A 569,835-nucleotide genomic window follows, 5' to 3' on the forward strand; every position below is an offset into this window, starting at 1 on the left:
AATTTCAAGGTATAGAGTAAACTGAGGCAGTCTGGCTTCCTCATCCAGATGTCTGGGTAACTAAGGGAAGCAGTTTCTCATAACCTTGAGAATGGGCCTGATAAGCACTGTTCTCATAGCCTTGAGACTGGGTCCGATAAAGTGTTCCCATAGCCTTGAGTGGACTTGCATAGGTAGCATGAAGCTCTGTTGCATAAGCTTTGTTGGTAGCCTACCAGCTTTGTTTGTCTCTAGTACTTAAGGGGGTAGGGACTCCCTACTGGGTGCCACACTGGGGTGCCATGCAGAGGGGATGGGTTACATGCAAAGACATGCAGGGGGACACATAGCTTGCAGTGTGCATGGATCGCCCACCCTTAAATAAAGGCAAGTCAGACATCGCAATGGCTGCATGAATATTCTTCCATCTGCCTGAATCTCATGACCCTGTCAAGCCTTGAACGGTTGTAGCACACATGGTCATGGCAACACACCTGAAGTTCATTGCCAGGACTGTGATGGTGCAGGAAGGGAACATGGAGGGTGTGCATAGGACCTGAAACAGAGCCCATGGATGGGCTCGTTGAGGACGTCAAGTGACTCCAGTAGTGTAAGCCTTGCTGCCGACGACAGAGGGAAAGCTGTGAAACCTGCCGAAGGATCTACAACATGAAAGTGACTCCCAGGATCAACTTTGTGATGAGAAAGAATCAGGCAGGTCCATGGCAAAGCTGCTGAGGCCTGCGGATAGAAAGCCCAGCAGGAAAACCCCTATCCAGTTGTGTCTCCACACGTCTTTTTCTTTCTGCAACCCCATTTGCCTTACCATTTTTTGCCATAAACTCAATCAAAAAGGGGAAAAAGAAAAAATATGCCCATACCTGGGCCCTCAAGTTAATTCAATCAGGATAGGGTGGGGGCATCAGGTGATTTTCACACAGAGCCAGGTGAGAACAGCTACTCCACCCTCCCCACTGCATTCCCACTCAAAGCCATACACCAGGTTCCTTTATTTCTGTCCTCAAGCAAGACGAATCAGAGGCACTTCCTTGCAAATGATTCTGGAAGCAAATCACTTTTTCCAAGGCCATTTTTATGCAGACCAGCCCTGGAAAAGATGTTCAGGGATGGGCAGGCCGATGCTCAGGCCTCTGAGTGGTCTGGCAGGCTGGGGGAGGTGTGGCACAAACTCGTGGGAAATTTCATAGTAATACGGCCCATTCATCACAGCTGAGCACCACGCAGGCTGAGAGAGGCCTGGCCCTCCAGAGGAATGCGAGCGAAACCCTCATTAGTCAAGGCCACCAGGCAGGGATGGAGCCCAGCACTCAGCTTGAAGTAGTTCCAGAATTTATAAATTCCTCAGGATGATGTTGTTCTGTGAAGCGTTGGCAGCTGGCAGACTGTAAAAGCTCACAAAGCCTATTTCTTTTAAGTAATGGAAAAATGAGAAATTTTGCTCAGCAGAAATAGAAGGAGTTACAAGGAGCCACGATTTGAGTTCTGGGATCTCTGCAGCCCAGACACAAGTTTCCCTGACACAGACACCTGCTTGTCAAGTACAGGGACAAAGGTGAAATAATAGGAAGAGCCCTGCAGTTGCAGATCGAGAGAACTGGATTGGAAGGCAGTTCTGGAGGGCAGTTCTGGAGGGCAGAGCTTCCCTGCCCTCACTCTCTGCAGGGCTGGCCGGTCCTCCGCATCCCTCCGCCTTGATGTCCAGATCTCTGCGGTGAGCACATCAGACCCATGAACATCATGATTCCCCAGCTTGAAGCTCTGGGATTTCTCCCTTCCCCTGGGAAGGGTGTCTTCTTTCCTACCCACTCATTCTGGAATAACCAGCGAGCTCCATGGGTAGTTTGACTCTTGAGAAACTTATCCTATGAATCTTAATTGAAAGGCTGTTCTGAGCTTTGTTTATCAGCTTTTTATTGCTGGAAGGAAAGGCAATAGCCTCAGTATGATGAGTTCTGGGCCCCAGCTGGAGGGGAAGATTCTGAGGGTCTAGCTAGGTCTCTGTTTTTACCCAGAGAGCTAAAATGTAACCATAATTATTTTCCAAGATATGTAGTACATTTTTATTTTGCAATACTTTCAGATGCACATAAGAGTTGTAGAGACAGTACAGAGAGATCCCCAATACCCAGCACCAGCTTCCCTCAGGCCACATCTTACATAACCGGGGACATTTATCAAAGCTAAGAGGTTAATATCGGACACACTGTTAACTAAATTATGAACTATATTTGGATTTCGCTAATGTCCTTTTCTTTTATTCCAGCATCCACTCCAGAAGACCACATCATTATGTCTCTTTAGTGTCCTATGCCTGTGACAGTTTTTCAGTTCCTGGTCCTCTACATCAGGGCTCCTCAGCCCAGACTGTCCACCAGAATCACCCGGGAAGCCTTTGAAAGGCACCAAGGCCAGAGCTACGCACCAATGACGCCAGGGCGGCTGGGTGCGGACAGGACTCGCATCCCGTGTTCCTGCAGGTGCAGGTGACTCTGATGTGTGGCCAGAGACAAGATATATCGCTCATAATAGATCAGAATCCTTCTCGTCTGGCCGAAGATCTTGGTAAAGGCAAATGCCTTTCCCTAAATTAATTTTTAATGGCACATGAATATTTAAATACGTTTCTTACATAGTGCTTGCTAGTGCTTTATAACTATTTAATCAAATCAGAACATTACAGATAAAGGTTAAATCCCTTTTAATTATCCCTTAATTATATTCCTTTCTTTTTCTCCAGAGACACAGTCGCGCACCCTTGTGACTCCAGCTTGTACCATCAGACTTTTTTCTGATATTTTTAAATCAAAACATTGGGAAATAAGATTGTATTGTGGTTTTATGTTTCTAAATGGTATAATATCATATTATAGGTAACATTCTGCAATGTGTAATTTCACTTGATGTGTCTTAAAGATTTATCTACATTGTGACATATAAATCCAGCTCATTCATTTTAATAGTGTCATTGTAGTTTACAGTATAAAAATACACAAACTCATTTATGGACATTTGGGTTACGTTAGTTTCTGCTCTGGCAAGATCCGCTGGCACTCGCACCCTTCGGTGAGCCGCAGAATGCTCCTCCCAGCGCGGCATTTACGTAAACAGATGCGGCCCACCGGTGGCCGGTGTTTCCCTGTCCGGGAATGAACGTGAAGTGGAAGTGCTCGGCGTCAAAGGGCACGGCGTCTGCACGCTTTGTTTCAGTCGACAGTATCTTCCTCTCACCATGACCCACTTTCCCAAGTGAGTCTCAATTTATCCTCCCAGAAACGGTGTATGAGAGTACCAGTTTTCCCAACGTCTTCTCCAACATTTATCAAAATTTTTAGCGTTTGCCAGCAAAGAGGTGATAAATGTTACTTTGTTCTTTTAATCTACATTCAGTGACTATTTTAATAGAACTACAAAACAACCCAGTTGAAAGAGACCTCAGGGATTGTATAATCCAACCCCTCTGTTTAAAGAAGAATTTTTAATTGTATCAAAGTAATACACTGACACATTATCATGGTAAAAATCTAAAATAAATTGCAATATATTGAATAAAAAATGAAGTCCTTTGCATCCATCTTTGACCCCCTTACTGAGAGATGAACTAATGGTGAGGGTTGATATGTTCTATGCCTCCTTTATTACCTGTGTACCTGCACCTGGAAATGCATATAAAATTGAGAGGGTGGTAATGGTGTTTTACATAAAAGAGACATAGCTCTGGGAATTTTTCCATAGTTATTATTTTCTCAGAACAACCTATCTTAGAAATTGTTCCATATCAGACACAGAGATTTACTCCATTTAGGCAGCGGTTGTTTTAACTGCTTAAAACAACCGCTGCCTAAAATTCTATAGTACAGGTGTATTAGTTATTCACTGCTGTGTAACAAGTTATCCCCCGATTTAGCTGCTTAAAACAACAAACTTTTATCATCACACAGTTTCTGAGGTCAGGGATCTGGGAGCAGCTAACCCTGGTGGCTCTGGATCAGGGTCTCTCCTGATGTTTCAGCGGGGCTGTGGGCCAGGGCTGCAGCTGACTGAAGCCCCAACTGGGGTTGAAAGATTGGCGTATGAGGTGGCTCACACGGCTGTTGGCAAGAGGACTCAGTTCTTCTCCACATGGCGCTTTCTACAAGGCTGTTCACAACAAGGCAGCTTCCCCAGTGTCAACAAAGAGAGGAAACCCAAGATGGGAGCTGCTGTCTTTTCACAACCTAAGCTCAAGAGTGGTGTGCCATTATTCTGCCATGTTCTATTGGCTATCGATCATACAGACCAACGCTGGTTCAGTGTGGGAGAGGACCACACCTGGGGCCATTCCAGGAGGCAGGGATCTCTGAGGACCAACCTGGAAGCCAACTACCACGTGGGGTTGCCATGGGCTGTCACAGCCCATCACAGAGAGTCTTCAGGTTCTCACACTCGCAGGTGGCACAGACACGAACAGCCTTGAACGTGCTTCCTGATGCACATGGACTCCTCCCCTGGTCCGAGCAGTAGAGTTGCTGCAGTTCCTTCATTTTCCAGTGGGGAAATTGAAACCAGAGAAAAGTGATATCCCCACGGTCACACTGCTAATCACCTGCATGCCCAGAGTTACAACTTCAGTCACCTGACTTCCAGTCCATTTCATTTCCAGAACCATTCTGTGGGCAAGGCAAGTATGGGCTGAGATTTCCACAAATAACCTGAGATAAAGCCTGGCTGGTAACTGCTAACAATCAGTTCCCAGAATATCAACAAAACATGTAGCGGTTAATCTTGCTTTGCAGGTGCTAAATATACATCACAGCACTCAAACACTAGATTGGCCAATGCTGAGTGCCTAATCTGCCTTGATTAAAAAGAAGCTGGTGGAAATAGAAGTCATTTCCATGCCATAATTAGCAGAAGCACTGAAGTCAGGTGGCCTGGGTTTGAATCTGGCTCTAGCTCTGTGACTGTGGGCGAGGCACATAATTGCTGATCATGTTTCTTCATCTGTAAAATGGTGTTGTGCAGAGCTCCTGGTCGCAGGGGTGTTCTGAGGGTTACACGTGAAGCCGTATGCAACACACCAGCACAGAGTCAGGCCTACTCCCAAAATGCAGCTGTGACTGTCCGTGTGCTTCCGGGCTGACCCACTCGGTGACCCATCAAGCTTCCCAAATGAATGAACTCCAGTTTCTAAAAACATGTGGTGCCTGTGGCACCCATTTTATTTCATTTTCCCACTTCCTGATTCTCTGCTGTTTTCACTGACCATTATTTTGTGGCCTGTGTTTTCCAGTGCAGACTGTCCAGGTTTTGGGTGAATGGGGCGAGGCGTGGGTGTGAAGTAAGCATGGGGCCCGCTGAGGGCTGCTCCCCCAGCCCAGAGCACAGTGCTCCTCCTGACCTCTGTGTGGTGCTCGCCACATATAGCACTGTCCCTGCGGGCACAGCCCGAATCCCCCTTACCCCTGTGACTCTAGCTCCATCATGGTGCCCAGCGCTGTAAAGTGTCAGAAAGAAAGAAGGAAGGAAAAAGGAGGGGAGAAGAGGGGAGGGGAGGGGAGGGGAGGGGAGGGGAGAGGAGGGGAGGAGGGAGGGGATCGATTTAACTAAATCAAGTGAAATTGGATTCATTGAGAAGGATGTCTTTGGGACTCAGATTATTGTCTGGATTCAGACTTAGAGTGTTAAGAGGATTGGGTGTGGCATGACTGTGAGTTCTCAGACACCAAGTAGAGGGTGAGGGAAGGGGGTGAGTGTGGAGTTAGTTTTCTATGTGGTGAGCTTAAGGAGCCCTTGGGACCTCTGCAGTAAGCACCGGGTAAGGTATGAAAGGGACCCATAACTTTTTACCAGCTGATCAGCAAATGGGCTTTTGACCACAGGCCACTGGATTTCCTTGAGCTTCAGGGAAGGATTTCTGGGACCCCTACAGTTCTTCAGAATCTAAAGTTCACGTGAGGGCTCTGACCACAGCCAGATGACAGAGACATGAGGAAGAAGTGACAGATGCCCTGGGCAAGTAACCCCCAAGGCCAGAACCAGAAGGGCCAAGCAGGATCCTGAAAGGCCAAAGGATACCCTCAGGGGAGCCCTGAGTTTGGCTTCCCCACTATGCTCCCGAGCCCTAGCGCCGCCTCCAGGGCCTGAGGAAGCCTGGACTCCTGGAGGGAGGCTAGCTGGCTGACTTCAATGGTCAAGACCCATTTCCTCCTCCACTGGGAAAGCCACAGGGAGGCCAACCAGGCCAGTCAGCTGCCTGCCGGTCCAGAGGGAGGTGCAGCTCTGCAGGGGCCCGGGAGGAAGGGCAGGGCTCCGGGCACCGATACAGGGCCAGTGACTAGCTCGGCCACAATGCCATCCCAGAGAGGATCGGCTGGGCACAGGGGGCACGCACGGTGACAAGCAAAGGCATGGACAGGCCGGCACTCACAGCACCCTCATTCCAAACCCCTGTGCTGTTCTTCCTCAGGAAGCAGCCTGTTGAAAGATAAATGTTCTGCCTGTGATCAAACGGATTTTTATTTATTTACTTTCCTTTCCTCTCAGGCCTGAGCCAGCCGGGACAGGTCAAAGAGCAGGATTCCAAGCAGCTGAGATGGTCTCTGGAGAAGCCTGGAATTTCCCTGTGGACACAAATGTGGCAGAAAAAGGCAGAGTCTCCTGGTAGCCAGGGAAAGGGGTTGCCAGCACCCTAGGCCCTGTGGCAGGCGGGGAACCTCTCAGGGTGGGAGGGGCCACCGGGCCACCAGTTGTTTGGGGAACCTGGTCATCAGTTCTCTGTTTTCAAGGAGCCGGTGGACAGGTCTTCTGTCCCAGGCACATGGAACAACCACAGAGACCTTTCCATCCGAGCTCTGTTTTCCTTCTAAACGGTGCCCAGGTTGCAGTGAGGAGAGGCAACGCCATGCTTTGGTTAAGTCAGTGATTCTTCTACACTGTAACTGGGCCTTCAGAACTGACAACGAAGTTTCGTATGCAACTCTCACAGAGAGCTAGCTCTGCAGAGAAAAGCCTCTTACCAGACGTTGCCAGGGAAGAGGGGCTTCCATGGACGTGAATGTAGTAGGCAACTAAAGACCATTTGTGAAATCAAACTTTACAAAAATGTTTTTGCTAATTTCTATGTAAAAACACAGTGCTCGGTGTTGTGTTCTTCCCCTTCCGGGGCTTCCCCTTCCGATGGAATGTTCATCTGAAAAATCAGGACTTTAAAAATGACAGAGTGATGACACAGGTAAGTTCAATTGGCAAAGATGCATGCAGCTGTGCACTTAAGTGCGCTATTCCATGTGTAAAGCCTATGTAAACAGCTAAAGCACCAACTATGTTCTCAGGCATCAAAAATATTACCAATCAAAAAGTTGAGATGCTAAAAAACAATGGCTGAGCCAAATCTAGGATGTTAGTCCTGAAGAAAGTTCCTCAGATAAGTCACATTCAATCCTTAATTTCCTCTTTAAGAACAGAGGCAGGAGGTATAAAAACAACCCTGAGTACGTTTTTTTCCCTGAAGCTAAGTGTTTAACTGGTGCACTTCAGCCACAGCAGAGCGGGAAGAATGATTGTGCGTGAGCATCAGTAGAAAGACGATCAGGGAGCCGGGGGCGGGGGTTGTTCAGCGGGCCTTGGGCAGGCACACCTGGCCGATTAAACACTGGGTCAGGCGGGGTTAATTACCTAGAGTTCGATGCAGGCTGACCAGGAAGGCAGAGTGACAGGGTCCTAACCGCACCCTCAGACGTGGGCCTTGGCTAATTGGATCTAACGATTGACCATTTAATTACTGATCCAGAAAGTGCTGTGATATTGACCTTTAAGGCTCAGAGAAGTTTACAGCACAGAGAAGTAGATATTGGCAATTGCAGCCACAGCGGAATTTCTAGTGTTTTGCTGGTGCAGGAGTGGGAAGGTGGTTTTCAGACCTCTGTAGTTTAAATGGACAAGGACAACACTGGAGAATTTCCATTTTATATATGCTTCTTCCCACTTCAGAAGAGTTTTTGTTCTTGCCATCTTGGCCAGTCTTCAGCCAGGGCTTCCAGGCCTGGCCTGTAGAAAGGCAGCGAGTCCCTGAGTCCACCAGAGACAGCTTGTTCCCCTGGGCTTACTTGAAACCAGCCTGTTTGGAACTCAGAGCGCATGTCCTGTGCATGCTGGGCATGCCCTGAATCGCCCTGGGAGTGCCCACTGAGTACTGAGTCCAGCCACACACCATCAGAGTCCTAAGGGCCCTGGGGACCTACCACCACCCTGCTGTGAGCCAGCACTTCGGGTTCTTCTCATTCAGCGGGCAGCAGGGAGGTGAGCTAACCTCCATCCCCCAGTGTTCCTTCAGCCCCTGTACCTCAGGGTCCCAGCTTAGGGCAGAACTCAGAACAAACGCCAAATACCTACACCCAAGACCAAAAGAGGTCTCATTAGGAAAGGGGTGTGTTGGGTGTGAAGGGAGTTCCAAGATAAGGAAGGGATCACAGCCAAGAGAGGCAGAAGCAGGGAACTGAGAAATGGGGGTGTGGGGGACTTGGCACATGGACTGGACTCTGAAAGGCAGGGGTGGGAGGGCATTCCAGGCAGGGGTCAGTGTGCATGAAGGTGTGATGGGCTTCATCGCAGGCTGCGGGGGGACCACCAAGGCAGGTGAGGGGCCGGGGCAGAACCCTGAGCTGGGTGAGAAGACCTTTGTAAGAAGCCAGGCAGTGGTGGGTACAGGAGATAAAGGCCAAGAGGCCCACAGGACACCCCATGTTCCTAAAGCCCGGACACTTGGGGAAGGCAGCAAATGAAACCCCTCAGGACACGCTTCTCTTTGCAGCTCTGCCAGCTCCGCCCCAGGCTCCCATCTGTCCAGGTCAAGGGGCCCAAGGCCCGGGCAGGCCACATCTGGCCATGTGGGAAAAGTGGAGGTGGGCCCCAGAGACAGAGTGTCCATCCCCATGACTGAGGAGGGGAAAGGAGAGTCTCCATCAGCTTCTTAGACAGTATTCCTGCTTGGAGCCTCTGAGAAGCCTTAGAGAGAGAGGGCACCTCCTGTCCTGAGGAAAAATCTTCAGATCAATGAATGCATGCCGCCCAGGCAGGGCAGGCAGGCACCAGAAGACAACCCACACTGCAACCCTCTGTTGCTGGCACAGCTTTCTCTAGAAGAGCTGAAATGATCTACCTGATGTGCTTTCCCAGGGCAGTCAGAATTCAGAGGCTGCCAGCCAATCCTCTGCAGCTTCATTCTTCTGGATAGCAGATGAGAGGGGCTGAAAGAGGTCTCCTTAAAGCAGAGAAGGAATGAATGCCACAGGTCTGCCCAGCTGTGGCAGCTGTGGCTTCCTGGCCTTAATATCTGTTCCTCCCTGTTCCGTGGGCTATGTAATTGAGAATGATATGGCTACTCAGAATAAAGACTACATTTCCCACCATTTCTTGGAGAAGATATGGCCATATAACTAAGATTTAGTCTATAAGTAAGTGCCACTTCAGAAGCCTTTCTCCTTCCCTTTGTCTCCTTCCTTTTTTCTCCTTCCTGGTCACTGGAGCATAGATGTAATGGCTGGAACTGGAGCAGCCATTTGGGACCATGAAGTATTCTTGACTCTGGAGCTATATATAGAAAAACAATAAGACAGGAGAACACAATGGGTCCTTAACCCCATGGAGCTGATATACTGGTCTTAGGCTACCTACTTCTGGACACTTCCATGAAAAGAAATAGCCTTATATTTTGTTTAAGCTTTTGGATTTCTCTGGTACTAGCAGTCAAACTTAATACTAAATATCGCACTATTTTTAAAGGCATACATCCAACATTCTCCATTAAACATACCCAGAGCTCCCCAGTCAGAATCTACTTCTCTTTCTCCTGCACCACCTTTATACGACACTGGTCATATGTGTAGGCTTTGCTGCTGTTTGCAAAGCCTTTTCATATGCATTGTTTTATTCATTTCATGTTTTCTGTACAAAACCCTAGGTAGGTATTATTGCCAGCATACCACAGATGAGGACATGGTGGCTCAGGGGCCTAACTGGTTTTCTGGTTGGGCAACACTCTCCGGCTTTAATATTAATACCTGTGCCCACCTCCTGCCCTGCCTGTGAGTGTCTCTGCGCCCAGCAGGGCTAATTCAATGCTGACTCCTCCCATGGCTCAGGGAGCCCCTCACAGCAGGTGCTGAATAAATTTGTGCCAAATTGATTTGCTGTAAATGCAGCAAGTTCTTCTCTACCTGAGAGTACTGATCTCTTCTAAACTGCATTTCTCTGTCTGACATTCCCCAAGAAGGGAGAGAAACTACAGGGGAAGAACTTGGTCCGCCAGGTGAACCCTTGGCCTGAGGGCCCAGTGGCCAGGACTGGGCAGCGTGTGGAGGGGCCTGCTTTGGAGGCCTCAGAGACTCTGCAGCAAAGGGCAGGGACCCTGAGCACACCTTGGAGAGAAGAGCAAGAGCGTGGCAGGGACCCAGCAGAGGAGGGGCCTCGAAGCTGGGAACTCAGCAAAGATTCCCACCCAGCTTCCCCTTTGGGGTAGAGACATAAGGAGCCCCAGGAAGGCAAAAAAAGACCTGGTTTCATAGCCAGCCAGTTTTCACAAATACTACTTCATTAAACCTCACAGCATTCCCCCAAGGCTGAGCAGCAGGCAATTCCTTCTTTTGATGAGGGTGGAGAGCTGAGGGAGAAATGAAATGAAACCTTGCCGCCTGGCTGTGAAGACAAACCACTGCCCTAGACTGGCAATGCGCCTGTGGGGAGGGACGGGCCTGAAGATCTACCTCCTGATGGAAGTAACTTGGGTTTGAGAGAAAGAAGTCACAGTGACTTCCTGATGGAATGCGGTTAGCTATGGACGTGGGACGTGAGGCCAGAGGACTCTGCTGGGTGCCTGTGGTCACGTGCTCTGGGCCTTGGGTGGCATCCCCGAGAGGGCAGATGGTGGACAGCTGGAAGAGTGAGCAGAGTACAGCAGCCTCTCAGCCGCACTCTAGGCCTGGCCTTGCCCTAAGGGGCTGGCTGAGCCCAGGGGAAGTGTCCCTGAGACAACCTCAGGGTCAACATTCCAGTGGCTATAGCTGCAGCCCTTTAAGAAACCTCCCAGTGGGAATTCCTCAGATGCCCCAGCCTTTCAGTCCCATTCTCTAAAGGAGAGGTGCCAAGCCAGATCCTGTCACCCCAGATGGGACTTCCTGAGCTGCCCCCTAGTCTGTGTGGGGGTGACTAGCTTAGCCCAACAGCCACCACCCTGTCTGGTCACACTTTGCTAGGGCACTGAGTGGGGTAACGTTCTCCCCAAACCCATGGTCCCTCTGGGCTCCTACCTGCCCACTGTCCTTGATAGATACATGTGCATGATTTGAATGAAGAGCAGGATAATGCCAACCACAATGAGTCATCTCAAAACTAACAAGCATCATAAGTCAAAAGGCGTATTTTCCTCCCTTGTGTCTTAACCAAGTCACTTTCCAGATGAGGGGCTGCTCAACAATCAGAGACCTGGTGCACAAATGTGGTTGGGCAGTGGGAGGGGCTCGCCTAACCCTTCCCTGCCCCCAGTGCTTCTCTGCCTTCCCGACTGTGTATGAATGTGGGTTTTGAGGAGTATAATGAAGCTTGAAACACGAGGCCATGCCACATATATGAAAGAGATTGTTTATTCATGTTTTATTAACTTCAGCCCACAACTTCCGCAAAGATAGCTCCCAGGACTACAGCATCAAATAAATGCCTTTGAACATGAACTTTATTCCTTAGATTTCTCCTTCATGGTGGATCAGCAGGATTACTGCAACATTTTCACTCCACTGAGCCGTCTGCCTCCAGCCCTGCCCCCCTTGCAAATGCCATTTCCTCTGCAGCCAGAGGGACCTTTCACAGACTCTGGTGAAGTCCTCACTCCTCTGCATCCACCCACCGCCACCCCACGGCTTCCCAGTACCCAGAGCAGGTTCTCAGCCCTGACTACACAACAACCTGGGAGCTTAAGAAATTATATTGATGCTGAAACTCCATGCAGATCAAATAAATCAGAATTTGGGGTGGAGGTGGGGGCAGGCACTGATCATTTTTGAAGCTCCTATGTAATTCAAATATGCAGCCTGGGTTTAGAGCCACTGGCCTAAAGGATAGAGTAAAAACAGAGAAGCTTTCTCCTCATAGTCCAATGCCAGCTGATGAGCCCAGGAGGAATTAGAGAATTAGCAAATCACCACCTGGCAACCACTGATACAATTGACGCTGGCAAGTCATTGGATGCTTTTGGGCACAATATTGTTGGTGAACAGGACATTCACACAGTCCCCAAGTATCACCCCTCAGACTGGTTATTATTTACAAAGGAGAAAGGATACCTTTCTGTTGGAATGATTTGGCTGATCCATCTTAACTGAGTTATTAACACCAGCACCGCCAACCGTGGGACCAGCTCCCATCACCTACCCCTGAGGTGACGCCAAGGTGAGAATAGTTCACCACATATGTAGAATTCTTGCCCCAAATCTCAACACGAATCTATGCGAAGAATCCATATTGTGGGTCTTGTACAGAACAGCTGGCCCAGGAGGTGGCACACGGGGGAGGTGGCGAGGACAAGGGGCCTCACGCTGGCACCCATGACAGTGTAAGTCCTGGGAGCTTGCAGAAGTCCTAGAGATACTGGACCTCACAAGATGTGGGGTCAGGAGACTCAGGACAGCATTAGTTTTAAAAAATTTTTATTGAATTTATTGGGGTGACATTAGTTAATATAATTATATAGGTTTCAGGTGTACAATTCTATAGTGCATCATCTGTAGATTATATTATGCTCACCACTCCAAGCCAAGCCTCCTTCCATCACCATGTATCCCCCCTTACCCTCCTCCACCTCCCCTCACCCTGTTTCCCTCTAGTCATCACCAAACTGTTGTCTGTGTCTACGAGTTTTTGGGGTTTTTGCTTAATTCTTCACCTTTTTCACCCACTCCCCAAGTCCCCTCCCCTCTGACAGCTGTCAATCTGTTCTCTGTATCTATGAGTCTATCTCTATTTTGTTTGTTAGGTTCTTTTGTTCATTAGCTTCCACATATAAGTGAAACTACATGGTATTTGTCTATCTCCAACTGACTTATTTCAATTAGCATAGTGCTCTCTAGTTCCATCCATGCTGTCAAAAAAGGTAAGATTTCCTCCTTTTTAATGTCCAAGTAACATTCCATTGTGCAAATGTACTACAGCTTTTTTATCCACTCATCTACTGATGGGCACTTGGGCTGCTTCCAAATCTTGGATATTGTCAATAATACTTTGATGAACACAGGTGTGCATATGTTCTGTCAAATTAGTGTTTCGGGGTTCTTCAAATGTATTCCCAGAAGTGGGATTGCTGGGTCATCGAGCAGTTCCACCTGTAATTCTTTGAGGAAACTCCATAGTAGTTGTACCAATCTGCAGTCCCTCCAACACTGCACTAAATTACCTTTTTATCCACCTCCTCATCAACACTAAGAATCAGGATTCTTAGGATATATCCCAGAAGTGGAATCGCTGGGTCATAAAGCAGTTCTATTTTTAATTTTTTGAAGTAATTCCACACTGCCTTCCATAATGGCTGCACCAATCTGCATTCCCAGCAACAGTCCATGAGGGTTCCCTTTTCTCCACATCCTCTTCAAAACTTATTGTTTGTTGATTTATAGATGATAGCAATTCTGACAAGTGTGAGGTGATATATATTTCATTAATTTGCATTTCTCTGATGATTAATGACATTGAGCATCTTTTTCATATGTCTATGGGCCATGTGTATGGCCTCTTTGGAGAAGTGTTTATTCAGGTCCTTTGCCCATTTTTTAATTGGATTGTTTGTTTTTCAGTGTTGAGTTGTGTAAGTTCTTTATAAATTTTGCATATTAACCCCTTATCAGATGTATCATTGGTGAATATGTTCTCCCATCCAGTGGGTTATCTTTTCATTTTATCAGTGATTTCCTTTGCTGTGCAAAAGCTTTTTAGTTTGATGTAGTCCCATTTGTTTATTTTTTTTCTTTTGTTTCCCTTGCTAAAAGAGATGTATCAGAAAAATTATTGCTAAGAGAAATGTCAGAGAGTTTTCTATGTTTTCTTCTAGGATTTTTATGGTTTTGAGTCTTACATTTAATTCTTTACTCCATTTTGAGTTTATTCTTGTGTATTGGATAAGCAGGTGGTCTAGTTTCATTATTTTGCATGTATCTATCCAATTTTCCCAACACCATTTATGGAATAGACTGTCTTTACCCCATTGTACATCCTTGCCTCCTTTGTCAAACATTTAATTGACCATAAAAGTATGGGTTAATTTCTGGGCTCTCTATTCTGCTCCATTTATACATATGTCCGTTTTCAGTAGTATCATACTAATATGATTATAATAATATTATTCACTGATGGGTTAAGTAAATGTGTTTCCTTTCTTTAATCAAATGAAAATGATTACAGGAAAAATGTTACACTTTCCTTTTACTATGTGGCTGGATCTTCCTACACCCCCTAAGGCCTGGCAACGTAGCGTTTCAGTCAAAGGTGTCACCAAGTCCGTGTGCTCCCTTTTCCCTCAGGGTCATCTGACTCGCTGCTGCATGCTGCAGAGCTGCTCCCTAGGTGTGCCTTGTGGCCGGCGCCCCTTCCCTCCCGGGTTTGATCAGACACCCCCACTTCCCCCTGCCTAGATCCCAGGCATTATCCTGTCTCCTTTCACCCCTTCCCTGTGGCGATTTCCCTTCCAAAGCTTCCTGAGAAAAGATGCATGGGAGGCACATTCCTGAGATTTTGTGTTTGAAAATGTCTTTATTTTATTCTCACGCTGGACTGGAAGTTGTCAGGATTTTCTCTTTATCTCTGTCGTTCTTAAATTTCCTGTGCATTGCACTGATACAGGCCTTCTTGCATTCATCGGACTGGGCACTACGTCCCCCAGTTCTGAGAACTTAACTACATATTTCTTATGTTTTCCTTAGGTTTCTTATTGTATTTCTATGGTAATAGCCTCCCTAGTGCTGTCTCTGGTTTCTTTTTCTAGAACTATTGAACCTTTTCAAATGACCTGATTTAAAAAATTTTTCTTTCTTGTTTTCCACCTTTGTCTTTTTTTCCCTACTTTCTGAAGATTTCCCCAATTTTATTATCTAACCCTGTTATTAACTTTTTATTTTCAGCTATTATTTCTAATTTCCAAGAGTATTTTATACTTTCAGAGTGTTCCTTTTTTATGGCTTTAATTTGTGTTTCACTGATGCAGTACTGTTTCATCTTTCTGAAGATACACTTTATTTAGACATTTTCTTTATTTCTGGGCATTTTATCTGCTCCTTCTAGATGCCCTTTTTTTCTGATTATTTGTTTTGATCTCTGTCTTTTGCGTGGGAGGCTCTCAAGCACTTGAGGAAATGTGACTGTGACTTTGTGTCCACATGCTACAGAAAACTCTGAGCTTCCTTGTAGGGTGACCAGGCGGCCTGTCGTATGTTCACTTAGAACCCTCCAATGTCGGCAGCTACAGGTCTCTCACAGCAGTGCAGTTTCTCCAGAGACTAGATGGCTCCTTCTCCGAATGCCGGCCCAAGGAAAGGAGCCGGGCTGTGGGGCTGGGGCCGGCTGGGGAAGAGACCGGGGCAGGCCCACCTCGCAGGGCGCAAATTCTCAAGGAGTCTGTTCTTTCTGGTCAGGGTTTCATCACAGCCCTCCCAGCTCCTGGGCCTTCCTGCTTCATTTCATCCAGAGAATGAAGTTCCAGCCCCTTGCAGTGCTCAGTGCTCTGATCTGGGTGGGACCACTCCTCCTTACACAGGCTTTAAAAGCCCCCTCCCTGTTTCCAGCCCCCATTTCCCTGGCCTCACTCCCACCTCTCTGTTTAGTGTCCCCACTGCTGTCCCTCACAGGCGTCCTACGGGGTAGACCAGCTCCCTCCCCACAGGTACCCTCTGCCTTCAGGCCCCTAGACTGGGGCTTTCTCCTCTCTGCTAAATCCTTTGTCATTCCTCCGCCTACTTTCCATCTCCATGTGTGAGGCTGTAGACATCTCACTTCATCAGACTTCAAGTTTTATTTTTGGTTTTTGTTTTCTTTTTTTTTTCCCCTGGGTGATTTTCAAGAGAAGAAGGAGAGGTGACGTGTTCTCGCCTAGTCATCTTGAAACCACAAATCTGACTCGAAGATTGATAGCCCATAACCCGCCTCTTCCCCGAACCCCAACAGCGGGCTTGAGATCTAGACTTGGCTGTTTAGTAGACATCTCTCATTTGTCATCGACGGGACATGATTTCCTCTGCTCCTCTAAAAAAAATAATTGCTTCTCTCCAAGGCTTCTTGATCTTAATTAAGGCACCCACCAGCTTACTCGAGCCAAAACCGCAGGGGAGAGCCTCGGCCCGCCCCCTTCACGTACCCCAGCCTGCCTGCAGCCCTGTCCCTCGGTGAGGCCTGGAGGCTTTCCTTCAGGTGGGTCCTGCCTGTCCACATCTTGTTGCCCCTTCACCCATCGCCAACTCAAGCCACCATCACCTTTTTGCCTAAATCATTTTGTCACCTCCTACTGGCCTTCCTCCTGATACCCTTGCCACCTACAATCTACTCTCCACACAATGACCAGATCACGTCACTTCCCTGCTTCAAACTCTCCGTCACACTTAGAATAAAACCTCAACTCCTTCCGTGGCTGATGGAGCCTGGCATGCTGGGGCCCCTCTCTCTCCGGCCTCACCTCCTCCCCTTACCCTCCCTTCTGTCCTCAGCCACACTGGCCTTCTGACAGTCCTAACAAGTCCAGCTTTTCCCTTTCTTGGTGCCTTTGCCCTTGCTGCTCCCTCTGTCTGAAATCCCCTCCCCACAGACTTCACATGGCTGCCTCCTGCTCGTTGTTGAGTTCCTGGTTCAACTGCCACCTACCTAGAGAGGCCCTTCTGGGCCATTCATTCCAGGAACTATTTCTCAAATGGCTCTTTCTACCCCTCACCACTGAAAGAGGATCTCGCTTATTTATTTGTCTGCTGCTAGATTCCCAGTGCCTGGAACAGTGTCAGCAGGAACCCAGTTAAGACTTGCTGAGTGAGGGAATAGTTAGGAGCTAGAAGTCCTTTGCTGTTGTACCAGTTCTACCATTTGTGAGTTAAGCAAGCGTAAGCAAATAATGGTACCTCTCTGAGACTCAGCTTACCCTCTATGTAAAATGGGAATAATAATTCCTTTCCTTTCCTTGGGTGGGGGGAGTGTACACACTGCGAAGCCTAAAGGAGGTGGTGCAAGTGAAGACCCTCATGAGTACTTGTCTATGAACTGTGAAGTCCCCTAAACACATACAGAACCAATCCCATTTCACTACTTCCCTCACCCCTCCCACTTATCCCAAGAGGAGCTGGAAGTAAAAAGGAAATGGGGGAGGGATGACGGTAACTGGGTTTAATACCCTTGTTTCAGACCGAAAGGACCCACCGCCACTTGTACAGCAAGAACCAAGTAGGGAGCGTCTGTATAGCAGTTAAACGCCCCCAAACCTGCAGGGCTCCTGTGCGGTCCGGCAGGGAGTAAGGTGGCCCAGGCTTGCGTGCTGAGCCAGAGAGGGCTTAGGCCAGCACAGTGTCACGTGTGCGCACAGCCTTCACGGAATGCACTCACTCAGCTACAGTCACGGGCATCTGGAGTATTTATTAATGACATCTTTTTTTTTTAAGAAAAAGAAATCATGGCCCTGGCTGGTATGGCTCAGTGGATTGAGTGGGGCCTGCGACCCAAAGGGCCACCGGTTCAATTCCCAGTCAGGGCACAGGGCATATGGGCCAGGTCCCCAGTGCGGGGCGTGTGAGAGGCAACCACACATTGATGTCTCTCTCCCACTCTTTCTCCCTCCCTTCCTCTCTCCCTGAAATGAAATAAAATCTTTTTGAAAAAAGAAAAAGAAATCAGAGCAAGCACCTCTGGCACCGGTAAATGTCCTCTTAGTTGGGTCAGGACAGTTCTGTCTCCATTTTGCTAAGGTCATTAATCTTCTCTTTTAAAATGTCAGCTATAATATATATTTTTAAAAGGCATTGTCTTTTGCTTTCTAATGCTCCTTTTGTTAATCCCCTCCTGTCTCGGGGTTTTAGCTCATGTGTGTGGTTTGATCTGGGAACTGACCAGCATGCAGATCAAATCTCTACAGCAGCATGGTTCCCATCAGCCACGATATGCCTCCTTTCCAGCCAGACCCCTCCCAATGCCCCTTCCCCAAGCCATCTCCCTCCCTCTTGTGTCCTCCTGCCCGTGGGGTGCTCAGTGTGGCCTTCTGCAGGGCTTCTTCTAGGAAACTCAGATTACCACACGGAAAGGGAGGAGGGAGCGTGATGAAAACGTGGACGGGTTCTCATGAGACCCTTGTTTAGAGAGGCCTCCCAGAGCCTCTAGAATTGGTGCCTGAAGATATTCAGGTACACAGAGTAAATGTTTTCCAGTGGGGTTAGTGGTGGAGAAAGGACAGCAAATTGGGTTGGAAATCCAGAATCTCAGTTATCAGGGGCAGGCCGTCCGAGCTTCCATCTGTCGCCCAACTTTCATCTCATGGCCTCTCACAAGAGGTTGCACAGTCCCTGCTGGCATACCTCGAGTGACATGGAGCTCACTACCTCTCTAAGCATTTCTTTCCCACTCTACCTGTGCTTTAGGGTCATCCACCTAAGTCTCACAGAGCAGATAAAACATTTGAGGGCATCCTCTGGGAATTCTAAGGGCAAAATAATTGCCATGGGGACTGTCAAGTCCCAGGAACTCATTACATTGACGAGAGGACGAACGTGAACATAGGGTATTCGTTCAATGGGGACACAGAGGGAGCATTCCTGCCATGAGTGGTTACTTCTGGGGCTCCGTGCATTTCCTCTGAATCTTCCCTGATGCTAAGCCCTCCTCTGAGCCCAGTGCTCACCAGTCCTCCCTCCCGTGGTCCTCACTGGGATGCTGTGGGGTGGGCATCTCTGGGCCTGTCTCTGCTCCTTCATCTTGCTCCCCAATTCCCCTGGTACCATTTCTCTTCTCTACCGAAGGTGCGGGCATGGTTTTCACTCACAGTAGTTCCCAACAGCATGGTATACAGCAAGCACCCCCTTACCTGCAGTGTTGCTTTCCAAGGTTTCTGTTAGCCCTAGTCAGTGCATTCCAAAAAATACTAAATGTAAAATTCCAAATATAAACAATTCATAAGCTTTAAATTGTGTGCCGTTCTGAGTAGCATGATGAAATCTTGACCGATCTGCCTGGGATGTGACTCATCCCTTTGCCCAGCATATCCCTGCTGTGTGAGCACGGATGTGCCGGATGCGACAGAGTCCTTCGTTCATGCTCATCCACGGAGCCCAGGGAATTTCCTCATCCCCAGAAAATGGTAGCTCCCTGTATGTGTCGTAGTGATAGCCACCATGAGTTGAAACTCCAGTCCATGAGTTGGGGCCAGAGAGTATGTTACCTACAATCTGTCATCTAGTCCTCACAATGGCCAGCACATGGGTGTGACTGGGAGGCTCCGAGAGGTCAGACGTGTTCTTCGACCACACACGGCTGTGTCAGAAACCTCACGGCTGCACTCTCACCACGGGTGCACTTGGGGTTCCCATCGCACCCAACAGGAGGCATCCCTCACCCCCGTTCTGGATCTAGCATATGCAACCCACAGCGGCGAGGCCACGCCACTGGGAGGACTTCTGTCGGAGGGGGGACTGACCCGTCCTTTCACCACTGTGACCACAGAATGCAGCCCACGGCGGGTTCCGAACAGTGTCGTAGCTGGGGTGTCATTTTGGGTCTCCCTGCTCCAAAGCCTGTGCTCTCTACACAGAATTCCTCTGTCTCTTCCCCACAGTAAGCAGCAGGTAACCCAGTGTTGGCTCATGGTTTTGACTCATCCCTGCGAGGGCAGATGCCCCTTGTGTTTGGTGGGGCTCTTGGTCTTTGGGGAGCACCTCACTTGTCTGCCCAGGTGGCTGCGGTCCTGCTCCCTCCTGCCGAGTGGCAACCTGCAGGTGGTGGATGTGCCCTGGGCCACGTGCAGATCTAGGAAAGCAGAGGCAGGTTGGCTTTCAAGTCCAGAGGGGAGGGCAGAAGACAGGGCCTTGCCCCCTGCAAACAGCAGTTGGTCTTCCCTGGTTGCCACTGGGACTGGCCTGGCACCGTGGGGCATGCTGGGCTGGAATGGCAGGGCCGTGTCTGCAGGGAGAAGGAAATCTGGAATGGGGCAGAGCTGAATCAGGACATGCCCCAGGATGAGAGAAAAACAGAGAGTAGTTCAGAGGAAAGCCAAGGAGGAAGATGCAGGAGGGCTTTGGGCCGCTGGGCCTGTAGGGGCAGGGGCTCCACAGTGGACACTCTGGTGTACTGCCCAGAAGCCCCGTCAAGATGGAGCTTCATTCCCCTAGGGTTGCTGGCTGCTCACGGCTCAGAGCCAAGGCCGTCCCCAAGGGGGTCCTCCCCTCACCAACAGCGCATGAAGGGAAGGCCCTGCTCCCATGCTCCAACCAGGGTTTCTCTGCATGGCAGCCCCACTCTAGAGCTCTCTGTGGGACTGGTTGAGGCCTTTGTCATGGCCACCTCCCTGCTCAGCTTCTCCCTGGCCTGGCCTGCTCCCCTCCTACAGCTCAGCTTCTCCCTGTGGTGTCCTGTTCCCTCCTTTCCCACTGAACATTTCCCGGGAAGCCTCCTCATATCAATCTCCATCTCAGAGCCTGCTTTCCAGGAGCAGCAGAAGCCCAGTGGGGAGAGGCAGAGAGTGGTATGGGATCATACACATAGTGGTTTTGGCCCAAGATGAGATGGTGGGAGCCCCAACTGGGAAGCTTCAAATTGTGGGGAGTGGCAGGAGGATCCTGGGGACCCTTGGGGGAGGAGGCTGGGCCAGGGAAGGCAGGCAGGGGAGGAGAGACCACAAAGGCACCCACGAGATACCTGGAGAGAGGGTTGTCATGGCTTCCTGAACTAGAGAGAAGGTTAGTTTCTCTGAGAGTTGGGACAGGATGAGATGGACTCAAGTTTACTGTGAAGCTGTCTGCCCATGACCGTGAATGAGTACTTAAATTTTTCAAAGCATGTGTTCACTTAGCTTTGGAAGATTATTGACATTTATGTCACTTTATGGCTCAGACTGCTGCTCGAACAGAAGCTTACTACATTGCTGACAGCAGGCTGTACACACATGGAAACTCCACACAGCCAGCGGAGACTCTCAGGCCCGGCTCTGTGCCTGGTGTAAAGGCATTCTGTGCTTGAGGAAGTGCCCGACTCAGGCTGCATGGGAGTCAGAGGGGCGGCTTCATGGCGTGTGGGAGAGGAGGCCTTCCTGAGAGAGGGCAGGATGCCCTAATGGGGAAACACTGTGTACTGCCCTTGGGGCAGCTTGGTTGTGGGGCCAGAGGGCTAGGACATGCTGTTGGGCAGGACTTGGGCTGGCCAGAGCTTCCATGAAGGGAAGCATCCACTCTGACAGTGTCCATGGCACTGGGGACAGATTGCAGTACCAGGGACAAGGGTACGTCTAGAGCCTTGTAAGTACTTTCATATGAGTTATCTTACCTACTATCACAGTCGTTCTGGGAGGGCGGCAGGGCCAGGAGCCAGCTAAACTCTCCCATTCTCATAGAGCAGTGCCTCCTGGCCAAGGTCCGATGGTGAGATCAGGATCAGAACCCAGGGCCACTGTCTTCCTGTCCAGCCTTTTCCCATGGCACCGTGACACCACTCACACAGAGCAGCTCTTTGGGCCGCCCGTTTTGGAGAACTCCACTATGATCATAGGACCATGTGTGTGTCACTGCAGACCCATGTGGACCTGAGCACAGTCGTGCAGAGAAAGTGAGGGCTCATGCTGGTGAAAGTGGGGAGAGAGCAACCGCCCTGGGGAGCAGCCAGCACCACCTAGGTGGGACTGCTGACATCTGCAAATCTCACGATCCAGCAGTTTAATTCCTGGACATGCAACACAAATTCTGAGCAGGTCCATAAGGACTGAGGACAAGGACATTCATGACAGGGTTCCTTGTGTGGGGGGTGGGGTGGGGTGAGTAGGTGGGTGGCAGGGTATGTGGGTTTCCGTCAATGTGGGTGAGGCCAGGGAGACTGTGGCAGAGCACACCACAGAGTAAGGGCAGCAGTTTTGTGTGTGCATAACAGTGGGGATGGACCTTGAAAACACAGTGCTGAATGAAGGCACACGAGAATATTCTAAGAGTTACTCAAATCAAAACACATATACACAAAACAATGTCATTCTGAAAGAACACGAAGCTGAACAGAAAGCAGGCTGTAATGAATGTGTACTGGGGGATGGGAGTGAGATACGGTGATAAATGGGAATGAATAAATATGACAAGAGCAGGTCCTGCCTGGGAGCGGTGGTGGATGGGTCAGGGGTTGAGGAGGGTTGCGCCCTTAACCTGCTATGCCTGAGGTTACAAATAATGGTGAGAATGAGACAGAGGGAAAAGGAGAGAAGTGCTGGGACCTTCTGGCTTCACCCACATCCCATACCAGACAGCAGACCAGCCCAAGCACCCAGGGGACACCACTCCCTCACTCTGTGGCCCCTGCACTGGGCCCAGCCTGAGCGGGTCCTGGAGGACATGCAAAGGGGACACCGGCAAGGTCTCTGCCCTTAAGGAGCTCACAAACCATGAAGACGGTGAGGTCAATGTGCAAATAGCCACACAGCAGGGCAGCCTACAAGCAAGCGTCTGGGCTTAGGGAGATGCTACCAACAATTTAATGTGCCCCAGATGGCTGTCATTTTAAAAGAATGTTTTAAGCCCTGGCTGGCGTAGCTCAGTGGATTGAACACAGGCTGCGAACCAAAGTGTCGCAGGTTCGATTCCCAGTCAGGGTACATGCCTGGGTTGCAGGTCATGACCCCCAGCAACCACACATTGTCATTTCTCTCTTTCTCCCTTCCTTCCCTCTCTAAAAATAAATAAATAAAATCCTTTAAAAAATGTTCCTCAGGTAAAGATATTTTTTTAAAAAAGAATGTTTTAAACACAGACAACAGCATGGCGATCACCAGAAGGAAAGGGGGTAGGTGAGGTGGGCGGGGGGTAAAGAGGGAATGAATGGTGATGGAAGGAGACTTGACTTGGGGCTGGTGAATATACAATAAACATACAGATGATATAGCATTGTACACCTGAACCCTATACAATTTTATTGACCAATTCAATTAAAAAAAGAATGCTTTAAACAAACTCATAGACACAGACAGCAGTATGGTGGTTACCACAGAGGAAGAGGGTGGGGGAAGGTGAAGAGAGTGAAGGGGTCAAGTACATGGTGACGGAAGGAGACCAGACTTTAGGTGCTGAGCCCACAGTGGAGTACACAGATGATGTATTAGAGTGTACACATGAAACTTACGTTATTAACCAATGTTACCTTGATGAACTTCATTTTTAAAAAGAGCATTTTAGGTAATAATTTTAAGAATTCCCTTGTATCTGTGTAACTATTTCTCAGCTTCCCAAGCCCTTATGCTCTCTTTTCTGGGAAGTTTCCCACACTCCTTTGAGGGAACCCTTGTTCCCTGTCCACAAATCGGGAAGGGGTGACCTTGCTTGTCCAAGACTGCCCAAGCAGGGAGGGCAGAACGTGGATTCAACACCAGGCCTCTGTCTTAGAGGTGCATGGTTCTCTCTGCCACACACCCTGCTCTCTCAGAAATCTCTGCTGGCCCTGCCCAACTCCCATCCAGCCCAGTCTCTGGGCTTCTCATACTGAGCCAGGAGGCCAAGTCTTAGAATGAGCAGAAGCTTGGCCTTTAATAAAAGTGGGTGTCGGGTCACAGCTGCACTTGCTCCCTTAACCCACAAACTCCTGGCATGCTCCAGGTTGGGGGCCGCTGAGCCAGCATGCCACTCTTTGGCTTGGTAAGATGCTCTGAAGGGGATGCAGTAGTTTGGTTTTGAAACATACAAGAATAAATCTCATTTACAAGCCCGTGAGCTTTCCAAAGGCCATTATTATTTGTGTACACACAAAAGACGATGGTTCAAAAACGAAAGCAGAGTCTGGAGATGCTATTATTAGGTCTCTTTTATTTAGAGAACTAGGGCATCCGTAGTGAAAGTTGAAAACCCAGAGCCTACTTAGCCAGGACTGTTTTCTTATGGGTGATGGTAACCAAGGCCAACCGTGAGCTGTAAAGTGGCTGGGGTGATACTTACCTGCAATAGGGAGAAGGTGGGTGGCTAAAATTTTACAGCATTTATTGTTTATCATAAAAATAATTAATATTCATTATGGAAAATATAGAAGTAAATACGGGTGAAGATAAAAAGCACCTTAATCCTAATCCTGCTACCCAGAAATGTTCTCTTTTCAGACTCCTGCTCTATTCACTCCCACAGGCATGTGCTCCACAGTGGAAGTTTCCAAAGGCAAATTAAACAGCACAATCAATGCTGTTTGCACTGCACTGATTCCAACAGGATCCCTGTCAGGAACCGGCCTTGCAGGAGCTGTCAGAAGGCTGCTCTCGGTAAAGCACAGGAACACACGGTGGCTTTGTTGGTCTGATGGAATTTCCTGTTGAGTTATTTTGTTTTTTACTGTGGAGCTGTAAGGCCAAGGCCACTGGTGACAGACAAGGAAAAAAGCTCCTGCATTGGTGATCTCAAAAGTAAACAAACAGATTTTGTTTGACTTTTGCTCATTTTGATCAACCAGTTTATTTTTTCCCCTTGCAATAAAAGACACTCATAGCTATAGAAACACTTTAATTACTGAAATTACTGCAGAAAAAAAATGCCTTTGCTATTTTGAGTCTAAAATGCTCCTGCATTTTATCCACTTTTTTCCCATTGAAATAACTGGGTTTTTAAAAACATGGTATTTGAAACACACTTTTTAAAAGAGATTAATAAAACATAGCAAAGCAGGCTCTCTCTGTTTATATGTACATATATGTATATATACACATAATACATATATGTATATACACAAAATAGATGTGATTTTCAAAATAAAATTAGGAACATATTGCATATATAATCTATATTTCCCATTCTTTACTTAATAGCATATTATAAGCATCTCCCAATAACTGAATATTCTTTGGGAATATGATTTTTTCCCATGATATGGATATAACATAATTTATCCTCTCCCCTATTCAACATTTTAGGTTGGCCCAGGTTTTTTTCATTATAAAAAATGCTGTGACAAACAACGACTCTCTGTCACTATTTCTCATTATTTTCTTACAATAAATTAGGATTGTAATGCCCTTTGTGAGGTATTCATTAGTATTATTGACAGTGTGCATAAATCCCTTGATGCAATGCTTGGTATGCTGCAGGAACTCAACAACTGGCAGTTATAAATAGGAAGTCAAGAGCCTAAGAAAACAGGCCAATTCCATCAGAGCTGAGAGCGCAGGGAGGAAAGTGAGCGGACAGTCTGGGGTGAAGAGAGGGGAAAGGGTGGGGTGTTGTTGCTCCCAGGAGTGGCAGGGCCTGCTGATACCCAGACTAAATCAATTCTCTCGTTGCGAACCCCAGGGAACACTGCCGGCCTGCTCCCGCCTCCCTCTGAGGACCAGTGGAGAGGACGCGCTCTCCCTGGTCCTCAGAGACCGGCTCAGTCAGCGGCCTCGCGCAGGCAGGGAGGCTGAGTGACGCTGAGCACACTGGTGATTCGGAGCCCTCGTGTAACGGAAAACTGGGGTCACAGCACAAACAACAGAAATCACTGTGTTCTCCACGATTCTTTATTAGCTATTCTCACTCACAGTGAAAAGAAAAAAGTAAATGAAATTGAAAGACAGTAAGATGGAAAATCCAACAACATTTCTTCCCCAAGGACTTCAACTGGGCTCCACAAAATAGACCCCAGGGGCTTCCTGTTTGCAGTTCACTTATAGGAGAACTCATTTAAAGAAGAACTTTAAAAAATATATCCTCATTTTTTCGAAGGTGCAGGTCTGACGTGGTGCAAGGAGGAAGTCGGGAGCATAATTTCTTCAGACGGAGACTGGAATGCTTACAAGACTAAGGGCGGCCCGTCAGAGCCACACAGTCACACTCGCGCACAGCTGGGCTCCTCTTCGGAAGGAGTCTTCCCGGTCAGGACAATTCTATTGTATGTCCTTGGGGGTGGCCCACCTCTGTTCTTTGATGACAGATTTGATTTCCGAGCACAGCCTGGTCACCTGGAGCTGCTTGGATGAATAAGGGATAGTGAGGTTGTGTGGTGCAGCTGGGAGGTAAGACCTGTGAAGGCGGCAGTAATGAGGCCAGCTTGGTGATGAGGGCCACAGCCGGCAAAGTGGCGGCGATCTTCCCGCCTGCAGCAGGCAACCTGAGCATCATGGGGGTGAGCACGGCCTCCTGGGTGCACATGTGGAAGGGCGGCCTTTGCTGGGATGTTTAACATCTGGGCCGGCTGTTAAAACCCTGGCTCACTGGTTCGGAGCTCACTGGGAGCTGCAGAAGTTCTGTTTGTTCTTTCTCTCTAAATGGAAGCCTATCAGCTTAAAACAAATTTATGTTTGGTCCAAGAAAGGCCAGTTCTTAAAAAAATTTGCGTTCTTTGGGGGCTAAAGTCAAAGGGCATGGTTTTCTTTCCTTTCTTCTCTCTGAACACCTACTTCCTAGCCCACAGGGAAATGTCTCTGAGCTCGCCTTTCACGATGCCTGTCCCCCTGGAGGGAAAAGTCCCCAAGCACCAGCAATGTGCAGGCCAGTCATCACTGGGTGGCCTCAGGGCAGTGACCCACACGGTGGGAGAGCTGCAGCACCTGATCACAAAGGGTCCCTGCAGTGTCTCTCAAGGGTTCAGACACCACCTGGGGGCCTCAGAGGTGCCCCTTCCTTGTCTTCCCCCAGATCCAGAGACCTGAGGGCCCACGGGCAAGAATGTACCTAGTCTTCTGGGATAGGGGTGTTGCAGTTCCCGTGGTAGATCCTGATGTGGCCCTCGCACCGGAAGTAGGCCTCGAACACATCACTGTAGCCGTGGTCCCTCCACCAGGTGCAAAGCTGCCGGTTCCAGGTACAGTCCAGCACGTGGAAGAGCTCAGGATGCTCCATGCCGATCATGGTAAAGAAGTCCTGGTCCCCGAGGTGGCCTCGGAAGTGGTACTTGTCGGCCAGCTGCTGCACCTGTGCTGGTTCCAGCAGGCGGCTGTACAGTGGGGACTGGCGCATGGCCTCCAGGTTCAGCAGCATCACCCCACTGTTGAAGCCAGGTAGCCCCTCCGGGGGTGGGTCCCCAACCCGGGTCTTGGGGTTCTCGTGGCGGAACTGCCAGAATGTGTGCCTAGGAAGGGGAAAGAGAGCAGACTTAGCCCGGTTTGTGGGGTCAAACAGTTTGCCAGCCCTATTCCCCTGGGTCTCACAAGCACCCCGGAGGTGGATACAATTTTAGCCCACAGCTATGAAAACGGAGACATGCTGAGATTCGGAATCCGATACCATTACCACAGGCAAGTGGCAGAGCTGGGATCTGGACCCTAGTCTCCAAGCCTCATGTTCTTCCCACATCCTCTGCTACCTACCACAGGATGACCTCAGCATCATTACTCACATGTGCAGACTCAGGATGCACCAGCCCTGCACTAGGTCACTACACCCCCATGAGATGGGTGCTCTGTGAGATGACAGCCACTTCACAGCTGAGGAAACTGACGCATAGGGAGGCTCCGTAACTTGCCCAGAGACATAGGACCGGTAAGCAGCCAAAGCAGGGACTAAACCCAGGCACCTGGCTCCAGAGTCCACTGTAACAATCCAGTGGAACTTTCTACCCTCTGGTCTTTGTGATCTTGAAAAGGAGAGGAGAGGAGAGGAGAGAAGGGAGGGGAAACAATTCTGAAGGTGATCTGGTAAAGGCACAGGATGCTACACGCAGCCTGAAACAAAATTTTCTGCCTTAGAACAAGCCTCATCCATTAAGACCCCAAGCTTAGCACTCCTATCATGTTGGGCAGTGGTTAGAGGCTTGAAACGGCTCAGGATTCACAACTATGCGTCAGGTACAAATCAGCAGCCACTTTAGAGGGACTGTCACTTCAATTTCAACTTCTCTCAAGGTGGATTAGAAGTCCAGTCTAGACCTCCAGTTCATGGAATGTTAACCCTGGGGGGAGCCTTCTAGGTCCTCTACCCAAACACTTCCACTCGGAGAAGCGAAGGCACGGATTCAGAGCCTCCCCAGGGTGACATGTTAGAGCACTGGCTGTTCTGTTCTCCAGCCTCTGCAACGTCAGGCCCCTGTGTGCTGCAGAGGGCGAGCAGTGGGAGGGGCAGAGTCTGGGGCCCCACATCCACAGAGACACACTCAGCGGAGGGGTCAGAGACTTGGAGCAAGGACAGAGGGCCCTTTGTCATGGGCAAGGTCAGGAGAGGGGCAGGACAGTGTTCTGCGTCAGACTATATCTCACCTATTTTTACCTGCTTCACCCCTTCCCTAGAGAACCTCAGGGTGGGGAGTGCATCCTGGCAAAACCAGCTCTGCTGCCAGCCTGGAAGTGCCAGTCCCTGGCCTCCCCCAGCCATGGTTCCCCCCAGCAGTCACAGGACAGGATCTGTGAGGTGAAGTGTATAGACCCGTGAAAGGAGAACCAGAGACCTGGCCCAGGTGGGCCACGCAGACCCTTTTCCTGCTCTACCACGTTTCTGAGTTTGGGGCTGGAGAGACCTTCCTTGAGGTCTTGAATATCACAAAGGGCGCCGACAGTGATCCTGGCGAGGGGAAAGCATTCCCTTTGGACATTCCCACACGTGGGACACACAGGCTCGTTGTTTGAGCTTGGCCATGACTGGACTATGACTGCAGCAGTCCTCTGGCGCCTGCTTAGTGATAAAAACTTTGGCAAAAATAAGCTTCCCAAGCCAACTGAGATGCTGGAGTGTTTCTGGCAGCAAAGGCCTGCACTGATGGGATCGCAGAGGGGTCGCAATGCGCTTTGGCAACTCTTTGTTCACCTTACCCTATTTCTTCCATGTGGTTAATATCAGTGCCCAGTTGCAAACCCACTAAAATTCTGCCAAACAGACCTGGGCCACCACAACACAGGTACATTGTTTGAGCTGGAACCCTCCAGCTGGGGGAGGGGTGCACCACTGCCAAGGGGCCACAGTCACCAGGAGGGGAGGACAGGGCTGCAAAGACAGCAGTGGAGAGGCAGAGCGGTGCCTGGGGAACCCCTGGACACCTCATAAGCCATTGAGCCCACCATGCTCGTGTACTTCCCCCAGGTTTCTCCTTCCTTCCCAGAGAACCAGGTGGTGGGAGGTATGGGGTTGAGTCAGCCTCTCCGGGGTCTGTGCAGTCTCCCAGGACCACCACCGCCTGCTTCTCGTTTGTCCACTACCTCGCACAGTGCCCGAATGGCAGGGTCCCAGAGACAAAAAAGTGACTTGACGAGGAATGACAAAAGGTCAGTGCCGCTCAGGCTACGTGACCTTCAATGCTGGCTGGAATCAGGGGCAGAAAAATGTCAGGACGCAAAGTTGCAGCTGCACAGAGAAGACCTGCAGTCCCCCCCCCCACGCCCCCCCCCCCCCACCCCCCCCCCCCCCCCCCACCCCCCCCCCGTCCCGCTAAAGAGGGCTCTCAGAGCTCTGCTAGAGAGGGTGCTCAGAAGGGTTTCTACTGTAGAGCAAGCTGGGGAGCAGAGAGGTGCTGCAGCCACAGGCACTCTTACCAACTTCAGCAGAGAGGCTCCCCAGATCTGCTCCGCCTATGCAAGTGTGGCCTGACACTGGACTCAGCAGGCCCAGGAGACAGAGGACAGAACATCCTTCCAGGCAGACACCATAACCCAGGTGCTTCTTTGGGAACGTGGTGCCTGCCACCACCACTCAGTCAGGACCAAAAGGCAGTTTGTAGCAAACAGCCAGAAAGAACCAGGGCTAGGACATCTGCACACTATGATTCGTACAGCGAAGCAAAGAAAGGACGGCAAATTAGAAATGCTGAAGCAGAAACACAGCCTGAAAAATAAACCAATGATTCTCTAAGTACAAGATTATTTCCAGGGTGCCCTTGTTCAAAGCACTCCGACTACCCCAAGTGAACCCAGAAGAACAGAGCATCCTCTTAGAAGAATGATGGGGTTCTCTGGCCACCATGTCAGCTGGTTCCTGTGGAGGAAATTCAACAGCCTTGAGGCAGAGAGAATGGCACAGGGAGGCGGAGGGCTTAGAGCTCCGTCAGCAGCTCTGGTCCCATGTGAAACTGCCTAACGAGGGGGCCCGTTCATTTCTCACCTCCCTGGAAAGGTGAGAGTGGCAGAGCCCTCCTACTTTCCCTCGGCTCCTTCTCTCGTGATGCCTTTGAATAGGGAGGGGACAGAGGTCCTCAATGTGCCAGGGGCAAGGTCCCAACTCGAATCCAGGCCTTCTGATCGTGAGGTCTCTTTCATCTTTGCCTCACATTCCACGGGCTAATGTTCCAAGGAGCAGTATTTAGATTTCAAACTTTTTTTCTGAATTTTGCTGGCACATCCTGAGGCCAGGGACACTTGGGGACCAGGCCATCAGATCATGCCACTGCCGCTGGCACTTGAATTCACTTCAATTCAGGGGTCAGACTCCAGAGCCACCTGGAGCAGGTCGGAGAGTGCCCAGACCTTCGCCTTCCTCACAGGGCCCGGAGCTGCCATGTACAGGTCTGGCAGAAGCAACGCCTGAGTGTGGTCGGTAGGGTAATAATATGGGTGTAGCAATCTATAGTTTTAATTTGAACATGTCACCTAAAATGTCATACGGTGCACTTGAGTGTGATATTGTTATGTTACAGAATTACATACTTATGATTTTCTAATAAAATATTTTGTAATAAAAAGGGGGGTTGTTTGAGCCGGGCCCTGCATATTCACAGGGCCCTGGCCTGGCACACGCTGAGGCTACAGGAGGCCTTTGTGTGAATACCGTATCTGGTTCTGAGTCCTGGAGCTTCCAGAAGCTTCTCTGATTAACTGCCTATACTCACACCCTAGTGGTGTCACCCTGCCTATCTGGATTTGGTCCTGTGCAGGGATTTGTCCCATCCTCCATGGCCACCTGGAGACTGACACTAGAGGGGGTAAGGTTTCTTCCCCTTTAGAAATAGCTTCAGCCCTGGCTGGCGTAGCTCAGTGGATTGAGCTCGGGCTGTGAACCAAAGTGCTGCAGGTTCGATTCCCAGTCAGGGTACATGCCTGGGTTGCAGGCCATGACACCCAGCAACCACACATTGATGTTTCTCTCTCTCTCTTTCTCTCTCTCTCTCTCTTTCTCCTTCCCTTCCCTCTCTAAAAAATAAATAAATAAAATCTTAAAAAAAAAAGAAAAAAAAGAAATAGCTTCAACTGTGAAACAAGCCCCATGCAGGTGATGGTCCCTCATAAACACTAAGTCTACCCAGAAGTTAAGGGGCTTATTGGGAAAATACAAACGAGAAACCCCCCAAGCCCATTCTTCCAGTTAGGAATGGTAAGTTTTCTAAATGTTTCACATAGAGCATGTCCTAATTAATAATCATAAAAAAAAGACTATTAAAAACCAGCAAACTAGTTTTCATGAAGAAAACCCGCTGGAAGGAGTATTTGAAATAATTTTGGAAAGCAAAGTCATTTCCTCAGGTCTTCCCCTGATGACCATTGCCAAGGTCACTCGAACAAGTCTCCCAACCAGAGACCCAGGCCAGGAATCTAAAGCCCACTTTCTCCAGAAAAGAACATTCACTGCCGCGAATAATCCTTTTCTCCTCCCACAGCCCCAGATCAGAGGCCCTTCACCCTCCCTGTCTCTTTGTGATTTTTCTCTCCCGGGTTGGCTTTCCTCAGCTCCCAAGGCTCAGAGTTTTCCGCTCTCTTCTAAGAGGGAAGAAGTAAGGGTGGGGATACACACCGAGGCTGGGCAGCTGCACAAGTTTCCCCAACAGACTTCTAGAAGCCTGTGCTGACTCAGGCTGAGTTCAAGCTATAGGCTCTCCGGCAGAGAAGGCTGTTTTAGGCCTGAGATTTAGGAAGACAGCCTCATATGCAGCACACACCTCGCCGTGGGCTCCGCTCCAGAGCGTCTGTCTGAGTTCAGTGCGAAGTCTCTAACGAGCAGGCAAGGCTGGGCCTCCTCCTGGAGGAAGCGCGCATGCCTGCACGCCCTCTAATCAGCGAAGGCGGAGTCAGGAAACGAGCTTCCCTTCTGCCCTTGCTTGCGTACCAGCCCTGGGCAGCTCTTGTTTGACTTGGAAGGGAACCCGTTTTCCAGCCCTTCGAGAGGAAAGGCTAGAAATGAAGAGCGATGCTTGGCGGCAGGCCAGCGTCCCATCCACCCCAGGGCCTGTGAGGTGACCTGGGGACAGTTCTGGGTGACATGGGGCTGGTTTCAGAGCAATGACTGAGTCATGGTCCCGCTGGGGGCTGAGGCTGAAGTTCTGCTGACTCTTCAGTGCTTTGGGGAACCACTGCCCTGTGGTGTCAAAGTGGAGAAGGCGTGGGCTGCCTGGAGTTCCCAGGCTGCCACAAAGCTACAGAATGTTCCAAGAATCAAAACTGACCCTTATTGCCGCGGCTGGTGTGGCTCAGTTGGTTGGAGTGTCACCCTGTAACTGAAAGGGGGTAGGTTCTATTCCTGTCAGGGCACATATAGAGGATGTGGGTTGGATTCCCCAGCCCAGACACGTATGGGAGGCAACTGACTGATGCTTCTCTCTCACACTGGTGTTCTTCCCTCTCTAGAAGCAATGAAAAAAAAATGTCCTTGGGTGAGGATAAAAAACAAAAACCAAAAAACTGACCCTTATTAGGATCTCTTACTTGCAAGGCCTGAAGCTCTGCTGGACAGAGAGGGTAAGAAACATTCCCAAAGTCACACAGGGTATTAGTGGCAGGACCACGAGGAACCTCTCATAGAACCATAGCTTACCAGCCTAAAGACACTTACAGAATCATAGTCCATGCTCCCATCTTGCAGAAGGGAAAGCTGAGGCTCAGAAACTACCCTGCCCATAGCCCCACTGTGGAGAGGGCAACCCCAAGATCACAGGTCTGTGGTGTGTGCTTTCCCACAAACGCCTCTGTGCAGAGAAAGCAAGTGCTCCCTCCTGCCCCAAAGCAGGCCCGGTGGCAGGTCCCACACCTCTCCGACAGTGACGGCCTCTCAGGAGGCACTGAGGTGCTTTCCAATCTGGCAGGGTTACCTTCTCCAAGCTCAGCACACCTGCTGGAAGGGGAGCTGGGCACTCAAATGACCAGCAGGGGCCTCGCTGGGGGTAACAGGAGAGAAATAAAGCAGGTGGCAGGTGTGAGCTCTCCTTGTTTGCAGAACCTCATGAGAAACCTGTGTTATGCTTTCAAACACAAGCCCTGTTTCCAGGTCAGCAACAGAGTGTCCAAACCATGACCGGCCCAGAACAGGAAGGGGAGGGCAAACGGGGTCTGAGGCAGGGCCTTCTGCTTCACCAGCTGAGAGGGCATGGGGCAGACGGGAGGCGGTCCTCGGTGCAGGACCCGAGCTGTCTGGCAGGGCAGGGGAGGGCTGCCATTCCGACATCCAACAGAGACCCCAGGAAAGGCAGACTGCAGGGGTCACCTTGAGGCCCTCCTCCCCACCCCTCCGATCCAGAAGGGGCAGCATCAGGACCTCCTGCCTGCCCCTCCCTCCCTCCCTCCCTCCCTCCCAGCACAAGGGCTATGAAAGCTCCTGCTTTGTAAACTCCTGGCATTTCTGCACAGCCCACCCCAGCCAGAGACAGTGGGGGTTCATGGAAGTGAGATGACCTGAGGAAGGTCCCGGGAAGTGGGGGAGGGAGAAAAGAATTCAGAGCCGGGCATACGTTTCCAAAGTCTGGGCTTTTCTAAACTGTGCCACGTGGGAGGGAGCCTTTGGCTCGGGAGACAGGTCATGACAGCGCACTGGGGTGGCCTCCACGTGAGCCAAGCTTTCTAGAGAGCTGACTGTCACGACCCGTCCAGTGGGCTATTCATTTTTGCTTGCCAGACTGAGCTCTCCACATTAGTTTTCTAGGGCTCCATGACACGGCACCACAAATTGGGCGCCTTAACAGCATAAATGTATTCCCTCACAGTTCTGGGAGCTGAAAGTCTGAGGTCAAGGTGCCAGCAGGGCTGGCTGCTTCTGCGGGCTGCGAGGGACAGTCACTGTACACCTTCCCCAAGCTCCTGGTGCTGTGTTGGCAACCCTCAGCATTCCCTGCAGAAGCAAAATCCCAATCTCTGCCTTCATCTCCACAGGGCGTGCTCCCTGTTTGGGTGTCGGTGTCCCAATAGCCCCCTTTTATAAAGACACCAGGCATGGAGTGGATTAGGGGCCCAGCCTATTCCAGTGTGGTCTCGTCTTAACTAGTGACAACTGCTACAACCCTACTTCCAAATAAGGTCACATTCTGAGGCAATAGGGGTTACGACTTCCACATATGGATGGTGGGGGCAGGGTACAATTCATCCCGTGACACTCTGCAATGATGGAGACGGAGGGAAATGTTACAGCTCATCTTCACCTGTTTCCCACTGTTGGAACTCAGAGGGCACCTGGGAGGTTCAGAACTGCTCTGGGCAAATTCCCTGGCCCCTGCTGCCCACAGTGGGCTGAGACAGACAGCTGTGACAGGCTGGGCTGCCTCTGTCCAGGAGGGTGGCAGAAGAAAGTGGGTGTCGGTGGCCGGACACACAGGCTGAAGGGAAGAGCAGAGGGATTCAGAAATGTGGGAACGGCGAGTGGAACATGCCCTCAGGAAACGAGTGGGCTAGTGAGGAGGTGAGACCTGATACACCAATAGTGGGCACGATGAGATGAAGAGGGGTTGCATCTGGAACCCAGAGGCCTGGGCTGAGGACCAGGTCTGTAAGCCACTGGGCCTCTCAGGGCCCTGGAGTGCACAGCAATGACACGGGGATGGAGATGAGACACCCTCTGTTGGAGGGGGCACAGTGGGCCTGCAGGTCCAGCTAGAGGTCTATGTGGCCCCTCCAGGTTCCCACAGCAGCAGTCACAAACTCCAGGAGCAAAATCGTGCACAGGCCCTGCCCAACGCCGTGCTGTGAGGACTGGCCCTGATTGGCACCAAGGATGCTCAGCCACAGAAGAGCCTCCCCACCCAGACTCCTCTCAGGGTGTGGTGGTTCCTCCCAGACCAGCCCTCAACCAGCGGCTTACGGAGGTTTCTGTTTTGACAGGGCTTCCTGCTTCAGGGAGTCTAGAAGAGTAAAGGTGACCCACATAGCTTGTCTGGTCCCCAAAGCCACACCAGGTACGACAAATCCATCTCTGTGAGACTGTAAACCCTGGGACAGCACTGGAATCACAGAGGGGGGACCACCCCTGTGGGCAAGGCCTCTGACCTGCCACAGGGTAGCCCTGCCAAGCTGCTGGCCCACCAAATGCCCCCAGTCTCCCCTTTCTCCACTGCCCTCTGGAAGGGCTGTCGATCAGCCTGAGGCCTGCTAGGGCCTGGCACAGCTAGAACGCAGGGCTGCGCCCTGTGCCCTCAGGATGGGTGTGGTGCCCTTCTCTAAGGCATCAGTCCCCTTCTCACACACGCAGGGAGCAGGTGCATCACCCAGCCTGTGGCTCCTCCAGCCCAGTCTGCCTGGACATCTCGGCCACGCAAGCTTCCTCCCATAGCTGCTGCCCCAGAGTTGTGCACACTGTTGGGTGGGGCTGCGGAGCTCCCCATCACTCAACCCCACAACCAGCTCTGGAGCACTGTGTGCCTGAACTGGTGTGAGCCCTGAAGGGCTTCATGGGGAGAGACTGGGAAAGAACTAAGGAGAGAGGAAGATGCATTGGAGGGTTCAACCAGACAGACGGAGCTCAGGGGGCGTGCTTACTACAGGGACGGGGGCCACTAATGGCCAAGGCAAGGCTGGGCAGAAGAAAGAGGGATGACCCAGCCAGTCTTGAACAGGTACCAGTGAAAAGAACAGCAGCAATTGGAAAAGCCCAGCAGGTCGCTGGATACAGGTCAGAGCGGGTACAACGGAATTCTGGAGAGCTCCGACATTTAGGGTTGTTAGAAGAGGAGCCAGGAAAGATGGAGGACCTAGGAGTAGCCCAGCTACCTGTCCCCACACTGACAACCTGAGTGGCCAGTATCTACATAAATGTTTTTAATTCTTTTTATTTATACTTACGCATTAAAAGTATAGCTCTAGAAAGCAATAATGATATTCCTATGCAAAATAACACCCTGGAATATAAAGTTTTGTTTCTAAATATAAATAAATAAAGAATTAAATTAAAAATTCAAACAAAATACTTTTTCCCCTGAAAGTCTGTGCCAAAAACGTGGGTGCGCATTATACACGGCAGAATACGGTATCATTGCCACGTTAACAGTGAGGGGAGTGTGGCGGTGAGATGCCAAACAGGAGCCAGCAGAAGAGCCCGCCACGAAGAGGGGAGTCCCGGGACTCACCTAAGACTGGAGGACGGACAGGAGGTTCTAGGTGGGAGCTGGAAACATTGGGAAAGCTTGGTTTGGGTGAACTCTACACCTGGGGGAGGTAGACGCAAAGCCATCTACGGAGAGAGAGGGACTGGGGTACAAATAAGGTTGAGAAAGAAAAATAGTACAGAAGGGCCCCAGGGAAATGTAATAAGGAATCAATACAAGATGAGTAAAAGGATTTGCTCCAGTATTGAGGACGTGAGTGGAGTCGGAAAACCCTGGGACTGATAACTGCAATGTGTCTTATTCATCTCCGTGTCTTCGGGGCCCAGCGTGGACATTTGATTCACAGCGGACCCTTGAGAACAGCTAAGTTTCAAATGGAAGAAGGAAAAAAGGGAGGGAGGGAGGGAGGGAGGGAGGGAAGGAGGGAGGGAGGAATAAGAGACTGTCGATCAGATGGCAGAAGTGTAGAAGCGGGGACTGCTGAATGAAGGTGGTGGGGCAATAGCTCTGAAAGGCAGTCGGGGAAGAATGTGTCCTGGGCCCTGTGAGTTGAGCCACTGGGTCTTCACTGGAGGGAACCCGGTGTCACTCATGGTGAGGACAGAGAAGGCATGGCAGAAAAGTTGGTCTCCCAGCCCAGAAATGCACATCTGTGGTGAGATGCCAGTGACAAAGGTTGGCGATGAAGGGGCCAGATGGTGACCTGATCCAGCGGTGGCCATAGCCCTCTGGACCATGTCCTTCCTAGTGCCAGCCCTGGAAGACCCCTTGGCTTCCAAGTACAAGGGCCTGTACAGCACCTCTAGGGAGCAGCTCAAACCTGGGGGCAGCCCTGGGACCCAACCAAGAGACCACAGGGCCTTGAGGCAGCAGGCTGGGCTGGTGGGGACCCACATGCCACTGGCCTGGCCTGGCCTAGGTGGCCAGGCCTCAGCTCCGCTCCACAGTCCTGCCCTTCCCCAGAAATGAGGCTGAGAGAGGGACCTTCTTCAGGTTGAAGACAAAGCCAGAGGGAGTCACCTTCAGAGTTGGCTCACTGCCCCCAACAGCCCCCTGGTACAGGGGCACACACCAGAGGGAAGTGCCCAGGACACATGCCAGTGCTTTCCGGGACAGCGAGCAGAACACGGGCGTGTGCAGTAAGGGTACTAGGGAAGGGAATGTGTGGAATTTAACCTTGTGTCAGGAATGAAGCTCAACCCATCCAGCCCCGTGCCCTTCACCCTCACAGGAGGGGGTGTCCCAACCCGGAGAGGCACCTTGGGGAGCCTATCTGGGCGCGGCTGACTGGGCACAAAGGCAACCGAGCTGCAGCAAAAAGCGCCACTTCGCAAGCCCGGAACAAGCACTGCGAGCCCTCGAGCTCCATCTGAGCTGCCCTTACCATCGTCTGCCCTGCTCACTGCCCTGCATGTTTGCGGCATGGGGCTCAGTCAAAGGTAAGACAGAGCAATCGCCACACTGACACAAACACTGAGGATCTTCCGTGTGTCAGGCACCGAGCCAGGCACCGTGGGGAGACAGCAATGGGTCAGACACAGGCCCTGCCTCTCGGGAGCCTGTCGTGGGCAGCTGCACTTCTCAGACCCAGGTGCAAGGGGCTCACCTGGGATCTTGTTACAGTGCAGATTCTTATTCAGAGGCTGCATTCGGACAAGCTGTCAGGTAATGCTGATGCTGCTTGCCCAAAGAACGTAATCCAAAGAAAAAAAAGTATGTCTATTATTTCTGTAAAGAGATGTAAAACCATAGGAGTAGCAATGGTATCATTTTATCCTGAAAATGGCCATAAAATAGGTAGCATTGCCACTTGCAAATTTTATATGAATTTTATGTTAACGCTTCCTGCACCTTCTCACTTTGTCACAGTCCTTCTGTGTGGGGTGGCGGGGAGGGGGGCCCTGGGGAAATGCTTCTGTGAAGCAGCATGTTTAACATGCCAGGAGGGAGGGCCCAGCTCTGCCACCTTCCATCCCCAGGGATTGGCAATCAGTCTGCGGTGCAGGGGACGGCGGGGCTGGGAGGCAGGTGTAGGCTAGTAGTTTCCCACGGCCAGGAAAAACATACCGCTGTGTGATGAGGTTAAGGATGTAGATTCTGGGGGCAGACAGTGAGGGTTCGAATCCTGGTCCTCTGCTTACTGCCCCGGAAAAGGTACTAATGCTGTCTGCACTTCAGGCTCCCTGTGTGGACACAGGGTTGTCGGGAGGGTGTCACGAGACAACACAGGTAAAACACCCGACACAGAGGAGGTGACGGAAGCTGCAGACACACATTGCGTTCAGTGAGAGGCAGTACGGATTCTCTGTGGTGAACACACACACTCCCCACTTTGTCTACGGTGGGCAGGGGCCCTGAACCCAGGTCACCTGGCTCTGCACACACCAACAGTGCAATCTGGGACAAGTCACTTCCCTCCCCAGGGCCTCCGTTTCTCTACCTGTTAAATGGATTAATCAGCCCTAGAATCCTTTCTTGTTCTGAGAGCCTATTTTTCTATGCCCGGGTGATCACCAAACTCCAATAATTAATGTCTCTTTAAATTAGTACCAATGTGAGTACGAAATGGATTTTTTTTCCAGTTACTTACTTTTGTTTCAAAAACCCATTTCCATGTACCCACAAAGCCCCACAATTTGTGATGAGCATTTTCGTGAGCCGCAATCCATGTGTGGGGACAACCTGGCAGAGCCCAGGTTGGATGCAGCGAGACCGCTGTGACCCTCGGGCTCACCGTGACCGTTCTGGCGGGGGCTGGTTCGTGCTCCCAGGCCTCTGAGAGTCTCATCCTTGGGCTGCGGTGATGACGCAGCGCTGGGAGCACTAAGCACAACACAGGAAAGGGACACCTGGACAGCTGTGCCTGTAACCTCCCCCACCCTGGGCTAGCCCTGAGGCAGTAGCCTCCCTCACCTGCATTTCCTTTGCTGCACACAGGCCTCCTACAACTCTGTGCTGCACCAAGGAGCAGAAAAACCCTTCTTGACTTCTTAAGCCTCTCCTTACTCCAGGGCTGCCCAGGGCCAACGCACAGGGGCAGCTGTATTAGATGTCATGTACATGAATGGAACACACCCGAGCAAGATGTGCCTGGCCTCCAGCCCACCTGAACGTGCAGCTTGCCCAGCTGCCTGGCATCCCCACACAGCTGGCTGCACTGCACGCCCTGAAGCCTCACAGCTAGCCAAGCCATTGTGCTGTCTTCACTTTTTCTCTTTTGTTAAGAAGGGGAAAAAATCCACAAGCAAACTGTCTCCTGACAGGCCAGCTTGGATCACAGTCATGCTGGGCTGGACCAAGCGGCGACATTACCAGGGCTTTAGCAGAGTCTGGTGCAGAGAATAAGCAACTCCTCAATGGTGGCCTGGAATCTCAGCTGCTCGTCTGGGCTTCAGTCCTGGGACTGAGGCTCCTTCTTGGGCTTCTGGCAGGCAGGGGGTCTCAGCAGAGACTACACACCTGCAGGGGAGAGTCTGTGCAATCCAACGGACAAGCACAGTGGGTAAGAGAGAGGCTGAGGAGTCAGGCCTGGGCTCCCTCCGGGTTGCCCCTTCTAGAGGTGGGGACTACAGCTAGTGACCTAACTCTGAGTTGTGCTCATCTGTAAAACCGAAAGAATGAGATGTTTTATTACGGCTCTCATAAGGCTTACATAAGATACTCTACGCCAAGTGCCAGGGGAGAGCCTGGCACAATTATTAATTCAAGAAATAGTTAGTGAAAACCTACCACGCTAGATACCATTCTATCTAGGCCCTGGGAGACAACACTAAGGAAGAAAGACAACTATGATTCCTGCCCTCTCGGAGCTCAGTGTCGGGAAGCGGGTGGGGCGTGTGCGGACCACACAACAAGCAGTCAGGACTCCAGGTGAGAGGGGCTGGGATGGCACAACAGCAGGGAGCTTTGAGACCCCAAAAGAGGCTCCTCACCCAGTCTTGGGGGCTTCCAGGAAGGCTTCCCGGAGAAAGTGGTACTTAAGTCCAGACATGAAGAGTTAGGCAGGTGAAGAGTGGAGGTGGCAATGAGAGAGCCCAGCATTGCTGAAGACGAGATGGGCAGTGGGCAGGGGCAGACTGGGAAGGGTCCTGTGAGGAAGGGCAGGGAGGCTGGCCTTGAGGCTAAGCGTGACAAAGGCATTAGAGCAAGGTGGCTCCTGTGTGAGGAAGGTCACTGGCTAGGGTGGCGTGGCTTGGAGGAAGCGGGGCTGGGAGAACAAGACAGGCGGGAGGCTGCTGCAGTGACCAGGGGAGCAGGGTGGTGCTGAGGGTGGGGGGGAAGTGCAGCCCCGGGAGACACTCAGCCGGCAGGGGACTGGGCCTGAGGACTGACGGATGCGGGGGACGAGGAGGGTAAGGAGCTCCAAGCTAGGGTTTCTATCTTGAGTGCTCTGGAAACGGCATACAGGGCAACAGCTACTTTAATCGTGATCCCGACTTATGCAGGGACACTGGCCAGGCCACTCACTCGTCAGGGCCTCATTCTCCCACCTGTGCAACAAGGAGGCCTTCCCAGCTCAGATATGCTGTGGCTCTGTGGTCCTTTCTCCAAACACAGGACCGGGCTGGGAAGATGGGAAAGGGGACAATGGTGAGAGGCTGGCCTGTGTGGCCCATTCGGATGCCACCTTCTTTTCAGCCAACTCGGAACGGAGCAAACCTGTCTCTCCCCTGCCCCTTCGAATTGGCGGCCACCCTGCCCTCACTTCTGGTGAGGTGCCCCAGAGCTCTTCCTCTGCCTCCCCGCCGTGTCATGCTGGTGGTCCCCTTCCATCAGGAAACGCATCCCCGAGTCCCTCCTCGGATCTGCTCTGCTCACATCTATTCTCCATACCTTCCAGACCATTCAGAATCTCTGCTGTGCCTCGGGGGCTCCGTACAAAGGCAGAAAACAATCAGAACTCCCCTCTCCCCTCTCCTCACCTAGCACTCTATTCAGGTGTCCACATAGGTGTCCCTGAGGCTGCGGAGCTGGCAGAGCACTGAAGGAGAGAAAATCCCACCCACTGCACACAGGGCCTGTCTTCCCGCTCTCTGCGGGGTGGAGCTCTGGGGCCTGGGCTTACCCAGAATGACCAACTGGGGTTTGAGTGAACGCGAAGAGTGGAATTAAAAAAAAAAACAGGTCAAAGTTGGCATTAAAATTAGCTGCTGGTCCGAGGCACTACCTGAGGGAAAGAATTGGAGCCCTCTGCAACAACAGCGGTTGTGCTGGCACCAGTGCTGGAGCCATCCTCCTCCTGGAACTGCGGGCTGTTCAGGGGCGGCCGACCCCTCCTCCTCGGGGGCTCCTGGCCGCCCTCTCTCAGCCTCTCTCCCGTGGCAGCTCAGCTGCTGGACTGCTGCCTGAGAAGAAGGACCGTGACCGGGACAACACCCAAGTAAGGAGGCTCCATCTTCACCCACCCACGCTCATGGAGGCCCTCGTCCCACAAATCCTGGGGCCTCCCAGGGCGTGGGGTTCCGAGCTGCTCTGCTCTCTGCCCCATGCACAGCCCAAGGGTTGTCTTGCTGGGGAGGCCACAATTTCTAAGTCTTGGCCTGAGGAAGAGTAAGAAAAAATCTCGGCTGTGGACACACCTTGGGAAGGAGGCAAAGGATAAAAACAAATCCTCCCAGCGGAGCGGGGAAACCAGCACTGTGCTTAAACCCGCATCCACGCCCCTGGCTGACCAGCATCCTCTACACTCCCCGCCTCCCCCCTATCAGGGCCTCCACCTCCTCAGAGTCACCTGGCTCCTTGCCCAGGAGCTACAGACACCTGCCCACATGCACATAGACCAAGAGTGGCCCCACCAGGCCTCCTTGTGGCTCGTTCTGTCCAGACACAAATGCACTGGGTTGCTGCCACAGAATGTGACTGGCTGACTCATCCCCCACACACGGTTCAGAGCCAGACACCCTGCAGGATCTTGGGAAACTTTTAGCAAGCTAAGCCCTTCAAGCTTCAGACCCGTCCTGCTCCTCGGAAGGGCATCCCAGATGTATTTGCACAAACGTCTCGCTGAGCGAGCTCTGAGCTAACCACCCGTCCAGGCAGCCGTGTCTCTGGATGTGCGGGGACCGTACAAGTGCTAGTCACGCTGTCTCCATGTCGTCTGCTCTTCCTCACGGGCAGGTACCATGCGGCTGCACCGTCAGGGGCCCTCTCTGCACAGACGTGATGCTCCCGTGCGGCTCTGCTCAGTCCGCCTCTGGGAAGGCTTCCTCAGCTAACCCTGCTCTTCCTCCACTTCCCCTCGCAGTCTCGCTCACTTAACAGCTGAGTGGTGAACAGCAGTGCTCTCCAACTTCACGTGCACCCCACAGTTGTGAGGGGCAGGATTCCACATTTCCGACAAGCCCTCAGGTGATGCGATGCTGTGGCCTAAGGTCACACTTTAGGTACCAGGGGGATAGAGGAAGAGGGAGGACTCTGAGTCAGTCGAACTGTATCCTGGTGCCAGCTCCTCCGGAACCAACCATCACACCTCAGAAGACTGCCGTGAGGATGACGTGAGGGGAGGTGATGCAGGACAGTCCCTGAAGCAGTGGCACTCACAGATGCAATTTCTCTCCCTTTTGCTTTGATTTTCTCCCTGTAATAGCAGGGAACGTGATACCTCAGAAGAGAGGTACTGCCAGAGAATAAAATAACACAGAACCCCGTGGTGCATGGCAGGTGATGGATGATGAGTTTTCCTTCCTTCTTTCTGCTGTGCGGTCCAGGGTCTAGCATATAACCTGTGCCCCATACGGTCGGTCAGGGGCAGGGAGGGCCACCTGAAGGCCTGCCTTTTAGACCAAGGGTCTCCCTCTAGCTCTGAGTGCTTGTGCACATGTTGCTGGGGGAAGGGGTCATTCAGGTCATGCTGACAGGCAATTCCTCAAGTCACTTTGGTACTTGGGTACTTGTGTATGAGCAAGGACACCTGCCAACACGTGGAAGGAGGCACAACAGAGCAAGGGCCTGCAGGTAGCAGCCAGCCTGGAGACCCCTGGCTGAGGCCCCAAGCTCTGCTGCCCCTGATCATTGGTTGAGGCACCTTTGCTGAAGGGAGCTGGATGTTCCCACTTGGCAAGTCTGATTCTCACTGAAGGTCAGCAGCTCAACAGAAGAAAGCAAGGTGCTTTTAGGAGCTACAGTAACCAGTCTGGAAAAGACCACTTATCCACACCTTCCCTTCTCTGCCCCTTCCTTAGCCTGTAGGTACTCAAGCAGCTACAGAGAGGGTCTTTCTCATTCCGAGAGAGAGGATAGGGGCTCAGGAGACCCAGCTCAATACATGATATATAGCAATGTTGTTTCTAGAATCTAAAGCAAAGGCCAGAGGAGAGTTAGACTGATGGCCAATCCATCTTCAGCAGGCGTTTATTGACAGCCAGTCTGCACTCTCACCCTCCTCGCCCCGCATACACATACTAAAGCAAACCCCCTTTCCCTTAATCAGAAAGTTATGCTCTTTCACCATACTTGTAGGGGGCACCTGCTGAGACTGGGACCACCTAGGGGAGACTGGGGGATCCCTCTGGCATGGTCCCAGTCCACATGCAGCATGGAGGGACATGGAGCCAGAGAAGGGGCGCTGTAAGTGATGGTGATGCAGACCCAGAACTCAGGGGCTCAAGTGGGACAAACAAACACTGTGATCCCCAGGAACCATGCTCTGTTCCCACAGGGCACTCCCCCAACATACGCACATGCACACACTCGTATGCACACATGCATGTCCTCTGCCTTCAGTAACAAGTCCAACTTCCCAGCCAGTTCTGCATCCTCCTTTCTTCAGAAAGAGTACAAATTTGCAAGGAAGGCATTGCTTCTCCAGTCCCAGCCCTTCTCCTCGCTCTGGTAACATTCCAAACTCTACTTAACAAGTAAGGTTGAGGTTTCTTTCTTTCTTTCTTTTTTTTAGTCCTCACCCAGGGTCATGTTTATTGATTTTTAGAGAGGGGGCAGAGAAAGAGAGAGAAGAAAGGGGAGGGAGAGAGGTAGATCAGTTGGTTACCTCCCATACATGCCCCGATGGGGGATGGAACCTGTAACCTAGGTATGTGCTGTGACAGGGAATTGAACCCATGACCTTTCAGTTTATGGGACGATGCTCCAACCAACTAAGCCACACTGGCCAGGGTGAGGTTTATTTTAACTGGCAATTAAAACCAGGGCACAGAGGCAAGTTTTGTAAAGCTTGGTTTTCATCAAGGATGACTTTTCTTCTGTGGGTTTACAAAAATGAGAATCTTGAGTGAAACTGTAGGCATCCACATAAACAGTGAAGCCCCCTCAGTCTTCCAATCTGAAACAGAATGTGAAGATCTGTTCTGCCTGAGGTTAGAAAGAATTCAAGCTCACATGATTTGTTTCCATATTTAAAAAGAAAATAATTCGAGCATGCTAAGACTGTGCCGTTAACTCGGACGACACCTCCCAGTGCAGGCTGCACCCATCTTTACCTCACCTAGACCCCTAGGAAGACCTTCCCTGGGCACCTACCTTATGGGGTTTCCTATTTCTCTGTCTTCATCTTCAAAAGCACAAGAAATGCAGGTAGGCCTCTCTGCCCCTGGGGCAGTCCAGTCCCCTATCTTAGAACAGCATGGCTTCAAGCTGGAGACAGCCTGTGGAACTGTTCTCAGTGCTGAGCTGGTTTCCATGGGAAAATACTACACACACACACGCACACAGAGCTGACATTTATTAAGTGCTTTTTCCATGTCAGCTGGTGTTGAAACAGTTTACATGAGCAACCCCATGTCATCCCCCCACTCTGTGAGGCAGCTTACAACGACAGGGATGACGGCAGCCACTTAGAAAGCAGCAGGCGCCAGCACAGGTACGCACTGCTGTGAGCGCTTTACACGCATGGACTCAATCACTCTTCACACGCTTGTGAGGCAGGCCTGACAATGTCTCCACTTTATAGATGAGGAACCTGAGGCTCACAGAGGTTAAGAAATTTAGCCAAAGCCACTCGGCTGGTAGGTGGTGAAGCTTGGGTTTGAACACAGGCAGCCTGGGGGCGGAGCCTCCTGTTACAACACGGTCCCGCTGCCCCTCAGTGCACAGTGAGCGCCCTGTGAACACCGCACTGGGACGAGCACCCCTGAGCACCTACTCTGCCACGCTGCCCTGCCGCTCCCTGCAGCCCGTCCTGGCCCAGCAGGGGAGCGTGGGTGGAGGGAAACCCTGGCACAGATTCCCTCATACAGAGCAGTCGGGTTGGGCAGAAAGAACACTTCAAACCAACTGTTCCAGCCAGAGAAAGACTAGGGTAATTGAAGGAAATCAAGAAAGGCCCCTGGGGAGTACAACTCCAGTGACGAGCAGGGAGGAAGAACCAAGAGTCCCAGTGGGGCGGGCGTGGGGGGTTAGGGAGAAACAGTGTGCTCCAGGGCTGAGCCACAGCAAAGAGTGTCAGACGAGACAGACACTGTGTATCCACTCATATGAACTATCTAGAATGAGCACAGAGACAGAAAGTTGATGAGAGAGGGCCAGGAACTGAGGAGAGGGGTGGGTGGGAGCTACTGCTAACAGGTACGGAGTTTCTGTTTGGGTGATGCAATGCTTGGAAACAGTGGTGATGGTTGCACGACATTGTGAATGGAACTCGTGTCAGTGACTGTACACTTAAAAACAGCCAAAATGACACATTTTATGTTACATATATTCCATCATAATAGAAAATGAAGGAGGAGAAACAGCCACTGGGTGCAGACACTGGCAACGTCTCCAGAGACCCTGTGTACCACCCTGCCGCATAGCTCAGGGGCCGAGGTGAGCCACTTCAACCTTTTGGGCCCGAGAACCAGATCCCTTGTGTGTCCAGATAGAATCAACAGGCTGAAAGCCTGGCTCGCCGCCTGCGTTCCCAGCCACCTGCTCACGGGATCCCTCCCTGGGCCTCTCTGCGGTCTCCAAGCCACCCTGAGGTCTCCAGTCCCCACAGGGCTGCGGCCTTTCCTTTTCACTCGCTGCTTCAAGCACAGGCTGCTCTGCAATCACAATTTATCTGTTTTCCAAGGCTGTGGATGCCAGAGGGATTTATCTGCTTTCCAGAGCTGTGGATGGCAGCAGCATACTGTATAATTAACATGGAATGTTCCCATGGGAGCTGAGGACATGTGGGACAGAGGTCAGCTTCTCAAACAACAATCACTTTCTGTGGGAGGACTGTTTTCTCCTCTCCTTCTCTCTTCCCGAATGATTAACATAATAAAACTCCGAGAGAGAAGGAAATAAACCTGTTTGGCTCCACACGTACAAAGCAGACCTCAGTGAAGGTGCATGGCCTCACAGATGGGATAACAGCTGGCCGGCTGCGTCCATCACCAGCCAGGGCCCACGACCACAGACAGACACATTTAGCACACACCACTGACGCGCTCACAGACCCAGCACTGCCACTGGGGGCCTGCACTGTCAGACTGCTGCGGTCAGGTCAAGCTGCTGAAAGAGAAATCTTACAACCAGCTGGTTCACAGGCCCCTTTCTTGCACAAGGTAGCAAAGCCATAACCATCTGATGAGGAATTAAAATGCAACAACCGTATCTAAAATCTTGTTCAGTGTAGAGGTTCTTAAGAAACATTTCTGTTGTCTAAGCGTAGCTTGGTAATATTTGGGATCTGTTTCTTACTGGGCGTAAATGGGAGTGGGAAGAAAAAAGTCTGCTAGTCTATAGTTAAAAACAAAAAACAAAAACAAAAGGAAGACATGCACCATGAAGAACAGGAAGAAGGAGAAGAAAGAATGGAGAGAAGAGCCATTCCCAAACAGAGCAAAGCAAACCTTTAAAAAAATAAAGAAAAAGATGAAACATGAAAAAGAAAAGGAGGGAGCACTTGTTCTACCAAAAAAAAAAAAAAAAAAAAAGAAAAGAAAAGAAAAGAAAAAGAAAAAAAGGAGGGAATGGGAGACTAAATAAGGTACCAAAAGAAAAGTCTGGAAGGATGTGGAAATTCCAACTCCTACATGAAGCCTTCCAGGATCTTGCATCGGAAATTAATCTCCCTACTGCCCTTGGTCCTAGGTTATCACTCCTTGCAAGGAGTGGTCCAGCCATGCCTGGCCCTCCCCTTACCCATCAGCTTATGGACCTATGACGGACAGATGAACAGGGCTGGTTTCCTATTCATCTCTGAATCTCCTGCCTGCAACTAGCATGGGGTCTTGTCTCAGAAAGCATGGCCTATATGAAACAGAAGTGGATTACAGGGGGGCATTTTGACTGCCAAGATAACCAGACAGCGATTTAGCTAGGACAGGGTCAAGGTACAAAACCTGTCCCTGAAGGCAAATATCCAGAGTTTGCTGCCCTGACATTAGGGTGACGCCATGCTCCTCACTGCCTACAGGGTTAACTCTAACTCCTCAGCACAGCACACGAGACCGCCCCCCGCCCCATGACCTGGCCCTGCCCCTGCTCCCAGTGCCTCGCCCTGTGCTCCATCCAGATCAAAGTAGCTAAGTCCCTGCACGTGCCACCTGCATGTGCTGCTGCCCCTCTTGGCTGGCTGCAGTGTCCTCTCCCTTCCTGTCCACCAGAGACTTTTCTTTATTAAAACTCGGTTCAGAGGCCACTTCCTCGGTGAAGCTCCTTCCTCCCTCCTCTCGTCCCTGGACACTTCTTGACTGTGATGTTTACGATCATCCCGTGTGCCTCTCTGTCCTAGTAAGCTGTGAGTCCCTGGAGCCCAAGGACCGAGTCTTTTTATATCTGAATGTCGGCTGCCTAGCCCAGTACCTGGCAGAAGGAGGAACTCAGCCCCCACCCAGCCTCGGCGAGGCAGCCACGGAGCCCCTCACAGCATATGACAATGAGGTTGCAACCAATAGCTACCACATTATCTCCAGAGCACGCCGGGCCACTTGCCAGGGCTGTGCTGCCCTTTTGGAGCCTAGACATGAACCATCATACTGAACATAAGCTACTTAATTCATTCACAGCAGAGGAAAAACACTGTACGCCCACTGCCGCCTTCACCAAAGCCACTCAAGTCACACTGGTGAAACCGAGTCCCCTGGCAGGTCAGCACGTAAACCTGCAGGCATCGCCATGGCGAGACTGGTCACAACACTGGCCAAACACTAGCTTTCGCAAAACCACTGTCTTCCCTCTTATTAATTTTTTAAAGTGTATACAACTTGTATCTGCTTTAAGTTAGCATTTTTGAACATTAATTAGCTCCTGGGACACTCCTTTTGTACTCTATACATTTCATTGGATTTAGGTTAGATTTGGTAGTTAAATATATATTCCTAATTAACATGCTTTCTGAATGAAAATGAGAAGACCCAGTCCTTCGTTGAGATGATATATCTAGAACTGGGGGTGTCAGCAAGCCTGACTGCACAGTTTCCTAAGAGTGAGGCTGGAATGAATGTTTTCTGATCCTGCCTGTTTTTCATATCTCTGAGGACTGAAAAGCTGGACCTGATGGGGAGAGTGGGGCCCATGCCGGTGGCCGGCAGTGCTGTGGGCAGTAGGCAGAAGGGGCGCTGGGGGTCCTAGGCAGAGAGGACAGTCTGCTCAGGACGAGAGCCTGGGGTTCAGGCCCCGCGGCCGGGTGTCAACAACCGCCATCTGGAGGGTTAGTCGTGAGAAAAGGGGAGTGCGGAATCGCAGCCACCTCAGCAGCCTGTGTTCGTTTGTCTTCACCATTCCTGGGGGTGCTGGCAGGTGTGGGCCTAAGTCGGGCATTTTCAACCAGTGTGCCATGAGAATTTTTAAACTTGCCATTCCTGACTATTCAATTCAGTCAGGGCACTGACCTCTTTTCCCTTTCACTGTCAAATAAAAAAGTGACAGCAGCCAACACAACAACAGCCATCCAGTAATAAATGAATCAAAATTACACCTACTTCTTTTGTCAATCGGCAGAAAATATATTTTGGGGGTGCCGCAGAGTTCTAGTAATTAGTTTATGTGTGCCACAACATGAAAGGTTGAAAATCGCTGGCCTAAGTCACACACGCTCAGTCCAGGGAGAATCAATACGGGGAGGGGAAGAGAGAGGTTAAATTTAACAAGGAAAATGTTCTTTGCCTTTTACAGGCTTTTAAAATTGACATTCACATCTGTGTGCCTTTACCTAGTCTCAGACAAATGAGAGAAGCAGCATATTCTTCAAGACCTCCAGCTAGAGTCCCTTAAAGGCGAGAATGCAGGCATGAGAAATATAACTCAGGACTTGAGTCAAAGAAAAAATAGAGAAACAATGAGATCCTGTCAAGTGTCCCACCCGTGCAGCGTCCTGTGACCTGCCAGCACAGAAGGGCAGCACAGAAGGGCGCCCCTGCACTATTGCACAGGGAGCAGGAACAGAGCCCGCGGCAGCCAACCACGTGCTCACGGGCAGCACGGCACCCCCAGCAAAGGCACCGACAGACGAGGCTCCACAGGCCATCGCTTCCAGTCTTACTTGGGATTCTGAGCTCACTTCCCTAGAATTATCTCCTTCGCATGGCAAGGAGAGATGTTACTCTTTTCTCTTTTTTGTATCTCTGTGAGATGACGGATGTTAACTAAACCTATTATGGTAATCAGTTCACAATACATGTCAATCAAACCTTTATGCTGCACACCTTAAACTTTCATAGTGATGTATGCCAGCTATTTCACAGTAAATAGTAAAAAAAAAAAAAATCCAACAACAACAACAACAACAACAACAACAACAACAACAAAAACCTTAAAAACTATCTCCTCATGGTGCCTGGGCTCCTTTTCATATATTAAACACAGAGGGACCTAGAGTTTGTAATGGGACCAATGGTGAAAAGAAAGGGGAGGAGCACATGCCCTGGACACGGACTGGTCAGCAGGGATGCTCTGGGCCGCCCTCCACAGTAGGTGGCCGTGAAGGATCTGTGCATGTGTGCATGTTTTGTGGGAAGGCGGGTTCAGGAGAGAAAACTGAGGCCCCAGAAACATCAGCATGGGGAAGCAAATGAAAGACGAGGAGAAGCACTAAGCAGGGACAATGGTTCTGAGTGCCAAAAACCCCTCAGGTGAAGTCCTTCTTTCTAAAGGGACTCCCATCCCAGGTGGGAGCTGAGGCCAGCGGTTCCCTTGAGAGCAGGAGAGGGGGAGTGGGGCAGCAGTCAGCTCCGGCTACTGCTCGATGGGAAAGGACACTGTGACTCAGCTGTCCAAGTCATGACTGAGGAACATGTGCATGACCACGTGTTCACTGAGCAGCGACCACAACATCCAGTGCCCAGAGGGACGGGCAGTGATGTGAATGGGTAATGCTTGGGCAATACAGGGCCGCCCAAGTCATGGAGCCCTAGAGAGTAGGGGCTTCCAAAACGGGCTGCCACTGCACGGTGGGCCGTGGAGAGAAGGCCCTCAGAACAATCCAGACCTCTGAGTTTTAAAGGAAAGCTATGAAACACCCTGATTTTAAATGCTGGCAACTAATAAACATTAAAAAAATGTTACCAAAAAAAAAAAACCCAAACACCCCCACTCTTTCACCTGGTCTGTGGAATACCAGTTTGCAGACTTGTGAAAATAAACTTACTCTTTGGTCCCCAGATCTAGCAACAGGCCGTAATCGCCAAGAGCGCATGTCTACAATGCAGATTTGGAGCCCCCGCCCCATCAACCGCATCAGAGTACCCCTGGGAGATGGCCTCAGAGCCTGTGTTTTGAGAGGTTCCCTCGGTGTTTGTGATGTGGCTGCAATGACATTTGAGAACCACGAGCTACTTTATATTGCTTTTCTTGTACTCATAGGTATAACCATTCACTTTTGTCTCATATCTCTGGTTCACGATAAAATAATACTAGATAATGATAAAGAATGATAAAGTAATAACATCACAAAATACAGACCAGGACTTCTGGTCTGTAAAACAACCAGGGAAAAGGCAGAGGTCAGCATGGCAGGGACCTGGGACACAGCCGGTGCCCCACATGTAAAATTGTGTCCCATCTAAAAGACTTATGAAATTTTAATATTCTACTCTATAGTATACCCATGTGTTAACATATCAATTTCCCACCTACTAAATCTTTGAATCAAGCTGACTCTTCAGGAAGATTCAGTACCTGTGACTTGGAGAACCTCAATGCCTCCCCAAGTTCAAGGGTCCCCAGGATATTTACCAAAGTGTGAGAAGCACAAACATATCTAGATAACAACTCACTGCACTTGATTTGAGCCACGGGGCAAAATGCCACATGAAGTCCACAGTCGGGAGGCTCACGCACAAAATTATTTAACAGGCTTCTATTTAAATTTCTGCTCTAAAAAAAGGCACGTGTGTTTGAGAAATCTGTTACATGGGGCAAAAATTATGACACAGTAACAAGAAATCACCCTTTAACAACACAGGCTTAAAAGGTTAATGGCTCAAGAGTGGTTTACTTACAGTTTTTACAAAAAGAAGCAGTCAAAGGAAATTAGGCAATGGAATTGCTGTGCCGGCCCTGCTCATCTTGGCGGCGAGGCCAGTTGGGGCTCCCTGTGCTGCTTTGTGGTATGAGCAGCTCAGACTCCTCCGGAAACTGCAGGTCCTGGGGGACGCTCCAGCCAAGTGCCCGCCCCCATGGCCGCCCACAGGCCACAGAGCAATGATTTGGAGATCTGTTTCAATCATCCCCAGGGTCCGAGGCTCAGTAAGAGCTGTGGGCACCGTAACAGACCCTGCAGGCATTCTAGCACTGTTGGTGAGGTACAGGCTTACTTTTGCCTTTGTTGGTGACACTGCCATCTGTCACCAGCATTTAAAGTTACACCTCCTGTTGTCCCACCTTCTCTTCCCTACTACCATTTCTTCTTAAGAAGCTGAAAGCCTTACTTTTTCCCAAAGTATTTACATTTTAACAAATGTGAGAATTTCTGATTAATTTCAGGTAGCATTTCACTGATGTTTAGTATTTAACTATTGATTTTGAACTTCCTAAATGTTGATTACTACAGAAAAATAACGCTTTAAATTAGTTGTGGGCTCTTTATGTCAAAATGCCCAATTTGTTATCATTAATAAAGTGATAATCAAACAATCAATGAAATGCCATTATCCCTCTGAGAAAAATTATAAAATCTCTTTGTAGGAGTCATCATTCATTGATGGTCATGACGGAGGGATGCTCTTGCTCTCTTCTGCTCTCCCATCCCACACCCAAGAGGCTTCTGGCCCCAGCTTGGCTCCAAACACACCCTCTCTCTCAAGGGATTAAATACTTCCTCTCTTGAAGCCTCAAAATGGGGTCTAAATCTCATTAGGCTGGAACGTTCCAGAGTTCAGTGATTCTAAACTGTGGGGGGAGGAGCCCAGAGGAGGTTCTGTGCCGTGCTGCAGCCCTGGATGCAACACAGGTGAGACCCCTGCTGGTGAGGTGTGAAACTGCATGCACATAGGAGGAGAGGAGAGGGTCCTGCACTGGGTCTGCGAGAGCTTTCAGAGGAAAAGCTCTGAGGGTGGCCACCCAATAGAGTCAAGAGGTGCCAAGTGCTCTTTCTACTGTTCTTTCACCACTGTCTTCCCATTGGCACCTCTGCCTCAGTAACGGACAGGCTGGGCAACCCATATCCCATTAAGAGACAGAACCTGACCATCAGTACCTACCCCCTCCTAGGCCTCTGCTGAATTCTCCAAATCATCCTAGGGAGAGGGGGTGTGGGGGGGGGGGAATAAGACCCTGGGAGCCCTGGACATCTGGCCAGAGGTCCCACAGACAACAGATAAACTGCCCCTGGAAGGTAATTAAATCAGAGGCTCCTCAGAGTCTTTTCTGTTGCTAACAAGATTAGAAAATAAAAATAAACCCCTGATACACGAGGCACCTCCCCGCTTTGCCTTGTGCAGAGTGTGTTTTGTTTTGCCTAGCACAACCTTCTATTTACAGCTTCACTTCAACAAGACTAAAAGCTTGCCTCCAAATGCCTTTCAAAAAAGGGGGGGCCACCAAGTGCAATGGGGCAAAATTAACAACAGCGCTCGCTCTCCTCCCCACCATTAACCCCTTCCCAGTGTCTCCCACCTCAAGGACATGAGTAAACCCTGTCAGTCATTTGGCCCTCACGGCAGTCTTGGTGGAGACGGCCACCTCCCCATCTTGTGAAGAAAGTGGAAACCGAACATGGAGAAATCACCTGCCAGCCATGGCTTCTTGCACAGCGGGCCCCTTCTTCCATGGCTGGCTGCCTGCCCGTGCTGGGGGGTCCCTGCAGGCAACCAACAAAACAATCCTGCCTGGGTGACACAGCTCTGACGCTCTTCCCCTCTCCCTCGGCGGGACCACCTCATGTCTGAGGTAAGGAGCACACATCCCTACCCAGCTGGTGTGGTTTTGCAGCCCTCCTCACACCACTTCCTGTATGGGGGTCCAGGCCTGTATAGGGAGACCTGCCAGGCTGCCCTAAGTCACCTGGGCAGCAAGTCCCAGTTCTGAGCAGGGCCAACCACGTTATATTGCTCTTCCATCCATTCTTGTTTTTCTTTATTAAAAATAACTGCATGTGAAAACCAACCAGGCATAAACATTAATTAGAAATGCAAACCAGTACATTTACAAAAACATGAAATTTGAGCCCTGACCAGTATGTGTGGCTCAGTTGGTTGGGTGTCGTCCCCCAAACAAAAGGTCACCAGTCCAATTCCTCATCAGGGCACACACCTGGGTTGCAGGTTTGGTCCCTGGTCAGGGCACTTATGAGAGGCAACCGACGGATGTTCCTCTCTCACACTGATGCTTTTCTCCCCCTTTTTCTCCCTCCCTTTACCCCTGTCTAAAAACAAATAAATAAAATATTTTAAAAAGCATGGAATGAACAAGATATAAAGAAATCCAAAAACTACATATAAGTGGAAGCTTTCTCAAGAACTGTCAGCTGTTATCCAACTGCTAAATCTAACTCTTGTTTCACTCATTTGAGACTTGGTAAAATATTTTTCCTTTTAAAATAATAAATCTCTTGTTTATAAAATATATTTTAAGTAAAAACACTGGAAAATCCTACAAACCACAAAGAAAGAACATTTACATATAACTTAGTGTCAGTCTCCCCCGCCCCCCACCACACACACACACACACACAGCTAGAGCTCAGGGTATTTCAGCCCGGGAGAGCAAATCCAAAGATTGTCTTCTACAACACACTACTGTTACAGTCATTTCCCACCAGGTGCTTATTAATAATACAACCCGCATTCTCTTTAGTTCTCACAACAACCTCAAAGGTATTATTATTATTATTATTATTATTTCTAATATATCAATAAGGCAGCATCTCAGGGGAGTGAAGTAACTAGAAAATGGCACAGTCAGAATTTTAAATCTTGCCAGTCCCTCTGCCCCCAAAACTTGCACTCCCTGCTCACACCAGGTCCTTCCTCTTTGCTTTCACAGCTCGCCACCCGTGAGCAGGAGGAACACAGTATCAAAAAGGAAGGCACGTGCTTTGTGTCCATGTGAGCAGCTGACACCCCGGCATCCACCAGCATTACCACTAAGAGATTCCTGCTCACCTGACCACTTCAAGGAGCAGGTGGAGAAGGTGCTAAACACTAGGCCTGGTTCTCCCAAGGCAGAGGGAGACGGGTGGTGGAGGGGGTGGTGTGTGTGTGCATGCGCGATCTTTGAGATTCCTTAGTTTGTAGAAGCAGAGCTAGATGTCTGCCTTCATCTCACACGGTGGTCTTCCTGTGTGAATGCATCTGTGTCCAAATTTCCCCGTTTTATAAGGATGTCAGCCGTATTGGAGGAGTAACTCCTTCTGTCTGTAATGACCGTGTTCCCAAATAAGGTCATATTCTGAGGTACTGGTAGTTAGGACTTCAACATATGAAATTTGGGGAGAAGGGACACAACTCAACTTGTAACAATGGATGGGGGGAGGGGAGTGGAGAGGGAAGAAGAACAAGAAAGAAAGAGGGATGGGGAGAGGGCAAGCGGGAGGGAGGAGAGGGGCTCGACTGGACTGACTTTCAGGGGGCTGTGTGCTCCCTCGGGCTAGGACACTTAGCCCGGATGGCGCTCAGTGTTTCTTATGAAGGAGGCTCACCTGTCACTGTGAACATCTACAAGCAGTAGGTAAGGGACATGCTAATCGTGACCAAGTTTGAACACCATTGAGCCATCACTGGTGCACCCACACTCCACCATTGGCGGTGACTCTGGAATCATATATTGTCCCACAAAATTCTGCTGCCTTCAAGCTAGCAAGGCTGACAGATGGGCTTCCAATACATGCTGCCCTCCAAGAGTCTTGGGCACTATAACCTGTTACAACAGAATGGAATTCTCACAGACGTAAACTCAACATATAGATTTAAAATAGAGGTAAGGTGTCCTCATTCCACGTTTCTGGGGTGGGAAGATATGTAAATATAAGACATGTTTGGTCACCCCAAAAGTGGAAGCTTGCTTTAAAGAGAGCGTGCGGGCCACATAGGAGATGTGTACATGCAGATGGGCTGCAAACTCCTCAGGAACTCATTTCCTCTACAGTTTACTTGGCATTACTGTCACTGCATAAATATTGTGCAAATGATGGCGGTGCTAATATCAATCAGTAAGTTGATATATACTACATTGGCCGAAGCGAGAAAAAGATAGTTACAATTATTCTTAAAGCCAACAATACCCTTTCTAGCCGGGAAGAGAATCCACAGACTAGAAAACAGAAACAAGGCTTGCCGACTCCTCAGGGAATTCAGGTCGGGTTCTGTGAACCATCATAGCTGAACACTGAGCAACGACAGACGCTGGTTTGCTGGCTGCTTGTGGGCTTTCCAGGCTCCAGAAGATTTGCCGACAGGATCCACTCTTCGCTCTCCTGACACTGGTACTGCTCACCTACGAGGCAACATGGGGCAAGGCCGACACGCACACTCATCTCTCAGCCCAGGTGCTGGAGGAGCCACACGGAGTGGTCAAGAGAACACGGGCTTCCGAGTCAGATCTGGGTTTCTGTCAGATCAGCTGCAGCCATGCCGCTGACTAGCTGTGCCACCTTGGCCACATGCCAGTGGTCTTTGAGCTGTTGCTTCCTGTAAGGTGGTGATATTAATACACATCTAGAGGCTGCGCAAAGATTAAACAGCATTTTGTACAAGTAGCCCTTGCACGGAGCCTGGCCAGTAAAACTCCCCACCCTCCCTCCCTTCCATAGGCAGGATGGAGCCCTCTTAGGGAAAAAATCTCCATCTGATTTGGCCACAACTGTGGGGTTAAAAAAAGATAGAGAGCCAGTGGGAGCTCAGAAAACCCCCTACTCCCAGAACCGTCTTGTGACAAGCAAAGTTCTTAGCTTATTTGGGAAAAAAGAATGTATTAGTATAGATTAATAGTTATTATGTGACAGGTGCTGTTCTAAGAACTCTAGATGCCTTAAAATAGTTGAATTCCCACAAGAGCCCTGTGATGCAGGTATTATCCTCATCCTCATCCCCACTTAACAGATGAGGAAGCTGGGGCACCAAGATGCTAAGTGGCTTGCCTAAGGTCACAGAGCCAGGACCAAGCTGAGCAGTGTGAATCTAGCACCTACGGGCTTAACCGCAGTGCTGTGCAGCCCTTTCTCAGAATTGGGTCTCTCTTTAATGGGTTTGGGTTTCCCTCCTCCCTTTTATGGGTGCTTTACTTCACTTTTTAATCATATGATCCAAACATACGTGTTGACACCTACTCTGGGAATACAGGGCTGCCTGGGAGGGAGTCCTGCAGTGTCCATGGGGCTAAGTGATGGGAAGAGAGAGGTGACGGCCAGGAGAAAAGGAGAGAAAGGTGCTGTGAGTGTTGAGATAGGGCAAGAGGGAGCTGCAATGGCTGCTGGTCAAGAAATGCTATGAAGTAGGCATGACTGAGTTGGCCATGAAAGACAGTATTTCTCAAGGTGGAGACGTGTGAAGAGAAGCTCCCCACCCCCACCACGTGGCAAGGGGAAGCTCGAGCAAAGGCGAGAAAGTGAACGGTCAGCACAGCGCCCGGGGACAATGACTGTCCGATCTGGCTGAAGTGCACTGAGCCAGTCACGAAGGCCTCGGGTGCCAGGCCCCGGGGGTTAGAATTCAGAACGCATGCCAAGGCTCCACCAGGAAGCAGGATGAAGATCTGCTGCAGAACCACTTCTGAATTTTGTTCCGTACTGGTGTTGACGCCCCATTCTGCATGCTCTCCAGGAAAGCTCCAGGGAGCGGCCACCTTCGCTCTCTCCATACGAAGTGGAGCCCCGAATCCAGATGCCCTGATTTGCTTTCCCCAAAACTGAGAGGCCTGAGGGCCCAGGGAGAGACTGCTGCCCGGAGAGCTGGGAGTCTCCCGCCTGCATTTAATCTCTTCTCCTTTTATCCCATGTAATAAATAACCCATTTTGAGTACCTCCTCTGCATCAAATACCATGCCAGGATCTGAGCAGGAGGCTGAGAGTGCTTTGGCTGGGGCACCCAGAGGACATGCCCTGCCCGGGGCTCGGAGAGCTTCTGAATCTCATTTCTCCTGATTACAAATCAGCCCTCACCTCCCGGGCATGAAACATCCAGCCGGTTCAGCAGCCACAAGCCAAATCACAGCAGCCTCCTGAACAGCCTTCCATACCCCCAAACTGACAGCCCTCCACAGGCCCCTTGAGACCCAAATTATAGCCATTTCCTAAACACATTCTCCCCCAAAGCCCACAGGCATTCATGTTACACAACCATGTCATGAAAAAGCTCTCGCTAATCATAGTGAGGGAGGACCTCCTTTTACATGTTTAATAACGAACACCAGGATTGGACACGAAATCCTCATGACCCAAACCAAATACCACCTAACGTTGAAGGTAGCACTACTGCACTTCCTGCCTCTCTGCCAGCTCGTCGCTCTGGAATCAGGTAAAACTAAGTAAAAATAAAAATACAGGGTGGGGCAAAGGCAGGCTTACAGTTGTGAGTACCGGAAACACAGAGTTTGTTCTTGCATTACGGTTTATTAATTACATATTATTTCCCATACAAACGACTGTACACCTGCTTTTGCCCCACCCCACACACAGCTTTTGGAGCACTCTGGAGAACAGCAGAATCTGTCGTGCTTAGACGAGCAGAGACATAAAGAAGCACTGTGGTCTCCTTGCTGGAGCCGTGGGACCCGATCTGTTGGGCAGGAAGGACTTCCTCACAGAGGAGGCTGCTGCCTGCACAAGGTGCTGAAGCCCCTCTGGGAAGGAAGGCTCCGAGGCCTGGCCTCTGGGCAGACTTTCCCTCGGGCCGAGCAGGCTGAATTTCAGAGTGTGAGCGCAGAATGCCTCCCCCCGCCATTTCCACCTGTCAGAACCCTACCTAACTGTGGTAGGCTCCCCACAAACCTTCCCATCCTCCTCCTACTGAGGTTGGAACTCGGGCACTATGTTACCCAGGCCCCCAAGCTGGAGCTTGGCATGTGAGTCAGGTGCTGTCAATCAAATGTACATGAGAAATGAAGGGAGGGGATGCAGCTTCCAGCTGTCAGTGCTAGTTAACAAGTCATCGTCACCCTGAACCCAGACGTCATGCCTGGGTCAAAAAAATGGCAGTGGTGGCAGCTTCTTGTATGGACTCTATAGTCCCTGGACCTCGACTTCAGTGTCCACACTTCAGCATCCTGAGAGCCCACAAATGTCCGTGGGACTGGTACCACTGCTTCTGCACAATCCAGGAGTCATTCAGTGGGCCCTGTCTCGCTGCCCTCAGCCACCCCAATAGTGTTGGAAGCTCCCCTTTCCCAATATTAAAGCCCTTCTGCTTAAAAGACCTGGAGTGGTTTCTATTTTCTGCTCTGACCCCTGGTTGATAAACCACCTGGGTGAACCATACAAGCTCAAAGGCCATGGGGCCACGGCAGAAATGCCCGAGGGCACTACTGTGATTTAAAGCAGCAGCACACCACTCACGCTGTGGGCTAGGAAGTCCCTTGCACAGTCTGAAGGAAGGCCCAGTGTGTTCTCATCTTAGAGCTGAGACAGGGGGAGGAGACGGGGGGCATGCCTGAGCAGAGGCTGAGGTGGGATGGCAGAAGGTGCAGGGCAGGCAGGTCAACGTCAGGACCCGGCTCAGTTACCTAGAAGGTGACCAGCAGTGTTTACCCAGACAGTGAGGGATCTGATGGGAGAAGATCAGTGTGAGAACTGGAGAAGTGGAGGCGGTAGCCAGGCTCAGAAGAGATAGGTTGAAGCTAGGTGACGGAGCTAACGATGAGGAGCAGCGAGCACAGGACAGGGCAGGGAGCTGAGAGTCAGGCAGCTGAAGCATCACATGTCTGCCGTGAATGGAGTGGGAGTGGCTGGAGCGGGTTGTTTCTTAGTGTGGGCCTGGTGGGGCATGATGTTGGGAACAGGGAGAACCAACTGAATCTGGATACACTGAGTTTTCTTCAACTGAGGTATCCCTGTCACCAAGGCGGATGGGTGCTGCATTCCTGGTACACCTAACATGCGCTAGGAGGCCCCAAGACAAAGAGACAAGAACTTGTGCTAACATGAGCTGTCCTAGCCATACTATACTGGATCTACTGGTGCATCTAAATACTCATCATTGTAGCAAAATTTCTGAGCAAGTTCTGCTAGATTTTTTTCCCTCACCATTCTAATCAGTGTGTTTTAAGCCAGTGCTTCTGAAACTTGAACGTGCACAAGAATCACCAGGGGAAGGAGGGCTCGTTAAATGCAGAGTCTGATTCAGTAGGTCTGGGGTGGGGTCTGACCACACTAGGAGTAGCCAGACTTAAAGCTTCATAAACCTCAGTCAAGATCTGATCTACTTACAGATGACCAAGGGCCACTCTGCCAGTATCTGTTCCCTACTTCTCAGATGCAGATTTCACATCAGCAAGAAGTTAAGGACCTTGCCCAGTATCACAAAAGGAAGAAGTAACAATAACGGCTTGTCAGCTCTCACCTGCCTATAGCTTCACCCCTACCCTGGGACCCTTGGGAGACAATGACTTAATTTCTCATTGCTATGAACTTGGAGCCAAGAGGAGGGAGAGAGCAGGGGATGGCGGTGGGGGGAGAGAAGGGGAGGGTTGGGAGTGTCCACTGTCACCAGGACCAGGTGAAGGCTGTTATGGAAACACACCCGTGGCTTGCCAGCTGCCCCAGACTCTTGTGGGTCCCTTCCCCCAGGGATCCTGGGCAAATGACATGAACAGGCAATTCACAGAGGAACAGTGCAAATGGCTGATAATCATGTGGAGTCAGAGAAATGAAAATCAAAGTAGCAATGAGGTATTATGATCTACCCACCAGACTGGCTAGCTCTAACATGGAAAAAACAATTAATGCTGTGGGGAAGGGGGAAACGGGCACTCTTACCAACTGCTAATGACAATGGTAATCGTAGTTTTTTTTAAACAGTCTCGAAACATCTATCAAAAACAAAAACACTATACCCTTCATTCAGCTCAGCACTCTTCCTCATGGAAATCTATTCCTGGGAATTTATTCCTTGGGAATTAAAGCCACAGCTCATAAGGACACACACATATGGAAGTAGTTTATAGAGGAGGTTATCTATAAATAAAAAACTAGAGACAAAGTGAATGCCAATCGATATAAGAAGGGTGGAATAAAATATATACCCTTCTTTCTATGGAATAAAATGAATGAAACAAGAGGTATACCAGTTGACTTGGAAGAATTTTTCTATGACGTATTGATGAATAAGAGAAGCAGTATGCAGTAAATGTGATTAATATGACCCCATTTTTGCAAAACAATTACTTTTTTTAAAAGCCTGTACAGATATGTGTTTATGAGTGTGTGTGTATAACCACATAATTTTTATAAGCATAGAAAAAAGTATGGAAAGACTCCAAGTTATTAAAATGAGTTATGTAGTGTGGAGCTCAGACAGGGAAACAGAAAACTAACCCATGCATCTCCCTCCCTCTCTCCTTCTCCCTGTCTTTCACCCGTTTTTGCCTGATAAATAATGAATAATGAAAAGGTCACACGCTGGGGAGTCCAGCTGTCCTCCAGTCCATGCTTCCAACGGTCTGGGCTGCCGGAAGGGAAGGCCTGCCCTCCGCCACGCCCCCGTCTGCAGCACACGTCTCCCACTGCCTGCAGGGGTGAGTCTGTCAGGGAGATGTCACACAGTCTCTCCTCTCTCAAGCCCTCAGAATACCCTCCAGTTGTGATAGCTGAGCTGCACTCAGTCAGCTCTCCCTCAAACCATGGATAGGCCCCTGCTGCTGCCATCGTCATTGTCATCACCGAGGGAGGGTAAGGCTGGGCCTTCTGTGGGGGACAGGGGCAGGGGCCACCTCTTTCCCCAAACCTCTTCATCCTTTGGGATGCCCCACTGGTCCCATTCTGGACTGGCTAGCTGTCTCCAAAGGACACTGAGGAGGGCGCGGTCACAGACCAATAGGTGTACAGGAAACGGTCACCTTACTCCCCACTCAGGGCTGGAGCAGCTGTTCCCTGGACCCGACCTCACAGTCTCCTCATCAGAGAAACACAACTTTCCAGGGAGAGGAAATTGATTCTGCTCAGGACAATACTCTATTTTCTGAAAGCTATACTTTTTAGTGAGCTCTTTACCTTGTGCTGAATTTCACCCCATCAATGTTTGTAACTCCCTGGTCTACGTCCTCCTACCCCCTGGAGCCACAAGGAACACGCGTATTTCCTCTCTCACATGCAGATAGTGATAATGCCCCCATGGGTTTCCTCTTATCTTGACTAAACATCCCCAGTTCCTGCATCTGGTGCTGAGCATACATCTCAGGAATTTCCTGATGCCAGGTCAAATCGCTAGTCCTCCAGTGAAACACGGGCATTCTGGCGGGACACAGGCAAAAGTCTCCCATGTGCGAGCCTGCAAGAGAACCAACGTGAAGGGCAGAGGGAGCCAAATGGGGTGGCAGGCATTTCCAAAGGCCCTTCCAATTCCTCCAAGAGCCCTCCTCTCAAAAAGGGGAGAGAAGCCCACCCCTGGTGCTCCAGCACAGATGACTACCACCCAGCTTCCACATGCAGCTCCAGATTCGTTCCCCCGAGCTTGTCTGGCCGTGACTTAACACAGCAAGGCTGCACAGATTAAACCAGACATGAACATGGCAGTGGGAATGGGGAGACACAATTGAGCCGTGTGCCCTTGAGAAGGCAAGTGAGCATCACGGCTTCCCCACAACCGCCCACTGAGGGCCTGGGGGCAGCGGAGTGGGCCCTGGGCAGGCCACGCTTCTCCAGCCTGCCATGGGCACCTGAGCCTGGGCCCCCGGGGGCACACTCTGGAGGCTGCAAAGGGAGAAATGAACTCATTTAGAATTAGAGAGACCTCAGCCTGGAGTTTTGGAGCCACAATACTATAAATGGCTTAAAAGATAAAGACTTTTTAAAACTTAGTTCCTTCAAGGAGGAATCTTAGTAGAGTCTTAAGAATGCTGTGTTCATCAAAGCTTAGCTGTTAGCTGAGCAGCCCTGGACAGGTCACTCCCCCGCTTTGAACCTCATTTTGCCTGTGACAAAATGGAGATAGCATGTATATAATGAAAGAGAAATAAAGGTCTGTTATAAGAACTGACTATATCTGCTATGGATTGCGACACAAATATGACTTTATTATTGCGGCTGAGGAGAGGCAGTTGAAGGTATCCAGTAAAAGACTGGGTAGCTATTAACTAGAATGAAACTATTGTGACCAGGTGGTAACATTGAGCCACTTTTCCCAACAAGATGAAAGAAACCGAGTGCGAAATGAGGGCAATCACAAGTGTGAATACCTCTGGCCTGCGGGGCCCAGGCCATGGGAGGAGGAGCCTGAGGCTGAGGAGAGGGCTCCGAGGACATTCCTCAGCCATCAGTGGGATGCTCCCAGAGGAGAGAGGCCCAAAGGGGCCTTCTCATCACCGCTGGCCAGAACAATGCTGAGTCTCCTGAATGCCTCTTTTGTTCCACAAAACACACAAAAAAATCACAAACATTTTTAAACTACCCAGTGTTTTTCTAGCTGTTTGTTCTTTTCTCAAAGGTCCTAAGATCACAGAAAGGCTTCCAAGAACAATAGCTGGTAAACCTGCTCAGAGCAGTTGCATCAACAAGGCTGAGGGTTTCTGGCTGAAAGAGGGAAGGCAGGCAGAAGGGTCAGGGCCTGGGCCGTGGGGTGCAGGCTCCCCGTGCCCACCCCCCTCCCGGGGCGGGAAGTCCCCACTGGGTCCACACGGTTCCTGCAGGGTGACTGGGGCACTTGCATTTCTCCAGGATCAGATTCCAGTCAGAACTCACGTTCTCTCCCTCCCTCCCTCCCTCGCTCCCTCCCTCCCTCTCTCTCACTTTCCACCCCCCCACCCCACATCCTCTGAAAATGAGAAGCTTAGATTTCTATCCTGTCTTCGAAGGCCCACGTCAGGCCTCAGGGAGGGGAGGACCTGTGCAAAGAAGGGCAGCCCTGGACGTGCCATCCTCCAGGGGTGTCCTTCTGAACACCGCTGCTGCTCAGAGCCCACCCCCCCTGCCACCCCCCCCCCAACCATGGACACAGAGAGAGAAAGCTGGGAAAAGAGCCTCAGACTGTATGTGGAACCCTGGCTCCACCACTTCCTGGTTCCGAGTGAACATGTAAACAATCTGTGCCTCACTTTTCTCATCTGGAAAACAGGGATAATATTAATAACGACTTTCTAAAATTGCCATGAGGATTAACTAACACTCCATATAAAGTGCTTAGCACAGTGCCAGGTACAGGGTGCACCCCAATAAATGGGGCCTCCGCAGCATCCCCTATTCTATGGCTCACAGGCAGCGTTCAATGTGTTGTGGGCTGGCGGGTGGCCAAGGTTGAGGCCAGGTGGCCTGTGAGCTATATCTGACTTGCTGCTGCCTCCTCCTTGACTCCCTTCCGCTGTGGTCCAAACACGTGGCAACCATGGCTTCCTCAGCTCAGCTGACACCCTACCCTTAGAGGCAGTGCACTTACTGCAAGTCCCACTGAGGTCCGTGGGGGCTGGAGTCACCCAGGGGCTCTAGGCTGCCAAGCCAGCCAAGACATCTGTCTTTCCACCTAAAGATGTGGTCAACCCTCCTCCCACATCAGCCTGAACCTTGTCTAGCTGCCTCTCCCTAGGCCTTCTGGGTAGAAATTTGGCCAAGTACTGCCTCAGCTTGAAATTCAAAGACAAAGAAAGGTTAGGAGAGAGGGGGCTCCTCTAGTGCAGAGAGGAAGCGAAGAAAATCTGAGTCTTGGAGACCAGAATGGATGGAGAACGGCACCTAACACCCCTGACTCCTCCCCATCTCTGCTCTAGAACCTCCTAGCAGCCCTCACACCCTCCAGAGACCTCTGTGGAGCACAGGTCCTCTGCAGAAGAGCCCCCAGAGGCTCTTGGCTGCCTGGCCCCAACCAGCTTTTCTACCTTATCTGTCTGCACGCCTCACTGAAAAACCCACACGGACCACACCGGAGTGTGCCCTGCTCCCTAAACCTACTCTGTACTTTCTAAACACTGGTTTTGGGGCTGAGACACGCTCATCCTACAATGGAGAAGGACACCCCAAACTAGAAAGGCTCAAGGCCCGTAGCTGAGACTTCAGGAAAAATATGAAAGGGGTGTTGGGAAGCCTGTAATTCATCCCAGCTCTGCCATAAGCTGCCCTCATGACCTTGAGCAAAGGCTACCGACTCTTCTGGCCTAAATGTTCTCACCTATGAATAGTGGGCACTGGACCCATCATCTTCCAAGGCACTGCTGGCACTGACATACCACAAATACTCCTGCCTCCAGGGGAAGGTGGAAAAACCAGCTCAGTGTCTGGCCAGAAAGTACCTATGCCCAATCACACCATAGCCAGGCCCAGCAGAGCCTACAGGAGGACGTGGAGGTCTGGTTCCCAAGAACTCCACAGCAAGGGGGAGGCGCCCTGAAGGTGACAGCCAGCACTAATCACCGAGAATTAGCAGGGAAGCTGAGAGAAGGGAGGAGTCCCCTGCTCATTATTGATGGCACATAACAAATCCGCCTTCACCAGCATGACAGCCAGGACAGATATTCTGCCCTTGGCACTACAGCGCCTAAGGAGGAAGTGCATCTGGTGTCCAACATCGCCATGCCTGGGACTGTCTGCAGCGCTCCAAAAAGGACGCTGTGCTCACTGTGCTCGGAACGGGGTGTGACAGGCTGGAAATGATGCAGGGCCGTGAGCCAGCCGGCCCGGGTACCCACCTAGCTCTGCAGCGAACCAGCTGGGTAACCTTGAGAGAGTCACTTTCTCCTGTCTCATTTTCCTACACTGGAAAATGCAAGAGCTTGATGGGATGACTTACATGTTCCCATTTAGCTGTTACATTCTATAATTCCACTAATGGGAATGAGAATCAGATTGAATCAGCTAGAACTAATTCAACCAATAATTTTAGATGCCTCTAACTTAAAAAAAAAAAAGATCCTATATAACTTTTGTCTGACTGGCCGGAGGCGGTACAGGTAGAGGAAGGAATGGAGGAAGCCCATCCACCCAGCACAGTGGGTGAGCCTCCCACCACCCCAGCACAAAGGGCTTGCTGGAAGCCTGCCATTGGCATCCACTCCCTGGAGGCTCATCGTCAGCAAGTCTACCCCCTCTGAGCTGGCTGATATAATCAGAGTGGGATGAACCTGTGTCAGTCTTCCCTCCTCCAACTGCTGAGGCTTTGGGGACTCGAGGAAAGCATGGAGGTGCTGCTATCTGAGTCATTAACATCTGCAACATAACAGAGAACTCTCCCTGGAAGATCTGTGGAGGCAGAAGACGAGTGAGTCCCGGGGGCTGGAAGGCCTGGGTCTGAAGAAGCTCGTCCACTGAATTATTAATGGGACTCTGAATACTGCTCAGGTTTCCCATGACAGATGGTTTTGTGAACTGATGGTTCCGAGATCAATTAGGAATGACTGTGGATTCTGAGGCAGCGCCACCACCCATCAGTGTCATAAAAAGTCTCCAGGACGCACCGCAGGAAATTTAGTCCGTTGTCTCCTTGGACGTAAGCAAGCACGGAAATGGCAGAGGAGGAGAGGGTGCCCGATGCTGCAGGGCCTCGGCCACTGCCCCCCACTGACCTCTGCCCGCAGAGCAGGACATCACCAGGGCCCCTTTACAAGGCGCTAGGGCAGGAGGGCCTTCGAGGGTCTCTGGCCCAGCAGCCTCCATGGAGTCTCAGAGCCTTGGGAAAATTTCCCGAACACGTGAAAGAAGGGATCTGAGTCCAAAAGTCTGAAAAGGTCACGTACCACAAAGCCAGACCAGGCCGTGTACTTCGGGACTTCTCAGAGCTTCAATGTGTTCCATAGATTTCAAAGAGGGAAATAAAAAATAGTTACTAAATATTCATTTTCCCAAACTTATGTGGTCATAAATCCCTTTCTCCAGGACACATTCTGGGACTGGTATCCCATGGAACTCACCTTGAGAAGGGCGGCCTTAGACCACAGTCCTCATTTAGAGACGAAGAGGCAGAGGCCAGAGCAGCCACACAGCAAGCTGGAGCCCAGCAGACCCCTCCTGGTAACGTAATGTTCCAGGTGCTGGGCCGCGGCTTTAGGGCAACCTCTAAGGCACAGGTGGCAAACACAAGGCCCGAGAGCCCAATCCGGCCCTCCACCTTGTTTTATCCAGCCGGTACCATGTTTCTACCTGGTGGCAGCACTGAACTCTCACTTAACTGTTAAGGAGTAGTTACATTTACACAGTCCTAAAATTACACACGGCCCTTTGAAGGCAGCTGCGAGCCTGATGTGGCCCCCCGTGAAAATCAGTTTGACACCCCTGCACTAAGGCTTTCTCCAGGAACCGACAAGGCAGCCAGGGACTGGAATGCTTCTTGGGAAAGCGAGGATATGAATTCAAGCCTGGGAGCCCCCCTAGATAGAAATGGTTTGCAGTAACAGCCTGAGAAACCTTGGAGACCTTCTGGCTTGGCACAGAAGAACACCCCCACCCCCCCGATAAAAATTCGCTTAATGTTTCTGTGTCTCCCTTGCTACAACTCCATGGGGCAAGGACCACATCTGTTTTGTTCATGAATACGTCCCCAGCCCCTGGCACCGGGCCTGGCAAGCAGAGGGCATGCAGCAAATATTTGCTGACTGATAGACTAATGAGCACATGCCTCAGGATCTACTTCCAAGAACCCAAGACACCTTGAAAATGAGCCCTCTTGTTTCCAGATGCAAGAGCCCCGTGGAGAAACAGACGCAGACCTCAGCCCTGGGAGGCTGCCCCAGCTGCTGGGGAATGTGGTCCGCAGGGCTCCAGGGACCACGACTCCCACCTGAGCTGACTGGCACACGGCAGGGCGCTGGTTACGGAAAGGCTGAGTCTGAGCCAGCACTGGGACCATTTCTCGTGGGTGCAGGCGCGTATTTTCTATTAACGCTGCAGGGTGAGCAGGCAGCCATGGGTTATGAAGTACGGAGGGGAAAACAGACACGGTGGGAATAAATGACATTCCAACTTCTGTTAAGCCAACACAGGATCCATTCATTTATTACGTATTTACTCACAAAGAAAAAAGGGGGGGTTTGATCCCCACCTCAAAAAGCTGAGAGCCTAGAATGAGAGAAAAGATGGGTGTAGAAGTAACCTCATGACAAAGAAGACAGTGATGTCAGAGATACACAGATACACAGAGACCCCCAAGAACGGAGCAAGGAGCTGACTTTGACAGAAAGCTGCACTGACATTAAATTGGGGGCTTGAAAATGATGCCTCTTATCCCCGCTCCTCCCAAACCCTTGACCAGAACAGTCCCCAAAAGGTAAGGGAAGAGGTGAAGGTGGGGGAAGCCGGGAGCCCAGGTTCTTTTCATCCCCATCTCCTTCCTTTTGGGACTTAGAAGTCAGGAAGCAGCCCTGGACAGGCGCTCCTTAGGAAGTGCATGAACAGGAGGGCCCTAACCAGGTCTGCCTGCCCGGGGTGGTGTGGGAAGGAGCACCCCAGTTGTGGGGAGTGCCAGCGAGGGCATGGGGAGGAGCCAGGGTGAGCAGCAGAGGGCTCAGCCAGCCCTCCTCCTCCAGACACCTCATTCAAACCTCTGGAGGTGGGGGTAATCCCCAACCAGATTCCAAGCTCAGTCAATCCCTCAGTAGTACCGGAAGGTCCTCAGGCTACCAAACACAAGGTAAGCAAGTGAAGAAACCACCTGACGTTCAGGTGAAATTTTGCTGGAAATAAGCTGCAATGTCTACAGTCAGAGCCTGTAACCAGGAGTGGGGCCAGACTGATGGGCCCTGATGGCGCTGATGTCACAGCAGGGCCTGAGCCCAGACGTCAGCACAACCCTGGAAGTCACAGCAGCCTCGGTCCTTCCACAGGAGCTGGGGGCCAGTCCCATGACAGCATCTGCTGCCAGGGAAAGCGAGGGCGTAGGGCAGCTCTGGGTGGCTCGGAGAAACGATCGCACCCAACCTGTGAGTGGTTTCCATCGTCCTCATCAAAAATAGTCTCTTCTGAAAAGTGATGGTGAAAACAGGAGAGCTGCTTTCTCCTGCTTGGAAGGATGTCTGGAGGTGGAAATGGAAATATAGGGGCTGCTGCTTCTTGAGGGTTTAATACAATCACTGGAGCCCCCTGGCTAAACTAAGGGTGGCCTTGAATGTGCACATGTGCCCTGAGCACCCTGAAGAAGGGGGCCTGGAGGAAAACAGTGTCTGCCCAGGAACCAGCGGAACAGGACCTGAGAAGCACAGGTGGGCAAGGGGTGCCATGAGACTAGTTTTCAAGAACCAAGTACACTTTCTTGGCCAAGGCAGACACACTGGGCTGGACACAGAGAAGGGGCCTTTCTACAGTGTCCTCTCAAGGACACTGTCCCACCCATCTCTGAGATCCTGGGAGTGGCGAATTCACTATCTTCTGTTGTTGGGTTTCTGCCTGTTTGCTGACCAAAGGACTATGATAGGATGTGGGGTGGGGGGATGGTTTGGAGGAGCAGAGCCTGAGAAAAGAGCTTGGGTGCAGGTAGTTTGTCAAGTGACCCTAAAAAGCAGGAGAAGAGAGAAAGACACAGAAAAGGAGGAAAGCCAACATAGGGGTGGGTGCCTTATCTAGACTGCTGCTGTAGGCAGGAGTGCTCGGCCTAGCCAGGAACCCAGGGAAGTGCACAGATGCCCCCAGGAACTGCCCTCCGAACAGGTGCGAGGTCGGAGCACTCACCCCCAGCTCCAATGCCCCAGGGCTGAAGGTTGCCCAGGAGCATTCACACCCACTCCTGTTCTGGTCCTGCATCATGGATACCCCAGGTGGGTAGAGGACCCCAGGGTGAGTCTGAGCTCTCTCAGGGCTGTTCCCATAGCTGCGGCTGAAATAGAAGCTGGCCAAGGGCCCTGGGCTCTGACACCACAGGCTTCTGCAACAAAATTTATCACTTATTCCACCATGTATATTTCTTTTTTCCTTGGCCTCCAAGAAGGCAAGGGCTGAACTAAATCCCCCTTCAAAGCAGTGGAAATGGAAGTAATCTTTCTACATGTTGTTTTGCCCTTTTATTTTTTTTCAGTTTAGTATTACTTATATCTCCTTTATTAGATGTCACCTTAAAAATCTTTGCAAGTAGATGGGGCCTAAGGTATAAATAAATTAATAAAAATACATGAATTAGAAATTTTATTAAAGTAACCTTTTGTCAAGTCCATGGCACCCACTGAGATCACGGAGAAAGATACCAGGGACCACCACAAAACCACATCTAGGAATTACTACTTTAAAGGCAGGTCAGAAGTCACCTCCTTATTATAAATCAGATCATTCATTCAAATGGGAAATGTCAACTGTGACAAATGGCACATCTCACATACACACACATACGCATGTGCACACCATAAGTTTATTTTTAAATTTCACATACCATAAGTTTATTTTAAATTTCAAATACATACACATGCACACCTTAAGTTTATTTTTAAATTTCACATACCATAAGTTTATTTTAAATTTCAAATACATACACATGCACACCTTAAGTTTATTTTTAAATTTCACAGACCTTCCTTGAGTAAACTAATGCAATTTTCTTTTTTCTTTTTAAAAATGAGTTGAGCTCTACTCCTATTTCTCAGAGGTGAGGCAGAGAAACCCACTGGCCTGCATGCAGTCTGAGCGGGGGTAAGGCACCGAATGGAAGGCTGTCAGATGTGCAAATGAAGAAGCCACATCAGCAACTTAGCAAAGGGGTCGCGTGTTTGTTCATTCGCCCACTCACTCCCCTCAGCACTGGGCTGGCCCGTGGATGCAGACACAGCCAGGACACACTGCACCTAGGAAAATACATGGTCCAATGGGCATTAACAGGATCAAGTCCTCCCTGATAAGGCAGGTCAGAAGTCACCTCCTTATTATAAATTAGATCAGTCACTCTCAAGTCATTCATTCCCTTAGCAAGCATTGACGAGACTAAATGCCGAGTGTCGTGTCAATCATCACAGACATAAAGGTGACAAAGACACAATTCTTTCTCACTAGGAAGGAGCTCGTGGATTTGGGCTGGACCTTCCAACGCTGACATTCTTCAGTTCCATGACAGTCTTGGCAAAGACCTGACAGGGCAAAGTGACTTCCAGGGAAGGAAGCCTGCAGGAACAGAGTGTCCATTCTTGAGAAAGAGGTGGTACAGAAAAACAGGCAACCCTGAAGGGTTCCTCCTCCCTCACTCCAATCCCAACACTGCGGTCCCTGGAGAAAACGGACAGTCATCAACAACGCCACGCTGTCCATCAGGGCGGGGTGTGCTCAGCCCCTCAGAGGCCCTCGTTCTGCCCAGGTCGCCAAGTGGAAAAACACTGTGACTCTGGTGGGAGGTGATTTGATTTTCTTGCCTGGTTGTGATGCAATTATGATGCTATAAAACCGGAGAGGCCAAAAGAAAACCTCTCAGAGGAAATCAGAAAGAAAGAGTCCTTTATCTCTACATTTACCATTCTGCCACCTACAGCTGGGTCCATTTTGTAGAATGTTCTCCTTGTGCATTTTCAAAACTAGGCTAAGAAATTTAAAGAAGAGGATCTGAGAGGTAAAGGTGGGAGGAACCTGAAGTAGCTGGGATGACCATCACATTCTGGAAGACTCTTTTTTGAGGGGAAAACCTTCCCCATCACAGCTTCCCAGTAAAGCTGAATGTTCAGAGATCAGGGCTTTAAAGAGAGGTCTTGGGAGGGCAGGGACAGCCAGACTGAAACCCAAGCTTCCAGAATTCTTGCACAGTGGTCAGATGATTGGGAATGAATTTTGAAGTGTTGCTGAAATGATTATATACATCATCGCAAGAGGTAATTACTCAAATGTGCAGCCTTCCATCACAGAGAATGATAGACCAACAGAGTTGAAGGGAGTTTAAAGGTCAGTAAACCTCCTGTTTGTTTTACAGATAGCTGCTGACCTCGGGGTCCGGTCAACTGAAAGGAACTGGCGTGCCAGAAGCCTGGGGCCCGTGAGGAACTGTAACCTGTGGCTGGCGCAGGCAGACCGCACATGGCCATGCCACTGGTGGCCAATTCAGAAATGCTTCTCACTTTTGAGCATGCGGTCCTGCTCTGCTAATGTAAGCATCCATGGCTCAGACTCAGTGCAGCTTTCCAGGAGGCCAACAGCAAACAAAGGCCTGCATATCCTCCAGTACTTCCTAGCTCACACACTGGCACCATCGCCTACCAGGATGTCCAAGCCAGAACCTTGGGCGGCACCCCTAACCCCATGGCGTCCTCACCCTCCTACCTAATTCCCCTCTTTAAATCTCAGCTCCACTCAAATCACCCATGTTCTCACTCCTCTCCAATCTACTCTCCATCATGTAGCCAACTGAACCTTCCTAAAATGAAAATGAACCAGGCCTCCCCGCCCCAAATGCACTGGTGTGGTTTATGAGGTGCTCCATGTCTGACTCTTACCCTATCCACCTTTGGTGCTCTGTACTCAACTCGCAGCTCCCCAAAGCATCTCAGCCACTGCCCACACAGCAACCTTCACCTAAAATGTCCTTTCTTCCTCGCCAACTCCTACTTGTCCTCCAGTGAGTCACGTCTTCCTGATGCCTTCTCTGAGTACCCCTAGTTGAGGGGCATTTCCTCAGCCCCCCATCACAATACTGGTCCGTTACTTGCTTACACTGCATTACAACCTCCTTGATAGTGGAGACTTTAATTTCTGTCACTTCAGATTTAAGAACACTGGTACACAATCAATGTTTGCTGTGCAAGAACGACCAACTCTCTGAATAAATGAAGAATGAAAGCAAACACTAACCAATCTACTAAAAGATCAGTGGAGCTGTCTTGTCCCAGAGGTCAACAATGAAACCCAAGTGCAAGCTGAGTCATTTTAATTCTGTTTGGAAGTAAAAGGGCAGCTAACTCATAAAAGTGAAATAAAATTTTCATCTTTAAAAAAATGACTTTATAGAGATCTGTCAGTACTTATGCTTTCTCCATCCTGGAAAAAATACTGCATGGGGGAAAGGTGGACAGCTACAGGCAGACAGGGATAGCATCAACAAATGTCTCCATGTGTGAAAAACGGGGTTTAGGACACACTTATACCACAGCAATATGCCTTCTCCTGCCCTCATTTCTTCATAGCAGCTTTACTGACATATAAATCATGTACTAGACAATTCACCCATTTAAAAAGTTTTCATCATCTCAAAAAGAAACTCCACACCCTTTAGCTCTCACTCCCACAAACCTCCCAAACCCCACTGCCAAGGCTCTAAGGGACCGTTTTGGCCTCTTCCAGGCATTTCATATACATGGAAGCATATAGTAAATATGTGGTTTTTTGTGACTGGCTTCTTTCATTCATGATGTTTTTGGGTAGTAACATATGTCAATAGTCCTTTCCTTTTTCATGGACAAATACTGATCTATTACATGGATATAACACATTCTGTTTATCATTCATCAGTTGATAGACATCTGAGTTGTTTCTACAATACCTTTTGGGTGCTATTGTGAATAATGCTGCTGTGAACATTCGTGTACAAGTTTTTGGGAGGGCAGATACTTCCAGTTCTCTTTAGTGTATATCTAGGAATGGAATGGCTGGGTTATATGGCCGCTCGATGTTTAGCTTTTTGAGGAACAGCCACTGTTTTCTATCTCGAGGGTATGAGGGTTTCAACTTCTCCATATCCTCGCCAACTAATTACTGCCTACCTTTTGGATTATGGCTATCTCAGTGGGCGTGAGGTGGTCTCTCACTGTGGTTTTGACTTGAGTTTCCCTGACAACTAAATGATGTCCAACATCTTTTCTTGTGTTTTTTGGTCATTTGTATATCTCTCCTGTCTTTTTCCCAACTTTAGCAATTTTTAGGGTATCCTGGTAGATCTTTGGGTCCCTCTCTGAGGACTTCTGGACCCATGCACAAGCACCTTTACACATGACTCTGACGTTGACCTGAAGTGGCAATGACACAACTCCACAGACAGGATCGGTACAGCCTTCTGTCTTCTGGAAGCTGCCAGGTAGGGCTTGGGCTGGGAGTGAAAGGGAATGAGTGAGCGCAGACCTTGCCTGTCTTCAAGGACTTCACAGTCAAGCTGTGCTGACACCAGAGTAAGTAAACGCTTTAACAGAGCCATAAACAAAGAGCTTCATGAACAAAGGGGAAGGGAGATGTGATTCCAACTGAGGGATTGAGTGTAGATCAAGGAAGAGTTCATGAAGCGGCTACACTTGAGCTCACCTTATAAAATAAGTGAGGTTTCAATAGCAGGAGTTGGGGAAAGAACGGCACGTGCAAAGCCTTGGAGGAAACAGGCAATCTGGAGGCACTAGACTATACAGGCCTGTACCTTTGAGAATCTGAACACATGCACCCATGCCCACACACAGTTCACGGTGCACAGAATTTTAGGGTGTGGGGAGAGTGCCGAAAGTGGGGAGAGAGGGGAGTGGTAGGAAATTAATTTGAAAGATCAAGTTGAAGCCAGATCAAAAGGGCCTTCACACCATACTAAGAGTGGTTTTGTCTTGCAAGATACAAGGAAGGAAGGAGGGCAGGGACTGATGGTGGTAAGATCCCCAAGAGTCCATGCAGCTCAGTACTTGCAAATATACCACAGCCAAGACGTGTGTGTCCTGCAAGCAGCAGAGTCAGGTGCCTCCCTCCAGCCATCTGCCCCTCCCCTGCAGCCAGTCCTAAAAACCGACCATAGCAGGTGTCCTGCCTGATGCTGATCTGTTCTGTCGGCCCATTCCTTCTCCACCACTAGGGGAGCAGCCTCTTTGCCACAGGCTTCTTAATTACCAAAGATCTAATCCCGACATTGTTCAGTCACCACAGATCAGAACCCCAACCAGCTACAGAAGGTCTCTCTCACCCTTCTTCCCCATCCTCTCTCATTTCCAAACACATGTTCTTCACCCATGAAAGGGACAGGCAGGCCACTGCCAATGGGACATGTGCTCTGACTCAGTTGTCTGTGACGCAGATGGAATTTTCAGTCCTAGCTCTGCATTCTCATCAGTGTGTTACAAGCAAGGGCAGGCCTCGGCTTTGCAGCTAGCTGTCCCAGAGCAAACTAGACACATAGCACTTGGCTAGCTAGAACATGGCAATTTCTGCAACTGCAGCAACACATGCAAATCAGCAGTCACAGAGAACAGCCCGGAATTTGCTGCAGCAGGAAAATGCACCTCCAGAATGCTTCACTCCACTCATAAGATACTTTTCCCATTTCCTTCTCTCTGCTGTGTTCACACATCGATGATACAAGCAACAATTCAGAGTGAGAACCATCTTCTGAGAAGACTGTCCACTGAGCATGAGCTGGGCAGAGCTAGGGTCACAGAGCAGGCAGTAGGTGACAAAACTCCATGGTGTTTCTGGGGGCCCCAGCCTACCCAGGCTCTTTGCACCACAAAGGCTACAACACTACCATAAAGTAAAAAGAATATTGGCCTGTGCTTGAGCTCTGGTTCCTCCATTTTCCAGTTTTGTGATATCGGACAAATTCTTTAAAATGGAGTCACTATCTCTTCTGGCTGTCCCCTAAGGGGCTCCATGAGTTGATGTGGCAATAAAAATGAAGTCTAGGCACGCGGTCAGCATCTGGGAGGGCCAACAGGACAATGCTGGAAGCCGGCCAGTGAGACTGGAGGGAGCCAGGCAGGGCCTCACTCCTGAGGGACTAAGGAACCCAGTGGGGCTGAGGCATCAGGAAATCGGACATGGGGATGGGGAGCAGGCTGGAGCCTGGCTGTCGGGCCCGGAGGCTGCAGGCTGCGGGGCCATGGCTGCACCCTTAGCCTGTAGGGCCCGGGTGTGAGTGGGGTCACAAATGGAATGGAAAAGGCCAGATACACATATCACATGGCCCCTGGTCAGCTCACAGAGAGGAGATGAGCACAGATGAAGGCCTCTGAGTTTTTAAACACCAGCTGGATTCCACTTCCCTCTCCAGTCTTCTGTCCTGCCACCCTGCCTTTAGGCAGCCCACGTGCTCCAGCACTCCAGCCAGACCTCCCTCCGCCTTGGTCCTGAACCCAGCCCGACCTTTGTAGCCTCTGCCCTCACTCCAGCTGTTCCTTCTGCCCGGAAAGGCCTCTCCACAATCTCAGCCTCAGGACATCCAGTTCTCTCTCACCCCAACCCCTTCAGAGTCCTCAACCTGGGTCCTCCTGAGGGCAGCAGGCCTGCTCCAGACCCCTTTCTGCATCCCCAGTGCCCAGCAGGACCTCAACAGAGCAGACTCCAAACAGCAGCTACCAGCTTCATTTTTATTTCAACTTTAAGGGAAAGGTACTAAATGAACCACACAGGTTCTGGCACCTACCATATCAGTATACCCTGCAGGATCACAGCGTCAGCCCCGAGCCCAGGGCTCAGCACTGGGGCCCCAGGAATGGGGTGGGGGTGGGGGGGTGGCTATGAACCTGAAATGCCAACTGGCTGATTCTCATCAGGGGGGTGCTGCCAGCATCGATCCCAGGTTTAAAGAGACTCAGTGTCACTAGACACAACCCATCCTCTTCATCCTCTCAGAAATGCACACCCATTAGAAGAGAGACTCAGATGATCGCAGGCAGCTAGGTAAGCCAAGTCACTCCCAGGAGAGAGTTCCTTCTTCAGGGACTGGACACCACAAAGACAGGTACACCCAGAGCTCATCAGTGCCAACGTGACACCCAGGGGACAAGGGCAGCACAGTGATCAGGAGTCATGCCAAGGTTTGAACCCAGCCTCCACACATAACAGGCTATGACAACCTGCACATGAGTCTTGTTCTGTGCCTCCCCTTCCTCACCTGTGAAATGGGGATAGAAACAGTGTTGACCTCACGGAGCCGGAATAATTGGACATCCAAGCAGCACATGCTACACCTTCATTACACATGAGCTGTTGTTGTTGTTGTTGTTATTACAAAATATATTTCTGTTCACTGTTAATTTAAACTGCAACAGAGAGAACACAGGTTTTGAAGGCACTAATGACAGCAGCCTTTGTCGGGGAAGTGACCTGTGTGAGCCTTCTTAGGAATGATGCCACGTGTTCGTTCTTTGTTTACTTGGAGATTTGCAGCTCACGGCCACCACCCAGGAGGTGCTGGCAAAGCAGAATGCTTCAAGACTAATCATAATCTTGCAGAGACGCACGCAGAACTTGAAGGTTTACGCAGATCTTTAAAAAACTCTGTGAGACACACAATGTGATTCTCATTTCACCACTGAAGAAAACAAGACAAGATTTCAATTCAATATGCTTAATTCCAAGCATAATTCTTTCTATCAAAAACGTGTATTCCGATAAACTGGATTTTCTAGTTAACAAGGACAGAAGTAGCTACTCTGTAAAGTGAAATCTTCCAGTTAATTAAGTTCTAGTGATACAGAAGCTTAAGACATGTTATCCAGAAAGACCTGCTTAGGGTGGAGACGGCGGGCAGGTGTCTCCCCGCCCCCCCCCCCACGCCCACATGGTGTCGGGACTGATGGAACGAGGAGGGTGCGGATGGGAATAAGGAGGAGTAGGGAGCATGGAATGGGAAGAAAGAGGCAGCAGAAGCTCCTGCTGGGCAGGCAGGCGGCTGCCGGGCTGTGAAACTCTGATGAGGGGAGGAACTAATGCTTCCTGAGTGACACTGGAGTCACAGCAGCCACATCTGCAGGTGGACGGCTGAGCCAGTTCTGCAGAGGGAAAAGCAGGGTGGGGCCTTTCTCCCAGAGTAGAAAGGAGAAAAAATTGGGGATATCCAACAGGTGCCCGAGAGTTCTGGAAGGACTGCAGGCAAACATGTGACCAAAACCCTTGGGAGAAATGGTCCAGAAGCGACAGCATCTACTGGGCTCTGAAAGAACGTGCTTGCACCAAGAAAGTCAGATTTTCAGCCTCTCGCATGATAGCATTCCACGTTTTAATCCCCTCTGTGAGGAATAACAACCCAGGCAGATGAGCTGGTACTGGAAAGCCTCTGAGATGCACATTATTGCTGAGCAGTCACCATGCACGGTGTATATTTTGGCACAACCCCTTTACTTATTTTATAGATACTCACATAGCACTTGTGCTATGTATTGTTCTAAGCACTGGACAAATATTAACTTATTCAGTCCTCACAACCCCACCCCCGTGAGGAAGGTCCTGTTTTACAGAATGCCCCAGGCACAGTGAGGTCAAGAGATCAGCTCAGGGTCATGGAGGCAGCAAGTGGCAGAGCTGGAATCCAACCCTGGCAGCCTGCCCTTCACCTCTCCACTGTGCCGCCTCTCAGCATCACCCTCAGAGCAGTTCTGAGAGAGAGGAAGGAAGTGACCCAGCTTTCCCAACCCAAAAGGCTGGACCCTTCTTCCTGGCCAGTGCTGGCACGCCCGCCCCCCAGAACCCCCTGGCACGCCAGACTCTGTGGGCCCTGAAAACCAGTGCACAACCGCAGCTCTGCACTGCACTCCATGCAGGGAAGCTCATGTTGCTCAAAACCCCTGGAGGTCAACCCAGATGTATACAAGGCGTGCAAACATTTTTATTCCAGTACAATGTTTAAGCTAGTTTTTAAGTGACAATAGAAGTAGTAAGGTCTCAAAGCAGTTATACAGAAATCCTACCCCCAAACTGTGACAAATGCCCCATGACCATGAACCCCAGCTGTCAGGAAGCTCCAGGAAATAGAGGGAGGCCCTTGGAGCTAATAGCTGTGAAAATGTACTGGCCACACCTGGCAAGAGATCCAGAAGGCACAGGCCCCACCGAGAAAACAGGAAGAGGACATTATGATTTGGAGAAGACCCATAGTGCTCGCTGTGTCCCCACAGGAGGCTCTGACATCCACGTTGTGTGGTTCTGTGGTCTGAAGTGGCCAAGTCCGTCCACCAGAGAGGAGACAGGACACAACCACAGAGCATCTTCTACTGTTCCCTTAAAGTGGAGATGGGAGGATACTGGTGAGGGGGGAAAGCAAGGGAATGTGGTCTGCGCAGCCACATCTTGGGGAGTCACTGCAGTCCCTGCTTTCAGGGATCCTCTAGGCAGCTCCCAACAAACTCGAACATTTCACTCACATACTGACTGTCCCAAAGTTTTCTTTTTCTCTCTTTCTTCTTCTAATGCCCTAGACATCCTAAAAACCTTGCTGGTCCCTGCACCCAGAACAGGAGCATGAGCGTTGCTGGTCATTATATTGACATTGCAACATGACCCTGTGCTGAGCTGCTGAGCTGTGTGCACAGGGCGAGGGCTCAGGTGAGGCCCAGGGAACCTCCTGCACAATCTGTGTCTGGGAATCTGTACGGCCTCTGCCCCTGTGGTGGACAAGGTCAGCCCTCGGGAGGCTGGATGGGACTCCTACAAACTGGGCCCTGGCTTCACAGGTAAGAAATGTGTGTGTCTGCTCCAGAGAGGCATCCTTCCTGCCTCCCGGAACCTACACCAAGAGGGAACGCTTTTCTACCCATATTCCAACATGCTGGCCCTCAAAGTGGAATGCCCTTCCTGGTGGAGGGAGAAGGGGTGTGTGTGTGTGAGGGAAGGGCTCTCAGCCCAGATAAAAGACGACTCGGAGAAAATGAAAGCTCTCTACAAATCTGAATCGCTGCAGGACTTTTGTGGGCCAGAGAATGCACACGTGTTCCATGTGGCTCCAGAGTACAGAAGGGGGGCAATGAGCAGAAGCCACAGGGAAGCCTTCTTCTTTTTTTTTTTACTTAATATTCAGAAAAACATTCCAATGATCTTGTCCAACAATAAAATAATGGGCTGCTTTAGAAGTAAACAAGCTGAGACCTGATAAGTCAGAGATGCTGTAGGGGGAATTCAAACATGAGAAAAAATGCCATCAGATGACTCTCCTGTACCCGAGACTGTGTCATTATAGCAGTAAATCTATGATTTACTGTCTACGAGAATTAGGAAAGACATTTCAGTTCATCCTTCTCATTTTATAATGGAGGAAACCAAGGCAGATAAAGAGGACGTTTCAGTGGATTGAGCGCGGGCTGGGAACCAAAGTGTCGCAGGTTCGATTCCCATCCAGGGCACATGCCTGGGTTGCAGACCATGGACCCCAGCAACCGCACATTGATGTTTCTCTCTCTCTCTCTCTCTCTCTCTCTCTCTTTCTCCCTCCTTTCCCTCTCTAAAAATAAATAAATAAAATATTTTTTTAAAAAAAGAGGACATGACCTGACTCAAGCCATTCCAGCCTGTCTCTCCACCCCTTCATCAGCACTCAGTTGGCAGGATGAGGGATGCTTGTTAACCATCTCAGTCAGAGGACTAGGCGGAGGTGAGACAGGAGGGAGGGGGCAAAGTACAGGTGGTTTCAATGTCCAAGAGCCTAGGACACACTGAGCACCTCCCTGCCTCCCTGGAGACTCCGGGCTGGCTCTGAACAAGGCCTCCAGGCCTCACACCAGGAGGCTGAGACATGTGGGCAACAACAGGCTGCCCTGGCAATAAAGAGCAGAGTGGGATTCTGTGAGTTAATGGGTAGATACTGAAACTCTTCTGAGTCAATGACACCCAGAGTAAATCTTTCCTATTATTTCAGAGGGATGATGAAGGATGGGTGTGGAGAAGAAGAAAGACGTGAGGGATGGAGAGAAGGAAGGAGCGAAGGAAGGAAGGGAGGGAGAGAGGAAGGAATTACACTAATGCTTCCATGTGGTAAGAGAAGTTTTAGTGCAAGTCAAGCTGCAGATATATCAAAAAACATGAAGCCCACACCCTCTAGCAACTGTAAAAACATGCCCTCCCTGGTATAAAAGCTGTGAGTGGCCTGACTGGACACAGTTCACACTAAAACCTACACCACTCCGATTCCCCAGTGATTCACAACCCCAAAAAGCAGCCCGGGAGCAGCCATCCGCAGCTCTCTTTAATTGCACACTCCTCACGGCACCACCAGGGATGTCACCGTGCTGTGAGGAGAAGAAGTGATAAAAACCACTTTGCTGGAGGGACCCCCAGAGGTTGGAGCAGAAAGCCAGCCTTTGCCAAATGTAGATGTGGATGGAGGTGGCAGGGCAGTGTGTATGGGACTCAAATGCCAAGGCCCGAATGTAAGTGCTCTTGAATGCTTTAAGAGACTGTGAAAGAAAGACTGTGATTGTCTTTAGCTTTCAGTTATGTATATGCTGTAAAATCCCCCCATCCCTACCCCATAAAGGCGATTCGGTGACCCCACCTGGGTATGAGGCTGCAAAACCTCTCCAGACCTGCTGTTTTATTATTATCAGGACATAGAGGGCAGGGTCTAGGAAGCATCCTCCTAGGACCTCAAGTGCATAGAGGACAAGCAGGGCACTGAGGCCAAGGACCCGAGTTCTAGTCCTGACCAAATGACCAACTGACCCACTGACCCAGGGAAAATCTCACCTCCCCAAAACTCAGTCTCTTCTGCAAAACGAGGATAAAACAGCCTGCCTTCCTGCTCTGCTGAATTAGTATGAGGAGCAAATGTAAAACCAACCTGCGGACAGGTGAGCACTGCTCAAGCCTGAGGGGCACTTACAACCAGTGGCAGGAGTTGCTGGCAAGGCAGTGGCTTCTAAGGGGCATAAAATGGTGTGAAGTGATGGAGAGGGGACCAGGGCCCTGAGCATCAGAGTGAGCAGCGGGAAGGAAGCATGGTCTGAAGGTACCACCAGTTATGGAAGAAGGGCCACAGACTCTTTTCTAGGGTGCTTAGACCCTCAGCTGCAGGGGCGACCAGCCCTCCAAACTGTTATGCTCTTGAGGGCTTGGCCTGTGGTTCAATGAGAGTAGGTCCCCAACAAACACCCATGGCATTCCTAACAGCTAAGGTGTTAAAGTCACCAAGACAGCTTAGACAATCTCAGATGTGCTAAGTAAACAAGGGCCACCTCCCAAAAAATGCACCCAGGACTCCAGGACTAAAGCCCAGATCATGTTGATTTCCTGCAGTCACCTTTATCTTGAGTAATTCCAGGGCCAGGCCACAGGAGCGGCATCAACAGGGGCGGGGGGTGGGGTCTGGATTTCCATTCCATTCCCTTCCAGGGAGCTGGGAATGCTGGGCTATGCTGCCTTCACTTCTGGCCCCTGCTGGTTTCTCCCAGACAAGGACCCCTTCCAGCTACTGGAAATTCTGCTCACTCCAGACATAGTAAAAGCCCATCCAGGAGGCACAGGGCAACATTTTCCACTGTGTCCAGGGAGGAAAGCCTGCCCTGCAGGCCCTCTGGGGTGCATAGAAGCACACAAGTCAGGCTTTCCAGGTCACAGCTGAAAGGGTGCAGTCCTGGTGAAATTCTCAAGTGTGGCTAATGTGTACCAGAAGCAGCTCTTGGGAATTTTTGAGACCAGCCAAAAATCAATGGTAAAAACAAAGCATTTACACTTTGAGAGGCAACTACCTCGCCTCCACTCCTTTTCCTCGATTCTTTCTATGTGGAATTGTGGCCAAATCCCAGTGGTGAGTTCTCAAAGTTAGTAAATTACAGTCTCTATGTAGTGTTAGCACCACCCATCAGAGAGAGCCTAATCCTATTCAATTACATACAGCTCCTGAGCTGATGGGGACGACCACCAGGAGACATGCAGGGCAGACTTGGTATGATGCTCTTATAGAGACAGGACACTTGTACTCTTCACCTTGAAAGTCCAGTCAAAAACTAATGAGGACCCAACCCTCCCCTCCTGGTTTGAGCAGATGATAGATCCAAACGCACTGCCAACCACAGCAGCATCTGATGCTGAATGAGCCAGCCTCTCACAGTAGCCTTCCCCTGCACCATCCCCTTCCTGCACCCTTTCCCACCCACCCCTCTCTGCTCCGCCCCTGGAGCTGAGGGTGACCTCATATCCTCCGGTGGCCCAGGACAGTCCTGGTTCACACCTGTTGTCCTAGTGTGATTAATAGCATCCCCACTTCACTCTCAAACATATTCTAATTTAAAAAAATCAGTTAATACTCAAATTAAATGGTCACCCCACCCATACTGTACATCCTTCCGGGACTATTTCTCACGATGTTTATCTTTAATTACTCCAGGTGGGCAGACCTGAAAAATGGAGTCTCAAATGGTAGGGTCTAATTCAGACTGCATATATCTTCTCCTCCTCCCATTCTTTCCTTTAAATCTTATCCCCCATTTTGTTCCAGAGGGGATTCACCTTGGCTAGCAAAGAAGCCGAAGGGCATCCTATAAAGAACCATAAGCTAGCTACAGGTGTACCGCATGCTTGGCCCCATGTTTTCTATTAGTCACCTGGACAAAAAAAGGACATCCAGTTAGCTGTACAGAAGGAGAAACTAATTAATCATCCAGGACAAGTACAAGTATTTGTGACTTGAAGACCAAGGAGAGAGGGGCCGTCAAAGAGACCACTGTGTTTCATTAGTGACGTCCTCAGACTGGGCCTGAGCAGACAGACAGTGAGGCTCAGGGGCTGGGGTCTCCGTGGGTCCCGTGCTGCACCAACTTGTGTTTGAGATAACACTGCGCAGACAGGACGGTGAAATGAGAAGCGGTTAACATGCAACTGCCACGTCTCTCCTAGACCTCTCCCTTGTCCTTCCCTCTTCCCCTTGGCATCTCTCCCTCTTTCCCTCCCTGTCTAGACCCTCCATCTCCCCAAAGCGTCTTCAGACACTGGGAGCAGTTAAGAAGTTCTCATACCCATTCACGTTAAGGTATTGTGGTTGCCAGCTCTGATAAACGGTAAGTCTGGGGATCTTTTTATTTTCTTCCAAAATTATATTTCTGGGCAAGGATTACATTTGGCCTTAACATGTTGTTATTAGGTAAGTCTGAGGTTAATTAGAAAAACATCTGATGGAATTCTAAGTTACCAGTACAAATCAACTATTTTAATTAATGAAGAAAAACATTGGAAAAAAACAAAGTTGCAGCATCCAAAAACTGTCCCCATCAGTATCCGAGGACCAATGAAGTGAAGTCTTCAAAAGGTCCAGGCCGACGGGTGGAAGCATTTGGTTTGTTTTTTTGCGTCAATGAACTTTTAAACCCCAAATTTCAACCTGACAGTTCTCGAGCTGAAACTGGTGCACCATTGTGTTTTGTTTGGCCAGCAGACTGTTGCCTTTAATTGTCAATATTTAAAAATCAGGAGCTTTTACATTAACAACACAGGTTTCTGGCTTCTCCTGGGGCGGGGAATGAGAAAAATCTGGCAACTCGGGGGCTCACGTTCTTACAAAATAAAACCGTTAAGACTCGGCAATCAGGAACCAGGACATAGATGGGTTTTCAATCAATTACTTTCCTTTCTTTTCTTTCACAATCCATTTTTAAATTCTCAAAAATCTTGTATTATTTCCCAGAGGTATTTACTTGAAATTAAACTGCTACGGGCTATATCCTGAGGTGCTGAATCACAGGTGGCCCCTTTTTGTGCCTGTTACAATACGTTACGTTCACTGGGTCACCTCTCTCCTTTTGAAAGCCTAACTGGATGTTCTTTCATTTAACAGTTTTTTACAGAACTACCCACATCTATCTGATCTTGAATGTGATACAGCGTGTGTGGACTGGGGTTTGGGGCTCCTCTGGTCTGGTCTGTGCAGGTGGCTGTAGCTAATCACATGCAATCCAGATATTTTATTCCAACCACAAATCTTTCCCAGACTATGGCAGGCCACTTCAAGTCTTCTCTGTACCATCAAGGCCTCAGAGTCTCTCCATACTGCTTTTATACAAAAGGAGTATGTATGATGCCTTTCACCTTTGACAGCAGCTGAAACGATGTGAGGTGTGATCAACCAGGTGGCCTGGAAGAGCAAGGTCACATCATGCTCTTCCCAAACACTGTTGATATCTGGGTAGGAAGGAACAGGCAGAGGAAACGGGGGTGCTTCTCCTCTGTTTTAGTTATTCCATCTAAACAATATGATTCATTGTTATGTCTTTACCTTGCCTAGACACTATCTTCCAGACTCTTGAAAAGCTAAATGTTTACTACAGAGCCAAGTAGACAACTAAAATTATAGTGCCTTCTTTATAGTCCCAAGTTCATGGTTCTTGAGTTCACCGAGATTAAGAGGTCCTACACAGTTAGAGAAAGGGTTTCCTTGCTCATACTCAGGGAAGACACTGGTTTGATTTTATTAAGGAAGACATTGTTTCCTTCCAGGGCCAAGTGGATGATGTGGAACCGGTGAAGTAGCCAAATGCATTGGCACGTCAATCCACAATAACTGACAGTAATGAGGCCCCATGAGCATCTCTATGACTTCACATTTCTGGAAGTCCATCAGGACCAGCCAGCCTCATAATGAGTGCTGTCTACAGAGGCAGGGACATAGCAAATGTCCAGGTGCATTATTACATACTAAGCAATTCTGGATCCCAAATAAAAAGCTCAGAAAGTCAAGTCTGCCACCCCTAAACAGAAGATTACAAGGGTTCTCTATGATCACCATCAATGGCTCATTTAAAGAAGTCACCCAAAGCAGTAGTAAGAGGTAATGTGTTTATTTCCAAGTCAAGTCCAGTTTAAAAGATTGATATTTCTGCTGCTAACCTGGAAGTGGAGGGCCTGGGGCTTGCATATCCATTTCGCTTTATAACCTGCAGAAATACAGTCACATGGCTGAAATGTGTACTTGAGATGGCCATGGAGCTACGTTTAAATTCCCCTCACATGGCACTGGTCATGCTTAACTCAGTCCTTCCCACACACTGTCACAGAAAATCCCTTTTGCACATATGCCTCTGTGATTCAACTATGCTATTCTGGTTTTTCCCCAGGTAGATGCTTATAGATAAGTCTTTTTTGCTCCCCAGATTGTAAATGAGGCTCTGCCAATATGATGTTTATTTAGCAAAAGAAACAAGGTACAGTAATGCAGAACAGGGCTGTCCTCCCAGGCACGCCATCCGTGGTTGTGTCTCAGTGGGAGCACACACCCAGGCCCACCACTCAGTGGAGCAATCTGGGGAGGTGGTCCCACCAGCAAGGCTGCAGGCTTCCAGGGACAGGGTCCAGTTTCTGTCCACTGCTCAGCCAGGCCCATGGCAAATACCCATGGTGTGAGTTTTCTACGCAGGCACAGAGCCAAGCCCTCCTAAGTACATTTCCTAAAGGCGATGTCTGTACAGTGAATCCCACCACCCTTCCGAAAAACCTTTCAAAGGAAAGACAGAAGCATGGCTCACACACCTCTTAGAGTTCTGAAGGCAGGATATGAAACAGGATGACGTGGGCCACACGGTGAGGTTTACAGTTCCTATGGCGAGTGTCACTGTGGCTCACACAGAGGAAATCTCCAACTGGCAATACGGACTTAGTGTGTTTACATCTTCATGTCCGTGTCGTTACTGAATTTTACCTGCCCCATCTCCCTCATTCTTTCTTCTACGTCATAATTTCTCAAAGCACCGAATCCTGCAGTTCACACAAGATGAGCACAGTGAAAACTGAGAATAACAATGTTTCCTACAGATTGTTTTAAAAATATGTGAAAGCCATTTCTGTAAAAATGCCAGTGACGAGCCGTTTGATCAACATGCTCTTGAGGAAGGACCCTCTGCTTCAGCATATGTTCCTTCGTGTATTCAACAAACATCTACTACGTTCCTGGCACACCTGGTCCACTCATCCACCTCCTCACTCACTCTTTCAAAAGACATCTGCACCAGGTACCATGCCATGGGCCTTTTGTTGTTGACTCAGTAGAGCCAATGCACTCATACTGTGCAGGAAGACAAAAGAACTGAAATGAGCAGTGTTTTCAGAGGATGGAAGCTCCCGATGTATCTGCCAGGACCTTGGCTCGGCCCGACCCTCTGTCTCCAGCAGCCTCCCTGGTTCCCTGGCATTCTGCTGGCATCAGGGTATTCACAACCATCGGATGGGGAACAATTACATTAACACAAACACAATTCCATTTGGGTTCTTCTACACACAGCTTTTTCCTTTTAAAACACATTTTCCCAATGGTGTCATTAAAAAATAACAATCTCATAGAAGATATTTTTCTCTCTACCTCAGGGCAGGTATTTCTCTCCTCCTTTATTAGCCATTCCTGTAGGGGCTCTCTCTCTGCCTCCAGGTCACACAGGCTGAGCAAACACAGTTAGCCCAGGCTTCCGACTCCCAGGAAGCAGAGGAATACCGGGCTTCTTGATAAAGAAGTCACTGTTTTAAAAAGTGACAGGCTTTTCTCTCTTCTATTCAGATTTAACTCTAATAGAAACTGACAGGTTCAATCTTGGTTAATTAAAAAAAAAAACAAGTAACAAATGCCAAGAAATTCACCCTCAGTGTCAGAGGGAAGAAGAGAATCTGCTCTTTTCATCTTCAAGTCCTGCCTCCACTCATCCTGACATGATGGCGGTGGTCGGGTTCTTACAAAGCAGAGCTTCGTGCCTAGTGAGCAACAGATCCGAGTTTGTACTGTGGCCGTCAAGCCTGCCAGACATGACTGTTAGAGCAACATCCTGACAGGAGCCAGTCTGGGGAGAGACGGAAAGTGCTGGCTGGTTCGACAGCAGCACCGTGTCTGTCTGTTTTCCGTCCTCAGGCGAACTGGTAGCAGCCTGAGGAACTGGAAGACGAAATGACACTGAGTTCACACAACACTCCTCAGCTCCAAATCCAGCAATGGTAGATAGGGTTTAAAAAAAACAGAATAAAAATGACAATTACAGATGGAATGATATTCTGTCTGGAACTTGCTTACAAATAATGGAGGGGAAGTGGGTGGAGCAGAGATGAAATGAGATTGGCCAAGGGCTGTTGAAGCTCCAAGAACATTATAATATTGAAGCACCCACATACCTTACTCTGTTGCAAAGTTTCCATAGTAAAAAGTAAGGAAAAAAGTTACGTTAGAGACTAGCAATGTTTGATCAACGAATATAGTTGAATACTGAGTTAACTGCAAGGATGGGTAAGACATACTGTTAGGTGAACAAAGGGAGATGTACAAGGGTATATAACATGAATTCATTTACACACACACACACACAACATATACTGATAATTCTGCAGAAAGTTTCTGGAAAAGTAAAAATCCTGACAAACTTTTAAAATTTTTAATGAGAATGTGCTACTTTTTATAACCACGTTTGTATAATAATTTTTTTTTAATTCAAGGGGTGCAGCAGGGGGAAAGGACATAATAGGGTTCAAACTGAGATAAACATCTCCATGGACCAGATAGAACGCCAACCACACTGGTGATCAGGGCTAGTGCCATGGCCAGAAGCAGGCAGAGTGGCCAGAAGCTTGCCCTCTGCAGGGTGCCAGGGACGGAGATAGCCCATCCCCCAGGGGAAGAAGAAGCAGGCTCTGGTGTGAAATCAGAGAATAGGATGCCTGCCTCAGACACTGTTTGTCCTTCTGTGTCTCTCGCTGCCCCTCCTCTCTCCTTCCTCCTCTGCTGTGACTATACTGCAATCTTCTCTTTGCACATCTTCCCCTCTCTGAGCGCTGGGTTTCTAACAGAGGATGTTAAAACTCCTGGCCAGAATTGTGGACCACTTGTTTTCTCCTGGTAATACTGGCAGTGTGTGTTTCGCAGATACCTTACATTGCTTAGGATATGTAGTAAAGGTATAAAAACCAGCCTGCACAGATACTAAATTCATGATGATAGTTTCCTCAGGGGAGCGAGCCGAGGAGGGAGACACAGCACCAACACCCCGGCTGCAAGGAGTCCAAGAAATAAAGTGTCCAGGTTTTTTGCCCTCCAGAAAGGGAGGAGGAAGGCTCACATGTCCAGGAATTCCTGAAGGGAGTTCAGATGCTGAGAAGCCAAAATATTAGCACTGATTATCCTAAGTTATCAGTAGCTCCAATTTTACACACAGGGAAACTGAAGCTCTTAGGTTAAAAAGTGACTTTCCTATAGTCACAGAACTGATAAGTCGCTGAGCTGGGACTGGATAAAATTGCCACCAACACCAGAGAGCCCTGCTCTGTGCCAGGCACTGTAAGTGCATTGCCTAAATGAGTCCTCCGATCACCTGTGCCATACGTAGTTACACAGTGCTGTAACCTCCGCTTCTCGGCTAAAGAAACTGAAGTTCAGAGAGATCAGGAGACTTGCCCAAGGTCACGAAGCTGTGAGTGGCAGAGGTGGCATCCATCCACCCTCCTCCAACCTCTGTGGTAGACCTCACTTCCTCCCTAGTTCCCCTGGGAGCCCCCAGAATGGACAGGGCACCCTGCAGATAAGCCAGACATTTTCATTCCAAGGATCTGGAAGGAAGCTAGGCTGGCACAAACGCTGCCAATAAAAACCATGTGACCTAAAAGGTGAAAGAGTAGACACTATTAAAATACCTAACACAAAAGCAAATTCCTGCCTAGTGGTGTGTTATCAACAGCTGACAGGATTAGCCTGCTGCTTCCCCCCCAGGACGGGTTTGAGCGCAGACCAGCACACAGCTGGCCTGGGGAGCCGAGACAGACTGAACGGGAAGCCCATGGCCCCCACCCACAAAGCTCCCATTCTGCAGCTCCTCAGGTGGCCAGCTCTGAGACAGAGTGACCAGAACCAAGGGCTGTGACCCCAGCTCCTCAACACACACACATTCTCTCGCGCGATTACACACATATACACACACACTCACATACACAGGGTGTGGCACAAGTAACGCCTCTTTTTTATTACAAAACTTTTTATTAAAAAATCATAAGCATGTAATTCTGTAACATAACAATATCACACTCAAGCACACCATATGACATTTTAGGTGAAATTTCAAATTAAAACTATAAATTATCATACCCATATTATTACCCTGCCAACCATACTCAAGCAGGTGTTACTTCTGCTAAACCCTATATATTCCCTCTCTCTCCCCCACCCTTCCCCTAGAACCCCACTCCCTCCCTCGCAAACCCTGCTTCAGCAGGAGCCCTGTGGCCTGAATCTAAGCCAGTGCCAGGCTTCCTAGCCCCAGTGGCCGCCCCCAAGACCACAGGCTGGCCTCCTGCTCCTGCGCAGTGGTGGACCTCAGACCTGTTATCTCTCGGAGACTTCGAGGGCTGCCTCCCACTCCTCGCTCTGTGCCCCTCACGAGCTCCACTTCCGCGCCCTTCGTTCCTCCTTACTCAAGGGTCTTGTAGGAAAGCCATGTCACTGGCTTCGCTGGGAAGAGAAGACTTTAACTCTTGCATAAGGGCTGGGCTGTCAGATTTAGCAAAATCAAAAACAGACCACCCAGTTACATTTAAATTTCATTTAAACAACAAAGGATTGTTTCATACAAGTATGTTCCCATGCACGATTTTGGACCTACTTATACAAAACAACTTTTATTGTTTTCTGAAATGCAGTTGAACTCGGTGTCCTGTATTTTAACTGGTAAGCCTGTATGGTCGGCAGAGGTGTAGAACAGGAGGTTTCCAGAAGAACAAAGCAAGGTGGAGGGTCGGAGGAGACACAAAAAGGAATTGTGAGGATTAGGGGAGGGAGTGAGGAAAGACTCCTCACTAAGGGTCTCTTTTACGCCAGAAGCTTTCATTGTGCTATTACATTTGAGTTTTCTAGTGATTCTGTGCACTGCATATATTTATCCCCACTCACAGATTAAAAAACAGAGGGTCAGAGAATCAAGTGACTTGCAAAGCATCACATGGGTAACTCATGAAAGGCAGGACTATAATCCACAGTTTCTGCGTACAACCTGAGTGCTGTTTCTTCTACATAGAGCTGCTTTACTCTGTAATTTTTATAGGCTGTATATAAAGAGGGTCCGACAGCTTTCTTTAGTCTTCTAATACATTCGTAAGGAAGCAGATTCAAAACGGCACCCGGACTAGCACACATCTGCAAAACACAGCTGTCTGTTCACAGAGACCATGCTAGTCACTAGGCCACATTACCCCACCAACTGTATCACCAGTGAGGACCTGTTTGTGACCTACTTCCCTGACACGAGAAAGAGAAGAAGTTGAGAAAGGAAGGGCAATGTTTCATCCAAAATGACCAATTTTCAGATGAGAAAGGTCACAGGATATTTTACTCAACAGAATCTTAACCAGGATCCAAGAAGAAAAGGTTCCTCTATCACTACTCTAGCATCCCATGAGCCATCATTTTCCAGAAACACACAGTCAATTTGGTGCATATTTGGCAAAAAAAAAAAAAAAAAAAAGAGTAAAGAAAGCTGCTTGTCAAACGGACAGGGGGAAATACTTTCTCCCCCCAGCCCCCCTACAAGTTTGTAACATTAATGGCACACAATAGAGGGGAAACAGCCATAAAAATGACTTAATATGTGCCCTTTGGAAGTCAAGTAACTGTCAGACAAGTGACTATAAAAATAACACCACTGAGGAGATCCAAATTTATTTCTGCTTGGTGAATTTCCAGCTCGAAATGAGCTCAGTTAATCTGTCCAAGTTTTGCTTTCATGCTGTTTTGTTTTGTTTCTAAATTTTCCTTTCTTTTCATAGATGCTAGCAGATTCCCCTTAGGATAGGAAAAAAAAAACTTGCCCACCTCGCACGCCATCAGTTAGGGAGACCGCATAGCTGTCAGACAGCTGCCAGTTCCTCAAGGACAGCCTAGGGAGCGGCCAGCGCCTGCGGAGGTGGGCAGACGGCCGCGCAGGGGGTTTCCCACAAGTCCAAGAGACAGGCTGCGGCTCACGAGAAGGGCCCAGCTCGGTCTGTCCTTGCTTGGGTTCTGTTCACGTACTCCTTTCCATGCCCCCCTTTCTTCTCCCACCCCCTCCCCACAAATACACACGGGCTTCAAGGTGGCAGACGACTTAACACTTGGTCTTTCAGGTCACAGAGGAGTCTCCAGTTTTCTTTCGGAAGATGGCAAAAAGCCACACTCCATTCCCTGTCTGCCCCAGTCCTCACCAAACCATTCCCAGGACCAGAATATTCCATGGCCACTACCCAGAGGCAGGATGGTGCAGACCACTTCGGGCAGTCACTTGGAGACCTAACTAGGGGCCTTTAGAAACACTGCAGCTGCGGGAGGTCGGGGGGGGGGAGGATGGAAAGATGGAAGCACGTATACGTAAAGGGGGTTTTCATGTCTGTTGGTTCTGGGTGTGCAGGCCTAGCAGACTGCGCTCTTGGATTCCATGCAGCCCTGCAGCGGAAGGCGCATCTTTCTCATTGCTCATCATGATAACTAAAGACTGAAGGTGAGAAAAACTCAGTTTCATTTTGGATCTAAAATGTTTCAGAGACTGCTTTTGAAAAGGCCAGATGATTGAATCAATTTAATTTTCACAGTTTATAAGATCCCAGATCTACAGAAAACATAAATTCTGGCCAATTTAAATTGTGTGTGATGAGGTTTACATTTATGTTACATAAGAAGATTTCAAACCAGGGCTTGAAGGCATCATGACTCTAACTGCAAATGAATAATTTGCCTGGTTTAACTATTCCAGGGACACTGGACCCTACAGAGCAGTGAGAAGCTCATCAGCAGACAAGCAACTTCAGGACAGAGGAACGACAATGAGAAAATGGTGAGCATCGGGAGAGCTGGGACCCCCATCGCCAGAGCTGGGAGAGGCAGTGTGGAGCACACCTGTTCCCACTCTCAGGGAGGGGAGTCAGGGTCTCGGGCCTGGTGGCAGAGCTGGGACCAGCACAGAGGACTTTGGACTCCCAGTTCAGTGTTCCTTCCATCACCTCCTGCCAAGAAATCAAGAATCTCAGACATAAGATCCACCTTGTATGAAGTAAGGGAATGAGACAGGGAGGCTGCTGTGAGGTCAACGGCCAGTGTTTGCCCAAACCCCCTCCTGTCCACTCCCCAGAGGGGAGTAAGAGGCTCTACTTTATGACTCTGGAGCAACTTGTGAGAGAGTTTTGTCCAGGAGATCAGCCCACAAGGTCCAGGAGTTATCGGCTAGTTCAGAGGCCTTGCAGGAATTTCCTGTTATGTGATCTGGGTCTTGCAAATAGCCACAGCCAAGTTGAGGCTGTCGCCCCCTCCCCGCCCGCCCCCCCCCCCACCCCCCAGGAGAAATGCCTGCTGCTCTTGAGTCACTAGTTGCCGGTGCCCTGCAGTGCTCCGAAGACTGGGCCTAGCTCCAAGAATGTCCGAAGGGAGCCAGCATGAGGGTCTGCACTGAGAACAAAGAGCAGGCCAGCCCAGGGGACAGTGAAATCCCAGCTCCAGGCAGCTGGGCCCTGGGTCAGCTATGGCTCTGCCCAGAGAGAGAACAGACAGCAACATGGAACTCTCTGGACCCAGAGCCATAGGCTTTCTTGTTAATGAAAACCTATAGGTCCTTCCAACTTTCTTTGTTTCCAACTGTAAGACATACACTAACACAAGAGCATGTGTGCAAACATAGGCACAGCTACCCAGGTAGGGAACTAAAGCATTGCGGCACTCCAGGGGCAAGCCCCAGCCTTGCCCCTCCCCATCACTCTCCCATCCTGTCCAGAAGTAACCATCATTCTGGCTTTTGGGAATCATCATTTCCTGGTTGTCCTTAGAATACTTAGTACGTGTGTATGCATCTCTAAAGATTACAGTTTAGTTTTTGCCTCTCCGTGCACTATTAACTGTAGGTGTTCGCTCACTTTTGTTTTATATATTTAGTATTCAATTGCATGGATATACTCTATTTATTCATTCTGCTGTCTATGGACATTTCAATTGTTTTCAGTTTTTGGCAATGACCAACAACACTGCAGTGAATGTCCTTGAACATATCCCTTGGTTCTCGGGTGCTGGAGTGTCTCTTACGATGCACAGTTGGCAATAAAACACTGCATTGCCCAGAGTGCGCTTCTTCACCTCAACTAGGTAATGCCAATGTGTGTTCCCAAGTTGTGCTGCCTTTCCTCTTACGAAACACTGATAAACCCACCCTGCTCATAAGAGGAGCGGTCACCGGTGACTCAGAGGCCAAGAAAGCCTAGTTCATCGCCAGACTGGCAAGTTAAAGCTAGATCCTCATGCCTCCTCTGTAAGACAAAGCCCAAGATTTTAAAATTCTGAGCTTAACCAGATCTGACAACCAACATAGCTGAGCGTTCCACAAGAAAAATGTCACAAACTCCCTGAAAAGCATGAGATGTCATCTCCAGCTTCGGCGCAAACCCACCTGTCCATACTATTAGCTGTAAATAGAAGACATTAAGTGCAGAAAGATTCCATGCTGATAAATCCCAGTCGGCCATGAGCAGCAGGAGAGAGGGGAGCAAGGGGTGGGGAGGGGTCCTGGAAGCCCACCGACAGCTGCCACCTACCTGTATACCGGCTGCATCTCTCTTGCGATGCCAATGATGGCGCCGGGCAGGAAATTGTCAAACTCCTCAAACAATTCCCGGATGTTGGTCTTGTACTTTAGGTCTAGGTCCAGCTGAATTATCCGCAGGATCTCTGGAGGAAAGAAAAAGACAATAATAAGATACAGACACACATCCTGGGAGGCTCAGCTATTTATAGAGAATGAAGTGAAAGGTGCCGAAAGGGCACTGCATTATTTCTGTCACTGAAGACGCAAAGTTGCTGCTGGCAACCAAGGCCCTTCCTTTGCCAGCCACCCCCTCCCCCCCACAGCACACACACACACAAGACTAGATGTCTCCACAAACAAATGTCCTGTACCTTTCCTACCAATTGCAGCGCACTTTTTATTTAAATCCAGGCGACCATATGCCCCAGTTTAGGCCTACTGTCCTGGTGTAATTGTCAACAGCACACCATTCCATTCTCAAAAGTATCTGACACATTCTATGGACACCCTACTTAAAACTGAAAGCCTACAGGCATTGTTCTTTGCGGCACAGGTGGTGTATGACCCACAGGAGAGGGGTAAAAGCCATTATTGTCCTAAGCTCCATTAGTACCTTCTGGAAACCTAAACACATGTCAAGCTAGACAAACTGAGTCTCACAATTACCTGGCATGTAAGAGCTGTTTGCTTCTGTTGCCTGCACGTAACTCAGAAGCAAGAAGGGAGGAGGAAGGTGTTGGCCAAGTTCATTCTCTCAGCCTTCACCTGACCATGCCTGACTGAGCTCCTACGCTGTTGGTACCAGGAGAGGACAAGACATCAGGTTGACAGGGAACCTGCCCTCAGAGACAGGCAGGTGACTAAAACCAGGCAGGGGACATCTAGTCCTGACGTGAAATGGAAGAGAGACTGTGGGAGCTCCACAGAAGGGATGCTAGGGGGCAAATGATGAAGAGAGATCGTAAGTACTTGGTGTAAGGAGAAGGCCTGGAGGGGAATCAGACCACATGAGTGAAAGTTCCAGTTCAGCTGCTGATGAATGCTGTAACCCAGGGAAACTTCTTTGACTTCTCTAAATCTGAGTTGTTTCACGTCATCTACACAAGGCAGTGGAGCCTACAGGGATCCAGGGCTTGGAGTGTAGGAGACTTGCTGAGGCCTGAGGCAGCCTAGGAAGCCTTAACGAAAGAGGGTAGCGTGGGTCGGACCTTGATGAATGGGTAGGTGTGGAGAGGCAATGCAACGCCAACCCCAGCCGGAGCATCGGGGCTCTGGGCTTGGCTCCTCGCCAGCCTTTCTGTGCCTGCCCCGCCTGCGGCAGAGCTCTGGTGCTGCCTGAGGACAGGCTGCCCCTGGAAGCCCTCTGCAGACAGGGACCCTCTCAGTAGCATCTCAGCCTCCACCCATCCATCATTCAGTGCTTGGCACCCAAACACTGAGGAATGTTTGTAGAATTTAATTGCCATTCTCTAAATTAGTTTATGAAGAAATCAGTCTACTATTTAAGAAAAATTGATTCATTTGTTGCTTGTTCTATCTTCCTTTGTGACACGGAAGCAAAACATTAGTCGACATCCTACTTGAGTTTCCCGAAGGAAAAAAAATTACAGTAGGTAAGAACACAGCTATCCAGGCCAGAGGAAAGGCAGGGGGCACCAGAGACGGCTGTTCTGGCCCTCGTGGGGAGGGCTACAGGAAAGCAGCCACCAGGCCCTTGTGGGCCCTGCCGCCCGCCTGGCTTCACACCGCCCACCCCCATACAGAAACGTGAGTGGGAATGCTGCTTCCCCCCTGCACCAGAAACAATAACCACCTGGACATCAGGAACGGTGATGACCCTGGGGCCCCCTGTGGTGACTCTGCTGTCACCTGGAAAACTGCCCTAAACCAGGAGTGAAGACTAGAAATGGGCCACAGGGCAGAGCCTCCAGGAGCCTGCTGCTCTCAGACATGGCTTTAGGAATACAGGAACGGAATCCGAGGTGACCCTAGGGAAGAACCCTGTGTGCTGAGGGAGAATGATTGACCGGGAATCAGTCGTAGCCACCAAGAAGTCTTAATGGGGAGGCCCTGCAGCACCCACCCCCTCCAGCCATTTCTCTTCCTTCTTTTGGTCCATCTCCCGCACCCCCAGCTCCCACATGCAGCCCAGACACAAGGTACAGCAGGGACTTTCTGAACAGGGACGGAAAGCACCATCACCCCAAGCAGAGAAACCACATCATCACAGGTCCTGTTGATGAAGCCAGTGGGTGTGGGGGGTGGTTGGACACAGGGCATTTGGCCTAGACATGGGGAGGCCTCAAGAATGTTTGGTGGTAACTTTGTGGCACTGTCAAGATTAGGAGAAAAGGGTGAACCTCATTCTCAGGGCCCCAGGGAGTACTTCCAATAATATCAATCAGAGCCACATAGAGGCACCCTTCCTTTGAGCAGTTTTTAAGTGTTCACCATTGCACAAGCAATAGTTTATTTCTTATAACCACCCAACATGTTTAGATGAAGAAAGAGAGGCTTAGAATAGTTGAAAACAATAGCCCAAGGTCCATGAGACATAAGTGCTAGAGCTGGCATCTGATCCTAAGTCTGCTTTACATGAAAGCCCAACACACTCTTTCCACAGACCCTGACTCCCCCATCCCCCCACCTTCTGACCCGAGAAGAGCTCCAAGGAGACAGATTCTTGTTCCAATGCTGTCCCCACTGGGACTCCAGGGACATGCAGAAGTGCCAAACCCTTGATAGACAAAAAGTGGAGCAACAAGCTGGCCAAATGTGGAGTTTAAGGGAAGTCCTCTACATGAAATGCTAATTTCACTATAATTTAACAGCTAACAGTAGAGAGGCCATTCATTCGTTCAATCAGCCATTCTTCCTTGAAAGCCTACACGTGCTATGTGTTGCCCTGGTCTCTCTCCAAGTCATCCAAATCCTGCCTGTTCTGCAAGGAGCAGCCCACATGCCTCTTTCCCTGGCCTGCTTGGACAGGCTCTGCTGCCTCAGGTCACTGCTACCTATGTACCTGTCTCGTGGCACTTGCCAGACAGAATGCTCCTTGAGAAAGCGAGTGTACTGGGAAGGCAGAGATGAGGGATGTCGCAAGTCTCCTGAAGAGACACAGCTCCTTCATTTGGGCAGAGCCCTGGCCTTGCCTCAGTAGGCCCCTTGATAAATCTGAGCACTTTCCCTGTTCTCTGGGAACTGGCAGGGAGTGACGTGGGAGAGGTCCCCAGAGAGCAGCCCTGAGGTACACTAATTTGAGATGCTTGATTACATTTTTATAACTCCTCACCTGTAAAGCACCTTTCAGGAAGGGTTTGCTAAAAATGCTAACACCTTTTTTGAGAGGGACTTCACCAAACAGGGTTAACTGATCAGGAAGGAAAAAAGCAGCAGCTCCAGCACAAAGTGACCCCTTCACACCAAAGCGAAAAGACTGACCCAGCTGTCACCTTTCGGGCTAAGGCAGGAGGACCCGCCCTTCTATTCAGGGAGGCTGAAAGCCTCAAACGCCGCCTGCACTGTCATGTGGGCATCTGTCCAGACCGTTATCCTTTTATGTAATAATGAAATAAGATGCCAAGTTGTAAATATCACTGCCGAAAGGGGAAGATGCTTACTAGGAATGCTGCAGTTCATTAGGATAAGACATTTTTAAAGGGCCATGTTCCTCTGGCCTCTGGTCCTTCGTGTAGTCATGTCTCTGCAGGAACTACGTCTGAGGGGTTTATCCCTAATGCTGAAGGCTGCTGTGAGAATGAAACAAGACTGGTATGTGGAAATAGCCACACTGACGGCCCAGAGAGGATGCTGGTTGGAAGACAGCTGTGATGACAGCAGTAGAACTACTGAAATTTAAGGAATAAGTAAATGAGGTGATTGTCCCTGAAGCAAGGAGATGAAATCTATAAAGAACCTTTGAGGAAAAGGAAGACTAGACATCTACAGAACTCAAAGGAATGGTCAGCATCTAAGGCTGGTGGAATGTTCGCCATGCCAGAGTCCTGTGGGAAGACGACAAAAAGGCAGAGGACAGAATAATCTGGGATAACAGATCTGAAAGACGGCCTGATAAGAATCGGGCTCAATATACCCATTCTACAGATGGGGAAACCAAGGACCAAAGAAGTAGAGGGGCTTGTCAAGTGCAGCACGGTCAAGCTAAGTGGCAAAGTTGATCCCAGAATTCAGGTCTTCTGACTCCCTAGCTAATGCCCTTATGCTAATTAGCGTTCCTTTCCATCGTGCCCTCTCAATATGGGCCAGAAACTCCTAGAGAGTGGAAAACACTTGTAATAGCTCAAAGGGTCCTACACAAGACTTGCTGGCCCCCAGCACAACTAGTTCATGGAGGATCTGCATACCATCCCACAGAAATGTAAAGCTGAAGATTAATAAGTAGTAGCCAAAGAAAAGAAATAAGAGACCTCCATATCCACACATTTTATAGCCAGCTTTGGAAAATGAGAAAATTGTTCTCCATCTTCTCATATTAACATTAGGACAGATGTTAAAAACCAAACCAAATGAATGTTTACTTTCCTCCAAGCACATACCTTGAGCTGCACGAAATTCAAACGGAGGCAGGAACCTGACCCAACACCCAGGAGCCACCCTGGAGACAAAAGCTCAGTGCCTGGTGTGAGAGCCACAGCAAGCAGCAGTACAACGCTGTCCCGCCAACCTCTGCTAGTTAGACCTATTCATTGCTGAGAATGTATTTGCTGGTACCACCAATTAGTTGTATGAGGGTCCTTCCACCTAGCCCCTCATAAATGTTCTCATGCATGTGTTCAAATCACAAAAACAAGAACTGAAGTACCAGTGTGTACTTGTGGCATTTTCTCAGGGAGAAGGACACCTGCCACATGAGTCAGAAAAAGTCCTGTGTAGGCAGCTGGTGTTTGAGGAAAACCCTTATGCTGGGCATCCTCCTTGGATGAGCTCAACTGCTTGACGCAGGCCTCTTGGTAGATGATAGAAACCTACGAGAGCTTCCAGCATCCCTACCTCGTGGGTCAGAAGCTGGAGCTTTAAACACTGGTTTCCACAGAGGATGAGTGTTTGCAACAGATCAGGCAGGCTGGGCTGACCTATTTCAGAAAATAAATGAATTGCTGCCTCCAGGTGCAGACAGTGGTTCAGAGGTCCTGGCTGAAACCCCCAAACACAGAACTGATGCACGTTTGATCACAACACAGGAGCCACCGAAGCATGTCAACTCAAGTGGGAAAAGATGCGAAGGATCTAGGTGAGCTAGTTTGGGTAGGAGACCTAGTTCCACTTAAACTTCAACTCCAGGGGGTAAAGTCAAGAGTGTGGTGCCATCTTCGCAAGGGACCATGCCATGTCTGCTCCCCGCATCCTCTCATGCGTCAGGTTCAGGCTAACAAAACAGTGCCACTTGGTTCCAACAAGCTGGAGGAAAGGCCACACTGAAAGTGCTGGCTAAAGATGCACCTTTCAAGACCTTCATGCGCCCACTGCCATCATCACCACCCTGGCCCTGGACAGCACTGAGGAGGCTCCTGAGTGCCCAGGTGACTGTTCCCAGGGTTCAGGCAGCCCATACCCGCTGCCGGCGGCTGAGGCCCTGAGCCGGGCCATAGGCTTGAAACCTCTGTACAAGCGTACTGCACGAGGCAACATTCCTGCCCTTAGAACCAGCTGGGAGGTTCCCAAGTCAGCATTCCCCTGTGGAAAGAGGCTTGGGACAGCTCATCATCAGCCTCCAATTAAACCAGCCACAAGGCATGTCATCTGACCAGGGATGAAATTACAACCGGGAGTGAGTAATTAATGATATCTGAAAACAAACAAAAGGGGGAAAAAACCTCCTTTCCTCTCCCCTCCCTTCTCCTATCCCCTGAAACAATTCCTGGTAGACAACTGTTAACAAACACAAAACAACATGCAACAAAATAGATCAGGAAATTAAGACGTGCTTCAGTGAGTGCTGGGCCCACCATCCTGGGCAACACACAGCCCTTCTCGGAAGGGCAGATTTACCAGGCAGGCGCCTTCTCTCCCTTTCTGATTTGGAAGAGATTCAGAGCTTCCTGGAGATAAATATTTGTAACACATCAGAGGGTTTTCACCTCAGAATATCAGCACAAGCTTTCCACTAACCGGGAGAGGGTTCAGGGAGAAGGGGAAATTATGACAACCCTGAGCTATGCGGAGCATCACAGGGCTGCAGACCTGGAAGCAGCTGTGTGGGGAGGGAGCTCCATTTCTCATTGTCCACTTGGAAATATTGCAGCAATTTTGCCACCTGCTTTATCACCCTTTCGAGCTTTTTAATTACAGGTCAGCAGCACCTCTGACCTGCAGGGGCCAAAAAGGGCACATGAAAAGGGGTGGAGACTTCCTCCAGCTGTAAGAGGCGCATGACCGAGAGGAGCTGTTTGGAGGACAGGCGCAGTGCTGATGGGCCACAGCAGCCACACCAGCCTGGCTTCTCCCGCTGCAGGGTCTCAGGTCATGATGCAGAGCCTGTAAGGCACAGACCCAACCTGTGTCCCTGAGGGGGTCCACAGGTGGAGTTCGCTGTGATGGTTCTCCATTGACAAGGAACTGGGGTCACTTCCCAGCTGGGCTTTTCCCTGTCCCTCAAAGCCTCCCTCCATTCACTTTGTTATGTCAGGCCCAGCTGCAGGACAGCTGGTGAACTATGGAAATAACTGCTATGAAGGCACAGAGTGGAACATGTCAAGGGTCCAAGGCCCTGGGGACAGATTCCTGGGGCTCTTCCAACCTGGTCAGCCAAATGCTCGCTCCATAAATGTTCATAAGTGCAGGGAGAGGGTGTCCGTGGGCCAGGTCCATGTTGGGGGCATGAGTGTGCTGGCTCAGCTCAGGAACCGCCCTTCTGCCAGATGGGCTTTAGTACCTCCCAGTTTCAAATGAGGAACCTGAAGCTCAGAGGGTTTGGGGAACTTCTCTACAACAACCTAGCATGGAAGCATCGGAGTTGACAGCAAGCACAGATTTGCCTCACTTGATGGTCTGACCCAATTTCTCCGAGGTCCCTTTTAAAATCCCACTATCTTTAAACACAAGAAATGCTGCCACCTCAAGGGTGAAAATACCAGACAGCTCCAGATCGTCTGGTGCAGTGATGGGGCTTCCCCACGGCCCCCAACCACCTCCCTCAAGACCTTCCCCCCAAGGAGCAGGAAGACCATTGGGGTTTGTTTTCATTGAGCAGAGACCACTGGAAAAATTTCAGGGGAAAAGTGTTTAATGACACAAAGTTGAAAGGAAGTTTTTAATAACAATAGCTAACATGTATAAATATATTCATTCAATCATCCAAATGCTCTGAGATTGGTATTGCTTCCATCTGACAAATGAGGAAATGAAGAAGTTAAGTGTGGTAATTAAAACCACGTGGCTGGTAAGGGGCAGAGCTGGAACTCACACTCAAATTCGCTGGGTTCTGGAGCACGTGCTTGCCTTTTTTCCCCACGATGCCCGTCTTCCAGACCCCTGGACGGCCAGGATACGGCTGCACTCATTTCTGCAAGCCGGGAAGTCCCCAACTCTCCCCTGTGCTAATCTATGTTTTCCACATCAGCAGCCTGCCCCTACCTCTGAGGGAGGAGGCGAAGGGAGGAAGTGGAGTTCAGAAGAGTGATTTATACAGCCTGTTAGCAGCTCTGGTAAAAGGTTTGGGGACCAAGAGGTTGAAATTAATGACTACAGTCAGTTTATGTATTAGCTACACAACAAATTCTTTCTTCTAGCCCTTCTCAACCCCCTCTCAAAATTAAGCCTAGAAAACAAAGTTAGCTATGGCTCAGGCACAATATTTTTTTATAACTATCAGCTCCTGTTTTGTGGACAACACAAAGCAAATTATTAAGAAGAGATGCAGTTTTGCTTCAGCAACAGTACAACATGAGTCTCCCCCCTCACCCTTAGCCCCTTCTGTGACTAGGTGTTAATCACATCCTTTAGGATAGGACAGAATTTATTTCCAACTGGGATGAAAAACTTCGGGGACACATATAATAATATGACGGATACAACACCTGGCCTCAATTTTCCTCTTGCTTCTATTGCCAGTGTGAAATTATAGTTCACGGATTTCTTTATGTAGTTCAACACGCATGGGAAATTGAGTTTAGATTTGGAAAATAGAACCCCCCCTTTCTCTCATTTCCATGGTGTCTGCTGGCCTGTCCACAGCTTATAGCTCTCTGGTGTCTGCTATAGACTTTATTTTTTTGTCTCCAAAAGTATAAGGTCTCCTTCCTGTTTGGGGCAGGACCACATTTGGACTGTTCGCGAACAGAGACTGACGCCTGGTCTGGGCTCTTGACCGGCAGGCTTTTTTCAGAGACCCCTGGCGATGGCAGCTTTAGAGAGCGGTCCTCTTTGGGCAGAACTGACAGGTGCTCTTTGGAAATAGTGATATGCCTACCACTTTTGCATAGTCTTTATTTTAACTCTGGGGCTCCTGTTTCTCATCTCCTCTGCCCTCTTTCCACACACAGGGCTGGAGGGCTCCTCCAGCTCCAGTCTGGCTGAGTAGAGGGAAGGCCCTGCAATCGACAGCTGCGTATACAAGAAGGCCAAGCGGGATCAGGCAGAGAAGAGCCAGTCTCTCCTCAGGGGATGAAGCCTGCTCTCAGGCACATCCTTGACTTCCTCCCGGGACCACAAAGGCCTCACATTGTTCCTGGGGCCCAGAAACCCCCATCATGGCAAAGTTCAAGGAGAAAAACCAGTTGCTCCACTCTAGGGACCCAGAAACACCTTTCTGAGATTTACATGTAAAGACCGACCCATTCTCTCACCTTTTGTAGCAGGAGGAAAAAAATACGGTTTTAATCTCTCCAGGAGCAACATCTGCTCCCTGGGACGGTCTGCACTCCGACTTGCCGATGGTCAGACGGCCCCGCGGGTTGCCTGCCTCCTGAGCCAGGCCTCTTGCCAAAATGCCATGTAATTTTACTGGTTTCTATGCTATGTTTTTTTTTAAAAAACATGAACTACCTGTCATCATCTACAAGACGACGAGGTTCCTATACGCCAGGCACTGGTTTAGGTATTTGTATGTATTTTATCTCAGCTAAGCCTCACAAGCAGGGTTTATCGTTCCCATTTTATAGTTTTCTCCCACCAAAGACAGTCTATGAGTCATGGCTTTCATCCCTGTTTACCAAGGTCAAGAGGACCCCTCCTAATAAGGACCCCTCCTAACCAGAGTCCCACTTACTATGCCTCTACTACGAATTACCCAAGAGCACAGAGAGGCGAAAGGACTGGCCCATGAGCTGGGACTCCTGACTCCAATTTTCATTTTAAACAAACTTGCCCTCCTGTGGAGCAGACATCCCGAGAAACCCTCTTTAAACTTGCTCCCATCGCAGACCCCACAACCGAAGACTCTGCCTACCAACCTGTTCTTAAGCACTAATTAATTCATTCCACTGCTTTAATTTTCATTTTATTTATTTTCTTTTTTAATTAAATAAATTTGTTTTAATTTTTTAATTAAAGATATGACATACAATGCCAAAATGATATAATCATGAGTAAAAGGTAAATTTAATCTCTAAATATTTTGTTATAAAGATTTATTTATTTATTTATTTATTTAGAGAGCAGGATGGGAAGGAGAGAAACATAGTTGTGACAGAGAAACATCGATTGGTTTCCTCTCTTACACACCATGACCAGGAACCTAGCCTGCAACCCAGGCATGTACCCTGACCAGGAACTAAACTGGCAACCCCTTGCTTTAGGGGACAATGCCCAACTGACTGAGCCACACTGGTAAGGGCTCTAAATATTTCACTGTCTACTTCCTAAAAAACCAGGACACTCATAATAACAGTACAACCATCAAAACTGGGAAATTAACATTAATACATCATTACCATTTAACCTACAATCCTGTTCAAAATTTGTCAACTTTCCAAAAATAAAAATCAAAATTTCTGGTTCAGGATGCCGTATAGTTGCCATGACTCATCTGTCTGAAATAGCTCCTCGGTCTTTCTTTGTTCTCTGTGACCTAGGACAGTGTGAGGAATGCAGGCCAGTTATTTGGTAAAATCTCCCTCAGTATGGGGTTGCCTAATGTTCCTTACGCTTAGATCCAGGGTATGCGCCCCCCTCAGGAAAGCACAGAAGTGATGCTGTGTGCTTCCCGCCTATCGGATCAGGAGGCACAGCATGTCAATTGCTGGTGAGGTTAATTTCGATCACTGTAAAGTCATGCTTCTTCTTTAAAACAACAGCATCATGTGGGGAACATTTTGAGACTACAAAAATATCCTGCTTCTGAAGACATTTTTACCTGTTGGTTCAGCATCCACTGATTCTTCTTATCTGAAGAAATTATTCTTCTAATGGTTGACACCAAATGATTGTCACCAGCCTTTCTAATGCCTTAATTTTTTGTTCGTTCACTCATTGGCATTCTCCTGGAAAGAAAAACTTCCTGTTGTGCCATGATGGCAGGTCATACCATGCGAACTCTTCCCTGACTGGAAGGCTCTGGCAGACAAGGAAGGTGTGTCAGTGCTGCCAGCACTGTGCCTTTGAGCCCAATCTCTGAGCAGCGACCCTCTCTCGAAAACTCTTTGGCAGCCCCAGGCTAGAGGGGCCCTGCTCATTCTTACAATAAGTAAGAAATAGGTAAGTGAACCAAGAAACAAGTAGCAGAGGACTGCAGATCCGAGGTGCTTTAGAAGGCAAGGCCAGACTAACTTTTTTTTCCCCTATTTTTTAAAACAAGCATGCAGTAGGCTCCACCTTATTTAATGAAATGGGAACTCAGGAACTGAAGGCAAGGGGCAGTAGACAGGGCACTGGGTTAGAGCGCTAGCCCTGCCACTGGGTCCATCCTTGGGGGAGCTACTTCCTCCGCCCTGGGCAATGAATTTTCCCAGACGGTAAAGACCAGAGGATTAGAACGATGCTTCCCGAGACCCCTCCCAGCCCTGCCACCTTGTGACTCTGAACAGAGGCAGCCTTTTCCCCTTACTCATAATAACCCAGCTGCTCATCCACAGACCAGCACAAGTTCATGTCAGGCACAGAGAGGTGCCTCACTGTGCTGGCCTCAGGCGTGCCAAGCCGAGTGAGCTGTAAAGTCCCTACTGTTTGCCAAGTACTAGCCAAGTGTGGAGGAGGTTCAGAAATGAAGAACATGAAAATGGAGTGGGAAGTTCATTATATATTCTCCACTGCTGTCACTGCCACCACTGTTTCCAATTTTTCATCACCGTTCCTCATCACTTCTAAATATTACCATACAGAAACTAACATTTACTTAGTATCTACTATGTGTCAGACACTACACTATTTTTAAATTTCCCAATTTCCATTTAACAAATGTAGAAAACTGACCAGTAGCCAAATAACTTGCATAAGGTCACATAGTGAGTGAGTGACCAAGAAGAAATGTACGTCAAGTCCTAGGGTCTAAGCTTGGTCAATATGCTCCCTTTAAACGGATTTACTTTGAAATTAGTCCATACCCTTGCCAGTTATCTGTTGCTACTAACAAACCACCCCCAAAGCTTAGTAGCTTAAAATAGTCTGTGAGTATCCCTCACGGTTCTGTGGGTCAACCAGGCTTAGCTGGGCAGTCCTCACCCGGGTCTGTCATGTGGAACATGGTGGCTGAGGCCACAGTCACAGAAAGGCTCAGCCAGGCTGCACACCTGCATCACAGACATTGCTAGCAGTGGATGCCGGCTGTCGGCAAAGCGCTCAGCGGGGGACTGTCAACCAGAGGCCTTTCATGTGGGCTGTCCCGGGGGTTCTGGCTTGGCCTGGCATGGCAGCTGGATTCCACAAGGGCACTTGCCAAGAACAAGTGTTCCAAGAGACTCGGAAGTCACGCTGCATCACTTCCCCTACTACTGGTCAAACACAAGTCTCAGAGCCAGCCCAAGTTCAAGGACAGGGGACTACACAAAGGCGTGCATACTGGGAGGCATGGCTCATTCGGTGGTCATCTTTGAAGACCAGCTCCACATACCCTCCTCCCACCATGAATTACAGATTATTTTAAATTTCTTCCTTGTACTGTTCTAAATTTTCTGTAATGTATATGTATTCTTCTGTAATCACAGAAATATTTTAAAATATAATATGATTATCAGCATATATGTTACTATATTATATATTTACATGTGTGTATATATACACAAGTCAGACTAGAAGAAAATGCACATTTAAATATTTTCATCTTTCAAAATGGATAGGTATTGCTTTTAAATTAGAAATATTTTTAAAGGGGCTAATAATCACCTCATAGAAAATATTCATTTTCCGGCCATGTATATCAGATTTAAAGCATTTAGTATACCTCATGTTTCTTTAGATTTCCTTCTCAAGGGGAGCCAGATTTACCCATTTTTACAACCTTTTTCCTAAGGCAAGTCCATCCAGAACCTGCCTTCCGGCCTACTTCACCACGGAGTGGTTTTCTGGGTTTCCAGATACATTTTTTTTTTGAAAGAAAAAGCAAACGATAAGCTGGGAGCTAGTCTCATCTGGTTTCTCTTTCCTGTCATTTATCTAATTGTATTTGTGCTTCATTTTCCCCATCTCTTCTTGCCAAGTGCATCGTGGAAATCCAAGGCAAACGACAGCCTTCGGGCATTGAAACGGCTTAGAAAAACCCTCCCGTGGTCTGCCGGGAGGAGTCTTTCTCAGAAGCCAACTTGCATCCTCAGAGCTCCAGGCCCAGAGGGATTCAAAAACAGAAAGAGCAGCCTAACGGACACTGAGGACACAGGATCACCAACCTGTAAGTTCAATCACCACTCTGGCAAGGGAGGCAGCTGGAGGCAGAGCAGGCCCCCTCCTTCCGGCGGGAGACTGAGTAACCTCCCAAGGACTTTGACGGCTGAAGGCAATAGAGCTGCCACGGCCCAAAACACAGAGACCTAGACCCAACGGAAGCAGCAGCAGGGGACTCACTGGGTCCCATCCACTAAAGGACAACTGGTGAGCTTGGATGGAAACTTCTGGAATTGAGTATAAAGAGAATGGGGACCTGGGCAGGAGAGGACAAGAGTGGGACTGCGTTTTCCTGGCAGTCCCGCCTTCCCAGAGGAGGGTAGCTCTGACCAGCCACGCACGGGGGCTGTTGCCACACTGCACACGCGTCAGTGGCTCGGTGAGCTTGAGGAGGCCGATTTGTTGAGTCATTCAGTGCTATTTTTATCCACTTTCCAACCATAAACCCACACTTTGCATTTCATTGTTTAGGGTGGATTAAGATTTTTGACTTGGCCTTTCTTGTGGTTTAATTTCCTGCATGCCTGTATGAAGGGAAAACTTCAGCATGCCTATGGAAGCACATGACACTTTAACCTTTTCTAGGCGGGAGGGTGTCCAGATTATTGGTGTCTTGACTGTTCCCCAAACCAATGCTGCTCCGGTTAAGCATGGAGGTCATGACCTGCCCCTTCTCTCCTCTACCCACAAGTCAGTGTTTCCAGTCTGGCTCCTGGAATACTAAGTCAGAATAAATTGGCTTTATGAACATTTCAGTCCAATATTAGGAGAAGTTGCCTTGTGCAATTCATATAACAGTTAAGTGTGACACTATTAGACTCGTTAGTGATAAACATCTAGGTACAGAGGCTGGTAACTGCCAGCGATGGGTGAGTTGAACATTCTTAAAACCATTCCCAAATGATTTCAATTATAAAACCAGACATGATTATGTGGCCACAGAAATAACAAACACATACCAGAAGAAAGAAGGATGTTCTTTTTCTGTGGAAGCAAGGACAAGTTTTGTTTTCTTTTGAAAACCCTTTTACCTCCACTCCTATCTGAAGTAGAGCCATAATACTTGGTAACTTTAATATAAACAACATCTCCAAGCTTCAGGGTCTGCCCGACTGTCAAAAGCCCTTCTAGCTCACACAGGGCTCTGATTTCCTGTTCAAAGATAGAGCCCTTTTTCTTCTTAAAAGGAGAATCTGAAACAGCATCAAATTTTCCTTCTACATCTAATGAGAGGCTTGAGGTGCTGTAACAAACATGGGAATGCAATGCTGCCAGACCAAGTGAACGGCTCGGGAGGAAAGACGCCCCCGCGAAAGCTGACAGTGGGGCGCTGCCCCATGTGAGCCCCCCTCCCGGGCCCGGGGCAGACCAGCTGAGCGCTCGTCCCATCGAAGCACACATGCAGCCACGCGCCACACAGCTCGGAGACACCAGAACCTTTCCTGCTCACAATGAACAAGCTTGCATTCTGTCAATCATTCAACAAATATATATTCGACATCTGCCTACTACGTGGCAGGTGCTGTTCTCACCACCACAGATACCGCAGGGGAAAAGACAGGCAGGGGCCCGCCTTTCATGTCACTCACACTCTGGACGAGAAGACTTCAGACAGCAGTAAATGTGCTGTGGAGAAAAGAAAACAGAGTGCTGGGGTGCAACGTCACATTGACGTTGGCTACTGAAGTCTGGGAAGACCGGGAAGGCCTTTGGAACAAAGAGCATTTGAACTGAGACCTGAAAGATGGGGAAACAGAAATACAAGGATCTGGGAGACGAGGGGGCAAAGGGAGCCATCAGTGAAAAATCAGGGTATGCCTTTAACACATCAGAGTAAAAAGGGAACAAGAGTGTTGGCTGGAGAGCTGGGCGGGCACCAGACTCTCTGAGGCGCGTTAGCTGGGAAGAGGAATGGCCTGGTCGGGCAACTTCCCTGCTCTGTAGGCTTGGCACCTCTCCGTGCCTCTGTCCCCAGCAAGGGGTCCTGGTACCTAATTCGATGTGCCTCTCGGGCACTCTGGCTCTCTGGGCTGTGCTCCCAGTGGCTCAACTTGAGAGATATAATCAAGACTCCCATTTAGGGAGCCGCTCCTCTCCATCACCTAACTTTTATGAGGCTGTGGTCCAAAGATAGAGGACGTGGCTGCTGCTCCTCAAGCGAGACAGTGCCGGGGAGGCTCAGTGAGACAGTGTCAGGGAGGCTCAGGGACATAGGCACTCCCTCCCTGCTCACAGCCTCCTCGTTGTCATGGTCTGGTTCCAGTCCTGGCCTCGGCTCTCCTCAGTGCTATCACCAGAACAAGTCCTTTCCTCTCACCACCTGAGCTGGAAATGGCTGCACACTCAGGCAAACCAGGGCATAACAAGGGTGGAAAAATAACACTGTGGGTCTCCTACCTACCCACATGTTAGTACACTGAAGAAAGCAGGTTAAAGGAGCTTCAAGAGCAGGGATAACAGAAAAGCGGCCAGAAAAGGACTCCACACAGAAAAACAGCCAACTGTGAAGGAGTCAGGTGTGTATGTGTTTAATTCATTCAATTATTGTTTAAAAAGACATAATATTTGGCACTCTGACTAGAATAAGCAAATCAAGATCCCTGCCTTCAAAATGCTTATATGCTACTGAAAGAGGTTCAATAATGACAACAGCCATGACCCAAAAAAAGTCTGTGGCCAGTGCCCAGCGAGGGAGAGAGGCAGTGCTATGGGCACAGGGAGGGGCAGCCTTGGAGAAGAGATGGTTTTCAGCTGGGCCCTGTCTTCCTCAGCTCAGGCTACCCTAATGAAATACCACAGAGGGTGGCCTGAGGAATAGACATCGATTTTCTCACAGTTCAGAGAGTCCGCGATCAAGGTGCTGGGAAATTCAGTTTCTGTTAAGAACTCTCTTCCTGGCCTACAGATAGCCACCTTCTCACTTTGTCCTCATTGGCCCCTTTGTCTCACCCAGAGAGACAGCGGTCTGCTGTGGCTCGCTCTTTGATAAGGAAATCAATCCCACTGAACCAGGGTCCCACCTTGATGGCCTCATCTAACCCTAACTACCTTCCACAGGCCCGTGTCCAGACACCGCCACACTGGAAATTAGGGTTCAACACAAGACTTTGCGCGGGGGCAGGAGGGGGCCACAATTCAGTCCATCACAGGCTTTGAAAGAGAAACAAACCAGAGGTTTTCTATGTTGGAAATGGAATTACAGGAGAGACCAGTGAAAAACTGGGAGCCTGGAAGATCTATCGGGAGAGCAGAAAGCAAGCCAGCTGGTTTGGCTGGAGGCAAGGACATGCGAGAAGGAGATGGGGCTGGAAAGACCATCTGGGATATGTTCCAGAGGATTCCAGTGCCACGTACTGGCAGGAAGCCAAGGATGTTACTGATCAGAAGATGGCAGAATCTGGCCTGAGCAGGTCAAAGGTCTCCCAGGCTGCAGGGTGGGCGCCAGGTAAGGGGCTACTGCAATCGTTGGGACAAGAGGGGATGAGGTCCTGAATTAAAGCCATGGTTCAGAGCAGGGTGGTGCTCCAGACAGACAGGCTCCAGCTCTTCTGGGGCAAGCTGACTGGAGCCCACCCTGGCTGGTGCAGAACAAAGCCGAGGTCCTCATCCTCCCGCTGCCTCACCCAGACTCCCCTCTGAGCACCAAGAATCTGCTTGAGTCCCCTGGATGAAAAAAGTTCCCTGTTCTCACACTGCCCAGCGAGGAGGCCCTGGAACAGGATAGCACAGCACGGCACTGCCAGCTAGGAGGTGGGTGGGCCGCACAGAGTCACTTGCGCCGGCAAAGGGAGTACTCACAGGTGAAAAGGGGAGCCTCCCTCCAGCTAGGCTAAAGTCAACCGCTTCTCATCTGGCCAACCTCCCTATGTCTGACCTTGCTCCTACTGACCGATGGGGTGCGGCAAAGCAAAAAGAACAGAACCAATGCTTACCAAGCTACCACCGGCCCCGCCCGCCACAGCCCTGAGGAAAGGCAGCTCCCTCGCCCACCCTTGAATGGGAAGGCAAGAGGGGCATCCAGAGATTCTGGGGAGCTGGAAACATCCCCAGGACTCAGCAGGGGGTGCTCCTGATGGCACGGGCCAAGAAGCTGCCATGGTTTTCTGATGAAGCCAGGAAGCCAATGTTGCTCACAGGGTCCAATCGTGTGTGCTTGGCCTCACAGTCCACTTCCTCCTCTGTAGAGCAATGGGCTAGGCCTAGGTGGTCTCCTCAGACCCCTCTGGTTCTAACCCTACAACCAACTAATAGAGCAGGCAGTTGAGACATGAACAGAATAGGATGACAGGCCAGGTACAGAAGGTCAGCTGGGTGCCTAGCAATGGACAATTGTAAGGTGGGACCTGGCCCCCGGGGGTGACCTTCCCCCCCCCAGCATACTACTGGTTTAGACCCCCTGACCTTTCATGTCACTGGTCAAACGGTTTGGACCCTCCCCTGACCATCCTCCCCGGCATGTTGCTAGTCATGTGGTAGACCCCCTAGAGCAGGAACACGGGGGCCGGAGCATAGCTTCACGTGACTCCCTTACAAACCCTCACACAACCACTCCATTAAGCACTAAGCCCTAGAAATAATATCCAGGCCCCGAAAAGCAGCAAGTCCAGGTGGAAGGATGCCATGGCTGACAATAGGACCAGCTGCAGTGACTAATGACCCCCTGCCCTGGCGCTGGCCAGTCAGTAGAGACCACGACCCTGAAAGGTCACACCTGCAAAGCTGATGAACATTCTGTTGAGACCCTCCCCTGAGAACTCCAGATAAAACCCTTAAGACAAAGAACTCTCCCTCTCTTTGTGCCTCTTTCTCTGTCTCCTGGGATGTCACTCCTGGGATGTCTTCCACAGGTGGCGAGTGGGTCACAGAGCCTCTGCCAGCACTGACACTGCAGAGTGGTCTTGGCTCCCCTAATTCCCTCTGTTCACGGAACAGAGTCCTTCAGATGACTGCTAGACAGGAAGCCCACGACACCAGGCCATGTGGACAGTGCTCTGATGATTATCTTTTTAGACAAGATCGGGCATGTTCAGGGTAGTATGGCCATAGACTGATTATCTTTTTAAATGAAGACTGTAAATCATCCCATTTGCCAGCTGCATATAAACTCTCACAGAAGCTAAGACACCCCGCCTGGCCACTGGCAGTCGGGAAACCCTTGTCCCCAGACCTTCAAAAGGGGAGGAGCCTTTCACTTCCCTCTATGAGGGGCTGAGGAAAAGGGTCCTGGGATGAAGACCCCCCCTCCATCGGCCAAGTCCACAGACTTGGACAATTTTTCTTTGTAGGATTTCCCACAATTTGCAATTATATATCTATTTTTTTATTATTGATAGTCAACCCTTCCCATGGCACCATAGGCTCCGTGAGGGTTTATAATGTTATCACCTAGCACATCACTAGTTGTTAAAGTGCTTGGCATCTTCAACAACTACTATTTTGAAAGTGGGAACTAGGAGACTCTCCTAGAACTGCTTGTGAGGGAGCTGCCCACTTAAAGAGATTCCTGTCTCCTGGGGTCCACATAGCAATCAGGACTGTGCCCTCAGGACCACATTGGTGGACAGCACACTCTGCTAGGAGGTGGGGGCAGGGAAGTACACCTGGAAGGCGATGCTCAACCCAAGTCCTCAGGAGACAAGTGGCAAGATCTCACAATTAACAAGAGGGCCCATGAATCGACAGAGCACGTGGCAAAGCCAACAAATGAGAAAGCAAGCCTCTTGGAGCCCTGCCGGATCCTGGAGGCCAGGCCAGTGTCACTGGGTGGTAGGGGGTATATCAACTTACCACCCAGAATGCAAGGACTTCAAAATTTTTACTGGAGTGGCCATTCAGTATGCACTGACTGAGCACCAGCCCTGTGGATAGACAGGAGCAGAGAGCAGAAGCTAAAGAGATGTGTGAAGGAGAACTGGTAGGAATCGGTGACGATGTAAGGGAGAAGGGGGAAGGAAGGGAAATCTAAGATGAGTTCTTTGGTTCCGGCTCAGGCAACCTATCACTTGCTGAGACAAGGAAGGGCCAATGAAGGGAGAGGAAGACAACTAGTTCTGGGCTGCAATGTTGACTTTGATAATCCTATGGGATATTCAGATGGAGATGTCCAGGGCCAGGACTGAGACTTTTATAAAACAGGTTCAGGTGGACATGGCAGTAGGAACATCACTAGTGCTCACCATACCCTGCGCTCCTCGGCCCTGGCAGTGAGGCGGCCACACGACCAGCTCCCGGCTGATGGGCTGCGAGCAGACTGACGGGTGTGACTTCTGGATGTGGCAGTGAAAGCCACTGCACAGCCCCGTCTCCCCTTCCCCTGCAAGCCGCATGTTCCGGTGGCACGGCTGCAAGTCGGAGGTGGCTTGGATCCCTGTGACATGGTTTGAAAGGAAGGCCACTGCCTTCCTAGGGATGGCCACTGCACCCACAGTGAAAGTCGCTTAGAAACAAAAAAAAAACTGTGTATTCAGGCACTGAGACGTGTGGCATGGTTGGGACTGCAGCCCAGTCTCTCTTGGCCTTCCTAATGCGGAAGTCGTCAGGGTACTGATAGTAGCTGAAGTCGAGCTGGATAAGGTGAGTGTGCATAATCATTCATCTGCCCACACACCTGAAAGATATGACATAATTTTAGCAACAGGCTCACACTCCAGAGTGACCGTTGAGAAGAGCCCCCACCACCCCTCTCTGGGATGTATATCATCATCTTGGGAGGAGGAGGCTATATGGAAACATTTAAATCCCCTCCAGGGGGTTTGGACACCTTTGTGTTCATCCTCTACCCCCTCAATCTGAGAATACCTGGGAAGAACTGAGGAGAGCAGCAGACCTTGAATCTGAACCCCAGTTCTGTTTGTTACTCAGTGTCAGACACAACAAGCCGCACTTGTGAACCGTCAGTGGGCACCACCTCTCCGGTACTCCCGCGTTACCTGATTAATTTATCACGTCTATTAAATTCCCTCGGCGTCTCCAGTTCCTCACATTAACTCCCTTATGCTTACCTAGGGACTCTGAACACGCACAAGGCAGAAGTTTTGAGGTTGGAATTAACAATGTGAATAGCTCAGTAAGAAGATACAAAAGTCACTGTTCCCATAGCAACACTCCATACCTCAAGGAGCACATGCCTACAGGATCTGCTGAAAAGGTGATCTGAGATGCAGGGCATGGCCAACTGCTCAGAACCAGGGGGAAGGAAACCTCAAACCCTTGCTTAGGAACCCAAGCCCCAGGCCTGCTGACCCAGCTGACGTCCCCCTGCAGCATGGCCGGGACCACTGCCGCGCCTCTCTCTGGGCCTTCATGTCGGCATGACTGGCCAGGAGGTCCTCCTCTGGCAGAGGGTAGTGCCCTGCTCATGAGAGCTCTGTCCCTTCCTCAGGCCTCAGCAAGGGTCCTGCCGATCTCACCCCCTTGCAAACTTCCCTGGATATCCATGCCGAATTACTTGCTCCCTTACAGCACTTTTTTATGTACTTCCATTGTCGACACACAGCATTACACTAGTTGTTTCCGTATCTGTGATGCTTGCCAGGCAGCAGCCCCACAAAGGTGTGCACTGTGTCTCACCCTCCTTTTACGCCCAGCCCTGGGAACAGGTCTGAAGAAGGGCCTCGACAATAAGATGACCTCAAATGAATGCAAGCAGGATGGTCCGCAAGTTTATTCTGTTAAGTATTTCCACCAAGGACTTGTTAGAAGACAGAGAAACAGAACGGCCAGACCTGCCGAGGTTATGGCGCAGAGGCACGGATGGCAGTGTGGCTCCGTTTTCTGAGACTTCACTGCTGACAGCTCTCGAGCCCCAGGCCTCCCTCGTCCCCTTCTGTCCACACCTGGGCAATCTGGTAAGCCTAGGCGCTCCTCTGGTGCCAGCATGAAGTTCAAGCCACGTAAGCCCTGGCCTGCATAGAACCCCTAACCACCTTTATAAAACCCCACACTGTTCTCCTTTCCCTATTCCCACAAGTCATTTTCAGACTTGTTAGGAAAGCATGCCCTGTTCTCCCCAAGAAGTCTCATCATGTGGTCTCAAAATCCACCAAATTTTGGGTGGGGTCTATCCTGGTACATTGAGGTGGCCACAGCAAAGGGGCATTAGGGATGGCCCGTAAGTACAAGCACAGCCTCTCTGGCAGGACACAGCCATCAATGAACAACTTACATGCGGCCACATCAGCAGAGGTCCAGTGTTTCAGATGTGGAGGTGAGGGTACTATCTTGCTCTGTACTCCAGCCCGCATCCGTCCCCCTCACAGAACCAACCTCTGAAGCACTGTGTTCAAACCCAGACCCTGTATTGTACAGGGAGCGGAGACCAACTGTATCATGGCCAGAGCAGGCATCTGGATTGTGAGCAGCCTGGGAATACTTCCTGTGGGGCACACACAAGGAAACTGGGACTATTCCCTCAGACTGAATGCCTTTGAATTTCTGAAAGAAAGGAACTAGGCTTCTTCATTGTGGTCACAGAGAAAAGCAGGTTTTCAACAATGTCAGAAAGATCTTTCTAAAATCAAAACACGTCCAAAGATGAAAGAGGCTGCTCCTGGTGGCAGCAGGTCCCAGTCACTGCAAGTGCGAGCAGGTGGCACGGGGCAATCTCCCTCTCCAGGGATGCCACGGAAGAGACTCAAGAACTGACAAAGGGATCCTACCTTCACGTTTGTTCCAACCCTGAAATTCTCTGACCCAATTCAACAACTCCCTTATCTCCAATAAAAACTGCCGTGCTCAACAGTCTGACCAGAAAAGGATACGGGAGTTCAAGGACTGGTGTGCAGTCACGTCCTACTTAAACTGAACCTGAATCCTGGCCAAAGAGTCAGTAAGCTTAACAGATGTACGTGTGAGCATGTGTGTGCGCGCGCACACGTGAGTGCACATGTGAGAGAGAGGCTGGGGGTGGAAGGGGAGGAATACAGATCACAGAATAGAAATTGTTAGGTTACAAATTCATAATCGATCCCCTAAAACAGAAACAAACTAGTCTGAGACACCCAGAGAAAGGCCAATGGGGACTCAATTCCATCCTTCCTGTGAGGGAAACACTAAAAGGTGGTTTTCCAAATTTCACTTAGAGTCATAAAGATGTGGCACAAAGTTAAAAGCAAGCCACGTTTCTGTTCCAGGAAGCTCTGTGTCTGCACCCTGCATGCTGAGTTACTTGTGTGCACCTCCTAGAACACCTCCTCTGCGCCCTCCATGCTGTACCTCGCTGCCCCCTCTCCCTCCTGCGTCGTCTCCCCCACACACTGGCACTCCAGGCCAGGACTCCACACTGCAGACAGAGCAGGAATAAGGTAAAGTGGGGTGACCGGCCACTGGTAAGGGACACAAATCTCTGAGCAACATCAAGAGGATGATCAATCCAGGGCTCTAGGGGCACTGGGAGAGCACTCCTGACCTCACAGTGGAGGGGAGGAGGGGAGCAGAACCAGAGGGGCAGGGAGGGGAGGGGGCTGTGCAGCACACTGGGGACGGGCACAGAGTCATTGCTAATTCCAGATCCCAGCATCTGCACTGAAGCCAGCAGGAGCGAGTGGCTTCATTAACCAAAGAGACCCTTCTCCGTCCTGCCAGCCTGGATGGTCAAGGCCAAGAAAGGAGTCCCAGAGGTTTGGGATGACTTATCGCTCAAGTCTGCCTGCTTCTCGAGACATTTCCTTTGGCAGCAGCCTCCCCTGATTCCCGAGCTGTTTCCTGCTGCTTTTCTCATTTCACCATCCCCTTTTGAACTATTTCCTGTTCCATTTTCTTTCTATGGGGGCTGTACTCCTCTTCCTGGCTCTGTAGCCCTTGGAAATAAATAAACAGATAAGGGCAAGCCCCTGGGGCAGCACAGTCTCCAGGCCCTATGGCCCCTCCCAGCCCCAGAGCATGATGCGGCTGGGTCTCCCTGGAACGACCAGGCGGCAGTGGTGCCACTGCAAACGTGACCAGGAGCATGGCTGAAGGCTCCAAACACCCCAAGAGCAGACTGCAAAGTCATCCCTTGCTCCCCCACCCTCCGGACTGCACATGGGCTCTCAGGAGCTGCCACAGGCACTCCTGAGGGAAAGTTGCAGGGACTCTGTTGCTATCACAGGAGTTTGTCCAGAAGAGGTTTTTAAAGATGTAGGGGTGTAAGACCTCTAGCTATAAAAACCTGACATGGTTCATTCCTGCTCAGTTAACGAGGGCTGACCACAAACCAAATGGTTAAGCAACGATAGACACTCCCCCAGCACAGGATGGGCAGTGAACAAAGCCCACTGATGGGCCAGGTGTTTAGAACTTAGATCCCCTTTTCTCTGTCTATAGTAGAGAAATAAAGGCATTACCTTATTTTAAGTCAATGCATAGGAAAGCTTTGCTTCCTTTTCTTCTCTCCAAAGACGAGAGCCATGCACAAGATGAGCATTGCACTGTTCTGCACTGGCTGCATGGCTGAGGGGCTTGTTTGGCAACTGTGCGTGTCTTTCCACCTTTTTTAATGAGACCTAAGCTTTCATTTTCTATATATTTATCCCCTGGCTCCGAGTCTCCATTTATTTTAACTTTGTGTTATTTTAGTGAACTCCACAAATTCTCTGAGGAATAAGGGAAGGGCTTAATTAAGATGATAATAAATATCAATAATAATAACAGCATATTAATATCATTTGCTTAGCATGCTCCAGGTACTATTGTAAGTTCCCCCTGTACATAAACTCATCTGGTTGTCACGACCCTGGAGAGAGGGTATCAGGCAGGGCCAGGGTTTGAACCCATGCAGTTTCCCTCCGCAGGCCACACCCTAACTCCTTCGGCTACACATGGAAACATGAAGACCAGTGAATTACCTAACTAACTTACATACAATGGTGAAGCTCTCAGCTAATACTGAGGTTAGCGCCAAATGAGCTGCAGTATTCTTCTCCAGGATCTCCAGTGAAAAATATACTACTACAAACACACTTCCTATTGCAAGAGACACCCCACTTCTCTAGTCCAATTCCAGACTGATGTGACTAAAAACTGCCACTGTTGACTTCCTACCTCGTGCCAGACACTGTGACAAGCACATTAATTAATTCATCCAAACCCCTTGATTGCTGGTTATTGTGTTTCCAAATATTGTACCAGCCACTTAACCAGGTATGGGGTCATGGACAAGTCACCTAATTTCTCTGTGTTGGATTTTCTCACCTTTAAGATGGGAAAACTACAGTACCTAGTTTCTTATCTCATACAGTAGCTGCATGCATTAGGGGCTGGCACTCAAAAAGCACTTATATTAGTGGCTAGCACCTAGTAATTGCTCAATTAACATCAGCTATCACTGCGGCTGATGCCGCTACTATTATCTGGCCATGAGAACTACTATATAAAGCAACCTGTTTATCTACTGAAGGAATAACAGTAGCTTTTACTATACAAGAGACTGTAATATAGTACTCCATTCCAAAGGGTCTAAGTCTCAAATCACTCTCTAAATAAATGAATTAGGCCCCGTATTCAAGTGGTCAAGACAGGGCCACAGAGCCAGACTTACTCGGTGAGCAGAGTGTGCTACACCCGCTGCCAAAAGCCTGTAAACAGCTCTGCAGAGCAGAAAACACCCTGCTTGTTTTTCATTCCCTTCTCCCCCACCCCCTCTGAAACCCAGCAACACGCCAAGGTCTGCTTTCACCATCAAGAAGTAGAGATCTTAATACAAAAAGGCATTAGTGGAAGGAAGGAAATTAAAAAAAAAGACCTTACATTTTTCATCCCTTCATGTGAAATCTATTTTTTTCCCCAACAATAACAACAACAACTACCTCCCTACAAAAGGTCAGAATCTAAACCATTAGGGCGGGGCTGCCAACTCCATGAACCCAAAAAGATTTACCCAGAACCCTCTAATGTGCCTAGTGCTAGAGAATGTACAAGGACAAAAGAATTTCGAAATTGAAAGAGAGATTAGAAAAAATTACCTGCTACTAAAGTTTATAGATTTTCTTATACTTCATCTCTTTTATATTGTACAAACCCCTGTAAGGTTCATGTTATCCTCGTTTCACAAATCAAGAAACTGAGGTTCAGGCATGACAAATAAATAATGAAGTTCAGGCAACCAGTTAGTGGCAGAGCTAGGACGAGGTTCATCTCTGGAAACTCTAAACTCATCAAAGGTTCCACCCACCTCTGCCTCCCATGGAACTCTTGGGATTCAGGCTGGGATTGGACTACCCTTGGGCTCTCTGGGAAACTGGCTTCCTCTGCTATGGCCACTGAAAGAAGGTCATATCATTTCCAGGAATCCAGGGACTCCGGATGGGGGTCAAGGCTCTGCAAGGACTGTGAACAAAATGCAGTGAAATTGCTAAGGGGCCCAGAACACAACTGTTACTCATCCCAGTCCCCAGAGAAGGGGTAATATGGAACCAACTCAGATCTAGTCCTCAACACCCCAAGATTTGAAGGGAGCTAATGTGAGGTTTGAATGGACAGAAAAAGACTAAAGGCCTGAGTCTTCTCAGGGTCAAAGAGCTTCATGATCCACGAGCTGGCCTTAGGCCATCTGTGAGGCATCTCATTTTGAGAAAGGGGCACCAACCTAAATTCTGGAAGGAAAATCTTCTGTTAGAAGACAGGCTGAGTTTATCATCTAGAGAGGGGGGAAAGAAGTAAAACAAAGATAAGAACATATGGCCTAGTTTGTGCAACACTTCCTGGCGTATATAAATTCATTTCCTTTCTGTAATTGTCCTATGAGGTCCACCAGGAACAAACAGAGCAAGATACACAGATGAGCCCTGTACCAAGGCCACCTGTGTAGAGCCCTGACTGGGTTCTTTTATTAACAGTGAGTTAATTCAGGACAAAAAAAAAAGAACAAGCTTGGTGACTGCTTCATTTTTACAATGACAGGTTGCATCTTCCAAAAATGCTAAGTGTAGAATAAAAAAGGTTTGTTAGGACAGTGTGTGGAGCCCTCCACACCTCAGCCAATTTCGTTTTGAATTTCATATTGTCGAACACCATGGGGTCACAAAAATGGGCTAACAGAATGGCAGCCATATGGCATCCATCTTCCCTGTCTTTGCCTTTGAAACTACAAACATGATTAAGATCCCATCTGCCCACTCACTGGCTACTGCCATAGCCTCAGAACACCTTAAGAAATGGCCTCATGCCCTGACTGGTATACCTGTAGCTCAGTGGGTTTGGTGTCATCCTGCAAACTGAAAGGTCACCGGTTTGATTTCCAGTCAGGGCATATTCCTGGGTTGCAGGCCAGGTCCCCAATTGGGGTCATGCAAGAAGCAACTGGTTGATGTTTTTCCTATACATAGATCTTTCTCTCCCTCTCTTTCTCCCTCCCTTCCCTTCTTTCTAAAAATAAATAACCTTCTAATTCTGGAAGTTTAGGAAAATCCTCGAAATGTTTCAGAGTACTCCCCTCCCCAAGAAACCTGGTCAGTCCATCTGATCCAGGTCTACTTACCCAGAAACAAGATCACTTCCTTCCCTCCTCAGGTCCCACTGGACAGTCACAGCCCCCTCCCCACTTTCACACCGTTTCTAAAGCTTCCGATACTGAAATTAGCACAGACACTGTGGGCCGAGAAAATATTCTCGGGAAATTACTAATCTGGAAGGAAGTGCTTACATTTCAGTTAAGAAAAAAATATGAAGTTCCCCATTCACGTCAAATCATTCTTATCTGTACCAATAAAATGGACTACATTAAAAAGAAGAGGTTTAGTCCTAGCCAGGTGACTCAGTTGATTGGAGGGTCATCCCATACACCAAAAGACTGTGAGTTCAATCCCTGGTCAGGGCACACGCCTAGGTTGCAGGTTCAATCCCTGGTTGGGGTGCATATAGGAGGCAACCAATCGGTATTTCTCTCTCACATCAATATTTCTCCTTCTCTCTCTTCTTCTCTAAAATCAATAAACAAATCCTTGGGTGAGGATTTAAAAGAAGGAGTTTTATAGTTTATCCCTGTATCTTAAACAGCCCCTTCAGTTTCATTTTCCCAAATGCTGGGTATTTTATATGGCTTACTTTACAGGCTGTACAAATCAGAAGCTGTGGCAAGGAGGGCTTGGTGTCCCTTATGTCTACTCTTCTGCAGAGCAGTGTGACAGCTCAAAAGGACCTCACTCCAGTTAAAGGGAAAAAAGGAGGAATGAAAAGAAAAAAAAAGGAAAAGGAAAGAAAGGATGGGGTGCGCTGGAGTATTGGGAAGAAAGATCTGTTCTGTGAAACAAAGAGTAATGAGGAGTTTGGAATGTTCAGTGTCTTTGAACTTAGAATAAAGAATGGAAAAAGCAGCTTGGTTGGAGAATATTCCATCACGATAATCTGATTAGTGGAACACGAAACTCTGAGCACATCTGCAGTAACACTGGGGAGGATTAATGAGACTGCAGGGACATTCCCCAGAACCACACCATGAAGACAGAAAGATCTGAGCTAAAAACAAGCTTCTGGTATCTCTGTGTCCTGCTTCAGGAGCAAAGCTGTCGTCTGGAGGGGTTTTCGATCCATTTTTGTTTTTTCCCTTTGATCTTGGAAGTCACTGACTGACCATGAGTAACAAAGTCAATTTGTGCTGATTTATAAAAACCAACTTCAGAGCTGTGTCACAAATTATGTTAGCACTCTGCTCCGAGGGCATGTGGTTATCAGCACTGAGGTGACCAGGCCTGAGCGACAGGTTACACCTCTCACCAGATGCTGAGAGACAACAGTGGGGACAGTGGCTTCACCTTCTTCCTTCAGGCCCTTCCTGAATGTTGGAAGTAAACCTCTACTCTAATTTCTCTAAAAGGGGCTTCTTCACATACCTGTCTACACCTGGACACCCCCCTCTCCATTCACAAGTGCCCCTTCCTGCCTCTCCTTAATGGCTTTCATTCAGATTTGTGACCTCTGTTTTCCTGTGAGGGCCTAGCTTCCCTGAGCACTCCGGCTCTGAAGGCATCACACTAGAGCTCTCTCACGCCACCACCCTCCTGACAGCTGCCACAGTGCTAAACCTTCCCTCTCACGTAAGAATGCCAAGCTACTTCTCTCCTGAATGCCTGGACTGCCTTCCTCAGCAGCCTGCTGGGACATACTAAGGCTCCCCAGAACTTAAAAGCCACCACAGAGCTGCTGCCCAGACTGTCATTCTCTTCTTCAAACCCTTCCTATGCTGGCTTTGTGACCACACTCCCACAAACAGTGAATTCAAACAATCTCTTCACTGGGCTTTGATGTGCTCCATGGGGATCCTCAAGTCCAGGCCACTCTCAGATCCACAGCGGAATGCATGAAAAAAACACTGAAGCCACTACATGAAAATGCAAACCATGTACTGCTTACTTAAAACTCCATCGATGGTTGCACATTCCACTATCCCCAGGATAAAGACCCCAATCCTGAGCACAACTCTCAATCCTGCATAGCCTGACCCTGCCCACCCCCGCAGCCCTGGTCAGCAGCTTGCTGGGCTCCAGCAACACTGGTTAGGCTTCAGTATCTAGGGCACAGCAAGCTCCTTCAACCCCCAAACCTTTATGCCCACCCTCTAGGCTCTTAGCCTGGGTCCTACCCACCCACCAATCTTCACCTTAAATGTCACTCTGTCAAGGAAGCCTTTCTAACGCCGTCACATGAAACACCAAATACCTAGTAACACAGCACTTTAGTTTCCCCACACGGTCCTCGTCACACCTGTAATTAATTAACCATCTGTTCAATTATCTGATTAATGTCTATGTTCACTGACATTCCATGAAGACAGACACCACAGCTGTTTCTCTAACCCCTGTATCCCCAGCACTTAGGGCAAGATGGCTCACAGCTGGAATTCAATTAATCTCTGCTGACTGAATGGGTGAATGAAGGGCTGGTAACAACTTCATCTACCTGAGTCCTCTTACCAGCAATATCAGCTGAAGCTTTGTTCTGATTCCAGCTTTCCCTGTTGTGTTTCTTCTTTAGATGTCTGCCTCCACAGCCATTAGCCCCATTCAATTTTTAAAGGAAATTTCAAATTATTCATGTAACACTATGAAAAACTGTAAGAATACAATCAGATCAATCAGAGAGGCACTCTTCCTCTATTATCTTGTCTAATGCTTATTGAAGTGACTGAACTGAAGAACTGCAAAAGATAGGAGAAAGAAATGGGATTCTGCCTCTGGAAACTATTCCTCTAAGCTTCTTTGATTTTACTTGCTTTCCATGCAAATTGAGGTAGAGTCCCAGTCGAGTGAAATTTCATTGGCAGCCAGGAGTGAGTGATGCAGGCCGCACTGCAGTGAGCATGCTCTCAATACAATGGGAAGACCCAGGGCGAAGGACACCCCTGGGCAGGATGGACAAAGCAGTGTACTTGTAAGTTAGATGAATGCCAGGAAATAGTTAGAACTTCCCCTTCTTACTAAACACTTCAAAGATCCATGCTTGTTTATTACCAACCTTTTACCCCGCCCCCTGCCTTAAAAAACCATATAAACAAATCTTTTCTAACAAAGGCCCTAATAAAGAAACCACTGTGATATGAAATGTATTCCAAGGATATGAGCTCAATTAATGTCTCGGCAAGTTTCCTCGACTCTAAATTTACATGAAAAGTAAACACCTGACTCTAGGAAAGGCTTAATCCCAGAGATACCACTTCTAGACAGGAAAAAAGTCTAAGTGACAGAATTAAATGAGTTTCCCTCCCAGAGGCATAATTAATAGAAATTGTCTCTTGCTGGCTAACCACAAATATAAGACTTGCCCTTTATGGCTAACGGCTAGGGGAAGAAAGTCCAGGAAGTGAGGCTAAAACACTCCTCTGTGCTGGCTGGCGAAGACTGTGGCATGGCGGGAACCACAGGGGTGGTGCATTCCAGCAACAGCTCTATCTGATCTGCAAACTTCTTTTGCAGTTTCCTCTCATTTCCTGTGTGGGGCAGACAATGACGTAAAGGACGCTGGCCCCAGGGAGCTTTCCAGAAATCCAGACTCCTGGAAAGGCCCTGCTGAGGTGAGCTGTGCCAGGCACATTCCAGACTATGGGCCAGAGATGCCACGTGGGTGCACGTGGTCTCCCCCACTTTAGATGCTCAGGAATCTGAGGCCCCAATCACCAGCAGTAGATGATTACAGGGCCCATCCAGCTCAAGGTTCAACAGCTAAAACTGCTCATTCCCATTTCTATCCATTGCACACTATCTCAGAATCAGAGAATCCTGGGGTGAGGGGGCAAAATTTCTTTCAGACCTCACTCCAGTGCTTGATTTTCCTCCACAACCAAGCTTGTGTATAAACATCAAGCACTTAAACATTCTGTGGTTAACTTGACAAAAACATCTCCAAACCAGGAGGGGCAGCCTGGTAGAATACCATCAGGCTGGCCTGAGTTCAAGGTCTTAAGTCTCTTCATCTCTCTGAGCCTGACTTTCCTTACACAATAATAGTGAGTAATATTAGTAAATGGTAAATAAATATCTGTTGAGCACTTACTATGTACCAGTCACTGTGCTGAGTACTTTACACTAATTACACAATGCAAACCTCCCAAGAACCTAATGAGTTGGGTACTGTATTATTCCCATTTTACAAAAGAAAACCAAGATCTAAAGCTTGTGACTTGCCCACTAAGCTGCACAGAGGAAGCCTCTAAAAAATCCAGGCTTAAAAATAAAAAATTTAAAAAATGAAATTAAAAACAAATTTACTGAGCAAAAACATCAGTGGCCATGCACTCAACCTGAGTCAGAGTTCACAGATTTATTCCAGGCAACTTATCAAACAAAGAAATAAATAAAATAGAAACAACAGCCACCAGGGGGGAAACATCAGAAATCAGAGTTGCTGCAATATATTATCAGAATATTAAGTTTACAACAACATATTGAGATGTGCAAAGAAACAGGAAAATATGACCCAAACTTAGGAATTAAAGCAGTAAATTAAAACTATTTTTGAACGTACCCAGATGTTGAATTTAGCAGACAAAAACATCAAAGCAGAAATTACAACTATGTCCAAAGAACCAAAAGAAAACATGTTTAAAGAGTTACAAGAAAATATAATAACAATGACTTGACAAAGGCTTTCAAATGGGGTATATAAAATCTTTTAAAAGGACCAAATGAAAATTCTTGAGTTAAAGAGTTTGATAACTGAAATAAATAGCTCACTAGAGGGGTTCAACAGAAGATTCAAGAGGGCAAAAGAAATAATCAAGTGAGCTTGTATATAGAGAAATAAAAATTATTCAATCTGAACAAAGAACAGAAAAAAATGCAGAAAAATTAAGAGTCCCAGAGACATGTGGGACAATATCAAGCAGACCACACATATAAAGTGAGAGTCCTAGAAGGAGAGGACAAGGGGCTAAAGATAGAAGAAAAGAGATAGAAGAAAAAGTATCTAGAGATAGAAGAAAAAGTATCTGTAGAAACAATGACTGAAAATTTCCTAAACTTGATGAAAAACATTCATCTACACATGCAAGAAACTCAACAAATGCTAGGTAGGAAAATACAAAGAGAGTTAAACCTAGACAAAGCATAATCAATTCTTGAAGGACACAGAGAATGAGAAAATCTTAAAGGCAGTAAGAGAAAAACAACTCATCATATATTAGGGAGCATCAATATGATTAATGGCTGACTCCTCATCGACGAACAATGGAGGCCAGAAGGCAATGGGATGACATGTTGAAGTGCTGAAAGAAAACTATCAACCAAGAATTCTATAGCTAACAAAACAATTCTTCCGTGAAAACAAAATAAAGACATTTCCAGATAAACAGAGAGACAGAGAATTCATCATTCACAGACTTTTCATCTAAGAAATTCTAAAAGGAGTCCTTCAGGCTGAAGAGAAATAATGCCAGATGGTAATCTGAATCCACAGGAAGAAATGAAGAGTACAATAAATGTTAAATACATGTGTTAACATAAAAGACTAAATACATTTTTTCTAGTTTCTTCTCTTAACTTTTTCAAAAAACAAAATTATATAAAGCAAAAATTATAATACTATTATTGTGATTAGTGTATACATGTAGTAAATATGAATATGTTATTAGCACAAAGCAGAGAGAATGGAGCTTAATAGAGCAAAGTTTCTGTTTTACAGGAATAAGTTCCTATTAATCTGAAGTAGACTGTGATAAGGTAAGCAGCACATTGTAAACCCTAGAGCAACCACTAAGAAAATAAATTTAAAAATACAGCAAAAAAATTCAACAGAATAAAAATGATACAGTAAAATATATTTCTTTAATATCAAGAAGGCAATCAAGGAAGAAATAGGTATAAGAAAGACAGAAGACATATAGAAAACATATAGGGAAATGACAAATGTAGATCCATACATACATAATATATGAATGATGTAAACATCTAAACAAAGGCAAGGATTTTCAGAGTGCTGGCAAAGAATCAAACTATATGCTGTCCAAAAACAACACACTTTAGATTCAAAGACATAAGTATATTTAAAGTAAAAGAATGGAAAAAGCTATACCATGCAAACAATAACCATAAGAAACCTGGAGTGCCTATATTAATAAGAGACTTTAACATAAGAATTATTGTTGGAGAGAAAGAGGGACTTTCCAAAATAATAAAAAGGCAATATGTCAGGAAGATATAACAATTATACATGCACCTAATAACAGCTCCTGAGAATACATAAAGCAACAACTAAAAGAATTAAATGAAGAAATAGAGAATTTGAAAACTATTGTTGGAGATTTAATATTCCATTCTCAATAACTGATAGAACAACTACACACAATTATTAGCAAGAATACAGAAGACTTGAACAATCCAATGACACAACTTGATCTAAATGATACACATAGAACACTCCATCCAAAGATTGCAGAATATACTACAAGGTACAGGTTCAGCACACCAATGTACACATGGAAGATTCCTGGGGGTAGATTATATGCTAGTCCACAAAACAAGTCTCAATTAATTTAAAGGGTCTGAAATCATATCAAGTAGGTTCTCTTTTTAAAACTAAAAATTAATAGGAAGAGACCTGGGAAACCTCTAAAAATTTAGAAATTAAACTACATGTTTCTAAATAACCCAATGGCCAAAAAAGAAATGATGGGGAAATAAGAAAATATTTTAAACTTAATGAAAATGAAAACATAGTGTATCAAAATATGTAGGACATAGTTAATGCAAAGCTTAGAGGGAAACTGAGAGCTTGAGATGTTCACATCAGGAAAGAAGACCTCAAACAAATAGCCTCGCCTTTACCTTGAAAAACTAGAAAGAGAAAAGCAAGCTAAAACCAAAACAACTAGCAAAAAGGAAATAAAGAAAAGTTATAGCGGAAGTCAATGAAGAGAAATCAGAAAAACACTGGAGAAAACAAGAAACCAAAAGTTGGTTCTTTGAAAGGATCTACAATATTGACAAATCCTTACCTACACTGATGAGAGAGAGAGAGAGAAATTACAAAACAGTTCATGAAGGAAGGGACACCACTACCAACCCTGCAGAACAGCTTTATGCCGACAAATTTGCCACTTTAGATAAAATAGAAATGTCTAGAAAGACATAAATTACCAAAGCTGACCCAAGAAGAAATATATGATCTCAATAGATCTGTAACAAGAAACTGAATTCATCATTTAAAATCTTTCCACAAAGTGATGTACAAGCCCAGATGATGCTGGCTGGTGAATCTTATCAAATCATTTAAAGAAGTAACGCCAATCCTTCACAAAACCTATCAGAAAATAGGAGGAATACTTCCCAACTCATTCTATGAAACCAAAGACATTACAATAAATTTTTTTTAATTCTTAACAAAATGTTACTAAACCCTACCTACGAAGATATAAAAAGAATTACACAGGATAACCAAATAGGAATTTGTTATCCCTGAAATGCAAGGTTGGTATAATCCAAAATTAATTAATGGAATATACCTATTTATAGACTAGAAGACAAAAACCACAGATCATCTCAATGGACCAGATAAAAACTCTCAGTAAACTAGGAAAATTAGGAAACTTCTTTCACCTGATAAAATGCATTTATCAGGTTTTTAAAAACCTACAGTCAAACATCATATGAAAATGGTGACAGACTGAATGCTGTCTTCCTAAGACTGGAAACAGGGCAAAGATACACTTCTGCCACTTGTATTCAGCAATGTACTCTAGGTTCTAGGCAGTGCCACATCTGCTAGGCAAATCATCATCATCATCATCATCATCATCATCATCATCATCATCATCAAATTAATGAAAGGCATCCAGATTGGAAGGCAAGAAGTGTAACTGTCTTTATCCACAGATGACACGATCTTGTATGTGAAAAATCTCTAGGAATTCATGCAGAAAACTGATGTAACTAATCCCCTCCCAGAGGTGCCACCTCTAAGTACTACCACACTGGGTTGGGGTTTGAGCATATGAATATGGGGGAGGAGGGACACCAACATTTAGTCCATTGCACCTAAAGATCTACCCAAGAAAAATGGAAACATAGGTTCACATAAAAACATACACATGAATGTCCATAGCAGCATTATTCAGGGTAATGCCAAACTGGAACAATCCAAATGCCCATCAGCTCGTGAATAGACGAGCAGAATGTGGTATCCACACAGTGGACTGCTACTCAATAATGAAAAGGAATTAGCTATGTTGATACATGCTACAACATGAATAAACCTCAAAAATGTTATTATAAGTAAAGAATTTAGATGCTAAAGATTACATATTGTATGGTTCTATTCTTATAAAATTTTCAGAAAAGGCAAATCTATAGAGAAAAAAAGCAGATTAGTGACCGCCTATGACTAAGGGTAGGAGCAGGAATTAACTGCAAACAAGCACAAGGGAACTTTTTGGAGTGATGGAAAAATTCTAGAACTGGATTGTGGTGATAGCTTCATAACTCTATAAACTTACCAAAATCACGAAGTCGTGCATTTACAGTGGTGAATTTTTATAGCTGTAAACTCTATCTCAACAAAGCTGCCTGGGGGTGTGGGGAAGACAGTTCATAGAAAAGTTATTTTTAAAGCACACGATGTAGCAGCTGCTATTACACTGGTTATTGATGCTATTAAACACTATGGTGTCAGGCCATTCCTAATGAGAACCCAAAAGTAATAAACTTTGCTACTGTTCTCATAAATGCTCTATTAAATTACTTTATATATGTAAATCACTTAGAACAGTGTGTGGCTCTTGGTAAGCGCTATGTAAATATTATCATTACCAATATTATTACTATCATTCTGAATGTCACTATTATTATTAATGTGACAGGCATGCCTTGAAGCGCTCTGGGACTCCAGGGGCAGCCATTATGAACTCCTTCCCCAGAGCCTCCCAGCAGCCAGAATTGTTCCAATAAGGAGTCCCACTGAGAAGTGGCCCCATTTCTTCCATTGGATAAAGTGGCTTTCAGCTTAAAAAAAAAAAAAAGCCATCTTTTTCTTATTTGTTCCTTTGTTCTTAGAACCATCCAAATGCCTAGGGAAAAGGCCAGTCCTAGTGGATTGTATGTAAATAAAAGAGATTGATGAATGACAAACCTTTTCATTCATAAAGCATTTATGAGAAGCGTAGCAAAGTTTATCCTGGTCCCTAGACTCTTGAGGTGTGCCCCTTCTGCCCACCCTACCAATTCTGCTCACACAGCTCTCTGGGACAGCTCTGAGGGGCGGGCGGAGTACTGGGAGTCCTGCTTCCCTGTACCCAGATGCAGCGTCTCCTAGCGAGCTCACCCCTGGAGCACACAGGGTGCAGCAACACCAGCCATAGCTTCAGGGGTCTAGATTCAGTCTTGGTGCCACCGTTAGGATATCCAGGGTGCTTCAGTGGGCCTGGGCCTCACCTTGGCCTCCAAGTAAAAGTTCCCTTCCTCCTCACTTGGCTGACCCAGTGTGTACTTGGGATTCTGCCTCAGTTTCCTTGCCCAGCACTGCTGTTCCTTGCAGCCCAAGGCCATCTGAAGCTTCCTTTCTTCGTGTAGCTGAAACCCACTCCCTGCACAGAGGCTGAGTAGAAACTGCCATGAACAAGTACTCGAAAATGTTGGCCTCTCAAAGCACCCAAGAGGCTGCCAAGCCCTCTTAAGCAGCGCTCTCCCACAGAACTCTCTGCAATGATGGAAATGTTCCATATCTGCGCTGTTCAAGGTGATAGCTACTAATCACATTTGGCTATTGATCACTTGAAATATGGCTAGTGTGATCAAGGAATTGAATTTTCAACTTTATTTACTTTCAGTTAATGTGAATTTAAATGGCCACATGTGGCCAGTGGCTGCCGTATCGAATAGCACAGCTCTAAATATGAACACTAACTAGCCCAGCAACCCTCAGGGGCTGCTGGCTGCAGGGTTCGGTGCTCTCTGACCTCACGCCACTCACTCTGCCCTGTTCCCACACAGCACACGGGGGCCCTGGCTTCCCTTCCATCCTGCCAGGCCCACCCCTGGACCAGCAACCTGACACATGTAAATACTCCCCTGGGGCAGGAGGTGTGCTCACTGAGGTCTGAAGACCTCCACTCGTTCTTTCAGCGACACATTCTGGGGGAGAAAACCTGGAGTGAGAGGCTACAGAGACAGCCAGGCCTGGGATGCAAACCTACGGGATGGATGAGGCCCCTGCTTTCTGTTTCTAAATCTGAATAAATAACTTGCTAGGAATTTTGTTATAATTCTACCACTACCTTAAGAGTTGGGCCCAAAACAAAATACAAGAGCCACATCAGACAGTAAAAAGAGTATTATTATAAAATGGTTCTCAAGAACTAAAGTACCAAAATAATGAGGAATATTGGGTGAGATGAGAGTAAGTCAACAATGATTTTAAGTCATTAATTGTCACTTCATGAAAATTTTAGGAAAAGTAGCACATTTGGAGACGGGCGGGGAAGTTAGCAGAGGGAGATCCATTGCTTTGGGATTAGTTTGTCCTTTCGAAAGCCAACAGCAGTCAATTGCTCACAGCCTAATCACCTTGGATTGAAAAAAATCAATATGCATTGAGGCAATTATTTTCTGTACCTCCTGCTTCTGAATTGGCAATGAGTTTTCATAGCTCAATTAGCTTTAATTTTTTTTAAAAAAGAGCAGCCAGTCTGTATTTTTATCTGCGATATTTATTTACAACAAAAATGCAATATTCTTTCAAATGGGTTTAGAGAATCTGCAAAGGACAGTCTGGGAATCCAATGTTGGTGGCATACTATTAAATGTTTCAATCCTTTGGTCCAGTAATCTTATTGTGGTAATTATCCTTGGGAGATAATATTCAAAAAGAAAAATTATGTGCCTGAAGATGTTCTCAAGCATCATAATCTAAAATGGCAAAAACCGAAACAATCTAAAAATGCCCTGTAAAAAAGGGAAATGATTATATGCCTACCCCACCCGGGCGCACACTTGTCGCTGCTCCAGTGAAGCTGCTCGTCAGGTTCATGGATGACTTCCATGTTGCTAAATCCAGCCCTCAGCTCACTGACCTATCATCAGCATTTGACACAGGTGATCACTCTCCCTCCTGAGAAATGCTCTGCTCACCCAGCCTCACTCCCCTCCCGAACCCTCAGCAGGAGCTTACAGAAGAGCAAATCCAGAGGCTTCCCTGCAAGGCCCTGCAGGCACAAGACGAAGGGGGCGCTCACACGGCCCCACACACCCATTACCTTCCTTGCAAGTAGAAGAAAAGAGCCAGCCTGCTCTAGTGCTAATCACAGGCTTCATCCTCAGCTACCTCTTATCCATAAATCAGACTAGGTGATGATCCAATAACTGCCAGATACCCAATGGAGCTTGGAGATATACATTTTATGTCAAGTTCATCCCATTCTGTCTGCCTTAGATTTTAACAGCTTAGTTGCATTTCCTGACTGTGGAGCAATTGGTTGAGGAAAGATCCCAGAAGTATACTTGGGAAGGGAGGGATACAAACTAAAACAGGAATAACTGGCACAGGTGATTCATAAAAAGGATGAGTAACTCTGAGTAGAAAGTAGGCTCCAAGAGAGGAGTCATGCAATGTAAAATTCTCTCCCTACTCCCCAGGAGTTTTAGAAGAGAGACAGTTAGGAGCAACCTACCCAAGCGCTTAATCCTGGGCAGGCCAAGTGCCTGAAGAAGTAGTTCTAGGCCAGCTGACTCCACAGTAAGAAAAGGTTACCAAGGACAGAATCAGTCAAGGCCGTGGGTGTCAGGGGAGCCGGGCTGTAGGGACATCCCAGCCGAAGCCACACTAACAACAGCAGTAACAGCAAGCACTTACACAGTGCTTATGTGCCAGGTATCAGCTGAGCACGTCACATACATGAACCCAGTCTTTACAAGCATATATTATTATTCTCGGTTACTCAGTGGCAGAGCTGCATTCAAGCCTAGCAGTGTTTTTCCAGTGCTCTAAACCATTACACGATACATAATAAAAATCTTTAAACACGAACGCCCAGTCATCTGAGAAAAGCTCCTTGGTGTTCACAAGGTCATGGCATCTACAAACCGTGACAGCCAATTCAAGCAGTGTCTCTTCCATCATAGGGACCAAACACCCCGCCCCTCCTCACAGAGAACATCGATCACTACAGAAAATGCAGAAAAAGCTGCCAAGTCCTCGGATGGGAAGGTAAAAACCAATTCTCAAGTTAATGAGTAAATATTGGTAGACATTTTGCCAAGTACACTGGAAAAAGCACATCTCTATAAAAAAATCAACTGATATTGGCTTGCAGCTTGAATATAAATTTTGATCAACATTACCAGGGACTGAAATTAATCTGCAACATAAGCGAAGAGCTGGGATATGTTGACGCTACTACTGGACTCGGGAATCAGTGTGGGACAGGGACAAGCGGCCCACAGAAGAGATCCTACAGCAGGACCAGAAAAAAGTCCAGATTAAAAACAAAGGCTGTTCCCTTAGCCACTGGCTCAGGGTTCCCATCACCACCTTGGGAAAGAGAAATTGGGATTTTATCCAAAGCCCCTCAAAGCAACCTTTGTGACTCTGTATACCTGCAGGCAGTACTAATGATTTCCAAACTATCTCTTTAGCCACCTTTACAAAGGCCAAGCTAAAGGGCCTCATCAGGGTGACCATGTACCTGTCTCCCCTCAGGACCCCAGGTGCCCCCTTGAAGATGGCCACCCTGACGAAATGCAGCTACAGGGCTCCCCAACTCTACGATAAACCCATGCTGGACCTCAGATAAGCCTCTGCCCTTGCCTGGGCCACATGTGTCCCTTGAAAATGAGAGGACTGGACTTAGAAGTCATGACAGCATTTCCCAAACTGTGTTTGAGGAACGCTGGGCTGTAAGGCACTTAGGATAATGTGGAAAGAAGTGTTCCACAGGGGAGTAAATATGAGAACTGCTGGATAATCAAGACTCCAGTATGATGGAGCACACTATGAGTCTCCCCAATGGGGATCAAATGCTGTTTCCATGTTTTCCCATCGCTGTGTTTTACATTTCATATGAGGGTCGTGTAGCTTAGGGAACGCTGCTCTAAAAGATGTCTTTCAGGTCCAATGCTCTGGAAGGCTGTGTGTCAACCTGGGTAGGAGCCCAGAGATGGAGTCATTCTGCTTGGGTTTGAACTCCAGCCCCAACCCAGGAAGCTGAGGAACCTTGGCCAGTTACTTAACCTGCTTCCTTATCTGTAAAATGGGATTAATGACCTTGCCCACTCCCTAGCATGGATCATACGAGATAATTCACTGAATTGCATAGCATGGCTCCCTAGTAGCAGCAGTGAACATAATGGAATTCCATAACTCCTCTGGAATCAAGCCTGGAAAATGCTTTTCCTAATGCTTACCAAGAGACCCACACAGGACGTAGACCTTGACTTTTATCCTTACATCTTAACTCCCCACAGGCAAGGGCTTTGGTGACCAGTGCTCACCAACCTACCATCAGCTGACTCGTGTGAACTCCCTCCCAGAGTCCGCACAGCAGGGGCCTGGGGCTACACTGTGACACATGGTAAACCTGGAAACACCTGTCCAGACTGGGCTGGAAAGAAGTCAAACAGCCTTACTCTATTCTGACTTAATCAGTCACTCATTTAAGGGTAACAGTCAATTGATGGGTGGAGCCCTGGACCACAGGAAGGACACCTGGGCTCCGGTCCGTGACCCCAGATGAGCCTTGAGATCCAATGTGCTCTTGGACCCCACCCCTAGTCACCACTCTGGGCCTCGATTTCTGCACCAGTAAAACTAGGAGTAAAGAAAACAGAGGTTCTCGATGGAGATGTACATCTGGAGTTACCCTGGGCACTTTTCTGAAATAATCCTATTCAGATCCAACCCAATCCTGCTGAATCAAAAATCTCTATTTTCACTGTATACAAAATTCACTTTAATTAAAAAATAAATAAATCTCTGAGTGCTGAAACACAGATAAAGTATTTCAGGGGTTTTTTGTTTTACACTTTATTTATTTATTTTTTATAGAGAAAGGAAGGGAGGGAGAAAGGGAGGGAGAAAGAGAGGGAGAAAGAGAGGGAGAAAAACATCCACGTGTGGTTGCCTCTCACACACCCCCAACTGGGGACTCAGCCTACAACCCAGGCATGTGCCCTGTCTGGGAATCAAATTGGTGACCTTTTGGTTTGCAGGCTGGAGCTCAATCCACTGAACCACACCAGCCAGGGCGGGCAGGCAACATATTTTGAAACAAAAATCTCCCTAGGTGATTCTGATGTACCCTAAGAGCCACCGGCCTGGATGATCACAAGCACCCCTTCAGCATCTTACAAAGTCACAGGAATTCCTGGCTCCTCTATGAAGTGGGTATTGAACCTACTGCCTTTTGAATCACTGGCTGGGTAAGGTCAGGATTTGGGGGAAGGGCCCTCAGTCCCTGAAGAGGAAGGTGCTCTAGATATCCTTGGAGCTGCAACACGTACTTTTTATAAATGCTTCGGCTTCTGGGACATCCTCAGAGTCACCTATCTCTGCAAGTCCTTCTCAACACTGTGTGTTTAAGCAATCCTGACACAGTCTAAAATCATGTGCCAACATCCCAGACAAGAAAATGCTGAATGAGTTCATCACCACCAAACCAGTATTACAAAAAATGTTAAAGGGGCTTCTTTAAGAAGGAGAAAATAAATCAAAAATATGAATAAGAAAATGTTGTAAAAAAAAGTCTCAGTAACAAAGGCAAAGACATAATAAAAGCAGCGGATCGACCAGCACTAAAGCTAGTACAAAGGTTAGTAAGAAGTATTCAAAATGATGAAAAGCAAGGACCTACAGCCTGGACTACTCTATCCAGCAAAGCTATTATTTAGAATCAAAGGGCAGATAAAGTGCTTCCTAGATAAGGTAAAGCTAAAGGAATTCATCATCACCAAACCATTATTATATGAATGTTAAAGGGACTTATTTAAGAAAAAGACGAAGATAAAAACGATGAATGTTAAAATGGCAATAAATTCACAACTATCAACAACTGAATCTAAAAAACAGAGCAAACAAGCAGAACAGAAACAGAATCATAGATGTGGAGATCACTTGGAGGGTTATCATTTGGGAGGGGGAAGGGGGAGAATGGGGGTGCAGGGACTAAGAAGTACAAATTGGTAGGCGCACAATAGACGGGGGGGGGGGGGGGATATGTCAAGCACAGTATAGGAAATGGAGAAGTCAAGAACTTAAATGCATGACCCGTGAACACAAACTAAAGTGGGGGGATTGTCAGAGGGAATGGAAGGTACCAGGTAAAGGGGAACAAAGGGGGGGAAATTGGGACAATTGTAATAGCATAATCAATAAAATATATTAAAAATAAAAATAAATAAACTCTTCATAGAAAAAGTCAAAACAAGCTGCAAAGAAATATTTTCTATGTATATCAGAGACAAAAATGCTAATTTCCCTTATAAATAAAGAGTTCCTTAAAGTAAGAAAAAGTCAACAACCCAACAGAAAAAAGAGCTAAGAACATAAGTAGGTCACAGAAAAGGAAATTCAGTGGTTCTTAACACATGAAAGGAAATCCAATTTCACTCAAAAAAAGAGATAGAAATATTAATATTCCATGAGATATAAATCTGCTCCTATCAAACTGACAAAGATCAGACACTTTGCTTATATTCTGACCTGGGTGTGGGGACACATTTAGAAATTGATGTAAATACAATGGAGGACAATTTGGCAACATCAATCAAAATTTTAAATACATATACCTTTGACTTAGCAGTTTACCTTTTAGGAATCGGTCCAACAAAATCCTACATGTGCAAAAATCACTTATGAAGAAGACAGTAACTACAGCATTATTTTTAATTACAAAATTAGAAAATAATCTAAATGTATGTCGACAAGGGACTAGTTAAATTCCATACGGTGAAATACTCTATAGCTATAAAAAGAATGAGGCATCTCTAATTTGAAACTATCAACAAGACATATTGTGAAGTGAAAAAAAAATAATAAGGTGCAGAAATTTCCCAGGGAGTTGAGAACTCAGTGGCAGGTGATGAGGATAAGAAGACTTATTTTCTCTGTATATATCCTTTTGTAATTTTCTGAATTTTATATCATAAGCAGGTAGTAAAAAATAAAACAATGAAAACAAGAAAGCAAATTTAAATAAATGTCATTAATGTGATAAATCTATATGCACTGATATCTAAATGTCTATGTTATTGAGGAAGGAGCAAGTTGCAAGTCAAAATGTAGATCTTAACCCCATGTATATTTTTAAAAAAAACTTCTGCTGTGTGTTGGCATATGTGCATTCATAAACGCATAGGAAAAGGCCTAAAAGGAATCTATTTACAGAGCTCGCCCTTGAAGAGTGAATGAGAGTAGCAGAAGAGGAATAAAAGAAGTTGTGCACTGGTCACCTTTAAAAATCAGTATTGTAAAAGTTTTCTAACTGACCGTCCCTAACTTTTGTTTTGATTACTGTATTATTTCCAAAAGCTCTCTTTGGTTGGTTTTCAAATATGCTCGGTCGCTTTTTAGTTTCCTGCAGATGTTTCCAGGCTTGTCTTTTGTTTTTTTTAAACATGGTTAGCACACATGTTTTATAATCTGTGTCTGATAATGCCAACATCTGAAGTGTTTGAGGGTCTACTTCTGCTGTCCAGTATTTTGTACCTCGTCCTTTGTGCTTGTGCACTATTCACTGTCCTTGAAAGTTATTTGTGAGAATGAAGGTGGCCCGGACAACATTCAACTAAGTTCCTGTGAGGTTTGTGAATCACCCAATCCCTTTTACTGATACAGAGGATGGGCCCTGAAGCCAGGCAGTCCAAGTTCTGATCCTGTTCTCCCACGAGGGCTGTGTCTGGGAGTAATTTATCTGATCCCTTGAGGCCCATTTCTCCTCACCCGGAAAAGAGGGAATTATACCTCACTCTAGGCTTACAGGGGATACCGTAATCCCTATACAGATGGCTCCTCAATTTACCATTCAGTTTCATCCCAATAAACCCATCATGAGTTGAAAATATCGTAAGTCAAAAAGAGTCAAAAATACATTCAGTATACCTAACCTACTGAACATCATAGCTTAGCCTACACTACCTTAAATGTGCTCAGAACACTTGCATTAGACTACATTTGGGCAATTATCTTGACTTTCATCTCATGAGTAATTGACTTCTCACCAGAAGCAGGAGACACAGATGGGCATTTTGTAGACATGAGGGGATGCAAAACCCCCTCAGAACACAATACCCGAAAATGCTGGCAACACAGTATGCCATGGAACGTCAGTTGTTCACCCTCGTGATCGCAGGGCTGACTGAGAGCTATGGCTCACGGCCGTTTCCCAGCATCATGAGAGTGTGGTACTGCATATCACCAGCTTGGGAAAAGATCAAGATTCAAAATTTGAAGCATGCTTTCTATTGAATGTATATCACTTTCACACCATAACAAAGTCAAAAAATGATATGTCGGACCATCCTAAGTTGGGGCCATCAGCAGTAAGGGACTCAGCACACCCCTGACACAGGTGAGCCTTCTCTAGATGGTGGTTTATTACTATAACAGTTACAACCAGGATCTGACCCACAAACATGGCAGCAAGAATATGGAAAGTGGGAAAGAATGACTGAGAATGGGGTCTCTCCCTGATAAGCTCCAGGGGGCCCTGGAGCCATGGAGAGTGCATCTCAGCACTCCCCATGTGGCTGTGTCAATAAACGTGTTTTAGAAAGTGAGACACAAGAGAAGGGACTGTGTGTGTGGCAGAGAATGTGCTCCTGGGCCCTCGGCCTCCACCCTCGCTCCCCTGAAAGTGGCTACCCACAGAAAGGCTCCTGGGAAGTCACAGCAGCCCAAAGAGGAGGAGCCCTTTGTCACCAGAGAAAGAGCCTGGCTCCTTGGAATTCCCTAGAGCCCTACCCCCAAAGAAGGGGACCTGTCAGGAACAATGAGATAGGCACACTAGCAGGTTCCATGCAGAGTGTCCCCAAAAACACCTCCAACTACCCTGTGGCAATTCTTGCTCAGGCCTCTGTCCTGCATTAATGTGAACACTTATGCCAGGGTCCTATAGTCCCAGACCTCCACTGACCCATTATTTGTTAACTGAGTGGCTTGTACCCACCCCTGCACCTCACTGCACACCCTTCTGGGGTCCACATATCCTTCAAGAGAACAGCAAACACAATCCCAAGCCCAGGCCTGGGACTGACAGTGATGCAAATAGGGAGCATGCTCCCTCACAGATGCCAGAGAAAGCCCACAAAAGAAGTGCTTCTAACAAAATAAAAATCTCATTTATTAAAACACAAAGAACAAAGATCTAGCAATTACTCAGCGTTTAAAGTAAGGTGCAAACAGCCTATCAGATCCATTCTCTCAGCCGTGCTGGAGTCTCTCCAACGAGATTCCTCTGAGTGCTGTTTTTCTGTAAGTCTGTTACTTACTCTCACAGGTCCTCTCTGCGGTACACTGGGACTGTCACACTTTACACGGATGGGGCTGGCAGTCCAAGTAACTGCTGTGCTGCTTGTCTGAGGTCACCAAGGAACCTGGGGACATTTAGTCAGGTCAGCTCCCGAACTGCCACTAACATCAAGGGCATCAGTCCACAGCTCGGCAAAGGAGAGAAAAGGATGATGACGCCTGAGAAAATGACAGTCCTATTAGAGACGGTACAAGAGAGGAGACAAGGAAAGTGCCTTTAACAAGTCTTCCATTGTTATTTCTTACAGAACCTGGAATTTGCTGCACATGGTGTTCTACGAAACTGTCATCATCTTAAGCAAAACTGGTATGGACCTGGAGCTAACAGGCCAGTGAGCATGCACGTACATAAGACACTTGCAGACACTCACACTACACACGTGTGCATCTCGGGGGCCCGGTCAGCAGAACTGCCAGCCGGCCAGGGCAAGGAAGAATAACAGGGTGACTGCAGGACCCCTCCCTCCCTTCATCTTTCTCTAAAAGCAATGAAAGAATGTCCTCAGGTAAGAACTTTATAAAAAAGCCAGCTGAACTAAACCTTCCTGGCCTGCAGCTATCCTGGTGAGCCAGCTGCCCTTCAGAGTCCAGCCAGGGAAGCACAGGGGCTGGGGACAACAGTCAGTCAGGAGCTACGGTCCTTCCCGAAGGTGCTATGATGCCACTTCCAGACACCCCACAAAAGAGAAGACCTGACAGTCCCAGTAAGGGACAGTGAGGAAAGCAGCTTCACTTGCATCATCTCAATCATGCAAGATGACCACAGCATAAGTTTTTATCCCCAGTTGGGAGGTCAGAAAATAGAGGCAGACAGAAGAAAGGACCAATAAATTAAAAGACACTCAAGAACTACATTACTAGTGGACATGTAAAATGGTACAGCCAACTCTGGAAAATTTTCAGTTTCTTATAAAACTTGGCATGGAACTATAAGACCCAGCTCCTATACTTTCAGGCATTTATTCCAGAAAAATTAAAATTTACGTTCACACAAACACCTGTACACAAATGCATAGCAGCTTTATTCGTAACAACCAAAATAATCCAGATGTCCTTAAATGGGCGAATAGTTAAACTGTGGCACAGCCGAACCATGAAACGGTACTCAGCAAGATAAAGGTATGGATTATTGATACCTGCAACGACATGAATGAATTTCCAGAGGATTATGAATGAATTTCCAGAGGATTATGTTGAGGGGGGCAAAAAGCCAATCCCCAAAGGTCACATACTTTATGATTCCATTTATATAGCATTCTTGAAATGACCAAAGTATAGACATGGAAAACAGATTAGTGAGTGCCAAGGGTTGGGGGGAGTGGGTGTGGCTATAAAAAGATGACATGAAGGACCCTTGCGGCAGGGTGATTGTTCTGCATTTGTGTCAGTGTCAGCAGTACCCTGTCTGCCATATTGTATGACAATTGTGTAAGATGGCACCACCAGGAGAATGTGGATAAGAGGTCTGTGCATTATTTCTTATAACTACATTTTAACCTACAATTGTCTCAAAATTAAGTTTCATTTAAAAAGAGAGAGAAAGACTCTAGAGACATGTAGCCCAAAATAATACTATACTATCTGGTATTTGCTTTGAAATAACCCCGGGTTGAAGGAGAAGGCAGTGGGTAGGTAGAGATAAAATAAGAGAGGCCACGAGCAGATAACCACTGGAGCTGGGTGCTGGGTGTGCGGAGTTCACTGTGCTACTATCTCTACTTCCGATATATTTGAAATTTTCCTAACAAAAGGTGGAGGAATAAAAGTCTCAGAGAGGATGCTCAGTGTCTTGCTTAGGGCCACACCACCAGTAAGAGGACAAGACTTGAACCCCTGTCATCGGACTCTGAGCTGAGACAAAGCCAGTCTTTCTGGATGTGAGCCACTGGAGGCAGGGTCCACTACTGAGCTGTGCGGAGCTAGCCCAGCAGACTTCTGGACAGCAACCATCTCAGAAGTGCCTGGTTGGCCAGGGCTGTGAACCCCAAGTTGTCGCTCTCCAATCAGCGTATGAGGTACTAAGCAGCCTGCTACACAGTTGGCAATGCTGTGATGGAGGACATCAGGGTCTAGGAGATCCAATCTTCATCAGAGATAACACACGTCAGAACTACATTGCTGAGCAGGAGGTCTGAGGAAACAGCAACTCCTGCCCTTCTTCAACAGAAGACTCAGAGGTTCTCAGAGGCCATATAATAGAAAAACTGTGTGCATCGGATCCACCTTGGAAAACAGAATTGCCAGATGAACCTCCTTGTCCTCTGTCACACACGATGGCCAACCTTGTACAAGAGACCCCTCTATGGAGGAAAGGTAGGCCTCACTCCAATGCTATACATCCTTCCCAAAGCCTTCCCCAAATTCCGTAGCCAAAGGTACACCCTCCTTCGCCTTCCCACAGCTCTGCTGCATAACAAGGTAACCCAAAACTCAGCAGCCAAAAACAACACTCATTATCTCACAGTTTCTGAGACAATTCCAGCACAGCTTAGCTGGATGCCACTGGCTCAGGCATTTTAGTCATGTCACAGGTCCCTCATGTGATTGGCAGTGGGCCTCAGATCCCACTGGCTATTAGCCAGAGACATCAATTCCTTTCCATGCAGCCTCTCTACAGGGCAGCTCATAACATGACAACTGGCTTCCTCCAGAGCAAGGTCTCAGAGAAAGAAAGAGAGGGGGTGGGGGAGGGAGGGAGTAGCCAAGATGGAAGCCACAGTCTTTTGTAACATAAATTCCAGAAGTGTTATGTCATCACGTTTACCATATTCTATTTACCAGAGGCAAGTCAGCAGGTCCAGCCCACACCCAAGTGAAGAGCATGAACACCAGGAGGTAGGGTCCTTGGGAGCCCCCTTGAGGCTGCCTACCATATACCCCAAGGCAGATGGTATTTGTATGACAGGGATTTCTAATCCCCCCACTAGAAAATGAAGTCATGAGGGCAAAACCCCCATCTGACTCATGTCCTTTCCCCTGTGCTCCCATGTTCATGGTCGCTCCGTGTCTGAGAGCGGCAGTCACATACATGCCTGCCACCTCCCACACTCTTGCTGAGAGGCAGGCCCAGGTGGGCAGGTTCGGTACCACATGGCCCCACCTGCTCTGGTCCCAGCTGACTGGATCAACGACAGCAAAAATAATCAACAGTTGATGGCCCATGAGATGGCCAGAAGATTCTCTTTCAGGATCTGAAATGGGGAAATACCAAGAGATGATGCCTGTTTGGGGGAAGTAATAACAAACCAAAGCCCCATGCAAGCTTCAGTTCCGTGAGAACAGAAAAAAACACATTTCTAAAAATGCAGTTGTGGAGAGAAGAAAAGGGAGACGTATAGACAGAAAGCAAGACACTTTCAGAGCCAGGGAAAGAGAAAGAATCACCAAACAGACAGGTCCTGGATCTGCCCTAAGTTCTGAGCTCTCTCATTCCAGCCCCTCCCTTAGTAATCCCTCTTTCCTCGCACTGACTCGCCTGTGGCTCGCTCACTTCGCTCACGAGACAGGGAGAAGGAAAGAGGAAGGGGCAGAGGGAGAAGAGCACCTAAGGAGAGCATCTCGAGTCCTGGGAGGTCATCAGGTGAGGGTCAAGACGCCCTGTCAGAACACTTGCAAGAGGGAGTTTACTTGAGGTCAGCCACCAAAGCACTCATGTTCAGAAGTTCACTCCTGTCCCAGGCACTGTGACTTCCCCAAATTTCACAGCTCTGTCATTAATCACTCTAATGGGAAGAGCTTATCATGTGACAGCTGATGCTTTAACAAATATACCAATATTGCACTTGACTCCCCCGACGCAATGTGGAAGGGAAACCATCACCCACCGCACTGCACTTGCTCATTCACCTCTTAGGGGGAAGTTACATCCCAGAGCTTAAGGTGTGAGCGAGATCAGGACAGGAACCAGCTGAACCTGGTTGAGAAGTCCATCCTAAACCAGAGCAAGACATAGCATGAGGGAGGGAAGAAGTCGAAAAGCCAAGGTTTAAGGCAAATGAGACCTTTGATAACTCCCTGAGAGATAAACAGTATTTTATCATCAGATTTCAAAAACCAAATGGCTGATTCTATTCACTTAGCAGAATCTCTTGGCTGCTGAGAGTTCTTACCCATACATCATGGGAATCACCCTCCCCCCACCCCATGGGCTTCCAGATTTTATTAAAAAGTTAAGTTCATGTCATATCACATCACACCTGACTTAGTCCTCTCAAGGGTTTTCATGCCCCCGAAGGTCCAGCAGACACAGCCCTGCCAACTCTGTGTTCTTGGAGGGCCTGTCCTCTGGGGGCCCTTTTGATAGGCAGGGCAAGTGATCAGGGACTTGGGGGAGATCTTCCAGGCCAAAGGAAGAGCTGAGCAAGCCCAGGAAGCAGGGAAGCAGAGCATGCATGTGACCAGAACAAGTTAAGGCAGCCACTGTGGCTGAAGAGCAGGATGATGTGGGGCAGCATCAAGAAACTACGCCGAAAGGGGGAAACGGGCCCCACGGGAGGAGTCGAAGCATTGATCCCTGCAGCTCCGCCTGGAGGACCAGGCACAGCCAGGCACATTTCAAAGAATGTCCAGAAGCCAGAGTGGGTGGGGGAAAGAGGAGCAAGCCCAAGGTTCAATCCAAGATGTTTAACCGAGAGGATCCGATCATCAGCAATTACACACTCGGCCTTAGTAGAGAAATTAAGTATCCTATCAGTTGGATGAGGCACAAAGGTAGAGACAAAAAGAAGATGCTTGTTACTGTCCACCCCAGAGGTGCTTCCTGAACTGGTGGATTTGGGCTAGGACACCATCTGCAGAGGCGGCACCCCTATGGCATGCTGGCCTCTGCCCAGCCTGAGACTTAGGTCTCGCAGAACACCCCTCACCCAGAACACCTCCCTTTTCCCCCCACCCACCTTAAATCCTCACTGTTCAAGGCCTGGCACAGACCTGCCTCTGAACTTCTCTGAACTCTAGCAGAACTGACAATACCTGGTCCACTCCCCATACAAATACCCCCACCGATCTCCCTTAAGTCCAGGCCCAGTGCTGCTGCTACTGCTCCCCTGACCACTGACCCCTGGCTGCGTGAGCGCCCACTTGCTTGGGTTCCATCCCCAACCAGAAGGTGAGTTCCCCAAGGGCAGGGCAGCAATACACACTCCAGTGCCCAGTGTACGGCAGACCAGTAGGCCCTGCACAGGTGACGAGAAGCCTAGAATAAACGCTGCTTGAGCTCTTGATGGCAGCAATAAAGGCTGGCTGATGCCTTTCCTGGTAGCCAAGAATTTAAATGGGGATCTTGGAAAGTTAAAAGACAGAGTCTAATAGAGGGAAACAAAGTGAAAGACGTCACTATGCAATCAATTTTATAAAAAGTTAAGGTTCTCCCAAATTACCTTCATTAGCTTACAAAGAGCCTCTAGCATTAAGTTAGTAGAAAGTGGTGAATTATTTTTAGCACTTTATGACAGCTGTTCCTCTTCCAAATAAGAGGACTCAAATGCCTCAAATTTGCTCCATAGAAGCTGCCAGAAAATAGTTTTCACTGAAATCACAGGACAAGTGTTTATAACTTTTGTTTGGTATTTACTCAGATGTTTTCACTCAGGCAAGTTCCTGAATATCTGCTTTGCCTTTTGCTTTTTTCCACATGAGAATCCCTGGACCTCATGCCACGCCAGGCACTGGCAGTCCGGGCGCCGTCTGCTACACCAGGAGTCAGAATCCACTGTGTCCTCAAGACGTGAGGACCCGACCCATCAAGAAGGGGTTGTCCAGAAAATTCTATCCCTGTGTGTGACGAACCCACAAGGAACATCCAGTTTCTATGCAGTTTATCAGAAGCTCTTGGACTTCATCTACAGCCAGTTCTAAATGGACTTTAAAAAAAGTGCTGCGGTGACCCCCTAAATAGAGGAGTTCAAGACACATACCTAACAAAAATGTATTCAGTTCACTTGGGAAACATTCATTGATTGCCCAACGTGCCTGGCTGTGCTCTAGGTGCCAAGAACACGGCAGTGAATAAATGCATAGAACTGCCTGCCCCTGTGGAGCCTACATTTCCATGAGGCGACAGATAATCGAAAAAAGTCAAATGCATTATCTATTCGATCACCATCGAACTGGGAAGAAAAATAAAGCACAGGAGGGGCCATGGCACTTCAGAAGAAATGGTACGATGTCACACGGAGGGTTAGCGACGTGCTCCCCTGAACAGGTGACACCTGGACAAAGGTCTAAAGGAGGCGAGGGAAGAGGGCATGGAGATGTCTGTGGGGAGAGTGGTCCAGGAGGAAGGAGCAGGGAAGCTGGTACCACTCAGCGGAGTGAGCAAGGGAGAGCTTGGCAGGAGCTGAGCTCACTGTCAGAGTTCTGGGTCTGGGGTTGGGGGGGGAGGCACTGCAAGACCGTAAAGACACGGAACCAAAGCTGTGGGGCTGGAACAGGAGGTACCCAAGTAACTGCCACTTAAAGCCCCTGTAAGGATGATAAAATGGCCAAATAGAATGTGGTCAATTGCCATAGGTGGCCAGTCTGCATCCTGGATTGTACCCAACCCCTCAGTCTGTAGCTGAGAACTGGCCACCTGAGCAGGGGAGGGCTTGCCCATGTGCTCGCAGAAAGGTGGTAACTGAGTTAGAAACTGGAGTCAGCTGCACCTAGCATGGTCGTTCCGGGTCACACAGAAGAGGCCTCTTTCCTAGGACGGCCCTTCAGAAGCAGCCAGGCGTCTCTGGTGTGCAGGCCCAGTTCCTTCAAGGGTTGATTTCAGGATCCCTCAGCTGCCAAGTTTCTTGCACTGTTGACATTTTGGCCAAATAATTCTTTGCTGTGGGGCTGTCTGATGCATTGGAAGATGTTTAGTAGCACCCCTAGCCTCTTCCCACTAGAAGCCAATAGTGGGAGAGAGCTGACATACTCAAAATATCCCAATCAATACAGTTATCAGTGAAAATGAAAAATGTGTCTTTTATTTTATGGAAAAAAGGTAACAGACTTTTTGGCCAACCCAATACATCTTCCTCCTTTAAAACAACTCTGTTCCTGGGGTCCCACCACAATTCAAGATCCAGGTACAGTTTTCCTAATGCTTCTGGGTCTGAGGCAACCTCGGGCATAACCAAAGCTACTGCAGATCTGCTCAGAGAGCAGTCACAGTATAAGTGACACAGTGAGTGAATAACTAAAACGCCATACCTAATGACAGGCTCTACTCCCGTGCAGCGGGGGGAAGAGGAAACACTACCTGAGGGCCTTCTTCTGAGACCAAGGCTTCCAGCCCCCACCCTCACCCCCCAGAGAGCTCTACACAAGTGTTGTTTATTATTCTTATTTTAGGGCAGTGTTTCTTAAACTGAGTCCTGTGAAACAACCCTACCTTAGAATGTGAATGGGTGGTCCTCAAAAAGGTGTTGTTCTGTGATAAGTTATATTTGAGAAACACAGAATTAAACAAAGTTAAAGATTACTTTTCCTTCAGAACTTACCAGAGCTTTTGATTTGCTGGTAAGTACTTGAGCCTCTGAGAAGAAAATCACTAAGAACATCTCGCACCGAGCACCCCTCCATGCCAGGCCCTGTGGTTCTTCACACACGACCTCCAGCAGTCCTCATGCGATCCTATGGTGTTTGCACACTCATTGCTCCCACTTTTTAAACAAAGCGTCAGCGGCTCGGAGAAGGTAGGTTGTTCACCCACGGCCTCTGTGAGGAGTTAGGACGGGGTAGGCAGGACTGGGTGTTATTACAGCCAGAGAACTCAGAGAAAGCCCCGTGACCCCGACTCCTGAGGAGGTTTCTGAGACATTTATATATTCCAGGTGGGAAAGCCAAGGAGCACTTTAGCATTAGCTGGGGTGCGGCACAGACTCGAGCACACCAGGTTGGAGAATGCGGCTCAGGCCCAGTCTCCACAGGGCCTCTCCTCCCAGTAAACGTCAGGGAACAAGGGGCGAGAAGACCAGGACACCTCTCTCCCAGGACCCCGACCCCTTCTCCACTGCACCTGGGGGCCCAGAAGGCGCATGCACCCGTCTGCCGGCGCCTCTGCCTTTGATGCCTGTCTGCCTCACTGGTGGAAAACTAAACACAGATTACAGACCAGCTCCCTGATTCGGTTTCAAACTGAACAAAGTTATTAAATTCCAAAAACCAGCCTTAAAAGCCTTCTGTGTTTTATAAAACTGCTATAAAAGAATAGTAGAGAACATTAAAGACCTTTCACGGGGGTGAGCAAAAATACAAAAAGCACAGAACAAAGAAGTCCAAACTGGATATGGCTTTAACTACATTTGTTACATTTCACTTAAGGGAAAAAATTTAAAAAGATGGAATTTTAAAGGGTTTCTGTAAAAGGCTGCACACTGACCTTAGAGTTTCAAAGCATGAATGAACGGACGCATAACGAGAGCTGCCCGTCGGGATCTGTACATTTCGGTCTTGTCCCCAGACCGCGGGCTTTCTGGCCCGGCCTCCGGTCTCTCTCACGTGGGCCTGTGAACCTCAGCTGAGAATGCATCTGCACATTCATTAACCGTAAATTCACGCCGGCCTTTCCCAGCCAGCGCCACGGACCCAAAGCAGGCCCAAAACTGTCCTCTCAAGAGTCCAGCCACCCGCCTCCCACCTCAGGACAGAAAGGCCCCAGGGGCAGGTGCTCAGGGTTGATGACACCCATGACGCCAGGAAAAGAGCAAGGCTACCCCACTCCATTCATGTCCAGTCGGCTTTGTCATTCTTTTCTACGACAGCAAGCATCACGGTAGCCTTCAAGAAAATGGCCCCAGCTCTCGTTGGTGTGACTCAGTGGATTGAGTGCCAGCCTGAGAACCTAAGGGTCACCCGTTCGATTCCCAGTCAGGGCACATGCCTGGGTTGCAGGCCAGGTCCCCAATAGGGGGTGCATGAAAGACAAACACACATTGATGTTTCTCTCCCTCTTTTTCTCCCTCCCTTCCCCACTCTCTGGAAATAAATAAATAAAATGTTTAAAAAAATAAAAGAAGGTGATCCCAGAGCAGAAGAGGCTCAGGCCCCAAGTCCTTCATTTCAGGGATCTTACAACATTTTGCATTTGCCTGGTCTGTTTGTGCACATAGATCCCCTCAAAAAACACAAGTAGGATGGGGCCAATGGTGGTGTGACTGCCGATTTCAGGTACCCAAAATCTGGGAACTGCTGGAAAAGATCTTTTGGGGAGTTGAGGAAGGTGAAGCATTTTTAGCTATATAACTCCATTTCTAGCTCATAGTAACCCTGAGAAGAAGGCAGGTCAGAGAGGACAATTGGGGATAAGACATGGCGTGACTTGCTCAGGATCATCCAGAACATTTCCTTATCCCACAGCAGAAGCTCTTTCCAAAGGCAACGTGGGTGGTCTAAGGATCTGAAAGAACTCCAGCCCCACACCCTCTGGTGCTGGGTCTGGAGGCATGGCTCATCGTCGCCACCCAAACAGCTGACAATTACTCGCCCTCCTCTGAGTGCCACGCACAGTGCTAAGGGCCACTATCCATATCGTCTGGTTCGTCCTCTGAAGTAAGTACTGTATCATCCCCATTTCACAGATAAAGAAACGGAGATCCAGACAGGAGATAGGCTAATGCTTCCAAGGAACCGTTCTAAGCCTGTTACGCATACTAACTCTTTAATTCTCATTATAACCCGTGAGATGTGAACTGCTATCTCTCCATTCTACAGATGAAAACACCGAATATAGACAGGTTTGGTCACTTGGCCAGAGGCACCCGGCAGTCCAGTAAGGGGGCTGCCCTGAACCCAGGCACTCGGCCTCTAGGCCTGTGTTCTTAACCGCTACGCCATCTGGCCACTTTTAAGTCACTTCCCACGGTCACAAATCTAGAGAGCCACAGAATTGAAACTGGTACACAGCTCTGTCTGACCAGGAGCCTGAACCCCTATTCTCTGTTTTCTACCTACCAACTCCCCTTTCGACCTGCTTCAGACCTGCCTGGCTCTGAGTTCCTTCAGACACTGGGGCTGGAAGTCGAGGGAAGCTCAGACATGGTCATCCACTGACCCACACAGTACAACAAGGCCGACCTTCTGGGATGATGAAGCTGCTCTTCAAAAATCTCTGGGCCCCACAGACCACAGCTGGCGGCACAGCGAGGGGACAGATATCACCAGCAGGGTGTGCAAGATGAGGCCCTGGCAGTACACACATGCCCTTTGAAAAATGACCACCCACATTCTTCAAGCATGGGAAGGGGAAAGAAGGGGAACATAACAGTGGAGAAATCTGACAAACACTACCTTGGCCAGCTGATCCAGGTCAACATCAATGGCGACAAATCATGCACCCTTGGTATGATGTGATGTATCACTGATATGATGTGAGGAACATGGCACCATGGCAAGGCCAGCCTCTAGCCCAGGTCAGGAAGAGTGTAGGAATGTCCTCAGTGTGCACTGGCTGGGAGTCAGGGAGCCTTGGTCCCGTCCTTGCTCAGCCAGACTCTGTGACCCTGGGAAAGTCTTTCCTCTTCTCTGTGCCTTAATTCCCCTGTCTTAAAAATGGGATCATAGTGCTTGCTGTGCCTCACTCTATGAACATGAACATGAACATGAACACCTCTATCAAGATGAGGGTTTACAATTGATGGACATTTTGTCACAGACAGGCAGAGAACATGCTCTTCCTGATCTCAAATGCCCCCCTCCTCAACACGGCCCAGGGAACCAGTCAGAGTGCCAGGCCCCACATCCCACGGATGACCTCCCTGAGCCCTCCCAGGCACATAGAAGTGTCTAGACACCAGCGCTGCCAGCACAGCTCGCATCCGTGACCACAGGAACCCTGAGTCTGCAAGAGCTATTCCCCCACCGCAGGCTGAGTCAGGAGAGGCTGCCACAACCCACACCCATCCCTCCTCAGTGTAGGAAGTGTGCAGGGTATGTGCTGAACTTCACTCAACTTTCAGGGAGGAAAGCAACAGAAACATAGGGCACCTGGAGACATGACTCCATAACGGGCACAGACCAGAGTGAGTGGCTGCCCCAGACCCAACTGGGGCCCAAGGGATATACACTGCCTTTCTCATATGGAGCCGGTTTGTCCAAGGCTCATCAGGAAGTCAATCAAATGGAATTTCTGTAGCCCCTGCACCAACAGAAACCAGGGTAAAAGGGTTTCCCCTTCCCATGCTAGTCAGATACCCAGGCTAGCCTACAGAAGCCAAGTAGATGCAAACCGTAGCTAAAGCCTAGCTCTACTGCCCAGGCCTGGGTTTCAGGGCCCAGGGGCAAGGCTCATGGGGCCTAGGAAGGAAAGCACTAAGGAGGAAGACACAGCTTCCTCAACCTTTCCGGGTTCAGACCTCATCAGGTCTGAATCAGAGTGCTGGCCCCTCTCCCCCCGACTTCCATCTGCCTGGACTCAGGGGTTTGTCAAGGTAAGCCCGAGCCCATCTCCAAAGGCCCAGGAGTACACTGGGCTCCAAAATACTTTTTTCTCTTTCCTTCGACCTTTCCCTCAACCTCATTTATCTATCCAACAAACATGTTATTCATCTCATTCCCTCTGGGCATGTATCTCAATTCAGTGTTCAGAGGACAGCAATCAGGTGGGGCTACTTCACACTAACGTGTGAAGGACTGACAGGCAAGTGACTCCATGGCAGGAGTATCTGCATTGGTTTTGTAGGAGTTTATGATTCCACAATGGTAGCTCAGAGTGGAAGGCTGTCTGCTCTGCCTACTCTCATAACATCAGTTCTTCTTTTTCTGAGCCCACAGAGTTGCTAAAAACTGCAAGCTAGTCCCTAACCACTCCTGCAATAGCCTGTGTAATGACCTCTGTAGCCCCTGGGCTCTCATGGAAAGAGGAAGGCTGTGCAAAAGCTGGGGATGCCTGTCAGGTCTCAGCAGATGCTATAGCTCACCTACTATATGTGTTCATGCTTAGTTCACATAGACATGTGTGCATACACATACACACACAAATGCACACTCTAGACGAGCTGCTGCTTAAGGCCAGGGAGTCCGCCTGTAGGTCTCTCACAGCCTGTCCATAATGTCTGGCTCAGAAGACACTCAAAAAAGATGTGCCGCTGGACCCCAGCATCTGCCCTGAGATATGCTCCCTGTCTCAGACACATCAGTTTTCCCAAAGCATGGATCTGGTCAGCTCCTCCCTGTGAAAAATGCCCACAAAGGCTTTGTCTCCTGTGTCTGGGGCTAACCTCCGGCTGGCATCCAAGCTTGCACCACATATGCCAACCTCCCTCGACCACCTTCTCTCCCAGTACCACCCAACATGTGCGCCTGCTGGGAATGTCAAAAGAAGTGGTGTGCTTTTCCCAAACACACACCACAACTCTTCCCAACTGCTGAACTGCACCCTACCTGTTTCTACACAATGAAACTTCACCCATCTTTCAAAGCTCTAATACCTCCTCCACGAAGCCCTTCTCCTTCTTGTCAAATGCCTGACTGAGCCTCTTCTGAAACCCTCAACATTATGTGGGTCTCCCTCGTGGCCTTCATGACATCCTGCCTAACTGCCGGGCCCCCCACCACAAGCCCATGAAGCAGCAACCTGGCAAACATCTCTGAGACACTCAGAGTGGTCAGCACTGTGTCATGCAAACACCAGACCCCTGGCAGAGGATGTCTACTGGCAGAGGATATCTACTGGCAAAGGGTTGACCCCAGGACAGAAGCCTTCTAGGAAAGTCTCCCAGGTCCTCTGGCAAGCTTGACACACTGCCAACTATCCAGGTCCCTGCCCTGCCCGCCCAGGGGACACTGCATCACAGTCATATACGAGGCATGGTGGCTCAGCCTTGGTAAGGGCTGTTTTCATGTCTCACGTCATTAATCCAGAGCCAACAGCCCCTAGGACCTGTGCACATAGGAGAGGGAAGCTGCAGTCCCCGAGGAGCTGCTATTCACTCCCCGCAGCTCCAGTTGGGCAAAAGTGCTTTCTTTTCCATTGCATAAGGCACTTCTGATAGGCAAGTGACTCCACCACCAACAGGAGGAGATAAAGGCCCTGTGGGTGCAGTGAGGAGCAGAGAGTGGCTGCATGTCTATGAAGGACACACAGACAGGCAAATGTGAGCCTCAGGACCCGCCAGCCAAATGTGGCCATTCCAACAAGAAGCAGAAGGAAAAACAAGCTCTGACCAAAAGCAGAACCAGTGTGTTTTGCCTCCAGGGCCCCTTTGTTTCTCACTCTGCAGATGTGATCTGAGAGGCGCTGCTCCGAGGGGTATGGTTGGGGCAAAACACACAGGTGTAACCACCCCCACCCAGCTGTCCCCCCCCCCGCTCCAAAGGACTGCAGGGAGGGGCCGAGAAAGAGAGGAGACAGGAGCCAGGTTTCATCAGCTTTAAGGCACTGTGTGGGTGCAAGAGGCTGGATATATAGGTCTGGCCATCAGAATAATCCTGGACCAAGGCATCAGAAACCCGGATGGGAGGCCAAATTCACCCTGAAACTCAGAGAAGTGGCCTGACCTCAGCTCCTCTCTTCCTCTCCTGTCAAGTGGGGATAGCGACTGTCCTGGCGTTCACACGTGGCTGCCCAACGTCCCTCCAAGGGGTCAAACATCAACAGACTTAGAAAAAGTGAGGAACCTCATTCATGCAGGCTGACAACGGTGAGGGAGGGGGTGGCCGACACAGGCTGGCCCTGTACGTGCCACCTCTGGCCCAGTCATTCCCCTCCCCCGTGGGGAGTTATCACAAGGAAATAATCCTCATTAGCAAATATAATCTTTACACATGTCAACAGTATAATTTAGGATCACAGAAAAAATAAAATGTATCTAGGTAGCTGAGATGAACTCAGTGAAACTATTCAAAAAAGGCTCAAAGACTATGATGATATAGAAAACGGCGATGAGTAACAGGAACTGAAAATGTCATGAAATACAGCTTTACTTGTACCCTTTCTTTCATTTTGGGGGTTTAAATGAAGGTTAAAAACACTCAGAATGCTTTAAACAGAGTATGACTCCTACTTTGCCTAAATTATTAAAAACTACGTGTTGGGAAGGTATAAGGTAATCAGGAACAGTGACGATGTTTATGAAGAAGTAAAGGGATAACTCTTTTCCACTTTAGTGTAGTTCTCAGGTGTTGTTGTGTGAGTGCATGTTGCTTGTAAAGAAGAAAGAGAAGACCACATGTTTTAGAGGCAGTGTGAGTGCGGAAGGCATGGACTTCTGGGGCAAACACCAGATGGGGCCTCTGAGGCAGAGCTCGGGGAACAGAGCTTTTCTGACTCAGCCTTCCTGGGTGGGGCCACGGGCTGGTGACCCGCCCAGGCTCCATTCTCACTTTCCCGGAGAAAAGGAACGCTGTGAAACAAAATAACCAAAATAGTGCCAATTACGCAAGAACAAATTCATCAACAAAGGCCAAAACAACAGCAATTTCTATGATTTAAAATAATGAGTACAAAAAGGCAGCAATATCAGGACGGCACTCACAGTGCCTGAAAACAAAGCATCCTCGGAACACAGCAGGAGTTCCAGAGGATCTGCCCAGAAGGAGCTGCGCACGTGGCCCAGGGCTGCGCAGCCACCAGACGGCTCGGCAGAAACACCCAGACCCTGCGGGAGGAGCTCCAGGATGCTCATTTCATTTTATGAATAGCAGCTTTTAGTAACTCCTCAAAACTCTCCTCTTAGGAACCAGACTCTGGGCAGATGTAGGAATTAACCTCTGGCAGCACATTGTCATTCATCTGAACAACCCCCAGAAAGACTGGTGTTGGGTCTGCCTGCTGCACATCTCACACAGCTCCTTCCCGGCCTCCTGACACAGACCATCCGACCCACTGCCTGGGCAGCACGGCTCTGGCCAAAGCCTTGACTCTGCAGACATCGCCCGCTGGGCATGGCCAGGACCCCAGCAGAGCAGTCAGAAAGGCAGAGGGACAGCAGCCTGGGGCTCCCTAACTCTCATCATCTGTACTTCACAACTCACCTCCTGGACCTCCCGACCACTATGGGACAGAAGTATCTTCTCACACTGACAATCCCCAAGGTGGATGGTCTATTTCCCTTCCCTCTGGTGCCCCAAAGCATAACCTGGCCTAGAGTCTAGCACATGGTGGGCAGAGACCCAACAGCCAGCAAGGGAGGGAGGGACAGGAAGCCCAGGCACACCTCTCGCCAGGTTTCCACTAGCTCTTGTCAGCTCTTCAGTCACCGCGTTAGTTCAAAGCCAATCATGCCTGTGGGACAACAAGACAGGTCAGGCCCTGAAGGCCCATCCAGTCAACTCTTTTAAACTAGTTTAATCATGGAAATCTTTTTTAAAAGATTTTTATCTATTTATTTTTAGAGAGAGGAGAACTGAGGGAGTCAGAAAGGGAGAGAAACACCTGTATGAGAGAGAAACATCGATTGGGTGCTTCTCACATGCACCCCAACCAGGGACCTGGCCCACAACCCAGGCCTGTGCCCTGACTGGGAATTGAACCGGCGACCTTTAACTTTGCAGGACCATGCCCAACCAACTGAGCCATGCCCATCAGGGCCACTCATGGAGCTCTTTGACCAAATGGAATCCTGCTCCAAAGCTTGGTCAACACAGTGGTCAGGGCCAACTGCTAGGAGTGAAGGCAGCAGCAGGAGAGGTGGATGAGGCAGAATCGCTCTTCCCTTGGTTCCCCGAACACAGGATCCTGAAGGGGATTCCTGGGACCTGGACTCTTCTCATGGAAACAGCTCACTAGGTCAGCCTCACCATGTACAGGTGGGGAAGCCGCGGTCTACAAAGACAAACGGGCTCCGTAAGCGCTTCGTGGCAGAACTAGAACCAGCGCCTGTCTTCCCCCCCAGAATCCAGGGCCGCAGGAACCACACCTTCCTCCCTCTGCACACCTGCACTAGGCCTGCCCCGAGAGAGAGTGCCCATGTGGCCCAGCTGAGGGGGTGGAATAACTCCTGCATGGAGAAGCAGGCCTCCACATCAGACAGCTGTGCCACTCACACGGCTGCATAACCCTGGGCAAGTCACTCAAGTCCTGGGCCTCTCTCATCTGTAACCTTGAAGGGGTGGTGAGAGGACCCAGGAGATGACAGAGAGAGCCACCCCTGGTCTTGGTGAAGAATCACAAATGGCACGGGGCCCTTCTCCCCATGCCCTTTTGGTGAGCTTGTCTCCTCTCTCCTTAGACCCCTGCTCAGTGAAGCCCCCTGAGCCCTGCCTTACAGTACAGAGAACATTCAGGGGCCTCCGTGGTGCCGGAGCTTGCCCCGTGGACACAAAATCTAGATTTTCCCATGGTCTGACAACCTGCCAATGAAACTGAACTTCAGCCTCCAACTCCCGAGTTCCTGGCTTACCAGACCCCTTCAAACAGCGGTCTCTGGACACCCCTTTCACTTCTGGTCTGCTAGGCCAGAGCGGCAGGTTCCCACCAAAGGCCCTGCTGTCTGCTAGGCAACTGGGGTCTGTCTGGTCTGGGGACTGCTGGAAACTCAACCAGTCACAGCTCTAGAGGTGCTACCCCAAGAACCCAAAACTCCCCTTCTCACCCCTAAAAGCCTCAGGTCATAGTTCACCAGGGCCAGAAAGTGGGCAATATCCAGGGCTCTAGAATCAATCAAAGACCATCTGGAGGAGAAAAATCCAGAAACTCTAGGACACCTCTCCAGTGAGACCATGCCCAAGGCTTCTAGTCCAAGGGTAACCAAGCCTGAAAGCACTTCCACACAAGGCCAACTCACCACCCACAAGGCAACCACATCTCTTTGGCCCTAGGGGGACCGAAGCCCAGGAAACCCTCTAATTAGGCATCAGAGTTCGAGAAAAAAACGTTCTACTCAGATATAATCTGCACTTCTCACATCTAGATTTGATATTTTACAGTCAGATAAGTACAGATTCAAACTAGAAAGAACAGGATCACGGATCTGGATGGAGGGTCAACTAGTCCTCCTGCTGTTTACCAGATGAGCAAACTGGGTCCCAGAGGCTGGGTGCCTGAAAGGGGCAGAGTCAGGGCTGGAGCCCAGAGGCCCTGATCCAGGGCCACCACAGTGTACCACTCGCACTGCAGGAGTTGTGCAACTTAGGGCCCTGCCCTCGCTTCTCTGGGCAGGAAACTGTCACGCAGGGGCATTGCTGGCCTGCTTGCCCTCTCTCTGTATGTTAGTGGAGTTCCTCTGATACAGGGCACCAGTGCTACCACAGCCAAGGAAACAGAGGCAAACACCAAACACCAGGGGCTTGCAAGTTACCTTTGGGCATGATCTGATGCATGGCGACTGAGAGGAAGAAGATGGAGTCGCTGTAGTAGGTCCCGGAGCCAGCACTGAAGTGCTTCTGCATGGCCTCCACCACGGGAAAGAGCTTGTCCGTCAGCACGGCAACATCGTGGAAGACGACCTGCAGCAGGGCACAAGGAAACCACAGGACACTCAGCACACGCGTGGGCCACAGAGGGGAGACAGACAGCACCTCTCCAAGGTCACCCGCAGGGCATCCCAAGTGAGAGTTAAGGAAATGGGCACAATGATGAGGCCGGGGATGGGGACATCATGTGCAGGCATGTGTGTGGCGGGTGTAGTGGAAGAGTGGGAGTGAGGACGGGAATGGGAGCAGCCTCCCAGTCTGCTTTCAGCTCCTGCACTCCAAGCTGGGCCATCATGAACGTAGTTCTGTGCCTTGTGACTGGAAACCATGTGAACCTGTCTGGTCCTGAAGGTAGGACCCCGAGCACGTCTGAGCGGCCGGCACTGGCCCCAGCATTGCCACTGCTGGTGGCTGCTCCACGTTCCTCGGTCTAGCCGGGTGCTCCACCCACCTTGTCCAATGCTATGAACAGTGCGAGGGTCCCTGGAAAATGGAACCCCAACGATGCCTACTGCCACAGGAAATACATCCATCAACCCAATCAGTATTTCATGAGTGTCCCAGACATTTAGGAGGTGCTATGAGGGGCACAAAGAATCACCTCAGAACACTCAGAGTCTAGAGATGTCATGGCTGCTCAGCGGAGTTCTGCGGTTTATTCTCACACGCACACACTGGTCTCCACGACAACCTGGGACGTCAGTGCAGCAGATGGCACTGTCATAGCTCCAAATTACAAACGAGAAAGCAGATGCTCACAGAGGTTACAATTGCCTACAGTCACCTAGCTAATTAGTGGCGGAGCCAGAATTTGAACCCTGGTCTCCAGATTCCAAGCCCCATGTTCCTCCCACTATAAATACACCCTCTTTTCTTAACAACAACCAAGGGGGGAGGAAGACACCACCAGGACCAGTGATTGGAGCAGACAGTACAAACAGGACCTTAACAAGTTGCCTTCCTTGTTTGACATTCGTCTATATTTAAGTCTAACCCTTGTGGAGCTCCAGCCTCATTCAAGATACCAAATTACCACACACTCTGCTCATGTACTTCTTCTAAGTTTTCCCTGCTGCTCTGAGCACCCTGTAACATCTAAAATACCGCACTGTACACAAGAGGCACTCAATAAGTGCAGCCCAGGCCAGAAGTCCAAAGAGTCTTCTTCCCCCATATCCCCCTCACAAGAGATCTGCTGACGACCCCTGCCACCTCCTACCCACAGTGAGCTGCCCCCACCCTGCCCCCGTGATTCCCAACTACACAGGCATCAAAACCCCGACAACGTGTCCCCTGCCTTGTGCCCCTCCAAGCCAGCCTCTGTCGTGCCTCTCGAGTGATCTTTTGTACCTGCAAATTCATTTCTCTTTTTCCTTGGCTTCAAATCCTCCAGTGGCTCCTCACTGCCCTCAGTTATAGTCCACATTTCCCAGCGAGGCGTACGAGGCCCTACACTGGTGGCTCTGAATACCTGTCCCTCCAACCGCCCTCCTCCGGGGACTGGGCAGAACTAAACCCAAGTCCTCACCCTGCCCACCTCAGTGTCCTATGTCATTGTATATTTGTACCTGCTCTTAGAACTGACTGGAGCCCCCTCGCCCAGCCCTACCCCTCCTGCCAGCCATATCTGCTGGTCACTGCCATCCACTCTTCCAGCTTTGCTCGGACACCTACTCCGGCCTTTGCACAGCCTCCCAGGATGCATCACACACTGGTGTGCACCCTGCATCACACGGGGCAGGCTCCACTGCTGGTCTGTTTCTACAGTCACTGTATGGCGCACTCCTTGAGGCCAGAAGTTGTGACTGCTTTGTGCCCTGTGCCCTGTTCCCAGCTCTGGACCCTGTGGCAGGCCACCAATCCGTACAAGTTTGCTGAACTAAATGAACCGCACTTTGGACAACTTAATAACCCTCTCTGAGCCTCAAATACAGAAATGATAACACCTACCTCCTATGGTGGCTGTTGGAACTACCTGGGATATGCAGGTAAAGTACCTAGCTCAGAGGCTGCCGCGCTGCACTTAGTCCTGAGTGTTAGCGTCCTGCCCTCACCTCCCTCCACCGTCCCTGAATCCCTCTCCTCACAGATCAGCCTTCACTCATGAGCCAGCTTCTCCCTGTGAGCCTCATTACGCCTCCAAACCACTGCTGGGGCCTGGAATTGGACAAGAAACTGGAGCTGACAAGAGGGTTCTCAGAGAGACGGAAGCATCTGCATTCATTAAGAAAGAAGAGAGAGACTGCATATGTATAACCAGTCTCTTGTTCTCTCTCCCCAAGCCTGCCACAGCCAAGCTAAGGGAGATACAGAGATTATGGCAGCCAGATTCTTCCCCTGCTCAGGTCCCCGCCTCACCCCAAAGCTTCACAGGAGACAATTACATCCCATCTGCATTAATAGATTTATGAGGACAAACTGTACTCAGTACGCTGTTCCAAATGCTGTATAGTAAAGTGTGCTCCAATGAATATAATAATAAAACTACTTTAAGATAAATTAATATGTTCCATGGAATAAACCTGATGCAGCAACAATCAAACCACAGACACTGCAAGTGTGAATCAAAACACCCAGGTCTGGCCCTGGCCGGGTAGCTCAGTTGGTTAGAGCATCACCCAAATACGCCAATGTTGTGGGCTCAATCCCACAATAGGGCATTTATAAGAAGCAACCAATGAATGCATAAATCATTGTAACAACAAGTAGGTGTTTCTCTCTCTCTTTCTTCAATTAAAAAAACACTCAGGCCTCCCCATGTCTAAAACAGGTCTGCAAACCGCGATCTCCCAAGAGCAAGGTCAGAGTCTGGCCCCTTCTGAGGCCCCCAGCTCTACCCAGGGCCCAGTGTCAGGAAGGTGTAGAGAAGCGAGAGGGAGGGAAAGAGAGAAAAGTAGAGGAAGAGAGACAGAGAAAATGCCACACACCTTCCGTTCCTCCTCCCTTTCAAATCTCCCACACTGGGGGCTGCAGGAGGAATCACCATGTAACCCAGACACCAGGAAATGTATAGGGGGACACCCACATTGAAGGCATAGGCCTCAGTGGTTTGACCAAGCTGACTGTATGATTTTGGGGAAAATAGATTAAAAGTCAAATCACTATTTGTAACTTTTATTTTTATATATTTATTTATGCATAGGAATAAAATATCATGTTAATTATAAAATAAAAAATATTAATTATAAAGTATTATTTTTCCAACACCCAGCTGACAAAAGGATTTCCTTTTGGACCCTTCACGCGTGTCCTCAGTCTTAACGCCCTCACCAGCCCTGGAGAGAAGCCGAGCCAAGCAAGCAGTCTTCCAGAACACAGCGCCCTCGTCATCCATTCAAGGCGTCAGACACAGCTCGCTGTGAAGTCATGCAGGATGTCGTCACCGGAAATGGCGCCCCGACCCACAAGCACCCACGCTCCTATCATTAAGGCCATCAGTTTTTTCATCAGCCTATAATCACATATTTATAGCCACTTACTACCTTCCCTCTATTAGCAATTTTTAGAGGCTCACTTACATCAATATTATACACTTATGGGATCAAAACCCTAGAAACAATGACTAAACCTGTTACATTGCTTTGCCTTCTTTTATTCTTAATTAATGCTGTCATGGGACTCCTAGAAGTACCCAAGTCCTGTAATGACCGAGGTTGTTTCAGGCTGAGCTGTTCTCAGACTGTACTTGGCTGCCCAAAATAAAGCATGTAGGAGAGAGAACACTGTGTAATATGAGACTCTGAAAAGACTCAACTCTTTTAATAAAGCACAATTTAGGGATGAGGGGACAGAAGGCTTGCCTCATATCCACTGTGCACAGCACATTCTCAGCGCTTCCAAGGTGGGGAGGCCAAAGCAACCAGAACCACCAGCCTGGTGCCGGGCAGGGGCAGACATTACTGTCAGTGCGGCCCTGGGCTTGCTGGCACAGACAGGCCTGAAGAACCAGACCAGTGCTCCCCTAAATGTCCACTGGGGACACAAAGCCACACCAAGTCTTAGCTCAAGTCAGTGGAGAAAACTCACTTATCACTGGGCACGCCTCACTGGGAACCAGGTCACACAGTGCTCCTGGAGCCAAGAAGGGAAGTGGCAGGAGCTGGCCCTGCACACAGGGAGACGCGAGGTTTCCAGGAACACCAATGCCTGCTTAAAGAACAACAGCTCCTCCAGCCACAGGTGGCAGTGCTCGGCCAGAGACTGTCTCCAGAAAAGCTGCTGGAGGGAAGAGGGACAGTGCAACCTCTGGGAAACCTACCCGGATCTGACATTCCTGGTGCCTCCTACCACGTGCTGGAATCCATCTACTGGAGGAACAGCAAATAGGTGTCTACTTGCCTCGAGGGGCTGCCCAGAGCACTGGGTAGGAAGGATTCTGTGGCAACATCTGGACTCATCAAGAAAGTGTACCATCATGGACAGCAATGGGTGTGCAACTTGCCCCCTATGGAGCTATCACCCCAGCTCTACTAGCACCCAGTTTTGGCTGGAATCATGACAGTGATGGGGTGTGGGTGCCTCCTGAGAGTCAACCACAGGCATGGGGTTCACAGTTCTGCGTACACATGCTAACTCCACCACTTAACTGCCTGGCAACCCTGGTCAAATACTTAAACTCTACCTCCTCCATAAAATGGGAAAGAATCACGGTGCCTATCTCACAGGGCTTTTAGGAGGAATGTGGTAAGAGCTCAGGAAAGGACAGCTGACTTTACTGCCTCATTCCAATGCAGTTAAAATGCCTTTCCCATACAAGAACACCTAGCTCTGAGATAAGAATACATTCTGTAATGAATAGGCCAAGATACCACAGGGCAATGCTCAGAGCTACCTGGCTCTGATGGCATCTACTAGGATGCAAGGTGGTCCTAGGTCCTGCCTCCTGCAGTACTCCACCCACAGCCTGGTTCCCACTCTGCTGGGGGCTGCCTGGTACCCAACCAGAAGGCTCCTCCCATTCTTCATGCTTAGCATGGAGCACCTACTTGAAAACTATGCTTCTAAAATTACTATAACAACCCAAACCAGTAGGTAGATCAAATGCAATTCTGATTGAAGAGGTCCTAATATATCAGAAACGTCACTAAGTAAGGCTACCTGCCTCACAATTAGAAATAACATGTGCCTCGTGTGGGTTCCCTGCCAGCCTGGTGGGCCACCAGGGAAGACAGAAGGAGAAAAGTCCTCTTTGATTTCAAGAAGCAGGGTGGGGTGTTTAGGGACCTGATGAGTATCTAGCACCTTCCCAAAGGGGAGTTGTTTGTACCTTCTCAGAGTGTGACGGGTCTCCCATCGCCCCCCTGCCCCGCAGCATTCTTGAACAAGTATCACCCAGTGAGGTACTTGCCCTGAGGTCAGTGGGTGAGGACAGCATGGGCCCCACCACAAACTGGTCAGCTCCCAAAAATGCATTCCTAATCTATGTGATCTTAGTAATTGATTCCAACAAGAACTGGAGGAAAAATGCTTTTCTGGGAAAAAGATTATTTTCTCATAGACTTGCACCATGAATGCAAAGACGGGCATGTCTATGAAGGAAAGGAAAATCTAACAGCCTGACAGTTTCCAGTGCCACAAACATGCCAAAGACTTGTAGACCTCAGGGCCTCTGCACTGGCTACTCCCTCTTTCAGAAGGCTCTCTCCCAGGATCTCCAGATGCCCAGATCCTTTAAGTGATTCAGGTGTCCATTCAAAAGTCAACTCCTGAGAACTTTGCTGACCAAAAAAAGTACCCTCCCAGCCCCACCCCCACACAAATACAACCAGTCCTGGCTGTTCTATTCCCAGACTTATTTTCTCCATAGCACTTGTCACCACCTCTCATGTACTGTTAAGTGTCTAGCCTTTTACCACCTGTCTCTTCCCAGGCCAACCAGCCTGTAAGGCACCATGAAAGAAGGACCTTTTCTGTCTTGCTCTCTGCTGTGCATCCAGCTTTTAGGACATTGCTTCACACACAGTGGAAGCTCAGCAAATGCTTGCTGTAAGAAGGAATGAGCAAACACATGAGCAGAGATAAAAGCATCCAGAGAGGACAAGGTTGCGTGACTACCTGCTCCGGGATGCAGAGTGGTGACTCTGCAGGGCCCCTCCCTGGGAGCCCTGCTAATTCCACGGCCCCTTCTGACCCCAAGACCCCCCCACCCAGGTGTGTTACAGACTTCCCATCCCCATCCCAGCCTTCACCCCGAGGAGAGGGACTTCCTCTCCACAAGACTTACTCTAAACCTCCAGGAGTACGAGCATTTTTACTGCCTCTAACCTGCTGGTTAGCACGTTTGTAGGGCTGGGCTGCTGTATCTCACTTTGTCACCAGGAGCTGTTGCCTAATAAATCCTGTACCCAACCTGCAGGCTGCTTCAGAATAACTGTGCCTTCCATTTCAATTGCATTTCTGAAATTATGTCTTCAAAGGTGTTTCCTTAAATGAGGTTTTCCTGGCCTAGGGAGCCACGGGTGGATGACTGAATGACAGCTGATAGATGGGCAGAGCACCAACGAGATCTATCGATCTCTCTTTCTTTAAATCACTACCCTGAAAACACTGTCAGTTATCAGTGGGTACTTCTTTACCATCTCCAATAACTTTGGCTCTCTTGAAAACCAAAGATCTCCCAGGCAAATGAAAAATACTATGAATTTGTTAGTTTTAAATCAAAAAGTTAAAAATTATAATTTGTGTACAGCTTTTCTTTTTCTAAGAAAAATATAAATCCACAGGTTGGGCCCTTCTGTCATGTGACTTTTCTAACTTCTTCAAGATATCCTCAATATAATTCAGTTTTGTCAGGAGGAACCACAAGTAGCTGAAGAGGAAGAAAGAAGCCTGCCCATCTAACTTCCAAAGTAATTTCCAACACCCACCCTCATGACCCACTTTACTAACAGCTCAGAAGCTACAGCGCACCAGCCCCCTCCGCACAGCAGGGTGTCCAATTGTAGCTACAACAGCCTGCCTCGTTCCCTCATGACCCTCATCTCCACCTCACACCTACTGCACCACCAGCAGCTTCGGACAACCAGGTCTGCAGCTAATGTTCTAGGGCCCCTACGAGACTCCCAACATTTTGGCAGAGACAAGCCATACTCCAGTTCTCTGAAACCTTGAAATGACCTGGGAGAGGAGGATGAAGAGGAAAGGTAGCACGAGACATGCCAGCACTTGGCAGGAAGGGGATGGAGGGTGGGCACACCGACATCAACAGGAGGCGTGGTCCAGAGAGCATGCAAGCTGCAGCTGCCCTGCTGGGAGGGCAGCCGGATCCGGATCCGGATCCGGGGCTCTCCAGCTTCGGTGTGCACAGGCTCTCTCGCTGGGGAGCCTTGTAAAATGCAGACTCCTGGGTCCTGACCTGCCCCAGGAGTTCTGAGCCAGGGTCCGGGGTGAGAGGCTCAGGAATCTTCAATTAAAAACCACGCCCAGTGATTTTACTGCTGGTGATTCCACCGCAGACACTTTGAAAAGCGAGGCACAGATGGCCCTCATTCAGTCAGACTGCCTCAGGGTACAGGCTGGGTTCAGCTCTGGGAATCACACTGCAGGAGGCTACCAGCAAACTTCCAGAGTGTGTCCAAGGCAGTGAAAGGTCCAGACTCCTTTTATCTGAGGAGCAGCTGAAGGATCTGTGGGCATTTGCCCTGGTCAGGGGGTCAGGGGGTCGGGGGCAGGTGAGAGAGGGAGAGAGGAGCACACAATCCACACAGGTTTCAGGCCGTTCTCCCCGGCTCCTCCACCCATCCTCACTCATGCTGTCCCCGAGGTGTACGTTCTTGCCTGTAATGAAGAGAGGATAAACAGCCTTCCCTTTCAGACCTCAATTCTCTGTTGACCCGGAGCCCCCAACAGTGGAACAAGCAGTCAGCCCCCAGGAAATGCAGGCAGCCAACAACTGGAGGAGAGCAGAGCCCAGGCTACGGAACTGGACACAGTGTGCCCAGTGTGGCTGCACCAACTTCCCCCCACCCCATCTGTCGTCTTCCTTGCCTCCAGTGGTACGGGCCTCTGGCAAGCAGATGAAGAGATGCCTAAAGGTTGTATATACATGAGAATAAGCAAGAAAAAAGGCTGGTGGATCCCACAGGTGCTCCGTTCTGTAGACCTGCAAACTCCTGGGCCTTCCGAGGGAACTCCCAGGATGACCGCCAGGCACTGTGGCAAACCACTGGGGTGGAGCCCTGTCCTCGGAGGGGAAGGAAGAATCCAAGAAAAGATTAACATGTTGAGAGCAGACCTTGGAGAGAGACCAAGGGAGCGGCCCAAATGCTCCTCCGAGGCGGATTATCAATAAAGGACAAGGTGACTCCAAAATAAAAGAAGAGGGAGCGATAGATAAAAAAGAAAAGGTCTGTGATAACCTTCCAGACCGTAAGCGCTGGTGGCCAGCTGACAGCGACATTGGACTGTGTTGCCCAGGCCTTCCAGATGGCCTCGGCACAGCCAAAGGGCTCCACAAGCTCAGACCCGCAATTTCTACAGTGCGGCGTAGCATCCAGCTCCCATGGCCCCACGCCGGCCTCACCCGGCCACTCGGCCCCAGCTGCCCAGCCTCCCAGTCTCAGTTCCACCTCTCAACACTGGCAGTCACCCTTGAAAACGACATACTCCCTCCCTCCCTGCCTCTCTCCAGTACTCACTACAGAATACTCAGTGATCACTTTTTAAAACAAACATTCCTTACACAGTGAGTATAATCATTCCTTAATTCACCTCTTTTACAAACTATGAGGTTTTGGGTTTTTACATTTAATACTAAATTTTTCTGACCATAGAAGGTAGTTTTCTACAAAATAGCGTTTTCCACCACAAAGCGTAAGAAATGACATGACAGAGAAGGAAAGAGGGAGAGGGGGAGAGGCAGAAGAGAGGGGAAACCGCCCTGTCCGGGTCGTACTGAGAAATCTTCGCTTACTCTGTCGGCCTCCTCCTCAAGAAATCCGGTGGTTGTAAGTCTATCAGGTCTTCTTCACCAGATTGCCTGATTTGTTCCTTTTTTGTGTAGTAAATTCCCATGACCTGTAACCTCCCAAAGAACACTGCGGTTTTACAAGTGACCTCCAGAGGGGTACCCTTAGCCAGCTTCCTGTTTCCCCCAGGCAGGAAGGAGACCTGCCCCATACTCCCACCCTCTCCCCTAGAGACCCCACTCAGCCCCAGCGCACACCGGCCCCCAGCCCCTCCTGGCTCTCTGGGATGGGAGCTCACGTGGGCCCCACAGCGCCCTGCGGAGTTCAGGCCAGCCGGATGCCAGGACAGTCCGTCATTTCCTGAGACTGCCCACTGTCCTAGTGTTCATGCCACCCCCCACCCCATCCAGTGCTCCCCCAAACGGAGCAGGTGCCTCTGGGATGGTACAAAAGGGACTTTCAAGGGGCACACCAACCAACCATTTTATTTTAAGATTTATGGATTTATTTTGATTTGTACAACAGAATACTAGAATAATTAGTAAAACTACTTTAGAACTATGATTTCACAGAAACTGCCTAAGGAGAGGATAAGGAAAAAGGGGGGGGGAAAAGGTGAGCCCATTTAAACTATGTGTGAAGTAGGCAGCACTGCGGGTAGTTCTAGGATGCTGGAAAAAACCGTGACGTGAAGGACAAGTTCAGGCGACCTGACTTTGGAGACACTGCTGGTGCCCATCGCCTCCTCTTGTGGGTGAGACAGAGCATATAAAATGCCAAGCACAGAACCTGCCGTTGAGGTATTCATACTGAGTGGCTGCCCTCCCCAAGGTCACGGCCGCTGTCTGACGTCAGAGCCAGATCCTCGCCTCACGCCTCCCCATCAATTCCCGTCTGTAACCTCAAGCTAAGACAGTCTCCCCCGCCATGTTCAAGACCCCAGTGCTCTTACCCCGACTCGAGGCACTGGCATGTGCTCATCATGTACCCTCAAAGCAATAAACAAAATGTGTGTCAGGCAGCAGCACAGACAAGCATGAGCTCATCCGATCCTCACCGTGACTTGTGTGCTTTTAGCAAAGGTGGCCATGGCCAGAGAGGTGAAGTCACCTGCCCAAGGTGACTTGGTAGATGGCCAAAGCCCAGATTTGAGCTCAGGTCTCTCTGATTCCAGAATGCAAACAACCTCTCAGCCACTAGGGATGGTCCCCACTCCACCTTGCTCCTATTTTATTCCCTCCTGAGGGGCAGAGCCCCTGAGTGGTCCCCTACCAGCCCAGCTCTGTCCCCTGAGGCCCCAAGTCCATGTCTAAATAAACTGTTGTGTAGAAAACCTTGTTCTTCCCCTTCTCCTGGATGGATCCAGAATCCCCCTACTTCTTCCATCTCCCGAAGCCACCATCCTCTCCCCCTGGGCCAGGATGATGTCCTCCAACATGTCTCCCTTTCATCCTGTCTTCCACACAGTGGCCAGTGGCCCTCCTCACTCAAAACCAAGAGGCAGCTGCCCCTCTCACTCCATGAGAGCCCGAGTCCTCCCTGGGACTGGGCCGAGCCCTGGCCTCCCCCTGCTAGGTCTGCCGCCCTTGCCCACCTCGCTCCCCCGGCCTCTTCCTCAGCTGCCCTGGCCTGGTTGCTGCTCCTCAAACACGCTATCACCTCCCACCCTGGCCTCCCTCTTGCTATTCCCACCACCCAGATAGTCTCTCAGCAGCTGCTGCACCAGCTCTTTCAAACCTCAATAATGGTGTGCCCGCCCACCCAACAAAAAATCGCAACCACCCCGAACTCCAGATGCCCCTTATTGTGTTAACATACCGTATGATTTACTCACCTCCTAGGACACCGTACAATTTACTTGTTTGCTCATCATGGAACAACACAGAGATGAAATGAAACCTGACCCTATTCGAGCCCCCACTTCACTGTGTCCCAGGCAGCAAAGCATACAAATTGTATCAGCACATTTAAGCCTCTTCCTGCCAGAAAGGGAGCACCATAAGGGCAGAGATTTTTGAGCTGCTCTGTCTCTTGCGTTCGGTGACACAGACAGTGTGTATCAATGCCCTGGGACCACGCTGGCACCCACTGAGCACAGTGAACACTGGCTCAGCGAGGGCATCACACAGCAGCAATACTGGATGGGGTTACACGGGCCTTGAACATGCTTACTGCAAAGAAAGCAGTGCTCCTTCGAGATGGCTCTCCTGAGTGCCCCCCGAGGGCCAGCAGCAGCCCGTGGCTTCCCCTCTGCCAGCACTGAACTGCTTTGGCCTGAGGCCCCAGGATCGGAGGCCCTTCCCTCGAGCCGTAGAAAAGCACAGACCATTTCACTGAGGAGGTGGTTTCATGCCACAGGGAGGCAACAGCCAGGCCCCGGGGGAGTGCCAGGCCATTGCTGCCCAATGCCCCACTCCGACCTGCCAGCTGCTCAAGGCTCAGTCTAGCAGCCATGGATAGAAAAGTGAGGCTACTCTGCTAATCGAAAAAAGTAAAAAGTGGGTGAGCTGCACTTATAGAACCAAGAGGCCATCAAGGTAACTGATTCAACCCCCATATTTCAGACAGGAAAGCCAAGGCCCAGTAAGAGGGAAACAAGGCTCTGCCCACGTCACACAGCACGTCCCTGGGAGAGCCAGCTCCAGAGCCAGGGGCAGGCCTTCCCATCCCACTTTGAGGCAAGGCAAGACTTGAGAGAAGGCTTCCCCACCTCCAGCTGGAGGCACCTCCACTCTGTCCTCGTCTACAGAGATTCTGAAAATGCCAGTTAGTCTGGTCTGCATCTGCACAATGGGGAGAGGGTAGTGGACTAAGGAATGCTCAAGCTTGCCCTCAGTTTCCCTTCTATCCTGTCCTCAGGGTACCGCCTCCTGATACGAAGGTGGCAGGACCCACGGCAAGGAAAGGGGGTCTATACCAATGCTCGAGAGAATGTGGGGTAGGAGAGAGACCACCGGCCTAGACAAAAGCTCAGCAAGACCTCGGAAAAATACACACCCCCCAGGCCAGAAATGTTCTTGCAGGTGTGCAACCTGGAGAGACCCGAGCCCCTGTGTGTGCGCATAGGTGCACCTGCATGTTCAACGCAGCAGTGTTTGTGATGACGAAACACTGACACTCCTCAGAGGGAAAACGCACAGACTGGGGTCTACCCATGATGGAATCCTACACAGCAGTTACAGTGACCAAACAAGACCTACGTGCACTGGTCTGCAAAACCCTCACAACCATAATGTCCAGTGAAGAAAAACCAAAAGGATATGTATCGACAACATTTATATAACCGTTTAAAGTGTAAAAAGCACCCTGGCTCGGGTGGCTTGGTTGGTTGGAGCATCATCCTGTACACCAAAAAGGTCTCCAGTCAGGGCACATGCCTACGTTGCAGGTTCGATCCCCGCTTAGGGCACGTACAGGAGGCAACCAATCCTTTCTCTCTCGCATCTCTCTCTCTCTCTCCATCCCTCCCTCTCCATCCTTTAAGAAAAACAAATAAATGAAAATAATAAAAATAATAAAATGTAAAAAGCAATGAAATATACATATTTATATATAGTGTCTATATGTTATCTATATTTCTTATGGACACACACATATGTGGTAAAAGTATAAAAACACAAATTCCATAAAGCACACCACCCCCTCATGTGTGACCAAGAACACCTCTGGAGAAGGTAAGATGGGGAAGAATCACGGGCGGACTTCAGCTATATCTATAACATTTCATTTTTTTTTAAAAAGTATTTAAGCAAATACAGCAAAATGTTAGCTCCTGTTTAACCTATATAATAGGAAAATAAGTGTCCATTACATCTTTTCTGAATTTTTCTATATCTCGATGTTTCATGATTTAATGTATAAAAAATAAAACACTAGCCCTGGCTGGTGTGGCTCAGTGGATTGAGCACCAGCCTACAAACCAAAGGGTCATCAGTTCAATTCCCAGTAAGGACACACGCCTGGGTTGCGGGCCAGGTCCCCAGTTGGGGACGTACAAGACATAACCACACACTGATATTTCTCTCCCTCTCTTTCTCCGTCCCTTCCCCTCTCTCTAAAAGTAAATAAACGAAATCTTAAAAAAATAGGAGACTTCCGGCAAGATGGAGGAATAGGTGGATGCACCATACCTCCACGCACAACCAAGATTAGAACAACAACAATTTAGAGCCAGAATAACACCCAGAACTGATAGAGGATTTATCTGAATGTAAGTCGGACAGCCAAGAAGTTGAAGTAGACCCGTACATCCAGACGGGTGGGAGGGGCTGAGAGGACAAGCCAGGCGGGTGCAGGTCAGTGGCTCGAGGAGGTCGGGGAAAACTTGGCACAAACTTGGTGCGTAAGCCATCCGGGGCGCAAGAACACAGCAGTGGACCCTGAGTACACAAGCTGCAGCTGGCGGACCCAGTGAGGCGGCAATTGTGGACCAGAGCAGAGCTCGCAGGCCAGAATTCCAGAGAAGGGACTGAGATCCCAAGAGAACGGAACTACCACCATTGTTCCCTCCCGTCCCCGTCCCCACTCCCACCCCCGCCCCGACATATAACATCACAATTTAGCAACTGGGGTGCCCAGCCCCGGTGAACACCTAAGGCTCCGGCCCCCACCTTAACAATAGCGACCAGACCGGAAAAAAAAAAGAAAAAAAGGAGAGACAGGGAGAGACATGTTTCCAACAGAAGAACAGATCAGTCCCCCAGGACTCATCCTTTTGAGCGACCAAGAAATAGCCAATCAGATGCACAGTTCAAAACACTGGTGATCAGAAAGCTCGCGGAATTGGTTGATTTTGGGCGCAAATTAGATGAAAAGATGCAGGTTATCATAAAAGAGATGAAGGAAGATACATGGAGGAGAGCCAATAGTGAAGGGAAGGAAACTGGGTCTCAAAACAATACAGTGGACCAGAAGGAAGATAGAATCAACTAAGCAGGAAAGCATGAAGAAATAAGAATTCAAAAAAATGAGGAGAAGCTTAAGAGCATCCAGGACACCTTTAAACGTTCCAACATCCAAATTATAGGGGTACCAGAAGGGGAAGAGGAAAAGCAACAGATTGAACACGTATTTGAACAAATAATAAAGGAGAACTTCCCCAATCTGGCAAAGGAAATAGTCTTCCAAGAAATCCAGGAAGCTCAGAGAGCCCAAAAGAAGTTGGACCCAAGAAGAAACACGCCAAGGCACATCATAATTACATTAGCCAAGGTAAAATGAAGGAGAGAATCCTAGAAGCAGCAAGAGATAAGGGGACAGTAACCTACAAAGGAGTTCCCATCAGACTATCAGCTGATTTCTCCAAAGAGACCTTACAGGCAAGAAGGGGCTGGAAAGAAGTATTCCAAGTCATTAAAGACAAGGACCTACATCCCAGATTGCTCTATCCAGCAAAGCTCTCATTTAGAATGGAAGGGGGCAGATAAAGTGCTTCTCAGATAAGGTCAAGTTAAAGGAGTTCATCATCACCAAGCCCTTATTTTATGAAATGTTAAAGGGACTTATCTAAGAAAAGAAGACAAAGAAAAAACATGTATAGTAAAAGGACAGCAAACTCACAATTATTAACAACCACACCTAAAGCAAAACCAAAAGAAACTAAGCAAACAATTAGAACAGGAACAGAACCACAGAAATGGAGGTCACATGGAGGGTTAGCAACAGGGGGTGAAAGGAGGAGAGAGGGGGAAAAGGTACAGAGAATAAGTAGCATAGAATGTAGGTTGAAAATAGATAGGGGGAGGGCAAGAATAGTACGGGAAATGTAGAAGCTAAAGAACTCATAAGTATGACACATGGTCATGAACTAAAGGGGGGAGTGTGGGTGGGAGAGGGTGTACAGGGTGGAGGGGAGTGAAGGGGGAAATGGGACAACTGTAATAGCATGATCAATAAAATATATTAAAAAATAAAATAAAATACTAAAAACATTAACATTTTAAAAATAAAATGCTGCAGAAGAGGAGAAAAAGCAGGGCTACCCAGTGTGAATTAGCTGGCAAAACTCTTCACACAGGAACAGGAGGCAGAGACAATGAGCCCTGGGAAGCCTGGTCCCCGGGCCCTGGTTTTCACGTGTTCACTTGTGCACACGGGGCCGTTCAGGACTGCCAATGCACCTGGTGAAGAGTCGAGCAGGGGTCCTGGGAACCACTCAAAAGAAGAAAAATACACACACACAGAGATGCTCTCTGTGGTCTTATTTACAGTGTGACACCTCAGAAACTCACGGAACAGTTTACAGAAGAAACACAACAATGAGTTACACCACAGCCACACAGTCAGTGAGCACAAGACAAAGACAGGAGAATGTTTAGGAGACGCAGCCATGTGCGGGCCCCATGTCGGGTGAAATGAGCAGAGAGCCGAATGCCCTGACCACACCTGAAGTACGCTGCAAGTGGACGAGGCTCACGGGGAATGTGGGAAAGCTACAACATTTCCTTGGATTCAGAGTTTCATACTCGCTGCAGAAGCAGCTCACGATGGGCTCCCAGCAGGGCCCCATCCTGGCTCCCGACCGCCCACTTTTCTCTAAGCACTCTGTCCTCCCGCTTCCTCACACCCACTTCAAACCCTGGGGCTCCGATTCCTCAGAGCTGAGTAGTCTCAGGGGGAAAGAGAAGTCCCCCTCACATTTCCAGGCTCTAGCGAGTGCCCTGAAGGTCTGCACGGGTCAACTCCAGATGCTGTCACAGCAAAGGGCTCCAGGTCCACAGATCCGGAACCAGGCAGTTGAACAGCAAGGTCATAGTTCGTCTCCTGCAGCCAGCTGCCTGAGACAGACATTTCGCCTGAAGTAAAGAGATATGTTTTTATTTCACATTTGCTCTCAGTCTTGCAATTCTCTGAGCAAGTCCTCTCAGTAAATAACTTCCATTGCTCCTGTTTCTGATCAAAGTAAAAGCTGCTGGGGCGTCTGAGACCAGTGAACGGAACCAACCACATAGTGCCTTCCGTCCCCTGCAAACCCTGCCCACAACCTGGATGAAATGCTGAGCTCTCCACTCTTCACTGTGAAGGGAATCACCAAGTGGACTGAGCTTTAACTGGAACACGTGAAAGAAACGACGTGGTCAGGTAGGTCTCCGAGGCACCCGCCGTCAGCTGTCCGCAGGGAGCACCTTCCGTTGTAGGATGCAGGCTGCCCTGAGCCCCTGAGCCACACTCCTTACGGGCAGCCCACATGCCCTATCCACTAGCCCCTCCTGGCTAAGGAAGCCAAAGGCACAGCCGGGCCCTATGTGAGTGATCAGGGTCCCGAGACTCTGGCCGTGACTCACATGTCAGCAGTGACTGACCAAGCCCGACCAGTTGCCAATGGCCCATCCCCGGAACCCAGGACCAAAGTCCTACCCTACACCAGCCACAGGTTAAACTGATCTTTTAAAATTAGTCAGCTGCTGAAATGACAAGCACCTCGCCCTGCCAACCACAGAGCACAGGTCCACTTCCCTCAGGTACTTACTCCCAGCTCACTGTCTCCTCCCCAGCAGCCTCCTGGAGCAGGAACGCGCTCTTTTTCCACTGTGAGCAGACTGGGGACATGGGGCGTCTTGCTGCCTAACTGACCCCTCTGGGCTCAGCCACCACCTCACTCTCACTGGGCACATCCACAGAATACGATAAAGTCTGTGAACCAGGGCGTCTCTGTGCCACACTTGATCTTTTATTTTGTATGACGAACCTGAGCATCCATGCAGCCAACTCAGGTGTGGCACCTACACAGGATCTGACCTGTGACACAGGATGAGCAGGTGCAGACCAGCAGGATGGACTATTCCAGGGGTGGACTCAGACAGGGGAGGCCCCTGGAGGACAGGATGCAGAGCTGGACGTCCTAGGTCCACAACAGACACAAACAGGTCCTTCGGACACATTAACTCATTTAATTTCATCCACAACAAGGTTTTGAGGTGGGTGCTGCTAGTGTGCCCCTTCTGCAGATGGGGAAGGAGTCCAGAGAAGACAAACACCAACTCCTGGCCTTGTGGGAGGACGAGGCAGACAGAGCTGGAGTCTGCAGCCAGCACCACTTCGGTCAAGAAACGTGGGCCCACCCCTAGGCTAGGCTGTCCCAGGAGAGGGATGAGACGTGGACCCACCCTCGAGGCCTCCCCTCTGGCAGTTTCCCCAAAACTGCAGACAGAGTGGGGATAACAGAGGCATCAGAAAGACGGATGAATGCAGCAGATCTTCAGAGACTGTGGACTCTCCAGGCGGGTGTGTGAGCTGCACTCAAAGGTGAGTTTGGACAGTAAATCAGCAGAAGAGTCGTCCGGGGCACCTACTGTGTGTGGCGCAGGTTGGCTTGTGTAGCAGGAGTCCAGGCCCCGGCACTCAGAGATCCGTGTAACAGACACAGTGGGACTAGGGTTGATGGTGTGCGGACCCAGGAACAGGACCACCCCCATCACATACATGGGCTGGGCCTCCAGGGGGCCGAGCAGGGCCAGACAAAGGGGCAGCAGGTGCCTTTCGGAAGGCCTGGGGGCCTGCACCTGAGGAGGCCCACTCAGCTTTATTCTGGAGCAGCTGCTCAGTGGGGCATGAAGCAAAGCCATTCAATGTACACAAAACAGAGGCAAAGGCAGGGCAGCCACAGGTGGGTGAGGAAAATGTGTCAGGCTAGGAACAAAACAGAAGGCAAACAGCACACAAAGACCAGCATAGCCCCCAACTGGCTTCAGAAACATACCAAAGGGACAGCAGGCAGGGAGACCTCGGGGGCAGGAGACCTGGTCCAGACCCCTCGAACGCCGGTAACGTGCTGCCAAACGAGGGTGGCAGGGCTACGAACAGCTCAGTCTCCTAAGCTCCCACACGCTAAACAGAGGCGGCCAGCTGGTCCTAAGGGCAGAACCTGGAGGAGGAACAAGGGCTCTGCCCCATGTGCGCTCTGAGGCTCCCCTGCCCTTCTCACACCACTCAGCAGGCCCTGAAAGTGCTCACAGAAGGAGCACGTGTGTGCGGGCCCCAGCGAGCAGCAGGCCCAGGGGCACAGTGGGAGCCCTGCGGGGGTGGGGGGGAGGCCGGCTCTCACAGAGCATCCCCTGTGGGGGGACTGTAACGGACCACCAAAGCAAACAGACATAACAGGCATTACGGTGCAGTGCTTACGCATCAGAAAGACCAGGTTCTGATCGTGGCTCAGCTGGCAACTGTACGGCTCCGAGCAAGCCACCAAACACCCTGTGGGCTTCGGATCCTCACCTGCACAACCTCTTCCTCAGGGGGAACACCTCCCTCCTCATCGGACGACCTGCTCTGAGCACTACAGAGGGAATGAGGTAGAATCTAGAATCCTTCATGGTGGCAACTGTTGTATTGCTGATGATGACGGCAAACACCTGAGAGAGCCTGGGTGGCGCTCCACTCCTTGCCCCCTCCTCCTGAGGCACAGCCTGGCTTGGGGCAGAGGATGAGAAATGGATTGATGTCTCCCAGATGGGGAGGAGAGGCAGGTCAGCAGGGAGGACTCAGTCAGAGCCATTCCTGGGACTAATGGCTTCAAAATCCCCATGCCCCCCAACCCCAGCTGCCCCAAATCTCCTGCATTCCCATTCAGAAAAGGTCTGAGAAGGATATATCCATTGCAACTTCCTGTGCTCAGTTCCACAGGCCAGTAACCCAGTCTCCTAGGCTATGGACTATTGCTTGGGGCCAGAGTGTCCATACAGATCTTGCAGATAAGAAACAGGCTGAGAGACACGGAGGGGCCTTGCCAATGAAAGCCAAGGTCAGGGAGAGCCCCAGAACCCAGGAACACAACACCTAGGCAAAACCCTGTGCACTGTACGTCAGCTGAGTGAGTCCCTGTGGGCCCGGGGGGCTGCTCACTGGAAAAAAAAAAGGCTGAATAGCAGCCCGAGGCACTGCTGACCAGCAGGAGGCTCAGGACAGGCCAAGTGAAAAATGGGGCCAACTTCCCTATCTACATAAGTTGGGAGAGAGATGAGTGAAGCCCCTAAGACAGAAACACAAGCCGAGCCCCTCCTACCTGCCCCAGAGCAGAGGCAGTATCTCTCCACAGCAACACAAAGGGGCCTGCTCTGAAACCCAGAAAGAAGTGTCCAAAACACACCTGGATCTTACCAGCTCATCTCAGATTAAACAACTTCCTGTTGGAAAACCTGCATTAAAATGTGTAAGGAAGCCTTCCTTAGATCAAGAGGCCTCTATGGATGGCCAAGGACTCCGAGGGTTGGCCATCCACATCCTACATGGGTGAGGGCATGCTCTGCGGGGGGGCACAGGCCCAGGACACTGCCTCCGGCTTGCACATACATTCACCACCCACTTGCGCTGGCCAATACATCCCCCAGTTCCACAAGCTTGTGCTGCGTCTTACTCTGGGGCAGGCCCTCCGCCACACTACGTCCTGGAGACACAGCAGGAAATAAGGCACAGCTCTGCCCTCCAGGAGCCGGCAGAGGGGCCAATTTCGGTGTAGCTCAGAGAACAGCAAACCAGGGCGTGGTGGGCAGGGATGCACCACCCCCCCGCCCCCCGCCACATAACTGGCATCCACCAGAGCTTAACCTTGAAGGGCGGCGAAAAGAGTTAACCAGGTAAAGGAGGGAGGGCTGGGTGCTCCAGGAGCGGATGCACCTGAGCGAAGTCCCAGAGGCATGAAGTGGCTTGGGGGCCCCACAGCACCAGGCAGTTCAGTGGGGCAGAGCCACGCAAGAGCAGCTGTCCCTGGATGGCTGGGCCAGCACAGGCCCTGTGGCCCCCCTGCCTGCTCTGGAGTCCTGACTGTTCAGGCCAGGTCAGACCACTGCCCACCAACCAGCCAGAGAGTCGTGCACTCACTCCGCCAGATGCCCCCCACACCCACATCTTCTCCTCAGAGCCAGAAGACAAGGCCAGTCAGTTGCCCCAGCTGCCTCCGTTGTCTCCTCGGCGGGCTTGGGAGTGTCCCATCCTACCAATTTACAATGAATGCACACCCCCAAAGCTCCGACTCCCACAGCCAGCCCCAGGCACACCTGGGATCCCCTGCCATGTCTTCCTAACCCCTACCCCAACACACTGCCCAGGACTCAGGGAGCCTGACCATCTGGGCAAGTCTCACAGAGCCCGTATTCTGGACTGCCACGATGATCAGACAGGAGCAGGGCCCCTCCCAGCACAAGGTAGGGTGTGAGCCACAGAGGGCAGGCCCGAAACCCCACTCCATGGGACAGGTGGGCAGGAGGCCCCTGAGCATGCTCTGCAGGTATGTGGGTCTCCCTAGTAGTCTTGACTTTTTAGAACCATTTACAGCTTATACTCTGCTGAATTCCCAAAAAGATTATGAACAATTGCTAAGGGCAGTCAGATCAAAAAAACAAACCAAACTAAGAAGAGGTAAACAAAACATGAAAAGTGCTCAGTTTACTATAAACAGGTGTTGGGGACCGCCCTGCCTGGTCTCAGGAAGCTGTAACCCTCCGTGACTTAAGGCTGAGTGAAGACCTCCAGACCAGGAGCCACTAAGGAGACAAAACTTATTTCCCTGGCATGAACGCTGCCTGTTCTAATGCCTGGCTTCCCTTTTGCATGATCAGCAGTCAATGACAGGTAATAATTCTCTAAGAAAGAGAATGAACCTAAGACAGATGTGATCACATGAGAATGCCCTAAGGAAAGAGACTCGGGGCTGTGAAAATGAAGGGGTGATGGACATCAACCCCTGCCCCCTAGGCTTTGTCAAAGCCTGAGTCCTTGTTCTTAGATGTAAAAAATCCAAGTCTCCTGGCTGCCTTTGTCTCTGTTGACTCAGGCCTGCAGAAATAGCAGGGGCGATGCAGCCCAGCCCAGAAACAGTGGACCCCTAGGGTAATCAGGCCTGGGACATAGAATATGCAAGATCCTGTGAGATCTGCTTGCTGGAGGATGTTATTAAATTAGAATTTGAAGGCACAGACAGGAAACCAAAACTGCCCTTTGAGCCCTGTTACTCCTTTCAAATATTAAAACTCCAATCTCTGTCCAGAATCACAGCGGGGGTTCTGTCTGCACCTTTGTGAGTCACCTACTTCTTCTGATCTTTTCTGCCAGACTGTAAATCCACAAACTACGTCTGGATTCTCAATAAAAATCTGCTTGGGAATGGAAATGGGGCACTCTCCACTAGAGAGAGTGGCCCTTCTGTCCCTATTTCCCCACAGGACCTGGTTGTCTCTGTGTATGCTTTTTCTCGTGTTTCGACGAGCATCCGCAGCAGAGATGGAAACTGCTAGCCGGTATCCCCCTCAGCTAGCGCCCAACGTGGGGCTCAGAGGCTAGGAGCCATGGCTGCAGATAGCACACCAACTCAGGGAATGAATCTCATGTATTTTTTCGGGCTGGTAAGTAATAGCCCCATCAACCCTGGACGCTTTCCGGGTATGTTGCAGGGTGTTGCCGCATTTTCAGGGAAATAGATTTCTTCTTTCTGGGTCGCTTCTCTCTTTCGCGACCGCCTATATAGGCGTAAATATAAAAAATCTAGCTCTCAAGTGAGAGCAAAGCATTTGCCTTGAAAAAAGCAGTCAGGTAATCCGTTTTGGCCAAAAGCTGCTTGTCTTGGAGACTTTCAATCCTTAAATTTTCTCTCTGGTTGCCTGCATCAGGGAAGCCAATAGGCTATAAGAATTTCCATTTCCAACAAACTCCAAAAATTGCTTCCCAGAATTTAAGCATTAGCTGTAGGTTTATATGTAGGCTCTGGCATCTGCCAAGCTCTGAAGATAAAAAACATTTCTTCCTCCCGGGAAATAGATATTCACTTCCTGGGTGCTTCTTCTCACAACCATCTTTAAAACTGTAAGTTTGGACCTTGCTCCCTCCTGCAAGCTTGCACCAAGTGGCCCAGGCTTGGGAGAAAAGAGCAAAGACTTTCCCTTTAATTGGCCTTAAAAATGGCAACTAGTTACAGGGCAGTTTACAAGAATCGCGGCACTTGCAGCAGGAGGAATTTCCAAAAAGGTGCTTCTACTTATTAAGGAATTTCTTTAAAATTTCTAAGTATCCTCTACCACGGGGAACCAACTCTCTAAAAACCCAAGAGCAATGTTTTAAACCAAATTCAGCAGCTTTGGGACTGTTGAATGGTAATATGAAAAAGAACGGACCGGTGCGCAAGTTTTTCTGGCACCGCAGGCAAAATTCGGGGCTTTAGCTGCCCACGGCGCCGCGCCATGCTGCTAGAGCAACGGCTCCATTCCTTTGCCCCACACCGCTGCTATTGGCATGTCTGTATTTGCAATAGCTTGAAATGTAGCGCTTCAATCGGCTCCCAGAAAAAAAACAAAAACAAAAAAAAACATGGAGGCAGCAGCACACAGGCGGGCGCAGAAAACACACCTACTCAGATTTTTTTGTGGTTAGCGCCGACTGTCAGTTTCTTGGCCCGCCCCAGCGTACTTAGAAGCCACGCGGATATGGGCTTGCATTCACAGCAATGGCTGTAGCCACCCACACGTGCACGCTCAACAAGTCAAACAGGTTTGCATTGGAACCTTCTAGAACCTTCTAGCATTGAAACTTCTAGAAAGGGGCATTCACAGAGAAGAGTCCATCCCCCACAATATACAGCAGGATCATCCACGTTGCTTACGTGTAACGGTGCAGGCAAGACGGCCCCCGCAAATAGGGATTTGCAATGGGGTCCAAAAGAGCTTGGAGATATAATTGGCTCCACACCACAGGGCCACACCTGCCTGGAATGCTGGCGGCTGTGGCCAATTGTGGGAGGAGTCGGAAACGGGGCTGCAGAGGAAGACTGGTGCTGGGATTTAAACCCAGGCCATGCGAAGGGGCAGGACCACGTGGCTTTGGAGGAGTTGGGAATCACCATGAGGCTTTGGTTTGTTCCTTTTTGCCACACAGCTTAGAAAGCAGGAGAGACTTTGCCTGGAAGAAAAGGGATGGAAGGACTCTTGCTGGTGGGTCATGAGAAGGTGCCACATGACTATGGATTAACTGGAGATCATGACAGCGACACAGCTGATGGTGCCAGGAGCCTGAATCATGGACTTCTACTTCTTTTCCTGAGACATGGTACCCCAGACTAGGGCAAAGGGAAGAAGGAAGGACTGTGTGCATCTGTGGGTATTCTAAAGGACTTCTGTATTTTTAATGAAGACATTAAGTAATTACTCTAAGTCTGTATAACTTTTAAATAAATAATTCCTTTCCTTTTCACCAATCTCTGGCATTGAGAGATGTCTTTCCTCTGACAGCAGTCAAAGCAAACCTAGTACAGGGGAGAAACCCTCGGAGAAAAAAGGGGGGATCCTTCTGGTAATGGTATTTCGTACCCCCCCACCCCGGGTCTGTTCTGTAACATACACACAGACTACAAAGCAGACCTCAACTTCACTACCCTACAGAAACAGCAGCACCTGCTCTGAACACATGCCAAACCAACTTAACCTTTGCTGAGCCTCCGCCCAGAGCCAGGCGTGTGCTAGGCAAGGCAGAGAAGGAAGAGATGAAGATCATGGCCTCTTCCTTCTGACAGGAGAGAAAGCATGGACACAGCTGAGCACGAAATGAGGCCACAGTGTCTAGAGCTTTCAGAGAGGGGCAGACAGTGCATTGCTAAGGGAGAAGAGGAAGGGGATCAGGCTTTCAGAGAGGGGCAGACAGTGCATTGCTAAGGGAGAAGAGGAAGGGGATCAGGCCAGAGAAGGATAGAACACCATAGTTTGGGGAACTGATGAAGGCTGGAAAAAACATGAGGACACCCTGTGCTATCATCTGAATGTTTGTGTCCCCCCTAAAAAAATTCATGTTGAAACTCTAATGCCCAACATGAAGGTATTGGGAAGTGCTTGGGTCAAGAGGACGAAGCCTACGTGGGATTTGTGCTCTTATGAAAGAGGCTCCGAATGCTCCCTGGCCCCTCCCAGCTAATGAGGACACAACGAGAAGCTGGCAGCCTGAAACCTAGAAAAGGGACTTTGGCAGAACTGATCATTCTGGCATCCTGGTCTTGGACTTCCAACCTCCAGAACTGTGAGGAGTAAATTTCTACTACCTGTAAGCCACCCAATTGGTGGAATTTTGTTATAGCAGCCCAAACAGACTAAGATGTCCCAAAATAAAACCTGAGCAGAACACTGTTTTGTGAGCTTGCTCCATTGAACCAACAGGCATTGTGCCTTCTGAAGTAGTGAGAAAAGGGTCCCTCCTTCGAACATACCGACTCAGGATCAATTAGTGGCAGCCACCACTTAGCCACCTGCCGTGTGCCAGGACCTCGGGGCTGCCTCACTTCTATCTCACAGACACCCTCTAAGGTCCTGTGTGAGGGCATAGAGGCTCAGACAGGTTACCACCAAGGCCACACTGTTCCCAAATGTCCCAGACTGCATTTGAGCCCAAGTCATGGGCTCCAAGCCATGCACTTCTGCCCCGGGGACTCTCCTTGGCAGGCATGGGACCGACTCTGCTGGTGGCAGGAAGGGCAGCGGGCTGAAGCGAGGGGGGAAGAGCAAGTGTGCTCCCAGGCTGGACCAGAGCAGGGCAACGGAGGCCAGCCTCTGGAACAACCTGCGGACCCACAGGATGATCACTTAATGGGGCTGCCTAACTGTAATTACCCCAATACATAAAACAAATGGCTTTAATTTAAAAGACATTAAGTTACCAGCAGGCTTTGTGCCAGGTGGCAGGGCCTAGCTCACTGCTCAGAACAGGCACCACCTCAAACAGGGCTGGGTGCACAGAGTTGCCTCTCTGAGCCAGAGCCCCCAGGTCAGGGCTCTGTGGCCTGGGGCAGAGGGTTGCAGGGTGATGTTGCCCATCATCCTGACCGGTCCTTCGCAACCCACAGGCCAGTGTGAGTGGCTGGGAGGCCAAAGGCAAGAACCCTGGGCAGGGAAAGGTGTGAGGAAGGGAAGGAGAGTCATTCCCCCGTACTTCCTTGCCTGCCAGGTATCCTGAGGGCCTGCTGCTGTCCTGGGATCAGGGGCCTCGTTCCCAGCCCCTCCATCCTCAGCACAGCTCCTCCTCTTGGCAAGCGGCCTAACTTGTTCAGCCACAGACAGCCTGGGGAAGCTCCCATTCACCACTGCACATGACCCTAAGTGGGAATCCAAGTGCACCTAACAGGTGAGGATGGAGACCACACAGTCAGGCAACTCGGTCACTCACTCTGCCTGCCAGGACCAGCACCAGGGTCGATGCGCTCCTCCCCATGCCTGCCTCTCGGGGATTCAGGCCGCCCACGCAACTTCCCACAAAGTGCCAGGGCACCTGGACCACAAACCCTGATGCTCCCTCGAGCTTGTGGTAGGTGAAAGGGGCTCCACCTGCACAGAGCTGCAAGAGACCCATTTTCCCTTTTTAAGAGGAAGCCAGTCTCCCTGCAACCGGAAGGCACATGCTAGGTGTGATGGAGACCCCAGCTGGAGTGGAAAGGATGCGCGGGCAGAAGCTGTGGAGCTAGTGGGCCATGCTGGGCTGGGATCATAGGTTGGGAGGAAGAGAGGCGAGGAGGCTCCTGTGAGCAGTCACACCCCGCACCCATCCACACTCTTTCCTCTGCCGAACTGCAGGGAAGGGCTGAAGGCCTCTCCATCCATGATCCAACCATCCCAGCTTCTTTTTCATCCACCCATTTTCAAAGGGCCTCATCAAAGCAGGTTTTCACCATGCAAGAAGGAAATGACCGCCCACAATCACCACGCAGAGTCCCTTTCCTTTCATTCTTCCTTTCTAAAACACAGGGAGAACTGTGCAGGACGCCAGTGAGGAAAGTGCAAAAACAGTTATGCACGCACCTCTGGCCTGCATAGTGGCAGAAACAGCACAGGCGGGCTCCAGGCACCGAGCTGCGCCCAGGCATTCGCAGTACAGCAACGCCCTCCAGTGGCCGCGAGGAACACCACACACGGCTGGTCGGGCCACCTGGCGACCTATCCCTGGAGCAGGGGAACGCTACTCACTACCCGGTTGGTGACCCGCAGGGAAAGCTGGCTGTCCACTGTGGACTGCACTGGTAAAGCTCCTCCTCCTCCTGGCTGGGAGTCCCGCACGCTGATCCAGCTCTGGAACTCCCTCTAGTGCGCACTCCCAAGCAAGGCACACCATGTGGTTTTCTTCCAAGGAATACTGTTCCCCCAATACTGACTCCCCAAACCATCTCAGGCATGGGGCAGCTGGAAAACCAACCCCGAGGGCCTCGCAAAGGTTTGACCTCCTGGAGATCAGTGTGATGCCTTCCCTCCCCAGCCAGAGATATCTGTGGAGACACAGGGAGGTGAAGCCTGGCTGAGATGGGTGAAAATCAGGCCCATACCCTGCCTCTCTGCTGGGGGGGGTAGTAGGATGAGCTGGCTCTCACCCACCCCTCCAAAAGGGGCCGGAAGCTGCTGATAACACTGACCCTCAAGTCACTGTCCCCTCCGCCTGGGTTTATCAGCTCACTGGGAGGGCTGACGGCACACAGAAGTTCCGAGTTTTCTCCTCGCGCCAATGCTTGGTGATTCTGCAAGGCTCTGTGAGGCACACTGAAGCTGCCCTTGCAGCAAGCAGTCCTTGTTCAGGCTGAATGTACTTACTGGGGGCAGCTGAGCAGGGCAATGGTACAGACTGTGAGGTAGGCTACAGCTCACCCCTCACCACTCCCCAAGTCAAGTCACACAGCCCGGCCTCACGGTTTAGTGTGGGAAATCAAGGAAGACACCAGATCGCTCAGCCTTAGGAGGTGAGGGGAGGATGCCCTCATGGGTCAGGGACACTCAGATAAGACATCTGTGAAAGTACTTTCATAAGCTCGAAAGTGCTGAAAAAATGTAACTATTATTCTCCTAATCAGGTCTTCATAGTAGTAACACTCCCTTATTAATTTTAGGCAGCACATTACGGTACACTTCAGAGATTTCCAAACCATGTTCTTTAGAATGCAACTGTTTCCAGTGATGTTACATCTTGCAGGGTGGGGAGAGGAGAGTCAATGTAACTGGTTTTTCTTGTAAAATGCATTTTAGTAGATATGTAAGAAAAGTATCAGATACATTTATTTGCTTGTCCCTCTCAGCAGTGTATACTCATCTCATCATTCATTAGAGAAATGCAAATCCAAACCACAGTGAGATGCTACATCACATCCACTGGGACGGCTAGAATCAAAACGACAGACAACTGCTGGCGAGGACATGGGGAAACTGGAGCCCTCAGACGCTGCTGGTGGGAGTGAAAATGCTACAACTACTTCTGGAAACAGGCCGGCAGTTCCTGAAAAAGTTAAACAGTTACCATATGACCTAGCCATCCCACTCCTAGGTATATACCCAAGCGACCGAAAACATATATCCACACAAAAACTTGTAAATGAATGTTCACAGCAAATTATCTGTAATAGCCAAAAAGTGGAAACCTAAATGTCCATCAACTAATGAATGAGTAAAATGTGGTATATCCATATAATAAAATACTCAACCATTAAAAGGGATGAAGTACTGACACATGCTATGACATGAACCTTAGTGGATGACTCCATGTATATGAAGTGTACAGAAGAGGCAAATTTATAGGGAGAGAAAGATTAGTGGTTGCCAGGGCCAAGGGGGAAAGGAGAATGGGGAATGACTGTTGATGGGTATGGAGTTTCTTTTGGGACTGATGAAATGTTCTGGAATTAGCAGTCATAGCTGAGCAACACTGAATAAATTAAAAACTACTGCATTGGCCTGGCTGGCGTAGCTCCGTGGATTGAGTGCGGGCTGCAAACCAAGTGTCGCAGGTTCAATTCCCAGTCAGGGTACATGCCTGGGTTGCAGGCCATGACCCCAAGCAACCACACATTGATGTTTCTCTCTCTATCTCCCTCCCTTCCCTCTCTAAAAATAAATAAATAAAATCTTTAAACAAACAAACAAACAAGAAAACTACTGAATTGGGCCCTGGCTGCTGTGACTCAGTGGACTGAACACTGGCCTGTGAAGCAAAGAGTCGCTTGTTTGATTCCCAGTCAGGGCACATGCCTGGATTGCAGGCCAGGTTCCCCAGTGTGGGGCACACGAGAGGCAACAACACATTGACGTTTCTGCCCCTCTCTTTCTCCCTCCCTCCCCCTCTCTCTAAAACTAAATTTAAAAAGTCTTAAAAAAAAACTACTGAATTGGCTCTGACCAGTGTGGATGATTTGGTTGCACATCATCCTGCAAAGTAAAAGGTCACTGGTTCGATTCTTCCTCCTTTCCCCTCTCTCTAAAAATAAATAAATATTTTTTTAAAAACCAGTGAATTGTATATTTTAAAGGGGTAAATTTTATGGCATGTGAATTATTTTTTTAATTGCAAAACCAAATGTAATTATCTGTCTTTTTTAAAATGGTCTATGGGAACAGAGAACGGTGAGGAAATCGCGAAGAGCTGCCGATGCCCGCAGCAGGAGCACGCCGTCCTGCACCAAAGCCGCTGACCAACCACCACGTGTCGGCGTGTTGCACTTCATCTGTGGGATGCTCCCTGGCCTGCGTTTACTGGCTTCACCTTATCATGCAACACACAGCTGTGAAGTTATCCAGAGTTTATTGCATAAGACACAGTAATACTGTACAAAGTTATTCTCTACAGTTCCTTGACTAAAGTCTCCCATGAAAGACACACTGGTACACAAATTACTACAGTTGTTTCACAAACATATAACTGAGAGCTAAGTGTGTTTGGCAAAACAACACTGTTCTCTAAATTCCATAGTATGAAATGGCAGCCTATCTTTCCAAAGAGCCTCTCATTTCAGGATGCATTTCTTGGGTCACCTCTTTCCCAGACTCTCATAAGCTATTCAAAAGTTTCATTCTGTATGCACTACACAGCTGGAAAAGAAAGGAACTCTCACCCTCTGCAGCAGCATAGATGGACCTGGAGATTATTGTGCTAAGTGGAACCAATCAGTCAGAGAAAGATGAATACCACATGGTCTCACTTACATGTGGAATATAATGAACAAAATAAACTGATGAACAAGAGAGAACCAGAGGCATGGACACATGGAACTGACTGACAGCTATCAGAGGGGAGATGGGAGGGGGGACTGGATGAAAGAAGGTGAAGGGATAAGACAAAGAACATGTACGCATGGCCCATGGACACAGACAGCAGTGTGGTGAGGGCTAGGGGAGCGGGGGTGGGGGTGGGCGACAGCAGGGACATGCATTTCGTTCTGGTGCAAGGCGCCTGCTGCTGTGACAAGCTGAAGACTCTGCATGTCAGGGCTACCTACGTGCTGCTCGCCTTACCAATGACACAGCCAGCTTCAGGTCTTTACACTCAGGCTTCTTTCAAGCCCCACCTCTGAGCTGAGGTACTCACCTTGTCAAAGACGCTCAGTTTTGCCTTGCAGTGAGAGAAAATTCCCAACATGCACTAAGAGCTTTAACCTCTGTCTTGTCTCTCTAGTCCTCAGCATATGCTCCTCTGGGAATCCAGCCGTCGCTTTAAGCATAGAATGCACATGGCTTCCTCCTCATTCCTAACTGGTCGTCTGCAGATTGCACCACCCAGCCTGTTGCTCTAAGGAGGCTGAAGTTCCATGTACGAGGGACAGACCGCCAAGAACTCTTTTATGATGTCTTTGACTTAATTAGTACAGCCCTCAGTCAGTCAGCTATAAAAAGGAGAGAACCCAGGATGGGGCAGGAACAGTGCTATGAGTAAAACGGTGACGAGAGAAAGAGGGAGCACCTCCATTCCCAGTGCCTCACGCCTTCTGTGTGGAGGGGGCTCCACCAGGCCAGCACCCCTGGCCCCGTGCTCCCTGCCCATCTCTCCTTCCCCACCGCACACACGACCGCCTCCCCTAAGGCGGGAGGACAAGCTGATCTGATGGTGAGTGGGGGAGGTTTGTGTGGCCTGGCCTCCTCTTCTCCTCCCCTCTGCAATTACCTGCAGAGGGCCTGCCCATCCCTGCAGGGAGGCTAGTGGCTGTCCAGAACTGCCTGTCCCTCCAGAAGTCTGTCTGGTTCTGTGTCCCAGGTTAGGTGGCTCCTGCTTCCTGTCCCTTCCTCACAGGCCAGAGACAGGGGTGGCAACTACGGGGTTCCTGTCTATCTCCATAAATGAAGCAGGTGAGTTACGCCCCTGCCCTCGTGGAGATCACACTCCAGCAGAGAGAGGTGACTGCAAACAAAGGAGAGTTATCTTCTCAAACTTGCGGAGAGCGCTTCCCCCAAGGCCCTCTGACAGGAGCTCTCGCTCCTACATGTCCAAATAGCTCGCACTCTCACTTCCTTCAGTCCCTGCTCAGCTGTCACCTTATCGGAGGGGCCGTCCCTGACCACCTGCACCAAACAGCCAACAATCCCCACCCTGACTCACACAGCGGGAGGGGGGCTGAAAAACCCCAAACTTATTTATTAAAAACTGTATTATTCTTACATGTTTAAACTTCAGTCCCCTTGCAAGTACTCTCTATGTGGTGCGATGCACCTATCAAGACTTTTCCCACTGCTCAAAGCAGATTTTGAACTCGTCGATTTTGATGCCTTTGGTGTTTCTAACATTTTTGTTTTGCTTCTTTCACAATGGGAAAACGTTTCCCTCTGGGGACTCTTTCCATCCAAGGAAACAAAAAGAAGATGCTCGGGGGTGAGATTCGGTGAATAGGGAGGATGGGACACGGGGGTCATGCTGTTTTTGGTCAAAAACTGCTGAACACTCAGCGCAGTGTGGGCAGGTGCACTCGTAAATCACCCATCATAAAATGGGCAAACACGCTGAAAGAATCTTCAAAAAATTTTCACTGAAGCCTAACGCAGCCTCTCACAACAACACCAGCTGGTGCACTGATACAGAAGGGTTCCTAGAACATTCACCTTGTGGGGAAAGCCTGTATTACAAGGCACCCACCCTTGAGAAGATAATTCCAGTTTTGGGGGGTCCCCCTCATACATTCCATGTGTCCTTATCCTGCTTGACTTTTCTCTATACAACTTACCACACCTGACTCACTCGACATGTACTTGTCATGTATTTAAAGTCTGCCTCCCACACAAGCCCCACGACCCCAGAACATAGGCTGCATGAGGCAGGGATTTGGTTCTGTTCCCATTGTTCACAGGGTAAGATCAATAACATCGCTGAATGAATGGAAGAACAAAGGAATATGTGCCACAAACAAGGTGATGAGAAAGACGATGAGGGTTGGGGTGGGGCTGCTTCAGGAAAGGGGCTCGGGAAGGCCTTTCTGAGAGGTTAACATCTGAGTGGTAACACAGCGATAGCCCAAGAGAAACACCACAGCGCAGCGGCACTGCGGTTCCCCTCCGAGGGCGTGCCCGGAGTGGCTCAGTGCGCCTTGCTGGGCCTCTGCAGGGGGCTGGCCACCCTGAACAGGAGGGAGGAGATGGCTACCATGTCCTGTCAGTGCTGAGTCATGCCAGGGCACTGGGGCCTGCTCATGGCGCTGACTTCCCCAGAGGTCAGAATAGAACCATGTTGTGGGACTGGACGCACAACAACACAGCAGCGCTGGGCTAAATGCATTATGGCCTGGTGCCACCTAGTACTCTCCACCACAGGGCAGGCAGGTGTTTCATCCTCATTTCCCAGACGAGGACTTGGAGGCCCTGAGAGGCAAGTAGATTACCCACCTAGTAACTGGCCGACTGGGGCTGAAACTCAGTCTCGTCCCCCTCCCTCCAGGCCGTCTCATGCCCAGCTCACTGAGCTCTGCAGCAGGAGAGGATATACTTGAGTGCAATGCTAAGCAACATGGGTTCCTGGATGGCACTGGCTATACCTGACCCACATCTATGTCCCCTGCAACCATGAACTCAGAGTCCCACATGCAGTAGGTGCTTGGTCATTCTGGGGCTTGGAAGTGCAGCATAGGCTCCTGAAGGGTGGGGCCAAGCTGGATGAATGTCTGCCCCCAAATCTGCTCACCCCTCCTTCCTGATTAACTGAACTTCTCAAATATATATAGATTTATTTTAGAGAGAAGGGCATGGGGGGAGAGAGAGGGTGAGAAACACTGACTGGCTCCCTTCTGTATGCACCCTAGGGCACCAAACCTGCAACCCAGGCATGTGCCCTGACTGGGAATCAAACTGGCAGCCTTCTGGTTCGCTGGACAATGCCCAAGAAACTGAGCCACACCAGCCAGCACAAACCTCTCCTTTTTCTAACTGTGCACTCTGCTCTGGTTCTCCACCCTGCTGCTATATCACAGGTGTGATGGCTAAATCTCTAGCAGCCACCCTGGACCATGAAGACAAGGGTCACTCCCTAGGACCCTGCACCTTCGTGGAGCACCCAGGAATGCCTATCTCTGGACTTCATTTAGATGAGAAATAAAGCTCAGCCTTGCTTAAACCACCACTATTTGGGGTTTTCATGGCATATTCTATCAAACCTGATAAATAGCAAAGAATGGCTGTGGAAGAGAAAAATCTTGACCCAAATTTGAGAAGTGTAGGATTCTACTTCACAGAATGAGATGACAGAGAGCTCAGAAGCTTTTCCTACAGCTCAGGAGAAAAGGCTGGACAAAGGAGCTGCAACCAGCTGCTGCTGCAGATCTAGAATGTTGGAATAACGGGATGACTGTTAGTCAGGAGCCAGGAGATTTTGAGTGGAAGTGGTGTGATAATATCAGCATTTTAGAAAGGTGAATGTAGCAGTCTCTCCCAGGCCAGCAGAGCCAGGAGAGCTTGGATGAAAGAAAGCTATTCAGTCAAATGTTCCCTGAATGCCTAGTGGGTGCCAGGCATTGTGCTTCCAGGAAAGAGTACGCAGGAGAGAATCGCGGAGCTGAGTCTGACAGACGTTAAGTGAGCACCAGGTGGTCCTGCATTTTTTTAGCAGTGACTCCCATGCCTGCCTCCACAGCCGCATATAAACTCAGATTCCCAGGCCCACCCGGGACACTCTGACCCACAGACAGTGGCAGGGCTCAGGATTCTGTTTTTTTAAGTAACTATCCCCAGGTGACTTTAGGAAGTTAGTCCATAGACACACTGAATAGGCTAGAAGCAGCTCCTCACCTGGTACCCAGAACACAACAGGTTTGGATTTTATTAAATAGGTGAACAAATTCACTTCCATACTGTTAGGAGACTATAAATCAGTAGACTTTAAAAGACTCAATAACAGTCGGAACATTTTTCCTGGTTAAGTGAACATGGGTTTTTTACCTATTTCATTAACCACAGTATAATCTAAGATCACTGATGATGTTCCATGATCTATTTCTACAGCCATTTCAGCAAAAGGTGAGTCGGTATCACCTGAACATAGCTGAGAAGAGCCCTGAGCATGGGAGCACGAGTTCTGTGCCCGCTCACTGCGGCCCTCTGCTGCTTCTTGCAGGCACGGTGGGGACCCAGAGCCCAGCCTTGGGGAGGACCTGGGAGCCCCAGGCTGTCTCTAGACAGCTGCATGGGCAAGGAGCTGCCTTCCTCTTCCCAAGGTGTCCTCACCCACTTCAAGGCCACTCTCTCTGGGAGTGAACTTAGAAGAAAGAAGTGCTCCTTAAAGGGGACACACGGTACAAAGGGAAAAACAAGGCTCAGGATGCAGGTCAGTAACCTCCCCGCCTCACCCCCAGTTAGCCTTGAGTAAGTTTCCTCACCTATGGTGCTATATGCTCTTTTTTTTATTATTTTTATCCAAGGATATGTTTTTATTGATGAGAGAGAGGGAGGGTGAGGGAGGAAGAAAGAGAGACATCGATGGGAGAATGAAACATGGATCAGTTGCCTCCCATACCTGCCCCAACCAGGGATCAAACCAACAACCTAGGTACGTGACCTGACTGGGATTCGAACCCTCGACCTTTTGGTGTATGACACAATGCTCCAACCAACTGAGCCACCCAGCCAGGGCTGTGCTATATGTTCTTGAAGATCTCTTCCAGCTGTGATGCAACCAGGGTGAGAATTTCCACCATTTTCTTCTTCCTAATTAATACTGAAAAATGATTCTCAGTGTAAAAATGTACTCCCATACATAAGGCATGATGTTTGCTGCTGGGGATACCATATTTAAGATAAACCAGGGTTCATGCCCTTAAGGAGTTTGTAGCCTAGAAAGGCAGACAAATAATTCATTCAATAATTATATAATTACAACTGTCATAAATGTTAACTAAGAAAAGCCCTTGGTGCTATGAGTATGATGCGAGCTCAGGAAAGATTTACCAAGCAAATATAACATTCATGCCAAGACCTGAAAGCAGAGTACCAACAGTTAATAGGGCCAATGTTCTGCTGGAACTGATAAATCCTTACCTGATCATGGCCATCTGGCTAGAGGCCGCCAAACCCTCACCCCTCATGCCACAGCAGGGTGGTGTTAATACCTCAGGTCATTTGTAGCTGCCTCCAGGCCTTGGATGACAGCTGTGGCTGTCAGAACTGGGCCCAGCAGAGGGAGAGAAACACATAAAACACTGACTTCAGCCTGGGAACCTGGGCCTGAGGCTGGACCTGCCCCTGGACCACTATTTCTGGTGCTGACTATTGCCGGGCATTATGCATAGGTATAGGAGATAAGACACAATATTGTCACAGCACCAGGGAGGTGTACGAGGGAGGGAGAGGATGACATGCCTTTCAAATGGGGGTTCCTTGGACAACTCCAAGAATGTGATGGCGTCTGAAGACAGACAAGACTGGGAAATGGAGAGAAAATGCATCTGACAGGAGAATGACATAAGCAAAGGCAGGGAGGCTAGCGAGCACGCACTGGGTGTGCGATGAGCAGCAGCTGGAGCTGGGATGTGGGATGGCAGAGATCTGGCAATGATGGAGAGTAGGACTATGTTGCTACAACTGACTCAGAAAGAGAACAGATGAAAATCTGGTCTTCAGGGTGGTGTCTGATGTCAAATCACAGCCCTATGACCAAGGGCCCTTGGTTTTCTCCATTGGACTTGCACAGTTTCTCAAACATTAGAGTCCTAAGGATCACCTGGAACAGGCTGCCAGGCCCTACCTCCAGTGGGAAGACTCCAATTAAGTAAGTCAAGATAAGTCCCACGCTGAAAAACCACAGGTCAGACAGTGGGTCCCAAGGGCCCCCTCCAGCCACAAGCTCCAGGCCCTGGATTCTTGGCCTCCTATAGCATGAAGTCCAGGCCTGGCTGACCTTTCCTAATTATGGTGGGTGTTCCTGATAAGCAGGGGACAGACCGGTGATGCTGTGTGGGGAAGCAGGAAGGGAGAGCTGTGGAGGGCTGGGCCCGGACTCTCTCCCAGTCTAAGGATATTCTAAAGAGAGATGAAAGCTAAGAGTAGCCAACAGACCAAAACGGAAAGGCCATTCTGGGCAGACAGTACAGCTTGTGTCAAGGCATGTTCAGTACAGTTAAGATGTCAGGCGCATACAGGCAAAGGATGAGAAGCACAGCTGGAGCAGAGGGCCAGGTCCATAACACAGACAGCCCGACCAAGAACTTGAGACTTGATTCTGTAGGCAACAAAAAGCCATGGAAGACCCCTAAACCTTGCACGATCCTGGAAACAGCTCCCGAGTCATTTACTGGGCATGAACACATAGAACACTACTCTTGCCTCATCACTCGCCCCACCTCCAACATCAGTTTGCATCCTTTAAGATCACCTACTACTTCTATCCAAAAATCAGACCTTGGATCCCCTCTGTGCAACAACTCGGTCAAAATGAGGCAAGCAATTTGACTGAGGCAATTAACACTAAGCCAGGAACCCAACCTCTGAGATGATGAGAGGTTGGTCCAGCTTGGAACAAGGTGGCCAGTTCTGCTCTCCCCAGATCGTATCTGTACCTTACAGCTTTCCTTTTCTTCATCCTTCGGAGAAACTAGAAACTTCCCTACATGAGTTCAGGATCCTTGAGGGTAGAAGGGGGCACAGTGGGGGGATGAGATGGTTCATACTGCCTGGGTTTGGGCTCGACCAGTTCCCACTGAAATATTAATACCTTAAAAACTACAAGAAATGTTACAGCAAACTCAACAATTTAAGCAGCCTCACTAAGACCCTGACCAGAAGACTCTGCGCAGGATAACTATTGGTGCCTTCAAATTACCTGCTTCATCCTCAAAAGTCAAAGACTGAAGAGAATAAAACAGATGCAGGCTCTGAAGGTGCTGCTGAATCTTGCAATGCTAGCAAAGAGGGGGTGTGGTGATTCTCTTGAGCGGGGCGACAGTTAATGGGGTCGGCAGGTATATCTGGTCAGGATTGTCGAGTTAACACCACAGCTTCAATCCTGCACCAAACTGAGTGAGTCTGGCTCCCCAGACACGCCCCCCAAAGATGCCTTCAGCTAGCAGTGAAAGCACCTTTCCGAAGAGGAATGGTGGTGACGGGTTAGGCTTCTATAGGCGTCTGCAGTGGGCAGAGCAGTGAAGACACTTCCCTAGCAATCCCTGGAACCTGGCTGGGCTCGCGCATTGGCCGCCCTGGGGACAGCGTGGGCCACCCGCCCAGGGTCCCCTGCTTCAGCTCACCTTGCACTTGAAGCCAGCGGCGGGCGGCAGAAGCTCCCGCAGCAGGCCCTTGGCCACCTCGCGGCTGGCCTCCTCGCTCACGAAGTGCAGGTTAAGCACCTCATGAGCTTCGAACTTGGCCAGGCGCAGCAAGGAGCGGAGCGCGACGCGGGCCTTGGCCTGCAGCGCGGCATTGTGTTCCGCCTTGGTAAACATCATCAGCAGGTGGTAGTCCACCGGGCCGGCCCCGCCGCCCTCTAGGCTCTTAGCCTTGGCACCCAGGACTGGTGCCACAGAGCCACGCGCCAGTTCCGGCGCCAGTGGCGAGGGCGCAACGGGGGCTCCGGCGCGGGCCTCCTTCAGCCTCTTGGTGGCGCTGGAGAAGGTCTCCCGGCCCGATCCCAGGTAGTAGAATGCACACACAGCGAGCGCCGCGGCCAGCAGCAGCGCGCAGTAATGGGAGCGCACAGCGCCCAGGCGCGCCATGGCCCGAGTACATGGGGGCCCGCCTCGGAGGATACTCATGCGCCAAGGACCGTGGGACCAAGCAGCCGAGAGGACCCGCGGACGCCGGTACCCCAGCCACTTAGGGTACCAGCGGAGGGAGGCGGCCATGGAGAGGGCGGAGCCACGCTTTCCAGAGCCAATCCGTGGGCGCTGATGCGCGAAGGGGCGTGGCCAGGGCTGCCCGGCAGCCGCGGGGTCCTAGGTTCAGAGGGATTAAAGCTGGAAGGAACGCCTTCGCAGCAGTTTTCCTAAAGTGGTTTTGAACAGCTGATGAGGACTTGGAGGTGGAGAAGGCCAGCTGGCTGTCCGAGCTGTGAAAACTATACCCGTTATTAAGTGCCTAGCCACAGACGTCGAGCTGAGAGCCTTGGAAGGAATTGAGACGCCCAAAGCAGGCGCTGTTAACAGAACGACTAAACAGCACATACAAAGAGAAAAAAATATATATTCTCTATATCTTTCCCCCCCCCTAACTTCTTGGAGACCTTAAATTCTCTCACTGACTCCCTTCACACTTTGGAGACCAGCTGGGGCTGGGAAATTTACACTAGCAAGTTCTACACTGTTTGGAAACTCAGCTGGTTAGAGTGGTGGTGTCCCAATACCCCGGGGCTGTGTGTTTCATCTCTGGACAGGGCACATATAAGAAACAATCAATGAATGCATATATAAGTGAAACAACAAATCGATCTCTATCACAAATCAATAAATACAATTTTTGAAAAGCAAAAATAAATAAATAAATAAAACCGCAAGCTCCTTCTCCATTCACTGTGTAGTAGGGTTGACACTTGAGGTGTATGCAAATCACTTGCCCACTTGTCATCCCTGCGGCAGACCAGAGGCATCTAAAAGATGTGGCCAAGGTGTCGAAAGACAAATACCATATGATCTCACTGATAAGAGGAACCTAGCGAACAAAACAAACAAATGAGCAAATACAACCAGAGGCATAGAAATAAGGAACAGACTGACAGTGACCACGGAGGAGGAAGAAGAGGGATACGCGGGGGTGGGGAGGGAGAAGGTGAAGGGTCTAGTAGAGGAACAGGTATAAACGACCCATGGACTTGGACAACAGGGTGGAGATGGGAGGAGCAGGTGGGAGCAATGGGGGGAAAATTGGGACAACCGTATTAGAAAAACCATAAAATAAAATAAAAAATAAAGGATGTGGCCAGTAGGGGGACCCCGCTGCCCAAAACTTCAGAATAGTTAAGAACCTTGAAGGAATAATACCAGAGATTGTGATACAATTATTTTCTTTGTCTTTTTAAGCAAACTTCAACACTTTTTAAAAGCCTTAATATGTACCAAGTAGTTTTGCAAATTGTAAACTAAGGCACATTGAGGTAAAGTCTCCAAGATTACGCACAGTGGCGGTTTCGACCCGAGACAGTTGGACAATGTTAACTACATAAAAGCTCATTAACTTCAGTCTCCTAAGGACTGATGATATACCATAGTGTAAATAAACATGTACAAATAGTCTACATGCTCGAAAGAGATGGAGGTGAAAATGCATGGACAAATGCACGTGCAAATTCTCTCACCAGTATTTTGGGCCACAGCATTATTTCTCAAAGTGTGCTTCCCAGGCTACAATTCACCCCGTGTCTAACTCTTGTTCTTTTCAACTGGAGCAACACTTTTCAGAAAACATTGAAGCTCTGAAACAGGCTTGGCAACAAGTTCAATGCAAACTACTCACCTTTAAAAAAAAAAAGCCAATGGCACAATTAACTCAGTTGAGTAACAGGTTCTTACTTTGGTTCACGTAATCCTCACAATTCTAAGAGGTAATATTTGCACTTTACAATAGGGGAAATCAGGATTTAGAGAAATAAATCTCCCAAATCCAGGAGGTTAGTAAGTAATCGAGCCAGGATCCTACCCCAAGTCTCACTCACTGTTTCCAAAGCTCCAGCTTTTCGCCAAGATTAGCGCTAAAAGCAGTAATTTGAGCTCTGGGTTATGGGTATTGTGCCACGACCTTCTGCAGATGACACTGTGTTTAAGAGAGCAACTCTCTTAAGAGCTTGTTAAGAGCAAGTGAAGAAAGCTGGACTTCCAGGCTGGAAGACCACTCTTCCACTACAAGTTGAGCAAGGCACTAAATTTCTCCAAGCTGCAACTTTACCCATATGTAAAATGGGGCTAATATTGGTGCCTGTGCCTCATGGGGTGATGAGAGACAATAGATTAAAAAGCAGAACCATGCCTGATGTGCAGTAAACAAACATAAATTACACAAGAAAGGCCAAGCTCTAAAATAAAAGTCTAAACATACAACAAATACAAAAATATAATTTAACAACCATAGCTTTTCTTTGGTGTTTACAAAGACTAAACACCAAATATCCATTAAAACTTTATTACATTTCCCCCACAGCAGTGTGCTATAGCTGTATTGTTACATTCTAATTGTTGTCCATTATAAGGGAGAAATAATTCTCAAATTGTGCATTTTAGTCTCCTGAGCTACACCATCAATAAAGTGTTTTTTCTTCCTCTGCCACTTACTCTAGAATTTATTCAACAAATATTTTATTCTTCAGACCTTTATAAGACCTCACTACTCCTGGAATTTATTAATAAGAAATGAATGACAAGATAATTTAAATTTTAAATAGAAAATCAGTAGGCATAGGAAAATACTCAAGAGACTGGTCTTATCTCCAGATGCTTTTATTCCCAATTCTTTGGCCATAGGAAAAGCTAATTTTGCAGCTTCCTGAAGTGTGCTATTGACTGAAATCTAAAACAGCGAGTTGAAGGCAGCCAGTCATTTATTCAGTAGATACCTAGTGACTACTATTCAACATGCCAAACAAAGTAGCACCTGAGGGTACAGCAGTGAAAAAACAAGAATCTCTGCCCTCCTGGAGTTTACATTCTAGCAGTGGAAAATAGACAAACTAAAAAAAAAAGAGCTTTACTGTCTTCCTCTGTACCCCTCAGCAGAAGCCGCAGGGGTCTTCTCAGAGCACTTGGTACCCACTGGAAGCCAAAGCCACACCTCCTCCCCCCATGGGCCCTGTGGTGAGCCAGACAGCACCTGCACACAGGGAAGCACCAGCTCCACCATCTGCTATTGGCTCACCTGCTCCTGCACCAGGGCAGCCAGGTCTCTTGGCCCAGGTGGCAATCACTGCAGCTGGTACGGTTGTGGGCTCTGCTGTCAGCCACATGCTAGGTCATGCCATCTCTGGGGACTTCAGTGGAGGACATGTTAGGTGGCAGCTAGGAATGAGCAGCCAGAGGGGAAACAAAGGAGGACCCTCGCCATTACAATCTAACAAAGAACTTAATAGAGAAGGCTGGAAGCAAAAGGGAGACGTGTCTCACCAATTAATTCAGCAGTCCTGAGCCTGGTTTGGTAAGGTTGCTGGGTGTCCGGAGCATCACAAGCTAAAATAGCACAGGAGGAGGCGAGTGCTTGAGACTCTCTGCTGGGAAAGGGTGCCTCTATAACAATTTCACTAAGACAAAGAGCCTTTACTAGCTGAGAAAGAAAGCCTGTGTAGCTGTACATTATTCCCAAGGTTTAGAAGGAAGAGGAGGAGGGGTAGGTATGTTACCCCTGAACCCCAATAGCTGGCAAACTTAAATTAGCTAAATACCCACTCGTAGCCTTGGCTCAAATGTACAGAACAAACTTACTGGCTTACTAACAACTTTATTTTCTCTATACGTGGGGCATTGAGACTAGCTGGGTGGCTCCTTGCAGCTTTGTGCTCCTGTGTGTCTCATAAACTTGGTACTTCATTTCCACTATACATTGTCATCTTTCACTTGAATTCCTCTCTCACAGGTGAGACAAAAGCTGAGAAAACGCGCTGGCTGGCATAGCTCAGTGGATTGAGCGTGGGCTGCAAACCAAAGTGTCGCAGGTTCTATTCCCAGCCAGGGTACATGCCTGGGTTGCAGGCCATGACCCCCAGCAACCGCACACTGATGTTTCTCTCTCTCTCTATCTCCCTCCCTTTCCTCTCTAAAAATAAATAAATAAAATCTTTAAAAAAAAAAAAGCTGAGAAACAAGCTGGTTGGGGGTGGGGGGGCGGGGATGTGTGGCTCAAGTCTCTCCTCCATAACAGAAGTTATGCTGAGCCCTCAAGGCCTGACTTCACTTACCAGGAGGCTCAGGGAGCTCTGCACGCCAGCAGCAGCAGCAGCAGCAGCAGCAATGACAGTTTGGACTGCGCCTCTATGAGATGAAACAGTTTTTGGAGTGTGCCCAGACCAGAGTGACCTTAAGCTTTATGAGGATTTCAAGGAGGTGTTGAAACAGTGCAGGTTTGCAAACGGACTAGCCTAATCAAGAAGGTCAAATTGAAGAAATGGAAAATCATCTCGCATGACCAAATTATTTATTTATAGTGTAAAAATAGAATTGATAGTGAAAGTATAAAACTACCAGTGAAACCTCTCCTCTATCAAAACAAAACAAAAAACCCTCTCCTCTATCATTAATAGTGTCCTTGCCTCGGAATTGCAATGGAAGACCGTGTACTCACTGTGTAGAAGTTCGTTGAGACGGTATTGAGTTTTGGGCTGGGCAAATATTTGTGTGGCGCCTTAAACCAGCTTTTGTGATGTTACTGTGAGTGAATCAACTAGAATAAAGTGATTGTTTTTCCAAAAAAAGAAAGAATATAGGGTATCAGATGGTGAAATGTGCTATTTCCTCAGCTTAAAATAGACATATCTGGGTATATATCAACATGGCTAAAGAGACAAAAAAAATTGGGTAAACACAACTACCCTTCAGTTCTAACTTTAACTGTGACCAACTTCTCTGACTTCTAACCAGAGATTAGAGGCCACTGTTTTTCACTGTGGTGTAATTTCTACATCTATAACATTGGGTAGATTATCAGATTTTCTTTTTATTGACTACAACCCAACATTGTCAAGGACACAGAGAAACAGGCATATTCCTTCACAGAAGATGAGGGTTTGTTTATTGGTACAACTTTTCTGGAGGCTCTTTTGGCAATCCTAAAATCTTTTCGGCCTCTAAGAGAACATGGAGTTCTCTCTCCTACCCAGATGACTATATCTCCCTAAGACAGGGTTTCTCAAATTTTCATTGACATTCGAAGTAGCAGGGGAGGGGGTGGGGGGATGAGGGAGCACTAAGTGAAAATATGAAGGCTCATGCCATATTTATCCTCAGTGAGCCTGAGCCTCAGTGGTGATTGCTTTACAGATTAAAATTTGAAAAGCACTGCCTTAGACCTTCACAATGCCAACCTCTCTGCTTCAGACAAGTAAGTGGTCATTATACACCAACCAGTCCAGCATCTGGCTGTGGCACCATCCTGAACAATCCCATAAGGGCCATCTGTAAATGACCCAGTCCCATCTTTCTCTGTTGCAAGAAGGCAAGAGAATAGGAGGTGTGTCTACCTTTTTACCATAATATCCCTGGTACCTAACACAGTGCCTGACACATTAAATGAGACACAAAAATGTACCCACCCCTTTGTAAATCAGCATTGTGAACCAGTAGTCTAGGGATTCATCCTAAGAAAATAATTAAGAGTATACTCAATTATCTAGCCATAAGGATAATGCAGAGCTAGGTTTATGATGTCAAGAAATGAGAATCAAATGTTCTTCAATAAAGGGGGCTAAACTAAAATGATGCTTTCAATAAAAGTGATGTATTCAACAAATACAAGTAGAAAATTTTTAAAGGATTTATTTATTTAGTTTCAGAGAGAGGGGAGGGGAGGGAGAAAGAGAGGGAAAGAAACATTTACTGGTTGTCTCTCCTACACACCACTTCTGGGGACCAAACCCACAACCCAGGGTTCGACTGCCTCGACCAGCAGTCGAACAGGCAACCTCTCGCTTTGCAGAACGATGACCAACCAACTGAGTCACACCAGTTAGGGTGCATGTTAACATTTTTTAAAATAATGGAAGAATCTATAAAGACTCAAGAGACATATTAGCCAACTGCAGTGAATGAAACATGAATTTGGATTTGAAGAATCTATTTTAAAATAAAAACACATTGGAGACAATTGTGAAAACTTGAATACTAACTATAGTTTTCTAGAGGGTTCACAGAAGGTTGTGTATAAATAATTAGCTCAGTTCATCACTTCTACTGACAAAACAGTTGAGATGGGGTTGGTGTGCTGGTTATCTATGTTTCATATAAGGAACAATTTATAACTTCTATAGTACTGTAAAATGTACATATATTTTCCTAGTTGTTATCTCAAAGAATGTTAGCAGAAAAAATAAGATTGTTTTCTTGGTTATTTAACCATAAAGTCCAATCCTAACTGATTACATACAGGATCCATAGCGTTCAGCACTTACGTACTGTGAAGTAACCTGCCCTGTCACACAGTGGATAGTCAAAAAGATATTTGTTGAATGAATGAATGGTTAATAAGAATCTTTCTGAATTGTGTGCTTCCTTAATCCTTAATGTGTAACTTTCTGGACCTGTGGTGTATTTGCTTATTCCCTGCCCCCACAGCATGGGAGACTGTTTTATTTCTACATGTGTCCCCTGCAGCACCTAGAACTGTGTCTTGCTTAACAACAGCAACAATAAAACAACTACTAAGTTGCTGAAATTAACAAATATTTATAAATAGTATAAACCCTGGGTATATAGAATCAAAGAACAAGTAGTTACATTTGTATATAAAAGTGAAAAAAAAACTTGGTGCTATATATCTTATTATTTAAACAAGCACTGGCCCATAGATATAAAATGCAAGCCACATGTGTAATCTTAAAGTTGCTAGTAGCCACAGTAAGAATGTAAAAAGAAATAGGCAATTTTAATGGTAACAATATATCCAAAATATTATTTGAACATGCAATCAACATGCAGATTAACGTGATATTTTACATTTGGGGGTTTCTGTGTCTTTGACACTCAGTGTGCACCTTGCATTCACAGCACATCTCCCGTCAGACTCGCCACACGTGAAGTGCTCAATGGCCACATCTAGTAGTAGTTACCATATTCTAGGACATTCCAGATTTGAATGTAACAAAAAACTTGTAAGTCTAAAATTACAAGATAACATAAACCACTTCAGACAAAGACAGAAGGTGTTGACATAAACCAAGTGTAGCTTGACAAGTGTCGTTTAAAAATAAGAATGAGGAGGTATGTGGGGAGAGGAACTAGGATAGTGGTGGGTAGTCAGTTTCCCATAAAGCTTCATTTTGCATAACGAGGATCCATGTGTTATTTGTGTGATTTTTAAAAATCAGCTTTTATAAAAGGTAAATTAATTATTTATTAGGTGTACTATCAAAACAAAGAAACTTACGGAAGAATGAATATTTCTTATTTTGCAACCTCTACCTTGGAATTGAGCTAAAAGGTATACTTTTTTAAATAAAAGATTTATTTATTTTTAGAGAGGGAAGGGAGGGGGAGAGAGAGAGAGAAACATCAATGTGCGGTTGCTGGGGGCCATGGCCTGCAACCCCGGCATGTGCCCTGGCTGGGAATTGAACCTGCAATGCTTTGGTTCACAGCCTGCACTCAATCCACTGAGCTACACCAGCCAGGGCGTAAGGGTATACTTTTTGAAAAATATACTATAATAGACTGCTGGTCAAGATGGCAGCATAGGTAAATGCAGGACTTGCCTCCTCCCACCACCACATCAAGATTGCAACTAAACTATAGAACACCCATCATTCAGAACTGCCTGGAATCTGGCTGACTGGAAGTCCTGAAACTAGGGGATTAAAGAAAAAGCCACATCAAGAGCAATAGGAGGGCCCTGGTGGGTGTGGCTCAGTGGACTGAGTGCAGGCCCCCAAAATGAAACATCACTGGATTGATTCCCATTTGGGTTACAAGCCAGGTCCCTAGTTAGGGGTGGCCAAGAGGCAAGCAATAGATGTATCTTTTCACACATTGATGTTTCCCTCTTTTTCTCCCTCCCTTCTCCTCTCTAGAAAATAAATAAAAAATATTTTTTAAAAATGAAAGGAGGGGCAGGGACTCCCAGTAGGCTTCTCCTATACCCACCTGTGGCTGGTAAAAATCAAGAGGGATATCTCAGCTACAGAGGTCCTGCCTGAGGAGTGAGGAGTCCTGGCTCCACATCAGGAACCCCCTGGCCCAGGGCTCCAGTGCCAGGAAGAGAAGTCTGCACAACTTCTGACTGTAAAAACCAGGACAGACTGAGGCTGAGGAAAACAGTAGCTTCTGAAATCCCAGACAGTTCTTCTTAAAGGACCCACATTCAGAGTCACTTCCTCTGAGGTCTAGCATGGGGACAGCAGCTCAAAAAGCACCAGAGACATATGAGGAAGAACTGAACTGTCCAGCATCAGGGCAAGAGCTGGGGGAATGCAACTCTGTCCCAGAGAGAAGTGCTGGCAGAGGCTGTTGTTCCTTTGATGAGCCCATTCTTCCTTGATGACCTCTCCTCCTACAGAGTCGGCAGGTAGGTGCCATATCTGAGTCATATTTGAGTTTCCATTGACTTGGTTCACATTGTCCACCCCACCCTGCTGATTCCCTGAGGCCCCACCCCACCCAACTTTTGGGCCCACCCAAAGTGTTTCCAGTGGCTTTTCCATAGGAATGGCCTGTCTTGGCTAATGCTTCAGATTTTTCTAAAATCTCTCAAACAAACATCATCTGGCCTCAGCAGGCCCTGTACTGCTCTCTAAGTGGCCCCAGGCCCAGCAGTAGCAGCAGCTGGCCCTGGTTCACAGCTTGGCTTTACCTGGGCTTACCCAAGCCCAGCACAAGTAGCAGCCATCTGTAGATCGCTTTGTAACTCATGCTGAGTAGCCCCAGGCAGAACACAGGCAGTAACTGACTATGGATGACACCTCCTAGGAGGCCCCAGAGCCAGTGCACTCTGTGGAAAGCTTCAGACAACATTGAAGGTCTACCATACAACCACATCCACAAGCAACACATTCAAGGGGTGGATTCAGCAGGGATCAGAGCCCTGCTAAAGTAAGTCCTGCTCTGTGGGGTGGGCCCCTGCACAGACAATCTACCGCAGTGGTCAGAATTTGGTGGTCAGCAGTCACAGCAAGTTCTTACTGCTGCTTGTCCCAGGGGTAAATCCCTCCCATTGATGTACCAACAGCAACCAAGGCTCAACTACAACAAGCAGGTGTACACAGCTCACACAGGTACAGCACACCCAGAGTGCCCAGCTTGGATGATTGGAGGAGGCTGTAGCAGTGGACCCCACAGGACACCTAGCACAGGACACCTAGTACAGGTGTCCTGTACTAGGCCACTCTATCAAGCTTGGGAGATATAGCAGCCCTACCTATTATATAGAAATAAATAAAGGAAGGTTGACAAAATGAGGAGACAAAGAAACTTAGCTCAAACAAAAGCACAGAACAAAACTCTGGAAAGAAAACTAAACAAATTGGAGACAAACAATCCACTAGATGCAGAGTTCAAAACACTGATTATAAGGATGCTCAATGAACTTGGTAAGAACTGCAACAGCATAAAAAAGGACTAGTCAAAAATGTAGAATACACTAAATGAAATGAAGACTCATTTACAGGGAAACAACAGTAGAGTAGATGAAGTGAGAATCGAATCAGCAATTTGGAATATAAAAAGCAAAAAAAAAAAACCCAACCAATCAGAACAACAAAAATAAACAAGAATAAAAAGAAAAATGAGGATAGTGTAAGAAGCCTCTGGGACAACTTCAAGCATTCCAACACTTGCATCGTGGGGTGCTGGAACAGAGAGAGCAAGAAGTTGAAAACCTATTTGAAAAAATGTCTGAAAACTTCATAACTTGGTCCAGGAAGCACAGAGAGTCCCAAAGATGACTCCAAAGAGGCCCACACCAAGACACAGCATAATTAAAATGCAAAAGGTTAAAGACAAAGAGAGCAAGAGAAAAGCAGTTAGTTACCTACAAGGAAGCTGCCATAAGACTGTCAGCTGATTTCTCAAAAGAAACTTTGCAATTCAGAAGGGATTGGCAAAAAATATGAAAAGTGATGAAAAGCAAGGACCTAGAGCCAAGATTACTGTACTCAGCAAAGCTATCATTTAGAATGGGAGGGCAGATAGATTCCCAGACCAAAACACACACACACACACACACACACACACACACGCACGCACACAGAAGAGAGTTCATCACCACCAAACCAGCATTATATGAAATGTTAAAGGATCTTCTTTAAGAAAAAGGAAACAAAAGATCAAAAAATAAACAATAAAATGGCAATAAATACATATCTATCAACACCTGAATCTAAAAAAAAAATAAACAAGTAAAACACAAACAAACTCATAGAGAACATTTTAACAATTGCCAGATGGGAAGGGGGTTGGGGAGATGGGTGAAAAAGGTGAAGGAATTAAGAAGCACAAATTGGTTGTTACAGAATAGTCATGGGGATGTAAAGTACAGCATACAGAATATAGCCAATAATCTAATAATTACGTATGGTGTCAGATGGGTGTGAGATTTCTTGGATGACCACTTAGTAAGTTAATGTAATATTACTGGGATGTACACCTCAAACTAATATAATAATGTATGTCAACTGTAACTGAAAAATAAAAAAGATTAAATAAATGAAATTTTAAAATAAAAAGTATACTTCCCAGCTTTCTTTATGGATAATGGTGGCCAATTAAAAGCTGATGTCACAGAGGACTGGGATTTTTGAGGAAGCTCTTTAGATGGGGATGATTCACCTGGGGGGGAAAAAAAGCCACACTGTTGTTGCCCCTCCAGCTTTCTCCTTATTGCCTGGAATGCAGACATGATGGAGCTCCAGGAATCATGTCAGACCAGATGGAGACCTAGGGGATGAAAGCTATGAACTGAGGATGCAGAGCCTAAAGATAGAAGCCTAGGTTCTTTGTAACCCATAAGCATGAGTCCACCACGCTAGTCCTGAAATGCTTTGTTCAGACTTCTTTTATATGGAAGAAAAATAAATTTATTCGTTTAAGCTTCCCCACTTCGGGCGACACTGGTTTATAGTCACTCTTGCGTTTGCAGAAAACCAGCATGTGTAACTGAAACAATTATTAAATTGTCAAGTTTTGGCAACATTCTGTGCATTTTGCAAATATTGTAGAGAACTCCTGGGCTTTCTGACAACAAAGGACTGGAACCGGAGGGTCAATACAAGATCCTCAGATGGTCTGAGGTTTCACTGGGAAGGAAACGATCTGTCTTTTCTAGCAATTAGCCTTCCTTGCACAAAATCATGGGTGGCTCTGGGTCAAACCCCAATTACTGCATGAGCGATCATAAATAATAGAAACTGGGTAAGACCAAGGGCCAAGCCCCTTCAGTAAGGCAAGAAGCCACTCAGAGCTGTGCGCCGACCCGGAAGTGACGACATAGCCGCCCCGCGTGAAGACGCAATCCTGCGGTGCTGAGGCCCGTTTCCTCCCGCTGTTCCTGCTGGCGCGTGGCGATGCCCCGCATCCTTTTCGGCTTCCGTGAGGGAGAAGCTCTGGTCAGCCCCGGAGCACCCCCACCGTAGAGCCACGGCCAGGACGGGGGAGGTGGCTCCAGGCCGGGATGAGCGGCCGCGCCGGGAGAACTACCGAGGGGACGGCGTGGGCCCCGGACGGCGAGCCGGTCCAAGGGCCCCGCTTCCGCAGGGCGGGGCTCACGGACCCCAGCTCAAGGCCCAGCTCGCCCACGCTGAGGAGGCGAGCTCGCAGCGTCCCCAGAGCCGCTTCAGGTTGGGAAGACTCCGCGTCCCACGGGGTCTGCCCGGGCCCAAAAGCCCTCTCACAAGCAGCGGCTGCTCCCGCGGCCAGCCCTACCCCTTTCCGCGGACTCCGAGCGCCGTCGGGGTCAGCGGCGGGAGCGCTGCGGGCTTGTTCCCGGCGGCTTCGGGCCGTACTCGGAGCGCCGGTGGGCGAATGGGCTTCGCCGAGAGTAAGAGGCTTTGGCGCCCTGCTCGGTTACCGGAGGCTCAGCAAAACAGAGCCCCGGATGTAGGAGGATAGGAGCCTGGAGGCACCAGGCCTACTCCTTGGGTCACACCTGTGAAAACTGAGAAAGTTCAGCGGGTCGAGTCCGGACTCGACCCCCAGGTGTTAGGTTTCTCCAGTTCCTTCACTCTCTTGGCACGCCTCCCGAGACTTGTGCGAAGGGGCGGGGGGCGGCTCCCTCCTTTCCGTTTCAGCCGAGTTTTTCAACTTGAAATCACTTAGGCCTCCTAGAGGATTCTCCTAACCTTTAAAATTTAAAAAGGGCGTTGCACTGTGTTTATAAGCACCCCATCAAATGAGCAGCAGTGCTGTGTTGACACCTTAACGGGCTCCTGAAGTGAATCAATGGATTCTGGCTGTAGACATTTTCTAGCTCAACCCAATTTGTTTATATTCGGAAGATAGCTGTCAACATGCCAAAAGTATGCATTTTGCAGTGTGCTTACATTTGTTTTTTGGTACATGAGTGTGGATACAATATAAAAAAAAAACAAAAAAACCAAAGTTGTGGAATGACATCCATACGTGCTCCTGCCTCAGGGGTTTTGCATTTGCAGTGCCCCGTGCCTTGACCTGGAAGACCCCCTCTCAACGCACCTCTTCAGATACATGCTGATATGCCACTGGAGGGCCTCATACAGACTAGCAAACTTACACTCACGCTGGTTTCCGCTCCACCTGCTTTATTTTTCTTCATAGCACTTTTGACGACCGAATGATACATTACATATTATTTCATTGACTCTGTCCTTCAATTAGAATACAGGCTCCTTGAGAGCAGTATATCGTCTGTTTCAGTCACTGCTTAGATGCCCAGATCCTACAACAGTCCCTGGCACATAGTTGGTGTTCAGTAAATATTTGTTAAATGGTTGAATGATGTAGTGAACAGGACATGTGATTAGGAATTAGAGGCCCCGCACAAGTTATTCCATCTTTTAGAAACTATATTACTTAGGTAAAGTTACTTAACCTCTCTGTACTTCACTTTTTCATTTATAAAATGGGGTTGATAATATTTACCTCAGTAAGGATTACAGTAAAGATTAAATAAGGTGGTAGAGCCCTACACTAGAATGTCATTTCTCTGTTAAAATGAATCATGCAACACCTGTCAACCAAGATAAGTCCTGAAAGCAATGTTGAGGGAAAAAAAGCAAGTTGCAAAGGAATATATAATAGGAATACAAAGGAATACAAAATTTTCCCTGGACTGAAACTCTTCTGATTAACCTATTTCCAAACCCCTTACCTACCCTTTCCTTCTCCCTATAAAAAACACTGGCTTGAGACGAGATGTTAAGATGGTTTTTGAGGATACATAAATTGCCATCCTCTCAGATTGTTAGCATCTAAATAAAGCGCACATAACGATTCAATCCTTGTCTCTACTTACTGGTTCTGGTAGCAACAGGCAGCATAAATGCTGACTTTTCCAGTTTCAACAGTACTGGAAAGATGAGCAAGATTTGAAGAGACAGATGTTGGAGAAGAGGAGTATGTTCTAACTGGAGGCAATAGTATGAACAAAAAACATACTGAAGGACAGATGAGTGGTCCAGTTTGGCTGGTTTAAGGAACATTAACATAGTCTGGGACACTTGTACCGACCCCAGTAAGCAATGAAGAGGCACTGGAAGATTTTATATAAAGTGACACAGTCAAAGCTATACCCAAATCCAGCAGAAGGGTACAGGACAGAATACAAGGAGGGGGATAGCTTATTTTAAAAAAAAAATTCTTAGCAGTATATCAATAAATGTACAGTTGATGTCATTCCAAGCAGATACCATTTCTCCAGGTACCCATGTATTTCTCTCTTTGGAAGTTTTTAAGTTTTTCATATGACTGAGTCTATTTCCTTATCTCCACTCAGTCCTAAACCTACATACACTATTGTCTTTGCCCTGCCCACCCCCTCTTAAATGCCTCTCACCAAAATCACCAATGATTTTCACCTGGTTAAATCCCAAAAGATCTTGATCAGCCCTTCCTTTCTTGACCTCCAATAGCATTTGACAACAAAGACTAATACACCTTTGTTGGAACACTTTCTTCCTTTGGCTTGTATGACTCACTCTCTTATTAGCAACGCTTCCTTTGTTATCTCCTTAACTTTTGGTATTGCTTAGGATTCTAACTTAACTTCCCTTCTCTTTTTTTATTCCTAAGTGACATCAGCATTCCTAAGGCTTCAGGTAACTTTTTACCTACTGATCACTCCCAAACTCTTTGCTTCTGCTGAGGTTTCTTTCTGAGCTTTATATTTCATTTGTCTATCTTCCAACTGATTTTTCCCATGAATTATTCCCAAGTACTTTAGTTTTGTTTAACTTTTTATTATGGAAAGTTTCAAATATATGCGAAAAGAGAATAAAGAATCCCTTATGCCCATCACTCAATCTCAACAGTTACCAGCATATGGCCAGTCTTTTTCTTTTTTAAAAAATTATATTTTCTCAGTCATGCTATTACAATCATCCCAATTTCCCCCACTTTGTGCCCACCACCCATCCCCCTCCCTAGGCAATCCCTACCATTGTCCACATCCATGTGTCATGCAAAAATGTTCTTTAGCTACTCTTTTCCCTATACTGTACTTTGCATCCACATGACTACCAAATTGTACTTCTTAATCCCTTCATTGTTTTTGCCTGATGTCTTCCCTGCCCCTCCCCGCTCTGTGTCGCCCAAGTCTGGCAACCATCAAAACATTCTCTGTATCTATGATTCTGTTTCTGTTCTGCTTGTTTGTTTATTTTGTTTTTTTTAGGTTCAATTATTGATAGATATGTATTTATTGCCATTTTATTGTTCATATTTTTTTAGCTTCTTAAAGAAGACCCAGTAACATTTCATATAATACTGTTTTGGTGGTGATGAACTTCTTTAGCTTTTTCTTGCCTGGGAAGCTATCTGCCCTTCCATTCTGAATGATAGCTTTGCTAGGTAGGGTAATCTTGGTTGTAGGTGCTTGCTTTTCATCATTTTAATATTTCTTGCCAATCCTTTTTATCCTGCAAAGTTTCTTTTGAGAAATCAGCTGATAGTCTTATAGCAGATCCCCTATAGATAACTAACTTCATTTCTCTTGCTGCTTTTAAGATTCTCTGTTTACCTTTAACCTTGGGCATTTTAATTATGATGTGTCTTGGTATAGGCCTCTTTGGGTTCATCTTGTTTGGGATTTTCTGCACTTCCTGGACTTGTATGTCTATTTCCTTAACTAAGTTAGGGAAGTTTTCTGTCATTATTTTTTCCAATAGGCTTTCAATTTCTTGCTACCTCTCATCTCCTTCTGGTACCTCCATCATGCACATGTTGGTATGTTTGAAATTGTCCCAGAGGCTCCCTACACTATTCTCATTTCCAGGATTCTTTTTTCTTATTGCTGTTCTGGTTGATTTTTTTTTTTTTTTTGGTTTCTTATATTCCAAATCACTGATTTGACTCTCAGCTTCATCCAGTCTATAGTTAATTCCCTGTAAATTGTTATTTTACTTAGTATATCCTTTGTTTATGACTGGATCTTTTTTACATTGTTGAGCTTCTCACTAAGTTCATTGAGCATCTTTATAACCAGTGTTTTGAACTCTGCATCTAGCAGCTTAGTGATCTCCATTTTGTTTAATTCTTTTTCTGATTTTATTCTGTTCTTTCATTTGGGCCCTATTTGTTCTGCTCATTTTTTCAGCCTCTCTGTGTTTGTTTCTATGTATTAGATAGAGCTGCTAAGTCTCCCAAGCTTAGTAGAGTGGCCTAATGTAGGTGCCCTGTAGGGTCCAGTGGCACAGCCTCCCCTAGCACCCAAGCTGGGTACCCGAGTTGTACTCACTGTGTTTTCTGTGTATACACTCTTCTTGTAGTTGGGCCTTGATTGCTGTTGGTACATCCAAGGTCAGCAACTACCTGTGTTCTTCTGGGGTCACACAGCATAAGCTACAAAATGATCTTCAGATGGTAGCTACTTGTGCTGGGCATGGAAGTGCCCAGGAGAGGCCAAGTTGTGAACCAAGCCAGGTTGTTGCTAGTGCCGGGCCTGGAGCAACTTAGCAAGAGGTACAGAGTTCACTGAAGCCAGATGCCAGTGGTTTGAGAGAATTTAGGAAAATTTGAAGCATGGGCCAAGACAAGACATTTGTATGGAAAAGCCACTGGAAACCACTTGGGTGGGCCCAAAATCTGAGTGGGGCAAGGCCTTAGGGCATCCCCAGGGTTGGGCAAACAGTATTAGCCAGGTTGATGGTGTCTCAGACATGGTACTTGCCTGATGGTTCTGTGTCTCTGTGAGGGGGAGGGCTCAGGAAAAGAGTAGTGGCTTCTGCCAGCATTTCTGTCTGGGGGAAACCTGCCCCCTCGAACTCTTCTCCTGATGCTTGACAATTCAGTTCCTCCTTGTATGATTCTGGTGCTTTTTAATCTGCTGCCCGCATGCTGAAGCTCAGAGGGAGTGAGTCTGAGTAAGTCTGTACATAGGCCATGTAAGAGGAACTGCCAGGGAATCTTGTAATTTCTGTCTTCCACATCCTCAGTCCCCACTGATTTTTACAGCCAGAAGTTATGGTGCTTCTCTTCCTGGCACTGGAATCCTGGGATGGGTGGCCTGGTATGCAGCTGGGACCCTTTGCTCCCGAGATATCCCTCCCAGTTTTTGTCTGCGACAGGTGGGTGTGGGAGCAGCCAGTTCTGCATCTCCATCCCTCCTACCAGTCTTGTGGTTTCTTCTTTAATTCTGTATTGTAGGACTTCCATTCAACTCAATATCTGATGGTTCTGAATGATGGTTGTTCTATAGGTTAATTGTAAATTTTATGTGGTTGCGTGAGGAGGCAAGTTGCATTTACCTACACCACCATCCATTTTGACTGGAAGGGGCCAGCTCTTTTCATCTATAACTCTCCTGCCCCATTTCTTTTCTCCTTGATTGGATTATTTTAAAGAAGATCCAGACACCATATCAATTTATCTGTAAATACTTCCATTTGTATCTCTTAAAGGTCTCTAAAAGGACTCCATTTGACCTTCAAAGCTATCCATTGCCCTCCAAATCCCATTGCCATCATTCTAGTTTCAAACCATCACTGTCTCTTGCCAAAATTACTTCAATGGTGTTCTAGCTTGCCTTTGTTCCTTTGGGCATGTTTTCCCTTCAATCCATTCTCTACACTGGGAGTCTCCCAACTGTTTTGATTGTTCAAAATATTGTTAAAATTTTAAAAATATGCACTTATATGTGCATGTTTGTTTATTAACTACATATACTTAATAGTTAGTGCTGTATTATACATCAAATTCATGATGATGTAAATTCAGACATAATATAGCTGTTGCTTGTTTCCTGTTTTTGCCTCACCTCCTCTTTTATAATTTGGGAGATGGGGGTTGAAGTGTAGGGTGAGTGTGAGGCAGGAAGGGGAGAGGCTTGAGTGGGTCCCAGTGTGCTTGGGGCCTTGGCATGTCCAAAGCCCAGTGTCCCAAATCAAGTTGGCAAAGGGGCATCAACCAACATCTCCTAAAATTTCATACAGCATACAGGTAGAATTATCCCCATTAATGATTAAACTAGAATTGGAATAACCACTAGGTGGCACTGCAACCCAAGTGAGACCAAGATCACTTGGTTCTCAAATGCCAAAACTCCTGGCAGCCAAACTGTGCAAGTTCCATCATAATGCACTGGATTTATTTACTTCATTTGTGGTATTACATCAAGATTTCGCTGTCTAATTAATATCATAAAGTAAACACTAACATGGAGACCTTTTAACAATTAGATAGAAATTACAATTGTGCAAGTTTCTTTCTACACCTGAATGAATTTCAAAATACTCCTTGGTACACTCACACTCAATAATTTGCATATTAAATAATTTTAATAATTTTTAAAGTATTGATTATTTTATTGTTTAATGGTTTGCATTTTAAATAATTTTTATGAGGTTACTCCTAGTCAATGCTGATGCTGGAATTGTTCTACACAGCAGACAGAGCAACCATTTCAAAATCTGAGTCAATAACTTGACTATGTACTGAATGTTGTCAGACAGATTAATGGGTAAAAAGGGGCACACGTCTGTTGATTTTCATTGGATAAAGCCTCAAATAACAGACCAACATAAACACAAGTTAAAATTCTGAAACTGAACAGAACAGAATAAATGATCTTGTACAGCCAAACTGCACAGGTACACTTGTCCCATTTAGTAGAAACACTGCAAAAAATAAAATGTTACAAAAAATATCTAGTCCTCATAGGGGAACTTACAATATTTAAGAAACTCAAAAGTAAAGCTACTTGTTTTCATATTCATGTGGCAATTTCACATCTACTAAGGCTATGTAATATTGGGTTGGCCAAAAAGTCCTGTTAGTTTTTTCTGTAAAATAAAGACACATTTTTCTTTTTCACCAATAACTATATTGACTTGGATATTAGAGTATGTCAGCTCTCTCCTGCTATTGGCTTCTAGTAGGTAGAGGCCATGGGTGCTGCTCAACATCTTCCAATGAACAAGACAAGCCCCACAGCAAAGGATTATTTGCCAAAATGTCAAAATTTCCAAGAAACTTTGCAAATCACTTTTGACTCGTTCTATCAGCCACAGTACCTTCTCATACACTGCACAAATCTTTTTGTGTGTGTGTTTCAGCTGCATTTTTACCTGTCTTGAAATAATAAAGCATAACACACTGAAAATGTTGTGTATCTTCTTCCATCTTCAATATTAAAATGGCTGCACAAAAATTCACCAATTTTGATTTTTTTAAAATGCATGCTGATATGACAGCTGTCACAATACAATCTAGCAAAATTGTTTTGAATGAAGTTAAACACAACTTAGCGCTCCCAGAGCCATCATGCGGAAAAAACTAAACAAACTTTTTGTCTAACCCAATAGAACTAGGACTCTACTATATTTGGAGACAAATCAGAAATAAGGACATGGACTACTTTCCCATGTGTCCAAAAGATTTCTATCTCAGTAATGAATTATTACCACTTATGTTGTTAAGTATGATGGTAAGATTATATCAAATTTGTTTGCATGGGAATGATTATTTGCATTTGCAATCATTATGTTTATTTTTCTCAAAATAGTTTCATTTGCTATTATCCTTGCAATAGCTCTATAACATAAATAAAGTTCAACAGCACACAAATCAAAATTTTAATATATGTCCATGGAGATTCACATATTTGTGAAAATTCCAATGACAGTGAAACAACATTGGGTATATATAACATTTTTGAACAAAAGAGAAGGAGGGGAATGAAGTATTAGATTTCAAAAGTAAGAACTGACAATTTAGGTAGTTGAGGAAGAATGGAACAATCATGGCAGGCAAATTCTTGCTGGGCAACTCAGAAACAATGGAACACAGGAAGTGTCTTAGCTAACAGGCACCTGCCCGAAGCCTGAGCACAGAGGTTTCTGAGTTCTTAAACTTGAGAATGTATCAGAATCACATGGTGGGCTTATTAAAACAGTCCTGAGCCCCAGAGATTCAGATTCAATGTGCCTTAAAGGGAACTCAATCATTTGCATTTTTTTAATCCTCATCCGAAGATATGTTTATTGATTTGAGAGAGAGGGAGGAAGGAAGGGAAAGGGAGACAGAGAGAGAAAGAGAAAGGGAAAGATGCAGTCTAACCTGCAGGCTAGGTATGTGACTGGACCGGATAGCAAACCCACATTTTGGTATTCAGGATGCTGCTCCAACCAGCTGAGCCTGTTCAGGGCAATAATTTGCTTTTTTTTTTTTTTAATTAATGAGAGGGGAAGAGAGGGAAAGAAACATCAATGTGAAAGAGAAACTTGATCAGCTGCCTTTTGCATGGACCCTGACCTAGGACTGAACCTGAAATCCAGGGAGTGTACCCTGACCAGAAATCAAACCCAACACTTTTCAGTTTACAGGATGACACTCCAGCTAACTGAGCCACACCGGTCAGCAATAATTTGAATTTTTAACAAGCTCCTTCCTCGGTGATGCTAATGTTATTTGTCCATGCACCACACTTTGAGTCAATGTGTTTTAGAGCAATAGTTCTTAACCTTGCCTACACACCTTGAAATTATGTGGGTGGGAAGGTTTTAATCCCACAGGTTCTGATTTGATTGGTTTTGGGGAAAGCACTTGTATCTATATATGCATATGTTTATATGCATTTCTCTACTTAATGGCAAGTTCAAACATCTACTTGTATGACTATTAATCATTTGGATTTCTTTTCCTATAAATTATCTATTTAGTACTTTATTGATTTTAATTTGGTTGTGTCTTTTTATTGATTTACAGGGGCATTTTGATAAATTATAGATGTTAACCCTTTTCTGATTTATATTCTAAGAATATCTTCTCTTAGTCTGTTACTTAGTTCTTGTTCTAAAGAAATTTTAATTTTTATTATATCAAATCTTTCCATCTTTTCCTTTAATGGCTTCTGGGTTTTGAGTCTTGCTTACGAAGGTTGACCCCAAGACTAAAAGTATTCTGTACTTTTTACTAAGATTTCTGAACTATGATTTCCTTGTATTCATTTTCTTACTTATTTACTGATCATTTTTGATTAACACAACATGTTTCCCAGAGGGATAGTGCATTTTTCAGGATTGATGTTCCTTTTGCTAGTTTAAGAGTAAAGCAGTCAGTTAAGAGAAATAGATTTATATATGGAATCTTTGGGAGAAACAGACATTGTCATGAGCATTCAAGAACCTCCCCAAATACCTGTCAGGGAGGTTGCTAACTCTGAAAGGGTTAGGAAACCGCCAAAAGAGGATCATGCCTTCCCTCTCTCTCATGCAATTCAGTTTTCAACCAAGTCTTACATGACTCATATCTGGCCTGCTAGCCAAAAGTGAATCTGGGAAACGTAATTTTGACTATCTAAGAAGGCATCCAAGGAGAAAGCTGGGGCAATCCACGATATCTGGTACTGAGTAGTCCATAATTGCCCATTATTTTGATATGCCATCATTGCATAAATACAGGTTTTACCACTGTCCAATAGTACAGACTTCCTATGAAAGTTTTCATACATCGAAATGGAGTAAAACAAAGAAACAAATACCATTAATTTATATGGAAAAGTCTTTTAGCATTCCCAGACCCCCCAAATAACTTACCAAATCATACCAGATATGTTTAATTACTTTGAGTTTTACACTAAACGTAATACCCTTATGTGTTCTCTTAGGCTTTTCTGATACCTTAGGACAATCTTGCTAACGATGCGCAAAATAAACCCAGGTAAACCCCAGATGCACACAGACACAGTTCAAAGCCCTGACAGCTTGATGCAGAGATGCCGCGGTGGTTCTTGGAAAGGGAGCCGGGTGTGGCCACTCTTGCTGCTCAGGTCCTCATGCCTCTGTAAGGGATGCTGCAAAATGAATGCCAAACACTCTTTTTTCTTCTCTTCTCTTTTTCTAAAAGCAAAGGTCCTCTTCAGATTTCTTTCAGTTAGCAAAAACAAGTACAATTGTAGGTTTTTCATAGCAGTAAAATGGAATAATGAGAACTTTTCAAAACCAGGATTACCCATATGTCATAAACAAAAAGCTATTTGGGGACAATGAACAGTCTCTGCCACTCTCTACAGCTCTTTTCATACTTCCCATCTGTTTCAGTTAATGTTGCACCAGATTTTTTTTTTTTTTTCAAATAAGGATGGGCAAGGTGTGGGGGGAGGATGGAGGATGTAATAAGCTGCTTGATTACCCTTCTTTGCCCTAAAGTATGAAATCAGCAGAGATTGTATTTGTATAAAATACAGTTTTCAATTTAGTTTTTACTCTTCATTTAGCTGTATTATGAGAAAAGTAATATTTTGTGCCTTCCTTACCTATAAAAACAGAATACCTTAATAGGGTTGTCATGGTTGTTCAATGAAAAAATGTTCTAAAGTGCTTAAAACAGTTATTGGTACATAGTAAGAGCTAAATAACTCTTAGCTATGTTATTAACATTTATTATTAATATTATTACATTAGTAAAATTTTACATAAGCTATAGAAGAGCCAGAAAATTATCCTTTTCAAATTCAGTTGATTTTATTTTTTTCAACCATCAGTTGAAACACATACTTAGATATAAATTCACTTGATAAAGAAATATTTTAATTTGGAACTATTCGGGAAAAACTGAAACATATGGTTATTACAACTAGACTGTATGCTTTTGATGACCAGAGTGCTTGTGCCCACTAAACCATTACTTTTTTAATTATCACTGGAACCCTTTTATCAAGTACAATCTCAGAGGGTACCCCAATCTGGAAGTAGTAGTGTGCTGACTGGACTGGGGCCTTGACCCAGAGCCCTGTTCATTTATCATCTCCATGACACCCAGGCTCTTGGAAACACAGTTTGAAAACCTTATTTCTGATTGTTAGTGATATAATCAGTTCAGCAGACAATTTTCTTTATAATTATTCACTGGTGTGCATTTCTAATGATATACTCTGTGGGGGAGCTCTGCCTGCAGAGCCTCCCATCCGCCACAGATGAGAATAAGTCTATCAAGACATGATCTGCTTAGGGAGGAAAGGTGGCCGATCTCTCAAAGAAGGACCAAGAGCCTTTTCCTCAATGGACTTTTATTAGGTTCATTTTGCACAGGGATACAGGCAAAGCTCATTAATCATTGTTAGGCAGTAAGAATCAAACAATAGATAGCACACGAAGAACTACTAGGGCTTATTCTGAGTAGGGGCAGTTAGCTAAAGGGCTACAAAACTTTGGGAAACAAACTCATTTCCTGCTCGGACCCTTATCGACCGTTATCGTTTAAAGGAGGGCAGTCTTAGCAAAGCAGGTTTCACAGGATTTTACGTATCCTTCCGTAGGCCTGATCACCCTAGGGACCTGCCCTTTCCAGCACAGGGCTGCACCACCCTCTGTCATTGTTTCAGGCTTAAGTCAGGCAGGGGAAGTAAGGCAGCCAAGAGTTGAGGAGACTTCTTGCAGATGGAAGGAGGACTCAGGCTATGTCAAAGTCGAGGGGCAAGGGTCCATCACCCCCTTTTTCTATATAGCCCCCCATGTCCTTCCCTAGGGCCTCCCCATGATTGTGCCTGTCTTAGGTTGTCCCTCCCTTGAGGAATCTTACCTGTCATTAGCTAACTGATCTAGCATTGGGGGCCGGTTATGGACGAAGTAAAGGAGCAGAAGCAGTGCTCCTGCCAGGGAGATGAGCTTTGTCTCCTTAGTGACTTATGGTCTGAAGGTCACTCACTCAGCCTTAGCCATGGGAGGGTTATAGCTTCTGAAACCAGGCAGGGTGGTTTCCCAACAATACTGTATTTACTGTTTTATATTTGGGGAATACTTTTGGGAAATCTTAGTTTTACCAGCAATACATTTACAAGTCACATCTGGGGTTTGTAACTTTTAGAATTGAGTGTTCCAAACTTTTAATTTAAAATGTACAATTTAGTTTTGACAGTGTTTATGCCTATAAAATCTTCACTATAATCAAGAGAAGGTTTCTGTGATCCCCCAAAATATTTTTTACTGCTCCTTTCTAGCCCATCCCTGCCTCTACTCCTAACTTCAGGATACTACTCATTTGCTTTTTATCACTATAGGTTGGTTTGGACTCTATATATAAATGAAATCACACATGTCTCTGGCATCTTCTACTCAGCATAATGATTTTGAGATTTCTCCAAGTTGAAGCATGTATGAGTCTCTTCCCTCCTTCCTTCCTCCCCTCCCCCTCCTTTTTCTTTCTTTTCTTTTCTTTTGCTGAGTAGTATTCCACTGCAAAGATGTACCACAATTTGTTTATCCATTAACCTATTGATGGACGTTGAGCTCTTCTGGTTTGTGGCTATTGTGAAAAAAGCTTCTATAAACATTCATGTTCAAGTCTGTATTTAGACATTTTTAAGGACAACACTTTATTATTATTATTATTATATTATTATTATTATTATTATATCTTCACTAGAGGACATGCTTATTGATTTTAGAGAGAGGGAAAGGGACAGGGGAGAGAGAGGGGGAGAAACATTGATGTGAGAGAAACATCGATCAGTTGCCTTTCCTATGCACCCTGAACGGGGACCGAATCCACAGCCTAGGTATGTATCCCAACCTGGAATCAACTGGCAACTTTTTGGTTTATAGGATGATGCTCTAATCAACTGAGCAACACCAGCCAGGGCTGAACATATGTTTTAATTTTTCTTGGGTAATACCTATGATTGTGTCAATATAAGAGACACCCAAACCTGTAGAGAATCTTTATTTGAGTTTATGTGAGCCAAACTTAGGACAATTGCAGGGAAGTGAGAATTCAAATGTTCTAGGGAATGACACATTTGGGATTAAGAAGGGAACATAAGGAAAAGAAGGGAACATGGAGGTGGGAGAAAGCGAGGCATGAATTTGATTATGGGAGAGTTAAGGTTATGGGCTTTCTTGAGGTTGGGTGCTTCAGAGGGGTCTGAAAAAATACTCCGAAGAATACTCTGGCATTTCAAATGTGTGTTAATTTAGATGCCTAAAGAACAACTGGAAAGAGCTTGTGTAAGGGGAAGATAAACCTTTTACTAAAAAAGTTATATGCCTGGGGTGACTACCTGTCATGATCTGCCTAGCTAGGAGCTGATCAGATCACCCTGTGAGGTTACTTTCTGCCACTGGACTTGTAAGTTTTATTGCAGAAGTCCCTCCTCGTTCACAAATGCAATGGTGGGCTTGTATGGCAGATGCATGTTTTAAAATTTTAAGAAATATTTTTGTGAGAACTTACATGTTTAACTCCTTCTGTGTATCTGGACTCAGATAAGGATACTAAATCCACTGATTTCTGCAGGTGAAAGGCAGGGAAAAAATCCCCATCCTTCCCAAACTTGGCCCACGTACTTCCATATTTAATTGCTTACCAATTCCTTTGGATTCCTAAAATAATTTCAATATCTTTCCATCTCTCAAGCCCTATTGATATCTTTTCAAGATTTCTTGGGTACCTATTTTGTACTCAGTACTGTGCTAGGTACTGAGGAGCCACACAGGACCTAATTTGAGTTAAAGGGGGCAGCAAATTATGGACCCCTTTTGTTTGCGGGGGCAGTTGAAGAGACCACAAGGATAGATTTGCTAGCAAACTGTGTGAGCACTGTTGGGACTACATTCCATTTACTTGACTCACGTGCTAGAGGAAATATCCCACCTTCGTTTGAGTGTGAGGTGTAGTTATTTACTTATTTTTAAAGCAGGTGGGGCTGTTAATAAAGGGGAAAATGTTTTTGTGAAATCCCCAAAATGGGAGGGGGAGAGAAAACTACCCCCTCTGCTCTAGACCAGCGGTTTGCAAAGCCTGGTATGGGACTAGTAGCAACAGTTTTCCCTGAGAAAATTTAGCAATGCAAATTGTTGGGCCTCCCTTAGACCAACTGAATCTGAAACTCTGTTGTGGGATCTGTGTTTTAACAACTCAAGTGAGAACTACTGTGCTAAGCTCATCCCAGAGATGTAGGTGATTACCTTTAGGCTGGGAGAAGCATAAATGTTGCGTACCTGGGCAGCAGGGGTAACGTTTCCGCAGCGCTCATCCAATAGTCCCCCTGGCCGCTCCCAGCACGCTCCAGCTGAACCCACCCTCAAGGATCCGGTCCTTTTCCTTGGGAGCTGCTGCCAAAACCCGGCAAGTGGATTCCGAGTTTGCTGGCCCTAGGTGCCGGCCAGGCATGCGCAGTGGCGTGAGCGCCGCAGGAGAGCGCAGCGAGGTAGCTGCAGAGTGGACCTGCGGTCGCCGGCAGTACAACCGCTGGAGGTACGGGGCCTGGCGGTGGGGTAACCGAGGGGGCCTGGACCCACAGGCAGAGCACAAAGCTTCACTTCGTCGCTGGCGCACAGCGGCATAAGGGGAGTCTCTCCAGGTTTCCCTCGCTCTGGAGGAGGCTGCCCGCCGGCGTCCTGGTGCTCTCCTGCCCTTTTCGGGCAGGTGTTTAAGTTGTGTACACCGGTATATGCTGCTTACAAAGTAAACCTAATAACTGTGTTATGATTCCCTGTGTGAAGTTAGGCATTTTGTTAACTTTGCTGTTTTCCTCTCTATCATAAACTTCGGGTGGGTGGCTGCTCCTACAGCAGCAGTTTTTTGATCCAGCCTGTTTCGCTTCAACAGCGTGCCAGGTTTGTTCGCCTTTTGGTGCCTAAGATCAATAGGGCTGGAGTGAAATCGCATCCGTGGTTTCTGGGTTTGGTGTCTTTCCGGGAGCAGGGCGCCTCTGCATGCGGCATTTTAAAAAGCAAACTTACAGCGAATTTCAGTGCCAAAAACTTTCTGCATTAAAATTTTTTTTTATTGATTGATTTCAGAGAAAGAAAGGGGGAGAGAGAGAACATGGATTTGTTGTTCCACTTACTTATGCGTTCATTGGTTGATTTTTGTGTGTGCCCTGAGGGGGCAATGGAACCCACAACTTTGGTGCATCAGGACAATGCTCCAGCTAACTGAGGTGCCTGGCCAAGGTTAGCTGCGTTTTTAAGTAGAGATTTTCTAAAATTTAGGATCCCCTCCCCCTTACTTTTCTATGTAACTGTTATTCCAGGGCTCATTTGCTGCTATTAAAAGAAAGTTGTCTTTTAGATGAGTAACCAGAGTTCTCACTTTTTCCCCTTTATTTACCTGTCAACATTTTGTGGCTTATACAGAGGTATTTTCTCCTGGTGCTGCAGTATTGGTTACACTCCTACAAGGCTAAGGCTGTACTGCACAACTTTCTTGGATAACCTGTGAGCCATAAACAAAATTTTAGGCCTCGAGGAGCCTAACACACACACACACACACACACACACACACACGCACACAGAACATTATTTAGGTTATTTTAAATTTATGACGTGGGAGGCATATACACAGAATTAGTTAAGTTCAGGAAAAAGAAATTTTTAGTTCAAGAAGAGAAACCTGCATGGAAAGGGAATATGTTACCTGACTTTCCCTCCACCCCCCACGATGAATGTTTTAATGGCAGAAATAATATACAGTTCGTTTAGTTCTGGACTGCAGAGACCTTCCAGGTCAGCCAGTTCAGCTGCTTCAGCTTGCAAATGAGAAAACTGAGACCAACGAGGTTAAATGACTAGCTGTGGCTGCTGGAGCCCTTTGTTGGCAAAGCTGGGCCTCAGACCCAGGTTTTCTGATTTTCAGGGCTCCTTCTACTCCTCCCGCCCCCCACACCATTCTCTCTTCACAGTTGGGTTAGGTGGTTAAACATCTACACCTTTCTACTGTGTAGTTGGGCTTAGGCAGATAATTAGTTACTCCTGCTACTAAACTTGCTAGTACTTTGTAAAGTTCTTTCAACAAGGATCCTTTCTAAAAAAAAAGTGTTCTTTTGCCCAAACCCCATGTGACTATTTGCTGGTCGTTAAACTGCCCTCCTTTGTCTCAGTCTCATTGGGCCCATGGGCCAGAATACCTGTTTGCCCCCCTCTCTGAAGTCCGGCCCATACTGCCAGGAACAGCTTAGGTGTGACCTCTTCCTAGAAGCTTTCCTTGATTTACTGTGGCCAGAAAGTAGCTCTCCATCTCCTGAAGCCTCTAGCATTTAATGCTGCTGTCTGTGAGGCTAGTATCCCCCTTGTTTTCAGATTTCTGAATTACTGTGTTTTAGCACATGCACCGACTTCCTGACCAGTACGTAAGCTCTTGGAGGTTAAAGTCTATGACTTAGAAATCCCACCCAGCACAAAGTACAAAGTCTATTCTCAGCCACTGTCTGTGGGAGGGAGGAAGTGCAGCACAGAGTTTTAAAAGGGATTGGATGCAGATGTTCTGTAATATGGGGAAGGCTACCTTGCGGCTATGGCAAGCAGTCGTTAAGTCAAACCAGCTTGATGGGGTGATTCTCATACTTTGATGAGAGATCACACATCAGTTAGGGGAGTGCTAGGGACGGAGGTAAAATTATCATAGGGGATTGTTGCCCACCCAAGGCCTGGACTGAAGCATGTCACTCTAAGTGCAGAGTGGAGAGCACAGACTTCAGAAATGATGTAAAGGAAAATGCATCTGATGAAAGATATGTTGAAAATTACTTTAGTTTCAGGCTTGGTGTATTGGTTATAGGCGTGTAATACTCTTTATCTTATAAGTATATTCAATTATGACATTATTTCTTTCTGTTTCTTGCAGTTATTGATGTGATTGTCTTATTTACCATCTTAGATGGTAAGCTCTTTGGGAGATGATCTTAACCACTCATAATTCCAGGCACAGTAGCTTTGTAGTGTTAGACATTCAATAGTTATTGCATGAATAAATACATGGATAAATAAATAGTGTATTTTGACATGGACAGGGTGGGCATTTAGGATCTTAGAGCCATCAGGTACCACTTTATCCAGACCATTTCCTCCTTACATAGAGGAGGAACTGAGATATTCTCAACTAAGCTAGTTAGTGGTATAGCCAGAGCCTCTACTCAGGTGTTCTCACTACCAGCCCCATGCTTGTTTCATTAACCCTTACTTTTCAAGGTGGTTGGCCCCAAGATGAGGCTGAGTTGGCAGCAGGACACTCCAGTTTGAAATGTTTTATGGATCTAAACCCTTGGAGATCAATCTAAAGTCAGGAACCTGATGGCCGATGGGCGGATATCTTGTCATTGGAAGAGATGAGACAAGGGATGATAGACCAGTTCAAGGTTGAGTACACAGAGTGATGAGAGGGGTGAGACTGGGGTTTTGGGAATCTGCATTTGAGGAAGTTGAGGAGGAGTCTGGAATGGTCACTATAGCTCAGCTCGTTAGGGGCAGAAGACGTGAGCAGGTCAGCCCACAGGCCTTGGACTGAACGTGTGTTTGGTAGAGACAGTATACTATGAAGAGGTGCTAAGTGATGGCTGTGTTGTTTGTAACCCAGGAAAGTAGGCACAAGGTTGAGAGAGAAAGAGAATTGTAATCTTACCCTCCACCTGTAAAAACAAGACAGAAGTCACTTCCTCAGAACCCAAATCCCAGTTTGGAATATTTGTTTAGTTGGAACAACAGATGTTGTGAATGAAAACACAGCCTTTGCATTGAGTTGCTGGTGGCACACGCACATGCAGTTGGTCACTGTGGTCCATTGGCAGTGCTGCTTTTCCTCAGAGGAGTATTAAGAAGGGAGGGCAATTCAGGGCAGAGACACAGCTTCCTGGAGGGAAGCGGAGGGTTGGGCAGGTAGAGTGTTGTGCCTTCTTTGAATTTGGGACATTAGTTAAAATTGATTGGACAGCCAAATGCAAAATCAGGTGGTATGTTGAAGTTAATGTCTCATACACTTAAAAAATGCCCAAATATTCAAGTCTAGAGTTAAAAAGACTATATTATATAACTTTCTCAAAATAACAATAGTAATATTAGTAACTATTATTATAGAATCTTTTCCATGACCAAACATTTTACAAGCAATATGTCATTTAATCTTAACAAACCATCCTATCATATTGATGCAATTATTTTTCCTATTTTACAGATGAGAAAACTGAGGCTTAGATAAAAATCACATTTCTGAGGACACACAGTTGACATGTGGCTGAACTGAGCTTTGCTCTGACTTGTGGCTACCTGACCTCGTGCACTGAGAGCTTAAACAAGTATCTTGTCAAAATACAAAATTTTATCTGTGGTAACCCAGACAGATGCTTAGGCTGCACCCATTTAGAATGGTTACAGATTTTGGCTGGTGAAACTCCCAACATTCCATGAGCCAGACTTTAATCTGAGAAATAAAACAGTGATGGATCTTTCTGTTTTTGTTTGTTTGTTTGTATTTAAAATTATTCCACGTAGTCTTTATGTCCTTTTTAGTTTTGAAGCTTTCCTGGAGGGAGAGACAGCAACTCTTTCTCTGGGTGTACCATAAAACTATTTCTGTTCTGCTCCCTTCCTCTTTCAGGAGGAACTGGGTGATAAAGGTGAGTTGCTAGTGATCTAGGAAATACCTCTGGAGGTGGGGTGTGTGGGAAGCCCTGTGTATGAGCCAACAGACTGCAGGGTGGCCAGGTTTGCGAGGACATTTTTTCTCTCGGGGTGTAGGATCCACTGCTGGGGGCTCTGGAATTTCCAGTCTGTGGGTCTTGACCCTTAACCTGATCTCAGGCTTTTGAACTATGGTCAAAACCCTCAGGGAGAATCTATACCCCAGCACTTTCCTCTGGATCCCTCAATATCAGGACGTTCTGAAGTCAGTGCGGACTTGTCGCAGTTGGGGATGTGTGCAGATACCGCAGGTGAGGCCCCAGGTCAGAGACAAGTTTTAGAGGCAGGACTAGCAGGCCCCAAATTTGACCAGTGGAGTTGGATATGAGAAAATTTTAACCTTCAACTGCCCTCACACACACGTGAACCTAATTAATCTCTTAAGGTTTTAAGATGGAGCCCAGCTGAGAGTGTTATCCCCACCCCGCCTGGTGCTGTCCGAGCCTTCTTTCCATTTCCTGCTCCTGCTGTTCCTGAATCAGTTCTGTGCGTCCTCAGGGCCTGTGCTCAGATGTGAAAGGAAAGGTTACCTGCTTCTGGCCAGCACCCATTACTCATCTCAACATCCAGGAACTTACCACACCACCCAGCTCCTTCCCTGAACAAAGACCTGAATCAACAGCTTATTCTTGATGATGATGAAGATCAGGGAGGAGGAGAAAGAGGCCTTTGCGCCTCATCTAGGTTTATTGGTTATAAAATGGCTATACAATTTGATCGCTGGACGTTTTGCTGACGTACATAAATCGCTTGAGATTTGAGGCTGTGTTAATTTTGATCATCTTTTCAGTACCACCGTGTCGGGAGTCCATCCCAGTTTGCCTTTTCTGGTGAGAAGCGTACAGCATGGCCGCTGGGAAAGCAGGTTTCTGTGTGTAGTGATACTGTGCGCACAGGAAGGGCAAAAGTGGAGTGAGGATTCAGAGAGCCTTTCTTTCATTGAAAACATTTGTTTTATCAGAAAGTTTATTTTCCAGTAGACATACAGATAGTTTATTCATAAGGTCCAGCTGTGAAGGGGACTTTAGACTTTATCATGAACTAAATTTTTATGATTATTTATCTGAGCAATCTAGAGCTATAAAACCGTGAGAATATGTGGATGGGGACTGACTGACTGCACACAGACATGCTGCACACAGAAAACACGAGAAACGGTCTTTCCTGATAGTGAGGTGGAGGAATGAGTTAGTAAGGGGGGAGGCGTTCTGTGGAGGGGCGCTTTCTTTGTGGTAAAAAGCAAAAGATTTGGGGGAATGGTTGACCATTGAGACTGAAAGTACTAGAGGAAACTAGTTTACTTTATTATTGAGAAACTCAAATTAAATGGTTTAAAGGTCTAGTCCCAGGAATTTTTAATAAAAAATGACAAAAGCCCCTTCTGTTTGTTGGAGAACCAAGAAACACAAGAGTTTCCCAGTGCTGTCAAATAGAATTTGGATAGAATTTGAGTTTGACACATTGGTAAATGTGTATAGAATCAGTCCTGTTAATTATGCCTTGGGCCAAGGTCTGTTTGTCTAAACCTCCCCAACGATGAATTCCCATGTGGCACCCCCTTTCTGGTTAATAAATCAGTAAACCTAAACCCACAGGTCACAATCGTAAAATCCAAGGTAACGCATGACAGTCTTTGACCAAAAACTGATGTCGATCAAGCAGCTTGAATGCCTTAGATAGAAAGTACCAGCTTTATTTACACATTATTCCCATAGCTGGTGGTTATAATCTAGATTATAACGTTGAAATAAAAGATAAGTAGGTTCAGAACCAACTCATTTACAGTGAACAATCAAAGGCACAAGTAGACTTTTTTACTCATTTCACTCTTATCTTAAATGTTGACTTTTATGGCTGTATTGGTTTGTTTCTTTTTCTTTTCTTTCCTTTTTTTTTTGCCCTCAATGATATATACTCACTATGTACTTTATAGAAAATAATCAGTACAAACTAGAATTTTAAGGTTTGATAAATGCTCTCTGCTTAGGGATTTAATGCTATTCATCAATACTTGGGTGGGAAGACAATATCAACACAATATCAATTATGTTAGTACATAATTGAACCTTCAGCTAGATATCAGATTAGTATTTACAGCCTTTGAGGACGAACCAACAATCCCCAAAGACTCCTGCGTTCCTTCACTTGAACGCTGTCAGCATTCTGTTATTGTGAAGTCCCGCCTTCCTCTCTCCTCAGTTTAGCTTCACAGGGACACTCTAGCCTCAGGGATGCTTCAAAGAGCGGCCCAGTTCTTAAAAGAGTTTCAGTATTATCAGGTCAGTGATGTGCCAGCTGCAAAACGCAGCTCACGAAAAACCAAAGATGTTTTTTAGCAAAAGCTGTCAGGCAAGTGAATTAAGTCTGGAAAAAAAAACAGTAATAGCAATTTGCTTGATCCATTTTCTTATTCTCAAACAGTCAAAGTAAGCCAGGATCATGGTCAGTGGAAAGAGGTAATGTAAGAATCTCTAAATGTTTAGTGGCCAGTCAGAATGAGCTCTTTACAGTGATTCAAAGTTCAGATCAGTCGGCCTGTGGTCAGGGCTGTGGGTGGAAAGTCAAAGTCTGTGCTTCTGTGTCCGACCCCAAGAGCAGGAGGCCTCTCCAACTGCAGGTTTGACGATTAGACAGCTCATTGCATGTGAAAGCAATTAGTGAACTGCAAGGGAAAGCAGTATGGTATTTATTAGAATTACAATAATAAATGTCTGACTTTGCTGTCTTCCACCGATAAGCAACCAAGACTTTGAGAATGACTTGCCTGTGTGAAGTTACTGGCTTGGAAGTGGCAAAGGTGGAACTCGCACCCGTGTCTTCTAAGTTGACACAATGTGGGCTCAGCACTGGGATCATAGTGATGGCCAAGACAGATACAGGGTCCCTGTCCTCTTGGAGCTTCGGTCTGGCCCCAAACCTAGTGCTCTTCCAATTAATCCCTATTTTTTCTTTTACTGATCAGAGGGAATAATTTCTTTATGAAAATTATATTTGACTTTTATCAAAACCTAAATGTGTTTTCTGATGGTGCAGCTCTTTAAGTGATGTCTCGGTTGCCCCCTAAACTTCAGATTTCACTCAACAGGATATTTATTAATTTCCACTGTGGAGAGAAGGGTTGGATGCCTCTCAGCTCTCTTCTTGTTAATCAGAGGCTTGTTCCAGAAAAATATTTTCTCTCCTCTGCAAAAATCAAAGGGACGTGATTGAGTAAAGGGAGCTGGTTTGGGGGCAGGCCTGTGAGCCAGACACAGTCTTTGTAACCCTGGCTTCTCAGGTGGAGGAGGCTGACTCAGGATAGCTGGTGACAGGGGTGGGCACCAGGGGGATGGGTGGGGTGAAGCCTTGGGGGACCACAAATGGAGAGCAGTTAATTCGGTTCCCTGGGTTGAGGAAGGTGTAGAGACTTTTGAGCCGAGCCTTGAAAGGAAAGTACAAGTTCAATCTACAGAGAGTAGAGGAAAGACCAGCCCATGCGGGAAGGGACATCATGAGCCAAAAAAGCATGGAGACAGAAAAGAGCTGGCCTGTTCAGGAAACCGCGGTACTTGAATGTGTTCTAAAACCTAAGCATGAATAGGACTCACCTGGAAAGCCTGTTGAGGAACAGAACGCTGGGTTCCCGCTCCAGAATTTCTCATTCTTCAGGTCTGGGGTGGGGGCCCGAGAATTTCATCTCAGCCAGTTCCTAGATAATGCTAAAGTTACGATCTGGGAACCACCCCGCTAGAGTGTGGAGCTGTAAGTTAGATGAGCTAGAAAAAAAATGTTCTCTTGAAACTTTACTATCGTCACAAAATGGATGATTCAGGGTTTTTTAATTAGTCTCATTTTCCAAGTGGGTGTGGCCTTGTGCCCCTTGTTGCTCTCTGGAAGTTTCTTACGTGGCTCTATCACCCCCACTCCCTTTCTGGCCAAGAAACCAGCCTTTTTCTTGCATTTCATGTTTTAAAATAACTGCTGCTCAGCCAATGTGGCCATTCTACCCGCAGAAAGCTGAGCAGCAAGCGTCAGTTAGATGATGTTAGGAGCTGACCCAAACCAGTTAGGAATGACTAGTATACTCAGGGGGTATGTATGTATTGGGGTTTTATTTTGTTGATCTTAATGTTAAACTTTTTCAACAAATATGTTTGGAATAGCTAGAACTCACACAATTGCAGAAAGTTCTTTCCCTGCCCTCAAAACACATTTAGTCTTGTAGGATAATTAAACACGCGTGAACTCAGGTTCTAGCACGAGGCAGCCGGTGCTGAGAGCAGTAAGGGTGGTAGAAACCAGGGGTGACAGAACTGAGACGGAAGGCTCACTTCTCACTATGGCAGTCAGTGCAGGCGGGCAGAGGTGAGGGATGGCGGTTTATGCTGCCTTCTGGGGTTTCATGCCGGCAATTTTCAACTGTTTTCATCTCATGGCACACGTAAACTAGTTAATACTAAAAGTCTGTGGCACACCAAAAAATGGTATTTTTGCTGATCTGACAAAAAAAATAGGTAGACTTTTGATTCATTTAAGCTGATGGCTATTGTGTTGGCAGTTGTCCTTTTCTTATTTGACAATCTAAGGGAAAAGAGGCTGGTACCCCTGACTAATCAGATATTGCAAGTTTTAAAAATTCTTGTGGCACACTGGTTGAAAATTGCTGTTTTATGCAGCTTTGTAAACCCTTTGAAATGAGGGAGCATATCTACATAAAGAAAGTAATGGGGGACGGGGCATTTGAATTCAGCATCGAAGGATGGGCAGGTAGGTGCTCACCAGGTGGAGAGTGGTCAGCGGGGGTGCAGTAGGGAGAGGCATTCCAGGCAGAGGGGCAACGAACCTCCGAACAGAGCTGCAGTGGGGAAGCGCATCTTCGGCCTGGGCGAGTACTCTGGTTCATTCTGGGAAGTACGGGCAGGTGAGACTGAAAAGGGCAGATTGTGGAACATTTTAAACATGGGTTTGGGGGATTTGGGCTTATTCTGAAGGCAGTGTTGAGTTGTAGGCTTATCTTGGCTTACCCTGACTGCCAGCTTCTTACCTCCAAACACACCAGAGGAGGAGGAGCCACATTTTTCACAGTGCATTGACCTAAAAATGCTTTTTCCTGGTTCTTGTTTTAATATGTGTATTTCAAGACTTGCAAAAATTAATTCATCGTTAAAGTCTTCTCTGTCTTTCAAAAATATGCAAAATATAGAAGAATAACCAATTTCAAATTCTGAAAGGCAAATTATAAAAATGAGACAAAAATAAATGAATCACAAAAATAAATACGTAAATGAATGCATCACTGGGTTTAGAGATTATAAATGTATTTGTTCTGGCTTGTTCTGTAAAGCAGGGGATTTCCAACGTTTAACCTAACGCTATAAGTACAGTGTCCTGAGCAGATCCTCACAGGCTGACTTTGAGTGCTGAAAGGTTCCAATAGCATTGTGGTCTCTCTTCAGAAGTACTTCAGCTGTAAATTCAAAAACATCTACTGGTTTAGTGTCAAAGAGCTTGTCTGGAGATCAGCGGGCACAAAGGCCTGGGGCCTCCATTCCCGGGGGCATCTGTTCATCCCTTAAGGGGGGTGCCCACAGATGGGGAAGTCATTTGTGTCTCACTGGAGATTTTGAGAACCTTCCATGTGTGTTTCCTGAAAAGTATCCTGTGCTGAGAACTACACTGTGGTAGGAAAAGAAAAAAAGGGTGGATTTTTAAGTAGAAGTTCTCACCCTGGTGCTGCCATTGTCAGCTGATGTTAGAAGAGGCAACAGTGAGTGGGACAGAGGTGACGACTCACCCCCTTTGCCCAAGGCCCACAGCCGAGAGGTCCCAGGGGTGGGAGAACCTCCCAGTCATTCCAGCCTGTCTGAACCGTGGTGGTTGTAGTTTCTTCTGTTTTGTGTGGATTAAATAAGATAAAATGTGTAAGTAGAAAGATACCATACACATTTTAGATAAAAATCTTCTCATACTAAGATTTATTCTGTTCTGAGTTCTTCTGTCCACGTCTGGGGTCGCATAGGCCAGGATCAGGTCTTTCTCACTCTGTAGCCCCATCACCTGCTGCATGGTAGGCACCTGGTGAGCTGCTGGAGGGGTGGGAGATAAAAGGAAGGAAGGAATGTGTGAAACTTACCAATCCCCTCCTCAGCTACATGCTTAATACTAGCTTCCACTTGCTTGTAGACTAAAGACTTAAGATCCTTATATTTAGACTATTAACCCCTTCCTGTGTTTTACTGACAGTAAATTTTGAGAGAGATTCCAGCCTCATCCAAGAGACAGCTGCATAGCTTGAATTCAGAGTACAAGGATCTTTGTAGGTTCCTATGCATTCTAAACTATTGCATAAATAAATAATATGTAATAATAATGTTTTACATATAAATAATCCTTATATGTAAAAGTGATTTCAGCTTTGAAGTAAAATGAGGCTCTGTTTCTCTCAAAGTATTTTTTTATTGTTTTAAGAGAAATCAGATTAGGAAAAACCAGAAGTTACTTTATTTTACCATAGGCTTTACTTTCTTTCTTTCTTTTTTTTTTTAAATATTTTATTTATTTTTAGAGAGGGAAGGGAGGGAGATAGAGAGAGAGAGAGAGAAACATCAATGTGCGGTTGCTGGGGGTTATGGCCTGCAACCCAGGAATGTACCCTGGCTGGGAATCGAACCTGGGACACTTTGGTTCCCAGCCCGCACTCAATCCACTGAGCTATGCCAGCCAGGGCTAGGCTTTACTTTCTTAAATGTCAACAGTTATTCAGCTTTTGATTCATAAAATTAGACTTGATTAACATGGGAAGGGGAAAACCTCACCCCTTTCATTTTGAACAAAGTAGTTTTGTTTTAAAAATGATTATATTTCCTGTTAATATGCATCTCAAATATGTAAGATAAAAAGATTAAAATTTCTATATTTTTACTGACAGATTCTACTTATGTGTGTTGTGCTGTGGGACATTAAGTTTTTATTGATGTATTTCTGCAAGGTTAGTATTACATTTCTTGTAGGATTAGAATAGTAAATAATGGGAGAATGGAAAACATTGCAGTTTTCCAGTAATTCAGAGGAAATGACTACATTCTGAGATAGTGTACTGAAAGGGTACATAATGATAGACATTTTTGCAAATTAATTTATTAAATATCAGTGGGGATATTCTTTTGAATTCTATTTCACACCCTGGGGACACTTTAGGGACGTCTGAGATTACAGATGCTGCTCATCAGACCTTCTGCGTGCACAGGTTCCTTCCAGGCGTCCGGCCCTTGGCCACGATGTGAGGGTGCGACCAAAGCAAGCAGCAAGATTTCTCAGGGACATTCAAGGTTTCCCATCAACCAGACATTGCCAAAATCTTTGCCTTGAGTAGTTTTAAACGGTGTTCTATCAGTGTTCTTGGTGCACAGGATGTAATTGTTTTTAAAAATAACTTGGTTGAGGTCTAGTTCACTCAAAGTTTTAGAATATTTTTGTCACCCCGTATCCTTTAGCACTCATTCCTCATTTCTTATTGCACCCCTCTTCACCCTGTCCAGGCTATGACATGTCTAATTTCTGTCTATACATTTGCATATTCTTGAAATTTTGTACATATGGATCATACAGTATGTGGCCTTTTGTGTCTGGCTTATTTCACTTAGCATAGTGTTTTCAAGCTGTCTTCATGTTGTAGCACCAACACATCACTCTTCATGACTGAGTAATGTTCCATTGCCTAGATCTACCACATTTTACTTATCCATTCATCAGCTGATGGACATTTGAGATATTTCCACATTTTGGCTATTATGAATAATGCTGCTATGAGATTTGTGAACCAGTGATTTGGGGGGGCATACATTTTTATTTCTCTTGGGCATATACCTAGAAGTGAAACTGCTAGGTCGTATGGTAACTCAGTGTTTCACACTTTCAGGAACTGCTTGACTCTTTGTCAAAGTGACTGCACCGTTTTACATCCCACCAGCCATGTATGAAGTTCCAGGTTCTCCATATCCTCATCAGCACTCCCTATTACCTGTCTTTTTGATGAAGGCCATCTTAGTGGGTGTGGAGTGGTCTCTCATTGTGGTGACATTTCTTTTTGTATTAAACTCTATAGTTTTGAACCATTTTGATGAACAGAAATTCAGCAGATAGTAGAGTCCCATGGTCCCCCACACTGACACAGTTTACCCTATCAGTCATGTTTTACATTAGCATGGTGTGTTTATGATTAATGAACCAATATTATTATAGCATTCTTAACTAAAGTGCATAGTTTATTCATATTTTCCTAGTTTTTAACTTAAAGTCCTTTTTCTGTTTCGAGATCCCATTTATGAAGTATTACATTTACTTGTAATTTCTCTGTAGGCTTCTCTTGGCTGTGACAGTTCTCAGACTGTCCTTGTTTTTTTTTGTTGTTGTTGTTTTTTTTTAATGATCTGGAGAATTTTGAGGAATAGTGAACTTTGTAGTAGATATATTATAGGATACCCCTCTTTTGGAATTTGTCTCAATTTTCCTTTTTTCCTTATGAATAGGCTGTGGTGACATTGGTTTTTACTATAAAAAAATAGAGCAATTTACTTTAAGTATAAAAATATACAATTACAGAATTGGAAATAAGCAGAAGTGTGCTTAAGAAATTCTTCGGAATTTAAACAATTCAGTTGTCTCTGGAAGATGACCAGGTATTTAACTCGAGATGTATTTTCATAGCAAGGACTTGATCATATTGAAGACGATGAGATTAAGTAGTAGAGTTTATTTTTGAGACGTCATTACATAGTATTTAATCTAAGGGTAAAGGCAAAGGTATATTTTTCACTGCTTTACGTAACTGGGAATATTGTTTTGCTTGTAATAAAACATAAAGTTAATAGAAATTCAGATTCAGAAGAATTCCATGGCATTGAGGCAGCAAGAGTCTGAGTCTAACATACAGTGAGTACTTCCAGCTACATCAGTTCCACCAACCTTCACAGCTGCCCTGTGAAGGGGGAGAAACTGAGGCCCGGAGAGTCTGGGTCCTCTGACTTACATGGCTGTCAGAGGTTGAGCTGAGAGTTGAACCTCGGGCTGTGGAAGTCTGTAGCCTACTGTCTGTCGGGATCCAGGGTTTCCAGTGGTTTTGAATTGGGAATGCATTGAGGGACATAGGCTGGAGTCCTTATCTTACTGGGCATTTTTACCACCAGCGGGTAGAGATGGCACCGCTGTGTTCAAGGCCCCTCCGGAGTCAGGCTGGTTAAGAGCGTGTTGTTGATTGCCAACGAAGGAAAACCACACTAGCTGTGTCCAGGGCACTACAACATCGTGTCTGCCTGTGGAGTAGTGACCCCAGAGCCACATGCGGCTCCTGGAAATGGAGCCCAGGGGTCGTGAGGCAGGAAAGGAACTAGGTGGGTGGACCTCACTGAGGCTTGTCAGGGGTCACAACACTCAGTAGATGTCGGTCACCCAGTGCAGCTCTCAGTCAGCTCTGAAGTTCTTTTGATAAGGGAGTAGCATAAAAGATTTGGTTTTTAACTTACCTTTGAGTCAAATTAAGTGTGGTAATAATCTGTAAATGCACTTGAAATGAAATACTAATGTTGCACAGATACCTGTTTGAAGAAGGTTTGGAAAATTTCACTACTAATGCAGCTAATCCTTGTAAATAGCCCAAGATGGTTGATCACAGACAAATAGAAGGTTTCTTTCTGCTCAGACTTTCTTTAGAAGTCAGGATAGAGTAGGGTATGTTGCGGTAGCAAATTAATGCTGAAATCTTCATTGATTTCTTGTTCACGTAAATGTCAGTGTGCACTGGCTGTTCTTCATGCAGCTGTTCTGTAAGCACTGTCTCAGAGAAACAAGTTGCTGTGGTTTTGTTTTCATGTGGGGCTTCCAAATTGTCTTAGCAAGGAAGGGGAGCTCCAGGATCACAAGGAGAGAATCTGGCCTAGAGAGATAGCAATCACTTGTGCTCACAGCTCATTGGCTGGAACTAATCACATGACCCCACTGGAAGTGAGGGAGAACACGGCTATTCAGTGAGCAATAAATGCTTCTGCCCACCTTTGGAGCAAGATAACTGGTTAGTTTGCAAAACAAATAAAAATAAAACCCAAAACAGTTCCAGTAAAGATAGAAAAGTGTACTGAAATCTTTAGTAATTAATTAAATTAAAATAGAGTGAGGACTGTGATTTCATCTCCAAAATAAATATTCTCCAGTTCCATCAACTTGTCTCATTAGAAATGGCCTGCATGACAACTGTCACCAGGCTGATAGCTTTCCTCTAGAAATGAGCTGGCCCTGTACTTCCTTACAAAGGAGGCTCCCTAGGTAGAAGGGCACACTCTGGATGTTGTCTGTGTAGCATAGGTCCAGCGAGACCTAATATTTACTGTGATTTGGATACGCACACACACACACACACACAATGTAAGACATGGCAAACCTTTCAGCAGCTACTTCTAGAAATAAGGTTGTGGTGAAGTAAGGCTGTGTGTGTGTGTATTTTTTTTTGTATAAATACTTTTTCCAAACTAATTTTCTTCAGTTGTATTTTTGTGATGCCATTATTTTTGTAAAATTATACACCTGGAAAATGCAGAACACCTCCTTAGTTTGTCCTCACGATCTGCCCTTTCCCATTCTCTTCACTGTGCCTAAAATTCCACCATTAGAATGACAGGGTAACAAAGACCCTGCTAGGGTTGCCCGGACAGGAGCAGTCCTCTCTAGCACTCTGTTTGAAAAACTGCATTACTTGAGAACAGCTATCTTTTGTACATGTGAGTAGCTCCACCTCAGGCTTCTTATGCTGATACCTATTCCTTCATTATGTATTTACTGAACAGGACTTTGGGCCAGGCACTGAGTTGTGCCCCAGCAGTCTTTGCCCTCATAGGAACAATGATCTAGACCAAGGGTTGGCAAACTTTGTGTGTGAAGAGCCAGACAATAAATATTCTAGGCTTTGTGGGTCCTATGGTCTCTGTCTCAGCTATGGAACTCTCCTCTTGAACGTCAGAAGCAGCCATAAAGAATACATAAGTGAATGAACAGGGCTGTGTTCTAATAAGCTTCATTTATGAGCATTAAAATTAAAATGGTAATTTCTTACATTTTTTACATGTCACAAACTATCATTCTTTTGAATTTTTTTCAACTGTTTAAATATGCAAAGACCATTTTCAGTTCACGGGCAGTGTGTGAGCAGGCAGTGGGCCAGGTGCAGGCTGCAGGCTGGGTTTGCCAAGCCCTGGTCTAGAACCAGCTCCGCACAGGTTTATTCTCACAATGAGATAATGAAGTGCCTCAGTGGTCACTTAAATTATTCAAATTCAGTGTTTAAACATAATTTACCTCATCCAGGTCTTTCTTCAAAAAATAACTTCCATTAGTTGTTGGTGAATGTAATTTCTGCAAATTATGTATTTTGCATAATATATAAATTTTAACATACAATATACAAATTATTATTATGCAAAATACATGCTATACAAGAGCTCACACATACATTACTATGGAAGCCCACTAATTTTATGAACATCAAAAATCACAAATATTTTGAATAATACCTAACATCTATTGGCCACTTCCTGTATGTTAGGTCTTTTTCTAAGCCCTTTGCTGTTCATTTTAATTAATCTTTCCCAAAACTCTATAAAGTTGATATTATTGTCATCTTCATGTTTTGGCTATGAAAACCAAGATTCAGAATGATTTGCCCAAGGTTAAAAGTCAGAGTCTATATTCATTCCTAAGAATTCCAACTCCAGAGCCAGGGCTCCTAATGATGTACTTAACAGTGCCTTCCTAGGTACTGAAATATATAGATTAAAGTAGATAAACTTTTTTTTGTAATTGCAATGTAAGAAAATAGAAGTGGTGAATAAAGATTAAAAGGTCATTTTGATAAAAAGCATGTATATAATTGAAGAAGGAAACATTTAGGAAGTAAGTGTTTTAGTAGTTTTTGCTGTTTAATTTTATCCTGTCCATGAGCAAAGATAATTTAGACTAATTTGGGAATAAATGTAGTGTGCTGGGATTTTCGTCTTTTCTGAGCTTCCTGAATTAACACTGAGAAACAGGGCAGGGCTGGATTTACAATGGAATGATGCATCCTGTTCAGCTCAGAAATCATAATACAGATACTTTGTGTATAGACTTTATAAAATATTCTGTTGCATGTGACACATTGTGCTAAAGCACTTTGTAACCTGCAAGTCATATTCTAAAGGAATAGCTGTTGGTCATTTCAGTGGGCCATTTCACTATAGACAGAGCCTTAGCCCAAGTTTCCTGGTTCCTTCAGTTTGACCAGAAAAGATTAGGTCTTTTTTCTTATATATTTTATTGATTATACTGTTACAGTTGTCCCATTTTTCCCTATTATTCCCCTCCATCCTGCACTCCCATCCCACCAGTATTCCCCCCGCTTTAGTTCATGTCCATGGGTCGTACATATAAGTTCTTTGGCTTCTGCATTTCCTACACTATTCTTAACCTTCCCCTGTCTATTTTGTAGGCCATTCATGCCTCTTATTCCTTGTACCTTTTCTCCATTCTCCCCCTTCCACCTCCCTGCTGATAACCCTCCATGTGATCTCCATTTCTGTGATTCTGTTCCTGTTCTAGTTGTTTGCTTAGTTTTTGTTTTTGTTTCTATAATTTTGGTTGTTGATAGTTGTAAGTTTGTTGTCATTTTATTGTTTGTATCTTTGATCATCTTCTTTTTCTTACATCTTAAGTGAATTCACCTGTGAAAGATTCCTAGTGGACTATTTAAATTTCCCTAATTTACTTTTGGACCTGTTTTATGTTGAACCAGGAGGAAAAGGACAACAGAATCCATTCTTGTCCTAGAAAGTCTCAGAAGAAAGGCAAGCAAATGTGATATTTTATTTTCCCATTTATGTGCTAACCTTGGAAAGAAAGAAGTGGGAGAAGAATTCTGAAAATCAAATATGTACCTTGACACTGACTGACTTATCTCATCTTAACGAGCAATCATTAGGAGTCTGAGCGATGCCCCTCGGGTGCCTCTCTGGAGCCAGTCTCCATCTGTGATACCGCAGCCCTTGGTGGGGCACAGCAGTACTTTCGGCCAGGTCACTGTGCATGCCAACAACAGCTGATGTGAGACAAGGACAGATCTTTGTACACTTATATTGCACAGTGGTCATTTCCTAATTCGTTAATAATCCTTAAACTATCTCTGAGATCTAGTTTACTGCTAAATGAAAAGGGCTGTTAGATGATAGGGTCTTTCTGAAAACAATACACTTTTATTTGCTTTATATGTAATTAAAAAAATTAAATGGGCCATAAAATTCTGTAGTTGGTAACTTTGGATAATGGAATTTTTGTGCTGTAACAACACAAGATCTGGCTATTTTTTTTCTTTTATGAGTCCCGATCTTTTAAGGAACTAGACATGTTGAAATCAACTTTTTATATTGAGCTCCTTTACCCTCTCTCACCTCATTCACCAGGAGTCTGGGCCACTTTGGGGTAAACGCTTGCCCATTGGTTCATGATTCCTACAATTATGGCTTCATGACTGAAAATGGAAACAGCAACCAGCCTCAGAGAAAATAAAGTATGTATGTTTCTTACTTTCCACTGCACAACACTATAATTAGAGTTCAGGGATATCTTGGGAAATTCGCAGTGACAGGAAGTGAAGCTTGTGCGTGCCTCCTGTTGGTTCATGGTCGCTCTGCGGACGACAGGCTGTGGGAAGGTGAGGATGGTGGTGGATATAAGGACTGCGGCAGCTCGCTTACACCTTACCTAAGGGGTGTGACGGTCCCTGGCTTAGCCTGGTGTTATCCTGTGGAAATGTGGGTACAGTATTGCCAGACCTTCTGATTTTCAAAGATAAAATAGAAATGTGAATTTTATGTTACCTGGTAATTTCCTAATTATTATATGTTAGCTCCAAAATTAAAAAAAAAAACAAAAACCCAACACTTAGTGAGCCACACAGGACATGTGTTTAGGCAGGATTTGATCCCATTTGTCCCTTTGTCAGCCAGGAGAGGCTGTTGGTTCACTGAAGAAGTTACAGGAGCCCCGAGAGGGGGCCCAGGAGCATGGAGGCACAGGATGCAAGACCCGTGTGGGTTTCGCTCTCTTTTCTGGTTTGGCTGATGAGACTGTGTCTTAATTTTGCTGCTCTTCTTAATGAAAACCATTTGCTATCCTGATTAACCTCCTGGAGAAAGAGGGACGGGGGATACTGAACCCTGCTGGGGGCTCCAGGAGCTGAGTGGGGCTGGGCCCAGGGGAAGAAGACTGGCTCCATTGCAGGGTGTGAAGCTGGGGTGTCATCCGAGACCCGTCTAGAGCATCTGTAGCAGGGTGTCCAACCCACGGGCCACATGTGGCCCAGGCTGTTTATGAATTTGGCCCAACACAACATCAAAAGTTTACTTAAAACCTTTTTTTTTGCTCATCAGTTATTGTTAGTGTTTATGTGTTTAATGTGTGGCCCAAGACAACTCTTCTTCTTCCAGTGTGGCCCACCGAAGGTTGGACACTCCTGACGGGATGTGGGTGGGCGGGCAGAGTATGGCACTGAAGCACTGAGCTGCCAGACCCAAGGATGGCAATCGGGTAGGAGGAGTGGCCCTCAGGTGTCTGCGGCTCTGAAGAAGAGCTGGAGCGCTTGGCTTTGCTGTGGGTGGGGAGGGAGCTGGTGAGTCAGCCAACCTCATTTGTATAGTTGTTGATGATTAACTCAGAGAAATCATCTAGGCAGCATTTCCTGAAGGCCCTAGATCATCTTCTCTCCAGTTACACCACTTGGAGGACTGCCTATTCTTTAAGGAGCAGGAATATTACTCAGTACACACAGCTGATGACATCTGGCTTCGACAAGACAGAGGTCACAGTGCTTCCAGAATTAGGTCACACCTTTGGAATTTATAGTCATATTACCTGCCATTCCCACAACCATTATGCTGTGTGCTCTTAGGTTTAAGGGCCTAATGATTCATTCTGTTCTTTTTATTGTCTGAAGTGATTAAGAAACACAGGCCTTTCAGATAGAGTTCAAAATAATGACTTTACTCCTGGTACAGCTGAACCAGGATTGCAGGCTGGGCCTGTGTGCCCAAATGGTCTTCCTCACACCTTTCTTCCCAGAATTTTAGCTTCTACCCATCCCATCCCAGGCTTACCTGCTGGACAGTTGTGTTGGGAACCGCCCTGACTGGTATCAGAGGCTGAAACCCCCGCCTAGGCTAAAGCTAAGGGAACGCCCTTGGAACTGTAAGCCAGCAAGGAGGCAAAAGCTTGTCTTCCTGGCAGGAATGCTGCTTCTGCTGCTTTATTCATAACTGAACCCCCAAAAAGCTTGGTCGGGTTAGCCAAAGACGGGTAAGATTCCCCACGGGGGAACGACCTAAGCCAGGCACGATCACTTTTGGGAGGCCCCCCAAAAGAAGGACTTGGGGGGCTGCAGCAAAAGGGGGTGATGGACCCTCACTCCTCGGCTTTGACAAAGTCTGAGTTCTCATCGTCTGGGAGAAAATCTCCTTATCTCTTGGTTACCTAGTTCCCTTGCTCCACCTAAGCCTAAAACAATGACAGGGTGGTGCAGCTCGGTACTGAGAAGTGCGGATTCCCCAGGGTGATCAGGCCTAAGAAAGAATATGTAAATTACTGTGAAACCTTCTTTGTTTAGAATGCTCTCAGTTGAATGAGAAGGGTCTTAGGAGGAAGTTAGTTTGTTCCTCAGTCTTACAGCTCTTTGACCCCAACTCAATAGACCGGCAGAGTTCTTTGTTTTCTATAGTTCCTTACTTCCCCCTAATGAGTACTGTACTTTGCCCGAATTATTATGCAAAATGAGCCTAATAAAAGCAGGTATGGACGGTAAATCAGCGCGCTCCCCACTAGGGGGGGTGGCCATTCTGTCCCTACTTCCCCACAGAAACTAGTCTGTCTCTGTGCATGTGGTGTTTTTTCTTGCGTGTTTATCATCGAGCCATCCACAGCGTTCCGTGGTCACTGCTGGCCGGTGACCCACGCGCAACACAGTTGCCTCTGGGTTGCTTACCATATGGAAGAGGGGGAGAGCTCTTGTGTTCTGAAGACAAGTTACTGCTAAAGAAGGAAGGGGCAAGCCATGTGAGGGCAATGACCTTGAATGACCTTATTCAGTAAACCAATGGTTCTCAAAGTTTGGTCCCCAGATGAGCACTATCAGTGTTACCTTAAAGATTGTTAGAAATGCAGCCCTGGTTGGTGTGGCTCAATGGATGGAGCGCTGGCCTGTGAACCCAAGGGTCGCCGGTTCTATTCCCCACCAGGGCACATGCCTGGCTTACAGCCAGGTCCTTAGTAGGGGATGTGCAAGAGGCAACCACACATTGCAGTTTCTCTCCCTTTCTTTCTCCCTTCCTTCCCTTCTCTCTAAAAATAAATAAATAAATAATCTTTTTTTTTTTTAAGAGAGGGAAGTGGGGGGAGAGAGAGAGAGAGAGAGAGAGAGAGGGAGAGAAACATCAATGTGTAGTTGCTGGGGGCCGTGGCTTGCAACCTGGGCATGTGCCCTGACTGGGAATCGAACCTGCGATGCTTTGGTTCGCAGCCCACGCTCAATCCACTGAGCTACACCAGCCAGGATAAATTAATAATCTTTTTTAAAAAAGAATAAAAACTTGTTAGAAGTGCAGGTTTGTGGTCTTCACTGCAGACCTAGAAGGCCATGTTTTAACAAGCCCTCTCTGTGATTCTGTTGCCGTTAAAGGGTAAGGATCACTGCAGTACAGGAATGAGGTTCAGTGGACCCAAGACACTTATCCTCTTCCCGGTGAGATGAATCAGTTCCTCTCCTTTGGGGGAGAGAAAGAAAGGAGTGTAGAGAGAGGCCAGAAGTGCCACTGTCACAATGGGCCTCAGAGAAACAGAAAGCTGGGAGAATGGGCTTCCCTCGACAGCTAGCTTTGCCCTCCCTGGAGAACTGTAGTCTGAGGACCAGCAAGTGCAAACAGAAGGACTTTCTTCAGATGCCCTTTCTCTCATCTGCAATGTTTCCTGCCTTTTCTGTGAAGTATAAACTTGAGAAGAAGGAATGATGAAGGAATAAAGACAGGCAGAGACAGGAAAAACATTCAAGGACAGAGAAAAAGTAATGAAGTCATTATTGTATTTCTTCCAACATCATCCTTTACAATTGATCATTTATTTTGTGTTGTACTTATTAAAAATGTAGCCTCCAATTTACTTTTCTAGTTGGGACCCAACTAACTGCTGGCTGTGTGACTGTGACAGTGTCATCAGCCATTGGCGTGGACTCAGCCACACCGATGTTCGCATCCCATTTGTGTCCATTCATTTTCACGTGGTTGAACCCTGTGTTGTTTGGGGACATGGTCGTTTGTGTCCTTCGTATTTACTTGACAGAGGAGACTGTTTCAACTTGCTCTGTAACCTGGAGCATGTTAGGTCTCACTTTCCGCAGTGTTCCAATTAGAATGGAGGCCTGGTTAGTCACTGAAATACTTGGTGATTGTTGTCTCAGCAGTCCATACAGTTGGCATTTAATGTCCTAAGGTGAAAATAGAGATACATTTCCCAAATGCTTGTGTTTGGGAAAAATGTCCTTTTTGCTCTAGCCAACCCTTTTAGAGGTATGGTATAAAATTTTGCCTTCTGGGGGATATGTAACCTCAAAGAGATAGGGATGTTGTGGTTCCCTTCATTTACCTTCCATACTACGGTGTCTTGTAAACATACTCAATACCATGCAGTCTAGAGTGGAAGCTTGTTTCTATTAAATATTTAATCTTTTCAGATACTCTGTAGGAATGAAAAATACTACAGAATTCAAACTACTTCTGCTTATGAATATTTTGCTCTGACTTCATCCAAAAATGGAATTATAGTGGTGTTAATAATCACAGTAACTGACTAGTTACTCTCTTTCAAGAACTGCTGAATCTGTAATAACAACCCTATGGGTAGGTAGGTCTTGTCATTCCCTTTATTACAGATGAGAAAAACTGAGGTGCAGAGAACTTAAGTGACTTGCCCAAAACACTCCATTGTTAAGAGACAGCAGGAGAATCAAATCCATGTCTGTTTATATCAGAACTATACCCTTAACTATTTAGTCTGTTCTGTGGGCTACCTGTTAGGCTAACTTCTGACAAGAATTGCATTTTGGGCCTTGGTCGGAATAAGAGAGGTCTCAGGTGGTTGTGGGAGAAGTGGGGAATGCTTTCATCAGTGTTGGTCATTCATTAGGGGACAAAATTTTGTTCCTAATTAGATTCCTGGGCCTTACCCTAAAACTTCTGAATGACAATCCTTGGGGATGAGGCCCAGAAATCTGCATTTAAAATAAGCTCCACAGGGTGAGTTTATGACTACTAATGAGAACCATTGCACCTAATTGCAGTGGCATTTAATGGGTAACATTTAATGTCAATTGTAGCAATCTCTGGGCTCTTGTCTGTAAGGTGGATTAAGACAGGGAAGGCATCCCTGCTCATTACTATTGGGAGAATCTTGAATATTTTAATTTTTGTAAATTTTAAGCTGCTAAACAGAATATCTGACTAACTGCCAATTTGTGTGTATCGGGGAAAATTTAAGGAGAGCTGTAAAGCCAATGTCGGTCCCTCCTCCCCCTCTGCTTCTCTCAAATGATGGCTTTTCTCCCTTGTGGGCACTGTGAGGCCAAGGTGATAAGAGCATCCTGTTCTGAATAAAACTGTTTGAGCCTATCTTAGTTTTCTATTGATCCCATGACAAAACGCCACAAATTTAGTGACTGAAAAAGCACCTTTGTTATCTGACAGTTCCATAGGTCAGAAGTCCAGCAGGTGCTCACGTGCACACCTGCTCACTAGGCTGAAATCAAGCTGCTGGCTGGGCTGCATTCCTCTCTGCAAGCTCAGGGTAGGATCTCTTTCATGGCTCATTGGGGTTGTTGGCAGAATTCAGTGTCTTGAGGTGGTCCGCCTGAGATCACTGCTTTATTACTGGATGTAGACTGGAGGCCATTCCCAGCCTCTGGAGTCCACCTGCATTTCTTGGCTCGTGGCCTCGTTCCTGTGTCTTCACAGTCAGCACACCTTGGATCTCTCCTCCTCCTCGTTTTATTTCATCTCAGCGAGCAGGGAAAGGTCCTTTGCTCTTTGACCCCCTGTGATTAGATTGGGCCTGTCTAGATGTCCTAAAATAAGCTGCCCATTCCAAGGTCCTTACCCTTAATCACATCTGCAAAGTCCCTTTTGCCATGTAAGGTAACATATTCATGGGTTCTAGGGACTAGGGTTTGGGGCATATCTGGGGGGAACTGTCCTGCCTGCCACGGATACATCGTCTGCCTTTGTCGACGGATAAGACAGCGGTGGTTAATGGTGCAGGCGGGGCTCCTGGCACTAGTGTTGGCGTCTATGAGGAGAGGTTGTCCAAGGGAAATTACAAAGCACGGCAGGCATGTTTCCAAAAAGTGCCTTAACGATACGAGAAACACTTAATAAAGTTACCTAAAACTGCACAGGGTGGGCAAAGGTAGGTCTACGGTTATGAGAATATGAACGACAGTTTATTCTTGCATTATTATTTGTTGATTACTGTATTATTTTCCATATGAACAATTGTGAACCTACTTTGGCCCCACCCTCTGTGTATTCACACACATGTGCACAGAAGAGAGACATCACATACAGGCACCTGTTGTTTGTGGATGGTGTGCTTAAGATCAATTTAAATTTTCTTATTTTCTAAATGTTTTCACTTTATATATTACTTTTTAAAACATCAGAAAATAACCACACTGGATCCGTTTTCTAAAAGGTTGCATTGGGTACATAATAGACTTTTCCTACAAAGTGAAGTTGTTGAGGGAAATCCCACCTGGTGACTTCATGCTTTAGTTGGAGGGCAGCCGAATTACACACCACAGCAGCAGGGTTGCAAACATCCATCAATGGTCTTCCTTGAAATAATGGAATTTTTGATGCAAGAAACATAAATGCTGTCTTCATCCAGCTATCTATCCACATAGGAATCCCAAAGACAACATCATTTGTACCCTGCAAATATACTGGGAGCCTCTGTTGCCTCAGGCCCAGTGAAGAGAGCCTGCGTGTTGCAGAGGTAGCCTGGGCTGCACGACTTGGACAGAATGTTTCCTTGTATTGGTGTGGAATTTGTCTCTTGGTATTTCTGCTTTAATAATCCCAGTTCTACCATTCTGTGGTCACATAGAGCAACAGTAAGCCTTTTTTAATACAGGCGCCTTTTTAATATTAAATGCATGTGTGTGTACTTCTAATAATTACTGAGGTAAAATTTAGGTATAATAGACGGTACCCATTTAAATTGGACTATTCAGTAATTTCTGATAGATTATTAACCCACAATATCATCACCACAATCCAGATGCAAAACATTTTTGTCACCCCCAAAGTCTCTTCACGTCCCTCTGCTGTCCATTCCTCCTTGCAGCCCTTGCTCCTTTCTCTCACGATGCATTAGTTTGCATCTTCTAGAATTTCATGTCAATGGAACTATACAGTATGTACTTTCATTTTTAGACTGGCTTATAACATACAAACCTTTAACTTTTTCTTTCACTTTGTGATGCAGTTCTGTAACAGCCATTCTTTACTTTCATGAGGCCATAATACATGGTGTTTTAGACTTCCTCTTCTGAGAATTAACCATTCAGTGAAAATAGATGATAGATTGTACAAGTGAACTTGTTCTCACCTCACTTAAAGAGTAGAGTGGGACTCTACCCCTCGAGCGCTTCCTCACTTTCACACTATATAATTCTATATAATGTTTCCAGTTACCATTCAAAGGTAATTTTGTACATTTGCTTGAAATTAGTCCAATGACTGTGAAAAAATCAGTAGGGTATAGTTTTTTTTTAATGTTTAACACAGTTTTTAATTCTTTATAGGAATCTCAATGTGTACTTAATTGCTAAATGGTTTTTCACATGGTGAAAACCAAATTGCCATTTCAAAATTAAAATGACAAAGGAATATTTATAAAAGTGTAAGACCTCCTAGGGCAGTCCCATTTCATAGGAAGAAGACCTGATTTAGTAGAATTTAAAAGGTAATGCGAATATCCTGATGTGTTTTAGACACAGCCCTAATCCAGCAGGAATGTTGACAGCATCTACACTTTACCTCTTTTTTTTATACTTTCTAGCCACACCCGCATTGTGAGTTGGCCTTTCTACTTGAGACCAAGTTCCTTTAAGATTAAAATCTGTAGTAGTAGGCAGAGCACTTCAGTGTGGAGTTGCTTGTTTTCTTTGGTCAAACACTGAATTTGGCAGAGGATTATTTGAGAATACGCAGTTTGTAGAGCCTGCTTTTACATCTTCTGGGTTTGTTTCCTTGGACCTTCAAGTCTCAGGTGATAAGACCAACCGAAGCAGGTATGCAGTTTTTCCTTCTGTTCATAGCAGTGAGCTAGCCTCGGGCTCTAGAGCTGCATTTTTAGTGATTGTTAGATTGAGAGAAACATCTTCTTGGACATTTTGTTTGTTTGTTTGTTTGTTGTCTAGGGCATTTCTTGCTTTTTGGATTGGACTTTGCCTAATCAATGCAAATAGTATCCATGGTGTAAGGGTCACATAATTTTTAATTCTGTCTTAGTTTTTCTGTTTTAAAAACTACTTCCTTAAGCAATACTTGTTAGGTAAAAAAAGGATAGTTTTGGTTTATTCAGTGTTGGATTAAAATTTTTAAATTTATAATTTTTGATTTGGCTTTAATTTTCCTTTTGGGGATCTGTGTAAAGACCTAGGAAATGCTGAAGTGACTGAGTAGTGCCCTTTCGGTGCAGTCTGGGGTGTGTCTGTGTTACTGCTGCAAAGCCTGATCCTTTCAGTCAGATGAAACGGCTCTTCCAGTCTATGGTGTAATCATGGATAAGCTGAACAACTCTTTTTTTCCAAAGGAATCCACCGATACATAAAACAAATGGCAGTGGAATATTGCCAGTCCAAGGGATGTGGGAAGATTATATGCCAGTATCTGAAGTCTGAAGACAATATCTAAATTGAAATAAATTGTCTGTCTTTACTTTGCTCTTCTACGTTTTTGAGTACCAAAATGTACTTGGAGGTAGTGCTCTTGTTTCACTGTTTTATTGAAGACTTTCATAAACAGTTTCCTTATAAGTAGTGCACAGATAAGCATGTTCCCTTTCACTTTGAGCACTTTTAATGGTTTTCGAAGTTGACCGAGAACCATACATCTTCACCCTGGGAGCTGCAGCGTTCTTACTTTAGCTCTTTTCTTAGTAAAGCAGAAAACGAGCAGTTCCCAGCCCATGTGTAAAGGTGAGACGGTCTTAAATGATGCATGTCGAGGAAACCTGGTTACTGATACTGCTGGCAATTTGCATCGGTCTTAGTGCCAAAGAATTAAATACTCCTGAGTTTTCTTAAAAGAGGCCAGCTTTTTAAAAGTTAAGTATGTTCCCTTTTGCAGTGTGACCTGAGCTCTCAAACCTAAGTAGAAAGTTAGGACTTAACCTACGCAGGTTTGTGAAGCAGTCAACCATTTAAATTTATTTATATAGTGGCTGTGAGGCTCTTAGAGACACAGTTAACTCTGGAATGTGAATGCCATGGACAAATTTCACATAGTTCTTTTAAAAAAACAACAACACACACCCTTTATGACTTTCTTAGGAACCAGCGTTCCCTTCTCTGTATTATGTCTGGAATCCAACAGAGGCTGTGCCTTGTGCCAGTCCTTTCGTAATGAACCAGCCAAAATGCTAAATTGTGTTCTTGCAGAGGAGTGGGATAGCATTCCTTTATGCTCCCTAGTTTAGATCAGCTTACTAGCCAACAAGCATGATATTTGATTACCCTTATTATGTTACTTTGCATAGCTACAAATGTTACTAATGGTGTGGCCTTTTCTAGCCATTCAAAAAGCCCATGTTCATGCAGACTGAGTCAGTTCTGTAAAAGACCCTGTTGCTGAGGCCCCAGCACTAAGAGCCTGTGGAGGAAAGAGCGGCCCCGGGGGTTCCCTGTGCACTGGAAGCATCTTGAACTCCTTGCTTTTTCTTCTAAGTGCTGACTTTGATCTCTAATGCTCAGTGTATCTGGCTTGAATTGCTTTTAGAATTCTAAAGGTTTATTGACCTTTCTGACTGCATCCTTCTATTGGAATTGAGGTTTTTAGGGTTCCTTCAATCTCTTTTCTTCCAACAGTTTCCAACCCAGTTCTCAGTCTTGCAGGGTAGAAGCAATGCTTTCTTTTAACCAGCAAAAATGTGCTGTTAGTTAGGTGGATTTTATAATATCTTTAATATCTCATGGGACAGTGTATACACAGGGCAATGTCAATGATGGTATAAAGCTGTAATTTGATAGTCTTGGTAATTTTGAATTGTATGTCCAACTTGTGGTCACATTTACCCCTATTTTATCTTCTAATTGTAGCTGCTGAAGACTCACACTAGGCTCTGCCGTTTTCTTATGCTTGCAATATACTTTCAGTACCCTGTTTCTTGCAGGCATCTTTTAAAGCTGCTTGGCTGTTTGGTGAAGATAGGCTTGATATCAGCTAGATTATACAACCCTCTAATGTACTCCACCAGGTATACACGTGAGCTTCAGGATGTCAAGTCCGGGAAGTGACCAAATGAGTGACAGTCCACTATGCAGCCTCTGGTTTGTGGCATGTCCTCTCCTCTCCTGGAGTATCACTTGAACTGTTTGTGACGTGGGATCCTTTGTCAAAGGACTAAGTTAGGATGCTAGTGAAAATACATATGTCAGCTACTTATAGATTTAGTTTCATTCCCTAATATTTCCTACTAGTTACTTCTGTACTCAGGGGGAAACCATTGTTGGTGACTGTGTTGTCTTCTGAGTACATGAGGTATGGCCTCAAAGACGTGACCTCAATTTCCTCATCTGTAATAAAGGGGATCGGACTAGATGACTTTTAAGGTTTTTATCTGGATTTTTACCCCGTTTAGTTGTGGGGTTTTTTTAAATCTACACCTGAGGACATATTTTCATGGCTTTTAGAGAAAGAGGAAGGGAGAGAGGGAATTATTGATGTGAGAGAAAAACAATTGATCTGGTGTCTCCCCTATGCGTCTGGACCTGAGATCCCGCCCCCAGCCCAGGTAGGGGTGTGCCCTGATTGTGAGCTGAACCTGCAGCCTTTTGGTTACAGGACAATGCTCCAACCATCTGAGCCACCAGGCCAGGGCTGTTGCTTAGCTTTACATCAGCAATTCTTGATGGTTAACTGATTACTTTCCACTGAAAAAGTTGAAGATTGATGTTGAGAACATGGTCTCCAAGAAATTATTTTTAAATGTTTTCCTCCCAAGGGAACTTTTGGAAAACCTGGGGCCGGAGTTCATAACCTGAAGCCTGTAGACCTCTGGAAGGTCCATGGAGGCTTGAGGGTTGGGTGTGCATCCACAAACTCCCTGAAATCACATGTAAAATTCAGATCTGGTGCATTTTTCTGGGTGGACAGCTTGTAGCTTTTTATCAACAAGGCTAAACATTGAAAGACTTTTATAATCAATGCCACACTGGAAGTATAGGTATTTCAAATATAACCTATTTATCTAAATTTGTTTGCTTTCTAACCTGATTTTCATATTTGTATGTTTTCATCTCTACAGCATTTATTATGAAAGTCAGTATTATTAGTAATGCTTAATAGTATACCCTTGAAAACCCCATGCTTTATTCCTATTGGCTTATGTATTCATGACATTATCTTGCTTATGAACGATAATTCCTATTGAATGTAATAAGTAAATAAATAACATTTTACTTATTAAAAAAGGAAGAATTTGGGGTTAGATTTGAGAAAGTGAAAAACCTTGTGGAAAATTGTTTTGTAAACCTCAATCATCTAATTTCACTATCTACATAAAAAAGGCTCAGGTCTCTTCCTTAAATATCTTGCGGAAAGATGATTCCTTGGTTGCCTTGACAACCTATTTCATGTCTTCATTGCTCTTGTACATTCAAGAGTCAGTGTGATTTATGGAAAAGAACATGGAACACTAGAACTCAGGTACACTGAAAATAGTACCAGCTTTGGTATTCACCAGTGGATGACCTAGGCTTTGTAGGTTAACTAACCTCTTGAAGTCTGTTTCTTCTTATGTAAACTGGGAATAAAATAATATGAGGAAATATAATGCTATTATAATGTACAATATGTATTTTTCTTTTTTTTATCCCTCACCTGAGGATATAATTTTTTTCATTGATTTTAGAGAGGGGAAGGGAGGGAGGAGAGACAGAGAAAGAAAAACATGGATGTGAGAGAGAATCATCTATCAATTGCCTCCCATTTGCGCATTGGCCAGGGATGGAACCCACAACCTAGATACCTGCTGAACTGGGACTGAACCTGCAACCTTTTGGTGTATGGGAGTGACACTCCAACCCATGGAGCCACCTGGCCAGGGCTATATTTTCAGTTCTGCTGAGCTCATTGAATTGACGTGAGAGTCAAATGTGGTAAAATAGGTGAAGTGCTTTATAAGTTAGAAAGCATGTAAGTGTAGAACTTACTTCCCTTGGAGAGTGGCATGGGTTCCTTGCAATAGCACGGTGGTCTTCCTTAGTCTTTGGTTTTGGGCCACCAAGAAAAATCAGTTTCAAACTTATTTTTTATTTTTTGTTTCCCCAAACCTCAGGTCATTATTGTTAACCAAGAATAAAATCTCTGGTGAATTTGCCTTGATACACTTACATGAACTGAATAGACAGACTTAAAGGAAAAAACTATTACATTGAAACATACACAAAACTTGGTATCAGCCAGTTAATATTATTTTAAGATTCTGAAATTAACTAAAGCAACATTTTCTAAATTGTTGCAAAAGTCGGTCAGGTTCAGATTTACTCTAAAGCTGAATGATTAAACACCGAAGTGGCGGGTGCAGAGTGCCCTCTGGGCCTGACCCTGCTGTGGAAACATGGGCCCTGACACTGTGGTCGGAGTTTTGTGGCTCCAGTGCTTACTGGCTGTGTGGTATCCGCACATTGCTGCTTAACCTTCGTGAGCTGGAGTTTCTTTATCAGCGACTATAGATTCAACCACTACAATTAGGGGTTGTTTCAGGAATTAAAAATAATTTGTGTAAAGTGCTTGGCCCATTGGATTCACATCAACTGTATGTAAATTGTTAGATTCACAAACTGTTAGTTTCATGTTTGTGCATTTCTGTGTCCAGGAGGGCTGGCTGTGTTAGCCCCTGTTAATTATTTAGCCCTTCATTCCAGGTGCTTTTTATTTAAGCCTAAAAACAAATTCCGACACACATAAGTCTTCCTTTTATTCCCAGATTGAAATGTTAATTTAGGGAAGTTACAGTGGAACCTTGGTTCTTGAACTTAGCTTGTTCTAGAAAACTGTGAATCTCCTTTGTTGCCTGAGAGACACATGACTGGTCATACAGGTGTCAGCACGAAAGGGTGGTTGGGTAGAGAATCCAGACCGGAGTTTTGTTAGACCACAGAGACATTTCTTCCATGAAGAATGTGGTCAAGAACTGAACTGTTCGAGAAGCAAGTCATTCAAGAACCGAGGTGTGATTGTACTACATAATTTGCTTTAAAAATTAACTTTCTGCTATATCTTCTTAAAACCAAAAGAAAAGGATAGTTAAGTAAAATGCATTATGGAAAGAAGGCCCATTGTATGCCGTTGCAGAATGTGCCCTGATGTAGTTTATTTTGTTTAAACTTTTTATCGTAGTTTTAATTACAAAATAATGAAACATGAAAAAGTAGTGAGAATATAATGGATACTCATATTTTCTTTTGCATAGACTTAAGAAGTGTCAGCACTTTGCTGTTTACTTTATATATCAACTCTCCATTTTCTGTCAGAAATGAAACACTGGAGATATGGTTGAAGGCCTTCCCCCATTGTAATCCCCTCCCTGGCCAGCGGTCCTGATGTTGGCACACGTTACTTGTTCTTCCCACCCATATGCCTGTATTTTCCATTAACAGTTCCATCAGTGACATAGAGAGTGATTTTAATGCTTAAATTTTTATGGATGATATCTACTATATATTGTTGTCATTTAACATATATTTCTAAGATTTTCTCATGTCAGTACGGGTATCTACCTCATTTTAACTGTTGTGGAAAGTTTCACTAAATGAATATTATAATTATCTAGTCTTTTGATAATGGACATTCAGATTGTTTACAAGTTTTTGATACTGTAACAGTCCTGTGCTTTTTACCTGTATTGGAATACAGGTGAGTATGTGAACCACAGAGTACATGCTGGTATTTTCTTTCTCTCTCTCTCTCTTTCTTTCTTTCTTTCTTTCTTTCTTTCTTATTGTATTTTCCATATGAACAACTGTAATCCTACTTTTACTTACTCCTGTGCTTGTATAGGAGTTTCTCTGGGATAAATTCCCAGAAGTGGAATTGAGAGTCATAGAATATGCGTGTCTTCACCTCTTACAGATACCCACTTTGGAGAGCAATGTGGCAACAAGACCTTCTGATTTCTTATATACTCTCCAGCAGTTTTCATCATTTTTGTATGTTTTCAGCTCTCTCCAGGATTTATTGTGAAAATTGGTGGTATTATTAATATCATGTACCATTTAGCTCACTTACAGCAACCTGCTGTGTTTAAGATGTTAGGTCATTGTCTTCATTTGCCTTTTCCATGCTATGTAGCTATTAAGATGATGTTTAAAATCTGTGGCATATCCCCACTTAAAAAATCACACATGTGGAGCAGAGGAGGGCGGGTAGATGGCGAGGCTGTGTAGCTGCACCTTTGCGCTGCTTCTCTACCTTTCTTGCCCCTTCCCCAGCCCTGGGGCATCTACAGGATAGTCCACCTGTGCCCTGTAAAGCATCCCCAGTGAGGTCTTAGAAAAGGAGCCAGCAGGAGGGCAAGAAAGGAGAAGGGAAGGAGAAAGAAAGAATTCTCAAAGTGTGAGAGAAACATCAGTTGCCCACAGCTGGGGACCTGGCCTGCAGCCCAGGCACATGCCCTGACTGGGAATCAAGGTAGCAATCTTTCCATATGTAGGCCGGAGGTCAACCCACTGGTCCACACCACCCAGAGCCTAAATATTAACACTAGTGATAGTGCACCCTTTAGTGCTAACAGCTGAGTTCTTACAAGGTCCCATGGGCCATACTATGGGCTTCACATGTCAGTCTCAGTAAGTCTTCGTAGCAACACTGTGCACAGCTATTGACCTCATTCCTATTTTAAAAACAAGTAAACTGAGATTTGTGAGGTTGCTTGACAAGAGGTAACTAGAAATGTTTCGCTTCCTCACACAACCAAAAGAAGGATAACAACGAATTAAAAAGCAATAAACAACCAGAACTGCCAGAAAATCAGACTTCATGGAACTCCAACAACCAAGGAGTTAAAGAAACATACATCTAGACAGGTAGGAGGGGCAGAGACAGGCAGCCCAGGGGAGAGGACCTGTGGCAAGATGGCAGACCTCATGGGTGAGGTGGGGCTGGCTGACCAGCTGACCAGGAAACTAAAGACTCAAAACCTCTAGCTCTAAAATACTGTGGGGGTTGTGAAGGTAGGAGAAACTCCCAGTCTCACAGGAGAGTCCATAGGATAGTGGGGCTAGAGTGGAGTGAACGAGTGTCATTGTTCCCTCTCTGACCTCATGTCCACAGACAGCACCACAAAGCAGCAAAGAGGGTTGCCCTGCCCTGCTGAATACCTAAGGCTCTGCCCCCTTACAACATAACAGATGTGTGGAGACAAAGAAATGTGGCCCAAATGAAAGAATAGATCAAAACTTCAGAAAAAGGTATTCAACAAGGAGATAGACAGCTTATCTGATGCAGAGTTCAAAACACTGGTAATCAGGATGCTCACAGAATTGATTGACCTTGTTTGCAAAATGAAGGAAGAAATGAAGGCTACCCAAAGTGAAATAAAGCAAAATATACAGCGAACCGACAGTGAAGAGAAGGAAACTAACAATTTGGAACAAAGGAAGAAATAAACATCCAACTGGAACAGAATGAAGAAAAAAATTCAGAAAAATGAGGAGAGGCTTAGGAACCTCTGGAAAAACTTTAAGTGTCCCAACATCTGAATCATAGTGGTGCCAGAAGGAGAAGAAGAAGAGCAAGATATTGAAAACTTATTTGAAAAAATAATAAAGGAGAACTTTGCCAATCTGGCAAAGGAAATATACTTCTAGGAAGTGCAGGAAGGCCAGAGAGTCCCAAAGAAATTGAACCCAAGGAGGAATACACCAAAGCACATCATAATTACATTACTCAACATTAAAATTAAGGAGAGGATCCTAGAAGCAGCAAGAGATAAGGAGGCAGTTACCTACAAAGGAGTTCCCATCAGACTGTCAGCTGATTTCTCAAAAGAAACCTTGTAGGCAAGAAGGGGCTGGAAAGAAGTATTCAAAGTTATGAAGGCAAGAACCTACACCCAAGATTACTCTCTCAAGCAAAGCTATCATTTCAGATGGATAGGGCAGATAAAGTGCTTCCCAGATAAGGTAGAGTTAAGTGAATTCACAATTACCAAGCCCTTATTAAAATGAAATTTTAAAGGAACTTATCTAAGAAATAGAAGATAAAAAACTATGAACAGTAAAACAATAACAAACTCATAGCTATCAACAACTGAACCTAAAAACAAAAACTAAGCAAACAACTAGAATAGGAACAGAATCACAGAAATGAAGATCACATGGAGGGTAATCAGTGGGTATAGGGAGGGAGGAAATGGGGGAAGGTACAGGGAACAAGAAGCATAAATGGTAGGTACAAAATAGAGGGGGTGAAGAATAGTATGGGAAATAGAGAAGCCAAAGAACTCATGTGTACAGCCCATGGACATGAACTAAAGGGGGTGGGTACAGGGTGGAGGGGGAGAAAGGGGAGAAAAAAATTGGGACAACTGTAATAGAATTATCAATAAAATATACTTTAAAATCACACATCTCTCTAAGTATATATACGTGAATGTTTGTAAATTGAAATAGTCCAGAAGAGTACCTCCCAAGTATTTCAGTAGTTCTTGATTTTTATGCTGAGCATGAAATACTTTCTAATTTATAAACATAAAAAATTTTAAATGTACAGTTTAAACTTTGGCTTCTGGCTAGATGAATTTACTCTACTGCCTGAAATAACCAAAGACCAAAAGACAAAAAGGGACAAAATATATAAGATGGTTTTCACATTTTAAAAGACTGGAAATCAGGCAACAAAGGACAGTGATCTTTGAGCGTCAGGAAATAAATGAGGTGAGCTCTCCAGCTGCCTCATTTGCAGTCTTGAGAGAGCTTTCTGGCTGCAGCATCTTTATGAAAGCAAGATGCTGCTCTGCCTTCACCCATGGAGGTGACCATGGGCAGAAGGGCTTCAGACTGAGAATGTGGGGAGACAAAGCAGCTAAATTCACAGTACATACTACCTGAAGAAAGAGAACTGCCTAGAGAGAATTCCACAGATCTGCAGAGGGTGTTCCTCAAGTATTCAGCAGAATTCTGATCAGTGCATGTGTGTGAGGAAACTACATGGAGGCTGAGAAAGAACCACCTGAAAGATTTTTAAAAAACCAGTGCTTGGCACTCACACCATCAGCCAGACTAAATGAAAGATAATTTATAGGCTATTGGGTAGAGTACTCAGAGCCATCCTGCAGTAATAGTGGGGAATAATTAGCCCTTCCAGCATGGTTTCTCAGTCACAGCACTCTAGAAATTTGACTGGATAATTCTTTGTTGTAAGGAGATCTCTTGTGCATTGTAGGATATTCTGGCCTCAGTACAGTAGATGCCAGTATGCCTCCTCAGTCGTCATAGCCAGAAATGTCTCTAAACATTGCCAGATGTCCTCCAGGGAGCATATAATCATCTCCTGTTGAGAACCACAGCCGTAGACTAAATTCTGCTCTGGTTCTGCCTAACAAAACTTCAAAGCAAGACCTGAAAGATCAAAGTCTTTCTAAGTAACTTAACTGCATCTTAGAACAAAGATTAAGAATAGCTATAGGGTATTTTTACAGAAATAGGAAAAAAATTCCAAAAATGGGCATATAATGCTAAGGGATACCAAGTAGCTAAAATAGTCTTCCAAGTAGTCAAAACAATCTTGAAAAAAGGACAAAGTTCAAGGTGTCACACTTCTTGATTTCAAAACATAATACAAAGCAACAGTAATCAGGTGGTGTGATACTGACATATGGACCAGTGAAACAGTGGGCAGTAGGCAGTAGCAGGCCTCAGGGTGCCTGAGTTGCTCCTGGCCTGGTATTGGTGGCACCTGGCTTTAGTTCACAGCGTGGCCTCCCCCACTGTCTCTAGGCGCAGCACAGGCAGCTACCAACTGTGGGTCACTTTGTAGCTCCTACCATGTAGGCCCCTGCAAGTCATAGGCAGTAGCCAACTGTGGCCTCCACAGGAGCCCTTTCCAAGAGGCCCAGAAACAACACACACCTGGTTGCCAGCTTCAGACCACAACTGAACACCACCCAATTAGTTCCACAAGTGGCACAACAAATGGTGGTCTAAGGCACCCTGCCCCACTGCGGGGGGAATCCCGCTCCATGGGATCAGCTCCTGCACGGCAGTTTATATGCTGTGCTCATGGCCAGTCCTCACAGCCAGTCAGCCTGAGGGTCAGTCCCACACGCCTGATGTGCCAACAGCAATCAAGGCTCAACTGTTGGGTTGGTCAAAAAATCCGTTCAGTGTTTTATATAAAATGAAAGACACATTTTTCATTTTCAGCAATAACTGTATTGTTTTGGATGTTTTGAGTATGTTGGCTATCTTCTGCTATTGGCTTCCAGTGGAGAGCAGCCAGGGGTGCTGCTAAACATCTTCCAATGCGTGAGACAGGCTCACAGCAAAGAATTATTTGGCCAAAATGTCAATAGTACCAAGAAACTTCGCAAACCACTTTTGACATATTTGATCAGTCACAGGACCATGTCATATACAGCACAAATCTTTTTCGTTTGTGTTCCAGTTGCATTTCCACCTTTCTTGAAATAATAAAGCATGATACACTGAATATGTTGTATATCTTCTTCTATCTTCAGTATTAAAATGGCTGCACAAAAATTCACCAATTTTGATTTTTTTTTTATGCATCCCGACATGACAGCTGTCACAATGCAATCTAACCAAATTGTTTTGAATGCAACTATAGACTCGAATCCAGGACTGCTCGATCCATCATATGGAAAAAACATAATAGACTTTTTCAACAATCCAATAGAATAGGAGGTCACATGCAAACCACACAAAGGACACCCCAGGAGCACCTTGCTCAGGTGATCAGAGAGACTGTGCCACCAGGCCACACAGGTCACCTACTACACAAGGCCACCCTGCCAAGACTGGGAGACATAGCAGATCTACCTAATAAATAGAAGCACACAGAGAGAGACTAAATGAGGAGCTAAAGAAACAAGTCCCATATGAAAGAACAGGAGAAAAGTCCAGAAAAAGAACTAAACAAAATGGAGGCAAGCAGTCACCAGATACAAAGTGCAAACCAGTGGTTACAAGGATGATCCAGAAACTTACCGAGAACTTCAAGGAATCAGAACTTCAAATGAAACAGAAACCATACAAAATGAACCCGTCAGAAATAAAGACTACAATACCTGAAATAAAAAGCACATTAGAAGGAATTTAACAGCAGATTGGATTGAGTAAGAGATTTGAAAGACAAAGTAGAAAACATCCTATCAGAACAGCAAAAAGAAAAATATTTTTTAAAAAATGAGGATAATTTAAGGGGCCTCTGGGACATCAAGTATACCGACATTTACATTATGGGGTTACCAGAAGGAGAAGGGACAGAGCAAGAAATTAATAAAAAAACAGTATGAAGAAATGATGATGGAAAACTTCCCTAACCTAATGAAGGAAATAGACATATAAGTCCAGGAAGTGCAGAGAGTTCTAAACAAGACGAACTCCAAGAAGAATTCAAGACAAATCATAATTAAAATGCCAAAACATTAAAGACAAAATCTTAAAAGCATCAAGAGAAAAGCAGTTAGTTACCTACAAGGAGGTCCTATAAGACACTGTCAGCTAATTTCTCGCCAGAAACTTTGCAGGCCAGAGATTGGCATGACATTTTCAAATGTAATGAAAAGGAAGGACCTGAAACCAAGATTATTTTACCTGTCAAGGCTATCATTCAGAATGGAAGGACAGATGAAGAGCTTCCAAGACAATAAAGAAGCTAAAGGAGTTCATCACCACCAAACCAGTGTTAAAAGAAACTTTTAAGGGTGGGAAGTGGGGATGGCTGGGGTAGGGGGGAATAGTGGAGGGAAAATAGAGACAACTGTACTTGAACAACAATAAAAAAAGTTTAAAAAAGAAATTTTAAAGGGACTTCTCTAAGTAGTAGAAAAATATGAATAATAAGCAATACCTGTGTACCTATCAATAATCACTTTAAATGTAAGTAGATTAAATGCTCTAATTGAAAGACATAAGGTAGCTGAATGGATAATAAAACAAGATCCATTCTTATGCTGTCTACAAGAGACCCACTTTAGATCCAAAGACACACACAGATGGAAAGTAAAGAGATGGAAGAGACATTCCATGCAAATAGAAATGAAAAAAAGCTATGGTCAGAACACTTACACCAGACAAATTAAACTTTAAAACAAAGGCTATATAATAAGAGACAAAGAATGACATTTTGTGATGATAAAGGGGTTGATCCAACAAGAGTGTATAACCCTTGTAAACATTTATGCCTCCAATATAAAAGCACCTAAATATATAAAGTAAGTATTGATGGACATAAAGGGAGGGATCAACAGTAATGCATCCATAGTAAAGAACTTTAACACCTCGTTGACATCAATGGATACATTTTCTAGACAGAAAATCATCAAGGAAGCAGCGGCCTTAAACAACATATCAGATCAAACTAAATATCTTTAGAGCTTTGCACCTCAAAGCAGCAAAATGTACATTCTTTTCATGTGCACATGGAATATTTTTCAGGATAGACCACGTGTTAGGTCACAAGACAAGTTTCAATAAACTTAAGACTGAAAGTGTATCAATCATCTTCTCTGACCACAATGGTATGAAACTACAATTACAAGAAGAAAACTGAAAAACACACAAACACATGGAAGCTAAATAGCAGGCTACTAAAAAATGGATGGATTAATAATGAGATCAAGGAAGAAATCAAAAGATATTTTGAGAGGAATGAAAATAAAAACACAGCAACCCAAAATTGGACACAGTGAAATGAGTCCTAAGAGGAAGTTCATAGCAATTGAGGTCCACCTGAAGAAATAAGAAAAATTTCAAACAATCTAATCTTACATGTAAAGAAACTAGAAAAAGAACAATAAAGCTGTAAGTTAGCAGAAGGAAGGAACTAATAAAGATCAGATTAGGATATATGAACTTGAATCTAAAACAAAACACAAAATATCAATAAAACCAACAGCTGATTCTTTGAATAGATAAACAAGATTGATAAATCTTTAGCCAGAAGAAAAAAAAAGAAGACTCATATAAATGATATCAGATATAGTATCAAAGAGGAGATTGACAAGGACACCACAGAAATACCAAGGATTATAAGAAAGTACTACAGACTATGCCCAAAATTGGACAATCTGGAAGAAATGGAGTTACACCTAACACTGGACTATCTTCCAAGGTTGAAGTAAGAAGAAGCAGAATATGTAAACAGACCAATTACTACTAGCGAAATTTGAAATTGAATTAGTAATCTAAAAGCTCCCAAAAACATAAGTCCTGGACCAGAAGGCTTCACAGGTAAATTTTACTGAGCATTCAAAGAATGAACACCTCTCCTTCTTAAACTATTACAAAAAATGAAGAGGAGGGAAGACTCCCAGGCTTACTTTACAAGACCATCATTACCCTGATTGCAAAATTAGACAAAAAAGAAAACTATAGACCAATATCCCTGATGAACATAGATGCAAAAGTCCTCAACAAAAATGCTAGCAAATTGAATTCAGTAATACACTAAAACAATCATACACCATGATCAAGTGGGATTTATTCCTGGGATTTGAGGTTGTTTCAATATCATTAAATCAATTAAAGTGATACACTACAGAAACAAAATAGAGGGTAAAAATTACATGATCATATCAGTAAATGCAGAATAAGTGTTTGACAAAATCCAGCATCCATTTATGATAGAAACTGTCACCAAAGTGGGGATGGAGGGGGCATACCTCAACATGATAAAGGCCATATATTACAAACACACCCACAGCTGCTGCCATATCTGTGGGGGAAAGCTGAAAGCACATTCCTTATGATTTCAGACAAGACAGAGATGCCCACTGTCACCAGTGTTATTTGGTATAGTACTAAAAGTCCTAGCCATGGCAGTAGGACAAAAGAAAATAAAGAAAAGGTGTGCAGATTACAAAGGAAGAAATAAAACTTATTATTTACAGAGTACATGATACTACATATAGGGAACCCTAAAGATTCCACCAAAACCTGTCAGAACTGATAAATGAATTTAGTAAAATAGCAAAATACAAAGTTTCAGTTCAGGAATCAGTTACGTTTTACACACCAATGACAAATATAGAAAGAGAAATTAAGAAAACAGTTTCATTTACAATTGTATACTAAAATACCTAGAAATAAACTTAACAGCCTTGGTTAAAGCTTATCCCTATGTAAAAAAACTTGTACTTGGAAAATTATAAGGCTTTGTAGAAAAAATTGAAGATACAAATAAATTAAAGCATACAACATTCTCACGAATAGAAAGAATCAAAATCATTGAAATGTCCCTATTGCCCAAAGCGATCTATAGATTCAGTGCAGTCCCTATCAATATACCAGTGGCACCCTGACCAGTGGGGCTTAACTGGTCAGGTGTCGTCCTGCAGAAGGAATGGTTGCCAGCTCCATACCTGGTCAGGGCACATGCCTGGGTTTCAGTGTTGGTCCCAGTTGGAGTGTGTACCAAAAGGTAACATATTGATGTCTCTCTCACATAGACGTTTCTCTTCCTCTCTTTCTCCCTCCCTTCCCTTCTCTCTAAAAATAAATAAATATTAAAAATATATCTACCAATGCATTTTTCACAGAACTAGAACAAATAATTCTAAAATTTATATGGAAGCACAAAAGATCCTGAGTAGCCATAGCAATCTTCAGAAATAATAAAGTTGGAGATACCGTGCTACCTGATATCAAACTATACTACAAGACTGTAGTAATAAAACAGCATGGTATTGGCATAAAAACAGACACATAGATCCGTGGAACAAAATGGAGAGCAGAGCCCAGAAATAAACCCATGCCTATATAGTTAATTATTCTATGACAAAGAGGCAACAATATACAACAGGGTAAAGATGGTCTATTTGATAATTGGTTGGGAATCTGGACAGATACTTTAAAAAAAAATGAAACGACCACCTTCTTACACCATATACAAGAATAAACTCAAAATGGATTAAAGACTTAAGAGTAAAACCTGAAACTATAAAACTAGAAGAAAATATAAGAAGTAAACTCTTTGATTTTGCTCTTAGTAATATATTTTAATGATGGCTCCTTGGACAAGGGAAACAGGAGGAAAACCAATAGGGCTACATCAGACTAAGAGGTTTTCACACAGCAAAGAAACCATCAACAAAACAGAAAATCTGCAGAATGGAAGAAGATATTTCCCAACTATAGATCCAATAAGGGTGAATATCTAAAATTTATAAAGAGCTCATGCAAATTAACACTGGCCCCACCTCCTTGCAAACCAAACAATCCAATTAAAAAATGGCCAGAGGGTCTGAGTAGATACTTCTCCAAAGAGCACATACAGATGGCCAGTAGGTATATGAACAGATGCTCAATGTCACTGATTATCAGAGAAATGAAAATTAAAACCACAGTGAAATATCACCTCACACCTGTCAAAATGGCCATCATCAAGAAATCAACAAACAAGTATTATTGAGGATGTGGAGAAGAAAGAGGAGGGAACCCTCCTACACTGTGGGTAGGATTGTAAATTTCCTGTAACCACTATGGAAAACAGTTCAGGAGTTCCTCAAAAAATTAAAAATAGAACTATCTGATGACCTAGAAATTCCTTTCTTGGGTATTTATCTAAAGAACACCAAAATACTAATTCAAAAAGATATATGTGTCCCTATGTTCAATGCAGTGTTCTGCAGCCTAAGCACCCATCAACAGACAGTTGGATGAAGAGGATGTGGTACATACTTATAGTGAAATATTACTCAGCCATAAAAAAGAATGTTTTATCATTTGTGACAACATGGATGGACCAGTATTATGATAAGTGAAGTAAGTCAGAGAAAGATGTACACCATATGATTTCACTTGTATGTGGAATCTAAAGAACAAAATAAACCGGAAGCGGACTCAGACAGGGAACAGACTGATGTTTGTCAGAGGGAAGAGGGGCTGGGGGGCTGGGTGAAAAAAGGTGAAAGGGCTTAGAACAGGGGTGTCGAACTCATTTTCACGGGGAGCCACATCAGCCTCACAGTTGCCTTCAAAGGGACAAATGTAATTTCAACTCCTTAACATTTATACAGCCCTAAAATTATTTCAGCCCTTTGAAGGCAACCACGAGGCTGGTGTGGCCCCTGGTGAAAATGAGCTTGACACCCCTGGATTAGAAGTGCAAATTGGCAGTTACAAAATCATCATGGAAATGTAAAGTACAGCATAGGAAATATAGTCAATAATGATGCAAATAACTATGTGTGCTGCCAGGTGGGCACTGGAAATATCAAGGGGAACATTTTGTGAAGGATATGATTATCCAACCCTTACGCTGTACATCTGAAACTAATACAAAATAATATTGAATGTCAACTGTAATTGACAAATAAAAAACCTTTAAAATACAGCCAGGAAAACAAAACAAAACAAAAAAAACCCCATCTAACTGTGGTACTTGCACTGAGAGAACAGGGATGTGAATTGAACCACATGTAGAATCCCAGAGCTTGGGCACTAGAGGCATTTGATTTTCCACCTCTTCTTTTGTCTGCCTTCCTTGGGCAGGTTACCTAGTCTCTGTAGCCCTAATTTACATTTTTCAGGGAGGATGCTTGTTTTATCAGTAGAAGAACAGATAAATACAGAGTGAGCTCCCGTGTGTGAGGAGATTAGCATAGTTCCAGGCCCATTGAAAGCCCTTAGGAATATTTGCCATTTTTCACATTACTGGGCAGGGTAGTGGGGTTGGGGGAAGAATGAGGGAAGAAGAGAATTTTTGGAGGATGTACTAGGGAAAAAGCGGCCTGACCTGGGTCAGAGGCTGTCTGGAGAACTGAGAATCTCAGTGACCCTGTCTAGGGCCACAGTGGTAGGAGGCAAAACAGAATTGCCAGGCAGTCAGAAGGTACCAATGAAAACAGCTTTGGGGGAGAGGGTTGTAAGGAGGTTAAATGGTAATGAAAAAAATACAATAAAAATACTGTTAAATAATGTAAAAAACTAAAACTCAAAAAACCCCTCCCAAAAACAAACAAGGGCTCTGGCCCCTCAGAGCTGGGAGCTTTAGAAAGGCATCCCAGTCTTGGTCCCGGGCAGTTCCTAATGGAATGCCTTTTTCTCTGAAACTGTTCCAAGGGCTGCAGATCCTGCCAACCACAAAGGACTGCTTGTGCTAATTTTGGTAAAGCTTTTAAAGTCTCAAGGAAGTTAGAAATTTGAGGGAGGATAAAAGATCAGCTCAATTTTCTCTAAATTGAAAAGTGCATTTTTTCAATATACTTCCTTTACTTTCCAAATATATGTTTGGTTTGGTTGTGTTAAGGTACACTTGGGGATTGGGTGGGGGTGGGGGAGGAGCTTTAATTGGTGAAAAAAGGTTTCAGTTAAAATGTTATGTGGTAAAAAAAAAAAAGCGGAGGAGGAAAGCAGTGTTGGACATCTTGAAGAAACAGGGCATGTGTCAACATCTGTGGGGAGATGGATACCTCTATCTACAGAACTCAGCATAGCCTGCGCTGTTGGTGGGTCTGGCCAGTGATCCTGGCTGTCTCTGGGCTGCATTTTGGGGCACTGACTTTGGAAAACTGTGCACTTCTGAACTGTCTTCGGAAGCGTAAGTCCTAGGCATCCCCATGTGCGTGCTTCAGTGCCAAGTGTTTGGGTACTGATTAGGTGATGTGTTCATTTCTAAAATTGCCAAGTGAATTCTAGTGTTTGCTTGAGTGTTTCAGGACTGAGAAGTAATGTGCTTGAGAAAAATGAGTTGATCTAGGTAGAATTTTTACCCAAAACTTTACAAAGAATTTTATGGAAACTGATTATTTTTCAAGTGTAAATTCTTATTTCACAAGTGTATAATAATCTATGCTTCATATATTTTGTGAATTGTGTGATTATTATATATGTACACATTTATATGTTTATATGGCTTGATGTCAGATTATATTTGGGGTACTGCAGAGCATCCTTTCCTAGAGGTAGGAATGGGGTGGAGTTGGGTTTCTGACACAGCTTAGCTATTAGACTGACTATGTGAGAGAGCTATGCACTTTCAGACCTTGAGAAAGTCACTCCATCCCATGAAGCATCCCTTTCTCAACTGCCGAAATGAGGACGGCACCGACCTCTAACTGATGAGGATTAAATGAGAATGGACACAAAGCACTTAGGACGGTGCCTGAGCACATTAATCATCTAAGAGTGGGTCTAGTAAGAAAAATAAATAATAAAAAAAATAAATACTGCTTTACTAGTTATAGGGTCATTGGGCATTTCTTCTAAGATGTTACATACTATTTCAAAATTTGTTGATAAAATATGTTCCCTTCCATAGAGTTTTAAAAAGTCATTGCTATTTTATTGTGGCAGAAACATTTTTTTCATTGAAAAACATATTGAGAAATGCATTTGGGGATCACATAAGCATAACAGTTTTTAATACACCAAAGGAAACTACTTTATTTTCTTAGCCAACAATATATGTTGCAATAAGTTTATTGTGTTATTTAAAAATGCCTATTACGGAATACCATATACTATACTTAGTTTTTGAAGAATTGTAACATTACCACAACTTTGCAAAAACTCAGACAACTATTGATACTATATATTTATGCATGAGTCTCTACTTGTAGGCTCATGAGGCAACCTATTTTCCATTGACAAGTCTAATGCTAAATCTTTATGCCTTTATAGAAAGCTATAAATGATTTCACTATTTTAATCACAGTATTTTGCTTTGTAACAAATGTGATCTTACTTAAAATTATAACATATATGGGAACTTATATATGAGGTATGTTCAGAAAGTATGCAGCCATGTACTATGAAAAATCGAGACATTTATTGAAGAAGATACGAGATACAAGACACAAGAAACATTGCACATAGGACAATGATGCCTCAGTCCCCTTCAAAGTAGACACGTTGGGACATCACCCAGTTCTCCCAGCATCTCTTTCACTGTTCAAAACATTCCTTAAAATCCTTTGTTGGAATCACCATTAGCTACCTTGTATTTTCCTGAATCTCATCAACAATATGAATGAAGTTTCTTCTCTTGCAAAGGTGATTTTAGTTTTGGGAAAAGCCAGAAGTTGCAAGGTGCCAAATCTGAGCTATAAGAGGCTAAATCACCTGGGTGATTTGATATTTCACCAAAAACTCTACACAAGATGTGATGCACGAGCAGGCACATTGTTGTGATGAAGCTGTCAGTCACCAGTTGACCATAGCTGTGGCCTTCTGAATTGTCCAAATAGTTTCCATGGAGTAATGTTCAACCTTAATGCAAAATGTGACGCAGATTTGTTGTTGTACTCAGTCATTTTTGAACATGACAGCCACACAGTACACATGCTCACTCAACAGCATCTACCACCTCCACTGACTAGCATAGTGAGGTCGTCATTGTTTGCACATGCACATTCCAGTCCACTCTCCTTGGCTGCCAGGTTACATCAATGTCACTCAAACCATTTGCATTATATTAACAATGGCTGGGCTTTTTCTGGACAGACCTTGTATATTAAGCTTATCAATATCAGCATTCAATAATGTGTACCTTTAGACCAATAGCATTTATCTTAATTTTTTCAGTGTTTTACTATTCACTGTATTGTTTTCAGTTATTTTTAGTAGGCTTATGTTTTAAAAATAAAGAAAAAAACGCATATACTGAAAAGTAAGCCTCTTTTCCACTCTGCCTCCAATCCTCCGTTTCCCCTGGAGAGGCAGTCAGTGTTACCTTGTGTCCTTCCAAAAATGTTTTATATACATATACCTGAGAGAGCTTCCTTTGGCCCCACCATACTTGCTCTTCTGCACCTTGCTTTGTTCTTTTACGAGTATATATTGAAGATTGTTTTATATTTTTCTATTTGTTTCACTTAAATACCAAAGAACTTGAATCAATTTCTTTATATTTGTAAAATCAAAGTTTTAAAATGAGAAACATAGTATTGCATGGGGAAATTGATTTGTTAATAAACTTTATGTGCTGGCTTTGCCTGATTATGGGAGACTAAAAACTTTTAATGTAATTAACAAATGATGCAGGTTTGAATAGGCCTGAGCAAAGAACAGAACCCCAGGTATATTCATCATTTCAAATGTAAGGTCAGCACAAGGGCCTTTAATTTACAGACTTCCTGTGGACTGTGAATGCTAAAATTGGAGTACCATTTTAAAAACTTGAGGCAAGGGAAAGAAACCGTTTTGAATACAGAAAGGTAGGCAGGATGATGGAAACCACAGAGTTCAAAGCCAGCCTCCATATAATTAGCATTTTGCAGACCTGGAGGATTGTGTTTGAAAATTCTAAAAGGACAGTTTAATCTCTTTCAGTAGAAAATAACTTTGTCAGTAGTTTTAAATATAGTAAAATATTTTAAAAGTGAGAAAAGTAAAATGTGGATGTTTAAAGCTAAGATGTAAGAAACTGCACCTGGGGAGTAAGATGAATTCTATTTACCTTTTTTTTCCTACTCCAGAGACATGAGTTTTTCAGATTAAAAAAAAAAACAGTTTAGAATCAAATAGTGGGCAATGGTATATATATTTCAAAACAAAAAGATTTAACTACACATTTCATTAGAAATAGGCCCAGAATAATGGTAAGAGATAGAAATCTGTCATTTTGAAAGAACACCAATAACACTAAACACGTGGGTGTACACAGATTACAAATGACAACTGAGCCGTGCCCTTAGAGGGCTTCCCGCAAAGTAATGCGATTTTAAATGATGAGTGAAAATTTTTAATACATACATTATTTTTAAAATGACTTATTTCCCTGAAAAGTTACAAATCTTCAGGGATGAAGTTGAGCCTGCTATCCAAATATAAGTGTAAAAGAGAGAATTTCCCACTGAGCTTTAGTTCTGGTTACTTTATAAAGCCCACATTTTTACTTATGTTCTGAAGTACACGTTAACTTCATACTGTGATTAGGTGTACATAAGTGAAACGCAATATATATTCATTTTTAACTTTACCTTGAATAGCCAGACCACTAAGTCATTGTAAAAATGAGTTGCCCCAATACATATCAGAAACCTTAAAAATGTAATTCCACCTTGAGGTATTTATTTTACAGAAATAAACATGGATATGTACAGATATTTATAAGCATTGTGATTGCTGCATTGTTTATAATGAGATATTAGAAGCAGTAGAAATACTCTGAAACAAAAGATTCACCAAATAAGTTAGTTATGACATAGTAATGTGTGACCATTAAACATTGTACTGATAAAGAACATGGAAACATATGATGTATTAGTATAAAAATTATAATGTATATTCATAATTTTCACTCCTTAAAAAGTTACATTTGTACTTGAAAAGTAGAACAGATAGATATAGATAATAAAATAATATGCACGGATATTTCTGGATTGTGGGATTATGGATAATCGTAATTTTATGTTTGGGGAGGCAGCTGTGCTCACTGCTATACCACCAACGCTAATTTTCTGTTTTGGGCATATGTCACCATTTACTTTCTACAGTGACTGCTACCTGTTTGCATTTCTTTCAACCCAGTTTTACATGATTTTTCTTAAGTCTGTATCGCTTACTCAGAGTAAGTAGGGACCTGCACAGGGAAAGGGAGATTTGGTGGCAGTGGCTGAGTGTGAAAGCCACAAGTTCCATCTCCGGATCTCAGACTCTGCTTCCTTGGTTCTATTTGTGGATGTTGCTGTGTGTTGCAACTTTACTTTCTGATCTCTCCCTTTACATTACATGTGCTACACTTTCCTCAACTCAAAGTGCAGAGTTTCCTGAAATAGCTGGGGTTGGCGGTGGGGGAGGGGGGAGGGGGGAGGCGAGGTGGGGAGGAATGTAAATGCACCCTCTGCAGGCTCTTAGGAAACAGCGCAGGGTGTAAAAACAGGTATTTCTTACCGGGGATCTATTTCTATTTGTTCCTTGTCAGCCAGGCCTCTCAGGTGATTTCTTCTAGGTATTTCACTGCCTGAGCACTGTATTGCTTAGATAAATGTTTCTAAAGAGCTCTCTTTATAACATTGCTTTTTTTTTTTTTTTAAGATCTAAAGACCTGAAGGCAGTCTTTCCTGTCCAAAGATGGAAAACAGTAGTACCACTACCATTTCTCGAGAGGAGCTGGAGGAGCTACAAGAAGCATTTAATAAAATAGGTACGCCTGGGAAAAACCAAACGTGATGCCACTCGTCTGCTTGATATCAGTCTTCCAGGAACGGAACAATACCTTTTATTGCTTTTACCATGACCTATTTACCCCAAGATTTTTGTTTTTTTTTTCTATCTAGGTTTCAATGGATTCTTTCTCTTTCTGAAAGATAAACTGAAACTGGGCTTGAATTTCTAGGACAATTGTACTTTGAATTCTTTGATTATTTCTTTGCAAAGAATAATCCAGGTTAATGAATGACAGTGTAATTGAATATAGTGAACATGATATCCTCATTACAGAGAAAAATATAGAAACACTTCCTTGTCTGTAAACTGAACTCTGGCCTTTATGTGTTTGTCATTAACAATAACACTTTTTGACTTCATGCAGAATATTTTCAAGTCTTAATATTCTTTTTAAAGGCCATATGGCTTATTTTCCTTTTCCCTCGTGAATAATTTAAAAAATCTTAGTGTTGTTTTTAAAGGTTGTATGTCTTATATTTCTTCTATCACTTTTTAAAGCCATTCATTGTTTTGTCTTTATGATATTATCATTTTAACAACTTTGTATTTTTCTTCCAAAATTTTTTCCTTGTTGGATCGTGATTCTCTTGCATCTTGCTCTTAGAAACCTGTGAGAAACGAGGAGAATATAAATAACTATATTTTGCTCTAGTCTGCAGATAACATGCACGTGAAAGGTGAGCCCACTGCAAGCTGAAAAGTCAGTAACTTTGGGATGGGCAATACCACCACCCTGGCCCCTCCCGCAGTAGGCGCCTTTTCTAGCGCAGTCCGTGGAAAACAGAGTCAGATGGTAGACCAGGGAGGATATAATAAGCACAGTTTTGTGCCTAGATTTCTCACAAACCTAGTGAATACTGATGAAAACTAATGTAGATGGAATACAGAGCAGAATGAATTTTAGAGATCAATAAAAAGAAAAAAGATTTAAGGTTAAAAAGTAAACCTTTTCAGAAAAAAAGTAAAGTTCTCAGGAAGCGTATGACTTACAAATCTTTGCTGTGAAATGAAGGGAAGTCTGCAGAGCTCTGGGCCCTTCCTCTTCTCCCTGTGTAGCCAACTCGAGCATAACTCAGACCTTCAGAATATAGTCTTCATGGTGCCTGAATCAGGCTCACAGTGAATGCCTTGATCTTGATATGATTCGTAAAAAATCGTTGTTAAAAATGAATGTTATAAGGTATTATATGCAGTGCCCAGAGTCTTTTCAACACAGAAACTAAGAAATTATTGGGATACTCTGCTCATTTTGAGCATTGAAAAAGAATAAAAATGTACCTCTTCAATTTGGCATTTCTGTTATTATGTAAGTGCAGTTTGGTAGCTTGAATAAAAGTGCTACCTAGGTCTTAGTAAAGTAAGTGAATTAGTAATCTGTTTGCTTTGTTTAGCACACCAACTTTAATCTCTATGACTCATAGACATATAATCCTGTAATACTTATTTAATGATATTTTGAACTAAGTAATTCTGGAACAATTCTGACAGCAGGATAATTTGCTCTGTGTCAGAGCAATGCTAACAGTAGAGGAACATGTACTTGCTGACTTTATTTACAAGATAAATTGTTACTCATAAACTCAGTAATCCCTCTGCTAATTTGTACCAACAAACTTTTGATATGCTCATCCACCCTAACTAGATAGGATATTTTGGTGTCTCTGTGGAGAAGTAGGAGATTAAAATACTTGCCTTATTTTTTTTATTGTGGTAAGATAGACATAAAACTTACATTTAGTGTGCAGCTCAGTGGCAATAAGCACATTCACACCGTTATGCACTTACCACCACCACCGGTCTCTAAAATGTTTGCATCTTCCCATAGTGTCCCTATACCCATTAACTTCTCCCTCCCCTCTCCCCTCCCCACCAGCGCTACTGCCATGCTACATTCTGTCTCTGTGAATCATATTTGTTTTTTTGTGACTGGCTTATTTCACTGAGTATAATGTCTTCACCGTTCACCTATGTCATAGCACATGTCATCACCTCCTTACTTTTAAAGGCTGAATAATATTCTGTTGTATTTCTGTACCACATTTTGTTTATCCCTTCATCTATTCACGGACACTTGAGTTTTTCCTACCTTTGGGCTACTGTGAATAATGTTGCTATGAACGTGGTTGTGCAAATATCTCTTCAAGTCTCTGCTTTTAGTTATTTTGCATGTGTACTCAGAAGTGGTGTGGCTGCATCACATGGTAATTTAATGCTGAATTTTTTGAGGAGCCACTGTACTGTTTGTCGGGGTGGCTGCCCTATTTGACATTCCCACTAGCAATGCACACGGGTTCCAATTTCTTCAAATCCTTGCCAACACTTGGTATTTTCCATTCTGTTTTTAATATAATAGTCACCCTCATTAGCTTGAAGCAGTATGTCATTGTGGTTTTGATTTGCATTTCCATAATAATTAGTGATTTTGAGCGTCTTTTCATGTGCTTATTGGCCATTTGTACATCTTCTTCGAAGAAATATCTTAAGTCCTTTGCCCATTTTTAATTTTTTTTAATTTTATTTTTCAGTTACAGCTTATATTCAGTAATATTTTGTCTTAGTTTCAGGTGTACGGCATAGGGGTTAGACAATCATGTACTTTACAAAGCGTTCTCCCTGATGTTTCCAGGGCCCACCTGGCACCACACACAGTTACTGCGGTATCATTGACTGTATTCCCTGTGCTGTGCTTTACGTCCCCATGTCTGTTCCCATTTTTAAATCAGGTCAATTGCTTTTTTTGTTGTTGTTGAGTTGTAGGAAAGTCTGGTTTCTTTTGAAAGAGTGATCTTTATGGTTATTTAACCTAAGCTTTGATTTCCTCATTTTAAAAATTAGAATAGAGTTATTAACTAATTCAAGGTTGTAAGGATTTCATGATATAAAGTAAGTCAAGTTCTTTAACAAATCTTGGCACAAAATACATGCTTATAAATTGGTATCCTTTATTTCCTGTCATATCACACCCAAACCACAGAGGTCATAGGGATGGGGCTGGGATTTAAGCATACACATTTTCCTGGCTTCAGAGCCATAACTTTGAACTGTTCTTATTAGTTTAGCATGGTGGTTAAGCAGGGAAATAACTTTTCCTCTCTTGTTTACCTTGTTTATTTTTTAATATTCCCTTCCACAGTGCTTGTATAGAAGTAAGGCAACCTGATCTATTTTTCTGTTTCAGAATTACAGGAAACAATTCTGAACTGGTGATCTAATAAAAAATGAGTATATGGTGATATACTAAATGATGAATTTTGGTCTGAATTCAAAGAAAGCAGTATTAATGACTGCAATATCAAGCAATTTAGCTTCCTAACTAACTTTTGAGATACAACAATATTTTGGTTATTGGTAGATTCTAGGTTAGAAATTTTTCATTGTTCCAAACAGTATTAACTTTAAAGCTTGTGCATGGAAGTTTAAAAGAAAAATGTCTGTTTTTATCATTACTTCTGTTATAGTGAGGGTAGCTCTTTTACTGCGGGGAAAAAGAAATACAGGGACCAAAGCAACTACTTCCAAATGAGCCGTGAGATCCTGTAGAAGGTGGGCCTGGGCTATTCACCAGCCAGCCCGGAGGTCTGTTGCCGCTCTGGGCAGAAATGTTTAGTGCCACTTTTGTTCTCTGTCAATAAGTGATATGCAGTCTCTAGGAAAAACCCAGGGGAGGGTGTCTCAGTGATGATATGAAAATGCCAGGACACCTATTCCAAAAGTGCAAATATAGGTGTGAAATTATTTCTCGAACACTTAATCTCAAAATGACATCAAACATGAGTCAGCCTACATAATGGTATCATAAATACATTATGAAGAAGCAATGAATTATTAACACATGAAACAGAACTGCCACCAAGTGAAATGTAGACCAGAAATGCCTTACACTTATTTTACCTGCACATATTTTATGAAGTGTGGGTCCAGCAGATCCAGTTTGTAAATTCTGTGAAGGAGTGGAAGTCCGGGTGGATGCCCCCTCGTGACCATTGCTGCTGTATTTCTTTAGATAGCCGAGACTTCCCAGTGCTCAGTTCTTCCAAGCTTAGTCATATGCCGAACCTGAGTTTTTCATTTGTCAGAGCAGTGCTTGTACTACCCACATAAAATTCGTATGGTAGTCCTATGGGGGAAAAGTTCATTTAAATATGATTTTATTTTCATAAAGCATGTAGAATACTTTGCACAGTTCGGGTGCAGGAGAAAAGGGTACAGCCACTTGGGAAACAAACCTGAAAGTTTCTACCTGCCTGTGAACCTTCCAAACAACTATCTCAGTGCACCTCTCCGACAGGGTACAATTGATATTTTTAATTTAATTTTATTTTTTAAAAGATTTTACTTTTTTTTTTTAGAGAGAAGGGAAGGGAGGGAGAGAAAGAGGGAGAGAAACATGGATGTGCTGCTTCTTGCATGTGCCCCAACCCAGGGCCAAGTCAGCATCTTAGGCACGTGCCCAACTGGCGTCGAACTGGCAGTCTTTTGCTTTGGGGAATGACACCCAACCAACTGAGCCACACTACAGTTGATATTTGACAGCTCATAATTGATCTTACAGATATTGACAACAGTGGGTATGTCAGTGACTATGAACTTCAGGACTTGTTTAAGGAAGCTAGCCTTCCTCTGCCTGGCTACAAAGTGCGCGAGATCGTGGAGAAAATTCTAGCAGTTGCTGACAACAACAAAGATGGCAAAATCAGTTTTGAAGAATTTGTGTCCGTAAGTAATCTAACCTTCTCCTGGCTACTAATCATATTGCTTTGAGAAGAATTTTAATAATGCCGTTGTCTCTTGATTAAATCTGGCTGCAGACACCAGAAAAACAGCTGCTTAAAAATTGATGATGATGATGATAACAACTATGTCCACATTTATTCCTAAAACATAAGAAAAAAATCATTCTCAAATTGTTGGGGTGGATGTCAGTCTTCAGGAACAGTAACTGTTAATGCCCTAGGAAAACCGAAGTTGCATTCAGTGCCCATTGACTTTCTCTGCATGCAGAATAGTTTACTATCTTAGTATTTGGCCTTGAGAAATGGGATATTTTCAACTGGAAATAGCTAAAATATGGAAGCATTGCCTTCAAGGAACTGGTTATTTCCTTGTGATAAGTTACATCTTCAGTTTCACGAGGGCCACAGGGTAAATTTTGATGCTGGCTATGATAACACTGTTTCATTATTAAACTACCACAAGTCTCAAAGAACTGAACAAGATGGAAAAATAACATGTGACTCAACCAATAAAAGAAAAATACATTGTAGAACTGAACACCAAACTGTAGGACTGAAATACGATGTATTTCAAACCTGTCAGGCCAAGAGAGAAGACGGGCTGGGCAGCCGTGGCCAGCTGGCAGTTGAGCAAGGGCTGTTCCTTCCTTCCAACACCTCCACCACGACTATATCTTTTATGTGAAAACATAACCATTGATATAATTAAATAAATGTTTATGAAGTGTAAGTTTTCTGGGTTTGCATTCTTTATTCATTAAGCAAATATTTGCGCTCCTTTCTTGCCAGGAGCTCTTCTAGGCACTCGGAATAAGATGTTGAACAAAAAAAGCTGTGGTCCCTGCTTTCATGGAGTAGGCTTGTGGTGGGGAAGACAGAATCACAAAAATGGATGAAAGACAACTGTGACATTGCTGTGGTGGAGCAGTACAGATCTCCTTGGGGGTTTATAGTACAAGGCATAGAATTTGGTGTGGAGGCTGGAGAACCCAGGGGCTCAGGGAAGGTGTCCCAAAGCTATGAAGAGTTGAGCTGGGAGCTGAACAGATCAGAGGGGTGGATGAGGGAATAGAATGATGTGCGAATAATGTGGGAGGCAGGTAGGGGCGATAGCCTGTTAGGCTCTGTGGCTTTGGGGATGGTAGATTGTCTCAGGCGCTTGGGAAAAGAGTCCACGTGGCTGGAGCTGAGATGGTTAAGGGAAAAGGAACATGGCTAGAGAAGTAAATTGGGGTCAGGTTATGCAGGGTCTTGCAGGATTTCTGTTTTTAGCCTGAGAGCAGTAGTAAGCCAGTAATAGGGGAGGAATAGAGTGTGAAGTGATATGATCAGATGTGCATTTTTTTTTATAATGTGGAACGCTTCACAAATTTGCATGTCATCCTTGCGCAGGGGCCATGCTAATCTTCTCTGTATTGTTCCAATTTTAGTATATGTGCTGCCGAAACGAGCACTGATGTGCATTTTTTAAAACTCACTCTGGCTGCAGCTTGGAGAACTGATTGAATTCAATCTAACCAATGTCTAGAAAGTCCAGCGAGAGAGTGGTTGGATGAGGCCTACAAGAGTTGGCTCGCTTACATTAACATGCATACATTTGAGATGTTCAGACAGGAAAACACCTGCATTAAGGCATTTAAAACTCTATTATGTAGTTAGTTATTCTTTAGTTTCAGTACAAAAAATCATGGCAAGTCTAGAGTAGTTTTAATGTGTTCAATTTAAGCTCAGTTATAACAGCATTTCTTCCAGTGGTTGGAATGCAAACAGTGTCTGTTGTGTGTTACTGGTAAAATGACATGAGAGGTATCGGTGCACACAAGTAATAAATGCAAGAATACCTGGCTAGTGTTTATTCCAAATACATGAAGAAGTCTGTCATTTTCCTTCATGTTGCAAGGTTTTCTGCAATCAAGGCTCAATTTTACTTTTATCCCATTTCAGCTCATGCAAGAGTTAAAAAGCAAAGACATCAGCAAGACCTTCCGAAAAATAATTAACAAGAGAGAAGGGATTACTGCTATTGGAGGAACTTCGTCCATTTCCAGTGAGGGCACACAGCATTCTTATTCAGGTAACCTGCTCCACATTTGATCTGTTAGTCATTGATTCATTCAACAAGTCTCACTCACATTCATTACATCTCAGATGCCATTTATTGTGTAATGCACACTGTTGTTTTATGTACTGTTGAGGGAAAATCAGACTAGATTATAATGTGCCTATATATTTGAAATGTGTTTCAACTTCAGAGATGTCAGAATGAAAAATCTAGAATCATTGAAAGTGGTGAGTTCCTACTACGTGTCAGGTTGCAGTGTATGGCAGAGATTAGAAACAACAAAAGATTATTCCTTATTTTCAGCACTGACTGTGTTTAATCATAACCTTTGAGTGGATTTTTCATCTTGGCTGGTAAAGTGAGTTTCCCTTTAGACCTGATCTGGGAATACCTGGAGAGGTTTACCCCAGGGACTTTTTCCTTCCATTCTCCAGGAGCTGGGATTGCTGATTCACCTTTTATCAAGCTACCAAGAGACTAGAGAGCCCAGTACCTGATTTGCTTGATCTGATAGAATCATTGGATTGTTGCCCAGTGAGAAATCCAGTCACATTAACTTTTAAGATTAGATGCCTTGCCCCATTTTAAGCTTACTGCACAGGGTCGAGATGTCTCAGAACTTTGGCCAAGTTCCTTTTGTTCATGTTAACATAACATAATTAGATCTGTGCTTTTAAAAGTTTTCACAGAAACTCACTATAACTTTTCCCCTTTCTTTTCCTGATGTCTAAATCCATTATGTATCCTCTTGATTTTTTTCCTTTCTAACTGGATTTTCTTCTAGCGATATACTTGTACCTCTCCCACCCATTATATTTTTTCCTAATCTTTTCCCGCTAAGGAAGTGTAGCAGTACCTCCATTTTTTAAAATGTATTTGCTCTTTTACTCCATTTCTGCCTCTCCACTCTAATGAGAAGGCTTCTTCCTTTTTCTTTTTTTTTAAATACCTTTTTATGGAGGTAATATATACATTTAGCAAAGGTATGTGATCTTAAGTGTACAGCTCAGTGAATTTTCGTGTATATTCATCCTTAAGTGTATATACATCCATATACATCTCAGTGTGTGTACATCCTTTAGCTACATCCATGTAGCTGCCAACCCGATCCAGATGCAACACTTCTGTCTCCTGAGTAGTTCCCGCAGGTCTCTCTAACAGTACCTCCTCCTCCCCAGAGGTACCTCCTCCTCCCCTCCCGCTTCTCTGGGGTCTACCAGTATACATTTTTAAAAGTTGTTTATTAAGGTATAAGACACACATAGTAAAGTAGCTGAAGTATACTATTCCTAAGTAGATGGTGGGACGTTTTGACATATGAACACAATCATGTAACTATAATCTAGAATGAAATATGCAACATCCTCCCTTTCCCTGCCCATGTTCACAAGTTAAATGTTTGTCTTTGAAGTAGTACCTTTTCCATAAAGTCTTTTCTTGATCTACCCCAAACAGAAGTGATTATTCCTTTTTTAAAAATTCTTCAAAACATGGCTTATATCTCTTGTGGTGTGTTTATTTCCCTTATGTTTCATTTCCTTGTATATCTGTTTTATTTAATCATTATAATACAATATCTTAGTAGTCTTTAAATCCCTAAACTCTAAGTTCCTGAGGAGTTATATGAGGCAAGGAGATCAGAAGGCAGATATGTACAAAAGGGAAATATTAGTAAATGTTTATGTCTTTTTAATTCTCCCTCTGTGTTGTGTGTGTGTGTGTGTGTGAGAGAGAGAGAGATGGATTAAATTTTGAGGTTACCTGCCAAAGTTCCTTCCCCGTTGTATTAGCACAACAGCATTTCTGCCTAAAGATCAAGGCATCCCCACTAGAAGCCATGCATTGAGCTGATGAGTGTGGAAGTGGCTGAGAGTAGTACTGGTCTCTCGATTTGTGCCAGTTTTCGTACAGTAGAAGTTCCACAGAAATGAATCTGTTTTATTCATTTGAATAACGCTTGACTGGAATCAATATTTCTGTTGTAAGCCCCAAATAACAACTCTGTAAATTTTTCAGGGGCGATGGTAGGGTGGAATTTATTGCTGTTGGTATTTGTTTCTTGTATTTTCCTCCTAGTGTGTTTGTGTGTATGTGTATCTGGCCTCTGATGGTTCACTTCTGATGCATTTGTTCTCGGAAGCAATATATATTTGGAAAGACTTTAGAATAAAACTGAATATTCAGTGTGCTCATTTAAGATATATATCTTACTCCTCTGCAATATAACAGATGAAAAAATGGAGTGAATTCCCCTTTCTCCTTTTCTTGAACCCTTTAGAAACCCTTTAGTGTTTTAGTAGAGTTTTAATAATTGGCATTTATAATATTTGAACAAAAATGTTTTTATAATGCATTGCATTTTGTCAGATGAGATTGGCTACTAAATTTTTCTGTTTTTAGAGGAAGAAAAAGTGGCTTTTGTTAACTGGATAAACAAAGCCCTGGAGAACGACCCTGACTGTAAACACCTCATACCCATGAACCCCAATGATGACAGTCTTTTCAAATCACTTGCAGATGGCATCCTTCTTTGGTGAGTTAAGCACTGGGTTGCTGCCTCCTAGAAGAGTATTCCATGCAAATTACAGCTCAGCAAATCCATTGTCTTTTGGAATCAGTTGACAAGTAACTACATAGGTTTTGAAGAATTTATATCACGTAGAAAATGAAGGACTATATGTTTCCTAGAATTTTCTTTCAAATGTAATTTCTTAATTTGCTGATGTCTCTTTATTCCATTACCTTAATAATGCCAGGAAACTCTTGAGTTAATCCCCTGATACATTTTAAAATGTTCACAGGGTTTCTTTTTTTACTTCTAATAAGGGAGTATTGATTATTGACTGGAACAGGAACAAGAGGAAATGAAGAAGAAAGATATGCCTCATTTGTACTTAGATGACATTAATGTAGTTCACCCTTGTCGTATCCTTGACTCTGCTGTTTCTGCTTGCTCCACTGTAAACTCTCGAAGGCCATGTCACCTTCGTTGTGTGTACTGTAGTCCCTGCATAGTGTTTGGGACAACGCAAGTGTGTTTTTAAGTTTATAAAAATGCAGAACACTTACAAAGAAGAAAATAATCATCAAAAATATTCTTCTCACCCATATGTAGCCATAATTAACATTCTGGCATATTTCCTTCAGTCTTTTTTCTGTTTTTACTTGAAAAGAAGAACAACCTACCCATGAATACAAGGTATTAGTTTTTAGGACATTACGTATAAAATACACTGTGATCGGATGAATGAGTCCCACTCTGCCTACCTACTATATAGCAGAACCATTCAAGGGAACAGGCTGGTGAAATCAGCAGGCAAGGAAGACCCTGTTGAGTTAGACTCTAGTCTAGCAAGGTGAAGAGATATGAGAGGTGCATAAATGGGAGGCCCCTGCGGCTGCGCCCCCTCCTCACAGGGGAGGGGGAAAGGGACAGTGTCAGGTGAGGAGTTTGACAGGGGCGCTGCACCTGTCAAACGGTAATACAGGTGTCCTGAGGCAAGTTCAGGTAAAACAGAAACCTCCCATGGAGCAGGAGGGCAGAAGCTCACTTCATCTTGATGTGCAGCATGAATACAGACTGTGAAAGTGGGGCCTTGTCACTAAGAGCAGAAAAAGGAAAAATATATACTGTGACCTCTGCCTGCAGTTCTGGTCTCTTCCTCTGACCTTCAGAGGAAATTCCTGTCATGAATTGAATGGGTATTTTTCAAAGTATATTCTAAAATATAAAGATAAAATTTATATTAATTTCTTTTAAAATGTTTGAATTATTGAAGTTTTAGAAAGACCAAGTCTCTGGTTCCTTATCTTTCTGCAACAAAAGTAATTTTAACAGACTTAAATTCACTTTATGAAAATTGTCTTCTCAAGAATTTCTTTGTAATGCTGCATGTTGATGATATTAAATGAAATAAAGACAAGACTCACATAAAGAAAATGCAGGACCGTTTTTAAAAATTAGGAGGAAATGCTAAGGTTATTATTGTAGTGAGTGATAGTTTTTTTAGGTTAAGGAATATTTTTTAGATTTAAAGAAATTATTTTTAGAGAGGAAAGGAGAGAGAAAGAGACAAAAAGAAGGAGAGAGAGAGAAACATTTATTTGTTGTTCCACTTATGCACTCATTACTTGCTTCTTGTATGTGCCCTGACTGGGGATCAAACTCACAACCTTGGTGGATCAGGATGATGCTCTAACTAACTGACATACCCTGACATGAATTACAGTATAATATTGTAAAGAAATAGATTATTATTACTTTTCAAAATTTAACTATTTTGTCTGCTTGAAAAAATAAACTAAAAACATTTCTAGGAATTTTAGATTAAATTGTTCGCATTTTCTCTTTAGCAAAATGATCAACTTGTCTGAACCAGATACAATTGATGAAAGAGCCATTAATAAGAGAAAGCTCACCCCTTTCACTATTTCTGTAAGTATTTGCTGTTTGCCAGTAATCATGTTGCTCTGAGGAACAAAAAGCCTTTCTTAATGGCCCAAGTGATACCTATGATTTAACATAATTTCAGTTTCATATAAAATCTAGGTTTTTACTAAATAAAAATTCAGCTACATTTTGTAATGAATTAAGTTAAGATCCAAAGTACGTTGGATGGACTTCTTTACTTAATAGCATTCAGGTTGTATTATAATTATTGTTATTTTTATTAGTGAATATTTGCTGTATGCCAGTGTTTTCATTGGTTGGTTGAAAAAAGAAGTGCATAGTTTTACTATTTCACAAAAATTTCAGCTATTCTTTTTGTATTAAATGGTTCTGTAGTCAGCCTGTCCATTCACATTTTTGTTAAGGTTTAGGAATTTATAGTTACCACACTTTTCCCCTCAAAATATCTAGATCAGTGGGTGGATATTAATATTTATGAGGTACTTACTAGGTACCAGTCAGTGTTCTAAACGTATTACAAGAGTTATCCCTTGGACTCCCCCAGCAGCCTTAAACTCAGATCCTCTGATTTGAAAGATGATGACACATTGCACAGTGTCAGAGCCAGCGTGCATCCCAGTGCTGTCACTGCAGAATCCATCCTTTCCGTCTCTGTGCCATCCTGCCACTCTCACGTGGCAGTAGCCATAGCAACTGTTCAAGTTGCTGGTCACACTGCAGTGTTAGAAGTGAGCAATGCCGAGCTTTCCTTCATTTCTGGTGGCAGGTATAGTTCTTGACTTTGCTGACGTTGTTAGGTCTCTTCTGTAAGAAAGTTTTATATGACCTTAGGGCAGTGGCACATGGTTAATTTTGGACTATCCAAGGGGTACCCCCATTTCCTGTCATCCTTGAGAATTATGCAATTAAATATTGACTGACATAGCTTTTTGTACCCCTCACCAGTAAGCCAATAGTAATGCATATCCTTAGCAGAAACTACCATTCTTGATGAAGCCCGCTTCTGATTGTAATTGCCAGAAGATCTTTTTTTCACATCTTGGATCAGAAGCTTCATCTAATATCTGTGATTGTTGACAACATTCATATCAGTCTTATTTCTGGAATATGTGTCACACGATTTTTTTAAGACACTGAATCTGAAGTACAGCATTTCTTAGTGTTGTATAAGTTTATTTGGTTTTACTTTTAATAGTTGTATGCAGTGCATTAAAGAAAATAAAGAAAATATTCTGTAAGTACTTTGTAATAGCTCAGGATGAGTCTGAGGCGATAAGATGTTTACAATTTTATTTTTCAAGATAGCAATCTTTCAATATGAGTAGGGTGTAAATAGTCTAGTTTTCAAGAATTCTTGAAAGAGTGTACTATTGTAGAATGAGAAAAGGCAGGCCTCTGGAAAGGAGCAAAGTATTACTGTGGATATTAAACCCATCTTGTTTGTTTAGTAATTTTGGAGTTCTGGGAGTAGATCTTCTAGAAAACTACCAGTTTTCCATGAAACTTTATCCCAGAGAAGCCTAATTCATTTGTAAAAGATTATACAGATAGTGATAATGTAATTTTTCACTTTATGATTACAGGGTTATATAGGAGTATGATATGTGAAAAAAGAGAAATATAAAAGGGTGAAAATGACATGCAGTAACTATGAAAACAAGGGAAGGGACAAATCAAGTAGTTAATAATAGCAGGACTCATTTTTACCTTAGAGACTTTCTCCTTTCTCTTCTACTCAGTGTACAATTGAACTTCATTTTCTTGCTTGTCGTTATTAAAAGAAAAATTATATGAATAAGACTGAAAAGCAGATTAGTGATTTAGGGACCTAAAAGTCAGGAAACTAACAAGAGTAGGTACAAGAATTTGAATCTGTTCATTATAACACATAAAAAATTCCAGTGTAATTAATATATACATATTCATACAAAGTATATGTGTATATATTTTATACTTACATATGTATATAAATATGTACACAAAAATATGACATTAATTTCACCTTGCATACAATTACAGTTAAAGTAGAGAAATCATAGATCCCATTTGGATGCTCCAAATGAACTCAAAGTGATATCAAATGATGAAATCTGAATAACAAATAATGCCTTTATGCTTACCCAATAAGTGTGTAGCACAGCCCTCTAAAGATCATTAACAAAAGTGAGCTCATCTTGAATTGAAACTTTATGGAAAATAAAAATGTGCAAAGTGGTATGAATTAAAAGAAAGAAAACATACAATACTTACATGAGATTGTTAGTAAAAAGTCAAATAGTTAATTAATCAAAATAGAAGGGACGTGAGAAGCCATCCGAAACAGCAGTGGAAATTTTTTCTGCCTTGTAGAGTGGGCTGTATCTCAGACACGGCTCAGGGGTGCACAAAGAAGATGGGGAGAGAGGGTGGGTAACGAGTTCAACTGCTGTGTTTGCTTATGTCTTTGTTAGCATCTCTGTAAAGATACCCTGTTTTACAGATTAGGACACTGAAACTCAAGGAGGAACCACAGCTCTCTCATGTCCCCATGGTGGAGATTCCCTGTTGTCCTTGTCTCTCCCCACCAGCACAGGTCTTCAGCCGAGCACTCAGGGCAGTAGTCTATGCTAAAACTTGGGGAACAACCTCTTTATGGGGTTCTCCTGTGTCTTCTTGCTCTTAAGATGTTTGAAATTGGCTTTAGACAATAGTGGTTGTCATATTCCCTACATACCAGTAGGGCAGTAATGTTGTATTTACCAACTAGAAACTACCATTTATTCAATGAAGCAGATTTTAGCTTCTTACTTTCAATACATTTTAAAGCTAATTACTTATAAGTCATTTGCTGTACCTGTAAAGCCATCAGTTTTGAATAAAATTAACGTCAAAAGCCGAATCCCCATGTATCAACCACATGACCTATTGATGAGACAAAGCTGAATTTTACTGTTTACTGCAGTTAGACAAAAAACTGCCTGCAAAGCCCTGGCATTGTCTTGGGAGCTCTAAAGGACCTTCTATCTTGGCTGAAGCATGGGCTGTATAAGTGGAATATTAGGAGATGAGGCCAGAGTCCAATATTAGCAGACAAGGCGTTTTGATTGTTGTCATATCATGAATTTAGACTTGACCCTCTCATTTCCCTCCTTGCCTTTAATCACTCGTACCCATTCATCCACTTATTCAATAAGTATTTATTGAATACCATGCGTTAAGTACCAGGGAAACAGCCCCAAGCATATCAAAAACCTTTGTTATCATAGAGCTCATACTCTAATTGGGAGAGATATAATAATAAGCATTAAGTGTGTAATATGTCGGAGAATGCAAAGGTGTAAAATAGGGAAGAACGAGTGTCATCAGAGGTTGTAGTGATGCTTGCTGTTTTGTGTAGGATAATTAGAGAAGGCCATTAGGTGCATTTGACCAATATTAAAGGGCTTAGGGATATTTGGGGGAAGTGTTCCAGGCAGAGGGAACAGTAAGTTCAAAGGTCCTATGTAGTGAGTGAGAGGACATAGTAGGAATGGTGGACATTTGAAGGGTTTTGAAGCCAGGGAACTCCATCAGGTTTCTGTTTTACCGAGATCACTAACAGCAGAGTGTTGTGGAAGGTGGATTGTTGATAGTTTGAGATGGGCCTTAGGAAGGAATTAAGACACCTGGAAAAGGCACTGACAATTTCCAGAGGTATTAAGCAGGTGGAATTGGCAGATTTTGGTGACTAGGAGTGGTAGTCAAGGAAACACAAGGATTTCCTCAGATTTCTGACTTAGGAAGAAAGAAGGCAAGAATGAATGTTGGTCCTATCAACCGAGACCGGAAATAAAGAAAAGCCAGTTTTAACAGGGAATTGGAGGAAAACCAGGGAAGTATGGCAAGGAAGCATGCTTCAGTTTTGGACATACCGAGTCTGAGGCGGGGCTGGGAGAAGGTGTGGATTTGAAAGTCATTGGCATCTGGAGGTAACAGTTAAAACCATGGAATTCTTCTTTAGAGTAGTAGTGTTTTGCCTATTTAAATATTACGTATGTTCAAAGATCTGAAATTTCACAATCCATTGTTTCCTATTTACCTTCACAACTTGTTGGTAAGACTTTAGAAGAGTAGTTCCTCATGGGTGTTTTTCTTTGCGGCACTTCAGGAAAATTTAAACCTAGCCCTGAATTCCGCCTCAGCCATTGGTTGTACGGTGGTCAACATCGGCGCCCAGGACCTCAAAGAAGGAAAGCCCCACTTAGTCCTGGGACTTCTCTGGCAGATCATCAAAGTTGGCCTTTTTGCTGATATTGAGATTTCCAGGAATGAAGGTATGATCATAAAAAATATTTATTCTTCATGGACATATACCTGCTACAGGGAGTACTTATATCTCAGTGTTTTCTTCTCAGCTTTGATTGCATTGCTGAATGAAGGCGAGGAGCTAGAGGAGCTGATGAAGCTCTCTCCCGAGGAATTACTGCTGCGGTGGGTGAACTACCATTTGACCAATGCAGGATGGCACACCATCAGCAACTTCAGCCACGACATTAAGGTTTGCATTTTAATGTTCAAGTTTGTGACATAGAATAGAATGTAAAAACAAAAGGGATGCAGACTTAAATTTGAATTGAAATTGAATTCACAAGGGCACAGTGTCAGAAGTGAAATTTTCCATTTCTCTGGGAATGCTAATTACAAAATCTTATATTTGAAAAATACTGGTTTGTGGGCTTTTAATAAGAACTACAACTGGCTGTGAGAGTGAAAATGTTTCTTAGCAGATTAAAGCATTCTTTGCATTTTATATTCCACAGGTAAACTAAATTATAAAGTGACAGTCAGTCTGAGAATTTATCTGTTTGCTGGACTAGAGGCCCATGTGGGCCTGACCAGTTCAGCACTCTTACAGCCACTTTGTCAACGGCCAGCTACTAGGGAAGCACATTGTCTGAGGGCCCAGGGAATCTTCAGGTCGGTCTGTCAGCCCCCGGAGCTGCAACACTTCCCCCTACTGGGAGACCATTGTCAAGGAAACTGACTGACATTCAGTGTGCCGAGTGACAACTCGCATGGTCACTGCCCAGAAAGGCATTGCCAGCTTGGGTCCCTGTGACTTTTTCTTCTCTATAATTTTTTCAGGTTAATCAGTGTTGACATTAATTCATGTTTTCTCTTTAGATATGTTAACACCTTCGGTCTTTATGTTTTTGCCATAATGGCCTAGATGACAATCTCTCTCTTCAAAGTGACATTGTCTGCTTTCATCTATTCCATGCTCATTTACAATTTTACTTGGGGGGCTGTCTTTTATTTTTTTTAAAGGAAGTTTATTGGTCTTTAAATGGCTCAAATTGCAAATAAACCATTTGGGTAGTGGCATCAGCCTAAGACATGTGACATCTTTGTCAGCTCACTTCATAGCACCTCAGTACTGAGGACAAGAAAGGTCTCAAAGCAAAGACACAGTGTTAGTGGATAGCACCCCTGGTTGAATAAGACTGCAGCAGAGGTTTCAGGGCCACTGTTACATTGGTGCTTTAATTCAGCACATGGCACAGCCAATGAAAAATATGTAGTGGAAGATGTACATCTCAAACCCTTGAAGGACAAATATGTAACATCATAGACTTGGGTGTAATATCTAAAGAAGTTGAGTTTCTAAAGAGCCCGTTTTTGTTAGCTTTACATACACGCCTGCTACTTGAAATGCCTGAACACATCTTTGACTTGGTGAAATTGGAACTGAACAAAAAGAAGACAAACCCCTATGAATCGACTTCTTAGCTGCATTCCAAAGAAGAAAAGAAAAACCCGACAGTGGTAGTTCCCCATCCCAAGTCATGTGCTGGAAGTCATCCAGGGTGCTGGAAGACGCCACACAGTGGTGACATAGGCCTGACGTTGGGTCTGTGTCACTGTACAGGATTTCTGCACTATACTCGGGTTTGATCGTTTGATGTTAACTCGAGAGAGAGGAGGAGGGAGGGAGAATGAGAGAGAGAGAAACATCCATGTGAGAGAGAAATCTCTATCCATTGCCTCTTGCATGTGCCTGAACCAGGGACCTGGCTGCGACCAAGGCATGTGCCCTGACCAGGCATTGAACCAGTGACCCCTCAGCTCACAGGCCAGTGCTCAGCTCACTGAGCCACACCAGTCAGGGCTCCCCTTTAATTTTAAATGATAACCATGCTGGGCAAAGTCCTGGTTGTAGGTCTTTGTTTTTTACCACTTTGAGTATTTCATGCTCATCCTTCTGGCCTGAAATGTTTCTGTTGAGAGATCAGTGATCAGCTGACAGTCTTATGGGAACTCCCTTGTAGGTCATTATCTGCTTTTTGCTTGATGCTTTTAAATTCTCTCTATGGCCCTGTTCGGCATGGCGGTTGATTGAGTTGGTCTAGCATAGTCCTGCAAAGCAAAAGGTCGCCAGTTCCTTTCCCAGTCAGAGCACCTGCCTCAGTGGTGGGCCTGGTTCTTGCTTTTTCTCTCATACATCAGTGTTTCTCTCCCTGTCTCTAAAAATAAATATATAAAGTCTTTTAAAAAAAGATTCTTTGTCTTTAACCTGTGGCATTTTACTTATGATGTGTCTTGGAGTGGGCCTCTTTGGGTTCATCTTGTTTTGTACTCCGTGCTTCCTGGACTTGTGCATTTTTTTCCTTTACTAGGTTAGGGAGGTTTTGGTCATTTTTTCTTCAAATATGTTCTCAATCCCTTGCTCTCTCTCTTGTCCTTCTGGTAATCCTATGGAAGACCAAGATATTTTTATGTGATATAAAAGTAAAACTTTTTAATAAACTAGAGGAAGTAGCTTTTCCTCCCATTCCCCACCACATCTCACCTCTTTAACAGTTTAAGGGAGACTGCTCTCAAAACACAAGCTCATATATTATATTCAGGACCTTGAAAAATGTAGATAATTATGAAATAGGTGGAACTTTGCTTCTTGGTGAAGCCACATTAATTTATTTTTTAAGTGACAGAGATTCAGTGTAGTTCCAATTCATGCTTTTAGTGATACAGAACAATTTGCAAAATGTTAAAGTAGTTATAGTGAATTGAGTCTTCAGTGGAAGTGCTTATACATTATATAATATTTATTAATATGGCCAAAATGAGAAAGGAGTTTGGGCTTTGATTGTAAAATGCAGCATCTTTCTCTGATTCTCAAGGCTAAACATTTCTTTTTCTTTTTTCTCTTCTTTTCTTTGCTGTCTTCAATCTCTCTGGCTTGAATTTCCATCATTAAATCAAAGACTACCTTGCAGATATTAGTGCATTTTAGCAGGTTTCCACATAACTAACATTCCACTATTGGGCTCTGGTTTTCACATCTACAGAAAGCTGCCTTTTATCTTGTAAATCTGATTTGTTCCTAACCAGCAGAAATGGAGCACTCTCATCTTCTGTTACTCTTAATGTCTGGACCCCTGAAGTCAGCCGTGGCTGCAAAGCATTCCATTTCTGTGATAGGGAGACATAGCAGAGACCCTGCTCAGAAGTACAAGTGTAATCATAGTGGTCTGGGACCTCGGTCCACACTCGCTCCAGTCCAGCACTGCCTGCTCATAGCTGTCTGCTCCACAGACCCGCCATGTGTGGACTGTAGGGTCAGTGCCAACCACCTGTACCACCACTGCCCACTGCAGTGACTTTGTATAAGGCCAAAGAATTCTGTCCTTTGGGTGTATTTACAGCTGCTTATAATGCTGGAGTTTTTATCAAAGGATTGACAGTTATCTGGGACTTCCACTCAAAATGGCAGCATAGGTAAATGTAGTACTTGAATCCTTCCACAACCACATCAAAATTGCAACTAAACTGCAGAACAGCCATCATTCAAAACTGCCTGAAATCTAGCTGAATGAAAGTCCTATAACTAGGGATTTAAAGGAGAAGCTTCTTTGAGACTGGTATATGGGGCAGGAAGGGAAGACACGCTGAGTGGGCTGGATTCATGCCCACGCGTGCTGGGAGAAAATTGGGAGGGATATCTGTCAGCTGATTTATTGATGGAAACTTTGAAGGCCAGAAGAAAGAGGCAAGAAATACTCAAAGTGATGAAAAGCAAAGACTTACAACCAAGATTACCCAGCAAAGCTATCATTTAGACCCAAAGGACAAATAAAGAGCTTCCCATACAAGAACAAGCTAAAGAGTTCTTCACCATAAAATCAGTGTTATATGAAATGTTAAAGGGTCTTCTTTAAAAGGAAGAAGAAAAAAAGATAAAAAGTATGAACAATAAAATGGCAATAAATATATATCTGTCAACAATTGAATCTAAAAATCATACTAACAAGCAGAACAGAAATAGTTACAGAGAACATTCTGACGGTTGTCAGGTGGTTGGAGCATTGTCCTCTACCCCAGAACAGTTGCGGGTGCAATCCTTGGTCAGGGCACATATCTGGGTTGCAAGTCCAGTACTTAGTTGGGGTGCACATATAGGAGGCAACCTATTCATGTTTTTCTCTCTCACATCGATGTCTCTCTCTCTGTCTCCACCCTTCTTTCTCCCTTTTTCTCTCTCTAAAGTCAATAAACATATCCTTTGGTGAGGATTAAAAAGAAAACGAAAAAGAATACCCTAGCTGGTATGGCTCAGTTGAAATGTCAGTGGTTCAATTCCCAGTAAGGGCAAAATCCTAGGTTGCAGGTTTGGTCCCAAGTCAGGGCATGTATAAAAGACAACCAATTAGTGTTTCTCTATCACATCATTGTTTTTCTCCCTTTCTCCCTCCCTTCCCACATCTGTAAAAAACAATAAAAACAAAAACAAAGAAAACAAAAAAAGTACAAATTGGTTATTACAGAGTAGTCATGGGTATATAAGGTACAGCATGGGGAATATAGTCAATAATAGTCTAATAATTACGTATGGTGTTAGATGGTATGAGATTTATCATGGTGATCACTTTAGTAAGTTACATAATGTCTAATTACTGGAGTGTACACCTGAAACTAATATAAAATCATATGCCAACTGTAATTTGAAAAACAATTAAATGGAAAGGAACAAGAAAAAATTCTGCATTGCAAGCCAGCCCTCTACCCCAGGCGCCCAGCCAGAGAGTGCTGGGCTCTTGTCCGGAGTCTGTGCACTCGGAGGCACAGGATGAGTGGGGGCACTGCAGTGCCCAGAGGGGAGTTCCACCTTCCTCCTGGCTGCGGGGGGCCCTTCTATTTTAAACTTCAGTTCATCAGATATTTATTAAACCCTTCCTGTGGGACATTATGCCAGGCATGGGGGATGCCATGACCTAGCTCTTGAGAAGCTCACACTGGGAAGAACACATCTAGTAGATGGATATTTCAGTTATCTATTGCTGTATACCAAGCCACTCAAAAATTGAATAACTGAAATAACGACTTGTTTCTCAGGATTCTGTGGGTTAATGCAGCTTGGTGGGTGATTCTCCTTCAGATGGTTCTGGTTGGGATCACTAACTCTGTATTCAGTTGTGAGTTCTGCTGGCCTGGAATACCGGCAAGGGCACTGGTCACATGTCTGGTTACTCACTGCTTCTCTGGGAGGCCTTTCCATGTGGCTAGCTTGGGCGTTCTCACAGCCTGGCAGTCTCAGATGGTTGGACTTCTTATGTGGAAGCTGTGTTCAAGAGGACCCAAGCAAAAGCTATAAGACTTGTGCTTGGGGACCCCAGAACACCATTTTAAATGCTTCTCTTGGTCAAAGCAAGTCACAAGTCCAGTCTAAGTAAAAGGGAGGGTCAATAGACTCTGACTTCTAATGGGAGAAGCTATATAAATGTACAGGGAAGAATTATGGTAGCCATCTTTGGATATGACTTCATTGGATGATTTATTACAGTGTGGTCGTAGGGAAAGCTTCCAAAAGAAAACACTTCATCCTGATCTTGCCTGATGCTGATGCTTGGCAGTGTAAACAAATGAAAAAGGTGAGGAAAGGTATTCCAGTAGAGAACAGTGTTGCTAGGAGCTCTGAAGTGCAAAATAGCATAGTGTACTCAGGAGCCTATAAGTAATAAGTAAAGTTAATAGTTACTATTCCATTCTTTGAGATGGGGGCTGTTTCCTCCTTTTGAGTACTTCTTTTCCAATGATGATTTTATTCATTTTGAAAATCCTATTTCATTTCTTTCCTTGAAGGATTCAAGAGCCTATTTTCATCTGCTTAATCAGATTGCACCTAAAGGTGACCGGGATGATGGACCTGCTATTGCCATTGATCTTTCAGGATTTAATGTGAGTAGTTTTTAATTTAAAAAATTTTTTAGATTTTGGTAAAATAAGCATAAAATAAAGTTTACCATTTTTATCATTTGTAAGTATGCAGTTCAGAGGCATTAAGTATATTTTCATTGTGTGCAACCATTACCGCTCTCCATATCTCGAATTTCTTCATCATCCTGTAGTGAAAGCTATACTCGGTAATAATTCCCCGTTCCCCTTGCCCCCAAATCCCTGAACTTGACTAGTGAGTACAGTCAGTTGAGAGTACAGTTCTCAACAGGCAGCATCCTCTGTGGTATCCTCAGTCCCTCCTTAAAGTTTGGTTTTCAGAAGTTTTTCCATGCCCTAAACTCCAAGTCTCCGTGCCAAGTCATCTGGTTTTCATGAAGAAAGGAAAGTACAGAATTCCAGCCTTGAGTATGTGTGGAATCAACCCCACATCTGCTTTCCCTGGGGCAGCCTAGCCAGGACCCACGGGGTGTTTGTGCAACTATCATTGTGTACTAGGAGAGGTAGCAACAAGCCATTATGAGATTGCTAAGCAATCGATTATGATGTCAAATAAAAGATGACAGTTCCTCATGTTTATGGTGTAGGAAGGGCTGAGATAGATCCTGATCCATCTAACACAATTCCTAGGAAGCCCATTCTTTAACGTAAGTTGTAAATATTAGAGATGGTTCTCTCTAAACATTAAAATCTGGTCAGGCTATACTTGCTGTGAAGATCTACTAAGTACTTAAAGTACGATGTCCCTAATATTTAGTTTTAAAGGCAACTTAAGTCATTGCTTAATTATATTTCACATTACTATAATGAAACATCTAAGAAATTTAGTATTGCAAAAGAATGCAAATTTGCAAATTAGTTTGAGTAAAAAAATTAGGAACTTCAAAAAACATGTAAAATTTCAAACATATTCAAAAGTGGATGGACCTAGTACACTGATCTGTGGCCATCGACTATCAGCACATGGTCAGCCTTCTTCCACGTTTGCCACCTGCCTGCTCCTTCCTCCTCCATGTTGTTGTGAAGCAAATCCTGGACACCATATCTTTTGATCAGTAAGTATTTCAGGATGTGTTTCTAAAAGATAAAGACACAAAATATAACCATAATACCCTACCTGAAAATATTAACAATATTTTCTGGTAAATCATCTGTAGTGCCATTTATATATTTAGTCAACATTGACATTTCCAATTGGCTCACAATGTCGGATTTGCTTTTAAAAGTTTATTTGAATTAAGATCTGTATAAGGTCACATATTGTGGTTTGTTGATGTCTACCTTAGTAACATTTTATTGTTGTTTAAAACCATTAAACTTATCATTCTCTCTGATTTTATTTACATTTCTATTTTCTGCAAGAATTAGATAACCCATAATTCCTTTATGATATACTCGTCATGGGTTCCTGCGTATCCATCTGTTCATTCGTTTATTCGCTCTTTATTTTGGGGGCAGGGATGGATGAGAATGTTCCAGAATTAGATAGTGGTGATGTTTTTGCAACTCTGTAAATATACTGAAAATCACTTAATTGTATACTTGAAAATGGTGAATTTTATGAGATATGAATTATATCTCAATAAAAATATTAAAAATTCATATAATCCATCCAGTCATGAGAGAACATTGGACAAATTCAAATTGAAAAGCATTCTACAAAATAACTGGGAAGGAGTGTGCCAATATTCCTCAAGTGTCAAGATCATGAAATTAAAAAGTAAAAGCCTTAGAAGCGAGTGAGATCGGAAGAACCCAAGGAAACATGAGAACTAAATATTTTTGTAGTTAAGTTGTATCAAGTTCCCTGTGAACTCTCAATTCAACAAGACAGCTAAGACCCTGACGTTAATGTGCGTTTAGCTCTGCAGTTCTTCCCGATCCCTTCTCTCTGCCTTACCTGATGTGGTAATAACTACCTCGGATCTTATGTTCATTGTTCTTTTGCTTTTCTTTTTTATATACTTTTCTGTCAACCAAATGTATTCCTTACAAAATTAAATTATTTTGCTTTTTAACTTCATATAATGTTTATCAATGTTTATCACGTTGTATTTAAATTTCTGGTACTTATTTTAAACATATCATATTCCTAAATCACTAATATTTTTGTGTGTCATTGTGTGAATATGACAGTTTATTTATTTGCTCTCTTTCGATAAGCATTTGGGTTGTCTCTGGGGTTTTTGCAATTGTGAAAAGTAGTGTTCCTTCTGATTTTAATATTTTTTTTTATTTTAAAGATTATTTATTTATTTATTTTTAGAGAGGGAAGGGAGGGAGAAAGAGAGAGAGAGAAACATCAATGTGCGGTTGCTGGGGGTCATGGCCTGCAACCCAGGCATGTACCCTGACTGGGAATCGAACCTGCGACACTTTGGTTCACAGCCTGCGCTCAATCCACTGAGCTATGCCAGCCAGGGCGTGATTTTAATATTTTTTTAATTAAAACATAATATCTCAACTTGTTTTCATTGAAAAAAGAGCCTACTGAAAATATCATTCAGGCTAGAATGGGTGAGGCAACTAAGCCTGTTAGCCAGAAGGCACTCTAATCTATGGCCTTGATCAGATTATCCATGATTTGATCAATAGGAGTTTCCTGATACACTATTTGAGAGTTTTATTTAGTGTTTTGGCAATGAGGGTGAATATTACACTGACCCCAGCAAGAAAACTCAGAGACTTATCTTAATTGACTTAACTGGGGAAGTTGATTTGGAATTCCTGCACATTCTGACCTTATTTTGAGCTATTATTAGATATATTTCCAGAAGAGTAATTGCATATAAAGGGTCCAGCATAAATAACACACCTTTTTATTACAAAATCTTTTATTACAAAATCATAAGCATATAATTCTGTAATATATCAATATCACACTCAAGCACACCATATGACATTTTAGGTGAAATGTTTAAATTAAAACTATAAATTATTACACCCTTATTATTACTCTACCAATCACACTCAAGCAGGTGTTACTTCTGCCTGTATATGTCTATAAAAAGCTATGCCAATCAAAAGTTTAATCTTGACCATTTTTATTTTGTATCATTGTTTAGGAGAAAAATGACCTGAAGCGTGCCGGATTCATGCTTCAAGAAGCAGATAAACTGGGCTGCAGACAGTTTGTCACTCCTGCAGATGTGGTTTCAGGCAATCCCAAACTTAATCTAGCTTTTGTAGCTAATCTCTTTAACACATACCCATGCCTACACAAGCCTGATAATAATGACATTGATATGGATTTATTGGAAGGTATGTTCTCTCTGACTCTAATTGATGCACTGTATGTCTCTTCTTATGTTGTTGTTCTACTGCACTGTCAGGGGTGTGGGACTGTGGTGGGAGACGTAATTTACTGTGTGTAGGCATGTGCATCCATTAAAAAGTTCAAATTAAAGAAAGTGGTTGTTGGTTTTGGTTAAAAGAGAGTGCTGGGGTAAATCTTGTACTTGTCTGTCACTTCTCTGTAAGATGTTAGTGAAAACTATCATACATTAAAAAAATTCTCTTTAATGACCACATAACATAACTCCACCACGAATATGGACAATGAATTATCTATTGGAAAAAATTATTATCTGTAGCTTTTCTCCTTTGAAAGCTACAGTTTGACTCTAGTATTGTTCTCTTTTTAATGTTTTTAGAGTACATGAAAAAATTTACAATATTCATACTTGTCTTGTGTGTGGGCTATTGTTATCTGTCTCATAATTTATAATACTTTCCTATTTTGCTTCATGAAATGCAGATTTGACCCCTCCTAATGTAGGTACTGTATTTAGTACTTTCCTATACTCTATTAAATATATTCATTCTGAATGTTCTTTTTATTAGTACCATTTATTCTTTCTATCTGGATTGATATTTATTTTTTGCATTGTTCATGCTGTGTTTTTTTTTCAGTCTTAATATGCCTAAAGAATGCATGATGACAAGCAAGAAACACAAATGAAACTTAATTAGAATAGCAGAGCAAGGCTCAGTTATGTAAATTCTCCACCTAATTTGCCTTCTATAATGATGGAATAGTGTAGTTGTTAACACATTAGAAAACAATATTGACGATGGATTTCACGATTTGATGTGAAACCTTCACCCCTCTCCTATAAATAAACAAACTCACCTTTTATCACAAGTAATCTTTGAAAGGATCTAGTTCGATTCTATTACTTGGATTATTTTGTGTTATTTAGCTATGTTTCACTCACTGCGTGTCATTGAAGCTTACAATATGTGAATCGTCATTAATGACAAATGCATTCTCAATATCTAGGTCTTTCTCCTTGTCTGTCTTCCAGCCTCTCCTGTTTTCTCCTCCCATGCTCACCCTCTCACTCACATGCATACCAAAACCCACATTAGTATCAACTAAAAGTCAAAACAGCGGCAGCTGTGGTGGCAGTTGTCAGACGTGTAGGGGCCAGTCCTAAAATATTCCCACTAGTTGCCTTGGTTTGGAGAAAAGTAGTTCTCAAGTAGGGATTTCTTGGTGGGGAGGATTTGATGGTTCAGTGTTCATTCGCTCACATCACCCTCGTTTCTTACTCCTTCTTCCCTAGTGAGAGAGAATGAAAAATCAGTTCCATGAACTTTTTCTCTTTGCCACAACCAGAGTTCCAATGTCTTTGTCACTTTATAATAACAGGGGTTTTTAAGTAGTAAAAGAAGTTTCAGAGTTAACAAATATGTTCGTTAAGTCATATGATTAATTCAGTTCAATCTTCCTGAGATCCAGTAAAACAGTAAGGACTGTCTTCTCTGCTGAAATAACTACGGGGGAAGACAGATAATAGATTTTTCAACAGAGAAATTTAGGATGAGAAATTAGAACTTTAAAAAAATTAAGTAAAAAGAAAGACTGTTAAGTTTTTAAGAGTCTGGAAAATTTCAAACTCCCTCCATCTTACTTTAGAAGGCATTGTTTAGAGTGGCATATTAAAAATGATCTGCTTTTTATAGTCACCAAATTCTTGCTAGATATCTTTTCCAACTTGCTCGTTCTCCTATTTTTAACGTTTGAATTCTTTTGCTAGTGTTCAGCATGCTTTTGGAATTTTTCAGTGTGAATCAGATTGCTAAATATTTCCATTAGTGTTTACTATATTTATATAAGAAGATACCATGGGAAATATTTATCAATCATCTTTATTTAGAATTTATGTATGTCCTGTTACATCTGCCAAAATGTATTTGACTCTGACTGTCATTGGAATTTTTTTCCTCTGTAAATTTGTTTATGGATCCTTATGAAGTTTGAAGCTAGACCTCATCACATCCCATTTTCATACATCAGTATGTCCTCATTGGCAAAGAATTTTATCTGTATGGAATTAAAAAAATAAAAAACACAACTAAATATTAAACCTTCATATGAAATTGAGCCAAATATATAGGCTATGTATAGAGAGACCATGTCAGAATTAATTTGTGGTGATGGAAAACACAGGCCATAGAATTGTACTTTGTTCAATCATGGTTCCCCCATTATATATCCGAGTGACCTCTGTGAGCCTTGGTTTTCTCATATATAAAGCAAGAATAATAATACCTGTTCTGAAGTATTATAAAGTGGGTTAAAATGGCCTTTGCTGAAGGAGAGAGTTTAGTGTACAGTATGTGCTCAATAATGGTCAGATAGGGGAAGAAAATACAGTACATCACTTAACACATTTAGTGTTAAATATGTTAGTTCCTTTTCTTTCTTCTTAATAGCCTATGTTTATATATTTGTTAGTTTTCATGAAACTTTTCAATTGCAGATGTCAGTTTGATCCTGAAAATGAAAAGAATGTTTTGTAGTTTGTTTCCTATCTTTTACATAGGAGCAATTAACATTTTACTTCTAAGATTGCTTTAGTCGTCTGCAATGCAGACAGCGTTTCCAGTCAGGGATACACATGTTTTCGTAATGCTTATCATGGCTGTTGCTCAAACTCTAGTGCTGCTGGCTGTGGCATCTATTTTCCAAGATAACTTGAGATGGTATTAAATAAATAAATGCTCAATTAAAAAAATCTGTTTTACTTACCAGGTATTACAAATTTAAATAATAATGGTGCAATTGAGAACAATAGGAAGAAATGAGAACCTCTGAAACTCACCAAACACAGTTAAATGTACATGTTTAGTGGCCTTTTAAATATAATTTACTATATTGCCAGGTTCAACAGACTTTAAACATTTTTTAATTAAAAATGAAACAGTTGTTATACTATTAATGTTTGTAATTTTAAAACATAACTTGGATTTTCAGAAATGGAAATAATGTAAAAATTCTCTTATTACTAGACAAAATTTATATACAGCAAGAGATGGTAATAGAGAAACAACTAACAAGTAAACCCAAGTCACATGCACCAAGCCGTGGTTTATAATATGTTTATTATTGTGTCACTTTGGGAAAAGTTTAGATATTTAATTTGCACCTGTTTAATAACTCCTATAAAATAAGGCAGGCATGGTTTCTAGAAATAGTTAGTTTAACTTGGTTCTTTTAAAAAAAGGGTTTATATAGGTTATTTATTACAAATGATAGTGGCAGATAACAACAGATTAATCAGTTACTTTATATGTAGACAAGTGTTGACAAAATTTAAGGAAGAAATTATATGGTTATATAAATTAATAGAGCAAGAAGAATTCAAACATCCTGGGAAAGCTGTTAGGTAATGGCAGTGAAAACCACGTGAAAGTACAGAAGGCAGATCATTTCCTGAACAGTGACACTAGCAGAATCCTTGAGGTTTTACAAGGTTTTGGTTTCTCTCCTGGGTGTGCAGGTGTGTGGTATCTGTGGCACTGAGTCTGAAGATGACAGCCGAGATGGCTCTACTAGAGTGGCTCCTGGAGCTCTGGTGGCTGTAGATTTATAGGCCAGATTGTCCTGGGAATCTCACATGAGACAGAGTCTAGAGAGGGACACGAACTTGCCTCTGGTTTAGAAGCGATGAGAGATATACTATAAATGTTTCATTTTTTCAGGAATCTGGTGATGAGATACAGACTAGGCCATTCCATTGTCCCCTAACTTTGCTGAAAAACAAACAATAATATTATAATCACTTTGGCCTATGTGCAATCTAGGGGATGACTAGAAGACAGAAATGGCAAGGAGAACTCCTCTCTGCTCACTTTGTGTAACAGAGTAGCCCTTGTTTTCCTTATAAATGAAATAAACACTGCTATGGAGGGAGTCTCAGGGAGATTAGGTAATTTCAGGTTAAATAATAGTGCCTGCAGCAGTTTCTTAAGGCAATCTCTGAGGTCTAGGGACTTCCTCTGATGAAACATGTCTTTCTCTTAGCACCCTGTGTGAGGGCTGTGACCCTTATCTATTTTTAGTAGTGACGATGTAAAATAACTCAGGAAGACTATAAAATAGTTTTATTCCCACAGTACTTATTTTTATATTACCCATAATCTCACCTCTTGCATCACTATTTGGTGTAATTAAATGTAGGCTGTGCCCAGCCACTTTTCTGTGTAAAGCCCCATCTGTACAAATTTAGTAATACTGCTTTGAAAAAGGTGTAGCTTCTCTATTTCTGTTTAATATTCAAATTTTACCTTGGCTGCTAACAGATTTCGTTCTATTAATTTTTAGCCAATCCCTTTGCATGTAATTCTACATATATGACTATATAGGTTTATTTGTTACTTTTCTGGACAGAGAAACCCATGGCTCAGTAGTTCACAGACATCAAGGAACTCTAGATGGAAAATTTTGGAGCAAATAGAGGTTTTCTAGACAGGAGGGGAAAAAAGGGACTTTGGCAATAAGATTTTTTTACCTAAAAATTTTGTAGTACCATAGGAACCATGGCAAAGTATGTATGGCCAGTTTGTACCTGCCTGAATGGTGTAAAATGTAGTTCTTGATTCCTTTTGACTTGATTCATCAGTGTGAACTTGTGTCTACTCTAGGGGAGAGCAAAGAAGAGAGGACATTTCGAAACTGGATGAATTCCTTGGGGGTCAACCCATACATTAATCATTTGTACAGGTAAATATTTTAGTGTGTTTTAGCTTTATGATGAGCATCCAGCTTTTCTAGTTTCAAACTACAGGTATCTTTACATGAGAACATTTTATAAAAATCACAGAATGCTGGGAATTGGCAATGGAATGGATTTTAAAAGAATAGTATTTTTTAAAAGATAGTATGATAATATTACTTATAATTTTTGATGATATAAACAATTTGGTAAAGATAATCCATCTTAACCTTTTATAATTATTATCAGGAAAATAAATTGTGGGGGCGGGGTTTGCCCACAGAGCTCCACCCCCTACCCCCATCCACCACAGATGAGAATAAGTCTACCAAGACAGGATCTGCTTGGGGAGGAAAGGTGGCCAGTCTCTAACAGGATAAGGGCCTTTGGCCTGTTCCTCAATGGGCTTTTATTAGGTTCAGTTTGCACAGGAATACAGGTAAAGCTCATCAATCATTGTCAGGCAATAATGATCAAACAATAGATAACATTCAAAGAACTATGAGGGCTTATTCTGAGCCAGGGGCAGTTAGCTAATGGGCCATAAAACTTTGGGAAACAAACTCATTTTATGCTTGGATCCTTATCAGAAAATTGAGGGCATTCTTAGCAAAAACAGTTTTCACAGGATTTTATGCATTCTGTCTTAGGCCTGATTGCCCAAGGAACTGCCCTTTCCTGCCCAAGGCTGTACCACCCTCTGTCATTGTTTCAGGCTTAAGTCAGGTGGGGGAAGTAAGGCAGCCAAGAGATTAGGAGACTTATTACAGACAGAATGAGAACTCTGGCTATGTCAAAGCCTAGAGGTGAGGGTCCATCACCCCCTTTTTCTGTAGTCCCCCAAGTCCTTCCCTGATGGCCCCATCATGACCATGCCTGTCTTAGGCCTGTCAAGATTCCCTTGAGGAATCTTACCCGTCATTAGCTAACTAGTCATCTGCCTGGGGCCAAGCAGGGCGAAGTAAAGGGAGCAGAGATGGTGCCCCTGCCGGGAAGATAAGCTTTGTCTCTTTATATGGTCCCAAGGTGTTTTACTCAGCTTTAGCCATGGAGGGGTTATAGCTTCTGAAACCAGGCAGGGTGGTTCCCAACAATAAATTATTTCCATTTTAGCAGAGTAGAACAGTAATATACTATAAATAGTTCTTAACATTATATCAGTATTTTCATTATCAGTCACATTCTATTTATCTTTGCCAAAACCGTAATTATACCATATTTTGTTTTATATATATAAAGATTTTATTAATTTGTTTTTAGAGAGGGGAAGGGAGGGAGGAAGAGAGAGACACATAAATGTGTGGTTGCCTCTCATGAGCCCCCTACTGGGGACTTGACCCACAACCCAGGCATCTACCCTGACTGGGAATCGAACCTGTGACCCTTTGGTTCACAGGCCTTTGCTCAATACTCTGAGCCACACCAGCCATGGCTGTTGTGTATATTTTTTCTAATTTGTAGAAATAACTTGCTTTCCCTCATTGTTATAATTTATTGTTTCTTTCTTAGAAATGGCAATACATTATTAACTTTGGTAGGACTAAGAAGATATTTTACCGAATCATTTCTTGTGCTCTCTGGTAGTGCTAATGAAAATGTGTCTTTCTAGGTGTTGTTGAAAAAGAAACCTTCCTACTTTCTTTTTTACAGGATTTACCAGCCTGGCTTCAAAAATGCAAAAGAACTAAACTTTAGCTAATTATATATTTTTAAGAAAAAAGGCCTAATTAACTAAAACATGTTGATAATTTGCACAGCCAAGGAAATGCCTTAATAAACATTAACTAAATTATTCTTTAAATCTGAACTGAAGATTAATGCCACAAAAGACCAAGTTCACTGGCTAATTAAGGATTTATGATGGAGTAATTTCTTCTCCTTGTTGTATATTAAAGATATTATTTAAAACCTAAAACCAGTAGAGCTTTATTATGGTAACTAGCTTTGATGTAATAGACTCATATTTGATAAACTCTTAAAGGGTGTGTAAATTCCAGCTAAATGATAAGATATTAGTATATAAGATATACTCCTGTCCTAGTAGCAGGGCAGTAAAGGACTCAAATGCTGGAAGTGAGGGGTGACTAGATCTTTATGGACATTTGAAAGAATGTCTATAATACATAATTGAAAGAAAAGAATAACAGGTCTAGTATGTTCCTATTTTTATTTTAAAATTGAATGTATACATATTTGTATATGAATTTTTTTTAACCTGGAGAGATAAATACCAAACAGTATACAACCTGCATTTGAGGGTAGTGAGGAGACTTATTTTTAATCTCAGTAATGTAAGTACGGTATTTTGTTTTGTTTTACAATGAGTATGTATTTCTATTTTGATTAAAAAGTCAATTTAAAACTAGGGGATTAAGATTTGTTGAAACTCATGGTAACTTGTTCATAAATGTCAAGAAACAACAGTTCTCTATGGTTGACAGTAGAGAGGAGAATTGACCAAATTTTTAAAAGACTTTTCTGTAGTTAGATCTTGAAATACTAACACAAGGCTTCTAGGCATAGGTAACTTTTTCTTGGGAAAGGGAATTCAAACAATTCTCAGAAGTAATATGACCTTAAAGAGAACCACTGTATACAGAAAAACAACAGCTAGAGGTTCAATTGCCTCCAGAACCACGTGTCCATGAGTTTGTGCCTGGCTCGTATTCCTAACAGTAAGTGATTCTAGTTCCCCATCTACAGTGTATCAAGTGCAAACCAGAGCAAAGCATTAGAATAATGTAGATTGATTTTAACTGAAAGTTCTCTCATCTCAACAAGTTACTAAATATATTTTAAGAACTATTAGCCCTAGAATTTTTCTGTGACAAGTTTGTTCTGGGGCACATCTTGAATTCTCTGGAAGTCATTTTAACTATCTTGGTTTCAGTTTCCCTATTTGCAAAACATGAATAATAATAATGCCAGACTACATAGAAATAAGAGTGAATTCATTTAAAGTAAAAAAGAAAAATTCATGAAATAGATGAGATTCCAGAAACTATATAAATACGTTAGTGGTTTTTTTAATGCAAATTTTTCTATGTTTTTATAGGAAGCCTAGTCAGCTCTTACTTACCTTCATAATTGACTTTCTGCCTCCATCGCTCAGCAAGGCCGAGTCCCCTTCACTGGCATGTGTTGTGTGCTCAGAGATGCAAAGTAACTTTAATGTGAATCTTAGCTAAACATAACTCAGTGAGCAAGCTGTTGAGAGAGAAAAGCCTCACTGTACAGCTGCATATAGCAAGTTTAAGATCGATTGCTATTTTTTTTGTGTCTTCAGCATATAGAATTGAAAACAGACTCAATAGACATAATTTGAGCACCTCAGGAGAACATGTGTTTCTGAATCCAAAATGGTACTAATTCTTACTTCAGTAACTCCTACTTGCTTATAAATTCCTTCCACTTAACCCTCATTTAACACAAACAGCTGCTTACTGTGTAGTTATTGTGATTTTTATGCAATCATTTAAAAAAATTTAAAAGTCATAATACACAAGCAGTATATGAACTCCATTCCCAATGTACAAGTTTCAGGAAATAAGTATGTAGACTAAAATAAAGCATGATAATGTGTCCCTAACCCTTCCCATATTCCTTTTTTTCTGGCCCAGAGATAATCACTGTTAACAGCCCATAGCATATTTAGGTATTTAAATGGTCTCAATTTTGAAAATAAATTTGAGAAATAACAAACTATGCAGTGTTCTGCCAGTTCCTTTTGTAATCATAATATGTCTTATAAAGCTTTTCATGTTAGGACATAGAAATCTGCCTCATTATGTCTTATGGTGGTCCAGGAGTCCATGGTATGGACCGTTTATTCAGTGGCCCTCTACTGCCAGGTCTTCAGGTCATTCCCAAGTTTATAAATAGTATGGCAATGAATGTTGTTGTACATGTATAGGTCTGTAAACATTTATGAAAAAATTTTGGACAGATCTCTAGAAGTTCTGGGTCAAATGATGTATCCTGTCCTTCTTTAATCATTAAATGACTGTTTTGTATTTTTAAAGACATAAGCCCATTTCCAGTGTGCTTAATGAAATTAGATAATGCCAACATTTCCTCTGCCCTCACCTTCTTTTCCTCCTGTTTTAGTGATCTCGCAGATGCTTTAGTGATCTTCCAGCTCTATGAAATGATCCGCGTGCCAGTCAACTGGAGCCATGTTAACAAACCTCCTTATCCTGCCCTTGGAGGGAACATGAAGAAGGTGAATGAAATAATGTTGTTATTGTTTGATATAAAACAGAAGGTTTAGAGTTCTTTCAAAGCTTAGTAAAGTGTGATCTCTTCTCACAGTTCTGATTCAAACCAAATGTGTTAAGCTGAATAGCCTATTTACAAGTGTGCTTTAATGCATGTTTGGAAGGATGAAGGCAGTTTTCCCAGTCAGAGATAATTTATATATTCATTTTTCTCTTTAGCAAGTTATAGTACTTAATGTTGTCTGAGATGCACCATAAATGCATTACTATTTTATATTGCCAGAACTTGCCAAATCTTTACTGGTTTTTTGTTAGTATTTTTCAACATATATTTATTGAATACTTGTACAGGGCAATGCAATATATAAAATAGTACAAGGCATGGAATTGGTCTTCAGGAAGCCCTAAGGAGGTGAGGGAGATATGAGTATAACTATGGTACAGTACAGTGTACACAAAAGCAAATATTATGATTTCTAAGGAATAAAGCCTACAGGGTACATGTATCATGAGAAGGTCCATGCAGGAGGTGGTTTTTGAGTTAGCCTTTGAGAAAGGGTAGAATTTTACCAAGAGACTTCTAAACTTATGTATACAAAAGTAAATACCATAAGCAAAATTAAAAAGCAAACAAATAATAAACTTGGAGACATATTAGCAATAAATATGGTAAATAGTTAATATCCTTAACATAAATATTTCATACAAATCAACTTCTAAAATGTGATTGCTATCACCAAAATCATAGTAGTAGAATAGTAAAGTGGACAATATGAGTGAATAATTTATAGAAAAAGAACAATGGATAATACACAAGAAATGCAATTTGAAATAAACAATTAGATTGTATTGCATTCACTGTTAGAGGAAATGTTTGTTGTATAATCTTTCTAGATTCAGTCTGGTAACGCATATCAGTAATCTTCAAAAAGTCCTTTGATTTAATAATTTCACTTATTGGGACTCCTAGTCAAGATGGCAGCATAAGCAGACATGGCTGGCCTCTTTGCATAGCCACATCAAAATTATAACTAAAATATAGAACCACCATTACTCAGAACCATTAGAACTCGAGTTGAATGGGAGTCTGACAACTATGGAATTACAGAAACCACATCCATCCAGACTAGTAGGAGAGGTGCAGACATGGAATGGGCTAGTCCCACACCCATGTGTGGTGAATAAAAATTTGGAAGGGATATCTCATGAGTGAGGAGTCCCAGCTGCAGACCAGGCCCCCCAGCACAGGGTTCCAGTGCCAAGAAGATAAGTCCCTACAGCTTCTGGCTGTGAAAACCAGTGGGGATTGAGTTAGTGGAAGAAACTTATGGAGCCCCAAGCAGTTCCTCTTCCAAGAACCCACCTATGGAATCACCTATTCAGACTCACTGCCCCTGAGCTCCAGCAGTGGGTTAGCACCTTGAAAGGCACTAGTGGCATACAGGGAGAAACTGAAGTGTCTGGCATCAAAACAGGCAGAGGTCTTCTGGCCAAGATAGAGGCATAGGTAGACACACTGTGCCTCCTGGCATAACCAACATAGGGACAACAATAATTTAGAAATAGAATAACAACCAGAACTGACAGAAAATTGAACTGTATGGAAGTCAGACAACCAACAAGTTAAAATAGATCCGTTGATCCTAACCAGTAGGAGGGGAGGAGTCAGGCAGCCGGGTGGGGGTTGCAGTGCGGAGAACAGAGAGCTTTGGGATCGGGAGCGTAAGACATCCGAGGCACAAAAGACCACAGCAGGCAGACCCTGGGCGCGCAAGTAGCAGCTTGCTGACCCTGGCCAAGGGGTGGCAAACGGCAGACCCAGAGAGGCAGGAATTGTGAAGCAAGGCACTGCGCACAACCCAGGATCACAGTGCTGGGAAGTAGAGCCTCAGAACACTGATTGAAAACACCTGTGGGGATTGAAATGCAGAGAGAGACTCCCAGCCTCACAGGAAAGGTCACTGGAAAGTCCCATAGGGTGCAAAAGCGCACCCACACGGGAATCGGCACCAGAGGGGACCAGTTTGCTCAGGGGACGCGGTAGAAGGGACTGAGGTCTGACAGAGAGCAGAGCAGGTGCCATTGTTTCTCTTGGACCCCCACCCTACATACAGTGTCACAACCCAGTGACTGGGGTGCCTCGCCCTAGTGAACACCTAAGGCTCTGCCCCTCATATATAACAGGTGCGTCCAGACCAAAGGAAAAAAAAAAGATGGCTCAAACAGAATTAAAAGCCCCAGAGTCAGTACTTTTAAGCGACTGAGAGATAGCCAACCTATCAGATGCACAGTCCAAAGCACTGGTGATCAGAATGCTCACAGAATTGGTTGATTTTGGTTGCAAATTAGATGAACAAATGCAGGCTACGATAAGAGAAATGAAGGAATATGTACAGGGAACCAATAGTGATGGGAAGGAAACTGGGACTCAAAACAATAGAGTGGACCAGAAGGAAGAAAGAAACAACCAAACAGAAAAGAATGGGGAAATAAGAATTCAAAAAAATGAGGAGAAGCTTAGGAACCTCCAGACATCTTTAAACATTCCAACATCTGAATTATAGGGGTACCAGAAGGAGAAGAGGAAGAGTAAAAAGTGGAAACTTACTTGAACAAATAATAAAGGAGAACTTCCCCATTTTGGCAAGGAAATAGACCTCCAGGAAGTCCAGGAAGCTCAGAGAGCCCCAAAGAAGTTGGACCCAAGAAGGAACACACCAAGGCACATCATAATTACATTACCCAAGATTAAAATGAAGGAGAGAATTCTAGAAGCAGCAAGAGATAAGGGGACAGTCACCTACAAAGGAGTTCCCATCAGACTGTTAGCTGATTTCTGAAAAGAGACCTTATAGGCAAGAAGGGGCTGGAAAGAAGTATTTTAAGTCATGAAAGACAAGGACCTACATCCTAGATTGCTCTATCCAGCTAAGTTTTCATTTAGAATGGAAGGGCAGATAAAGTGCTTCTCAGATAAGGTCAAGTTAAAGGAGTTTATCATCACCAAGCCCTTATTTTATGAAATGTTAAAGGGACTTATCAAAGAAAAAGAAGATAAAAAACATGCATAGTAAAATGACAGCAAACTCACAATTATTAACAACCACACCTAAAACAAAACAAAAAGAAACTAAGCAAACAACTAGAACAGGAACAGAACCACAGAAATGGAGATCACATGGAGGGTTAGCAACAGGGGAGTGAGAGGGGGAAAAGGTACAGAGAATAAGTAGCATAGATGGGAGGTAGAAAATAGATGGGGGAGGGCAAGAATAGTATGGGAAATGTAGAAGCTAAAGAACTTATGACACATGGACATGAACTAAAGGGGAGGAATGTGGGTGGGAGAGGATGTGCAGGGTGGAGGGGAATGAAAGGAATAATGGGACAACTGTAATAGCATTATCAAAATATATTATAAAAAACAAGCAGAGGCCATTGTCCTTTTATTAAATCTTCCCCCTACAAAGCCAGCAAGCTGGCTAACACTGTTTGACCCACCTTGGAGATCTCCAGAGATTCCTCCCCACCCAACTTACCAGCCCACCCAAGCTGCTTTTCCATACGAATGTCTGGAATGTCTGGACTCATGCTGCACAAACTTCCTAAATCTTCTCAAACTACAACTACTGGCCTTATTGAGCCCTGGTTGTTCAACACTAGCAGAAGCTGGACTAGATTCACAGCTTGGCTTTACCTGGGAATCTCCAAGTCCAGTACAAGTAGCATCCATTTCAGATTGCTCTATAGCTAAGGCAGGGTGGCCCCAGATAAAACACAGGTGGGAGCTGACCTTAGCCCATACCACCCAGGAAACCTTAGTGTCAGCATACCCAGTGGGCAGTTACAGACCACGCTGGAGCACCATCACCCTGCCTCTGCAGAGCTGATCTTCCATGGAGAGCACATGTTGGTGATCAGTGGTCACAGCCAATCCTTGCAGCTGACAGGCCTGGGTGAATCCCTCCTATTGACCTGCCAGTGACAACCAAGGCTCAACTACAAGAAGCGGATGTACTCAGCTCTACACACAAAAGGCATACCTCGAGTACCCAGCTTGGGTGGTAGGGAAGGCTGTGCCACCAGACCCTACAGGATACCTGTTACAGTTAGCCAGACTTCCAAGACACAGTCAGAGCAGCTCTACCCAATACATAGAAACAAACACAGGGAGGCTGCTTAAGTGAGACAAAGAAAATGGCCCAAATGAAGGAGCAGATCAAAATTCTAGAAAAAGAGCTCAACAAAATGGAGGTAAGCAATCTATCAGATGCAGACTTCAGAACACTGGTAATAAGGATGCTGAAGGAACTTAGTGAGCATCTCAGCAGCATTAAAAAGATTGTCAGAAATGAAGGATACAACAATTGAAATAAAGAACAATTTACAGTGAAACAACAGTAGAGTGTGTGAAGCTGAGAGTCAAATCAAATGTTATGGAACGTAAAGAGGCAAAAAATAACCAATCAGAACAAGAAGAAGAAGAAAAAATCCAAAAAAAAAAACACAATATAAGAAGCCTCTGGGACAACTGCAACAGGTCCAACATTTGCATCATGGGGGTACCAGAAGGAGAAGAGAAAGCAAGAAACTGGAAATGTATTTGAAAAAATAATGAAAGAAAACTTTGCTAATTTGGTGAAGGAAATAGACAAGGAAGTCTAGGAAGCTCAGAGAGTCCCGAACAAGATGGATACAAAGAGGCCCAGTCCAAGACACATCATGAGTAAAATGCTCAAGGTTAAAGATAAAGGGAAAATCTTAAAAGCAGCAAAAGAAAAGCAGTTAGTTACCTACAGGGGAATTCCCATAAGACTGTCAGCTGATTTCTCAAAAGAATCTTTGCAGGCTAGAAGGGACTGGCAAGAAATATTCTAAGTGATGAAAAGCAGGGACCTACAGCCAAGATTGCTCTACCCAGCAAAACCATCATTTAGAATCGAAGGGCAGATGAAGAGCTCCCCAGCCAAAGAAAAACAAAGGAGTTCATTGTCACCAAACCATTATGTGAAACATTAAAGGGACTTTATTGGCAATAAGTACAAATCTACCAACAATTGAATCTGAAAAACAAACTAAGCAAACAAGAAGATCAGAGACAGAATCATGGATACAGAGAATGTTTTGATGGTTGTCAGTTGGGAGAGGTTTTTGTGGAAAGGGGTGAAGAGGTGAGGGAATTAAGCAGTATAAAAGGGTAGTTACAGAATAGCCATGGGGATGTAAAGTACAGTTTAGGAAATGGAATAGCCAAAGAACTAACTTGGATGACCCATGCACATGAACAATTGTAGGGGGATTGCCTTAGGGAGTGGAGGCTGCTGGGTGGAAGGGAGCAAAGGGAAAAATCAGGACAACTGTAATGGCATAATCAATAAAATATAATTAAAAATAATAATAATAATACTGAGCCCAGGCTGGTATGACTCAGTTGGTTAGGCATTTTCCCACAAAGCAAAAAGTGGCTGGTTGAAAAAAAATTATTTTCACTTATTACCTAACCTGATGAAATAATGAAAAAGATAGGAAATTGTGTGCCAAAATACTCATAGCAATATTTACAGAGCAAAAAAATCAAAATAATTTAGGTGTTCCATAATGGGTTAATAAAAAAAGATACACCCATAGATGAGGTAGGGTTTATTATTAAAAATAGCATTTTAAGCCCTGCCTGCAGTGGCTCAGTGGACTGAGTGCTGGCCTGTGAACCAAGGGGTCGCTGATTCGATTCCCCATCAGGGCACATGCCTGGGTTGCAGGGCAGGTCCCCAGTGGGGGGTGTGTGAGAGGCAGCCACACATTGATATTTTCTCTCCCCCCTTTTCTTCCTCCCTTACCCTCTCTCAAAAAAAAATAAAATCTTTTTGAAAAATAGCATTTTAAGTATTTCACTAATAGTGACATGGAAATGGTACAAAATGGCATATGCATATGAATCTAATTTGTTTAAAATATACACAGAAAGGCATGCATTCCAAAAGGACTTCTATTCTTCACATTTCTAGAATGAATTTATACTTTAAAAACTATTTTTAAAAATACAAAAGGAAATGCATCATGATATTAAAATTAGTTAAATAAGTAGTATGATTATAAGAGGCTTATATTCATATTTTTCAATATATCTAGTAGTTAGACATACCTACATTTTAAATTTTATTTGATTTGTCTACAATTCTAATCATGAAAGTAGAATTCAGAAAAATTTGTTAACTAATTTCATGTAAGGTTTTTCAGTTTTCCAGATGCAAATTGTAACAGGAAAACAAAAATTAAACCAGTTATTGCACCTGGAATTTATATGTTAATTATAAGAGGTCACAAATGAATGATAGGTAGAGTGCTTCTTTTTAACAAATACAGCTGTTTATAGAATGAAGCATAAGACTTGAAATAAATTCAAGATGTTTAAAGAAGCAGTATTTTCATGACCCAGTATCATAGAGACTTATTTTATGGACTTTGTACATTCATCACCAGATATCACTTTGCTTCATATGTAAAGTTAATAAGGCTGCACCACTTAAATAGTCTTTCTTCATTATTTCCTCAGTGTCCCATTATGTGGTTTTTCTCATTTTCCAAATGATCTAAGCTTTACTTTTGTTCAAAATATTTGAAGTGCTTGGTAATCATTTCTTCCATTAACACTATGAGACTGCACCCTCCCATTTTTTTTTCCTTTTGTTGTGTTCATTCTTACCTTTTACAACCCCCTAGATTTTTAGCCTGACAGCTTCAGGAATTTTAAGTTCCTGTTCTTGCCCAGTGCTCTGAACTTTGTGCATTTACATTCTCAGGGAGTAGATTTATTTTCAGAGTGTTAACTACTACCATAGCATGGCTTACTTCTAGGAACCTGATTTCTTATTCTTCCTTTAGTTTTGTGTCTTTTCAGAGCTTAAGTGCTTTGCCAAATTTAGAATCAAATGTTGCCAAAAAGCCCTGTCCGGGTGGCTCAGTTGGTTGGAGCACTGTCCCATGGATTGAAAGGTTGAGGGTTCGATTCCTGCTCAGGGCAAATACCTTGGGTGCAGGTTTGAACCCTGGTCAAGGTGAGGGGGACGCAACCAATCCATGTTTCTCTCTCACATGGACTTCTCTCTTTCTCTCCCTCTCCCTCCCTTTCTTTTTTCCCCTCCCCGCTCCTTCCTTTTCTCTCCCTCTTTCCCTCCCCCTAGGACACATCTTTCTCTTATGCTAGCATTCATTTCCATTTTTCCTTTCAGTGCTTGTCATATCTAGTACCTCAGGTCTCTAGACTAGCAATTCTTACCTCCTTTCTGACCATTATCCCTCTCAGGAATTTTGGTCAAACTATAAAACAAATGGCCTTTAATTATAACACATGTTATATTTAAGTGATTATTATGATTTGCTAGAAAATTTTCCTAAGGAAATGGATGTCATTGGAAAATATGTTGGGTTTTATCTCTCTCTCCCATTCACACTGTTACATCATCAGAGCTTTGATGTTGTTTTCCATAAAGTAGAAGTCTCTTCCATTGTTTTCAAATCTGTGCATTTCTATAGCATATACTTCTGGTAGGAGACTAAATTGCTGGTGTAATATGACTACTAGGAAAAATAAGAATATTGGGATATTATTTATTTCCCTGTATTTTAAGGAAATGAATACATATGAAAGATTTTATTTAACTTATTAAGGGAACTAAGCAGATATTACAGCAGATTCAAAGGGTATTTTTGCATTTTTATTTGTTACACACTGACCTTTGGGAATTTGAATTCTCTTTTTTAAAGAACAATAATCATTTATTTGTGTAAATTATTGGGTGGCCCCTTTATCTGTTATTATCTATGATTGGGTGGCTCCTTTCTCACTTTTTCTGGAAGTATTTTTTTATTCTTAGAAATACGTTTCTATGTATTCCAGATTGAATTGTTTTATAATGAGGCCTCAACTAATTTGGGAAAGAAAATCAGGAGACACCAGTTATACTATTTTTCTTAACTGAAGTTTAATTTATTCTAAAAAGTATTAAGTAGTTTTTACTACTGGTGATATTTTACAAGATTACAAGAGCTTATAATTTTGGTGGAGATAAAATACTCAAATACATAGAAATTTTATGTGTATAATGTAAATCATATATGTGTGTAAATAATTTACTTGGGGTTCCTTAATCAGATTCTTACCGTAGGCAGGGCACTGTGCTGGGTGCTGGGCTGAGGTGGTGTGGGGAGAGTATGATAATAGATTGGTATACATTATAGTTTTTGCCCTTTAAAAGGAGCTTTGCTATGGTTGGCAAAAGAAAGTACATAAAATGCTAAGTTAACTATATGATGGTGCGTATGCATTACAAAATAAGCATTATCAGGAGTTCAAACTAGGGTTGGATTATTATCAGCTGGTACAGTTAAGATTAAGCCTTTGTTGAAGAAAGTGGGGTAAAAGTGGAATTTCAGAGGATGAATAAGATCCAGATAAAAAATATTGGAGATGATGTTAAACTGTTAATGAAACACTTTCTTCTCTATTGCTTAATTTTAAGTTTAGACAAAACTGTATTTATTTCCTCTATTAATGGAATTCAGGGAACCTAGGTTTTTAGTCACAGATTTGCCACTAATCTGGACAGTATAATCTTGGACAGTCAAGACTTTTAAAGTAAGAGAGGATCTTAAAACTTCCCAGCCAGTTGTTTATCCAGGTTAACCCTCAGTGCTTTGGATATCTTCAGCTATAAAGTTGGAATAATTATTTTCTTAATTCCACTGGGTTACTATGAAATGAATTCTGTCATATAAAGTTAAGGTGTTGCCATAGTTATCTTACAGATGACTGAACTAAGTACGCACATTCCAGAGATGTATCTTTTAAAATTTGTTTTTATACCAACACTTTTACTTATGTATAGATTGAAAACTGTAACTATGCAGTGGACCTGGGGAAGAATAAAGCCAACTTCTCCCTGGTTGGCATTGCTGGGCAGGACCTGAACGAGGGGAATGCAACACTTACTCTGGCGCTGGTGTGGCAGCTGATGAGAAGGTAAGGGCTGGTATGTTCATAGCAACACTGTGAGTTTCCTTCAGCAAATCATTTGAACTATAATTTTAGTTCATTTTGAAGAATAACAAACAGAAGAAATATACTATGAAAATATTAATTGTTAAATGATTTACTGTTGACAGTATATTCTTTGCAAATAATTCTTCATTTTAAAAGTGGACAAATCTCTCAGAACACTCACTGTTTTTAATGTCTCTTAAAAACTGCCTTGTGAGGAGTCATTTTAATTTTTTTTTAAATACCATATCATAGTTTTTCTGATTACTGAGCTTTGTAACTTTGGAATGTAACTAAGTGCAAATACCAGACTATAATTAGAAATATTTATTAGAACTGAAATATTTCTTAAATATTTATCTAAATATTGATATAAATGATGTGGGGCAAATTTCACCCCTTTCAGTCTCAAATACACATCTTTTCTGTTACAGATACACATTGAATGTGTTATCAGATCTTGGAGAAGGTGAAAAAGTAAATGATGAAATTATAATTAAATGGGTCAACCAGACTCTAAAAAATGCAAATAAAAATACTTCTATTTCCAGCTTCAAGGTAATTAAAAGCTATTTAAAATCTTTTTGATAAGAAATTAAGTCTAGGAAGAAATTTTTATTGGGAATTATGTTGGTTTAGGTTCAGAACTACATTAATTTATATATCAGGAACACAATTTGTGAGCTTGGGCATACTGATTATTTGGTATGTGTAAATCAAAAGCATGCAGTTTGAATTCTTAGGTTTCGATTGGTTGTCCTATTGAGTATAAATGCAGGTTAGTATTATCAGACTCTGATCATCTAATCTTAAAAAAGAAATAGAATAGAGCCAAAAATTCAACTGTCAGATGAAAAAGATAGCTAAAAACCCACTGTTTCTATAGGACCTGTAATGTTTTGTGCTCCCTAGCAGCAATCTCAGAATTCTATTGACATCATTTCCAAGGCATAACAGAGCCAGCCAAATGGATTCAAGTGGGAATTGAGAAAACTGGTAGGAAAAAAAAATTGTCATGTGGCTTCATAATGGCACTTAACACTCACTTCCAAGCATTTGTGGATGATTCATAAAGCATTCAAAATGTAATTTGCACATCCACATCCACTAATTTTCATGCATCTTCATTGTTTTGCTTTTGCATGCAAGCTGATGTTATCTGCAACTAAGCATGTCTGCTTATACATATTGAGTGAGCCTCGTGTTTGTGATTTTAAGTGAAAAATCAGCAATTTGTATCTTTTAGTGAAATGAGAGTGCAAAGAGATGAATCCCTAAGTTCTCCTAAGAGTTATCTACCCATCTTTATTCTTGTCTTTGCCTTTGCTCATGTATTTAACAACATTGTGGAGCAGAAAAAATGTCAGAAATTGATAGATTTTATCTTTAACAGGACATCTGGAGGTTGGCAGAGATGTTGCCTGAGTCCTAGTTCAAGTGTGTTTTTTCTTTAACATCATGGAAGGAACTAATGATATTGAGTTTTTAATGTTGTTTATTTTAAAAAATGAACATATTAGTCCATGATATATCTTTACATATTTTAGACATAAAACACAACTTAAAAATGTACAATAGGAAAGGGGACATAGAAAATTCTCTGACAGTTATTCATTAAAATTACTTTATTGAATTATACGCCTTTGTATATTTGTGAAAAATTTTAAGCATGTATATAATTAAATCAAATACAATCAAAATATTTAGGAATGAAATAACACATATTTATTGAGCTTTTACCATTAGCCACATTTCTAAGCAAAGAAGAAGACATAGAGTATAAGAAATTAACTTGGCCCTCAGAGGGTTCACCATTTATTTGAAAGACAAATTTGTATAACTGAGAAGGAAATGATACTATAAAATAAATGATAAATACCAAAGAATTAATGCAACTAATACAATGGATAAATCCAATCGATCATTTCCAAGTGAATGGTCCAAGTAAAGTGAAGAGGGATAGAGTTGAATTTGATTTGAGTACTATAAAGAAGAGGGATTTGAATTTGTGGAGAGTGATAAAGTTGAATTTGATTTAAGCACCATAGAGAGGAGGAAGGATTTGAATTTGTGGGGAACAAGAGGGGTGGTACAAGCTACAAGGGGTCTGTCTTGAATAAAGGCAAGTCCAAGAAGGTTAGAAGAAATACTTTGGCTAGAGCGTGGTTCCTAGGGGTTATAATGCAAGATATAGCCTGGGCTGATATTGTGGAGGATTCTGGCCTTAACACAGGATGTTGGTAAGGTCAGTCTTGTAGGGAGAATGACTGTTTAGGAATATTGTTCTCAAATGTGGTAAGCAGGATGTGTTGGAGGAAGAATGGTTCAAATCCAAGGACAGTGCATAAGAAGCTGAGGCTGAGAGTTAAGGTGTGAAATGAAGGATCTGGAGTCTGGGGTAGGCACTGAGAGTGTTAAGAATGAAGAGTTATTTGCTGTTGTAAAAGAAGAAGTAGGATTTGGATGCTTGATTTAGGGATGCTTGATTTAGGGAGAGAGAGAGGAGTAAAAACTTTTGATTTGGAGCCTGGGTAAATGGAAAACATGATAACAAAAATGGGATTTTCATGAGGTGTAGCTGCAATGAAGATGGATTCAGTTTCATGCTTGTTGCATTTGGTAGTTTTCAGGAAGTGTGAGGAGTTGGATGAAAGGAGATACAAAACTGGGAATACAGACTTGGCGATCAGTTGAATAGAAGAGATAGTTGAAAAATGGGAGTACACAAACCCTTTAAGGGAGAGAACTCACCAAGAAAAGTAGCCTTGCGAGTATGGTTTCACTTAAAGGTGAGGTGGCAGAAACACACTCCAGAAGCACTTGACATTTAGTAGGTGCTTGATAATAAAACCTTTAGAGAGTATAGATAGTTAAGAAATGTGGCAGCGAATGCTGAAGTACAGTTAGGGTGGAAGGTTTTTTCCAAATGTAAGAAGGCATTATGTATGTTTGAAAGCTATGAATAGTATTAGTAAGAACCTATTAATCATAATTAAGGCAGTGCTATACCTAGAAATTTTATAAAAGGCAAATTTACCCTTTTACTGGCAAAGTAATTTTCCTCACCAAGAATACAAGGAGGTTGTGTATCAGCCAATAATAATAATCACAATGCCATTTATTGAGTCTTATGTGTCACTATGCTAAGCATTGTACACATTATTGTTTCTTTTCCCCCCTCAATCTATAGCAGAATAGCTGGATTTCACACCCAGATATGTCTAACTACAGGATGAAAAACCAAGCGATGGCATTCCTGGCCCTGGGTCTGGCTTCGGCTCAGCCACTTATAAGCTGTGTGGCATATTGCTCATTCATTCCATAAATGCAAGGGTGATCAAAAGTGGGCAGCTGCATTGTGACATTCTCCTGAGTTAATAAAACTACTGTAATAATCATAACCTGCATGTCTTTTTCTATACAAACAGCTGTAAACCTACTTTTGCCATCCCCTGTATTCAAAGCTTACCTTGTGTCAGGTGCTTTGCTAGTCATAGTAGCGACACAGTGCCTTCAAAGAGCTCACTCTTCAGGGAAGGAGGCAAATGAGAAAACTGGAATCCGATGGGGTGTCAGTAATACTGGAGAAATCAGCTAAGTGAAGCAGGAAGCACACAAGAAGGGCATGTGTTATATAGAAACCTTAGCAGTTTATATTAGCATCTGATCTACATCTCTTGATGAATAAAGCTAAATTTACTTGTTGCTTATCATTTAGTAGCTGTGTGACCTTAGGAAAATTATTAATTTCTCTGTGCCTCAGTTTTCCCATATTTAAAATGTAAATATTAATAGTACCTATCTTCTGAGTTTGTTGTCAGCCTAATAAGTTGAGAAATACAAAGTGCTCAGTAGTATGTGGCACATATTAGGGGCTCAATAAGTGAGGCTTCCTAAGCTCTTGGTACTGCCAGTATGTTAAAGAGCATCACATGCTGAAAGGTTCCTGTAGGCTTTTTAGGGAACTCCGGCAGCCACATCATTTTCCTCCCACTTTGACTTTCAGAAATGACAGGAGGAACAATGGAATGGAATGTTCTAATAGGAATGCATGTCAAATTAAGAAAAAAGAGATGGTATAATTCATTATCTTGAAAAACCTAGCCTAACTCTAGGCTAGTTGTCTTTAAGATTCTACATATTCATTTTATTTAAGTGGTTTCTTTATGAGTAAGTTAAGGAATGTGGAAGGAAAATGATGAAAATACATTTATATACTAAACCAAGGGTTTTACTAGAACCCCTACTCCTTTGCAAAAGTAAAATGTTTTTCATTGGTAATATACAAATCAGAGGAGTTGGAAGATAGGCCTGTTTTCTTGGAAATAGGAAATAAGGGATCTCATATAATCTTTAAAACTTAAGTTTTCATTCAACTCAATAAAGTTTTTCCTAAAATGAATCACAGGGAAATAGGTGGAAAAATCCTTGCTTCCTATATTTAAGTGAAGAAATATTTAAAATAGCACAAAGGGTATAAACTTTCAGCTATAAGATTAATAAAATCTGAGGATCTAATATATGAAACGGTGACCGTAGTTAATACTATATTGTATAGCTGAATTTTGCTGAGAGTAGAACTTACATGTTTTCATCATAACATATAAAAATAAATATGTCAGTAGAAGAGCTGATGGATGTGTTGATTAACTAGATGGGAGGAATCCTTTCACAATATATAAATAACATCAAGACATACACTTCAAATATCTCACAACTTCATTTGTCAGTTTCACCTCAGTAAAGCTGAGAAACAAAATAAAACAAATGAACAATTTTCCCCAAACTTAAAAACTCTCACAAATATGTCAATAAATGATCTAAATATAGCACAACTAAGACACTTGTCTGTTTTTGAATCACCACAAAATATTACAAAAAGCAAGTGCATAGAAATTATCAATTTATTATAATTACATTGATGTTAAGTTTAATTTTAGAAAATGTAGTGTGCATCTAGAAAGCTTATTAAAAATGTGGACTCCTAGCCCCATCCACAGACTCATGAATTTGAGCATAGGGATAAATTTATGCTTTTAACAAGCACCTCAGATGATTTTCATGTAGGTGTTCTGCAGACTACACATTGGAAAAACAGCTGTGAGATGCCAAAAAACAAATCCCAATTAGTAGCATGAGACAGGCTGAAAGACCCTAATTATTTGTACCCCTCTATTTCTATGCCCCTCAAATGTTTCATGCAATGAACATCCCTGAAAATGAAGAATATAATTTTTCTGAAATCGATAAATGCAGTGACCCATAGATCATGGCCCCAAGAGAGCAACCTATTACTCTATTTCAATGTTTTATCAAATATTAATGACATTTGGCTAGGAACTGTACTGGATGGTTTCACTTATATTATCTTAATATACATAGGAGTCCTGTGACATTTCCATTGTAATAATTAGGAAGAGTGTTTTGACTTCAAGTAACAGAAACCCAATTTAAAGTGCTTTAAACCAAAAGTAAAGTTACAGAACAACAGCAGAAATCCAGAGGTGTAGCATAGACTTCAGACTTGGCTGAGCTAGTAATTGAAGTGTGTCATTCAGGACTCAGATTTTTGTCCATCTCTGCTTTGCCATCTAAACGGCCATCTTCACCCTAAAGCTGGTTCTCCTCTTGGTTACAGGATCACTTGCGGTAACAGAGGTTTTATCCTGTCATTCACAGCTAAGAGGAGGAACTGCTGGCTTTCCATACTCTTCCCGAATAGGAAGGGCCTCCAATTAAATTAAATCAGGCCTGAATTAAATAAGTGTGGCTTAGACTCTGTGTGGCTTAGACCAATGTTTTTCAAACTGTTTTTCATTATTGTTCACCCAAGAAGTCTTTTTAGACATTTTCTTCCTAAACACTCCTCCCCCATGAAATTTTAACAACATAGATGTTACTGAATGTTACATCTGTATAGATAAAAAGAGTAACTTGATCACCCCACCCTCAGAATTCATGATCTAGACAGGGGTGTCACACTCATTTTCACAGGTACCACATCAACCTCATGGTTGCCTTCAAAGGGCCAAAATAATTTTAGGACTGTATAAATGTAATGACTCTTTAACTGCTAAGGAGTTGAAATTACATTCGGCCCTTTGAAGACAACTGTGAGGCTGATGTGGCCCCCAGTGAAAATGACTTTGACACCCCTGGCCTAGACTAATTCAGGACACCCCTGGGGCTGTGGAGGGGGTCAGTTTTCCTTGGAGCACATATCCATGTGTGGGAAGTGTGAATACAGAGCAAAATGTGAATTTTGTTAGGCTGGAGAAAGTTATATAGTAAGGAGTAGATTGTGGATAGGCAACCAACAGTGGCCACTATTCAAGCTGAGAGACAACACATAATTTGTGCAAGTACTAGTAAATGGTAACATCGCTTCAGACCAGGATTTCTGACTTCAACTGCAATGCTCTATCCATTGGAATTTAGCTGTAGAGAATCTTGGAGTGGGGCAGTTATGGGTTCAAATAGTGATTCTGTACTTACTGGTTTTGTGAACAAATCACTTGAGCTCTGTGAAATTTATATTCTTTATCTTTAGGGATTAAATAAGCTGAACATGTAAGGCAATGAAAATAATGCCTTTGTAGATATTAGTTCCTTTCCACTATCACTTTTCTTTCTGAAAAAATATTAAGTGAAGGCTTAGGAATCCATGCTCTAAAAAATATATTATTACTAAAATTGCAAAAGTATTCATTTAAAATTTATCTTCTCCCTTTCAAAAGCTATTTATTTTTTATAGAATAAATGCTGTAGTTAGCACACTTTAGGAATCATCATATCCACAAACCTTAGGTGTGGTGACAACTCTCTACACTGTAAGCTCTGGAAAGATGGAAAGATGGAAGGAAAAGTGTATTTTATTTATTCATTAATTTAAAAATAAATATGCTTATTGATTTTAGAGAAATAGGGAGAGGGAGGGAGGGAGGGGGGAAGGAAGGAAGGAAGGAAGGAAGGAAGGAAGGAAGGAAGGAAGGAAGGAAGGAAGGAAGGAAGGAAAACAAACAAAACATTGATTGGTTACCTCCCATACATGCCCCAACCAGGGATTCAACCTGAAATGTAGGTAGGTATATGCCCTGACCAGGAATCAAACCCACAAACTTTTGGTGTATGGGATAACCTTCTAACCAACTGAGCCACCCTGCCAGGGCAGACGTGTATTTTGAATGGTTTGTGATTTGTGCTGGTTGCAGAAAATCTGAATGATAAGTGTAAAGAAAATTTATAAATTGCCCTCAGTTTTGTGGTTATGACCTTCTAGTCTGATATGAATATTCATGTATTCTTTATTTTTTAGGACAGATCTATTAGCACTAGTTTACCTGTCCTAGATTTAATAGATGCCATTGCACCAAATGCAGTTCGTCAAGAAATGATAAGGCGAGAAGACCTTTCTGATGAAGACAAGCTAAACAATGCTAAGTAAGCTTTTATGGTTTATGTTAGAATGTAGTGACTTTTTAATTTTTTTAAATCCTTGCAGGTAAGGTTACAATGTTCTTAAAATTCACATTGTAAAGTACAGTTTGTGTAGGGAATATGATTTAAGACTCATAAAAACATAACCTTTTTGTAAAGTTAAATCTTAATTCTTTTGTTAACACATATTAAGTGAAAACACAGTAGATAACAAATACCAAGATATCTTTCTTGTCTTTTCAAGATATGCCATTTCAGTGGCTCGAAAGATCGGTGCCCGGATATACGCCTTACCTGATGACCTCGTAGAAGTGAAACCAAAGATGGTTATGACGGTGTTTGCATGTTTAATGGGAAAAGGACTGAACAGAATAAAATAAACATTAAGTATGATTTTCTGCCACATTAAACATATTGAATGCCTCACAGTTTACAGAATTCTGAAATGTAGTGGGTATAAAACCAGAGATTATTTGTATGCTCAAAACAGTTGTAAAATTCACTAATGAGTTCAATATCCTGTTCATACTAGAGTTTGTTGACCTTTTTGGATAACACAACTACTTTACTAGTAGATACTGTTAATAGAATATGTTCATTATCAAACTGATATTTCATGATAAAATTAATTTCATTTCCTGAAATTCTCATTATAACAAGACTAATTCCTTCTTTCTCATGGTTTAAAATAGACCAATACAAAAAATTTTTTGCAAGTCCTACTGTGAAATGTGTTTTGATTTGTGTGTGTATCTGTTAATTTTGATCATAAAAGTATTCAAAGTCATAATTCAGCTTAATCCCTCTGTTTTTTCCCCTCTATGTGCAGTGGTCTAAAACTTCAACTTTTCTGTAAATTTCTGTATTGTTTAAAACTTTTAAGTGACAAGTATTGTTCTATTAACATTAAATATTTTACACATGTTACTCCTGAATAAACCCCAAAGTTCATTCTCTTATGTAAAAAGCCAGAGCTTAAGTAAAATTACTTAAAACGTAATTTTAATTGCATCAATACTTTACATGTGCTAGCTGGGTAATGACAGGCAGAGCACATATGTTTGTAGGGATGTCATTAGAGAAATGTGTGTATACATATTTTTTTTCACCTGGATTATCTGGGTTTTCTTAAACATCATGTATAATTGGTAAGTCAGCCAAGTATTTATTGTGACCCCCACACCATGTGTACTTTTCAGTTTGTAGATATTTGATACATAAACATTTCTTTTAGAAATACTCATTTTTGATGTGCATATATTTTTCAACTGACTTCTTCCAAATATTTATAGCCAAGCATTGGCTAGATAATTTCAAGACATGTTGACACTATAATGTTAGCTTCATATTATAGATGCTAATTTTGATTTATACTGAAGCCCTAAATAACTTAGAACCTGCCCACTGAATTTCTTTAGCAGAAAGCTACTTACTATTCAAAATAGAGTATTTTCACATGTTTTTTTCCATAGCCTTCTACAAGATGGCAATGTTTGCTTAATGAGTGTGTTACCTGAGACCTATTTTTGTCTGAATTTTTAGCAGTAGAGAGATTCTTTGCTAACAATTGAATTCAGAAGTCTACTTCATTCATCTTCCACTATTAGTGCCAGTGAAACTGCTGTGCAACAAAAAAGCTGTTGCTTTGTGTCGGTGTGAATGAGAAGTCTAACTCTCCTTTTTACCACTGATTAAAAGGTATATTTCAGTACAAGTGAAACTGCTCATGTGTCTAGAATAGAATTTTTAACTGAAATTATCAACAGGTGGAACTATGAAATATATTCTTCTACAAGAGAGATTTCCTTTCTTTTTATATTTTGATGATTGTTTTCTTATATGACAATTAAGATATGTTCCTGCTCTTTTGCGAAATTATTTAAATCATATTTTTCCTTTTCATTTTCACCATTATATTTATTAAGTTATCTGATTTATGTGAAATTAGCACTTTAGTGTGTTCTTTTTCTCACAATGTATATTTAATAAAAATTCTGTGTATGTACAAATGTGTATTTATTTCATTTAAAGAAAAATATAACAACTATGAAAATGTATCTCTCATAAGGTAATTTTCCAGAAAGAGAAACCAAAATAATTAGTAAAACAAAATTCCTAATTACTAGTTAGTAAAACTAATTGTTAAACTAATTATTAAAACCAAAAAAAAAAATGAGCCCTGGCTGGCATAGCTCAGTGGATTGAGCTCGGGCTGCGAACCAAAGTGTCGCAGGTTCGATTCCCAGTCCAGGGTACATGGCCTGGGTTGCAGGCCATGACGCCTAGCAACTGCACATTGATGTTTTTCTCTCTCTCTCTCTCTTTCTCCCTCCCTTCCCTCTCTGAAAATAAATAAATAAAAATCTTTAAAAAAAACACACAAACAAAAAAAAAACCCCAAAATGTATTATCGTATTTTGCCATGTATGATGTGCACCCATGATTTTGGCTCAAACTTTCAGGAAAAAAAATCTTTTGTTTTAATTTTTAAATTCAATTATTTATTTATTTATATTTAGATAGTTGCTTTTTGTATTAGAAAGGAATTTTAGCATTTATTTCTGAACACGTTGTGGTACGAGAAATTTTTGCTTTCTAGAGTTACACTTTTAACACATAAGCATAAATAAAAGAATATAAAATTTACATAGATACAGAATTAGTACTACCCATGTATAATGCACGTCCTTATATTTCCCTTCAAAATTTGGGCAAAAATGTGCACATTATACATGGCAAAATACAGTTGGGAAGAAAAGTGGTTCTGTGGTCTTTTAAAAAAAAAATTCTCACCTGAGGATATGCTCATTGATTTTAAAGAAAGCAGTAAGTGAGAGAGAAACATCAGTCAGTTGCCTCCCTTGTGTACTCCAACGGGGGATGGAACCTGCAACCCTTTGGTATATGGTACCATGTTCCAACCAGCTGAGTTACCAGGCCAGGGCAGTTCTCTGGTCTTTTAACATGAACAATTTTAGTAAAGACCAAATGCACATTACTACACATTTAGTTTGTGCTGAAGTAATTTTGTTGAATCAACCAATTCAATAACATAAATTTGTCTATTGTGAACCAGGTATGATGTTAGTCCCTGGAGATCCAGCAGAGAAAAAAATAGAGAGAGTTTCATGATTTCATGAATCTTCTATCCGTGGAAAGGGAGACATGATAAACAAATGGGAATTTTAGGTAGTGATAAATGTAGTGGGAAAAACAAAACAGTAATGTGATAGAGACTGACTTGGGAACTGGGGTGAAGATTATTTTAGTTTGGGTAGTCAGGGAAGGTCTGTAAGGATGTGATATTTGGGCAATATGAATGATGAGCTAGATGTAAGTGTTCAGCAGAGGGAACAAGTGCAAAGGCTGTGAAACAGGAAGAGGCTTGTAGGCATTTTAGGAAAAGAACTAGGCAAATATGGCCTAGTAGTAGTGAAGGAGAGGTAGGGAGTTTGGAGATGTAGACAAGAGTCTATGTTACTTATAGGACTAGATCGGAATCTGGGTTTTCTCTTAACAGGAGTTGGAGATGGCTCTTGTATACTTTGGTAACTTGCTCTGAGTAATGTGCTACTTCTGAATCTTGCATTCCATCATTCGTTGTAACTCCATCATTGGTCTCCACATTATGGATGCATAATAAACATCATGTAGGTGATGTTAAAATACTCCCACTTTGTGCTAGATAAAGAATGTGCCAGAGAGGCAAGAGAGAATTGTCTGCATTTGAGTTGATTCCAAGACTTCAGAGTAACAGGATACACTTGCAACACAGGCTTACTTTGAAGGAAGAAAACCCCTATAATATTTTGGAATGCCTCGTAATTCTTTTGGGTAACAAAGAGCAAACTCCCCCTGAATCTAAGAAATCAATCCAGCACCATTGAAGTTCTATGGGACTACCTAAACCGAGAAGCTTGCATAAACTTAAAAGTGATATGTATAACTCTGCGCCATCTAAATTTTTACCATCAAACACTTGAATTTTTGGATGGGTCTTGGTTAGAGTGGTTCGGCTGAGTAAAAGTTTTACTGTATGAGCTCACACACATAAACCCAAATATGTAGCACTGTGTTCACTGGCCAAAAACTTAAAATGAGCAACTTTGACATTCCAGCAAATACACAAACTTGGAACTGAACTTAACATTGTACAATGGGGGACATTTACAACCTATTACAAGATTTTTTACAAGGCTAAAGTGATTCAATAGATAATTTACTATTTTGAAGTAAACACATGAAAATGTTTGAAAACGTGGGCAATCCTGTCTAGCAAGGCCTCTTAGAGAAGATCTAAAGAGGACTTTGAATGATGAGAAAGATTTAAGAAACTTGGGAGTTGGTGTTGGCAGGGACAGGATAGAACAAAACAATCTGAACAGAACAAGATGTATTTCCCTCAAATACAAGATACTTGGAAGTAAATTTATGTGTTGCCTTACAAACCTAAAGCCTTGAAGGCACAATTTTTGTACGGTTGGTTGCAGGAAGCAGTAACAATTATTCAAGCCAAATAATTTCCAGGACACCCTCACCCTCCAGGTTTTAAAGGTGAAGGAATCAGCTTTAAATTAAAGCTTGAGTAAAAAAAGAAATTATTCAAGGAAGTAGCACGTGTGTGCTTCAGTTAGCTTTTGCCTAAATAATACTCACCTTTTAAACATATTTATAAATGTGAAGATGAAACCATTGAAGGGCTGTGATGCAGAGTGGATCCTATAAAAGTGCTTGCCTATGGTTACGTGTCAATAGCCCTGAATTACATGCAAGTAAATGTATGGCATCAGGAATGCTACGGGTGGTCCTAATCACAAACGAGCTGTTAAAACAGGAGTCTTAAGAAATGCGGTGGCTAGCACAATATAAGTACACCAGACACTTCTGGCCTCGGCGAGGCAGAGGACACAGGAATATGAAATAATCTGACAATTCTACAAACGGGTTCAACTGAACTTACGTTGTCAGCGACTCGACGAGCCATACAGTGCGTTATTTACTTCTGTGCTGCAGGGAACAGCTGGGAGATCATCTTGGACTCAGAGAGAAGTCGAGGCTGTGCCCGCCCTCCTCCTTGGAAGCAGCTGTCTGGCACCAGGCAGTATTCTAGGAGCGGGACAGGGCGGGGCGGCCTAGGCCACGCCCACCTTCAGGCCCCGCCTACCGCCCAACCTGGCCTCACTGCAGGCTCCACCCACTGTCAGAGCTGACGCGTAGCGGAAGATGACGTGAGGAGAGTCGTGAGCATCTCTCCTGGGGACGCAGCTCTGCCTGCGGTTCTCACAGATCTGGACCCCAACGTTCGTAGAGTCACTTCTCGGAGCTTGTCACCCACTGCTCTCCCATCCTCTGCCTGGACCGGGCCGCCACCACGCGGCCGCTGCGGCTCCTGGCACGGCCCCGCTCTCGGCCACCGCCCTGGCACCAGCCACTCTGTCGTCCCCGGACCGGCGAGGACCAGCTCGGCCGGGGCGCAGGCGGCTGGGGAGGGGGCGCTGGCCGCGAGGCCGTGCATGCGCTGCCACCAACCTGGGGCTGTCCGTGGAGGGCGAGTGCTGGCTCCCGGAGGACGCGACGCCCTTCGGGGCCAACGGGCCGCGCTCAGAGGCAGCCCTGGGAACGACCCATCCCTTTTCCAGCCCTGGGGTGGGACTGGGGTCAGAGTGCGCTGCGCCCCTGTCTCCTGGCCTGCCCCCTGCATGGGACGCGATGATGGCGGCCCTGTATCCGGGCACGGATCCCTCGGGCGCCTCCTCCTCCTCCTTGCTTTCTTCCCCATCCTCCTCTTCCCCGCCGAACGAGGTGATGGCGCTAAAGGATGTGCGGGAGGTGAAGGAGGAAAACACTCTGAATGAGAAGCTGTTCTTGCTGGCGTGCGACAAGGGTGAGACCTCAGCCCCTTCCTCTGCTCGGACACCCTTGCCCTCCACACCCTTATCCTGTTCGCAGCCTCAACTTGGGGCTGTCCCTCCCTCTTTCCCCGCGCCTGCGTCTGCCGCACCGCACTAAGCAGGCCTCTGCAGGGATGTCCCGGGACGCCAGGCGTGCAGGCGTGCTCCCAGTGCGGGAGCAGCCAGGTGCTAGCTCTGGCTGGGGCCTCCTTTGGTGACGTCCTGTGCTTTGATGGTGGTGTGTGGGAGAAGGCCCTACCTCTGCTACCCACCACCCGAGCGACCTGGTCTCCTTTTGGGGGCTTCCGTTCTTTCTGTTTGGCAGCCCAAAGGGTTTGTCTAGCAAGAAAATTCCATGTCCTTGGTTAAGGTGCCTCGTGTATATTGGCTCTCACCTGTTTTTTTTTTCTCCTTTTTATTAAAATCTTGCTTGTATTACAGTATTTAAGTTGAGCCACCCAGTGCCATGGTGTTCAGTGACTGTTGACTGGAATTAGGTATATCAATATCTCAGGTGGAGACCAAGGCTGGACAGGGGAAATAGTCCCAGACTTTCTCCGAACTTACAGAACAACTTTGTGCTTTTTATTGGGGAGGACGGTTTATCGTTCCTGAGCCTTCTTTGAGAAATAAAGGTCATGCAAAATAATTACAGGGCAAAAATGTGGAATATGTTTTTCTTAAAAACAAAACAAGAGGTCCATCACTTTTATGGCCATATAAAGTCTGTTCACTTAAGCTTGCTTTCTTTTGTTGCATATAATAAAAGGGATGGGAAACCTGTTGCCCTAAGACTACTATTTCCTCTGTGTAAAAAAGTGCTATAAAGAAAATCTGTTCAGCTTGCTTTTGTTGGCCTCAAAAATAAAAGTTATTTTACTAGCAATAATGGGTTTATTTGGGAACATTAAGAATTACAATTCAGGACAAGCAAGCTACAGCAAAAGCCATTGGCAAGTCCAGCAGTCAAACAAGAGGAAAGTTATTGTATGGAGAAGATAAAAATTGGTAAGGGTAGTTCTGAACAGAAATTAATTGGAGAAAATTGAGAGTTAAGGGTGATGATGGTTTTTCATTGGCTGAGATGCTGGGGTGGTGGATTTCTTATAGGAGAGGCAATGTATATCTTTCATATTGGGACCTACCATTGGTATTCTTTCCTATTGAGCATTTATTTGTTGAGCTTTGTAATTGATCAGTAATCCTTCCTCTACTTTGACCCCCTCCTGGTACTGCATGTGAGCACCCCCTTCTGGCCTCCTGACACCATGTCAAATGAAGTTTCCCTTTATTAATGTTCACACCTTACAATGCCTGTGCTCACTTAGGAACACTCTGTGTAGCATCATGCAGACTTCCAGGACATAAACCCACAGGGCAGCTTACACTGTGAAATGATTGGCTACAGAGGATTTTTTGTTTGTATGTGAGAGTGTTGGTTGTTTTTTTTTTTAAATAAGTGACAGTCTCTCTAACCTCTCTTACTGCTTTTGCAATAAGATTGTATTTATCCAACATTTTGCAAACATATTGACATGTAAAGTCCACCTATGTCAGCCACCTTTATGTTCTTACAGTATTATGTTATGAAAGTATTTGTTAAAGTCCACCATGGACACAACTTTGAATAGTCAGTCTTGGAAGTGTAAAGAAGCATAGACTATATATCTATAACCTCACAAAAATAATTGCCTATGGGTTACGTAAAATTGTTTATTATTACTGGAGTGGATTATATTAGTTCTTTTCCCTAAAAAAATTCCCTGAGAAGGGGAGGGAAAAAATCGTGTTGTACTAGAAGGAGTAAATCACTGCTGCCTCTGCCCCAGCTCACTAAGCTGTGGTTATTTTAAAGCACAGAAAGTATGTCAAGAAAGGGAATTTAATATTCCTATCAAACTGAGTAATATGGTTTAAGTACCTGTGTGATATGTATATTTAAGATTATCATATGACATATCACAAAGGAAGTTTCAATATATGATAGTTTTGTAGCCAATCCAGTAGTGCCAGTTGAAATTGCTTGGCATCCTCTGTCAGCTTCCCACTTTATAACATCACTAAGGTCCTTGGAGAGATTTGGTTTTTGTAATTATGCATGCTTTTTCCCTCATAGAGTGAATAGGTATTTTCTGTTTCAGGTATGGTAAAATGAGTTCTTGGGTTAGATGGAGAAAAATGGCTTATTTCTTACACTATGGTATACTTTTACATGGAAAAAATAGATATGAATTATAGCAGTATTTTTTTACCTTTTTGTATTCACTAATATTGTTAAACCTTTTTTAGTGTTACCCAAACCAAATCTGAAATGTGAAAATTTCCTTAAGTAGCTACAGTTTCCATTATTACATTAGAGTTTTCATAAAACCAAATAAGAACTCTACTGAAACAGCGATTTGGGGTAGAGTTCATATACTTTTCATAGGTGATTTCTTTTAATCCTCACAACTCCATGAGCTATATCTATTGCTATCCCATTGAACAAATGAGGAAAATGAGGCTTAGCAGAATTTTAAAATTACTTTGTCTAAGGTTACATTGATTAGGAAGTAGTAGAACTTGGATCTATCGTGAGCTTGCACTTTTTTTTAAGGTTTATTTTATTCTCATTTGAGAGAGAGGGGAAGGGAGAGAGAGAGAAACACTGGTTGGCCTCCTGCAAGCACCACAACCAGATATCAAGCCTGCAACCTGGACATGTGCCCTGACTGGGAATTGAACTGGTGACTCTTTGGTTACAGGATGATGCTCCAACTAACTGAACCACACTGGCCAGGGCTTAAGTGTGCACTTTCTTAAAAAAGATTTTATTTATTTTTAGAGAAGAGGGAAGGGAGGGAGAAAGAGAGGGAGAGAAACATCTATGTGAGAGAGGTACATCGATTGGTTGCCTTCAGTATGTGCCCCTACAGGGGATGGAACCTGCAGCTCAGGCATGTGCCCTGACTGAGAATTGGGAGTTGTGAATAGTGACCTTTGTTTTTTTGGACTAAGGGCCAACCAACTGAGCCACACTAGTCAGGGCAAGCCTGTACTCTTAAGCATTATGTTATATTGATCCAGTTTTAGATGAATGAATGAAAATCATTTGTGTTAGAAAAGACATGTTTGCATTTTGGACCTAGTAGTTGAAGATTAAACTTGCTATCTATGAATGTTTTATAAAACTTGATTTGTGTGGATTAAATTTATCCAATACAAGCAAAAAGCTTTAATAGCACCAGAGCATATATACTGTAAAACATCTATGTTTCTCATCCTTTTCATTTTGCAGTCTTACTCTACATGTACAAAATATTACATGTAGAGTACAAAATATCATACATAATATATGATACTGAGAAGGAATTCCTAAAGCAAAAATTGTGGAGATGAAGTTGTTATGTGTGTGTTAGTGGATAGCTAGGCCTTTGAAAGGTCAGTACAGACTAAGGAGTAAAGGAAAAAACTAGGGAAAAGCAAAGATTTTATAGTTTTATTTTATAGTTCATATAGGTAGATTTTATGTAAATGAGTTCAGTAAGTCTATGTAAGTGCTGATTCAGGTAGTGACCATCTAATAGTGGCTATTACTGAGTTTGAAAATGGGTCAGAAAATCATCTCAAATTCAGCACTGGTTCCTTTCTTTTAAAATGTTTAGAAGAAAAAGTGAATTGAAAGTTCTTGTGCCAGTGATACAAAGTTAAGTCTAGGCCTGCTCAAGTAAAATTCTCAGAAAGTACACATATTCTTTTTAAACACAGAATGCTGCAATTCAAAGGTAAAGTTTAATTGAAACAACAACTGGCAGATGTGTTGTTCTGTGAAATATTAAGCAGCAATTCTTAACCTCCCTCTCTCACTGAAAATTGGTATGGTAATGAACCACTTTTATTTGTGGAAGCCTATGGATTACTTCAGGCCTGCTGGCTGGAGAAAAGGTTAGTAAGTTTTTTAGGGAGCATCTGAAATAAATATGGCTTATGTTCATTCACCTCTTTTAAAGTCACTGTCGAGTGGATGGTATCTTTTAATGTATTTTCACGAGCTAAAAGTATGTAAACAAACTCCTTAAGTTGCTGACAATCAGTAATCAGGCCTTGTGTAGAAAAAGGAAATGATGAAAGAATTCAGTCCAGGATTCAGACCCCACCGATTCCGCATGAAGAGCGTTTTAGGGAATTTGATCTGCGATTAATGAGTCAGGAAGACCTTGAAATTTCAGCACCAGGTCAGAGGAGAGATGGAAAGAGTTGAATTTCATCTTTATCCTTTGGCTCGGTCTAGTTTAGAGCCTTGTGTCACCTTTGTGGTATGATTTGCTGCATTGTGAGGCAGGGTGCCTTGATGCTGCAATTCCTACAGAAACTGCATACCTTCGGGCTAAGCATTTTAAAGTGGGCAACATTTCTGAAGGAAGTAACACAAAGCTACTGTTTTAATAACACCTTACTTAATATAATTATATTTAATGGGACTTTTTTTTAAGCTATTTGAGAAGAGATTTTGATTTGGAAGAGGTTAGAGAACATGGCAGTGGGAAGAAAAAGTTAAGAGCACTGGGAATTTTCTGTTGACCACTTCCTGGGTACTAGGGAGTTTTATGTTGACAAAGAGTTCAGAAGGTATGTGCTGTGAGGGAAGAAAACTTTTCAGAAAGGAGAGGTAAGGACCACAGTGTAGACAAAATTCTACTAACATTTCACAAATTGTCATTAAGCATAGGATTTAAGTACTTTGTCCGGGAGAATTTTTGAAGTCACCAATGCTGCAGAGTATATGGTTCATTGCTGTTTTAACAATAACAAAACAAACTTCAATCACCAAAGTCTTAGTGGATAGTTTATTTATAACACATTAGTCATTGAGCATTTAGCTGCTTCAAATATTGGCAGTGAGTCCACAAGTGTTTTTTTTTTTATCTTCACTTGATGATATGTTTATTGACTTTTAGAGAAAGAGGGAGGGAAACAAAGAGGGTGAGGGGGAGAGAAAGAGGGAGAAACATCAATGTGAGAAAAGAAACGTCCATAGGTTGCCTACCCCAGCACCCTGACCAGGGATCGAACCCGCAACCTTGTGGTGTATGGGACGACGCTCCAGCCATCTGAGCCTCCTTCCCAGTTAGGACTCCACAGGTGTTTTTTATTTCATTTTAATTTGCTGCTCTTTTCTGTAAGTCATCATCCCAGTGTATTTATAAGTTCAGGAAAGATACATCACCAAAAAATAACTGACTACAACCCTATCCTTTAGGAGCTTCTTCTGTAATGGAGGTGCTCTCCTGTGCTCTTGTGAGAAGCAGTAAGGAAAGAAAAAGTCTATTTGCCCTGGCCAGGTGGTTCAGTTGGTTGGAGCATCAGTATACCAAAAGGTTTCGGGTTCAATTCCCAGTCAGGGTACATGCCTAGATTGCAGGTTAAATCCCCTGTCAGGGCAGCACATACCTTGGTTGAAAGTTAGAGCCGTTGGTCGGGCACATACAGGAGGCAGCCCATGTCTCTCTCAATGAGAGAGAGAAACCTCAATGTTTCTTCTCTCTCTTCCTGTCTCTCGAAGAGCAGTAAACATCCTTGGGTGACGATTAAACAAACAAGCAAGTAGAAAGAAAAAAATATATACATTTGTGACTAATCTGTCTGAAGGGAAGAAACAATGCTCAATTTAGTGTACATAGTCTATTTATGTTTTGGAAGATGGGATATTCTTAGTACACAATCTTTTATCTGGGCAGTTTAAAAATATAGCTTAAGCCAAACCCCTTTACCTTGTATTTTATAGACTTTGGGGAAGGGTGTTAAGAGATTAAATTTTATTGTATGGGTATCATTGCTACCTGAGAATAATTCCTCTTCTTCCCTGCTTTCAGTGCTATAAATAACTTCATAAGTGACTCCACCAAATTTAATGATACCGAGAAGTTTAAGATCTAAGATTAGTTATTTAATATTATGTAAGGAGCTCAAAAGCTATCTCTAAGAGGTGATAAATAGTGACTTTTAAGAGACTAAATGGGTTAATTATCAGGACTAAAAGAATTCCAGTACTATATTAATATATTGTAATTAGGAGCTTCAGTGGAATTTCTTTGGATGTCAGAATTTTGTGATATATAAAGTGTTGCTCAGCACTGTTATCAGTAGTTTCTGTTAATTAAAAAATGTTTATTTTCTGGTCATATCCATTGCTCCAACACTAATTCTTTTATATTTTTTAGCTCAGTTTATAGTGACCCAATAGTGTAATTTTTCAGTTCCATGAATATATATAATTCAAATGTATTAAGAGATTAAATTTAAGCAATACAATGAATACTTTATGAAACTAGTACTACATAACTGATATAAACTAAAGTTTTATATACCATACCTTGCAACATCACTGTGAATTGGACCTCAAGTCATATGTCAGACTCTAATAACAAAACAAACATTGATTCTAATTGTTCTTCTAATGGATTAAAGAAATATGCTGTTAATAAATTTTAATTTATTAACTAATTTACTGTAAAAAATTCCGCATTGCCTTCTATACTTCATATAGTTTATCCTGTAACAATATGAATCTTTGCTCTTTTGCCAGTTGACATTCATTATAATTTATGACTATAAATGGCTAAGAAATTATGGTAGTAATTATGTTCATTCATAAATATTCAAAGTACTATGGGCAGTGCAGCATATCATGTTTCTTAGTTTCTTATTTTGAAGGTTTTATTCACAGCAACATGATTACAAATACATTGGGGCACACGGGTTTTACACATTTAGTAAAATCACATTGTAAATCATCTTCACTGTAAAAATCTTGCATGTATGTTTTTCTTTTTGGAATTCGGTTCAAACTAATTTGAAGTTTGCTGTAGAGTTAACATTTTAATTCATGTTATTACTTTTTTTTATTTCCAGATCCACCAATTGAATTTGGTCATGTATTTGTATTTTTTTACTTCATCTTTCTTTTTCCTCTTAATAAAATCTTCTGTTTTTAGTGTCTTTAGTAATAGTTTAATTAGATGTTGAAGTTGCCACATTCAAAAAGCATGTTACAGACATTTGGTTTGAAAAGTTTTATAGATTTTTTGACAGATAAATTATCCCATAGTTCACAATTAACTGAAAATTTGGTTAATAAAATTAAATTGATCAACATTAATGTTCCCTTGTCAGTGATGTTGAAATTTACCATCAAATGCCAGAAAATAAAACTAGATGCTAATGAAGAAAAGATGGAATCAATTGTTCTTAATTGATATTGTAACATTTCTCCACTGTATTTCTCAAGGGCTTATCACAATTGGTGAGAGTGAATTTGTTGCTGAGGATCCATGAAATTACCCTGGTATTTTATATACTATTTCATCTTTTAAATTAAGTACTCACTACATTGATTTCAACTGCTAATGGGTTGTAACCTGCAGTTTGGAAAACATTGGTCTAGAACACTGCTTTTCAACTTTTGTCTCATAAATTAATTATTAAAATTATGTGCCACACCAAAAAAAACTTTTTTGCTGGTCTGACAAAGAAAAATAGGAATCATTTTAATTCATTCACACCAGACAGCTATTGCTGTGTTGGCTGTTGTCATTTTTTAAATTTCATAATCTAAGGGAAAGATGTCGGTGCCCCTGACTAAATAAATAGTCCAGTGTTGCATGTTTAAAACATTTTTGTGGCACACGGTGTGCTGTGACACAACAGTTGAAAATCTCTGGTCTAGGAGGATCATAGTTGGTATAGAAAGGTCATACATGGTGAGCAGAATAGTGGCACAAAATACATTCAGAATAGTAACAAAGCCCAGGTCCAAAATTAATAAACCACAGTAAAGATTTTGGCATTTATTTTAAATGTGATGGAAAATCTTGAGAATTACAAGCTTGATAGGATTTGAGTTTTGAAAAGATCGCTGTGGCTGCTGGGTGGAGAACACATTAAAGGGGTGGAGGCAGAGCGAGGGCGGGCAAACTGTGGCCCACAAGTCAAGTCTGCACGCCACTGGTTTTCAAAAGGCCTGCAATCTAGGAATGGTTTTTACATTTCAGATGGTTGGGAATAAATCAAAAGAAGGATAATATTTTAAAACATATGAAAATTATGTGAAATTCAAACTTTAGTGCCCAATAATGAAGCTTTATTGGAGCTCATTTGTGTACTGTTTTTGTGCTACAGAGGACAGAGATGAATATTCGTGACTGAGATAGCATGTCCTGCAAAGCCAGAAATATTTACTCTATGGCCCTTTACGGAAAATATTTGTTGATCCCTTTCCTAGATTATAGGCAGATATATCAGTAAGGAGGCTATTGCAAAGTCCAGGAGACAGATGGTGGCTTGGACTGTGGGCAGCAGTATACATGGCTACAAGTGGGGAACGGTATGCGAGACCATTTTGGAGCGGGGCTGAGAAGACTGGCTGTTGAATTGGTAGACTGGTGGAACTGACTGAGAAACATTCTTTATCCGTCACTGAAAAAAGAACCATCTTGCCAAAAAAGTAAATAAATTATGTTGCATTTCTTTCTATATGTTATATTTTAAAAGAAAAAGGAAAGATGTATGTAACTCTTGAAAACAACATCAGTATAAAATGGAAAACATTTATATATTTGTCTGACATATGAAGGCATTTTTAGTTGTAATCCTTGCTCTATAGCTTCTTGTCATGTATTTTTAAATTTCCTAAGCTCTTTTTAATATACACTCATGCTAAATATTAAGACTGTTCTGTAATTTTTGGAAACAGTATATTGTTTTAAATGGCTTACAAATAGAAATTTTGGCCAAGTGCTTAGGAAGCCCTCTAGGTTTCCTGTAAGTCCTTTAACTATGTAATTTTTCATTTGCATGAGTGTGTCAGCTGTGGCAGGGTTTGACTTTTTATTATTTTTAGGGATGAAAGTTACTTATTAGGTTTTGCTTTTTAAGTATTTTCCCTTTGTATTGCCCCTGACTATAATAGAAATACTCTTTGAAACCTTAAAGCTGGATTACATGACATTTGCAATACAATTACTTTTTAAACAGCAATCTAAACCTTTAAAATGTGTAATAGTTATTTTGCTATACCTGAAATTTATAAAACTTTATAAAAATTATATTTACTCTTCCTGAAATTTGTACAATTTTATGAGAACTATGTACAGTTCTTTATACTTTTCTGTCTCTAGTAATATGACTGACTAGATAATGTAAAAGGCCCTTGTGCTTCAAATCACCTAGAAATGCTAGCTAAAATATAACAAACATCCACTTAAATGAACAGGTGAGCCTTCAAGAAAGTAAGGGAAACACTGAGGATCCACAAATGGGAAGAAGATTGAAAATCGGAGGAGTGTGTAATCTGATATTTTGGCTGCTCCATGGTTTGGTGTGAGTTACTGGTGCGGATATTGTAGGGATTTGAATTTTAATACTCATATGGGAACAGGTTGCAAGGCCTTGAGGCTCTACAAAGTGGGGAACTATATCACACTCCAAACATAAAACCAGGATCTTAAAGGACTATACCTTTAGCAAGAGGTTAGATGAGGAAAAGCATCTACCAGCACAGGGAGACTACAAAGAAGCTTGTAAGACCCCCTTAGAATTTGTAACTATGGACTTGCCTCATGTTGACTTGGAGTTTAAATTAATACTACCTACTTGGTCTGGGAAAACCTAAACTGAGAAATTAATATTAAAAAAAGAATCGTAGGGCAGCAAAACTTCTTGAGTTACTTGGAAGAAGCAAATGTGAAATATTCTTAGTGGGACAAGTTTTCAAACTAGGCTACCAGAATTCCTGCAGGTAAGCTTCATGAAGATGATTTTGCAATACCCAATTTAAAAATTCACAGGATGGTCATCCATTATCACAAATCAGTGAACACAACAAATAGAATTAAATCCCTAAGACTTTCAGATAATTGTCATACAGAGACCATAAAATAAGTATGCTTAAAATGATTAAAGGCTTAAAATAAGGAAATGAAAACAAGGTAGTAAATAAAAAAATTGGGAAAGGGAGCCAATAAAACTTATAGAAATTAAAAAGTTGTTAAAATAAAAAAAATCAATGCATGGGTTAATCAGCAGAAATAGTTGAAGGAGGAATAAATGGCTAGAAGAGAGATCTGAAGAAATTATCCAGAATGCAGGAAAGAGAGAAAAAGAGGAAAATAAGAAATCTTTGGAGAACCAGAAATTGGATGAGATGATCCAACGTGTCTAATGAAGTTTCATCAGAAGAAAAAAGAATATGGGGATGGAGCAATAGTTGAACAGATAATAGCTGAAAATATTACAGAATTAATGAAGGACAGAAGTTCTTAGATTCAGAAGCCTAATGAATCTCAGGCAGCATAAATTAAAAATGAATTCTCACTTAGACACATTATATAAAAGCAAATAAAATATAGCAGTTTTTATGAGTAATATTCTACTAAGATATTGAAATAAGGTTTTAAATATTCCAGTAATAGTGATAAATTTTCACTGTTCTGTGTGCTCACTCTCAGTTCAACTTGTGCCTAAGAGTTTTTACTTTGTAAGGTGTTTGATAAAGTTTTTGCCATGGAACATCAGTGTCCATTAATTAGTAGTGCTGTGAGGAAAATATTTCTTTTTGTGATGAGTTTTCTTCTTGAGAGAACTAAGGAAATGGGCCATCAAGAAAGTTAGGGTTCAGCTCTGGCTGGCATAGCTCAGTGGATTGAGCGTGGGCTGTGAACCAAAGCATCGGAGGTTCGATTTCCAGCACATGCCTGGGTTGCAGGCCACGGCCCCCAGCAACCGCACATTGATGTTTCTCTCTCTCTCTTTCTCCCTCCCTTCCCTCCCTAAAAATAAATAAATAAAATCTTTAAAAATAATAATAATTAAAAAAAAAAAGAAGTTAGGGTTCAGCTGCAGAGGCAGGAGGCCCTGAGCAGTATGGAGGTCACTGGAGTAATGTGGCCCTTCCCCTCCTCCACTCCACCAGTTCCTTGGTTTGCTGTCCTTTCCCTACCTGTCCCAGCCATGTCCTCTATGGTCAGCCGCCCTGTGCTGCTCTCCGCTGCAGCTCCTGCACCTTGGCCCAGAGCAGTGCAAAGTAGCTGTGCTTGGGGCTTCTGGAGGAATTGGACAGCCTCTTTTGCTTCTGAAGAACAGCCCTTTGGTGAGCCACCTGACCCTCTATGATATTGCCCATATACCTGGAGTGAGCACAGATCTGAGCCACACTGAGACCAGGGCCACTGAAAGGCTACCTGGGACCTGAGCAGTGGCCAGACTGCCTGAAAGCTTGTGATTTGGTAGTTATTCCAGTCGGAGTCCCAGGAAAACCAGGCATGAAACAGGATGACCTGGTCAACATCACTGCCACAATTGTGGCCACCCTGATTGCTGCCTGTGACCAGCATTGACCTGAGGCTGTAGTCTGCCTCATTTCAAATCCTGTTAACCCCACCATCCTGATCACATCTGAAGTTTTCAAGAAACACGGAGTATACAACCCTAATAAGGTCTTTGGGGTGACAACTCTGGATGTTGTTAGAGCCAACACTTTTGTTGCAGAACTGAAGGGTTTGGATCCAGCTCAAGTCAATGTTCCTATCATTGGTGACCGTGCCGGGAAGACCATCATACCCCTGATCTCTCAGCACGCTCTCAAGGTGAACTTTCCCCAGAACTAGCTGACAACCCTCAATGGGTGAATCCAGTGGGTGGCACGTAGGTAGTCAAGGCTGAAGTTGGAGCAGGCTCTCCCACCCTGTCCATGGCATCTGCTGGAACCTGGCTTGTCCTTTCCCTTGTGCATGCAGTTAATAGAAAGGAAGGAGTCGTCGAATGTTCCAAGTCCCAAGAAACAGACAGTCCCTGTTTCTCTAAGCCACTGCAACTGGGGATAAGGGCATCAATCAAGAAGAATCTAGGCATCTGCAAACTCCCCGCTTTCAAAGAGAAGATGATAGCTGAGGCTGTTCCTCAGCTGCAAGCCTCAATCAAGACAGAGTTTGTAAAGAACGTGAAATGAGAAAGCAGTTAGGGAACAGCACTCCATTTCCTTAACTTATTAAGGCATCATGTCACTGTAAAGTCATTTCAGATACCTTTGTATTTCAATTTGTTTTGATGATGAATACTGTATTAAGGTTATCATACCTTCCAAATTATGGATCAGTCTACTGGTGCATCACTAAAAGTGGGTTTTGATTTTCAAAAAATAGGAAGGAAGGGAGGGAGGGAGGAAGGGTTGGTTCAACTTCTTCCAAAATACATGGGAGACTTTAAAATCATTGATTAAAAATAATAGCAGATCTATTTGAAATTTTACCTCCCCCCCAAAAAAAAATCTATTACCTTTCTTATCCACTTAGTCAAGTTTTAGGATTTATTCTTTCTGTATCATGGAATCTTTCATTTCTTTTTCCTTTTTTTCTGTTCTTTTTTTTATTCATAGACGTCTAAAAGAACAACTGTATTTGCAAGTCACTTAAAATGGTTTATTCATGTTATGTTTAGAAAGTCAAATGAAAATAAACAAAACTCACTTTGCTTTCTTTGTCCAGTTAATTAGTGTTTCTGTTGATTTATTCCCCTTATTATTGTACCAGCTGGCCAGCAGATAATTACAGTGGGCCCCCCATGAAAATGATTACCTCCATAATCTACTTTTTCCCCATGGGTCAACTGTTCTGATGTGAGCTAGAGTTAGGCAGAAGAAAATTTGCATGCTCCTGACAGGTTAAAATTTTACTTTGAAGTATTCTTTTCTTGGCCTCTACCAGCATTAGTCCTAGTCCTGCCTTAAGAGTTTTGTGAGTTAAATGTTTCCTGGCCATTTAAGCTAAACAGCTTCATTTATGAGGTAAGGGGTGTGTGCGTGTGTGTGGGCGCACATGTGTGCTTCAGACAGTGGGGAGGAGAGGAGAAGAGTTTCAGGTATTCTTTTATCAAGCATATACATATTCATACTGCTTTTCCAAAGTATGCAAAACCTCTCCATAATACCCTCCGCTTATTACAAGATCTCATTTTCACCATTATGATGTATAAGAAAATGTGTGTATGTATTTGAGATGTAAAACCTTAAGCTTGTAATTTGTTCTAGCTTCTAGTTTGTGTTTTTGGACATTCTTTATGGTTTGAAATATCTTCTAAAAGTTTCCTTATCATTCAGCTATAAATTTTAAACTAGAAACTTATATTTCAAACTGTGCATTTAAATTTTTTTATTTTTTATATTTGCAGCTGATATATTATTTTATCAAGATATAAGTTTTCAGCAAGGAAATGTTCACATTTTCTTTGCACATTTCCATATACAAAAATGAGTTTAGGGCTTTTCACTCTTTTAAATCAACAGACTATGCCTTCTTTACAGTCATTCATATTTAATATGTCATGAATATTAAATTATGTTTGTATTTGTATTTAGGTGACTATTACATGGTTAAAAAGATTTTGGAGGAAAGCAGTTCGGGTGACTTGAACATAAATTGCGTAGATGTGCTTGGGAGAAATGCTGTTACAATAACTATTGAAAACGAAAATTTGGATATACTCCAGCTTCTTTTGGACTACGGTTGTCAGGTACAACAAGGCTAGATAATTTTATTCAGTAGCTTCTAAGTACTGTTGAATATGCTATGTTTTCTTCTAGTGTCCTCTCTCCCTGCCTTCCTCCCTATCTTCTTTCTTTCCTTCCTTTCTTTCTCTTTCTTCTCTTTCACTTTTTATTTGATTTGAGACATGAAAAGTTCTAAAAACAAATCAAAAGCCTTTTTTAAAACTTGATTTTTTTTTCTCTCAACTTTCACTACCCCCTGCCCCCAGATCTTATATGTTTTACAACATCTGACAGAGGTAAATTATCATGACTTATTATTATAGATGACTTTGTTTTTATTATTTATATTATTTTAATATTATATATTTAAAAATATACAAGTGTTCTAAAAGTGACGGGGGAAAGATTTTTCTGTGACCCATGCAATTTACAAGCATAAGAACAAATGCTCCTGACTCACAAAGTAATTTTCAATTTAGTTCTGATTTTCTCCCGTTTCATTTAATTTTCCTTTCAGCCTTAATTTTAATGTTCACTTATAACTAATGAATATTTTTAAACTGGAAAATACTGAGCTTTCATATTTCTATCAGTTCAGGTAGAAGAATGACATAAGTATTAGTTTTGAAAGTATTCAGTCAAGAGATTCTGAAGGAAATTTAATAATAATATTTCCTTTTTTAGTTAATTTATGATGGGACTCACATGAATTCTGTATCTTTTTCATCAAATAGTATGATTGTTCTGTTGTAGCTTTAGCTTAATAAGGCATATATATTTTTTGAGTGGCATCAGGAAGCACTCAGAAGATTTTAAAAATGTAAATGGTTTAGTTACAGTTATATGTACCACATATGGCACTGTCTCTATACATATTTAGAGTAGAAAAAGAAATTGCTTTCCCAGCAATTTCAATTATCTAGAACACCAATGAGACCCTGAAAGTAAATAAGAAGTACCTCTGAGCAGCCAGCCAGAGGAGATGCCTGGAAGTTTCCTGCTTAGGAACTTTAGTCAGAGGAGCATTTCTGGAGCCTCCTTCAAAGTTTGTGTTTGCTCATTTACATTCCACTTTAACAGACTTAGGTACTTAGTTTTTTCATTCGCAGAGAGAAGTGCTGCAGATGGGCATGAGACCCGCAGTAGAACAAAATGAGGCACAGTATCCCTGACTATTTAATAAAGATGTCAGCAGCATTGCGTATATCACAGTCTCTGAGGAGCTGTATGCTAGAATGGTAATTAATGTTTGTAACAATGGCCCAGAGTCAGTAAAGACAAATTAAATGTTATTCAGTACCTATTGTTTTAGAAGAAAAAAGAATATATACTGAACTTCTAAAGCAGAAAACTTCCATCAAAATAGTTTAAATTTAAAAGTTAAACACTTAAAGGTATAAGCTTCAGTTACATAGAAAATAAGGTTATAAAGGAAATCCTGGATGCTTCTGGATAATGGCAGTATTATGGTATAATAATCATTTTTTCTTACACATATGAGTCTGTGTATGTAACCTGCAATATATACATGGTTCTTTCACATACCTGATTACTTTTGAACATCATAGCTAGCCCATATAGATGTTATATTTTATAGATCAGAACACTGAGGCTCATAGACTTTAATGAATTGCCCAAAGTTCTAAACTAAGGGCAAACCTAAGATTTGAACCTGATCTGACTGCAAATTTCATGCTTTTTCCAGTTCATTGAATTCTGTCTCAGGTTGCTTATGTCCTATGTATCTATCAACAAATGTCCAAGGCCTTCAGTTGGGTGTGATTGTGGAAATGAATAGGTGAAACATGAGTTCTGTACTAAAGAATATGAAAATTAATTGGACAATGAAAGTACACATGAATTTCAAATCATTTAAAAAACAAATGTTTGATAAGTGAGTGGTAATATGGCAACACTTAACCCTTGTATATTACTTTGAGTGTTTTCATGTATTTTATCTTGTGTTATACTTAAGGCTCTCAGCTGGACAACTCCCACCCCCCACCAAACCAAGGGACTTTTAGGCCTATTTGGTATTGCAATGCGGGGCAGGGGGGCTACTACTAGCATCTGATGATTAGAGGCCACAGATGCTGCTAAACATCCTATAATGAATACCCAGGACGGCCCCCACAACATAGATTTATCTGGCCTAAAATGTCACTGGTGCCACTATTGAGATACCCTGTTTTATACTTAAACTTTTGTGGTTTACAATAAATATTTCAGAAACATAGAAAAGTTCACTGTCAAAAAAAAGGTTTTATGGGAGAGTATCAGTTGAGCTTTGAAATCTTAATAATTGCTAATATGTATATAGCACTACTATGTGCCAAGAACCTTAAATATATTTGATTTATATTTAAATATAAGAACCTTAAATATATTTGATTTTATAATTCTCACAATAGCCCCCTGTAAGATAGGTACTATTATTATCTATATTTTATAGAGGAGGAAACCAAGGTACAGAAAGGTTAAGTAACTTGTCCAAAGTCACTGTATAAATGGCAGACCTGGAAATTGAACACAGGTTGTGCCTCCAGAGTCCATGCTTTTGCCCAGTACCCTAAACTATGCTAAAAAATGTGTAGATAGGCCCAGAACAGGGGATATGAAGAAGAATGTAAACAAAGGTATGTGCAGTGTGTATCCTTGAGACAGTGAATTGATTTAGCTTTTTAAACAAAATATTTGGGGTGGATAGTAGTGGGAAGTATTTGGAAAAATGGCCAAAAGAAAACTGATGAAAATGGTTTGATTGCCAGGCTCAGGAATTTGGGTTTTTTATGATAGGTAGTGGGATTATGAAATGATCTTGAGAAAGGATGTGATCTAACCAGTGTTATTTTGGAAAAACTATTCCAGTGGCTGTGTTTAGTATTCAGAAAGTGGAAAATGGGGAAGGCTGTAGCTTCAGTGAGCAGTTTGTAATCCAGATGTGAAGAGGTTAACGCCTGAACTGGAATAGTGGCTATAAGAATGAAAGGGGGTGGCAGATGGGAGAGATGTTATGAGGAAGAAGTGACAGAATTTAGTGAGCATTTAAATTTTGATGGGAGAATTGAGGAGTCCAAGATGAATTGGAAATCTTAAAAATGGGTGACTGGAAGGATGAAAGAAGCATGGGAAGTTAAGAACAGAAATCAAGCTTGGGCAGACAACTGTGAATTCTGGCTCTAGCCTTATTTATTTTGGGGATATCAGGCAGTCTCCAGTGGACAGTTGCAGATGAAGATTTTATCTCCAGGGAGCCGTTAGGCTGGAGGGATGCAGCACACACGGCAGTGGAGATGGCCCTCCCACATGGTGAGGGTGAGCGAAATCACAGAGAAGAGTGGACACCAGTGCCAGTTCTTTCTTAGGGAACATCTGTGTGAATAAAGGGCACTAAAAGGGAAGGGTGTCACTGAAGGAGTTAGGATAGTGCAGCATTGTGAAAACTAAAGAAACAGGTTTAGTATGATGCTTAGAAATCAAGGAAAAGGAGGAGGCAAGGAAAGCCATTGGATTCTGAAATTTGCATCGGCAGACGAAGAAAATGATATGCATGGGTTTGAGAATTTGACAAAGTGAGAGGAAGAAAACTTGACTGGTAAGAAGATAGGATCAAGTCAAGTTAGCAAAGAGTGAGGAAGTATTTCATGTCTTGGGAGGTGGGGACTAGGACTGCTGTGCCTGTGAATGAAGAACCAAGGTCCTATAAATACAGAAGAGCATTAGGTCCTATAAATACAGAAGAGCATTATATAGAAGTCCAAGGTGGACTATTTAGCTTCAGAAAGGAAATAAGTAGTTTCTTACTCTGAGCTTAAAAGAAAGAGTATGGGAATTATTGCAAATTCTAAGGTGAGAAGGAAGATAGCAGCCTCATTAATACATAATAAGTATATAATTGAATAGATTTTAGCAAGCAGTGATCAAATATCTGTGAGAAATTGGGAAGCAAAACTAATGAGAACATTTTGTATACCTATAGGTATTTTTAAATAATTAAAAACATTCTTTTTAGAAATACCTTTGATTTATCAAATAACATACCATACAGAGTAAGTTGATGGTAACTACTTATTTACATGGATTTTCTTTACATGAATAAATATATCTGAAGCTTATCCTTGTAAGAATTCACATATGTAACATGAATCTTTTTCTTTCTTTACTAAATAGTATATCTGAATATAATTTAACTTTACCATCATAAGTAGGAATCATTAAGAATATAATCATTTTACTTTGCTTCATTTAGTCTGAAACTAAAACACATTTGTCCTTATATTAAATGGCTTCAGACTGCTGTGTGTTGATAATGATTTTGCTATACTGATACTTTCTCTTTTCACATTAACTTTCAGCAATTATTTCCTTCCTGCCTACCTTGCTGGTTTTAATCTAACTGTTCTCTTATTCAGTAAAAACCTGAAGGGTACTTGGGGAAAACAGATATCCATCATTCATAGACAACTCTAAGTCAGTGTGGTTAAGGCAATTCCTTCTGGGAAGTGATGCCCATGAAATTAGTTTGTGATCACTCAGTATGTTTTTTTTTTTGGGGGGGGGGGGCCTGAGGGGAGAATATGCAACTGGATCAATGGTTATATTTCAGATGGCCAACCATCTGAAATATTGCCTGGTATTTTGACTTTGAGGGCAGTAGCATTACTATAGTTAGCTTTGTAGGTTAAAATTTAAAATTAGAAATTAAATGTTAAGTAGAAATGAACATACGGTTCTTTTTGTTTTTTGCTTCACCTGACCAATCACAGTAAAAACTAAAAATCTAAGAGAAATGTTTACAAAGCAGAAGACTAACAATGCTAGACTTTAAAGGATAGGCTACAGCCCAATGAACCCTAAAAGTTTAAGGGAATAAAAAATGTATTAAGTTTCCTATCAGGGTAGGGAGTTTTCCTATGAGAATGCATAGGTGGTTCCTAATGGTTAAACATGGCTCCCAAACCTGTTTGGGGATGCTTACTCCTGTTCTTAGACATCCAGGTGAAGTCTGTCATTTTCAGTCCTGTTTTTGACATCTAGATAAAGTAATGAAACCTTTATTCTTTCTAGCTATGAAGAATATTAAAGATCTGGTATTTTCATTTTTAAGAAAACATTGATTTAAATAGTTGATAAAGATTATTACAGTTTAAAAACATACAGGTTGAAAATAGTCAGGGCATTTTATTAGATTAAATTGTTTTTTATCCCCATGCCTCCCTTTTGCCTTTATGCAAAACAAACATGCCTTTATAAAAAAAAAAAACAAAAACAAAAACAAAAGAAACTCCAAAACCTGATGTCTCAGCTTCCAAGTATCGTAATAAAACTGTATGTAGACTTTGTTACAGAGAGTTGAAAGTCCATATTTCCTCAGCCTCTAATTACGTTTTCCTGCTGTCCAAGTTGAAGCTTCAAAATGAGCTGTAGTTTGGGGGTAAAACTACAAAGTCACTTTTTCTTCCTGTCTCTAAGGCATTGGTAGCCTAGTTCTTTGTGGTTTTTACTTGATTAAATTGCTCATATTAATTTCAAACTTGTGCATTTAAGCCAGCCATGTATGTTTTCAAGATAAGAACAGAAGGAAGGTGTGCCCTCTATTTATGTATTTTCCATGGTCTCCTATATTTATGGTTGTATTGATGATCGTTTTCATTAGACTGAGCAGAATTTTTTTTACCTATAGTCCTAGTTTTTGGCAATTTCTTTTATAGATTTGGAATGTTAAGATTCTTTTGGCCCAAGGTTCAATAGTAAAGATCTTGGAAAGTATTTTCAACTTTAACTACTGTGTAGATTAGCACTGTTCCATTAATAAACCCTCCAATCCAGAACTCATTATTTTACCAACTCATGTGGTGAAACCAAATAGACACGTATGTATTGTGCTAAACATAAGTACTGCTAAAGAAAGGAGATGTACTGTTTGGACAGCCTACATTTTTGAAAATTCAGAATTACTATATATAACACAGTTTAAATTTAAAAAAATTTGTTTATAAATTAGTAAAATAAATAGTTTACTTTTTTATTCCTCATCTTCATTTTTAACTTTTTATTTAAAGTCCACGGATGCACTTTTAGTGGCAATTGACTCTGAAGTGGTGGGGCTGTTGATATACTACTTAACCATTGACCTAAACAATCATTATGACCAACTGTAGTAGTTAGTACTTTTAAATGTTTATTAATTTGGATTTTTAAATCAAAATAAATCTCCTGCCCATTGCCATCTTTCTATTTTCCCAAATTTATTTTTCTTAAGAAAATAGATTTCTTTTAGTCTGTAAAATACTGCTTTAAAGTAAGTAGACACTTGCAAGAATAATATTGCTTTTGGGAAACTTTTTAAAAATCAATCATATTTCCATAATTTTGTCAGTGTGGACCAGTATTTGAGTTTGGAACATTCTGTAGGTTAAGTTGAAGATACAAGTTAGTTTCCACATTAATTTAAGAATTAAATATAAACAATGAAATCATAAAACTAGAAGAAAATGTAGGTGAATGTTTAATAGATTGGGAGTGGAAGGACTTTCCTAACCATAAAAACAGTGGACAAAAATCACAGTGGCACAGTCTTTGGCTGTATAGGAGTTAAATTTCTGGAATTCACATATTGAGCAAACTTTAGAAAGCAGATGGATAACTGGCAAAAGATATTTGTAGCATATATTACAAGTTCCTTATCTTAATATTCGACAAATTGATGAAAAACACCAAAATCAGAAAAGGACATGAAAAAAAACTCAGAAAATATAAAATATTAAAACCTTACTGATAATCATAGATGAGATACTAATATTTATTTATTATATTATTTAAAAAATAATGAGCACTGATGGCAAGGGAGTAGTATAGTTTCCTACCCCAGTGGATGGGGGGTATTTTGGATAGCACTTTGGCAGGATGGATCAGAAAAAAGATGCTCATGTTTTTTCACCTAATGCTTCCTCCTCTAAGAGTTTGCCTAGAAAATGGTCAGAAATATGGATAAAAATGTTCATTATAATCTTACATGTAGCAGTGAAAAAATGTAAACATCTCAGAATAGAAGTTGGGAAATATAAATAATTACATATATATGAAAATAGCACTTTTAAAAAGCTATTTAGGAACACAGAAAACTATGATATAGGAAGTGAAAAGAAGAATTGTAAACTGTATATGTAATATGATCCAAGGTTAAAAATATGCATAGAAAAGGAACGATACGGAAATGCAGCGAAGTGTTACCTAGCAGCAGCCATCTCACTGCCACATTAGGGATTTTTTCTTTACTCTTTATTATATTTCTTTATTGCTTTTGTAATTAGGAAGATATTCATAAAAATCAGGTAAATTATATATTAAAATGAGATATTTGTTGTATATAAAGATTTTTTAAATATACCATTCATTATTAATTGTGGTGTAGTGAAACAAGTAGTTTCAATAACTAACTGCTGGGGTATAAACTGGATATTCCCATAAGAAACGTATTACTTAAGAAAGAACTATAAATTGGTTGTGGATGATCTGGCATTATCTGAATCTTTATCATGTATTGACTGAATTATTTTACAAAAATTTGCACTATTAAAAGTTAGTGTATGTATGACTTTCTCCAGAGGATGGTACTAATTTAATTGGTAGTAGTGATAAACCAACAAGAACAGAAAAGAAGGGCTAAGAATATAGCTCCTGTACAGACAATCAGAAATATCTACAATCCTATTCAATTTTCTGTCATCTATCCTGTAGTTATGGTTGGTTATATTTTGGTAAACCTATTCTGCCTTCTAGCCTTTAAACCCATTTACTTTCTTACTGGGGAGGGTAGGGTGTATCAGGGTATCGGAGCAGCTGATTGCTGTTTTTCATCTTCATTACCACTACCAATTGAATCTTGGGTTGTAAGGCCATGGTAGTCTTCACTTGCTCAGTGAAAGAACACTTTCTACTTCATTGCTAACAAAAAGCCTTTGTTTGAATTCTGTCAGCAGCAGCAAGATCACATTTTAACAGCCTTATTACTTGTAGACAGGCAATCTCAAATACTTTATATACTTTTTTTAACCATTTCAGTATATTCATTCTGTATTCTTGGCTTATCAAAACTGTCTTTTAATAAACTTTGACTTTCAAAAACAGTTTTTTGGGCACATTGATTATATTATAAGCAATGAAATTATGAACTTTTATTTATGTCTAATAGTGTTTTCATATAGTTAAAAATGTGTCATAGGAAAAATGAGGACTATTTTTCTCTCAAGCAATTGAATACAATTTTCTCCTTTTTATAACTAATAATATAGGGAAAAGGACTAAAATTTTAGATTTCTCTGTAACTTTAAATAAATTCATTAATTTGAAATTCCCAGTAACTAAGTGGGAAAAATACAAACAAATTATTTATAAAGGAGGGCAAAAAAGATTAGTATGTTAGAAAATACTAAAATTTGCCAGTGATATTCTTCAGAGTATTAGGGACCATTATTTTAAATTATTGGTGCCAAAGATGTCCTTAAAAGGGAGTGTGATAGGGAAAGGATCAGAAAGAGATACTATAAAATGGTTTTTGGATAGTAAGAATATGGGTATTGGTCTTTCTGTATTTTTCAGATATTTTATAATGTGTATGCACTGCTTTTACAGTGTTAGTGAAACTTACAATATAAACCATGAACTTGATCAGCTTATACTATGGAATGAAACAACTGTCAGGACAACCTCTGTGAACAAGTGAGAAGTAGTAGAAAAGTGTATGCAATAGTCATAAAATAGTCAACCTGTTTGTTTAACCCTGATTCTTTATTTGCTAATGTCTTTTTCTTCATGTCACGCCATCATCAGACCCATGAGACTATGTAGTGAAAGGAGCTCAGGCTCCGGAGTAATACAGATTTGGGTTATGATCTGTGGTTTGCCCCTCCGTTGTGTGCCTCAGGCACAGTAACTTCTCTGAGCCTCAGTTTCTTCATAGGAATTATAGTGCTCAGATTCGCAGGGTACTTACTGTGGGAATAAATGAGTTGGTAAGTGTAAAGTGCCTGTAGTACCTATGATTGCTAGTGATTTTGTGTATTTGTAACAGAAAGTAATATAGATAATGATTGAGAATCTGTGGAGAATTATACAAAATAAAGACTGCTTCCTATTTACTTATCCCTTTCAAGCAGCTCCATTACTATCAATGTGGCAAGGTTTACCACAGAGGAGGAATTTTTAGTTTTTCTCATGCATTTATGCTCTGACTGTTTTTAACATTTCTGGTTTTTTATTATACTGTTTCTACAATTTTTGTTCTTTATCCTTGTCATGCATGTTTCCATTATCTTTTGAAAATTAAAAACTTTTTTCTGATGTATTTCTCTAGATACCCTTCCTCTTTGTTAGGAAAACAGAAATTTAGTTGTATGAATGTTTCCTATTGAAGATTTTGTTTGTAATGATTATATTAACATTTATTAATTAAAGTTCAGTTGTTAGGTTTCAAAAAAAAATTTATCCTGGAAAACTGTTTATCATATTTCTTAAATTAATTGTTTCTTTGTGCTTCCATTTTAAAAATTTTATTCTTCAAATTATTTTTTTGAAATCACAAATAACTTTTAACAGTTTCTATAAATATTTTTCAGAAGCTAATGGAACAAATTCAGAATCCTGAATATTCAACTACTATGGACATTGCACCTGTCATTTTAGCTGCTCATCGTAACAACTATGAAATTCTTACAATGCTGTTAAAACAGGATGTGTCGCTACCTAAGCCTCATGCAGTTGGCTGTGAATGCACATTGTGTTCTGCAAAAAACAAAAAAGACAGCCTCCGACATTCAAGGTAAGAAAAATGAGATTTTTTGATAAATGTGTGAGTCAGTAAGATATATGCCAATGAAATTTTTTAGTTTTTGTTCTTTCTTACTAACTTTTAAGAAATATAATACTTAAGAAAGCCAAACTTCTAGCTCCTTTGCTTAATACAATGAGTTCTGAAATTTTAAATAAATGCTTACTAAATGATGAATAATTAGGAAACTTCTTCAAATTATGAATAAAGTTTATTCCATATTCCTACTGGTGGGGGCTGGAGGCACTATTTGCATGTTAGAAGTAGAGTTTATTAGTCAAAGAGAATTTCCAAGTAGTAGAAAGGGTAGAGATACACTTCCTATCTTCTTTTAACAAAAATTGTTTTCTATCTAACTAAATATTAATGGGTTATCCCTCTTACTTTCTCTCCCATACCATTTATATTTAAATCTATTTCTCTTCCCATTCTCCTCAATTGAAAATAGTAGTAACAACTGAGGAGTGAATAAATAAGGAAGTACCCTATCCTAGGCAGGTTGAGTAAGATCACACATGTTGAACGAGCTATATGGTTCTGGGCCAGGCTTGAGATTCTAATTTTCAGCATAAGCCCCTCTCTCTCTTTTTATATACATATATAAATATATATATAAATATATATAAATATATATACACACACACACATATATATAATAGTATCAAGTATAGCATTTACTATGGAAAATGTGGTCTGGAAGTCCACAGGCAGATCATTGACAAGCCGTTTTTTAGTTAAGGATTATTATACAGTGTACATGAAATTAGCTTTAAAAATGTAAAATATCACCTGACCAGGTGCTTGGTTTGTTGGAGCATAGTCCTGTGCAAAAAGGGTTGTGGATTCATTCCCAGTTAGGGCACATGCCTAGGTTGCAGGTTCAATCCTGGGTTGTGGCATGTATGGGAGGCAGCCAGTTGACATCTCTCTCCCTTCCTCTCTCTCTAAATCAATTTAAAAAAACTAAAATATCCACACTCTCTCTTTCTTCACCTTATGAACAGACCTTTGATGGATTGACAGTCATAAATCCATACATTGGAAAAGTCTCTTGGAAATTGATTTAATGTATATTTGCAGAAATTGAATTGGAAGTTTTTTATATTTTCAAGTTTATTTTACAATGAGATTCTCTTTGATAAGATCTGGTTGACAGCTGACTATATCATTTACCTTTTTAGTTTTAAAATGACTAGTCTGTAAAATGACTTTAAGGCTTCTTTTAGTTTAAACATTCTTTCTTAATATTAACTATAAATATTTTCCAAATAGTATGCCTACAGCTGGGGTGGTGGAGTTAAAGCAGCTGGGGTGGTGGATTGGGGCTGGAAAGAACATTACCTAGGTTGGATTGAGGTGATGAAAACACTTGTTCTGAAAGCTTTTGGAGGAGCTGTGGCTTGAGCTCTGTCTTTAAGCATGAATAAGAATTAAAACGTGAAAGACATTTTATGCAGAGAGTACAAAATGTGATTGTGGTTTATTTGGAGAACTGCAAATGGTTTGATATATTCACAGAAGAGTTTGAGAGTTTGTTATTGATGTTTGAGAAAGCAGTTTTCAGAAAGGCCCTATAGGAAAGGTCAAGGGCCTGAACCAAAGTCATTTTCAGGAATTGCTAAGTAGACCTGCAGAAGGAGGCTAACAAAAGGAATAAAAAGAGATATGGGATCAGTGAAGTGGAAGAGCCAATCTCTGTTTGGCTCTTAAGAAAGTGAAGCAATCTCTGTTTATAAGACACTGGTTTTTAAATTTCAGAGAGAGTGAAGTTTCAGGTGAGGATAAGGTCTAGGGGCAATAATTTTAAATAACTTAATGAAGAGCAGTGGGCCATTGAGTTTAGAAAAATATTTTCAATGATATAATTGCTGTGATTTGGTTTTAATTTCAAAATTTTATGTGATGTGAAATTTCAAATAACTTTAAGGAAGATTTGAAATCTTATTTAAAGGAAGGCAATTTTAAAATGTTAAGAAACACTGAAATTGGGAGCGATAACAAAATAAGGGACAGCCAGTTAAATTTAATTTGCAGAAGTGTTTTGTTTAATCTGCACAATGTTTTTTTGTGATTTTGAATTTGAACACCTGTAAGCCTCATGTACACTCAGCTTTGCTCATATTATTACCCACTTCACCCCTGAAAGCAATTGAATTTATAAAATCTAGTACATATCTACCAAGACAGTAAGATATTGGCACTGAGAATAATCTCAAGAATGTGAAACATTTTTTTGATAAAGATACTTTTAATAAATATACTTCTTATGTTTATTTCAGTTATACAAGTAATGTGTAAATAAATCCTAAAATCCTTGTACAACTTCTAACTTTAATTTTGGTCAGATGTCTCATGACCAATTCTAATCCTCCTCCTATCTACAGAACTAACAAATATCAGTTTGATGTTCTACATCTGCTTCTTAATGGCTAATATTCTCATTGGTTAGAAATGTGAGGCCTTAATGAAAACATCATGGTACTGGCATAAAAACAGACATATAGATCAATGGAACAGGATAGAGAGACCAGAAATAAGCCTGCACCTTTATGGTCAATTAATTTTGACAAAGGAGGCAAGAACATACGATAGAGTAAAGATAGTCTATTCAATAAATGGTGTTAGGAAATTGGACAGATATGTGCAAAAAAATGAAACTAGATCACCTTCTTATACCATACATAATAATAAACTCTAAATGGATTAAAGACTTAAATGTTAGACTCAGAACCATAAAAGTCCTAGAAGAAAACATAGGCAGTAAAATCTCAGACATTTCTTGTAGCAATATTTTTTTCTGGTATATCTCCTTGAACAAGGGAAACAAAAGAAAAATAAACAAATTAGACTACATCAAACTAAAAAAGTTTTGCACAGCAAAGGAATCCATCAACAAAATGAAAAGACAGCCCATTCATTGGGAGAACGTATTTGCCAGTGATACATCTGATAAGGGGTTAATATTCCAAAATTTATAAAGAACTTATAAAACTCAACACCAAAGAAACAAATAATCAAATTAAAAGATGGCCAAAGACCTGAATAGACACTTCTCCAAAGAGAATATTCAGATGACCAATGGACATAAAAAAAGATGCTCAACGTCACTAATCATCAGAGAAATGCAAGTTAAAACCACAGTGAGATATCATTGCACACCAATCAGAATGGCTATCATCAATAAACCAATAAACAGTAAGTGCTGGTAAGGATGTAGAGAAAAGGGAACCCTCATTCACTATTGCTAGAAATGCAGATTGGTGCAGCCATTGCGGAAAGTAGTATGGAGTTACCTCAAAAAATTAAAAATGGAACTGCCTATGACCCAGTGATTCCACTTCTGGGAATATATCCTAAGAAACCTGAAACACTAATTCGAAAGAATATATGCACCCCTGTGTTCATTGCAGCATTATCTACAATAGCCAAAATTTGGAAGCAGCCCATATGTCCATTAGTAGATGAGTGAACAAAAATGCTGTATTACATGTACACAATGGAATACTACTCAGCCATAAGAAAAAAAAAAAAAAAGAAGGAAATCTTACCTTCTGGGACAGCATGTATAGACCTGGGGAAAATTATGCTAAGTGAAATAAACCAGTCAGAGAAAGACAAGTACCATATGATTTCACTTGTACATGGAATCTATTGAACAAAATAAATTAATGAAATAGAAACAGGTTCATAATACAGAGAACAGACTGACCGCTGTCAGAGGGCAGGGGGTTTGAGGGGCTGGGTGAAGAAGATGAGGGGATTGAACAAAGGAAAAACAAAACTCATAGACATACACAACAGTATGGTGATTACCAGAGGGAAAGGGAGGTGGGGGGATATAGGAGAAGGTAAACGGGATAAATGGTGATGGAAGGAGACTTGACTAGGGGTGGTAAATACAGAATACAATAGATAGATGATGTATTAGAGAATTTTACCCCTGAAATCTATATAATTTTTATTAACCAATGTCACCCCAATGAATTTTAAAAAATGAAATGTGACTGTTAACTGCAGTTGTTAGGTTGGAAACTGAGTCTCATCAATGGTTGTCAGTTACATGTGGAAGTTAGAAATTTCATCTTCCAGTTTCTGTCTATAAAGATTGCATTCTCCTGTTTCATTAATGTTGCCTATCTTGACTGTGTTAAGGTATGTTCTCTATTCCCACTTTGCTGAGAGTTTTAGCATAATTTGGTGCTGCATTTTATCAGTGTTTTTTTCTGTATGTCATCTGCCAATAATGACAATTTTACTTCCTCCTATCCAATTTAGATGCCTTTTCTTTCTTTGTCTTGTCTGATTGCTGTAACTAGGATTTCCAGTACTATGTTGAATAAGAGTGGTAAAAGCAGACACCCCTGTCTTGTTCCTGATCTTAAGGGAAATGCTTTTAGTTTTTGACCATTGAGTATTATGTTGGCTGTGGGTGTGTCACACATGGCCTTCATTACACTGAGGTATGTTCCCTCTGTTACCACTTTGCTGAAAGTTTTTATCATAAAGGCTGCTAGATTTTATCAAATGCTTGTTCTACATCTATTGATATGATCATGTGGTTTTTATCCTTCATTTTGTTTACATGGTTTATCATGTTTATTAATTGGTGGATATTGTACCAACCTACATCCCTGGAATAAATCCTACTTCGTAATGGTGTATGATCTTTCTAATGTATTGCTAGATCTAGTTTGCTAATAGTTTGTTGAAATTTTTAGCATCTCCACCTATCAGGGATATTGGCCTATAATTTTCTTCTGTATAATGTCTTTATCTGGTTTTGGAACCAAATAGGATAATGCTGGCTTTGTAAAATGATCTCGGGAGCCTTCCATCCTCTTGAATTTTTTTTTAAATAGTTTGAGAAGGAGAGGTGTTAGTTCTTCTCTGAATGTTTGATAAAATTCCCCTGTGAAACCATCCAGGGATTTTATTTGTTGGGTTTTTTTAAAATCCCTATTCAAGGACATTTTTCATTGAGAGAAGAGGGGATGGGGAGAGGGAGAGAGGGGAGGGAGGAAGAGAGGGAGGGAAAGAAAGAGGGAGAAGGAGGGGGAAGTAAGAGAAGGGGAGAGAGAAACATCAGTGTGAGAGAGAAATACTGATGTGAGAGAGAAACATCAACTGATTGCCTTCTCATACACACATCAGGGACTGAACCCATGACTGGGTATGTGTCCTGACTGGGAATTGAACCTGCAACCTTTGGGTGTACAAAGACAATGCTCCAACCAACTGAGCCACAGTAGCTTGGGCTGTTGGGAACTTTGTCATTACTGATTCCATTTCACTGGCTGTAATCTGTCTATTCAGATTCTCTTACTATTTATGATTGAGTTTTCGAAGATTGAATGTTACTAGGATTTATCCATTTTTTCTAGATTGTCAGATTGTTGGCATAAACTTGTTTGTAGTATTTTCTTATAATCTTTTGTATTTTTATAGTGTTGGCTGCTACTTTTCTCCTTTAATTTCTGATTGTATCTATTTAGGTCCTCTCTCTTTCTCTCTCTCTCTCTCTCTTTTTTTTTTTTTTGATGAGTCTGATTAAGGGCCTGTCAATTGTTTGTTTTCAGAGAATCAATTCTTGGATTCATTTCTCTTTTGTAATTTTTTTAGTCTCTATGTCATTTATTTTTAATCTAAACTTTATTATTTCCTTCCTTCTACTCACATCTTTGCTGTTCTTTTTCTAGGTCTTTTAGGTGTAAGGTTAGATTGTTTGAGTTTTGTTTTTATTTTTGTTTTGTTTTGTTTTGTTTTTTTGCCTGGTGGGGTAGATGTGTATTGCTATGAATTTTCCTCTTAGGACTGCTTTTGCTGTGTCCCATGGATTTTGGGTTTTTGTGTGTTCATTTTCATTAGTCTCAAAGTAGCTTTTGATTTCTCCTTTGGTCTCATTGTTGACCCACTTATTGTTCATTAACTTGTTATTTAGCCTATCTGTGTTGGTGTGTTTTTCAGTTTTTTACTTGTAATTGATTTCTAGTTTCCTGTTATTGTGTGTGGAGAAGATGCTTGATATGATTTCAGTCTTCTTAAATTTGAGATTTGTGTTGTGTCCTCACTTGTGGTCTATCCTAAAAACTATTCCATGTGCACTTGAAAAGAATGTATATTCTGCTGCTTTGGGGTCAAATGCTCTGAAAATATTAATTAAATCCACCTATCTAGTTTGTAGTTTAGGACTGCTGTTTCCTTGTTCATTTCTGTCTCAGTGATCTACCCATTGATGTCAATGGGGTGCTAACATCCCCTCCTATGACTATATTATTGTCCATCTCTCCCTTGATGTCCATCAAGATTTGCTTTATATATTTAGGTGCTCTTATGTAGGGTGCATAAATGTTTACAAGGGTTATATCCTCTTGTTGGATTGTTGCCTTTATCATTATGTAATGTCCTTCTTTATCTCTTATTATATCCTTTGTTTTAAAATTTATTTTGACTGATATAATTACTGCTACTCCAGCTTTTATTATTTCCATTTTCACAATCTGTCCTTTGTCATCCCTTTACTTTCAGTTGGTGTGTATTTCTGAAGTGTGTCTCTTGTAGACAACATATATATATGGATCTTGTTTTCTTATCCATTCAACTACCCATTGTCTTTTAATTGAAGCATTTAAATCATTTACATTTAAGATAATTATTGATTATTGATAGGTATGTATTTATTGCCATTTTATTATTTATAACTATGTTCTTTCTTTGTTTTTTCTTTTCTTAAAGAAGGCCCTTTAACATTTCTTATAATATAGGTTTGGTGGTAAACTTTTAGGTGTGTGTTTTTTTGTTTGTTTGTTTTTTATCTGGGAAGCTATTTATTTTCCCCTTCAGTTGAATGATAGCCTTGCTGGTTAGAGTAGTACTAATTGTTGGTCCTTGCTTTTTATCATTTTGTATATTTCATGCCAATTCCTTCTGGTCTGAAATGTTTCTATTGAGGAGTCATCTGGGAGCTCCCTTCTAGGTAACTATTTTTCTCTTGCTGTTTTTAGGATTCTCTCTTTGTCATTATTCTTTACTATTTTAATTATGATGTGTGTTTTGTGGGCCTCTTTGTGTTCATCTTGTTTGGGGCTCTGTGCTCTTCCTGGACCTGTGTGTCTTTTTCTTTCAGGAGGTTAGGGTAGTTTTCAGCCATTATTTCTTCAAATATGTTCTTGATTCTTTCCTTGTGCTCTTCATTTTATGGTACCCCTGTGATGCAGATGTTGTTACACTTCACATTGTTCCAGAAGTCCTTTAGACTATCCTCAGTTCTAAAAAAGATTTTTTTAAATTTATTTTTAGAAAGAGGGGAAGAGAAAGAGAGAGGGAGAGAAACATCAATGTGTGGTTGCTTCTCATGCGCCCTCTACTGGGGGCCTGAGCAGCAACCCAGGAATGTGCCCTGTTTGGAAATCAAACCAGTGACCCTTTGGTTTGCAGGCCAGCAGTCAACCCACTGAGCTACACCCACCACAGCTAGACTGTCCTTATTTTTTATAAATCTTTCTTCTTTCTTCTGATCTGTTTGGGTGTTTTCTACTACCTTGTTTTCCAAAACACTGATTTGGTCCTCTGCTTCTTCTAGTCTGCTGTTGATCCCTTCTAGTGTATTCCTTATTTGAGATACTGTATTCTTCATTTCTGGCTGGTTCTTTTTTATAGTTTCTATGTTGTTTTTCATGCTGTTGAAGTTCTCACTATGTTTTTGAGCATCTTCATAACCATTGTTTTGAACTATGTATCTTGTAGCTTGCTTGCCTCTATTTCATTTAGTTGCTTTTGGGGGATTCTCCTGTCTTCTGTCTGGGGCATGTTTCTTTGTCTTCCCCATTTGGCTATTTTTCTCTGTTTGCTTCTGAGTATTAGGTAGATGTTCCATGCCTTGGTATGGTAGCTTTATGTAGTAGGTGTGTTGTGGGGCTCAGAGGAGTGGTCTTTCTAATTTCCTGAGCTGAGTGCTGCCATTTTTTGTGTAGGTTATGTAAGCTGTCCAGTTGTATCAATAGTTGAGCGTTGATTGCTGTTGGTTTGTCCATGGTTGAGGTTGCCCCTTCAGCTGGCTATGAGGATCAACCCTGAGTGCAGTGCATAGATACTATGCAGAGACAGCTCCACAAAGCTGAATTTGTCCCAACAGTGTCTAGTGTCTTCTGAGATTTTCCCTTGTTTGTGCTGCTCATGGTGCTATGATGTATGTGGTCTGAACCACTGGTTGTATTGGTCCTGGGGCCCATCAGGAGGAGTCGCAGTGCTGCTAGGTAGCAGGCACTGACAGTGACAAGCTCTGGGCTACATGTTTGGAGGTATGACATAACCTATAGTTTGTGGCTGGCTCTACAGGGCCTCAGTGTGTGTGGGAGGGGCCTCACTGCACAGCAAGGCTCATTTCCACTGACACCAGACTAGAGGGCAGATCAGCAAAAGGACCAAAGCTCTCTGAGATCTGCCCTCACCTGTTAGCTGTCTGGTAGGCTCAGATACTGAAAGAGCCTTTGATGGTATACCAGTTGCTTGAGGGAGGCTCTCAGTGAGTCACTAGGCAGGTAGGAGTGACAGTTGTTCACCAGGCTGATAGAGATTCAAACTTGGTGCCAGTGCTGGGTTTAAAGCCGCTCAGCAACAGTCTCAGAGCACGCCATAATTATCCTCCACCTGCTTTGTGCCTGTGGACCTCTGTGGTGGGACCATGTCTCAGGGATTAATCAGAGTGTGGCCAGCAGTGCTCATCAGTCCTACACAGACTAAGATTTGGTTGCGTGAAGGGAGAGCTCTGCACAGGAAAGGTGATGCTGGTCTGGTATGAGCTGGGGAAAAATGGACCACTCAAGAAAAAATGGCCTCACCCTAGAGCCAAACAACTCATTTCCTTCTAGAATCTTCCCAGATCTAGTGGAGAGTCTTCTGTACCAGGGAACCAAGTTGGCTATGGCAGGCTGACAATACTGTGGACCACAAGTTCTGCAGGGCAGGGCTTCCAGGAGTCGGGGTGGTGGAGCTTATGGTTCTTCATTGATAGGGCTAGTAGATCTTTTATGGGGGTCCGGAAGCAGCTACTCTGGCTGTGGGCAGCACCTCAGGCTGGTGCTTGCCTATGGAAATAGGGTGTGAGCCATGGGACTACTGTAGCCATGGTGGGCAGAGCAGTCCAGGCTAGTATGGAACTGGTCTCTTCTGGCCCACAGTAGGCAGGGAAGGGAAATGGGTCTCTGACCCAGAGCCTCACAACTCTGTCTCTGATTCTCTTTGAAAGCATTCTCAAGATCCCTTCTAGAAAGTCTATACCACAGGCCTAGGCAGCAAACTGTTTTGGAGGTTGTGAGGTTGACTAGACTACAGGGGTGCCAGGAAGGTGGGGTTGTACAGTCCTGCTAGGCCAGTGCAGATTGGAGAGGAGTGTTTGCCCCAGGAAGGATGGTGTCCGTGGGCAGTAAGGTGAGGAACTCAGCACAGGGACTCTCGTGGCTATCCTCTCAGCTGTCTTCCTGGCCCCATACAGTCCAATCTGTCCTCGAAAGACTCCAGTTTGCTCAGATCCACACTCCCTGTGCTTGAGCCCAGTGTGAGTGTCTGCAAATTAGATTTTGTGTGCTAACCCTTTTAGTGGGCACTTGAGTTTCTATCAGTATCCCATCTCTTCCCAGTGGACACAATGCCTACTACTTTTACAGCCAAATGTTATGTGGGAGCCTCTTTTCAGCTTTGTTGCTCCAGGTGGGGGAGTTCAGTGTGGGATGCAGACCCCATGTGTCTCCTGGGGAACCTTTGCAGCTGAGATATCCCTCCAGATTCTCAGCTACCCAACTGGGGCCAGCACTTTTTGCATCTCCAACCTTCCTATCAGTCTTGATGTGGCTTCTATAAATCCTTGGTTATAAAACTTCTGTTCCGCTAGTCTTCAGTTGGTTATTTAGGTTGATTATTCTATAATTTAATTATAATTTATTTATAATTCCAGTTCGGGTCTGGAAGAAGGTGAGTGTAACTTCCACCTACTCAGCCGCCATCTTCTGACTTGTCCTTTTTCTAACTTCTTAAGTTAGAAACTTAGCTTATTGATTTTAGGTGTTGCTTCCTTTCTAGTAAGTGTATTTAAGATACTTTCTAATTTCTCCTGTGATTTCTTCTTTGGTGGATGGTTACTTAATTATTAGTGAACTGTATTTTTAGAGTAGTTTTAAGCTTACCAAAGTACAGAGCAGAAAGTACAGAGAGTTTCCCCATACTCACTACCCTCCTCTCGCGGCCTTCCTTGCCTCTCACCAGTGCAGTGCCCTTGTTACAACAGATAAACAAACATTGATGGGTTATTATCACCCAAATGGTCAGAGCATCCTCTTTCTAAACTACTTGCTTTCTTTAAAAAACAAACATGTATTGAATTTATATTTAAAAGAAAAATATACATTATATAACATCTACCAAATTTACAAATTAAGAATTGTATATTTATAAATGAAAGAATTACAGTAGAATTTTTCTGATGTGGTTTCTATTTAGATATTGAAAATGAACATTAATTAGTTTACAGAAGGTGAAGGGAGTAAATTATTTACTAGATTATATATAAATACATGATTTCATTCTTTTTTTCATTTAATTTTTTACTGTACTTTTTCCATTACCGTTTAGCCCCATTTTACCCACTTCCCCTCTCAATCACCACACTGTCGTCCATGTCTGTGAGTCCTTTTTCCTTTTTGCTCAATCTCCCCGCAAAACTCTCCCTCCCAATAGCTGTCATCAGGCTCTCTATATATGAGCTTGTCTCTATTTTGCTTGTTCGTTCAGTTTGTTTTTAAGATTTGAAACATCTTTAAAAATAACCTGGTTGAATGAGTCATGTTTTACATATATTTAGCATATTAGTCTTATTGGAGAAGGAAAATTTTTAAAATAAAAATTATTAGTATATTTTATTTAAAATAATGTTAGATTTAGGAATAGAAAATTTTTAAATTAAATTGTATTCAAGAATGCAATGTTTTGAATTTATGAAGAGAAACACTAAAACAATTTCCATAAAAACAATACATATAAAGTTTTCCAGTATTCATATCTCAAAATATTTTTAAGTCTTTCTGTTTATGCAAATTATCTTTTAATAAATACAATTTTTACTTTCCATTTTGTAATACTATAATTTTAAGTTTATGAAAATTATGAGTTAAATACTAATCTCATGTATGTAATAATTTTCTTTTACATTATGGAATCAAATTTTATCACAGGTTTCGTCTTGATATATATCGTTGTTTGGCCAGTCCGGCTCTAATAATGTTAACAGAGGAGGATCCAATTCTGAGAGCATTTGAACTTAGTGCTGATTTAAAAGAACTAAGCCTTGTGGAGGTGGAATTCAGGTGGGAATGAATGGAAATTATAAATTATATCTTTTTTTTCAGAATATTTATTTACATTTGATCCAAGATGACCAGATCTTGCTGTCACCTTCTGGGGATTTTCTTTCTCCTTTAGCGAATAGACCCCAGTGTAATTTAGGTCACTCCTGCCCATCTGCTTTCTGCCCCTCTTCCACAACCCTTAAATCCTTGCTTTGTTCAACATTGCCAAAGGCATCCTAGTGCAATGTGAAAAGCAGTGGTGTGGTAGCCCTAAGCAAGAACAAAATTATTTATAACTGCGCTCTGTCCTACCTCCCCTCATTCCCACATTCTATAATTATTCTTGGAGTGTGATTCTTTATAATTCTCAGAAACCATAGAATGCTTTCTGTATGTTGGGGCTATTGCAAACACAGAGACCTAGTCCCTTTTCACTGTTTGTTCACTGTTTGGTGAGAGTTTCTACTAGGAGAAGCATAACATGTAGACATCTCTTCTGAAATGAAGAGTTACGTGCAATTCTGGCAATTTGTATACCCAAGGAATCACTGTTATCATTTCTCCTAGAGAGATAAGTTGAAAGGGGAAAAAAGCTTTTTAAAAAAAACCAGCCTATTGAACTACTGACTTAGACATTTAAAAATTAAAAAAAAAACACTACATTTGTAAACTTTAGGAAAAGCTGTGAATGTTTCTCTAATGTTAAAGTATCCCTGGTGCCTTCCAAGGAAGGAAGACTTGATCAAGATTTCTTGACAGTCCCCACCTTTTCTTTCACGTCCAGCTGACAGTGGAGCCCATGTCTTACACTGCTGTCCTCCAGGGGCTTGATAAAATTGGGAAAATTTGAACTCCTACTTACTGGAAGGGCAAAAAGAAGCTTGCACTTTTCTTTTGCCTTTACAGCAGTGTATATAGTGAGTTCTTGATATCTCCAAGTTTAGAAACTTTCTATTTTAATCTCATAATTGGAGTTCTGAGTTATCACATAAAATAATTTATTTAACTCCTTTCAAAATGGAAACAACCACTGTGATTATATTGTAATCATAGTCTAATAAAGTAAGATTTTGAAGTGATCATAGAATCATTTCGATGGTCACTTGCTTTTCTGGATGGAGAATGTGATCTATAGAGGTTAGATATTTTACTGATACCAACTGCTGATTAGGAACAGAGTTGACCTTGAAAGTAGGAGCAGAGTTGTTGCTAGAATGGAAGGCAGACTCATAGCTTCTTTTTTACTATATTTCCATCTAAACCATACAGCCACTTATTCATTTTACAGTAATCTATTGGAGGTTAAGCAAATTAGGTATATAAAATATGTTAATGCTACCTTTGAATCTAGTGGTTTTACAGCCTTTATCTAAAGGTGAGATACCTTTGTAAAAAATATTCACTTTTGATGAATGTTTCCATCTGCAATTAGATTCCTAGACTAAGAAGCAGGTAATACTTCAGTTGTTAAAGAAATCCAACTATTTATTCTTAGGTATTTTGGTTACATAGTAAATCCAAAGAATGGATGACAAAAATGTTAGCTCCTAAGAAATAGTTTTTAACTTTTTGAGTTATAATTTTATGTAACCAGTTCATGGAAGATCCCATTGTAAAGAAATATTAATCCATGGGAAATCTTCCTATTTTCCCTTCCTTTCTCTTTAAGGAAAAAAAAGGAATAAAAATTGTTTTCTGAAGTTCAATTGACTCATAATTATTTCTAATTTTATTTATAAATTGTTTTACTCAGACATGTTTAATATACTTGATATTCTTACAAAGAATTACATACTAAAACTTTTTAATTCCTCACAAATTGATTTGGGCCTACCTTTAACAAGCAATTAAATTCTAAATTTCAAGGAATAGTGATTCTAAAAGAGAACTCTTTACTAAGCATGTTTCAGTATCTTTCTAACTCAATTTTTGTTTCAATGAGCAATTTAAAAATTAATCAAAATACTATTTTAATATCAGAAGTAGAATAAATATCTTGTAGGCTATTATTGAAAAAAGGCTTAAAAACTATATAATAATATTTATTAGATAACTAACATATTACTTAATATTTTAAGATAAATAATGTAAAAGGAAGTACTAAATATACTAAATATAGAGAATAAGGGAAAATGAGTTAAGTGAAGAATTGGTTGACAAATATTGTTAGAATTTCTAGGAATATCAGTATGTGTGAGGAAACATTGTGCTTATCTAAGGTTGTCAGTGTGAACATCAGAAACACAATCGCGTTATAGTTTTCCCACAGCTGTGGGGCATTAATGCACCAGTAGTTTAGTTGCCTTTGACTGTCAGCATAAAATGACTTCAGATTTTGAGTACCATCAGAACTAAAATATTACTGAGTAAAAGTTTTCTAGTGCAAATAGCTTAGTTAGAAAGCAGAAGTGACATTTCTAATAATCAATCATTGCATTTTGCAGGACTGATTATGAAGAACTAGCCCAGCAGTGTAAAATGTTTGCTAAAGATTTGCTTGCACAAGCCCGGAATTCACGTGAATTGGAAGTTATTCTAAACCATACATCTAGTGATGAGCCTCTTGACAAGCGGGGATTATTAGAAGAAAGAATGAATTTAAGTCGTCTAAAACTTGCTATCAAATATAACCAAAAGGAGGTATGAGGGTTTCTGTGATATATTTAAATTATTTCCTCCACAGTGGTCTAGTGGCTCAGAGCAAAGGCTTTGGAGCAGCACATATTGATTAAGATCCTAGTTCTGCTTCATAAAAACATGTGTCCTTGGGAAAGTTATTGAATCTGTAGGAGCTTTAGTTTTAAGAATTAATAAACATATATAGTTTAGAGTTTATTATAATGAGTACTGGCATTAAGCAAAAATGCAGGGGTAGTTGCTATTATTTTTGGTAGTTAATTTTCATTATAATAGTATGTACATTAATTTAATGTTTTTGCAAAATTGTAGCTACACAGGTAAGATCTTGTGTCATGACCTCATAGTGAAGTTTCCATCTCATGTTTTGTTTGTCATAGTTTGTTTTATTGATCTGGTTATAATAGTCCTTTTTATAGTAATAGTGCATTTCTATTTAAAAATAAAGTATCAGATATTATGTTTTCTGATTCTTATTTGTTAATTAATTGTGAAACCCAAGGGTAAAGAGGCACATGATAAGATAACTAAGTTGAATGTGATTCTTCTGACACCATCCCTTCCTATTAAGGGAAATATCTATTTCTATTCTCCATACACATACATACACATGATTCAAAAACTTGAAGAAGGAAGAAGGTATGAATTCTAAGTTTTATTTTAAGACTAATTTACAGTACATTTTATATGTATACAGTGATATCCAGTTGACAGTATGGAGTATTGATAAATGGTACTTTATTATCAATGGTATTGATAAAGGTATTGCTTCTAAGACCCATTATTTGTATTACCAACATAGGTATTGGCATAAAACTTGTTTATCAAATTCATTTTAATATAAAAATGAAGCTTGAAATAGATAATGGTAGAAGGCAAAATACAGGACCTCTGATGCTAGGAACAGAATTTTTTTAAATTTTGGTTGAAAATTTGAGCATATCATATCATATATGATATCTGTCCAGAAGGTATCCAGCCATGTAATATGAAGAATAGAGACATTTATTGAAGAAGATACAAGGTACAAGAAACATTGCACAAGGCACAATGACTCCTCAGTCCCCTTCAAAGCAGTCATCTTGGGACCTCACAGAGTTCTCTCAATCACCATCAGCTGCCCCTTTGTATTTTCCTGAATCTCGTCAATGATCTGAAATTTCTTCTCTTTCCAAGGTGATTTTAGTTTTGGGAAAAGCCAAAAGTCACAGGGTGCCAAATATGGGCTGTAGTGGGCTGAGTCACCTGAGTGATTCGATGTTTCACCAAAAAACTTTGCACAAGACATGATGCAGGTGCATTGTTGTGATGAAGCTGCCAATCACTAGTTGCCCATGGCTGTGGCCTTCTGAATCATCTGAATAGTTTTCATGGAGGAATGTTTAAGCATAATACAAAATTTGGTGCAGATTCGTTGCTCTACTTACTCAGTAATTTTTAATGCAATGGCCACACAGTACACATGCTTACTCAGTGATGTCTACCGTCCCCACTGACTAGTACAGTGAAGTCATCATTGTTCATGCATGTGCATTCCAGTCCACTCCTAGGCTGGCAGGTTATATCGATGTTGCACAAACCGTTCTGATTATATTAATAATGGCTGGATTTTTTTCTGCACAGACCTTGTAGCTTTGATACAGGGATTTTAAGATGTTTACTTTAAGATTACCTAGATAGTATATTGTTTATCCAGATCTCTGGCTTTAAATTCTATATTTTTCTAGTATTCCAAGGTTCTTGGCTAAGATAAAACATTTTAGGGAAAAAATTAAGTATAAGAATTTGGATCAGTGTAGCTTTAAGATTATAAATCAACAAAGTAGCTGTGTGGGTTAAAAAGAAAATATAATGCTAAAGTGTACAAGTAGAAACAGAACAGAAACCCTGATGTAACCTTCTTCTGATAAGTATCTTGACTAGACATTATTGACTAGGTACTAGGCTAATTTATGTACTTACTTGTTCCACAACTTAAAATAGACATGAACTTTTAGAATATGGTAGAATAGGGAGATAACAAGATACAAAATCAATGTAAGCGATTGGGAAAAGAACATCAAAGAAAAGTGGACAGAACCAAGGCAGTCCTGGTTAGGGAAGAAACAACGAAGAGGCAGTTTCCTAACAATATATTTATGTACCTGAAGGACACACAAGAGGTAACCAAATGTTTCTTTCTAAAGAAGATGAAAGAAAAGGAAAAAGAAATAATAATATTTTTAGTTGAAAGGAAGATACTCCATAATTTTAAGGATTAAAGAAAATGTAAAATAGCTTTTTAAACTAAATTTCTAAGTATGATTAAAGGAGAAGATAATATTTTCTGAAATAATTGGTAGACTTTATTCATCCTGAATAACAAATTACCCTAATACTTAGTGGCACCTAAAACAGCATCTCATCATCATTTATAATAGTTTTATAATCATTTCATTATATTCTTAGATTCTCTGGGTCAGGACTGAGGAAAGGGCATAGCAAAACTGATTTGTCTCTGCTTCACCATGGGTAGGGCCTCACCTAGAGACAGCTCACATGACTGGGGGCTACAGTTGCTCGGAGGCTTCTTCACTCATGCCTCAGGTGCTTGAGCAGGCCCTGGAGGACTCAAGCAGGGAGCTCTGAGTGGGCTGGGTGCTCAGGTGGATAGGTCCACAGAAAGTGGGCTTCTTGAGAACTGGAACCATAGATGGGTATGGCCATGATGGTGGGTTGGCTATGAGGAGATGGTCCGAGGATCCTCTGAGGGCTGACTGCTGTGCCTACGTATAGCCTGGGCTTCCTCACAGCACGCTCGCTGGCTTCAGGGTGGTAGGGCTTTTTACACAGCAATTTATGGCTGTGAGAGCAAATGCTTTTCAAAGTGGAAGCTGAATGACCTTTTATGAGCCCCCTTCACAAGTCACATAGCATCACTTCTTCCAGAATCTCCTGGTTAAAGCAATCACATGTTGAAGGGTAGGGAACATCTATAGCCTGCCTCTTGATTAGAGAAGTATCAAAGAATTCGTGTCTCCATTTTAAGTATTTTTTAATCCTCACACAAGGATTTTTTTAATTGATTTTAGAGAGAAAGGAAGGTAGAGAGAGAGAGAGAGAGAGAGAGAGAGAGAGAGAGGCAACAATGTGAGAAACAGTCATTGATTGGTTGCTTCTCATACACACCCAGCCCAGGGATTGAACCCCTAGCTGAGGTATGTGCCATGACCAGGGATCGAACCCGTGACTTTTTGGTGCATGGGACAATGCTCCAACCAACAGAGCCACCTGGGCAGGGCTGTAGCTACATTTTAAATCCACCAGAGAATAATAACATTTCCAACTGAAATTTTGTTTTTCCAATTACCTATATAATATTACTATTAATTAAATCACCACTATACAGAGGGATGGCAAGCACAGCAAATAGTCCTGAGATTGCTTTCACATTTTGGGGGAAGGGTGAAATCATTCAGTTTAGGATGCTACTAAATTAGGTAATTGGTAGAAGAAAAAGCTATTTCTCTCTCTAGTATTTCATCTTGAAAGACAAATTGAGATTCCCTAAGAACACCTGAATTTGAGCAGAAGAACAAAGAATGAAGTAAGACTTAAGTGCCAAAAAGAAGTATAGTATTGAGTTGGCCAAAAAATCTGTTTAGTGTTTTCCGTAAAATAAGAGACACATTTTTCATTTTCATCAGTAACTTTATTGATTTGGATATTTTGAGTATGTTGGCTATCTCCTGCTATTGGCTTCTAGTGGGTGGAGGCAGGGCATGCTGCTAAATACCTTCCCATGCGTAAGACAGCACCAAGGCAAAGAATTATTTGGCCAAAGTGTCAATAGTACCAAGAAATTTCACAAACCACTTTTGACACGTTCAATCAGCCTCAGCGCCTTCTCCATATGCTGCACAAATCTTTTTTTGTGTCTCAGTTGTGATTTTACTTTTCTTAAAATAATAAAGCATAATGTGCTGAAAATGCTGCATATTTACTTTCATTTTCAATATTAAAATGGTTACACAAAAATTTACCAATTCTGATAAGTTTTGCTTTAAAGCACACTGCTATGACAGCTGTCACACTACTATTTAACAAAATTGTTTTGAATGAAATTAAAGACAACTAAGCATGACTAGAGGCATCGTACAGGAGAAAACTAAATGAACTCTTTGGCCAACTCAATATATTAGGGAATTTCTTGATAAGCACAATAAACAACAACAGGAACTTTTTTTACTACAGTGCTGCATTGTACAAATTATACTCTATCACAGGATAAATCATTTTAAAATAGAAGATTGACTAAATATAATTTAGATATCAGTGATATTATGATTGCTTTTGCTTTACTTTGGTAATTTCAAACCTGATCACAGTGCTGTATGTATTGGAATCCTTATGTTAACTTTACACTGTGAGCATTCTATTGGGAAAATATTGCTTCTGGAATTTGCAAACTGAAAAGCTTCGTAAACTTTGATAAACTTTTATTTTCTGTACTTAAAACTAGCATTTTCTTCTTATTTGAGAATATTTTTCCTTCCACACAGAATTCAGTTTTAAGCAGACTAAAGACTATTGCACTTGAACCTTTCTGTTTTTATGCATATGTCTGATGCTTATACTTTGATTGCTTTGCTAGCTTGATGTCTTTGTTTCTTGTAACAAGAATCATTAATTTTTGTAGACTGAAGTCTCTTCCTATGGTTGTGCTTGTTAACTTTGAAATTTCATAAACATTTTTATAAGAGTATTTATAAATTATTGCAAAGTAGCTAAGTAGGCTAGTAATAATCATTAATACATAATAGTGCATGCTATGAACTAGGCACTATTTTAAGAGTTTTATGTTTAATCCCCATAACAAGTTTATGAAGTAGATACCATTACTATCTCCATTTTCAGATAGGGAATTTGAGGCTTAGACACGTTTAAAAACTTGCTCAAGGTCATTTAACAAGTGGCAGAGCTAGATTTGGATCTCCGTAACTGGCTCCACAGTCTATGCTCTTAACCTCTACACTCTTTATTACATGTAAGAAAGAAAATCTAGGTGGACTGTATAAAATTGTTTTTTTGCTATTAAAACTTTGAATATCAATTAAACATGGTATTATCACAACCTGCTTACAGGTTCACTTTACCTTTTTTATATGTGTGTATTCCTTTTCAGTTCGTCTCCCAGTCTAACTGCCAGCAGTTTCTGAACACTGTTTGGTTTGGACAGATGTCAGGTTATCGACGTAAGCCCACCTGTAAAAAGATAGTGACTGTTTTAACAGTTGGCATCTTCTGGCCACTTTTGTCACTTTGCTATTTGATAGCTCCCAAATCTCAGTTTGGCAGAATCATTCATACACCTTTTATGAAATTCATCATTCATGGAGCATCATATTTCACATTCTTGCTGTTACTAAACCTATACTCTCTTGTCTACAATGAGGATAAGAAAAACACTATGGGACCAGCTCTTGAAAGGATAGACTATCTTCTTATACTGTGGATCATTGGTAAGTATCAAGTTCATTTGAAAGGTTCTGCCCATTAATTCTCCTTTGTTTGGTGGCATTATAAATATCTATATTCAATTTGTAATTTTATACTGTTTACACATCCAGGATTTGAACACTTCTATGATCACTGAAAACTGACATTTTTACAAAAATAAATATTCGTGAACTTGATGATAAGGAAACAGAGCTCTTGTTAATTAATTACATGGAAGTTAAAATTTTTTATTATCAGTCTCTAAAATGGTTTATGATTATTAAAAACAAATTTTGCTGATAAATGCCCTTTTTGGTATAAGATGGTGAACCTAGTTGTACATATTTTGAAATGTAATATATTTTATACTTGGTTGAATTTTAAGAGTTAAGTATTTTGTTTTATTATATCATTAGTTTTCCTTTTAAGAACCTATGAGTCTTCACAGTTACATTTTCCTGGTTACTCACTCTATAAATCAGTTTTTTGTATTGATAGCCAGATCTCTTTAGAAATTATAGGGTTTTAGTACATATATATATATGACATTTTGTTTGTGAAATTAGTTTTTATAAGTATTAATGCTGTATAATGAATATTTTAAATGACCTTTTGCTGCCCTTGCCCCTTTTTTGATGGGGGTGAAAGGTAAGGAGTTCAGGTATAATTGTGTTGTCTACCTACGGATTTTTAATGACATCTCCTTCGTTTCTCTCTGTATTTCATCCTTGTTTTTAACCTCAGCATTTCTGACTTATGTTTCTACTATTTTCTATACAGTAAAAGGATATTGAAATTTAGTCTTTTCTATGGTATAAAACACTGATTAATATGTTTTTGATTGTTTCATTTATTACATAATTTGAGAAGAGTTAATGTAAAATGTTCACCTTTAATTCTCAGCTATAAAATTAATTTGCATATTTGAGATTTTTATTTTTATTTGGAAATTAATTAATCTTAAATAACTTGATTTCAACCAGAGTTTTACTTTTAGCACTGTTCAATCCATGATACATTAATGTTTAAAATAGGTAGGTAAAACAGACAGATGGCAAAGTAGGTATACCACGTGCTCAGCTCCTCCCCTGACCACATCAAAACTACAACCAACCTACACAATAGCCATTATTGAGAATCACCTGAAGCCTAGTTGAACAGAACACCTATAATTAAGAGTATAAGAAAGGAACCACGTCAAGATTCAAGATCCGTGGGAGGGATGGAGACCACACACTGTGGCAGCTGAGAATTGGAAGACTGTGGAGGTTCCCCCTGAGGAGCAAAGGGTCCCAGCCCCACACGACACCCTAGCCTGGGGCTCTAGTACTGGGAAAAGAAGTCTCCATAACTTCTGGTTGTGAAGACCAGCAGGGCTTGTGGCTAAGGGGATTATTTACCCAGGCTTTCCTTGTAAACAGTCCATCCAAGGAATTACCTTGCTGACCGACTCACTAGCTCTAACTCCAGTGCTAGGGCCATAGTCAGGGGCATACTTGGAGAAACTGGATTGTCTGGCTTCAGGGCAAAGGCTGGAAAGGCCACTTTTTCCCAGACAAAAATGCTAGCAGAAGCCATTGTTCCTTTGTTGAGCTCTCCCCCACCCAGCCACAGGTGCAGATGGGCTCTGTATCTGAGTCTCAATTGACCTGGCTAATACTGCTCATCCTGTCCTGGTGATTCCCTAAGTCCCTGCCCCACCTATCTGGAAGGTCTACGCAAGCCTCTTCCCATGGCTTTTCCATAGAAAAGGTCTGTCTTGGTTCATGCTACTGACTTTCCTAAAATCTTTCAAAGGTTCATAAAACTCAGACAAGCAGCATCTGAACTTGGCCTGTCATGTGCCTCTTGCTAAGCAGCCTCAAGCCTGGCACTAGTGACATCCAGCCTTGGTTCATAGGTTAGCCTCTCCCAGGTACCTCTAAGCCCAGCACAAGCAGTAACAACTACAGATCACTTTGTAGTTTATAACAAGTGGCTCCAAGCAGGTCACAGGCAGTGACCAGCTAACCCTGGCCTGTACCAGAGTCCCTCCCAAGAGGTTCCAGAACCAGCATATGCAATGGCCAGCATCAGAGCACACCAGAGCACAATCCAATCATCTCTACTCGAGACACACAGAAAGGGTGGACATGGAAGGCACCAGGGCCTCACTAGAGTGCATTGTGCTCTGTAGGTTCTGCCCCCACAAAACAGCTCCTCCACTGGAGTCATGGCCAGCCCTCATAACCAATCAGTCTCAAGGGCAGTCCCACCCTTTTACATGCCAACAGCAATCAAGGCTCAGCTACAACAGGAGGACACACACAACCCTCACAAGCGACACACTTGGAGCATGAGCCAGGTAATCAGGGAGAATTCACTGCTGAGCTCCTAGGGACACCTACTACATAAGGCCACTCTGCCAAGACCAAGAGACATAGTAGCTCTACCTAATGCATAGAAACAAACAGGAGAGAGCCAAACTGAGGAGATAAAGAAATGTGGCCCCAATGAAAGAACAGAACAAAACTCTAGAAAAAAAACTAACAAAAAAAAAATGGACAAGCAACCTAGCAGATGCAGAGTTCAAAGCACAGGTTACAACAATGCTTAGTGAATCTAGGGGAAGAGTAGATTAAGTCAGTGAGTACTTCAACAATAAAATGAAGACAAAATAGAGATAGAGATAGGGGGTCAATAGTAGAATAAGTAAAACAGAGGATCAAATCAGCAATTTGGAAGAAAAGGTAGCAGATATGCCCAATTTGGACAGCAAAAAGAAAAAGTAATATTAAAAAATAAGGATAATTTAAGAGGGCTGTGGGACAACATCAGGCATACCAACATTTGCATCATACAGGTACCTGAAGGAGAGGAAAGAGAGAGAAAGGTATTAAAAATGTATTTGAAGAAATAATGACAGAAAACTTTCCTAACCTGGTAAAAGAAGGAGACATGCTAGTCTGGAAGCACAGAGTCCCAAACAGAATAAACCCCAAAAGCCTACACCAAAATACATCTTAAGTAAAATTAAGCAAAAGGTTAAAGACAAATAATTTTAAAAGCAGCAAGAGAAAAACAGTTAGTTACCTACAAGGGAGCGCCCATAAGACCGTCAGCTGATTTCTCAAAAGAAACTTTGCAGGCCAGAAGGGATTGGCCCAAAATATTCTAAGTGGTGAAAAGCAAGGCCTACAACCAAGACTACCCAACAAAGCTATCATTTAGAATCAAAGGAGAGATAAAGAGCTTCTCAGACAAAAAAGAGCTAAAGAAGTTCACCACCACCAACCAGTATTACAAGAAATATTAAAAGAGTCTTCTTGAAGAAGAAGGAGAAAGAGGAGGAGAGGGAAGGAAGTGGGAGGAGGAGGAGAAAGATAACAAATATTAACAATGAAATCTTGCCATTTGTACTAACATGGATGTATTGGGAGGATGTTGTAATGGGTGGGGGGAGGGTTGAACAGAGAAGGACAAATTATGTGTGATTTCACTTATATGTGAAATCTAAAAATTGCTAAATGAACAGGCAAAGCAGAAGCAGACTCATAGATACAGAGAATGTTTAGATGGTTGCTGGATGGGAGGGAGTTACGGGAATAGGTCAAAAGGGGGAAGAGATTAAGATGTGCAAATTGCCAGTTATAAAAACAGTCACATGGATGTAAATTATGATATAGGGAATATGGTCAATAATATTGCAGTGACTTTGTATGGTGCCAGATGGGTACTAGACTTATAAGGGTGAACATTTCCTAAGTTGTACAATATAAATATCTAATCACTATGTGTACAACTGAAACTAATATAATAGTGTATGTCAATTGTAATTGAAAAATAAAAGGTATTAAAAAATAAAATTAGGTATATAAAGTAAAAATAATATACATCTGAACTTTAGGTCAAAGGCTATTAAATAATTTCTTATTAATATTTCTTTTTTCCTTGTTTCTGCTACTTTTTAAAAAATGGTATGTTTAATTTAGTAAATAATTTATACTTTATCATATGTAGTTCCAAATTGCATTGTTACAGATCTTTTCAATGTGAAATTTATGTACATTGTTATTTGAGTAAGTTAAAAAAATATTGGGCTGAAAGAAATCTCTTAAGAAACACTTCCTCTATTCATTTGGGTGTCCAACCTTAGGTGTCTCTGGGCCACATTGGAAGAGGAAGAGTTGTCTGCGGCCACACATGAAATACACAAACACTAACAAAAAGTGATGAGCAAATAAAAGGTTTTCGTAAATTTATGATTTTGGGTTGGGCTGCATTCGTAACCATCCTGGGCCACATAGTTAAATTTGAAACTATTTCTAAAAGATTGTTGTACATACCTTAGTCATAAAGAAAGGAAATTTTATATTGTTTATTTATAACTTACTGTTTAAATGGTAATGAGAAAGATAGAAAATATTTTTTGTTTTATAAATAAGATTCAGTTTACCTAAGTCTGTGTAAGAATCAAATTACAGTTATATTTCCTAGCAGCGAGTGAACACTCATTGAATTCAAAGAGTCCTACCGCCCTTTGGACAGCATAAACATGCTGCTGTCACTGAATTTGGTAATAATGGTAAAACTGTGGCTACTTCTTTTTAACCATGGTGACCCTGTTTTCAATACCATTAGTGCATGCACACACACACAATATGATTTATTCTCTAATCATATTCTGCCTCAGTAGAACAGGGAAATGTGAGGTAAGCCAGTAAAATTCCCAAAATTATTACTTTTCTCAGCACAGCTTCTGCTTTAAACATTTAGATCTCAATAAACCTTGCCAAGGATGTCTTCCAAGCCTGTTATGTAAGTAGATTACTGTGGGCTTTCTTAAATATATAATCTGAACATGGCCTGAGGAAACACGGAGGAATCGTTTGCCTGCTTGTCAAAAGTCACCCTGTAGCTCAGTTTATCTCGTGCCAGGAGCGCAGCGAGCTTTGACTCATGGTGACTGACTTTTGTACAATGGTTTCCTGTTTGTTTTCTCAGCCCTCCAGAAAAGGTAGGGTTAAATTATAAAAATTAAGGTGGGGAAAAAAGAAACTGTGTTGGTGAATGCAAGAATATTAATGGCATCCTTTCTTAATTTTTTACTGTTAGAATATACTAGAACAGCTACTATAAAACTGTACTTTAAAAAATGGCACACCTACTTTATCCAAGCATGGACAGAAACACATAGGGCCCAACACTCATGGAGCTTGTGGTCTAATTAAGGCAAAAACAAACAAACAGAATAACTTGAGAATCACATGTATAAATTTAAAATCTCAAGTGAGTTAAGTGCTACTAAGTAAAAGTCAGGGAGCTAGGAGAGCAAGCATGTTATAAGGGTGTTTCAACCTAGTCAAAGAAAGAGATTGGGAAGGCTGTCCTACAGAAGTGCTAAATGAGCTAAGATTGAAAGTGTAAATAGGAGTCAACTAGGAGAATTGGGAAAGCATTCTAGGCTGATACAAAGTTAAATTCAGAGGCCCTGTGGCAAGAGGAAGCATGGTACAAAGAAGGAACTGAGGAAAGGCTGGGGCAAGGGAAGTGGAATTCAAGAGGAAGCTGTATAAACAGGTGTGCTTCAGGCCATGGAGACTCAGGGGCCATGTTAAGTAATTCTGACTTTACTAAGAACAATGGGAAGCCATTGCCAGGTTTACATAGATGAGCGACACGATCAGGTTTGCCTTTTGAAAAATCATCTGGCCGCAGTGTGGAGAATGGGTTGGGAGGGCAGGGCTGTAGCAAGAGTAGATGGAGGGAGACCAATAGGAGGCTGTTGCTGTACTCCAGTGGAAGCCGGTGGTACCTTGGATTTAGGGATATTGTGATAGGAAAAGAGATAAAGAAACAAAATATCTTGAGAGATATTTACAAAGTGAAGCCAATACAACATGGAAATACAGATTATGTAGGGGGTGAGGGAGAGGGAGATTATTAAACAACATAGATATTTTGGTAGAGTACTAGGTTTGGAGATTTGTGAGTGGGTATACCTATAGTGTGGTTCTGGATCGGTTGAAATTGCACAGTCTTTGAGATATCCCTAAGATGTCTGTCAGACATCTTAGTCTGGAGCTGAAGAGGAAGTCTAAACTTGAGTTAGCCATTGTGAATAAACTATGGTCATGGATGTGACATTGGAAAATTAGAAGAGAGGACCTAGGACCAAGCCTTGAGGAATCCCAAAATCATGGAATTACAGTTTGCTAATGTTTGTTACTAATTCTAAAAAAACAAAAACAAGGAGGACCCTGAAATATAGTACATTGATTATGTAGTGATTACATTGCTTATAATGGTTTAAATTTACTTCGTTCTTGCAATTGAGAAGTATGAAGTTTGTTGTGTGCTAGCTTCGTTTTTGGTGTGGGGTGTGCACAGGAGATGGGAAGCTGCCTGATGGTGGTACTTACTGCTCTTTCATATGTCTCTGACTTTTTTAACCAAAATCTTTTCCAAATCATGTTCTGAGTTTAGTCAAGAGTTCCCTTTAGGTATAATATTGCATTTTACAGAATGCAATTCTACTTATTTTTGTAAGCATTTTGGGGGGCAGGTTAGTGTTATAGTGTCACAGTAATTGAGTTAATAAAATGTAGACTATTTGGTTTAACATTTTCAGATAGTTTATTATATATTTTTTTCTCCCCTGTTACCTCTTCATTTTAAATAGCTGCTCATCCAAGTGGAATTCTTTCTTTTTTAAAAAAAGATTTTATTTATTTATTTTTAGAGAGAGGGGAAGGGACGGAGAAAGAGAGGGAGAAAAACATCAATGTGTGGCTGTGGGAATCTCTGGCCAATCTTGCACACCCCTCACCATGGACCTGGCCTGCAACCCAGGCATGTGCCCTGACTGGGAATCAAACCAGCGACCCTTTGGTTCACAGGCTGGCACTCAGTCCACTGAGCCACACTACCCAGGGCCCAAGTGGAATTCTTAAAACTGCTTTTCTTGTCAGATCTGCAAATATTTGTAAATGTTTTTTCTATATAAAATATGGTTACTGTATAATTAAGATGTTATAAACAGAGTTTTTAAAAAATGTGTCATGTTTCCCAGGGGAACTGTTCTCCCTTCTGGGAAGCCAGAGAATAATTTTGATTGACTTAACTTGATCTTCACCCATATGTTATGTTACAACACTGTTCTTTCGTTACTTTATAGTCTTTTAAAATATCTTAATGTAGGAATGTATCATAAAATTATCCTAGATTACATTATTGTTCTCTGGCACTCCTAGCAATATATGACTCTGGAGGAATCTCTGGCCAAAAATAGGGAAGTTTTGTTTGTTTGTTTGTTTTTTAGCTGTGTATGTTTATTCACTTAACATATTTTTTTGAGCACCTACTATGTATCAGGTGCTATTCAGGACATTTACATTTAGGACATTGGTTAATAAAACAGATTCTTACCCTTGAAGAGCTTACCCCAAATGAGGGGAAGATAGTTAATAATAGACATACTAAGTAAACTGTACCCAATGCTTAAAAAGGATAAGTACTAAGGGGAAAAAATAGAAGCAGAGTTGGGGGGTTGGGAGTGGGGAGCATGGGGTTTGCAATTTTAAATAGAGTGATAAGAGTAGGTGGTGGCAAAGACATGAAGTGAGGGTGTTAGCCAAATGGTTATCTGGGTGAGGCGCTCCCAACCAGAGGGAAGTGCCAGTGTGAAGGCCTGGAGGCAGGAGTCGTGTGTGTTGTAAGAATAGCAAAAGGAATCAAGGAGGCCAGTGTGACTAGAGTAATAGAAGGAAAGATAGGAGAGGAGGTCAGCAAGGGAGGTAACGTAGGGCTTTGCAGTCCATTGTGGGGAATTTGGTTCTGACTCTGAATGAAGTGATGTAAGGGAAGGTGCAACACCCACTCTGCATGATCAACAGCAGTGATTTGGGGGTTGTATTCATACTCATAGGACACAATAGGCAGAAACCTGGTGCCAGGCATACTTAGCTTTGTAGTATACAAACAGGAAGTACAGCATGACAGCTTCAAATACATCTTTGTTAGTGGTTCTTACAAAAGTTTGAGGCTGCTTCAAAACCTCATAGTGGGCGCACTCAGTTATATGGGATGTGGCCATCTGGATGTATGTGGGCTACTCCAGCTAGAGAAGCCTCAAGTCTAGCAGGGACTGTATCTTATAAAGCCTAAGCATGTAGCTCCCATGACAGGCACACTCTTAAGTTAACTGAGACATCACACAGAAAAGCTGAGGCCTGTGTCTCATTTTTTTTACATACTTGCTGTGTATACCTTCAGGGTCTTTGAGTTCACTCATAGTCTTACTGGTCCAGATGTAGTTTCTCAGTCAGTGGTTATTTCTATAATGTTGAACACAGCTATTCTTCCATGTTTTTCTCAACATAGTATGCTTCCAAGGAAATCACTGTAATAGAAGATAGCATGAGGTTATATTCCCTTGGAGAAAGAGTTCTGACCTGCAGTAATCCTTTCTCCTTTGAGAGTTACTGCTGGCTTTTGAGAAGAAAAGTTACACTTGGCATTTTAAAAGGATTACTCTGATTACTATGTTGAGAATAGATTTTAGGGAGATTGGAGTAAAAGAAGGGAGACCACATAGGCTATTAAAGTAATCCAAGCAAGAGATGATGGTAGCTTGAAGTTGAAGTGGTAGTGAGAAGGGTTAGATGCTAAGTATATTTTGAAAGTAGAACCAAAAGGTTTGCCACTGCATTGAATGTGTGGTTTAAAAGAAATATAAGTCAAGGCTGATTCCAGGACATTTGGATGGAGCAACTAGAAGAATGGAGTTGCCATCCAATGAAATGAAAGTCTTCGAGTGCAGTGAATTTGGGGTCAGAGATTAGGAGTTCAGTTCAGACATGTAGGACAACCAGCTGGAGACGTAGAGCAGCCAAGTACCTATACAAGTAGAATTCAAGGGAGGTTTAGAGATATTTATTGTTATATAAATACAGGCTGAATTTAGAAACATGCATTTGGAAGCCTGCCACACATATGTATTCAAAGCCGTTAGACTGGGCTGGGTGAGGTCCCCGGAAGAGTGAGTATAGGTGAGAAAGAGGTCAGGACCTGAGCCTTTGGGATGTGTGTCTGTGGGGCATGGGTTTATTTGTTTTCTTTTGCTTGTTGACCTTACTCCCTCTCTGTGAAAGATAGTATATGAAATTTAAGATTATTTTGTTTCAAATTTTAGAATTTTTACTGAAAAGTTATTTTTTCTTAATGAGGCTATAGCTGATACAAATGTTATTTATTTAATACTTTCTTTGAGTCTTAAAGTATTTTTCACTTTATTATTGAATTAAGAAAGCATTATCTGATTTTTTCCTTCTTTTTTTTTTTTAGGGATGATTTGGTCAGACATTAAAAGGCTCTGGTATGAAGGGTTGGAAGACTTTTTAGAAGAATCTCGTAATCAACTCAGTTTTGTCATGAATTCACTTTATTTGGCAACCTTTGCCCTCAAAGTGGTTGCTCACAACAAGGTGACTATTAGCTATGTCAGTTGGAGGCACAGATGAAGTTTATTTAGGAAGAACCTGGTTAGATATCTAGCTACCCAGTTCAGAGTTACATTGGCTCAAATCCATATCTGATGTGTTTTCATTTTAAACCTATCCCTGTGCAAGGGACTAGTGCGCACGGCTGCACTCCTTCCAGTAGTTTAAGGGAGGTGAATCACCTTTAAATGTTAATTACCTATTATATGTCAAGCACCATGGTTGATGCTCGCTATACTTTATCTCACTTTATTCTCACAGGGACTCTATGAGACAGGTGTCCTTATCCCCATTTTTCAAATAAGGAAAATGAAGCTCAGAAATATTAAGTAACTTGTCTAAGACCACACAGTAAGAAACCAAGACTGGATTTAAATCCAGGTCTGTCTAGATGTTTTCTTTCTACCAAATGCTGATTCCTTATATCTAAGCTAGGTTTATTTACCTCATTAATCCATAGGTACTTAAAAGGAAAACATAAAGTTACTTAAATTAATTAGCATTAGATACCTTCACATCTGCCAGAAAAAACTTACACGAATGCAATTCATTATATAGTATTTCACACATTCCAAATTATGATTTATTTTACACAGCTTAAAAAGTAATGTATATGTAATTATTTTTCTGATGCCTGTGTTAAATTTAGAAATTGACAAATATCTAGCCTTATTGATATCTTACAATTTTACTTGTATAAAAATTTGTGCTTCCCCTAGCCCAGGAAAGGTCATAGATTTTATGTTAACTAAAGATAAGGTATTTTCTGGATTTTTTGACCAATTTATAGACTATAGGAAAAGTGAACTAGTTATCTAACATAATTTTACTTTATTAAAAACTTGGTTCCTTTACATAATCAGCAGTATGCAATATGTTTGTTAGGTGTCTTCAATGACCAGAGTTATGAAATTACTAAGAAATAAAAATTGGTCATACATAGATATATGGTTCAAGAAAGAGCTGAGGGTCATTGTTTTTTTAGACTGGTCTCTTTAGTTGTAGAAGTGGGTGCTTAGATCATATATTAGCTGAATCAGGACATTTTGAGAATTAAAGGGGACAAATACTGTTAACAATTGTGCCAGGATAAATGGTTTATAACTTGAGACTACCCCAGGCATTTGGAACACGTGGCCACTCTATATCTGGTAACGATGCACCCTCTTTGCCTTGGCATTTAGAAGGAATAAGACCTACTCCAGTTCATTCTAGAATCCTGAGTCAAGGGGCTAAGTTAATTTAATATGATAGCTAATAAATTAACATGTAAGCATACTTTAAATTTGTGTTGTGGAATTTAAGAAAACCTAGCAAATGTTTCATTTGTAAAATGTTCAAGGACAGTTTTTAAAATTGTTTAATTTTTTAAAAATCTAACAACTTCTGAGAACCTCATATAGAGTAAGGGCATTGCCTTATCTATGTAGAAATCTTTTATTTAGTTAAAACACTGTTATTTCTATTAAAAGAAGAAAAACTTTATAAAACATAAATGGTGATCTCCCACAAGGAGATGTAACTTAAATAGGTTATTTTTCCCCCAAGAATTGCAATATGTTTCTGTTTTCCTAAACTGAGAGATCTATTTACCTTTGGCTTTTCTTCCTAACTTCAGTTTCATGACTTTGCTGATCGGAAGGACTGGGACGCATTTCACCCCACACTGGTGGCAGAAGGGCTTTTCGCATTTGCAAATGTGCTGAGTTATCTTCGTCTGTTTTTCATGTATACAACAAGTTCTATCTTGGGTCCATTACAGGTAAATAAATAACATTTCTTAAAGACTATTTGTTAGATGTCATCATTATTAATACCTTTCTACTTATCCACTGGAACACTGTTCTCTCATGATGTTAAAGCTAACATCATGAGAACATGATGTTTGTTTTTGAAAATAATTAACAATTGAAAGGACACAGTGTGTTCATCTACTTTGCTTCTGGCTTAATGATAATCCTTAGCTTTCAGGTATTGAAACTTTACTAAACTGTGGCCCATTGTTTGTCTCTTCCTAGTCCATAGACATGGATAGCTTTTAAATATAGTTATACTTCAGACATTAGAGGGACATAAAAATCTGCTTCTTACCAAAATGAATCTCACATTTAAAGTTTTAAGTGATAAATATAAGGGAAGTGTTGTATAAACAGAATTTATATTACATGGGTTTGAAAATATGTAAGCTCTATTTTAAAAAATACTCTTTCATTTTGTTTAATAAGTATTAAATGCAGTAAGTTGAAAAATAGCATAATGAGAGCTTAAAAATTCACAGAATTCATATAGTCCAGTTTTTCATATGGTATATTATAGTTAAAGAAACTGAGCTTTTGAGATGTTATGTGATTATTATACATGAGAGTCCAGAACTAAATGCTTACTTTTTTTGCAGTAAAGAAAGGACTCAAAATTGGTTGAATTTACCCCACAGATTTTAGTAGTTGATTGTTTTATAGAAAATAGGATCAATTCTGCTACGTGCTTGGCTCTACATATACTCTTAAGTTATAAATCTGAAAATCTGAGCAATATTTATTTTTCCATGATAAATCAAAATTTACTAACAATTTTAGATTCACTTTTATGTTTTTAAAGGAGATATTTTTTGGAAACTAAGGTGAAACTTATTTTTATCATAATTCTTTTTAAAAATGTTTTTATTGTTGTTCAATTATAGTATCCCATATTTAAATACAAGGCAAAATTACCCTTTCCAGAGATGTGAAAATAAAATGTGTAGGGGAAACCTGATTTGATTTGGTTTGCGCTATCATTCTCAACAGTGTTTCCTGAAGTGTGACTCCCTTAACCAGGTCTGACAGAAATAAGTTTGGGACACACTGCATTCCGTATACTTCCTTTGGGAGTTCGCAGTCCACATTATTACAGTCAAGTCTGTGAGAAAGAAATAAAGAAACTTGTTTAACCTTGTTCAAATTATCATTACTTATATTCATTTAATGCCATACCTATCTTTCACAAAATATGCTAATAAGGTCTCTGTTTTCCTCCAAAATATAGTACGTGAAACACCAATTTGAACCATCTTTTATTTAATTTTGCCACTGATATCTTTTATGAACATTTTAAGCAAGAGTTAACAGTATTTTTACATGGATATTGATTTTTTAAGCTAAAAACTGATGGTATCACTCAGTTCATGTACTAGAAATTTCTTTATGAATTTCTAGAGTTAAAAAGGAAAAAGTGTATTATTTCTTACTGAATTATCTATTTGTTTTTCTTATCTACTTCAAATTATCTATTTGTCCTCCTAAATCTCTTCCCCAAAACTACAGATGTGCACACAAACGCTGCAGTTGTCACTTCCACTGCTGGGTGTGTGTTCTCTCCCAGCAGGGTCATTCGTGGAGTTCTAACAGCTGTAGAACTAACAAGTAGTTTGTCAGGCCAACAAATATTTGTTGTGTTCCTATTTTTTAAAATGTCTTCAGGGTAATCATAATACATGTTTAAATGTCATGATCCAGTTCAGCAAATGATTTCTTAAAAATTATCTTATTAAGGTATAATTTGCATAGAATAAAATGTACCCATCTTAACTGTATAGTTTGATGAGTTTTGCAAATGTATAAACTTGTTCAATTACCACTATAATCAAGATATAGAACATTTGCATTCCTCCTAAGAGTTACTTGATGCCTTTTTGCATTTAGTATTGGGTTGGCCAAAAACTTAGTTTAGTTTTTTCTGTACAATATCTTTAGTAGTGCTTAGTTGTCTTTAATTTCATTTGCAACAATTTTGCTAGGTTGTATAGTGACAGCTGCATTTAAAAAACCGTATCAGAATTGGTGAATTTTCATGCAGCCATTGTAATATTGAAGGTGGAAGAAAATATGCAACATTTTTTGTACATTATGCTTTATTGTTTCAAGAAAGATAAAAACGCAACTAAAACACAAAAAAAGGATTTGTGCAGTATATGAAGAAGGTGCTGTGACTGATCGGAAGTGTCAAAAGTGGTCCATGAAATTTCTTAGTACTATTGACATTCTGGCCAAATACTTCTTCACTGTGAGGCTGTCTTGTCCATGGGAAGATGTTTAGCAGCACCCCTGGCCTCTACCTACTAGAAGCCAATAGCAGGAGATAGTCAACATCCTCAAAATATCCAAATCAATATAAAGTTATTGGTGAAAATGAAAAATGTGTCTTTTATTTCATGGAAAAAACTAAACAGGCTTTTTGGGCAACCCAGTATTCCCCGCTCCCACCCCGCCCTTGTATCAGGCAACCATTGATTATATGCGTGTGGTTGTCTAATGTAGGCTAGTCTGAGAAGTGAAGGATTTGAAAGTACAAGTAGAATTAATGTGGTGTTACAAGGCAAACCTTCCAGACAGAAGGTCATTTCCATCTTTAGAGTCTGACTGGTTCTCAAGGTTGTAGCCTCCTTGCTCCAAGTCATCACATCAAGGGGAAGAGCAGAGGGCAAAAGGCAGGTAGCCTGGGGCTGCTGTCCTTCTCTCTTCATCAAGAGAACAAGTACTTTCCAAATACTCCCACTTGTAACTCATTGGCCAGAATTTGTGCATGTGACTATTTGTAGCTGCAAGGAAGTCTGAGGAGATAAGTACTTTTAATTGAGCTTATTTTTCCACAAGAAACCAAGATCTGGTTAGTTAGGAAGAGGGTAAAAAACACATATTGAATAGAACCTGTAGAGTCATATTTTCAGGCTTTTTAAAAAGAAGCTTTCAGGTAGAGTTGTTTTCTAGTGTAGTCTTATTAACATGACAGATTTGTATAATGTAATGGTGCCGATGTATTCTAGGATAATTTTATGTATAACATTTATAATTCCCTTTTTATATTTCCTTCATCCTAAGTAAGAAACTAAATCAAACTAGAGTAATCCAGTTATGAATATAAAACTAAAATAAATGTGAAAAGGAAATTGACAATGTTAACTACTTTAGCAAAAGTAAAACTTTTTCCCTTTATGTACATAACCTACTATTTCAGACAGTGTTTTTTATATAATAACTGCAGTTGTTTGTTAAATTTGTCTGCATTTACTACTGTTTTTTCCTTTCAAATCTTTGCAGATTTGAAGTTGACAACCTTTTATTTTAACTGGTTATATAATCTATAGTAAGGGCACAGATCTCTCCCTTTGTTAGGATATGACCATATTTTCTCATCCGAATGGAGACACTTTGGGAAATGAAAAGGATGCCATTCATTATACTAAGTTGGAGCAATAACTATAAAGTGGGACTGTCCTAGGCAAATCAAGGTTTTTGGACTATCCTATGGTGGAATATAAAAAAATGATTCTGTATTCAGCAATGATGGAATCCTTTGTACTAGCATTTGACATTTTTTATGATTGTATTTATTAAATTTGTGGCTTACATTGTAGGTAGAGATTGAAACGTGGCCTTCTACAATCTTCCCCTCCTTAGTTTCCAGCCATCTCTCACTGTACATTCTCTCTTTGTCCCTTCCTGAACTGGTTCTCCACTTGGGTTAAGAGCAGTCACTAACCCCACACATCTCCAGTGCTTTCCCACTTCCGTGTCATTGTTCGTGTTATTACCCTGTTTAGAATATCCAAGCCATGTCCTCTGCTTGTTGAAATTTTACTTACTTGTTTAACCAACACATATTGAGTACCTGAAGGTACTGGGCGCTGGGGATACTAAAATCCATAATAAGCTGCAATATCTCCTTAAGGAGGTCATAGTTCACCGAGGGTGATAAGCAAGCAGTGGCATTTAGAGCGGTAAATGCTGAAATACAGAGTTTCAGTCCAAGGAGACAGAGAAGACTCCCGGAGAGATGGCACTGGAACGAAGCACTGAAAGATGAGCAGAGAGGAGGTGGGTGGGGGGCGTTCCAGGAGCTGCACCTGCGCCAGCGTTAGTGTCTTCTCCACTGGAAATCGATCCCTGTGCCTCTACGCCCACGTGAAAGGAGTACTCCAGCTGATGAACTTCATACTTTGAACCTTTAATGAGCATTTCCTTAAGCTTGTCTTAATTGTAAACCAATTTAGATTTAGTTTGTCTAAAATTGTAAGTTACGTTGTTTCTACTAAATTAAAACCTCCTTAAGGATAGGGGAATTTTCTCATTTGCACTTTACTCACTCCTTTGCCATAGCAGTTACTTAATGGATGTTTGTTGAATTTAAAAACTGGTGCTGATTACTGTGAGAAAAAGAAAACAGCTGATGGAGAAATAGGCCTCTATTCTAGCCGTTGCCATAGCTACGTTATTCAGAATAATAACAGCAACTAACATTTACTGGATGTTTTGTGTGCACTGGGCACTGTGCTAAGTCTTCAGCTTACTTAATCCTCATCACAGCCCTTGCTATTTTTATTTCCATTTTACAAATGGCGAATCTATGGAATTGGAGAGGTTGGATAGGTCATAGAACTTACAAGTGGAGTCAAGAGTTAAGCCTGAGTCTGACTCCAGAGACCAACGAGCTGTGTGACATTAGCTCCCCTGCTTTTACAAAGGATGTTACATCTGCACCTCAGCTGGTGTAACGGGGTAGAATCTACAAATAGCGGTGGCCACAGTAATAAAGGCAGTGAACACTGGAGTCCTTAATGTGGATCTTTTTTAAATTTTTATTTTCTATTTTTTTATATTTTCCCGTTTATTGACTTTATTGATGTGACACTGGTTGACACAATTGCACAGCCATTCCACAACTCATCATCTGTACACCAGGTTGCGTGCTCACCGCCCAAACTGTTCTAAGACCTTTACATTTATTACCTCATGTAATCCTCACAACCATTCTAAGAGGCAGACACTTTTATTTTCATTTTACAGAGGAAGAAACAGAGGTATAGGCACATTAAGTAACATGAGCAAGGTCACACAGCTGGTAAGTAGTGAAACTGAGACTCCCATCCAGGAGAGGTGGCTCCAGAGCCACTGGTTTTAACCACGCTGCAAAGTTGCTTCTGTTTCTGTGCTATGGGGTAATACAATTCCCTCATTACCTTTCATTGAATAATACTTCTGTGAGCAGGTGTCAATAATTTATAGATTTTTTAAATCCCCCATGTTTTTCCACATGTTTCCAGTGAATTAAACAACTTTTAACACTGGTAGTTAGATGGTTAGACAGAAAGGAAAGAGAGGACCACAAAGCTTTCATCATAATCTTCTTGCTCCATGACTTACTGTGACCTCATCTCTGTGAGTCTCGGGTGCTGGGTCTGTTGGGAGGATGGAATGGGTCAATATGTACAGGATGCATAGCAGAGCACCCGGCACACGGAGGGCTTTCCGTAGTGATTAGGAATGCCTCCACTCCCTGTGCAGTCAGTGGAGTTCACTGTGGCAGGCCTGGAAAACAATGCAAGAGAACTGGAAAAGTTCATGTAGTGCCTGATGCCTGAGTGCATACTTTATTCCTAGCGAATTATTAAATTTGGCTTTACTGGATAATTATTAGGTTTAATATAGTGTCCTGCATAGCTCAAATGGTATATTGTTGTCATGTGTAATGAGTAAAAAGTGGTTTCAGGTATTTTGCATTTGGGGGATGGATATTTTTCTTTTAAGAAACATAGAAGGTTGGAGCTAGAGGAAAACTTACGTGTCATGTAGTCTAGGGGTTCCCAACTGGAGAAGCTGCTGCAGTCATCTGCATTCTCCAGTCCTGTCTGCACAGACACTGATTAGATAGACGGGCTAGCTCTGGCAAATTTTTAACAAAGCATGCACTTGAGTGGGTCACGCAGCATTTGGCCACCCCTTTTATACATCAGCAAACTAAGGCTGGGCTCACACAGCGTTAGAAAGAAGACCTGGTGTAAATAGTTAACAGTTGCATCTTTTTGGGATGTGTATTCATTGGTTAATTCAACAAGCCCTGCTGTATGGAGGAGCTGTTTTGTGAGAACAAAATCCTTAATTGTACCCAGTCCCAAATTTTTAATGGGAGAGCTAAGATAAAACCACAAAGTGATATTTTAGAAAAGCACTTGCAAGGAGTTAGAAGCAAGAATTCACTTCTGCCTCTGCCGTCTATTAGTTCTGTTCCCTGAGCCGTTCATTGAATCGCTGAGCTTCAGTTTGTCACTTGGAAAAACAGAGGTAATATTAGCCTTTCCCACCTTTAGGGTAAATAAAAATATGTGATACCTCTTGAAAAATGGTCAAGTTAGATTTAGAAAGCATATAAAAAGTAGTTATGTATTCAACATTTTAATTAATAAGTCAGGCTCTGGAGTTTACTGACATAGTCCTGCCCTTAAACCCTGCTAGGAGAGACAAACATAAATATTAGTATAAAGTGAAAAATGGTATTTTAGAGATTATATACAAAGTACTTTGGAGCATGACTGCGGGGATGCCTGGAGAGTCAGGAAAGTTTCTTAGAGGCGGTAAAATTTGGTCCGGGCCTTGAAGGGATGAGAGGCTTGCCTGCGAAGGGAGAGTGGTGAGAACAGAAACGGGGGGGTCACACTAGTGGGGCGTGATTTGAGGGGACATGGTGTCCTTTGTTCTCAGACCATGCATTGCAGTTGGGAAGGCGAGGCCTGGGAAGGCGAGACCGGGCTGTGCTCTGAAGGTCTCTGTGCCAGGAACTGGAGTATTATCACACAGGGAAAGGAGGTTGGAAGCATGAATGACTTGATTGGGGAACTTTTAGGTAGATAGTTATAGCTTTTTCTGGAGAAAGACTTGGAAGGATGACTAGAAGTTGTCATTGTTCCTGCTTCCTTTTATCAATGTTTTCTCTGTGCTACACTACACAGTGCTTTTTGCCTCTTAAAATTTTCTAAGGATCAGTCTTTAGTGGCAAAAGAAATTATTCTTATAGTACCTCAGTATTTCTGTTTCTCCCCAAAAGGATGTGTTCATTTTCAGTCACATAAGCAGGGTAAAAGCACTGTCTTCACCACATTAATAACGTTTGGTGCTACCTGTCTTAGCAGTTTGCTGTAATTCCATTTTTCTGATTATTAGGAAAGATATGTACATTTTTTCTCTGTGTTTTAGTATTAACTGCTGTGTAAATTTTAGTATTGATATTTTAATTACCTTTATCTTTCCATTTAATTCTTAATTCTCATATTTCTCAAGTAAAATTGTTAAGTCTTAAATAAGTAAACATTTAAGAGAGCATTGTTATTATTTTTACAAATAAATAAGCCTAATAATCTTTCTCACACTGAAATAAATGCACTGTTTTAATGTTTGCCTTCCCTGTGAAGGGTTAACAGGCTCCTTGGGCCAACGTCAATGTCGTGATCCCCGCTGTGGGTGCTGGGGGTTGTCCACACTCAAGAGCTAATGTCATGCTTTTAAAGAACAACTCATGAAGTTTGCGGTTTTCTTATTAAACATTGCTTATCTTAATGTTAAAATTGAATTACTCTTTAAAACTTCATAATGTTAAATTAGAGCTTCTATTGTATTTTGGGAGTAAATTTTTTAAATTAAAATTATAACATCATACATAGTCACTCTTGGAAAAGTCTTTAAATTTACAGCATCTGCATATTTTTCAAAAGCAATCTTTTCTGAAGTTATTCAAAGCAATTACTGTATTCTTACTGTCATAGCTTACTAAGTTCTTTATTAATATGGTATGGCTTTATTCTAAGCACTCATGGTCTGAATAAATTATTTCTTTTCCAAGGTGACCCATACATTTTGAGCTTTCTGATTCTAAAAGCTCCCTGTTTCTTTTTTGCAAGGGGGCCAAGTGAGGTAAGCATAAGATTTTAAAAGTACCACATGGTTCGGTCACATGTGTAAGCCAGGCATATTGGACCTCTTGCTACTGTAGAGCATGGGTCCCTAGCTTACGGCGTGCCTAAAACTTTAGCAGGCCTCTTCTCCTTAATTAGCTGGCACACGTTAGTGAGCTGGAAGGGCCTGGCCCCTGGCCTGCGGTTACCATTTTGTATCATTGCGAGTGCATATGTTCTTTTGGCAGGCTTGAGGTAACTAGGAATTTTATTTGAAGCTCGATTTAATTATATAAATTTGACCTGGTTAAATTTGAGGAAGGATTATTTTAAAACACTAACTTTTGTACTTTAAAAGTAATAAATGCATACAGTAAAGAAAATTCAAAGTGGGAAAGTCTGCCTTCCAGCTCCTAGCCCTACCTGCAGATAAGCATTATTAACAGTTTCTTGAGTAAACTTCCAGAGGTTTCCTGTGCATACTGAACCATATCTATTCCCAGATACTATACGATATATCCCTTAAAAAATAGAAATGGCAGCAGTAATAGTACTATCCCATACCCTACTTTTTGACATAGTACTTCATGGACACCTTTCTGTGCCAGCACGCACAGCTGCACCGTTCTGTGTAACGAACCACAGTTAGGATGTTCTCATTCCTTTGCTGCCTCTGACAATGCCGCAGTGAAAATCCTTGTGTACACACGCACCTTTGTGTACTTCCTGTCTATTGGCTAAATTTGTAGGAAAGGAATTGCTGCATCAAAAGGGTAATGTCAAATCATTTTCCAAATTCGTATGCCAATTTAAAGGTCAAAAATGGGTGAAAAGTGCTAATTCCCCAGATTTGAAGAAGTATCGAAGAAGGATGAAATTGGGGTTGGATAAAGCTTCTAGATGCACTACACATGTCTACATTACAGAAGACACTCTTATTAATACTACATCCTCTCATTTGCTTGCGCACATATTTTCTTATAATGGACCCACAATGAAAGAAAATCAGTTACCTCAGCCAAAAAGGTGAAGGGCAGTCCTGGAGGAGGAAATGCTGTCCTTGGGGAATTGGTTGCAAAAATTAAATGAAATACTTTCGCATATTGATTATATATTTGTAAACTTTAAGGAACTATTAATATAAGCATTTATTTCCCTTTAGATTTTAGTCCTTGCAAATTAGGCTTTTTTCTTAAATGTCTGTGTCTCTACCTTTACCATCATAGCAACAAAGTCCTCTGCAGGCTTGGCGTGAATAGGCTGGCTTTTGTTAGGCAGCTGGAGTTTTGATGTTTTCAAAGTGCTAAACTATCTCAAACAGATGGAAAAAAAGCAATAGTTTGTGGCTCATATGTGTGTCTTCCTCTTATTTCCTGGCCATTTAATATTTAACATTTTATTTTCCCAATAATTTTAATGAACACCTATGTAATATATTCCACAGATTTCAATGGGACAGATGCTTCAGGATTTTGGAAAGTTCCTTGGGATGTTCCTTCTTGTTTTGTTTTCTTTCACAATTGGGTTGACACAGCTGTATGATAAAGGCTATACTTCAAAAGAACAGAAAGACTGCGTGGGCATCTTCTGTGAACAGCAAAGCAATGACACCTTCCACTCGTGAGTGTCTTTTAAAATTTTTAGTAAATATATTTCTCCCTATGGCAGCGATTTTCGGCCCTCTTCACCTCATGGCACACATAAACTAACTTCTAAAATTCTGTGGCACGCCTAAAAACCTACTACATTTTTTGTAGTGTGACAAAATATAGTAGGTATAATTCATTCACACCAGGCTGCTGTTGTTGTTTGGCAGTGGTCATTATTTTATTTGACAGTCGAAGGGAGAAGGGGTCAGCGCGCCTGACTGAAGAGTCAGGCATTTGCATGTCTGAAAAATTCCTATGGCACAGTGGCTGAAAATCACTGTTCTATTGTGCTATGTATGAATTAGTACCTACAGAAATAGAACTTCAAATTTTCCTTAAGAAATTCCTTTTAATAAGAAATACTTATTTTTGTGAGTCATTTGACAGTTATCTTTACATGTAGCATATGAAATACTTGGTAGGCCCGAGTTAGTCCACATTCTCCCCCGCTGCCGTCTGCTGAACCGTGGGGCCCTTGGCATTTGGTGCACGGCTGGCCTGTGGGGCGGGACAGTTCTTTGTCAGTTGTATGGACTGCAAGATGCTCAACACATCTGCTTCTCACCATTGTTACAACCAGAACAGTCTCTCATGTCCTTAACACTTGTTCAGAGGTTATTAGAATGGAGAATTATTAAAGCTTCATGAACAATTTTCCCCTCTAATTTACTGTTACAGTACATATATACCATAATTACATTGAGTAAGGAATTGAACAACCAATTGTGAGGCAGACAAAATACTGCCCCTCATTCTTAAATAAAGTAATGGAGAAGGGGTGTTGAATTGTATACTTGTTGTGTTCCCGTTATGTACCAACTATTCCTCAGTTACTTTCATGGCATCTTATTAAAGGAATAAGAGTAAATGAATAATAAATATTCACCTAACACCTTCTATATACCAAACACTGTTCCAAGTGCTGAGTTAATGAAGTATCAGGGAACAGAATGACCTCATGGAGCTTACATTCTACTGAGACGACACAGACAGTAAAAAGAAATAAAATAAGAGAACTCAAACATACAGTGTGGTCCACAGTGATAAGGGCTAAATTGATGAAACTTGGGCCGGGGGATGTGCGGGTGAGAGGGTGCAGTTTTAGGTGGGAGGTTAGGGAAGGCCCCGCAGGAGATGGCAGTCAAGTGCAGATGTACAGCTGGGGAAGGATCAAGCCGCGGAGGAGGTATCTGGGGGAAGAGCACTGGCAGATGGAGGAATGGCAAAGGCAAATGCCCTGAGACAGGGGTGTGTCATATTCGAGGAAAAGCCAGGAGGCCCGTGTGGATGTGATGTGGTGGATCCGAGGGAGAGTTGTAGGAGACGAAGTGGAAAGGTAAAGGGGATCCTGTAGCACCTTGCTGGGCTTTGTAAGGACTTGGGGCTGTTGAGATAGCCATTAGAAATTTTGTTCAGAGGAGTGACAAAATCTAATTAGGCATTAACAGGATCATAGACGCTGCTATGTTAAGAATGGACAGAAAGTCAGTAAGAAATCAAACAGGAATAATTTCCTTTTGAGTCTACTTTTTGTTTAAAGTAAGGCATATCTGTACTGTTGAGTTCACCTCATTTATTTTATAAAGTATTATTCTTGGATTATCAATGTTTTCTCTTTGTAATGTTGATATAAATGAATTCATTTTTGCTAGTTAATTTCTCTAATTTTCTTTTAAACAAAAAATGTAATCGTCTTTACAGGTTCATTGGCACTTGCTTTGCTTTGTTCTGGTATATTTTCTCCTTAGCACATGTGGCAATCTTTGTCACAAGATTTAACTACGGGGAGGAACTGCAGTCCTTCGTCGGCGCTGTTATTGTTGGGACGTACAACGTGGTGGTGGTGATCGTGCTCACCAAGCTGCTGGTGGCCATGCTTCACAAGAGCTTTCAGCTGATAGCAGTGAGTGTCCACTCTCCTAAACTGTATATGCTCTTCAGACCATGCCATGTGTGTGCAGTAGTAGATAAGGAAACCGAATAATACCATTAAGAATTAGTATCATTTTAAATTTATATTTTTAATGCAAGTAATATATATTAACAGCAAATCTTAAAACAAATTTTTACTACAAGATGTGTAAACATTTGGACAGTTTAAAATGATCTCTCTTTTTCTTTCCTACCCCGCATGTGTGAGGGGGAACCCAAAAAATCCTGGAATTTATTTATGAAAAATTGTGTATTTATTTTTACATGGTTAAACTTCAGTCACCTTCAAAGTACTCTCCATTTGATGCAATACACCTATTGAGACAATTTTTCCACTGCTCAAAACAGTTTTTGAACTTACAGATTTTGATGCCTCTTAGTGCTTCTGTTATTTTTTGTTTCACCTCTTCCACATCAGCAAAACATTTCCCTTTGAGGACTTTTTTCATCTAGGGAAACAAAAAAAAAAGTTGCTCAGGGCAAGATCAGGTGAATAGGGAGCATGGGACACGGAGGTCATGCTGTTTTTGGTTAAAAATTGCTCAACACTCAGTGGGATGTGGGCAAGTACAGTTGTAAATCAACCATCAGGAAACGGGCAACTATGCTGAAAGAATCTTCAAAAAAAAAATCACTGAAGCTGAATGCAGCCTCTCACAACAACGCCAGCTGGCACACTGATACAGATGGGTTTGTAGAACACTCACATAGCAGGAGAAGCCTGTACTATAAGGGGCCCACCCTCCAGAAGATAATTCTGGTTTTTTGGGGTCCCCCCTCATGAGTATGTACATGTGCTCCCTTGTTCATATCCTATGCTGCTTCTCATTTGCCTTTTATAGAATCATGAAGACAAAGAATGGAAGTTTGCTCGAGCAAAATTGTGGCTTAGCTACTTTGATGACAAGTGTACATTACCCCCACCTTTCAACATCATTCCTTCACCAAAGACTATCTGCTATATGATTAGTAGCCTCAGTAAATGGATTTGTTCTCATACATCGAAAGGCAAGGTTAAACGCCAAAATAGTTTAAAGGTAAGAGATTAAAACTGCAACACAGAAGTTTTAACAATTCCTAATTTTGAAGTTTCCTAAGGCATGAATGAGCAGGCTTCTTAAGGCCTGGGACAGATTTATTTTAAACTCCTGTATACATAATGCATGGCATAGGTATAACATAAAATAAGAAGTCAACAAAATTTACTTAGAATGAGAAATAGAGCTGCAGTATTTTTCATGAAATCTTGTCTCAGTTTTAAAACATTGAAAATATTCAGAATCCCTATTCTGTGAGCATGAAGATTGACTACTGTAGTCAGCTCATATTTTTATAGTTCTTCTTGAAAGTTACTCAATACATGAATAATTCAATACATGTTGCTATAAACCAGAAGTTGGCAAATTTTTTCTGTAAAGGGCCAGAAAGTAAATGACTTAAACTTTACAGGCTGAAACAAGATCAAAGATTTATATGAGTAGTAATATAACAGGAAAGAAAATAAATTTCTACTAAATTTTCATTAATGAAATTAATGAAAAGAATGAATTCCATTTTGGGAGGTGGATAACATTTTATTTAATTGGGGTTCAAAATTACTGTCCACCATCATCAAACTAATAACAAGTGTTCATCTGTAAAAACCATTCTGAGCCCACAGGCCATAAAAACCACGTAATGGATCAGTGTGACCTGTGGTTCATGGTCTGCTAATTCTTCCTATAAACTGAGGATTTGTACGACTTCTTTTGAATCAAAATAAGCACAAAGGTGAATGAATAAGACAAATATGCGTGCTATGTTTGATTGAAAAAACTGCTCAATGTTCTAACACAGTGGCAAAAGTGTAGTGTAATAAAGGAAGCATTGGAAGATAGGGGTTTGTATCTGTGAATATGTTTTAAATCCACCTCATTTAAACGTTGTGTATGCCCATTGTGTCATACTGTTGTTTGTTTTGAAGGAATGGAGAAATCTGAAACAGAAGAGAGACGAAAACTATCAGAAAGTGATGTGCTGCCTGGTGCACCGCTACCTGACCTCCATGAGGCAGAAGATGCAGAGCACGGACCAGGCGACTGTGGAGAACCTGAACGAGCTGCGCCAAGATCTGTCAAAATTCCGAAATGAAATACGGGACTTGCTTGGCTTTCGGACTTCTAAATATGCTATGTTTTATCCAAGAAACTAACCATTCTCTAAATTATGTAGAGAATAATTTTCAATAATAATGGTAAATCTGAAAGACTGTGTTTGTATAACTTGCACTGAGTCAATAAGCTATGTCTTGAAATAAAGAATTATGTAAAAGCCATTCTTTAAAATATTTATAGCATAAATCTGTTATGTAAAATATGTGTAGAATTAGTTTTTTAAAACCCTATGTTAGTGGCTTTTTGCAGAAGCAAAACAGATTAGTAGATAGAATTTGCAAGCATGCCGCTTGGTGTTCTAACCTGAACAGCGCTCTAACATGTTTTCTGTCTATGTTTAAGAAGGGCAGTTATGGTGAACGTTGCCGGAGGCTCTGTAGATGAAGACCGGTGAATGTGGGCTGATCTCTGTCTGTAGGAGAGATAACTTGAAATATTGAAGTCATGGTTTTTAAAATCTATTTTAGGACTTCACGTATATCATTTAAGAGTATAGTTTCATCTAAAACTAGTCTATTTTTTTATTTTATTATAATCCTAAGTAACAAAGAAACAAACTTAATGAATATTTGAACCTATTCATGTCTCTATAAATTTAAATTCACTTCAATTTCATTATTATTTGTTATTTATGTGGTTGTAATCACTAAATGTTTAATTTTGCTTTTTTTCCCTTTAATCCTATTTACATATACATTTCCATGTATTAATACAGTCCATGTATTTGATTTTTATAGAATTATATCATGTTTGAAAAACATAGTGAGTAGACTTTTTATTTGTAGCTATGAAGCATTGTTTATGTACTTCTCTAAGGTTAGGTATTTGGTGGTTTTTAACTTTTCTTTATCATAATAGTGCTATAATTTTTTTAAGTTGAGCAAATGTTCATAGTTATGAAGCTAACCCAAAATAAGGATTTAGAAGATATTTCTTTATCATGAGTGGTCACAGCCTATTTTATTTTTGTAAACATTGGAAGACCCTTTAATGCAAGGATTTCTTTTATATTTGGACTAAGGTTCTTGAGCTTTTCTCCTAAAGTATTTTCCTCAGAATTTAATATAGCTTCTATAAAAATGACTTCATTTTATTTGTGGATCATGCTTGCTACTTAAGCTGAAAAGAATTGATTTTTTAAAAAATTGTAGAATAAAGTATATTTAATTTTTTTCCTATGTTCATGCAAAGGATGTAGTTAAAATTTTTTCACTGGCCATTGTTTATATATTCTTGCAACATTTCCAGTTAATTGGTTACTAGATATATAATTACCTGATTAACTGAATGTCAGATGGTCTTAAGGCCACAGGGTTCAGGTAGCCCTTGCTCTGTAAGCACCACTGATCCAGGGGTCATTGTCTGAGGATGTTAGCATTGTGTTTCACCTTACTTTTTACTTTTTGCTTTTTCGTTCCCAAATTGTAAGTGTTCCCTCTTTGGGGCAAATTCTTGTAAAAATGTTTATTGTAAAGTTATATATTTTTGTCTACAGTGGGATTATGTACTTCCCAATAGGGCTTTTACATCAGGATTTTTAGTCATTCTAAAAAATAGCTAATTATTAAATAAAAATATTTATGGAGTGCCTACTGTGTGCATGGATTACTTATGAGGTACGTGTTGAATGACGGTATATTGTAAGGAGAAGGATAAATAAAACTTGACATTAGATTGTAAATTGACAGTCTGTTCACTATATATTACAGTATACTTTTTCTGAGATATAATTCATGTCATCAGCTTCACTCTTTTCAAATATACAACTCATGGTTTTGTTTCATTTTGCTTTTTAATCATGGTAAGAAAGGCCTAAAATGCAAAGATCAACTTCAGACCACTTTGTGCCCCTTCCTACCTCCAGTGGCAATTGCATGTAACTTTTTAAAATTTTACCCCTATATGTTATTAAAAGGACAAACATGAATTAAACTAGCTGCTCACCTGAATTACAGAAGTAACGTGATTCAACATGAAGATAAGAAACTGTGTACAGATCGCCGACAGTAATGAGCTGCAATATGCAGTGCATACAGGGGTCGTGCAGAGCAGCACACTCTTGTAAAATATATTCTAATAACTTTAAAGTCCAAATTTTTCTTTAAAATCATTCATAAAAAAGATTCTCAAGTGAGAATTAACACCTCAGTCAAGCATCAGAGGCTGCACTGCAGCTATTTAGTGTACAGAGAGACACCCTTTCACCAGCCATTTCCTTCCACTGTCTTTGCTTCTCTGTGCGTGCCACTCCATCATTTCTTCAGATCCTGGAAACTGAATTTGTTGGACACCTGAAATCTGCTATGATGTTGTGTAAATGTAAATTTTGTTGGCCATCTGCAGTTATGAAGCCCGCTGGTAACTGGGTTAGTAAATGCTCCTCCGTTAGCTCTTCATTAGTGCATCTACGCTGTGACCCTTCTACTCACTCCTTTCTCTCCTTTCACAGCCTCTGATTTTCTGACAGTATCATGTTAAAGGTTCTCCATGACTATCAAAGCCTAAGGTAGACAAGGCAAAGAGAATACCTTCCCCACTGATCGCCTTCCATTTCCCTTGATGGCATCTTTCACTTGCTTCAGCTGTTATAAAGCTGATGCATTCACATGCATCTTTTGCAATCTTTTCTGTTTGCAATGTGGCATTTTTCATTATCCTTGCTACATTTGCAATTGGAAAACCAGTACCTTGTTTTCTGAAACTTCCTTTTGAACAATTTGTGTCCTGGTCATTCACGCTGCCAGCAGTACCATAGTGAGGCTGTATATAACATGGCTTCCTCCAACATGGTCCGCAGAAATTCCTAGTTGAGAAGCATCTGTTGAGAACTGTAACCACCCACTGGCATGAAATACTGTCAGGACCCTGTTGTCAGTGGTGTTCAAGAGCACCCATCTAAAACGATATCTAATCTTTGCCCAATTTGAACTTCCAGTGCAGCCCTGGGTGGCTTCCATCTCCGATCAGCTGTTTGGTTGATCAGAAAAATCCATATTTAACATTTTTAGCTATTATTATTTTTATAAATACCATATTTTGACATAATTTGTTCTCACAAGACTTGTATGTGAATCTCACCCCAAACTAAAAATGAAATGTCCTTCAACTAAGCGAATGAACAAGTTGTACATCTATCCAATGGAAATCTCAGTAATAAAAGGGAATCAAGTCAGTCAGTCAAGCAGAGAAACAGAACGCCTAGGATATTTGTCTGCACCATGTGTGACGTGCAGTGATTTGTCTGCAGGGATTTACCATTACACCATTGGAACTGGTGAAGCGCTCTCCGTGAGGCTGTTTCTGCATTGAGTGCCAGAACTTGGAGTTCATAGGGTAGGCAGTCGGGGGAGGAAGGCCCATTTAAAGTGGAAGAGACAAGGACAAACTGAAGCCCAGCAGGACACACTTCTCACTGTCTCTAACCTTGAGGACATGGGTATCTGGTAGGAAAAGTTGCCTTTTGCCAGGTTGCAAAACACACACGTGGCCCAGGAATCAGAGAAGCTGAAGGAGGGTCCAAGGCAAAGTGGAACACTGCGGGCCAGGCTGCTCGTCAGCAGACTGAGCCAACAGGTAAGTTACACGTATCATCTGCAAGAGTGCTCCCGCAAAAAAAAAAAAAGATGGCTGCCGCTCCCCTTCTGCCCTCCAAACTTCACCCGAACCGCTCTTGCTGCCCACCCGACTGGAAACGTACAAGGAAGAGAATCCTGGGAGACATAATTCAGCCTCGCCAAGTAGACACAGGAAAAACTGATACCGCAACAGATAAATGTTAAAGACATTATGCTAAGTGGGGAAGCTTGTCACAAAAGGCTACATACTATATGATTCCATTAATATGACATTCTAGAAAAGATGAAACTATAGAAACAGAAATCAGATCATTGGTTACCAGGATCTGGTGGGAGAAGATTGGTTGCATAACTCATCAAACTGTACACTTAAAAAGGGTGCATTTTAATATATAGAAATTACACTTCAACAAACCTGACAAAAATACATACTGCAACAACATACTAAAATAAGAAAATAACTGGAATCTTAAAATTCATTGTTATCCCAGCCCTGGCAGGTGTGGCTCAATAGATTGAGAAACGGCCTGTGAATCAAAAGGTTGCTGGTTCCATTCCCGGGCAGGGCACATGCCTGTGCTGTGGGTCAAGTCCTCAGATGGGAGCGTGTGAGAGGCAACCCGATGATGCTTCTCTCACACATCGATGTTTCTCTCCCTCTCTTTATCCCTCCCTTCCCCTCTCTCTAAATAAAAGTAAAATTAAAAAAATTATTAACACTCTAAAAGAAAACTGCTAGAATATGAAAGTTGGTTACCCATCACTAGCATGACAAAGTGGGTAATGCCCAGGTAAGAATTTTGTATTATTTTCTCAAAATTATTTTGGCATTCTAGCTTCCTTTTCATATGCATTTTGGGATCTTCCTATCAATTTCTCAAAAAAAAAAAAAAGAAAGAAAACCTTGTTGGGATTTTTATTGGAACTGTATTGAAATTGAAATTTTTGTTTGCCTCAGAAAGTACATTTATACTATCAAGTAGGCTGAGGTTATGGGCACTGGAAGTAAAATCAGTTGGGTCTAATGATTAAGAATTACACCAAGTATTAATGGTACCAAGGATAATGGCTGCTGTGAATTTCTCAATTGTAAGCTAATTGGTCTGCTTTTCTGGTATCACTGCCCCATTCGTACACATGTTGTTTTTTGAAGATGTACCGTATTTTGTTGTGTATAATGCGCACCCATGCTTTGGGCCCAAACTTTTAGGGAAAAAATCTTCCATTCATTGTTTTAATTCAATTACTTACTTACTTATATTTAGATACTTATTTTTGTGTTATGAGAGAATTTTAGCATTTATTTTTGAACATATGGTACAAGAAGTTTTATGTAACAAATAATTACACAAGGTATTTCAGGTACTACCTATGTATAATGCGTATCCTCATTTTTCCTCAAAAAATTTGGGCAAAAATTGTGCACTATACATGGCAAAATACGGTACTCAGAAGACTTGCCAATTACAGCGTTTCCCTTCATTTGATCATTTCACATGTGTTTTCCTTCTCCCCCTACTCCCAGTTTGAGATAAATATTTAAGATATGCAAGTGAAATAAGCCAGGTGGTGAGGGGCAAATACCATATGATCTCACCTTTAACCGGAACATAACTAACAAAAGAAAAAAAGCAAACAAAATATAACCAGAGTCATTGAAATTAAGAACAACCTAACAATAGCCAGGGGGGATTGGGGAGGGACAATTGGGAGAAGGGTTTTCAGGAACTGCTATAAAGGACACCTGGACAAAACAAGGGGGAGGGTGGAAGCAAAGGAGGGAGGTGGGTTTGGATGGGGTGGGGGAGGGAGTGGGGAGAAAAGGCAGACACCTGTAATTGAACAACAATAAAATAATTTTTTTAAAAAAGATATGCAACTCAAAATTAGTAAGGAAAAATTTTATGTGCTAATTACATGCTTTGTAAATAACCATCTTTAATAAACATGATTTCTGATTAAATTAAATTACAGTAATAAAAGAGGCAAAAGAGCAGGTTTATATCAGAGGTAAATGAATGTTTAAAAAAAGAACTGTTTCAGCCAATCAGATAAATGCCAGGTAAGCTCCATTTTTCTCCATCCTGCTACTAGCAATCTAGAAGTTCCTTTCTTAGTGTGTCTCTGTGTGTTCCTCTTCATTAGAAAGGCCGCTCTATGAATTAAGCTTCAAAAGTTTGTCCTTGGACTAGGATACACACACACACACACACACACACACACACACACACACATATTACAAACTTGTGAAACTATTAGTTCTAACCACTTACCTGCAGGTTACCTTCAGTTTTTGTATTTGAATAATCATATCATCTTTACGTTATAATAGTATTATTTCTTCCTGTCTAATAGCACTTCTTTTTCTTGCCTTATTACACTGACTAGAGTTTACTGTAAAATTTTTAATAGAAATGTTGATTTCAGGCATTGTCTTCCCTGATCTTAAAGAAAATGCTTTCAATATTTCTCCATTATGTATGAGATTTGCTGCAGGTTTCTTGTCAGTTTAAGGAAGTTCCTTTCTATTCATAGTTTGCTCAGGGTTTACTTTGTTGTGAATAAGTGTTGAGTTATATCAAATGATTTTATGTATTATTAAGAGCAAGTGATTTTTCTTCTTTATTGTGAATAGGGCTTAACAGAACCCTTCCCCATGCTTTTAAGTGTTGACCTTTGTTTAACTCACCCACTAATATGATAATCCAGAGTGTTGCTAGGCAAACTTGCTTATGGTAAAAATTGACCCTGATTGGTAAATTGCATTGGATTGGGTGGGATTATCATTGAACTCTAAAAAGGTGGTAGGGGAGTCATAGATTTGGGCTTTTCTGAGTGTGTACCACTTATAACTAGGACGTCATCTGTGAGGAGTCTGGAAGTTACGCCTGTGGAATTCTTACAAGGGGTAACTGGTGTTGAGGAGATGCGACCTTTAAGCTGGAGTGTTTGCACCCACCAGACGTGAATCTGAGCCATCACCTGGGGAGGCCACAGAAAACACAGCGGCAATGGCTGGTCGAACTGCTGCCGGGCTGCTGTGAAGGCCCCACAGGAGAAGCAAGTCTGACACGGTCCTGTTAAGGTCTGGTCCCTGTGCTGGAACTTTCTGCCGACATCAGTACCAAGGGGCTATGGTGCTCTATGAGTCTGAATGGTTGCACACTCCCTACTTGGCATTGCAAATCTAGTAATGCAGTGAAGTATGATCATATCATTCATTTTCTAATGCTAAATCAGTCGTGTTTCTGGGATGAATCCAAATGGATTATGATCTATTTTGCTTGCTGGATTTTGTTTGACAATATTTTGTTGAGGGTTTCTGCAGCTACATTCATGCATAAAATCAGACTGATTGTGTTCCTAGATCCTATCGTCTGCTCAAGTTTTGAGGGGATTAAGAAGTACAAATAGGTAGTTACAGAGTAGCCGTGGGGATGTGAAGGACAGTACAGGAAATGGAGTTGCCGAAGAACTTATGTGCATGACTCATGGACATGAACAAAGTTCAGGGGGTTGCCTGAGCGAGTGGGGGGTGCTGGGTGGAGGAGGGAAAAAAGGGAAAAATCAGGACAACTGTACCAGCCTAATCAATAAAATACAATTTAAAAGAGATTATATTAGTCAGATAGAAAAATTGGAGAGTGTTACTTCTTTATTTATACTCTGGGGTAGTGTAAGTTAGACCGGCACTGTTTGGCCCTTAGATGTTTGGTAGAGTCTCTCTGGGCCTGGAGTTTCATTTGAAGAAAGATTTTAAGCACTGAATGAATTTCTTCAACGGTTATAGGACTATGTGAGTATTCGATTTCTACTCGAGTCTGAGTTCATAAATTCCCCCACGTAGGTATTTGTCCATTTTACCTCCGCTTTCTAATCTACTGACACGAAGTGGTTCGGGATATCCTCTCACTACCTTTCTGGATTCTGTAACACCTGTAGGTAGTTTCCCTTTTCAGTCCTAAATTGTTTTATTGTCCTTTTTCACTTCTTTTCTTGCTTAATTTTGTCAGTTTTGTCAACTATATTAGTCATTTTAGAGAACTGATATTTGGCTTTATTAATTTTCTCTGTTATAATTACTATTTTACTTGATTTCTGCTCTTACGCTTATTTCCTTGTACCTTTTAATAGTTTGAGGTGGTGAGCCACCTGCTCTGACTGCGTGGCTCACGTGGTTGGAGTGTCATCCTGTCCACCAGAATGTTATGGGTTTGATCTCCAGTCGGGGCAGTTACCTAGGATGCAGGTTCAATCCCTGGTTGGGGTGTGTGTGGGAGGCCACCAACGAATGTTTCTTTCGCACATCCATATTTCTCTCTCCCTTCCTTCCTTTTTCTCTAAAATCAATGAATATATCCTCAGGTGGAGATTTAAAAAAGGAAACAATAAAAAATTGTTTTGAGTTTATTCTGTTGTTCTTTTCCTTACTTCCTAATTTGTATCACTCACAAATTATTTTTCACTTTTTAAAATAATGTAGACATGTAAGTTTATAAATTTTAAGGTGTAACTTAAGCTACATTCTGCATAATTAAAAATTTGAAAGTTAGCAATTTTATTATTGTTTTGTTTTTAATATTTTTCTACTATCCATTATAATTTTCTTTTGATCGTGAATCATTTAATAGCACATTTGTCAATTGCCAACATCAGGCTTTTAAATTTTTTTTACTGTTATTTAATTTTTGTTCTTAATGTCTAATTATGCATTGTTGTTGAAAGAATGTTTGACATTTGTTGAGGTTTGTCTCATGGTGCAGTAAATGGGCGAGTTTGTGAAATTTTTCCATACTGAGATTAGAAATGTGCTTTTGGTTTGTTCTATATGTACTCATCTAGTTAACTGTGTTGTTCAAATCTTCTATATCTTTAATGTTTTTTCTTTTAAATCTGCCAGTTACTAAGAAAAAATGTGTTAAAATTTTTCCTACTGAGAGTTTTCCATTTATACCATACCAGATTTAGTTACATATTTTGAAAGATGTTACTAGCTGCATGCAAACTTTAGAATCGTTATTGTTATTAAAACCCTTCTCATCTTGAGTAATGCCTTAGAGTCTATTTTCCTAATATTAATAAAACCACAATAGTTATGTTAATATTTTTCTGGTATAGTTATCTTTTTCCATCCTTTTCTTCTTAATTTTTCTGTGTCCTTATGTTTTAGATATGTTTCAAGTAACACATACTCAGATTTTCACCCCAAAGAATATTTCCCTTGTTTCTAAAACTTTGCTTCTACTATGGGAGACCTTGTGACCCGAGTCTTTGTTCATCCCTAATGTCTTTTCCATCTTCTTTGGGTAGGGATGGCTGTCCCCTTTTCTGAAGTTCCTGGCCGGCGACCCCAGTGCTGGCCACACCCATGGTAGGCAGAGGGCATTTTAAGCAGCACTGTGCAAATGATGGAGAGCCCTTCCACAGTTCTTCCACTGCTGAGTGAAACTGGGTTTTTCAAAGGCAGAGAGCATCCTTAGTGACAGCCTCATCTAGTTAACTGGGACTGTGCAGGAGAGGGGTGTCAGACTCACTTCTAATTTCAAGTCCTATAATACGAGCAATCATGATTTAGGCTAGGAAAACAAGGACTGAACTCTGTAAATCAGGATAACAGGGCTTTCCTCTGGGCAGTGAGGGTGTCTTCCAGTGGTGGTGAAGGCACTGGGTTTGCCATGATGAATTCCAAGCCAATCACCTGCTCTGTCTCATGAGAAGTATGTGTTTGGCCAAGTCACTAAATATACCGGAGTTTCAATGTCTATTACAAAACAGAAACTGAAGTTGAATTAGATCCCTGAGGGACACCACTTAGGCACTAACATTTTCTGGTTCTGCAGAGAATAATTATAGTCTGTTTACATTACTGGATTCAGCCAGTTCCCGGAGTTCTCAGAATGTTAAGTCTTTTAGCCAAGTATAGATTGTTACAAAGACAGCCTTCTGTGTAAATAGCAGGGGATATTCTTTTTTACAGACCCCACTTTATATAAAAGCCATTCAATGGCTGTTGTATAATCATTTAAAAATATTTTATTAAGCACTGATTTAAAAAATGCAAGAAAAGAATATAACACCTTAGAACAAATATTGCACTTATCTCTTCTTTTACATCTTCACAAAACTCATTTCTAAAGTCCCCTTCTACAGAGATGTATAAATAAACTGCTTCCAAACGGTCAACTCCTGAACCATCAGTTTCCTGGGACCACACTGAGACGCCTGCTTCTCCGGGCGTGGGCGCAGAACTTCCATCAGCGAAACAGGAGGCCTCGCCCCTACATTGTGTGAAGAGTAAATCTTTCTGAATGCTCAATATTTAATATAAGACTTTTTTCTACTGAAAAAATAGATCTCTCAAAGGCAATGACAGAATGAAGCTTCAACTGATGCAGTTCTCTGTTAACATCGCTTGTTTTCCAAGGCATTAAGGAGCTTTTGATTCTTGGTCTTGAACATCATGACAAAGCTGTTTGGCATGATTTTGGCTTGCCCATCTTCACCCACTTGGCCCATAATAATGTAATTTTGACCTAAAAAAGAGAATATAAATTAACTTTTTCTACGTGTGCTTATTTGAAACAACAGTTATCTCTAGATAACTGTTCTGTAAATACCAGTTACACATTTATTCTATCTAGGATAAGATCTGCTTTAAGACTCTCATCAGACAGCCTCCAGTCAAGATGGCAGCATAGGTAAACACAGCTCACCTCCTCACACAACCACATCAAAATTACAATTAAACTGCAAAACCACAGTCATGCAGAACCACCAGAAACAGAGCTGAATGGCAGTCCTATGCCTATGGAACTAAAAAAGAAACCACATTGAGACTGGTAGGAGGGGTGGAGACATGGAATGGGCTGGTCTCACACCCACATGTGCTGGATAAAAATCAGGAGTAAGATCTCAGGAGCCAGGGATCCCAGCCCTACACCAGGCCCCCCAACCCAGGATTCCTGTGCCAGGAAGATAGGTCCCTATAACTCCTGGCTGTAAAAGTCAGCGGGGATTGAGGCTGTGGAAGACACAAACTTTTGGAGTCCCGTGAAATTCCTCTTAAAGGGCCTATACACAGACTTATTCAGACATACTCCCTCTGAGTTCCAGCCTGGGGCAGCAGCTTGAAAGGTACCCAAGACATACTCGGAGAAACTGAAACGTCTAGCACCAGAGTGAGAGCTAGGGGCCAGCTTTCTCCCAGACAGAAAAGCTGCCAGAGGACATTGTTTCTTTTCTGAGTCCTCCCCCAACAGAGCCAGCAGGTGGGTGCCATATCTGAGTCTCCACCAACCTGGCTCACCTGTTCATCTCACCCCTAGTGATTTCCTGAGGTTTCACCCTACCCAACTTTGGGGTTCACCCAAGCTATTTCCAGTGACTTTCCCACATGAATCGCTTCTCTGGCTCATGCTTCAGATTTTCCTAAATTCTCTCAAACAAGAGGTATTTATCCTCAGTGAGCCTGTACCTCTTACTAAGTGGCTGTAGACCCAGCACTAGCAACAGCTGGCCTTAGTAAACAACTTGGCCTTCCTGGACTCCTCCAAGCCCAGCATAAGTAGCAGCCTTCTGCAAGTCACTCTGTAGCTTATGCCAGGTGGTCTCAGACAGAACACAGGTGGTGGCTGACCTTGGACGTGCCAACAGCAATCAAAGCTCAACTACAAGAGAAGAATATACATAGCCCACTTGGTGGGTACACCTTGAGTACCCAGCTTTGGTCATAGGCAAGGCTGTGCCACTGGACCCTACAGAACACCTGTTAAATTAGTCCACTCTGCCAAGCTTGGAAGACATAGAAGCTCTATCTAAAACACAGAAACAAACACAGAAAGGCTGCCAAAATGACGAAACAAAGAAACATGGTCCAAATGAAAGAACAGAACACAACTCTAGAAAAAAACTAAACAAAATGGAGAAGAGCACTCTACCAAAGTTCAAAACACTGGTTAAAAGCTGCTCAAGAAACTTAGTGGGAATTTCCACAGCATAAAAAAAATCCAGTCAGAAACAGAGGATACACTAATTGAAATAAAGAACAATTAACAGGGAATCAATAGTAGAGTGGATGAAGCCAAGAATCAAATCAGCAATTTGGAATAAAAGGAAGCAAAAAAATACCCAATCAGAAGAGCAAGAAGAAAAAGAATCCAAAAATATCAGGATAGTGTAAGGAGTCTCTGGGACAACTTCAAACATACCAATATTCACACCATGGGGGTTCCAGAAGGAGAAGAGAGCAAGAAATTGGAAATCTATTTGAAAAAGTAATGACAGAAAATTTCCCTAATTTGGTGAAGAACATAGACATACAAGTCCAGGAAGTACAGAGAATCCCAAACAAGATGAACTTAAAGAGGCCCACTCCAAGACACATCATAATTAAAATGCCAAAGTTTAAAGACAAAAAGAGAATCTTAAAAGCCACAAGAGAAAAGCAGTTAGTTATCTATACAGGAGCTCCCATAGATATCCAGCTGATTTCTCAAAAGAAACTTTGCAGGCTAGAGGAGATTGGCAAGAAATGTTTAAAGTGATGAAAAGCAAGGACCTACAACCAAGACTACTCTACCCAGCAGAGCTATCATTTAGAATTGAAGACAGATAAAGAGTTTCTCAGACAAGAAAAAGCTAAAGGAGTTCATCACCACCAAAGCAATTATTATATGAAATGTTAAAGCATCTTTTTCATGAAGATCAAAAATATGAACATTAAAATGGCAATAAATATATATTATCAACAATTGAATCTAAAAAAAAACAAAATAAACAAACAAGCAAAACAGAAACAGAAATTGCAGTTACAGAGAACATTTTGTTGATTGCCAGATGGGAAGGGTGAGGGGTATGGACAAAACAAGTGAAAGGATTAAGTACAAATTGGTTATTACAGAATAGTCATAAGGACGTAAAGTACAGCCTAGGGAATGTAATAGCCAAAGAACACATATACATGAGCCATGGACGTGGGCAATGATGTGGGGATTGCATGAGGGTGTGGGGGGATGAGGGGAGGGGCAAAGGGGGAAAAATTGGGATAACTGTAATAGTATAAATAATAAAATAGTTAAAAAATACTATCATCAGCAAAAATCTAAATGTAACTGAGTAGCATGTTCCAGGTATGCTAACACTAGCAGACTAGACAGAGTGCTTAGACCCAGGCATGTCCTGCTCTGCAGTGCTGTAGGTCTTGTGTCCTTAGTGAGCGTCTACCAAGAAAAGTGCCCCATGTTCATGTGAATGGCTCTCATTCCTCAAGTGCTCCCCAACATGGCATCCTCAGGTGGCCTCTCAGAGTCCCACTGTGCTCCTGGATTTTCCAGGCATTTGATGACAAATGACCCACTGTCTTCAGCTGTTGTCTTGAACTTTTTCCAACATCAAACCATCTATACTAAGTAAGTTTCTTCAGGGCATGGTTGGCTCATATACTTCTTTGAATCATTGTGGTCTCTTGCAGAAAATAGGCATTAAAAAGTTACTTCTATCCGTTATTCATTTTTTTAATTATATTAATGTGTTTGGCTAAGTTAGGCTTAGGGTGGAGCTTATGCTGTGGTAAGGTGGGTTCAACTCTGAAGATTCATGTTGCCTCAGAAAAATGTATTTTATTGCTTTTGCTATTATAGTTATTCCATTTTTTCTCCCCTTGATTCCCCTCCATCCTGTACCCCTCTCCCACCATCCTTCCCCCACCTTAGTTCACGTCCATGGGTCATACATATAAGTTCTTTGGCTTCTCCATTTCCCACACTATTCTTAACCTCCCCCTGTCTATTTTGTACCTTCATTGATGCTTCTTATTCCCTGTACCTTTTCCCCCATTCTCCTTCCTCCCCCTCCCCACTGATAACCCTCCATGTGATCTCTATTTCTGTGAATCTGTTTCTGTTTTAGTTGTTTGCTTAGTTCATTTTTGTTTTTGTTCTTTAAGGTTCATTTGTTGATTGTTGTGAGTTTGTTCTCATTTTACTGATTGTATTTTGATCTTCTCTTTCTTAGGTAAGTCATAAAGGAAGTGCATATTGTGACCTCCTTTTTTCTCCCTCTTCCCCAGTGCATCCACGGAGGAACATGTGATTCCCTTTTCTCTTGCATAACCCTTCCTCTATGGGCTGAAAATGTCATCACAGAGGTCCTAAGCCCAGGAAAGCTTGCCAGGCGGGGCCAGCACTGCCACCTCAAGGCTAGTATCATTATGAGATCTTAAAGTATTTAGATGTGCTTTATTTGCCATTCCTGGAAGTCCTAGAGAGAAGTGTTATCTTTTATAGAGCTTTTGCTGTTTCCTCTGAAAAATCAATGTGAGACCGCTGGCTTCCTGACTGTTCTGAACAAGGTGAGTTCACAGTAAAGCTTTCTTGATGTGAATATTCTGTATTCCGTGCTCCCTCCCTCCCTCATTTGTTCTGTTTTTGGTTTTGTAACAAGTCTGCGGGAAGGAATGAGATTAAATTGGATAGAGAAATCATGGCACATCACACAGTAGGACAGCAGGCATTATTACCATTTCAAAGAGAGGGTTCCAGATTTGCTGTTTTTGGAAAGACATCAACACATATATCACACAGGGGAAAGTGGTGATAGAATATGTATAGTATGATTCTATTTCCTAAGTGTGTATATGGATAGAGACTTTCTGGAAGTTTTCATAGTATGTATAGGTTCGAAAGGGAAAGGGCTTCACATTTTATTTTATATCCTTCCCTACTTATTTAAACTTAAAGAAAAACACGGAACATATATTACTTTTATACGGTAAAGAGCTTGATTAAAAGTTGTGTGCCTCTGGCTCTGAGAGTAACTTTCCCTTTTCCATAATTTCTGTTAATAAACTCATTCCTATCTATGGGTTGACTGCTCCTATATCTGAAAATGATTCCCAAATCTTTAACTCTGCCCCATATGTGCCCCTTTCTCTTCTAAACTTGAGCTCTGAATAGCCTTTTCCTTGATGCATATTTTCCTCTAAATATAGTGTTGGTACCCTAAGTGCAATAATTGAACATTTTCTCCTGAACTGCTCCTCTGCGTCTGTTCCATATTGATCCAACTTCAAATGTTTCTTGGACTCATTCATCATTTCCACCACCTCATCCTTGTCTACATTACAAGAACTTGGATTAAAGCCCAATTCTGCTTGACTCCATGGCCTTCTTCTCTACCAGAACCCCTGAGTGGCTCAGAGAGGCTCTCTTATCCCCTCCTCTGCCCTGAGCTCCCCTACAACAAAGGCTCACGCTTTCCTCCACACTTACCTCTCCTGAGGAGAGGGCATTGCTTGCAGACCACGATGATCTTGGCACTCATGTTCTTGCCAGCCTGTTGAATTGCCAGGTTTCCCTCTTTATAGATGTTGATGAGTGAGACTGTGGCATGCAGACTTCCACCCCGAGGGGTCGTTGTAATGACGGTGCCAGCAATTACTGCAGAAGAAAATGTTTTGGAAATAATGTAACAGTGAAGGCAGATGTGAGCAGAACTGGAAATAATTTGATGTTTTTCTAAGTTTTAGATGGCAAACATTTTAATGTTAAAGAGAAGGCCCTAACATAGCTATCAAATTTGACTTTGTGTGCTTGTCACCAAAATTCAGGTTGAAGAAAGGAGCTGTGGAGCTGTCCCACTGCCCATGTTGTTGGGTGTGGAAACCTAGGAGAGAAACCTAAATAGCTGCTGCATCGTAGTCCAGTACTGAGTGCTGAGAAGGGGACTCTGAGATGTCTCATCCAACATGTGGGCCAATTACCACACAAGGGTATAGGCTTGTGAGCCCCTACCTGTGCATACTCAACAAGACCTTGAATCTTTTTGAAAAATATATTTTATTGATTATGCTATTACAGTTGTTCCATCTTTTTCTCCCCTTGATTCCCCTCCATCCTGTACCCCCCTCCCACCATCATTCCCCCACTTTAGTTCATGTTCATGGGTCATACATATAAGTGCTTTGGCTTCTCCATTTCCCACACTATTCTTAACCTCCCCCTGTCTATTTTGTACCTACCATTTATGCTTCTTATTCCCAGTACCTTTTCCCTCATTCTCCCCACGTCCCTTCCCCATTAATAAGCCTCCATGTGATCTCCATTTCTGTGAATCTATCCCTGTTCTAGTTGTTTGCTTAGTTTTTGTTTTTGTTGTCTTCCTTTTTTTTTAGGTTCATTTGTTGAGAGTTGTGAGTCTGTTGTTGTTTTGCTGTTTATAGTTTTTGATCTTCTTCAATTTCTTAGGTAAGTCCCTTTAACATTTCATATAATAAGGGTTTGGCAATGATTAATTCCTTTAACTTTACCTTATATGGGAAGCACTTTATCTGCCCTTCCATTCTAAATGATAGCTTTGCTGGAGAGTAATCTTGGATGTAGGTCCTTGCCTTCATGACTTTGAGTACTTCCTTCCAGCCCCTTCTTGCCTGCAAGGTTTCCACTGATAGATCAGCTGCGAGTCTTATGGGAACTCCTTTGTGGGTTACTGTCTCCTTTTTTCTTGCTGCTTTTAAGATTCTCCCTTATCTTTAATCTTGGATAACTTAATTATGATGTGCTTTGGTGTGTAATTCCTTGGGTCCAACTTCTTTGGGACTCTCTGAGCTTCCTGGACTTCCTGGAAGTCTATATCCTTTGCCAGTTTAGGGAAGTTCTCTTTCATTATGTTTTCAAATAAGTTTTGCTCTTTCTCTTGCTCTTTCTCTTCTTTTGGTACCCCTATTATTTGGACGTTAGAACATTTAAAGTTGTCCCACAACTTCCTAAGCCTCTCCTCATTTTTTCGAATTCTTGTTTCTTCATTCTATTTCGGTTAAATGTTTCTTTCTTTCTTCTGCTCCAAATTGTTGATCTGAGTCCTGGTTTCTGTCCCTTCTCTGTTGGTTCCCTGTACATTTTCCTTTATTTCACTTTTTATAGCCATGACTTTTTCCTCTATTTTGTGACCATACTCACCATATCTGTGAGCATCCTGATTACCAGTGTTTTGAACTCTGTGTCTGATATGTTGGCTATGTCTTCACTGCTTAGTTGTATTTTTTCTGGCATTCTGATCTGTTCTTCCATTTGGGCCATTTTTTGTCTTGTTGCACCTGTTACATATAAGGGGCGGAGCCTTAGGTGTTCACCAGGGCAAGGCAACCCAGTCGCAGGGTTGTGACGCTATATATGGGGGCGGATCCAAGAGGGAACAATGCCACTTGCTCCACTCTCTGTCTTATTTCAGTCCCCTCCCCCACTCTCCATAAGCAAATTGGGCCCTTCTGGTGCTGATTCCCTAGTGGGTGGGTTTGTGTTCATTCTAGGACCCTGCAGGTCTCTCCAACAAACTCTCCTGTGAGGCTGGGAGTTTCTCCCGCTGCCGCCTCAACCCCCACAGGTGTTTTCAATTGGTGTTTTGAGGCTTTATTTCCCTGAGTTAGGGCCCTGGGTTACGAGGTCTGTCTCGCTCCCCAGTTTTTCCTCCCGGTTTATCTGAACTCAAATGTGGGACCTCCCAGTCTGCAATCTGCCACTTCACTGGGTCCGCCGGCCGCTGCCTTGCCACGAGTCCTCTCCATCTGGCTGCCTGTTTCCGCCCCTCCTACCAGTCTGTATGAATATTTCTTCTTTAACTCCTTGGTTGTTGGACTTCCATACAGTTTGATTTTCTGGCAGTTCTGGTTGTTTTTTGTTTTTAAATTTGTTGTTGTCCTTCTTTTGGTTGTTTGAGGAGGCACAGTATATCTACCTATGCCTCCATCTTGGCTAGAAGTTCAAAGACCTTGAATCTTTAGAGGCAACACAATATGAGGGGGTTTGGGCCATGAAGATGGGTGGACGCCTACCTTTCTGGGTCTCCCCAGTCCCTCTCTTTAGCTGTCCTTTCTCCCAGAACTTTGGTTCATCCCATGGGTCCCCATCTCTCTCTGATTATCAGTAAATATCCATCTTTTGCTGAGTCTTTGATATTCTCTTTTTTATCTACCGTTTCTATCATTTACCAGGCCAAAATTGAAAACCGAGGCATAACAAAACATTTTCTTGCTTACAAAAAAAAAAAAACAACTCTAGCAAGATTCAGTTGCTTTTCATTATGTAATTCTCATTCTTCCATTGTGACCCTCAGAGAATGGAGTCCCGTTTGTGAGCCGCAGAAGGCACAGTGCTGTGTTTCTCCAAGGCAGGCCTTTGGCACTTGGGTGGAAGCAGTTCCATGTGCTACAGGACTTGTGTTGAATGACTTTTTCATGCACCCTGTCCCTGCCTGGAAAAACCTGGAGCTCCTCGGTTACCGTGACAACCCAAACTGCCGCTAGAGGAGTGTCACCAATGCTGGTGGAGAACTGATGAGCAACTGGGGGTAGTATGTGGTCATTTTGCCATGTAACTGAGTAACGGTGGAATAAATCAAGTTTTGGACTTGGCTGATATAAGCTTTTCAGGGTAAAGTGAGAATGTACTGCTTATGTAGTGTGCAAAGCTCATAATAGCTCAGAATCCTTCTCCTGCCTTACTTCAGTTCTTGGTGATGAGTGCTCAGTGCAGAATGTCAGTCTGTAGCCAAGGGCAGCTCCAGAGGACAGGCAGGGATATATCCATGAGCACGTGCTGTGGGAGTGTAGACTGGCTGTGCTGGCAGTGACACCTGGCACTGCTTATTTCCATTTTACGCCAGTTACTGAAGACACCAGCATGCGAACTCCAGGTGGTCTTAGGGCCCAAGCTCCTCAGCACCTGCATTCCCTACCACATGGCCTGCTGTGCTGCTGGCAGCAGGCAGAGCCTCTTCCGGGAGGTCCTGGGTTTGGGGTAACATTTTAGGCTTCAGCAACTTTCTTTTCCTGATAAGACTTTTCCTAAATATTCTTTTGGAAAATCAGCAACATAATTAAATTTGGTATCTTTTGCTTCTGGGTATGTTTCACAAAAAGTGCAATTTTTTTTTAGTGTAAAAAGCTCTTATAAATTCTAAGTCATTAATTAGGTAATGTCTCCTCAGTTTCTAATTTCTAAAAGTTTCCAAGTGGATTTCTGATTTGTAGGTTTTAAGCGAGAGCTTTAGAAGGACCCCACAGAGGAAATACTTGAATTTCTTGTGAGGGGGCCAGCGTGGCTCTGTTTCACGTTTACTTAAGTTGAATTACAGATGTGTGCAAAGTAATCAATACATGAAAAATATGTGAGAACAAAAAGTATACAGGGTTTTTTCCCCCCAGGAATACTGAGCCAACCAGAATACACAGAATAATAGTATCATGTACCAGGAGTCAAACTAAGTTTATGTGAAAAAGTATATTTTCTATACACATACTTTTCTCAGTTGTGAAGTCCAGCACTTTGAAGAGCACAAGTCAACACACCTTGGTGTGTGGGCAAATATTTTCTTGGGTAAATCAAGAGTGTGACTTAACCCTTCACCATCACATTCATGGTGATGCCTTCGAGACTAAGCATGCAGGCTCAAGTTTCTTATTAAAGAGAAAAGGCCAGTTTTACTTCTTACCAAAGTTGCTTGAACAGTAATTGCTTTCCAGGGTACCCGTCCATCTACATTTTTGTTGACACATGGCCACGGTAGGTTTTAAACCTTAATTCAAAGAAGAAAGTCATAAGATTCAGGAATATGAATTCAAGTATAATTGGTATTTCAATATGAATCTATCAATTTATAACTCCCACTTATTTCCCTGAGCCACCAAAATGTCATTGCAATGCACTACTTAAAGAGCATGCACAAGAAATTCTTCCTGCTACCCATGACTGCTCCGGTTTCCTTGGCTTAACTGAACAGCCTTTGCTGCGTTTGAAACCTGAGATAAAAGACAACCCATATTTAGCCCTATTCTCTTCTTCCTTTACATAAAACTAGCACTATACCCAAAACACATATAGTCTCCACCTGCCCTGCTCAGAAAAATCTAGTACAACAAATATGAACTCAGAAAATATAGGTTAACCCTCCACTTTACACAAGGAGTCCCATGGTGTTCCTCCTGAAGACGGAGGGAGCCTTCTTGGTGCATTTAAAATGGGCAATTGACTAAATGTGACCAGGAATGGTTAACACTGCTCATGTGTAGAGTGTGTTATACCTGTAATTAGCTGCAACCAGTTACTACACATTGATATTGAGACTGTCACTGCCTGTCTAGAAGTATTTTGGTTGTCACAGTGACGAGGGTGCCGGTAGCATGTAGGGGTAGGGCGCTGCTGGAGGTCTCACACTGGACAGTGCCCAGCAGCCACGAAGGAGATGGCCCCAGTGTTAACAGTAGACTGAGAAGCCACGAGGTAACAAAATGAAAGTATTTAACCGCACCATCATTAAAAATGCTTAAAAAAATATTTGCTAATTATTCACACAGATACAGCAATATTCTAGGAAGAATATTTTAAATAAAACAACTGTAACAAAATGATACTGGTTAGGTAAGAATTTGCAATCAGAATATTGCCCTTTTCATAGTTTCTGCCAACTCTTTTGTGAAGTTATTATTTATTTATCTACTCTTAATTTGTACCCCTGCTTAACTCCACAAGGGATCTGAGCTGAATTTCAATATTAAAATATATACAATTTAATGATAAACACATATAATATCATGGTTTAGGCACACACACACATTTCTTTGTGAGACAAAGAGCTCAGGAAACATGCAGGGGCATCCGACCTGTGGCCCTGGAGGCCACGTGTGGCCCAAGATGGCTATGAACGTGGCCCAACACAAAATCATAAACTTACTTAAAACCTTATTTTTTGCTCATTGGTTTTCATTAGTGTTTATGTATTTAATGTGTGGCCAGAGACAACTCTTCTTCTTCCAGTGTGGCCCAGAGACACCAAAAGTTTGGACACCCCTGTTGGAGGGAACAGTGTCCCAGAAGTTGGAGGCAAAATGGACCTAATTCACTGAATCAGAAAACAGTGGCGTCGGTAAGCACACAGATAGACCCTGACAGAGGCAGCAAGCAGTTTCATGGATCGACTCACTCCCCAATTTCCACAGCTCTTTTTCTAATTCTTTCTCATTCTCCCAACCCGAGGTTCTCCCACCTCCCTTCTCATTCTCAGCAGGTGAGCCTGCCTATTTCCTAGAGAGAGCAGAGATTGTAGAAGGAAATGTCCTCGGGCTCCCCACCAAACCTCCAAGTTGTCTTTATCTGTAGCCTCTGTCTTCCCTTCCTCCCCTGAGAGAGGAGGTTGCTCCACCTCTGGGCTAAGGTTTGTCCAGTCAGTCTTCTGGAGGCCACAACCTCCCACCTTTGTAGAAATTTCCTCCTCAGTTCATTCCCTCTGTCTGCCACTGTGTTTTCTTTTGCTGGCTACTTCCCATTAGCTTTAACTTACTGCAGACACTCAAAGCCTCTCTCCCTCCCTGAGGGCCAAACTTGTGGAATGAGTTGCCAGAACTCACTGTCTCCACGGTGAGGCCTGTCACCGTGTTCCACAGGCCTCAGCCCACTGTGTCTGGCTTCTGCCTGCACAGCCGCACTCACAAGTCTTGCTGGGTCTCCAGCAGCTGCCATGAAATAAATGGAAACATTTGAATCCTTCCCTCTCAAAGTCTGTCAACCCTTAGCTCTACTGACCACTTCCTTCTTAAAACACTCCCTTCCGTGGCCTCCGTGACCCAGGCTGCTGCTTCCTCCCTCCTCCCTAGCGTCTCCTTTCTAGTCTCCTGCACCACCATGTCCTTTCCCCTTTAATACGCTGGCATTCCTAGAGATTTAATCCAGCCCTTCTCCTTCTTTCACCCTAACCTTTCCCGAGGCCATCTCACTCCAGATCATGGTATCAACCATGCATGTGTGGATGGCTCTCAAATTCAGATAGCTAGCTTAAATCTCTATTCTGGTCTGGGGGCCCATAGATATAATTGTCCACAAGACATCTCCACTTGAGTATCTCACAGACACCTCAGATGCAACAAGCTTAACTTATGCATCTACCCCTAAACTCAGTTCTCAGCTCCAGGGAATGGTTATGTTATCCCCTGGGTTTTGCATGCCAGGGACCTGGGAGGCATTCTTGAAACCTCCCTGATCTCCCTAGTCGAATTCACCACCAAGCCCCGTCAGTATCTCCCAAGGTCCCTGGCATGCACAACAGTCAACGCCTCTTGACTGTCTCTGTCTTTCTGTCATAGCACAGTTCTTCTGGACAGCCACACAAACCTATTGATGCTCTTGACCCCTACAATCAATTCCCAGTGGCCCGAGTGATCTTCAGAGTGTAAATCTGATCCTGAACTTTGCTTAATCTATCACGTTTCCCCTATACTTAGAATAAAATCCAAAATACTTAGAGCACAAGGAGAGAGGTGGTAGGGACTAAAGGCGGATCTAGAAAGACACAATGGGGATGAAGTGTGAAGGTCTTACATACCCCATGAAAGGGTTGTGCTCTTATGCTGTCCAATTTGGTAGCCACTAGCCACATGAGGCTTTCTAAATTCCACTAAATTAAAAATTCCTCAGTACCACTGGCCACATTTGAAGTACTCATCAGTGGCTAATGCATTGGTGGGTACGGTTGTAGAGAAGGACTTGGTCGGCTCTGTGTGTGTGCGGTGCAGGGCGTGCAGTGGGGTGGGAACAGTTGAAGACAGCCTTCAGCGGGTGGCTCTGATGCTGTGGGCCAGCTCTGGGTAAATGGGCAGAGCAGCAGGTTCAAGGCAGAGAATAGTATGATAAAAACAAGTTGTGTTCAATGGGCTTTAATTTCAATGTCTAGCAGTTGCAAAACTCTAGGAGATAAATACAAATCCATGTTTGTGATTTCAGAGAGACTTTAGAACTTCAAAAATAAAAGCTGGGGAACCACCTAAGCACTGTGGGTGTGACCTGATAATTCACAGAAAAGGTTAAGGACACCTGAGTCCACTGAGATAAACAGGAGAAATACAGTTGTAACACGAGGCAGTACTCTTCCAGACCACAAGGGGGCACACTAAGAGAGTGCTCATAAACACAGCTCTTCCAGAAATGCCTGTACTCAGAGTAAACAGCCTTACTTTGAGCATACAGAAAATAGTGGGCCATAAAGTTGTTCTTATTTCAACCTGCTTCGTCCCTTAACCTTAGATCCTTACTTCTCACGTTTCTCTCCTCCTTACAGTTAGATTTTGACACCTGAAGTCTGAAATGCCAGTGCATGGAGCTGACAGATGTAGAGATGAGCCTCCCTAATTCGTAGAGCATATCCCAGACCAGACTTTCCCAACTGGCTTCTACATTTTTGTTTGACTTCCTCCAATTTGAAACAAATAACGTATTTTGCATGGCACATTTTGGAGCAAAGAAAAAAAAAGCCCCATCAAATACTGGCAAATGCGAATGCAGGCAGGTGTGCACGTCCTAGAACTTGAACCTAAACTACTGTAAATCTATGTAATAAAAAGAAAACCATAATTTTATGAGTGCCAGAAAAGAAAAATTAGTCTTATAATGATCTGTTACTAGGTTCCCTAGTAATTTTTAAGTGGTTATAATTTTCTTAGATGACATTTTGAAATTATTAACTTATTATTATTCTTATACCGTACACTTTTCTTTCATTATTGGAATCATATTATTCTCTTATGTACGTTTTCATTTATTTTAGTTTCAAATTTCTTCCTATTATTTGATATCTTGTACTTAAAAAGATTTTTAAAATATATTCCTTAAGTTTGTGAACAAACTTCAAAGCAAAAAAACTCACCTGTAGTCACAGTGAATGTGGTCGTGACTGGTGGTGCTGTACTTGTTGGTAATTTTTTTGGCCTGAATTTGTAGTGACCAATAAATCCATCTGCAGTTAAGCTTAAGTCTGAGAAAAACTGAATGAGAAGTTCATTTCTCTCAGACACAATTGGCCTAAAAGAACAAAAACATGTTTAAATAGATATATATTTTAAAGCATAAGTGGTACCTCTCTGAAATACAGACTATTCTAGGTTTCCATTAATTCCTGACAAATTACTACTTGCTTATATTTAAAAAGTAAAATATTTTAAAAAGTGAACACCTTACTCTGCTCAATATTAATGCTAATAGCTAACATTTACTGAGTATTTGCTAAGTTAGGCACTGTGCTTTATGAAAATGCATCAAATTCTATTTTCACCACAGCCCTATTATTATCCCCCTTTTATGGAATAGGCAACTGAAGTTCAGAGACTTCAAGGGATTTGCCTGAGGCCCTTGAGCAGGTGTGTAGGAGAGATGGGATGTGCACCCAGGGCCAGGTGGTAGACATGGGGCGATGTAAACATTGAACTGTGGCTGGTTCTCCACAAGCACCTCAGGATTTAGCCAGACAAGGGAACCACATGGCTTCTTTGAATGAGGACTCTGGGTCCTAGGTGGCCAGGGAGCAGGGGATGCTGGCTGTGGAGAATCAGATGGAGAAACTGAACGAGTTCCCAGACCCTGCGAAGACACAGCCAGAAGGCTGGCCACTGGGAGATAAGGAAGCCATGCAGGGTGTGACTGAACTTCTGGGTCATGTTCAGGGCACGTTCTTATGGGTGCCTGAAGTGGAAACATTTCTGTCTGTAGTCTTGGTAGTCAATGTTCTGAAGGTGAAAGAGGAAGTGATAGTTTTGTTTTGGTGGTCATGAATGACTTCATTAAAAAATTCAGTAAAGCTATTTAGGGGTTTGCTTGGTTAGCTGACACTAAAGATTTGATGGTGATAATAACCAAGGCTCAAAACCTCTTTTAAGTCTCAGGGGATAACTGTATCATACAAGACAATAGTTTCATTTAACCTTTGCTGTTATTATTTAAACAATGGCAAAAAATGTTGTTTGGCTAATTCTATTTAAAAACTAATGCAGAGGTGGAAACAATAAACAAATCATTTAATTGAATTAATTGATGGTTTGACTAAAGTCCTTTGTTGAGGCTCCTTCTCAGTCAAATCACTTTTTGGCATCATGGGCAGCAAACAACGAGGCAGCTCATTTTTCCCACCTATTAGCTACTTTGAGTGGGGACTGGTCAGGGGCACAGTAGATCTGTACTTGACCCAACCAGCAAGAAAACTTGCAAGATCTTTTTCTGCCCTGAGGGCTGTTACCTTCTGAGCCAAGGGATCCAGCAAACCCACGAGTGAGTTTCGTGATCTACATTAATGGGGTTCAGTTGGGGGTTCAACCCAGTTGGCCTTCTAGGCAGGATGTTATAATTATAGTGATCATTCACTGCCTTTTCTATGAACTAATCTTGGAAGCATATATTAGAAACTGAATTTTCTCAAGGAAGAGTATTTCAGCAACAGTTTTATTTTTGTTATTGCTACTGAGCTTTCCTATGAATGTGACAGAATCACGGTGCCATAAATGTACTGAGGTTACAAATCACTAGAAAGGCAAGAAGAAATTTCACTGGGACCAACTCTGCCCTGGCATACCCCAGGAGTAGATGCAGGAGGCTGTTTTGCTTTGATAGCCGCTGTACGGCTCTCTGCTTTGTCACCCCACAGTCTGCCTCTCCTTCAGTCACTAGTCAATCCACCACCACATCCTGCCAGTTCTGCCTCCTAAATACTCCTTGTTCTGCCTCCTGCTCTCCATCTCACCCACTCCTGCCTACCTCCTTGACTTCACCTGGACCCTGGCCACAGCCTCCTAACTGACTTCCTGCTCATCATGTCCAGGACAGGGGTCCAGAGGTACCAGTCCTGTCACTTCCTGCCTAAATGCACTTCAAGGGCTCCAATGGCTGCAGTACAGGGAGCCAAACGGAACCCTCCTACCTCCTCTCCTTTCCCCTCTCTCTCTCTCCCTCTCTCTCTCTCTCTCTCTCTCTCTCTCTCTCTCTCTCTCTCTCTCTCTCTCGCTCTCCCTCTCTCTCTCTCTCTCTCTCTCTCTCTCTCAGCCCCACTTCAAGGTTTAGGCTCCAGAAGAGCACGTATCTCTCCTGTGGGTCTGTGCTAACAGAACTCCCTTAGCCCGGAATGAGTCTGTCCTTCCTCCAGCCTCCAACTCCAGATCTTCCTTCAAGAAGCACCATCTCCTTGAAAAAACTGCCCCTGACCTCCCTACCACTTGTCAGAAATTCACCCAGGACATTCCTTTGCCAAGTTATCGGCCTGTCTACTTTGATTCACTTCCTACCCTCACTGATTTATCTTTGTGTCCCAGGTACCTGACATAGTGCCACACACGCAAGGGTGAAGTATATGTTTTCCAACTGAATTCAATGGTATTGAGACAGCACTGAACCCACACACTTCTCCTTCCAGCCCCACCCCCAACTCCAACTGTCCTCGTCCTAGTCATGCTTTTCACAGGGGAAACCTCTCCAGACAGGTTTGCATATTTCTTGCACTGCCCCACCCTAGAGTACTCTGCTGTGGGAAACTCTTCAGGTCAAAGCATTAGTCGCTGGCAGGCAGTCAAGCTACTGCAGACAAAGTCCTCAGAGGTGAGTGGTGCTCAGCAGCCCCTCCATTGCCCCCACCCAGCCCCCTGCCTGGAGGCAACCACTGCCCTGAGTTTTGTATTTGTCCTTTTTTTTCCTTTTATCTGTAGAGTTACAAATATGTATGTATTACTAAACAATATAGTATATAGTGAGCATGCTCCTAAACTTCATATAAATGAAAGGCTATGGTGTATATTTTTCTGCAGTTTTTTTCACTCTCAACATTATAATTGTGAAAGTCATCCAGTTTTTGCTGCTGCGGTATGCTGTAGCACAATTTAACTATTCACTTGTTGATTGACATTTGGCTGTGTGGTCCCCACCCCCACCCTGCCAATTACAAGCAATATTGCCTAGAACATCCGTGTACATGTCTGGGGTGCACATGGACAAAGGTATGATTAGTGGGCACCCTGGGAGGGGAGGGTATATGCTCTACCCCAAGATCACAGGATAGATGCTCATTTTCAACTTTATTAGATAACATGAAACTGATTTCCAAAGTGGTTGTGCCAAAGATTGCTCACTGTGTACCTTTCTTCTCTGGGGAATGCCTTTTGCCCACTTTTTCTACTTAGTTGTGCCATATTTCTAATTAATTTTTATGATTTCTTTTTAAAAATACTTTATTTATTTATTTTTAGAGAGAAGGGAAGGGAAGGAAAAAGAGAGGGAGAGAAACATCAATGTGTGGTTGCTAGTTGCACACCCCCTACTGGAGGCCCAGTCCTCAACCCAGGCATGTGCTCTGACTGGGAATCGAACCAGTGACCATTCACTTTGCAGTACAATGCTCAACCAACTGGGCCACTCCAGTGAGGGCTAGGATTTCTTGATATACTCATATTCTGAAACCTAAGTCTTTGTCAAATACAAATATGCTTCCATTTTGTGCCTTCTCTTTAAGGTGTATTTTGATGAGCAGTTTTTGTTGAAGTTTCTCATTTAAGACTCTAATCCCTCTGTAATTAATTTTTGTGTGCTATTAGATATGAACACATTCATTTTCCCATGTGACCAAGAGTTGCCACTGCCTTATTTTGCAGTAGGGTCACCCTGCCCCAGCAGGCCTGTGGGTCTCTGTGCAGTGCCCCATGTGCAGACACGTGTGGAATGTTTCTGGCCGTGCCTCTGGTGAAACCACACTGTCTTTGTTACAGTAGCTTTCTGATACAGCTCCATCATGGCAAAAAAATCCTTCTGTTGGGTCCTTCTTCAAAGCTGTCTTAGTGTCACCCTCCCACTGTCTGGCAATTCCACACACATTTTAGAGTCAGACTGTCAGCTTTAATGAAACCCAATTCCAACATTTTTAATGGTTTTGATTCTCCCTATTCATGAGAATAGTATGTAAATCCATTATTTAGGTCTTTAAGGTTTTATAATTTTATCTCTTAAGGCCTTGCACACAATTTGTTAAATTTATTCTTGAGTGTTTCATATTTTTGTTGCTATTAAAATATCTTTTTAAAAATAAAAGCTTATAAATTTATGCTATTTAAGACAAGATATTCTTGAATAAATGTTTTCAACACATAAAAACATAAATCTGCAAGTCACGCTTTAACCTGGTAGTGTATGAAATAGATTTTCTGAATTATCAAGCCAATCTTGAATTCCTGGTCAAAGAGTATTTTTCACACATTGTTAGATTTGGCTTGCTAATATTTTTTCTTTTAGAATTTATTTTTCATCACATTCATAAGTGAGATTAGTCTTCCACATTCTTTTCTGGTACTGCGTTAACTTGCTTTGGCGTCAGTTTACGTGGGCACCATGAAAACAGGCGGGGAACAAGCCCCATTCTTCCCTGAAAGAGTCTGCACAGTGCTAACGTGGCCCTCTCCTCAGATGGCCGTTAGGGCCCGTGGAGAAGCGCAGTCTGGGCCTTCCACCCCCCCCCCCGCCCCCGCCCCGGCCTTCATAACTTTTAACTGTGGGTCATAGTTCTTTAATAATTATTTGGCAATTCTGGATTATTGTTTTTTTTTCTGTGTTTTTAAAAAGTGATTATTGTATTTTATTTGAGATGTAAGTTAACCTTTACCGTTAAGTATAGCATCAAAATTTGGGGGCCAAAGAAGGCTGGATATGCATCCTATTTGTACTGCTCTTATTTTTTTTTAATTATTTATTGAATTTATTGGGGTGACATAAGTTTAATAACTTACATGGTTAATAATTACATATAAGTTTCAGGTGTACAATTCTATAATATACTATCTGTATATTGTATTGTGTGTTCACTGCCCCAAGTTGTGTCCATTTTTGGTTGAAAAAAAAGTATTTTCTTCCGTTTTTGGATGCAGTGTTCTCTATTCATTAGAACAAGCCTATTAAGTGTATCTTAAATCTTCTGTATCCTAATCTTCCCTCTTTCTATAATTCATAGTTTATGTCAATTATTGAAAAAGATGTGTTTAAAATCTCCTATAGGCCCTGGCTGGTATAGCTCAGTGGATTGAGCACAGGCCTGTGAACCAAAGTATTGCCAGTTTGATTCCCAGTCAGGGCACATGCCTGGGTTGCGGGCCAGGTTCCCAGTATGGGGTGTGCTAGAGGCAACCACACATTGGTGTTTCTCCTCCCTCTCTTTCTCTCTTCTTTCCCCATGTCTCTAAAATAAATAGATAAAATCTTTTAAAAAATTAAAATAAAATCCCCTACAATAATAGTGGATTTTGTAAATCTTTTACTTTTTATTCTTTTTTTTGCTTTACATATTTTTGACTTAAATACAAGTTTACAATTAATACACTTTTATGATAAATGATAAATTGCACTTTATCACTATATATTAACTATTTTTAGTAAAGTTTTCTGTCTAAAATCTAGTTTTTTTTTGATATTAGTACATCTATGCCAATTTTCTTTCAATTAGCACTTGCTTCCAATATTTTTTCTATCATTTATTATCAAATGCTCTGTGTTCTTATTTTTTGGAGATGTGTCTTATAAACAGTGCATAACTGGTTTTGCTTTGCTCTCCAGTCTAACAGTCTTTACCTGTCTATTAATGATTTGATCCATTTGCATTTATATTGATTACAGATACATCTAGAGATATTTCTACCATCTTATTTTGTGCTTTTTATTTGGCCTGCCTTTTTTGTTTCTTTTTTTTTAAATGAGTGTCCTATATTACAGTGCCCCAATTTCCCCCCTTGGCCTCCTTCCATCCAGCACCCCCCACTCCTCTGTTCCTGTCCATGGTCATGCATATGAGTTTTTTGGCTTCTCCATTTCCTATACCTGCTCTTAACATTCCCCCTGCCTATTGCGTACCTACCAGTTTCTACTTCTTAGTCCCTGCATCTTTTCCCCCATTCCCCCAGAACTCCCACCCAACTGGCCGCCCTCCCAACATTCTCCATATCTATGATTCTGTTTCTGCCCTGCTTGTTTGTTTAGTGTGTTTTTTAGATTCAGTTGTTGATAGTTATGCATTTATTGCCATTTTAATATTTGTAGTTTTGGTCTTCCTTTTCTTAAATAAGTCCCATTAGTATTTCATATAATAATGGTTTGGTGATGACGAACTCCTTTAGCTTTTTCTTGTCTGAGAAGCACTTTATCTGCCCTTTGATTCTAAGTGATAGCTTTGCTAGATAGAGTAATCTAGGTTGTAGGTCCTTGCTTTTCATCACCTTGAATACTTTTTGCCAATCCCTCCTAGCCTGCAAAATTTCTTTTGGGAAATCAGCTGATAGTCTAATGGGAACTCCTTTGTAGGTAATTATAGCTTTTCTCTTGCTGCTTTAAAGATTCTCTCTATCTTTAACTTTTGGCTTTTTAATTATGATGTGTCTGGGTGTGATCACCTGCATCCATCTTGTTTGGGACTCTGTGCTTCCTGGATTTGTATGTCTATTTCCTTTACCAAGTTAGGGAAGTTATCTTTTATTATTTTTGCAAATAAGTTTCCAATTTATTTTTCTTTCTCTTCTCTTTCTGACACCCCTATGATGCAAATGTTGGAATGCCTGAAGTTGTCTCAGGAACTCCTTACACCATCCCCAATTTTTTGGATTCTTTTTTTTCTTATTATTCTGATTTGATGTCTTTTTCTCTTTTATGTTCCAAATCACTGATCTGATTCTTGGCTTCATCCATTGTGTTGTTGATTCCCTGTAAATTGTTCTTTATTTCAGTAGTGTCTCCTTCATTTCTGACTGGATCTTTCTTATGTTGTTGAGGTTCACACTAAGTTCTTTGAGCATCCTTTTAACCAGTGTTTTGAACTCTGCAACTGATAGATTGTTTAGCTCCATTTCATTTAGTTCTTTTTTGGAGTTTTGGTCTGTTCTTTCATTTGGGCCATGATTGTCTCCTTGTTTTGACAGCCTCCCTGGGTTTGTTTCTGTGTATTAGGTGGAGCTGCTTTGACTCCATGTAGTAGGTGTCCTATAGGATCCAGTGGCACAGCTTCCACTATCTCCCATACTGGGTACTCAAGGTGTGCCCTCCATGTGGGCTAATTATTTTCTCCTCTTGTAGTTGAATCTTGATTGCTGTCAGTTTGTCAATGGGAGGCATCCTACCTAGGCCAGACAGCTGGTAAGACAGGCTGAGACCACTGGCCAGCAACCACCTCCCTCTGTGGCTTGTGGAGGTGGTTGGGTGGTGGTGCTCCACTGTGGTAACTGTCCACTGGGTATGTAGCCTCTGGGGTTTCCTGGGTGGTGCAGGCCAAGGTCTGCCAGTACCTGTGTTCTCTCTGGGGCCCCTTGGTGTAAGCTATGAAGTGACCTACAGACAGCCACTGTTCATGCAGGGCTTAGGTCCACTTAGCAGAAGGGATGGGGGGCTGTACTCAGCTGTTGCTTGTTTATGAGTGACTCTAGGAAGGTCTGAAGCCTGTGCCTAGCCCAGCCATTCCTAAGGAAAAGACACTGTTACCAGCTTGGGTACGTCCATAAGTTGGATAGGGTGGAGCCTTAGGTAATTGTAGGGCAGGGCTAACCATGTGAGACAGGTTGGTGGAGTCTCAGATATGGGGCTGCTGCATTGTGGTTGTGTGTGTGGGAGGGCTTAGAAAAGGACAATGGCTGCTGTCTGCAGTTCTGTCCAGGAGGAAGCTGTCCCCCAGCTCTCACCCCAATGCCAGATGCTTCCGTTCCTCATCACACAGCACTGGTGCTCTTCAAGGTGCTGCCCTGATGCTGGAGCTCTGAGGGAGTAAGTCTAAGTAAGTCCATGTGTAGGGCCTTCCAAGGGGAGAAGTATGAGAATCTCACAGTTTCTTCTACCAACCCAACCTCTACTGGTTTTTACAGCCAGAGGTTATGGGGACTTCTTTTCCTGGCACTGGAAGCCTGGGCTGGGTGGTCTGGTGTGAGGCTGGGATCCCTTGCTCCCAAGATATCCCTCTGTTTTACATACACCACATGTGGGTTTGGGACCAGCCTGTTCTGCGTCTCTGAGTTTCCACCCTTCTGCCCCTCATACCCGTCTGGATGAATGTGGTTTAATTCTTTAGTTGTCATATAGCTTGATTTTCTGGCAGTGCTGAATGATAGTTTAGCTCTAATTTTGCTGTGGTTGTGCAAGGAGGTGAGCCACATTTACCTATGCCTTCATCTCAACCACCGATGCTTTTTCTTTTTGGATCTTTTTTCTCATTTCATGTCTTTTCTCCACTGTTTTGAAAGTTAAAGACTTCTACTTTTTCTAGAGGTTACCCTAAATTTAACATTCATGTTTACTTTAACTTATTATAAAGTTTAGTATCTTCATCCAACTTTCAGATAACACAAGGACCTCAGAATCCTTCAACTCTCATTACCAATATCTCTGTTCAGTGTTTCTTTCTGCACCTCAGTCCTTTATCCTGGGATCATTATCTTTCTGTCTGAAGTACATAACAAAGTTTCTTTGGTTAAAGTCTGTTGGTGGTAAATTCTCTCAGCTCTTGTTTAACTGAAGAGGTCTTTATTTCACCCACACTCACAAAAGAGAGGCTTTTCATAATTTGAGCTTGACAGTTATTTCTCCTAAGATCTTCTAACTTTCATTGTTGCTACTGAGGAGTCAGTTGTTAATTGTCTTTCCTTTGTGACAATCTGTCTTTTCTCTCTGGCTACTTTTAACATCTCTCTGCCATTCTGTGGTTTTATTGTAATACACATAGGCATGGATATATTAATATTTATGTTGCTTAGGATTTACTGAGTTCTTACATTTGATGACTGATTCAATGTGGATTTTTCATCCACACTGGAAAAGTTTCAGCTATTATTTCTTCAAACATCAAATTTCCTACATTATCTATGTTTTGTTAGGGAACTCTGATTAAATGTGTATTAAGATCCTCTCACTCCAGCCTCTGTGACTCTTAAGCTCTCCTTCATATTTTCCATCTATTTGTCCCTTTGTGCTGTATTCCAGTTAATTATTTCACATCTATTTCTCTGTTCTCTAATTCTTTCCGGAGCTGTATCTTAGCATTTATTTAACACATATATTAAGGCTTTTTGTGTAAATTATTATATGTCTCAGTTCAGGAAATTGTGTTAGGCTCTTTGTTAAATCTGTCTGGACATTTCCGAGAGTCTCTTGTCATATATTCAATAGCCTGCAATTTACAGGCTCTGAATTGATATATTTTGCATGAATTTCTATAAGCATTCATATTCTGTCTCATAATTTCACTATATATGGCCCCTATGGGTCTGATTTTACTGCTTATTTCTGCTGATTCTTATGTTTGCCTTCCATTTGTGTTTCATGATTTGATTGGGAACTTATGTTTCTTAAAACTTTACTCAAAGGTATTCTTAAAGTCTAAGTTAAGATGCATTCTTCCACAAAGAATTTGTGTTTTCTTCTGTCAGCCCCTGTGGACATACCCGAGGAAATTTTTTCATTGTTTTTAGAGTGAGATGGAGGGAGAGAGGAAGGGAAGTATTGATTGGTTGCCAGACTGAGGGTGGAACCTACAAACCTAGACATGTGCCCTGGCCAGGAATCAAACCTGCAACCTTTTGGTTACAGCATGATGCTCCAACCCAGCCACAACTAGGGCCAACTTGGAAACTCTTTAAACTAAGTTCCTGACAGAGACTTGTTTTTGTTTGTTTGTTTGAATAGTTAAGTAGTGTAAAATTTAACCTCAAACTCACATGAGGACTGTTGGATTCTCACAAGAAACTACCTCTTTTTACTTTTACCAAAAGCAAAGGCCAAAACAGCCAATTTTCCTTACTATCACCCTGGGTCATGGGGAAATTAGTTCAATCACACTGGTGGCACTTTCTTTAGGTCCCTTATTTATGCTGTGTCTTCCCCCTTGCCTGGACCCTGAGTTGTATCTTCTGTTCCCAAGCATGGTCTGTTAAGAATGAAGTTCTAGGTCATCAAACACTGACACATATCCAGAGGAAAGCTGGCACCTTCAAGTACAGTACTTCTTTATCTCTCTGGATTTGGGCTTCTCACCCTTACGATCTCGGATGGTTTTGCCAACTCTGCAATGCTTTAACTTCTTTTTTTTAACTTTAGGAACATTGATAGATATTTTTTTCTGGGATAGTTTTAAAAGGTAGCTTTTTGCCTTATTTCTAGAAAATGAAACTTGCTTTTTAAAATATTTGATATGAAGAGAAAGAGACATGGCAGAAAAAGCTGGAGCAGGGTAGAGAGTCGAGAGGGACTTGTTTTGTTTTGTTTGGTTAGAACTTAAGTGTATAGGTTGTAGCAGAGGAACAAAAAAAGGAAGCAGAGCTGATGATGGAGAAAAACAGGACTACTGGGTAAAGAAAAATTTCAGGAAGGAAAGGAGGAGCTCCAGAGGGCATGAGAGGCTAATGGCCCTGAAATGTCCACATTCCAATTCCTGGACTTTGTGACTGTGTTACTTTATATGCAAAGGGACTTGGCAGAGAAGATTAAATTAAGGGTCCTAGGAAGGGGAGAGCATCCTGGGCTCTAAATGTAACCACAAGCATCCTGGTAAGAGGAAGGCTGAGACCAGAGAGGAGAAGGAATATGATGACCGGTTGAGATAGGAGTGGTGTGCTGCAGAGACGGAGGAAGGAGGACAGTGAGGAAGGAGCCCCAGTGGGGAATGCGGACAGCCTCTGGAAGCTAAAAAGGCCTGGAAACAAGTTCTTCCCTCTGAGCATCCAAAAGGAACCAGCCCTGCTGACACTGACATCAGCTGGGATTGATTCAGTGAGATTGATTCCAGACTCCTGCCCTCTAGAACTGGGAGAGATCAAACATGTCGTCTTCGGTCACTCTGTGTGTGCTGATTTGTTACAGCAGCCACAGGAAGAGAACATAAGGGACTCTTTTTCAGGTTAGAAATGGGCCTTTCTCCAACACACTTATCTATGAAGCCAAATTTGGATATACTAATGTTTGAATTATAACTTAAATGCATTAAAAATTCTTAATTATTAACTTAACTTAAACATAAATAAATTTAATTGAAATAAAACCCTTTTTTAAACTCAAATATGTCTGGAAACCATAGAAATGTATGTAAATGCATTAAAATTCTTAATTGTTAATTAAACTTAAACATAATTAAGCTGAAATTTTTAAAAAAACCTTTTTTTAACTCAGATGTGTCTGTGGAAACCATAGAAATGTCTGTAAAAGCAGGCGATGCATATAACCCTATCATGTTTAGGCAACAGTAGAAAAGCATGTTTACTTTGGCAGAATGGTGACTTTGATGGTAAGCTATAGTAATTTCAGCGGTCACTTTGCCCAGTATTGTAGATAAAGGTTGAAATATCTTGCCCTCCAAAAGTCATGTGTTGCATCAAAATACAGCATAGAGGGGTTAAGTAACGCGTGCCCAGTGTCACACAGCTAATAAGTGGCAGAGCCCTTAGCTCCATAAACATTCTGATAAGTACTTTTCAGGTTCACTCAGCAAAAATCTGAGCAACAACAATGGGACAAGGAGCTACAAGGCTCCAAAAGGTCCAGAACAGGACCTGATCAGGCAGAGTCATCAGGATCCTTCGTAAGCTTCCTCATTTCCTCATCTGGATCCCTAGTAGGTAGCCCTCTGTGTTCTCAGAATTTTCCCATTTGCTCTGATGCTTCACCTCACCTTCACAGGGCAGTGTCATCACCCCACATCTGACTCAAAATCGGCCCCTGGGGCGTCACCAGCTCTGCTGCCTTTAATCTCTTTGGCTGTCAAGGCCTCTACATTTGTAAAGGTTGCCTACTATTTGTGTCAGCTGCACTGTTATGGAACCAAGGTTTTGTGAACAAAACAACAACATAAAATCTTTCAGAAAATAAAATATAATTGAGCAATTGGATAAGAAACAAGTTTAGGGCCTCTAAAATATTCGGAAAACAAAACAGGTGCTACTTACGCAGGTGGACTATCACCACAATACTTCCCAATTCTTTTAGCGTCGTTGACTTCTCCTCCATTAAACACAGCCACATAATCATACCGGCAGTAGTTATCGCGCTCAACATCAAACTTCTCAAACTTTAACTCTATAAGCTTTAGTGAGAGCACAGTATTAGAAAGGTCAAAATAGCACTGCTGAATATCCTCAAGTGGAATTCTTCCTCTCCCCAGATTTGGAGGGTATCATGATTTTTCTTTATAAAACTGTATTCATTCTGCTTAAATTATTCTTGTTTATTTTCATATTTCTCCTGTGATGTTCATATTTCTGGTGCTATTCTTTTGCTTTAAGTTTTAATCATTCCAAAAGATTATCTCAATCTCAGATCAACTACAGTTACGATCTTAAACTAGGAGCTCTGTTCACTTACAGCTACAAAAGTATGGGGTTAGTTGTTTGCAAAAGCCCACAAAGTAGGCTTGGTCTATTGCCACACTAAGCTCTGCCCTGCAGTTAATATATGAAAGTGGGTCCCAGAAAAACACAAATTCCTATCAGCACAAACTACTGAGCCCTGGAACCAAGACCTTCTCTGATGATTGTTGTACAGATGAATAACGTTATTTGTGGGAAACCTGCACAAATTCTATTTTAAAGAACAACCAAAAAAAAAAAAACCCATCCATAAAGCAGACTAGCTTTTACAGCAGACCACTTGTTCTTTGGAGAGAAGATGTGGCGTGTTTGCATTGGCTTTGTCAAAGGGAAGCAGCCAGACCATTCTTGATTTGGTGGCTGGATGGCTATTTTGAGGACGTAATGGGTTTGCCATGTGAGCAAAGGCTAACCTGAAACATACATACATGTCCTTGGGGATTTTTATCTTCCCACTATTCATGGCTGCTGCTTCTAACATCTTCTACAGGGTTAAATAATCTCACATGAGATTTGCTTACCGTTTGCATTTCAAAACCTGTTTTGAAAATTGCAATTATGGAATAGGAAACTGAATCCATGACTTTGCAAGTCAAATAGTGCAAAAGCAGTCTGAATCTGAGTCTCCATGTGTCCAGCAGTGCCTTCCTTGCTCTGCATCAGTAGCTCTGATGAGAGCTGGGCCCCTCACACTGTCTGGATAATTGACACATGAATACTTTCTTAGTGGTTTCAGGGAATCTCACCTGATTCTTTGGGGCTACAATGTGCCACAAACAAGTGACTCCTGCAGGGTAATCATGGTCTGGCCAGTTGGGGGTTTTTAAAGAGCCGGAAGGTCTTTCAAGGCGTCCTCCACAATACTGATCCCCTGAAGTTATTAAACATGAGAAAAGTCCAAGTTTATATAAAGGTTATCACAATGCAACCATGAGGAGATTCGGAATTCAGAATGCTAGGTGGTAGTATAGAAGTAAAGACAATGATGCTTCAGAGCTCTTCACTTTTCTCTTAAAAATGGTCACATAGTCTCTATACACACACACACACACACACGCACACGCACGTGCACACCCCCCCCCCCCAAGTGATCTCTGTTACCTGATGTATCACATCAGTGCAAGAGAGTAAAGGAGTGGAGTCAGGACTATAGCTTCTTTTCTTTCTTTCCTTTTTTCAGACAAGTGAAGACAAAACATCTGGGCATGCGCTCATTCAGAAATCATGCAGGCTCAACAAACGACAGATTTTAAGAACCCTTCAAGGCAGGGGTATTTGTGAGCAGGGTTAAAATCCATGCCAATGGACAAAATTTGAATTAGCTGGCACAGAAAACTCTACCTAAAACACTTTACATATATATAAATATATATATATATCTCTTTAATAACTTTAAGAATAATTTGCTTGTGAAAACAATATATGTTTATAAAATTTCAGCAATACAGAAAAGCATAAAGAAGAAAGCGAAAACTTACCCCAAATACCAGCACCTAAATCTAACCACAGTTCAGATTTTACAAACATTAGTTCAGACATCTCTGTGCATATGGGTTGATAGGTTAACAGTAGTAATTTTAGAAAGATATTTTAATACAAAGTTGTAAGTTTGATTTTTCCTCAAATTTAACAAAGAAACTGAATTGAAATTCAAAACCTATATGGTTTAATGAAATACTTCTTTAACATAGAAGATGATCATTCTTAAAAGAAATCTGTAAACTTTTGAAATAGCACTTTAAAAATTGAGGTTGGAATGATTTCTAAAACTTTTTATTCATGAAATATTTCAAGTATATACAAAGTAAGTATATAATAAACTTCTATGAATCTATCATCCAGTTAAACAATTAGCATCAAACTACTATTGTTGTTATTAATAGTGCAACCCAATCCCCACCACCTGCTTTATTATTATTATTAATTTACAGGTTTGGGGGAGGTAAATTCATATACTTTGAAATACACAAATCTTGGCTGTAAACCTTTGAAACTGGATGTGCCCTGTGAGCCATACTCCAAATGATGAGACAGTGTCCATTTCCCACAGAATTCCTGTAGCCCACAGGTGGCAAACACAAGGCCTGCCGGCCAAATCCGGCCCTCTGCCTTGTTCTATCTGGCCTGGCACCTTGTTTCTACCCAGCAGCAATGCCAAGCTCCTAGCCCCTAGTTAAGAAGTAGAAACATTTATAGTCTTAAAATTACACTCGACCCCTTGAAGGCAACCTTGAGGCTGATGTGGCACCCAGTGAAAATGAGTCTGACACCCCTGCTGAGTGTATCCCTTCCCTGTATCAGTCTGCTGACTTTCCACACCACTCTTCTGAACAATTTCACCTAACCTTGGTTTTACTCTAGACCTCCATGTAGATGAAGTCACACAGTGTGTACTCTTCTGTGTCTGGTTTTTCCTGCTTAGAACAACACCCAAGATTCATTCATACAGCCGTGTGTGCTGGTGATCTGTTCCTTTACACGGCTGAGGAGTATTCCAGTGTATGGGAACACCACTGTTTGTTTACCCACTTTCCGGGGGATATGCACTGGGGTGTTTTCAGTTTGTATTCTGGGTGAGTAAAGCTGCTAGAAACACTTTCATACAAATGTCTTTGTGGAATGTATTTTCATCAGTTTAGCATAAATACCCAATTCCTGGGCCAAGAGTAGACACAGATGTTCAACCTCATGTAAAACTACTGGAAAATTTTCCCAAGAGGATGTAGCGTTTTAGACCTCCCAAGGCATGCGCACTCTGGCCGCACTACTTCCTTGCCGCCATCTGATGTTTCCGCCAAGCTGGTGGGTGTGTACCGATATCTCAATGTGGCTTTAATTTGCACTTCCTGTTAACTAATGATGCTGAGTAGTTTTTCATGTACTTATTAGCTATTCATATGTCTTCCTTTGTGAAGTGACTGTTCAATTGTGGGCCCATTTTTACATTTATTGGGATCTTTATCTTTTATTGTTTGTTGAGTTGTATGAAGTTTTTGTTTGTTCTGAGTAAAAGTCCTTTATTAGATATTTCTCCGAATGCTTTCTTCCATTATGTAGGTTGCCTATTCATTTTTGTAACAATGTCTTTTTGTAAGTATTGGTTATAATTTTAATGATGTTTGCATGGTACATATTTTTCCATCCTTTTACATTCAAACTATTTTGACTTTGTATTTTTTAAAATATATTTTATTGATTATTACAGTTGTCTTGATTTTTCCCTTTGCTCTCTTCTGCCCGGTATTCCCACTTCTCTATGGCAATCCCTCCCCCTTAGTTCATGTACATGGGTTGTGCGTATGAGTTCTTTGGCTTCTCCATTTCCTATACTATTCTTAACCTCCCCCTGTCTATTTTGTACCTACCAATCATACTTCTTAATACCTGCACCTTTTCCCCCATCCTCCTCTTTCCCCCTCCCAGCTGACAACACCCCCCAATGATCTCTATAGCCTTGATTCTGCTTCTATCCTGGTTGTTTGCTTAATTTGTTTTTTTTTTAGATTCAGTTGTTGATAATTGTGAATTTGTTGCCAGTTTAATGTCCATTTGTTGCCAGTTTTGATCTTCTGTTTCTTAAATAAGTCCCTTTAACATTTCATATAATAAGGGCTTGGTGATGATGAACTCTTTTAGCTTTACCTTGTCTGGGAAGCTTTATCTGTCCTTCCATTCTAAATGATAGCTTTGCTGGATAGAGTAATCTAAATTGTAGGTCCTTGCCTTTCCTCACTTTGATTACTTCTTGCCAGTCCTTTCTTGCCTACAAAGTTTCTTTTGAGGTATCAGTTGATAGTCTTATAGAAACTCATTTGTAGGTAACTCTCTGCTTTCCTCTTGATGCTTTTAAGATTCTCTCTTTATCTTTAACCTTTGGCATTTTAATTACAATGTATTTTGGTGTTGTCCTCTTTGGGTCCAATTTGTTTGGAATTCTCTGTGCTTCCTGAACTTGTATGTCTATTTCCTTCACCAAATTAGGGAAGTTTTCTTTCATTATTTTTTCAAATAAGTTTTCAATTTCTTGCTCTTCCTCTTCTCCTTCTGGCATTCCTATGATTTGAATGTTGATACATTTGGAGATGTCCCCGAGGGTCCTTATACTACCCTCATTTTGTTTTGTTTTTTAATTCTTTTTTCTTCTTGCTATTTCTGGTTGAATGTTTATTTCTTCTTTATGTTCCAACTTGTTGATTTGAATCCTGGATTCCTCCACTCCATTGATGGTTCCCTGTAGATTTTTCTTTATTTCCTTTAGTGTAACTTTCATTTCTTCCTTTATATTGTTGCCATACTCAAAGATTTCTTTGAGCATCCTGATTACCAGTGTTTTGAACTCTGCATCTAATAGGTTGGTTATTGCCATTCTGTTTAGTTCCTTTTCTGGGGTTTTGTTCTGTTCTTTAGTTTGGGCCATATTTCTTTGTCTCTTCAATTTGGCAGCCTCCCTGTGTTTGATTCTGTATATTAGGTAGAGCTGCTTTGACTCCCTGTCTCAGTAGCATGGCCTATTGTAGAAAAGGCACCTGTAAATTCTGTGGGGTGGAGCCTTAGATAATTGAGGAGGTGGAGCAACCCTCTTCACTTCTTTGTAGCTCTGTGTGGGGGAGGGCTCAGAGAGGGGATTGACTGTTGCCTGGCTTCTGGAGGTTTGCCCAGCACTCACACCTTTTCCAGTCACTTTACCCATTTCCCAAGTGTGACTCGAACTCTTCCACCTGTTGCCCTGGTGGTGAATCCCAGAGTGTGTGGGTTTGCATATATTCTAAGTCTGTGTGGGCCCTTTAACCCAAGTTTCCTAAAAATCTGGCAGTTTCTTCTGCTTCCCTAACCCCACTGATTTTTATAGCCAGAAGTTTTAGGGATTTATTTTTCTGGCACTGGAACCCTGGGCTGGGCAGTCTAGCCTGGGGCTGGGATCACTTGCTCCCAAGGAATCCTTCCTAATTTTCATCCACCTTATGTGAATGTGGAATCAACTGTTCCACCATCCATTTCAATGCAATACCATGACCCTCACCCTCCTACCCTTCTAGATGAATGTGGCCTCTTTAAATCCTTGGTTGTCAGAGTTCCATGTGGCTTGATTTTATAACAGTTCTGGGTGTTACTTGTTTTGAGATCTAGTTGTAATTCTTTCTACAGCTGTTCAAGGTGGTGAAGCATGCCTGCCTACACCTCCACCTTGACCGGAAGTCCTCAGGACTTTGTATTTCAAGCTTTCTCATATACCACGTAGTGTTAGGATTTCCTGTTTCACCTGTTTCAACAGTTACTGTCTTCTAATTGGAATATTTAATCCTTTGAATTTAATGTATTTATTGATATGCTGAATTAAGTGTACCATTTACTATTTTGTTCTATTCATTTCAACTTTCTTTGGTTTCATCTTCTCTTTCTTTCCTGCCTTCTTTGGATGGTTGAATAATTTTAGTACTGTATTTTAATCTTTTCTCTTTTAACTCTAGCTTGCATTTTTAATGGTTACTCCAGTGATTATTACATGCATCTTTAACTTATCACAATCTGTCTAAAGTCAATGTTGTATTGTTCATGTATTGTATATGTGCAATAGTAGAGTTCCATTTATCTCTCCATCCTTTGTTCTAATGCTGTCATATGTATATTTATAGGATACACATTATACATATATATTATACATTCCACAATATGGTGTTAAAGTTGTTGTTTTGTTCTGAAGAGACACATGTGAAGGAATTGAGAGAAGAGAAGAATATGTAATCTTTCACATTCACCACCTCAGTGGCCTTCCACCCTTCTGTCACCTTCATTTTACCCTGTGGGGCCGTTTCCCTTCAACCCGAGAAACTTCTTTTGCTGTTTTTTTTTCTTTTTTTTTGTGATGTGAAAGTTTATCTGCAAATGTCTTTATTTTGCTTTCATTTTTGAAGACTAGCTATAAAATTCTAGATTGACAGCTTCACTTCAGCACTTTAAAAGTGCTGTTCCACTGCCTCTGGGCACCACTGTTTCTGATGGAAAGTCATAATTCACATCATCTTTTCCTTGTGTGCAATTCTGTTTTTATCTGATTGATTTTAAGATTTTCTCTTTATCTTTGGGTCTCTGGAATTTAATTTTGATATGCCTATACCTACATGTGGCTTAATTTTTATTTATCGTATTTGGGGTGTGTTGATCTTGGTCTATAAGGTAATGTGCTTCCCTAAATTTTGGTAGCTTCAAGCCATTATTTCTTCAGATATTTTTTTCTGCAGTATTATCACTCTCTTATTCTCTGGGATACAAATTGCACCTGTGTAAGACCACTTGATGTTGTCTCACTGGTCTTGGGGGCTCTTTCTTGTTAATATTTTCCCTCCTGTTTCTTCAGATTAGATCATTTCTATTCAAATTCAGTGACTCTTCTGTCATCTCCAATCTGCTTGTAAACCCACAAGGTAAATTTAAAAATTTCAAATTCAGTATCTTTCAGTTCTAGAGTTACCATTTTGTTCTTTTTTATAGTTGCTGTTTCTCTTCTGATATTCTCGGTCTGTTTATTTATTATACATATATTTCCCTTTAAGTTTTAAACATATTTCTAATAGCTGCTTTAAAGTGCTATTTGCTAATTGCAACATCTGAGTTGTCTTAGGGTCCGATTTTCATGACTGCTTTTTTTCTTGAATATAGACACACTTTCTGGTTTCATAACATGATTGGATAGTAGACATTATGAATGATATAGAGACTCTAGATTCAGTCGTGTTCCTAGGAAAAGTAATTTTTGTTCTAGCTGGCATATAACTTAGCTAGACCCATGCTCAAAATGTGTCTTTCTGGCAGTGGGCAGCAGCTGTAGTGTCTGTCAGTTCTCTCACCTTCTAGCTGGTGCTTTTGTGCCAGGCCAGCTGAGCTCTCCCCCACATATGTAGATTCAGCTGTCAGGTGAAGATTAGGGTGGGTTTTGTGTGTATACTTTGTGACTCGATTCCTCTGTAGTTCCCAGCCAGGATTTCCTCCCAGACAATCTGGCTGCTCTGTCAGCCACAGGTTCTGTGCTCTGACAGTCCAGACCAGTACTGTTGCACTGCTGGCTGAAGGAAGGGCAGATTAGGGAGTGCCCCCAGGCAGAAGGCTGCAAACCCAATAGATCTTGCCTTCTGCAGTTAACTTTCAATAGTAGAGCTCACATGCACTGACATGAAAACATCACAACACATAGTGTTAAATGAATAGAGAAAGTTGTTAATATGAATGTATGATCCCACTTACATTTTTAAAAGGCTGTTTGCAAGAATGTGTGTGTATCTATACACATATATGTATATATGTTCATGCATGTATATGCATGTATATAAACATATATAAACACAGAAAGGTATGAGAACCATCAGCCATCGCAATTTCTAAGAGGGGACTAGAATTGGGTGATGGGCCATGTTTCTATATCTGCATGTGTATATGTGTATGCAAACGTCACCTTTTTACTCTCTGGATTTTTATAGTTGAACATTTAAAAGGATATATAAGAACTTCTAAAAAAAAGAACTGATTTTTTTATGATCTCTTTGTGCTTTAGTGGCTCTCTGTTGAGAAAAACTTCTCTTAGACTTTAAGTTAAGGAGAAATACAAGTGCCTAGAACAGTGCCTGCCACCCAGCAGGCCTTCAGGAGCCACGAGCCACCCTTACCGCTATTATTGCCATCATGTGGAAACAATACCTCTTTCATTCGGTTCAGCGGCCGAGAACGCGGCCATGAAGCCGTTCCCAGCTGTGTTAGCATCGGAAATCATCTGCACCATCATCTTGTTGCCACTGGACACCAGGGCTGCGGGCCGGAACGTGCCGCAGAAGCGCCCGATGCGCTGACCGTTGCTGTGGCCGCTGTACACATCCACGAAGTCGTAGCGGCACAGGCTGTCGCTCTCCAGGTCTATGAACCGGAAATTGAGAACGACAACTTTCCCCTTGGGAACCTGCCAAGAAAAAGCCCAGTTGGAAAACCATGCCATGAAAACTGCCTGAAGCCTTCATATTCAGTCAATCCCTAAAGTGAGCAGATAAAAGCGTAACATCCAAGATAGTACTTTTTCTTCCCTCAAACCTGAACTAAGCCGGAAAAGCTACTCTTAATAAAATATAAGTATCATCTTTGACAAATTCTACAATTCTCTAGGGTACACAGAGTTATCCTTGGGGAATTTATCTCAGCAAAGCTTCAAAATATTGGACAGCCTTATTAATTTATGGCCTTGCTTAGAAAGAACACCAGTCCTGATAGGACGTTAGTACACATTTGCACACTGTGAAACACCAAGGCTCCCAGAGATGCCATGTGGCAAAGAAACATCTGAAATGTCATTTCTCACAAATAATACAATGGGATGATCTCAATGCATGGCATATGTACTGAGACTCTAACAAGTCTCAATTTAACTCTTGTTTTAACTCTAACAAGTTAAAACTGCAGGGATTATTTGACAATTGTGCAGCTAATTTACAGATAATTCATTTGGGTACCGAGAAATCCAGGTCACCTTTGAATACTGGTTACATTAACTCAGTACTAGTTGACCATTCTCTTCTTAAAGTCACCAAGTTTTTGTTTGTTTTCTAGGTGAAAACTTTGTATACCAGGCAGCCCTGAAACACAGTGCTCTGATAAAAAAGATGAGCCTTCAGTTTCTTACAAAACCTTCTTCACCATAATTTCCCCATATGGTTCTTAGGATACTTCCCTCCTTGTTTCCTGAATAGGTAGGAAAAATGGCTGCAGAAGCATTTGGCAGAGTTCTTTAAAAAGCCCCATTTCTTTCTCAGTTCACACTGTCTTTTAACTTATTCATTCAAGTAGTTTAATCATAAAGTCTCAATCGGATTTATTTCACCTTTTCAACTAGATGAGGTCCCCACTGAATAGCATAAAAATTTCACTCTGTAAAACCTTACAGATGACAAAGGTCAATGATTTTAAAACACACACATACACACATACACACACAACCTACAAGCAACACTGGTTGGTTTATATTCATTGTAATTAACTATCACAGACTCAGGAGTCAGTAGATGCTTTACCATAAATACAGCTTCCCCATGTTGGTTAGTTCAGTGCCCTGATTTTTTATTCTTTTATGGTAAGAGGAAATGTTTCAGTGCTATTTAACCTTGTGTCAGTCACATACCCAATTCCAGTGGAGGAACAGTAATGGAGTAGTCACAAGAAGGGGAATGTTTTGGCTTTGCCACAGTTGCATGCTAGTTGTTAGGAGGTTATTTTTTTTTTCTTTCAATTTCATTTTGTATTGATTTTAGGTGTACAGCATAGTGGTTAGAGAAACATATACTTTACAAAGTGTTCCCTCCATATTTCCAGTACCCACCTGGCACCATACATAGTTTTTGCAATATTATTGACTATATTCCCTATGCTGCACTTTACATGACTATTTTGTAACTGCCAGTTTGTACTTCTTAATCTCTTTACCTCTTTCACTCCGTCCCTCAAGCCCCCTCTCCTCTGGTAACTACCACTTTTCTCTCTGTGTCTAGGAGTCTGTTTCAATTTTGCTTATTTTGTTTTTAGATTCCACATGAGTGAAATTGTATGGTATTTAGCTTTCTCTGACTGACTTATTTCACTGAACATCATACCCTCTAGGTCTATCCATGCTGTCTCAAAAGTTAGGATTTCCTTCTTTTTTAAGGCTGACTAATATTCCACTGTATATATGTACCATAGTTTTGTTGCCCACTCATCTATGGATGGGTACTTAGGTTGCTTCCATAGCTTGGCTATTGTAAATATGCTGCTATGAACATAGGGGTGCATATATTCTTTCAAATTAAGTATTTGGGGTTTCTTCAGATAAATCCCCAGAAATAGAATCACTGGGTCATAAGAAAATCTATTTTTAATTATTTCAAGATACTGCTAGGAGCTTATCTTAATGGTGTAAATACCAGAAGTTCCAAAGCCACAGTCTAAGAAATTGATAGCAGTAAATGCAATTAAATTTTAAAACATTCTCATGAGATATCTGTTGTAGAACTTCCTTGTTTTCTTGTTTTGCTGCATGCCGTCTCTATTGTGGAAAATACGATACCACCTGTAACCTTAAATATAAACAAGCTTTCTATGAATCATTGAAAAATTCCCAGTCAAGGAAAACATTTTGAGCTACATTAATTTAATTTGGATTGTCTTGCATGAATAATGACTATTGGTACAAATGTATTGATAAACATTATGGAAAGTAACTCAAAGCTGTGAGCAGAGATGAGTTAGATTTCTAACAAGGGGGTTTGGGGGATGAGGCCTAAGCACAGAGCCCTGGGGCACTCACTCCAGTGTCGTCAGTTCTTCAAGGTGAGGACAAACCACAACAGAGACTGAATCAGTAAGGAGAAGGCAACCAGAGGTGGTACCTGGAACCCAAGTGAGGCGAGTCCAGAGGAAGGTGAGGATTGAGAAATGATCCCTGGGTTTAGCAACCACAGGCCACCGGTTACTCTGACCAAGACATGTTTGTAGAGCACAGGGACAAAGCCCAGTAAGAGAAGGATCAAAGTGAAAATGCAGTGAGAGGAACTGGTGATAATAAATAGAGACAAACCTTTCAGGGAGTTTTGCTGGAAGGATAGAGTAATATGGGGGTTACTGGAAGGGGATGTGAGGTCAAGACAGGAGTTTACGATGGGCTATATTAAGGCATGTTTGCAATCAACAGAAACAGTTCTGTAGAGGGGGCAACCTGATGAAGCAGGACAAAGGGAGAACTGCTGCTGAAATGCTGAGCGGGCAAAGGGAGATGCGATCTCAGGCACAGATGGAGGAGGCGCCTCAGTAACATGAGAGGAGGGAAGGCAGATGCAAGCAGGTTAGTAGGTGAGACTGTGATGCCATATGAAAATTTTCTCCTGATTTCTTTTTTTTAAAAAAGGTTTTATTAATTTACTTTCAGAGAGGGGGAAGGGAGGGAGAAAGAGAGGGAGAGAAACATCAATGTGTGGTTGCCTCTCATGCGCCCCCTACTGGGGACCTGGCTAGCCACACAGGCACATGCCCTGACTGGGAATCGAAACCTCAACCCTTTGGTTCACAGGCCGGCACTCAGTCCACTGAGCCACACCAGCCAAGGCTCTTCTGATTTCTTTTAAAAGTCATCAGCAGTGAGAGTGGACGTGAGGGCAGCTTTGGGAGTTTGAGAACAGAGGAGAAGGTGGTTAAAGGGACTAGGAAAATATAGGGCTGTCATGCCACATTTGGCTCCCTAGGTGGGGGTGAAGAGCAGGCAGAGAGTTGGATTTAAGCAGTGGTAGGTTGGGGGTCAGGAAAGAAGGGTGTTAGCTAAGTTAGCTATGGAAGAAGGGATGGCCAAGAGAGTTGAGGATGTAGGCAGGGGAATGGCCATAAAGATGGACCACAGAATTCCAGCTGGGTAAGGATAGAAATCAGGAGGCAGTGGGGTGAGGACAGTAACAACTAGACTGTGGTGGAGACAAGGATAATGACAATGGGATGGATGGCTGAGGAATGAAGGATAAGCTCTTTGGAGGAGACGAGGTTAAAGAGTCAAAAGGATCATCCACGCAGATATTGAAATTACTATGACTAATGACAAAGAAGAATGTTGAAGACAATGAGAGTGAGCCAGGGGCTAAAATTTATGAGGAGTGAGGGAGACTCTCCTGAGGCCTTCAGATGACTGCAACAAGGAGGGGCACACACAGGGCGGCACAGTCTCGATTCATTGCCAAGTTCTCAGTTCTTTGACACTAAGAAAATTCTGTTGATTCATCCTGTAGTCTGGCTTTGGGTACTCATCCCCCCCCACTGGGATAAATCACTCCTTCTCAGGAGTTCTTTACTTGGTCCCATTGGAATGAAAATGTGAAGCTTCTCTGGGAATGAGACACAGTATATTTGGCAATAGAAACTGGATTACGTCATTGCAATTTTGAACACATGATGATCCCCAACAACCCCAGCAAACCCTCTTCTGAAGAAGCAGGCAGAGGAGAGCTATGGGTCTGCTGTAACCAGAGACAAATGCCACCTTGCTCTAAAGGCCAAAGAGAAATTCTATAGCAAGTGAGAAGTGAACTGCAGCACTTCACTGTGACACGCAGCTGTTCTTCTCACCTCTGTGAGTCACCAAGCCCGACTGGTGCCGTGTGATGTGAATTTGCTGACAGTCCCTGTACTGACACCCTGAAGGACTTTGGAAAACATGTTTTCTGAAGACAACCCTTCCACTTAAAGAATTTACTGTCTATATCCTTGATTTTTCTTTGTTAAAGATGTATGTTTAATTACTTTTTTATTTTTCATTTTTGATCTTAGAGAGAAGGGGAGGGGTGTGGAGAGAGGGAGAGAAACATTGATGTGAGAGAGAAACACTGATTGGTTGCCTTCTATAGGCACCCTGACCCAGACCGAACCTGCAACCTAAACACCTGCTCTGATGAGGAATCGAACTGGTGACCTTTTGGTTTGCGGATGACTCCCAACCCACTGATCCACTTTGGCTGGGGCGTTAAGAATATTTTGAAAATACGGAAATATACACAGATATATAGAGCAACATAACAAACACTTGGGCACCAACAATCCAGAACTGATTATTGTTAACGTTTTGTCAACATGTTTTGAAAGTCTCCATTAATAAAATAAAGTTTTCATGTAAAAATGAGGTTTCCTTTGTCCTCTTTCTCCTTCCTTTCTCAGAAGCAACTGCTGTCACAACTGTAATGGATTTCCTTCCACAGCAATCAAAATATTTTTATGTACATATATGTGTATCCATGCAAAGTATATTGTGTTTTTGTGTGCTTTAAAAATTAATGAAAATGGGATAATGCTGTATCATTCTGCAACCTGGGCATTCATGAATGCTCTGGGTGAAGAAGAGGAGATATAAAAATAAAAGCAAAACACACAGGGTCTTCCCAAGCTATTCCTTCTGCCTGGCATACTTTCCCATGTCTGCCCTTCCCTCACTCATGCTCGGGCCTCAGTTTTAACGTCACCTCTTCCTGGAGGCATTCCCAGACCCCCACTCTGCCTTCCAAGATGGGTTGTGCAAGGTTGGCAGCCTGCCTCTCGGGTCTCTGAGGGCTGGATGGCTCAGCCCACTTACTTACTGTCGAGTTTTCTTTCATCTAGGAGAAAAGGATCCCTTCTGCCTTGTTCCCTGTTGCATCCCAGCCTCTGGACAATGTGTGGTCTCAAGGTACATCATCAAGGTTTGTTCAATGCATGAATCATCAGGAGCTAAGTGGGAAACCAGCCTCTTTGTACAAATTCTGGATGAGGAGGCAAGGGCCCCCCTCCTGCGGTTCTAAGAGCTCTTAACCCTGCCTGGCAGCAGAGCTCCAGAAGGCCACTCTCCTTTCTAAGTCATTCCTTACAAAGTGGAAGATACGTATCTTCTGAGAAACTTTATATTTCAAATCTTCTGGAAATGCTAACACTTAATGCAGAAACTCAGTTAAGAAGCTTTTTGGTGGCAATTAGACAAAGCTACTGTTTTGTGAGATTATATTGACCGGGGAATTCATTATCTGCTTGTAGAAAAATAATTCTATGTTCATGTTTTGTTTTTTTAATCGACATCCAAGTCCTGTGTGAGCCAAAGCCTATTGCTGCAACAGTGACCTCAGCTCACCCCACAGCCCCTGGGATGTCCTTACTGTCACAGGCTGAGGAGCCAAGTCTCTTGAAGCCAGTGCCGCAGCTCCTGCCAGAGAATAAATGGGGGACCTTGTTTTGAGCTGATGGTTTGTTTTTTCAGGATACTATGAACAAAATACAAACACAAGGCCAGCTTCCTCTGTAGGGAGGAGTAGGTTTCTGCAGAAATGGTGGTTTCAAAGCCATTGTTTAATCTTCTAAGATTTTCCTTTTCTACAGAGATTTGGGGGAAAGTAAGTATGTTCTAAAATGCAGGACACATTCTACTTACATAAAGTTCAAGAGGTGTGGCATGCACAGCCATCTCAAATATACCCCAAACAGAATCCAGAACATTTATGTACGAATAGATACTTGGCTATATTTCAAGAGGGGGGATACAGCAGAAGGTTATAAGACCTTATTGGCATATATTTAAAGATTCTTCTTTTTAAAAATGGAATCTTATAAGTGTATAGAAAACAAAACATTGATTAGTGGAAATAACATATGGTGTTTTAAATTTTGAGGGGGGATTTCACCCCCCCAATAAAGAGATATATATAGAGAGAGATAGAAAGAAAGGGAAGGAAGGGAGAAAGAACAAAAAGAAAGAAAGAAAGAAAGTAAGAAAGAAAGAAACAAAGAAACAAAGAAACAAAGAAAGAAAGAAAGAAAGGAGAAAGAAAAGAGAAAGAAAGAAAAGAAAAAAAGGAAAGAAAAAAGGAAAGAAAAGAAAAGAGAAGAAAAAAGGGAGGGAAGGAAGGGTAGGAAGGAAGGAAGGGTAGGAAGGAAAGGAAGGAAGGAGAGAGAGAGAAAGCCCTTTCTCTCCCCACCCTCCATGTCTGGAAGGAGGGAGGAAACCTCCAACCACCTCAAGCCCAGCCCAGAGGCACCAGTAGAGGTTGGGTTACATCCCCTGCTGAAAACTGTCCAGAAGTCTCCCATTGCACTTGGAATAAAATCCTCACTTGTAGTTGTCTACTTGTGTAATGTATATCAGGTACCAGGTATTTTTCTAAGCACGTTACACATATTATTTCATTTTATCCCCTCCAAGCAACCTTATAAAGTTGATATTATTAGCCCAGTCGAGTTTGCAGGTGAGGAAACTGAGGCACAGAGAGATTAAAGGTCTGCATGACATGGCCCCTGACCACCTCTCAAAATTCATCTTTCCCTCCCATACAGCGATTTATCTGTTCAAGAAACTGGTTTTCCACCTTACGGCCTTTGCACAGTCTGGTTCCTCTGCTTGGCAACTCTACTCCCTGACAGTCACCTGTCTGCTTCTACATCACCACATAGGTCTCAGCTCACATGTCACCTTTCTAGAGAGGCCTGTCCCTTCAGTGGCATTAGGTCACATGACCATGTTATTTCTCCACAGATTCTTTATCACCCATGCCTCCACCAGAATGCGAGCTCCAGAGATCAGAGCTAGTAGCTAGGCTGTAGCTAGTCTAAGGTCTGACTGTTACAGGGGTTCAAACGTAGTTAAAGGAATCACTGGGATCCTTGCTTTAAAACAATAGTGCAGGCCACAACTCCTGCTACTAGCATCTACATTTATGGAACAATGCAAACTCACTCACCGGCGTGGGGCAGGCAGCACCAGCACCCTTATGGAAAGGAACCGCTCAGAGTGGTTAGAATGACTTACTCAAAGCCACCTGACAAGTCAGAGGCAGAGGCCAGGCCTCCTGGCTTCTGTCCCACTGGGTTTTCTGTAGCCAAACTGTGGCAGAGACCAGGGGCACACTCACCAATTTTGTTTCCTCTTTCCCTGGGCACACAGGAAGTCAAGGTTAGCCAGCCTTTCTTTTAGCCAGGCTGGGGTGCTAGGACTAAGTCCTATGCAATGGACTGTAGGTGGAAGTGATATACCCACCTCCGAGCCCAGCCATCAGATTCCTGTGCGTTCCTTTTGGAGTTTTCTTCATGCTCTGGGGAGTGGATTCAGTGGAGGAAACAAGGGGTTCCTCACAGACACCAAGCTACACGAGTTGGTGCTCCCAGGAGCACTGCCCAGGACAGCCAGCCAACTGCCCTGGGCCGGGGTGCAGGCAAGAAATAGCCGCTTGTCATGGGGGCCACTGATGTTTGGGAGTTCTTTGCTTTGCACTTAGCGTGAATTACTGTGATTAACAAATGGATAGCGACATTCACCAGACATCCTGACCCAGCAGCTCTGGGACAGGCAACAGTGGAGATATCTTCATTGTTTCAGCAGTTTGTAAATTCTACATGAATTTATACATAGAAATTCTACATAATATGGCCACCAAAAATTAGACACAGTCTCAGCCTGTGTGAATAGCAGGAACGACAACAAACTCTTTGGAGCAATCACAAAAGTGAGAAAATTCAGTCTCACCGAGGTTCATGCTGCAATTTCAATGGTCCACACAAAGGTGGGACGAGAACCTCTAGCACTGCTATCGTGGCCCCCCAGGATGAGTTGGCCACACTAAGACACGTGAGAGATGGCACCACAAGTTTGTAAAAACGTCCGTCCCAAGTAGTCGGCTGTTATAATCTCTCAATCTGCATATACAGGGTTATACTTTTTTTGAAGTAAGGATATTCATTTCCTTGGTTGTGTTTCATGATTGAAGACTGCAGATAGGTCATGGAAATGAAAGCTAGCCAGCTTCTTCTCATCTTTAAAAAATGAAACAAAGCACTTAAGTCATTTTTGGATATTCTTTCAATTCTCGAGAAGTCAACGTAAGCTAACAGAGCATAGCATAAACGGGATTGGTGGAGATCCTTGGAGAAAAGGCCACGTGCACACACTGTCCAACAGCGAGGCTGGGGGAGAGCAGACACAAGGCCAGCTAGCTAGCAGGGCCCTGTTTGGCCTATAACACCCATGTTTTCTTCTTACTGACACGTGAATATGAGTTTTGGGAAGCTTTTATAGGACAGAGTGGATGTCTATGCAATGATCTTAGGAAAAACCTGAATTGACATTTTCAAGAAAATACTTCCATAATCTGTCATTTCTTTAAAAAAAAAGATTTTTATTTATTTATTTTTAGAGAGAGGGGAAGGGAAGGAAAAAGAGAGGGAGAGAACTAAAATTGTTTGTAAACCTAGTTCTTATATCCAGAAATTAATGTCCATAGTTTATCATCTAAAACAGCACTACCAGGCTGTAACTGAAAATAACCATCCCTGCCCCTCTGCCAAATCCCTGATGCCCACTCCTCAGGGGCAACCAGTTCCATTCTTTCCAGTTTTCTTTGGAATTTACCTCCTCATTTCTTAATACCATGCTGTGCTGCTACTTCTTGATTTGGTCCTTTAACATTTTATCTTTCTGCTTATTATTATTTCCTCCATTCCTCATCAAAATTCTGGTTATATCAGTATTCAGGGTTTGCATTACTATGACCACATAAATATTACTCTCTACTGACGCGGACAGTGTCTGTGGCACTATGGATGAGACACGAGACAAATTCACATGGACTACCGAGTCCTGTGGAGGAAAAGGGATGGCACGGCCACTCTCTCAAGGGGAGAGTGCCTCGGAGTGGCCTGGCTACTCTCTCAAGGGGAGAGCGCCCTGACCCTTGCCTTGACAAGCTTTTATTGGGTTCAATTTGCACAGGAATACAGGTAAAGCTCATTAATCATTGTCAGGCAGTAAGAATCAAACAAACAAAGAACTCTGAGGGCCCATTTTGAGTCAGGGTCAGATAGCTAAAGAGCCATAAAACTTTGAGGAACAAACTCACTTCTCACTTAGACCCTTATCATTTAATTGAGAGCATCCTAAATAAAGCAGGTTTCACAGGATTTTACATATTCTTTCTTAGGCCTGATCACCCTAGGGAACCTGCCCTTTCCAGCACAGGGCGGCTCCCACCACCAGTATTGTTTGAGGCTTAAGTCATTGTTTCAAGCTTAAGTCGGGCAGGGGAAGTAAGGCAACCAAGAGATTAGGAGACTTCTCACAGACAGGATGAGGACTCAGGCTATGTCAAAGCCAAGGGCCAGGGTCCATCACCCCCTTTTGCTATAGCCCCCCAAGTCCTTCCCTGAGGCCTCCCTATGATTGTGCCTGTCTTAGATTGCTCCCCCCTTGGAGAATCTTACCCGTCATTGGCTAACTGATCAAGCATTGGGGGCTAGTTATGGATGAAGTAAAAGGAGCAGAAGCGGTGCTCCTGCCAGGGAGATAAGCTTTGTCTCCTCAGTGGCTTATGGTCCCAAGGTCGATCCCTCAGCCTTAGCCATGGGGGGGAAGGGGGAGTTACAGCTCCTGAAACCAGGCAGGGTGGTTCCCAACATCTCCCTGTTTTTTGTTTGTAAAATCAATTGTAGTTGTTAAGCCTGTGAAATCTACTATTTGCCATTCCCAAATGCAATCTTAAGAAATAACCTCCCTATATATCATAAAGCACAAATAAGGATTAAGACAAGGAGGCACCCTAGGGCTGCCATGACCCAAACTCATAAATTCAGTTCATTAAAAAATGTTGCAAGTGCAAGGAAATGACAAGAGTAACAGGTCTGGTTACATTTTAATCTTTGGGAGAATTAGCACAGACTTCAGGAAGTTACTTTAAAGATAATGCAGCAAGCATAAGTCACAAAGCAGCCTAGGTATAATGCAGGCCTGATTTCCCATGGGAGAACTTCTTCACGGGTGTGGTCCTGTGTGCTGACTCACCCCCCACTGGTTTTCCACGTGGGTGTTGAGCTATGTTTCCATGTCCTGTGAAGCGGTTCCGTACACTCTACCGAGCTAATTTGTTACTTTTTTTTTTACATATTTTATTGTTTTTCCTAGAGCTAATAGTTGCCTTCTTCTTTAAGTTTTCTTAGTTTTCTAGGTGCCCATCACTACCACCCCTCTCAGTAGTGAATAGGCAGGCACTGGGTATCAGTTCCATTCTGGAGCCACCACCACCTGGTCCCCTCCATCTGGCCCGGGCTGGCTACTCTCCAGGCTGCTGCACAGCTGGTGGGCTGAGACTTGCTTCTCCATCAACTCAGGAATTGCCCCCTGGGCTCCTTTATCTTTTTTCTTGTTTGCTTTATTCCCTCATTTTGCTGGAGCTCATCCTTTTGTCATTTTATTACAAAGGGTGTACAGAGATAAAAAGTTTAAGGCATTGCATTCTGTGCTCACGTTTGTCTACCAGTTTGGCAGGGCACAGAACTGTAGCTGTACACCAACTGTCACCACAGTTTTAAAGGCGTTGTGGCACGGCCTTCCAGCTTCCAATTGACTGATGTTCTTTCCCTGTTCCACATGGTTTCTTCCCCCAGAAACTTGTCGGATTTTGAACAAAGATGTGCCTTGGTGTTTGTCTTCTTCCACTGATTGTACTATTTTTTTAAAATAATTCTCTTTTTTTCATATTCTCTGTTCTCTTTTTCTAGGACTCTCATTAGATCAGGACTTCCTAGACATGTCCTTGAATTTTCTCATCTTTGCTCTCAGATATTTTATCTCTTCTCCTGTTCTGTTTTCTGAGTGTCTTCTTCTTCTTTAGCCTTTCCATTAATTTATTTCTATATTGTCATTAGTTTCCTAGTGCATTTTTATCTTACTGTTTTTTAGCATCCCATTTTTATTTTATGTGCACAATTATTTTTTCTTATCTCTCTGAAGATAATAATCATTTTGAAGTTTTCTTCTGCTCTTTGCATCGCCTCATTTCCTCGGAGCACACACTGGTGCACAGGCTTTATAGGACCCGCCCCCTCTTCCCTGCCTGACCTCAGCTTCCACTGCCCACTCTGCTCCCCCTACAGGCCTCCCTGCCGTTCCCCACATAGCCAGGGCACGGAAGGCTCCTCCAGGGCGCACGAGTCTGTCTGCTTGGCTCTCTGCTGTATTCCACATGCCTACACGGTCCTGAAACATGGCAGGTGCTCAGTAAACATGTGTTGCTCAGTCCAATAAAACAATTTCATGACTTCCCAACCAGCATGCTTCCTTGCTGCACCCATAGCGGATGCTCCAATTCTGTCTTCGTCCCAGCTCACACTCTAGCACTGAGTAGGGGAAAGATCTTGCCTCTAGTTGCACAGCTCTGCAACACTGGTGGCCAGTCTGCTTCCTCGGCGCTCTACTCCAGTCACTGAATATGCGTCTTGGGAAGGCGTGAAAATCACTATCCAGCCAGAATCGAGTATCTTCATCAACAGGATGACATTTTACTGTCAGTTCCTCCTCATAAAATGTGAATAATTCCCCTCAAAATGATGTACTTTTCCCCAAAAGACTTATGGCCTACATAAGATGAAATACCTAAAACTTCATGTGGTATTATATTATAATGTTAGTTCACCAAAAAAGACTTCAAATGGTAGAATAATAATCTAATCTAACCTCTATCATTCAGCCTTACATTACTTACATTTGTATAAACATTTGTTGGTTCTTAAAAATTAACATTTTCCTAAAGTTAATTAGCTAATATAATATACTCTCTTAGTTCATACGTTTTATCTATCTTCCTTGTTTGCAAGTCCCAATGAAAAATAGTTTTCATTGTATAATGATAGTTTAATAGTTTAATGTATAATGTATTATACATTAAGTTAATAGCTTTCACAGCCCACGTGAATGCTGCAGCATTGTACCACTGCATATACAAGAAGCGTGAAGGACCTTTACACTTCAGTGGGTGGTGGGGTGTCAGTGTTGAGTGCATAAGAAGAGGAAGCATCTGGAATGTTCACCTAGACTGGACAGTAGATATCCAGAAACTGACATGGAATCCAAATGGTGAGTGGCTGTGTGCATGTCCCTGATGCTGTTGTGCTGACTGACCAGTGGTCACTCAGTACAAGCACGTGGTGGCTGACAATGCACAACTGGGGCAGATGGAGCACAACCAGAGATGCAGAAGGAGGGACAGAGGAGAACAGCTCTTTCAACTGCAGCATTCTACAGAGCATGGAACATCATAGAACAAGCCTCCTTCTCCAGAGCTCTTGGTAATAAAAGGATCCTTTTCTGCAGAGATCTGTAGCTTTTGTGCAGTTCTGTCTAGATTTGGTAGTGGAGTAACTGCCCCATTCATTAGCTTGTTCATTCATTCATGTGTACATTCTTTCCTTCACTCAAGTATTATCGCATGTGTCGAACATTATGTTAGCTCCCTGGAGAACAGACAACTATAACAAGGTCCTTGTCCTCAGAGCTTTACCGTTTCGTAGAGGGAACATGAGTAAACACCAGGACCACTGCTGCAATGCAGATGCTGCCCAGAGGCTGTGGGGACACAGAGCGGGTGGATGCCCACGCTGCACTGCAGGAGAGAGAGGTGGACAGAAGGCTGTGTGCTCATTCTTTCCTGACTCAATAATCCTATGACTTACTTCTGTTTTAAGAAATATAGTTTCATTATTTTCAGATGTATATAGCTAGGATTTATAGAGAATAATGAAACAATACAGTGTGGGGCAAAAGTAGGTTTATAGTTGTGAGTACACGAAACACAGTATATTCTTGTATTACTATTTATTAATTATTGTGTTATGTTCATACAAACAACTGCCCCCACCCTGTATATGCACAGCTAGGATTTGTAGGGATAAATAAATATATAGATAAGATGTGTGGGGAATAATAAAACAGATCTACAAGTATAATAATAAAAAACTCACAACTATAATAATAAAAAAGTATACTGTGCATCTTGTGGACTCACTGCCCGGCTTTATGTGACCCCAGACACAAGGCACACTTAGTCGTAATCACTAAAGAACAGTAACTTAAGGTCCTTTTGGCCTGATGACCATGCCAGAATGCCCCCTAAAATCCTGGGTGTTTTGGAGCATCTCCAGGGGATGGCTATGCAGGCCCACAGAACAGTCTGGCCCCCCAGTGACAGGGTTTGCCTTGTCCTTTCTCTCTCACTCCTGGAAAACAGTCTGGTGGCTTCTCAAAAAGCTAAACAGGATTACCTTGTGATCCAGCAGTTCCACCCCTGGGTACACACCCAACGGAACTGAAAGGGACTCAAACAGACACTTGTACACTAATGTTTACAGCAGCATTAGTCACAAGAGCCAAAGGTGGAGACAACCCATGTGTCCATAAGCAGATGAATGGGTAAATGCAATGTTCGTACTGATGGGCGTGTCCTCCAAATTCCCTGAATGGGCCCACAAACAGGAAACCTCCCTGTTCAAGGTGCTATTTCCTGATTCTTCTGTGATTCTGCTCCCTCCCATGGTGGCAGAGTTGTGAGTGGGGATGATGAAATAGCTTCCTCCCACGTCTGCATCACACTGGAACCCAAGGCAGCACTTCTCACACAAGCAGACCCTTCAGCTTCTCCCCTGTGCACATCCCCAAAGCACTTCTCCAAAGTCAAAACCCAAACAGATCAAACACATGTAGGCAAAGGTGCAAACCAAACCCACTACCCTCTCCATGGAACTAAATCCATGCACAAAGCCTTTCCATTCATAAACATCCAGAAGATATTTTATACTTTACAAATAATGGACAAGAAGCCTCAGAGAGGTTGCTTAACGCCACATACTAAGTCATCCGCATGCAGGGCAGTGGGGCCTCCCAACCTCCCTGAGAGCCACTAGAGGGGAGATGATGGCATCATCCGGGTCCCAGCGCCAACGCGACCTCATCAGTGTCGATCTCTATTACATCACCTTGTTTTATTGTCTTCACGGCACTGATTTCCCACCCACCCCATTGTGATCTATTTTATTGTCTGCCTTCACCTCTAGACGGTAAACACCGTCAGTGCAAGGACCTTCGCTATTATGTTCTTAGAATGTAAAACAGGGCCTGATGCATAATCAATACAGTATTCAGTAAAGATTTCATGAGTGAATGATACTTATTATTTTTTAGTTATTTACCATATGCTAGGCACTGCTTTTAATGCTGCACATGTAATAATTAATTTAATGCCCACAGTGATTCCGTGAGGTAGGGTGCATTATTATTCATGTTTTATAGTTGAGGAAACTGGGGCACTGAGAGGGTAACTAACAAACTCAAGGTCATACAGTGAGTAATTGTTCTGGTAATCTATTGCTGCCTAACAAACCACCCCCAAACACAGTGGCTTTAAATGACAATGTGCTCTTACTTCTCATGGTTCTGTGGGTTCACGGGTCTCCGCTGAGTGTGAGTACTATCGTTTCTCAGCTGGGCTTAAGCAGTGTGAAGGCTTCGCTGGTCTAGTCCTCCAACACGACTTCTTCACTCACACACCCCGCTCCTCATCTGGGCCGCCTGGAGCAGCCGGAGGCTTCCTGGGCACCTGTCTCTCTCCACTAGCCTCTCTACGTCACTAGCGTGGGCTTCCGCACAGCGTGGGGGGTTCTCACATGGCAGCCAGCTTCCTCCAGAGTATACATTTAAGAAACAAAGGCAAAAGCTTTCAAATTTCTTATGTCCTGGCCTCAGAACTCATGTATTGTCCTGTCTGCCCTATTGTACCTGTTCCACAGGGCCAGCCCAGATTCAGTGTTCGGTGATAACAAAAGGTGTGAATACCAGGCGGTGTAGTTATTGGGGCGTCATCTTGGAGATTCACCAACATGAATGGAGCTGGTAATTGAACCCAGGCAGTCTGGCTCCAGAAACTCTAACCTGCTCTAACCCACTCCTGTATACTCTAATCTTCTGTATCATGCAGTGTCTGTATTGGGAATAAAAATGAATAAATTCACTACTTAATTTATGTAACTAGAGGGGACTATTCTGGTGATTTGGGGATCCAAAGATGAAGTAAAGACACAGATGAATTAAATTCCATCTCTACAGACAAAAAATTATTTGCTGTTCTAACTGACAATCCTTTGCCTGTTTCTAAACACACGTGTTTCAACAGTTAAGGGGCGCTCTCGGTTGGTGCTGTCATTCATGGGAGGTGGCTGCTCGAGGCGACGTGGCTCACGGAGAAGCAGAGAGGGTCTGGAAGCACTCCTGTGGACAAAGTCTGGTGAAATCATAGTCTAAATGAAGAAGGCACACAGCGAGGGGGAAGGGGTATTTCTAATGGCACTAGCCATGCCCTGAAGGGATTACCCTCCAGCTTGGAAGGTGCTGGCTTGAAGACAAGTTCTACACAAACACCACATTTTGATGCCTTATTATAGCCCTGGAAGAGAGGTGAAAAATCATCACTAGCACCATTTATTGAGTACTTGCTTGCAGGAAGCTCTGTGCCAAGGGCCTTTCACCTACTACCGCCTTCAGTCCTCACATCACCCTTAGAAGGCAGGTCTGACTGTCATATCGACTTCAGACAGTTCTGGAAATGGCATCGCATTCCTAGGACATGTCAGTAAGAGTCTCCAATGCCCATCGTTGGCCTCGTTACTGAGCAGTGCCACGGGTACAATCCTCCATCGTGAACTGCCACCCTGTGCCATCGTTCATTTCTGGGACATCTCCCTGACCAGTGAGAGCCTCCCTGCCTCCTCCAGGTTGGCCTGGGATGTGGTTTTCCAGTCACTTAGTCCCTGTACCCAACCCAACATCTGATCTCTTGTAGGTACTTTAGACACAGTTTTAATGAATTAATAAATTATGATTTCTTCAAAGGTTAACTGTAGCCTAGGTCTTACAGAAAGTTTGTATTTAGCCCTGGCTGGTGTGGCTTAGTGGATTGAGTGCCGGCCGGCAAATCAAAGGGTCCGCCGGTTTGATTCCCAGTCAGGGCACACACCTGGGTTGCGGGCCAGGTCCCCAGTAGGGGGCGTGCTAGACACTACCACACACTGATGTTTCTCTCCCTCTTCTTCTCTCTCTCTTCCCCTCTCTCTAAAAATAAATAAATAAAATCACAAAAAAAGAAAGTTTGTATCTAGCAATCAGACACCACTCAGTTCATTTGTAGGAACAGTAAGCAGGAATAGAATCGCCACTGACTTCCCTGTGTCCTTGCCAGCCTGGTCCACGGCTGAGTAAAAGGTTTCTGCCTGCCCCCCACGCTACGGGAAACACTATTTTATTATACACCACACTCAGGGGTGTCCTGGGGGTGAGTGGAAAGAGAGGTGATATTTAGTGGCAGGGCTTGTGTGGCTTTAATTCCAACTCCCCACTTCTCTGTGGCTGTTCCATTTATTTTTAGATGTTTATATTGGTTTTCCAGAGACTTGCCACGTTGCCTCTCATCTAACAAATGATGTACCTGAAGAACACTTGTATTCTCCCATGTTCCTAGCCTAAGAAATTTCAGGGTATCCAAAAGCACCATTGCCACTGTTGATAAAGCTGCTAAGTGGTGGAGTGCAACTGTGTACGTTGAAGGGAGTGATTACATTCTTCGTTGGATCAAGGACCAATAGTCCCGATGTAAAACTCTGGTGTGGGAGGAACATGGGCAAAAACCGCTGGCAGGAATCCTTTCCTAATTCTTAGCAGAACAATGTGAGGAAGGGAGAGAAATCCTGGATTTCAAGGCCCTGTGAGTGCTTCTCTGGTCTCAAGTGTAACACAGCCAACCCATGAGACCACTCTTTTTTCACTGTCAGTAGCTGATAGAGTTCTTTAAAAAGAAGAATCTGCAAATTCATGGAATAATTCAAATGTGCCCGTAATTTCACATCATAACTTGAATGGGCAAAGGTTATGAAAGTACAAATCGGTCTTTTTAATAATACATTCTTTAAATCCTGTTAAGGGTCTTTTGAATCTATGTAATAGAGGACTTTTAAATGTGTTCTCCTTGTGCTCCATTATTGTAGTCATGTTTCAGGAAAGAATGACTTTTTGGTCATTAATATATGAAAGAGAATCTCTCTCAGAAAAAAGAAGTACCTGACAAAGATTCTACTTTCATGTTTTCTCATTTTCTTCCCTACTCATTAAGGCTTCTGCCTGAGCAAAGCACTAAAAATACGAGCAGTACAAATAAGCACATTTATAAAACATCAGGTTTTCAATCAATAAAAACATACTTGATTTCCATGTGAAAAAGCAAAGAAAAACAAAACAAAAACAAGCAGCAGAAGCCTTTTAAAGCAAGGAGAAAATTAACAAATTTAGAAAAAACTGTACTGAGGCTCCAGTGGGAAAACGTCACCTACTTGCTTATTTATTTAGGATTTATAGTCTCCCTGCTTCTCAGACGGGTTTAAGGCAGCAAGCAAAATGTTTCAATTCTTCCAGTCTCTTATCAATTAAAACCTAATTGGGACAGCTGTAGTGTCCTAAGGGTCACAAAGTCCCTGAATTAAACTCTGTTAACGAGGAGAGGAAACAGAAAACCCAGCTAGAGCACTCCTGTCCTGATCACACCGGCCTCGAGCCTGGGCCTGCAGACCTTCTCTGTTAACCACATTCACCTTCACTGGAGAGTCAGATGTGAATTGTATTAACTCATGTACTGAGTTAAATGATTATTCAGGCAACTGACCTAATCGAGCCTAGTCCAACAATGTACACGTACATTTTTTTAAAAACCCATAGCTAAATTGTAATTTAAGTCTCTATATAATTCCAAATCCTGCATTTGGTTTAAGGCCAGGAAATAAGTGTTTAATGCCAAATTTCCATTCCCCTATATCTCCTGCTGTGGTTACGTCAGGCAAATAGTAGTCACAGAACCCCTCGCTAGGTCCTTAGGTATAAGTGACTTAAATATTGAGTTCCTGTCTAAATTCACTATTTGTTTCCTCAAATTATACACCTCGTACTGAACTTACTAGAATGTCACTATATGTTTCAGTTTTCACACAACCCCATGCCCCTCCATTGATGAATTTCTTCTCATGAAGCCACATGAGGGTTATTGTGAAGACACAAATCTCATATTTTAATTTATAATTTCTTTAAACTAAATATGAATATAATTTAAATTTAACCAGGCTTTTTGGAACATGGATTCAGTATGATGACTTTAACATACATTAGTAACAAAATTACTCCCGAGGCAGTGGTACATAATTGCTTATTAAGCGCATTTGGAAATATCAAGGAATGTATAGTAATAGCTCTGTGAAATCAATCAAAGGGCGTAGAAACAATTTCTCAAGTCTTGGAGTAGTGTAGATATAAAATGGGTCATAGTATCATTTACTATGTGCATGAGGCAATAAACTTTTTCATCTTAAACAATCTAAGACTTTTACAATTTAAATTTCAATTTTTCAATACCTGAAACTACTTACAGTGAGCATGATAATTATTTGCACACATAACTAGTACTGATGTTCTTGTTTACTCCTTACCAGGTTATGAACTCCCTGAGGACAGAAACTATGCCTTGTCTTTTTAGCCCCTTGGGCCCAACCCAAGGCTTAGTACATGGTAGGCACTCAATAAGTGTTGAGTGAATGTATATTTATGTGCCAAATAAGCACATAATAGTGTACTTATATCACTTAGCCAGAAATTTTGTGCTAATCTTTTCATACCATTTGCAGGCATGACCATAATAGGCAGATACAAGTTCTTTAGACATTAATTTCCCATCTGTGAAATGGGCATATTGATATATGTCCCACTGATTTCACAGAATTCAATGCAAGTGACATGATACAATATATCTGAAGTGTGGAAACTGAAAAAGAAGATACCTACTAAAAAGGGTTCCAAGTGGCTAACTGAGCTCAAAACAAAACACAAAAAAACAGAACCTAGGAGCCATTTCTACACAGAGACCTCTCATGCCAACTGCACTTCAGGGAGAAGCCTGAACTGAACTGTCTGCCTGTCTGGCAGATCTGGTTTCAGCCCGCTGAGCCAGCCCTTACAAAGTTCCTGGAATCCTACTTCAACCAATAGGACTGAGACTCCCCATCTAATCAAAGCTGCACAGCTACCACCCCATCAGCTTCTTCACCCACCAATCAGAGCAGCTCCATTCAGACCAATCAGGGCAGTGACTTTTGGAACAATCTAACTGCAAGAATTTAGAATCCTCATTTGCATGATGACAGGCCAATCAGGGACCAGGGGAGGGAACTTTGGTCTGTATAAGTCAGCTCCCCCTGGTTCTGAGAGAGCACTTTCCCTTTCCACTGAAAACTGTTTCCACAGCAGGAGCTGAAACACTGGAGATTGAATACAGGAGCAGAACAGAGGGAAGAGCAGAGCAGACTGGTATGGAGCAAAGGAAACCAGTGAGGAGCCAAGCAGAGCGGTGTAGCCCAAGAGGGTCCTGGGCCCAGAGCCACCTCACAGCCATGCTGTGTCATAGTTAAGCTGTTCCACAGTGGTGCTGTTTTCACAGCCTTGCTGGATCACAATGAGCTGTTTGGCAATGAATAGAGTTTCTTTCTTCACCACACCCCAAAGGGGGGATTATCATTGGCACTGAGTTGGCACCAAAACCATCGGTCGACAGAAGGAATGCTGAAAATCATACACATTATCACTTTAGGTCCATGAACTATATAATAACTGGTATATTTGATTCCAGCTGAATAGAAAAAAATAGGTAGTTATCAAAATGATAGCACACATGCTCCCTGGGGAATCCGAATGTCTACATATGACAATTTATGCTTTTTTCCCTTCTGCATCAGTTAGCTAAATAACTAAAAATTTGCCATGTACTTGGAGCTTAAATGTGACTGATTGTATTCATCGTTAAATTCTCCTGATATTAATGCAAAGGTCTTGACTTTCTGGCCCTTCCACATTATTTACTTCAGAGATAAAGGTCCTCAATAAGTATCAAATTTTAAACTACTCAAATGCTTGCTGATTTTCCCCAAACCCAATTTATGCTGAAAATAATAAATTAACTCTTCAATAATTGGCTAGTGTCTGTACCTAAATTTTTTTGAAATAAAGAGATATAATAATAAATACCTTGTAATTTTAATAACCATTTCTAACAATAGGACCAGATACCTGGATTATCTCATTTTAAAGCTGTCTTGGGACTTCCAGCCAAGATGGAGGCATAGGTAGACACACTGTGCCTCCTCACACAACCAAGATAGGGACAACAACAATTTAGAAATAGAATAACAACCAGAACCGACAGAAAATTGAACTGTATGGAGGTCGGACAACCAAGAAGTTAAAATAGACCTGTTCATCCAGACCTGTAGGAGGGGCGGAGTCGGGCAGCAGGGTGCGGGTCACGGCTTGGAGAGCAGAGAGCATTGGGACCGGGAGTGTAAGGCATCCGGGGCATGCAAGGCCGCAGCAGGTGGACCCTGAGAGTGCAAGCAGCAGCTGGCAGGTCCCGGCTGCGGGGTGGCAACCAGCAGACCCAGCGAGGCGGGAATTATGAAGTAAGGTACTGTGCACAACCCAGGATCCCAGCGCTGGGAAATAGAACCTTGGGAAATTGATTGAAAACACTTGTGGGGATTGAGGCACAGGGAGATACTCCCAGCCTCACAGGAAAGGTCGTTTGAAAGACCCATGGGTGCACAAGCCCACCCACATGGGAATCGGCACCAGAGGGGCCCAGTTTGTTTGGGGGAAGTGGCTAAGGTCCGATGGAGAGTGGAGCAAGCGCCATTGTTCCCTCTCAGACCCCGCCCCCACATACACTGTCACAACCCAGCCACTGGGGTGCCCCGCCCTGGTGAACACCTAAGGCTCCGCCCCTCCTACGTAACAGGCTCAACCAAAGGAGGGGGGAAGATGGCTCAAACAGAATTAAAAGCCCCAGAGTCAGTACATTTAAGTGACTAAGAGAGAGCCAACCTATCAGATGCACAGTTCAAAGCACTGGTGATCAAGATGCTCACAGAATTGATTGAATTTGGTCACAAATTAGATGAACAAATGCAGGCTACGATAAGAGAAATGAAGGAAAATGCACAAGGAACCAATAGTGATGGGAAGGAAACTGGGACTCAAAACAATAGAGTGGACCAGAAGGAAGAAAGAAACAACCAAACAGAAAAGAATGGAGAAATAAGAATTCAGAAAAAATGAGGAGAAGCTTAGGAACCTCCAGGACATCTTGAAACGTTCCAACATCTGAATTATAGGGGTACCAGAAGGAGAAGAGGAAGAGCAACAAGTGGAAAACTTATTTGAATAAATAATAAAGGAGAACTTTCCCATTCTGGCAAAGGAAATAGACTTCCAGGAAGTCCAGGAACCTCAGAGAGTCCCAAAGAAGTTGGACCCAAGAAGGAAAACACCAAGGCACACCATTGTTACATTAGCCAAGGTAAAAATGAAGGGCAGAATCCTAGAAACAGCAAGAGATAAGGAGACAGTAACCTACAAAGGAGTTCCCATCAGACTGTCAGCTGACTTCTCAAAAGAGACCTTACAGGCAAGAAAGGGCTGGAAAGAAGTATTCCAAGTCATGAAAGGCAAGGACCTCCATCCAAGATTGCTCTATCCAGCAAAGCTGTCATTTAGAATGGAAGGGCAAATAAAGTGCTTCTCAGATAAGGTCAAGTTAAAGGAGTTCATCATCACCAAGCCCTTATTTTATGAAATGTTAAAGGGACTTATCTAAGAAAAGGAAGATAAAAAACATGTACAGTAAAATGACAGCAAACTCACAATTATTAACAACCACATCTAAAACAAAAACAAAAACAAACTAAGCAAACGACTAGAACAGGAGGAGAACCACAGAAATGGAGATCACATGGAGGGTTAGCAACAGGGGAGTGGGAGGAGGAGAGAGGGGAAAAGGTATGGAGAATAAGTAGCATAGTTGGCAGGTAGAAAATAGACAGGGGGAGGGCAAGAATAGAATGGGAAATGTAGAAGCTAAAGAACTTATGACACATGGACATGAACTAAAGAGGGGGAATGTGGGTGGGAGAGGGTGTGCAGGGTGGAGGGGAATGAAAGGGGGTAATGGGACAACTGTAATAGCATAATCAATAAAATATATTTTAAAAATCTGTCTTGGAAATTATGCCCAGCTTTAAATCTAGGAACAGAACCATTTGCATCAATCCCTACATACTAATTGCTGTTTCTGCTGGATAATAACAGTAGTCGCCTAACACATTCAGACATGATATTTAGTTTTAACTTCTGGAACCGATTTTAAATAACAATTCTTACATACCTATTAGAGGGGAGTTTACAGAGGTTCTCAGCTTCAAGTCCCCTCTAATTTGCATGGTTGTTATAAACAGAGAGGTTCAGCTGGTCCCACTCAGTCGGCCACACCGTTTGTAGCCCATCACACTCTGAATAGAGTTGCTTTCACAGGGTGTTATTTTGCTACCAAGAACTATTTTTCTTTTAAAAAAAATTGTATCAAATCATCAACACAAACCTCTACTTCTACTATGGGATTATAAATGCACACATTATGGATGAAAAGAAAAAGGAATAGAAGTTTTGGGCATCTGCCAAGTTTGCAATGAATTCATAATGAAATCATTAACAGAATACTGTTGTTTTTTTAAACACCAAAAATTACTGGCATATAATTCTGAAGGCTGGAAGTTCAGGATCAAGATGCCATCAGGGTTGGTTTCCAAGGAGGCCTCTCTTCCTGACTGGCAGATGGCTGCCTTCACACTATGTCCTCACGTGGCCTTTCTTCTGTGCCCCTGCCCACCTTGTGTCTCTTCCTCTTCTCATAAGAACAACAGTCTTACTGGATTAGGACCCCAACTTCATGACCTCATTTAATCTTAATTACCTCCTTAAAGGTCCTACTCATATATAGTCTCATGAATGTTAGAGCTTCAACATATGGATTTTGGGGGAAAATAATTCAGTCCAAAACACAAGGATTTCTCTAACGGGGGAAAGAAGGAACAGAGTCAAGTCAAGGAACATGTATAAAGGACCCATGCACAAGGCCAACAGTCAGGGGAAAGATTGAATGTGGGGGGTAGGGGGCAGGGCTGGGGAGAGTAATGGGGGGAAATGGGGACAACTGTAATTGAGCAACAATAAAAAAATTTAAAATAGCATGAACACAATACCATTATCATACCTAAAAATAATAACAATAATCTCTTAATATCAAATATTTACTCAAAGCTCAACTTTCCTCAATTGTCATATATTTTTATAATAGCTTCAAAATTTTTATCTTATTGAGCATCTATGGGAATAGCTTGTTTTTATCCTTAAAAACTATCAATAAGTGTGCATTTATTGAACACGTACTATGTAGTCAGCACTGTTCTAAGCCCAATGAGGAGCTGAGTACCCATGCAGGGAAATGGGGTCAAGTAGGTTGATGGGGCCATGTTGCAGAGGATGGTAAAACTCATAGCAGAGGAGTTTTGACTTGATTTGGTTAGAAATGGATAACCTTTGAATATTTTTGAGCTTTGAGATGGCAAGGTGAGCTTCCATTTTTCCAGTGATGGCCACATGACTGGCAATTTCCTTGACCCCTACACAGAACGGTGGTCTTGCTGCTGGGTGCCTATGCAGTCAAGAAGGCAAGCCTGTTGGGTTTTCGCTCACTCCCCACTCCAAGCCTGGGGAACACATCATCCTAGGCAGCTCCCCCCCCCACCCATGCTCAAGAAGGCTTCGTATTCATCTGTGTGTCTCCAGCACCTGACACAGAGCCTGGTGAGCTCTCTGTAAATGGGCTTTGCCTGTGTAGCAGTGACCTACATCACTGTGTTCTTGTTGACAATGACCCATCCTCTCTGACTTCCTGTAGGGACCTCAGAGACCTCTTACTGTCTTCTGCACATCACACGTACAGTTCTGCCCCTTTGCATGGGCAGACCCAGCATGCAGGCCACTGTATAGAGGGGCCCAGATGTTTGTATACCAATACTTGGGAGCTCATGTTGCAGGGCTGGGTATCGGTTGTTATTGGTTTTCATCCTAAAAACTGGGGTGACTTTTGCCTCAGCCCAATCCTATTGTCCTTGCAAGCTTCTTAGAAGAAGACCAGATGCCATTTTTTAAAGGATTATACATATCTTTGCTGTCAAATTATACTTAACTACTGCCTACAGTGGTAGGCTAGGTATTTTACACAGAAGCTCTTAAGAGCTTCTAAAGCTCTAAAAATTAACTTCAGAAATGCTCTAGAATAGCACTGTCGAAAGGATATTTTTGTGATGATGGAAATACTCATATTATGTACCATCTAATGTGGTAGCCACTACCCACATGTAGCTACTGAGTACTTGAAATGTGGCTAGTGTGACTGAGGAATGGAATTTTTAATTTTTAGTTAATTTTAATTAATTTAAATGTAAATAGTGAATGTAGACAGTGTATTAGACAGTACAGCAGTCTAAGAAATCACTATGAAAAATTTCAAGTACTATATACTAAGGACAAATCTAAATTTCCAGTCTGTGTGCTATACTTCTATACCAGAAAATCCAACACCACTGGGTAAAAGTTTGGGTGTGACAACTACTATTGACCCTTCTCAAAGCACACAGATGCCAAAATTAGGCTTTCCCCAATCCCCATTGATAAGAGTTTAATAAAAAAAATATTTGGTGGTGAAAGTCACCTTGCTGGAACACACTTCCACTCCAGAAGAACCAAACGGGAGGCAGGTGAATGGTGAGAGGCAGGCTATTTCTCTCTGAGACCCTTTCATCTTGAGGGGTCACTGTGATGTTTTAATGCAAGTGATATTGAATCACCCAGTGAGCATGCTATTCTAGTTTTATTGACTGCAGGAGCAGTAAAAAAGTACCAGACTGGATAGACCAGCTTTGGGAATGCCTTCAAGTGACAGCCTTGGATGAGGACAAACCCAGCACAGCCCTGGATGGAGCAGCTGCAAGTGAGGGGCCAGAGCCAGGCCCATCCAGCCTCTCAGCTGGTGCTGCTCACTGCACCCAGAGCTGCTGAGACAACTGCTGTAGGCAGATTCCACATCTGCTCATTTCCTCTGTTACCACCCTTGTCCACTCCACCACCTTCTCTCTCCTCAATAACACGTCAGCTTCCCAGTTGGTCTCCCCGATTCCATTCTTAGCTCCCTATGATGCATCCTCCACGCAGCAGCCAGAATAATCTTTTAAAATCAGATAGAGTAGTCACCACCCCCCATCCAGGATTTCACTTTCCATGGCTTCTGTTACTCATGGTCAATTGTGGCCTGGAAGTATTAAATGGAAAATTCTAGAAATAAATAATTCATAAATTTAAATTGCTCATCTTTCTGAGTAGCAGATAAAATTTCACTCCATCTCACCCAGGATGTGAATCATCCCTTTGTCCAGCATAACCACACTGTACATACAATACAATAAGGTATTTTGAGAGAGGCACCACATTCACATAACTTTTAATATAATATATTGCTATAATTGTTCTGTTTATTATTAGTTATTGTTGTTAATCTCTTACTGTGCCTAATTTATAAGTTAAACTTTATCACAGGTATTTACGTACAAGGTCTGTACTGAAGGTATCCAGCCATGTAATATGAAAAATAGTAACATTTATGGAGGAAGATATAAGATACAAGAAACATTTTACATAGGACAGTGACGACTTAGTCCCCTTTAAAGTAGGCACCTTGGGACCTCACACAGTTCTCCCAATTGCCATCAGCTGCCTCGTTGTGTTTTCCTGAATCTCATTGACAGCTGAAATCTCTTCCCTTTCAGAAGTAACTTAGTTTTGTGAAAAGCCAGAAGTCACAGGGCACCAAATCTGGGCTGTAGTGGGGCTGAGTCACCAGGCTGATTTGCTGTTTCACGAAAAAACTCTGCACAAGACGTGATGCATGAGAGGCATGTTGTGATCAAGTGCCAATCACCAGTTGCCCATAGCTGCGGCCTTCTAAATCATCCAAATAGTATCCATGGAGGAATGTTCAAGCTTAATGCAAAATCTGATGCAGATTTGTTGCTCTACTTGCTATGTTATTTTGAATGTGTCGGCCACACAGTACACATGCTCACTCAATGGTGTCTGCCACTCCCACTGACTAATACAGTGAAGTCATCATTGTTCACACATGCACATTCCAGTCCACTCTCCTTGGCTACCAGGTTACATCAATATTGTACCAACCTTTCCCATTATGTTAACAATGGCTGGACTTTTTCTGGACAGGCTTCATATGTACAAGAAAAAGTAGTATTTACAGGGTTCAGTACCATCCTCAGTCTCAGGCATCCACTGGGGGCCTTGGAATATATCCTCCTCAGACAAGGGACTACACTGTAATCTCGTTCCTCTGTTTAAGAGTCTCCAGCAGATTCCTGCTCAAAATAAAATTCAAACTCTCCCTCAACATGGCCTGCAGGTCTCTGCTCACCTTTTAAAATTCTCCGCCCACTGTCCCCCTTGTGCATCCTGTCCCAGCCACACTGACCTGGCTGTTCTTTAGACAAATCAAGCCTCTTCACACCTCAGGACCTTTGCATCTGCTGGTCTCTTGGCCTAAAGAGAGACTAGCTCCTCCCCAGACTTTTGCATGACTAGCTCCTCATCACTCAGGCCTCCACGTCAACGTCGCCTCCTCGGAGTGGCCTCCTGAGACAAAGCCGTCAGAACCAGCACCATGGCCAGTCTCTGTGCTGCTGCTCTGCTGTGCACGTGTGTCTGCAACTCTCCTACGGCGCACTCTACAAACCACAAAACCCACTTCGAGTGCACAATTCAATGACCTTTGTATGTCAAGTTGTACAACAATCACTGTAAGTCAATTTTTAAACACTTCCATCTTCTCAATACCACAATCCTTCCTGACCATTTACCGTTAATCCCATAATTCTCCCCTGTACTGGGCAACCACTAATCTACTTGTACATTTCTACAGATCTTCCTTTCCTGAACATTTCATGTAAATGGAATTGTAGAACATCCCATCACTTTATTTTACTTTTAATATATTTTTATTGTGATAAAATATATATAAAACTTACCATTCTAACCATTTTAAGTGTATGGCTCAGTGACACCAGTACATTCATACTGCTGTGCCACCATCGCCACCACCCACTGCCAGAACTCTTCCGTTTTCCCAAACTGAAACTCTGTCCCCACCAAACACCAATCCCCATTCTCCCTGCCTGAGCCCCTGGCGACCACCACTCTACTTTGTCTTTATGATCTGACTACTCTGGGTGCTCCGCACAGGTGGAACCCCACAATACGCACTGTTTGTGACTGGCTTATTTCACTGAGCATAATGTCTTCATCCGCGTTGTAGCGGGTGTCAGAATTTTCTTACTTTCTAAGGCTGAATAATGTTCTTTGTACATCTATCCTGTTTTGTGTTTATCCCTTCATCCATGGACAAACACTTGGACTGCTTCCACCTCTTAGCTATTGGGAATAATGGTGTCATGCACATGGACACACAGATGTCTGATCAAGTCCTTGCTTTCCCTTCTTGGGGGAATATACCCAGAAATGGAATTGCTAAATGATATGGTAATTCTAAGTTTAATTTCTTTTTTTTAAAAAATATTTTATTTATTTTTAGAGAGGGAAGGGAGGGAGATAGAGAGAGAGAGAGAGAAACATCAATGTGCGGTTGCTGGGGGTTATGGCCTGCAACCCAGGAATGTACCCTGGCTGGGAATCGAACCTGGGACACTTTGGTTCCCAGCCCACGCTCAATCCACTGAGCTACGCCAGCCAGGGCTTAAGTTTAATTTCTTGAGAAATTCCCCTACTGGTTTCATAGTTACACCAGCAGTGCACAAAGCTTCCAATTTCTCTACATCTTTGCCAAAACTTATTTTCTGTTTTTGTTATTTTTTCATAATAGCCTTCCTAATGGCTGTGAAGCAATATCTATCCTATTTTTATAATGACGCATTTACTAATCCTTGATTTTCTTGTTTAGTTGCTTTTAAAACATCAATTCCCTGTCTCCCCAAACGAGCTGCATGAGAGCGAGGAGCTTGGCTGCCTTGTTTGCTGCCGTAACCTCAGCGGTGCCCAGCACTCCACACCCAGTGCTAACCAGAGTGAAGATCTCAGGGCTACCACCATAGCTGTACCACAGTGCCTGTCCTTTCATCGCCCCTGCGGTCTGCAGGAGCTGGGGAGCTCCCTTCTGCTGCCTTGACAAACCACAGGACCATGAAGATGTTTACAAATTAGTGCTATTCCTTGTGAAACACAAAGAAATAAAGACGTTGTTACACTTGAGACCTTGAGAGCACCCACGGCCTTGTGAGCATTCTACTGAGGCTGTAATTAAACCCAAGAGAAAGTGCTAGGCTCCTCTGGAAGTTCTTGTAGTTACTCATATGCAAACATAAAAAGAGGCAGCCCCTTAAAACAGAATAAACTCAACCGGCTAAGAGTTAAAACTACAAAGCTTTTAACTAGAAAAGAAAATTGTACAATTATTTCTTCTGTATTGACTGTTTTCAAAAGACTTTTTTTTTTCAAAGAAGACTGGCATTTGTTTCTCAATTTCATGCCATCAATAATATGTCATCTGCCTGTTTCCCTTTCTTTCCACAGTGAAAGGAGACCTGAATTTCTCAGCTCCCTTGCTGCTAGAAGTGGCCATGTAAGTGAATCAACCAATAAAATGTAAGCAGCAAGTTGCATGTAATTCTGCACAATGCCCTTAAAGGGAGAAGCTATGCTCTTCTCTTCCTGTTAGTTGGCTGGAACATGAACACGGTGGCTGGAACTTAGGCAGTAATCTTGGACCAGGAGGTGGCAGGCAGAGCAGGAAGAGAGAAAGGTCCTGGGTGCCTAATGACTGGGAAGCTGCCACCCCACTCCTGGGTTGCCTACCTCCAGACCCTTTATGTGAGAGAACCAAACCTCTGTTTGAGCTGTCACTATTTTAGGTCTCTGTTACTGGAAGGTGACTTGGCCTGAACTCACACAGAACTGCTCCCATAAGATTATAGGAGAACCCAAGCACAGAACAAGTTCCTTAAGATACAGATGACAACATAGACAGTTCCCTAGAAGTCTGCATTGTTTTGAGCTGGTGCCAAGCCCACTGTGGTGAGGGGGTGGCAGTGATCTGCCATTCTGGCGCAGAAGACAGGACAACTCAGTAGCAGTAATAATGAGGATAATGAAAACTCAGACAGTAATGGCTAACATTTAACAAGCCAGTTATTACATCCCAGGCACCGCCAAAGGGCTTTGCCTGTATTATCTCATTTCATCTTCATGACAGTGCTGAGTTTTAAAGAAGATAAATCCTGGCCACACAGCTTGAGTGACAGAACGAGAATTTGAATCTGGGGATGTCTGACTGCCAAGCCCCCATGACTTACATGGCATCCAAGAGCAGCATCCACTGCACTGCCTCTGCCCCAGCAAAAGGCGAGGCAGCTGGGCCTCTCCTGAGGCCACTCACCACTTCTTTCCTGAGAAAAGCCTTCACTGGACACTCCCTAGCCCCAATCAAGGTTTGATGCCACACTAACAATGTCCCATAACACCCCAACAAACAGCCAGCTGTGAACTCCTCCTTGTTAGGCATGTGAGGCTGCTCAGCCATTAAGTTTCTTGGATCATTTTTACCTTATAGCCATTTAATTCCAATTGAAACACACTATGATATGAAAATCAGGCTGTTTTTATGTTTGTTTCAGAGCCTTCCTTCAATTTATGCTAATATCAATATTTCATAGCTATTGTCCATGATTTATGATCTCCGGGTCCCATGTGTTGCAACAACATAATGAAATCTGTGCCAGCTAATGAGATAGTTGATATTGGACAAGAGAGCATCAATGCATCTAAGAACCACTGTGTATGTTATGGAGGGGGCCCTCTTACCTGTCTGCCAAATGACTGGTGGGAATGCCTCATTGCAAAATAGGTTTCATTGTACACAAAGTCGGACTCATCAAATGTTTGACCCAGTAATTTTATATAACTTGTTCTAGGCCTCAGCTTCCCCGTCTATAAAATGGGGGTAATAATGTTACTTTCTTAGAGTGATTTGGAGCATTCAGTGAGATTGTGCTTGTTAATTACTTGGCACAGTGCCTGGCACAGAGTAAGGCTCAACAAGAGGTAGCTATTTTTGCCCTGGCTGGTGTGGCTCAGTGGATTGAACACTAGCCTAAGAACCAAAGGGTTGCTTGTTCAGTTCCCAATCAGGGGACATGCCTGGCTTGCTGGCTAAGTCCCCAGTTGGGGGCACACATGAGACAACCACACATTGCTGTTTCCTCTCCCTCTCCCCCTCCCTTAAAAATAAATACAATCTTTAAATGGAAAAAAAAAGAGGTAGCTACTTTTAAAAATCATAATCTGTGGGTGGCACCATCTGAATGAATGTCTCAGTGAACCAATGTGTTCAATTACGAAACAACTTCCCAGCAACCAAAGAATGAAGGAGAAAATCAGTTGGTTAGAGCGTAGTCCCGATTTACCAGTGTTGTGAGTTCGATGCCCAGTCCTGACACATACGGGAAGCAACCAATGAATGCATAAATAAGTGGAAGAGCAAATTTATGTTTCTCTCTCTCTCTCTCTCTCTCACACACACACACACACACACTCTCTCTCTCAAAACAATAAAAATAAAATAAAATAATCACTACTATGCTGACTGAAAAGAAGACTCAATCTAGCTGACTCTAAATCCAGACAATTTTTAAAAAGGTGCATGGCTGTAAACTAACACTTTATCTTGACTGAGCATCATTTTTGCCATTACTAACCAGCTAGGCATTTTATTAGACTTTGTTTGATATTTAGTCCCCAGTTATTATTATCCTTATTTTTTTGCTAATTTATTATTTTTATTTTTTACATTCAATATTATTTTCTATTAGTGCCAAGTGTATAGCATAGGGGCTAGACAGTCATATACTTTACAAAGTATTTGCCCAATATTTCCAGTGCCCACCTGGCACCATCCACAGTTATTACAATATAATTAACTATATTCCCTATGCTGTTCTTTCTACCCCATGACTATTTTGTAACTATAGTTTGTATTTCTAATCTCTTCCCATTTTCACCCAGTTACCTAACTCCCCTCCCCCCTGGCAACCCTCAGTCTGGTTTCTCTATCTATATGGGTCTGTTTCTGTTTTGTTTGTTCACTTACATTGTTCTTTAGATTCCACATATAAGTGAAATCTATTCTTGTTCTTAAATTGTCTTCAGTGATGGGTTCACATCAGGGATATTAACTGGGTTTTTTTTTTTTCTTTTCCTCCCCTCTCTCCCCCACCCTTCTTCTGTAAGGGGTGGAAAGCAGTCAGGGACAAGCACTCCCTTTGATCTATTCCCCGCTGGGAGACACTTATGCAAGGCACAGGCAACAAACAGCTTCTAAGAATTCTTACCACAGACCTTTGACTGAAAATAGCTTTAATTTTTAATCCATGAAACTCAATTGAGTCAGGCTGGGTTTTCAGAAACACATCTGCTGTAAGAATTTATTCCTTCAAGTTTTGTCTTGCGCCCTTTCCAACCGCTAATGCAGGATACCACTTGTGCTATTAATAAAAATCTCCAAAATAGTTGAGGTAAATCCAACATCTCACTATCAGGCACTTGCCTCTACCCCAGACCTTGATCTCAGAGGGGAAAAGCAGCAATCTTCAGTTGTTTCTAATATCCACTTTGGGAAGAATACTCTTTTAAAATATGCTTACTGTGATTTTCCAAGTGCATTTGCTATTTGGAGGGTACACTCCAGGAAAACCTTCGCTGCCAATAAATCCAGACTCTCCAGTAAAAACGCCACCACAGGTGAAAACAGGTCTGGGAAATAAAAGGGAAACAATTTGAAACATGTCAACTTCAGAAAGGTGTAGTCTATTAATATGGATGAATTAATACTGACTAATAAATGCCTGCACCATATAAGGGAACTGAAAGCTCAGTAGCCCATAGAATATTACACTTATAGCCTGGTAAACCTCCTGTCCAGCTGCCACCTGTCTCATAACAAGACAAGATCAATCGTTCTGTCATCCACCCACCCACCCACCCATCCATCCACCCACCCACCCATCCACCCATCCACCCACTTATCCATCTGTAACCAAGTCGTCCTACACATAGTGGTAAAATCTGATAGGAAAACAGTAAACAGAAAAATTTAACTAGGGAGAGAAAAGACGACTGCGAGCCTGTGTGAGGTGCATGGTTTAAAGGCAGGCAAGTAACTGGTCAATATTAAAAGAGTTTTAATTTCCCATATTTGGAAAGATGCCTAATTCTTTTCCCCTTTTCTGAAAATCGCTGGGCACGGGCAGAGCCTCCCGTGGGAAAAGGAGGTGTTAGAGAAGATGCCAAAGTTGGTCTTGAGTGGGTCCCCGCGGCCCAAGTGCTGGCGAAGAGTTAAGTGTCCAGGAGCAGCTCGCTGGGGGCCACGCGACTCGAAATTTTCTCTAAGCTTAGGTCTTTCTCCCGAGGAAAAAAAGAGAAGTAAACCTAAATCCATGTATTTGGGTCCTAACGCTTCCCTCCGTCCGCATCAACACGCGGGGAGGAAAGTAGTATGTCAGATGACGCCCTCGCCACGTGGTGGCCGGCGGAATGGCCAGCGGGTGGCCAGGGATGGGGGCAGCCTGGAGCCCCGTGGCCCCGTGAGGTCCAAGGGCCTGGGGACAGCCTACGGCTAAGACCCCGGGCACCCGGAGCGGATTGAGTGAAGCCGAGCGCGAGGCTGCAGGGACAGAGCGAGGGAGGAAGAAGGGAGCCGGGCTGGGGTGCGTTATTACCTCTCCGGGGGCTGCTGTTGAGACAGCTGGGCCGCCAGCAGCAGGCCGAGCACAGCCTGGGCGCTCGCGCCGCCCATGGCCAGTGGAGACGCTCCGGGCTCGCCTGCCCTTCGCACGCTGGCTCGCGCCCCCAGGCTCACAGCCCGGCGCACACTGGAGACTCACTGGTGCACGCAAGCTGACCCGCGTGCACACACACAAACACACACAAACACACACACACACACACACAGGCGCGCGCGCAGCCGCAGCGGCCCAGGTATCCGGGTGTGAGCGGCTGGCGGTGGGGGAGCCTTTAAAGGCGAGTGCGGTGCAGCCTGACTCGAAGTTTCATTTCCCCAAGGAGTAGCTGGCAGCCACTAGCCACTGCTGAATATCCCGTTTGTTCTCCAGGACGGGAGGGGCGGCTCCGAAGACTGAGCCGCCTCCTCTCCAGGGGCGGGCAGGCGTCTCCTACCCGGCACCTGGGACCCACAGCCCGGTCACGTCCTCCCTGCAGGCCTGTGGGAAGGATGATAGGGGAACTCCCATTCCGCCAACGCTGCCCATTGGTACCCAAGCGGACCTGGCTCCGTGATCCACAGGCGATCACAGGGGTGGGGGTGGGCTGGGGTCAAAGTTTGCTTTGGGGACTGTTTTTCCCTAGTTGCTTTTAAATAAAAAGTATTAGGGCTTGCTGGAAAACCTGGTGTTTCTCCTTTATTTCTGTTTCCTTCAAACAGCCACATCTAAGTCAAGAAAAGGGAAAATAGAAGAGGAACTCTATCATATTTCAACTCCTGCTCTTACAGTCTTACTTGAATATCTGTCTATGTGGAGATTCTTCTCCTTTTTGCTGGTGTGTGAAAATCCGGAAAATGTTTCTGTGCGGGGATTTAGAAATGCGATTTCAGCCAAACAGCGATTTGTGAGTGGATTGTCAATAACTCTGTCAAATCATGAAGACAAACCAGAATCCTACATCCCACCATCTCATGTCATGTTCCGAAAAAGGTGTTTCTTCGCTGGTGTCTCTCAGAAAAGACCTTCACCAACAATTTCTTTCTGTAGGACTGATGAGTGAAGATTTACAGAGAATTCGTTTTTCTAAGAACAATTCCAGCTTTGTGAAATCGAAGCTTTCCTTTAATTACAGAAAAAGAATTTTACATCTTTATTTTGTTTAGTGCTTCCCACTAACTAGGGATTAATAAAAGAAAACAAGAAGAGGATGGGTTTGTCGAGATGCTCAACAGCCACACCACCGCAAGAGGGATGTAGCTGAATTTAGATGCCTCGTTTCGTAAAGAAATTAAGCATTAAATTAGTACTTATCAAGACTCCATTTCTAATAATGAGTTACTATATGAAGAACATAAACAATGTTGGCAAGGAAATAAGTAAACACTAGCCACTGGGAATAATTTGACTTTCAACAGTGGAGATACCTAGCAGCCAGTAGTAGGAACCAGAATTACCCTGTGGAGTTTAAATTATTTTATTATTTTTGAAAAAGAGAAGGAAAAAAACAGCAAGAACTACAACTTTTAAACATTTTTCTAAAGGCACCACACCCTGTATGACATTAAAAACAACAAAAAAAGGATTACAGAATTTGGCAAAGTACTTTATATGCTGAAGCATACTCCCTCAAACTAATAAAAACTGCTTTAAAATAGCAAAGAGCAAAATAAATGATTGTTTATTTTGCACACATTTCAAGACTATGTTATCCAATAGCATAATTGTTTTACATGATATTTTATTAAAAAGTCATATTTTAATTTTTAAAGTGCAAATATTGCTCAATTCACTTTCTGGTAATGATTTGAGGTTATCATGGCCAGAAAATACTTCATTCTTAGGCATAAGAAAAGTTTTCAAAATTTAAATTTAAAAGACAAAGCATTAAGCATGCCTAAATGAATGGAAAACTGTTGGAACATAAACGTGCAACAGGGTTTCCTCATTGAGGGACCGACAACTGTGTTCGCACCCTCACTGACGAGTCCAGATCCCCACACTGACGGCTCTGTTGCTGTAGACAGACACAGAAAGACCTTGATGTTACCATGTGCTATTAAAAGTTTACTAAAACCCATATTACTTTGTCTTAGAAACACACATTTGACTTGGAACTATAGTTCTGGACAAAGTTATAAACCTTCAATGTCCTGAGAATTTAGTGTATTAAAATTGAGACAGACCCAAGTGGACTCGGAGAGCATGTCACAGGTCCACCTCTGCGAGCCCGGTTTCTGAACTGCAGCCGGGCAGAGCTGACATGGCAGGGAGCCCCAGAGCTGCAGGCGGCAGGAAAGGGGTGAGGTCGAGAGGACAGAACCCTGCGGGTGGATTCCCCAAAGAAAAGCAGAGTGGCAGGTAGAAGGATCCTTGTGATTCAAAGTACGTATTACCCAGTCTCCCCAGCTAATCAGGTCACACAAAGAATCAAAGTCATGGGAACATGAAGATACCTCCCGATGAACTGACCACTAACAAGTGTGCTTCACTCAAACTTTCCTTGCTGCATCTTATTTGCATCTAGCTAGACCCAATAGGTCAACACCTTTGCTGGTTAGTCTCTGGTCAGTTTATCAACCTTGTAAACATCTGAAAAGGCGGTGCAAACACAGTGCGAATTCAAGCTGTAGTGTGGTACTGGTCTTGTAAAACACTCATAACTTCATAAAATGGTGCAGTGATGTTGAAAGAAGTGGGGGGTGATGGGCTCCATCAACAAATGAAAATCTGGATGAGTTACTCCAGTGCATGACTGAAGGACAGAAACTAAAGAAGCTACTGACCAAACGTTCCTTCAAAAAAAGAATGATTTTTAATGCCAGAGTGCTAAGGAAAGTCTGGTGAGAGAAATGAAGAGGCCCCACAGTACTGTTTTTAAAAGTAACCTTCTACATTGTAGCGAAGGGAGGGAGGTTTGTATTTGCTTGAAAGTGTTTTTGTAGGGAAAATCATACTTGAACATCCACGTGCAAGTCATTCTTTGTTCATTATGAGAATTGGCACTTAGTTGCAAATATAATGACATTTTGTTAAGTACAAAATAAACTTAATTTTCAAATATCCAGTTTCATTTTTGAAGACAAAATTCTAAACAATATCTGCCATGAAAATTTGAAGCCTGTTTTAAATAAAATGTCACTGGCCTTTTCCTGTACAACTCATCTCAGATATGGGAAATCTCCAATTATCTTCAAAGGTGCCCAAGCAACAGTCCAGGACACTGGATCATATTGAAGGGGAAAGGGTGGGAGACAGGGTAATGGCAGCTGGACTCTACCCTTAGCCCCCTCTCGCTGTGTTTTCGAGGCGTGAGCCTTATCCGGAACTCAGGGCTGGGCTGTGGTCCCCCAAGCATGACAAGGCTCTGGCTGCAGCACACGACCTCTTGATTTGTAAGTGCTACAAATGCATGAAGGAATGAAAAGTATCTGGAAAGCGCTTAGTGTAGTGTAGCAAGTCCTTATGTAGCCCAAGTTAGTGACAACATGATGTTCCTGACATTTCCGTGACATCTGTGGTTCTGCAGCGCTACCAAACTGATATTCCCCACGTTCTTCTATCTACGAAAATATAATGGTGTGGTTGTAATATTGATGGTATCTTAGTGAGGAGACCACCTTTTCTGAATTCAGCCTTTTATTTCTTATGCATTTGTTTTTTAAAGAATTTTTTATTTTCAATTACATTTGACACACAGTAGTATACTAGTTTCAGGTGTATAACCCAGTGATTAGACACTATATAACTTACTAAGTGGTCACCCCAATAAATCTAATACCCATCTGACACCAAATACAGTTATTACAATATTATTGACTATATCCAGTATTCTGTGTCACAACCCCATGACTGTATTCTTTACTACCAAGCTGTACTTCTTAATCCCTTCATTTTTTCCACCCATCCCTCCAACCCTCTCCCCTTTGACAACCATCTGCTCTCTCTCTGGGTCTGAGTCTGTTTTAATTTTGTTTGTTCATTTACTTTGTTCTTTAGATTCCACAAATAAGTGAAATCATATAGCATTTATCTTTCTCTGACGGACTTATGTCACTGAGCATAATACTTTCTAGGCCCATTCACACAAATGGTGAGAATTCATTATTTTTTATGGCTGAGTAATATTCCATTGTATATATGTACCACAACATTTCTATGCACTTGTCTGTTGGCACTTGGGTTGCTTCTATAGCTTGGCTATTGTACGTAATGCTACAGTGAACACAAGGGTGCACATATTCTTTCAAATTAGTGTTTCAGGTTTCGTGGGATAAATACCCAGAAGTGGAATTGCTGGGTCATAAGGCAGATCCTTTTTTAATTTTTTTGAGGAACTGAATGCAGCTTCTTAGATACTATCAACATTTAGGAACTTCCTATTAACTTTAAATTCCTGTGCAGAAATCCATCAGTAGATACTGCCGTGAAGAAGAATTTTTAGAATGAACAGTTCAATAGTTATTGATCTTTGTAAACACATATTAGGAAGTAGACCTCCCCCAATTTTACCCAAGAATAAAACATTGGAGGGGAATTGCACTAGGTAAGCTTCTTAGATAAACAACTTAGTCCACCCTGGCCAGTTCAAGCCGTAAAAGAAATGCATTTAAAAATAGAAGGTAGTTCACGTCACCATGAGGACAATTGGAGACACTGGGGCAAGGCTAATTTTTCCAGAATAGTGGCCAAAGTTTCACTTCAAAGGGCCCAGTGAGAAATCTGCTGTCATTGCTGCCACCAAAACTAGATACTAAATGCAAGTATTCCAACTGCCTGCCTCTGTGGCTGCTGTGAGCACATCAGACTCATCCCTGACCAGGAAGCTCAGCCTGGTCGCACTCTTACCTGGAGGCCAGACAGTGATTCTGCTGCCTACAGAATGAAAGCCCACTGCAGGCCCTCCTTCCTCAAGTTTCCTCTTAATTCAAGAATCTCATGCAAGTGGTTATGACTGGTAATGCCTGTGTCACCCGGCTGCAAAGGAGGCTTGGAATTCAACCCTTTGTGGGGGGTAATTCAACTGTAGAAATGTCCCCAAATATTGAAAGACTACTCAAAACATAATGGGCAGCCACAGTATGATTAGTGACTATGAGAGGGATCCACAAAGTTCAGTCAGCCCATCTCCTTACAGCCCCTTGCTGAGAAAAACAGCCCCAAGTGGGGCTTTGTGTGGTAATACCGGTGCCAAGGCAATGTGATGTCCATTGGAGGGAACCAGCTGCACTTACCTGTCCATGCTGGACCAAGGTGTCGGCTGCTTGGTGCTGCTTTGGAATAAAAATGTGTCCAATGAAGATTCCATATTCCATAATGAATCTTTGTCGTCATCCTTAACTTTTATTGAGCACTTATTGTACGTACACCAGGAACTGTGATTAGTGCTTCATAGTACTATTTCATTTAATTCCCTCAAAAGCCCTGTGAGGTAAGAAAAATGATCACCATTTACCGGGTGAAGATTCTGAGATTTATAGAGGTAAACCACTAATCCAAAACCTGCAATATATAAATAAAATGCTGGGATTTGAACCGAGGCTGACTGGAGAGCTCCAGCTCCTAATCCATATTGCATGCCAGTCCAACAGAGTCCCTCGTGGGGCCCACGAATGCTCGGTCCACATGGAGATGGCCGTGGGAGGCGGTGGACATCTGCTTTTTATCCACCTGAGACCACTGATTCCTTTCATTGGATCCTCCAGCACCTGCATGGGTCCCCTGACTAAGGACTGCTCAGAGAGCTCTCCCAGAACTTTTCTGCTGGAGATAATACTGGGGAATGTTTTCTTCTGTGTAGTTCCGGTCCAGATGGTGGGACAGGTAAACATTGAGCTTGCTTCCCCCCATGACCACATTAAAATTACAACTACATTATAGAACAACCACCCTTGAGAACCCACTGAAGACTAACTGAACAGAAATTCTACAGCTAAAGATGTACAGAAGAAGCCATCGAGACCGTTAGGAGGGGTGGAGACGTGCAACGGGCTGGTCCCACACCCACGTATGGCTGTTAATAAACAGGAGGGATCTCTCAGATGCAGAGGTCCCCCTTGAAGAGCAGAGGTCCCAGCCTAACTCTGGGCTTACCAGCCCAAGGTTCCCATGACGGGAGAAGTCCCTGTAGCTTCTGGCTGTGGAAGACTAGTAGAGACTGTGGCTGAGTGAGATGGAGGGCTTCTTGAGTCCCAGGCGTTCCTCTTAAAAGACCGGATCGTGGGCTTACTCACACTCACTCACTGTGAGGTCCAGCACTGAGTCAGCAGCCCAGAAAGTGCCAGGATCACACAGGGAGGAAGGATGACTGAACTGTTTCCCCAGATTAGGGTTCTTGTACCTGATACGCTAGTAGGCTAAACTCCGAGACACTGGTGCTTGGGGGTAGAAAAGGGTTTATTTGATTTAGCCAAAGCAAGAAGAGGGAAAGCAAGAGCTCTCAAATCTGTCTTTCTCAAAAAGCAAAATTAGGGAGGTTTTTTTTGTGCTTAGGGAGTAAGCAAGGGGGAGTTTCAGAGAACTAAGTGGAAAGTCTGTGTCTCTTCAGTCACAGATAACATTTTGGCCAAACAGGATTCTGAGCGTCAGCAGAATCCACAACTTTCATGAAGGCATTTTTTCTTTCTGCAAAACAAACTCATAAATTCTCCTGTGACCCTGGAGCTCTGCTCCTGCTGGACGAAGAAACAGTACATCACCAGCACCAAATGATACGGTCAGAGCAAGGGTTGCCGGGTTGAGGAACCAGGATTCTGCCAAAGATCTCATAATTGTACATCAGTGAAATTAGCTTTAAAGGAGAAAGCAGAAACTAGATATCTTGTGACTATTGCTTAAGCTCTCTAACTATGTTCTCCACTAGCCATATTTTTCTATGAGCTCTAGTAAGGTGTACCTTTAAACATTTCTCCCGGAACTTGCTGTGTACGTAGGCCTTCAGAACATGACTACCGTGCTTCCCTTACTGTAAGCTATGTGATAGTCAAAGCAGCTGAAACACTAACAATTGAAACACTTCTGGATTCTACGATTTAATGCCTAAATATGTTTACTGCCAATGATTGGTTTTGGAACTAAGTAGTCTGGCTTTGGGCCGAGGGCTGAAGGAGAAGTTCTCTCCGGGGCTGAAGTACTAGCAGAAGCCATTGTCCTTTGTGGAGCCCTGCTCCCAGCCTGCTGCAGGCCCAAGCAAGCTTCACGTCTGAGTCTCCATCAACATGGCTAACGGCATTCACTCTGCATCAGAGATTCCCTGAGACCCAGCCCCACCCTACTTGTGAGCCCTCACAAGCCGATTTCAGAGTCTTTTCCACACAAATTGTCTGCTCCTGCTGCAGAGTTTCATATAATCTCTCAAAGCCCCCTGGCCGGGTAGATCAGCTGGTTGGAGCCTCGTCCCATGCACCAAAATGCTGTGGGTTTGATTCCCAGTTAGGGCACATTCCTAGGTTGCAGGTTCAATCCCCAGTTGGGGCATGTACAGGAGGCAAATGATCTATGTTTCTCTCTCAGATTGATGTCTCTCTTTCTCTAAAATCAACACATATCTTCATGTGAGGATTAAAAACAAAACAAATCTCTCAAAGGTTCACAAAGCCCAAACCATCAGTGTCTGGTCTCAGCATGACCTGTACATTTTTCTAAGCCTCAATTCACAGCTTAGCCTCTCCCAGACACCTCCAAGGCCAGTGCAGGTGGCGACAATCTGCAAATCACTTCGTAGCTTCTACTAGGTGGCTTCAGGCTAGAGACAGGCCACAGTAAACTTTGGCCTCCAGCAAAGCCTCTCCCAAGAGGCCTCAGAACCAACACATCTGGTGGCCAGATGCAGACCACACCAGAGCAAAATTCAGTTAGCTCCACAAAGGACACAGCCACAGGGCAGACTCAGCAGGGTCTGGAGTCCTGCTCCATGAGGTCGGCCTCTGACAAACAGCTTGTCTGCCACAGTCATGGTCAGTCCTCACAGCCAGTTAGCCTGATGGTCATCTCCACCCTGACATGTCAACAGCAGTCAAGGCTCTACTAAAACCGAAAGGCACACAGACACACACAAAACAGGGACACACCTGAGCACTCAGCTCAGGTGGCTAAGGAGCCTGTGTCACTGGGCCCTGCAGAACAACTACTATCTAAGGCCACTCTGCCAACACTGAGAGACACAGCAGATCATCCTAAACGTAGGCAGCAACAAAGCGGGGCAGCCAAAATGAAGCCACAAAGAAACATGTCCCAAATGAAAGAATAGGACAAAACAGCAGGAAGAGTAGAAGAAATGGCAGTATACTAAAAATAGAGTCAGAAACACTGATCATAAGGATGCTAAATAAACTCAGGGGAAAGTAGAAGAACTTAGTGAAAACTTTAGCAAACAGATAAGAAACATAAAAATGGAGTTAGAAATAAAGAACCCATCAGAAATGGCCAGTACAATAACTGTAATGAAGAATAACGGGAGGGAATCATCAGTAGATTAGATGAAGCAGGGGAGCCAATCAGCAACTTGAAAGACAAGGTAGCCTAAGACACCCAATCAGAACAGCAAAAAGAAAAGAGGAAAATGAAGATAGCATAAGCGGCCTGTGGGACAACATCAAGCATCACAACATTTTCATTGAAGACTACCAGAAGGAGAAGAGAGAGAGCAATAAATTGAGAAGCTATTTGAAGAAATAATGATAGAAAATTTCTCTTATGTGTTTAGATATGTTACAGTTATCATAAAGCAATCCTACTTCTGGAAATTTACTCTTAAGACACACCTCCAACAACACAAAAATATATTGCAGCATTATTCGTATTTTCAAAATATCAGAAACTACTCAAGTGGCTAAATACAGGCTATTTGGACATGCTAAGCTGCATACAGACATATAATGGAGTGCTATACAGCTATGAAGAAGAGTCAGGAAGATCCCTATGAACTGATATGAAGTAATTCCCAAATATTTTTACGTGAAAAAGGCAAAATACAAAAGAGCACACACAGATGACCTCTTATGTAAAAGAAAGGGAGGATAAGAAAGCATGCACAAAACTCTTTTGTGTATATTTTATGATTCAGGAAATGAGCATGTAATATTAATGCTGGGAGTCATGTTTTCAATGTAGAAAAAGGGATACAAAAATATGGAAAAGGGAAAGACAAGCAAGTACCCACAGGAGCTAGACTGGAATTGGAGGTACAATATAAACGGACAGATTTTTCACATATACACACTTTCGTGAGCATCTCTTTCTCTCTCTCTCTCTCTCTCTCTCTCTCACACACACACACACACACACACACACACACACACTTCTAGCTTTGCTTGTAAGGACCTAGAAGCAATGACACTTCAATCATTATTTTTAAATACCATTTCTCACGAAAAGGAGTAATGACTCATTGGAAAATTGCCTAATTCCAGGGAAGAGGTAGGAAAAACACAAGATAAGTATTATGCCAGAACCTGAGAATGTGCTCAAAAAATAATAGACACAGACATTTAAAAGGCACAAGTCAATATGAGGGGATTCTCACTGGCCAAATCTGGGACAATTTGAGCATGAAAATAAATAAGAACTATAGAAAGTACAACTTGTTTGATAATAAACTGTGAGTTTATACTAATAATAAATAATGGGAGAAGGGAAAGTTCTTTTTACACTCTAGAATGCTAACTAATAAACATGGAGGCAACAAGGAAGTTGGAAAACACCATTTGCAACCACCAGAGTAAAGACGGATCAGGCAAGAATCATCAGTGAAGGCTAAATTTAGGGGTGGGGGAAGTTTGTTTAGAAATGGGATATCTAGCTAGTCTCAGTGTAGTTCCTCACATTATTTATTACAAGAGGAAAAACAGTAATTATGCAATGGAGAAATCATCTTATACACATAAACAGAACCAAAATAAGACTAACAGGTATCTTGCATCCCCATGTATACATTCTGGGAAGGACACCATGTATATATTATGTAGGGTGTCAGCCAAAATGACATAACCTGTGCCTAGTAATGAGAAACTCAAACTGAAAGACATTTAAATAAATAACTGGTCTATATATCTTCAAAAATGTCAATGACATGAAAAATGACACAAAAGTTGAAGGAACAGTTCCAAGTTAAAGGAAATTACACAATAAGCAATCCTGGAGTGGATCTTGTGTTGAAAACAAAATTACCCTGAAGGACATTACTGGGGCAGCTGAAAAACCTGGAATATGGGTTGTAAATTTGAGAAAAGTATTACATCGATGTCATATTTTATTTAACATTTTTGTATATTTATTTCTTTATTTTTAGACAAAGGGGCAAGGAGAGAGAAAGAGAGAGAGAAACATCAATGTGTGGTTGCCTCTCATGCGCCCCCTACTGGGGACCTGGCCTGCAACCCAGGCAAGTGCCCTGACTGGGAATTGAACTAGTGACCCTTTGGTTCATGAGCCGGCACTCAATCCACTGAGCCACACCAGCCAATAACAGGGCCAATGTTATATTTTCTGAAGTTAATAACTATATTTTAGATATGTAAGACAATATTCTTGTTCTTAGGAAACACAAAAGAAGCATGATGTATGCAATGTTTTCTCAAAGAGCTCAGAAAATTATAGATATTTATCTATCCTATAGTATATTGGATGGATACATAAATGGATGGATGGGTAGGTAAGTAGATAGATAGATAGATAAAGCAATCATGGCAAATCTGAGGTAAAAGATATACAAAAATTTTGTACTATTTTTACAAATTTAAGTTTGAAATTATTTCAAAATAAAAAGTTAAAATATTTCTCATTTTTGCCTCTCTCTGTATATCTCAATATATACCCAGTGAAGTATAAATAGGGTACCAATTTTTGGTATTTTAAAAAGAGATTTAGTTTATTAATTTTACTTTTTATTATTTCTCAGTTCTATGTTTTATATATCCTTATACTTTTTGGCTTGAAAGTTATGATTCTTTTCTTTTTTTTAATTAATAAGCACTCATGATTTTACTGTATGTACAATTTTTACAGAATCATGGTCATTTATTCTTTGGATACTATTAAATTGTGTTTCAAATGTTTTCCTTGGCCCCATGCTATGTAAGAAAAGACATTTCAAATTTCCATGTGGCTAAGTCCCATTTAAATAGTATTTTTACCCAATCATTCCTAACTACTTCATTACATAACAGGCTGAGGTGTTCCACTCTTACTTTTTGTAAGTGACCCTGAGAAAAGCAGGTATGTGTGTGGTGTGTGTGTTTAGAAAGGGATTTATATAAACTTGAAGTGAAAACATAAATGAACAGAAGGAAGAGTGGAGAACAGGAAAAACAGTACATTCTGTTGTCTATTCATGACCAGCAATTTGCCCCATGTCATACACTGTGGAATTAAAACTTCTAACAGGAAGAAAGAAAAGGAACACCGTTTTGAAACATTTAACAAATATTACGTTCTTTTATAGAACAGCAGCACGTACACATAGAACCTTTAAGCCTAGCTGAATTATGGGATCATTTTAGTGTTAAGGTAATTTCGGTCTCTTAAAGGGATATCCAAAATTATGTTCTTAGTGCATGGAAATAAAGTATTTACATTACAGTAAAAAAAACCCTTAAATCCATTTGGTATAAGAGCAGTTTGAATAAAATAGAACAATAAGAAGTCTGGTCTGCTACTAGGGAAAAAAACACAACTTTTTATTTCAAAAACACTTTGCTTGTTGATGCAGACACCGGCCCACAGTGTCCGCATCATTATGGTTGAAATGAGACATTCACACAGACTACCGAGTCCAGTGGAGGAAAAGGGACAGCATGGCTTTTCTCTCAAGGGTAGCAAAAGCCTCGGCCTCCACCATGACAGGCCTTCATTGGGTTTCTCCACCCATTACATGATGGTCCTCATTTACTGTGCACAGGCTCGATTTAGGTGGTTACCTTTTACAGAAAACAAAGGAGCCAATGCTGCTAATCACATTACAGAAGAGGGATATTTGCAAATGAAAAAGCAAAAGTAGTTGGACTGGTCACACTCATCCTTGGAAGGTTTAACATGGTTTTTAGGAAATTGCTTTGCAGTAAATGTCCTCAATTCAGGGTGAGGGAGTTTTAGCAAAAAGTAAGACTCATAGTGGCCTAGGTACATTGCAAGCCTGATTCCCCAGGGGAGAACCTATCCATGGGTGTGGGTCCTGTGCATCTCCCAGTGGGAGCTGGGCCCACGCCACGCAGAACGGTCTACTACAGTTTGTACACTTTGCTTTCTCCAAGTTGAGGTCTTTGTTCCGGCTATTTCCTTTTGGCAGGTGTGTCTCTTCAGAAAGTATATCCTACATGGCCAAGAAATGTCCCTTTTGAAGTTACTATGAATACCTTAGCCAGGCACTGGAATATTTACTTATTGTCCTTTTCCTCTGTAATGTATAGATGTTTCATTTCTTAAATTTTACAACAAACTTCCATGACAGTCTGACTCTTTTTTTATCTTATTTTATTTTTATTGTTTATGCTATTATAGTTGTCCCAATTTCCTCCCTTTGCCCCAACTCCACCTTGCCCACCCTGACCCCTCTCTTCCACAGTCAATCCCCACACAATTGTCCATGTTCATGGGTCCTTCATATATGTTCTTTGACTAATCCCTTCTCCTTCTTTCAAACAGTCCTCACCTCTCCCCTCCCCTCTTATAGCTGTCAGTATATTCCATGATTCTATGCCTCTGGTTTTATTTTGCTCATCAGTTTATTTTGTTCATTAGATTCCTCTTTACAAGTGAGATGATATGCTATTTGTCTTTCACCGACTGGCTTATTTCATTTAGCATAATGCTCTCCAGTTCTGTCCATGCTGTCACAAAAGGCAGGGAATTCTTTTTTCCTGCTGCAGAGTATCCCATTGTGTAAATGTACCACTGTTTTTCAATCTACTCATCTACTGATGGGCACTGTTGTAAATCTTGGCTATTGTAAGTAGGGCTGCTATGAACTTAGGGGTGCATAAATTCTTTAGAATTGGTGTTTTAGCTTCTTGGGGTACATTCCCAGCCATGGAATTGTTCAGTCAAAAGGCAGTTCCTTTTGTAATTTTTTTTGTGGGAATTCCATACTGTTTTCCACGGTGGCTGCACCAGTCTGTATTTCCACCAACAGGGCAGGAGGGTTCCCTTTTCTCCATGTCCTCGCCAGCACTGGTTGTTTGTTGATTTATTGATGATGGCCAGATTGACAAATGTGAGGTCATATCTCACAGTGGTTTTAATTTGCATCTCTCTGATAGCTATGATGCTGAACATTTTTTTTCATATGGGCCATCTACATGTCCTCCTTGGAGAAGTGTCTATTCAGGTCTTTTGCCCATTTTTTAATTGGACTGTTTGTCTTTCTGGTGTTGAGTTGTATAAGTTCTTTATATATTTTGGAGAATAAACCCTTGTTCCATGTATCATGGACAAATATGTTCTCCCATACAGTTGGTTCCCTTTTCATTTTGATGATGGTTTCTTTAGCTGTGCAGATTTTTAGTTTGACATAATCCCATTTGTTTATTTTTTCTTTTATTTCCCTTGCCCTAGAAGATATATTGGTAAAACTATTGCTACATAAGATCTGAAATTTTACTGTCTATGTTTTCTGCTAGGATTTTTGTGGCATCATGTTGGGAACTGCCCTACCTGGTTTTAGAAGCTGTAACCCCTCCCCCACCAATGGCTAAGGCTTAGTAAAGGACCTTGGGACCATAAGCCACTAAGGAGACAAAGCTTATCTTCCTGTCAGAGGCAATACCTGCTTACTTTACCCTGCTTGGCTCCAAGCAGATGACTGGTTAGCCAATGATGGGTAAGATTCCTCAAGGGAGGGATGACCTAAGACAGACACGGTCATGAAGGGGCCCTCAGGGAAGGACTTGGAGGGTTATAGAAAAAGGGGGTGATGAATCCTCACCCCTCGGCTTTGACATAGCCTGAGTCCTCATTCTGTCTGCAAGAAGTCTCCTAATCTCTTGGCTGCTGTACTTTCATTGCCTGACTTAAGCCTGAAATAATGCCAGAGGGTGGTGCAGACTTGGGCAGGAACGGGCAGTTCCCTGAGGCAATCAGGCCTAAGAAATACATAAAATACTGTGAAAATTGCTTTGCTAAGAATGTCCTCAATTTTCTGATAAGCATGAAATGAGATTGTTTCCCAAAGTTTTATGGCTCTTTGGCTAACTGACCCTGACTCAAAATAAGCCTTCATAGTTCCTTGAATGTTAATCTGTAAGAAGTAATCAGCAACACCCTTTCCTTTGTTATCTGTAAAAGGTAATCACCTAAAGCAAACCTGAGCATAATGAATGAGAACCTTCTTTGATGTATGCTAATAGAAAGCAATAAAAGCCTGTCCAGGCAAGGGTCAAGGTGCTCTCTCACTCACAGAGTGGCCATGCTGTTCCTTTTCTCCACCAGACTTCTGCAGTCTGTGCGAATTTGTTCGTTGCATCCACAACACCTTGGATACCGCTGGCTGGAGTCCACATCAGCATCACAACTTATGTTTAAGTCTTTTATCCATTTTTAATTTATTCTGGTGTATGATACAAGTTGGTGGTCTAGTTTCACTTTTTTTCACATGTCAGTCCAGTTCTAACATCATTTATTGACAAGGCTTTTTTTTTACTCCATTGTATGCTCGTGTCCCCTTTGTCAAATATTAATTGACCATAAAAGTGTGTTTTTATGTCTGGGTACTCTATTCTATTCCATTGATCTATGTGTTTGTTCTTATGCCAGTACCAGACTCTTTTGATTACAGTGGCCTTGTAGTATAGTTTGATATCAGGTATTGTGATCCCCCCAGCTTTGTTCTTCTTTCTCAAGATTTTTGAGGCTATTCAGGCTCTTTTTTGGTTCCATATAAATTTTTGGAATATTTGTTCTAGATCTGTGAAATATGCTATTGCTATCTGAATAGGAATTGTGATGAATCTATAAATTGCTTTGGGTAGAAGGGACATTTTAATGATGTTAATTCTTCCAATCCATGAACACGGTACATGCTTCCATTTATTTGTTTCTTCCTCAGTTTCTTTCTTCAGTGTTCTTTAGTTTTCCAAGTGCAGGTCTTTTATAAGTTATCTTCCTGCCTCTGCCAGGAAGATAATATATATATATATATATATTTGCTATAGTAAATGGGATATTTTTTCTTAATTCCTCTTCTGATAATACATTGTTGATGTACAAAAATGCCATTGATTTCTGAATATTGACTTTGTATCCTGCTACTTTGCCAAAGATTAGGTCAAATAGTTTTTGGTGGAGCCCATAGGGTTTTCTATGTACACTATCATGTCACCTGCAAATAATGGTAGTTTTACTTCCTCCTTTCCAATTTGGATGTCTTTTATTTCTTCTTCTTGTCTAATCACCATGGCTAGGACTTCCAGTACTATGTTGGATAAGAGAGGTGAAAGTGGACAACCTTGTCTCATTCCTAATCTTAAGGGAAATGCTTCTAGTTTTTGCCCATTGAGTATGATGTTGGCAGTAGGTTTCTAGTATATGGTCTTTATTATGTTGATGTATGCTTCCTCTATTCCCACTTCCCTGAGTGTTTTTATCATAAATTGGTGCTGGATTTTATCAAATGTTTTTTCTGTATCTATTGATATGGTTATGTGATTTTTGTCATTCCCTTTTTTTATGTGATGTATTATATTTATTGATTTGTGAATATTGTACCATCCTTGCATCCCTGGAAAAAATCTTGCCTGATAATGTTGTATGATCTTTTTAATATATTGCTGGATTCAGTTTGCTAATATTTTGCTGTCATTTTTTTAGTAAATAAAACTGTTCCTACTGTCTTGAAGCTTTCTTTATTCTTAGGATTCACACAGTTCATTTACACATGACTGTCTGAATTTGTGTCTGTTTTTGTTTTTCATTTTTTTTTTCATGTGGTAAGCCATTGCAGCCTGAAAGTTCAGTTTTCTTTTGGTTAGGAAAGTTTATTATCATTATGTCTTTAATGATTACATTCTCATAATTTCATTTCCATTTCCATAGTTCCATTTTCATATTTCAAGTAGAGATTATTAGTCACACTTTTTTTCCTCTAACATTTCCTCTAAATCTTTTCAGTTTTGTTTTGTTTTTTAAATTTTCCCTGATTCCTATTTGGGTTTTCAGCACTGCCAATTTTATGTTTTATTAATTTTTTTACATTTTATACATCACATTTTTCTTTGAACCCTCATGTTTTCCAAACATGTCTTTATTTCTTTGCGATATTTTATTTTAGCCTTTTATGCTTCACTTTTGTTGATGTTATTTTAGTTTTTGTTTTTTTTGTATAAACCATAAGGCATGTTATCAGGTACGGCCATGTGGTATTCCCAGCATTCTATATGGACCTGTTGTTACCTACTGCATTATTCTTTAAAGAAGAGTGTGTGTGTGTGTGTGTGTGTGTGTGCATGTCCTGGTATGGAAGCACTGGCGGGAGCAGTGGGGGAGCTCTGCAAGGTGTTAAGGAGGCAGAGAGACTAGCTCCACATTCTGGATCTGGGCTTAATGGGGACTCTGGATTAAGGGGCAGGTGTCTTAGACTCACCTGGAACATGCAGTTGGTAACACTGGGGTGGAAAGAAATGGTCCTTTTTCAAATTTGTCTGCAATTCCTGTCTCCTTGTCCAAGAAAAGTTGGCAAAAAATAAAGCAGGCTTTACAAATACATTTTTAGAGACTCCTGGGAAGCAAGTAAACTAGAAAATGTGATGAGGGTAAGGGTACTGTAACAGTGGTTGAAGTAAACATGATACACTAATCAGGTGGTAACTGTAGAAAGGCTATAATAACAAACTCATAGAAGATTCATGTATTAAAAATTTCCTTATAAGTATTTATAGACATCAGCAGCTGCAGCTCCTACATAACCAAGGAGTGGCCCTGACCACAAGAAATAGGGCAAGCGTCAGTGACCCCCAGCAGAACCAGCAGAAACGTTGCCCACGTGTCCTATTCCCAGATATCAGCAGTGACACTGCAGATGGAGTGATGAATCTACATGATGACGTACACGAAAATAACATTGGAACCACCCAAGAGCAAAGATCAAAAATAGCACATTGCCAGAAATTCCCGAGTTCCCCTTTCCCCACGGTTCCCCTGTATAAACTAGCCAGACACCTGAGATGCTGGGGTGGGCTTTGAGATAATAGTCCCTCATCTTTATTCAGGTTGCTGGCACCTGAATAAAATCACTTTCCTTTACATCAGTGCCTCTTGTGTATTGGCTTTCGAAGCGGCGAGCAGCTGAACCTGCATTCAGTTACAGTATGAGTCTTGGTAAAATAAGCAGGTGATAGATTTGATAGATACATAGATAGATGCTGCTTATAAACAGAATTAATAAATACTCATATTCGCAGAGGCTGGGAAATCAGGAGAGTTTCCTGAAAGGACCCAGAAAAATCTCCAATTAAGAGAAAAAATGAAGAAGCCCACCTGATTTTTAAAAGGTGCTCATCAAGGTCATCCCACCAGACCACAACTCCTTGGGTTTAGAACCAAAAGATGCTTCCTGGAGCCCATAAAGTCACACCCCAAGAGGGACATGAAAGGTAATAAAAGGTAAAAGAAGATTTTATAATTTAGTTTAAATGAGGAAATGAGTGCCCCCTCCCCTGCCCATGCCCACTGTCTGCTCACCTGCTATAAAAAGCTGTATGGGTAAAAATGATTAACTGACCTGATGGGTCCTTTCTCCCCTCTGCCTTCCCCACTCCCTGCCTCAGTTCAAAGTGGCCTCGCTCTCCTCTAAACCACAACGGTTCTTTACTTGAACATCTCATACCATTGACTATAGCCGTGCACATTCCCTTGTGTTTGTCAGAAAAATGACCGCTGTGTGTGCTCACATCCACATCCCTACAGAGAGTCTGAAGACGCTTTAAGGACCCTGAGATGGGGAGTTTCCCGAATTCTCTGGTTAGGCCCAATCTAATCACGAGTCCTTAAAAAAAGATAGAAAAGCCAGGACCTTTCCTGGCTGTAAGGAGTAAGAGGAAGATGTGGCAACAAAAGAAGAGTTAGTAAATGCAACCTTGCTGGCTTTAAAGATTGAGGTAGGTAGCCATCAGCCAAGGTAGGCAGGCCGCTTTTTCTGGAAGCCAGAAAAGACTAGTAAATGGATTCTCCTTTAAACTCCCTAGAAAGATTGCAGCCCTGCTCATACCTAGATTTTAGCTGGGTCAGACTTTCCACCTCCAGAACTATAAGACAATAAGGAAGCTAGTGAGTCGCCTTCCGGTGGACGGCAAGCTCTCTGAGAACAGGTGTCTTTTTCTCTTTCCTCATAATAGTTACACCTGTGCTTGATACATGGTAAGAAACATGTCAACGTTTATGAAATATGTTATTTTAATCTTGTTTCCTCCATTACACCTGCCTCTGCAGGATCCACCTGTTGTGCCTAATTGAACTTGGTTACCCTCCTTCAGGGTGCTATATGCTCTGAAATAGTTTGTTCTCTTTCAGGTCAGGCTGATGGGGTTGGCAGGCAGTGAGAGGTAAGGTAGTGAACACCTTTGGCTCTCAGGTTATTTGAAGTGTGTGAAAGATTTGGCATCTCCCCTCAGCTGGGAAGGGGAGCAATTTAGACCAAATAGTAGACCAAACAGTCCACTGTCAGCAGGTTCTCCCCGGGCCAGGCCAGGGCAGCTCTTTCTCCATTGCCACCACCACCTACATTAGTTCACCTTAGACAGAATGTCTATCTCATTTCCTCTAGTGAGGGTGACTGACTCTCTTGAGAAGATGCCCGGAGAGAAGGAACCAGTTCCCTTTATTTCAAGTAAACAAGAGTCCTAGGTAATTTAAGTGCATGCTAGAAGTCTTATGGGGATTGCCTGAGGCAGGCAGATAGGACATGTAGCAATTAAACATGGCACTGCTGTAGAAAAGATGTCCCTTGATCCATGTTACTGGAGGACAGCAGAGATGGGCACTCCCTAGGTTATAGAAGAGAAATAGGACATTCCTTCAGTGCCTTACATAGGTTACACTAGGGCCTTCCTCCCTTGTCCTCTCTGCTTGGAGTGCTCCTTGACCAGCTGCCTCTCCCACCTTCCCCACTCATATTCTTCCTTCAGGGCTCAGCTCAAACATCACTTCTTTAAAGAAACCTTGGGGTCTGTGGCTCTGGAAAGAGAGCTAAAAGGACAACCACCAGGATCCCTCTGCTGAGTCATTCTCCAATACCACAGATTACATCTTTTTTGGGTGGATCACTTTCCTTCCTGTGGCATCAGCCTGGAAGAAAGCAATAACCCTGTCCTCTGGACTCCCTCTCGCCCCACCCAGTGGAGCTCATGCTCTGTTGAGGAGCACAGCCAGAGAGAGGCTCTCTGTGACCGAGCCTAATAGGCTCTCAGTGACCAAGCACAACAGGCAGCCAGCAGGCAGAGGCAGGCAGAGGAGGATCTCTGGGTGCCTTGGGACTTTTGCTGACCTGTCCCCAAGACCAGTGCTGGTAAAAGCAAGCCTCAGTGCACAGTTTGGTCCTTACTGTGCACAACGAGGCTCAGCACAAGCAGCCACAAACTGTGGATTGATTTGTAGGTCTAAACAGGTTGCCCCAGGTCAGTCACAGGCTGAGTATTACGTTGGGCTGAACCAGAGCCTCTCCCATAAGGCCTGGAGTCAACATACCAAGTGGCCAGCTACAGACAACATCAGAATAGGATCCAATAAGCTTCACAAGCGGCATATCCAAAGGGAGATCTCGGCAGGTCCCAGACCTTGCTGAGACAAATTCTGCATTCTGTGGTCAGCACCTATATAGCAGTTGACATGTTGTGGTTGGTGTTGAGCCCTATAGTCAGCCAGCCGAAGGGTCAACCCCATACACAAACAGGCCAATAGCAATCAAGACTCACTTACAACAGGAGGACCCACATAATTTACAAAAGGGTCATTTTTGGAGAACCCAGTCAGGTGATCAAGGAGACAGTGCCGCTGGAACCCACAACACCTACTATATAATACCACCTCACAAAGACTGGGAGTCATGGCAGATCTACCTAATACATAGAAACAAACACAAAGAGGCAGCCAAGATGGGGAGACAAAGAAACATGTCTCAAATGAAAAAATGGGAGAAATCTCCAAAAAAAGAGCTGAAGAAAATGGAGGCTGGCAATTTATCAACTATAGAGTCCAAAGTAATGGTTATAAGAATGCTTAACATCATGAAAAAGGATATAGAAACCATAAAAAATGACCAGTCAGAATTGAAGAATACAGCATTCAATGAAGAATACACTGGAAGGAATAAACAGTAGGTTGGGTGAATCAGAGAATAAAATCAGCAATTTGGGAGACAAGGTAGGAAAAAAAAAGCCCAATTAGAGCAGCAAAAGGAAAAAAAAGTATTTTTTTAACACGAGGATAGTGTAAGGGACCTTCAATACCACATGAAGTGTAACAAAATCTGCACCATATGGGTAGCAGAAGGAAAGAGAGTGAGCCAACAACCAAAAACCTGTTTGAAGAAATAATGACTGAAAATTTCCCTAGTCTAGGGAAGAAAAACAACACACATGTCCAGGAAGTACAGAGTCCCAAACAAGATGAACACAAAGAGGTCCACGCCAAGACCCAGCATTATTAAAATGGCAAAGTTTGAAGATAAATAAAGAATCTTAAAAGCAGCAAAGGAATAACAGTTACTTGAAAAGGAGCTATCATAAGACTGTCAGATAATTTCTTAATGGAAACATTTCAGGCTACGGGGGACTGACATGAAATATTCAAAGTGATATAAAGGAAGGACCTGCAACTGAGACTACCCAGCAAGGCTATCATTTGAAATTGAAGAAGAAATAAAGAGCTTTCCAGACAAGAAAAGGCTAACACAGTTTGTTACCATCAAATTAGTATTATAGGAAATGTTAAAGAGCCTGCTTTAAGAAGATGAAGGAAAAAACCAGAGAAACATAGTTAAAAGACTAAAATGGCAATAAAGACATACCTATCAGTAACCATTTTAAATGTAAATGGCTTAAATGCTACAATCAAAAGACACAGGATAGCGAAAAGGATAAGAAAACAGGACCTGCCCTGACTGCTGCTGCTTTTGCTGTGTATAATGCACACTTTGCTGCCCAAAGTTTTAAGGGAAAAATAAGGATGCACATTATACATGGGTATAATGATTACATACAGTGGGTACAATAACCCCATGTATAATGTGCACATAAATGTGGGTGCACATTATACACAGCAAAATATGGTAGTTGATTGGTGTCATTCCACAAAACGAAAGGTCACTGGTTTGATTCCCAGTAAGGGCACATGCCTGGATTGCATGCCCAGTCCCCAGTTGGGGTGTATGCAAGAGGCAACTAATCAATGCTTCTCTCATACATTGATGTTTCTCTCCTGTCTTTCTCCCTTCCCTCCCCTTTCTCTAAAAATAAATAAAATCTAAAAACAAAAAACAAAGAAAGCAAGACCCATACATATGCAGTCTACAAGAGACCCATTCAGAACAAAAGATATACACGAGCTTAAAGTAAAGGAATGCAAATACACACACACACACACACACACACACACACACATATCATGCAAATGGAATGAAAAAAAGCTGGAGTACCAATACTTATATCTGACAAAGTAGACTTTAAAACAAAGGTTATCATTTAAGACAAAGAAGAACACTACATAATGAGAAAGGGAGCAATTAGAGAAGAGGATATAACCCTTATAAACATTTATGTACCCTACATAGGAGCACCTAAATATATAAAGCAAATCTTGATGGACATAAAGAGAGAGATCAACAGTCATTGTAGGGGACTTTAACACCCCTCTGACATCAAATGGGTAAACTTTCCTGTCAGAAAATCAACAAGGAAATGGTGGCCTTAAAAAAGACACTAGAACAGATGAATTTCATTGCTATCTTCAGAGCATTTCACCCTAAAGCAGCAGAATATACACTTTTTACAAGTGCACATGGAATGTCTTCTAGGATAGACCACAGGTTAGGAAACAAAACAAGTCTCAGTAAATTTAAGAAGATTGAAATCATATCAAGCATCTTCTCACATCACAATGAAACTAGAAATCAATCAGAAAAAAAAACCCTGAAAAACACACAGAAACATGGAGGCTAAAGAACATGTTACTAAACAATGTGTGGGTTACCAATGAGATCAAGGAAGAAATCAAGATACCTTGAAACAAATGAAAAGGAGGATAAAACAACCCAAAATCTATGGGAAACAGCAAAAACAGTCCTATGAGGGAAATTCATAGCATGACAGGCCTACCTCAAAAACAAGAAAAATCTCAAATAAACAATTTAACTTTACACTTAAAGGAACTGAAAAAAAAACACAAAACAAAGTGAGTAGAAGGAAGGAAATAATAAATATCAGAGCATAAATAAATGAAATAGAGTCTAAAAAACAATATAAAAGATCAATGAAACCAAAAGCTGGTTCTTTGAAAAGGTAAACAGAATTGACAAACATTTAACCAGAATCATAAAAAAAAAAGAGAGAGAGAGAGAAGACCAAAATAAGTAAAATCAGAAATGAAAGAGCAGAAGTAACAACTGACTCAACAGAAATACAAGGAATTGAAAGAAAATATTATGAACAACTCTATGCCAACAAATTTGACAATCTGGACAACATGGACAAATTCCAATCTGGACAAACTGGCATGAAAACTGACATCGAGATCAATGGAATAAAATAGAAATCACAGAAATAAGCCTATATTTATATGGTCAATTAATATTTGACAAAGGAGGCAAGAACATACAATGGGGTAGGAACAATCTATTTAATAAATGGCATTTGAAAAATTGAGCAGATACATGCAAAAATAAATTAAAACTAGACCATCTTCTTACACCTTATACAAGAATAAACTCAGAATGGAGAAAAGACTTCGATGTACAATTCAAAGCCATAAAACCAACAAGAGACAACTGGATAAAAAAGCTGTGGTACATATCTACAAGGAAATGTTACTCAGCCTCAAAAAAGAACAAAACCTTAACAGTTGTAACAGCACAGATGGACCTGGAGGGTGTTATGCTAAGTAAAATAAGTCAGTCAGAGAAAGACAAGTACCATATGATTTCACATAAATTTACAATCTAAAACACATTGTAAACAAATAAACAAAACAGAGACAGAATCCTAGATACAGAGAAGAGACTGATGGTTGCCAGAGGAGAGTGGGTAGAGGGAGTGGTGAAAGATGTGAAGGGATGGGAAGCACAGATTGGCAGTTACAAATAGTCACAGGGATGTAAAGCACAGCACAGGGAATACAGTGAATAATATTACAATAATTGTGTATGGTGCCAGGTACTGGAAGTATCTGAGGGAACAGTTTGTAAAGTATGTGATTGTCTAACCACTATGCTGTACACCTGACACTAATATTAAATAATGTTGAATGTAAACTATAATTGAAAAAATGAAAAAATTTTAAAAAGAATTATTAGACATGTGGAAAATGAGAACCTGTGGTTTACTTATAATCAAAATATAATACAATTACTAGAAGCAGGCCAACTGATTTTCCTGGTATTGGAATTAGGAGATAGCACTTTAAAATAAGAATTGAGCAAAAAAGAAAAAGGACTCATAGACATGGACAACAGTGTGGTGATTGCAGGGGGCAGGTGTATAATGGTAACAAAATGAAGGGAAGTAAATGGTAATGGAAAAAATACAATAAAGATTAAATTAAAAAGTAGAAAAAATAGAAATAATACAAGAAATACAGTGTTTATTTAATAAGGATAGACAAAAAACAAGAAAACTAACCATGTGGAATAGAAAAGTTACCATCTTAATAGCAATTCACAATGTATAACATTGTTATACCTTTTAATTTAAGATTCAGTTTCATACATACATCTTATGGATGTAATCCAAAACATTGAAAGAAAACTTTAAAGAAGGCATTAAATAAAATATTATCATATAGTCATCAAATTGTTAAAGAGTTTATAAAGGCTTGTGGGCAGACTAATGCTATACACTAAGAAGTGAAAGAAGAAAAATAAAAAATTACTTAGTATAATTCCACTGTGCAAATAATGCACAAAAATAGAATTGGAGAGAAATGCATCCAGTAATAACAGCACTTACAATTAAATGATGGGAGTTTGGGTGACTTTCCTCCTTTCCTACTTAGTGGTCTTGAATGTATTTGCTAACTGAAAAAAAAAAGAAAGAAAAAAAGGGGAGGATATTTACCCCAAAAGGACTTTCTAAAAGCTTTGAACAGATCAGGGCTAGCATTGCTGTATTCTAAGGCAGGTGGTCAGAAGCTGGTGTCCAGTTTTCAGAAATTAATGCAGTCGGTTGAGGTAGGCAAATCAGCCCTTCCCCACAGCAGACTCACCTGTCTGAAGAATCACATGATCCAACCCTTTAGCCACTGGAAGGCTGGACTGTCAGTAGTCAGTCGGCAAGCCTTTGTTAGTGTCCCCCAGGTTTTGCCAGTGGAGATATGGAGGGTGAAGACAAGTATCATGGTCACTTGGGTGTAGGAGGGGTTAAGGTGGACCTCAACAGAGTGGGAGCTGGGTGTAACTTTTTGGTGATGACTGTTGAAGGGGTAAAGATTCCTATGACTTATATAAATACAACTCAGCATAGAGTTTAGTGCATGAAGAAAATGCCGAAGGGGGTAAAACGATCAACTCAAAAAGACTGATGTAAAAACTGCATCTTATTTTCAGCTTCTTCTTCCAATAATCCTGTTAGGTGGGGCAGTTAAGACCATATTATAGAAAAGTCCAGTCACGATCACAGAGGTTACCTGGCTGATGTCATATCATCGAAGCTATCAGTAGGTAATGTAGCTCCTACGGCCTGGACTTTGCCCACCTGTATACTCACAGAGAGGCATCATAGGAGGATGCGATGAAAGGCACAGCTTCTTTAAAACGGGTTAGACAGATATGCTGTGTTCTACAAAGGAAACGGGGCAGAAGTATAGGAAGAGAAGCACCATACATACCATCCATATGGATATTATGAGCTTATGGCGTTCTCTAAAGTCTGCCAGATGAATACCAGAGATGGACAAAAGTATCAGATCCCTCCCAGTTTCTAGGAGAGAATCACATCAATATCACGAACTTTCCAAAGGGGAAGCTCTGTGATGTTCTCAGACAATAGAAAATTTGCTACTGTTTGTGTTATTTTCATAAACAAACACAAACATAAAAAGTTATAGGCATCTTAGTACACTATCTGAAAATTTAGGGCATACTCTCTGGACCCGTGGTTTTTTAAAAAATATTTTATTTATTTATTTTTAGAGAGAGGGGAAAGGAGGGAGAAAGAAGGGAGAGAAACATCGATGTGTGGTTGTTCTCAAACGCTGCCTACTGGGGGACATGGCTTGCAACCCAGGCATGCACCCTGACTGGGAATCAAACCAGTGACCCTTTGTTTCACAGGCCAGCACTCAGTCCACTGAGCCACATCAACCAGGGCTGGGCCCATGGTTTCTTAAATGCAATACACAGTGCCATTTTTTTGCAGTTTTTTTAACTTTAAAATGTTATTGAAGATCACTTGAGACATAAAGACTATACTCACTCTTTTTACAGATGCATAATGATCTATTACACAGATGTAGCCTGTTTTTTTTTTTAATTCTCACCTGAAGACTTTTTTTTTCATTGATTTGGGTGGGGAGGGAGAATAAAAGGGAGAAAGAGAAACATCAATGTGAGAGAGAAGAACAAACCAGTTGGTTGCCTCCCATGTGTGCCCAGACCAGGAATCATATGTGCCTGGACTTGGTAACAAACCCACAACCCAGGCATTTCCCTGACCAGGAGTCCAACCTGCAACCTTTTTTTATAGGACAAAGCTCCAACCAAGCCACACCAGCCAGAGCAAACTTGGTTATTTTGAAAACACTTCATAGACGTATGACTGACAAACAGAAAGCTGTACAGACTTCTGGTGAAGATGGCAGAGTGGATGAACACTGCACTCATCTCCATCCATGACCACATCAAAATGACAACTAAGTTATAAAACAACCATCATTGAGAACCATCTGAACATTAGCTGAACAGAATTCCCATAACTAAAAATATGAAGAAGAAACCACGATGAGACTGGTAGGAGGGGCATAGACAGAAAAGGCAGATCCTGAACCCATGGTGTGACAATTAAGAAGCAGGAGGGACATCTCAGCTGTGGAGGTCCCCTTGAGGTGGGAAAGGCCCCAGCCTGACACCAGGCCCCAAAACAGGGCTCTTTGCAGTGCCAGGATGAGATAACATCTGGCTGCAACATCCAGGTAACATCCAAGTGAGATAAAGGACTGCTGGAGTCCCAGGAGTTCCTCTTCCAGGATCTGTACACACACTCAGTTGATGACAAACTCACTCACTCTGGGCTCAAGTGTTGGGGCAGCAGCTCAAAAAGCACCAGGGATATATGGAGAGGAATCAAATTGACTAACCTCAGGGCAAGGACTAGAGGAGCTGGGGTCAGGGCAGCTCTATTCAGGGACAGCAGTACTGGCAGGTGCCATCGTTCCTTTGTTGCGCTCTCCCCCAAACCCAGCTGGTCCAGGGTGGGTGGGCACCAAAGTTAAGCTCTCCATTAACCTGAATAACACTGTTCTCCCTGGCGATTCCAAGACGCAACCCTACCCAAAATGCACACATGGCCTGGCCAGCTTCTGGTGCCTTTTCACACAGCAAGCAGCTTGCCTTGACTCAGGATGCAGACTTCCTTAAAATTCCTCACACAAGCAATGGCTGGCCTCAGTGTGCTCCTGTACCTCTTGCTAAGTGGACCCAAGCCTGCACAAATGGCAGCTAGTCTCAACTTGCATTGTGACTCCCATCAGGTGACTCCAAGCCAGTCATAAGCTAAGGACAGTATTGGCATAGAATGTAGCCTAACCATGCAGCCACAAGCCTTTTTTTAATTTTTAAAAAGATTTTACTTATTTATTTTTTAGAGAGAGGGAAAGAGACAGAGAAAAGCATCAATGTGGGGGAGAATTATCAATTGGTTGCCTCTCACACAACCCCAGTTGGGGACCTGGCCCCCAACACAAACATGTGTCCTGACCTAGAATCGAACCAGCAACCTTTCAGTTTGTGGGATGATGTCCAACCCACTGAGACACACCAATCAGGGCCAAAGGGAGCATCTTAAAAGCAGCAAGGGAAAGGCAGATAGTTACACGCGATGGAGCTCCCACTGGACTGTCAGCTGATTTCTCAGGAAAAACTTGCAGACCAGAAGGAATTGGCACAAAATATTCGAAGTGGTGAAAAGCACAGAACTACAACCAAGATGACTCTACTCAGCAAGGATAACATTTATAATCAAATGATAGTTTCCCAAACAAGAAAATGCTAAAGAGGCCCAGGCATCAGTATTGTATTACTTTATGCAATCCTCACAACAACTGAAGGCGGAGGTGTTTTTCTATTTAAAATCAGGGAAACAAGATCCAGAGAGGTAGCCTCACTTGCCCAAATTCACACAGCAAGTCCTCAATGGAACTGGATTGTGTGTCCACATCTCTCTTTCTCCAAAGAGCTGTCCTTGGCTCCAGAAAAAGGTGGCTTCTGTAAGTTTTAGGAGCATGCTGGCCAACCCTTTTGCTCTGGCCTGCAGCTCAGAAGCCTCCTCGAGTATGTGTGTGCCCGTGATATTCAGGCCCGGCCAGGCCAGCAGGTATGGCACAAGACCAGGCTGCTGAATGCCAAGGGGTGGCTGGGCCAACATGGGGGCTAGATGGAGGGACATACTTTTCCCCAGCACGGGCGAGCTATGGGCTTCCTCCTCCCTTCCTGAGCCCCGCCTGATGTGTCAGGCCCAGAATGGGTCCCTAGCTAGTGACCGGAGGGTTGGCAGGCAGACTGGGTTTCAGGGCAAGTTCTGAAGGAAGTCACATGGTGGGGGTCACAGGCCTGACCAGAAATGGTGAAGGGAGGGAAATATTTCAGGCCTGAGAGGAAGGACCCAGCTCAAGAGGTGAATCACCTGGGATAGATTATCCTGAGGAAGTCCTTGGGGGTGGGATTGTGATCAGCACCCTCCTCCCAGGGTGACCAGGAGCCCAGGGTCAGCTGGACAGTGGTCAGCGAGGCCAAGTGTGGCTGGAGCACTCAGTCTATCTAAGAGCTCCCACTGGCTCCAGGTGCTTTCCAGAGGTGACTTCTCAGGGACCCTGCATGAAGACAAGCACCTCCACTTTAAAGGTGAGAAGTGGAACCTTGCAGATAAGGTGCCTCCTCGAAGTCACACGGCCAGAGATGGGATTTGAAATGGGAGTTTGCCTTTTCTGTGGCTATAGCGAGCCTCCCCAAAGCAGGGAGCTGAGCCTGCCACTGCCCTCCCCCTCCTCGTGCTCCCTGCAGAGACATGAATTCTCATCAATAAAACCATCAGGCTCTAGACTCCTAATGCAAATCAGGCTTCAGGTTTCAAGCTTACTTCTGGATACAAGTCACTAACTCCTCCTCATTGTATAAACAATGGAGGCCAGAGCCAGCAAAGGGCTCACCCGGGATCCCATGGTGAGTCTGGCAGAGGCCAGCTTAATCTGACTCCTGCCTTCCAGCCACCTGGAACAAGTAACAGATGCTCACCTTGCCTCTGAAGACCCACATGTCACTGTGTCACTGCCCTTCTCAGACACAGGTGATGTGAGCAGCTTCCCACATCTGTGGAAAGACGTCTGCAGGCTTGGCCATCAACTTCTGAATGGCTTCTCTGAACTTCTTTCCCACTCCCTCTCCTCCTCCTAACTTTGTTCTCCGTGGGCTGGTTATCCCAGGATCCTGTGAGCGTCACCTCAGTGTCAGGCGTGGGCCTCTGGAGGTGCTCATGCCGGGGGAGGGGTGGACCAACCCTCAGGGCAATGCTGCTGTGACAGGGGCTAGCACCCAGGCTGTGGAGGCCAGCATCTTGAGTTGAAGAGTTGATCAGGGATGGCTTCCAGAGGAGAAGGAATTTTAAAGGGTGTTTTTGTTATTTAGTTCTCAGCACACACCTCCCCTTCAGAAAGGCCTTCTCTGGCCACACCAGCGATGTTCTTTCACAGCTCCTGGTGTGAGCTGAGCTGTGGTGGTGGCCTGGACACTGTGCTAGCCTGACCTCATGGCACTCCCTTCCAGTGCCGGTCGCAGACCAGACAGAGAGAGTGGGTGCGGAGAGGAAGGCAGGCCTCCCTGCAGTGGCCAGTGCTGAACAGGGGGTTAAGTGGATGATGGGAGAGAAGGTAGGTGGAGACGAGGCTACTTCAGGCTGAGTGGCCTTGGAAGGTGTATCTGAGAAGTTACATTTCAGGGACTTTCTCAAAGCCATACAGTAATGACAAAGCTGAGAGGAGACTCTCGCTCTCTTGGCTTCCACACTAGAGCTTCTGCCCCATGCTGCATGTGCCCAGTGTTCTCCGATGCTGAAAGGGCCCACCCTGTTTCAACAGCCTTCCCCAGATGCAAGTCGCTGGGAGCTTGGTACCTGGGAATCTCCACTCCTCCCAGCTGCTCCTGGCAGCTCCAAGTACTTTAGTAATAAAAGCTTTTCCTCTGGTTTGCGTTGCTGAAGTTTTCTTAGAAGCACAGAAGAAGAAAATTAAAGAAGCAATTACAAATACTCTACAACTCCAGCCTCAGAATCTATCAGTGGAAACGGTCTCCAACAGGGACATCCTCCCCTGACGGGTGGTGACACCAAGTGGTGGCTGCGGTGTGCCCATGAATTTAACTTCACAAACACAGACACAGCACTCACCATTTCCGGGCAGCGTTCTAAGCCCTTGATATGGAGCATCTCACAACCCCAAGCGGTAGAAACAGTTATCATTCCCAGTTTATGCACGAGGAAACTGAGGCTAGGGGAGATTTCAGTAACTTCACCAAGGTCATGGAAATAACAAAGGGTGGAGCTGGGATTTGAACCGCTTCGGAGCCCGAGTTTACAGCAGGGTCTGGTAATGAGCAGAGCTCAGTGCAGGTTGTGAATGATTATCAGTGTGGTTCTCGGCACCCTGGCCACATCCCCTTCTGCGTCCAGCATAAGGAGCCAAAGCCCCTGGCCCACTGGGCCTGTGTCCCGGGCATGCACGTGTGCCTGAACTTGGAGCAGCACCCGCCCAAGAGACGTGCCCAGTTATCCACACCTGGTTTGGGGTCTTGGAATGAGTCAGATACAGGTCCCCCACTGGGGGGTCTCCCAACTGAGTAAAAGATAGAATAATCTGAAAATTATTAACCCCAGAGGAAGCCCAAGAACTTTAAAAAATAAAACTGCCCTGGATCATGCAGCTGCTGAGTGGCAGAGCTGGGACTCCGACCCAGGCTAATTTGACCCTGAAGTCTGTGATCTTTTTATCAAGTCATGGTCCCCAGTTAATGCTGGGTGCTGGGATACAGACACGCAGGGTCCTCTTGGCAGGGAGCTTGGGTGGTAAAGGAGGAGGGCAGGCCATGAGCCCAGACATCATGTGGGAAGGGCTCTGCCATGACCAGCTCAGGGGCCGTGGAGCACAGGGAAGAAATGCATTAAAACGTGTTCTCCTCAATGGAAGGGGTTCTGTCTGCTGTGTTTCCTGCTGTATCCTGTACCGAGTGCAAAGCCTGGAACACCTTCATTTGCAGTGCGGTTTGATGAGCGTGTGAAGGAGGAAGAGACCCAAGGGCCTAGGACAGGAGGAAGGTCAATCAAGGAAGACTTTTCAGATGAGTTCCCATTTGGGTGGGCCTTGAAGGATGAGTTAGGGGCTTGTCAGGTGGAAAAGAGGGCAAAGGCATCCCAGGCACATGCAGAGGAGTAACAGGGTGGAACAAAAAGTCTCTCAACCATTTTTTTTATAAATCTTCACCCTAGGATATGCTTATTGATTTCAGAGAGCAAGGAGAAAGGGACAGAGAAACATTGATTGGTTGCCTCCCTTATGCATCCTGACCGGAAATTGAACCCACACCCTAGGTATGTGCCTTGACAGGGCATCAAGCATACAACCTTCTGGGGTCCGGGACAACGCTCCAATGAAGGAAGCCACTGGGCTGAGGCTCGACTTTTTAAAATCACAACCCACAGCACAGACAGATACAATACCTGCACACACACACACTGTGCACACACGCTGTGCACACACACACACAATTAGAACTTTATTATGCAATAAAAATTTTAAATAAATATCCATCAATAATGAAAAAAATAAAAAATAATAAATTTTTAAAAAGAACTTTATTATGTACAATACCCCCTCATTTTTGGTCTGTCTCCATTTTGTGACTGTTAGAGGCAACCCTCACGTTGGTTGTGATGTGGGCACAGGGGATTTGGGAAAACTGGAGATTGGAAGGGGAATTCGGAACCAGACTGTAAAGACCTTTGGAAGCCAGGGTGATGGTTTGGACCCTTTTAAGTCCTTGCCTCCCCTGCAAGGTCAGACTCTGCAAACTCCTGGCTCCTTCTCTAGCAGTTTGAGTAGCTTCCTGCCTCTCTGGCTAGTCTTCTTCAGTTGCCTTTAGCCTCTCCTTTCCCCCAGCTGGCTCTGTACATCATACTGGGTTCCTGGGACTTTGTGCTGGGCTCACTGGGCCCTCTTGGCCTCCTGTAGCACCCCATCCAGGCCTTGGTCTGAAGGACACCCCACTTCTAGGTGGTAGAGATCCACCACCTTGAAAGCCCACACCTCCCTTCTGAGTGCCAGGCACACACAGTCAGCTGCCCTTCCAGTGACCGACAGACATCTCACACTCCAAAACCAAGTTCATCACCTGAGGCTGGCCCCTACCCCATCCAGCTCCAGGTTGTCCTCACCAGACGTACATACTGTCCAACAGGACAGAATCCTGTCCTTGGGGCCTCCTCGTCCTGTCTGTTCTGCTCATAGTTCCGTCCACTTCTGCCCATGACATCTGCCACTATCCCTGTCTTAGCCGGGCCTCCTCTCCAGGATAGCTGTTCAACCGCCTGCCCTTGTCTCCTGCCCCTCTCTACCAATTCCCCATAAGAGCTGTCATGAGCCTTCTGAAAGAGATTGGACCATGTGACACCCCTGCTTCTTTTTATGATGAAGCCCAAACTTATTAATATTCTCTAAATATTGGGCCTCTTCTCTACAACCCACCCTCACCCCCACTGCTTCTAATGCTTTGTTCTCCAGACCCACCAGACCTCCATGGGCCCTGCTGCCTCTGGCTTCAAGCACTCTAACCTAGTTAACACCAACTCATCCCTTCTGGATCCCAGTGTAGGAACATCTCTTCCAGGAAGCCTTCCCTGATTGACACCTTTTTCACTGCAGTGGCCCAAGTCCATCTTCTCCATCAGATGGCAGCATGACTGAGGGGCAGAGGTCAGGGCCAGAACTCTCTAGGCTAAAATCCCAGCTCTGCCACGTACTGGCTGTGGGAGTTTGGAACTTGACTTAGTCTCCGCATGATTTGCTTTCCCCATACTGTAAAATGATGGTGGTTGTCGTGATAATGATGTTAACAAGAACAGCTGTTAGAGGATTCGATGAGTGATGAGCTGCCATTCTCAATGACAGTGCCTGGCCCGGAGTAAGTGCTGTCTCTGGTTTGATGATTGAGTCAGTCCTCAGACTAGTTACTCCAGGACTGCAGACCCTGCACTGATCTGACCCACCGCTGTGTCCCCAGCCCCAACATCCTGGTCATGAGTGTGACACAAACGAATCTTTGGCCTGAGAGATGCATATAGAAAACAAAGTGCACGTTTGAGCCAAGCATTGGAGGTGGACTGCTGAGGGCTCCATGCTGACTACGTCTGTGGGTAGACGGGAGGAGGAAGAGGAGGAAGAACATGGCCAAGATGAACCTTGTGACTTTCCTCCCAAACCTTCGGCTGTTTCAGTTCACCCTCACCCCCACCCCCGTCATTCACTGATTGATGCCTCCATCCACCCAGGTAAGACCTCCAGCTGGCACAACAGTCACTGTTCATTCTTCTCTTCACTCTCTCTACCCCTTGCCTTCTCCACTGAGTCCCTCCAAGTTCTGCCAGTGCTGTTTGGGCCCTAGGCCCAGCGTCCTCCCTTCTTTCTGCACCCACTTCTGCCGTAGTTGTTCCGATTATGATTGCTGAGCAACAAGTGACCCCAGAACTCAGTGGCATAAAACAACCATTTCACTATGCTCACACATTACAGAGCTCAGCGGATGCCTACAGAAGCCTCTATCTAAAGTGCCTCAGCTGGGGAAACTCAAAGGCAGGGATGAAGTGATGGAGGCTCCTTCACCCACCGTCTGGCACCAGGGCTGGGCTAGCTCCATTGCTGAACTCAGCTGGTGTAACAGGGTGCAGCCAAGAGGGGGGACCCCAAATAGGGATTTGAAATGGGGTCCAGAACTCAAGGTGTCCAGGAAATATTAGGATGTCCTCACCCCTTCCCCCACAGATGTGAGCTGGGGGAAGGGACAAATGGAACAGGGCCATTGAGAGCTGTTTTGCATAGCAACAGCTTTGCACCTAACTTCTCCCATGGTCGTGGTCGTTTAATGTATCTGTAACCTTTAACTGGTTACATAGATATGTTAAATAGCTGTGGCCATGCTCTGAGCCAGGGGAATGGAAATAATTTCCCACCAAGATGTAACTGGGGGGCAGGTCCCCCGAGTTACAGCACCTTCAAGAGAGCTTGGAGAAGATTGGCTCCATGACATGGGGCCACACATGCCCAGACTCAGGATGGGAGCTGAGTGAACTTGGAATAATACAAGAATGCTGGCAGGTGTAACTGCTTGTAGGAGGAGTCAGAAATGGGACTGCAGAGGAAGACTGGCGTGGAGATTTAAATCCAGATATGGCAGCCATTGCAGGGAAGAACCACTCGGTTTTGGCTGAGTAGGGACTCCGGCGGCCCTGGGAGAGAGAACCACTCGGTCTTTAGCAGAGTGGGGACTCTCAAAGCCCTTGTGCAGAGAGGACCACGCGGCTGGGGCAGTGGAGAGAGAACCACACAGTTTTGCCAGAGTGGGGACCCCCACAGCTTTAGAAGGAGGAACCACCACCCGGCTTTAGCAGAGATCCCGGCGACACAGCTGATGGTGCCGGGAACCAAGGGAGGCCATCAGCCGAGAATGGATTACTGGGGAGAACCAGGGGCTGCCTGAGCCAAGGACTTCTATTTCCTTTCCTGAGATACGGTACCCCTAGACTGGGCAAAGGGAGGAAGGAAGGACTGTGTGTGTTTGTGGGTGTTTTAAGGGACTTTGGGATTTTGATGAAGACATTAGGTCACTACTTTAAGTCTGTATAGCATTAAATAAACATTTCCTTTCCTTTTCACGAATCTCTGACATTGAGAGACATCGTTCCTCTGGCAGCGGACATAATGAACCTGGGGGGTTCCTTTCAGTAATAGTATATTGTCCCAGGCCCCCCTTGACCCCTTGTGTTCCGTAACACTGGGACTCTGGACTGAACACTTAGGTGTGGCTTCTAAGTACGCCTGGGCTTTCGCACAGCATGGCCGCCTCCAGATCCTTCCACTGCGGCTCAGGGCTCAAACAGGAGTGGTCCAGCCCAGCCAGAGGCTGTACTGACTCTTATGACATAACTTTGCAAGTCTGAGAGCATCACTTTGGTCACACCTCATTGGTCCAAGTCCTCAGAAACCTGCCCAGATTCCAGCAGGGAGTGCACACAACCCACCTCTCAATGAGAAGTGTGCCAGATAATTTTGTCGCCACGTCTAAACGTCACTATGTGAACCAAACCACCAAAGTCTTATACCAGGGCTGGCAGGTAGTCTGCTTTCTGGGCTGCCTGGCTCCACCTTGTCCCGCCCCAGCCATCCCCTCAGCGGACTCTCCACAAAGGAGATGAGTCATCCTTCCTGCCTATCACTCCCCAGCCTTTCTACTGAACTTCCCACTGAAATCTGAGCTTCTTGACACGCCCACACAGCTGCGGGGATCTGCTCAGACAAATCTTCCCTCTCACTTCAATGGCCTTTTCCTCTTTCTTGGGCACAGCTCCGGACCCTCCTGGGGCTCATGCCCAACTCTTTTCCACTGCCCTACTCCTTCCTCAAATGTCAGACCCCCAAATCCTGTGTCTTTCAGATCTCAGCTGGAATGCCACCTCTTTGGATCTAAAATAAACCCTCCAGCACCCTTCCCTTGCCCCTGGGATGTCTGAACTTAGGTGTTTGTTTATTGTTGGTCTGTCTCCCTCACAAGCTCCCAGAGAGAAAGACCCTTGTCTTTCTCATTCCTTGTTGTGCCCACGGTTCCCCACCACGGCGCCTGGAACAGGCACTTGTGGATTGTGAGTGAAGGCATGAAGGGTAGTTTTCAAGGACTGGGAGCATGGTTTGAAAAAGCAATTCTAGGAGGATAGGGAGGTCTCGCCTAGGCAAGGCAGAGGTGGCTTACTAGGGTCGGGCACTGCCACTCACCAGCTGAGGGCTTTGGGGAAACACCTTCGCGCCCTCAGCCTCAATTCCTTCAGCTAAAAGTTGAATCTGACAGCCCCTAGCTCACTGAACAGGGTGTATATCACGGGACTGGTTCAGCATCTTTGGCCAGCTAGGATTGGGTTCCAGTCAGCCGAGCTGCACAACCCGCAATGCCCGCCAGGTGTCGCCCCAAGCGTGCGCTCAGTGGCCCTCCGAGCCCTGCGCCGGACGTCTCAGCTCTGTACTCGCCATCCAGGCCCCCACCTGACTCTGTCCGCTAGAAGCGGGACTCCAGAGAAGGCTGCCAGACCTGGGCACGCACCTGTTGTTCTCACCGACAAGGGTCGGAGAGAAGTAAGATGAGACAGTTACCCTTGCTCTAAGGAAGGGACTGCTCTCTCCCGAAGCGGGTCCGGAAGCCCAGGGAAAGGCGGAACCCAGGTGCGGCTTAACACCGCACAGCCCGCTCCACGCTCTCGGCCGGGCGAGGAAGACTGGGAGACAGGTAGGTCTACGGTTCCTAGCCCAGCCCCGATTCCCCTGCCCCGAGCGCAGTCCCTGGGCGCCCACTCGCGCTGCGATTTGACAGTTAGCAATTTCTGGGGATCCAGCGGATTCCCACTTCCCCCGACCCAGCTAAGCATCCCAGCTAAGCGCCCCAGCGCTGGGAGGGGACGCCGCAGGAGCGCAAGGGGCAAGGCGCGAGGGCGCGCTGGAAGCTGGAGGCAGGGTCCCGCCAGCGGCGGGGGTGCTGGGCGGGCGCTCCCGGGAGGCGGGCGGGGGTGGGACAGGAGAAAGGGGGGAGGAACGGGGAGGAGCTGGCGGCTGCGGAATCTCTGCACACCTGGCTCCTAGCTCCTTTGCAGCTGTAGCTTGTGCACACCTGGGCTTGCCCGGCCCGGCACTCGCTCCTTCCTCCCTCCTCCGATTTGCCGGATCCCGCGCTCCCTGCGTGGCTCAGGCGCCAAGTCCGCTGACCAGCGTACAGACGGAAGACCCCAGGAACGCCAAGGCCAACGCCTCCCGGGCGGACTATGTTGATTGCCCTACTGGGGTCGGCCCGCGGGATCAGCACAGCGGCCAGCGGGGACTATGAAACCCGGAAAGCGTGGATCGCCTCTTTCTTAGCCTGGGCGTGATCTACCTCCGGATCTGGTAAGGGCCATTCGCAGCCCCTGCACATGTGTCCCGGGAACGTTGGCGTGTCCTGGAGAAAAGTTGTGCCGCCTGATAGCCCCGTCGGCCACCAACTTCCGTGGCTCCTCAGAGAGGCCCGGTGGGCAAGGTGTGGGAGCAGTGGTCATACAAAGGCCCCCCGCTGGCGGGCGCCGCTGGGGCATGCAAAGCCCGAGAGGCATGAGCAGGCAGACTTCCCAAGGACTTCCGAGTCTGGAAGTCCCCAGAAGCAGAGACAGCTAGTAGGGATGCTCCAGCTTGGGGGACTCACCAGAGGGCTAGCTGCTTCAAAGGGATAGCCAATCCCAGAAGTCAGCAGGTCCGCCGGACACACTGAACCCGGATCGCGGACCGCAACCGCCCCCACGGAGCTCAGCCCCCAGAGCCCGAGAGGCGAGGTCGCAGCCACTCCTAGAGACGGCAGTCTCCAGGTGGCAGGTGGAGCCAGTCCATGCAACAGGGAACAGGTACCCAGAGGGAAGGACGTTCGCTGACAGAAAAACAAGCAAACAAACAAACGAAACAAAATAAAACACCGCCCCCTCCCCAACACACACATAAACCCTGCCCAAAACCCTGGCGCTACGTGATTTCCAAGGCCCCTCAGCCTTCCTGAGCCCTTTCCTTGGCCAAGGGGACAGTGCATACCAGCTGAAACACACACACACACACACACACACACACACACACACAAAGGTAGGACGAGAGGTGGCCCGAGACACTCAGGGAGACAAATTCGCAGAACCAGAGCCCCAGAGAGGTGGGGCACCCACCCCCTAAAACTGGGTGCGGGTGTCTGTGCGCGGGTGGAGCACCCCTCCTGGAGCTGCATTTACACGGCTAGCCACCTTTTGTACTTAGAATATAGTGTGTCTGGAGCTCGGAAGGGTGCGTGTGGGTACTTCAGAGCTTGATAGAGGTTGTGGCGCTAATGGGCCACCTGGGCAGGTTGCATGCCACCTGTTCCCCCAACCCCAGCAGGGAACCTTTCTACCGCTCTGCTTGAGTGAGGAAGGGTTGGGCTGCGGGGGGTGGGGGTAGTGGCAGATCCTTTGTGTTTTGTCACTCACTCCTCCCCTTTCCCCACTCTGCGTCTCCGTCTCCGGAGAGGAGATTTTCCAATGGATGCGCACCAAGCGAAGGAGGCGGCCCGCCATCCCAGACCACAGGCGGAGAGGCAGCTGCTGGAACAGTGCTGCCTGCCTGGCCTTGTGTTTTAAGTGTTACTGATTCGCCAGCAGCTGAGTGGCTTTTCTCCACCCCCACATCCAGCCTCCAGGAAACCGGTAGGGCTGATTGGCTGTATCCGTTTGTGGCTGTATCTCCTTTTTAATTAAAAACCGGACTGAGGGACTTTGGAGGGGAGAGGGAAAGGGAAGACAACAGAAGATAACCTCCCTGGCTGCACTGCCCGCTCGACCTCCCTCCCGAAGGCGCCAAGACCTAATCGACCCCTGGGTAGGGGGGGCAGCTGCTCTGGTGGGAGGGATTCAGGGAGGGAGCTAACTTGTGGCCCAGAAACTGACCTTTGAGGTGGAGGGAGGGCCAGGTCGGGAGAAGGAGTTGCAGGGTGATTTGCAGCCTAGCCATGCTGCTCCTTGGGTCTTGGGCTATCCATCTGTAAAATGGGTATGAGAGGTAAAGTCCCTAATAGGCCTTCTAGTTCCCCAGATGTGATTGGTTCCTTCCTGCTCAAGACTGATGATAGGGCATTTGTGGTGTTCTTATTTTCATCTGCATAGTATGTAACTGAAGCACCAGCCCCCTGTGACAGTCAGACCCAATAATAATAACAACTTTAACAACAGCATTTTGTAAGTACTTTACATTTTTTAACATGTTTCATTTTTTACAGCAATCCTATGAGGTGAGGACTAATGATCAATATCTTCATTTTAGCCATGAAAGTACAGGAAGGGGATATAACTTGCCCAAGGTCACACAGCTAGTGGGTGAGGGAAACTTAGATGGCACTCTGGCTCTGACCTCTTCGCTGCTAGACTATTGTTCCTGCGAATTTTTGACACTAATGTATCATTACACTTCTCTGCTGGTGTAGGAATTTCCTTGGGTCAGCTAGGTGTTCAAAGATTCCTCCTGACTTGTGGTCAGAACCTCCACTTAATCTTCCTGTGCCATGCCTCCCTCGCACACTTCGAACATTCTGGCTCAGTTTTAGTGGCCGAGACGGCTAGTAGCTCTCCTTGGGCTCCTGTTCAAATCCATCACCTGCTAGCCTCCGTGTCTCCGTCTCTGTGAACCTCAGATATGTGAAATGGACATGGTGAGTCCTGCTCAACAGGGCTGCTTAGAAAGGTCACATGGGCTAGTGTTTGTGACAGCACCCATCATACTGCCTCGGCATGTAGTAGGGCTGCTCCACCACTTCACTGATGCATTCAATACATATTTGGGGAGCAGATGCTCGCCCTAAGTGACATTTTTAAGCTCCACAATCCATTTATTCAGTGGCCATTTAGTGAACTGGCAGACAGGTTTCTGATGCGGACACCAGCCTGCAGTGTGCATGGAGTTATGGATGAGACAAGATACATTCACACGGACTACCGAGTCTTGTGGAGGAAAAGGGACAACATAGCTACTCTTTCAAGGGGAGAGTACCTCGGAGCGTCCTAGCCACTCTCTCAAGAGAAGAGCACCTCGACCCTTGCCTTGACAAGCTTTTATTGGGTTCATTTTGCACAGGAGTATGTGTAAAAGCTCATTAATCATTGTCAGGCAGCAAGGATCAAACAATAGATAACATACAAAGAACTATGAGGGCTTATTCTGAGTCAGGGTCTGTTAGCTAAAGGGCTAAAAAACTTTGAGAAACAAACTCATTTCCTGCTCGGACCTTTATCATTTAATTAAGAGCATTCATAACAAAGCAGTTTTTCCAGGATTTTATGTATTCTTTCTTAGGCCTGATTACCTGGGAAACCTGCCCTTTCCAGCACAGGGCGGTGCCACCTTCTGTCATTGTTTCAGGCTTAAGTCAGGCAGGGGAAGTAAGGCAGCCAAGAGATTAGGAGACTTCTCAGACAGAATGAGGACTCAGGCTTTGTTAAAGCCGAGGGCCAAGGGTCCATCACCCCCTTTTGCTATAGCCCCCAAGTCCTTCCCTGGAGCCTCCCCGTGATCGTGCCTGTCTTAGGTCATTCCCCCCTTGAGGAATCTTACTTGTCATTAGCTAACTGATCAAGCACTGGGGGCCAGGCAGGGTGAAGTAAAAGGAGCAGAGGTGGCACCCCTGCCAGAGAGATGAGCTTTGTCTCCTTAGTGGCTTATGGTCCAAAGGTCGCTCACTCAGTCTTAGCCATGGGGGTGTTACAGCTTCTGAAACCAGTCAGGGCAATTCCCAACAGTCTTCTGCCCTCAAAGAGTTCATAATCTAATAAGAAAGGCAATAAACAAGTGAGAAGATAAATTAAAAGCAAACACATACATCAGGACATTTCAGGGGACTGGGCCATGAGTAGCAAGAGAATCAAGTAAACAAAACACAGATTGTGATAGAAAGTTAGGGGAGGTAGGTCCCCTTAGTGGGGTTGGTGAGGGAGGTGACTCATGAGGTCACGTGAATGATGACAAGAAGCCAAGCATGTGAAGCTCAGGGAGTGAGAGAGCTTCTAGGGAGAGGTACCCACAAAGACAAAAGGGCCTGAGGCAGGAAGAAGGCTGGTGTGAGACACAGGAGTGGAGGGAAAGAGGACAGGAGTGGCCAGTTATACTCCTGAAAAGGAGTGGGCTCAGCTCACCTCTGGTGCTGTTCATACAGGGTAACTGTGCTCAAAGAAATCTCAGTTTCAGGGCAACTCCCATGCTGGAGCTCAGGGTGGAGAGAACGAGGCGCTCAGCCCAGTGCCTGGCCACGGCTCTCAATCAGGGAAAGCTCTGATTATAACCAGAGAGAGATGTCCAGGGTGAGATCTTCTCTTTCAAAGTAGTATTGAGGATTATACAAAAGGAAACCGCAGATGAGTGGGCCGTCTTTGTGTAAAGGAGGGCTAGCTCATCCTCAGGGTTCCCATAGGAGCCTGCATGGGCTTATCTCGCCATTAGGAAATGGTCCCACCCTCAGGCCAGTACCCACAAGTCACTCCGATGCCTGTTTTTCTCTTATACTACTGCCACCGCTCACCTTAGCTCTACCCATCCATCAGCCCATCAGTTCATAGCAAGTGCGATCAGTGCTATCTGTAGCCACCCCCATCACTGCCACCAACACCAAGCCACCACCACCTCCTGCCTGCCCACTCACCCTGTTCCTCCTGTGGGGCTGGGGCGATGGGACCTGGGGAGCCTCACACCTGCAGCCCTTCTGTGCTTCCTGACGCACCTGAGAAAATTCCAGCCCTGGGTCTTCTCTCGTCCCCAGGGTGTCTTCCTTTCCAAGCTCTGGTCTGCACCATCTTCTATTCGTCCTTCCTGTTCCTGGGCAACCCCAAGCTTGTTCCCCTCCCAGGACTTTGCATTTTCTGTTCCATCTGCTCAGAATGTTCATCCCCAGACCTTCCCACTGCTACCCAGTCAGGTCTCTGCTTCACTGACACGTTCTCAGGGAGGTCTCCTTGACCACTTCTGCTAAAGTGGCCCCTCGCCCTGCCCTCCCAAATGCACCCCTAATTGCCATCACAGCATCTTTACTTACTGATTTCATAGTATGCATCAGTGTCTGAAATGGCCTGTTGGATTCGTTCTTGGTGTTTTACTTCGTCTCCCTGCACAGCTCCTTGAGGACAGGGCCTTAGCCCGTCTCCCAGCATAGTGCCTGGCACCCAGTCGGTGTTCAACATGTGATACTCTCACCAGAAAGGCGTGAGCTTCCTCTAGGCCAGTCATGCTGGCGGGGGGGCCGGGGGGCGGTGCATGTACTCCATTGGCCTATGGGGAGAAAACACTTAGAATTCTATTCATAATTTCTCTTAAATGTTTTTGGTAATAAAACATACACATACATACATACATACTAGAGAGGATATAAAACATGTGTGAACAGTTATTTTTTAATGAACATCTGTGCACCCACCCCCCTTTCAGAGGCAACAGCCACATGAAACTTTGTAGTTTCCGTTGCTTGCCTGTGTAGTTTTTCCACACAGAGATAATTCCTAAACAATATTGGGATTATTTTGCATGATTTTAAATGTTTATCTCAATTGAATCCCACCATAACTAGAAAGGCAACTTGCTTTATTCACTCAACATTTATGTTTGAAGTACATCATCTTATTTTTCAGTATCAAAAAGGAAATGAAGCCTCGCTAGTATTGTACATACACACCACACAAATACCAGTGTGAAATCATGAATGCCCAACGTGGTTTGGGGGTGCAGTATCAATAGAGTTGGGAGACTCCTGTGCTGGGACCTGCAGGGTGAGGCAGCCAGGGCCCAGCCCAGGGAGGACCTGTAGGCCACACCCTCCCCCTGCAGGCCTAATGCTTCCTCTCTCTGTTTCTGCTCCAGTGGCTTCGCTTCTATGGGAGCTCTGAGCCTGAGCATCGAGCATCATCTGTAAAAATATTCCAGCCCTGGCTCCCAGGCATTGGGCGATCTGCCAGAACTGGCCTGACGCTGCCGTCGTCGTCGTCGTCATCATCATCATCATCATCATCATCATCATCATCATCATCATCAGAGAATGCTTGCAAACGGACCTCCATGAATGTCAGGTTCAGTTTTGCAGTGGCTGCTGGAAGTGCTCGACACTGGGGGAGCACTCTGTTTTCGGGAAGGAGCTCCGAGTGGGCACGTGTTCCCCCAGACACCGCAAACAGGGTCTTACAGGCCATGGGGAGACCAGAACGCTCTCAGGAGCCCTCAGGGACTCTCTCACATTCTCCATGCTGGGGTGACCCCCATATGGGATCCCCACCCCCGAAGGTGCTGCGATGGAATTCAACTCTCCTGGTGAGGATCAGCTCCCTGGTTCGGCCAGACCACCCAGGCTGTGTATGGCCCAAATGCTAACGGCTGAGGCAGCACTTACGTTGTTTTCTAAATTGAAGCCCAAAGTTTAAAATTAGCTGTTTTACCTAAAATGCAAATTTCTGGCTTGTTTTGAAAAATAGGCGTACACATGTGTCTACATAGTTATAATGGACTGGAGCTGAGAATACATCTTCCAGAGCACCGCGGAGACAGGGAACCGGGCACAAGTGGTAATTCCCCCTTGGTCCCAGACAGTCTTAAGAGGCACAGCTAAATGCAGATGTGACCCTGAATTTTCCAACAACATCCAAAAAAGAAAGGTGGGTGATAAGGACTCCAGCCATTATGACAGTGATGGTGACAAAAGTGGCAATTTAGTTGTGGATGTGTCTAATGAGGACCCTTCTTCTCTGAGAGCAAGCGCCACCCACTCACCCAGGGAAATGGGGCTGACAAAAACCCTCTGTGGAAGAAAGATGCTTTCTGCATCCAAATGTCCAGTCTCCTGGGGAAGTTACCCTTCTTTGAAATTCAAAGACACCAGCTTGCATGAGAAAGCCAGCACACCCTCAGAGCGAGACCTGCCAAGAACGCTGGGTACCAGCGCCACTCCAGGACTCCTCCCAGGCCTCTGCAGGCCTCCAGCGAGGGACCTCCTCATTAACCAAGATGCTGCCGACCTGTGCCCCGGCCTGTGGGAATGGCATCAAGGGCAAGCTGACTAGTCCCTGCACCACCTCCTCCGGCCTCTAAAACAGTCCAGGCAGATGAGCGCAGCAGGCGCTGTGGTGGTCTACTAGGGGTGCCCCCGTGGTAGAGTTTGATCCTCCCCGCTCACGTGCGAGTACCTGTGATCCCTCCCAACCTGGCAGGAATCCCTGGGGAAAACCTGTGTACTCCTTCTACAGGATGGCAGGTGGGCAGATGCAGCCTGTCCCCTTTCTTCCTGATGCCCTCATTGTGCCTGTCATCCCCCAACACACTCACCAGATCAATGCCCTGAGCCACTGGGAGGTGGTGGGTGCAGTGACCATCAACCACGCCTCGAGGCATGTGTGCATGGGTGAGAAGGGCTGCGTCAAGGTCTGGGACATCAGCCACCCGGGCAATACGAGCGCCAACTCTCAGCTAGACTGTCTGAATGGAGAGAACCACATCTGTTCCGCCAACTGCTCCCTAGTGGCTGTACTCAGATAGTGGAAGGGGAGGTCAGCACTTGTCCATTTGGGACCTGTCCACTGCTACCTCGAGCATCAAGGCAGCGCTGACATCCTGCAGTCCTCTGCCCCAGCCCCCTGCCCCGACCCCCGCAGCCTGCCACACCCTGGCCAACTCCAGGGTCTGCTTCTCCTGTTGCAGCAATGGCAACACTGCCCTGTGGGACCTGCACAAACAGACGCTAGTGAGGCAATTCCAGGGCCACACAGATGAGTCCAGCTGTACTGACATTCCTAATGATGGCACCAAGCTCTGGACTGCAGCGTGGACAGCAGGGTCAGATCCTGGGGCCTGCTGAAGGGCCGCAGCTGCAGCAGCACGACTGCACCTCACAGATACTCTCCCTCGGGGACTGCCCAACCGGGAGTGGCTGGCCATGGGCATGGATACCAGCAACCGGAAGTTCTCCACTGAACAAGCCTGACACGTACCAGCTGGATTTCCATGAGAGCTGCATGCTGTCCCTGAAATGCGCTTCTTGTGGTCAACGGTTTGTGAGTACCGGAAGAGGCAGCCTCCGCAATGCTTGGCAGACCCCCTATGGAGCTAGTACATTCCAGCCCAAAGAGCCCTCCCCTGTGGGTGTGACTTAGCTGTGACACTGCTGTGGGTGGGAACTACTAGTCACTGGCCCAGGGGACAAGAAGGCTGCAGTCTGCAAAGTCATCTACTGAAAGAATTATGTGGTTAATGTTCTAAGATTCCCAGCCTTTAGTAGAACCACTGAATCTTGGAGGAGTTAGTAAAAGCTGGCTTTTAGATAAGGGTAGATATGTGCACATAGCCATACAGACAGCGTGAGCATAAAATAAATGAAGTTCAGCTTTGTCCCATGCTCTCCGGGGCCAGACACTTTCTGCCTGCCCTGGAAGCCCACTCACAAGACTCCCCACAAGATGCAGGGGCCTCGGGGAGCACAGTGGACAAGCCATGGGCTTTAAAGTCCAGTAGGCTTTCGGTTTCAAGCCCCAGTGCCCATACTGATTAGTTACATAAAAATTGCCAATTTACTTCATTTATCAAAGCCTCAGTTTTTTCCACCTATAAAATGAGAGTTAAAATGCTGCCTTTAGGGTCGTTGTGGAGTTTAAATGAACTAAAGTTTGCAAAGCAGAGGGGTCCTTTGAACATGTGCTCTAGACTTATAGCAGCTGTGATTGTAATGTGTGTGAATATACACTCATGTCTATTTGTGCATGTGCATATATGTCTATATACGAGGGACAAGCTGTCACAGCAAGTGTGGGGTGCTCTTCAAGTTTTCTGTGTTTAAGGCTTTTGTTTGTTGAATGGAATTATAAACACACTTCAAATCTCACTTGCTAGCATTGTAATATATTTAATGCAAACTTTTTAGAAATACATATATATATAATGTTTTTCAAGGCGGCATAGCATAAAAGAAGTGTCTTTATATCCTAATGTTACATTTGAGTAATGGCAAATTTTCTGTAATTTCCCAAGAAATGTCACGATGAATTATACATCAGCAGACTCACATTCTTGAAGGTCAGTAGTCATAAATAGCACTCATTAATGTCACATGTACATTAACACTATGCTCTAACTATATACAGAGAAGTGGCGTGCAGATAATTTACTTCTTAGAAGACTGCATATTACAGATCAGACTATTGACAAAGTTGCTGTGTGCTGCTAGAGAAGGTTATCGGAAAGATTTCTTTTGCTATTTATCTCAAGTGAATGATGTAATCCTTTAGAGGTACAAAACAGTAACAGATCATTTCTAGTTATTGTCTTTAACAGTTGAGGTGTAACCAGAAACACAAGTTCAGCCACCTGCCGCAATGAAAGCCAGACTCCTGAGACAGGTGCTGGTGCAAAAGGAAAGAGGTTTATTCAGGTGTCAGGACCTGGGAGCATGGTGGACTCCCTTCTCAAAGACCATATCCTCTTCCTGCTCAAGCCCAAGGTTCTTACAGGGATAGAGAGGGGAGGGCTTTTGTTCTACCCAACCTTGTTCCTTCATCTTTCTAGTTTTTGGCCTGCTTAGTCTAAGAACCTCTCCCTGTGCCTTCTTGGCCCACGGGGGAGACTCCCCGTTACTCCCTGTCTGTGGTATCAGTGTCAGTGGTGGGAGGTGCCGGGGGCACTGCAGATCCCACTATCAGGAAGCCAGGAGATGCCACAGCCTTCAGCTCGCCTCTGGCTGCTGGACACGGTGGCTACACATCCAGGGAAGCTGGCTGGAGTCCGCAGGGCACCCCTGAGTCCTGTGTTCACCCTGCTGCTGGCTGCCTGAGCTCTGATTGTCTGTGATAACAGTGGCAATGTTTACATTACCTTTACTAAGATCTGCTACTCCCTGAGGGGAAATCACAACCTTAATATTGATTGTCTTCTGAGTCTGTAAATCTTTAAGGTCCTCCCACAATAGTTGTCCAGGTGACTGGCACAGTATTTTTTTAAATGGTGCTCATGAACCTCAGACGAAGATGTGGTAGATTTATCAGTGTGTGCTCACAAGGTGCTTTGTCATGGACTGTGTAAAACTGCACCAGACTTCAAGTCAGTGTGAAATAACATCCCGGGCAGTTGTGACATTTTCTTGGGCACTCCCCAAGAAGCACTGTTCAGCCTTTTCGTGTTGACTCAATCTTTGGAGCTAAGGCTCGACCTTCTCCCTCAGCGCTGACCACCCTCCTTCCAAGGCGGGCACGCAGAGCAGCAAAGCAGGAGACATGTCTCGCCTTGACCATCTGCACCAGCCTTCAGGACTAGCTGAGAGATCCGCACAGCCAGAGTCACCATGTTTTCCTCATTGTACTTTGCCTCTCCGTTTCCCTCCCCCACTTCCTCCCGTTTCCCCGTGACACCCAGTGCTGTGCTCATTCATCTTCCATGCTTGCTCTCCACGTCCTGCACGTGCTCTCGTGGGAGGTGTTCCCCCTTCGTATAAGTTCATCTAAACGATTCGAGGATAAATGACACTCTGTCAGCTAAAAGTCTGTAAAGCTTTTACAACTCTTAGAGAAATGCATAGTTTTGAAGAGCACAACCTAATTTGGTCTAAGTGGCATGTTTTTTTTACACGTTTATTTTGCATTCCTCTATAAATAGAATCTGAAGACATCCATCATGTTGTATAGCTCACTAGATGTGAGGGGTAGAGGCTACCATAGGAATGAGCTTCGCAGAGGCATGAGCAGCAGCATCAACAGAGCCTGCACACAAGTGGGTGAGAATTGAATGTTAAACATACATTTCTCAGTGAGAACATTTATTGCATCCTGAAGAAGGAAACTACATTCTTATACTTTCTACGTGTGGATCCTTTACATTTTCACCGAAGCAGTTACTTGTACTCTTGTGACTTGACATGGACCATAGGATTGTCATAGCCTGGCTTGGAGTCAAGAACTTGCAGAAACCAGATTCTCATCCTTGGCTAGAATTCCTTAAAGCAGTGTTCCCCAACCTTTGGGCACCAGGGATCAGTTTTTCCATGGACCAGGGCTGGGGAGGGGCATGGACAGAAAGTGGAGCTCAGGAGGATACTGGTCCACTCGGAGGTTGTGGAATGGGGGCAACTCCTGCCTTAAGGACTCAATAACTAGGACCCAGATCACATGTAGCTTGTGGAAAGTAGTGGAGGAGTGTGAGGCAGTCCTCCTGGAGGATATGGAATCTCAGTGTAGTCTGAACACCCCATAATCAAGGAAATTACATTTTCATTATTATTTTATGTCAATTGGTAGCTTGTATTTGGTGTCTGAATGTACATTTACCTAGAAAACTCTTTGACTTTAAATCCAGATAATGTGCTTTATAGAGTATATGTCCTTCTAGTAAGATAATTAAACTAATTTCAATAAGAAATATAAGGAAAAGCTGAAAAATTTAGTGCAAATTAATAATATATTTCATGGTAATTACCCAGCTTTATGCTTGAACACCAGTGAGTGTATGTATATGTAATTAACTAGATTGTGTCCCATAGATTTGGGACTGTAGTATGTTCATTTTCATTTGTTTCCAGGTAATTTTTTATTTCTTCCTTCATCTCATTGCTAACCTATTTATTGTGTAAGAACATGCTGTTTAGCTTGCATGTGTTTGAATGTTTTTCAGTTTTTTAATTGTAGTTGATACCTAGTTTCATACCACTGTGATCTGAGAAGATGCTTGATATAATTTCAGTTGTTTTGAATTTGTTAAGATTTATTGTGCCTAATATGTGGTCTATCTTTGCAAATGTTCCATGTGCACTGGAGAATGTATATTCTGCTGTATTGGCATGAAATGTGGTGTAAATGTCAATTAAATCCATCCAACCTAGTGCATCATTTAAGGCCATTGTTGCCTTGTTGTTTGTCTGGGAGATCTATCCATCGATGACAGTGGAGTGTTAAAATCCCCTACTATGACTGTATTGCTGTCAATCTCTCTCTTAATGTCCCCAAGATTTTCTTTATGTATTTAGGTGTTCTTATGTTAGGTGCATATATGTTTACAAAGGTTATATCCTCTTGTTGGGTCTTTACTGATCTTTTTTGTCTCTTATTATGGCCTTTGGTTTGAAGTCTTTTTTGTGAGATACAAGTATTGCTAACTCAGCTGTCTTTTTGTTTCCATTTGCAGGGAATATTTTTTCTATCCCTTCATTTTCACTGTGTGTATATCTTATGTTCTAAGGTGGATCTCTTGTAGACAACAGGTATATGGGTCATGTTTTCTTATCCATTCAGCTACCCTATGTCTTTTGATTGGAACATTTAATTTGTTCACATTTAAGGTTAGTATTACTAGGTACTTATTTATTCTTTATACCTGTATTTCTCCTCCCCCTCCCTCCCTCTCCCCCTTCGTGTTCTTGTTCTTCTTGTTCTTGTTCTCCTCCTCCTCCTTCTCCTTCCTCTTGCAGGCCCTTTAATATTTCTTGCAATACTGGTTTGGTTGTAATGAATTTCTTTAGCTTTTTTATCTTTTTTCGTCTGGGAAGCTCTTTATTTTGCCTTCAATTTCAAATGAGAACCTTGCTAAATAGAGTAGTCTTGGTTGCAGGTCCTTACTTTTCATCACTTTAAATATTTCATGTCAATCTCTTCTGGCCTGCAGTGTTTCTGTTGAGAAATCAGCTGACAGCCTAGTGGAAACTCCCTTGTAGTTAACTGTCTCTCTCTTGATGCCTTTAAGATTCTCTCTTAGTCTTCATTTAACCTTTGCCATTTTAATTTTGATGTGTCTTGGTCTGGCTCTCTTTGGGTTCATCTTGATTGGCACTCTCTGTGCTTCCTGAACTTGTGTGACTTTTCCTTCACCAGGTTAGGGAAGTTTTCCGCTGTTATTTCTTCAAACAGGTTCCCTGTCCCTTACTCACTCTCTTCTCCTTCTGGTATCCCTAAATGTGGATGATTTTATGTTTGATATTGTCCTAGAGGTCCTTTAGACTTTCCTGATTTTTTAAAAATTCTCTTTTCTTTTTGATGCTCCCCTTGGGTGCTTACCATTTGTTTTTGAAATATTGTACTTTTTTTCCATTACCATGTACTCCCCTTAAACCTCCCTTCCCCCAGCAACCACCACATTGTTGTTCATGTCCATGAGTCCTTCTTCCTTTTTCTCAATCCCTCCATCCCCTAACTCCCCCCGCCCCCACTGCTCTGCATCTATGGGTGCCTATTATTACCTTGCCTCTAAATCACTGATTTGACCCTCTGCTTCATATAAGCTGCTGTTGGTTTCTTTTAGTGTATTCTTTATTTCAGATATTGTAGTGTTCATTTCTGATTGGTTCTTTTGTATGGTTCCTATGTCATTTTTAATGCTTACTGTCTCTTCATTTACGTTCTCATTAAAATCATTTATTCTTCCCCTAAGGTCCTTGAACATCTTTTTACCTATTGTTTTAAATACACTGCATCTTGTATTGTTTTTGCTTCCATTTCATTTAATTCTTTTTCTGGGTATTTATCTTTTTCTTTTGGGGCATAGTTCTTTGTCTCCCCATTTTTTTCTCTGTGTGCTGGGTAGATCTGCTATGATGCCCACGCTCATTGTGTGGCGTGTGATGAATGCGTCTGTAGGGAGTGGCACAATCTTCCGGATCACCTGAGTTCCATGCTTCAGGAATGTTTCTTGTGGGCTATGTGCACCTTCCTGTTGTAGCTGAGTCTTGAACGTTGGCCCTCCAGGCTGGCTGACTGTAATGGTAAACCTGGATCACTGTGTAAGAGACGCTGTGCAGGGGCTGCCCCCCAAGGCGGAGCTGTTCCCAGCAGGGTCTGGTGCCTGCTGGGATCCCCCTTGAGTGTGCTACTTGTGTGGCTAGTCAGGTCCAGCTCTCATGTGTTCTGACGCTCACCACTGGTTTTATTGATTCTGGGTCCACTTGGGCGGGGTTCAGGTACAGGTCAGTGTCAGATGTTGTGTGTAACTGGCCTTGGCTACCTGTCTGCAGCTACCACAGTGTTTCCTGTCTGTGACTGAATGGACTGGACCTAGTGTGCATGGGAGGGGTCAATCTGTGTATAAAATTCTGCTTCCTCCTGGTGGGGTCAGATCTGCAAAAGGACCAAGACTCCCTGAGATCTGTCTTCACCTGTCAGCTGTTCCACCTCCCCCTGAGTTTGCCTGGTCTTCTTCCAGAGCCTTCTGAAGAGAGACGGCAGAGTGGGCTCATGCTGGTTGTGATGCACATATTCTTCCACAGGTTGCAAGCTCAGTAGGGTGGGGCAACTGGGGTTGGGAGACCAGGACTAGTGGGTCCCCTGCTTGGGGATAACACAGCCAGGCACCTAACGAGGAGAAATTGGCTTCTACTCCAGAGCCACTCAGTCTCTGCCAAAGTCTCCAATTCCAGTTTCCCCTGAAGGGGCTCACTGCAGGTTCAGGTTGGGTACGGCCAGGCATCCCAGCTGCAGGAGTGAGCTCAGTCACCCTGGGCTCGAGGAAACAGATCATAAATGTTTCCCATTAGGCATGATGCAAGGAGGGGGCTAAGCACTTTGTCCTTGTCCCAAGGTCCCAGACAATAGCCTCTGAGGACTCACATTCTGAATGTCCCAGCTCTGAGTGGCTCTCCCTTCCCCCCACAGCATTGCACTCAGCATGGCTGGGTATCCGGAACTTGGCAGAGTTGAACCATACAATCTCCCACTGGGGGTAGTGCCCTCAAGCCTGGAGAAAGGAGGTGGCACGTCTTCCTCTTCCCAAGTAGTAGTGGGGTAGCTGGGGAGATAGGACCACCCCTTCTGTCCCACAGTGTAGCCACGTGCCCCAGAACCTGCCCATCTGGTTCCTGGACAAAAGTTTACCTGAGAGACATAGTTCAAAAGTCCCATCTCTTTGCAGCACTATGGTCCCTCTGAGCCACTGAATTCAGCAGGACAGAGCCAGCCAAGTGATTCAACAGGCTGTGAATCAAGGGGTGTCAGCTGTGCCCCTGAGGTGGGGGAGACCAGCCCTCTTTCTCTAGCCACAGTTTAGTCACAGAGTCTTCACCAAAAGCCTCCCCAGAAAGAGAGGGTCCTGAAAGTCACTGCTGGGTGCAGCTAGCAGACTCTCTGCAGGACCTGAGTGTGGCAGTGTGGTCTCACCAGCAGTCAGAGACTGGGCAGTGCGCTCCCCAGGCCGGTGCTGCACCAGTAGGAGTGCTTCTTCCTGGGAAGGTGGTGTCTGAGTGTCCCAGGAGGACTGAATGCCCACTGGTCTTCACCACCAGCTGCTCTGTGAGCTCCTCTTCCCATCTCTGCCTCTCAGGGTTGGGGATCCCTGTGTGGGGTTGAGGGCCACTCCTGCAGGGAGGGAGTTTTGTGGCTTTAATACCCCTCTGGCTTCTCAGAGCTGTGGCACCTGCTCTGAGTGCAGGGGCCAGCCCTTCCTGCAATTTCGCCTTTCTTACCCGTCCCTGTGTAGCTCAGTCTGTAAATCTTTAGTTATTATATTTCAGTTCAGCTAGGCTTCAGTTGGTTTTTCAGGTTGATTGCCCTATAGTTTACTTGTAAATCTGGGTTGGTGCTGGGGGCAGGTGAGTATAGCTTCCACCTACTATGCAGCCACTTTGGAACATCTAGGTAGTCTTTTCGGTATTTTTCAGCTAATATTTTTATGTTTTTCTCAAGCAATTGTATGTTTTGTGTGCATGCATAAAACTTTAGTGCATTTTTATATGATACCATTGTTTTATTTGGGGGTAAGTAAAATTATTTATCACTATCATTCCCACTTGGGATTCATTTTTAGGGAAAAATCTACAAACAGTGTTGTCCAGAATCACTTTTAACCTTCCAGAATGGACTTGGCAATTATTATAAGCAAAAGTATGTGGAATTATGAGGAATTATGTTCCTATAATAACAATTTAGGTGAGTAGCTCACACACATTTTAAGACGATTTGTGGTCTTCTGCCACCTGGTGGACACTAATAGAAGTGTCACTAGATAGAGTAAAGTAGTCTGGATCTAAATTAGAACACGTTTTCTTGTTCTGAATTCATGTTTTTTGATAAAGGAACAGCTGCTTCCAATTCCCAAAGGAACACCTCACCCAAATCCTTAATAAAAAAATCATAGTTTTTGCATTGATGAATCCTGTCTCTAACTCATATAAAGTTATACATGTATGTGTTTATACAAAGTATGTATGTTTATATTTTTCTGAATCATACGTATGCCACAGCTAGCATAGGGCACATTTGCTGAAATTGCTAATACTGAATACTGCATGCAGAATTTTCAATTTATAAGGTCAATTGTTAGTTTGGGGTGTCCTCCTATGTCACCTAAGGTTGATGTTTCCTTCTTGACTTTCTGTCTGCAAGATCTGTACATGGGTGTCAGTGCCCCACGATGACTGTGTTCCTGTCGGTCTCTCCTTTCCTTTTCATCAATACTTGCTTTACATATTTAGGTGCTCTTGTGTTGGGTGCATGAATGTTCACAAGGGTTGTATCCTTTCATTGGACTGATCCTTTTGAGATTGTAAAATGTCTTTGTTTGTTTCTTGTTATACTCTTGGTTTTAAAGAGTATTACTATTCCAGCTTTTTTTTTGTTCCTATTTGCATGAAATATCTTCTTCCATCCCTTCTGATTGGAGCATTTAATTCATTTACATTTAAAGTGATTATTGATAGGTATGTAATTATTTCCATTTCATTATTCGTATTTTTAATTATTTACTACTTTTTTATTTCTTAAATGGTTTTATTTATTTACTTTTAGAGAGAAAGGAAAGGAGAGAGAAAAAAATGGAGAGAAACACTGATGCGTGGTCGCCTCCTGCAGGCCTCAACCCAGGCACGTGCCCTGACTGGGAACTGAAGCAGTGAGCCTTTGGTTCACAGGCTGGCGCTCAGTCCACTGAGCCACACCAGCTGGGGCATTATTTTCTACTTCTTAAAGAAGTCTCGGTAACTTTTCTTGTAATACTAGTTTGGTGGTAATTAACTCCTTTAGCTTTATGTTTTCTGGGAAGCTTTTTATCTCTTTTCTGGGAAGCTCTTCAATTTTAAATGATAGCCTTGCTGATTTGAGTGGTCTTGGTTGTAGGTTCTTGGTTTTTATCACTTTGAGTATTTTGTGCCAATCCCTTATGACCTGAAGTGTTTCTGTTGAGAAATCAGCTGATGGTCTAATGGGAGCTTCTTGTAGATAACTAACTGCTTTTCTCTTGCTGTTTTTGAGATTTTTCTTTGTCTTTAACCTTATTAATTTTAAGAATGATGTTTCTTGGTGTGAGTCTCATTGGGTTCATCTTGTTTGGGACTGTTTGCTTCCCAGACTTGTATGTCCTCATCAGGGTAAAGAAGTGTTCAATCATTCTTTCTTTTTTTTTTCATCCTCACGCAAATATATGCTTTTATTCATTTTTACAGAGAGATGAGGGTCAGGGGTGGTGGGAGAGAAATATCAGTTGTCTCCTGACAAGGAATTGAACCCGCAACCAGATACATGCCCTGACCATGGATCAAACTTGCAACTTTCTGGTGCATAGGACAATGCTCCACCCAGTTGAGCCACTTGGCCAGTGCACAATCATTATTTCTTCAAATAGGTTTTCAATTCTTTGCTCTCTCTCTTCTCCTTCTGCTTGATGATGTCCCAGAGGTCTCTTATACTATCGTCATTAAAAAAAAATTTTTTTCCAAATTTGTGGGGTTTTTTACCTTGTCTTCCAGAGTTCTGAATTGATCATATTCTTTATTTAATCTGATTTTGTTTCTTTCTAGTGTATTCTTCATTTCAGTTACTGTATTCTTCATTTAAGACCAGTTCTTTTTTAGGGTTTCTATGTCTTTGGGTTTTTTTTTCATGCTTACTATCTCTTACTGAAGTTCTTATTTAAGTTTCTTGAGCACCCTTATGTCCAGTGCTTCAAACTCTGTATCTAGTAGATTACTTGCCTGCATTTCTTTAAGTTCTTTTTCCTTGAGTATTCTTTTTTTTTTCCCCCATGGGATGTGTTTCTTTGTCTCTGCATTTCAGCTGTCTCACTGCATTTGTTTCTATGTTTTAGGTTGCTCTGCTGTGTCTCCCAGTCTTGGCAGGGCCACCTTATGTAGTGGGTGTCCTGTGGGGCCCACTGGCATAGTCTCCTTAGTCTCCTGGGCTGGGTGCTCAAAGCAGATCCCCCTTTTCCGTGTGTGTGCCCCTTCCTTTTGTAGTTGAGCCTTGATTACTGTTGGTCTGTCAATGGGTGGGACTGACTCTCAGATTGACTGGCTGTGAGGGCTGGCCATGGCCATAGTGCACAAGCTGCTCTGTGGAGACAGATCCCACAAAACAAGATTTGCCCCGGTGAGGTCTGGTGCCTGCGGAGACACTGTTTGGGTATGCCAATTAAGGAAGTAATTGAGAGTGCTCTGCCGTGGTCTACAGCTGTCCATTAGGTATGTTAGTCCTGTTAGGACCTCTTGGAAGGGGCTCTGCTGCAGGCCAATATCAGCAGCTGCCTGCGAGTGGCCCAGGGCTACCTGTTAGGAGCTACAAAGTGATCCGTGGTGGGTAGCTGCCTCTGCTGGACTTGGACACACTTGGGAGAGGTCACACTGCAAACTGAGGCCAGCTGCCACTACTATCTGGCCTGGGGCAGGTCAGCAAAAGGCACAGGGCTCTTGGAGGCCTGCTGCTACTTGCCCATTGCCCATAAGGCTCAGCCACTGAAAGAGCCTTGGATGGTATGTGAGTTAGACGAGGCAGGGTCTCAGGATGGTATGAGTAGTATTTACCAGGTTAATGGATGTTCTGTTTAGCACCAGAGCTGAGCCTAGTGCTCAGCTCTGCAAAAATTCTAACTCAACAAAGTCACAGAGTACACTACAGTTCTTTGATAGTTTTTAGAGAAAGACTGCAGCACAGGCTAAGCCTGGCTGCCTGCCATCGAGAGCCTCTGGCGGTATGAGAGGTGGACGGGGCAGGTCTCAGGGAGTCATCAGAGTGGAGTGGGTGGAGTACACCAGCCTCATGAAGACTCAGATTTGGCCATGCAGGGGGAAAAAATGTTCACCTACCTGCCAGCTATGTTGGAGGAGGGCTCAACACAGGGGCAACGGTGACCGTCCCTCTAGCCCTCACCCTGAAGTCACACAAGTCAGTTTCTCCCTGTGTGTCTCTGATGCCCCCTGAGTCGCTGTCCCTTTGCCAGAGCTGGGGTGAGTGCCTGCAAGTGAGAGTCTGTGCACAGGCCCTTTAGAGTGAGCCTGGGTTTCTAGCGGCCTTCGGGCTCACCTGGATGCACAGAATCTCCACTAATTTTCACAGCCAGATGTTATATGGGCTCCTGGTCCCAGCACTAGTGTTCTGGGCTGGGGAACCCAGCATGGGGCTAAGGCCCTTCACTCCTCAGCTGGGGGGACCTCCACAGCTGAGATATCCCTCCCAGTTCTCAACTGCCACTGGTGGGTGTGGGCCCTCCCATTTTGCATCTCTACCCTTCCTACTAGTCTCAACATGGTTTCTCCTTCATATCCTTAGTTATAGTGTTCTGTTCAGCTAGTCTTCAGATGGTTCTTCAGGTTGATTGTTCTATAATTTAGTTGTAATTTTGATGTGGTCACGGAGGAGGTGAGCATAATACCCACCTATTCCACCATTTCGTCTAGGATCTAATAAATTCTTAATAATCAATTGGATTTGTTTCTTAGAAGCACTTTTCTGTCCATTAATTAGAAAAGCTGCATGGAGTTGTAAATGTAACAAATAGCAGAATAGAATGACATTAGTAGATGTAAACAGAAATTGTTGAAAGCATCAAATAGTTTTTCAACACTATCCTTAAGATAATATCAGTAAACAGGTCTGATTGACTATTCTGGTTTGATGCACTGATCTTTTGACTTTTCCTATTTCCCAAACTTAAGGTCTATCATCTGTGAGCAAGCAGACCTTCGTCAAATCATTCAGAATACCAATGGCATGATTTTATTATATGTTCAAAGGGACCATCTAGCACCATCATCCATGCTCACATCTCCTAGTTGTGATAACTATTAAATGAAGGGAGAGAAGGGGAATAAAGTTCGAGTGCCTTCTGTGTTCCTAGCCTTGTGCTGCTTATTGTATGGAATGCACCTGTCTGGGTTTTCGTGATTGCAAGTAACAGAGGAAAACAACCCACATGGCCTTAAGCAGAAACAAAACCCATGGGCGGTCATAACCGAAAAATTCAAAGATATATACCTGGGTTCCCATGGTGTCCCTGGCACTGAGCTCCTCTCTCTCTCCTCTGTTCTCCCTGTTGCTGGCCCAGCTTCCAAACACTGCTGTCCCTTGTGGTCACAAGATGTTCCAAGCAGCAGCAGACCTCATTCAAGTCTACTAGAAGGGAGTAATTATCATTTCCTAAAACTCCCAGCAAAAACCTCATTGAGTCTTACTGCCTGTATTTGGATCATGCACCCACACCCGAACCAGTTGCAGTAGCCAGAAGAAAAGCCGTGTTTTTCCTCACGGTCTAGGCTGTGCCATGTGCCCATACCTTGAACCAAGGATACAATCAACCCATCCTCATTTTGTGATCTCAGAGAGGAAGAGTTGGCGATTCCCCTGAGGGGATTGTGCTGTTTACCAGCAGGGACCACGGAGGCTGAGTGGCAAGGCAGCAGATGTCAATTACCCATACCTGCCTCTCCATACTGCAGGCCACACCAGGGTGGGAGCAGTGGCAGGAGCAGACGGGAGGGACTAGCAGGGTCATAAGGGCATACAAACTAGAATTCTTCTGGCTTTATCCCCCTCTACTAGGAGGGGACTCCAGCCCCTGAATTTCATCCCAGATTATTCTGGGAGTCCCTGGAGACTTTGGTGAGGAGTCCGATGTGTACTTGTGAGACAGTTCTCGGGGGCAGCCCTCAGAACCTGTCCTCTTCCCACTGTGATGTTTCGGTGCCGGCTAAGAGCAAGGTACTCAAAGCACGGCGCTGCTGCTGTGGTCTGCACCTCCCCAGAGGCACTGTGTATGTTGCCAGAAGGACCAAACCCTTTTTAAAAAAAATGAATCTTTCCACATGCCATCAGTACCCTTCACTCCCATTTCTGCCATCCAGTCCTTGTTTCCTGACAGGTGAGGGTCAGGTGATGTGTGCTCAGCCAACAGGTAAGCCAGGAGTTGGGACTGGGCATGACTATCAGTGGTTGTAAGGCCAAGGGAAGGGAGCCACAGAGCCAAGGGAAATTCCTTGCGGGGCCCTGTTCAAGTTCGAGTTCAGAGCCCGTGGATAATGAGGTAGGGAACAGATAGTTGAGGAGCACCAAAGTGGACAGATGAACTTGAGCCTGAGTTGACTGCCTGAGTATCCCACAGCTGTTCTTCCAGAGCAGCTCCCTGGCAGGTACCGTATTCTGAGAGTTGCTGTGCTTATTTGGCCATGGAGGTTGTATTCAGACAGCCCGGTGTGTTATGACTTACTCTTCCTTGCAGTCCTCTTGCACTAAGGGTCCCTGGGGCTGGGCTGGCCATCAGTCTACACTGTAGACTACTGAGAACCACGCCTCTCCTTCAGGGGCAGCTAATTACGGCTCTTGGGCTGGGCCCAGCATCCCCACTCTTTCTCCATCAGAGCTCCTTTCTTCATGCAAACCCATGCCTGGAAAGGATGGTAGCAGTTGAGTTGACTGCCCTGCTGTCCTCTAGGCATTCCTTAAACACTGTAGAGTGGACATTATAAATAATAACAGCATCTAATACTAATTGAGAGCTTACTAGGTGCTGGGCAGAATTCGAAGGGCTTTACGTTCACTGTAACAGCTCCATGAGTTAGGCACTGTTATTGTCCATGGCTTATAGGTCATTGAGGCAAAGAAAATTTTAATAAATCAAACTCTCTGCCTAGAGGCTACCCACTTGTCTGTATTGATCACTGCTGTTTCCAAGGCCTAGCACACAGTGTTTGACTTGCAGTGGTTATTCAATAAATACTTTTTAAGTGATGGACATGCAGTGGATGTAGAGGTGGGCCTCCTTGACCTCTTCTTTAGGATCAAAGCCCCATTCTTCCTGCTGCTGGGGTGTTGGCTGCTAAAGGCTTTGCCAGCATCTGTCTGAGAATTTCCTGTAGGACACAGTTACAAGCCTTCCCTGAGGACAGTGCACAGGGGCTGGTCTCTGTGGGAGTTAACCCATCAGTCCCAACTTGGAAATACTCTGAAGGGTCATCCCAGCTCCCCCTCAGGATGCAGTCAACTAGAGGTCAGTTGCATCTGCATTGCAGTTTAACCTATCCCTCTGTGTCCTCTTCTTTTTAGGTGTTCTTACTGACTATACCCCTCAGGGAACCACCTGCACACTAGCCTCCGTTTCAGGGTTTGTCTCCAGGGAGCTTGGCCCTGGGCATGTGGGCTGTGTCCTTCACTCAGCCTTGCAGTTCTTACCTCTACAGTCCCTTCTGTAGACTGGCTCTTTTCCCGGAGGTTTTAAGGTGACATGGCAACTGGTTGCTACAAAATATGCTGTTACTGCTGTGAAGTCTTGCTTTTCACTGTGACCTTGAAAATTTGGGAAGATGCCCTCTTCCACCACTGTTGCTCTCTCTAAAGCCTGAACTCTTTGTTCAGCCTTGATGTCCGGAGCTGGCATTCTGACCTGAGTGCCCCCCTGCAGGTCCCTGCCCAGGCCACAGTGACAGCTCAGGACACAAAGAACATTGATTCTTCCCTTTGCAATTCTCCCAGGAGCTCCGCCCCAGCTTTACGCCCTTCCAATGAACCTCTACCCTGCAACCCACTTGGGTCAGTGACCAGCACTAATGTTCCCCACCATGGACCTCAGCCATTAGTTCAGCCTCCTCCCTCCTGCCAGGTGAATTCCCTTGTGGCTCTCTTGCTCTTTCCTCCCATCTGCCTGTTAGTCAGGGCCACACAACGTACTTCTGAACCACAAAATGGGTCCAATTTCTCCCCTCGCTTCCTCTGTAAATTTGCCTGACTCCACTGTCCTGGCCTCTCCCTAGCAACCACCACACTCTGAGCATGTGAATACATTGGGGCCGGGAGGGGAGGGGAAGGTGAGAGAGACGGCACCTGCTTATGGAGACACGGCTCAGACGGTGTCTTACTGTATACGGTAGGGGAGTTAAGAAGTCAGATAACCTGGCTTCTTCACTTACCATCCATAAACTGGGGTTGCTCCGGTAAGTTGTTAATTAATTAAAGTAATGCCGGTGAAGCACTGGGCATTGGGCCTGGTCTGGAGTGAGTGCTCAGTAAAGGACATTTGTGTCAGCTACTAGGTTCTTGTCTTCCATTTCTTTAGTAATTCTTTAGCCCACCCTTCTGTGCTGTGTGCTTTGTGGCACTGGCTCTGTCCAGGACTCTATGGGACACGTTTCTGCTTTAGTAACTACCCTGAATTGGTAACTGCTGAAGGGGGAAGCCAGGGGGATGCTACAAGGCTGGGGGAGGGAGGAGGGACTAGCTCCTTCCCTGTGGGCTTTACCTGTTTGGCATTCCGTGAACATCACATTAGCGAGGCCCATCTATCCCAGCGGCACGGCGCCTTCCCAGGCTGTCTGAAGCCAGTGTGATGTCCTCCCCTCACTTGCAGGACCAGCCTCACTGCACCCCACCCCCACCCAGAGACACCAGCACTGAGGCCCACAGGCACCTTGTTCTCAGAGACCCCAGGTCCCTCCTCTAAATTCTTCCTCTCTGTCCCACCTCTGGGGTTAGGAGGGCTGTTCTCCCCCAAACCCCCACCTCCGAAGTTGCTATTGCAGTAATTCTTTAGTGCCTTCTTTTTACCTTTTTTGTCACCTAGTTAGCAACTGTACAGCTAGTTGACAATTACATATCTGAAATTCTCACTGCTCAGACACCTGGTGTGGATTCTGTCTTGGATATAGCCATTTTTCCATTTTGTGAATGAGAAAACAGGGGTCCACTGGGCTAAGGGATTTCCCAAAGTCACCAAGTGGTTTTTGGGGATTAGATCCAGGTCGTCTGATGCCAGGACTACACGGCCCTTGCACATTTCATCACTGCCGTGACCGCCCGGGTGTGGGATGGGGTGCCCTCCACACACCGCCCCGGGGCCTGGGCCGAGGACAGGGCACCGCTGCTGCACGGGAGCGAACGGGACGTTGAGGGCCTCCAGGGCTCGGTGCCTCTCTAAAACCCTCTAGTTAACAGAATTATTTTAACCGACTTCTAAGTTTTTTATTGAGTAAAAAGGATTAAATAGTACATAAGTTATAAAACCTTTAAATGCCAGCAGAGCCAATAAGAGGGTTCACCAAGGGTGAGGAAGCTACACTGACAGAAGCCGACTCTCTGTAGGCCTGACCCGGGGGACACCCTCAACACGCAGCCACTTTCACTTCACCTTTATTTTGAAAATTGTTCGTGCAGCACTTTTTGATGGAAGACAGATGGCCAGAGAGAAGAAAGGGAGTCAGGCCAAAAGAGAAACCTCTCACTTCACACAAGGGGGGCCCGGCCGCTCATGTTTAAGAGATGAGAAGCCAGCCTTCTACAAGAGGCACAATGGCATTCTGGGAATCTGGCCAAAGGAGGGATTATTACTGAACGTTTCTGACTTTTTTCAGAATATTCCGGAACTGGATGTCTTTATAATGCCAGAGAGATAGATTTTTTTCCCCAATAGTAAGAGTGCCAGTGCATTAGCAAATATTGAGCTATACTTTAATTTTATGATAATGAATAGTTAAAAATGGGATCCCAAATAAAAACAAATGCATTGTTACATGATCATTGTCAGGAAACAATGAGCGATGAGAAAAGGTCTAGCGCAGCACGTTGGGGAGAGCAGGAGACACGGGGCAGCCCCTGGACCCTCACCTATGTCCTCCCGGGCCGCGGCAGGCTGCTCTGCGTGACATGCCTCTACCTGAAAACAGAGTCATGTAAGCAAAGAGCCATTTCACACATTTAATTTTGTGTCACCCCAAAACAATGTTCCTAGGAAACTCATGGACAAATATAATTTTTGTAAGAAATTGGTTCTTAGAGTCATGCCAGGGAGCTGAACATTCAGAACTAAATATTAAGGGTTGCCAAATAAAATCCCAGAACAGTGAATATTTCTCCTATCCAGGTGCTTCTCTCCTTTCTGGTATTCCATTTTCTCGTGTCAATGTAAGAATGTCTAAGAATGTCTAAATTTGCATATACGTATACACAGTTAGTTTTATTAGAACAAAGCAACTTGTATACTTTTAACATTTAAAGCTGAGCCTCATCTTTGCTTTTCAGTGAAAAGAAAATTTAAAAATAAACAAGAATGAAATTACAAATAGAGAAATGTCAGCTCCCAATAAGATCCCATGAGTGGCAGGGCTCAAGTCAACAATAGGAGAGAATTTTATTTTAAAAGTGTCATCTTAAATTCTAAGGATGTTCATTAAACATCGCAATTAAACATGCCAAAGGAGAAGCCGTGCTGGCAGAATACCCATGTAACCACCCAAACATCTCAAACCCACCCTGTGCTGGCCTTCTGTAACTGCTCCCCTCTCCTTTTTAAAGGGGTTTTCTTTTTTAACAAGAGAAAGTGGACAGACACCTGTTGGTAAATGCTAACTGCCCATATTCACATACAGACACAGTGTAATCTCTGAGCCCAACATATAGCAAAGGAGGAAAAGAGCTAAAATTCTGTGCACTACCCGGGTCCTAGCACCCTGGCCTTCCAGCAGAGCTAAGGGAGCAGAAGGTTTTCCTTTGTTCCCACAGGGCATGGTAGTGTTTATTCTATAATGGGTTTTTTGAGATAGGAAAGAATACAAATGAATTTGGCACAGAAAGGGGTAGAGATTTTTTTCCCCACTGTATTCTGCTCAAGGCACATCCCCCAAATAAGATGAAAACCATGGTGTAAAGGAGGGAAAAGAGACCTCAAAAGCAGGACAACTGGGCACAAGAGGGAGAAAAAGAGAGAAAGACTGCAACTCTCTCCCAGGAACTGGAGACAATTTTAAAAAGAAGGTTGGAATCTATCAATTTTTGATTAGTTATCTTCTTCATCTTCCTCTCCCTCCTCCCCCTCATCATCATCATCATCATCATCATCATCACCTTCTCCACCTTCATCCTTATCCCCCTTTTCATCAATATCTTCAAACCTTTTTCCTCCTTCTCCTCCTTCTCCACCTCTTCCTCCTTCTTTCTCTTCATGACCATCTTTTCCTTCCCCATCTTCATCATCCATGTCAGGAACCAAGTAGCACTGTAATGGGTTTGGCCAAATATCATCGTTGATGACTTCTAACTCATCTGCACCTGCATCAGAGTGGCCAGTAAAGCAGGTAAAGGAGCTCTCTGGTTCCTCATGCTTTAGTCTGTGTTTGACACAAACATTTCATCAAAACCTTTCCAGATTTTCATTTGATTTCAGTGGATGCTGAAGACAGATCACCACTCATTCAGATTAAGTTCTTTGGGGAAAACTTTTTTTAAAAATAAGAATTTTCATCAAAATAAAAGTCTATTCTGTAACCTGATTTACTATCTTCAAATTCTGTCACTTCAAATCCTATCATATAATGTAGCACCTCTTCATCCTCTTCTGCAAGCAGTGCAGACACCTGTGGGTGGTTGTCAAATGTCGTTACCCCAAATACAAGATTTTAGTGATCAGTTCTGGCCTCATCTGAAAAAATGGTTGGCAGAGTTTGTCGTATTTCTGTTCTGCTTTCAAAATCTCCACACTGGCTTGTTCATTAAGTCTGTCTATTTCATTGCATACTTCCTCATTATGTTCAATTGCTTCTTGTATTTTTTTCTCCCTTTGGTAAGTCCTGGCTTGAGGGCAGGAGGCTGTCTCGGGTTCTTCGTTTGGGATGGGAGCAAAGACTGGCATTTGGGGGCCATGCCGTGAGAAAAATCTGAAAATCCGACTTGAGGGAAGTTGCATGACTTGAAGGAGCTCTGAGAACCCAACCTGTAGAGAATTTTCATAAGTGCTTATCTGAGCCAAACCTGAAGGAAACTGCCTGGAAGCAAGATCTCTACGCTCTGGAGAATGACAGTTTTGCAGTTTCTTTAAGCATTGGAAATTATGTGCTCTGTTAAGGTTGGTTACACTTATTTCAAAGGTGTGTACCCTAGATGCACAGAAACAATGGCCAAAGCCTGCTTAAAAACCTTCACTAGTTGCAGGCCTGGGGCATGACTGCCCACCATGATCTGCCCAGTTGGGAATTTATGATATATTACAGCACCCCTTTTTCATCCACAATATTACCTTTTTATGATAAATCAATGCAAAGGTTGTACCGATGAGCAACCTTTTGGTCAGATAATGTGGTCTCACAGTGCTAGGAAGGCTCATTCCTAGGAAGTCTCAGTGCCGACATTGTCCTGTTGAAAATGATGGACCTTTGGGGATGTGTAAGCACCATAACCATGAGATGGGAGCTGAGGTCTAATTTTCCCCAAAAGGGAAGGACAGGTAGATGGAAGGCAGTCAGGTTTTATGACCTTCATCACAAATAAAACCCTCTGGGCCATCTCTACCCCGTGGACTCTTGTGATCCGAATTTTGCCTTCTATGTCACTTTTCTGTGTTTTGCATTTAGTATGACATTCACAGAAGCCATGAAAGGAGGGTTAACAGTTACATATCTTCTTAAAGATTTGGACTATGTAGAGAAACCTAAAGAACAAGTATAACTATTGTCATGACTAATATTATTAGCAGACAGTCAAAAACAGTCAAAATGGATTCTGAGTTCAACATTAATTTGTTGGTGTCCAGACCTTGTCTGTGTCTTCGCATAGCTGTCTATCCCTGATGTCAGTGGCTTCTCATCCTAGAGGAGTCTTTGGTGTCCCTTGTAGGTGGACGCAAGTGTCAGAGACAGGGGTGGATGTCCATTAGTGGTTAGGTGCCTGGTCAGTTCCCTTTCAATGAGGATGGAGAGTGTCTTTTATTTGAAGTTCATTCCAATAAACAAAATCTCCAGGTGGCAGTCAGTGGTCTTTAAAGTCTTCGTCTCCTGGGAGCTTCCGAGAAAGGAATTGGTTACCTACTTGGCGTTTTCTAGAAGTGATTTTATTAAACCTTGGCAATAGTGTAAGATGTCTCCTTTCAATAATGTCAGCTCATAAGTTCTTTCATCTGATTTAAGTCCAGTTCAAATGCACTGTGATGCATGAATGAATGCAAAACCCCAAAACTGCAGAGCCAGGGAGCAGGGAAAAGCTGAGCAGTAGTCTTGGGTTGCCCGGAGCCTCAGTTATTTGTTTAATTTATAATCGTCGTTCACCCATACGATATATTCCACAAGTTCTTCATTACTAATTTTGCAGTGTTTCCCATGCAATTTAACATAAAATGTATATCCCTGGAGGAGTTCCAGGGGTCCTTCTAAGTCACCACAAAGTTATCCCTACTTATATGAGATTTTAACCTTTAAAACCGCGATTTGTAATAAAACTTAAGAAGCAAGAAATTAGCATTTTTTAGCTTAGAAAATTTATGAACACATTTTATAACCCCTAAAAACATATTTCACAGGCATCAAAGTCAATAGTTAACATGAACTTATTTTTGTAAAACTCTGATAAAATATAAATATTATATTTAATACCAATAACTCAAAAGACATGTCTTAGCCCTGGCTGGTGTAGCTCAGTGGATTGAGCATGGGCTGCGTGCGAACTAAAGCATGGCAGGTTCAATTCCCAGTCAGGGCACATGACTGGGTTGCAGGCCATGGCCCCCAGCAACCACACATTGATGTTTCTCTCTCTCTCTCTTTCTCCCTCCCTTCCCTCTCTAAAAATAAATAAATAAAATCTTTTTTAAAAAAGACATGTCTTTTCAACTTAAACCAACAAACTTAAACAAGGTTTTATTTACTAAGGATTAATCTTAGATCATATGAACTTGAAAGACATTAGAGCTACTTTCTATATTTTTGAAAATTTTAGAATATCCAATCTTTAAAAGCACTTGCCTTTACACTTATTTATTTATAGAATTTTTATAAGAGTTTATTTGAGTCAAACTGACAACAGTTTCCAGGAAGCAAGATCTCAAATGCTCCTAAATTGACTTTAATAATACTGCCCGAGAAAGAAAGGCTCTCGCATTTATTGCACAATATACATATAGAGACAGACACAGAGAACAGTCAGATCTAAATTTGGTTTTGGAGGCATTTACCGTTTATATCTGCCCTTGACAAGTTCAGTTCCAAACAGCCTTCCCTTTTAAAATAAGGACATTCATTTTTAACATTTCGAGGAACGGTGGGTTGATGCCCAAAGACACTGTAGGTTGATCCAGTTATCTAAATCTTCTTTTCGAAGCTTCAAGAGACCAATTAAATATGCTTTCCATTTATGCTGCCTAATTTTATAGCTGGATTTTTCTAATTTTATTCACAAGAAGATTAATTTAGAAGTATCCAAGGATCATTGTCTTGGCCATATTAGTGTTAACGGGAGGCTGAGTGTCCTGGGGCTGGTCGGCCTGGGAGGCACAATTTCCCTCGTTTGTTTTCAGATCTGCAGAGTCTGAGCGAACTTCTAGGATCCTTATGTATGCATTTCTAGACAAGCCAAACGTGTTGTCTGTCCCTATAGAACTGCTTCAGGCCCTAGAGGAGGCTTTTCTTCAGGCAACCCCACAGAGATTCTTAGGTACCAAGGTGTCAGCACCATGAGCTGTGGGGCCAGGGGCCGGGGCTGAGACCCAGAGGCTGGCAGGTGGAGGCAGCAGCGTGACAACCCAGTGAATGGGGCCCCCGCAGCAGCCCCAGCTCAGGTGGCTGCAGTGAAGCTGCCAGCCCAGTGCTAAATGGAAGGACACCTCCTGCTCTCACCCCCGCCCCCTGCCACATTTGGCACCGACCGCCTGCCACCCTTGGAAAGGGTACTGGTCCCTCCCTGTGGGATCCCTTCCCCACATTGCGGGGCCTTGCCGCACTCAGGGCCCATCCCCCAGTGTGAACCCCGACAAGTTCCAGAAATTTTGCTCTTAGGGTTCAGTACTTGACTACGCTTGTCCCTGACAGCGGTCTCCCCACTGTTGTGTTCCACACATCTACCCCACAGGGGCAAAAGGAGCTTCCAGCTTCTGCAGGATATTCCTGGATTCCACTGGCTGGTTGTGTTGTTGTTGTTGTTGTTTTTGTTGTTGTTCCCCCTCGCAGATGCTCCTCTGGTCAGCCAGCCTCCTCCCGGTGCTCATGGCCCTGGCAGGTGCTGCCCACCTGGCACCTAGACTCTGGGGTATCCAGGTGACTTTTCCAATGTGGCTAAAAACAGCACATTGAGCAAGGATCTCAAAGGAGGAGAATTGTTTGGAAGCCCAGTCACAAGGAGGCTTTGCAAACACTGTTTCAAGAGGACCCCTACTCTGTTATTTGAACAGAGAATGACTGGCTCAAGAAATTGGTGTACCAGAACCTGGAGTCCAGATTTGGCTTCAAAAACAGCGAACAAGGCATGAGCCCACTGTGGTCTGTGGAGTCGGCGGAGAAGGCAACTCCGTCAACAGGAAGAGCCTCCAGCTTGGGCTCAGGAACGCGTCCCAGAGGAACCTAGGAGGAAGCAGATATCCACGTCTCCATCACAACACAGCACGCACAGTCAAGCTTTTGAAAAATAACAGATTCCCTGGCATTAATTACTACCAGGAAAAACTAGCTAGACAAACAGGGGTCACGGAATGCAAATTCAGATCCCGTTCAGAACCTAGGAACTGGGCACCCTGCCTAGAGCCGAAGCGAACCCCTGGATGCCTGGATGCCCCTTTTGCCCCTTGGCAGAAGGCCCTGACACCAGGCCTCACCTGTCTCCTCAGCTCAACCAAAGCATCCCATCGGCCATCCTCAGCAGCTCTCATCATTTTCCTGCCTGGAAGCCTCTCGACAGCAGTCAATCATTTGCTACAGCTGCAGCTGCAGCTCCTCATCTCTCCTCCACTTTCATTGTCCCCAGGGTTTTCCCTAGGGCTGTGTGGTCCAGGCACCTCAGGACACAGTGATCCAGGACACCCAGGCTGTGCAGGGAGGAGAGGACTTTTGCCCTCCTTGGACACTTAGGAATCACCTGTCATCAGGAGAGACTTCTCTAGCCCCATACTGAAACCAGCGCCAAAGCCCACCAGGCCCACCGAGCCCACCACAGGGCAGTGCTTCGACTATAAGGCTCCCCTGTGTGGTATGCAGACGAGGGCCATGGGTGGTCCTGGCCAGAGCAGCGACCTGGGGAAGGGTATGTCTGGGGTCCTCTCTGCAGATGCGACCAGGCTTGTAAATGAACTCTCAACTACACAGCCTCAGGACCACACGTGAGCATTTCTAAACGGGATCCCCGGGAAGAGGAGCCTCCAGGACAACCAGCAGCACCCATCAGTGAGCAAGAATTTCAGGCTCTCCTATACAGATGACCAGGGCCTCTCTTTGGGAGAGGACAGGCATCCTCCTCCCCATCCCAGTTTAGGCCTGTTTTCCTGGGATACCGATCCAGAGTGACAGACAGAAAGGAGCAGGATTTAGGAACCCTCCTAGGGTTTTGGAGCAAGACCAAGGTAAAAAGAAGCAGCCACTCTGAAACCCAAAAAGAGTATTTCTTCTCTCCTCTGTGGGCAGCGTTTTATTGCCTCCACGATGGTTGCCAAGACCCATTGGGTCGCTGGAGTCATGGCGGGTCCCAGGAGGTGGACTCCCTCCCCCAAGCCGAAAGGAAGACAAGCAAAACACTGTCTTGGAAACATGACTTCCTCTTTGCCATTGTCACAGCTGTGCCATCTGGGTAATCCCAGGACTGGGACAAAAAGAACACAAGGAGAATACATGAAGATGAACTTCTTGCGGGTTTTTATTCTGGGGCTCGGCAGACAGCCCCGAGGTTAGGTTGGTTTGTGGAAAAGGAGCGGATGCTCTGGGTCTTGATCATGTGCCCAGTACTCAGAGGCCTAGCCTAGCTGTCCGCGTGGGAAGAGACAATCGGAAATAACTGGCATCTGGCTGTGAATGACTGACTTAAAGGTGAAATCTCCTTGGAACATTTAAAACAAAAAGAATATTGCAGGCAAACTTAGAAGAGCGACTTTAAACCATCACTCAGGAATCTATATGACTCTCACTCTTTCCATTATTCTAACATTTTTGATTGTATGTAAATGTATATCTGCCCATAATTTTTGATATTGCTTTAAGAAGAAAGTGTAGCTTCCCTGTGAGCCTCTTGGTGGTCTTTCTCTGTGTCTCCTTTTTTTAAAATTGTATCTTTTAAAAAATGTGTCTTGGAATTCTAAGCAGAATGTGACTCTCCATTGGTACAATAAAAACGTATGTGAAAACTAAAAAAAAAAGATTCTTAGTTACCTAAAAATACTTGAGTGAGGGCCAGCAAGAGTTCACTGGACATGTCAGAACCATGAGGCTTTCCCAGGGATGGCCCGTCTCTCTCGAGATGAAGCTGTCCCAGGGTGCCCTGCCTTTCTCCCCCTGGGCTCCTGCTGGCTTCTCTGGGATCAGCTGCATTTCCACAGAGGATGCTACAGGGCGCCCACTCCACTGCTTCAGATTCAGGGACCTGAGCAACTGCCATCGCTCCATTGGCTATTTGGGTTGGGGAAGCAAGTGTCCTTTCTCTTTTGGGGCTAAAGAGAGTTCTGTCTCTCATTTAACTAGGAAAGATTTTGTTCAGACTCTCAGTAAGCAATCAAATTAAAAAGCCAAAATCAAAAGCAGCAACCCATTTTTCCTCTGTTCCCTGGGTTATCTCCACCAGTATCCACCTCGAGGATTTTCTAAGAACGGCTCAGATGAATTGAGGACCTGCTGGGGGAGTCTTGGGTTTCCAAAAACCCAAGCTCACCCAAGTTTACTCACTGTGAAGTGGGGAGCAGTGGAGCACAGCAGCCCCTGCTGGTATCCAGCGCTGGATGCAGGTCTGCAGGGTGGTCCTGGGTGGGCTTCTTCAGAATCCTGCCGACTCCACCAAGTCAATGTTGATGTAAGGAACGTCCAGACCTTAGGGAACGTTTGTGTTTATTTGAGCCCAAACTGTTAACAACTGCTGGGAAGCAAGATCTCCATGGTCTGGAGAATAGCAGTTTTACAGTTTCTTTTATGCATTTGAAATGTGCTCTGCTGAGTGTGGTTACACTTATTTCAAAGGTGTGTAACCTGGATGCCCAGAGACAATGACCAAAGCCTGCTTACAAACCATTTACTAATGAAGTTACAGGCCTGTGGCATGAGAACCACCCTGTCCTGCCCAGTATGGAATCTACGATTTATCACAGCGCCCCTTTCTCATCCACATTTGCTGTTCCATTGACTGTATTCTACCTTGCTATTTCTTGGAGTTTGCTATTGTTTATGTTGTTTCCTCATTACTGAATTTTAAGGAAAGAAAAATGACAGACTCTATTGACTTTTCTACTGGTCTAAAAGGGCTTCCTAAGGTAGCATATTTTTTAACCTTTTGTGTGACTGTTAACAGACAACACTGTTAGATCATTTCCTAAAATTCTTTTTCTTCATTCTTTAAGTCAGCATCAAAAGCAGGAAAAAAAAATCAGCCAGTATCAGTGTTGTGTCCTGGACAAGATCATAAGCTCTAAGGCCCAAGACATCTGAATCTGGAGCCTTGGTTCTGCCATTTACTAGCTGTGCGACCTTGTGTAGGTTACTTAACCTCTCTGAGCCATAATTTCCTCATCTACAAAATGGGATGATAACTGAAGCCACTTCTAATATTTACATGTAAAATAGACTGTAGGCCTGGCACATAGTATGTCCCTAGGGAGTTTCTACTATTTAATGAAAATTCAGGAGCCCAAAACAGTATCAGAATGAGAGTTGCCTCTTGCTAGGGCATCAACTGTGTATGATAACAAAACACTACACTGGCTGGGTAGCTCTGTTGCTTAGAGCATTGTCCTGATACACCAAGGTTGTGGGTTCAATCCCTGGTCAGATCACATACAAGAATCAACCAATGAATGCATAAAAAGTGGAATAACAGATGATGTTTCTCTATCTCTCTCTCCATTCCTCTCTCCAAAAACCAATAAAAAATAACAGTAAAAAAAACCACTTTCATGAAGTTCATTGAAACCTTTATCCATTCATATTTATTGAAACTGCATAAAGAGAGTTTACAAAGTGCTAAGTAAGCTACAACCCATGCTTTCAAGGACTTTCCAGTCAAGTAGGGGAGTAAAAGAAATATCCAGATAACTTAGGTGCAGATGATAAGAAAGAGTATGACAATGGGATAAGAATGAGCTCTGGAGGTTCTCAGGATGGATGGCCATGGGGTTGCTTCTCAAGAGCCACAGATGGGCAGTATGGGTAGGTAGGGCCATACCTGAGGAGGTGACAGTCATTTCAACTGAGGAAACAACAAAGCATAGAGGTGATGAACTGTGCATTCCACTTGGGGAACAAGGGCTCACTTGTCTGACCAGAGCACAGGGTGATGGGGAGAGAGTCGTAGGAAACACAGCTAGTTACCCCCAAACCGTGGAGACCCCTGAGGAGTAAGTAGACCAGGGAGTTGTTTGTTTGCTTTATTTTGTTTTTAAATGGGTGGCATCAGGGAGCCATTGGTATCACACAAAGTGCTCACGTTGCCTTTGCTTTCTTCTCCCCTCCAGCAAGGCCCTCTCTTTCTCTCTCTGCTCCTTTTCTGCTAGACTTCTCCAAACTCTTGCCTAGACATGTTGTCTGAAATTCACATGCTTCTAAACCCACTGCAACCTGGCTCCTGTCCCATCACTGAATTTGGAACTGCCTTATCAAGCATACACATGACACTCTTGTTGCCACTTTGCCGTCTATATCACATTGACACACTGACTGTTCCTCCTTCCCTGTCTTTTCTTGGCTTCCAGAGCCCAGCACTTCCTGGATTTCATCCAACATCTCTCATCCCCTTAGCGGCCCATCTGCCTGTGCCCATCCTTAACCATCAGTCTTCACCACAGGCCTCCTCCCTTCCCTTCCTCCTCTTTCCCGCAGGATCTTACCTGCGGATCTTTCCTGAAGGATCTTACCACTCCTCTTCAGTTTCTCATCTCCTACCACTATCGTGCTGAGGATCCTGGTCTGCAGCCCAGCCTGCTGTGCTTCTGAACTACATTTCCTCTTATTTTATAGACAACTCCACTCAGTATCTCTCAGGTACCTTGATGCCGATGTGTCCAACTGGACTCACTGGCTTCCACCATCCTACTGTCTGTTGAATAAATGAGACCACAACACATGCATTGCCCAAGCCAGAAGTCCCGTGTCACCGTACAATCTTTCCTCTCCTTTACTTCCCACACCCAGCCACCAAAGCTTATTGCTCCGACTTGCCTGTTCCTTGATGCTTTATTTTAGTATTGTCCTCTTACTGAAGCCCTGCAATGGTCTCCACTGCTCTAGGGGATGGGTTGCAGATGCATCACATCTCACAGGCCCTGTAGGATCCGCAGATCCTGAAAAGGCAACTGGGTTTATCCTGAGTATCTATTCCCCTTGCCCTCAGGATAAAGCCAAATGTGTGGTCAGTAAGACCTTTCATTCCCCGGCCCCTTCCTGTTTTGCCAGCTCATCTTTGGACTCTCCCCCATTACACTTTGCCCTCCAGTCGTCCTGAGCCTCTTCCAGGTCCTGGAATGTGCTGCAGCCTCCTCTGTGCCCGGCCCATGCACCTGCCACTCCCTATGCATGGAGCACGTGTCCTCCCTTCTGCTTCTGTCATTTCCTGTTTATTATTTTTTTTTACAGTTTCCCTCTCCTTTTTTTTCCTTCAGTGAGCCTTCCCAGACTTTCAAGTCCAGGTTATGGGCCCCTACTATGTGCTGTCATATGCCATTTTGTTTCCCATACCTTTTATTTTTTTATAATTATCTTTATTCTAGAAGGTTTTACTGTACACATAAATATGTTTACCATTTGAATATTATGTTAAATATCAGTTTGGAGTAGAACTTTTGATTGTGTAAGAAAATATAAGAGATATCTTTAGGAATGGATGATTAAGTAGTTAAATATATATTTAGCACTAAGAAGATAATTACTTGGTGTTTCATTTGAACTAATTTTCTATGGTATTATATGAATGGATTGTTTCATTTAGGATTTTCTTGCAAAGTGCCATTGGTGTAAAATTTGGTTATTCTAGGTATTCCTGCTTGTCCTTGTATTTGTCGTACACACCCAGCTAGCCTGCTGCTCTGAGTCGCTCCCCTTGGAGACCCGTCCGATTGCGCTCCTGTGTGAGAACCCACCCCACAGTCGGCTTTTTGCTTTCTTGTTCCGTGTCCTCCATCTTCAGTGTCACTCAGCTTGTCCATAGCTTTTATACTTCTGCGTTGTGATCGTCAACTCACTTGTCCCTCAGGGCATCAGCTGCCAGCTCTGTGTGGAAAGGACTGCGTCTGTCTTCTCCGTTGTCATGGTCCTAGCACCACGTACCAGTGTGTGCCGTGTGGTAGGTGTTTGACACGTGCGTGTTGGGTGAATGAGAGCATGAATTCCACAAAAGTTATTACTATAATAACAAAAAAATTAGAAACAGCAGCTATTCAATGTTATAATTTATTCAATCACTATTTAATAAAGACCTATCATGTGCCAGGCTCAGGGTTAAGAAACTGATTATGAAATAGCTCCCAAAATATGAAAACATGTTTGTAATGCAATCTAAGGTAAAATAGTAAGATAAATCAGAATGAAAAAACTGTATACACACAATACTATAAAATATGTAGGGCATGGCCTGGCATTATACAGTGGTTTTTAAGGTTTTCTATTTTTAGGTAGGGGTTTTTTGTTCAAATGAAATTTTATCAGCCCAGTATCTGCTTGATCTCAGGTCGAGGGCCAGGGCCTGGAGCCCTGCTCTTCCACTGGTCTTCTGTCAGCCCCTGCACCCAACACCACTGCCAAGCAGAAGGCAGCCACTGTGGCATGTCCACAGAGGATTATTTGAAAATCCCCAAAATAGACTTCTGGTTAAACATTGCTGTTTAAAAACATGCACTGTTCTTTGATCCTTTCCAAAACACCGCCAAACTGACAGCAGAGAAGCCAAAAGGCCAAGGCCACAAAGAGAGAGAATGGGTGAAGGGTCAATGTCAGCTTATTTTTAGAACATGGTCAGGGGCTAGATGAGTGGAGGCTAACCCAGCAAAGCGGAGAAAACTAAAACCAGAGTTTCTACAGAGGGGAACTGTTAAGAAGGAAGCCAGTCCATGGCACAGCGCCCGGGAAAAGCCGTCAGATTGGAGGTGCAGCTTCTTCTGAAAGATGGTAGAGGCAGGGCTGCAACAAATACAAGGTTATAGAAAGTTCTGTGAAGGAGCAGATTTCTTTCCCTTCTCTCAGCGGCCAGATGACTTTCTCCCACCCCAGTAGAAGCCAAGTTTGTGCTCTGGAAAAAGGGAACCAGAAGGTGCTCCAAACTTAGTAACACAGACCAAGCAAGGGTGTTGGAGACACCTTAGCAAATGAAGAGAATTAACTGATTGGACTAGGGTTGACCATGGGCCCATCCTTGGCATTTTTATATTCTGATGCTGAGAGAGAGAAGCAGAGCTGAAAGCATGTCTCCCCTCCACACAGAGAAAGCCCATGTGAAATAGAGAAGAGTGAAGTCAAACACAGATGAGGGGTGGGGGAGAGGGAGATTGTATATATGTGTGTCTGTGTGTATATCTCGGATGTGTGGAGGTCTTGAGGCAACTGGCTTTGACTGGTTCCTGTAACTCTCCCTTCAGTTCTATAAACTACCCCGTATCCTATATTAGTTTGCTGGGCTGGCACAACAAAATGCCACAAATTGGGTGGCTTAAACAACAGAAATTTATTTCCTCATGGTTCTTGAGACGAGAACTCCAAGGTCAAGTTGTTGGCAGAATTGGTTTCTTCTGTAGTGTCTTTGGCTTGTAAATGGCCTCTTCTCTCTGGGTCTTCACATGGTCATTCCTCTGTGTGTCTGGGTCCTACTCTCCTTTTCTTGTAAGGACACTAGTCAGATTGAATTAGGGTCCACCCTAATACTCATTTCACTTGAACTGCCTCTTAAAGGCCCTATCTCCTCATACAGTTACATTCTGAGGACCTGGATGTTAGGACTTCAATATATGAAATTTGGAAAGAACACAATTTAGCCCATAACAACTAATTGTACAGCAAATAAATAGTTTTTGAAATAACTTAATCTATGTTTTAAATATTTTTTCATTTTAAATTACAGTTGACATGCAATATTATATTACTTTCAGGAGTACAACCCCCTGATTAGACATTATATAACATACAACATGATCTTCTTGATAAATCTGGTACCCGTCTGACACCAAACATAGCTATGACAATATTATTGGCTATATTCCCTCTACTGTAATTTATATCCCATGATTATTCTATAACTACCAATTTGTACTTCCAAATCCCCCAGCTCCCTTCCCATTTGGCAACCATCAAACGTTCTTTGTATCTATGAGTCTGTTTCTATTCTGCTTGTTCATTTATTTTGTTTTCTTAGATTCCACATATAAATGAAATCATATGGCATTTGCCTTCCTTTTTCTGACGTATTTCACTCAGCTCTATATACTCTAGCTCCATCCGTGTTGTTGCAGATGGCAAGATCTCATCCCTTTTTATGGCTGAGTCATGTTCCATTACACATATTCACCACTTCTTTATTCATTCATCTATTGATGGACACTTAGGTTGCTTCCATATTTTGGCTATTGTAAATAATGATGCAATCAACATATGGTTGTATATGTTTTTTCAATTTAGTGTTTTGGATCTCTTCAGATCTATAACCAGAAGTAGAATTGCTGGGTCCTTTTTTGTCACTTGTTATTACCTTTGTTTTAAAGTCTATTTTGTATGGTATAAGTATTGCTACTCCAGCTTTTATTCATTTCCATATGCATAAAATATCTTTTTCCATCCTTTTACTTTCAGTCTGTGCATCTTTCAGTCTGAAGTGGTTCTCTTGTAGACAGCATGTATATGTGTCTTGATTTGTTACCTGCTCAGCTACCTTATGGCTTTTGATTAGAGCACTTTATATGCAAATGGTTGCATGTAAAGTAATTGTTGGTGGATATGTATTTATTGCCATTTTATTATTCATATTTTTAATCTTTTTTTCTTCCTTTTTCTTGTTATACTGGTTTGTTGGTGATAAACTTCTTTAGCTTTTTCTTGTCTGGGAAACACTTTATCTGCCCTCTAATTCTAAATGATAACTTTGCTGGGTAGAGTAATCTTGGTTATAGGCCCTTGCTTTTCATCAGTTTGAATATTATGTGCCAATCCCTTCTGGCCTGCAAAGTTTCTGTTGAGAAATCAGCTGACAGTAATATGAGAACTTCCATGTAGGTAACTAACTGCTTTTCTCTTGTAGCTTTTAAGATTCTTTCTTTGTCTTTAACCTTTGGCATTTTAATTATGGTGTATCTTGGTGTGGGTCTCATTGGGTTCATCTTGTTTGGGACTCTCTGTGCTTTCTGGACTTATGTGTCTATTTCCTTCACCAGGTTAAGGAAGTTCTCTGTCATTATTTTTTCAAATAGGCTTTCAATTGCTTTCTCTCTCTTTTCCTTCTGATACCTCCATAATGTGAGTGAAGGTGTGCCTAATGTTGTCCCAGAGGACCCTTAAACTATCTTCTTTTTGTTTTTTTGCTGTTCTGATTGAGTGTTTTTCTGTTTCCTTCCCTTCCAAATTACTGATTTGATCCTCTGCTTCATTTGCTCTACTGTTGATTTGATGTAATACGTTCTCCATTTCATTTCCTGTATTCTTCGTTTATGCCTGGTTCTTTTTTATATTTTTTATCTCCATTTTTGTGTTTCTTATCCCTTTGTTGAAGTTCTTACTAAGTTCCTCTACTGTTCCCCTAAGTTCGTTGAGCATCTTTATAACTACTGTTTTGGACTCTGCATCTAGTAGATTGCTTGTCTCCGTTCTGTTTAGTTCTTTTTCTGGTTTTGTTCTGTGCTTTCATTTGGGACATGTTTCTTTGTCTCCTCATTTTGGCAGCCTCCTTGTGTTTGTTTCTGTGTATAAGTAGAGCTGCTGTGTTTCCTGGTCTTGTTAGAGCAGCCTTATGTAATAGGTGTCCCGTAGGGCCCAGTGGCACAGGCTCCCCAGTCAGCGGAGCTGGGTGCTCTAGGTACACTCTCTGTATGGGCTGTGTGCACCCTCCTTCTATAGTTGAATCTTGATTGCTGCTGCAGGCTGGGCTTTCAGGAAATCACCAGAATGGGATGAACAGTGTGAGCCAGGTTAATGGAAACTGAAATATGGTGCCCCACTGCCAGCTCTGCTGGGGGAGAGCTCATTAAAAGAACAATGGCCTCTGCCAGCATTTGTGTCTGGGAGAAAGCTGCCCTTCCAGCTCTCACCTTGATGCCAGACACTTCAGTTCCTCCCCATATGCCTCTGATTACTTTTGAGCTGCTCTTCCAGTGCTGGAGCTCAGAGGGAGTGAGTCAGAGTAAGTCCGTGTATGGGCCCTTTAAGAGGAACTGCCTGGGACTACAGGAGCCCTTCTTCTCACTCAGGCTCAATTTCCATTGGTTTTCACAGACAGAAGTTATGGGGACTACTTCTCTTCCTGGCATGGGAACCCTGGGCTGGGGGACCTGGTGTGGGCCTGGGACCCTTTGCTTCTAATGGGGGCACCTCTGTGGTCAAGATATCCCTCCCGATTTTTATCTATCTCAAATGGATGTGAGACCAGCCTGTTCCATGCCTCTGCCTCCTGCCAATCTCGATGTAGTTTCTTCTTTATATGCTTAGTTATAAGACTTCCGTTCAGCTAGATTTCAGGTGGTTTTGAATTATGATTATTCTGTAACTTAATTATGCTGATGCCTTGACAAGAAGTTAAGAAACTATAACTTAAAGCCTGATATGTTTAATTTGTGAGATCCTCCTTCCCTCCCCATTCCAGGCCCAGCAGACACAGCCCTGCACAGGCACCTCGGCAAGGCCACCAAACACTCTGGATCTTGCATGCAAGTGAGGAGCCTGCCCGAGGCTGCTTTTCATGGGTTCTGAAGGGAGAGGGTAAGTTGTTTATTGACTCATGTGCAGAACAGGAGCTAAGGGGGTGTGTGTGTGTGCTCAAGCATGTGAGTGTGGGGGGTGAGGTTAGAGAGGGTTGTGACAAGTGCAAAGAATAAACTTAACATGAAGTTGTGCCCTCTCCTGGAAACAATGGGAAATTTTGGTTTTAAAATTAACGTGGATTTAAACAGCCTCTCTCTTCAAGAAGTTCAAAATACCTCACAGACATCATTTAATACATGTTTTCAGTTTCTCTCTGAGTTTGAGGAGGGACTTGTGATAGGGATAGTCACTGAAATTTCCCCCAAGGTGAATTTATGAAATAACAGTTGAATTTCAGATACATATATAGGGAAGAAGAAAGAATCAGACCCAATCAAGAACAAGCGATGATTTAAAGCTATTATTCAGGAGTATGATATGACATTGTCTCTTACAGTTGAAGATGGACATTCCCGGTAACCCAGCTATGCCACTTGCAGGTGGGCACCTTGGGGAGATCTCCTATATGTATACAGGAGACATGTGTGGGAATGTTCTGACAGACTGAATTCACTGGGCTCAGCCATGCTCCTCAATGCTACTAATGACCCTTGAGGAAGACTGCCTCCTTTGGGGCCCCAGAGAGGTGGATCTGCTCACTGCTGTAGAGACGCTCAGGGGAGCTCCACCGCTGCGGAGGCCATGGTGCTGTGGCGTTCCTTCTGCTCAGCCAACAGGACGGCAGCTCCTGGCCTCCCAGGTCCCTGCACCGCACAGCCCAATTACTGCCCTTCCTCATGCGTCACACTGCAGGTGTCTTCTCTCCTATCCTGGGGCCTCCTTGTCACCAATGAGGGATAAGACACCACAGGACCTCTGGGGGCAGACTGGATTGATAGGGCCCAGGAGGCAGCAGGGAATGTCCCTGGCTTGTGCCTGCTCACAGGGTGGCAGATGTCTCTGCTGCTTCCTCCTGGCTGCCAAGAGGAGCCAGGAAACAATGTCAGAAGTGCAAGAAGCTAATACCCAGTGAAGCAAATGCTAACCACTGAGAGGTAGAGGATGGCAGCAAGCCCACGGGTGAATCCTTCCCTTTCCTCTCCCTCAAAGGGCTCTACTGAGAAATGTTTCCAGGTGGCCTCTCTGGAAACTTCCCACGTGACCAGGCAACCAGCTGCGAGGTTGAGGCGAGGCAGAGACTACTAGCTCAGTCAGAAGCCCCTGGTTTGCCTCTCGTTCTTCTTGCCTCATTGCCCTGCCCCCCTTCACTCTTGCTTCCTTGGGTTTGCATCCTTCCAGAAAGGTTTAGAATGTAAGTTTTGTTTGATTGTAATTTCTAGGAACTCAGACTCAAAGAATGAAATTATCTCAATGCTTAGACAATTGTCTTATGATCACAAAAAGTAATTAAACCATTAGTACAAAGAAAAAGAAGAAAAAATAGAGGGGAAAGAGAATTTCACAGCTGAAAACTAAAATGAAAACAAACATGGACTCAAAGTGCAAAGAATAGCCTCTGACTTAGAACAGTGATTTTCAGCTGGTGGGTAGCAAGAATTTTTAAAACATGCAAAACCTGACTATTTAGTCAGGGACATGGACCTCTTTTCCCTTCAGCTGTCAAATTGAAAAATGACAACAGGCAACAGTAGCTGTAACAGTGTCAATTACTCAGAATTATACCTATTTTTGTCAGTTCAACAAAAAATTTATTATATTTTTGGTGTGCCACAGAGTTTTAGTTATTAGGTTATGTGGGCCATGAGATGAAAAATGTTGAAAATCGCTGACTGAGAAGATTTCACTGCTATTCTTTCTCTGCAGCTCACCGGTAAGCTAAGCTGTCTGGTAAAACATTTTAAATGATTGCAATATTATGAAAGGCTTTTGGTTTCTTAAAACATGCTTAAATGCATGGATGCTGCCAATGATTAGTCAAGAAAAGAAAAAAACCAATATTCAGAAGAGTAGTCATTGTTTCAGGCACAACTCGAATACGTTTTATTTTGTGAAACTGATCGAGTTTCTGAAGTTCATTCAACAGTTCTGCGGTCGGATGACCTAGAATTAAAATCCTAGATCTAGCTGTCACTTAACAGTTACTAGTCTTTAAGCTTCAGTTTTCTCTTCTTTTAGACAGAAATAACCTAAGGGCTGTCATGGGCTTTAAATCAGGTAATTCAGTATCTGTCGCATAGTGCTCAATAGGCATTGTCATCACTGATTACAGTCCCAGTGAGGGAAACCAGTTCTTCCTGAGCAAAGATGCTATTGGACAAAACCATGTCTATGCTTATTATCTTGAGAAAGATGAATTTCAGGGGGAGTTTTTGCCATGGAAACAGCATATTTTTTTCATCACTTTAAAAAAACTTGCTGGTACTTTTTATTGGATTGCATGAAATTTTATATCAATTTGGCAAGTATTTAACTTTTTTTTTAAGAGAGAGGGGAAGCCAGGAAGAAAGAGAGAGAGAGAAACATCGATGCACGAGAGATACATCAATCCGTTGCCTCTTGCACACCCTCAGTGGGGACCTGGCCCACAACCCAGGCATGTGCCCTGACTGGGAATTAAACTGGTGACCTTTTGGTTGGTAGGCCAGTGCTCAATTCATGAGCCATATGATTTTTTTTTCATCATTTAAATGTATGTGTGAGGAAACTTATTCTTTACTAAGCATCTACCTAGTATTTTTCTAGGCATGAGGCCTAGCATTTTTCTAGATGGAAGTCAAGATAGACTAGGTCCCTGTTCTCAGCATTTCTTGTTCATGAAAAATAGCTTGCTACAGTTTTTTGTTTATTTGCTCTTTCAGGAGAAGCTCAGCACCTGGCTGGTGACAAGAGACCCCAGGACAGAAAGAAAACCTGACCCAGTGCTCTTTTGAAAGAAACCAAGAAATGTCTGGTCTCTGAGAAGGAGTGGAAGGAGGGCAAAAGGAGATGGAAGTTCAAATTCCAGAAGGTACAGGTGCTCACCGTGGTCCCCCAGAGGCACTACTGCCCAGAAACTGTAGGGAAAGTTGTACACAGGACCACAGCAGGGACAGCGCTATGTCAGAAGACCTGCCCCCTTACGGGGCTACCCAGCCTTCAGAGCAGGAGGACTTCTATCACAGGCCCCAGGGCCTGCCCCACTAAAAGTTCTGCCTTCCCAGGCAGGGGTGGGGACCGCCTCCTTCTACACCTGTGAGACCACAGTTTGTCTCTGCCGCTGTCTGGTTGCCAGGTGCTCACCTCTCACCTACCTGTCACAAGCCAGGCTACCATCCGCCCTCCCAAGGAGGGACATCCGCCCTCCTTGGGAATTACCAGTTCCTTAAAATAATTCTCCTAAATCATATATATAGACTTTGTCCACGAGGAAAGGCCTTTACCAGGCCATCTTTAAAAATTAAAGCTCATCCTCTATTGCTCACTGTGCTCCAACCACACTTGTCATTTTTTCCTGTTCTACAGACAAGTCATATTTCTGTTGCAGGGTCTTAGCACCTACTCTCTGCCCCCCTTGCCCCAACTGCCTGGAACACGCATGCCCACATACTCAAATGGCAGGCTTCCCACTGTTCAGGCTTCAGCTGACATATCACTTCTTCAGAAAGGTCTTCCCTGGTCTCCCTATTTAATGCTGATCACCCCACTTGCATCCCAGACACTAGATAATACATTTTATTCCTCCCCTCCCTGTCTCATGTTTTCTCTCCCTCTCTTCTGCTTTTTCTTTATTTTCTTATGCCTTGGGTGAGAAAAACTGAGTCAACCATATAGCTCAGCTTATATATACTATTATTACCTTTTACGGACATTTCTCTCATTGTCCCTGCTTTCTATTTCCATCTCCTCTTCCACATACACATCCCCCATAAGGCATTATATATCCTTTGAAATATGTGCAATATTATAAAGTGTCAGGTGTTGTTTGGTATATATTTTGAGTTTTTATTAATAATGTTATACAATAGACCTGTTCTATTTCTTATATTATGCATTCAACATCAGGTTTTAAAGGTCCATTTGTATATGCTCTACGTACCTCTGTCCACTGCTTGCACTGGCTGGCGTTCTGCGCAGTGTGCATCCACCCCTCAGGATGCAGCCAGGTGCCGGCTTCCATCGGCAGTGAGTGTACTCATCTCTGCCCCTTCATGGACCTGGAGAGAACTGATCCGTGTGTGTATTCTCAGAAGGATTGCTGGGCTATGTCTGTATACAGACTTATAAATGTTTCACATGTACTAAATCACTCAGTCCTCACAAGAACTCTGTGATGTAGATGTTACTATTATCCCCATTTTACTGATGAAGAAACTGAGGCACAGACTGGTTAATGACTTTAAACTTGTAGATGACTCCTTCCAGGTGAGTAAGAAGAGCCCCCCCCCCAGCACCACAGCCTGGGCTTTCCTGCCCCTCACCCCATTTCCATATGCTCTACACAAATGCCCCTCAGAGAACCACTACCACCAGCCTGCCCTTTACCTAGACTGCGCCTCCCTGGTTGGTAATCCCCTTGGCCCTCAGTCGGTGGAAGGGATGGGCCAGGTAGGTGCATTACTATCAGTTCCTCACCTGGCCAGGCTCTGGTACTGCCCTCATGTTATCTAGCCACCCTGGTCTAGCTGATACTTTGCCAGGCCAGGCAATCATTTGTCTACTGCAGTTGTGATAGAGAGGACAAGGGTCTCAAGGTCTGGGGGGTTCTAAATGCCGTTACTAAATGTTATTCTTGCTGAATGTCAAATGTAGCAGAGTATTTTGCAGATGCAGCTGTAAATAGGAGGAGACTGGCAGGAACTCAGTGGGGGATAAACTAGCCAAGTGCAAAGAAGAAATCATCGTGTAATTGACCAAATAGTGTGGAGAAGCAATGGCTAAGCCTCCCTCCAGGGAGACAGAGCTTTGGAAAGGAATCCATCTCCTTTCCTTGTGTCAGTAAATAAAACTACCTTGAGACCACCAGGTCTCATTCTTGACTAGAGCACCCTTTGAGTTCAGTAATAGCTGGGGAGACACCAACTCCCAACTGTGCCCCCAGTGTACCCCAACAAGGACTGCCTTGATTTTGCCTATCATTTGCCCGGAGCAGGTCATAGCCACCCCTTCTCTCTGACCAGAGTTCCTTGTGGTTCCCATACAGTTTACATGGATTTGAAGATTCATACTCTTTTCTCTTACTTCTGAGGCAACATCAGAGTTGGATTTTGTGCGGGCCTTATAGTCTTCATAATGTTAATCATGACCTGAAATTATCATCTTTGTTTATTTGTTTACTTGCTTATTGTCTGTTGCCCTCACAGTAAGACCTGAAATGCATCATGAGCAAGGACTTTGTCTATCTTATTTATTTCTGTATCTCCAGCTTCAGTTCACGTATTAGTTAAGAGTGATATAGGAACCCTGGCAAGGTGGCTCAGTTGGTTGAATGTCATCCTGTACATGAGAAGATTACGGTTTGACTCCTGGTCAGGGCGCATGTGTATGGGAGACAAACGATTGTTCTCTCTCTCAAATCAATAAACAAATCCTGAGGTGAAGATTAAAATTTAAAAAATTTAAAAAGAGTGATATAGGAAATTGCCATGTTTTCTACCCAAACACAGTTGAAAAAATACATTGTATTCTTTGGTTTCATTTATATAAGTTTCAAGGATCATAAAAATATAAGTATAGCTTTTCTTAATGTAGTAAATGAGATTATAGGTAATATTCTTTATCTATTTGTGTCTCACAAGGAGAGGTATATTTGCAAAAAGATGGCTGTTCCATGAAGTATAATATAGACCAACCATATATGATACTTCATACCTGCAGTACTCAAAGTGTGGGCTGAAGACCCTTTGCCATTCCCAAGACCTTTTCAGTCAGGGCTTGTGGGGTCAAAATCATGCGTACACAAAATATCTGTTCAAAATGCAGGGTGGATCCATGGATTTTAGTGTAAAGGAGTGCAAAATGTTCAATATAGACTCAGCTTCCACACAGCAACTAACTTTTAGGAAACTACCACTTGTTAAGTTTGGGTGTAGTGACACAAAAGAATGTCTTCACTTATCTGAAAGGACTTTGCAAATACTCTTTTTCAAATACATTTCCCAATTTCATATCTGTATAAGGTCAAATTTTCTTCACATACTTCCACCAAAAAATAGCATACTGCAACACATTCAAGTGAGAAGCATGTGAATCTAATTGCCTCCCACTGGGCCAGGCATTAAAGAGATTTCTAAAAATGTAAAACAGTACTATCTTCTCACTACATCTTTTACTATTCTGAAAAATATACTAATGTTTAAATAAAATTTATCTTTTTTATCACTATGTAATAGGTTTATTATGGCCACTTTAAAATTAGTTAATATTTTTTTTAATTTCTCAGTTTTAATTTCTAATACAGTAAATATCAATAGATGTCACCCAGCAAAAACAGCCCTTCAGGTTCTCAATAATTTTTTAAAAATATTTTATTTATTCATTTTTAGAGAGGGAAGGGAGGGAGAAAGAGAGAGAGAGAGAAACATCAATGTGCGGTTGCTGGGGGTCATGGCCTACAACCCAGGCATGTACCCTGACTGGGAATCAAACCTGCGACACTTTGGTTCGCAGCACGAGCTCAATCCACTGAGCTACGCCAGCCAGGGCTAGGTTCTCAATAATTTTTAAGAGGGTATTCTGGGACAAAAAAGTTTTAAACCTACTTTATTCCATTGGAGGGAGCTGAACCTCAACTAGTCTATCAACTAGCTGTAGAGAGTCACTCCTCAGAACCTGGAGTCTTGATTTTTAAGAGCAACTTTTATATCTTAAATAAATCAAGTTCAGGTGCTCCTCCTATGGGAGCAGTGCCAGTAGCCTTTCCCCTGCCCCCCCCCCCCCGCCCCCGGCACCTTTGCCCTTCTCTCTCCTAAGCTCCAAGGGCTGTGACTTGTTTCCTGAGCCTGCACAGCCCAGCTGGTTCATTTCTACCGCCTCTATAACTTTCTAAATAAACTTTCTCTTATAATTTGAAAGAAAGAAAGAAATAAAATCCAGTTCCAAAAGAACTGAAAAAATAACTTTAAAATAAGTTGTTTGTATCAATGTTACTATGAAACAAACCTCCACAAAATCTCCGAGGCATAGGACAACACTCTATACGGCTCAAAGATCTGGGTGTGGAGCACCAAAGCCCCTGAAGCCCAGGCCCGGCATCGGCCCATCCCCACTGTCGCAGGCTGTTGGCCTCATGTGTAAGGGAGTGAATGCCAAGGGGCTGGGCCCCAGCACTGCGGAAGGGCTGGACCTCCAAGGCCCTCCACCACACCGACAGCGCGCTGCTGACGCGGGCAAGCCCACCTCTCTCGTTGCTGGTGCTCACTCAGTGTTGGAGGTAGGGGACTGCTTCCCTTACTTAGGTTTCTGGAAGCTTAGGAGAAGCCTTGGAAATGTTTTTTAAAATTGAACCTAAACTACTTATGAAAATGGACACTGAATCCCTAAAACTCTGCCTTTGCCAAATTTCCAAGTTAGTGATTTAAGCCAGCTACTTTTTATAACTCCCTCCCAAAAAATGTTCCGTAAAACTCCAAAACCAACTTTTTAAAATAGTGCTAATCTGTAAATGATGAGAGTTGTACAAGGGTGGTCTCTAAAGTACTTTTTTTTTTGCAGTTAGACTTATGGCATAGTTAATAGAGTGAGAATAGTAATTATAAAGTATATTATATCAGTTCACCCAAGGGGGATTAGTTTTGGCACTCAACAGGGCAAGACACACTTTTGAAGAAATGAGTCTCGTCTAGTACCTAATTGTATTCATTGTACTGTAGACTGGGGTAGGGAGAAAAAAGGGGTAAAGAAATTAATTAAAAACATAAACTCGGAGGCAACACAATAAATAGATACCTCATAAATGACACTCTCCATGACAATTTCATGGCTCTAAGAAAAAGAAGAGAATGCTTATATTTAGATGAAATTTTTTTCCCAAGTGGTTTGAAATTCTTTAAAAGGCATCCCTGTAGTCCTTTTTATGTGAAAGATCAACATTTTCTTCTCATTTTGTGCATAAATTGAATGTTTTTGGAGAAATAACAGGTAGAAATTCTAGTTGTTTAATGATTTGACCCCCTTCAGCATTATTTTCATGGTTTTGATTAATTGATCACTGACAGTAGAACAATGAGGAAACGACCTTCAATTTATCGCCATTTGCTGAGTGCCTGTCATGTGTTAAACATGAGGGATTCTAAGATGATAAACCTAGTCCTAGTTTCACATGGATCCTGTAGTGTATTTGGGGAGGTAATTAGTATATATTACACACACACATGGAGAGAGAGAAAGAGAAGACATTAAAATATAAATTCTGAAATGCCAGAGAGAGTAGTTGAAGATGGAGTGGTGTTTTCAACCGAACACCCATTAAGCTTCAACCCATGTTGAACATCATGTTATCTACATGGGATTACCCTCACCCCCCCGACTCCAGGACGATCCCTAATCAGTGCACAAACATCAAAGTAATCCCAGTCTCTGGCACAAGCAGTAGGTCCTGGCACTTCATGGATTCCCATGAGCACAGGCATGCACAGGGGAGCCCGTGAGCAGGAGGCTCAGGACTCGGAGGGACTCTGGGAGGCAGATGCTCTCCCTTCTTCTGAATGAATGTGTTATGTGTGTGTGAGGTCTGGACTCGTTTCTCAACACTGTCACGTTTGAACATCTGCCCAACATAAGCGTATCAGTGGGGCACAGAGTGCCTTTCCATTCTGAAACGCCCAGGCCAGACATGCAAGCCCAGGGCAGCTTGGCTGCTAAGTAAGACACAGCAAGGTCTCTCCTCTGCTTGGCTGCCGCATCCACCTGCGCTGTGCTGTGAGTCCCAACCTAGTGCCTCAAAGGAGCTGGGACAGTGGAAAATTCATTTTGGTAGTGGCAGTTGTGAGAGCAGCAACATCCAGTGTCCCATGGCAGCAGTTTCCAGAGTGTCACCTAGTACCCTGCACCCGGGGACAGAACTGAGTGCCACCAGCAGCACTGTGTTTACCAGGCTGGTTCTGCAGCCTAATTTGGGCCATGGTTCTCCCCAGTGTTGTGTTACCCAATATAGCTTCAAAACATTGATTTCCATAGCAAGTCTGAATCAATTTTTTGTGCTTAAACCGAGAACCCTCCATTAGCCCAAACATTCCCTTTTACTTAGACAATAAAATAAGCTGGACTTTCTGTTACTGGAATCCAGGTGCACCCTAACTGATACAAGAGTACTGACAGTAAGTGTCCTCAGAGCTCTGAGCAATAGCAGGTTGCTAGGGCGGGGCTCGTGTGCACAGAACTCAGCCCCGTGCACCTACCGGGTCACGGCGGCTGCGTCAGGGAACAGTCTCAGCACAGGAAGAACTGCAGGTCTGAACTTAGGAGCAGGTCTGGCTCCTCCTGGAACTGCGGGTGCTCGTCAAGCTCTTGCCATCACCCTTTTTGTTGTGCGTCAGGCAGGTAGGAGGAATGACAGGTAACTTACCCTTTCCAATTACTCTTCACTCTCCTCACCCCAGCCAAATCCTGCTTTGATATTGTTGCCTAGGGGTTTGCAAACCCATCACTGTGCTGGTCAGCCCAACAAGGTTGGCAAGTCTGTGGTCTAGATTTTCGAGGGACAGATCTAATGCTGAGATATCCAGGAAAGTTCCTCCCAATTGGCCGCTATCCAGACAAACGCATTTGTTGAGTATCCCCAGGGCACAGGGGTCAGTCATTCAGTGTCGAGGCCTGCCATAGGGCCATCAGGCCATGAGTTTATGGCTGTGGCATTTATCAGGGCTCGTTTGTCTGACTAGGCGGTGTCCCCTACCTCCCTCACCATTCCACCTGTGTCCCTCCCAAAACTTCACACTCGGATGAACAAAGAAAATGTTCGTCCTCATAGAGGAGGACCTTCCCTGGCCAAGGGTATTCTAGTAGCTCCCCTCCCCTGCTAGAACCTCCGAACGAGCTCCCAGCCCCCAGGGAGGGGAACGCAAGGCAGCCAGTCGAGTCTCCCCGACTCCAGACACAAGCAATGAGGCGCTGCCCGCGCCAGCTGCCTTTCTCTAAAAAACTTTTTTTAAAGAAATTGTCTTGAATAAATAAATACTAGCTCCATTACTATGCTTATTCTTCTGCATTTCCAACTGCACTTAGGTTTTGACTTAGTTATTTCTTACTGTCTTTTTAGCTCTTTGATGCCTTTAAAATATATTTTTTTCTAATTTAGCCAGAATTTTAAGTTATTTTCCATTAGAGAGTGATCCAAAATATCTTGGTAACTACATTGTCAAAATTGGAAATCTTCTGTTAAGTTTTTAATTCTATTATTATATTTCTATTCTTATAAGTTTTAGTCTTTATGTCCCTTTGACATTTAAAATGGTTTCTTATTATCTGCACATGTTTTTCTTTTTTTTGTACCCGCACATATTTTCAAGCCTGTCTTGTATGTCTCTAAAGTTGTTAAACACAGTTACTTTGTATTTTGTGTTTGATATGTCCCGTATCTGAGATTTTTGGAGTGCTTTCCTGATATTTACTCTTCCTGCCGGGTCTTGCTCACGGCACCTTGTTTCGTAGTATGTTTAATGTTTTTGCCTGAGGACTGTTTATTCCTTGGAATTTGTGTGTGTGTCTGTGTGTGTGTGTGAATTTCCAGAACTTATTTAAAAAATCCATAAATTCAAAGAGTCTTCTCCACCTTCTCCACTCCCATGTGTACCTCTGCAACCCCCAAAAGAAAAATCCGTAGGAGGACACATTTAAAAATGTATGCATATACACACATCTATGTTTATGATATTATGTCAGCTTAAAGAAATGACGTGGAAGGACACTCCCTATGTTATTAACACAAGTATGTGGGCCTGGAGGTAAAGGCGAATGCGGAGGAAGAGTGATATGAGTGATGAGAAGGAGGGTGGGAAATTGCAAAGCAAAAGAGAGAGAAAAAGATGCGAAAATTCATGGTTACATCTAGGAATGTTTATATATGTCTATATGCAGAAAGAAAGTTTAAACTAAAATGTATACATTCAAAATAAAGTAACTGAAAACTAAATCAAACAGTAGACTCAGAGAATAATGCCTCTGACCATGCTCAAAGATGATTCAATTTTAGAAAATATATCAAAGTCATTAAATATACTATATTAACTAATAGTAAATAATCTTATGTTATAAATATATGCCTTTGAAAGAAGCATTAATAAAATTCAGAAACCATTCTTAATATATAAAGAACTTCTAAAGTTGGGGGGAAATCAGCAATCAATTAAAAAATAAGCAAAAGATCTAAAGAGGTGAATTACAGAAGAGGAAAAGCAAGTGGCCAATACATTTATATGAAAAAATTAATTGTCACTAAGTCATTAGGGAAACACAAATTAGGGACCTTCAACCTTCATTTATCATATCTGCCACAAATATTCTCTTCTTGTCTGATTCTGGCTTTCAGAATTTTAAAAGTTGTTTTCTTAATTGACAGAAATGTGAAATGTTTCTTGTGTATGTAGATTTGTCATTCTTATGAGTTCATTTTACAGCCTGAGATTTGCAAAAATGGAAGAGGCTACAATTGTGTCAGCAAGGGTGCGAGGAAATCAACATTCTTGTCCAGTGTTGCTTGTGGGCGGTGGTCAACAACAGATTTTGAAACATAATCAGGTAACAACTATTCAAACATTAAACATGTTTATCTTTTGAACTTTTGAACTTGCTGTCTCACTTTGAGAAATCTATACTGCAGAAATGAATAAACTGGATAGTATAAGGATGTTTCTTGCAGCCCAGTGTATAATATATAACTCCATGGGAAGTGGAGAGAATGGACACAGCTTAATATCCATCAGTAACAAAATGACATATTCTATGGAGATTTACAAAAATGAAGTGTTTTCCCTAATTATTTACATTGTGTTTACATTGATTACTTTATTTGGAAGGATGTCCATAATATACTATTAAGTGAAGAAAGGAAGATACGGGATGTTATAGACAATATATTGTTTTTGCTGGTCCAGGATTCATGAACTTTTCTGGTAAAACAGAATCTGGGTTTTCCTTTTGGGAGTGTTATGAACTGGAACCCCCAATGTGATGCTATTAGGAGGTGGGGCCTTTGAGGGGTAGTTAGTTCATGAGGGTGGAGTCCTCACAAATTGTACCCTTGTAGAAAAAGTCATGAGCGTTCTCTCCCCCTCTCCCCATCTCCGCCTCTCCCTCCTCACCCCTGCTCCTCTGTCCCAGCCCCTCTCCAGCTATATGGACACCTGGAAAAGTAGCATCACCAGACATGCTGATGTGGGACTTCCCAGCCTCCGAAACTGTGAGAAAGAAATGTTTGTTCCAGTTTAGAGTTTTTTTTGTTATGGCATTGAAAACTAAGTCAGGGAGCCTATTTTCAGTCCATGTGTGCCTAGGACACTTGCCTGGATGGTCAGAGTCAGAGCATTCCTCTGACCACAGTGATTGATTCTGGGATGGCCATTTAATTCCCAACAGAGGCAGTGAGTGCAAAATCCCAGAACTTATGTTGATCTGTTGAAAGACTAGCATGCTCTCTTTTCTCCTGGGTTTCAAACTATGAAGACAGAAGCCTGCAGCTGTGGCCCCCATCTTGCCACCACAAGGGGAGACTTGCCCAGTAACAGACCAATACAGAGAAAGAGAGCAAAGAACAAAACCAGCTGCTGATCTGAGGCCCGAGATCCAGCTATGCTTGAAGCTTCTCAGTTTTGTGAACCAATAAATCCCTGTTTTTACTTAAACTACTTTGTTTCTGTTAGTTGCAGCCAAAAGAGTCCTGATTAATATATGTAATAATGTGGGTGACTTGATTTTGACTTTATAAAAAAGAGCCTTTACAATTATGCATCTGTGCTTGTGTAAGTACCTATGTACACATGTTTGGTGTAGGGGAGGTACACTAAAATGTGAACATTGGGTTTCTCAGGGGGATAGGACTAGAGGGGGTAAAAGGGAGTCTAACAACTTTTTCTTTACACACCTCTGTTTGTATCTTTTGTAATTTTTTAAACCTTATAAACTTTTTAAATGGGTACCGTATATTTTATGTTTTTCCAAGTATGGGATTTTATATGGGGGGCATGGTGGGGTGGGTGGGGGGAATGATACAAGTGACCTGGGAAAAGAAAAAGACTTACATCTGATACTAGAAACTTTCTTTAAAAATCCCCATCCGAGGACATGCTCATTGATTCTAGAGAGAGAGGAAGGGAGGAAGAGAGGAATAGAAACATTCATCATTTGCTTCCTGCATGCACCCCACCAGGGATGAACAGAAACCTAGGTACGTGTCCCGATCAGGAATAGAACCCACAGCTTCAGGTGCACGGGATGATGTTCAGCAAACTGAGCCACCTGGCCAGGGGTTTTTCTCTTACGGAATCCATCCCATAAGAAACCAAATTGATTTTATTGATTTACACTTTAAATCAAATAATCATATTAGCCTATGAAAACCTAGAAGAGCTTTTCCTAGTAAATTGTTGGCTTCAGAACTGAAATATAATTGATTATCATTCTTTATAGCTTTAGCTTGAGTATAAATTATCGACAAGCTTGAAAGTGCCCTGCTTCCTAGCTCACCTATTGTGCATAAAACATCAATCCACTATACTGAGAAATAAGAAACAAGATTTCTCCCTAATGATTAAAATATGTGCCTTCATGTTATGAAAATAAAAAAGTGAATTATTTCATGATTGACCTGGAAATTGGCTTTCTCAAATTCAAATTTTGAGTTAATAAATTAATTTTAAGTTCTTATCATAACCTATTTTGAACTCTGTTTTAAATGATTACTTATGAAAGTGTTCAGGACTTCTTCCCACACTGGCACTTCTCATTATTTCATCATGAATGTAACCAAGTGTCTGATCATCCAAAAAGATAAAAAATCTTGATCATAATTTTATGAAGACACAATTTGGAGGCATGTGCTGTTATAGTGCTTATACCTGCATTATTTAGTAAGATGATTTCTTTAAGATTTTATTTCTCTATTTTTAGAGAGAGGGGAAGGGAGGGAGAGAAACATCAATTGGTTGCCTCTCTCACACCCCCACCTGGACACCTGGCCAGCAACCCAGGCATGTGCCCTGACCAGTCAGTGAAATAAGTAAATAATGCCTACTGACAATGCACAATAATGTGTAATAATTTTTCTCTTATGGAATCCATCCCACAAGAAACCATAATTGATTTTATTGATTTACAGTACTGTCAATATTCTTGTAATGTAAAATTTAGTGACTAGCCTGAACATTAAATTTTAAACTCAAAATCACCATCATCTTTTATTTAGATCTGAGAAGCTCCTGGGGTGGGGATCTTACAACAGCAGAGTCTTACTACAGTTCTTGCACAGAGTAATTCGCCTTCGGTGTGTTACGCCCTCCATCACTAATCTGTAAGCGAAAGTATTACCTATTGTAATGGAACTCATGTGTGATGAAATAGATTTTCACTTTTCATTGGAGTAAGAATTATGTTGCTTTGACTAACAGCTTACATTTTTCTCTCAAATTTATTAACTGTAGCCAAGTCTTTAATTTCCATGAATAGAATTAAAAACGCTGTTCTTTTCATCTTCTGCACTGAATTCTGAGCCATGCAAAGATTAAGTGAAGCGACTCCAAACCTAGAATCCTGTAATTACAGAATGTCTGTTTAGGTTGGTGGTTGGTCATCTTTTCCCCTCTGCTTCTAAGTCGGGAAGAGAGTTTTCTGAACTGCAAATTAAGAAAGTCTTCACTTGTTCATCTGCGGTAAAGCAAACAACAGATTTAAAGAGGCCATCTATTTAGCTACCATTTGTTATGTTTGATCTCGGATTAGGCCTGGGTTTACAAAGGAACTCTACTAAATTTAGAGTGCACAGGATTCTTTAAGACGGCATTACTTGATGGTAGTCTCTTCCTATAACCTCTACTGAGTGGTTTGTGATTAGGGAAAAAAATGTAAGTACTTTAAACTCTGACGAATTTGAGGACACAGTTTTGGAGGGAATAGAAATATCTATAAATTGTTCAAATAAATTACTAAAGGACTTCTTTTTACTAGATTGTTTATTTTTAAGAAATTTAAAAAAATTTAAATTATACTGACATACAATATTATGTTAGTTTCAGGTACATAAAGTATTTATTAGAAATGTATATACCTTACAAAGTGATCACCCTGATAAGTCTAGTACCCCTCTGACACCATACATATATGGTGTTATGTATGTATGTATACCATACGTACTGTAGTTCTTATAATATTATTGACTATATTCCCCATGCTGTGCTTTACATCCTGTGACTGTCTTTATAATTGGCAATTTGTACATCTTCCCTTTTTCACCAATCTCCCTAATCTCCCTCCCACCTGGAAACCATTAAAATGTTCTCTGTACCTATTAGTCTGTTCTGTCCATTTATTTTGTTCTTTAGATTCCACATATAAGTAAATCATATGGCATTTGTCTTTTTCTGTCTGACTTATTTCACTTAATGTCATACTCTCTAGGTCCAACCACATTGTTGGAAATGGTAAGATTTCATTCTTTTTAGGGCTGAGTAGTATTCCAGTGTGTACATGCACAACCTTTTCTTTACCCACTCATCTGCTGATAGGCACTCAGGTTGTTTCCACACTTGGCCATTGTAAGTAATGCTGCAGTGAACGTAGGGGTGCATATGTCTTTTTGGTTTAGTATTTTGGGTTTCTTTGGATAAATACCCAGAAGAGCAGTTGCTGGGTCCTTCTTTGTCTCTTGCTAATAGCCTTTGTTTTAAAGTCTATTTTGGCTGAGATAAGTATTGCTACCTCAGATTTTTTTTCATTTCCACTTTTTCCATCCCTTTACTTTTAGTCTGTGTGTGTCTTTTGATCTGTAGACAGCAAATGCAAGGGTCTTGTTTTCTTATCCATTCAATCACTTTGTCTTTGATTGAAGCAGTTAAACCATTTGCATTTAAAGTAATTATTGTTAGATATGTAATTATTGCCATTTTATTATTTCTATTTTCTATCACCCCCTCCCACTTTTTTCTTAAAAAATCTCTTTAGCATTTCTTGTAATAGTGGTTTGGTGGTGATGAACTCCTTTAGCTTTTTCTTGTTTGGGAACTAAACAACTTCTAAATGGCAGCATATGGTTTTTAACCAATTTATAAAGAAGCTGGTTTTAACTCCTCTGCTGAAGAACATGTTTCTACCACTGACCATCGCCTAAGGGAAGACCACGTGACTCATTACTATAATGGCCTGTGTAAAGAAACCCCCAGGGAGGGAAGACTTAGAACTACAAACTCATTTCTAATTAGAGTGTGATGAAAAGAAACTGTGGGGTGACACCTGGAATAGGGGGGCCAGAAGGGATGCTTGCCTGTCTGGGGCAAGCTTTGCATCAGCATATGAAACAAAAATTTGTATATCCTGTTTGGGTGTTTAAATGTGTAAACTCTCACCATGGCTGCTGGGGCTCTATTGGTCAGGCATTATGCCGCAAAGCGAAAGGTAACCAGTTTGATTCTGTTCAGGGCATGTGCCTGGATTGTAGGTTTGGTCCCTGTTGGGGCACATGCAAGAAGAAATGAATTGATGTTTCTCACATTGTTGTTTCTTCCCCTCTCTTTCTCCCTTCATTCCCCTCTCTCTAAAAATAAATAAATAAAATATTTTTAAAAATGTGTAAACTCTCAAAGAAACCTAGAAGAGGACATTTCCTAGATTAAGAATTTGACACTTGGTTTTAAGAGGGACTACGATGGGTAATGTGACCTTCCACCTCAGAGGCGGTATTATTAATTAATGAAGGGTATTAGGTTAGTTTTATTTTTATAACTCAGATAAACTTAAATGTCTTGTTGGCCACTGAAAGTGGGAAAACACTTACAATGCTGTGTTTTTCTGCCTGTTGCTTCCTCTGCATGGAGAGCCTGCCAGGAGCAGGGTGAATTGGAAGGTTAAAGACACAGTGCCGGGCAGACAGACAGACCTGCGTTCATATTTCAGCTCTACAGTTACTGGCTAGATGATAGCAAGCAAGAAACTTACCCTCTCTGTTTCCTCAAATGTTAGGTGGAATCAATGATAATGATACTGAGGGGATGTGGAGATAATGAAGTAACATATGCAAGGTAACTAGCACGTAGTAGACACTCCAAAATGTTGCTTTTCTTCTTTCTCTGTGTCTGCCTGGTAAATCACTCGTCCTTAGGATGATTCAACAATTCTCTTGCTTATCAGCTGGCAAGACCTTTGTCTTATTGTGAAAACGGGAACTTTAAAGTGGGATTGGGATATTGTTCCCAGGTGGTCTTTGGAACACTTCTTTGTGCTCCCTCTAAAAGACACAGAATAAATTGTCTTCAAACAGCCAGAACTCCTTCAGGAGCTGGAGTAAGAAGACCATTTGGATCTTCAAAGTACTGGGGCCCTGAGTCAGTTAAGAATGATCTTGTTTTCTTTTGTACAATCCAGGCCTAAGTTCTGTAATGTCAACTGACTGATAAAAAGGCTTCTGCCTTTATAACTGACTTCCAAGTCTAGTAACATCTTCACTGATGAATCTCCCCAATTGATTTGCTCTTTGGTCTATTTTTCCACCTGCTGTTTGCCTGACTAAGAAATCGGCTACATCTGTGGAACCTGACCAGTTACCAAACACACCGGCTCAGGTTGCTATGGCAGATGTCCTCGGACAGACTTCCCTCCTCTGTCTCGGAACTTTGGGGTGACCCTCGCAGCTCTGCACACATGTCTGTCATACTCCACTTCAGTGGAGATGAACTGGTCAATCAATATTTTTGATCTGCTTTGCTGCCAGAAGTCAATGACCTGTCACAGTTCTTACCCAATTCACCTAGTCATTGTGGTTCAAGTGTTTTTAGCTTTGTTTCAAGTGTTGGGTTAACTGCTTTAGTAACCCACCTCAGCGATAAACGTTGAAGTATGACTTTACCACATTTTACTACACTTTTCCACAACCCAGAGCACACATGATTTTATGCTTAATGTTTAATCTAACTGACTCTATTGTTTGCAACTATCCTCCAAGATTTTCCCTGCGTTTCTCTCTGAGAAGGTTTTTACTGGTAACCATCCTATCGTGAATCATCTCACAAACCCTTCAGTTTTTCCAGTCATTTTTTTCTAACCTGTAGACCAAGCAAAGCTTACTTTAAATGATATTAAATAAGATGCTATGGTTCTATAAAGTCTTTAATATCCACATCTGAATTTAATCACTTCTAGGTCTTCATGAAATCAACATCTCACTTCTACAACTGTTTATGTCAAACAATTCCCTGTCATAATTTTTATATTAAATAAAGTAACCCTTTCAAATCAATTTTCTGTTGTATCTATGATGTTATCACTTGATGGTTCGTCAGAGTTGGCCACCTTTATCTGTGAAGGGTCAAATGGTAAATATTTTAAGCTTTGCAGGCTGTACAATCTCTGTTTAACTTCTCATCTCTGACATTGAAGTAGTCACAGGCAATTCATAAATGTGTGAGCATGGCTGCGAGCCAAGGTAACTTTACCTATAAATATTGAAATTTGAATTTCATATAATTTTCACATGTCATAAAGTATTATTCTTGTTTTCATTTTTTTAACCACTAAACATTGTAAAAACCATTCTTAGCTGTGAGCTGTGTAAAACCAGGCAAAGGGCCAGATGTGCTCTGTAGCTGTAATTTTCTGACTAGAGTGGAGTTTATGGCCAGGAGCAGATCAAAGTTTTGTGGAGAGAGAACCCTTTAAGGGAGAACCCTTTTGTGGAGAGTTTGGGGGAGGGGTGCTTCTTTAAGGAAAAGAACACAAAATTACAAATACAAAATTATATAGAGGGCTTTGGGAGGGACCTAGGCAGATGGGAGGCCCTTGAAAATTGAGCCTCTTTGTGTCCTGGTGATTCAGTTTCTGGTAATACTTGGACAGTTCTGCTGCAGAGGTTCCCACCCATACCTGGCTAACTACTGGAGATATCCAGAGAGCTTTTCTAAGGACAGTTGCCAGAACCCAGACAGATTTCCTGCATTAGAGCAGATTCCTAGGCTCTTAGGTCAGAGCCTAGGAATCAGCTGTATTGCAAGCTCCCTAGGTAATTACTATACAACCAGGTTTGGAAATCACCATTTGACTAACCATTTTGTAATAGTTAATGATGCCATTAGATGTGGTACCAGAAAAACATTTATTGCCTTAATTGTGTAGACTGCCCAGAAATAAATGTTAACTATTGTTATTGATCCTTAGACCAAATGTATAGCTTTATCAAGAAAAGTCTGTTGTTAAATTGTCTTAACAGCGTATTTACATACCCACCCTTACGCTAGGCAAGCTACACTCTTTCTAGGGAAGGTTTACCCACTCAAATGGCTCTTCACCGTTTGGACTCAGTTTAATATTTTTATATATTAATCTTTATTTTAAAAACTATTTTTTAAATCTTAAATCTTTGAATTGGTATACATTTCAGACCACCCATAAGGTAAGTAAATGGCTGTTGAAGAACATTTGATACTTATAGTGTCACGGTTGGGTGAATCAGTCTATAAGCCTGTGCATAAAGGTAGAAGCTGAGTCACTTGTCATTGCCTCATTAAATGCCAGATTTATAGAAGCCTACTTCCATATCCATTAAATTTTCAAATATAATATTATTATTTCAACGACGTTTTGAGGGATTGTCACAAACTTGGGTAGTTGTCCGTAGAGTAGGTTCATTCATTCATGTCTTAAGTTACTAACGCATTCATTCAATAAGTGTTAAGTGAGCGCCTGCCACGTGCTGCGCGGAGGATCCAGCTCCACAGTCTCACGGCTCAGATTCTAACGTGGGGAGAGCAATGACAAACAGGTGATTTCACAGGGTGATGGGTGGTGTGTGGGAAACAAAACAGGGTGAAGGCATGGTAAATATATGTGTGTGGAGGGCAGGGGCGGCTACGTAATCAGAGGTGGCGGTGACGTGTGAGCTGAGACTCAAATGGTAACAAGGAGTCAGAGCTGTGTTCTCCAGCACAGGGGAGAATGAAGGTCTTGAAAGGTGGCGAGTGCCACATGTTGAAATGACAATATTTGGGATAAAAATGGGTTAAATTAAATATATCACTAAAAATTTCATCTGATTTTTAAAACCTTTTTTTAACGTGGGTACTAGAAAATTACGTGTGTGGTTTGTATTATATATTTTTTTTCTATTTGGCCGCATTGACGTAGAAAGAAAGTTAATTCCATTCCAGTTTTTTCCAGAGGGCACACATGCCCCCAGGACCCCGGGTGTGTTGCAGGCTCTTAAGAGCTTGAGCTAACACAACACACGCTAAAATGTTCAGAACAGTTATCATGTGCCAGGCACTGAGCGATAGAGCTTTACATGCATTCATTGAATCCTCACACTGCTGTGAAGTGGAAATGTTTCTAACCCCGTCTTACAGGGGAGGACCGGGAGGTCCAAAGGGGGTCAAGCAGCTTCCTACACTGACCAAGACTGTGAAATAGCGGCACAGAAACTGAACTGCGCCCAGGTCTCACCTGTAGGAGGAGAGGGGCGGAGGAGCAGGCAGGTTTAAAATGCGCGCACAGGAGCTGGCTGGGGGCGCGCCTGCTTCTGCCGGACTGTAAGCACTGAGCCACGGACACGGAGCCACGGACTCGGAGCCAGCGAGCAAGCGTGGGCCGTGAGGGGATTCTCGCGGGAGGTAAAATGGAGCCTTTCTGGGGACCTCTACTGCTTGGGAGTCGTCTCACCATCTCGCAGTGACCAGGGCCTGTCAGTTGGGGGCATATGTGTCCACAGCTCTTTGGACTCCACTCGCCGCAGGGCAGGATACCCGCTCTCACTCCAACTCTGCGCACCCTTGCTTTCTCCGGTTTATAGGAACTTCGGCTGCAGCTGCGCCTCCGCGTGCTGCTTCCTTGTGCTGACACCTAGCTCCGAGGCAGCTGCAGCGTGGCCAGTGGGGACGAAGCACCAGACAAAAACCCGCTGAGCAGCGTCCCTCCGCCCCCCCCGCCCCCACACCCGGTGTCTCCCTCTCCCTCTGTTTCTCATTTCTGAAGCAGGGTTGTGAATACTCACCAGCATTTGTGGGGGGAGTCAGGCAACATTGCATTCAACAGTTATCTTGTCACAACTATTTATGGGACTGGATGGCAAGGACAGGGAGACCAAAGCTTACTTTTAAAGATACCTTGGTATTCATAGGACAAGCTTCATTTTGTTAATGCCCAGCAGGAAAAGGAGAACTTCCTTTTCACCAGCCTGAGTCTGGCTCACAGGACAGCTGTGACTCATCCCTCCAGGACAGCTATCTCTGCGCCCAGAGGAGCGAATGGTGGCCTCGGGCCAAAGGGTTTCTGTGAAGCAGCAGGGTGGGAACGCAGTGTAGAACCATCTCGTGGTGCCAAGCAAGTCCTCCAATCTTTCTTTTATAACTCTTTCGGTTCGTTTGAAGCAGGTTCCACCTGTAATAATACACCTGGAGGATAGCCCCATGTTTTACATGGCCTACCCAGGATCCCCCCCATGCGTGCTTCTGTGATAAATCAGCACCTGTATAGCAACAAACTTAACACTTGGTAGCACGTGTTAGGTGACACCAGGGAGCAAAATTAGAGGCTTCTGGCAGGATTTTGCATCTGCCATCGTTTATATTTGGACCTTTCTCCAGGAGCTAAAAGTGACAAAAAGAAAACACCAAAATTTTTAAAAAGCAAATGAAAATTTAAAAATATCAAATCAAAACAAGAAGAAGAAATGAGGACATGCATCTTCTTCTTACCTTAGGTGCAAGACATGGCCATTTTCTAACAGCTGGTGTATTATGTGGGGATATCTGTAGGAATGTTTATTTCCTCAAACTCATTTCTTTCTGTGCTTTATTGCATTTCTGTGTAATGAAAATAAGAATATGAGGGAAGTCTAAATTGATACTTATAGATTACCATCAAAACAAATTTATAGTGGTTAAGGATGAACTAACACAGTGAGCCACTGAATTAAATGCTGAAATAAAAACCTACTCAAGTCATCTTGAATTAATAATGTAGCTCTTAGAGAATTACATTTGGTACTGGTAAATGTTCACAGACCTTCTCCCTAACTTTCAGCTGTTCACATGTACTTTCACAGTTACAGAGGTTCAAGGTGGGAAGGATGGAGGTTATGTGAGTAGACAGGATATGGGACCTCTGGTTGGTCCTATGATTTTAGGAAGTACTCATAAATTGCCCAGGTAATCAGACTTTTAAAATTTCCACCTTCTTTTAGGAATTCCTTCAGCTCTTGAGAAAAAAATGGAAGTCAGAAACTGATAGCGATTTTCTGAGGCAGAGAAAACCAAATGATTTATACATGATTCAGAGGTCGTGTTATATCCATATGTAGAATTTCCTTTCCTTTCACGTTGCACATTCTGAGTGAGTCAACACACTCTGATCCTTTCTTTTTTCTCTGGTATTCCCATTATGCATATGCTACATCTTTTGTCATCCCGCAATTCTAAAATATTCTGTTCATCCCTGTCCCCCCACCCAAGTCTTTTTATTTTTCCTTTTCTTTTCAGTTTGGAAGTTTCTATTGATGTATCCTAAAGTTCACTGATTCTTTCCTTAGCTGTGTGTCTAGTCTACTAGTGAATCCATCAAAGGCAGTCTTTATTTCTGTCACAATGTTTTTGATTTCTAGCATTTATTTTTCTTAGACTTTTCATATCTTTGCTTACAATTATCCATCTGTTTCTGCAGGCTGTCTACTTTTTTTTCCCCCATTAGAGCCCTTTGCATAATTGTTTTAAACTCCCAATTTGATCATTTCAGTATCTTTGCCTTACCTGAGTCTGGTTCTGATGCTTACTCTGTCTCTTCAAACTATGTTTTTTGCCTTTGAGTAGTGCTGTGATTTTTTAAATTGGAAGACAGACATGATGTACCACATAAAAGAAACTGAGTACTGGTTCCTGCAGAGCTTTCTGCCTGTGGGTTCCTAATGTGGCAAATTGTAATTCTCTGTATCTACCTGTTTGTAGCTCTACTTTTGAGGAGAGTGGTTTGCTGTGTGACCTCACTGCTCTGAAAGATCTAAGAAGAGTTGTTGATTTTTCAGTTTGTTGGGATTTTTAGTTGTTGTTAGGATGGAGTGACAATTGCTAAGCTCCTTACATGCCAGAGTAGAATCTGGAAGTCTTCTGTCTATATTCTTTAATCACAGGAATTGGAAACCTCTGGTTAACTTAAAAAAGGAAGGATAATAATAATTTAAAAAATAAATAATTTATTTGTGGCTGTAGGGTAGCTCATGGAATTGCATGAAGACGTTTACAGGGGAGTCATGGAAAATTCGGAGCACAGAGTAGCTCTGCACTTGCAGGCCAACCTTGGAACCTGTGCTCACCCACACCCAGGAGAGCAGACCCGTCAGGTCAGTAGAGGGGTTCTTCCTAAAAGAAAATGTAAGGTGTTCCTAGAAGGAGCAGGGGGTTGCATGACAGGGATGAGGACCTTTGTCCAGGGAAGGAGGCAGCTAAGCAGCTGCTGAAGTTCTGGCTCTCTTCTGATTGCTTCCCGCTGAGATGGAGGGCCTCATTAGATTTTTAGTTCAAAGGCTCATGCAATGCCTGTGTAATTTTAGATTCTGTATTCTCCTATAGTTAGTAGATTTTAGGTATTAGGAGCTGAATTTCTGTATGAAAATTATATAGACTGTACTGATACATGGGTATACAGCTGCTTACTGTTTCACTTGACATGTATTCTAAGTATTCGTGTTGTTTCTCCCTTCATCTATTTTAAGTTGACATTAAGGAAAAAAAAACCTCTGAGGTAATTCTCTTTCTATTGTTTGTTTTTTTTACTTTGATCCAAATTCTGTGAAGAGGCTGCCTGGTATAGAAGCTGCTTTGTCTTCCAAAGAAAACTGAAGGTAAAATTCCAGAAGTCCAGCAAAACACTTGCCAATAATTAGTTTGGAGAGTAAGGAGTAATGGCTTCCCATTTCTAGCTATCATTTCCTGCTTGCCTGTTGTACCAAATGGGGTTCAATCACAGAAAACAGAATCCAGTCAAGCTACCTGGGGCAAAGGGGGATTTATTAACAGGCATTGGTTGGCATCCACATCCACTGAAGGAGTAGGCTCGAGGTTGAGCTTCCTGAAACAGGAATCACAAAGCCCCTGCTGAGTCAGAGAGCTGCTGGGAAGTGGCAGAGTTAAGCTGCTGACTATGTCCTTAAAGCAAATGAGTGCAGATGGGCTGTGTTCATGCTTTGAGCAAACTGACCCCAGGCATGAAGAAGGGACAGAGGACCAGCAAAGGGGATTGTGAGAGGGTAAGATGGGGGGTGGGAGGGAATCCAGGAGGTCACACCGGCCACGGGAAGATGTTCCTGAGAAAGTGGGGGGAAAGATCTAAGAAATGGCCCTCAGTCAGGAAGGCGTTTGTTGAAAATCTTGTAAGAACCAATCCAGTGAGATTAATGACAACAGAATACATTGGGTAACAGAGTGAGTGGGCGGCAGGAAAACAGAGGCACTGTACACCACTCTTGCAAAAAGTCTGGCTGTGAAGAGGAGAGAGGAATGTGTGATAGCGGAGAGAGGGTAACTTTCTCCTTTTAGAAGGTGAGAGAGACCAGTAGTACATTTTTAAATTCATAGGAAGAATTCTATCGAATCGAAGTAGTTGGACATACAGGATAACAATGGGCAATAGGTAGAGCGGGATTTCTGAACAGATGGGAAGGGGTAGGATCAGAGATGTGAGGAGAGAGTGGGAGTGGGAAGGTCAAAGATTTGAAATACCTGGAGTGGAGAAGAGGAGAGAAAGCGGTTCAGGCAATACAGAAGGGTCACTGCACAACATTAAGTCCTCATACAGAATTCTGTGCTTTAAAAATGAGGTATTTCATGTATCTTATATACAGATCCTAAAGTGTAGCACTACCTTAGTGAAGGCGGAATGGGGGCTGTGCAAATCTTATTATATGTGACTGGAAGGTTACAAACCTTATGGATCAGTTAAGATGCTTCCAATTACAAGGAATAGACACAACTTAAACTAGATGGTAAAACAAAGGGAATTTATTGCCTCACATAAGGAAAAGTCCAAAAGTGGGTGGGCTTTGGGCACAGATTGATCATGGCTCCCTTTGTGATTTACTCTTTTGGTCCCATTCCATGAGCTGGCTTTATTCTTATCCTGGCTTACCTCGGGGTTACACTTTGGCAACATCAGCTAGGGCTGAGGATCTCAGGGTAAAACAATGGAACTATGCAGGAAGAGTAGGGGGTATGTGGGGGATCCCTGTGTTCTGCCTTCCTCCTTTCATTTAATCTTTTACCATTTCTTCCTTTGCTAGGACCTAACAAACAGCCAGATAGTAAGGGAGCCTGAAGTACAGAGCAGATGAGGGAAAGGATTGGGAATGGATCTTAAGGCGAACAGGCAGATGCTGGCACTGGCCCAAGAGTTACTGGGTGGCCAAAGTGGGAGCAGCCATGGACCAAGGCGGATGGAAGTACTCCCGGCACACAGAACCTGTGGAGCTCATCTCACTACCCGCTGGAGGACGGCTTGTTCTTCCTGGGCCTGAGGATGCAGTGGCTGCCATGTACTGGTGACACAGTACACTATTAAGAACAGATGCTATTCTGAGTGGCAGTTTGCCTCTCAGCAACCCAGTTCTCCACCACTGTAGAGCGAGGGGTCAGGGGTAGCTGAATGTCTCAGTTAGCC

General features: G+C 43.5%; 4 protein-coding genes, 1 long non-coding RNA gene, 1 other non-coding gene and 6 pseudogenes across 8 annotated transcripts; 6 read left to right on the top strand and 6 right to left on the bottom strand.

The window, feature by feature from the left end:
* The first annotated feature begins 461 nt into the window (after positions 1-461).
* Positions 462-717, top strand: LOC123827518 (annotated as a pseudogene).
* Positions 718-25,669: 24,952 nt separating this feature from the next.
* XXYLT1 (xyloside xylosyltransferase 1) lies at positions 25,670-192,760 on the bottom strand. Its single transcript, XM_045851728.1, has 5 exons — positions 192,178-192,760; positions 155,739-155,886; positions 93,857-93,989; positions 26,841-27,237; positions 25,670-26,134 (listed from the first exon to the last, which is right to left on the bottom strand). The coding sequence occupies exons 1-4, from the start codon at positions 192,679-192,681 to the stop codon at positions 26,841-26,843; spliced, it is 1,182 nt and encodes a 393-aa protein (XP_045707684.1). The 5' UTR covers positions 192,682-192,760; the 3' UTR covers positions 25,670-26,134.
* LOC123827254 lies at positions 37,569-42,973 on the top strand. Its single transcript, XR_006787203.1, has 3 exons — positions 37,569-37,760; positions 40,075-40,191; positions 40,960-42,973. It is a non-coding gene; the product is annotated as an uncharacterized LOC123827254 (long non-coding RNA).
* Positions 192,761-218,296: 25,536 nt separating the features above from the next.
* Positions 218,297-317,384, top strand: PLS1 (plastin 1). Of its 2 annotated transcripts, none has more exons than XM_045851297.1 (16): positions 218,297-218,421; positions 266,162-266,270; positions 270,846-271,009; positions 272,971-273,100; positions 275,489-275,621; positions 277,442-277,523; positions 281,626-281,791; positions 281,873-282,015; positions 287,598-287,693; positions 290,756-290,951; positions 295,623-295,701; positions 299,801-299,915; positions 308,796-308,929; positions 309,382-309,505; positions 316,263-316,387; positions 316,629-317,384. In XM_045851297.1, the coding sequence occupies exons 2-16, from the start codon at positions 266,198-266,200 to the stop codon at positions 316,762-316,764; spliced, it is 1,896 nt and encodes a 631-aa protein (XP_045707253.1). In that variant the 5' UTR covers positions 218,297-218,421; positions 266,162-266,197; the 3' UTR covers positions 316,765-317,384. The 2 variants fall into 2 exon arrangements, with proteins under 2 accessions (XP_045707253.1, XP_045707252.1); XM_045851296.1 differs by lacking the exon at positions 218,297-218,421 and adding an exon at positions 243,849-244,006.
* LOC123827678 lies at positions 272,374-272,480 on the bottom strand. The gene has a single exon (XR_006787319.1). It is a non-coding gene; the product is annotated as a U6 spliceosomal RNA (small nuclear RNA).
* On the bottom strand, positions 284,533-286,375 carry LOC123826891 (annotated as a pseudogene).
* Positions 317,385-321,651: 4,267 nt separating the features above from the next.
* Positions 321,652-391,575, top strand: TRPC1 (transient receptor potential cation channel subfamily C member 1). The gene is made up of 12 exons (XM_045851295.1): positions 321,652-322,268; positions 335,663-335,817; positions 345,412-345,614; positions 356,846-356,977; positions 359,404-359,599; positions 364,761-365,097; positions 374,399-374,538; positions 376,172-376,315; positions 385,698-385,873; positions 387,604-387,805; positions 388,677-388,871; positions 389,798-391,575. The coding sequence occupies exons 1-12, from the start codon at positions 322,094-322,096 to the stop codon at positions 390,023-390,025; spliced, it is 2,283 nt and encodes a 760-aa protein (XP_045707251.1). The 5' UTR covers positions 321,652-322,093; the 3' UTR covers positions 390,026-391,575.
* On the top strand, positions 322,410-334,258 carry LOC123826892 (annotated as a pseudogene).
* Positions 391,576-392,165: 590 nt separating the features above from the next.
* LOC123827348 lies at positions 392,166-392,944 on the bottom strand (annotated as a pseudogene).
* A 6,446-nt stretch (positions 392,945-399,390) lies between these two features.
* On the bottom strand, positions 399,391-467,323 carry PCOLCE2 (procollagen C-endopeptidase enhancer 2). 2 transcript variants are annotated; one of them, XM_045851408.1, is made up of 10 exons: positions 466,854-467,323; positions 465,780-465,888; positions 433,407-433,662; positions 426,464-426,588; positions 425,298-425,434; positions 413,246-413,400; positions 410,958-411,062; positions 409,046-409,129; positions 404,830-404,997; positions 399,391-400,095 (listed from the first exon to the last, which is right to left on the bottom strand). In XM_045851408.1, exons 1-10 carry the CDS (start codon positions 466,928-466,930, stop codon positions 399,965-399,967), a joined length of 1,347 nt encoding a protein of 448 aa, XP_045707364.1. In that variant the 5' UTR covers positions 466,931-467,323; the 3' UTR covers positions 399,391-399,964. The 2 variants fall into 2 exon arrangements, with proteins under 2 accessions (XP_045707364.1, XP_045707365.1); XM_045851409.1 differs by lacking the exon at positions 410,958-411,062 and having other exon boundaries at positions 399,397-400,095; positions 466,854-467,321.
* A 42,218-nt stretch (positions 467,324-509,541) lies between these two features.
* LOC123827127 lies at positions 509,542-511,908 on the top strand (annotated as a pseudogene).
* A 17,129-nt stretch (positions 511,909-529,037) lies between these two features.
* LOC123827471 lies at positions 529,038-529,900 on the bottom strand (annotated as a pseudogene).
* Between the last annotated feature and the right edge of the window lie 39,935 nt (positions 529,901-569,835).

Source organism: Phyllostomus hastatus, unplaced genomic scaffold (genome assembly GCF_019186645.2).
Source record: "Phyllostomus hastatus isolate PE091 unplaced genomic scaffold, TTU_PhHast_1.1 phas_contig_86, whole genome shotgun sequence".
Taxonomy (NCBI): Eukaryota; Metazoa; Chordata; class Mammalia; order Chiroptera; family Phyllostomidae; genus Phyllostomus; species Phyllostomus hastatus.

Excerpts from the sequence above, each read along its gene's own strand:
- XXYLT1 (XM_045851728.1), bottom strand. The coding sequence starts at position 192,681 with ATGAGTATCCTCCGAGGCGGGCCCCCATGTACTCGGGCCATGGCGCGC. Across the intron at positions 155,887-192,177 it reads CCGCTGGCTTCAAGTGCAAG|GTCGTCTTCCACGATGTTGC; the intron begins GTGAGCTGAAGC and ends GCCCTGCTGCAG. Across the intron at positions 93,990-155,738 it reads GCATCAGATCATGCCCAAAG|AGATCCTGCGGATAATTCAG; the intron begins GTAACTTGCAAG and ends TCTTTCCTCCAG.
- PLS1 (XM_045851297.1), top strand. The coding sequence starts at position 266,198 with ATGGAAAACAGTAGTACCACTACCATTTCTCGAGAGGAGCTGGAGGAG. Across the intron at positions 271,010-272,970 it reads GTTTTGAAGAATTTGTGTCC|CTCATGCAAGAGTTAAAAAG; the intron begins GTAAGTAATCTA and ends ATCCCATTTCAG. Across the intron at positions 299,916-308,795 it reads TTGGAGGGAACATGAAGAAG|ATTGAAAACTGTAACTATGC; the intron begins GTGAATGAAATA and ends ACTTATGTATAG.
- TRPC1 (XM_045851295.1), top strand. The coding sequence starts at position 322,094 with ATGATGGCGGCCCTGTATCCGGGCACGGATCCCTCGGGCGCCTCCTCC. Across the intron at positions 335,818-345,411 it reads TTTTGGACTACGGTTGTCAG|AAGCTAATGGAACAAATTCA; the intron begins GTACAACAAGGC and ends AATATTTTTCAG. Across the intron at positions 345,615-356,845 it reads GACAGCCTCCGACATTCAAG|GTTTCGTCTTGATATATATC; the intron begins GTAAGAAAAATG and ends ATTTTATCACAG.
- PCOLCE2 (XM_045851408.1), bottom strand. The coding sequence starts at position 466,930 with ATGGGCGGCGCGAGCGCCCAGGCTGTGCTCGGCCTGCTGCTGGCGGCC. Across the intron at positions 433,663-465,779 it reads AATGCACTTGGAAAATCACA|GTTCCCAAGGGGAAAGTTGT; the intron begins GTAAGCATATTT and ends TTTTCTTGGCAG. Across the intron at positions 413,401-425,297 it reads TGTGGTGATAGTCCACCTGC|GCCAATTGTGTCTGAGAGAA; the intron begins GTAAGTAGCACC and ends TTGTTCTTTTAG.